At 37.9% G+C, this 467,424-nt stretch overlaps 3 protein-coding genes, 1 long non-coding RNA gene and 2 pseudogenes across 21 annotated transcripts; 2 read left to right on the forward strand and 4 right to left on the reverse strand.

Moving 5' to 3' along the window:
• The first annotated feature begins 4,689 nt into the window (after positions 1-4,689).
• TRAF3IP2 (TRAF3 interacting protein 2) lies at positions 4,690-77,367 on the forward strand. 7 transcript variants are annotated; one of them, XM_037842739.1, is made up of 13 exons: positions 4,786-4,815; positions 31,507-31,558; positions 32,083-32,332; positions 34,441-35,509; positions 44,845-44,926; positions 46,716-47,546; positions 56,714-56,903; positions 63,550-63,728; positions 65,720-65,808; positions 69,342-69,410; positions 70,539-70,655; positions 74,159-74,233; positions 76,785-77,367. In XM_037842739.1, exons 6-13 carry the CDS (start codon positions 46,724-46,726, stop codon positions 76,929-76,931), a joined length of 1,689 nt encoding a protein of 562 aa, XP_037698667.1. In that variant the 5' UTR covers positions 4,786-4,815; positions 31,507-31,558; positions 32,083-32,332; positions 34,441-35,509; positions 44,845-44,926; positions 46,716-46,723; the 3' UTR covers positions 76,932-77,367. The 7 variants fall into 7 exon arrangements, with proteins under 7 accessions (XP_037698666.1, XP_037698669.1, XP_037698668.1 ...); XM_037842740.1 differs by lacking the exon at positions 44,845-44,926 and having other exon boundaries at positions 4,783-4,815; positions 56,714-56,897; XM_037842737.1 differs by lacking the exon at positions 44,845-44,926 and having other exon boundaries at positions 4,787-4,815.
• Positions 77,368-152,009: 74,642 nt separating this feature from the next.
• Positions 152,010-381,763, forward strand: REV3L (REV3 like, DNA directed polymerase zeta catalytic subunit). 12 transcript variants are annotated; one of them, XM_037843749.1, is made up of 36 exons: positions 161,905-162,033; positions 164,594-164,661; positions 170,475-170,659; positions 181,939-182,066; positions 184,015-184,201; positions 247,594-247,783; positions 253,346-253,420; positions 269,621-269,781; positions 289,543-289,639; positions 296,166-296,260; positions 296,883-296,987; positions 298,059-298,143; positions 298,228-298,379; positions 302,440-302,559; positions 304,396-304,633; positions 309,883-310,025; positions 310,703-314,873; positions 317,292-318,202; positions 319,825-319,907; positions 321,243-321,368; positions 326,353-326,545; positions 327,685-327,796; positions 337,553-337,668; positions 339,901-340,019; positions 345,864-345,982; positions 350,991-351,132; positions 354,069-354,313; positions 355,291-355,399; positions 357,372-357,578; positions 364,457-364,566; positions 369,362-369,476; positions 371,684-371,821; positions 373,060-373,250; positions 373,928-374,174; positions 375,662-375,871; positions 380,892-381,032. In XM_037843749.1, exons 5-36 carry the CDS (start codon positions 184,129-184,131, stop codon positions 381,030-381,032), a joined length of 9,339 nt encoding a protein of 3,112 aa, XP_037699677.1. In that variant the 5' UTR covers positions 161,905-162,033; positions 164,594-164,661; positions 170,475-170,659; positions 181,939-182,066; positions 184,015-184,128. The 12 variants fall into 12 exon arrangements, with proteins under 12 accessions (XP_037699674.1, XP_037699675.1, XP_037699676.1 ...); XM_037843750.1 differs by lacking the exon at positions 181,939-182,066; XM_037843751.1 differs by lacking the exon at positions 170,475-170,659.
• LOC119539900 lies at positions 154,476-157,517 on the reverse strand. Its single transcript, XR_005217968.1, has 2 exons — positions 157,211-157,517; positions 154,476-155,801 (listed from the first exon to the last, which is right to left on the reverse strand). It is a non-coding gene; the product is annotated as an uncharacterized LOC119539900 (long non-coding RNA).
• Positions 257,388-258,122, reverse strand: LOC119539899 (annotated as a pseudogene).
• Positions 289,817-296,018, reverse strand: LOC119539587 (annotated as a pseudogene).
• Positions 381,764-419,113: 37,350 nt separating the features above from the next.
• Positions 419,114-427,829, reverse strand: MFSD4B (major facilitator superfamily domain containing 4B). Its single transcript, XM_037843759.1, has 4 exons — positions 427,242-427,829; positions 426,116-426,284; positions 424,929-425,045; positions 419,114-423,585 (listed from the first exon to the last, which is right to left on the reverse strand). Exons 1-4 carry the CDS (start codon positions 427,266-427,268, stop codon positions 422,414-422,416), a joined length of 1,485 nt encoding a protein of 494 aa, XP_037699687.1. The 5' UTR covers positions 427,269-427,829; the 3' UTR covers positions 419,114-422,413.
• Positions 427,830-467,424: the final 39,595 nt, after the last annotated feature.

A 467,424-nucleotide genomic window follows, 5' to 3' on the forward strand; every position in this document is an offset into this window, starting at 1 on the left:
GAGAAGAAAGAAACAATTTCAAGGAGAATCTTTCTTGTCCTGCAGACTTTGTGTTTCCCAGTGTCCCTCCACAACTATAATGAAGTCACTGGGCAGGGAAGCTGCCCAGTGTGATGGAAAGGACACGGATGGACCCAGGCTGACCATCCAAGTTCTAAACTCATTCAAGCACAGGATCTTGAGCAGACTACCTGACCTCTCTCTGCTCAAACGGAGACTTTATGGTCTTGTTTTTGGTATGAATACAGTTGCCAACTTTAATATAAAATTTCAAAGACCTTATTATGTACAATTATAGTCACAGTATTGGGCAATTTAGCAACACATTCTAGATACGTTTAAAGATAACTTGGTTTTAAAACCTTACATCCCACTAGGTTGGATAATTTGCAGAATGTTCTCTGGAGGATTTTTGTTTATGTTTTTCATTCAGTCATTTCAAAAAAAATCACAACCCATTTTAAATAGGGATTTTTTTAAGAAAAAAAAAATAAAACCTAATCTCTTAAACCAAGGCATATCTTTTAATTTGTCAATTGACTTCATTGTGGATTCTCTTATATGAAGTAAAACTAAGAATTTGGGTCAACTCAGGGGCACTCCAGAACTGCTGCATACTGGAACTGCTCTGAAACGTGAGGAACAGGGGTGCAGAATAAAAGTAAAAGAAAAGCTCTAAATACTAAGAAATCAAAGATTTTTCAGGTATTTCTCTCCCAAGAAGCTAATTTGCTTCCCAAAGACATTCCTAAGGTAGACCAGGCAAACAAAACACATCTCCAGGAAGCCCCAACACCGCCCAAGAAGCTTCTCTCCTTCACAAGTTGTAGAAGTTTGGAGTGAGGACACTGAATTCCCTGATTGGAAAGTCCTCTTGTTAAGAAAGAAAAGTCTCTTGAAAGGAACCTTGTGGGAAGTGACGGTGAAATCTTTTTTTTGTCTTCAGTAACCTGGTAGCCAATAAATTCTTGCTCTGTGCCCTTAGACGTGTTGGCGTCTGACATTCCTGTGCTATATAGGCAGTCTTCCTAATACACTGTTTATTTTTACTTTTTTAAAATCAAATGAACCTTCTTGACAAGACCACTTTACAAAGCTCAGGCATTGCAACCTATGACAAAATGATTTCTGTCCACCCCTTTCTCTCTGCGATTCACATGCTCCTCCCATTCTGCTCCGGGGCGTCCTTCTCGGTGCTCTAAGCGGCTGCGGAGACCAGAAGCTTGGCAGATGCTGAGTTTCCCGCCAGTCAGTGTCAGGATGTAGAGCAGGTGAGTGAGGCATTGGTGGTGGCATGGAGAGGTGCACCGAGTGTCAGGCATTTCCTGGTTGCAGACTTGCTGATGCAAAAGAAAAGCCTTCCTGACCGCTTGTGAACAGTGCCGCTGGCTTCTGATCTCGAGTTCAGTTATTCCGAGGGACACAAAGTTCACGAGAAAAGTGACATGTGTGCATAATCTCTCAAATACAGCTGCAGTGCTAAAGAGCTCCTGAAAAGCACCAGAGGGTGTTTCCCTGCCTTGAGAAAGACAGGAATACCCCTGTGGTTAAATCTTTTTCTACAAGCTTTGGAGCTGCAAAATTACATCTACAATTTCCCATGGGGCCTTAAGAATTTGTACTGTATTAATCAGAATAGTTCTTTCATGATTCTTGAAAGAAGGTAAGGTTTTCAGAAGCATCCAGAGGAGAAGCCTGCTGCAAAAGGGATGTAATCTGTTCATTTGTCATGGCTTGGGATGAGAGAACCTCATTTGATAAAATAGGCATTTCCTAAAAAGTTGTATTTGAATAAAATGTCATTTAGTCAATTTGCTCCTGAAATCTCCTGAAATGTCTGTGAATAGATTTAGAGGATTTTTTGGGGGGAGGGGGGTTCTTACCACTCCATATTAAAAGTTTGGAATTCGATTAGGCTGTCTGAAATATTTGCTGGAAGAGAGAAAGGGGGAGAGGGAAGGGAAGACTGATTTGGGGGGAAAAAGAAAGCTCAAGCAAATTTTTATTCTAAAAGTGATATTGGAGGATACAGATTACTAAAGAAAGCAGTTACCAATTATATAATTATTTGTATTTAATTATCAAAAATAGAATACAACTGCAGAAAAAAAAATGAAAAATCAGTATTAATTTTGAGATATCAAATGGATCATCATAATTTATCTATACCTGTATTCCCAGAAAGTTTTCAAAATAAATTCCTCAGTCATATCTCATTCTTTCCCAACATGAAAAATATTCAGAATCCCATGGGGAGAAAATATACCTTTATTTTAAAAATTAATTCTTGGGACTGAAAATAAAAACAAGTGGCAGAGACTATTCTAACAAGAATGTAATCAGTGACAAATAACTGGTACCCCAAAAAGCCAAGCACTCTCCTCTCCAGAATAGCTATTCCTCTTTTAATAATGTGTTTCATACTACTATGTGTTCATTTAATACTACTGCTCTCCTTTTAATGTGTTTTCCCTGCCAGATTGTGAGCTGCTTGAGAACAGAGACTGCCTGACTTGTTCACCTTATTTCCTCTGTACCTAGAACAATGATGAGTTTATGGTAGATGATGGATGGATGGATGGATGGATGGATGGATGGATGGAAGGATGGGTGGTTAGGTAGGTAGATGGATGGGAGGGTGCTTGGGTGGGTGGATGGGTGGGTAGGTGGATGGATGATGCCCACCGTGAATGGTTTACCTGTAAATGATGCACTTACCTAAGACCCTGCTGAGCACACCAGGATTTTGTCTGTGCTACCCATGGTCCTAGCCCTGTCCATTATGAACATGTGATCACCATCTTCTATATATAATTTAAAGGCCCAATCTGTAGCCTGAAATGAACATCATTAATGCTTCCTAAACCTTTCTCCAAAACTCGTCCCAACACCAAAGGAGGATAAACTTGTACCCCTTGGAGCCTGGGATAGTATGGAGCATATGGCACCAAATGATAGTCTTAAATGAAATGTCTTCAAGTTCCCATTTTAACTTGTTAATTTTATGAAAACTCAATATGCTACTTCTTAATATAGCCAGCTGGGTCTTAGTATAAATTATTTTCCTAGACCTTCAAGTTGTGCATTGTTAACCAGCTTATAACTTCAATCTCCCTAACACACCCAAGGAGTTCCTTTGCTCTGTTTGAGAAGCACAGCATGAAGATGTTGTCCAAAAAACACTACTACATAGGTATAAATATTGTACTTGGGAAAGGTTACCTGAGCCCCACATTAATATGGATTTTCTTATCTGATTTCCTTTTTTACCCAGCAACCCCTGACTGAGAATGGGACAGAAGACAAGGGAGTTTGATGCTGGGAAGAGGAAAAACATCCAGATTTGCCTAGAAGGGAAGGTCCAGGCAGGCCAGCCTGCTTGTTCAAGGTGGCAGCAAATGAGAGTAGAAAGGATGAAAACGTTGGACAAGGAGGAAGAAACCAAAGCTGGGTTGAGAGGAGTCCTTTGCCAGGGCTGTTCCGAGCAAGGGGATTCAGGTGGATTTGACAGTGGGTTTGTGTAAAGGCTCACCATTCAGTCCTTCTCCAAACATTTGCTGAGGACTTAGGATCAGCTAGACTTTGTGCTTGGCACTAGAAATTCAGAGTGACAATTTAGTATTCCTAGACCAGTGAGGATGAAGACCCAAAAAGGATCTTGTAATAAGCGCTCTGCTAGATGGAAGCACAGATGTTAGAAAGGAGTGGCACCAAGCCCAGAAGAGGGGCGTGGGGGCACTTTCTAGAAGAGGCCTGCCTGAACTCAATCTTAAAGGACAAATGAAGGTAGATTTTGCACTGCTTAATGATAGAGGCCCAGGGCTTTTCACTACTGGATGTGTTTCTTTCTGATATGCAGCCCCCATTAGGGGCTAGTTCATGTTTAAATTTAGGAGGTGCTCAGCAAATGAGCCTAAATGAAGGAAAACCAAAAGCATGCCAAGAAACCTCTCTCCCTCTCTTCCTCTCTCCCTCTCCACCTCTCTCTCTCCCTCTCTCTTATCTCTCTCTCTCTCTCTCCTTTTTCCCGCTCTCGGTTCCTCCTTCTCTCCTACCCCCCCCCCACACACACACACATACCTATTAAAAGGTGTATAGGAGGAGGTGGCAGATCATATTGTTAAGGGTAAGAGAGTAAGAATTTAGATAGGTTGTTGGCTCCATTGTCCCAGCTGGAATGTAGTTTGAATATATTTATGGAGTATGAGAATAAAAGAATTGCTGGGAAAGAGGTTTGTAATAACTCTGTACTACCTCTCTTAATAACAATTAGTAGGGGATTTTCCTCCCATTCTTTCCTCTCCTTCCATTTATTATCCAAGCTATTTTGCATAAATCATCATGCAATATGTAAAATCATGAAGGAAGGAATATTCTAGCAGTTGCAAGGTGTTCTGGTTGTTTTGTTTTAGATTTTTCCTTTGGTTAATTATCAAGTGCTTGCTATGTAATAATCAGTGGGTAGCTAATTGGAAGCAAGAGAGAATGAAATGGGTATTATTCAGATAGTGTTTTTAATTAAAAGCGTACATGCAATACTGTGGGGAATATTACTAAACAACAAGAGATTTTATCTTTTTTTTTTTTTTTTTTTTTTTTTTTGGTGTGTGTTTACAAAGAGATTCATTTAAAGCCACTCAGAAACTAAATAAATTCAGGTATGTGAATCCTTTCATTTTAGATTCCTCCGGAGGGACAAGGAAGGAAGGCTGGAAAATACCAGGAGGGAGGCTGAACCTCTGGAGATCACTCAGGAACCCAAACTACCCTAAATGGAGCCGGAAGGTCTGTCAATTCCCAGAGAGCAAAAAAATGGTAAGCAAATGGCAGCAGTTGCCTAGAGAATTACAGAATGAATAACAATGCTTTCTGGTAAATTAACCATATTACATTGTGCACAAGAAAGTGATGGAAAAATCCTGTTAAAAATTGAATAATAATTTGCCCACATCATTTAAGTAAAATGCATAATTTTCCTACTTCAGTGGACTTTAGTTTGATTTAAAATATGAGTGGCTCCAGTACTGTTCACCAAAGCATAATTTGTGAGATAATTGGGAAGGGAAAGAAGGATCAGACTGTAATCAGTGCAATCCTAGTGAGCCACTTCACCTCCCTCCTCTCACCTGCAAATTTCAAAAAATATTTGTTTATACATTCCTGAAGGTCTCTAAGTGAAAGTGCAAAGCATTAATCATTGTCATTGCTATCACTAAACCATGACCTCACCACGTTTGAGAGGGGGAAAGCAATGCTTCACTCTATTCAGTATTTTTCTGCTCTAATTCAAATAAGTACTTGTTTTTGAATGGTGGGGGAGAAATGGAAACGTAGCAAAGCTATACTTAAAACAGCAAGCCAAGAACAAAAACAACATGAGTGCAGCCAAAGGAGACCTTGGAAAATACATAGTTAAAACAAAATCTGTGCTTGGCTGTGATTCTGTTTCAGAATCAAATGCAAAATGGAGAACATTGTTCCCAACGGTAAAGGTTCTGCAATCTATAACCCATCTGAAATTTTTAAAAAGGCATCGTGCAATCTGCCTTGACAGCCAGAAGCTGTACCATTGATATGAATTATGATATTTGTTCATGACCAGTGTAGATTTTCGGAGTGGTCAGGGGTGGTGTGAAATTCCTTAGGTATACCAGATAATCTTCACTTCAGCTGTGCATATCTATCTCTGTTGCTATTTGTTTTCTTTCCTCTCCTCCTTTTCCCATCCTCCTCACCTCAGCTCCCTGCCCCCATTAGAATCATGGAATTTTCACTTAGATATTTACTCAATCCTCCTCACTCTCTTCATTCCCATCTCTCCACAAAGAGTCATTATTTACTTCTTAAAGTCAACCTTTAGTTTTCTACCTTCCAGGGCAAGTGCATAGCTGATTCTGTCTGCTTCCCCTGAGCAGTCTTCCTTTGTTTACCTAATCCTGACACCTCTATAACTCTACTGGCCCCACCTGGCTGAATTGAACCCAAAATAATCTCAACACTTTCAGTTGAGTGCCCATTTTGGTTGAGTTTAGGGTCCTTCCTCAATCCTAATAATCTTCCCCACTGCCTACGTTTCTCCCACCCATCCCTACCACTGACCTAAGATTGATTAGACACTAGTTTTGTCCCTATGCCCCCCGGTCTTAGCCATAAATCGCCTTTATGCAAATTAGAAAAAGCCACCCTACCTCAAGATATTTTGCTGCCATCTGCCAGAAAAACAGTTGTAATAAACATGCAAAAGAATAACAATAGAATGTGAATGGTGCCTGCTAGAATTGTGCAGTAAACAACTGGTACAACTGTACATGACAACCCTGTAATTTGAAATCCCCTCAGCCATCCTAGAACCCTACAAAAAAATCACAGCCATAGTAGTTCAGTCTTCCCTTTTTATGACAGTTTGCACTTTCAAATTCTAAATCTTTCAGCCATGATCAGAAAGAGCTGAGGGACAGTTTATGGGAGAGATGAAGAGTCCCCAAGCAGCAGTACTGTTCTAGTTTGCTAATGCTGCCGGAATGCAAAACACCAGGGGTTTATCTGATTACATAGTTACAGTCTTAAGGCCATAAAGTGTCCAAGGTAACACATCAGTAATTGGGTACCATCGCTGGAGGGTGGCCATTGGTGTCTGGAAAACCTCTGTTAGCTGGGAAGGCACATGGCTGGCATCTGCTCCAAAGTTCTGGTTTCAAAATGGCTTTCTCCCAGGATATTCCTCTCTATGCTGCAGTTCCTCAAAAATGTCACTATTGTTGCACTTGGGGTATTTGTCCTCTCTTAGCTTCTCCGGAGCAAGAGTCTGCTTTCAACAGCTGTCTTCAAACTGTCTCTCATCTGTAGCTCCTATGCTTTCTTCAAATGTCCTTCTTGGCTGTGTCAACTTGCTCCTGCTATCTCAGCTTATCTACTGCTCCAGTAATCAAGGCTCACGCTGAATGGGCGGGGCCACACCTCCATGGAAATTATCTCATCAGAGTTATCACCTACAGTTGGGTGGGGCACATCTCCATGGAAACACCAAAAGAATTACAACCTAATCAGCACTAAAATGTCTGCCCCACAAGATTGCATCAAAGAATATGGCTTTCTCTGGGGGACATAATACATTCAAACCAGTGCAAAAGTAGTTAGAAGAGTCAAGGGCTCTTAGGGCATGCGGCCCAAGCTTTGGCTTGCTAGCAGGGTAGATACAGTACAAACCGTACTCTCTTGATTTTCAGGAAGCATCAAAGGTAGAATGCTGATAAATCAGAATGCTGTTGGGGGAGTGTGGCAGGGAGATGGATTTGGCTTATATTTAGGTGAGCCATTATCCCTTTCTGGCTTTGGCTGCTTCATTTCTTGTTGATTGCCCCATCTGTTGCCCTCCTCCACCGCATTGAGCACCACCTGCATGTTCTGGTGATCTATTGTTGCATAACAAACCACCCCAAAACTTAGGGGCTAAAACAGCAACAATCATTTATTTTGTTCACAAATCTGTGATTTGGGCAGGGCTCACGAGGGACAACTCATCTCTGCTCCATGTGGCATCAGCTGGGGCAGTTCAAATGTGGCTGGAAGGTCCACTTTCACCATGGCTCGCTCACATGGCTGGAAAGCTGATGGTGGCTGTCAACAAGGAGTTCAGCTGGGACTCCTGCTGGGGCCGTTGGTTCTTCTCCACATAGGCTCTCCATGTGGCCACATGGGCTTGTTCCCACAGTTGAGCCCTGCTGAGCCACCAGATGGAAAAACCCCAGCTGACTCCTCATGCAGCAGAGATGAGCTGCCCCCACCAAGCCTGGCCCAAATTGAAAACTTCTGAGCAAAATAAATGAATGTGGTTTTAAGCCATTAGGTTTGCGGAGGGTTTGTTTTGCAGGAAAGGAGCATCAGAATGGATAGTTTGTGCTGTATGTGGTATGTGTGAATCCATTCCCACCCTCTTCTAGGCTGTTCCCAATACTACAGAGTCTAGGAAGCTAAAAACTACAATTCCCAGACTCCCTTACAGTTAGGATCATGAATGTGAATTAGGCTACACCAAATAAAAATATTTGCACAAAGTTTGGAAGACAGAAGTGAGACAGAAGCCAATTTCCTGCAGCTTTGGGCTGTTTTCTGCTAGGAAGCCAGGTCCTGGCACCACTGATGGCCAATCTCCAGCTTCATGAGTGTCAAGAGTCCATTGTGAACAGTTTGTTGGTTCCTCAAAAAGTTAACATAGATTACCATATGGCCCGGCAATTCTCCTCTTAAGTAAATACCCCAAATAATTGAAAGCAGGGATTCAAACAGATACCTGTACACCAATGTCCACGGCAGCATTATTTACAATAGCCAGAAGGTGGAAACAACTCAAGCGTCCATCAGCAGATGAATGGATAAACAAAATGTGTATATGTTTATGTGTATGTGTCTATGTATGTACAGTGAATACTATTCAGCCATAAAAAGGAATGGAGTTTTGATACATGCTTCAATATTGATTGAACCTTGAAAACCTTATGCTGAGTGAAAGAAGCCAGTCACAAAAGGACAAATATTGTGCAGTCCCACTTATGTGAAATATCTAGGCTAGGCAAATTTGTAGAGGCAGAAAATGGATAGTATACACATTGCATACTAGGGACTATAATTAATAGGAATACCATACTCTATAAAAGTTTCACTTACTAAATGTATTCATCAGAAACTTAAATCCTTCAGAGTGCCTCTATGCCAGCTAAGTTCCGAAACCCAGAGGCAATAGCCTCCTCAAGAACATCTACTAGATATGTCCCCTTTGCTTATAAAGTTGACACCCTTTTTCAACATGAACAGGTTAGGGTGGTCACTGCCTAGTCATCCCTGAAGATCAGTAAAGTGATTAAACTAGAGGAAGAAGTAGCAACTGACAAGATGGAATTTAATGAAGGATTATGAATACTAAATCTTTATGTAATTTTGTTTTCCTTAGTTGCTAGGGTATTAGAATAGTTAGAAGGAAAAAATTGAAATGGTGGAAATGTAACCCATAACTTCTTTTGAAATTTGTTATACAGCTACTTATTAAATTATAATTTGAAAACTGTACCTTTTTGTATATATGTTAGATTTCACAATAAGGAAATCACTGAAACTATGGTACTATAATTCATAATAACTTTGGAAATTTCCTATATATCTACTAGTTAAATCATGCTTTGGAAGATAGTACCTTTTTGTTTATATGTTACGTTTCATAATAAGGAAATAACTGAAACTGTGGAACTGTAATGTATAATATTCTTTGAAACTTGCTCTCTAACTACTTATTAAATTGCACTTGGAAAGTTATCACTTTTATGTATGTATGTTACTGTTCTAGTTTGCTAATGCTGCAGAATGCAAAACACCAGAGACGGATTGGCTTTCATAAAAAGGGGGTTTATTTGGCTACACAGTTACAGTCTTAAGGCCATAAAGTGTCCAAGGTAACACATCAGCCATCGGGTACCTTCACTGGAGGATGGCCAATGGCGTCCGGAAAACCTCTGTTAGCTGGGAAGGCACATGGCTGGCATCTGCTCCAAAGTTCTGGTTTCAAAATGGCTTTCTCCCAGGACATTCCTCTCTAGCAAGTTTGTCCTCTTCAAAATGTCACTCACAGCTGCACTGAGTACCCTCTCTTTGAGTCAGCTCATTTATATGGCTCCACTGATCAAGGCCCACCCTGAATGGGTGGGGCCATGCCTCCATGGGAATATCTCAGCAGAGTCATCACCACAGCTGGGTGGGGCACATTCCAAGCAAATCTAATCAGCACCAAAATGTCTGCCCCACAAGACTACATCAAAGATAATGGTGTTTGGGGGACACAATACATTCAAACTGGCACAGTTACATTCTAAAATAAAAAATATGATTAAAAAAAAGAAAGTAGATAGTAGTAGGTGGGGTGGGAGGAATAAAAGAAGCTATTGCTTAATGGGTACAGAGTTTCTGTTTGGGATGATGAAAAAGTTTTAGTAATGGAAGGTGGTGGTGGTAGCCCCACATTATAAAAGTAATTAATGCCACTAAAATGGTTAACATGGCAAATCTTGTGGTATATACATATAACCAGGGAAAAAAAATGTCAGTTTTAGGGGTGGCAATGGCTGGGCTCCACTTCGCATATACAGCAGATATGTCAGTGGCAGTAGCCACACACTGTCCCTCGCTTTCTAACCCTTGTGTGGCAGCTGCACTGTTCCCGAGGCAGCAGTTCCAGCAGTACCTTCTCAGCTCTCACCTTCCAATCATGGCAGAAATGGCAGGTCCCCTGGCAGATTAGTTTTGCCCCATTCTGAAGTCATCCTTGGAGGCCCGGTATGGAGTCCTTTCTTTTGGCCCTTCAACAAGTTTGCAATTCCCCTTGAAATCCCTTTTGGTTTGAAAACCCTAGTGTGGTTTCTATTTCCTGACCTCAGCCCTGCCAACTGATAGCCAGGTGATCCCCAAAGTTCTGTCCCTTCTCAGCTTTTTTTTTTTGCTTGCTTGCTTTCAATCTTTTAACAAATATTTATAGAAAATCTGCTATCTGCCAGGCACTGTGCTAGACTCCAGAGGGAAAGCTATAAACAAAACAGACATGAGCCCACCCTCACCAAAGGAGACAAGGCATTCCGATCAGGAGTCGCAAACTACTTACTGGTGCCAAGTGCGGCCCCCTGCCTATTTTTTAGATGAATTTGTGTTGGAAGACAGCTGTGCCATCTACATCTCACCCATAGCCGGTTTTGCCCCACAACAGCAAAGTTGAGTAGTTTGCACAGTGACTGTATGACCTGCAAAGCTGAAAACATTTACCACCTACCTGGCCGTTCACAGAAAATGTTTGCCAACCCCTGCATTAGACAAATAAAACTCCATTCATACCCTAGTTGTCCCCCACACCCAATCAATTGCACCATCTGTCAATTCTGCACACACCCTGTGACAAGCTCCAAGCTTGGTGCTAAGCATTTTGTAAGAATCATCTCATTTAGTTCCTTTGGGACATACTGTTGTTGTTTTACAGATAAAGAAACTGAGGTTGAGAGAGATTTGGGCTTGGGTAACCAGGAGCTGGTGAGGCCATTAACTAAGATAAAAGACCCAGGAAGAAGAACAGAAAATAGGCAGAAGATGCCAGATCAGTAGAGACTCATGGTGCTTGAGACACGTGCAGACATTCCAAGGGAGCCTGTCCTTCTGGCTGGTTTCCTGCTGGGGGTGGTGGAAAAGGCATGAGTTTCAAGTCTAGAAAGATTTTAGGTTCAAATCAAAATTCTACCACTTAGTAGCTGTGTGTCTAACAGGTTACTTCCCCCCTCCACACCTCTTAGCTACATTTTTCCTTGTAAGTAGAATGGGCTTTTGTGAAAACTAAGTCAAGTAATATGCAGACAGCACTACCTGACATTGGGAGGTAGCTATTTGGTGTTTGATGATTGATCCATGTTGGCAACTTCCCCTTCATATTTGGTCTGTCCTTCACATGGTGGACTTAGTCTTCCAAAATTACAGCTTTGATTTTGTTGCTTTCCCCAAAAAATCTGATGGTTCCCACTGACTCCCACTTGTGGAAGCAGCCACGTGCAGAGCCTGCCCACCCCGCACCCTTTCTTTAAACTCCCCGCTTCTACCTCTATTGAAGTGAGGGTCCAGTCAGTCATGTTTTTACCATGTGACCCCCTCCCCCAACCCTAACGGTAGATCCCTGATGTGAGGGTTGGAGTAGGTTGGAGAGCGGGGTCAATCCATTGTTGACCACTGCCTAATCAAACTGCATCCCTTCAGTTGGAACCAAGAAACAAAAGATGGTGGTGATAGGTGCTTGGCGTAAACGTCAGGTCGTCTCAGGACCAGGGTGAGCCCCATGGGGAGGAGAGAACACCAGGGTGCAGAGAGAAGCAGTGGCTGGAGACTGTGGGCCAAACAGCTGCTGTCCCCGCCCCAGGCTCTCGGAGGCCCTGCTGTGCAGAGTACCATTTCCATGAGATCCCTCCGAACACTCTCAGTGGACCACCTTTTTACTTGAGCTAATTCAGGGGCGTGTAGGCCCTCCATGGTCTGGCTCCCAGTTTTGCCAGCCTTATGTCTCCCTTCTCCTCCACCGTCACCCCACCCTGGCTACACTGAATTATCCACCATTCCTCCAGCATTCTCTGTACTTCTCTATTCTTTGCTCCTTACCTGGAAGAAGCTAAAAGAAGGCCCATTTTCTTTCTTACACTGACCTCCAACCCTTCACAAGCTTTCTTCTTAAAAGCCTTTCCTTCCTTTTAGGCCCAGCACACATCTCCTTCAAGAAGCCCTCTATGACCCATCCCTCAGCCAGAAGCGATGGCTTCCTCCCGAGATCTCCCCCACACTTGGCTTCTGGTCTTCGGATGAGATTCACTGCACACTACCCCCTGCTACAGTAGCTGATACATTCCCCTGGGTTTTTCTCCTTGCATCTAAGCTCACTGAGGGTAGGAACTGGTCACACACTAGCACTCAGATTTTAACATTGTATTTAGGTTGGAATCCTAAAACCCAATCTGCATATCTTCAGTAAAGAATATCATGCCAAGGTAAGGCATTGTCTGTTAAGATGGAAATGCATTTAGAGAATGCTTCAGATCAAAGGGATGCAGATCAAAGGGCACATTTTTTTTTTGGCCAGGAGCCTTAGAGATCCAAATAAATTATCAATTTTTTTCTTTTCTGAATTGATTGGAACCATAGCATTGGATGTGGTGCTGTAATATGAAACTTTCTGAAACTTTCAGGCTGGCAGAAAGGCTATACCCACTTTACTATAGATGTTAGGATTGCTTGTCCAAAACTAAAGTGCCCATGCCCATTGCTGTAACTGGACAGTAAATCCCAGAGGCCTGGTTTCAAAGAAGACTTCCATTGTTGACCAGGGAAGCTGCAGAACCCTGACCTCAGATGGAGTTGCAGGAGTGCCTGGCCTCCACCTGTCAGGAGATGGTGTGTCTGCATTACGTGTGGACGCATGCCCATTCAGGTTCCAGATCCTTGTAGAGCCATGTCAACAGTAGAAAGCAGCTGTTCGTGTTGTCAGTGCTTGCACCATTTGTTGCATTTTGCAAACACGTAGGAATTTCTGATTAGAGTCTTGACTGCAGATGTGGGCCAGGCACTCCCTCTGGGCCCTCTACCTGGGAGCTCCGCCCTGGGGATGGTCTCCCTGCCTCCGTCCCCAGCCTGACAGCTACTCAGAGCCCGCCTCTCTCACTCCCTCCGTCAGTCTGAACTGAGCCCTTGCCCAGGGAGGGAGAGGGCTTTCAGCAGCTAAAACACGGCCCACTTTCTTTCTTACACAGGCTTCTGACCCATCCTAAGCTTTCTGAACAAACCCCAGCCAGGGAAATCTAAAATCACAGCTCTCAAACCTGCCTGTGCATGACCTAGAATAGTCTTAAAAAATGCAGGTTTCCAGGCCCCTCTCCAAACTTGCTGAATCATTCTTTCAGGCAAGAGGCCCAGGAATCTGTTTTGAGCATGTGTGTCACTTCTCTCCTCTCACCTTCCTCCTTCTGGAAACTTGTGGCAGCAGAACAATTGCATGACACACTTTTGGGTTCCTTTTAAGTCCTTCTATCCAACTGCCCTCAACTCTGGGGGCTGGGCAGCCCAGCAGTGGTCTCATGGTCTGCCCCTGCAGACAAGATAGTTCACCAGAGGGGGCTGGTGACCAGGGCACCCCAGGGCACAGCTGTGGGCTCTCCCCTCCTAGCAGAGTGTTCTAGTTTGCTAATGCTGCCGGAATGCAAAACACCAGAGATGGATCAGCTTTTATAAAAAGGGGTTTATCTGGTTACACAGTTACAGTCTTAAGGCCATAAAGTGTCCAAGGTAACACATCAGCCTTCGGGTACCTTCACTGGAGGATGGCCAATGGTGTCTGGAAAACCTCTGTTAGCTGGGAAGGCACGTGGCCCACGTCTGCTCCAAAGTTCTGGTTTCAAAATGGCTTTCTCCCAGGAAGTTCCTCTCTAGGCTGCAGTTCCTCAAAAATGTCACTCTTAGATGCACTTGTGGTATTTGTCCTCTCTCAGCTTCTCAGGAGCAAGAGTCTGCTTTCAACGGCCGTCTTCAAACCATCTCTCCTCTGTAGCTCCTGTGCTTTCTTCAAAGTGTCCCTCTTGGCTGTAGCAACTTACTCCTTCTGTCTGATCTTATATAGTGCTCCAGTAATTTAATTCAGACCCACCCTGAATGGGCGGGCCAACACCTCCATGGAAATTATCCAATCAGAGTCATCACCTACAGTTGGGTGGGGCACATCTCCATGGAAACACTCAAAGAATTCCAATCTAATCAGCACTATAATGTCTGCCCCACATGATTGCATCAAAGAATATGGCTTTTTCTGGGTGACATAATACATTCAAACCGGCACAGGAACGATCTAGAATATCTCCCCTTACCCTTCAGAGATTCAGATATGCTGCCCCAGGAGTGGAGATGGGACCAGGGTGGGATGGAGAAATACTATGTGGAGAGAGGATTCCAGCAATGAAGGGGACTTTCTCCAGAAACCAAGTAACTCTAGACTCTCTGTGCCTCATTTAGCTTTCCTACAAGCAACAAAGCCTCAGGCAAAATGGTTCTGCATCTCCACTCACAGTGGGAAATCCTGCAGTTTGTCTCCTGCCCTTGGTTGGCCAAGTTATCAGCTTTTCCCTCACTGGCTGCTTCCTTGGGAGCTTGCCGCCAACTCACTTGGAGAAATATCTAGAAGTGGAATTGCTGGATTGAGGGCTTACACCTTCAATATTAATTTTAATATATTCTTAAGTTTAATATATACTACTGAATTGTCCCATTAAGCCATGTAATCAGTATACATGAGTAACCATTTTCCTGGAATCTTCATTTTTTAACAACAGCTCCAGATAATCTGGATGCTGTCTAATGACTATACTTTGAGAACATTGTATAGTGGTGGTATTCATTGGCTATTGCTTCAATAGTGATAGTAAGAAATCATCCCAAAACTCAGTGGCTTAAAATAACAAGCTTCTTAATTATATTTTATTTTCTCACAAGTCCATAGTTGGTTAGCGACTTGACTGCACTTGTCTGGACGCCAGGCTCAGAGCTCCAAGATACTCAGTGCAGGCTGGCTGAATTTGCTCCAGGTTTCAGATCAGGTTCAGAACTCTTCCAAATGCATTCATTCCTGGGCCCAGGCTGAAGGGGGCCGTGGCTTCCTGGGGAATGCTCATCTTATAGCTACTATCTCAGGAGACCAAGTCGAACCCCTCAGGTACATTTAAGACCTGCCTGCATCACACTAACATTTCATTGGCCAGAAAAGTCATGTGGCCAACTACACATCAAGGAGGCAGGAAAAGTGTTCTCCATCCACAGTGGGAGCCATGGCAAAGGGGGGTGAAGGATAAGGACCATTTCCTTCAACCAGGCTGCCATAGTGGTTCAGAGTATGTAGGCTCTGGCCCCAGAAAAACCTGAGTTTGAATCCCTGCCTATGTGACCTTGGGAAAATTACCAGATACAGGGTGATTACTTCCTACTGTTGCATTGAGATCCTCACCTAAAATGTATTCTAGCCATCTTTACTATCTGGTTTAGACAAAACAATCAAATGTCTACTTATAATATTTAATTTGTTAATTAGGTTCAAAATTTCTTTTGCTGCAGCACAGTTGTTCAGTTTCCCTGTGAAACACGTATTACTACAAGTTAGAAAATCAAGGCATGGTTCCATTGCATCCTCCTGTTAACTGCCATTCACACCTTCCTTTGTGTTCACTCTTACTTGTGGTTTAGAAAGATTCAGTTGTGTGTGTTTTTTTCCAGTGAAAAATACATAGTAATTACCATAATTCCTTAAAGGATTTAAAGTTTTAAATGTACAACCCAAAAATAGATTGTGGGGTTTTCCAATAATTTTACCTATTTCTATGTTATTTTCAAACTTTATATTCATATATAAAGTATTAATACATGGGACATGTTGTTTTAATTAAAGACAATAAAGAATTTTTATCATGTTATAATTACTGTAGGAGATTCAGCTGGAAATTTCTCCTGTGGAGAAGTTTTGAGAATATTGGGTATTTCAAAAATCTTATGTCTCTAATAATTATCTTTATTTTTCCAAATTTAGAGAATTTCCTTTCTCTAGAATTAAAAAAAAAAAAAAAAAATCCTCAGGATTTCCAAAGCCCTGCTCAGCACCAAAATGTTTTCAAAAGGAAAAATTACCAGGTACTGAAAACCTGGCCCAGTTGACTTCTCTTTAGACTTAGGAAATTTATATACTGATAGATTTCAGACTAAATTGGTCATTGACAAACATAAAAATCAATATAGATTATGGATGAAATAACCAAAAAAATTGTAACCAGCTTTATTGAGATACCATGCACATACCATACAATTAACGTGTACAGTTCAGTGGCTTTTCATATATTCACAGAGCTGTGCAATCATCACCACAATCAATTTTAGAATATTTTCATTACCCAAAAAAGAAACCCCAAGCCCCTTAGCAGTCACCCCCATCCCATCCCCCTGCCGTGTTTCCAGTCCTAGGCAACCACTAATCTACTTTTTGTCTCTATGGATTTGCTTATTCTGCAGATTTCATGTAAATGCAATTATATAATATGCAGTCCTTTGTGATTCATTTCTTTCACTTAGAATGTTGGCAGGGTTCATCCATGTTCTATGTATCGGTACTTCATTTCTTTTTAAGGCAGAATAAATATTCCATGTATGGCTAAACCATATGTTGTTTATCCATTTCTCAGTTGATGGACGCTTGGGTTGTTTCCACCTTTTGGCTATTATGAATAATGCTGCTATAAACATTCCTGTACAAGTTTTTGGGTGAATATGGTTTCATTTCTTTTGTGTATCTACCTAGGAATGGAATTGCTGGAGCATTTGATAACTTTGTGTTTGGCTGTTTGAAAATAACTATAATTTTATTCAAATTATTCAGTTATTCAAAATAAATAGCTAAGGAGCAATATTCCGTCTTCATGGATTGGAAGATTTAATATTATTAAGCGGGGGATAAGGGGGGCTTTCTTCTTCTCTTGCCTCCTGCCCTACAGGGGCTTCGACTACTATACTAACTTGACAGTTATGTGGCAGGTCCTCTTCTGAGCAGTTTAAGCTTCATGTCCCACTTCATCATCGAGAGATCTGGAAAACAAAGTGACGGGCCCAAAATCACAGAGCTGGTAAGAACTGAACTTGGACTGCCAAGTGCCAGAATCCACTCTCCTAACCTCTGCCCTGTGACGTCTCCTCTAAGGTGGGCTCAGTTTTCACGAAAACTTTCTCAGTTATAAACCACCCCTTTGTCCTCCATCTCACCTTTCTCGAGAGTTAAGGAGCTAATGCAGCATTAGTGCTCCAGGTTTCTACCAGAGCCGAGTTTTCTGTCCCAAATGGCCCTCGGCCTTTTCTGCTGCCCTCTCTATTTCCAAACCTGCAAGTCAGCCTAGCATGTGCTTGTTTCGTGGGGTCCCCTGTTGTGCTGGCTTCTGGATTGTTCCAGATGTGCCACTTCACATTTTTCTAAGATAGATGCCCCCTTTTTCTGATAGCCACTCCACCCCTGTGGAGGTTACTAACTTCACCCTTCCAAGAGCCACATCCACCTTTTTTTTTTTTAGAGAGAGAAGTAATATATAACATCTTGGGCAGCCTAGCAGGGACCATGGGCAAGTGTGTCAGGGCTCATGTGCTTTGGAGGCTAGATACTTGGGAAGACCCCCCCCCCCACTGACTCCAGGGTCCTTGTCCTTGCCTTGACCTGTGAGATCCTGTTTACTCAGTGTGGATCCTGCAGCAAATCTGGGGGGCTGATATTTATTTCAGTGAGAAAAGCCCCTAAAAATTGTTTGGTTTAGTGAGTTCCTTTGGAAACCCTTTGTCCCAGACCAGAATTCTAAAGTAGAACCAGGTATCAGTAGACAGAAGGAAAATAAAATCCAGGTCCTCCCCCTTCTTGGTTTCTCCGGGCTTCACCATAGCTTCCAGAAAGTTCTCTGGGTTTAGAGGGCAGTGCTGCCTTCAGGGTAATAGATTCCCAATAGAAGCATACCTCACAGGTAAAAATGCATTTCCGAGTCTGGATTGTGCCAATGTCTGGACTGGCTCTCTCCCTCTCCCTGCAGACCCACTTTCTGTTCTCTGTGAGGCTACTGGGGACTCCAGCTGATATAATTTGTAATCCAATAAAAGGGGGTGGGGGAGTGTTAAAGCAGACTGGCTCAGCTGCCTGTCACCACAGGAAACGGTGCTCTCTTTACAGACCCAAATTTATGTCCATCCTGCGTAAACTTTATACCGTGCCATGCTGCTGCTAAAAGTGATTTACTCATGAGGTGCTGGATCACAAGACGCAGACCTTCAAGAGATTTGTGCTCACCTCTCTGGTGTCACATAAAGAAACCACCTGAGGGTCAGAGCAATTTTCCAGTAAGCTATGAATCCAAGAGGTTCAGGGTGATAGCTTCTCCCTAGTTGAGTTCTCAGGAGATGTCTCCTGGTTGCCTTAAAGCCTGACAGCCATAAAATCAGAGGAAGCTGCAGAAATCAGAGCTAGGTCTGGCTGTATTGCAGATGGGAGAAAACCCATACGCTGTATTGTAAATCTTTCCTTTTTCACCTGTAGATACCCAAAAAGAGTCCATACAGATCAGGAGATTTGTCTGGAGGGATAAAAGCAAGCATAATGCATTTTTCTAAATATTGGTAAAGGGGGACTAAGTCTGTGTCTGTTCTTTAGTGAATAATGGAGAGAAGAACTAAGCCTAGAGCTTGGGGACTTTTCCAGTGTGCTCTCAGTGTGGACCAGAGGTGCAGCTACCTTACATGGCTGAGGCCAAATTCTGACAGAGGCCCCAGCTGGTCCCTTCTTTCCCCAGGTCAACTTCTCTTGTGCTCTGTGGCCAATTGTGTGCTTCCATATGAAGCCTGTTTGCATCAACAACCCCCAGAAGTGAGAGAAGAGCATGCTTCACCTTCAGAGAGTCTTTGTTCTGTTCAATAAACTAACCTGGTTGCCATGCTTTGCCTTCCACCACAGGCCGTGGAAAATATTTTGGGACTTTGACATCCCACACTTTTGAGACATAAAACCAAAGAGAATGTATGATCTACCTCCCTCATTTTGAAAAACCTGAACAAGCTGAAAGGTGGATATTATCTCTCTGCTATTTAAATTTAAGACTGGGGCTGTCCTGGGGTTCTTAATTTGCCCAGAGTTATCAGTCAGTGTATTTAACTTTAGTTAAATACAGTAAAAAAAAAAAAAAAACAGAAGTCTTGGGGGCTTAACACAATTTATTTCTCAGTTACTTTCTTGTCCCCTCTTGGTCAAGCAGCCCTCCTGAGTGTCTCTCGTCTGGGCTGTGACTCAGGTTCTTTCCATCTGAGGGCACCACCATCACCTAGAGCTTCTTTGGAGTCTTCTACTGGATCCTTTGCCATCAATTGGCCAGCAAGTAAAGGGACAGTGAACTGAGGGTCTCATGGGAAGGTTTAGGGGCCACATCTAGAAGTGGCCTTTATCACTTCTGCTCATTCCGTTGACCAGAACCTGTTCCGTGGCCTCATCTAGAAGGAAGGGACCTGAGGAATGTTGTCTCCTCATGTGCCTTAAAGAAGAAATGGAATTGGTGGTAACTAGCCAATTTCAGCCACACCTAGAAATGAACTAAAGGTTCAAAGCCTGATAACATCTCTGCCCTGCCCAGAAGCAACACTAACAACCCCACTCAATCCTGATGTACATTTATGTCACCTAATGGTGTGATTTATGGACAGTTAAAAAGCTCTCCTGTTCCAAAATCCTTCCTCTCCCCTGCCTATTCTGGAACTTTACTATTAGAGATTCATTCCATTGGCTTCAACATTGCCTTGGTCTTTTAAAATGTGTGCCAGTTATCAATTTATTACCTCTTAGCTCCAAATTCACCCTTCATTGCCCGCTCCTCAAAAATGGATCTGGCTCTTTCAATAGCTTTCCTTTGTCAGCTGGCATAATGTTAAGCTTTGTCAGTAAAGGGTGCTAGAGAGACACTAGAGGCGGCAGGGGCTTTCCAAACTGGTTCCCATGTGCATGCCTGGCAGACTCCTGACGTGTCCATGACTTCAGTGCCCCACCCTGTACTGTATAGCGGCCGGCAGCTTCCCTGGCACACCACCTCCTCAGGTGGTTTTGTAGCAGAGTGCCTCTAGTGAGACACCTCCCTGTGATTGGCTTTTCCTGTATTGATGCCCTAAAGGGTAGATTTCCAGCAAATTCCACCACTGCAGCATTCCAGCATCTTCTCTGTCAATCAGTGGGCTGTAGCCATGCCCTCTCCAACAAGGTCTGAATCTCAGCCCTCGGGACCTTGTCTTTTGACATCTATCTCAGCCCTAGAGGTAGTGGCTGCTCCTTATAATTGCCATTCCTATATTCTTTAAAGTTCTCTTTCGTAGTTGCCAATTCTCTGTTACGTCAATCCACGTTATAGTTAATAATCCTTTCTATTAAACTTTCCCTGTCCAGATGGCAGTGTAGTTTATCTCTTGATCAGATCCAGATTGATGTGGAATGCAAATATCCTTGGGGTAGAATTCACCAGAAGTCACTGACATGTTAGCGTGAAAAAGTTTGTTTTGTTTCTCTGGCACCTAGACAACAATCGGTGCCTTGAAACTGGGAGAGGGAAAGTAAAAACAAAGACCTACAAAAGGATGATGGAAAACTCCTAATGACAAACTTTGCCTATTTCACAATTTTGCCATGGGCTGACTAAAGCTGTTAAGTATTATTCTCTACTTCAGTGCAAAAAGTCTTTGGGACCCCAGGGTTAGCCTAACAGTACCAGAAGTAGAATGAAAAGCAGGAGTTTTTCTGGTGAAGCAAATATCATACTTGGATAAGCTCAATACATCCCTTCCTTTGTTGTTTTGTTTCCAAATCACACATAAAAGCACGTTGCCATAGAAAACAGCTCTGGTCATTTTATTTCATTGAACCGAGTTGGGGCTACTCCCTGAGTGTACATTAGCTCCTTCAGACTGCAGGGAAAACATGAATCAAAACCATGACGACTGCCGGACAATGAAATGGCTCAGTTAAGGAGAGGATAGTGTTGCCTTTCTCTGGCAGTTGTTAAAAAGAGGACGGCAGCTCATCCCTTTAGGATGGTGTAAGTAAGTAGGTACAAGATGACAAAGTCCCCTTCCAACTTAAAAAATATTTTTTTTATCAAAGTAATATATACATGCAATTAAAAAACAAATGGTATAAAAGGACTTATTTAGGAAACCAACCTTTTCTTATTTATCGTCTCCTGCCCCACCATTCTCTTCATGTTGTGGGATTTTACCATTTTTTTATTAAAAAAATTTTTTTAGTTTAAAATTTTCTTTAAAAATTTAGATTAAAAACTTTTATTATCATTTAAATGGGTTCTTGGGAGGTAAAGTATGGAAACCCATGCTCCTCATCCACCATCTTGAGAAATAAGCCTTGAGAGTTGGATTCATTGTTTCCTTAGAGAAGAACATAAGAAACAGAGTCTAGTGTTCTGAAAATACCCTGCTTTGAGACAAAATCCATGCATATGTCATGGAAGCCTGCAATGGAAGTCTACTTCCATCTAGTCCAGTTCTTTTGAACGTCTTGATCATTTCTCCATCCTCCTGGTCACTTGGGCTCAGAACCCAGGCTTCTCGTCCTCTTTCCTCTGGTGCTTTTTGGATAAACACTACCTCGAACACCTACATTTTAACTAAAACTTTCAACGTCGGTCCACCATTAAAAACAGCAGATGGTGATGTTAACAGAATGAAAACGGCAAGTGTCGCAGATAGAGTAATGGCTACAACCCCAAAGCCCTACGTCTCATGAAGGGTTGAGACAGCAGCAAAGCAGCTAGAACCAAAGGCGCTGACGTGGGATCCTTGTACCACGTTCCTCCAGCACCCTGAGGGTGGCCATCCCATTCCACAGCCACTGGCTCCTCACCTATGGCGTCCTGCTGCATCCCCACCACTTCTCTCCTTTGACAGAAAAATGGAGGGTTGGGTGGTGTGTGGAGGAGAAAGATAGGCTACCTGTATCTTTTCCCAATCCATTTCTAGTTAATCCATCAATGTTTCACACTATCCCAATTTCTGCCTCTTTCAACTGCTGCAACACCATCCAGTGCCACACATAAACTCGTACAATCTCATGGCCATTAATCCATCGTCTTTATTAACAATTGTTTTAAAGAGAGCTAAGTAGAAAAGACTAATAGAATACACCTTTGTCTGGGCTGTTGATGGTGACAGAGGAAGAGCTGGGACATTTACTTTTCACAAAAATGCCATCAAAGCTCTTTGTCACATAATGCATTTTAGCAATCGGAGCCAGAATCCAAACACATAATAAAGGCAAGCGAAAATGCTTATAATCGTCATATTTTAAAAGCCTTATTTCCTGCCAATTTTGTATCTGTTCCCAGAGAAGCAGAAGTTGCCCACTCTGCCAGCGTCTTTGTCAGCTGCCAGCTGTTACTTCCCTGGAAAAAAAGGTCAGAAGGCTGCTGATAGCTAATAGCCAGCCAGAAGCTGCGAGTAAGAGCCGTCCCTTGTGGATTTTAGCTGCTGGCTGATTGTCAGCTGAGAGCTACAAGTCCTGTTTGATAAAAGCCAGCTACGGATTTCAAACCTTCTTTTTTTTTTCTTTTTCCATTTGTGATCCTAAATTGTCATGCACTCCGAATGGAACTCCATGAGCAGGCAGGCCTTTGTTCTGCCTTGTTAGGCAGCGACAGGCAAAGTCCTCTCACAGTGGCTCCGCAGAGCGGGGAACCAGGGTGAGGTGAAATGAGGTGGTGTGGGAGGAGAGGACTCCAGGGTCGGGTGGCCGTGCAATACCCAGTGGCACAGATGCCAGCCCGAGAGAGGCTCAGAGGAGAGTGGGTCCTGTTCAGTTTGAAAGACAAGCTCAGACTCTTTGGGTGGTTGTGTGACAGACAGCTGGGGAGTGGGGGTGGGATGTGCCTGTGAGTTAGAGTCAGGATTCATCGGCTGAAGCCCCTGAAAGGAAACAAGTCACCAGCACGATGTGCCAGGCATGAAACCCAAATCTTAAGCTTCCCAACTGTTCCTACAGCCCAGCAATCAGGAATTACCTTCTCTGCGACCTGGGGGGATGCTCAGAGCTCTATGGAGTCGGTGGGGGTGGGGGGTGAGGGGAAGGTGGGCAGCAGGAGCTCGGTACAACTGTGTGCTTTAAATTCAGATGCTTGGGCGCTGCCACGTGCAATGCATCAACGGAGAAAAATAAACACCCAGCAGGAGCCAGCGTTGAGTTCAGGCGAGTGAACAATAAATTTCAACTGGTTAAATTAATCGCTGGCTGCTTGTTGCGAATATTAATCCCAGGGAGGGAGCTGGCTTCAGCCCAATTAGAAGACAGGTGAAAGCTGAAAACAGCAAAACATTTGGGATCTTTAGAGAGAAGGTTTACCTGAGGGCCGAGGGTTGATGCTGAGTCCCAAAGAGGAGGAGAATCTGAGAAACAGCCCCACAGCCCCTGCTGCTTTACAGGCCCAGCTGTGCCGTGTAACAACAGCTCACCCAGCCCTCAGCCCTCTCCTGTCCTCTCTAGGATTCCCCAGGGATGTTTAGGGAGCAAGGAGGAGGAGGAAAGGATGAACAAGTCAAGACCCTCGATTTGTTTTTAATATGCCTAAAATCTCTGCTGTAACCGAAGGAAAAAAAAATCCCTACTGAAAAATAAAATGATAGCCTCGTCTTGCATTTAGGGGGCCAGCAGTAGTGCTCTCAGTGGTAGACAGCTGTTTTGTTAATGGAATTACCTTGATGAGACATCGGTTGGTGGTGAAAGGTGAGCTCCGTAACAATCATCAGGAAGGACAGAGGAAAACCACCAAGAAGAGGAACTATAGGGTGATGCCTGAGAAAGTTGTAAGAAAGTTAAGTCTTCCCTGGGTGCTGCCAAGATGCAGTCTAGGGCCAGGAAAGGGGAGGGATAGAGAGAGGGATAGAGAGAGAGAGTTCTCTGGAGAGAGGGACAAAGCTCTTCGATGCTGAGTCCTGCAGACCCTCAGGCGAAAATAAAGAAAATAACGAGTGAGGTATCCCCCGAGGCAAAGATGGCCAAGCAAGCTTAGAATGTCTCCTAGCCAATTTTAAATTGTTTTCGTGGCCTGCCCTGTGCTGTGATTCCCTTCCATTGTTCCCTAAACCTCCAGCTAAAATCAGTTATGCGCATCAGAGTTCTGATAGTGGCTCTTTGGGCAGGACAGAGAGGTGGGGAGTCACTCACCACGTGTTGGGGGAGCAGAGGAGCACCCCTATTCCGGGAGAGCAAGAATTCAGAGGGAGAGGCGGCTGGGAGGCACTCCAGAATCCGACGGGAAGTGAGGTGGGTGACTCCGGCCCCTCTGAAGGAATGTTAAAGGGAAAGGTGAGCCAACTTCTGGGGCATTTGGGGCTTCCTGGGTTATCCTTTGAATACCAAGGCTTTGAGCAGTAAATCTAGAGCCACTGGCTGCAGCACCTGACCTGAGCTGGAGCCCCGGCATCCTATGCCCGGCAGGAAGTCCCTGCTTAGTGACTGTTCCGACAGGCCCACGATCCAGACCCGCCCTCCCTGAGACAAGCTTTGGCAAAATGCACTGCCTGTAGGACGGAACTCTCTGGTTTGGGGGAGCTAGGAGACACCGGAGCAGCTAGATTAGATCTAACTTCCCCTCACCATGAGCAACATCCCTCCTTTAATTTCATTTAATCTTGTGGGGCAGGCCAGTCCTGACAACACAAAGCCGGGGCTAGCCTTGGAATGTGCGCTTGCTCAGAATTGTGAAAAGTGCTGCTGGCTTCAGGAAAGCCGCCCTGGGCATCAGAACTTTGATTCCGATCTCAGGTAGGCTCATCTCAGTCCAGGTATCCATCTGTATAAACACAGGGAAGTTCTCGTTAACTCAAGAGTTTAAGCCACACAAGACATGTTTACTAAACCCACACGTTGTAGGAAGAATTATATACCGATTTATTATTCTCTAGTACTTTTTTTTTGAAATCTTATTTTTTATTGTAGAATACAACAAATATACATAAAAGTGATAACTTTCCAAGTGCAATTTAACAACTAGTAAGAGAGCAAATTTCAAAGAATGTTACAGGTTACAGTTCCACAGTTTTAGTTACTTTCTTATTGTGAAATATAACATACGTGCAAAAAGGTAATATCTTTCAAAGTATGATTTAACAAGTAGTTTCATAGGAAATTTCCAAAAATGTTATGAGTTACAGTACCATAGTTTCAATTATTTCCTTATTCCTTGCACCAACTTTTAACCCAGACTACTGAGAAACTTTCTTCTACAGGCATATTCTTTTTTTTTTAAATCTTCATTTTATTGAGATATATTCACATACCACGCAGTCATACAAAACAAATCGTACATTTGATTGTTCACAGTACCATTACATAGTTGTGCATTCATCACCTAAATCAATCCCCGTCACCTTCATTAGCACACACACAAAAATAACAAGAATAATAATTAAAGTGAAAAAGAGCAATTAAAGTAAGAAAGAACACTGGGTACCTTTGTCTGTTTGTTTGTTTGTTTCCTTCCCCTATTTTTCTACTCATCCATCCATAAACTAGACAAAGGGAAGTGTGGTCCTTATGGCTTTCCCAATCCCATTGTCACCCCTCATAAGCTACATTTTTATACAATTGTCTTCGAGATTCATGGGTTCTTGGTTGTAGTTTGATAGTTTCAGGTATCTACCACCAGCTACCCCAATTCTTTAGAACCTAAAATGGGTTGTCTAAATTGTGCATAAGAGTGCCCACCAGAGTGACCTCTCGGCTCCCTTTGGAATCTCTCTGTCACTGAAGCTTATTTTATTTCCTTTCACATCCCCCTTTTGGTCAAGAAGATGTTCTCCATCCCATGATGCCGGGTCTACATTCCTCCCCGGGAGTCATATTCCACATTGCCAGGGAGATTCACTCCCCTGGGTGTCTGATCCCACATAGGGGGGAGGGCAGTGATTTCACCTTTCAAGTTGGCTTAGGTAGAGAGAGAGGGTCACATCTGAGCAACAAAGAGGCATTTGGGAAGAGGCTCTTAGGCACAATTATAGGGAGGCCTAGCCTCTCCTTTGCAGCAACAGTCTTCCCAAGGGCAAATCCTGTGGCAGAGGGCTCAACCCATCAAACCACCAGTCCCCTATGTCTGTGGTCATGTTAGCAACCATCGAGGTGGGGTTATTCTCTAGTATTTTTACACAACTATGAAAGTTTCACTGTAATTTTAATTCTGAGATAAGTCCTTTGTTCTTGCTCCAGGGTTGGATGCTAATGCTCACCCAGGGTGAGTAAGGGGTAAACCTCTGGACACGTTGAGTCTGGCCTCTCTTCTGTGCACCCCATGTGACCTGCTCTGTGCAGGTCATTCACACCTGCTGCACGGCCCTGATCGCTGAGACACAGTCTTTGCCCATTTAACAGGAAAGAAAAACAACTGATACAAAAATACAGGACTGTAGTTGTTTCTGAATTCTAGAGGTGTAAGATGGATGGGCAGGGGGAGGCAGAAAGTAAGGAAAACATCTGTTTGGTTATAAAAGGTGCACCTCCCGCCCCACAGGCATCAGGGGAGACTGGTGTCTCCTTACCCAGAATAAGGTAAAAGGGGACCGCAGAGCAGGCTCCAAAAAAGGGCAAATGCCAGGGCTTCATGAGAAAGATAACCAGAGAGAAATTCCCCATGTCAGGCAGAGCTGAGGGTCTTCACCACCCTGGGGTTCTGTACTTTAGACCCTTGCTATTCACAGTGGGGTTCACAGGCCTACAGATCAACAGCATCAACAGCACCTGAGATTGTCAGAAATGCAGAGTCCCAGGCCCCACCCCACCCTGAACCAAAATCTGTATTTTTTTTTTTTTAAATAGAATCCCAGGGGATTTACATGCACACTGAATTTTGTTAAGGGATGTTTTCAAGCATATTTCTGCAACCTTGACTGCATGTTGGAATTACCTGGGAAACTTTTAAAAATACTGATGGTCCACCTCTAGAGATTCTGATTTAATTAGTATTGGGTATGGACTGGGCATCGAGATTTCTGAAAGCTCTCAAGTGATTCTAATGGGTAGCACAATCTGAGGTCTGAGAGGGCTCCCATCTGGCCTTAACTGGCTACACCCCTCCACATGGGGTAGGACTCCAGTGGGCAGTGGTATGCTAGTTAAAAAAAAAAATGGTGTCAGGAAAAAACAAAAAAACTGATGTGCTGGTTTGAATCTATTATGTTCCCCACAAAAGCCATGTTCTTTAATTTAATCTTGTGGGGGCAGACTTATTAATCTTTTGATTAAGATGGGACCTTTTGATTAGGTTGTTTCCATGGAAATATGACCCACCCAACTGTAGGTAAGACCTTTTGATTAGGTCATTTCCATGGAGATGTGACCCCTCCCATTCTGGGTGGGTCTTAATTAGATCGCTGGAGTACTTTAAGAGAGCTCACGGAGAGAAGGAGCTCGGAGAAACTGAGAAAGATATTTTGGAGAGAAGCTAAGACATGTAATCCAGAGTTTGCCCCTGGGGGAAGCTAAGAGCCAACACAGACCCAGACACTTGGAGATTGTGCCAGTTTGAATATACTATGTCCCTCACAAAACCTTGATCTTCTAATCCAATCTTGTGGGATATTTGGATTAGGTTGTTTCCATGAAAATGTGACTCACCCACTGTAGGTGATACTTTTGATTAGATTATTTCCATGGAGGTGTGGCCCCACCCATTCAGCTGGGTCTTGATTAGTTTACTGGAGTCCTTTAAAAGGAGCCATCACAGGCCCAGGCTGCTGCAGCTGAGAGAGATATTTTGGAGACGGCTGTTGAAGCAGACTTTTGCTAGCCCAGAGTTTGCCTGGGAGAAACTAAGAGAACACCTCCAGATGCTTAAGAAGAGAGACATCCTGGGAGAAAGCCATTTTGAAACCAGAACCCTGGAGCAGACACCAGCCATGTGCTTCCCCAGCTGACAGAGGTGTTCCGGATGCCGTTGGCTGTTCTTCAGTGAAGGTATACTTGTGTTCATGCCTTAATTTGGACATTTTCATTACCTTCGGACTGCAAATCTGTAACCAAATAAACCCCCTTTCTAAAAGACAATCCATTTCTGGTGTTTTGCATAACAGCAGCATTAGCAAATCGTAACAGAGATGCTTGGAGATGCAGACAGAAAGACATTTAGAGACGCTAAGCTAAGAGATGAAGCCTAGAATTTGCCCTGGAGAAGCTAAGAGAGGATCCCCAGAAGCTTAGAGAGAAATGCCCCAGCAGAACCAAGCAGAGAGCTGAGAGAAGCTAAGAGAGACTGAAGCCCAGAGACATTTTGGAGAAAGCCATTTTGAAACCAGAACCCAGGAGCAAAGGACCAGCAGATGCCAGCCACATGCCCTCCCAGCTGACAGAAGTGTTCTGGATGCCATCAGCCGTTCTTCAGTGAAGGTATCCTATGGTTGATGCCTTAGTTTGGACACCTTTATGGCCTTACAACTGTAAATTTGTAGCCTAATAAATCTCCTTTATAAAAGCCAATCCACTTCTGGTATTTTGTATAACGACAGCTTTAGCAAACCAGAACACCTGATTTCTCATGTTTGCCAATCTCTATTGTATTAAGATTCCCATCAAAGCCGATTTCAAGCTGGGAGTATGATGTCATTGAAAATGAAGTTATGAAAAGATGTGTAGAGCTGGCTCTCAAGAGCCTGTACTAGCCACACACCACTGTGTGGGGCTGTTGGGATGAGTTCACACCAACCCTCTCCCCCAACTTGTGGAACTCACTCCATGTCCATGGGCCACTGGAATTCCCTGAACACACTTCCAGGGCCTGTGTGGGCCTCTTCCCAAAGGAGATGATAAAGAGATGAGACACATGGACACAATTGCACGTGAGGCCCCTCATGTGTGGGTTGGAGGTGGTGGTAGGAACAGAATGGGGAAGAAGGTGAGGTTTTGAGTCTCCTTTTGTACTCTTGTCCCATTCTTTAAATGTAGGAGTGGGCCCATGGAATAGCCATGTCCCATTTTGAATTTTCGGCTCCTTCAAAATTTTCTTTTCCTTTCTGCCATGCTCTGGTGATCCTCTGTTATCAGCAACCATTCCCAGGGCTTTTGAACAGGATTATACGCACCTGCCTTGGATTAGGTGCACTTTGGGGACTGAAGGGGATGGGATGGTGCTCTTATATTGGGTGAGGGAAGGCGAGAGAGAGGACAGCAGATGCTCGAGGAAAGAGGACTTGAAGGAATGACAAATTTAAGTGGGAGTAACCAGGGAAATATAACACAATCCCTTCTTCCCAAGAATCCTTGGAAATTTTGGAGAGGCTGCTGGACTTCCCACAGGATGTGGGAGATGGACTTGAGTCATTCTATTTGTTTGTTAAAGGAAAGATATCTCACAGGCTGGAGGAAGTACGGTGAAGAGCCCAGACCCTGAAGGTCTACAGAGGTTAAAATCCCAGCTCCACCACTGACTAGCTCTGTGGCCTTGGGCAAGTTACTTAAACTTTGGTTTCCTGCTGTGTATCTACCTCACAAGCCTGGGGGAGTGTGTCAGGGGAATCATGTACACTTGGGAGGGCAGAGAGCTGGCCCGATCTAGGGCAGGACAGGGTCAAGGAAGCCAAAGGGCCTTGCAGCCACCCCCAGTGGAGAAGGAGCCAGTGAGAACATGGGAGAGAAGGGACCACACTCACCCTCACCCCGAGGATGAAGGGTACACTGAAGGAAGGACACCCAGACCATGAGGTGATTGATGAGTGCAAAGGTAGCCTAAGACTAAGACAAACTCACTTCCTTCCAGGCGTTGCTAGAACAGCCTTCCACCTGTCCATGTTATTTGCCTTAGGTCTATACTACACACTAGAGGCCAGCTTCAAATGTATTTTTGATGCTAATCAAGACATGATCACTTAGATTCTATGGACAGGGATCTCTGGCTCTCACCTAGAATTCCAACATATACAGGTGGAGAAGAGGCATTGAAAATGGTCAGGGAAAGTTACTCCCAGGAAATCAACCCTCTAGACCCTCTTTTCTGGGAGGTGCACAGTTCTGATGACAAACAAGACTTTTGTCCTGGAAATCAGGCAGCCAGGCTTCCTCTAAGGGGGGGGAGGAGGGATTCTAAAGAGAACCGTCCGTCCGTCTCTCTTGGACCCACACTGCACATCTCTGTGGAGCCCTGAAAGATCAGCCCATCCATAAAATATATCTCCCCGTTAACTCTGCATCTAAAGTTTCATTTATGCATTTCTTTGCGTTATGGTTCCCCTACCTGCCACCACCCCCTCCAATTCCTCTCCGCTTTCTCCCTGGTGCCTGAAATTCCTTTAATGTGGAACGAAGCCTTTCAATTCATCACCAGTGATGAGGCTTAAAATGCAAGTACTACAAAATGCAAGTACCCCTCAGAGAGGTAGTGCATTGATTCAAATTCACACCAGGTAACTTAAGTGTAAATGAGTGATCAGGTCTCTTTTTGAGAGGCACAGGAGAGATAAAGACACTGACAAAGCAATGTTGGAGGAAGGACAATCTCGGGAGTGAAAAGGGCACAGAAGCCAAGGCCAAGGTTTCCTGAGATGAATCAGTGTGGTTTGGCATTTGTTGGAGCCCTTGGTTTCTCCTTGAGTGGGTACAACACGGCATGGTGCAGGGGAGAGGTGTGGCCTTCGGAGGGAGTCACATCTGGATTTGAAACCCAGATGTGTGGCTGGAGTAAGCCTCTGTGCCTCAGTTTCCTCGCCTGTAAATGCAAGTAATAAAGCCTGCCTTGCAGGGTTGCTTTAGGGATTTTTATAATGTAACCTGAATAAAGCTGCCCATGGACTTGTCCAAAAGTCAAATAATTGAGTAAATCCAACTTGGGAAGACCTGGGAAATAATGTCGATTTCTGCCAGACTTCCTTGAAGGGAATTTACACAACAGATTACATAGCAAAGCATATCCCAGATCCTCCTTGGCCCTCCTCCTCTTTTCCTCCACCAAGTCCCTTGCAGTGGCAAGTCTGCATCTCCTCCACCTCCTCTGCTGTGCTCCATGCTCTCTCCCTTTCCAAACATTCCCCCTCTCATCTGACTCTTCTGCTGTGTTCAGCCCCCACAGGAAGCAAGTCTGGCCACTACCTGCTTTTTTCTCTTTGGGCGCAACTACCTGGAGTCCTGATGAATAAAATTCTCCATTTCATTATACAGATAATGAAAAGCACCAGGCACAGAAGAGCTGCTCAGTAAATGGTAGCCAATCTCATTTTAGAGTACCTTCCTCATAAAGGTGGTGTGGACGTTAAATGAGTAAAGACATGCAAAGAGCTTAGACTAGTGCTGGTACTTCATGTGGTGTGAGGGTTAGCTGTTACTATTGTGTGATAAACGAGGAGCCCAGGAAGGTAAGACTTAACCTTTTCATCAAGCAGAGCCGCCAGTAATTTCAGATCTAGAAGAACACGGACAGTCACCGTGGAGCAGGTATTTTTGGCTTTTCCCAGAACTGCTGGGTGCCCCCCATGAAGTATGAAAATGTAAGGTGAACAGGCACTCACTGCCCTGGGGAAAGGATAGAACAGGCATATCTGTAGCTTGACAGGGTCTGCTGCTCCCATGTCCCTTGGTCAGGGAAGGAGATGAATAAATGTGTGCTGGGGTCCTGGAACCTCTTAGAAAGAAAAAGATCGAGGGCTCACCCTTTCGTTTTAAGCTGCCTTCCCAGGACCTCTGGGCTAGATTTGGAAGGTCTAACTGAATCCGCTGACTGCAGGATCCAGTTCCAGAGAGGAACTCACCCAGGGGGAAGAGGCACTGGGCCCCAGGGGCTCTGCGAGGGTGGAGGGGGTGGGAGCCAGTGCTGATCCCTCCCGGCATCTGCCTGGGCCTGGCAGCCCCTCTGGCCTGGGTGTGGCCTGCCAAGGTGGTGGAGAAGCAGCCACCAACAGACTCCACAACTTTTTTTCGGGTGGCCCCCGGTTAGTTTGGAACTCCCTGCATTTCCACAGTTCTTTCCTTCTGCGAGAGCACCAGCAAACGTCTGGAATGAGGCAGGGGCCCACTACAGGTCGTGGGCCTGGCATGGAGCTGGCAGGGCAAGACTGGACACTTGTGGTCTGGGTGCTTCTTTCTGCCTGCCTTGGTGGTGACTGTGGCTTTGGCGGTGACCCCTCCGTGGGCAGCAGCTGAGAGGATGTGGCGGGAGGTGGCCGGACAGCGCACAGTGCCGGGAGCCCCGTGAACCAGTACCGCTCTCAGGTCAGTGCATGACAGGAGTTTTCTCCTTTTCCCTGGGGTACGTTGCAGTTTCACTCTGCCCTTTTAGCACTTGAAATCCTAGCATTTAAAATGCAAAATCAAGGCATGTCAAGAAATGAATCTTTTCCTTTTCTTTTCCTTTATTCTCCTTTTACCTTTCCTTTTTCCTTTCCTTTCATGGATCAATGCTATAGAATGGAGAGTTTCTGAGCATTAGATCCAAATGGGTTTTGCTTTATTTTTATTTATTTATTCATTCATTCATTCATTTTTGGTTTATTGGGGGTGGGGGGTGGGGAAGCTGACATCTATCTAATTAGGCCAGAATTAGAATTGTCTTTTGCAAGAGTACTGCAAAAACTCTAGGGTCTAGAGTAGAGCAAACTCTAGGATCTGGCAAGCACACACCCTCCCCTCCTGCATTTCATTCACCTGGAGGAGGAGGTCTGGCTCACATCTTGACTGCTCCACCTGCTATGCATACAGCCACCCTCACGCCACTGTAGAAACTCAGCACCAGGGTGACCGGTATAGTCACAGCCCCACCCTTTTATTGCCTACACCTTTTTTTCCCCTCTTAAGTGTTGCCAAGAGTGTGGAAAGACGCCAAGTTAGCATGGCTCCACCCAAGTACCGAGGAAGGACAGAGGACAACAGGAGCAGTGGGGGAGGGGGGGACAAGAAACGGGGGAGGGGGAACAACACCCACTCCTAAGTCAGACAGCTCTGCGTGTGAATCCCCACACCTAGCTGTGTGACTTGGAGAAGTTAGTCAATGTCTCTGAGCCTTTGATTCCTCAAAGTAAAGTGGGAATGATAGTAGTTAAAAAGCATCTCATAGGACTGTTTGCAGGATTTAATGTGCTAACAGGTAGTGCCCTTAGTATGTGATAGAAGCTCCGCGAAAGGTTTCCTCCTGTGATGGTAACTAACAAGGGGTAGGTATCAGCCTGACAGCACCAGGGGGAAGCTCCTGGGAGCTCCTTTCCCTGCCTCCCTGCAGTTCACCTTCAGTGTAACTGCCTCCGTCATGTCCAGACAGAAGCTTCTCCTGTCCTGGGTACCCCATGGCTGATTTTCAGGAGGGGCCACCGCAGAGGCCCCTGTGTCAGAGCCACTAACTCATTCTCTCAAGTGCCTGCCTTTCTACTAAGGATATATTTAGACACAAGGAAGGCCCAGCTAACAGCAATTAAAATCAGCATTTCAGCCCATGGAATTCTTCCTCAGGGCCCTTGGGCACATAGTCAGGGAAACAGTTGGCAGGAGAGCGAGAATAAAAAATGATTCTCCTTGTTTTCCCTCACAGGTCGTATTTCAAAGGTAGTACTTGACAGAGGCACCTTTGAGGCTTTTCCCAATACATTTAAGGAAATCTAAGAAAAATGAAAACTACTTTCACTCCTCCCTTTCCCTTGTTCTCCTTCCTTTTTCCCCCCTTTGCTTTCCTTCTTTTCCTTCCTGTTCTCATCTCCAAACACTAGTAGCTTTTTCAGAGTGACCGCCACCCAGAGAATAGTATTTTTCCCTACTAAAAATATAATTATTATAATAATTTTGAGGCAGAAAGGTAAAGGCCAAGGTAATAAGTACTATTTTTTAAATCTTGATTCTTTTAATGAATACTACAGGATTGTTATGGAAAAGGAATCAAACAGCTCATATGTATAGATAGTATAAAAGTCCTCCATTCTCACTTACTTCCCTCAATCCCATTCCTTGAGGGGACTACCACTTAACAGTTTAACATGCATTCTTTTGGTACTTTCTTATTTGGTCATTAAACAGATATATAGTGATTGCCTGCTGTGTTCTGGGCAGTGTGCTAGGTGCTGGGACAAGTGGTGAACAAACATAAATCTCTCTCTCTCTCTCTTTGTGTGTGTGTGTGTATATATATATATATATATATATATATATATATATGCAAAAATGAGATAATATTTTTTCACTAAATAATATCTCAAAGCCACTTACCCATGTTAGCATGTAGAAATTGATTTTATTATTTTTAGCCACTGAATAATATTCCATTATAAGACTATATCCAGATGTATATAACCTGTATACCCTATTTAAAAAACAAACCACATTTCCTCTGCTTGTAGAATGTTGAACAACCGGCTTCACACGCCCAACTTGATCAGAACCTGGCACTGTCTGGATGTGATGTTCTAGGGCCCGTCCCCTGCATGAGGATCGGCGAGACTTGCTGCTGAGTGGGCTGAACTGTGGACCTCTTCAACAGGCGGCCGTGTCCAGCACCAGGGGCACAATCCACCTGCCCAGGGTGCCCGGCTGGCCAGGGGCAGAGCTGAATTCACACCTAGGCCCCTCTAACTCCAAAGCTTCACACTGCCACAGTTCCCACCCCACTCTGCTGCCCCAAGTGTTAGCTGTCTTTATATACACACATGTTTTGTGGTATCACCCTGCCTCCACCATCTCCTCCTTGCTGGAAAAGCAATAAATTCTGGAGGCTACTGATTAAACAATGGGAAGGAAAGGGGAAGATATAAACTTGAGGGTATGAAAAACTGGGGTGCAGCCAGCCAGAGGAGGACAAAATGTGTGTGTGTGTGTGTGTGTTTGTGTGTGTGTGTGTGTGTCCAGGGGGTGACCTCTGCCCCTGTGGTTTTGTCCAGCAAATGGTGATATGTAAAGCAGTTAGAGAAGAGCGTGTGAATCTCAATCTATGGCTTCATCCTCCTCATTATCTGGCCTCAGCTTCCGCCTTTGGAGCTGCTCACTAATGAATTAACCCTCGAATCTCTTCCCCTCCACATGACACCTTCTCGGGTGGGTAGGGCACCCCACAACAGGCTGGGGTGCGTGGACATTTCCCCACAATACCCTAGCTGGGTGGTGAAAACAAAAGCGCACTCTAATTCGTCACCAGTCGTTTCTAGTGAATGAAGGAGGTTTCTGTTTTACGAAGTAAAGTGACTTCTTAGCTGTTGATTCACTGCCCACAGGGAGTTTTTTCGAGCGGAGGCTTTTCTAGCTCCAGTAGAAATTTGCATACAACTTCCACTTCCTGCTTCAGAGCCTGTTCTACGACTTACCTGGGCCTGGGGAGGGCGGAGGAGGGCCAAGAGCGACCCAAGGTGGAGAGAGAAGACAAGGAGAGTGCGACCACCCTCTCGGCCTGGTCTGTCTGTCCGTGGTGCTTCTGAGGTGAGTTACTCAGGGCTGCCAGCCTAGTCCTATTCCTTAACCACTGACCCATTTTCCAAAACACTATTTGCTCCTTGACTGAGATGATTTGTCTCTACTTTCCTCCGCTTTCCTCTCTCCAACTTGAACTTGTTCGTGTCGAGTCCAGCTTCGGGCTGAGAAAATGACAGTTGCGTTTCTGCCGTGAGAATGTGTCGGTGGTTTAGTGTTTCAGGCGGGCGGGCAGGCGGAGATTAACTCTTTGAGGAGCGGAGGCACGTGTGCTGGTCCTTTTCCAAGCTGCCTTGGGAACCACTTGTTTGCGTACTTAAAGTCACCACAAGTTTCAGTCAAAAGCACAAGCCCCCATTTCCCTAAGGAGGGAGCCGGGAATGGCAAAGATTAAGTAACTGGCTTCCAGCCCCGGAACATGTCAGTGGCAGAGATGGAAGGAGGACTCCCAAGTTTTCTTGATTCCTGTTTCATGCCGAGGAAAAAAATCAACACCACATCCTTGGGCCAGGAAGTCCAGCTCAGCCCTGCGCTGACTATGGGCCGCCTTCTCAGCCCCGTCCCGCCGCCCTCATCCCGTCCAGCATTTCCTGGCGCTGGACGGAGCCTTTAGGGAAAATGCGGGGAGAAATGCAATTACTTGATCTTAGAAGATAATCAAACTTCCTGTGATTTTCAAGTTCAACGTGGTCTCTTAGAATAGGGGGATATTTTAAAAAGCAAGGGAGAAAAAGAGCTCAAATAATTTTTAAAATGACAAAAAACTTGGGTTCAAGTTGTGACTACTTCTTGCTAGCCCTGTGACTTAGGCAACTCGCTTTGGCTTCCCTAGGTCTGTATTTCTTCATCAGGAAAGCGTGTGAGTTGGCAGGGAGGGTGGGTGAACTAAGATGATTACGTCTAAATTCCCTGCAAACAAAACAAGCATAGGGTAACGGGAGTCCCAGAGGGGTAGCCATATGTGTGGTCTTAAAAGACTTGTATTGTTTAGTAATTAATCATATAAGTTAATTTTACCTCCAGCTTCTAGATGGTTAGCTCCTTTGTTTCATTAGCTCCTTTGTTTCATTATCCCTTTCTTCCCCCAGTTCCCAGCAACTATCAAATGCCTGGTGATTTGCTTAGGCTCCTTCCACCTAAGCTTCTTTGATGCCTAGTTTTCTCACCTCTCAAGGCAAAAGCTAAAGCTGCAACCAGAGCCAGAGGCTGGGGGAGGCTGGGCAGCCACGTGGTGCTGTGGATGCACTATTTGGAGGTTAGGCCTTTTTATTGGCTCTAGCCAAAAAGGAGAGAACACAGGGTGTTTCTTGAATTAGTTCATGTCCCATTTAGATTACCCAGGAAGAATTGTCCTGTGCACTTGCCCATAGCGTCAAGGCACATGGAGGACTAGCAGACTGGGCTGGCTCCAGAAGCCAGTTACCGACTTAGCCGGAGCTGGACACCACTGCTCAGCCAGATCAGTCCCTGTATTATGAGGCCTTCAGTGTGAGATGAAAGGAGACTGTGGAACACATCCTATTGCCTGTAAGATATTAGGTAGCAGACACCCCAAATCCTTAACCTTTTCCAAATCACTACATTTTTGTTGTTGTCTTTGTCACTTCTTTTTGGCAATTACTCTTCGTCAACACAGTTTACTTGGTCTCTGGCTACTGGGATGGGGTATTGCTAAGCTGTTTCTGCGTGATATTAAGGCCCTGGTACAGTTCTTGTCATATCCTTCAATTTTTCTGTCTATCCCCCTGGGATGAGAGGAATGGCATTTCAAGATGTTTCACCTGTGACGAGTTGCTGATTTTTTTTTTTTTTATTTTCAAATAATGATGTGCCATTATCTGAAATCAGGCTGTTTCCCGGCTGCCAGCTTAGCTTTGATCCATAACAGCAACACACCACAGTCATTTTTAATCTGTGGCTGCAGCTCCAAGACAATCCACTGATGGGTGTCAGGAGGTGGATGGATAATGTAGCTGCACTGCTCTTCCCTGCATAGGGCTGGCTAATCAGGAATGGAGTCCAGGTGAAGTGCTGGGAGAAGGGTTCTTAATTCTGCAATGCTCATTTTTGGACAGTGCAAGGCAGAAAATGTTAAAACCTGCTTCTGTTGGGATTAAGGAGTTAGCGACCATCAAATTTTCTGAAAATAAAGAGAAGGCAGTAATATTTGCAGGCATTCTTTAACAGATAATCAGCAATATAACTCAGATTATTATATGGGGTAGCTTATCTAAATTAAATCTATGTTTTACACATCACAGAATGGAAATCTCAGAAATATCCTGAATTCAAGCCATTTTTCTGCTGCAGGCAATTTTAGATTAGCTTTTTAAAATGGGCGTGAATTGCAGGCAACTGCTGCAGGAAAAAAAAAAAAGCACAGATGAGGCACATTAAACTTTAAATGCCTTTCAGATTTAACGAAATGACCCCTAATGTTTGATCACATTTCCTTATCAAAACAATCCTACAGTCTCCCGTGAGAAAGCATCTGGGGTTGAAATCGAAAAGCGCACCCCCCCCCCCACTTCTTCCTAATGCATTGTCACCAAGTTATTTTTAGCTCATGAAACCCAGGCTGTCCTTCCTCCCTCAGACATCCTTTGCCTCTCCTACTGGCCCACATGTGCTTCGCTGCCTGACTGTGCCTGCGTGAGCACATGGACGTGTGCACACGATGTGTGAGCACATGGGTGTGTGAGCACACGGGTGTGTATACATACATTCCTGAAGATGGGAAGTTATAAACTGGCTGAAGGAGGGTGGCTTTTCATCCACGTGGTGGCCCTTACAGCTGTGCTGGTTTGGCTTGGTTCCCTGATAAGGAGCTGGAATCATGCTCTTTGGGAGTGATGGGGCTGGACTGGAGCCCCCACCCTGCGTGCCCACCTTCTCCCCCTGGCTGGGGTCTTGGCAGCTCCCTCAGCCACGAGGGAAACTTGGCTCTTCTCTGCCCTGTTGTTTTTCTGCACTGAGGGTTCCAAAGTCATTCCTTCTTCCCTGCCCAGGGCCAACAAGTCCCCTGAACTCTTCCTGGTTTGGGCTTACCCTATAACACCCTTGCCTCTTACTGCAATTCATCCTTCTCTTCCAACTGCCCCTTCTCATCTCCAGTAATACATAAAAGCCGCAGTTTAAGTAAGGCTCTCTCCTACACCAATAGAGGGCACGTTTTTTCAAAGTTCCCCCATTTTCCTTGCTTCTCTTCTCTTCTGCTTTGCCTCTCTTCCTTTTTATCTCTTCCTCTCCCCTTCCTGCTTTTCCCTCTTTCTACTTCTTCCCCTTCCTCACTGTGTGGCCTGGACTGAATTAGGGGTCACAGATGTGGCTTAGAGAAACCTTATGTGGAGGGAAAAAAATACATGGGCTGGTTTGAGGTTGTCCTCTAAATGTTTATGACCAACTTTCAATGTGGAGGAGTCAGTCTGTTCCCATCAGTTCGTCTCATCCTCGTTTAATAGCCCCGAGGGGTCCCAGAGAGAACTCCTTCCAAATCAGGTCGGTCAGAGTAGAGTTGTGTCCATGGGCCAGTAAATGTTCCCTGGGCTCCAGGGCTCACCACTGTTTCAAATCCTCTGGCAAACCAAATGGAAGAACTTCTCTGTCTGGGAAATTCTGCAAGTTTACTTGGAAGTATTTGTTCACTGGAGTTTGAATCTGAGCCAAGCAATTCACTCAAAACCAACCTTCCAGTAAGCAAATCACTCTTATAAAAGTTTGCAGTCATTTGGGTGGTAAACAAAGAACATTAATGAGTTTAAAGTTTGTTTTTTTTTAATCCATGACTTTTAGACACATAAAAAAGTTACTCCCTGGGGTATGAAGTAAGACCTTGAGAATCTGTAACTGAAAGTATCTGATCCAAATTAAATCTGAGGATCTTCCTAGTTGTAAATTTATATATTTGTGTGTTTGTTTATTATGACCACCTGAAATATACATGTTGTGTGCCTCTAGGATTCTTCAACCCTATTGAAAAGTCCTAAAAGAATGAAGGTTGACTAAAAGAATGCTTAGAAACAACAACAACAACAACAAAAAAAACACAAGCAGTTGGTGAACACTAAGGCTTGATTATTTGGGAACTGATAATACGGTTTATTAATTACTCAGGCTGCTCATTCCTGCCCTTCCTCTGTTTCTTGCTATGCTATTTGTTTTCTTTCAGGGACATAACACCTTCATTTAATCCCATCCGTCCTTGCCTCAGAGTCATCCCCTGGAAGATATCCCCTCTTTAGATGCATCACCATTTATCATCACCTTTTGTTTGTGCTCTGTCAACCAGTTTTCAATTTATTTTGAATTCAGTTTGTGATTAAAATTTAATGACATCCAATCAAGTGCTTTTCTCAAATCAAGATGCCACTGCAGTCTCATCCACGTCTTCTATTGTAACGGTATGAAGGAAAGCAGCCATAGGTTTCCAGCCTGAACATTCTTTATAGCATATATCCACGCTGCCTTAGCAGCAAGGTGACTGGTTCCAAAATATATTCGCCCCAGCAGCTTCTAGGTTTACAGGGCTTCCCCCATCCTCTTTAGCCACTCCGCCCCCTCTGTTTCCCTCCCAAATAGCTCCATTTACCCTGGGAAAGTTATTTACCCTGCCCTGTGGCAGTCTCCCCATCTGTGAAATGAAACTGAGAATACTACCTATCAAAAATGGTGCTGTGAGGATTAAATACATTAATACAATAAAGGGTTTAGATAAAATTTAACACATAATAAGCACTCTGAATATTAACAATTATTGCTAACAAACAGTGACTTTTCCTAAGTATATCCATTCCATTAAGTTTGGGGTTTGGTTTATCAGCATAATCTATATCAGGGGTTGGTAAATTACAACCCTCAGGCCAAAGGCAGCCCATGGTCTGTTTTTGTACTACCTATTGCTAAAAATAGTGTTTTGTTTTGTTTTTTTTACAGTTTTAAAGAAAACAGCTTAATATGAGACAGACAGCATGTGACCCTCAAAGCCTAAGCTATTCACCATCTGGCCCTTTATAGAAAAAGTTTGCCACCCCCTGATCTATACGGTTTACTAGAAAAAGCCAGATCTGTAAGCTAGGTTTGCCTTCACCAGTTACCTGTCACATTACTTTAGAAAAGCCACTTAATGTGCCTAAGGCTCTAGAATAGGAATAGTTAAGTGGCACCCCTTTCCCCACCTGTCACCCAGGCTAGTTCTAAGAACCAAATGAGATGATGTGTGTTGAATGTTCTCAAATGACTCAGATATGCACATGATGGTGAAAAGATGTGGTCTCCATGATTAAGGTCAGCCAGGTATAAAAACAGTAAACATAGTCTAGAAAAAGAGCCCCACAGCCAAGTTACTTATTGCAGTAGAAATAATGAATAGCAAAGTAGCCATTGTTTTTTGAGAGGTCTGTGTTCAGCACTTTATTTATATATTTTATCCCCACAATACCCCTTTGGGGCAAGGATTCTTATTTTTCCTATTTTTCAGATGAGAAAAGTGAGGCCCAGAGAAGTTAAATAATTTTCTCAAAGTCATATATCCAATTATGCAGAGGGCAGAGAAAAAATTTAAACCTAGAGTGTCTGAAACCAAAGCCTGTACATTTAAGTACTGCATGTTTTCCCACACCCTAGAAATATGTGTTGATTCAGGGTAACCCCATCTGGAAGCCAGAAGCCACTATAACTGTGAATGTGGATGTTAGTTCTGTTCTGTGTGCCTGGAGAGAGATTCATTTCCCACACAGACCAGGATGGGGTCTGATGGACTTGCAGAAACAGAGCTGGGGATGACAAGAGAAAAGGGAGCTTTTGATGAACTATGAGATCAGAAAGGTTGTGTTGTGAAGACTAAGAGAATCTGTTTCAAGAAACTAATAATTTAAGTCAGGATGTGCTGGAGAAAGAAAAGGTTGCTGGAACAGACAAGAGCAAAGTTGTAAAAGTTGGAGGCAGCTCAAGCTGTGTACAGGGAGGAAAAAAGAGAGTAGGTTAGAGCTTGGGAAATTCTGGGAATGGTACAACAAAGGAGCATTGTCACATGGGGAGCCAGGGCTCCCCAACATCTGGCTAAGATGTCGGCAAAATCGAGCTACTTGGGGGTAGAGGAGTTGAGAGAAAGGGCTAAGGTCTGAGGAAGTAGAAAGAAAGCAAAAGAGAGTGACAGATTTGGAGAGAGAGAAATGTAGTCAGGCTTGGAAAAAAGGGGGCTGATCAGAAGCCAAAAACTAGAGCCACAAGTCATAATCCAAAGAACAATGGGATTCCAGAGAAGAAAAACTACTGTCTTTTGGGTCACATCAGTACAATTAAGAACCAGACAGGTGTGCACAACTGTTTTGGTCTAATTGTGTGTACCTGGGACTAGCCCTCTGTCCTTAGCTGGTGCCCATCCACTGTTTTCATCCTCTGCTAAATGGTAGTCTTTTAAAAGACAGAATTTCACTCTCTCCTGGGTGGTCTCCAGAGCTTGTCATTCTCACTGGTTCTGTGAACATCAGAATCACTAATGGGACTTTTCCTTCTCTTTAAGAGAATATTTTATTTATTTTTGACTAGATATATACACACATGTGCTTTGAAAATCAAATCTCCCTCCTACCCCTATAGCCAGTCACCCAGCTCCCTTCCCAGAGGCAACCACTGTTCCTAATTTCTTAGGTGATGGCTTATAGAGTCATATGTACACAAAACACACTCTGCACACTGTTCTGCTCTTTACTTATTTATTTTTTACTTAACAATAAATCTTGGAACTTGTTCCACATCAGTTCACCAGAACTTCCTCATTCTTTTTAAAAGATGCAGAGTATTCATTGTTTGATGTGCCCCAGTTATAGACATCAGAACTTTTTTGACATTTGGGTTGTTTCTAGTCTTTGCTGTCATTAACACTGCTGCGTTGCCTATGACCTCTTCATTTCACACAGCATGCACAGATCTATAGAGGCAATTCCTAGAAGTGAAATGACTAGGTCAAAAGGCACAGGCATTTTTAATTCCAACTGTTATTGCCAAATTATACAGATTACACTCCCCTTGGCAAAGTATGAAAGAACCTGTTTACCTGTGAGACTTAAAATGTATATACAGAGAAGTCCTGGTGCCACCTCCCAATCTTTACGGGTGGGGCCTGGGCATCTGTGTTGTGAGCCTCAGAAATAGGTTCCCAGCCAGGGACTTCCTGAGTTTTGTCACTCTCCAGCCTCCCCTTTCCCCAGGGATTTGCCATTTGGCCATTGTCCTTCAGGGGAGCCCCTTAGCAAGCACCCCCCACCCCTTTGCAGGCTTCACTTTCCCACAGGTTTCCTGAGCTCAGCATTCAGGCAGGTGAGCCTGAGACCATCCAGGGCACTGCCAGTGTGAGGGCACCTGGGGGGGGGGGGGTCTTCTCTGTCTCCCCTCCCACTCAGGGGTCATGGCTCTCTCCTCTAGGTCATTGTAAGGAAACGGCTTTTCCACTGCTAGGGACATGTGCACAGACCATGCCAGGGTTACAACCATAAGGACAGCATTTAGAGAAGGCCTGGAATAATACAGGGAAAATGGAAATGGTTAGGAGTGGTGAGATACTGAGAAATTTTTAAAAATGTGTAGTATTCTACAATATTGACATTAAAGCCCCCCAAATAAAGGCACCATCTCTGATAAAAACCACTGATCCGCCTTTGGCCCTCCAGCGTGTGTGCCTAAGTGTTCTCTGTGACACCCTTGAGGGTGGGCAGGGCTGGCTGTGGGAGAGGCTGCTTTGCCAGTTCTGGAGGGGCAATAAGGATGGGCAGGCCTTACACTCTGCTATTCTGGACAGAGCCCTGAAGACACACAGACAGACCAGCTGCCTCCCTGTCTGGAGCAGAATAGCAGATGCTCCCGTGACATAGGCCCAGGCTGATCTCAGGGGCCTGGCACTTAGTGGGCACTTAGTAAATATTTGCAAGAGGAAGAAAAGGAGGAAGGGGGAAGGGGAACTGAAGTGGTATACTTTTCAGAATCCCACCATGGGGCCTGACGGTCTCATTGTCAGTGATCTTTCCTGCTGCACTGATCTGTCCGCTCTCTGAAAAAGGCGTCATTTATTCAGTCATCAAACATTTATTGAGCAGCTACTATGTGCCAGATACAGTTCTACTGGGAATACAGTGCCAGGAATATAGGTATGAACAGAAGAGTGAAAATCATGCACTTGTGAAGTTTAAATTCAGGGGGAGAAAAATACAATGAACAAGTGATTTATTACATATTTGTATTTATAATATTCGTTTGGGTAGCATGTAAGATGATGATAAATATTAGAGTGAAGGTAAAGCAGGGAAGAGATAGAGGGTGAGAAGGGAGTAGTAAACTTTTATTCAGGCAGACCAGGGAGGCCTCACTGAGAAGGTGAGAGCTGATTAAAGATTGGAAGGAGGAAGGAAGCAAACCGTGCAGGTATCTGGGGGAAGAGTGTTCCAAGAAGTGGAAACAGCTAGTGCAAAGGCCCTGAGATAGGGCCTGTGATTTCCTGTATGTCAGATTTCTCTCTTGAGCTGAATTACAAGTAACTTGAAGGTACGAATAATCTTTTATGTGTCTTTAGAAATAATTTTGATTACTTTTAAGAAGCTGTAGTCTTTCACTTTTCACTGTGTACCCTTTTGTACCTCTTGAATTTTGTATCATTTGTAGGTATTACCTATCGTAAAAAAAAAAATTTAATTGCACTTATGTCTCTATCCTTTAGAACGGTGCTGCACAGCACCAAGCTGGACACATGGGAAGGGTCGGTAATTATTTGCTGTTTGAGTGTTTGACAGTGACTTTAAAACATCAGGGTCCATTTTGTTTTTTAAAGATTGCCATTCCCACACCTTTCCTGAGGGTCTGTTCATTGCCACGTCAGCTTGATTTACTATCATCTGAGGGGTCATTTGTTCCTTTTCAAACTAGTGTTACCTGCAGAATTCCCTCTATAAGATGGACTGCAGATTTCCAGTTATAAGAGGTGAACACCCTAGACACTTTTTTATTAGCTTCCTTCGAACTCTTGAAGGCCCTTTAGCTAGAAGAGAATTTGCAACTGTGTTTTCCCTTCCTTCTTCCCTCCCTTCCCTTCCCTTCCTTCCTTCCTTCTTCTTCCTTCCTTCCTTCCTTCTTTTCTTTCCTTCCTTCTTTCTTCTTCTCTCCCTCCCTCCCTCCCCCATCTTCTTTCTTTCTTTTGTAGGGAGGGACTTCTAAGGTATTCACATTTAAAAACCCAAAAAGAATGAAAATGGTTGTTACCTGATGTGAGAGCAGTGACAATGAATCAGATTACAAGAACTTGACACAGTTTAGTCGTCTGTTGGCTCACTTTGTATATCTCTTTGCCCTCCATTCAGGGGTGGGCCTACAGATATGTGCAGGAGACTATCCAACACTCAGCCAGCCCTTCATAAAGACTTTTGTTGCCATGACCAGCTGGTGAGCATTTAAAAATAATTTTTAAAAAGCTGAAATATTTGTGTTTTCAGTAGGTTCTTGTTCACTTCTACAAAGTCTAATCCATTTAGATGATGGGGCCTCTTTTCTGCAGGGCAAAGGGACAAGGGACATACCCAGCCTAGCCAGGAGCCTAGAAAGAAGACAGATGGGGGGGGAAAGATGCACAGAGCTGGGAGGGCAAATCAAGAATTAGAAGCTGAAGGAGTTTTCTCCTGTGCTAGAAAACAGCACAAGAGTTGTTATGCCACAGGTGGGTGAGTTTTGATACCAAGTAGTGGGGAGAGAATGTTAAAGTGTCCATTTGACAGAGAGTGGAGAGGCAAACAGATGGTTAGCATAAATTGGGTAGAAAACTGCTGGGCCCACCTATGATTTTAGGTGGAGCATTTAAAAATGCACAGGCTCATGTTCCCATTGGAATTGGTACAGGGCTCAAGAGAAGGTGAATTCACATTTTTCAAAACTTTTCTTAGGATGACAATTGACATCCACTATGACTTTAGGCAGAGAAAACCCTCAGTAAATGTTTGTGGTTGAAATTCCACATGGATCCCAAGTTGGAATTTAAAAACCAGTCCCCCTTTCTGTCTTTCTCTTGCTCTTGTATTTGAAGTATGCTGTGTATGAGATCTTGTATAGAATAAACCTCTGTTTTCATACTTGTTTTTTCCCACTTTATTTAATTTATTTTTTTTATGAGAAAAGTTGTGGATTTTTCTTTTTTTTCACTCCCTCACTCCCACTACACCTGTTCTGCCTCGGTCTACTTCCTTCCTTCCCCTTGAACCTGGACTTCCTGGGCCATCGTCTCAACAAATCCATTGATAAGGGAAGGCCGGTTTTCTTTCCCATTCTGTTATGTTATTTAAGAGTTCTGTTTTTCTTGATAAAAGCAATATTGCCTTGTCCGTGGGCTAAAGGCTAGTTTAGTTAGCCTTGTAACCAGATCATTGTGGAAACCTTAATTGCAGGCATAGTGCCCAGAAGGAATTAAGTCCTCCAAATAACCTCAAGTTGTTAAGTGGAAAATGTCACTGTGACCTTTTTTCCAATTGTTTTTTAATCCCGGGCTTTCTTTTTGTTTTTTTGTTTTGTTTTGTTTTGTTTTTAACATTTATTTAGTTTTTTAATTAGGTAATAGTCACATGAAAAAAAATTCAGAAAGTTCAAAAGATGAAAACTCCTTTCCACCCCTAATGTACCAACGTACCACACACACGCACACACACATACACAAGCAGATATAAACACACAAACGTATGCATACATATTCCTCCTCTCCGTTTTTTTTTACAGAAAATGACAGCATAGTGTACACATTGTTTGGCACCTTGCTTTTTTATCACTTAACACTATATCTTGGAGATTATTCCCTATCAGTTACTGAGATTTCTTTCACTTTGGATTCTGAACACACACGAAGCAGCCCACATGGTGGTGATTTCTCTTTCCTCAGTACTTGGCAGTTGATTTTCATCTGTGTTTTCCCCCCTGCTGGTGATCAACTTCTACTGCAGGGTGGTCCAATAGCATTTTAAAAAATGCCTTCCAGATAAAAGAATATCATCCTAATAAGCATTAGAGCCTTTGCCTGGAAGATAAGTGAACAACTTAATGTTAATGTAATTGGGACTCCACAAGCACATTGGTGTCACATGACTGTTAATTCAAACCACATTCCGGAAGAGGTGCCTTAAGGTAATGTAAAGTGGGGACTCCAAGAAATAATCTCTCCTCTAAGGCTATGGCATGTTTTCTCTTGTTCCAGAAACTAGAATGAACCGAAGCATTCCTGTGGAGGTCGATGAATCAGAACCATACCCAAGTCAGTTACTGCAAGTAATCCCAGAATATTCCCTGGAAGAAGAACCAGAACCTCCTGCTCCAAATCCAAGGAAGATGACACCCAACAGTTTGTCCACACCCAAGACCCTTCATTGTTCCTCAGGAGACTTTTCTTGGGCTCACCCACCCCTGAAACTTGCAAATCACCAATGGCCCATGTCCCAGCAGGCCACCTGCCTGTGCACTAAAGTCCTGGAGGAGAGTGAAGACAGCTTCTGGAGGAGAAACCCAGACCCAGGCAAAGATTTTCCCTTGGGCTCCTCTGCAGCCAGTGAGCCTGAGTCTGTGGTTGGAGACCTACCCCCAGAGCATCAGTTTTCAGTTATGGAAAAACGTAATCAATGGCTGGGATCTCAGCTTTCAGCAACTTCTCCTGACACTGGCCATGACTCAGACAAATCAGAACAAAGTTTACCTAATGCCTCAGCAGAGTCCTCAGGCAGTAGCCAAGAGATGGTGCAACAGCCCCAGCCCCACAGGAACCGAGCAGCCCCAGATCTGCCTACGGTAGACACTGGGTATGACTCTCAGCCCCTAGATGTTTTGGGCATCAGGCAGCTGGAAAGACCCTTGCCCCTCACCTCTGTGTGCTACCCTCAGGACCTCCCCAGACCTCTCAGGTCCAAGGAGTTCCATCAGTTTGAACCTCAGAGGTATCCAGCGTGTGCACAGATGCTGCCTCCTAACCCTTCCCCACAGGCTCAGTGGAACAATCATTGTTACTTTCCTGGAGGTCCCAACCACCAGGCACCATGTAAGTGACCTTTTCTTCCTCTGGACATTCTGGGCTGGGTAACTGAGTAAACTAGGGCCTTATGTCAGTGCCTCACATCTCCAGACCAGCACAGATGGGTCAGTATGCAGGGAGGGCATTCTGCTTCCCAAAGGGGCTTTCCATGTATGGATGTACTTGTAAGGAGCCTTGGAGGAATGCCTTTTCTTCAGCCCAAAGCCTGATACATTTAGACCTAAGGACTTTAAAGACAAGACAAATCCCTCTGTCCAGGTTAGTTTAACTGAAACCGGCCTAGAGGCAGGGAGATGACTCAAATGACCTCTAGAAAACTGATTTGTTGTCCCAAGTCTTGATCATCTGGCTATTCTCTTCTCTGCCTGCTTCTTCCTCACTTAGGCTTGGTAGAGAAAGGAACCTTCTGTCAAAAAAGTCAGAAGGGGCCCGAGTGTCACAGAGACTCTGGATTTATGCCATTATATGAGGGTCGTGTTGCTCCTATGGTTCTGTTGCTTAAAGCCCTTTGGAGACTTGAGCCATCCGTAGCCACCCCACATTCCAGCCATACCCAACAACTGGCAGTCCCAGGCTTGTCAAGCTGTTTCACATCTCCATGCATTTGTCCAGGCTGTTCCCTTAATCCTGGATGTTCTTCCCCTTCTTGTCCTTTTGATCCAGTTCAATACCTTTTTAACAGCTTTCTTGAGATCTAATTTGCATAACATAAAATTTGTCCTTTACCCATGTTAATGAATTTTTGTATATTTACAGAGCTATGCAACCATCATCATATACATCTTTCAAAGCTTAGCTCAAGTATCCCTCTGGAAACCTCCCCAGATGCCTCGCTCTCCTTCAGGCCCTCTGTCTCCCTTGTGCTCTGCCTCTCTCTGTCTCAGCACCAAATGCCTGTATGCACTTGCAGACTTGTCCTCCTCTCCTTTTGCAAGCTTTTGTACATTAGTGGAGGTGTCTTTCAATCCATGATTCCCCAACATTTAGCACATGCATGACATATACTAGACTCTCAATAAACTATTTATGAATGAATGAATGAATGAATAATATATATTGATTCAGAAATAGTCTCTGAAAGTGGTAAAGTCTTAGAGATAAAAGATCCGTCACAACTCTTGAGGACACTGTAAAGTAACAATAGGGTTTTATAGATGAAATATAGGTTGTAAGATGTGATATTTTTCTTAGCAAATAAGTACTGTACAAAAAGCAGTTCAAATAGTTTAAGAAGAATCTGACCAAAGGTCTGATGCCCAGCCTTTCAAATAAATTACATAAATGACCACAAATGCTGTAATCAACTGCAATTTATGTATTTGTACATAACACACTCTGTATAAAGCATTCTAAAGTAGATGGAGTAATACAGTACTTCATAATTTAAAAAAAAAAAGAGGTAGAGAAAGTTAATTGAGACGATGCTCGGAAGAAACAGGTAAGAATGAGAGTAAGGTCAGGAGTAAGGTCATGAGCTGGGGATGCAGCAGTGCATGGGGAGAGTGGGGCTGGAGAGGGAGAAAGAGGCCCCGAGGCCTAAAACTGGCCCTAGGATATTGGATGTTGGGAAATCATTTGAGGGGTAGGGTAGCATAAAAGCCACCACCTGCTCTGAGTGCCAGGTAATTGGAAAGGTGTGACTATGGAGTTCCTGAGGTGTGAATCACTGAGAACTGAATCTCCGCAAGTCCAGGGCTGTATTTTTTTCTTAGTGATTTCCAGGTTAAAAGGGAATAATTTTGTGAGAAAAAAGCCAAAAACTATTTTGTAACATTCAGTTAATCAGCATTTAAAAAATAATTTTTTTCTGATCATAATAGTAATATTTGTTTACCCCAAAATTGGAATATGCCCAAAAGTTCAAAAAAGAAAATAAAAAGTACCCATATTTCCATCACCCAAATATAATTGCTTCATAGGTTTTTGGCATAGCTACTCCTGGTGTTTTTTTCTTTGCATATATATTTGATGTAAAATTAAAATAATTTCCTGTGTCATTCAGGGTACTTTCTACAGCATCATTTTAAAAATGTGGCTTAGTATTTCATTAGCCTGATCTCCCAAATTGCTTTTACCTATTCTGTATTGTTGGACATTTTAAATAGTTTCCAGTTTTTCAATCCAGGAAGCAATGCTATGACATACATCAGGTATGTAAGCTTTTATCTTCATTTCTGATTAATTTTTAGATTATTGTGTAGAAGCGTGAATAGTTAGTCAAAGGCTTTGTGATACGAAGGCCCAAGTAGTTGCCTTTATCCACTAATAGGAGAAAACCTCATCATGATAGACAAAGAAATCATTGACTCAATATTATAATTTGAGAGTCCCAAGAGGATCTTCCCACTTCAAAATATTTTTCCCTGGGAAACCTAAAATGGCATCATTACCAATCCATTCTTAGAAGGTAAGAATTGCCCCCCCCCCAACCCCCTCAGGCTCCTTTAAAATGCAAACACTTCTAACTTGGAACACGTTTAGCCCCTAATACCTCAGGATCCTCTTGCTTTCAAAGGATCCCCTTCCTGCTCTCTATTTATTATTTCTTTCTATTGAAAGGCAGTGGGGGAGACTTAGGACCCTGGGAGTGAAGAAAGGTGATGAAAAGCAGTAAGAAGAAAACTTGGGCAGAAGAAACTAATTCACAGAGGATATACAAGTACCCTATAAGCATATGAAATCAAGCTTAACATCACTAATTTTAAGAAATGCAAATTTTAAAAAAATATCTTTTCCCTGATTAGGTATGCAAAAATAAAAGACCTGGACAACAACCAATATTAATGGAGCTATGGGGAAATGAGATCTCCATATACCTTTGGTAGTAGTGTGAGTTGATACAGTGTTCTGGAAAGCAATTTCACTGTTTATCAAAATTTTAAATGTGTTTCTTCATTGGCCCAGCAATCTCACTGTTGGAATCTGTCCTATAGAAACATTAAATACGCATATAAAAATTACACAGATGAGGTTGTTTACTGAAGCCTTGTTGTATTAGAGTAAAATCGGACACAACTAAAATGGCTATCAGTAAGTAAATTGCAATTTACTTATACAATGAACTATTGGGCCCCTATTACACAGAATAAAATAAACATTCTGGCATAAAAAGAGTAAGTGGAAATGCAAGATGCCTTATTGATCCCCTGTTTATTTTTCTAAAAAACTATATATTTTTGTAGACATCTATAAAAATCTGGAAGGATTACCCCAACTGTTAATAGTGGTTATAGGGGAGAGGGGATAACAAATTGAAAAGAGAAGGGAAGGTTTTCCTTGTAACATTATATACTTTTGTTAAATTTACTAATGCAAACGTGTTACTTTTATAATTTAAGAAAAAGTAATTTAAGAAAAAGTTAAAAAAAAAAAAAAAAAGCAGGGGAAGTGAGAGCGTGTAAGGCAGCCTCCTGGCACACATTCACACGTGCGTGCATTGGCCCTGGCTCCCAAGAGCATCTGATCTCGGAAGAGGCTCAAGGTTTGACCAGTTTTGTTGGGAAACCGGATGCTTATGGTTTTTCTGCAGGGCATTGCAACCTCAGAATACGTGTGAGGCCTCCAACAGGCATGCCTCCCAAGGAGGTCGCTGTGAGGATTAAATGAGATAATGTATTAAAGGCCCGAGGAAAGTGGCTGGCTCTAGAAAGCCCCAACAGTTAGCAGCTCCTGGTAGGTTATTGTTATAACTTAAATGGCTCCTGCGGACCCGCCCAAAGAGTGCCCCTCTGTTTCCACATCCCTCTCCTCTCACTGGCACAGATTTTAAGCATTCAGGGCAGCCGGACAAATGCCTAGTTTCGTGTCAGGGCTATTACTGCACTTAATTGCCAACAGAACCACTTCAAAAGAGCTGTTCACCTAAGGGACACTCGTGCAGTTGGAAACCATGGCTATGTGGTTCTCCTCGGCTTTAGAAGAGCATCACTTTTTTACCCGTTAATGAAAATATAAATAAATAATGGTCGCCATGCAAATGGTATATCTTAGCTTTCTGCTGGTTAAAGCAAAAGTGGTTGCTGGTCACCCCCTTTCATGTTAAAATAAAGGTTTTCAAAGCAGATGAAAAACGAGAAACAGAATAAGCCCGTGTTCCTCTTCCCCACCCAGTGGAAAAGTCTGCCCCTTACCTTCTCAGAACCCAAGGCTTCCAACAAAGACCACCAGAATGGAGAGCATCGCTATGCAGTTAAGGAAGAGCCATGAAGAAGATATATTGGGGGGAAAAAGTTATTAAGTCCAGAGTGTACTTATTTTACTATAAAATTTTTCTTGCTTTCTCTACCAGAGAGACTGAATAAATAAAACTGTGGGCACATGCCTACAATTGCCCATACGGACTTAAAAAGAAAGAGAGATTATTTGGATGCTAGAATGAATGCATGATTCAAAGTAAGGACAAAATAAACCAGATGGAAAAAATGATAAAGGAAGGAGTTGCCTTTCAGAAACCACAGCTGCTCGCAGCTGTGGCAGTTCTGTAAACGGTTTATGTTGGCCATTTTCCCCCCTGGCTAATCTGATTGCATTCTCTCATGATACTTTTTGACAACTTGAAAACCAGATTTTATTTTCTATCTCATGAACTATTTTAATACCATTCTTAATAAGGAAGAAAAATGTTGAATGTTTTGACTGATAAATGGAAAACCTCGTTTAGGATTTGGTTTATAAATTCCCAGGGGTAAAAAACCCAGGAACAGGAAAACCCTGTGTACCCAGGCCAAGAGGGTCAGAAGATTGACTAATGTTGTGCAGTACTGGGCTCCTGTTTGTGTTTGTACAAGATTTGCACTTTTGTTTTTGTGTGTGTACATGATTTACGCTGCCTCAGAACTGAGGAGAAAATGCCATGCTGACACATCATTTGTCTTTCACATCTCCCCCCTTCCATTCTGCATCTCCTCTGCGATAAAATCCCTTGATGGAATTTTAGGCACTGGGGAGAAGCCAGTGGAGGAGATATTTTTACCCAGTGATTCTTAAGTCTACCGTGTAGGTGGCTGCTGGCTCGTAGGCCTTTCCTTCTCAGGCACTAACTAGTGTGGGTTTGTGTTTAAAAACAGACACCTACAGACACTGGATTTTCTCTCTCTCTTTCTCTCTCTCTCTCTTCATTTATTTTGAGCTATTCAAGGGACTGTATCCTATTTATCTTTGCTCACCAAGTGCCTAGCTGTAGAGGTTCAATAAATATTTGTTGAATGAATAAAAATAAAATCTGCTGTTGATTTACTGGGGAGAAGAGTGGCCCCTAACCATGGTAGCACCTTGGAAGGGCCATCTTTAATTGTCTTATGGGGCAGGAGAGGAGAGGAGGGCAGTCAATGGAGTTTGGGAAGCAGAACCTGTTGGTTCGTTTACGAATTTATTCAACAAATGTTTGTCAGGTCCTGTGTGCTAGGCACGGGGTATACAGTGGTGAACACCACGTGTGTGGTCCTTGTCTTTATGGAGTTCACAGTCCAGGGGGGAGACAGATAAGCAGCAGAGATTAGTAAACAAAAACAACAAATTATAAGTGCTATGAAGGAAATAACCAGTGTTGAAACAGACATTAATAGACAGGTTGGTCAGAGGAGGACTCTTTGAGGGGGAGACATTTGCGCTGAAACCTAGAGGGTGAGAAGGAGCCAGCCGTGTGACAAACAGGTGGAGCCAGTGTGAGCGCAGAGCGGGCAAGGAAGTCGGGAAGTAAGGAGTTTGGTGTAGTTAAGGTCCCAAGAAGGAAGCTTGCAGGCCTGGGTCAGGGTGAGCAGGAGAGAACAATATGCTGTGAAGAGGAAGGATTCAAGGGCTGCGGTAAGGCATTTGGATTTTACTCTTAAGTTAAACTTCTTTAGAAAAACAGAAAATTGAACTTTATAATCTTGAATAAGGAATTTAGAACATACTTGACATGTAGTAAGTGCTCAATAAGTGTTAGCCATTGTTATATATATAATACCCAACTAAACTGGCAAACCTTGATCAGAATAGTGGAACAGAACAATCACACCTTGAACAGTGAAAAGAAATTCATTAGCTGATACACTTACCTTTTATTCGGCAACTTTTCCACCCAACCAGCCAAATTCCCCTTACAAAAGGGAATGAGTATTTTGACTGACCCTGTTATATTCAATCCTTTCTTTGTTTTCAATAATCAAAGGACTGCATAGAGGATTATATTTTCTGTACCCTAATTTTAAAAATCGATGAGGTAGATAATTTTCATATGCTCACATAAACCAATGTAACTTTTCACCACAGGCGGCCATTTCAGAAATGAAAGTTGCTGCAGTTAATCAAACACTTAGCCCACATGCCTTAGTGATTTTAATGATATGATTTGTTGCTATGAGACAAAAACATGTTGTGTGAAAAATAATCTGTTAAAAATCATATGACCTTGAATCAAAGGTTTTTGAATAATAGCAGTAATATCCGCTTTCTGGAAAAGAAACAAACCGTATGATTAGAGCTTGCTAGTCCTTTTAAAGCTGATAAAACATTATTAGCCACTCATTAATGGATATGAAAGGCAAAAATGGCTCCAAACATTAAAAATGTCATGAGTTACTTTCAGCCCCTCCCTTGAAAAAGCTTTCCAAGGCCTCTGGCAGTTTCTTCTCTTTTACCTTTTGTTTCTCCTTCCTACCTTCTGGAAGGAAATGCTGATAAAAAATTTTTTTTTTTTAAAAAGCAGATGAAAAGTAGATCCAAGATCTAGCAAGCTGATTGTGTAGTACCAAATGGCTTCTCTTTTTCTGTGTAAGTTGGCTTTGTAACTATTTGATCTTCTTTCATTCATCCAGAATTTATTGAGCATCTACTGTGTGCCAGCTCTGTGCTGGAGACCTGGTGGTGAACAGTCAAGGTCCATGCTTTCCTAACCCTAGTAGAGATGTCAGACAATAAGTTGACAAATAATTTAGAGTCATGATAAGTGCTTTGATGACTATGTGTGTGGTAAGTGCTAGGAAGACAATAAAATGGGAGGATGGGATAAGATAACTGGGTGAGGGGTAGGCCTCTGAAGAAGTGATATTGAGCTGAGACCCAAAGGATGAGAAGTCAATAAAAATCTGTGGTAAAACCCTGTGGGCAGAGGGGATGACAAACCCAGGGTCTCTGAGATGGGGACAAGCTTGGGGTGTTCAAAGTAAAAAAAGGTGGTGCTGGAATGTAGTGAGCTAGTGAGAATGTAGTAGGATATGAGATCAAGAAAGGCGGAGATCATGCAAGGTAGATTTTAAATGCAATGGGAAATCTCTGGAGGGTTGTAGTTAAGGCTGGGAGTTTGAAATGGTCCCTTCATTGCAAAGTTCATCCAAAAGAAGGGCCAGCCCTGCCTGGTGACCTGATGGCTGCTGTCACCTTTTGCCCTTTTCTAGCTAGGGAAAAGGAGCAGCTGTAGGGTCCTGCCCTGTTGCCCTGAAACTCCAACTATCAACCTGGATCTCCTGAAAGATTTCTGCCCTGCCCCAAGAAGACTGTAAAAACAAAGCCTGTGTGGTGAATTTTGTCCTAGACCATAGGGGCCCCTGTGGTTGTCTTTCCCCCTTCTTGGAGCTGCCCTTCAAGTCCTGGTCTCCTTTGCCAGCCAGGTGCTGGGAAAGGCCAGGCAGAGCCTTATCTCCTCCTCCCCTTCCTTTTACTCCTGATGCCTGCCATGACCGGACTTGAGCAACAGCAGGGCAAGGGTCATGGGTCAGGGCCAGGGTTGAAGGGGCCTGGTCACTTTTGCCAGAGGAAGCGTGACAGGAAGAAACTGTCTGGTTTTGGGGTCAAAGCAGACAATAAGACTCAGTCCAGGGACTCGGACCAGGCTTGAGAGACTGGCTTGGGCACCCTTCAAGGGTCACCCAGCCAAGCCTCCTGAGGCAAGAGGTGGCCACACTAGTGAATGCCATTATTTGTCTTGTGTTCTATGCATGAGGCCATCATTCCCCTGGAACCTTTGACAGCTTACCAAACTAAGAATAAGCTCTGAGCCTGATTCCAACCTACCTTGCCTATTATTTTCTTGTTTGCTTGCCTGTCTTCCTTTTACTACTTTTCTGAGTTTATCCTGCCTACAGAGCAGCCAAATTTGGTATTACTTTTATGATCAGAAAAGAAAGACCAGTAAATACTTTTTTGAAAAAAAAAAAACCCACAAAAACAAAAAATTTTGGTCCAACTTCCCTCTTGTACTAACTAGCCTTGCCTTCTGGACCACCCTACTTCTTACTTGGGCAGCGGGGGCCATGCTTGGACCACCAGAAGCTGCTCATAGTTCATTTTGGAGGGAGAGGTTACCCACTTGGCTCTTTCCAGTTCCCTTGTTGACTGGACCCTTCCAAAGAGGTGTCCCCACCCTTACCTCTCAGCTTTCCCAACACTTTAATCCCTCAGAGCTTCTTCTCTCACCCTTGCTGGGATCCCTGCAGCCCCTCCTCTGGCCCTCAGTTTTCTTCTCTCACCTGGTTGGGTGGGCTGCCCTTCTTCCCTTTGGACCTTGCTGCTCCTGGGCCTCGCTGGGACCAAGTGCATCCTAGTTACACATTCACATAAGTCACCACCAGTCCTGGCTTTGCTCCAAGCCTGCTGTCTTCTGACTGCCCTGGGCCCAAGTACATACAGGCTTTAGCAGGAGAGGACCAAGAAAGTTGGGAGGTTTTGCCAACTGGATCGTTAGAACTGGTTGGCTACTTCCCAGAGGGTTAAGCTAAGTTTTCATTTATTTATTTCATTCCAAAAGGGGGTGGTGTATACATGAATGTGCGTGTGTGTGTCCACTTAGGGGTAAGGAATAGTGATTCTTTGTCTCCGTGGGAATAATTTCTCCTAGCCTTGGATTCTAGAAACTTAGGGTAGAAATGGTGGTTTGAGAGGGGATCTTCAGGGTTGAATTATCCCAAGTATCTTATTAAAATAGGGGTCTGTGAAGAGTTATACTTTGAGCTTTCCAGTTGGAACACCAAACTTGTGATTTTACAGATATTTTATTTAAGGAAAACAAATCAACTTTATGAAAATGGTCAAGTAAATAGTAGTACAGAAATATGGCAAGGCTCATGGAGGTGTTAACTGATACCTGGAACCTTTAGCTGGTCTCAAGGCAAACATTTGCACTGAGCTTACCTCTCCTTTCACATGAAAGAGCTAGAATTGATCTTCGCTGTTTACTTGGTTGTCTTCACTTGCAGATGGCCACGACTACCCTCGAGCAGCCTACCAGCAAGTGGTCCAGCCAGCTCTACCTGGGCAGCCCCTACCGAGGGGGAGCGTGAGAGGCCTTCCCCCTGTGCAGAAGGTCATCCTGAACTATCCCAGCCCCTGGGACCAAGAAGATCGGCTTGCACAAAGAGAAATCTCCCCAGGGCCCCAGAGGTATCAGTAAGTATGACAGGCCAACTTTCAGACATCATTAACATGAAAAAGAATTATGCCAATGCAACCGAGATGTATCAGAACTCTGTAGTTTTGCTAGCACACAATGGAGCACCCAATATAGACTTTTCAGGTCAGGAGGAAACGGAAGTTGGCTGACAAGAATCTCCTTACCAGGCATAAAAAGCCATTGGTGACGAGTCGAAATTCTCTTGAAAGAAAGGCTCTTAAGAGATCTCAAAGTCACCCTTCCCTCTTTTGCTTTCAGGTCAGCTGGCCTTTTAGTCCACAAAATAGATTTTTATTTTTACGATACTGATTTCCACCATTACAGAGTTCTGTTTTATATCCCTAGTTTTTGTGGCTGTTTAAACCCATTCTTACTTAGACATTTTCAGTTCAATTAATTCTCAATAGAAATTAAAAGTCACCTGTTATTTATTTTCTTTTGTAATAAAAACATTCAGGCATATTGAGCCCCACTATGAAGTCCGTCTCCTCTGCCTTCCTCCAGAAAAACAATTCTGGTTTTGCATGACGTCAATTCTGGAGTCCTTTAATCATTTTTCTCCTCATTGTTCTCTTTTGACTCCTCTTTGAGTTTTCCTTTTGTCCTAATTTATGGATCTAAAATATACAGGAAAAACTCATGGAAGTGGACCTTCCTAATTTATGACAAACTGGAAAGAGCAGGTGAAATGTTTGCTCTTTCTTAAGCACAACCTTTGTATACCTCTCAAATTAAAACTATGTATTCTGTTCTTATGGAAAGGAATAAAATATGAAGGTTCTATTAAAGTGGACATTTTAGAAATAAAGAAATTGGTAGTTAACTCAAAAATTTTATTGGAAAATAAAAGCCTACTTCAACAATGGCAAATAAGGCACATGCCTGCTTCCTCTTTGCTCAAAAAACCACAAGTGCCATTCAAATATTCTCTACCAGAAGGATTCCTTATTATTTTTTTTTCTTTCCTGGAACTAAATGTTGGGATGGTTGGGAATGACCACTGCAGGGGAGAAGGGCAGGGCTTGATTTTTTACTTTTATTTTCTTTAATTAATTTATTTATTTAGAGAAGTTGTGGGTTTATAGAACAATCACACGTAAAACCTCATTTTTTAAAAAAACAAAAATACAAACCTTTTAAAATGGAATTAAATAAAATGTGACTTATTTTACAGAGGACATATCTAAAATGCCAAGAAAACAAGCAAAATTTAAAGATCTTTATGAAATGTTTGGTGTTGCATAGGGGAAGCAGAAGTAATTTTTTTTAAAATAACTTTTATTTTGAAATAATTTTAGACTTACAGAAGAATTGCAAAGATAGGATAGAGTAATTGGTTTTGTAACATCAATTTAAGCCTTTTATACTCTCCATGGATTTACTTTATCATTTTAGGAAAATGAAAAATAAGTTCAGGTAATGAAGATAATTCTCTTTACTGATTATTTGAAAGAAAAACCTAATACAGAAAGTTTACTTTTTCATTAATCCCTCTAATGTTGTTTTTATATGGAAGTTCTTAATATGTTCAAGATCTTAACATTTTTTTATCAAAAGCACACTTGTATTTCACAACTAAGCATATCATACTCCTTGCACACCCAATACTTCCATGTCCGTTTCCTAAGAACAAGGATATTCACTTATGTCATCACCTTAACACAGTTATCAAGTTCAAGAAATTTAACATTGATATAAAGCTGACGTATATTCTAAGTTTTTTCATATATCCCAACAATGTCCTTTTGAGACTTTTCTCTTCTATTCTTCCATCCCATCCAGGGTCATATATTGCATTTAATTGTCATTATCTCTAGTTGTTCATTCTTTCTTCTGTTGTTGTTTTTTGTTGTTGTTGTTGTTGTTTCTGTTTTTACCGTTCAGTGGGATTAATCACATTCACAATGTTGCAGTGCCCTCACCACCATCCATTACTAGAACTTTCCCATCACCCCCAAACAGAAACCCTATCCCCATTTTGCCTTGACTTCCCATTGCCTGTGTCCCCTACTCCTGATGAACTGCACTTGACTTTCTGTCTCTATGAATTTGCGTATTTCTTTACATTTTCTTTGTGGTTATCATGGGGCTTAGATTTAACATCCTAAATATATAATAATTTTGTTTGGTATGATACCAAATTAACTTCAATAGCATACACAAATTGTGTTCCTTTTCTCCTCCACTACCATCCCCCACCTTTATGTAATTTTTGTCACAAATTACTTTTTTATACATCATGAGTCCAAAACCATTGATTTATCATTACATTTTATGCATTTGCCTTTTACATCTTGTAGGAAGCAAAATGTGGTGTTATAAACCAAAAAATACAATAGTACTGTTAGTTATATTTACTTATGTCATTATCTTTACCAGGGATCTTGATTTCTTCATACAGCCTCAGTCAATCATTTAGTGTTCTTTCAGCCTATGGAACTTCCTTTAGTATTCTTGTAGGACTAGTCTAGTGGTGATGAACTCCATCAATTTTTGTTTATCTCAGGGTTTCTTAATCTCGCCCTCATTTTGAAAGACAGTTTTGCTGGATATAGAATTCTTGCTTGGCAGTTTTTTTTTCCTTTCAGCTCTTTAAATATGTCATCCCACTGCCTTCTTGCCACCATGGTTCTGATCAGAGATTGGCACTCAAGTCTTGTTGAGGCTTCCCATTACATGTTGCTTCCCTCTTGCAGATTTCAGAATTCTCTCTTTGTCTTTGGCATTCAGAAATTTGATTATAATATGTCATAGCATAGGTCTATTTGAGTTTATCCTGCTTGGAGTTTGTTGAGCTTCTTGGAAGTATATATTCATGTCTTTCATTAAAATCAGGATGTTTTTGGACATTATTTCTTCAAATATTCTCTCTGCCCCTTTCTTCTCCTTCTGGGACTCCCACAATGCATATCTTAGTACACTTGGTGGTGTCTCACAGGTTCTTCAGGCTCTGTTCACTTTTCTTCATTCTTTCTTCTTCTACGGCTCTGATTTAATGATTTTGTTGTCTTATCATCAGGTTCACTTATTCTTTCTTCTGCCAGCTTCAATCTGCTGTTGTACCCTCTAGGGAATTTTTTATTCGCATTACTATGATCTTCAGCTCTGTTTGCTTCCTTTTTCATAATTTCTCTATCTTTATTGCTTTTCTTTTTGTGTTCCTCTGTTGTTTTCCTAATGCCCTTGTTCTTTGTCCCTATTTTCCTTTCATTCTTGGAGCATATTTAGGACTTTTTTTTTTTTTTAATCTTTGTTATGTCTCAGGTCTGCTCATTCTTGCTGATGGTTTCTAATTCTTTAGTCTTCTCCTTTGCATGGGCCATCACTTCCTGGTTTTTTGTATGTTTTGTAATCTTTTGTTGAAACCTGGACATTCTGATATTTTAATATGCTATCACTGATTCTGAGGCCTCTTCCTTCAGCTTGTGTTATGACAGCGGTTTCCTTGAATGCCAGGAGCTAACAAAACAAACAAACAAACAAAAACAACAAATGAACAACAACCAAAAAACAACCAAAAAAACACCTTTCCCAGTCTTTGCAGATTGGCTTCAGTGAGTGCATTCCTTCAGAGCAAAGCCAGAAAATGAATTTGGAGAATTGCTCTAGGTAAAAGTATAGGGTCTTCCTTGGTCCTTTGTGTACCTGCATCTTGTCTTGGGCATGTGCATGTAGCCCTAGGAATTTCTCCATTTACACAAATACAAAAGTCCCTCTTTCCTAGGAAACAGTGTCTCCTTATGTTCTAGGCCCTGCATTCTATGTCCCACAGCCAGCAGCCCCTTGCCCCAGGAACCCACAATTTGACTGCTCTCCCACAGTGTTCTGTAGGGGAGCTCAGGAAGCCATCCTCTACAGGCAGGGCAAGTTCTGAGATGGAAAGCTGTTCTAGTTTGCTAGTGCTGCCATTATGCAAAATACCAGAAATGGGTTAAATTTTATAAAGGAGATTTATTAGGTCACAAATTTACAGTTCTGAAGCCATAAAAGTGCCCAAACTAAGGCATCAACAAGAAGATACCTTCACTGAAGAATGGCCAGTGGTGTCCAGAACACCTCTGTCAGCTGGGAAAGCATGTGGCTGGTGTCTGCCAGTCCTTTACTCCAGGGTAGTGTTTCAAAATGGCTTTGTCCAAAATGTCCCTCTCAACTGTTCAGAGCTCCTTCTGTCTGTGAGCTCTCTTATAGGTCTCCAGTGATTTAATTAAGACCTACCCTGAATGGGTGGAATCCATTTCTCCATGGAAAGAATTTAATCAAAGGTCTTGCTCACAGTTGATTGGGTCATGTCTCCATGGAACACTGAAGCAAAAGATTAATGTCTGCCCTCACAAGATTGCATTAAAGAACATGGTTTTGGGGGGACATAATATATCCAAACTGGTACACAAGCCCATAGCAAGTGTCCTGGCTCAGTCTTTCAGGCTGCCACCAGACTGATTGGGCCAGACATATATGCTCCCAGTACATGCATGAGGGTAATTATGCTTCCTCTTGAACCAGGACCAGGAACCCCCACCAGGAGCACAAGCAGGTGGGGGAGGGGGAGGGACCAGCAAGTGTAACCGAGAAGTTAGGATTTAAGGACTGATTATGATTACTGAATCATTACATAGATATTCCTTTTTTACTTTCTGGTATATTAGAGTAGACAGAGGGAAATATCTGAAATCTGAATTGTAATCCAGCTGCCTTGATCTCTGATAATGGTTGTATAGCCTTTATCTTGTGCCCTTGTGATTGTAGAAACCTTGTGACTAACCTTCACTTATACCCATTTATCTAGTTTTTCAACTTCAAAGTCTTCTAATCACTAAAGACAGCCCCTAATGTTAACTAATGAAGGGTCTTGGGTCAGCCCAGAACTAACTCACCCCAAGTCCAAAGTTATCTTGATAACCAAAGCTGCATCTAACCAAAATGGGCCCGCCTGACATGCACAATAACTTAGACTTTAACCTGCAAGTCACCTATACCTCATTGTAATACAAAAAATCACACCCATTATCATATTAATATCATTTTCTTACATATGTTCTGTGACTAAGCATGTAATCAAGCTGCGCATGCTCAGCAATTAGATCACTTCTAATTACATCATCTGGGGCCATTATACTCATTATCCTAAACCCTGCCCATCTTTTGATGCTGTAAAACTATCAGAATTACCGCTGTTCTGAGAGACTGATTTTGGAATGATAAGCCATCTGTCCTCCTGCCTTGTGCCTAGCAATAAAACTCTTGGTCTCTCTGAAACCAGTGTCTCAGGAAATGTTCATTTGAGCACATTGGGCAAAGAATCCACTGCCTTGGTCCGGTAACACAAGGGCGCCAGGGGAGATCCTACTGTTACTAAGATGTGTCTTTCTTGAGTCGGTGCTCGCCCTGTTACTGCAATCCTTTAACCGTTTTCTGGAGCTTTGAGAAAGAAGTTTCTGCCAGTTCTGTGGGGGGACAGAGCCCTGGAGTGTCTCACTCTGTAATCTTGATCAGTGCGGGGGCCTACTTGTTGCTTCAGAATATTTTTAAAGAAATAAAACATTCCAGGTACAGTTTTAGTCCCCCTATCTGGATTCAGTTAAGAAAACAAAAACAATTCTAGCTATTTTAAGCAGAGGGGATTTAGTGTAGTAAATTGGGTGCTTACAGAATTGTTGGAGGTTGGAGGAGTGCGCTTTAGGCCAGGCTTCCAGGAATGATCCCAGAACACCACCACAGAATGGAACCACTAAAGAAGCTGTCTGCTCTGCCCCGACAGGACATGGGGGAATCATAAAGCCGCCACTGGAACTCTAGGCTGCATTGCTATAGTACAATCTGGAATCAGAAAGCCCTCACTGCTGCAACTATTAGGCTCAAAACCATTCTGTGCCTGCTAGACCTGCACTGGCAAAAAATGGGTGCCTGTGCCCTGCCCATGACACTCAGGAAGCTTGTAACGGGACAGGGAGATGCTTCCCGAGGAACACTAAGCACCTCATCATGGTGCTCACCAACAGAGACCACAGTAGTGGCAGAAGCACGACCTCCATTTCCCTTCTGCCATCCAAATCTCACATATGTGTATCTCACTGGCCATCTCAGCAGAATATTCCTGGGGATACTGGCAACCAAAATAATAATAAAAATGCTGTATAGCAATGTGGTACAAACTTCTTTAAGAGGTCTTCAAAATCAGATTTGCATTCATATGTGACTAACATAAATACTTTCCAACTGACATGGCTGTTAGCTTTTTGATAATAATTAACTGTTTATCTACCATGAGCTAGAAGTCATGTCTTTTTATCTGAATGCCTATAGCACCAATCTTCTATGTCACCCATTATACTACCTGGTTTTGTTGGTGACCTTGTCTGCCCTGTGTATGCGACATTTTCCCAATTAGACGGTTCCTGAATAGAGAAATCAAATCCTGCTCCCCTCTTTTGACTCCTAGCACAGGCCCTTACACATGGCAGCTGGCTGAACTGTTTATTGACCAGAACTCCATGGAGCTCCACTCATCATTCTGTCTGGGATAAAAATGGAGGCAAAGGAGGTAGCTCACTGGTATCTTCCTATTGTTCTTAGAGGCTTTCTGTCCCGCAAGGCTTGCCTTTGTTAAAATTGAAAATTTACGATTGATGTGTTCTTTTCCAGGGACCAGCTACCTAACCAGCCATGTAAGAGAGCTGGAGCTCCTGAGGAGTCCTTGGAGTGTCCTGCAGAACTGAGACCACACGGTACCCAGGCTCCGTCCCCAGCTGCTGTCCCTAGACCCCCTAGTAATCCTCTAGCCAGAGGAACTCTGAAAACAAGCAATTTGCCAGAAGAATTACGTAAGTTGTTCGCAGTGTTTTCTCCTTGTCAGTACTTGATTATCATTCATCCATAATCTCAGATATTTCTCATATAGAGAATGAAATAAAATTTACTTTTCTTTGCTTTTCACTATAAAAGTAACCAGCATTTTGTATGAATGTTTTGAACAATTCTGAAACTATAGGGAATGCTCACAAACTGTTTACCAGTAGATTTTCTTAAACACATAACTCCAACAACAAATAACCCCAGTGCTTTTTTCTGCTTCTAAATGATGTGCTTGAGTGGACTTTTCCCTGGACAAATTGATTGGATGTCCATGTGGTATTGGTCAGGGACCTAGTGCCTCACCATAAATTATCAGCAGCCATTAAGACCAAGGTCATTTCCTGTAGAAATGAGCAATCTTTTTCGGAAAAAATGGTCTCACATCCTCCACACTGCTTCCCAACCAAATGCAAACTAAGCTTTTTATTTAAAGAAACATTTGACTAAGTATCAGGTGATGATTCTTTTTCTACATTTTGCAGCCAGAACAAGAAATGTTGAAATAGCACCAAAATATTCTCATATTAAGGTCAGTCAGGGCAGTAAGTTCCAGAAATCTTAAGAAAACAGCCACTACTTATGAAATTGTTACATTCTGTTATGCTTGCTAGAAGCTCATATAATTCTAATAAGCCCCTACCAAATCTGGACACCTTTTTAAACCAGACTTGAAATGAAGCCCTTTGCATTTGCTAATTCCTGTTGTGAGGGGGTGGGGGTGGGAGTGTGGGCTGTTTTCTTTTACTACTTTGAAGATTTCTATCACAGTGATCCACTGTTGTTTTTCATTCAAATGATTTTTTTTTCTGAAAATCTTGATATCCGTACGTTTTTCAATTTTGAACATCTCTGGAGAACTGATGCTGCCCTGCATACAGTATAGTTATGATGGTCTACAGACCATATTTATCTTACCATAATCTATAAAGGGAGTCCTAAAATTACTTACATAGGAATTGGTTGAATATTATGTATTGAGAATAGAATGAATTGAATGCCATCATCATTTAAGCCTGGCTGCTTACATGGTCAATATGATCATTATATGCACTTCCATTTGAGAGGTGTGTCTTAAAAAACAAAAGCCTGAGGGTAGACGAATATATACAGATTCTAACAGATGCTAACAGACAGTGATTGTTCATCTCTTACTTTAAATTGCTAGCCAGATCATTTCCCTAAGCCTGAGAAAACATTGGTTCTCATCCTGACTGGGTTAAACTTGTCCTCACAGTGTTGTCTGCTGCTCTAAGGTGATCCAGGGACAAATGAGGGAGGCAGCTCTGTTGGGCTTCCCAGGGGTGAAATCTCTCCCTCAAGTTGCTGAAGTCCTTACATTTCTGAGATGCACTTTAGTCTACTTCAACCTCCTTCCATAAGTGAGTGAGTGGATGGGGGAATGAAGGGCAGGCGAACCACTTTCTCCCTCTCCCCTCACTTGCTCTTGTCAAGTAGGAGCTCTGGGGTGGCTGAGACTATCAAGAGATGGAGAGGACCCTGCTGGGTGGTCTTCTGGGTGGCCTCCTTTATCAAGTCTCTGCTTCTTTGGCAGGCTCTGAGAGTATTCCTTGGGCACAGTGCTAACTGTCTCTAGGAAACCAGACAGTGGCCTGATTTTAAGGACCCACAGGTTCCAGGTGGTAGGTTTTTGTTAAAGCATCATGTGGTTTTTCAGAAGACTATTGGGCCTGCCTTGCAGCTTGCCACTACCTTCCCTGTTCCTGTCCCTCTTACTTCTGTTTGCCCATCCGTCCATGCATGCCTTTGAGCAGATCCCTCATTCCTTTGCTTGTAAGGAGCTCTGCCCTGACCACTGCAGATATAAGCCCTTAGATCCCCCCCAGGTTTTCCTGTATTGTTCTAGAAGGACAAAAGATATTGCATACAATTCAGATGCATTGCTTAGAATTGAATAATTTGACTAGTTTCTAATAATAACTGCGAAAAATGTCTCTTTTAGGAAAAGTCTTTATCACTTATTCTATGGACACAGCCATGGAGGTGGTGAAATTTGTGAACTTTTTGTTGGTAAATGGCTTTCAAACTGCAGTAAGTATTTTATCCAGAGAAGGCTGAACAGTTAAAGCGAGTACAATGAAAACAAAAACAAAAGGAGAAAAAGTATAAAAAGCTGTTGATGTTTTAAACTGTATTATTTTATTTAATTTATGTGATTATGAACTAAATGCTTACGGATTTAGGCAATGATTTTCTGGATTTTAAACTCATTAAGCCTCAGCCTTTTTTTCCTGTATGCTTTTTGGGGTGGCAGAGTATCTCTGAGCAGCACGAGCAGTGTTCATGCTGACCACATAATGCCCCTGGCCCCTGGCCTGAAGGACATGTCTGGCTCTGGCTGCACTTTGTACCTTTGCCCCTTTTCACCAATCATGCCCATTTTGGTTATGCTTCCTGTGATACCGGAGGCTGCAGGCTTTACCAGGGTCACCTGCTTGGTTAATAAGGTCCTTTTTGGTGCATTGGGTTGTGAGGTTTGAAGTAGAACCCCTGCAGCCAACCATGCACAGCTGCTGTGCCAGCTTTGATGAAGCAGCCATGCTTCTGGTCAAGGAATACAGGCCAGGTTCCAGCTACTCTAGTCTGGTTCTAGGAGAGGTAGACAGAACCCAGCCCTGCCTGAGATCTGGGTCAAGAAACACCACGAGGCACAGACACCGCCTGTCCCCCTGTAGTCATTTGAAACAGCTCAGCTTAAAGCCATGTAATTGTATCTTTAGGATAAATAAAATACCACAGGAGGCCACTTGGAGGGACTCGCTTTCCTCACACACTGCCATCACCTCTTTTCTTTCCCAGAGGCTTCCTCTGGGTATTTAGTGACAGTGAATTCTGGAGAGTGGTGAAAAATTAAGGGAAGTATCTATGACTAGGAATATTGAAGGATAAAGAGAGAATAGGGTATCTAAATATCAATTTTAAAGGCTATTTAGCAATGTTTAACAGTTTTTGTTTGAAATTTTTTCTTTAACTGATAATGCCATGTTTTTTCCTAATTGGGAATGCCTGAAAGTTAAAAAAAAAAAAAAAAACAAAAACATACAATTTATATAATCCAACTTCATGACTATAGAGAGACTAACATTTTACTTTCTCATTTCTGGAATAAGGCAGCATTGTGGCAAGTATGACATAAAATCAAATTATAAGACGTAAGGCCAACATTTCCGAAAAGATCTTAATTATTGGTCATTTCCAAATAAGAGTACTGACTGCCCTGGTAAGAAGCCAGTTTTTCACGGCCTCCACTCAGGGGCTGCTCAGGGAGAATTTAAATCTGTCCTTGACCCTCATCACTGTGAAGCCGTGAGGTGGAATCACAGACCCCCTCCTGAACAGCTAAGTGACTATACTGATACATCAGGGTCCCTTGGTGGAAAGAAAAAATCAATGAATAATTTAAGGAGAGTTACATAAAGGGACTATATACAAAGCTGCGGGCAAGTTTTAGGGACTCCACAGAGAATAGTGTGATATTCTGGGTCTAGCAAAAACAGGGCCTTGTTACCACCCTTAGGTCCAAAGAGGCAAGGAAGGCATAGCTACCGGAACCTGAAGAGACGGCTGTGTGGAGAAGCTGAGCTGACAGGAGCTGTGGATTTGGTAGAAATGCAAGATATGCAGCACACTGTGCCTCCCAATATGTCCAACTCAGTAGCAGGGAATACTTTAAGCCCTGGGAATGATAATAATAATGAACATTTATTGAGTACTTCCGGCCAGGCATTTTGATATGCCTTTTCCATGTTACCTCCTACTCTTCACAACCACCCTAGAAAGTAGGTTTATGAACTACAGATTGATTACAAATGAAAACGATAAGACTTAGAGAGTTTCAGTAACACTTTCAAGGCAAGCAGGTAGGAAGTGGCAGAGCCAAGAATAGAATCCAGGCTGTCTGTCTGTCTGTCTCTTCTCAACCTTGACATTAGACATTATATTGCTTCTCCCTGATACAACAGAAATGAATTACTGATACAGCCACAGAGGGCTACAAAAGCTTTATTTTTTTTAATTACTTTATCAAATAAAAAAACATTTCCAAACAAAACAAAGCAAAGCAATGGGATAAACAAATATCCTGAAATAATTTCATTCCTTCCAATATACTCCTACCACACCAAAAGAAAATTGACGAACCATAGTTATGTGATATGGGAATGCTCTTAATGATGTGGGAATGCTCAGGGATGACTACAAAAGCTTTAGCTAATCGAGATTACCTAATGTAGTCGTTGGCCATCAGGCATTTTAAGACATGAGTCTACAAACCAAAAAGAAGGCCATTCCATTTTTGATATTCTGTTAATAAAGAAATATTCTGAACTCATATTATGCACTCCTATGTAGTAGACAGTTTGCCTTCACAATGCATGATCTCTTTCTATAGGAAGCTTAGAATCGGGTTGAGGCAATAAAGCAGATAGAAATGAGACATTCATTAAATGTAATGGTAGTGGGTTAATTGTCAGCACCACGAGCAGTCACAATGGGGCGGAGTTAGGTAAGTTGAGGAGGAGGGGGTCGGTGGGGAGGATTTACAGAGCAGGGGTCATGTGCTGTGCTTTTAGGATGCAGGGGACACTGATGTGGGGAGTAAAGTAGAGAGAGCACGTAGGGAATAGAGAAGTAAGGTTGGCTCACAGTTGGAAAGCTTGCTGGAAGACTGGGACTTGACTTGATAGGTTCCTAAATGGTGGAGTGACATTTAGGACAATCAATCCTAGAGTAGTGTGGCTGAATCAAATAGCTCCTCCTCAAGGACACTTTCCCTGAGTCACCCATTCCAGTAGATAATCCCTCTTCCCATCAAGAGTCCCTTGTACACACATACACAATTCTGGCTGTAGCACAGGCCTGAGCCCAAGGAAGGTCCTTTCATTTGGTCTTCTATAAAATAGAAAATAACTGTTTTTCTCTCCCCTTTGAATTCCCCTTCATACACATGAAGATGGATATTAAATATCAGTCTTTTCAAGGCCCAAGAGTTCTACTTCTTGACTTTCATCATAAACCTTTTCCTCACTATCTCAGTAATTGTTTTTGTGACTTTCTTGGATCTGCTCCAGGTTTCATACAATCCCTTTGAAACATACAGATTGAAACTGGACATAATACTACAATAATGACCTGACTAATGCAAGTAAAGCACCACAATTGTATCTCAGTACTTGCATGCCACACATCCACTAAATGTTCCAGAATCATATTTCCCTATCAAATTACATATTTATCTATATGTATTGCTGGCTTACATCCAGCTTGGTGGTTCACTGAGTCTCTCAGATTTTTTTAAGACAATTATTATGTAGCCATGGATACATTTTGATGTGTACCACTATATCCTAATTATGAATATTAAATACTTAAATGCCTATTAACGTCAATATAAAGAATACTTTAAGAAAATTGTATTTTATTTTTTTGATTTATGTGCTCTGCCACACAAAAAGGCATTAGTAACTTTTTGAGTCTTAAACGTATATAGTCTCTTGGTTATCTCTTGCTTTGAATCTAGAGAAAGCTTTTTCATGAATAGCCACCTCCCACACCTTATTTTCTAGATTGACATCTTTGAGGATAGAATCCGAGGCATTGATATCATTAAATGGATGGAACGCTACCTTAGAGATGTAAGTACATTCTAAAATGCTGAGATTGCTTTCTGGTGAGAAAGACAATTATCTTGTGAAGTTATTTTTTTAAACATGCATTGCGTACACACTCAAGTCCAAAGCTGAGAAGGTCCCAACAGAGCCTCCCTTGGTGGAAGCCGTGCAAGGGCTTGGAAAGGAAGGATGGGGTCGCCCTTCTGGACTGTGCCCGGGCAGGAAATAACGGTCAAACCAGACACAGGTGGTTGATAACAATCAGAGCAAACAATTTTTTTTTTTGACCAGAATAGGAAATGAAGAGCGGAAGGTGGGGAGTGGGGAGGAAGCGGCAGAATTCAATTTAATCTGAGGCCACCGCAGCGTTTTGGAGGTTTGGGCCGAAGAGGTTTCCCGGGCTGTGCAGCAACCCACCCCCCCCGCAGGCGCCCACTGGCAGCCCCATAGTTTGTTTTCCCACTGACAGAATCTATACTGGCCACTGGGACACTTGGTGCTTTAACAAGATAGAAATTGATTGCTGCCAGCGTGTCCGTGCTGGCCGCTCCCTTCCGAGGCAGCCGCTGGGGGACGGGCGTCGCAGCGGGCCGGTGTGCGGCGTTTCCTTTTGTCTGCAGCCTGATGTTTGCTTTGTGCTGCAGGGTCTGTTGCTCCTGACTGCGCCAATGCGCGCGCACGCGGACAGCCAGGCAGTCCAGAGCGCACTAACTGACAGCTGAGAACCCGCTGCGGGGAGGGCGGGTGGTTTTCGCCACGGTGCGGAGCCTTTTTGCCGCGACGCGGAAGCACTTCGTGATCTGGACTGTCATTAGACATTTATTAGTGATGGCTGCGGAAGATGCAGAAGTGCACCTATTCAGGAGAGCTTCTCTCTGCCATTTGCTCTGCGCGTTTGAGGGAAGCTGGGGAAGAAGGAGCAAGAAGGAAGGAAGGGGGATGTGCGGTCAAGCGTCTGCCCGAGTGTGTGTGTGGGGGGTTGATCAGTGCCTTCCACTTTCAGGGAGAATGAGCCCCCCGCCCCCCCCAGCCCCTATCCTTGAGCGAGTCGGAAAGCGCTTAGGCTCCCACTGGCTAGTTTCCAGCCTGCCTTCCCCAAATGGACCACACTTTCCACTTCCATAAACGTGCTTTTCTTCCTCTCATTAACAGAAGACAGTGATGATAATCGTAGCAATCAGCCCCAAATACAAACAGGATGTGGAAGGCGCTGAGTCGCAGCTGGACGAGGATGAGCACGGCTTACATACTAAGTACATCCATCGGATGGTGAGTGGTGAGGGAGCCACGCGCCTCGCCGCTGAGCGGCGGGTGGTCCCTTTTCCCAGAGACCAAGGAAAGGCGGTGTGACGGCGGGTGAAAAGCCACAGGCGATGTTGGTCCCGGCTCCCTCTATCTTGGGGACCAGGGACGAGTCACCACACCTCTGGGACTCAGTGTGCCTATCAGTAAACAAGGGGAGTTTAATCTATGATCTCTAAGTTCCAAGATTCTGGGAAGCAGTGTTGTACTGGCTTGGTTATTTACCAATAATTGTGAAATCCGAGGAGGGGCGGGAGCCAGGCTGTGACGGGAGCCAGGGCTGTGGCGGGAAAGGGCTCCTGTATCTGGGTCCTGTTCTCTCCCCTGCCTCCCCAGAGAGGCAGAGCAGCAGAGCAAAAAGGACACGTGCTGTTGAGTCAGGTGGACTTGATTCAAATTCCGCTTCTTCATATATAGCTGTGTGGCCATGGGCCAATCGCTTAAACCTCTTTGTGCCTTCATGTCCCCATTACTAAAATGGGTCATTAATACTTACAAAGCAGTGTTATGGTAAATGAGATAATGTTTATAAAATATCTGGGACATATCAGATGCTCAATCAAGGAAAGGGATCATTATTAGTTCATGATAGATGAGGAACATTCCATTGCCACACCTGAACCTGTGGAGCAAACTAAAACCAGTGGGAGAAATTTATAGGGAATTAGATTTGCTCTGATAGAAGATTCTGACCAAAAATATCACCCAGCTTTGGAATGGGCTATTTTAAGGAATGGTAATCCTCAGACTGCCCATGATTGCAGAGATGCTGAGGAGGCAGTTCCAGCCTAACTAGGATGCTGGACTGGCCTTATGACTTCCAAACTGTTCTGTAGCATTCCGCCCCCCCGAGGGGGGCATGTGTGCTGGGGATAGGGTTGGCCCAAGGCCTACATTCCCCACCTCAACCAGAGCTGAATTCTGTCTCTCAGCCTTGTTGGTTTACCAAGGACTCTGATATTTAAAAAGGCTAGAAAATCACTGGCCCTGAACTTGTATGCTCCCTTTCAGCTCTAAAAGTCCACAAGGGGGAAGGCACATGGAAACAGGCATAAAGGATCACTGACTAAGACGGGGAGATGGGGCAGGAAGCAGGAAAGGCCCAGACAAAAAAAAGTAAGCAGCACAAGGCAGAAGGCAGTCAGGGACACAGGACATGCAGCTGTAGTTTGGGAGAAGTTGACTTAAATCCCAGGTCTGTCCTGAGGATGAAGAGTGTGGGAAAAGGGCAGGGTGGGTGTTCCCCATCTAAGTCCTCAGGGTCTCCATCTCTTCTTCCACCTAGTGCTGACCGCTCATTTGAGATCAGAATCTACCCAAAGTAAAAGCGGAGGCAAGATGGTGAGGTCAAAGAGGAAGACCAAGGAGCCAGGAGATGCTTATTGGTCTCTCCTATTCCAGGCTCACCAGTCTGAGAACCCATGGGCAGGGCCCAGAAAAAGTGCATTTCTGGAAGCAAACTGCCCTGAAAGCTCAGGGCTGGCTCTGGGTCCTGCCATCCTTTGGCTGTTTGTGCATGTCTGCATGGCCCCAGAGTACCCAATGTCCTGTCTGCATCTCTAGGAAGCTGCTGCCAACCCCAGGAGCTGACAGCTGGTGTGTGCGAAGGTCTCCAAGTCCTTACCAGTGCCTGACGAATCCTGCCCAGCTCTGCTGGTGTGTGGCAAAGCCAGGCAGTAACATACAGCACAATCTCATGGCTTCTTTGACTGTACCTAACCACAGACCAGATGATCTCCAAACTTGGCTTTTCTTGGGGCGATGATGTCGCAGGCCCCTCCTCATTACAGGAGGGATTGAAGGGGCCAGGTGCAGGAATGCCTTCCTGCCCATCTGGTGACTTCCTGGCTCCCTCCGGGCAGCATAAAACCCCAGGACAGTGAGAAGTTGGCCATGACAGAGGGAGTGAAGAGGTTGCTTTGAGTAACTGCACCATCGATTTCACAGAAAGCCAATATCTGGAAATAATGAGGGCCATAAAATAAAAATGCACTGTGGCTGGCTGGCCCCTCAACAGAATGGGTAGCCTAGTGGCCAAGCCAAATTTTACAGCATAGAGAGTTCTGGAAATCAGAAACTAAACCCAGTTTTTCACTTTTAAATTACTAATCCTGTGCCCTTCCTTTGACATGTGTATTCTGTTCTGGTGAGGTTGGTGCTTTCAGTTGCATAGTCCTTGGGTCATTTTAAAATATGCTTTTGGTGTTGAATTCTGATTTTCAAAGGGAGGTGGTTTTGAGAAACCACTTTGTGGAGGGTATATGTGTGTGTCTGTATGTGATTTTATATGTTTGTGTGTGAGAAAGTATGTGCAGGTAAGAGTGTGTGTTTATGCGGGGAGTTCTATGGTGATTTCAATAACCAGTCGTTACCATTGTCACCTCCATCTCTGTTCTGTTTCTATTCCCATGTACGATGGGAATACAAAAATCAGTTACAGAAATCAATTGGAACATGAAATAGTTGGGAACATGTAATTCCTCATCTCTTTTATCATCAGATGACTGAAAGCTTTGTGCAGGTCACAGGATTTGGAAGACTTTTAACTCCCTTCATACTGCAAATTATGGTTTTGAGAGGGTTCTTGGCAGCTAAACCTCCTTGGGTCACTAGAGTATCAGAGCAAATTGGAACTGGTGTGGGAAATCTAAAGGCTGGCAGACACAACTCTCCACAAATGACCTTCTAGCCTCACCTCCCGCCTCTCTCCCAAGCCCAGCCTATGTTCTAGCCGCAGTGGATTACTAGCTGGTCACCAGCTGCTGTACACACTTTCACACCTCTAGACGTTTGATCATGCTGTTTCCTCTGCTGAGAATGTCCTCTGCTCCCCTTGCCCCCACTTTCCCTGCCTGACCAAAGTCTTTTCTTTCAGTAACCAAATGGCACCTCCCTTGGGCCTGTCCTTCAAACCCCTGATGTAGAATGGGTGGCCCCCACTCTGGGCTTCCACAACATTTTGTTTATACTTTTCTCACTGCTGATTATGGTTAATAATTTACCTTTCTGCCTGCTCACTAGACTGTTGGCTTTATGAAGCTCAGGATGGTGTCAGTGGTATTCTGGTAAACTAGCTCACCAAAAAAATAAATCTTGATTTGTAGCATTGCCAGTTTCCATGCTATAAATACTCTCACCATGGCCAATTTCAAGCTACCAATGTAATCACTAGACGCAGAATCAGGAAGAGATGTCCACAGCTGGCTCTTGTGAGTTAATGCGAGCAGGTTCCAGCACACCTCGGAAGGCATCCTGTTCCTTGAAACCCAAAGTATAACATAGAACATGACTTTCAACAGGCCTCCAATGATTGATGAATGAGTGAATGGCATAGACGTGTAATGGGGAGGGTTTAAAATTATAAGTTTGTGGCACTCAAATTAGAAAAGTAGAATTAAAACTCCATATGAGTACCATTAACTCCTCATCCTCATTCTTGAAATTAAACCTTCCAATTTGTTTGGTTCCAGATGCAGATTGAGTTCATAAAACAAGGAAGCATGAACTTCAGATTTATTCCTGTGCTCTTCCCAAATGCTAAGAAGGTAAATAAGCAAACAAACAAACACAAACCCTATAATTAAGTGTTTTTGATTTATTCTGCCGTCTGGGATTTTAAATGGAAAACTTTATCAACTTTTAATACATCCTTAGAATTAATAGTGTTACCAGAAAGATCAATAAGTTGTACCACTCAGTTCACAAGCATGAATTAGGAAGGTTTTAAAGTGTTATCTGATAGGACCACTTCTGTCCTCATTGTTCAAACAGTCACTGCACATAAATAAATGGTTTGGATGTTAACTCGTGTGAGAATAAGAGACCCCACGAGAATAAGAGAACGTTCATCTGATACTGCTTATCTCTTGTACATGAAAGTCAAGATGTGTACATTCTTGGCTGGCTGTTCCATGGAAGTACTTTGTAGCACAAAGTTCAGCTCTGAAAACTCTAAAATGTAGGAATTAAATCTATACAGTTCCCAATGTGACCCTTGCTTTGGTTCATATGAGGCTTCTTTGCACTAGAAAGGCACATCAGCAGGTGTAGGGAGTGGGGGAAAACCATATGAAACCATGTGCAGGCTTGACAAAGGGAAGGCAGTGGTGGAGTAAACATCTTGAGAATCAGACCACAGCACCCTGAGCTAAAGCCCAATCTCACCGTAGAGGATCTTTAAACGTCAGTACTGCATTGAGACCTCTGTCGTGCATGAGGGAGGGTCCCTTATTGCATGGGACACCTATTGTTGTGCAGTGCACAACATGTACAACGATGTACCTTTCCATTCCCACTGCCCCTCTAACCACTCCCCTGAAACACTGCAAGAGGCTCCCTGAGGTCTCCCTCTCCACTTGGACCTCATGCCTCTTTTCCTCCATTAAAGAGGAAGGTCCAACATGTAGATTTGAGCTGTCTCTCCAATTCAAAAATTTTGTGGTGGTTTCCTTCTGATTGCAAGAGCATGCCCACCTTTCTTAGCATGACTTATGAAAGCCCTTTAGAAGAGGCCTGTGCCCACATGCTCAGCCTTCTCTCTTCCTTGCCCCTGCACACCTTGCACACGTGCTTTATGCTCTAGTCATACTGGACTATTTCAGCATGGACTATTTCACATGTCATGTTCTTCAATATGTTCCTGTACCGTCACAATTTCTGTTCCCTCTACTTGCCAGGCCCTTCCCTGATTTGTCCGCCTAGTGAATTTTTGCTTATCCTCATATTACCAAACTCTGTAGCCTCCCCTGACCTCTCCTCCCCCAGGCTGATTTATTTAATTGTCCCTCTCTTGAGTGCTTGTAATTATAGTACTTTAAGTCAGAGGCATGTCGTTATGGGTGAGGGTGCCGGGAGTAATTGTTTAGAATTATTGGAACATGGCGATATAAAAAGCAGGCCAACTTTTAGTTGGTTCTATTATTGTTTTTAAATCCTGTTCATGCAATTCCCTTAATGCCTGCACTTGGGGCAGGCTGCTTGCACAGCTGGCCTCATTGTATGCCATTTTGCCTAGAATATAATTTCTTTATATCTTACCCCTATCATTAGAATTTGAACTCCTCAAGGCAGTAACTGCGTCTTTTTCATTTGGGTATCCTCAATACCTAGCATAATGCGTGACAAATAGCAGGGGTTCAATAAATGTTTATTGATTCTCTGGAGCTTCTAAGCTCATCCTCCAATAACCAAAGGACTCCCATCTCAGAGTAAAAATCGACAGCCCCACAGTGGCCTCCAACACCCTATCTGACACAGCCCCCTTTACTTCCAGACTTTCTCTTCTACCCACTCCCACTCATTCTAGCCACACTGGCCTTATTGCTTCTTGAACAGGCCAGCATGCTCCCAACCCAGGGCCTTTGCACTGGCTCATCTGTCTGCCTGGACCTGGATATCCCCAAAGCTTGCTCCCTCTGCTCTCTTAGGTCTCTGCTAATTTTCTCAGTGAGCCCTTTCTTGAGCACCCTGTTTAAAATGGCAAGCCTTCTACCCTGCCCCTGTACCCCCTATCCCCTTCCCTGCTTCATTTTTCTCCACAGCACGTATCACCATCCAACACACTATACATTGTACTCACTCCTTACCTGCCCCTGTCTACCAGAACGTCAGCTCCATGAGGGGAGTCTGAAACTGCACCCTTAGAACCCCTACCTCACAATTTCCACCTTTGCCCGAAAACTGAGGTCTGGCGGGCTCCTTCTACTGCAGGTCAGACCTGTAGCTGGTGTGCAAGGATGATGAATTAGATTAAGCCCATAGCCTTGGTGTACTTTTTCTGAAGCCACAGAGGAATTCACATCACTCTGTATGGCCTCTGTCCTACCCCTTTTATGTGAGGGTGGTGAAAAGCACACTGAAATATAAAGGGCAAGTAGCCTAGGAGACTGCCTAGCAATGCTGTGCACATGTGGTTTCCATAATGAGCTCTGCAGCATGCACCCAAGGCCAGGAGCCTTTCACAAGCTAACCCTTTCTGCGTGTGAAGCAGCAGAGCTCCCAGGGTAGTTTGGTAGGGAACGCCTGGGACCTGGGCCTGTGATCTGGCATCCAGGTTTTGTCTAATGGCCTTTGCTCCTGTCATTCTGTCCCCTGCAGGAGCATGTACCCACCTGGCTTCAGAACACTCACATCTACAGCTGGCCCAAGAACAAAAAAAACATTCTGCTGCGGCTGCTGAGAGAGGAAGAGTTTGTGGCTCCTCCCCGGGGGCCTCTACCCACCCTGCAAGTGGTACCCTTGTGACCCCCTCCATCCCAGGTCATGGGGCCAGCCCGGGCTTGGGGTCCTGTTTTGACAAGCCCTCTTCAGGCTGTTTGTTTCTCAGTCCCTCCCCAAGAGGGGCTCTGACCTCAGAAAACCTGTCCTGCCACGGACTCTTCTTCTTGAGACCTTGCAGACCCTGAATTGAAGCGGAGGCTGGGGCTGCACTGTGCTCCCCGCTTCTTACACCCACTGCAGGAGCCAGTGCCCACCGTGGCCCTGCGAACAGCCTGGCATGTCCACTTTGGGCCTCTTAGATTTTAGCAAGTAGATAATCTAAGCAAGTCCACAATGAATGCAAACGACCACAAACACTCTCCTGTCGCTTAAGGCTACTTTTATGAGTTAACCAGGTGCTTGTGTGTCCTCAGACCAAACTGATTCATGTACAAATAATAAAATGTTTACTTTTTTGTAAGACTGCGTCTCGCTTATCTCAAAGGAGATAGATATATATTAATTTATAATGATAAGGGTTGTTTCTTCCTAGGACATCAACAAAGCTACTTGATATATTCAATAAAGGTAACAGACTACTCTGTATTACAAGATCAAAGCAGATAAGCAGCCCCTTTTAACATAATCTTGAAAGCTTTACTCAACAAAACTTTGTATAGCACACAATCATGATTCTAAATAGCAAAACTTTGGGTTTGAGTGTATATGTAAAAATATTTGTGTGTATGTGTGTATATCTATATATCTATATATATATATATATGAAGTGAAGTGACAGGTGTGTATTTGAGGCTAGAATTGTGGTTTGGGAGACTCTTGGTTCTGCCACTGACCAGCTGTGCAACTATAAGCAAGTCCTTTCACTCTACTGAGAATTGGGGTACTCTTATAAAATGGTATGGATAAAAGTGTCTCTAATGACTCTAAAAAATTCAAGGTCAAGGATCTAAAAACTAAACGTCCTTTTGAGGAATGACTTGAGTTTTCATTTTCATAATTATATCTCTAGGGGATTAAATTACATTTTTTAAACAGGGACATTTTCTTCTTTTTTTAAAATTGTATCTTCAGTAACCCCCTCAGGTTAATAACTTGGATTAATCATATAACTCTTGCTCATCTTATCTCCAAAATAAAAATAACCATATGCCCACAAATGAAACGTGTGTGTATGTATATGAAATGTACATAAACTTTATAGCAAGGTGGGATAATTTTAATTATGGCCCAAGACAGTAGGCCAATATGAAGACTTTTTAGGGATGAGAGCTACCACTTCTTACCTGTTCAACCAATCTCTTAAACAAGACTCAATTGTGCTATGAGATAGTTTAATCTTCAAATATCACTATGGGGAAAAAGCCAAATATTTGTGAACTATAAATAAATATAAATAAGAAAGTTTGCTAATGAATTGCAAAGGCCACTAGTTTCATTTATTTTATAACCTAGACACATACTGGGTATGGTGAATGTCTTTGTTTTAAAAAATAGGACAAGAAAAGCTGGCACATCCTAAGTACTGATTTATAAGACTCATGATGAGAAGCACCTTTATCTCCGTAGTATTTGAGACCTGGTAGAACTAACTTTCTTGTTTGGTTTACTCAAAATGCCTGAAAAACTCCCCAAACACAAATTGCAAGTCTTTTTTCTTTCTTTTTATTATTATTTTTTGGTCTAAGGTGACACCATCATTAAGGATTCTTCATACAGTTGTAAGAAACTGACAACAGCAATTACTATTCTGAAATGGTTCTAGTTTGCAAAGGTTTAACAATGTGATGTCATTAACCCTTTCTCCCTTCAGAGACTGGTCTTGAACTCCCAAATACTCGTTACTTCCATTATTCCTACCCCAGGTGAATAATGAGGGAAGGTCCCTGGTGTTCCACAAATAATCATTAAAGTATTACCGCTGGTGGCACTGGTAGCAAAAAAAAAAAGGAAAAAATAGAAATAAAACCTAAAAGCCACCTGGTGAAGTGCTAAAAGTTTGGTCACTGGAGTTCTAAATCTGATGACCAAGAACATCAAAGGACTTTTGACAACTATTAGAGCATCAATACTAAGATTAACACTTGGTTTATTTAGATGTTATGCTGGTCCTCACACTTTTATCTGTAGATGTTTTTGGGGTGGAAGTAGGGTAGGGCTGACTTAGTAAAAACAACCTCCTAAACTCATGGCAGAATGCCAGGTTATTCTTGTCTCACATTTAGTGATTGATTTAAAATGTACAACATACTTTTTAATTTTAGTGACTGATTCCAAAATACCTGTCTATTTAGCTTCATTTAACTTCTGTACTTTTCAAAGACATCGCTGTGCATGGCTACAATCAAACTATTAGACTAACTATTTCTCAATTCAGTGCTCAGAAAAATTATTTTTGTTGATGCTGTTTTCTTTTTTACCTATTAAATAAATCACTTCTTTAAAGATTTTCTTCTCAGTCATTTCAGTGAGGGATGCAAGCTCTCCATTGTGAACACGCCAGACCTAGTTTCATGATGTTTTGCCAAGAGCGTTTTTCTTAACCCCAGCCATTTGTCAGCCACCTCATCCATTTTGCCAAACACCCCATTGTCACCATAACCTTTGCCAAATGCATTGCAAAGCCCTATGATCATTGGGAAATGATCCAGAAAGAGTCTCCTAAAACACAGGATCTTTTTGTTTCTTCTTAATGAACCCAGAAGAATCAGTAAGACCCACCTCTCAGTGGCAAATGAAAAGAGAAAGATTGTGGGAAAATGCCACAAAGAAGAAATGACTGTCACTCTGCAAAAACTATGCACCAGTTTCCAAGATAGCTCTATGTGAGCCTACCAAACAACCAATCAATGAGCAAACAAAACAAAAAGTAAGAAAGCACCAAAATCAATTTAATTCTCAGATAATTTATTTCTGCTATGGAATTTTCAGTCTGGAAGGGACCATAGAAACCATGTACCTCTCCAGCCTGTTTTATTAACTGAGGAAAGTGGAGCCCAGAGAAACCATGGCTTGTGGAAGTTCACCCTAGGGCTAGAACCCAGGGGTCCTGATTTCCAGTCTGCAGACATTTATTTGGCGAGCCTAGAAAGGTTTCTGGTTTTTGATGGTAATTTTGTTCGTCAGATGACCCAGTATCTCCCTGAGGTAAATTGAGCCCCATGAACCCGAGAGGCCTGAGGGAAGATGCACCTCTGTCCTCTGGTGGCTGCAGGATTAAATGATCATGTTACAACGTGTTGTGTGAGAAATTCTTGGGAGAATTAATTATTCCTATGATTATATGTAGAGTGGCTTTTCTTGACGTGGTCTGGCATGTTTATTTTATATTGGTATTATTTTAAACTGAGGCACAATTTAAAATGTCTTGACACCTTCCTGAAGCTTACAGATAAAACCTTCAATTAGTCCAATCCGTTTCTTTTAGTTTGATCTGGCCAATGTCCAAAACAACAACAATGGAAAAGGTTTATATTTATAAATACTGTGATATTCATCTGTTCCTCGCACTTCTGAGTCTACAAGGGTGGCACTTGTTGGAATAATATATAGCTGTTTGGAGCATCCGCATCACTTTTTGGATGGAGAAATGAGAAATGTCTGGGTCATGCTAACTCCTTTGGGGTAGGGGGCTGCAGGAAGAGTACCCTTTATCACAGGGCACATCAATTGCACAAAGGAGCCTGGCTCCATCAACACAGCTGGCATTCTGGGAGGCTTTGTGCCCAGGCAGGAGAGCATGTTTCTAACTTCATACTGACTTGTTCCATTTTCTGTTGGATAACGCTTTCAGATAAAATCACATGCTCTTGGTTGGAGGTGGATGGCGGTCACAGACACACATGCAGCCAGCTCACCCACGTGTGCCACAGACTCCCACAGACTCCCTTTCTGTGACGAGCATTTGTCTCAAGCCAAGCAGGTAGAAACTGTAAGAGGAACACTACATGTGGTTTAGTATCTAACCTCTCAAGGAGTGTAAGAATGTGGGTCCAGGGGTCCAGGTCACACTTACCTGGGTGTTTAGGGAAGTGATGGTAGAGCCCTTGCTAAACAATGGAAGTTTTGAACCAAAGTATCCCTGGGCAAAGGTGCCCATATTCTGGGCCTATGTGCTTTGTTCTAGAAACTAGTTGTCTGGAAGGAGCAAGTGCAGCCCCCAAATCTCTCAGGACTTGTAAACTAAAACCAGGAGGGCACACATTCCGTGTCCCTTGCCTGACCTCCCTTTGCTCCCTTCACGGGGAAGGCGCCAATGGGAGACAGCAGCTGGGGGAGAGGGAGGTGGAAGGGAGAGAGTAGTTGAGAGAGAACTCATGCCTGATGGATCCCATTAGGCTTAGTGTGCAAAGCAAGTTGAGATGAAGTAGCTGCTCTGGTATGCATCCAAAACTGCTCTTCTATTTTTAGTCTCTCCCTTGTGCTTCTTAGCCTGGCGTTGTTTGCCAGGGCACCTGGATCGGCAGCAAAACATGGAACTGAGCCACTCGTTTGTAGAACTGGAAGGAAGGAGGCCATTGAGCAGGACATGTTTATCGCTGACAGGGAAGGGAGACCTGGAATGTGAATGAGGACTGCTCTCTCAAGCGAGCCTTCGTGGTTAGCGAGGAGTTCAAAGGAGAAGGCAGACCCAATCCTGTGCCCAACAAATGGGAACTGTTGATGGAGGGAAAAATCAATTATGCTGTCGTAGGCTTCCGTGCCATTGTGTTGGGGTTGTTAGAAAAGGTAGGACAAGGACCGGCTCTCTAAAGGAAACAAAGCTGCATGGCCTTGAAGTGTAACGAGTTTGCCATGGCAACTGATGGAAATGAGCCTCCCGGGCACCGAGCAGGTGTGTTATCTTAGAGAATAAACATACTTCTCTCACTCCCTGGTTTTTATAATAAAACCTGTGTTTGGATTACTTTCCTCTCTTCTTTGTTACCAGGAGAAGTTGGCTGTTGCTCAATCAGCCCCAGGCTCTGGTGAGGGAAATGTAATCAGTGTTATCAAAAGGGTTGCTTCTGGAAAGGCTGGCGCTCGGCTTGGCTGCCAGCCTCGATGCTGAGAGGCAGCTGGGCCGCAGGTACCTGCCTGGCCTTGGCCTTGCCACCTGCCAGGAAGTGCCCTCCCCAGAAAGCCGCTGGTTCATGCATCCATGCAGGTGGAACGGTGAGCGCTGGTGGTCCAAAGCTGCATTCTTCTGAGGGGAGGAGAAATGTGCTTAGGTGAGAGGGGGGCCTGACCAATTTTCCGCATTCTGTGTTAGCTGGGATTCAGGCCAAGTGTTCCTTGAGTTCAGGGATTAACTGATTCTATCTTCCAATCTGTTATTTATGAAGTTCAGTTATTCAGAAACTTGAAGAGAGCTGCTGTTCCCCTGAACCTTAAGTCCCTCTTAAATGTCGAAAACATACACACAATGTTGGAGATTTTATAAAATCCTCCCAGGTTAAAAAAAGAAAAATAAAAGTTTACTTTTATTGTTATGAGGCCAAAAATAATGATCACATAGAAGAGTCGTATTTTCATGTTCTCACTTTGTGATTAAAAGAAAACTTTCTCTCTGGCTTCAAAGTGATTTTCAAAGCAAGATGATCATTTGCTGTGGGATCCTAGAACAGATAGTATCTAAACTAGGTTTGTGGCAAAAACTGAACCGAGTAGAACTTGTAGGGCCAGAGTCAGTCAGCTACATGCAAAACTGTCACGCAGCTGTTTATGTTCAGCAGCCCTGCTTCTGTCTGTGTATTTTCTTTCCTCTCTCAGGTACCCAAAAAAGATGCCCAGTGCCACCATCTCTGCCCATCTTATAGGGTCCTTCCCTCTTGGATGATGCCCTGGCTGCCCCTTCACATTTCACCTTCACTTTGACCCTAATAAGGAAAGAATGGCTGCCTGATGAGCCATTCAAATCATGGTGCCAGCAGTGGAAAGGGTTTCATATGCTAACCCTCCCAGGCAAAACAGTCAGCACAAAGTTTAGGCAGTAAACTTCCGCTGCTCATATTCCTCAGACAGTGGTCAGACCCTTATGCAAATCACACTTACTCTTACTTTATATACAATTCTAATAAGTGTACTTATCTATTTTCCCAGCCCTTGGTCGGTTGGAAGCTGCAAATTTAGGACAACAGGGATAAGGGTTAGTGACCGGCATACTGATGGAAATGGCAAGTGTGGTTTTGTCATGAGAATATTTTGAGGCAGCCTGAAAAACTATCAAACATTCAGCTTTTTAACAATTGTGAAGTAATACTTGTAAAAGCAACCATATCGGTAATTTTCGCCAGCTACATCAAAATGCCCAGCTTCAGTGGTCCAGGTTCATGTATTATAGTAATAAATACATCTCAAAAGCTCTTGTAACATCACAGTTCTCACAGAGCAAACACCTGGTATTAAAAACAGTGTCCTTAATCACCTAGAAAAGGTTAAATCATGTTTCCCCCACTCTGAGAAGGCAGTTGCACACATATCTCATGTATGAGTTTCCCTAATGTGAAGCCACTGACTTGTTCCATTCCCAGATGACACCCCTTCCTCACCTGCTGTGGCTTGGCCTGCACAGGTCCCAGGAGAGGCTGAAGATTTAGTCCTCCAGGCACCCAGGCTGAGCAGTGAAGGAAGTATTTAGGGCACTTCATGTTGTATATGATAGGTGGCTACCTGTTCCACCTCTGACCAAGGCTGACACATGGGTGTCACAGGAGACCCTATGAGGTGACCTTAAGGGGAGGGTTCCAAAGTGGGGTGCACAGGCCCTTTCCACATTCAGGTTTGAAAATTCAAGCTTCTAAATTGGGTCCTTGGGTACCAGCATATAGCTATTTGAAAACCCTCATGAAGCACAAGTCCATGACACCCCAATGTGAGTACCAGCAGTCTGGTTCCATCATGTCCCACTTCTAATGAAACTGTCATTCAAGCCGATCCTGGAAAGATCATAGGGTGGGAGTTAAGCAGCACCGACAGCAGCTAACAGACCAGCCACCAACTGCCAACTACTTATTAGAGGCCTACTATGTGCAAGGCACTCCGCTTAGCACACAGATGAGTGGTGCACAGCCTCCTGCCCTCCAATTATTTAAAAGCTAACTGGGGAGCTATGACATAAACATGTGAAAAGATCATTAACCATCCAAGACAGCATAAGGTCAATGCTAAGGAAGTGAGCCAGCTGGTCCCTTTTCCCTGACGCTCTCTAAGATCCAGGACAGCTCACCGCATTTATGCAGTTTCAAGGTCAGCTCTTCAAAGAAGCAGGTGACTGGAGATTTTTCCTAATAAGCCAGAGACTGGCTCACTCCTCCTCCCCACATCTATTCAAAGTCCCTATAAATCACCATGTAAATGAGATTAGCAGACAGAATGTAAGAAATGGGAAAAGTATGTCAAAGCACCGCAGAATGTGCACATTGTACAATAAATGGCAATGCAGCCCACAGGGCACACATTGGATCTGTGCCTTAAGAAGGGCCAGGCATAGTACTGTGGGGAGTGGGAAGGGAGGATGAGCTTTTTACACTGCAGCCTGCACATCTAGGAAGGCAAAAGCACAGCCTGTGCTGGTGTTAGCTGGGAAAGAGCAAATGGATTTCTGCACTCTACTGATCAGGATGGGGGAAATGCCTGAATTTGAGCCTTTCAGCTAAATATGCAAATAATCTAGCGAGAAAGCAGAAGATGCTAATTTCTGGAATGGACAAAGGAATTCTCTCCATGAATGAATATTGGCATTGTCCAAGTTCCCCAAACAAGATCTGTGGCAGGAAGCACTGACCAACTGAGTCTGTGATGTGTTTTAACACATTTCTCACTCGCATGGTGTATGTAGGTTTGTAATCAGGCAAACCAGCAACTGGACCCCAGTTTACTTACAAATAACGACCTTAAGCAATTTACTTTACCTCTCATAGTCTCGGTCATAGACAACAGAATAATTCGCAGGGAGGTTGTCAGGATAAAGGAAAATGGACCACATAAAACTCGTAGGATAGTGGCTGGAGTGTAGTAAATACTCAATAAGTGTTCCTTTTTTTCTTGCCCTTTCCTTCTTGCTTTCTATTCCATAATTAATGATTATTTGTGGGGACTTTATCTTATTTCCAAAAAAAAATAGCAAGTCCTAAAAAAGCAAAACAAAAATCTTTTCATTAAAAAAAAATGAAGCCTTAGGAGAGATCACGATGTAAGCTTGCAAGCTTAAAACTTCCATCTAGTTTTTCAGAGCCGCTGATCAGCATAGTTTCTTTTCTTAATAAGGCCTGGGCAGAGGCCACAGCAGACTCAGAGAACAATTGCAGCCTCAGGAAACAACGTTTTACCCTCTCGCATCTTGCTAAGGAGCAAGGCACCCAGCAGCCCTGGTGAGAATTAAAGATATGACATATCAAAAATTGGCAATGAGGTTGGCCTTTAAAGGAGGCTGAGTGTGGAGAGTCACAATGGGGCCTCAAAAAACAGGATAATGAATTTGAAAGTATTTTGAAAAATAATTTAGAAAGGCAGTTTTTTGTTCATGTTGTAACTATTGTTAAAAAAGGAAAACTAGAATTCAGGCTGGGAAGACAGCTGAAATGATGTGTCAATGTCATCTTAGCCCACTCTGAATTATCTGACCAGGGAGGAGAAGCGGGGAGGGTTGCTTAAGCAAACTTTAAGATGAAAGAGAGTTGCCACATCGGTTAGTGTTTCTCTATAATCTCTTTTATTTTTTATAAAAGAAAAAAGTTATCTTGAAACATGCCCCCCCATTTGACTTAAATGATTTTAATTACATTGTTTCCTAATTATGTACAAATATATAATTAGACATATATGCTTTAAGCTTGTAGCTAATTAAAAACTATAAGAATAAAACAATCTACAGATTAACTTAAAATAAAACCACCAGAAAAAATTCAAGTAAAAAAACACTAATTTAGTGTGAAGGTGGTAACATTTTGCTGAAACTAAATAGTCAATGTTGAGTTTAATAGTACCAAGATGATTCTGTGCATTTTGTTTCAACTATTGAATTAAATATTTTATTTCTAGCATGATGGATAATCCTTTGTCTCATTTATTATTGGTATTGTAATTTTCCTCCCATCAGGTTACTAATTTGAAATTATCAGCTGATTATTTCAGTCAATTTAAACACAGTGCTCTCCAAAATATAATGATAATTTTTTTTGAAAGTCTCCACAAAAAGTTCATGGAGAATGTTTATAAGTTGTTATATCATGTAAACACAGAATCCAACTGATATAGCTGCTAATAACCTAAATAATGTGGTTGCTTTGTGTAATTTCTAAGTTCTGCCTTGCAATGATGCAATTTTCTCACAACTTTTCTCTATTTGAACCACTGTAAAACTTCACTTATATATGGCACCATGATTCATTTGGTCTTTGCTTGGCCTGAATGCATCATTTCTGTATAAAGTCTTGTATTATGTATGTATTATGCCCTGTTCTTTTCTCATTAGCTGGTGACAAAGTAGCATGGCCCTTTGTATAATGGAAAATCAAAATCAATTTATTAATTAAATTAAGAGATTAAACTCAGTTGCATCTTATCCCTGGAAAAGAACAGTTTTAGCTTTATAACTACTAAGATAATACAGATAGCAAGAAGATGGTTTTTGTTATTTTCTTGCCAGGACATCCCAATCTAAAGACAGCCATCACATTAACTTAAATATTGCCACATTAAGTGATCAAGTGGTGCCAAACCAATTTTAAATACAAAGTGCCCATACTAAAAGTATGTGGTTATAAAATCTTCATCCCAGGTGAGCCAGATAAGTTTATATTTTATTATAGAAGTTTTTTAGACCATTGTTGAAATGAAAACACATTATTATTGATGAACCACCAATCACATATCCACAGATTCCTCTTATTTGAGGAAAAACTGATATTATATACATGGATAATGCAAATCTTTAAAGAATTAGGGCATCAGAAATGTGGGAGGACATCCATGTGGGAGGGAGGCCTGCTGCCTGGTGCCAGGGCCCAAGAAGGATGAGTGGGGCATCCCTGCTGTGGGTCAGCTTGGCACAGAGTTTCAGAAACAAGGCACGGTGAGAGGAGGGCTCAGTGCAGGGTGCTGGAGCCAGGCAGTCTGAGAATGGGAGTGAAGCCTGGCTTGGGGTTTCAGAGCTCATGTGGGCTAAGGGGAGAAGGGACAGAATATAGCAGGCTGTTGGAGGCCAGCAGGGTGAAGTTAGTATCCCATAGAGGGGTGGCTTGGCATGGGGTGTCAGATCCCAATGAGGCAAGGAAGGAATACACTCAGGGGATGGCTTAGTGTGGGGTGTTAGAGCCCAGGTAGGCTAAGGGGGAGTCTGTGTAAGAAGGTAGCCCACACAGGTTGCTATAGCCGAAGCAGGTGTGCCACCTAATAGGATATAATATGAACATACATCACTTCACTTCTGTGATATTCCTAACAAAGACACATACTTAAATTCAATTATGAGAAAACATCAAACAAACACAAACCGAGGAACATTCTACAAAAATCACCAGCCTATATTTTTCAAAGGTGTCAAGGATATGAAAATCAAGAAAAGATGGAAAAGCCATTCCAGACCAAAGGAGACTAAAGAGACATGACGGTTGCAATACATGGTTCTGAACTGGGATCCTTTTGCCATAAAATACATTACTGGGCTGCAGAGAAGCTTGACTGGGGTCTGAGGATTATATGCAAGGTGTCAATGTTAAACCCTCTTAGGTTTTAATATACTGGAATAGCTAGAAGTAAATACCTGAAACTACCAAACTCCAACCCAGCAGTCTGGACTCCTGAAGACAATTATATGTAGATTACAAGGGGTGACAGTGTGATTGTGAAGACCTTGTGGATCACACCCCCTTTATCTAGTGTGTGGATGAGTAAAAAAATGGGGATAAAAACTAAAGGACAAATGGGGGGGGATGGGGGGATGATTTGGGTGTTCTTTTTTCACTTTTATTTTTTATTCTTGTTCTGGTTCTTACTGATGTAAGGAAAATGTTCAGAGATAGATTGTGGTGATGAACGCATAACTATGTTATCATACTGTGGACAGTGGATTGTATACCATAGATGCTTGTATGGTGTGCGAATGTATTTCAATAAAACTGAATTTAATAAAAAAATAAAAAATATATAAAATAAAAAAAAATTTGGACAAAAAAGGAGTATATTTACGTGAATTGTAGCACATTCACACAAGGAAATGTTATGTAGCCATTAAAAATATTTTGGGAAAATGCTAATGCTATATTAAGTTTTTTAAAAATAGGATAAAAATTAATGTATAAAGTATGACCAACTATGTAGAATTATCTTGCAAAATAATAATAGCTCCCATATTGAGTGTTTAGTCTGTGTCAAGTATAGGGCTAAGCAGTTTGCATGCTTTATCTCATTCACACGTCACACCAATCTTATAAAGGTGTGTGTTAGCAGTTTCATTTTACAGATGAAGGATCTGAAGCTCCAAAAGGCTAAGTAACTTGTCCATGTCCTTAAATACTCTATTGTACTTCTCAGAAAAAAAAAAAAATGCCCCAAAATGTTAATAGCAGTAGTCTTTGGGCAATGGGATTATGGGTGACTAGTTTTTCCTTTTGTAGTTTTCAGTATTTTCCAAAATAGCTTTGATGGCATATTGCCTTTGTAATTAGGAAAAAGTGAAAGTTTTCATCTTAAAAGTAAACCATTTGTTACGGAGCAATGTTGTAAAAATATGCTGATTATTCAAGACCATATTGAACAACCCAAACTATTAACAGTGATACTATCTCTTGGTTGTGAGATTATTGATTTACATTTTTAAATTTTGGCTTCTTTGTAATTTCTTAAGTTTCTATAATTAATTCTTTCATCCATTCAACAAATACTTACTAAGCATCTGCTATATTTTATTTTTACAAGAGAAATTATTTTTAAAATGTGCAGTACAAGCCCAAAGTTGTAAACTTTATTTAAAAAACCCAGGAGTAGGGGGGCAAGGAAGAAGGATACATATGCTTAGAAAAAGACTGGGCACCAAAATGTTATTAGCAATTACATTTCAGTGGTGGCTTCATGGTCATTTTATTTTCTTTTTTACTTTTTATGCTTTCCCGGTTTTCAACAATGTGTATCACTTATATATTCTGTTCATGTCTATGTCTCCAGTGTCTAGGACCTGGGACCTGATAGAAGTCCAAGGATATTTGTTGAAAGAATGAATGCTTTTGAGTCAAAATACCCCCCCAAATATAGTTTTTAAACACAACATTGGCCTTCATTTATGCATTCCCTTATGGTAGCTGGTGAACTTTGCATTCAACCTGTGCTCTACTCTGCTGGAGAAGATGTAGGGAGTTCCAGCTGCCATTTCCTGGGTGGTGGCAAGGAGGAGAGTCATGTTACAGGAAGAGAAGGTAAGCAGAAAGAGGGGACACACCCTTCAGGGGAGCACCACAATGTTGTCTTACTGTATTAAGGTGCTATTCAACCTACTTCCAGAAGAACTTGAGGTGATGCATCACTCCACTAGCATCCACTGAGGATTGACTCCATGCTGCAATAGCTGGGTTTCTGGGTAGAACATCTGAGGTTCACAGAGGAATGGGGGGGTGGAGTGGTGGTGGTGGTGTGGTGGTGATGAGGGCGGGACAGCCCAGTCATAAGTTCCTACTTATGCTTCTAATTATGAAGTTCATTTCTCTGGTTTTATAAATTAATCTGGACCATAAACCCTAAGGGAAATGAGATATGAGGCTGGTGTGGGGACAGGAGTCCCTTAGCTGGTGCATGAATCAAGCCAACTGCCCAGCATCCACGCCTCCACTTGGCTGTGCAACTCTACTCATTTATGGGGAAGGTTATACGCTATAGTCATATTGGCAAATCTGAGCGTTTGCAAAGACCTCACGAGGTAGTCCTCATGTATACCCAGGGATTATTGGAAGATACAAACCTTTAAAGTCACCCTGGAATCCTCTTTCTCTTATACCCTACTATCCAACTCTTTGGCAAATTCTGTTGGCTCTACCTTCAAACGATATGCAGAATCTGACCACTACCCCCTCTTATCTCACTTGGATAACTGGAAGAGCTCTTAATCATTCCCTGCCTCAAACCTTTATAGCCTGGTAAATTTTCCACACAGCAGCAACAAAGATCCCTTTAAAACCTCCCAGACCATGTCTCTATGCAAAAACCTATGATGTCGGCCTTACAATAAGGCCCTACCTTGTGTCCCACAACTGTTAACCTCTGACCTGCTTCTGCGTGCCTCTCGCTCACTCCCCTGTAGCAGCCTTGACTTCCCCTTGTTGGGAAAGCACACTTTGCCCTTGTTCTTCTCTCTGTTGGAAGTAACCCCTGCCCACATCCAAATGGCCTTCTGTCTCTCCGTTAGGATCTCTATCCTTAGCTGTTACCTGACCAAAGAGACCTTTCTGACCATCCTATGTCAAATAGAAACCCCCTACCCAGACACCATCTCCTTTAATTTGCTTTTTTCTTCATAGTAATCATCATCACCTGGGATGGTTCTGACCAACATGTGTGTCTGCTTTTCCAGAACACATAGTACAATTGTATTTCCCCACCTTTCTGAAGTTGTGTGTGGCTGTGTGACTTACTTTGGCCAGTGAAATGTGAGTAGATGTGCCATGTGTCACTTTCAGGTGGAAACTTTAAAAGCCAGTGTGCAATTCACCTCTCTATCTTCTCCCTTTCCATAGAGACTAGCCCCATACTCCAGATGGTGGCTCTCGGGGCAGCTTAGGTCCCAGAGCAGAGCCCCCAGCCAACCTGCAATGAGCATGCAGTCAGTATAAGTAAGATATAAGCTTTGTTGTTTTAAGCCATTGAGATATTGGGTTGTTTGTTGCCATGAAATGACCTAACCTATCCTTACTGACACACTTGCTGACATATTACATATTTGCTTATTGTCTTTCCATCTCCCATTCCCTTGAATATAATCTCTTTGATGTTGGGACTCTCTCTGAACAGTGCCTGGCACATGGTAGGTATTCGATAAATAGCTGCTGACCGACTGAACGATAAAGTGATTGCACCAAATGAAATAGGAAGCTTTAACAATGGCAGAGGAATCTAATCCTGGACTCATCTACAAAAACATTCGTTCTACCTGATCTGAATGTGAACAAAGTGGTTCCTGATTCAAGATCAGAAGTGTGGCTGCTTATCTCACCAGGCACGGGTTGAAAGCACAAATCGCCTCTGGGTACATAACCTAGCCCGTCATGAAAGCACATAAAGTAGCTAAAGTTACAACACAAATGGAGATCTGGCATACTGCTGAGGGGCCTCAGTGACAACCACAAATATAAAGCATTGGCAGTGTTTATGTCGATGCTGAATGCTGATGTGGCTTCCTTTCCCTGTGTGGACATTAGCATTTGTAATGAACTGAGCTTCAGAGGCCTGGGATTTTATCTGCCATTATCATAAATTGGTGTGTGAACCCCTCTAAGGACTTTTGCAAAAGCTTTATATGCTTTTGTGAGCTGCTTTCTTTTCACGTACTTCCTTCTGGTATGCCTGAATTTGGGATGGGGATAATGCATTTCCTGTATCATGTGGCACAGTACAAGGAAACTCATTGTATCCCTACGGAGGAAGAGTACATCTGTAAGTAGTTTTTAAGAGTGTACTGAAGGATCTTGTTAGGGTGACTTATTCTCCCAGTTCCATTTGGTTGATGAAGTGGATCACGTGATAGATGTGCATAATGAACAGCTTCAGCTGCTGCCAGTGGGAAGCTCAGCCTATAAAATGCAAAATCTCATGGATCATTGAGGGCATAGCAAGCTGATCACATAAGAGAGAAGTCTGCCTCATTTTGAATTGTCATTTCTTACTGCTACATACAATGTACCAGTGTTACAAGGGTTTTACTTATACTTTTCCCCAAAGTAACTGGCTTTCCAGTTTGTTCTTAATTCAAACCTGACAGTTATTTCTGCATATACTTCCCTAAAGAGCAAACATTATTAAGATATGCAAGTAATCATCCATTAAATGCACTTGCAAAGAGTCTTTGTATGTTGTTATAAAAAAGAAAATATATTTACATCAGAGAACAGGATTACTGGTTTATTTATTTATTTATTTGCCTCATCCTCATCTCTTTCCCTCTCCTTTCTATGTTTCTTTTCTTTCTCTGTTCAATTAGCTTATTTTTCTCTCTTTATACTCACTGAGAATTCCCTAATGACTTCAATCATAAAGGATATAATTTGTCTCCCATTTTCAATGGATGGTACAGAACAATGATGCCCAAGCCAAAACAAAACAAAACAAAACAAAAAAAACACATCTATTCCAGGAGTGGTCCATTTTGCAGCTCACACTAGATGCCTCTGGGTCACTAAGGAATGGATAGTAATTAGAGACATAAAAAGAAATAATGCACTCTAGTTCTGTGTGTGATTGTGGGGGAAACTATGCAAAAGGCTGCAACTCAGGGGTATTGGCCTGCCCTACCTCGATTGTTGCTAACATGCCCACAGACATAGGGGACTGGTGGTTTGAGGGACTGAGCCCTCTGCCACGAGATTTGCCCTTGGGAAGACTGTTGCTGCAAAGGAGAGGCTAGGCCTCCCTATGGTTGTGCCTAAGAGCCTCCTCCCGAATGCCTCTTTGTTGCTCAGATGTGGCCCTCTCTCTCTAGCTAAGCCAACTTGAAAGGTGAAATCACTGCCCTCCCCACTACATGGGATCAGACACCCAGGGGAGTGAATCTCCCTGGCAACGTGGAATATGACTCCCGGGGAGGAATGTAGACCTGGCATCATGGGACGGAGAACATCTTCTTGACCAAAAGGGGGATGTGAAAGGAAATGAAATAAGCTTCAGTGGCAGAGAGATTCCAAAAGGAGCCGAGAGGTCACTCTGGCGGGCACTCTTATGCACAATATAGACAACCCTTTTTAGGTTCTAATGAATTGGGGTAGCTGGTGGTAGATACCTGAAACTATCAAACTACAACCCAGAACCTGTGAATCTTGAAGACAATTGTATAAAAATGTGGCTTATGAGGGGGGACAGTGGGATTGGGGGGGCCATGGGGATCATACTCCCCTTTGTCTAGTTTGTGGATGGATGAGTGGAAAGGTGGGGGAAGGAAACAAACAAACAAACAGACAGACAAGGGCGCCCAGTGTTCTTTTTTACTTTAGTTGTTCTTTTTCACTTTAATTATTATTCTGGTTATTTTTGTGTGTGTGGTAATGAGGGTGTCGGAGATTGATTTTGGTGATGAATGTGCAACTATGCAATGGTACTGTGAACAATCAAATGTACGATTTGTTTTGTATGACTGCGTGGTATGTGAATATATCTCAATAAAATGAATATTAAAAAAAAAAAAAGGCTGCAACTCAATTCAATTCAGTTCTACCATGGAGCTTCCATGACCTGCTCAGCACTATGCTGGGCACTGTGGGGGAACTGAAGAAGCAACCACATGGCCCTTGACATGAAAAGTCAATGAAACTAAATGATGGCATGTGATTACGCATCTAAATGCAGTAACAGCTGCACAGAGAATAAGGCTTTAGAAGGTCCCAGAGGGAAGAGCTCAGTGAGAACTTAAATTGTCAGGAAAGGCTTTGGGCAGAAAGCAGGAACTGAGCTACATCTTGATGGACAGGTAGTTGTTAGATGCTGTCAAAAGAGCAAAAGACTCTATTAAGAGGTCAAGAGTGCATGGGAACTAGATTGAATTCAGCTGTTTTGGGCAACTCACTTAATAGCCCCAGTCTCCCCACTAATCACACATGTCAGCTGCACAGGTTACCTAAGGAAAAATGTTTTTAAAATATTCATCAGATGTTAGTGTAAGGCAATTAATTAATCACAATGGTTAAGTCCGAAGATGTCACAGCAGTAAGCTTTAAATTCATTATAAAGAGAGCAGAGTTATTTTTCTTGTACACCAATGAGTACCATGGGTTAAAAGTACTGCTGCATAAAATATAATCTGGGAAATGAGAGCTCAGTCTTCTAACGTAACAACAAAACAGCGTACAAGAGTTCTTTTGGAGATTTAAAAATATGTCCATTGTGCCTATTTAGCTTTTGTGAATTCAGGGACTTTGCCTTTGTAGACAGAAAGCTGGCACTGGGGCATTACAGAAAGCCTCTGAGCACCTCAGCTGCCTCCTTGGTCCCTTGATGCTGGCCCGCAGCCTCTGGGGAAAACTCCCTGGCTGTCTCCTATGGAGGAATGGTGAGAACAGGCAGCAACCGTCAGTTCCCACTGGGAGGGTGTGACTTATTATCACAGTCAGCAGGAAGGGGGTGAGGGAGGGGATAGGTAGAGTCCAAGAGTTTGACCTCCTGACCATTCTAGAAAAGTGGAGGACTCTCTAATTTATTTCTAATTGGAATACTTTATGGTGGTTTTCCTGGACATCAGACATGCTCTTTTAACCATTTTCCTCTCAAGAGACCTTTGTTAGAATTTGACTTCATTGTTTTAACATAAAAACGGCTACCACCTAAAACTTATTACCAAGAATGTCTCAAATTCCAATTTAACATACATCAATAACATGGTTTCTGAGGGCTTGAGCCAGGGGCTATTAGTCCTTTTGTATGTAGGGGTTGGAAGGAAATATTAAATGGAGTTTATGGAAAAAAAGAAACACTTTTGGACCAGCTCCCTTGTTCTGCATGACATGAATCCTTGAATGTGGGTATATACACACCTGGTTTGAGTTCACTCTCTCTCTCTCATCATATATTTTATTGAAAAAATATTATGATGGAAAACTTTGTTGTTTTCCTTTAAGTCCTCGGAATAGTTTTTCAATGCTGGGTATCTGTGAGGCTTAAGTTTACAGGAACCTGAAGGTACAGCTAAGCTGTCTGCTTAAAACCTACAATTAGATTTAGTTGGTCTGTTCAGAGATATTTTCCCTCAGTGTTTTCATTCTCAAACTCTGCTATCCCCACTTTCTGCAGGGACTGAAGTCATAGTAGATATTACTCAAAAGTAAGAACTCTTGTGGGACTCTCTCTGGAAAATCAGCCTTCAAAAGGCAGTTGGCCCCAGGAGCCCATGACTCTTGGCTGTAGCAGTAAAATGTTAAAGCCACCCAACAGTGAAAGGGAATCTGGATTTCTTGTATTTTAAAATGTTTATTGTTTCAAACTTGCCCTGTAGGCAGAAGCAGCTTGCAGACATCTAAAGCAGTGTAAGAAACAATTAAGTGAAAATGGCCTGGAGCAAAATATTACTTGCTTTAAGTCATGCAATAGAGCACCCAGGAAGGGGAGAAAGTGTTTCATAGAGAATAGAGGGGACATTCCAATAACTGTAAACAGGAGAACTCCTAAGGCCACCCACAAGCACAAGCCCAGGGCAAGACACAGGCCCAGAAAAGACCCCGCACTTAGCATTCACCTAGGGCTAAACTTCTTGATAGGAGGGCTAAACTCTGAAGGAGAGCACCTGCTTATTGGCAAAGAATGAGAAAGGTGATTTTTTTGCTTTGGTTTGTTTGTTTTTGTTAGCTCTTGGCACTCAAGGAAATCTCTGTCATATCATTTTCTGGATACAAACTTAAGGAACAGGTGGCTCAGGGACTAAATCATAGAACTACCACTTTAAAATATTAAAATGTACAGTGTGCAATAAAGGATTTCAAGACAAACAAAGAAAAAGGAAATGATGGCCTATCCAAAGGAACACGACAAAAATCCAGAAAACATCAATGAAGAATACCAGACTTCGGACATACCAGACAAAGACTTAAAAAAAATGATCATCAATATGCTCAAGGAGATAAAGGAAAACACAGAGAAAGATCTAAAAGATATCAGGAAAACAATGAGTGAACATTATGAGAATCTAAGTAAAAAGATAGAAATTTTATAGAGGAACAAAACAGAAATACTGGTGTTAAAGACCACGATAACTGAAATAAAGAATTCCTAGAGAGTTTCAACAGCATATTGGAGCTTGCAGAAGAAAGAATCATGGAAATCAAAGACAAGACAATTGAAATGATTCAGGCTGAGGAAAAAAAGAGAAAATAGTATTCAAAAAAAGTGAACAGAGCCTAAGAGACCTGTGGGATGCCATCAAGCAAACCAATATACTTATTATGGGAGTCCTAGAAGGAGAACAAAGACAGAAAGGGGCAGAAGGAATAGTCAAAGGAAATAATGGCCAAAAACTTCCCAAACTTAGCAAAAGAAATGAATATGCACATGCAAGAAACCAAACAAACTTAAAACAGAATAAAAACAAAAAAAAATATGCCCAGACACATAGTGGTCAAACTGTCAAGTGCCACAAACAAGGAGAGAGTTCTGAAAGTTGCAAGAGAAAAGCAACATGTAAGATTGTCAATTTCTCATCAGAAACTATGAAGGCAAGAAGACAGTGGGACAAAATATGGAAAGTGCTGAAAGACAATTGCCAACCAAGAATTTTATATCCAGTGAAACTGTCTTTCAAAAATGAAGGAGAGATTAAGACATTCCTAGATAAACAAAAGCTAAGTGAGTTCTTCACCACTAGACTTGCCCTACAAGCAATGCTAAAGGGAGTTCTTCAGACTGAAGGAAAGGACACTACACAGAGGATCAAGCTGCATAAAGAAATAAAGACCTCTGGTAAAGTTAACCATATAGGTAATTATAAATGCCAAGACTACTGTCTTGTTTTTTTGTTTTGTTTTTTTGTTTTGTTTTGGTATGTAACTCAACTTTTTACTTCTTAGAGGTTCTAAAATGCAAATGCATAAAAAATTAATAAGAAATCTATGGTTTGGGACATACAATGTATAAAGATATAATTTGTAACAAGTATAACTGAAAGACGGGGGAATGCAAAAGTGGAATGAATTTGAACAGAGTATACGTATACTACTGAAGTTAAGTTGGTATCAAATGAAATGTAATTATTATGGATTTACGATATGAAATTTTAGCCCTATGGTAACCACAAAGAAAATATATGAAAAATATACACAGAAAGAAACTAGAAGGGACTCAAAATCATACAATATGAACAAACAAATATGAAAGTAGGTATTAACAGAAAAATTGAGTGACAAAAAAAGTATAAGTCTTGTAAAGACTGCATAACAAAATGGCAAAAGAAAGTCCTGTAGTTACTTTAAATGTAAATGGATTGAAATCTCCAGTCAAAAGGTAGAGATTGAAATAATGGGTAAAAGAGCCTGACCCAACTAAATGCTGTTTACAAGAGACTTACATTAAATTCAAAGACACAAATAGGATGAAAGCAAAAGGATGGGAAAAAATATACCATGCAAACAGAAAACAGTAGAGAGCTGGGGTAGCTATACTATGATCAGATAAAATAGACTTTAATTCAAAAAATGTTACAAGGGAAAATGAAGATTTCTATGTACCAATAAAGACGTCAATTTGACAAGAAGACATAATTATAAATAAATATACACCTAATGGCAGATCTCCAAAATATATGAAGCAAATATTGACAGATGTGAAGGGAGAAATTGACAGTTCTACATTAAATGTAGGAGACTTCAATACACCACTTTCAATAGCAGATAGAACATCTAGACAGAAGATCAATAAGGAAATTAGAAGACTTGAACAAAACTATAAACCACCAAGACCTGACAAACATATATAGACCACTTCACTCTACAATAGTAGAATATATGTTCTTCTCCACTGCACATATCCTGGATCATTTTCCTAATGATATAGAACATATATTAGGTCACAAAACAATTCTCAATAAATTAAAATATTTGAAATCATAAAATATATTTTCTCCAACCACAATGGAATGAAGCTAGAAATCAATAACAGAGGGAAAACCATAAAATTTACATATACATAGAAATTAAACAGTACATTCTTAATCAATGGGACAAAGAAGAAATCTCAAGAGAAATTAGGAAATATCTTGAAGCAAATGAAAACGAAAACACAACATAGCAAATTTTCATGGGATTCAGTAAAAGCAGTGCTGAGAGAGAAATTTATAGCTCTAAATGCTTACATTAAAAAAGAAGAAAGATCTCAAATCTAGAAAAAGAAGAGCAGAAGGAAGGGAATAACAAAGGTTACAGTGGAGATAACTGAAATAGAGAAAATAAAAAAATGGAGAGAATCAACAAAACCAAGAGTTGGTTCTTTGAAAAGATTGATAAGATTGACAATCCTTTAGTAGACTAACAAAGAAAAAAGAGAGAGGATAGAGATCAATAAATTGGAAATGAAAGGAGAGGGAGGCATTACCACCAACCCCACAGAAATAAAAAGGTTTATAATAGGATACTATGAACAACTATATGCCAAAAATGAGATAATCTAGATGAAATGGACGAATTCCTAGAAACACACAAACTACCTACACTGATTCAAGAAGAAATAGAAGAGCTCATTTGATGAATAACTAGAGATTGAATCAGTAATCAAAAATCTCCCAACAAAGGAAACCCCAGAAACAGACAGCTTCACACATAAACTACCAAACATTCCAAGAAGAATTAACAACAATCCTACTCAAACTCTTTCAAAAAATTGAAGCGGAGGGAGCACTCCCTAATTCAATCTATGAGTCCAACATCACCCTTATAGTAAAGCCAGATAATGATACTACAAGAAAAGAAAATGATAGACCAATATCCCTTATGAATATAGATGTAAAAACCCTGAACAAAATACTGGCAAACAGAATCCAATAGCGTGTTAAAAGATTATACACCATGGTCAAGTGGAATTTATTCCAGGTATGCAAGGGTGGTTCAACATAAAATCAATTAGTGTTAAACACCACATTAATAGAATGAAGTGAAAAATGCACACATCTTCTTAACTGGTGTGGGAAATGCATTTGACAGAATCCAGCACCACTTTTTGATAAAAACACTTAGAAAATTAGGAATAGAAGGAAATTTCCCACAGAAGGGCATATATGAAATACTGACTGCTAGCCTCATATCAATGGTGAAAGACTGAAAACTTTCCCCTAAGATCAGTAACAAAACAAGGATGTCCAGTGTCACCACTGTTATTCAGCATTACATTGGAAGTTCCATTCAGAGTAATTATGCACAAAAAAGAAATCAAAGGTATACAAATTGGAAAGGATGAAGTAAGTGTTCCCCTATTTGCAGATGGCATGATCCTATACTAAGAAAATGCTGATAAGTCTACAATAAATATACTAGACCTAATAAACAAATTCAGCAAAGTGATCAACATGCAAAAATCAGTAGTGTTTCTATACACCTGTAATGTACAATCTGAAGAGGAACTTAAGAAAAAAATTCAATTTACAACAACAACTAAAAGAATCAAATACCTAGGAATAAATTTAACCATAGATATAAAGGACTTATACATGGAAAACTACAAAACATTGCTAAATGAAACAAAGGAGACCTAAATAAATGGAAGGACATTCCATGCTCAGGGATTGGATGACCAAATATCGGTAAGATGTCAGTTCTATCCAAAGCAATTTACTGATTCAATCAAAATTCCAATGACCTTCTTTGCAGAAATGAAAAAGTCAGTCATTAAATTTATATGGAAGGGTAAGGAGCCCTGAATAGCTAAAGCCATCTTGAAAAAGAAATACAAAGTTGGAAGACTCAAACTTCTCAATTTTAAAAATTATTACAAGACTACAGTGCTCAAAACAGCATGGCATTAGCACAAGGACTGCCATATAGGCCAAGGGAATTGACTGAGAGTTCAGAAATAGACCCTCACATTTATGGCCAATTGATTTTTGACAAAGCTTTCAAGTCCACTTAATTGGGAAAGAATAGTTTCTTAATCCAATTGTGCTGGGAGAACTGGATATCCATATGCGAAAGAAGGAAGGTGGACCCCCTCCCTACCTTACACCACATACAAAAATGAACTAAAAAATGGATCAAAAACCTAAATATAAGAAACAGGATTATAAAACATCATGTTGAGTGAAATCAGCCAGACACAAAAGGACATGCTTTATGATCTCACAGATATGAAAACACCTAGAATAAGCAAATTCAGAGGGTCAGAAACTAGAATACAGGTTACCAGGGGCTGGGGTGGGAGTAGGGAATGGGGAGTTAATGCCTAATTGGTTGAGAGTTTCTGTTTTGGGTGATGGAAAAGTTTTGGTAGTAGATGTGATGCTAACACACAATTGTGAATGTAATTAACAACATTCCATTATATATTTGAAGATAGTTAAAAGGGGAAATTTTAGATTGCATATATGTTAATGGACTATAAATTTAAAAAAACCAAAGGACTGTACAACACAAACGATGAACCCTAATGTAAACTATGGACTATAACTAATGGCATTATTATGATAATACTCTTTTATCTATTCTAACAAAGGTACCACACCAACACAAAATGTTAATAAGGGGGGTGGTATATGGCAACTCTGTATTATCTGCATCTTTTTTTGTAAACATACAACTTCTCTAATAAAAAAACATTTAAGCCTTTGTAAATGATATTTTTGTTGGTATTCCTTCAAAGATGATGAAAATTAGGTGCTGAAATTCAGATGCCTTCTGCAAATGACTTGGAATAATTATATTTGTTAAACTGTACAGCCCTGACATTGTATGCCCTGTGAATCAACTTTCATTATTCTTTAATGACTCTCTGCAATTCCTTTTTTTTCTAGACCTGTGCAATCTCGACTTGTGTTCACCTTGCTGTGGAATGCTTTAAAGAGCATTTCATCTAATAGCAGGAGAAAATGATAATTTATAGATGCCAAATCATATAGTAGTGAGTTAGGTAGCACTAGGGTAAGGTTGTAAGCAATAAAATAAAAATGTTCCCAATCAACCTCAACAGTAGGAGCAAAAAGGTAATAGCTGTCTGCATAATTAAAGAGACATGACAACATGCTTATTAATATGCTGATCTGAGGGCTTTTAAAAAAAAAAGCTCTGATATGAAGCTCATTACCACAAAGGAGAGTCTAAACTTGTATGTAATGGTGCCTAAGAGTCTCCCCCTGAGTACCTCTTTGTTGCTCAGATGTGGCCCTCCCTCTCTCTAACTGAGCCATCTCGACAGGTGAACTCGCTGCCCTCCCCCCTATGTGGGACCCAACTCCCAGGGGTGTAAATCTCCCTGGCAACGCAGAGTATGACTCCCGGGGATGAATGTGGACCCGGCATCGTGGGACTGAGAGTATCTTCTTGACCAAAAGGGGGATGCAAAATGAGATGAAATAGTTTCAGTGGCTGAGAGATTCCAAATGGAGTCGAGAGGTCACTCTGGTGGATATTCTTATGTACTATATAGATAACACCTCTTAGACTTTAATGTATTGGAATAGCTAGAAGTAAATACCTGAAACTACCAAACTCCAACCCAGCAGCCTGGACTCCTGAAGACAATTATATAATAATGTAGATTACAAGGGGTGACAGTGTGATTGTGAAGACCTTGTGGATCACACCCCCTTTATCTAGTGTATGGATGAGTGGAGGAATGGGGATAAAAACTAAAGGACAAATGGGGTGGGATGGGGGGATGATTTGGGTGTTCTTTTTTCACTTTTATTTTTTATTCTTGTTCTGGTTCTTTCTGATGTAAGGAAAATGTTCAGAGATAGATTGTGGTAATGAACGCATAACTATGTTATCATACTGTGGACAGTGGATTGTATATCATGGATGATTGTATGGTGTGTGAATGTATTTCAATAAAACTGAATTTAATAAAAAAAAAAGCTCTGAAATAATAAAGTAAAATATCAGGGATATTTATCAGTTTAAATGAAGTTTTGCATTTATGAATGAGTATGAAGTAATTTTATCTAAGTCTGTTCTGGAAATACAGATATCAAGAAAAAGGGGGGAAACAGACTCGGTGTGAATCTCTTAGGCATTTGGGGAATCAGGACAATGAGGTGGTTACGAGTTTGCCTGGGTCTGAATTCTGACCAAGTCCCTTCTAGTTGTGTGACGTAAGGCAAGTTACTTAACCTCTGTTTCCTCAGTTATAAAATGGGGAAGACAGTGGTTCCTACCTCATAAGATTATTGTGAGGATTGTAATAAAGAATTTAAGCTAAAATAAAATAAAATAAATGAGTTATAAGTTATTTTATCACTCCCTGCTCAAAGCTCTCCAGTAGCTTCTCTTCTCCCTCTGAGTGAAAGCCGAGGCCCTCACCAGGTCCTCACCTGTCTCCTCTCTGACCTCATCTCAGACTGCTTGCCCTCAGCTCCGGCCACACCGGCCTCCTGGCTATTCCGCAGACTCACGGGGCACCTCCCACCTCAGGCCTTTTGCAATTGCTGTTCCCTCTGCCTTGAAAATTCTTCCCTAGATATCCTCACGCCTGGCTCCATGGCTTCCTTCAGGTCTTTACTCCAAAAGCACCCTCTCAAAGGAACTTTCCTGGGACACCTTGTCTAAAATTTCAACACCTCATACCCACTGACATTTTATAGTCCCCATTCCTTCTCGTTTTCCCCTCAGCACTAATTACTTCCTACATACTATATATTTTACTAATTTCCCTTATTTATTTCCTACACCTCCCACTAGAATATAACCTCCAAGAAGACAGGGATTTTTGTTTTAGTCACTGTTGCATCCCCAGTGCCTGGAGTTGTGTCGGTCACAATAGTAGGTGTCAATAAATATATCTGATTATTAACTGAATGAATGGATAAGATTTCCTTAATTTCTAAAAACTAATCATTATATCCTACATGTATATTTCCTTGTTCCAAAGTTTAATGAAACGCAATTTTTTTGCCAAACAAATTTTTCCTGGTTGCAACGATGACTGTCAGCCATAGCAATAGCAACAACCACTCCTTAAAGGCTAGATCATTGTTTATTGAAAGTGAAAGGTTGGGCTACCTGCCCAAGCTACAGCTGCTCCTTCTAAGCCTTTATCTGTTCCCCTGGAGGAAGAAATAATGCTGCTTTGTGGGCCCTGTTAGTTCCTTCTTCATCCACAGATAAACCAGGGATGGTTTCCTCCTGTCTTTTTAATAGCTATGAAGGGGTGGGAGAAGCTTCTTAAGTAAATATGGCACTTAATCTACAAAATCTGAATGTATTCAAGGACAAAGTATACGGAATACTGTAAGGTATCACTGTGTAAGTTCTCTCACCCTCTCTCTCTCTATTTCTTTCAAGGTATTTTAAAAAGGATATTTCTAAACATAAGCATTTTTAAGGGGGCAGGAGGTGAGATGTGAGATGAAATTTTCTGGATGTCTACTGTGCTCCAGTCATTATACTTGGGGTTTAACATATTCCATCTAATTCATTTCTCACAATGATCTCACAGGGTAGATATTATTTTCCCCAATCTCTAGATGAGGAACTGAGGGGAAACCCAGGCCCAGAGAGAATCAGTGACCTGCCCAAGGCCACTTGACCAATCAGTGTCAGAGCAAGACATGGTGAAATACCACCATTTATCAGAAACATGACAACCACTTTCATTTATTCTTCTTTCCCTTTGCCCCCGAGGGCAGTTTCCCAAGCATCAGCCCAAATTTTGTCTTGAGCCAACAGCTTCTGAGTTAGACAGTTAATGTTCATGATGGATTTTTGCAACAGCCAACCTGGCTTAAAGCTGTTGGGATCTCAGTAGCAGTTCGTCCTCTTGTCAGAGAGGTGAGGACCTGCACACTAGGGGAGGGCTGCCATCAGAGGAAGGACAGCTTCTGTGCCCCATCCACAACCCCCATGGGTAACTAGCTGTGATCTCCCCTGCCCCTAACGGCCATAGCTCTTCATTTTTACTTCTTTTATGGCACTTACATTGTTATGCTTTGTTTGATAAAAATGAATGTATTTATCTTATGCTCTGTGCCAGTTTGTATATATTATGTCCCCCAGAAAAAGCCATATTCTTTAAGGCAATCTTGTAGGGGCAGATGTATTAGTGTTGATTAGGTTGGGACCTTGTGATTGAGTGTTTCCATGGAAATGTGACCCACCCAACTGTGAGTGACACCTTTGATTAGGGTGTGACCTCTTGATTGAATGTTTCCATGGAGGTATGGCTCCACCCATTCAGTGTGGATCATTATTGGATCACTGGAGTACTTTAAAAAGAGCCACACAGGCCCAGACACTGCTGCAGCCTAGAGAGGAATGTCCTAGGAGAAAGCCATTTTGAAGCCAGAACTCCAGAGCAGATGCCAGTCATATGCCTTCCCAGCTAACAGACATTCTCCAGACACCATTGGCCTTCCTTTGGTGAAGGTACACTTGTTAATGCCATAGCTTGGACAGTTTTATGGCCTTAAGACTGTAACTTTGTAACCAAATAAACCCCCTTTATAAAAGCCAATCCATTTCTGGTATTTTGCATTCAGGCAGCATTAGCAAACTATAACATGCCCCCTACTAAATTCTAAACCCCTGGGAGGCAAAACTGTCCCTCCTACCTGATTTCACTGACAAGGAGGGACAGTCCCTGCATCTAACCATTAGAGAACATTGAAATGGGATGAAAATCACCCACCAATCCCCTAATGTTAAAAATAGGGAAATTGAGGCATAGGAGAGATACAACTTGTCCAAGCTCACAGAATTGGGAGCAGAACCTGGTTCTCTGAATTCTGTGGACCTTCATTATATCATACTACCTTTCTTGTCTTTGAGCAGCAATACAGAATGTGCCTTAAGAAAAGAGCAATCTGGCAAAGTTGTGTAGGCAACACAGGGCAGGGAAAGATTGCAGGTGGAGAAAAGAAAGCAACAGTTCAGGAAATACATAGCAATCATTTTAACTAGGTTGGTGGCAGCAGAAATGGAAAAGAGGGGCCAGATGCAAGAAACAGCATGATAATGGACTTGATGGGACTCATAATTCATTTGGGCATATGGGGTTTAAGGGATGAGGGAAGATGAGTCAAAGTTACAGCCAGAACAAGTATGCTATAGAGGGTTAGAAAGATCTGGTTTCAAATCCAGCTCTCACATGTTTGTTGTACGATCTTTCATTCATTCAGTAAACATGTATTGAATGCCATTATGGGCCAGGCCCTTTTCTAGGCATTTGGGCTATATCAAAGAAAAACACAAAGATCCCTGTACTCTTGGAATTTGTATTCTAGCTGTGTCTTAACTTTGCTAAACTTCAGTTTCTTCACACATAAAAATGGATAAAATAATTTCCACTCACATGGTTACTGTGAGGACTAAGTAGTCAACAAATATTAGGGGTCCCTATGCCCAAGTTTTAAGCTTAGGTAACTAGGATAAAGGTGGTATTAACAGAAACAGTGAATGTGATATGACGGTCCTGAGGCAAGATTCAGCTGTGGGCATATTGAATTTTTATTACTTCACTATCCCACATTTCTAATAACATATGTAACTCAGGGTTATTATAGTTTGGTCTGCAATGTCTGCCTTGGGGGATAGTGGTCTGGATTTGCCTGTGTGCCCTGATGTCTTAAATAAAGTTGAGTCTGTAACCAAATATCCTGAAGATCTGGACTCAGTTTTGACATGCAAGGGGCCTAGGGAAGTTGGGAATGAGGTGCTGTGTGGCTGGTTAGCAAGCAAAGATGAATACCCAACCATTCTCTGAAATGAACTATGAAACTCTACTGTTGGAGCTAATGACTGCACAACAAGGGGCTGAAGAAAGAGCAGCTCAAGACTGGAGGCTGAAGAGACCATTGAGCAAAAGACCAGTACTTTGTTCTGTGGCAATGTCTACGTCATCAGGAGAGAGAGGTTCTCTGTGGACAGATGGGAAAGCAATCTGAACAGCCATCAAGGTCCAAGAACACTCAGAGTACCCAGAGCTACATGTCCAGCCACCAGTGGTTCTCATAGTTTGTTCCCCGAACCAGCAACATCAGCATCGCCTGGGAACTTTTCAGACACGCAAAATCTTAGGCCCTGCCCCAGGCCTATTCTGAGAATCTCTGGGGGTGAAGCCCAGCAATCTACGTTTTCACAAGCATCCAGATGATTTTCTGACATGGGCTAAAGTTTGAGAACTCTGAGATAGACTGTTGAGCTAAGAAATACTTTCCTAGTTAGAGGCTCCAGCAATTCATTGCCCTCGTCCCAATTTGTATCATCCTAAGGGAGAAAAATGTAAGCAGGTTATGTTTATATATTTTTGGGTTTTTTTTTTTTTTCCAACAAGGCTTTATGAGGTAGAGAAGTGTTAATAACTAAGTTCCCATAGGGGCTTGAGTCAGTGAAGACCCTGAACTTTATCCTCTCTCTCAAATTCTGGTCTAGAAGGTTACACACAAATATTTATCCCTAAAGGATTTTCCACTTATTTTCATGATATTGAGAATACTTCTAATTTTCCATTTTCTCTGTGAATAGCAATGAATCGGGTCTTAAATAATTTTAATTAAGGGAAAAATGAATAATAAGAATGGCAGCTATGATTAAGTATGTATGATGTCATAGGCACTGTGTTGAGTTTTACATGACTTACTTAACTTAATCCTCTAACGACCCTATACAAATCTCTTATTATCCCCATTTCACAGAGGAGAGCATTGAGGCTCAGAAAGGTCAAGTCAACGATCCGAAGTCCAAACCATGAAATGGCATATCTGGAGTTTCAGCCTGGGTAATTTGACTCCAGAACCACAGCTTTTAACCACTACACCCCTGGTCTTCAACCTTGGCTACACATTAGAATTACCCGGGGAGGTTTAAAAAAATATTCCCACTAGGCCCCACCCTGAGATTCTGATTTACTTTAGTTGTTTAAAAGTATCTAGGTGACTCTTATCACAGCCAGGTTGAGAACCACTCCATTCTACAACATGGTCTCCATGCTTAAGTACATTTGTTCAGGGTCAGCAGCTAGTAAGTGGTGGAGCTGGGATTTGAATTCAAATATCCCTGGGTCCAGAGTGTGATTCAGTCATCATCATCACCTTGACCACCACTTCCACCATATTCACCTCCAACACCACCTTACATTAGAAGGAGTTTTACAACGTACAAAGCATGTTCAAAGATATAGACAAATAAATGTTCTCCAGCAAGAATACCTTATACTGTTCCATTCAAGAAATTTCTTTGTGACTTTTAAATAATCTGTCTTCCTTTTTTTTTTTTTTTTTTTAAGATTTGGTCTCTGGGAACTATCCCATGAATAATGGCAAAATATGCACTTTTTCCATGAGCTTAGGAATTGAAGTTGTTCTTCAGAGCAAACAAAATTCTTTTCACTTAAAATTTTAGTTGACACCAATTTCAGTGTCTTGGGAATTCATTCCAGGGTTTGGCTCAGGTTTTTTGGCACTGAGCATGGGGCCCTGGCCTCGGGCCTGTACCTGGTCAGCTCACCACCGCACCACACCTCAGGGCTACTCACCAAGAAGCCAGGCTCAGGGCAGCACTCCCCTACGGCTCAGCATCAGGACATTGGGCCTGGCTGAAGCCAACTCACATGACTGCAACTCTATTTAGCGAACAATTTTCAGGAGTCATCTCATGTTGCATGGCATTGTAGCACCCTCTGACACGTTGGAGAGAAAATAGGACTAATTTTCTTTTGTTAGTTTATCTAGGAAAAGAGATCAGTGTTCTCAGGCTTTAATCTATAGCCAGAAAAGTCGTGGATTGATATAACATCACTTAAGAGGGAAAATGTCTGTTATTTCCATTTGTAGCAAAGTTTGCAGCAGCTACCATTACTTGCCTTTCAAAAAGAAAGAAGACTAGAGACCAGCTATCCTGGTTTAGGGGCAAGAACACTGATCAGGGTTTGAAATCTGGTCTTCTCACTTACCAGCGGGAGTTTGGCCAGAGAATTTAATCTCAAGCCTCAGTTTCCTCACTATAAAATAAGGATTAGACCTATTAAATGACCTCTAAATCTCAGCCTAAAATTTTGTAATATGTATGAATATATATTTATAGTTTTTCTGCTTTGGTGTAACCACTTAAAATTCATACTCTTGCTAGAGAAAATCTGAATTTCTAAAAATTCAAGGTTGCCATTAAGCATGGAACTTGAGAATAAGGAATTGTAGAGGCTTAGCTGCAAGGGGCCATTTTGATATTTTAGTTATCTAAACTATATCTAAACTCCTTCATTTTATCTTTTTCTCTCTTCTTCTTGTCTTTCTTTTCTTTCTTTGTTCAGCAAATATCTACTGAGTCCTGGTATGCACCAGGCACTGAGCTAAGTTCTGGGGACCAAGACTGAGTCCTTAGCCTTAAAGCATATCCAATACAGTAAACACAGACAAGTAAACGGGTGATTAAAATGCCATAGGGGACAATGCAAGACAGTCTCAGGTGGGGCAGAGTGAGGATGAGAGTCAGGGAAGGCTTTTGGGGGGAAAAACAACTTCTAAGTTGAGGTGGATCTTGAGCTCAAGCTCTAGGCCTTACCTCTAAGATCACAGGCTGGGGTGAATGTCAGTCATAAGAATTAACTGTTTTTTTTTTTTTGTTTTGTTTTTTATTCACAGGTGAAACGTCACAGTCCCTGCCTTTGCTACTACCAACTTAATTAAGATGCTTGCTCTTTCTTGGGCTCGAGCTTTAGGCTCTCCCCTCCCCGGCTCCAGTGTTTTCAGCAGTAACCCATTAACACAGCACAGCACAGGCCTGCCTTCTGAGAGGCAGCACCACCTCACTAGGATGAGGGTCTTTAAGTTGCTGAGTGGTGTGGATAGATAAACATTCTGGCTCTGACAGGTTTAGGAGACAAGTCTTCATTAATGGTTGCTCAGTTATGGGGGAGATGATTGTCTTCAAATATTTGAAGGGTTGTAGGAGAGATCAGATTCATTCTGTGAGCATTGAAGGGGAAGAAAAGAACCAAATGGATGCATAGGTTATGGGTAGGTGTATTTTCCCTAAATAAAAAGAACTTGAGGCTGACTGGGTTAGTGAGTAATGAGGATCCCTTGTACCAAAAACATTTAAAACAAGGGTGGAATGACCACACCACTGGGGTGTTACAAAAGGGTTTCATGCCTCTAATAAGATTTGGAGAATAGAGGCCTGATCAACAATTTCCAGCTAAAAGTGTCTGTGATTCTATCACAGTTGGCCCAGGCCCTTGAGGTCTAATTGTTCTAGTTTCTTGTCTATTCCTTAGGAAGTATTTACTCTCAGTTCTAGGTGATTAGCCGTTTAAGCACATTATTTTTACATTTTAAGCAAAGATATTCTTATTGTGTATTGTAATATTTAAGATGGCAATTTAGTGGGTTTTTTTTTTTTTTTTCACAGACTACATTGATAAATTTACTGCCAGGTCGTGAAACTGCCGTCCTTATTTGAGACCATGGACATTTGGCATGTGCTCATGCACGCACGCTGCACACACGTATCCAGTCTAGTACTTGTGCACTGCCCTATTTTAGATATACTTTGTGTGCACATTTATCTTACATGCTATTGATTAAAAGATCCATCCTTTCATGAACACACAACGAAAATTAATAAATTTCTTCCTTTCTTTCCTTTCACCTTTGTTTATTGTTGTGGAAACTGGGAAACTGTGCTGCTGAAGTATATGTTCCATTTGTCTAAGGATAAGGAGAGAGGGGAGGGAGAGTACAGTCAGTGAAAATTGAAGATATTACTGGCAGTTCTGCCAGGTGCAATTTAGATTTTGTTAACCCCAAATTATTTTCGGAGAACAGTGGTAAGAGATGATTTATATATATATATATTTTTTTAGAGCAGTCTACTCTTTTCCCAACATAGTAAAATAAAACATAAAAACAGCTTTCTATGCTAGGTGCACATAATGCATTACAAATCAAATATATTAAATAACGCTTTGTTTTAACTTAGTATTTGGATAATATATTACCTGAAGTCTAAAATCTGTATGTTTTAAAACAACATACTAGCATTTTTTTCTTTTAAACAAGAAAAAGAATGCAAACCCATTTTCTAAGTGTGCAAAATCAAACATTAAAAGGAACGGTCAAAATGAGCTGGCTTGTCCTTAAAAGTCATGGAACATAAATTCCTTTAATATATTGTGCCATGGAATTTGTCCTGCACTAGCTCCCATATTCTACCTTAGAAAGAAGCTTACGCTCAACTATATATTAAAAAAAGAAAAAGAAAAAGAAAAAGCATTCCACAGCTGCTGGTTATAACATTGTTAGGCACTGAGAGGAACCTGGGGAGTGCCCAGCCAGGCCCTAAGCACCCTGTGGGAAGGCACGGAAGCTGCTCGTGGGGGAGCTGTAGACTCTGCGTAGGACGACTAATAAGTCACTGCTCTCAAGGTAATCCTGGGGAGACTGTGTCCCCTCAGAGTCATCATAGCCTGGCTCTGCATGTAAATGTAAAATTGTAGCTTTATATTGTACTGGTATTGTAGCACATTAAAAAAGAGCACGGTCAAACAGCAGAATGTGAGAAGGGAGGCAGCAGCAAGCAGTAACATATTGGCTGATAGCCTCGGTTTTTCATAAGATAAAAATGTTTTCACTAATGATCTTTTCGCCATAAGGAACAGTAAAAGCAAGAGGACAGCAGGCAAAATCCCCTGAAACCCTTGCAAGGAGAGACAGAGCAGGAACCAAGGTGGGGTGCAGGGCAGAAGATGGCAGTGGGCCGTTTTGAAAAGAAGAAAGGGACAAGGGACAACTGGGAGCAGAAGATGGAGCAAAGTTGGCAAAGCAGAGGAGCAGATGACATAGGAAGATGCTACAGCTGCTTGCTGCAGCTGCTCTAAAAGTCTCCTCTGCTTCAGAATAGGGGCAAATGTCTTTAGAAATGAAAGGCAAGGGGAGATAAGAAGAATGCATCTTCCATTTCTAACCAACTGGAATATAATCTTCACAAAGCTCATCCTGTTCTCATGAGGTAGTTATTTTTAGGATTCACATGTAGGCAAAATACTCATGAGCAAACCCTATGCCCTTCTGAGCTGTGAGTACAATTGGGTATTCCCAAATTACTGGGAGCATGTTGTCTTACTAAGGCAACTTCTAAGCATCAACCTGTATGAAGAGATTAGAACATCAGAAATGATAGGAATTTAGTAATATGATAGCTTATGGCCTTGCAGAGCTGTTTTTGTACTCATAATATGCTTTGTCACATGTAACCTTAATTTGTATATGCTTTAGGCCATTATTTATTGTTTTAAACTAAATACAAATAAGACTATTTCATCCCTCCACTCTGAGATGATTTCCAAGAACTCTGAATCCTATTGAACTCTGTACTTGTGTAATGATTGGCACTGGTTGACTTGAAATCCTACTGTGGGGAAATAAATACATGGTTAGGGAGGGGAAGGGCAGGGACAGGCCAGATCCATTGCCCCTCCTGTTTTCTGCAGGATCCAGAGGCATCCTGAACAGCAGAGTTTTCACATCCATAATAGCAGAGAGCATTTATTATCAGAAAAAGATGCTTTTCAAAAATGTCAGGGACTGGGAGAAGCTGCAGAAGGAGATGAAGAGAGTAAAGAGAAACTGCATAGTTACTAAGCTGTCTATAGACTAAAAAAATAAAACAGGCTCATGAAGAGTAATTTGTCTAAAGTCACAAGGCAGGGCCAGAATTCAAATAAAGGTGAGGCTCCAAAGCTTCTTTCCACTAATCCCAGACAGTATGGGGGTCTCAGAAATCTATAGAGCCCTTCCCGTTTCAAGTTTACAAAATAAGGAGAGAGAATGCCTATTTCATTGATTCAAAAAGCGTAAGCCATTTCCTGGGCTATATGCTGTCACAGAGCAGGGGCACCTTCTCCAACTCCAGTCAGGTGCTTAGATCCAGTTAAGCTTGCTCCAAGGCCTCGGGAGAGGCACGAGTCGAACTGTTTCCTGATCTCTCAGCTCAATTAACCATGAGACAACTCTGAGTGGACAATCAGGAAAGGGCAGCTGTCCACAGAGTGTGTTGTTATGGTCTGAGAAGCCATGAGAATAACAAACATGTTACTGAGAGCAAAGCATTTAGTTCTGTTGAGATGTGTTCTCACAAGTGAGATAATTTCACTGAGCTATTCAGCTAACAGAATAATAATATCCACCTCCAGTACAAAGCTGTATTCAAAATCTACCCCACTCTATCCAGTTCTAAATTATCTTCCATTACTCCCTGAAATTTGTCTATTCCAGACAGGATGTCTCCTCATTGTTCTCCCACCCCACCCCCCATTTCTGCCTTCATGCCCCAGCTGTTACTGAATCCTGTGTCTAAAACGCCTTCAGTTCTCTCCACCTAGCAAATCCTACCCCACCTTTCAAGGCCCATCTCAAAACCCATCTTCTCTATCAAGTTTGCCTTGATAACTTCAATCATTAGTAGCCTCTAAAATGCTTACCAGCCCCAACAGGCTGTCCTCACCCTACTTTTTCATATTTGACTATGTCAAAATTTGACTGTGAACTCTCTTTATCTCACATTTACAAATCTAATCCTGTTTCTTTTGGCTCATTCCCTACAAACCCCAAACTGTAAGCATCCTAAAGGCAGAAACTGTTGACATACTAAAATGACTGGCAAAGAGAGGGCACTATGGCAGAGTTTTCTAATCCCCTGGGTTTAAACCAGATGTGAACTGAAGAATGCTGTCCTTTGAGACTCAACTAAATGGCTCAACTCCCATTTTTTAAAAGTGTTCAGCATTTTTCATCTGATATTATGTATAAACCACACCAAAGTGCCTTTTGTCAGCTAAAAGGCAACATTTCAGATACAGAGAATTTTAATTAGATTGACACAGTTTAAGACCAAAAAGATAGTGGACACAGCTACCTTATTTTCAGCACCTGCCTTTACACAGGCTGATGAACACCAACTGAAACACAGGTGAGTCTGGCTCTGTTCTATGAGACAATGAAGGGATTTCCCTAGTATTTAAATATATTCATGAAACCAGTTATATAAATCTAAATATAAAATCAACTGCCTACAGGTTGTGAGTTGGCATTCACCATTTTGTGAAAAATTGAACATTACTAATTCAACCTAGCCTTGAGTCCAGTTATATCTTTAGAAGGAGAAACAGTGATAGCTCTTGCTGAACCAGAATTACTATGAAAATTCAAAAAGCTTGATTGTATTCATTTAACTGTAAGCCAATCTCATTTAACTTAGGACTGCCCTAACCTATCAGCCATTCATGAGCTGAATTCTGGTGTAGGAGATTAATTTAAATATGGTACATGTAAAAAGTCACAAGACATTTCTGTTCTGTAATAACACAGTGGCCAACTATTGCTCATTAGTAGCTTTTCCGAGATAAGCTATCGTCTGACCTTTCTGTCTTCTTTTTCAGCCAGCAAAGAACATTTTTGTTCCAGGGATGTACTTCTTGGGATTCTCCAATTATTCCATCAGTGTCTCCTTTCCCCAAGTGATGCGTCTGTTCTTGTTGGCATCTGTGTAAGAGAATCCAAGGGCCCGACCTGTCTTCCGCCCAAGCAGACCATGCAGATTTGGTGCAATCTAGTGCTTGCCCCCCTTTTCCACGGTGTGGCACTGGGCACACTTCTGAACAAAAACCTTCTTGCCCTTCTCAACATCACCCATTTTGAACTTGCTCTCTCATCACACGCGACACAGAGGTCCCCACTCGGAAGCTGGACATCCCGCTCTCTCAAATCCCAAATTCCTTTGTGCAGTGGGAACCTCACATTCCCTCCTAACAATTTGGGGATTCTGAGAAGGGGTGAGTGTGGCTTATGACTTCTTTTCCTTGCCCCTCTGGCTCCAAGTTCCTGCTTTTGCAAATTTAGTTCAGTGACTGGAAGGAGCATATTGCTGTTTTACCCCATCTCCCAGACATGGAACTCAGTTCCTTTTCTGCTTCCCCGCCCCCAAAACTACACTCACACAGGCATCTATGTGAATACACATTTTACCAAATATATGGAGTGATGAAAGGGCTCATGCCACAGTGCCAAACAGAAAACGACTAAAACTAAACATTAATCATCTATATACAGCCATTGAAAAATTTTCCCTCATCACCTCCTACACAGCCTCCAGTCTCTTGTTCTGTTGCTCAATCCCTTCTTTCATTCCTGATAAGTTTCCTCCCCTTTCCCAGGCCCCTTGTTTTAGCCTCTCTTCAGAGTTTTATTCTCTTCACTTCATTAGGTAGAACATAGCCTACAGAATTCTAGGCCTAACTTGCCCAACCAAAGATTCAATAAAGGGCTCAGCTAGACAGTGGGCCATTCGCTTACTATCAGCTTCTAATTTTATTTATTTCTAAGTAAACCCTTAGGAAACTATTATCCATTCATGTACGTTCCATCTCTTTTTTTTTCATTCTACTTCCATTTCACTACTTACTAGTACTTCCATCAAAAGGTGAAGAGAAGATGATAAAAGGAAAAACTGAACTTGATACTGCTTTCCCTTAATTCTTAAATGTACTCAGCTTCTCCGTTATTTGAAATTGTGATGCAACTTACAACTGATGTGTATATTTAACAGGAAAATATTTCCTTTTATTTCTAAAGAGCTGTCATTAAAAAATGTAGGAATTACATTTTAGAATCCAGGAAATGTGGTTAGACTCTCATAAGATCAGTAAGTAAGGTAGGATTAAATTAAATTGGGCTTTTATATAATCTGTGAATTTAATTTATCAGGATTGCTCTTTTCTTGGACCTCCACATAGAGAGGCATTCAACCAGAGACTTTCAGACAAAAGGTAAGTGTTGGTTATAACTTTCCCTAACACTAGGCATTATCAAGAATTCACTATAGAATTTAAAGAGTAATACTAATTATTTATGGAGGTCTTTCTTAACAAATGAAGATCCATAAACATTTCAGAATGTCTGAAAAACAGAATGAGATCAAGGACATTTGTTCTTATTTTTCCTTCATGTTTTGAAAGATTCTGTTAGCCAAATAAAAAGCACTTGTTAACAAATAATATCCTGTCCCTTAAAAAAAACACATTCATCAACATGTATAACACCTGCTGGTCAGCAGCACTGATTGGCAGTTATTTGTGTCTTGGATAAATTTTTTTAAATGGAGAAATGTAGTTTCTATATGTGCCTCACTTCTGGCTTTTCCTAAGCGGGGATCACCCCTGTTTCAGCTCACCACCGTTTTACTAAACCTTGTAAAACACGTCCTAGGTCTTCAGATATTAATATTCCATCCTCGGTACTAATTGCTTTTGAAGTTTTAGGAATTTCTGATTGATTTGTATTAAGAAACCCTTTATTACAGAGATGTTGGAAATTTGCTTAGATGTTTCTTTGCTATTTTCTAAGTTACTCTGATGTATTAGCTGTGCCATTACAAATGAATAAAAGGTGCTTCTTTATTTCTCATATATGACAGTCTAGAAGCTGCTAGTTAAACTTACACAGACTTCTCAAGTTCATTGTAATTTTACCTCAAATTACAGTGTTTTCTGTTTCTTTGGTTCAAAATGGATATTTCTTCTTTTTGAGAAGTGCAGTCTCATATCATAGATAAGAGTACAGACTCTGGTTCCAAACTGGAATTTGGATTCAAATCTCATCCTACTGCTCACTCATCAGCTATTTGACCCTGAACAAATTTTTTAACCTCTCAGTAACAAATGGGGATAAGAATAGTACTTACCTTATGTAGCGGGTATAAGGATTAAATAAATATGTGTAAAGTGCTTTGAACAGTGTCTTCTACACAGTAAGCACTCTCTAAGGATTAGTTATCTTTTTTTAATTGGCATCACATGGTTTATGCTATATATACATTTAAATTAAATATAGTAAAAATTGAACAATGGTTTGTCATTATATTTGTCTCCAAAGAGGTTCTGAATTTTGTGAGGCTGAAATCTTAGTGGTTAGGAGAATTGGGCTCCAGTCCTGGTTCTGCCACTTTCTAGCTATGTGTCTTTAGGAAATGAATCCTCAAGACACATATAAGGATTGCATAAGCTCCAGGATTTCATGTGTGTGTTAGGACTAAATGAGATAATGTGTAGCACAATGCTTGGCACATAATAAATGTTCAGTTAATAAAGTTCTGTCTGTCTATCTAGCTATTATTTGTCTGTCTGTCTATCTACCTGTCTGTCTATCTATCTAAATGTCTTCTGAATTGGGGGTCGTGGTGGTTGTGGTGATTAACAGTTTCTCAGCACCTAACATTTTCTGCCTATTTTTTTTTTAACCAGTTAAGGAAGCTAAGGCCCATAGAAATTAAGTGATTTCACCAAGGATATAGATAGTAGTTTCTGGAGTGGGTTTCACAGGCAGGTGGGTCTATTCTCTTTTCATAGTACCACATTATCTTTCCCATTAATTTTCTAAAATTATAGGATCTTATACATTCTAGTATGCTGTCCACTGTATTTACCTAATCCATGTTTCCTAATACATACATGTATTTTATGAGTGAGGGGCTACATGGGCCAGAACATTAGGAATTAAACATCAATTTCAAAGGGTCTTCCCACATATGAAGAAAAGCAAAAAGGAAAAAACAAAATAAAACAAAACCCCAACTTGAGGAAGAAATAATTCTAGCTTTGGTAACTCTTTAGTCCTGTAATGGAAATGGCCATGATATACTAGCCTTATAAGAACAAGACATAAGTGATTTATATTTTCACATGCCTTGTCCTGATCTGAACCAACAGATTTCAACTTCTACAGGATTATAATTTGTGCAGCTATTGGATGAGCCCCAATGTCTAATTTTAGCACAAAACTTGCTCCTGCAGTATTTAGTCCTTGTTAAATAAGCAAAGTATGTTCTCAATTGCTAAATGATAGCTCTCTTATTTCATTTTGAAACCTTTCCATACCCCAAGTCAGGAATCAAAGAATAGCTACCTGTGAACTTATTTTAAGATACCCCAAGAAGGCATTTTCCCATTTAGTTTCTTTAACAAAACAAACAAGCAAACCAAATACAATAAGAGAGTCATTTATTGAATCATTTGGTTTTTACTAAATTATCTTACAAGAAAGGATTTAATTCCTTCATGTGGGCAGTTAATTCCTATATTTTATTACCATTAAAAACAGAGACACTCTTAAAGAGAATGGTACCATACAATACCATAGTTTTTAAATGTCTTGATGAAAATGGCCCTGTACATATTTATTGCATTTTAGTTAAAAACAGAAGACCAAAGCTGAGCCTAGGGACTATCTTTTCTAAGCAGAGCTAAAATGTTTAGTGTGAACTACTTTGCCCTAGGAAGTAATTTTGCTACTTTGCTAGTTTTATACTATGACAGAGACTTGGTTTGTGTGATACTGATGTTTGGAACGTGAAAGCCAGTATGTTCAAAAACTCTTTAATCTAGTGGAAATATTTTAAATGTTTACTATAAATGACAATACAAGTCTGTAAGACAATGAAATGGAAGATTATCATCAACAGAATGGAAGAGCAAATAATTGAAAGTTGTTTAAAAATCTTCAATTCTAAAAGAATATAGATAGAGCAGAGTTTGAGGTAAACAAGGTGGTAGAAAGGCTTTTTCTGCTACCCTTGCCCAAATTCATGTTTAGTAACTCTCTGGAAAGGCTCCAGAGTTATTACAAAACGTCTGAAAATCCACACACTCTCCAAAAACATACTAAGGGCTGCATAAAAAAGGAGCTCTCATCTTCAAAAAGGGAATCACTGCCATAGACCCCTTTGATTTTTCTCCTTCATGCCTCTTCATGAATGGTGGCACAAGATCAAGGACAGTAGCTAGAAGGAGGTGTCGGGACGGTAAAGCACTGTCTGGTACTATTTTCATCAACCAGAAAATGTAGGATAGAGGAAAAGCTGGGATTGTATTTCTCCCTTGTTCTTTTGTAGCTCAAGTACTGAGTTACAATGCCCTCAAAGAAAGAAGGCAACCACTATGAGGGAAACAACTATATTTCGACTGAATATCTGTGATTTGGGCTCCCTCAAAATGACCGGGAAGGTTGGGAGGGCTGCTGAATAAGTCAGGTTGTTAAGTTACATTATTTGCCAAACTAAGAAAATATCAAATTGAAAAAGAATTAGTAATTTCCAGTCAAGGTGGCACAGTGAATCCATGCTTCGATTCACTTTGCTCAATGAAAGGCCACGGCTGGGCTCAAAAAACAAGATAAACATCTCTGTGGACCAGAAAAAGAGCAGAAATTCAAAGCAGTGAGTCAGGCTAAAGCCACAGCCTATCAGGGTCTGGGTCTTGATGCAGCTAGTATCAGCTGGAAATTTAGCTTTTATGGAATACATGGCTAAAATGCTCTACCTAAGCTGAAGGCCAAAGCCAGCCTCATTATTGGAAGCAGAAGTAAGGTGAACAACCATCCTGGTTTGTATAGGACTCTCCCTGTTTTAACACTGAAACTTCCCAGACCTGGAAAACCCCTCAATCCCCTGCAAGCAGCAGTGGTGTCACCTGACTCTTCCCAGCCCCATAAAAAGAGGCTGAATAAAGCTGCTGTTGATATACTGCCCAGAGTTGTGGATGTAAGGGAAGTTGTGGGCCCACAAAGGCACAGGAAAAAGAAAAACATCACTTCAGCAACTGAGCTGAGATACCAGCTGGTCATGTTCCCAATTTCACTGTGGAGCAGGAGCCCTTTAAAAGCATTTTAAGATCTGGTCTGGACTGGCGTATGGGATGGGAATAAGGGGAAATGGAAATATCCGTCAACTGGAAAATGGATTAAGAAAGGATGGCAATAAAAATACCTCACACTCAAAGTGATTGATGCAAATCAAAATTCCAAAACATATAAAGAAGTTAATGCTAAAAAAGACAGTTGGGCAATGGTACAGTACTGATGCTAGACTAGTTCTCTTGCTATAAAAAATGTTTAAAATATATGAATAATGACAGAGCCATTTTTGGAAGTTGGACAACAGGCAATTGTGCCAGATCGATGTATTATGCCCACCAAAATGCCATTATCTTTGATGCAATCTTGTGGGGCAGACATATTAGTGGGGACTAAGTTGGAACATTTGGATTAGGTTGTTTCCATGGAAATGCACCCCACCCAACTGTGGGTGATAACTCTGATTGGATAATTTCCATAAAGGTTCCATAAACCTGCATAGGGGTCTTCTTGAGTCTTTGTCTGAATACTAAGCTGCATATGCATAAGGTCAGACTCCCTAAGGCCAAGCAAAGAATAACTAATGGGAAAAGAACAACCCTCAGAAAAAGAATTGTTGGGGAACCAAGACCTGAACAACATTTTCACAGGGCTGAGAAGCATTTGAGTTCTGTCCAGTTAGAGTGAAAAGACCTCTTGAACATGTGAGTGTTAAGAACAGTCCTCCAAAACATTTTTTAATGCATTTTTATTGAGGTATAATCACACAACATACAAAGTGCACAATCAGTTGTTCATAGTTGTGTATTGATCACCACAATCAATCTCTGAACATTTTCACTACTCCAAAAAGTAAAATAAAAATTAGAATAAAAAAGAACATCCAAAATATTCCATTCTCCTCCTCCCCCCATTGTTCATTTACTTTTTTTTCACTCATTCATTGTTATTTTTAACTTTATCAAAACATTAAAAAACAAACAATAAAAAAACATTTCAAACAAAACCAAAACAAAGGAATAAGAAAAAGCAAATAACCTAAAATAACTACATTGCTTCCAACATGTTCCTATCCTACCCCAAGAAAATAAACAGACTATAACCCAGCAAAGGAATAAGAAAAACAAATAACCTTAAATAAATACATTTCTGCCAACTTGTTCCTACCACACCCCCCAGAAATTAACACCATAGTTATTCCTGAGCATTCCCAGAACATTAAGTTTACCCTCCATAACTTATCTGTTCTTATTAGATTATTGTTCCCCCTTCACTATTTGCAGTCTATTGCTAGGTTCCTTACATTCTACAATATAAGCATTTATTTTACATTTTTTCCTAGTGTTCACATTAGTGGTAACATACAGTATTTCTCTTTTTGTGCCTAGCTTATTTCGCTCAGCATTATGTCTTCACGATTCATCCATGTTGTCATATGTTTCATGACATCGTTCCTTCTTACTTCCGTGTACTATTCCATAGTGTGTATATACTACATTTTTTTTATCCACTTATCTGTTGAAGGACATTTGGGTTGTCCCCAGCTCTTGGCAATTGTAAATATTGCTGCCATGAACATTGGCATGCAGGTATCTGTTCATGTCACTGCTTTCAGATCTTCTGGGTATATATCGAGAAGTGCAGTTGCTGTATCAAAGGGTAACTCTGTATCTAGTTTTCAAAGGACCTGCCAGACTGTCTCCCAGAGTGGCTGTACCATTACATAGTCCCACAAACAATGAATAAGAGTTCCAATTTCTCCACATCCTCTCCAGCATTTGTGGTTTCCTGTTTGTTTAATGGCAGCCAACCTAATTGGTATGAGATGATACCTCATTGTGGTCTTAATTTGCATCTCCCTAATAGCTAGTGAAGCTGAACATTTTTTCATGTGTTTTTTGACCATTCATATTTCCTCTTCAGAGAACTGTCTTTTCATACCTTTTGCCCATTTTATAATTGTGCTGTCTGTACTATTGTCATTGAGTTGTAGGATTTCTTTATATATAAAAGATATCAGTCTTTGGTCAGATACATGGTTTCCAAATATTCCTCTAAGATATTTCTACACGCCTGTGATAGCTTTTGTCCCAGACTGTCTTTCCAAGGATGTCTGCATCCTTCGGTAGACCAAGTGTCTTTAGAAGATCAACTGTCACCCTCTGAGACAGAGGGTGGATTTGTTTCCAGATCAGAATAATAAAAATAATAGCTCCTTCTAGGTCAAAATATGGGCAGGTTTGCTAGCAGCCCCTTTATAAGAAGGTTTCCTAAGCTCAGGGTTCCTCAGCTATGACACAGACCCACTGTATGTGTGGCACTGTTCTAGACCCAATCCATATTGCCCCCACAGGACTTGGAGGCCAAGGGAAACCAATGTGAAGATGAAGCTCATGCCACCTTGCTGTGCCATGAGTAATAAAGTCCCTTGTCTCTGACTTAGGAATCTTGCTTCTTCTGCCAGTATCTATGAAACTGTGGCAGGCTCTATTGCTACCTTGCAAGTAGGGTAACATCTTACCCTACTTGGGTATTTGGTGGAAACCTCAGAAAAGCAATTCTTTAAAGTACGGTTATACTAGAACTAGAGTAAAGAATTCTTTAGAAAGAGTTCAGAAACTGCAGCCTGCAGGTCAACTCTGATCCACAGCCTGGTTTTGTATGGCTTATGAGCAGAGAATATTTTTTACATGTTATAAAGGTTGTACAAAAAAACAAGAATATGCAGTATTCTTATAGAATCTAAAATATTTACCGTCTGGCCTTTTAAAGAAACAATTTGTCAGCCCCTGCTTTAGGACTATCTTAGCAAAGTTTAAAAAATAAACCTCAAAAAGATCAAGCTGATCTGTAAGTAAACTGACTGCTTGCTGAAACAAAACACTCTTGACATGAAGGTAACAAAACACCTAGACACTCAACAGTCTGGTCCAGCACCAACCAAAAAATTATTAGACATGTAAAGAAGCAAGAAAATGTGATGCATAACCAGGACTAAAATCTATCAAAATAAAAAGTTCCAGAATTGACATAGATGGTGGTTAATAGAAAAGGACTTTAAAATAGCTATTATAAATTCATTCAAGGATGTGATGGAAAAAATGGACCAATGAAGAAACAAGGCATTTCAATAGAGAAAGTGAAATAATAATAAAAAAAGAACCATATATGACTTCAAGGGCTGAAAAATATGTTATTTTAAGTAAATATTCACTGGATGGGCTTAACAGCAGCAGACTGGATACTACAAAAGTTCAGCGATCCAGAAATCTGGGCAGTGGAAATTATCCTATCTAAAGTATAGAAAAAAGAACAAAGCCTCAGTCACCTGTGGGACAATATCAAGGAACCCAACATATGTGTAATTCAGAAGGAGAAGTGATAAAGAGTGGGGCATAAAAAAATATTTGAAGAAATAATGGCTGAAATCATCCAAATTTGATGAAAATTATAAACCTATAGATCCAAGAACAATGAACTCCAAGTGAGATAAAGACAGGGAACACCACACCGAGGCACATCATAAGCATATTGTTGAAAAACAATGAAGAACATCTTAACATGGTTAGAGGGAAAAAAAGATACATTATATACAGAGGAACAAAGATAAGGATGACTGCTGACTTTTTATCAGAAACAAAGCAACCAGCAGACAAGTGTTGAAAGAGAAAAAAAATTTCAAAGTAGAATCCTTAATGAAGCAAAAATAACCCTCCAAAATAAAAGCAAAATAAAGACCTTTTCAGACAAACAAAAGTGAGAGAATTTGTCACCAGCAGACATGTACTGCAAGAAATCATAGAGGAAATTATTTGAAGAAAATAATACCAGATGTAATATTGAATACATGAAGGAATAAACAACACTGGAAATGGCATATATGTAGGTAAATATAAAAGATTTATACTCTCATTTCTTAATTTCTTTATAAGACAATTGACAGTTTAAAACAAAAAAGAATTACAATGTATTGTGGTGGGGTAAACTGTATGCAGAAGAAATGTATGACAACAATAACACAAAGAATAGGAGGGGAGAAATGGAAGTATATTGTTGTAAGGTGAATAGTATAATACTCTTTGAAAGTAGACTGTGATAAGGGCAAACATTAAAAAACCAAAACAAAGAAGCAGAGCTAATAAATAGTAGAGAAGATAAAATAAGTAAAAAAATAACCAAATATCCCCCAAAGAAGGCAGGAAAAGAAGAGAAAAGAACTAAGAACAGATGGAACACACAGAAAACAAATAGCAAGACACCACTTAAACCCAACCATATCAATAATTACATTAGATGTAAGTGGATGAAACACACTGATTAAAAGGCAGATATTGTCAGACTGGATTAAAAATAAAAACAAAAACAAAAACCAGACCCAATGGTATACTGTCTATGAGAAATACACATTAAACATAAAGATACAGGTAGATTAAGAGTAAAAGAATGGGAAAAAGACATACCATGTAATCATAAGAAAACTGAAAAAGCTACATTAATATTAGACAAATTAGGCTTTGGGTCAAAGAATATTACCAGAAATAAAGAGGGACATTTCATAATGATAAAAGGTTCAATCCATCAAGAAGACATAACAATTCTAAATATGTATGTACCTAATGGAGCTTCAAAATACAAGAAGTAAAAACTGATAAACCAAAGGGAGATAGAGACAAATTCACAATAACAGAGAAATAGAACAAGTAGACAGAAAACCAGCAAACATATAGAAGACTTAAAAAATACTATCAACCAACTTGACCTATTTGACATTTATAGAACAGTCCATCTAATGACTGAACGATACACATTGTTTTCTAGTGCACATGGAACATTCATCAAGGGACCATTTGCTGGGCCATAGAGCAAAATGTCAAAAATCGTTAAGGGATCGAAAGTATATAAATACAGTTTCTAACCACAAAATGGAATTAAATTAGAGATAAATAATGAAAATATATCTGCAAAATTCCCAAATATTTGGAAATTAAGCAACCTACTTTTAAGTAACCCATGTGTCAAAGAAGAAATTACAATGGAAATTACAGGAAAAAGTTTTGACTGATGATAATGAAAACAGAACATATCAAAATTTGTGTAATGGAGCTAAAGCTTACAGAGAAATTAATAGTAGATCATCTCTAAATAGGAACCATAAAAATAATCAGTATGAATATCTGAATGTCTGAATTGAATTCTTTTTTCAAAAATTGAATAGCAAGCTACTGAAAGTACAAAAGTTCAAAAAGACTTAAGAGGCATACTTTTCTCAGGACATATGTCTCTATAAAGTATATAAGGGGACAGTCCACAATTCCTAGAAAGAGAACTGCCTAATGAGACCCAATTGAAGCTAAAAGTGTATTTGGATTATGTCTATGAAACCAAACTGATAAAACAGATTAAAAACATTCAATCTGCATGACTGATACTCCCAGATTGTTTTCCAGTTACACTATTGTAAAGATAGATCAATTCTTTCAACAAATATTTATTGAGCACATACTGTGTTCCAAGAATATACTGGTGTAGGGGAGGAGGGGAGAAAACGACAAAAATTCAGTTCAAGATCTTACTTGGAAGGAATTGGGGGGTGTCTTAGTTTGTCAGGGTTGCTATGACAAATACCACACAATGGGTTGGCTTAAACAACAGGAATGTATTGTCGCATGGTTTTGGAGGCTAGAAGTCCAACATCAAGGTTTTGGCAGGGTTTGCTTTCTCCCAGAATCTATGGCCTTCTGGCATTCCTCAATCAAATGGCAATCTCTCCTTGCATTTGCTTCTCTGATTTGCACTGACCTCTGGCTTCTATTGATTGTGCCTGAATTTCCTTTGTTTATAAGGATTCCAGTCATATGGAGTGAGGCCCACCCTCTTTCAATTCGGCCTATCTAAATAGGCTCTTCAAAGCTCCTATTCACAAATGGGTTCTTGCCTTAACTTAACATCTTCAAAGGTCATATTTACAAATGGATTCACACCCACAGGATCTCAGATTAAGATTTGACCATGTCTTTTGTGGGGTACACAGTTCAATCTCCCAACAAGGGGAGACAGACTATAAACAATTAAAACGAGTAAAAAATATATAGTATGTCAATATATGGGACAGATGTAATTTTAAAGAGCGGGCAGGAAAGGCCTCATTGAGAAGGTGGTGTTTCCACAAAAAAGAAGGCAAGGGGACAAGCCAGGTACAATCTGGAGCAAGTAGGGGAGTATGCCTGGGTGTTCAAAGAAAAATAAACAAGGCAGTGTGGCTGAAGGAGAGGAGGATATTGGGTTAGAGAAGTAAGGGGAGGGGAGGGGCAAGGAAGACCAAACAGGGCCTTGAAAACCTTTGTAGAGACTTTGGCTTTTACACTAATTGAGATGTGAAGCCTCTGGATGGTTTTGAGCAAAGAAGTGACAAGAGCTTCCTGGATATTAATAGAATCACTCTGGCTGTTGTGGTGAGGATAGACCAAAAGGGGAAAGGGGCTGAAAGAAGGAGACTGGTTAGGAGGATAAAGTTGTTGAATCACTATCTTTGAGTAGGGGAAGGAATGGGATCTAGTGCACAAGCTGCAAGAATACGGAATGAGTAGCCTCTCATCCATAGAAAAAGTAGGCAGAGAATACAGGCAGATATGTGTAGATGAGGGTGTGTTGGTGGTGGTGGTGGTGAGTATGTGGAAGTTCTTCTCTGAGTATTCTGATTTCTCAGGGAAATAGGAAGCAAGAGCTGAAAGAAAAGACGGGGGAGAAGGTGTTGGAGGCTTGAAGAGGAGAAGGTATGAAGTAGTGCATTAGGAGTGAATAGATTACACTGCCATGTGTGGTTTTTTCAATCCAAGATACATTTGAAACATTTCTCTTTCATTTTGTTCCTGTTTCTATGTACACAAAGAAAGCATTGTTTTGATGCCATGTAATTATTGATGTCTCTCCATCTTTATTAAATATATGCTACTCCAGAGAGAGCAAATCCTGACCTCTAGCAAGGGTAGATGTGCCTCAGAATGTACAGTTAAATGAGAATGGAATGTTGTCAGACTTGTAGCTTTCATATACTTTTGCAGAAACTAGATTGAGGTTCTGTTTTGAATTCCTTCCTTATTACAAGACTATCTTTAAATCAGAATCAGTGATTATAAATTTAAATGAACTTTTTATTATGTATATTTCCCATTTACCCTAAGATTATAGCTGCAACGAAAAATTTTAAGGAAGAAATTAATGTCATAGAAGGAAAAATGTTTATTATAAGAGGTCAGAATATTAGAACTGTTTTCCAAAATGCTAAGAAGCTTTTGAATGACCTCCTGACATGGAAGGTTTAAGAAAGTGGCTGTTTTTCACAGCCTGCAGTATCACCTGATAAAATAATCTCAAATAAATAAGGGTGCTAAGCTGTGTCATAAACATGCTATAGATCAAAATTATCAATCTATAAAATCTTTGATGAAGTGACAAAAAGACTATCATTCTATGTTTTTTTCTTTTTCCTGATGATCCAGCTCAGGAAAATAGAAAGGCAATCTTAGTGTTTTATTAAAACATGAGCATATGCTGATTTTCTTTTATCCTTCTAAAAGTCTTATTTTCCTAAAAGTGTGCTTGAGGGAGTGGAAAAACATACCCAAACTACAACAACATTATTAATTACATTTAATTTTTTTTTTTTTTTTTTTTTTTTCCAGAACTAACTCTTTTGGAAATGTCCCATTATCTAAAACTCCCCTATTCTGGGATTTTTAGGAGAGGTATTCCAAGATGGGTATCTCCCACATCCCCCCAACAGGCTGATCCAGAGGATAGGTATCTTTACAACTGATATGTTTGTAACAGTAAGATAATGGTTTTTCCTTTTGTGTGTGTGTATAATGACAAAGTTTATTTAAGAAAACAAGGCCATTTTTAAAATAGCTCATCAGTTGTTAAAAAAAAATCATTAGGAATATTCAAAAGTAACCAAAGACTCAAAACACTCTACCTTTTGGTATGAATGCAGCAGAATTAACCAAAAGAATTCACTAGTTCCTAAAAACAAATTTAGGTTTCTAAAAATGCTGTTCTGATTACTTTGAAAGACATAAGAAAACAGTTTAAATTCTTAGGCCGAATTGTTTGTTCTGCTTAGTTCAGGTTTTGATTTTGAATGGCTGTAGATAGGTTTTCACTCTTGGGCAAGGTCATTCAGCCATTTACAGGTAGGTTTGACTTTTTCTAGATGGGCAAGTTTTTAAATATTGCCTTAAAGTGAATAATATACATGTTCAAATTAGGTCCAACCCATGATCACGAGGGCCAAGGGTCTGAATGTAATAAGGCTTGTCTGCCAAAGCTATTTCTCTGTAGGTTAAGAATGCATGCCAAAGCAACCTGGATTCCTTCAATAATACATTACAAATCAATGAATCATTATGGAGGGTCTCAGATTTTAACCAAGAAAATTTAAAAGGTTATTCATATTTTCAGCTCAAACTTTTGATGAAGTAATAAGAATTTTCATAATTTCCCATGCTTTATTATTCTAATTTTGCTTTCCATTCACCCACAAGGAAAATGTATCTCAGATATCAACAAATTTCAGTCATAATGCCTCTGGCATAAGATTTTCCTAATGAATAAATAAAAAAAAAACAGCTAAAAATCTGTTTTCTACATAGATTTAATCATCTCAGCAATTCTTGCCCTCATTTGCACGTATAACTGAAGGTGACAGTGCTATTGCTACACTCCAAATTTCATTCTGCTACATAAACCAGGTCCAAACTAATAAATTTCTTTGCTCTCTCTTTTATAAGAGGCTGTACCTATTTTGTGTGGGAAGGAGAGGGAAGAGACAGCATGTCTAAAATTGATTATTCAAATGAACGGTTAACCCTAAAGCCTGATTTGTACCATTAATATAAAACAGAAATTATAAAACCTGGGGAAACTTAGAGTGAGCCCAAATAACTCCTTTTGAGTGGAGTTTGTCTGACTCTCCCTCAGGAAAATTGAGTCTGTGTTTGCCTCTGCCTCTGCCTGAGTTTGAGAGCACTCTGTCCATATGCTTCGTGGAATGCTGTTACATTTTAACAGTCATTCTTAGCTTCTTCAGGGTTGTCACCTCACTTATTTACCTACTCAGTATTGACATACACATTAAGGATGACTACTATTCCAGTTTGCTAATGCTTCACTGAAGAATGGCCAATGGCGTCTGGAACACCTCTGTCAGCTGGGAAGGCACGTGGCTGGCATCTGCCGGTCCTTTGCCCCCGGGTTGCGTTTCAAAACGGCTTTCTCCAAAATGTCTCTGGGCTTCTCTCTTCGTTCCCCTCTCTCAGCATCTCTGTGCCCTTGCTTTTCTTCCCAGGACCTTTCTAAGCATCTGGGTGTCCTCTCTTAGCTTCTCCAGGGCAAGCTCTCGGTTTCATCTCTTAGTTTACCATCTCCAAACATCCTTCTGTCCGCATCTCCAAGCATCTCTAAGTGTCAGCAAGTGTCTGTGTTGGCTCCTGAGTTCTCTTAGTTAAGCCAGTGAACCGATCAAGATCCACACTGAGTGGGTTGGGTCCACACCTCCGTGGAAATAATTTAATCAAAGGTATCACTCACAGTTGGGGAGTCACAGCTCCATGAAAACACTCAATCAAGAGGTTCCACCCAACAAGATTGGGTTAAAAGATCATGACTTTTGTAGGGGACATCATATATCCAAACTGGCACAACTACATAATGTCAAATTGATAAATAGTTCCATAATATGAGGGGTTTGGACTTGATGACCTTAAATTTCATTCCAGACCTGAAATTCTATAATTCCTCTTTGTCTTAACCTCCATCCATAGACTCTGGTAACTCCTAGGAATGTCTTGGTTAATAAGCAAACATTGTCAATTTAATTATGACTGGGGTGTTAATCCTTTTTCTGCATTAGGTTGATGATTTAAGACACAGAATAAAGTTTATACAAGTAAAATCCTATTACAGTTATTCTAGACTAGCACTGTCCAACAGAAATATGGCAAGTACCAGCCAGATAAACCACAAATGTAATTTAAAATTTTCTAGTAGCTACATTAAAACAGTAAAAAGAAATAGATAAAATGAATTTTAATATTTTAAAGTAATATGTCCAAAATCTCCTTCATTATAAAATAATTATGATATTTTACATTTTTTGTATTGTTTTTGAAATCCAGTGTGTATTTTATACTTAGAGTACATCTCAATTTGGACTATCACATTTCAAGGGCCTAATAGCCCTATGTGGCTAATTAATGGCTGTGTACTGACAGTGCAGTTTTAGAGTTTGGCTACTAAGTGTAGTCCATGGATCAGCAGCATTGGAATTACATGGGAGCTTGTTAGAAATGCGTATCTTCAGGCCCCACTCTAGATCTAATGAATCAGAATCTGCAGTTTAACAAGAACTCCAGGTGATTTGTATGGACATTAAATTTGAAAAGCACTGATCTGGAGGGAGTATCCAAATTCTTTTTCTAGTAAAACTTTGGTTTGAATATATTTTATAACTTTTACGTTTCTAATTTGTATAATTTTTTATGAATCAATGCTTCTTAGTTTTTTAAATAACTTTTCTGATTACAAAAGCAGAACTTACTTAGTATAGAAAAAATGTTAAATGCAAATCAGAAACACTAAAATAAAAATAACTTGTAATCCCACAAGCCAGAGATAACTACTATTGACATTTTGGGTGTTTATACTTCTAGTCTCTGAAATGTTCTTTATTTTTAATTATTTGATACATACATATATTCTTGTAAATAGTTCAAAGAGAACGTATAAAGGTAAAGTCCCCTTTAACCACTCCTCAAATTCAATCCCCTCCCTAAAAGTAATTGCCATTATCAGTTTGTTGAATGTTCTTTCCAACCTTGTTCTAGGCATTAAAATACATTTATATAATCCATAGATATACACACACATATAAGTATGCATATTTGTTTTGTTTTTAGAAACACAGTATCAGATGTTGTCTTGCAGTTTGCCTTTTCAGTTAGGATATATCAGATATCTCTTACCATGTATTCAAAGACACTGATTTTTTAAATCTTTCTTGTACTTTTTTCCTAAGTAAAGCTTTTAAAGGAATAATTTACATACAGTAAAATTAATTCTTTAGTATACAGTCCCATGAATTTTGATGAATGCATAGTTACGTAACTACCACTCCAATCAAGATATAGAACAGATCTGTTACCCTAAAAAATTTCCTTTTGCCCCTTTGTAGTTAACCCTTCCTCTCATCCTCAGCAATCACTGATCTGTTTTCTGTCTCATAGTTTTGCCTTTTCCATAATGTCACATAAATGGAACCATACATTTGCCTTTTGAGTCTGGCTTCTTTCACTTCATGTAACGTACTTGTGATTCATCCATGTTGTTGCCATGTATTGGTAGTTTTGTACTTTTTATTGCTGAGTAGTATTCTATCCTATGGATGTAGATTTTATGGATGTTTGTTTACCCATTGTAGAAGGACATTTGGGTTGTTTCCAGTTTTGGTTGATTATGAATAAATCTGCAATAAACATTTACTTTCAGGTTTTTGAGTAAATACACAGGAGTGGGATTACTGTTAGAAAACATTTTTAATGGCTGCAGTGTACTTCAGAACTTGAATGCATATTAATATATTCATTTATTCATTCAGTGAACAAAACTTTAATTCTTACACACAGCACTGGCAATGAGAATATAGTAAACTATTAGCGATGGTTGGTGTTGGTCCCAATTCCCATGGAGATTGTTTTTGACCAAATCTTTGTTAATAAACATTTATTTCCAATTTTCCCTATTATAAATGAGTTTTTAACTTCAATTACTCATCATCTGCCATCTGCCCAACATTTTATTAGGAGTTTTCAAGGAAAAAAATGAAAGTCTAGGAAGGAGAGCTGCCCAACTCTAACTGCCACACTGTGTTGGGGGAGGGGTGCAGGGGTAGCAGACTCGAGCTCCAGGCAGCTGTTGCAGGTTGATACTAGGTTAATGTGGGGAACCCAGAAACATCCTTTATATTCCTAGGTCAGTGGTTCTCAAACTTTAGTGTATGTCAGAATCATGTAGAAAGTCTGTTAAAACACAGATTCCTAGAGCCCACTTCAGGAGTTTTGATTCAGTAGGTCTGGGATGAAGCACAAGAATTTGCATTTTTAACATATTCCCAGGTGTGGTGGTTTGGGACTGTAACATACCCTAGAAAAATATGTTCTTAAATTTAATCCATTCCTGTGGATGTAAACCCATTGTAAGTAGGACCTTTTGATGAGGTTGCTTCAGTTAAGGTAGGTCCCACCTCACTGAGGTTGGGTCTCAATCCTAATATTGGAGTCCTTTATATAAGAATGAATACAGAGAGAGATAGTGACAAAAGCAAGAAGCTGAAATCAATGAAACCCAGAAGGGAGAGTCCAGCAGCTGCTGCCGTGTGCCCTGCCATGTGGCAGAGGAGCCAAGGATTGCAAGCAGCTGGTCTTTGGGAAGAAAGCATTGCCTTGATGATGCCTTGACTTGGACATTTTCCCAGACTCTAATCTTAAGCAATAAATTCCCATTGCTTAAGCCGAACCCATTTCATGTTATCACTGTGAGCAGTCTAGGAACTAAAACACCAGGTGAGGCTAATGCTGCTGGTCCCAGGAACATACTTTGAGAATGAGTGCTTTACGCTATTTCTGTGAGTTTCTGAGTCTATCTTAAATTTGGATGTCCCTTCATCAGCTGTTAGGATTTGGGACCTAGAAGCAGTTATTCTCTGAAGTTTATTGATACAGAAGAACCCTCTCCTATAGGCTGAGAGGCCCTTCTATAGGATCACCTGTCAACTCCAGTTCCTCAGGATTTTATTTTCATTCCTCTAGAGTTATCATCTTTAGATAGATTCTGTCCTGACTTATGTTAGTTGGCAAGGGAATCTGATCCACTGGCACTCTCAGCACTAGTAGGTAGGGAGGAGCGTCCCACTTGAAATGTTCTTCTGGAGCAGTGTCTTAATATCAAGCTCCAGAGTCTCCTCACCTAGGTTAGGGGTGACTAGGTTTCCTAGCTGCAGAGCCTTGTGAAAGCTGCAAGACATTTGCCTAAGACTTCAAAGCGCTGGTGGGAACATGCTTACCTTGGATTTGGGGGGCTCTTGGGGTACATGAGCCAGCCCTGAGAGCCAGCTCCCGTAGGCAGAGGAGCCAGAGTTGCTTAGAGTTGCAGGTGGGTGTAAAGCTAACAGTAATGAAGGTTTTTTGGTTTCCTTCCCTTAGCTAGTTTGGTGGTCGGCTCAAATGAGGGATCAATGGATTCATTCTCTTCATAGCAGGTTTGAATCCAGTTTCACTATTCACTAGCTAAACCACCAACTAGTGGAATTTCTTGAGAAACTTCCTCATCTGTAAAGTGAGAACATCTCCACCTCTCAGGGTTATTGTGAGCATTAATATAGTAACATATGTAAAGTACCTAGTTAGCAAGGTACTTGACACACAGGAGGCCCCTCTTTAATGGGAATGTGGGTCTGTGGTAAAACTGTGGTAAAATGCTGAAGGACCTTCAGCAGACTCATCACAAAGTATGCCTAATTCTCTTTGTATGAAGGGTTGCTAGCATTATTCTTTCTGGAAAATGAGGCTAGCTAGCTTTGGGAACCAGCTGCCAAGTCTCTCACAAGGATACCTATTTGCTGGAGTTGGAAAGGATGCAAAAATTGAGCCTATGTTAGCTGACATCGTTAACAGCCATGCCAGGAGGTAGGATGTGTGGGTCCTGACAGTATGGGATAGGGCTGATTTAGTGCAACCATTCATTTTACAGATTATTCTGGGAGGTTAAGTGTCTTGCACAAGGGTCACAGAATGTTGTGATATTTAGGGCTCCCAATTCTGAGCTGGTCTTCTTTTCAGCTATTCCACATTTTCTGAATCATGCCCTTTTTAATAATTATATATATATATTTCTTATAGGAACTAAATAAGAAAAAGCTGATTAACATAGTTTGTGGTACCAAGATCTTGCTTAGAGAAAGATTTTGGAAGAGTAGGAATTTAAGGTCAATTTTGAAAGACAGTGAGGAGTATAGGTTGCTATGACAAAAGAAGTAGAACTCATTTTGCTGTACAGATTCAATGATAATTACCGATACTCTAAAAGGTTAACACTACTAATGGTTCACTATAAGCATTATTCCAACAACCTAATTTTAGTCTTTGGCAGTTAAGTACCCATGTTTATCTTCCAGTTTTATTTTTTAACATTTGGGAAATCTTTTTTGCTGTCTTAGGCATGTCTTAGCTGTTGAAAATAATTTTTCCCCTACATTAGAAACTTACTCCAAGAAGAAAATGATCAGAAACCCTTTTTTAAAGTCTATAAAATGTAAAACCAAGATAGATACATTAAAGAGTATTTGCTTTATAAACAAACTCCACCAACAGAGGCAGTGGTAAGTAATTTCAGAGAGGAATATATAGAATACAGCCTTCCTACACCATTTTCATCTAACGTCTTCTTTGAGGTCCTGCCACTTTTCCTGAGAGAACTAAAGACCCATTGCAGACAAAAACTCCCCATTGCAGGAGACCTGGACTCCTTACAGCCCTGTACTTAGTAGAGGGGAAGATGGGTTGTGGGGTTCCCTAGCATTCCAGTTGCAGAAGAAGCATTTTCTCAATGAAACAATGTTAAAAATGGCGGATGGGTTTCCCTTAACTATGAATTAGGTTACCGAGAGCTGGCCTGAAAAGCTAATAGCTATTTTAAGACAGTTTCTATGAAAAAATATCTGTAGGTCCAAAAATTGGCTGACTACCAAGAAGCTCTTGAAACACAACCTGTCTTATGTTGGGAGACGGTTGGATATTCATCTTTTAAAAACCCGATTTACACAAATTCTTTTGAGAGTGTATTAAGCAACAGGCATTTCTTGAGTTCCTGAACATCTGTTGCATAAACAAAGATAGTACCTGTACTAGCATATCACTTAAAATTCAAACATAACTTGGGGCTTCATCATACTTTTTGCTCTACTTTTGTATAGACTTGAAATTTTTCATAATAAAAAGGTTAAAAAAAACCCCTTCAAACATAAATTTCAAAAATCTCCCGAACGAAAAGCATCTACCTAGGGCAAAATTGGGAGGCCAAGTTGAAAATATATAACAATAATATTATAAGAACATTTAATAATAAGAACTAAAACTTGAATTTTGAATTGTATTTATATAAACAGCAAAACAGCTAACAAAATACTGAAAACATCTGAAATGATGCACCTATTTTGACTCTTCTAAAATGTCCTATCACTGTTGTTCATAATTAAGACTGTCTTTCAAATGTGGAAATATTACATTTAAAAAATCATTACACCATGTAAAATCAAATTGAGGCAAATCTCCTTATTAAATGTGGCTCAAATAAAGATCAGAGTCTTTGTAAATCTCTGACAGGTTAATTATTTAATTTTAGATTTTACTTTGAATTAGCACTTTCAGAAGCATAAAAGCAAAATATATATTTTCATCACTTTTTCAAATATTCTCAAAATTGCACATCTTAATAGTTTTCGTTTTTATTTAAAATACCTAAAAATCCTTTTCAATTAATGTAAAAAAAATTGAATTCAACTTTTTTAAGCCTGTTTTTATATTTATCTTTTTAAGATGTAGTTTTATAAAAGTCTATTAGACTTCTTAAAATACAATTTTTATTAGATTCAGAGTTAAAACATTTACTCTTAGATATCTAGTCAGTTAATAAATTTTTTTAGAACATACTTTCATATATTTTATAAACAAAATATTTTAAAAATCCACAATGGCATGATATAAAAGAGAGCAATAATTATAGTAGATGAAATAAAAAATGAAATAGGATATGCCTTCTGCTATGTACCTATGGTTTTACAGAATAATCATTACAACAAATGTTCTTTGAGAACAAAGGAGAATGAGAAAGTATTAAAAGGTGGGGGAAAGGCATGAAGATATTTTCTGTTATCTTCTACTGTGTGGTCTTTTACTGCAGCGTTCTTTAAACAAAAAAAGTTCCCCTCAAGGGCAAGTCCTGCTTCAAATGTCCCTTTACCCTCCTGACTACAGAGTAATGTGTTTGTGTAGTATATGATTACACCAGACAAGACTGTGAACACATGTGATTTACTCAATGATACTATTCTGCTTCCTTTTAAAGATAAAGAATGCATTTAAGTCAATTGTGTATGAGACTGTGGTAATTCCTTAGAAGGCTCCATTCAAAACACAGAACAGTATTACCTTATTTTAAAACATTAAGAGCATAGCCATTTCCTTGGTTTTCATTTTTCTTCCAGGCAACGTCAATTAATACTTTCATTTATTTTAAAAGAGAAAAATGTAAGACACGAGTAATTACTTTAAAATAATTTTAATTTTTCTTTGTATAAGAAAACTAACATTTCCCCATATAACATTCACTTTTCAAAAATCTTTATATTAGGCATAACTTACAAAAATCTGTGTAAGATGGAAGAAACAACTGTAACAAAACAACCACTGACACAACAGCTCCTAACAGTAGGCCAGATCAAAGTGCAGATCTCATGAAAACAAGCTGCTCACATTCCCAGAACCACAATCCCCTGGGAGGAATCTTGTCCTCTTTTACTTGCTGGGTGGCGGGGCTCATAGGAATTACTCAAACTATGAAAATCCCAAAGCATGATCACCTAGGGGGAAATGAGGAGACAGATATGACTTGAGCACGATAATTATTTTCCTGTAATAACAGCAAAGAAAACAACCTTAAAGGTAAGGTTGCATGAGCTCCAACTTCAACAGGTAGATAACTGTTTATATATTTAGCAAAAGGCATTTGTTAGCAAAGGCAGAATATACACAGTGTATACTTGCCATTTTTTATTTAAAACAATATTCTCTAGGGCAGTCAAATTATTGATTATGGATACATTTAAATGGTATTTAAAATAATAAAAATAGCAAACATTTCTTGAGGACTTACTATGTATCCAACACACTGTTCTAGATACTTCAGATGGTTTATTTCACTTAATCGTCATAATAGCACTATGAGGTAAGATTATTATTCCTATCTTATTCTATGAAGAACCAAGGCATAGGGAAGTTACCTTACTTGACCAAGATCATACAAGCACAATTCAAACCCAAGTATCTTATCTTCAGAGCTTTTAGTTTAGTTACATTTTTGTTTTTAACCTCATTATCACACAAAATTAGTCCTCTCAGATTGTAAATTCTGAGTTTCTTCTCGTGAACTTCCACCTCTCTTTCTGACTCATTGTGTCAAACTCTTGGCCTCTCCCAACTCACCTTCTGGTTTCACTTGTTTCCCTGGACAGCCTGGGCTCTAGTTAATAATTTCAACTATGTCCCAAATCCCCTGCTGAAGTCAAACCAAGAAATCTCTGCTTCTCCTACTGCTTCCCAGCAGAAAAACATTACCACTAATTTAGTTCAGGAAAAATTCATGCTGCCTGTTTTTAAGTGGGCCTTTGCTACTGTCTGGCAATCCTTTCATTGACCCTTCCCAGCATCCACATCAGCTGTTCCAAATTCTTCCAGGATTAAATCCCCGAATGCACCCATCTATCCTTTTGTAAAGATTATTTTACCGTGGATTTATTTATTTAAAATTCATCCAAAGTAGGGTTACCAGATAAAATACAGGATGCCCATTTAAATTTGAATTTCAAGTAAACAAGGAATAATATTTTAATGTAAGTCCCAAATATTGCATTATAGATAAACTTAAATGGCATTTAAAATGATTAAAAAAATAGCAAACATTTATTGAATGTCTGCCATGGAAGATATTTTGTTATTTTCTATTGTGTGGTCTTTCACTGTACTATTCTTAAAACAAAAAAGTTTTCCTCAAGGGTAAGTCCTGCTTCAAATGTTCCCTTACCATCCTGACTACAGAATAATTAATAATAATGTCTAAAATGAAATATTTTGGGTGTACTTATACTAAAGTATTATCCTTGTTTATCTGAAATTCAAATTTTAACTGAGCATCATGTATTTTATCTGCATGGGACATAAAATAAAAAAAAAAAATCATTACTTGAAATTCAAAGTTAACCGGTGTCCTATATTTTAATGTGCTAAATCTGGCAATGCTAATTCAAATTCCCTTCTTTCCGTCTCCAGAAGGGTCCTTTCTTTTTAGAGGTTAACTCTCTGACCTCTGTTATTAATCCCCCTCTTTAGTCTCCTTTCTTCCTCATTCTACATATTCCTTCTCTTCTACTTTCAAGCATGATCATGTCATCCCTACCATAGCAGACTGTATTAATGGAACCAGTTTGTCACCCCTCCCTGAATTCATGCTCTTTGCCATGTCACTTTGCAATGTTTCTCACTGAAGACGTGAATTCTATTTTTCCCTTTGGCCATGTCACCTTCTTTGATCAACAGAATGAGGCAGAAGTGCCAATGTGTCAGTTTGGAGTCTAGGCCTCCAAAGGCCTTGAGTGTTTGTTTGCCCTTATACTTCTTCCATCTCCATGAGTATATGCCCAGGCAAGTCAGATAATCCCAGTGTGGGGTGGGGTGGGGACATGAGAGATAAATGAAACGAAGTACAGCCCCCAGCAAAGCCCCCAGTAGACTTGCAGATTCATGAACAAGCCCCAGCTGAGACAAGCCAACCCTTATGTGAGCTATAATCATAATTATTGTGTTAAGCCACTGTGTTTGAGAGTGGTTTGTTATATAGCAAATGCTAACTCATAAATTTAGTCCAAAAAAATTCTTGACTTTATCCCAACTTTCTTTTTTCTTGCATTCCCAAACTGCTGCAACAAGTATCCTCTATTTGTTGCTTCTACTCCCTCACCACTTATTTTTGTTATCCATACCACTTCTTTTTTAATTGATAAAAACACCTAATTGTTAATACCATAGCTTTTGCTTTGTCCTCATCTACCTTGGCCTCTCTATAATACCTGACATTGTAGATCACCTCACGTCTGTTAAAATTGTGAGTATACTGCACTATTCTACTTCTTTGATGGCTCCATCTACATCAGGGCTCATCTTCTTTCTTCCACCCTTCTTCTGAGTTTATTCATTCTTTCAACAGCAAGGATCATAACTCTGTCCCACAAATCTTTATCTCCACCCCCAATCTCCCAGTTAAGCTCTAGTTGAGAGTTCTTAAACCTTAGCATGCATCAGAATCACCCAGAGGGCTTGTTAAAATTCAGATTGCTGGGATCCCACTCCCAGAATTTCATATTCCCTAAATCTGGGGTAGGGCCTGAACAATTTCATTTCTGACAGGTGATGTTGATGCTGTATCAGAGACTACAATTTGAGAATCACTACTCTAGTTCCATATTGCCCACTATCTAACAATCTTTACCCAGTTATTAACAGATACAAATACAGTGTCATTTAGGGTTTTTTTTTTTTGGTTTGCTTATTTTTTAATTGTAAGCCCTAGAACCAATTTGGGCTACGGAAAGCAAAACATGAGAATTTATTAGGGAGCTCACAGAATCAGTATGAAAGCTGCAGAATCATGCTCCAAATAAGAAAGGAACCAGAAGACTACTTGACAGTAGGAGTACTGCCTCTAGTCTGAAGAATTAAACTGAGTAAACTTGTGTTCTTGAGTCCCTCTGTTCAAGATTCAATTCCCAATGAAAGTCGCCTGACCATCCCTTAGCTGTTACCTGGCATAACAGAAAGGATTATGGTAGGATTAGCCACCAAGGGCTTCTCTTTCTTTTCACACCTTCCTTAGTTCAGGTCCTCATAAAATAGCAGGGGTTTACTACAATATCCTCTTAACTGGTTTTCTTGCCCCTAATCTAACTTCCAATTCATTCTCCATGTTATCTTTAGTTATCTCTTTATCTCATGTCATTTTCTTCTTTGCCTTATTTGGTGTAGTAGTCCTGCCTTATCTTGTTTTACATAATAAATTCTTTTCTTTAGGTACAAAGTAGTTGGGATACTTTTGCCTTGGCAGACTCATAAAATGGAAGAGTAGTCTTAGAGGGGTAGGGAATTGTGCCAGTTTGGATATATTATGTCTTCCAAAACGCCATGTTCTATGATGCAATCTTGTGGGGACAGACATATTAGTGTTGATTAGAGTGGAATCTTTTGACTGTTTCCATGGAGATATGACTCAATCAACAGTGAACAAGACCTTTGATTAGATAATTTCCATGGAGGTGTTACCCCACCCATTCAAGGTGGGTCTTAGTTGAATCACTAGAGTCCTATAAAAAGGTTCACAGACAGAAAGAGAAGTAACAGCTGAGGGACACATTTTGAAGATGGCCGTTAAAAGCTGACACTGACATTTTGGAGAACGCCATTTTGAAACGCAACCTGGAAGCAAGCAGACGCCAGTCATGTGCCTTCCCAGCTAACAGAGGTTTTCTGGATGCCAATGGCCTTTCTCCAGTGAAGGTACCCTATTGTTAATGCCTTACCTTGGACACCTTATGGCCTTAAGACTGTAACTTTGTAACCGAATAAACCCCCTTTACAAAAGCCAATCCATTTCTGGTATTTTGCATAACGGCAGCATTAGCAATCCGGAACAGGAATATTTCCCATAGTAAGACAAAGACCTAATCCCTCAGTAACTTGGCAGGGTCAGAAGTGGAGTCCCCAATTTTTGAATAGAGACCACTCTAGGAGGCTTGAAGAGAGAGAAATGTCTCTCACTAGACTGAAAACTCCTTCGGAGCAAGGACCTATTTATGCCTCATTGTATCCCCAGCACACAGCACACTGCCTAACACCTAAAAGGAACTTGATGAAATAAATAAGTCTTCATCTACAGGCCCTCCCTACTTCAGATAACTGTATACATCTCCTAACCCATTTTCTGGTCAGCAGTCTGCTTGCCTGCCTATCTCTTCACCACCAAATCTTTCCTGTTTACCACTGCTAAATCAAGCAAATTATCATTTCCTGCTCAAAACCTTCTGACTCCCTAATACCTGCTTCCATCCCTAAACTCTTCAGTGTACGAAGCCTTCTATAAAATGGTTCCAAAACCTTCTGACTCCGCAATACCTGCTTTCATCCCTAAACTCTTCAGTATACAAAGCCTTCTATAACCTGGTTTCAACCAATTTTCATAGGCTTTCCTCCACTTCTCATTTACACTGTCAAGCAATCTTCCTCTGCTCTTGTTTATGTTGTCCATCTCCCATAGTATCTACTCTACCCCACTTTCAAAGTCTAGTTTAATCCATGACCCAACACCCCAGGTTTTGCTGGTAATGTTCCTACCCCCACTCCCACTGCCCCCAGATACTCCTTAACAACCTGGTTAAGGATCTTTCTATTTGAAGCATTTGTTAATTCCTGTCTTGTTTGTATATATTGTATATATAACTTTATAAGAGTTGAACACATTTTGTAGTTTATTAATCTTTTCTACTTCTCAGAAACTAGTGCCTTACACATAGTGGGTGATGAGTAAAATATGTTGAAGAGATGAATAAAGGAGTGTTTGTAACATAGTTGTAATATAGTGTTTGGGGCTAGTCCTCCTGGGGTGGCCAGCCAATGGCTGCACCAAGCATTCCTGAACTGCTGGAATCAGGGGGTATAATAATAGCTTGGAACCAGAGGGTCAGTCTAAGCCAATGATCATCAGGCTGAGTCAAATGCCAGGAAGCCAAACACAAGCATCAAGTCAAAAGGGCTAATGACAGAACCTGAGGTGGAGGGTATGGAATCAGGCAGAGACACAGGAGAAGCAAGAGCAGTTTGATAATTGACTGACAGGGATCTGGGATGGTGAACTTCCTTGGAGGCCCGTGCATAGCATTTATCAACCAGAGTGGTTTATTGGTAAAATGGAGTTGCTTAAGGATAAGCCAATTGTCATTTCTGGCAAAGAAACACACACATGAAAATAAAAAAAAATTATAATAGCAAACATAGGGAAATTAAATAGACCTGGCTTTGAGAGGTTGATTTAATTTGAGCTCTATATTCTTGCCTCTCTGCCTTGTCACCTTAATTTGTTTCATATTGGCACAAGTTCACATTCAAGTTCAAATGTATTTTTTTATTACTTGATATTACAGATAAAGAAAAAATATTTTAAGAGAGACAGTATCAGAACACCCAATACCAAAAACAAAAACTCAGAATTCCTTTTGCTAAGTTTTTTAGACTTTTAATGTGTCCACCAGTAAAGCTGTAATAAGAACCCTATAACTAATAACACCTGATTTTTCCACATTAACTGTTGATAAACTGGCAAATTCTAAGAGTATTTTACAATAGTTTTTTTAAAAAGCCTTAAAAACTTTTTAAAAATCCTGAATATAAGAAAAGCATATTTTATCATTGAGAGTTCTAAAAAGCTGAATTCCTATAGCTACCTTACCCTATAAAGCACTTGCCTGTCAATCTGTGAGGCTGGGTTGATTAACGCTCTGCCACAAACAGTGTTTCCTTGTACTAATTAGCACCAAATATTGTGGCAAAGACTAATGTCCGCATGAAAAGCATAGCAAAATTCCCTTTAAATCCTTTGTAAGTGTGCAATGGTCCTCTGCACAGACTATAAAATAAATTTTATTATTTTGAATTAAATGATAAAGTACTGTTTTAAAGCCTGTATTATTATTATTCCTTGTATTTCTGAGAGGATAAACTCTCACATTAGTTTCTTTAAAAGTTTCAAAAACTTAAAAAAAAAAAGTTTGTATTTTTGGCAGGCAACAGAGAATAGGAAGATCACTTACCAAGCAGCTAGGTACCTGGATCCCACTCACCAGTGAGATCTTCAGCAAGTAATTTACTCAAAGTCTCAGTTTCCTCATCATAAGGTCTAAAGACTTAAATTATTTCAGTGGTTCTTGATAGGAAGACTGCATTGGAATTGCTTGTGGACATTCTGACTTGGTAGTTCTGCGAGGGCCTTGGTAACTGTATTGTTCAAAGCCTCATAAGTGATTCTGATGCATATTACTGGTCAAGAACAAATAGTCTAAACAATTTCTTAGGTCTTTTGCAATTCTACAGGTAGAGTTTTTACCTCCAATTCATGGAATTTTAGTAGTTCCTAGCTTTCATCATTACTCTTCTTGTTAATGAATAAGTGTATTTTAAGACACTATATAAGCTGCCTTTAAATCATGAATAATAGCCAAGTTATTGAGTGCTTACCAGTTCTAAGCAGTTTATATGGATCAACTCAATTAATATATGTAATTCAATCCTCACAACATTATGAGATATAAGTACTAGTATTATCATCTATACATTACAGATGGGAAAACTGAGACACAGAAAGTAATTTGCCCAAAGTCACACAACAGTGAGTGAGGAAACTGGGCTGCAGATGCTAAACTCTTACCCAGGATGCTATATTGTCATTAAAAGACCTATGTGTACAAGCAGTACCCACTGCTGTTTTCTACCCAAGCAGCACTACTTTCCCTGCTACTATAGGAAAAGTGAAGCATGTGCTTTTAGAAAATCTATGGGATCAGAAATGATGAGGGGGGAAGCTAGGAAAGGCAAGAATGAAATCACTCAAGAGAGCTGGGTTAAGGAACACGGCTTGGAAAATGGATTGACAAAAGCCTCTCTAAAAGGGGTAACTATCCCTAGGAATGATTTTCCATCATCATTTCATTCCAAAATGCCTAATAAATTTCTTTTTGACTGATCAAATATTAATTTAAAAAATTTTAGGAATTTATCTTATTGAACGAACTAGACCAAAACTGTAAGTAAAACAGGAAAATAAGCACAAGGCTAAGTTAGAGAGTGAGACAGTATGGTAATAATAATTGAAATGATTCAGCCTGTTAATATTTCTGGATATACAAAGGAGAATTTATAACATGATGCTTTGGCATTATGGGTATGAGATTCAGATGGTAGAGACGAATATATTATAAGGTATAGCCTTAGTACAGGGGATCAGATGTTCTAGAATGGGGATCCTTCCCTCTTCTGTATGAGCTTTAAGTTTAAAAACTGTTCATACAATGCAGAAGTAAGCAGCTGTTTAAGAAAAATGGGTAGTATACCCCCTTCATTCATAAGACTAATATTTATTCTACTTTTCAGACTTGGCAATAAATTCTGATTTACATTTTCATCTTAAGGCTAGGTCTTCTCAGCTAAAGTCAAATGGAGAATGAATTACCTGCTAATTCAGGCAAGAAAAGTCTCAGCTTTCTGCCCCCAAGAATTTTCAAAAATAAATGTTTTAAAAATAAATTACTGAAGAAATAAAATGTGGTATATACATACATTGGACTATTATTGAGCCTTTAAAAAGGAATGAAGTCTTGATACATTACAACAACATGGATGAACCTTGAAGACATTATGTTGAGTGAAGTAAGCCAGACACAAAAGGACAAATATTGTATGGTCTCACTGCTTTGAAATATTATATAGAAAAAGCAAACTCATGAAGTCAGAATCAAGAATATAAGTTACCAGGGGATAAGGTGGGATAGGGAATGGGAAGTTAAGGCTTAAAATGTACAGGGTTCCTATTTGGAATGCTGGAAATGTTTTTGAAAGCTTTAAAGGGAGAAGTGATGATATCAGCAGTCAGAAAAGACAATTTCCATCTCTACTTCAGCCAGTCAGCTTCTCCTGGGGAATTCATTGAAAATCTTCACTGGAGTCCCCAGTTTGCAACCTGCCCTACGGAATCTGGAATTTGGACTTGTGCATCCCCAGTCACATGAGCCAATTTTTATAAAAATCTCCTAACATTTGCAGAAATCTTCTGTTGGTTCTGTTTCCCTAGAGAACCCTAACACAAGGGGAAACAGAAATTAATCAAATAAGACACAAATAAATGGATTATTACAACCAGAGGTAAATAGTATGGAAGAACAGAACACAGTACAATGAGCGTATACAAGGAAGGAACAAAATCTAGTATGGAGTAATTGGGAAGGCTTCTTGTGGAAGCGGTCCTTTGAGCCGAAACCTAAAGAATAAGTTACCTGGGCACAAAGGTGGGGAGAAGAAGAGCAAACCAGGGTGAAAGACTATCACATGCAAAGCTTCTGAGGAAAAAAGGAGCATGGTATGCACCATGAACTGGCATTCTTGCCAAATAATGAACTACCAAGTAAGTTCCTTGAAAAGTTAAGGCTAGGATAAAAATGGAGCAAGGTTTTCAGCCTAAAAATGCTTGATGTGGTATTTACAGTAATGTAAAATTTGAAATATTCTGTTGTCAGCCATCAGTGGAATAACGGTTAGATAAATTATGGTATGTCCACAGCACAGCATGTTCTGTACCCATTAAAATAATGTATATGAAGAATTTTAATTTGCATGGAAAATGCTTCTGCTATAATGTAAAGTGAAAAAAATCAGGACATTATTCCACGATGTAATGTATTTATAGAAACACTTTCTAGAAATAAATGGTATAAAATATTAATTCTGACTCTGGATGGGATTGAGTGTTCCATGTTTTCTATATGCTTCTCCATATTTTCTATGCTCTGCATTTAAAACTTTTAAAATTGGAAAAATATATTTTATTGAGAAAATAAGGAAATATAAGGGTTGACCTGTTATGTACACATCTGAGAATAGACAGGCTTTCCCAAGCTCTGGAATGAGGACGTAGGATGAGGATCAAAACCCAGGAGAGTTCAGTGTCAATAACAAAGATTATTAGTGGAAGTTTTTCTGGAATGTGATTTAAGCTGAATATAAAAGTGCAGCAGGGACTTTGGGGCCAGGGGAAACTACCCTGAGATATGCTACTCTACACAGACACCTTGCTTCTGAGATTTTGTTTCTTGATTATTTAAATTGGGAACTTAATCTAACTTTACTCTGGTGTGTTTGATCTCTCCTTGCCTATCCATAATCCATCTGAAAAGCTCCAATATCAAGCCTGGATACTTCATTTAAATATAGGTCCTAGAGAGCTCAGGTATCAGTTCTAATATTACTCTATTCTGAAAGTGTCTTTTATTTTGTTCCTCAAATATCATCTTTGATTTATAGGCTCACTAGCCCCTCCCTTAAGACTATCATTCGTAATTTACGGAAGTTGAGGAGTTTTTTAAAAAGTTCTTGCTTCTCCCAGTAACTGAGTAGATTAATTGGTTACAAAGATATGAAGAGAGGGAAGATATTTGTTCAGGAAATTCATCTCTCACCACAATGATTAATTTGACTTCTCTTCAGTTTAAAAAAAGTGAGAAACAAAACTCCATTCTTTTGCCCAACACATATTTTATTAACAATTCAAGTAATTAATATTTATGTGCCTAACTTGCACTCAGGCAGGTACTATGGATAAATTGGGTAAACCTGTACAAAGCCTTTTGGAACTGGTTAGCGTTGATGGCCATTTCCTTCAGAGTTTGCCATTCTTACTTAGGGCTTCCAAATCCCCTCTGGGAGGAAATGAGTTACTTTTCCATCATTCTTTCACTAAGGCAAGAGACCGGATGAAGTGCTGGGTAAAAAATTTCCTTTAGACTGCAACCTTGGCAATACTGACACTTTAGACTGGCTAATTCTTTGTGTTTTGGGTGTTGTCCCATCCACTGTAAAATACTTAGCCGCATCCCTGGCCTCTACCCACTAGAACAATAGCAGTCCCTCACATTTGATCATCAAAAATACCTCCAGACATTTCAAAATCACCCCTGGCTGAGGACCACTGGACTAGATGCATCAGATATTTAACCCTACTGTGGTTATGAAAAATAAACTTGATGAAGGTAATGAAAGAGAGAACACAGAGAATAATTTACTTTGAATTTTACTGAATTTACTACAATAAAAAACAAACAAAAACATCCAAATTATTGAATAAGATAGAAAACACGAGTCTTGTTAAATCAGTATGCTCTTCTGCCTGTTCCCTAGTTCACAGATGAATGAAAAGACATTGACAAGACATGCTGTTTCCTAAAATAGAACTACTGGTATAGAGACCTTATTCAGAAAATTATAGAGGAAAGGAGTAAAAGTAACCAATCTGGAGTTAGGAGGCATAGGTTCTTGCTAAATAGCTTCCTTTCTTTGGGCCTCAACTTCATGTGTAGAATGGAAGTGATGGGATGGAGAAAAAGACAGTTGTAAACTGAACTTTTAATTTTTTAACTCAATGAATGTAGGACTTATATTCAATAAATGTTAGACGTATATATATTTGGAACCAGGATATAAAAGACAAAGGACATGATCCCTTCCATCAGGGAGATTACAGTCTATCAGAATGACAAATAACAAGAGACTATAGTAATATAAGAGTTATAACCGAAGCATGCACAAAGGGCAGTGGAAGCCCAGAAAAAATACCTGCCAGAGAAACCTTTACAGTGGGAGTAGCATTTTAGCTAAAATTGGAAAGAAGAATTTTGCCAGGAGGCAAGAAGGGGGAAGGTATTCCAACTAGAAAGGCAAATGCTTTTTCAAAAAGATTGGCATGTTTCAGGAACTACAAGTATTTCCGCAGTTCTAGAGGATAAAATGGAAAAGAAGGTGGAAAAAAAAGACGAGGTTGGATATCTAGGCCAAACCATGAGGTTTATATGCCATGAAAATTGTTTTACATAATCTTAAATTTATGTAGTAGACAGATCATCCTTGAAGTAGCATGGGAAATAAGACTGGAGAGGAATGAGTCAAGAGATCAAGCAAGTGACTACTGCAATAGTTCACCTAAAGGAAGTGAACGTCTTCCAGAAGAACAATAATTATGTGGACACGGATGGGGATTATTCAGCAGAGAATGAGCAGGACTCTTAGAATGTTGGGGGACTTCGAGCTAAGGTTTACTGAACATTTTGTGAAGCATGTTTTTTGTAATACCTCATTTTAATCCTTATAACTTCCCTAATAGGGATAAAAAACAGGCCAATTTGCTACAAGCTAATTTGCCAAAGAATCAGTTTGCTAAATTTACCGAAGACTTGTTTTAGGGTATATTCATCTTGAATATATTTAATAATGAATTCCTTGGCAAAATTACTTTTTCATGAATTGGCTTTTGGTGAAATGATTTAGAATCTAAGGACAGTATATACTTTTATTCCCATTTTATTGAGGAGAAAACTGAGGTTCACAGTTAGCAAAGGAAGGGCCAAGTCTACAGAGTCAGAGCTTTTAATCCCTAAATTGCTAATAGTATAGGGTGAAGGAGATGGAACCATCTGGGATATCTTATTTCAGCTCTAACGTGCCATAATATTAACATTCTTAAATCAAGAACTAAAACTTAAGAAAAGAAAAATAAATAAAATCCAATATAATAAGACTAACATAGCTTGTTACAGCAGCTTCCTTAGTTTTTCTTTGAAGTTTTTTTCCCCCTTCAGTCAAGTGATGAAGATAATGAAGGTAACATGGTTCTCTTTGCTTTTCTGTGGTTCTTGGCTCTTTTTCTTAACTTACCAGAAATTGCCTTCTATCTGGAATCAACTACCATTTATAAGCATGTGACACATAAAACCCACTAATGACTTCTAAACTTTCCTCCTAAATGTTTGTTTCATTAGCCACATTACAATAAATATTCATAATACGAGGCTACTCAAATTCTGTACATACCTGCTACCACAGTATCAAATGAGATAATATAAGCATCAAGTTAACCATCAAGTGCCAATAAAACTATATGTGGTATTATTTTTCTGACAATGGGAAAAAAAGTTACCATAATTCTGCTTTCCTAGTTATGAGAATTTGAAGTCTTTTTAACTCGACTCTGTATTTTGCTCTGCTTATTGAGAATCACCAGCAAAAACTGCACATGACTTTTCTCACATCTGTAGTGATCATGATTCCTAGCTGCAGAGAATGGAGACCACTCTAGGAGTTCAGTGGAGAGCAGTACCTTGTCTTTGGGGGTACACAGTGAGAACTGTTTCACCCAAAATACCAGGAGAAAGCCCCCTTGAGAAACACTTAGCTCAGGACCCACTTCATGGGCACGCTACCTGTACAGTCACACGGCCCCGTGCCTGGTTTAATGCTCTGCAGTTCCTGTCTGGAATAATTTTATGTTTGAACTTATGTTTTGTAAATGAAGTCCAAAGGTACAATGGGGCATATGTATGAGCAGAAGAAATGCATGTAACGCGTATGTCCATTCTTCTTGTTGCACCATTTATATATAGCCTTTGGGATTCCTCATGAGCACAGAATTCTGGTGGACTACAATCTGTGGGAAATCAGAGACACAAAGCAAGTACAAGGTAATTGTATTATGTCCATGACTGAGTAAATGGAGGCACTGACAACTGAGAGGCCATGCTTTCCATTCAAACTATAACTTGCTTCCAACACAAGAAAGAAGGCAATGGCATTCTTGGAAATACAAGTGACTGAAGAACCCTATTAATATCCTTTGTATCTGTGTGTACTTCTCTGTATTAGTTAACAATTTATGCTGAAAATGATGACTGGGAAGAGGAAAGACAGAGCAACCTATAGTTCTCTTTCCATTCAGCCCTTCCTTAGAGAATGTTGGTAGGATGTGTGCACATCAAGAAGGGAAATAAATACAGTTGTTCAGTTTTGTTCAGTGTTTACAATATTCTGGTAAACATGAAATACAGATGCATGTACAAGCTGTGAAACAAAAATTGTGTAATTTTAATGATTCCACATGAGTTAAATGCTCTTGTATTTGCATGTAAAAATGGCATTGCACAATTTAAAGATGAATAGTACAATTTATCCTAATAATTCAAAATTTTAATTTTTCTTTACTTAGAATGTCATTAAAAAGCAAATAAATAAAAAATGCCATGACAAGCCAAGGAAGAGATGGGGGAAGAAAGAAAAAGCTTTATATTTTAGTGGACCTTTTCCTGCTTTTGGAACAAGGGGCCATACATTTTCATTTTGACTGGGTCCCACAAGTTATGTAGCTGGCCCTCACAGAATTAGTTTAAGCAGAAAGAGAAAAAAGGATATTATTTAGCTCATACATCTCTGAGCGCGCCAAAGAACCAGGCTTGGATAATATATAGCTAAATATAGCATCCAGGAAAAACCAAACCAGGAAGAACAGCCATCGCACATCACATGGCTGTTCTAGTGGAAACCCCTTTCAACATAACGAAATAGTTAGCACCTATGACTCCAGAAATGGATACCAGTACTTCTCCCCAGCTTCCCAAAAGAACCAGACACCTCCACCATGGTGTTTGCCAGAAGATCCCCTCTTTCTGAGTGTAGCTGAAGCATCATGCTGATCCATTTCATATCTAAGCCTTGAATGGGCACAAAAATTGACAGAAGCTAAGTCATATGCAGTGATGTGCTGAAGCTGGCTCCTGATGGTGAGCATCTTTTGTGAACATATCTGCACTCAGAGAAGTCACTTTGGTAGCTTGGGCAGACCAGCATCATGAAAACTGGCCAAGGCTACAAATCAGTGTCCTCCTGGTCCCTGTGCCATTGTTAAACATTTACCAGCACACCACTGGTTTCATGCGATCGCTCTAACTGCAAGGGAGTCTAAGAACTGTAGTTTTAATTTTCCAGCTTCTAAAGGACAGAAAAGCAAGCTAGAAGAGGGTGGGAGGAGTGCTGAGTGAACCATCTTACAGTATTTGTCACAAAATTACGGTAGCCATTGCTTTCTGTCCTAGATTCTAAATTGCTAATAATATGCAGATGCTAACAAACATTAAACAGTGTTGGACTGATGGCTGGGCAGGCTTTTTTGAAAGTCATGACATGATGAGTATAGGTCAGTGAAATAGAAGAGATGATAAAATGTTAAGTGATTTGACTAAAATACATTTCTATGATGCTAGATTACAAACTCTAAAAGGGTAGGGACCATGTCTGTCTTGTTTCCCACCATATCTCAAATCACTTAACAAACAGTAGTCTCTCAACAACAAAAAAAGATGTTTTAAGATATTAAGTATAGATTCAGAGTTCAATTTTGGCATTTCTCATACACTGTGTAGATAATACAATTCCAAGTGATTTCACTGTTTTTAGATGAGTTAATTTCTGGATGTCAACAGTTTACTATTACACTTTCACATACATTATCTCATATCCTTGTAACATCCCTGAGAAATTAAGACAGGAATCACTACCCATTTCATAGATGACGAAACAAATTCCAAAAACTAAAATGACTCTTCCAAATTCACTTGGCTAGAAAATAAATGATGGCTTAAAATTCTCATTGTCTGTCTCAAAAGTTTAGTGCTCTTACTTCAGGAAGAGTGTTTTTATAAAACAAAATTGATAGTGATTAATTAGGGAATGTTTTCAATTTGAGCATCAACTTTAAATTACAGGCAATGCACACAACATCCTCATTTCACACTGCAAATGTTTTCCTTTGAGATTGTACACTTCCTTGGAGTCCTAGGATTTGAATTGTGGTTGCAACTGCCATTTCCTAGAGTAAATGATTCAAATGGTAGGGAAAAAGAAACCCTCTTCTATGAATAGCTAATCTGTGAATTTTATGCTTTTACCTGTTTCTAGTTAGGAAAAGTATAATTTAAAAATTGTGGATGCACTTATAAAACAGTACACAGGTTCCTGAATTTTATATTGTTTAAGAATCATGGGGTAGGGAATTGTCTTATTAATACAGAGTTCCAGGCCCTATCCCAAAAAATGATTAAGGATCAAAGTATTAAATATTAAAAAACACCCTAGTGCAACAGAACACTATAAAAATCACTGGAATTGTGAATCTGACATTTAGCTTGTACAAGATATTTTTTATTTTACTAGAAAATGCATTTTTAGCAAGGTAGCCCTATTTTACAATAATTTCTATAGCCTTCTAAAATTTCAATTCAATTTAAGAAATTTTGCATCTTAATTTTATTAGGTAATTTCATGTGTATTAGTAGAAATCTTGCCACTTATGTTTATAATCATGCTCTGAGGTTGAAAACTACAGGCAAGTTTACAGCGGTAAGCACTCTCAAATCCCCTGGGAGTATAAATTCTTATTAGCATTTATGCTGTGGAATTTATAGAAGGCTTATTTTCAGTGACCTGTCCTTTTGATTTTTCTATTTGAAGAGCCACAATGGTTCCAAATGGGAATCTCCTAAACCACTTTAAATATATGGCAACCTGCTAACAATTAAAATGCACCTGTATGATACATAAGTGTCAAACAATGATCTCTACTTTGAATGAATTGAAAATAACTGTCAAAGTCCTAATTCAGGGGGCACATTCTGAACTTAAAACTATGGTCTCTATCTCCTATTGCTTAGAATCCTTGTTTTTAAAGGAAGAAACCCTTAAGGATCAGTTCTAAGAAAAGCCCTCTCATTTTATGGAGTAAACTAAAGCCCTTAGAGACCAAATGATTTGTCCAAGGTCACACCCAATATTAGTGACCAAATCAGACAAAACTCCATGGGTTCCAGAATTTAATGGCCAACCCAGTCGCACCTGTTATCCACCCCTTTTTTTAAAAAAAAATTCCACAATTGCCCTCCTACTTCACCCCTCTTGATACTTGGATAAAGCTGTTTTCTCTAAGTCTTTCCCCCTCCCCCCCGCACCCCCACTCTTTTGCTTTTATGCCTTCGGGTAGTAAAATCTTGCAAAAGGTTTTAATCAGTAACACTTGGAGTCCACATCTAACGCGGTGACTTTCACCGGCCTTGTCCTTTGGCCAAAAATTTCTCTGAAAGCCTCTTAATCCAGCATTCCGCTGGGGGAGGAAGGGGAGGAAGGGGAGGAGGGAGGTCATCGGGAGCTGTCAAGTCCTTACATGTACAAGCGCGTGCCCGGGACGCAGTCTGCGGGGCCAAGAAGGAAACCGAGGAAGGATATACTAGCGAGAGGGAAGAAAAGGGGCGGGGGAAAAAACACCACGGTGGGAAATCCCTGTACACTGGATCTGTCAACCCCTAGCAAAGCTGAGCAGAGCCTGGCGTGAATAAATCTTATTAACTAGCCAGGCGCAGACACTGCAGCAGCAAACTGCGAGGGCAGCTCAGGCTGCGCATTCGGAAGAAGCGCCAGGGCGGCCCTTTTATAGGCCAAAGCCCGCGCTCGCGCGTCCCTGCCCCTCCCTCGCACCGCCCCCCGGCCACGCGCGGGAGCCACGGCATTACCCCAGAAGAGAGGTTTCGCCGCCCACCCTCCCTCCCGCGAGGCCGTGAAGGCCGGAGATCTGCGCCTCGCCTCCCCCCTCCCGCGGGCGGGCTTTCTTACCTCGTAATAAAAACGGCTCCGCCGCTGCCCCCCTTCGCCTCTGCAGGATGTGAAATGGCCGTCGCCGAGGCAAGCACGAGTGCCGCAACTGCGGCCAATCCCGCGTAACCGCCAAAACGGCCCTGAACACCGGCGTCCCCCTCCCGCAAACTCCTTCGAGCCCATCCATGACATCGGCGCTCCGCCGCCCCCTCCGTTGCCCCTCACCCAGGTGGCCGTGCCCACCGGCCGAGTTATCGATCATCCGCGCCAGGCGCGGGCCCTGCTTTCCGCCAACCCACTCCCTCGCTGCCTGCCCGCGGGCGGGGAGAAAACAACATCTCGGCGCCCCCCTCGGTGTCCCGCACGGCGCCCGCCCCGCTCCCCTCCTTTTCCCGCCGCGTTCCCTCCCCCAACTACTCACGGCCCTCCCTTCACCACACACACAACCCCTTTTTCCCCTCCCCCAGTGGTTGCGTCCGTGACATCATCATCATGGCAACAAGAGCTGCAGCCTGGGAGCGAGGAGCCCGTGTGATCCCCGGCGGCGGCGGCTGTGGCGGTAACACCAGCACCGACGAAAGCGCAAGGGCTTCTCTCCTGCTGCCCCTCGCCGGGTGCTCCTGAGGAAGAGGCGGCGGCAGCAGTGCCAGCACCGCCCCGCCTGTCGCTCCTCACGGTGTCTGTGTGTGAGGGGAGGGGGCGCCGCCGCCGCTGCTGTGGGGCCGCCGCTGCGGAGGAAGCCGCCGCCGCCGCCGCCGCTGCTGCCGCTGCCGAGTCGCTAGTGAAGGGGAAGTGGTGGCGGCGGCGGCGGCGAACATGTTTTCGGTGAGGATAGTGACTGCCGACTACTACATGGCCAGCCCGCTGCAGGGGCTGGATATCTGCCAATCCCCCCTCACCCGGGCCCCTGTCAAGAAGGTGCCGGTGGTGCGAGTCTTTGGAGCGACCCCGGCAGGTAAGCGGGCGCGGGGCGCGGGCGGGAGCCGGCGGGGTGCCGCGGCCGCCCTCCTCGCCGCGCACACGCGCACACGCTGCCGGCGCCGGCCCTCTCCTTGAATCGCTGCTGCGTCTTCCCTCGCCTCCGCCCTCCTCGCCTTTCCTCTTGTGCATGACATGAGGCGCAAAAATGTGGGTCCGCGCTAGCGCTGCGCTCCCCCGGGCGGGGAGGCGGCGAGTGCCGAGTGTTTACACTGCGCGTGGCGGACTAGAGCTGGATCCGCTCTCCCCGGTCTAAGGCTGGGGGAGCGAGCTCCCTCGAAGAAAGGCCAGATGGCCGCGCCATGTCCTCTGTGACTGAGTTCGCAGGGCCAGGCTTTGAGGTCGGTCACTGGTGGGAGCACGGACACCCCCTACGTCTCCCAAGTGCCCCTTTCTGGAAATAGCTTTACGAGGAGGAGAAGTGCCAGCTCTGCTGTCAATCGCTCCTCATTGCTTTTTCTCAGCAGCGCTCTCCTCTGCCCCTTTCGGAGATGGAGAGGGCTGGAGAGAGTGGCGCCTGGGGCCAGATAATCTTTTTCATTGAAGCAACCATGTGGCTCTGCTGTGAGTGCAGGTCGTGACTCAGAGGTTGGGGATAGGGCGGCTTTCTCAGGTGCAATGTTTTCAGGGAAATATGAATCCTTGGAAGTAGGAAATGCGTGTTTGTTTCCTAACGTAAATCATCCTGCTTAATAGGTTGAATTTATTAGGAACCACAGCTAAACCCAGCAGCCCAAACATGAAGAAATGCCCCTATGCTGGGTAGTAGGAGAGCATTTTAAATACACACATTAAAAAAACAATAACGTTTTGAAGAAAGAGTGGAGTTGGGAGCCAGCATTGAGGGAAGCTGTGTGTTCAAAGCTCTTGGGAGTTTTTGAAAATATAAATAGGATAAGTAGCCAAATTTATAGGCGTGTTTAATTGCTTTGCTACATCCTTTGAACTGCCTACATGAAATATTGGAGCTGCCTCCTAGAAAGAGATGCCCTTACCTCTAACTATGCATTGCCCTATGGGATTTTAGATAGCGTTTCCCACTTGATGCTCCTTGTCCTCGTCACCATTCATCTTATTACTGCTGTCAGTTTCTGTGGATACCAAGATAATAGCACTTTCCCAAACATAAGCTTCATTCTAAGTGGTTATCTTTTAATGTGAATTCTCTTTGTTAAAAATTTCAGTGGGGTTAGTGAGATTTGTTGGAGTATTGCTGTTTAAAATAATAGCGAAAAAGATTTTGATGTTACGGACCTTGTAAAATAGGGAGTTTGAATGGTGTTAGCAATTTGTTGAAAGTGAAGCACTTGAAACTTTGATCACGTTGGAGGCTGGAAAATAGAGGCAATAAAGTGTTCTGAATGATAGGTTTTCTGCCCTTTTAAACATAGTGGTGCTGTCTTTGTTTCTAATAGGAATTTCTGTGAAATATGCTGTTTGTTCGCACTTCAGGTGCAGAGAAAGAATAAGATAGTGATGTTGATGTGGCTCTGTTCAGCCAGATTTCTAAATTATAAAGTGGCCATGCTTATAGGATATATTGTGACATTTTTGTGGTTTACAGCTTGTATGGTTTGAGTTCCTATTCTACATTGTTTTTTTTTTCCTTTACACAAGTCATTAAATATGTATTTCTGAGTGATTTTCAAGCTCTGTTTTACAGGAAAAATTTGTTAAATAAATGAATTTCACTGAAAGCTACAGTAATTCTATTACGTAAGAGAATACTCTTAAAAAAAAAAATAAAGACCATGATGTTCTTGTATATTTATGAATAGGAAAAATAGACAGGTGAACAATTTATACTGTGATGAAAACAATTATTTCTCCCCTTCTGGACATCTTATAGTAGATTACCATCACCACCACCACCACCACCTTGAAATGTGTAATGTAAATGAATAAAAAGACTTTTTTGGTACATACATTGAAACAAATAAATGATATATAGAAATACAAATTTCAGAATTATGAGTTTGATGTATATATATTTCACAGTTTCAAACATAAAAATTTTTGTGTTTCCTCAACAGAACAAATTTGAAGTCATTGGCATACATCTAGAATTTAGAGCTTTCAGAAATGAATCCACATTTTTAGCATGTCAGAAGCTCCCAGTGAAATTAGTATTAATTAAAAGTAGACAAAAACTGCAGAATTGTTTATTTTTGTTTTCTCTCCCCAAAGAAAACTCATCCAGGTCATCCAATATAAAACTTGAAAATAATTAGTGTAAAAGAGTGGCCAGTTTTGCTTAGTAAAAGAGTGAATGCTAGAATTTTTAATGGAAACGGATTTATTGTTTGAAAGTATAAACTATATTTATATATATACTAATAAATCAAGTGAGTTAATGGAAATTTGCAACACATGATAAACCCACTCTACATAAAGTATCATAAACAGGTCTTTCACATATAGGAGTTAATTTTGGAAATCTTTTAATTCTTTACCTTGTCTTGGAGAAAAAATGTTTTAATCTGAGTTCACTTTACAAATGAGATTTTCACAAATAGCAGAAGAAAATTTTCCCGAATAAAGTGTTCATTTCAAACTTATAAATTCTATAGAGATTGGATCAATACATTTGCACTAGCTCAGTTTTTCTATCTTTGCATCAAGGGTTTTTCTGCTTTAGAAAACAGTCCAGTTGACTTTTCATTGTCCTGTGATGTGAGGACACATCTTGACTAATTAAAAAAATAAATTAAGAATACATCTTGGGTTAAAAAAGCTCTCATATCTCTAGTTGGTGGAATTTGAAAAGGTGTAATAAAAGTGGCATATTCAGATTTGAATGGTAATTTCTGACTAAGTGATTTAATCCCGTCCTGACTGAGGATATTGAATCCTGAGAGAATTACTTAAATTTTCTTAATGTGAGTGATAGATTTTTTTTTTTTAAAAACAAAAACCTCTTCTGCTTTTCTTTAATTCATTTTTTAAAACGTCTTGAACATTGTTTTGACATCACAGTGTATTAAGCAGTATCATTTGTAGAAATGTTTACTATATAACATTTTGGAACTTGTACTAATGAAGGGAAGCAAGGTCCTGAATAACAAAAACTAGAACAATGTTTTTTACTTAGAATATTGGTACTGCTTTGGGAATTCACTTCAGATAAAATCCTGTGGCTTGATTGTGAGGATTTAACTCAGGTGGACCTGGGAAGCTGTCCCGTTTTCCGTATCCCAACTCTTACTTGTTGCAACTCACTTCATGCTCAGCTGGGCAGCTTTCTCAGTTTTCACAGCACCAGGTTCAACAGAATTATTCTTTCAAAGGGCTTTCCTGCTGGGATGCAGAGTAGGAGTAAATAGAAGAGTGTGAGTTCTCCACAAAGCAAGTAATTAAACGAAGTAGGCCAAACAGACTATAGAGGGAGCTGCTCATCATTAGGATTACTGTAAGGCATTCTGCCAATCCCCTCTCTAAATCTTCCTCCAGCCCAGTGAATATTTTAGTAGGTGGTTCTTGATACTGACAAACATGAAATCAAATTTTCAATGTAAGAAATTGATAATTCTGAAATGTATAAATCTGTGTAAATAAGTATGAAATAGTACAATTTCGACTATAGTTTATGTAGATATAAACTAGCATGTATCAACCACAGAGATTACAATTAGTTTCTCTAATAAAATTCTTGTTTGCTCATGGCCTTTTTTAAAATTAACTCTATCAAAAAAATAAAACATTTCAAACTGCTCATAGCCTTTTAAAACCATTTAAAAATATTTAAGATCACATAATACACATTTGATATCATTAATAGAGAGAAAGGTTTTCAGGAACACTCCTGAAATTTAGTGACTCTCATCACAAACAAAATTAGTCATTTTAATTTATTATGTATTTGAATCCCTGAGTAGCACATTTTATTGGCTTTTTGTATTATATTTTATTAAAATCACAATCAAATCAGAGACTTAAGCAGGAGCCCTCTTAAATCTGTGGGTACAGTGGAATTTAGTATTGTGTGTTTCAATAACAAATCAACTATGTATGTCCAGTTAATTTTTAGGTGTCATCGTTAGGAATAACTTTCCCCCACCAAAAACTGACAGTGTGGTAGAGATGATGAGACACATGTAAGCATACGTCAAATGTCATATGATGGGATTATAATAGAAATGTGTATACAACATAGCAAGGGCTCAACAGAGGGCATGGTCATTGAACAACTGGAGGGCAATAAGAGAAGTCAGGGAAGGCTTCATGAAGGAAGTATGATTAAGTCATTTTAAAGGAATTTTTAAAGAATTTGAAAATTCTGATAGAGGAACAGATACAAGCAATTCACACATGAAAAGAAAACTGCTCTGTATGGGGCAGGTTGACAATACATATCAAAATTCTTGAAATGTTCTTTTTTGACCCAATAATTTTAGGGTTGGGGATTTTAATCTTATTAGTATAAATCTTTTGGCAAATCTGATTATCTTTTGAATCCATCTACTTATTTTCATTATTCATCACCACCCTAGTCTAAGCTACTACCATTTTTGGACAAGTTTACTACAGTAGCTTCCTGTCTTGGCCTATCCCAATCCACTCTGACCCCTTCTAATCTGTTTTCTACACAGTAATCAGAGGAATCTTTTCAAAATGCAAACCTGATTATATCACCCTACTACTTGATATGCTTCAGTAGCTTTTCATTGCATTTAAGATAAGAACAAAAACTACGGTACACATCTTACCTGGTGGCATCTGCATGTCTTACAAGGTCTTACATAGTCTGGCCCGTACCTTCTGTCCAGTCATGGCTTGAGCCATGTTCTTCTTGCTTTGCTCTTTGTCTTCCAGCCATATTGGCCTTATTTTGGTCCCTTATTCTTGCCATGCTCCCTCCAACAATGGGGTCTTTGTACCTGCTGTTCCTGCTGCCTAGAATGTTTTTCCTTTTTCTTTGCCTAAACTCCAATATATCCTTCCTCAGGGAAGCCTTCCCTATCATAGACTATCAAAACTCCGTGAATTCCCTTCATAGCACTTGGTTTAGTTGTAATTTTATGTATGTTGAAGATTAACTTCTCTTTCTCCCAATAGAATGTAACCTCCAAAAATGTGGTAATATGTTATTTTTGCTCACCATTATTGAGTCAGTGCTTAGCACAGTGCTTGAATTCAAACATTTGTTGCAAGAATTAATCAATAGAGGATAATCATCACAAAACAATCCCACATGTCTAACAATTGGAAAATGGTTACGAAAATTGGGTATATTCATATAATAGAATATTTATGTCATTAAAGTCATGTTTTAGAAAATTTATAATAAATAACATGGGGAAATGCTGTCAGTGTATTTGGAAAAAAAGTCATTTTACAAGGTAGTCAATTAAAAAGGCAGAAACAACTGTGAAGATCTACACCAAAGTATAAGGCAGGTATTGTGTATTTTTCAGATTTTCTACAGAGACCATGTATTGATTTTATTAATATAGAAAAAATAAAACCTGTCTATGTACAAACTAAGGAAAAACTGGTTTTCTAGGTATGTTCAGAGGTATAGTAAGAAAGATGTGAGTGAGGTTCATAATGGACTCCAAAATAAAATGTCAACCAAAATATACAATTGCATGATGATGGTATAGTACTTGATTGTATAAATTCAATTAAGGAACTGCCAAATTATTTGTATATTAAAGCAAGCCAGTAATTTCTGGTTTTATTACAACCATTTTTATGTAAACTGATATTAATTTTAAAATATTTTTAAAAGTAGTGTGGTTTTGGCATATGACAGCAATGAAACAGTAGAGGTCAGAAATTGATTCAAATATATATGAGAACTTAGTATATGATAATAGGTATCACGTTTGCCTATCATTAAGGAAAACAAAAGTATTTAATAAATAGTGTTGGATGGCCAGTTTGTAATCTGGAAAAAATACAAAGTTGGCTGCCAGATGAGTCAAAGATTTAAATGTGGAGGAAAAAAGAAAGCATAGGATAATTATTTTTAATCTAATCTAGGAATGATGAAGCCCTTTCAAAGTATGAAACAAAACTTATGCCAGATTGCTGAATTTTACAACATAAAAATGAAATTCTTGTTGGGAGAAAAATAAAAATTAAAAGAGAAGCAGACTAATATGTATTTGTATACTTTTCACAAAGGACTAATTTTCTGTCAGTATACAAAGAGCTCCTACAAAAAAAAATTCAATGGAAAAATGAGCAAAGAGAATTCATATGAAAATATGTACAGTTTTATTTATAATAAAGATGTAAATTAAAGATACACCGTACTTTTTTTCACCTATCAAATTGGCAAAGATTAGGTACACAGTGTTTTGGGGGAAGAGGAGATTGAGAGGAGAAAAGGACTTTCTCATACATTGCTGGTGGGAATATAAAGTGTTCATTTATATGAGAAGTAATTAAGTTGTTCTCAAAATAAAAAATGCACATACATTTTGATCTAGCAATTCCGTTCTAGGATTTTATCCTTTAGCAGACTTTTCATGTGTGTCAAATGAGTATGTATGAGAATATTTATGGTAGCATTATTTGTCATTATAAAAGATTGGAGACAACCAAACTATAAATCAATAGGTGAGTGATTAAATAAATTATGGTTTATCTATTCAATGGAATACTAGGCGGCCCTTAAAAATAATGAGGCAACACTATGTGTACTGCTGTGGTTCCATGTCTAAGACGTATTAAGAGAAAAAAAGCAAGATTCAAGACTCAATGTATAGTATGCTGCCATTTGTGTGGTTTATACTACATAGAGTATGTAAATGTGTTGTCCAGAATATCTGGAAGGATACATGAGAATTTGGTAACAGTGATTGCCTATAGTGAGGGGAACTGGTGGCATAAAGGACAAGGATGGGAGACTAACTTTTTTTGGTATATTGTACCATTTGATGACTTTCGAACATTTTTTACCATGTGCATGTAATGCCTCTTCAAAGTTAATATTTTTAAGTTATATTGTGCTTGTAGGAATTGGTAAGGAGGAACAAAAATAAAAGGCCATAACGGTCATTGTAAACAGCTGTCAAATGTTGACTCCAATACTGTGTTTAATTTTAGATTTTGTTAAGAGGTCTTCTAATTAATGACTTCCAGTTGATGTTATGTGGCTCACTGGTGGATGGCCCCATTGGCCATTGGGGTCTGAAGGACGGCTGTGGGTTCCTATAATCAGAGAGCATCATGAGGGATGACCAACAGTTACTGCTCCTTAATATTTTAAGTGCATTAAAGGAGGTGCTTTACCATTTAGAATCCACTTCAGCAGCCAGCTAAAGAGCATGCAGCTGCTTCTTATGGAGAAAGGGATCCATGGGGCTGCTGCTGCTGCTACTGGGGTTCATATCTGGGTGCCTGAGGATCATGTCACCCACCACAAGGTGTAGCCCATTGATGATAGCAGAGAAGGGCATTTATGGGGCCCATTTCCTTCATATCTGTATTCACCTGTATCAGATTTTCCTAGTTGTGTGGGCCTGTTAATGTTATTTTAGCTTTTGTGCACCTGTTAATGTTATTTTAGCGTTTGCTACATCATGACCACCTGATATTGCATGCAGGTTCTGCAAAGTGAAATATTGTTATTTTGAAATTCTGTTATTGATGTGAAAAAGTTTGGTTTTGAAATTCATTCATGCTGTCACAAATTTCAGTGTTACAAAGGCCAAAGAATATCTACTTTAGTACTTTCTGGTTTAATTTTTCTTCTATAATTATATAAAGAAAATGTGATGCATTTTTGTCACCAAGCACCATGTAGGTGCCTCCATCTGTTTGCTGAGTAATATTATGTACAATGTGAAGAAGGTTAAAAAACACTGTTCTAGTTGAATCCTCTCGTTTTATGTATTAAAAACTGAAATCTAGACAGGCAAGCTCAAGTAACCTATAATTGGTTGGTGTGGGGCTAGATCTGAAAACTGGGGATCTTGGTTCAGCTCTCACTGCCTCACACTGGCCTTCCAAACCTGAATAGAAATTGGAGGAAAGCATTAATGATAAATTAAAGGTGAAAGTACAGAACCTTGGGGGAATTTTAATATTAAAAGAATTGCATGTACATGGGTTATAAATCTTGGAGGGCCTGCTGTGTCCAGTAGTGCTTAGTATCTTTCTGTAGAATAGGTTATATATAGTAGGATTAATAGTAGTGTAGCTATCTCCTTTGAAAAAAAAAGTTCGTAGATCACAGCAAGGGGAATTTAGGATAGATGTAAACAAAAATTGATGCTGGAATTGTATGTATGCAGTTTTTCAAATGAAAAGGGAATGTGTTAGGACACCTTGCAAACTCCTTTGGTGCTATAATTAAGTTTTCTTTCATCCTGCTTTTGATTGGTTTGGAATTTATTCAATTAAAAGTAGTATGAGTAAGAAATGATTTGGTTTCAGAGGATGTTGCCGTTAGCACTAGATATTTCAAAGAAATATTTAAAAACTTATCAAATAAGATAAGGGATATGTCTCTTTGGTACCTGACTGCCATTTCAACACTACAGTGATACTAAATAAGAGAGGAAATAATAGGAGTTAAGGTACAACTAACTTTGGATAAAATTGTGTTTACTTGTCATTTCTAGGTAAGTTATAGACAAGGCAGGAATGGGTGTTTTGGCATTTAAAAAGAATTACACTGTCCAAATATAAAATGCATGCATTTTTGAGACCAAGACTTATTATAAGTAAAAGTAAGCCCCTCTAAATGACAATCTAGGTAACCTTTTTTTTTTTTCTTTTGGTCATCTTTTTAAGTTTTCCACAGTTGTCTGTGTTCTTCCAATTCTCTGCAGATTTTTAAATATTTCATTTTTAAATGAAAAATACTTGTGTAATTAGTTTTGGGTAACTGGACTGTTTTCTGCAGCAGAAATTGAATATATGCCTATTAAAGTAAATTCAGAGAAAAATGGGTAATAATTGTCAATGAAAAAATTAGATTTTCTTTTTTTTTTTTTTTCCAATTCTGTTTTCTTTTTACGTGGTAGTTTTGGGAAATACTAAGCACTTAAGGTCAGTTTTCTTGGGGGAGGTTATTTAATTTTCTTTGGGTTCAGAAAGCACTTATTATATAAATGGTTCAAATAATGAAAGAAAGCATGTTACCTCAAAAATGATTGTGTAATATATAACAATTTACAAGTTCTCTATTTTTCCTTCCATTTATTACTATTACCAAAGAAGCTGTAACAAGAATTAAAAGGAATATCTTATTTCATATATATATATATATATACACATTCACACTTCCAAAGTAACATACTAAATTAAGTTTTGTTTGAGACGGTGAAATGAAAGCCTTTATAAGTAAGAATACATGTTGATATGTTTAAAGAATGTAAAGTTAAACATGTTGGCATACTCATAGTTGTCAGAATAAGAAAATGACTAATCTAAAATTTCATTTCAGAATAAAAAACCAAGACAAGCCACATAAAAGCAACCTAAAAATTAAACCACCATATTATTTGTTTTAAAACTATGGAATAATATATCTGAGGAAGATTTCTCTCAAAATTGTTTTTCTCAATTTCAAGTAAGTAATTTGTTTTGGCTAATATATTGGGGATGAGGGTGGTGGGGGTGAGCCTTGTCATTGAAGTTGGTAAATCCTACTCATCTTTAAACACTCAAGTATCAGAGTCTTCAAAAGCCCTTTTCTGACTCTTTCCTCCACCCCTGAAAAATTATCTCCTTTGTTTCCCATAGTTCTAGCCTCCTTCCACATTGCTGATAAAGGACTTACTACACCCAGTATTGTGTTTGTCTGTAGGCATAGTTATGTGGCCCTTCCCTCATGTGTCTCCCCATTCCCCCCAGTGGCAATGAGCATGGGCTTTCTAGGCCTGCGAACCTGACTTTGAATCTAATCCTGCCCCTTTCTGCTGGCAGACCCTGGGCAAGTTATTTTATTTTTATGAGCCTTGATTTCCTCATCTGTAAAATGAGTTTTAATAATTGTTACCTCACAGGGTTATTATAATTAAATAAGTATGTCAAATGTCTGTCATGTATAGTAACGTAAATGCTACTTTCTTATTCTTCTATCTCTAGAATCTGCCACATTATCTCATATGTACAATTAAATGTTTGAATTGAATTGAAATGAAATTGAAATTTTTGTAGCATTTATTTATTTCTCATGTTAGAACAAACTAAAATACCTGCACATTGTGGTGGTGTAAGGTTTTACTCTTAGTTACTGATTGAGATGTCTACATGCTAAGTTATTTCCTATTAAACACTTTAAAAAAGCTATTTTCTGTAAGTACCTAACCCAGGCCTGAATTTTTTTTTTTTTTTTTTTTTTTTTAAACTCTTTGCTAACATAAATTTACAGACAGAAAACTGTCCAGGCTTGATCTTGCTTTGCAAAAGGGCAGTGTTAAAGTCATTATCAAGGAGAAAACAGCAGTCTTCGATTGCTGCAGATTAGGTTAAGTGTTTTTCTTGTGAAAAGAGCCTTATTTTCCAAAGCCATCAGTAGAGCCTTTTTTTTTAAATGACAGGATGTGTTGAAAGTGTGTGTGCCAGAGATCATACCAATAGGATGTATTGTTCTCTTGGTTTCGGTTGTTTTTTTTTTGCCTTTTGTGAATTTGTAAATCACAAAAAATTGAAGCCTAATAATTTTTAAAACTATTTAGAATTGTGGAGTGTGGAACAAATGAATTCGTTATTGTCCAGCACTTCATCTCTTTTCACCATATGCCCGGTTTTTTTTTTTTTAAAAAAAAAACATTGTCTTAATTTTTTTATGAAGTCATTAAAACGATTTTCAAATTAATTTTGATGTATTGCACCTTGGTTGATGATGCTTAGTGAATTTAAAGTAGAAGACATATTAATCAAAAGACCTTAATTTTACATCATTTTACTAAGAGAGATAGTAGACCATTTACTGAGCTCTTACTCTGCATCCTGTTCTGAGTGATTGACATGTATTAACTTATTTAATCTTCACAACAGCTCTATAAGATAGGTGCCTGTTATCCCCATTTTACAGTTGAGGAACTGAGGCATGGAGAGGTTAACTTTTGCCTAGAATTGTGTAGCCTAATGCTTACCTCATAGTGAGGATTAAATGAGGGAACATGTATTAGGCCATTACCTGTCTAAACAAAAGAAGTAGAGAAGAAAAATCTGAGATTTATGTCTCCTAACACTTTCAGAATTTGATAATAGTCATTATTAAGAGGCAACAGTGTGACCATAAATGTATTCTCATTCATTATTTTGGTGATAGTATATGCTGGTACACTGTACTGACCTGTTCTTTTCTGAGCCATATTAAGATCTCCTCTCAAACTCCTTTTCCCATTTAGACTAGATAATTTTGTTTTATGTATATGTTTTTATAAGGTAATGGTAAGACTTTGTTATAATGTCAATGTGATATATTTTTATAAACTTATTTTAACTAAACATGTAGAATATATTCTCACTGTAAAGTTTTAAAACAGAACAAATAAAGGAAAAATTCTCCTTGATACCAATCCTAATCTCCTGCCCAGCTTTTGCTGCATAACAAACCTCCCTAAAATTTAGTGGTATAAAACGATATCCATTTATTAGCCCAGAGCCCTGGGCTAAATGTGTTGATCATTTGTGCTATACCGCTTCTGACTGGGCTTGTTTATGTGACTGCAATCATCTGGTGGGTCAGCTGGAAGCTGTTAGGTCTAGTTTGGCTTTACTCACACATCTGGAAATTGGTGCTGGCTGCTGGCTGTCTCCAAAAGGCTCTTCGTGGCTTGTGTTCACCTGGAGGCTGTAGTTGGGTATACTGGAACAGCAAATGAAGACAAGCTCCACATGTTTGCTATTGTCCCATGGGCCAGAGCAAGTCATGTGGCCAATCCCAGAGTCAGTGTGGAAGGTGTTTACTAAGGGTTTATGAAATATTGAAGGCAATTATTGCAGTAAGCTACTACAGCACTGTTGCTCACTGACTCATTTTTCAGGAAACAATTGCCAGTATGTCAACTGACATTGTCCCTATTTTGAAAAACTAAAATGTTTATATAAACAATTTGTTCAACAATTCAGGTAAAATTAGTTAATTCCTTTTTTTTTATTTTTAATTCCATTCTTAGCATCATTCCTGGTCCCATTCATTCAACAGATATTTACACCCACCAAGAGCACAATTAGGTATTATGAGGTAAGCAGCAGATGGAGCAAGACTATTGGGTTTATCATCCACGTTTCTTAAACTTGCCTACTTATCTGTTTTGTTATATGAACAGAAAAAGCACACAGTTTTAACAATTTTTAAAAAATGACCTACAGTTTACACCTGTGTATATCTTGTGTGCTATAATTTTAAAATGTCATAAGGATTTCTTCAAGTGAGAAAAACTGTAATATAGAGGTTGTTTTGATCTGTACTCCTACCAGCAATATATGAGACTTTTTCCATTTCCTCACCAAGATTATGTTCTCAAATTTTTTGATCTTTGCTAATCTAATAGATAAAAATATTGCTTTCAGACTAGTTTTAATTTGCATTTCTATTATTATGAGTGAGACTGAATGTCTTTCTGTATACTTGAGAGCCATTTGTATTCCCTTTTCAATGTACTATTTGTTTATCTTTTACCCATTTTCCTGTTCTGTGCTTTGGTCTTTTGCTTATTGATTCCAAGGAGCTCTTCATATATTAGGAAAATTGGTCTCTGTATGTGAATTGAATTATAAATATTTTTTCCAGTTTATTTAAATAGTATTTTTTTTCATTTTTTGAAGCACTTTCACATCTTAAATGGGGCTTTTAAATCACATTTAAAGTTAGGTTTAAATATTAGACATGGGAATGGAAGGAAAAGTTCCTGACTTTATCACCTCTTATATAGACAGGGTGACTTAAAAATGTACAGTTTCAGAAGGATCCTATCTTCGATTTTTTATTTTCCTTTTCTAGTTTTGGCTCTGTCGTGAGACCACTTCTTTTGACAGGTGAGCCCAAGGAGTAGGATCATTCTTTGTAGTGCTTTCTTTAGTTGACCAGACTGTATGGCGTAAGTGGAAAATACTTTGTGTCACTTAAAGTAACTTGTTAATAATGTTCTTTAAGTCTTGTCTACTCCAGCTTTGTCAGTATGTGTGTGAGTGTGTGTGTGTGCTGTTTAATATGTACAGCATATATATGTACATAAATAGTGGTAGTGGTTTATACAATGCTTTACTCTATATAATCCTTTACTAATTCAGCCAGCCTTTATATCCAATCAGCCTCAGAGAACAAAGACAGAGAAACAGTGTTTGGTTTTTTGAGAAATCAATAATGCTTCCCTGTAGCCAGATAATATCCTAGATTTCTGATGAGATTATGGGGAGCTACGAAGAGGGTGCAGAGGCATCTGTGACCTATTGCAGCATTGCCATTACAAAATTCTATGATTTCTTCCATTGACTTCTGTGATAGCACTTCTAATAGAGGGGACTAGAAAACTACAAGGCTACATAGGTTAGCATGTTGTTTTGAGTTCTTTAAGGTAGCTTTCAAGTTTTTAAAGTTGTTATACCCTTTATATGTAAATGAAGGGTTTGTATATTTTAATGCCTGGCTGCATTTAAAAAAAAGCAAAAACAGAAAGGAATCCTTAAGTGATTTTATGGTGGGACATTGTTGAAAACCAATTATTTCCATGCTTTACATAGTTTTTAATTTTTCCAAGTACTGGGGTGTTCTTCAGAATGTATTTTTCAGTTTTCATCAATTTTTAAGTAAATGTCTAATTCACAATTGAAAAGAAGTTTTCCATTTATTTGATACAATTTGTTCATAGTATACTATATTTCCTTGATTGTTTTTATGGATTTTAACATTTCTGAGATTGTGATAATCTCAAAATCAATGTGTACATTTAATATATTAATATTTTCTCCTGAAAAGCGGGTATTAAACAGATGGGACATCTTTAAATAGATGATTTCTCAAAAGAAAATGTGACATTTCTTATTTTTTCATCCTCTGTGTACTTACTTTTAATCTAATGTGTCATGGAATGAGTTAGTATCTTTTTATCACTCTTTAAAGAGACCCTGTAATTCTTTTCTTCTTGAACTCTACTTCTTGTCCCATGTCAAAATTGCTATTCATGTTTCCTTTTAGTTTGAATATTTGCATAATATATTACACCTGTCACTTTTTTTAGAATCCTGTTATGTCACTTTGGTTTTTTTTTTTTTAACCTCATCTGAGGATCTTTTTAATAGAGAAGTTTTAAACTACAAAAACTTGATATAATATGTTAGATTTTCACTCCTATAATTTTATGCTTTTTAATAATTTTATTTTCTTTCCTTGGTTTTTGGTTTTTGTAGTATAGACCTTTTTTTGTGTTTCACCTTTTAAAAAAGAAATATTTAAAAGCGTATACACAGAAATATAGTTATAATTATAAAACTGAAGAACAAGCCAAAAATATTATTTTCTTTTATGTAGTAAAAGGAATTTGGGTTATTTTAACTTTTCAACTCTTCCAGTTTCCCAAGCTAATCTGTAAGACTAACTTATAAATGTTGAATGTTTTAAACTGAGTATCTTCTCTTTCAAAAACTTTTTAGCTTATGTGTTAAATTTCACTAGAATAATATGGACTCAATTCTACATATTAATTTGGTATGGGGCACCATTACTAGTCTATTTATACCATATCATTAATACTCATTCTTGAGTGCCAATTTTGGTTTGTTTTTTGGTTGGCCAAAATATATTTTCAGATAATATATATTCTAGTTACATTTCTGAACCCTTATATATCTGAAAATGGTTTTTTGTTGCATGCACATGATAATGACAACATGACTCAGTATGGTATTCTTGGGTCCCAGACTTTGTCCTTTAAATGTCTTTAAATATTGTTCTGGCATCTTCTAATTTTGACTGGGACCGGAAAGTCCTTCAGATGTAGAGGTGCATAGGCTTTGCATTTGGGGATAGTTCTTTCATTGTACCTTTGCTTTCATTCCACTTTTTTTGTGGTGTTTAAATAACATATATATTATCTGTGGATTGGATCACATTTCTTTTCTATAGCTTTCCACTCTCGTCTTAACTTTGTCCTTTTGCATTCTTGACAAACATTTTTATTTTCATCTTCTACATTACTGTTACGTTTTTCTGCAATGTGGATTATAATTCTTCCTTTTCTCCAGTGTGGATTTTAATTGTGGTGGTGTTTTTTATATTCCTTTTTTTTTTTTTCCTTATCTCTTGAAGAGTTCCATTTATATCTTAGTCTGCATATAAGTCTGTTGTCTTTTTTTCCTTTCTGTTTTTCTTTTCCAACTCATCATCTTTCCTTATGAAAGGTGTTTCACAGAAGCCATATTTTCTTATGTATTATTGAGAACACACAGCAGATACTTTCTACATTTCTTCTGTTACCTACTATAAACATTCACAGATTTTTCCTTTGGTGTTGCTGAATGTTTATATAATAGGTGTCCTGCTTATGAACAAGAGGCTATTTATCTAGGCCTAGTCCTTGCCAATGGGCAAGGTATGGCAAATATACCTAGTCTTCATTTTTCACTTGAGGTGATAGAATTCCCCTCCCAGATTTACAGACCTAATGATTGTGCACAACCCACTTAAATGAAAACGTTCATCTAGTGTGCCTACACTGAATTGAGGTTGAAGAATTTTCCCTCTGCTCTTATTGCCCAGTTCTCTGGCTGTGTGGGAGCTAACTTATTCCTGGATGACCTAAGAGTGTGTTCTTTTCAACCAGAATCATATATGAAAGCTTTCAGGTTGTAAATGCCCTCAAGACTTTGGGTGATTTTATTATTAATGGAAACTGATTTCATATCCTAGGATGCTGAGAGCTGTGCTCTTTCCAGTTTTGTTGATGCTGGTTTTGGTGTGTTTTCAGAACAGATGCAGAAAGAAAAGTAATGAGTGAGAGAATACAACCTTAGACATCTTAGAAAGGTTTTAGTAGAGGGCTGGCTTCTGTTGAAACAGACTGTCTTCAAGGTAGAGAATAGGGTTGTATATCTTAAGTATTTTAGTGAAAAATTGGGAGAAGGAATTTATATTTCCTGTATTTCTATATATAATCTGTATTTCATCGATTTTAAGAAGCATATCCCACCCACCCCATTTGTATATCTCAATCATTAGGATGTGCCTTAAAGTCAATGGTGCACCATATTTAATTCTCAGTATTGTTTTTTTACATTACTAAATGTAAAAATTAATGATGTCTTATAATCCTGGCATTTTAGATTCAGTGAAATACATTTGTGGATGTTTAGCCTAGTGTCATTCCAAATTGAATCTCCTTGTTTGTTGTGAATAAAAAGTTAATAGCTTTTTTTCTCTCTGGACAGTTTTGGCCTTGGGTTAACTTCCTTCCTTTTTTCACCTGGAAAACTGGTAAAGGTAGAATGTTAGCTGTGTAACCAAACACCATTGCTTATGGTAAAAGTAACTTGTGGTTAGTAGATTACATATGGACTGGAAAGATAGTGAATAAACTAAATATGTAGTGGGAGGCTACAGCTTTGGGCTTTTCTGAGTGTGATGACTCTTACAATTGGGAAAGTCTGTTGCTGAGGCTCAGGAAACTTTGCCTATAGGACTGGAGATACTGGATGTTATTTGGTTGCTTCTAAGCTAGGGTAGCTACTGCACCCTCCCTTGTGATCTCATTCCCTTATATTTGACCTGATGCCAGAGCAAAGGGAGAATATGTGTACAGAAAGAATAGCCCCTGAATTGCTGTGAGGGCTCCTGCTGAAAAGAAACTGCCATACAGGCATGTTGTTTCCTTTTTTTATATCCTGCTGAGTATATCCAATGTCTACTGTGGTGTTTTGGGTTGTGAGCCTCATTGTCTAATTGGACCTGATGTGGTGTTGAACCTGTATTTCGTGGGGTTTTTGTGGTTTTCTTGGTTGGTCTGTGTTTGTTGAGTGAATTTGTATTTATTATTTGTTCCTGATAAATTTAAATTATGAAATATGTAATAAATATGAGAATGTCTATATCATGTAGATTAAGGAATAATAATAAGACAAACGTATCTACTATCCAGGTTAAGAAATAGAACATTACCAGTACTTTTACGGTCCCTGATTGCCTCTTTCTCTCCTAACCCCCCTGTAGTAACCACTATCTTCACGTTGGCTAATCATTTCCTTGCTTTTCTTTAGAGTTTTACCACATAGGTATATCCCTAAACAGTATATTGTTTAATTTTATCCTTTTTTGGAGATATTTATGTGTATGTTCTTCTGTAAAACTTTTTTTGACCCAACTATATGTTTTGAGGGTCATCCATGTTAAATTGTATAACTTAGTTCATTCATTTTCACTGCTGTGTGGTACTCCATTGTAAGACTATACCACGATTTTATTTATTCAGTGTCCTATTTGTGGGTGTTCACGGTGTTTTGCAACAATAAACAATGCTGTTACAGAAACCACTGTATGCAAGAGTTTATCATGGTTGTCCTAGGGGTGGAATTGCTGGGTAGTATATGCACATCTCTACCTCATTAGGTAATGCCAAATTGTTTTCCAAAGTGCTGGTAACAAGCTACACTCCGACCAACAGTGTATGAGGGTTTCTGATGTTTCATATTTTCACCAACATTTAGAATTGACAGACTTCTTAAGTTTTAAGTTAATTCTTATAGGTGTAAATGACACCTCATTGTGGGTTTGTATATTTTTCTGTCACTAGTGAGATTGAATTTTTCCTTCTGTTTGTCTCCTTGTTCAGTCAAATACTGAGAGAAGAGTGTTGAAGTCTCCAACTGTAATTGTGGATTTGTCTGTTTCTTTTTCTAGTTTATCAGTTTTTGTTTCATGTATTTTGAAGCTTTGTTAGATCCATACATATTTAGGATTCTTATGTCTTCTTGGTGAATTGGCTTTTTATCCCTGATGACATTCCTTGTTCTGATGTCTTCCTTATCTGATATTGCTATAACCATTCCACCTTTATTTTGATTCAGGTTTGCATGGTATATCATGTCAAGAACTGTGAAGGGGCTGAGATTTTACTTTCTTGCAAGCTAACAAGTTAGCCTGCCATGAATTTCATCGATGCTGGCAACAGACACACGACTCCCGGCTTTCCATTTTATATCCTGTGTCAGTAACGAGAAAATGGGAGGTGGTTGCAGACGAGTACTGAGAAGTAGGTTCAGCTATCTGAACAGAGACCCATGGAGAATTGTTTCCCCACATATCTTTTTCCATCCTCTTACTTTCAACCCATCTATGTCACTATATTTAAAATGAGTTTCTTATAGATGGCCTATAGTTGGGGTTTACTTGGTTAATCAGTCTGATACTCTTTTAATTGGTTTGTTTAGATTGTTTACATTTAATGTATTAGTAATTAGTTTAAAGCTACTATTTTGCTAGCTGTTTTCTATTCTATTTGTTTCTTTTTTTCCTCTTTTTCTGTCTTGTTTTGGGCCACTTGGATATTTTTTATTATTCCGTTTTCTTTCACTGTTTGCTTATTTTATTTATACCTCTTGTAAAAATTATTTTGGTGGGTTGCCCTAGGGTATGTAATACACATCTGTAATTAATCACAACCTTCTACCCTATAATACTACACAGATTCTGTAATATAAGGATCTTATTTGTTTAATTCAGTTTTATTGAGATATATTCACATACCATACAGTCATTCATGGTGTACAATCAGCTCTTCATACCTTCATATAGTTGTGCATTCATCACCCCAATCTATTTTTTGAACATTTTCCTTACACCAGAAAGAATAAAAATAAGAATAAAAAATAAAAGTAAAAAAGAACACCCAAATCAACCCCCCCATCCCTCCCACTCTATTTTTCATTTAGTTTTTGTCCCCATTTTTCTACTCATCCATCCATAACACTGGATAAAGGGAGTGCGATCCACAAGGTTTTCACAATCACACCGTCACCCCTTGTAAGCTACATTGTTATACAATCGTCTTCAAGAGTCAAGGCTTATGGGTTGGAGTTTGATAGTTTCAGGTGTTTACGTCTAGTTATTCCAATACATTAAAACCTAAAAAGGGATATCTATATAGTACATAAGAATGCCCACCAGAGTGACCCCTCAACTCCGTTTGAAATCTCTCAGCCACTGAAACTTTGTTTCATTTTGCATACCCCTTTTGATCAAGAAGATGTTCTCAATCCCACGAAGCCAGGTCCAGATTCATCCCTGGGAGTCATATCCTGCCTTGCCAAGGAGATTTACACCCCTGGGAGTTAGGTCCCACGCAGTGGGGAGGGCAGTGAGTTCACCTACCGAGTTGGCTTAGCTAGAGAGGGAGGGCCCGTCTGAGCAACAAAGAGGCACTCAAGGGGAGACGTGTAGGCACAATTATAAGCAGGGTTAGCCTCTCCTTTGCAGTAATGAGCTTCATAAGGGTAAGCCCCAAGATAGAGGGCTCAGCACCTGAAACCACCAGTCCTCAGTGTTTGTGAGAACATCAGCAACAACTCAGATGAGGAAGTCCAACACTTCTGCATTTCCCGCTAGTTCCTCAGGGGGCCCCTGCATATATATTTTTATTTCTTTAGGGTGTGTCACTATTTAACAGTAATCTATACAAACCTACTAGATCTCACTTCCTATTCAAAGTTCCATGTAATTATGGTATTTGAACAAACTGACTGTACAAGTTAAATTGTTTAGAAAATATAGATCCTGCACCAAATAAATATCTCTTCCCTTGGTCTCACATGGAAGTTGAAGTTTTAAAACACAGTCAGTATTGTCCTTTACCGTTTACCCTTTGGCCTGTTTTTCCCTAGTCCTAAACAGATCTGCTTCACTCATGTCTTGAATTGAAGTCTGGACTCTTTCAGCTTTTTTTAACAGTTAGCTGTATGTGCTAATACTGACATTCGTATCAGCCGAGCTCAAGCTCTGAGTTTCAGGTGTCACACAGATACCCAAAATTCCAGGGACTGATCAGGTTATACACAGAGGGATGGGCATCTCAGAATTTGGCAATAGCCATTACAATTCAGGAATAAATGTGACTGCTGCAAGAACTTAAAATCTAGGGACCATTACAATAAGTGTTTCCCGGATAAGCTGTGCTCTAAGATTCAGTTCTGAGTTTACACATTGTAATAGTCCATACTGGTGAGGCATTATAATGTTTGTCTTTGTTTCTGGAGTACATCACTCAAGATGCGTCTACAGGATCCATTCTCCTCATTGTGTGTCTCACAGCTTCAGTCCTTCTCGCAGTTGCTCAGTATTCCATTATATGCATACACCACAGTTCACCATTCTGTTCCTCAGTCGATGTACACTTAGGCCACCTCCACCCATTGTAAATCATAAATACTGCCTCCATAAATATCAGTGTGCAAATGTCTATTCATGTCCCTGTTCTCAGATCTTCCAAGTAAATACCCCATAATAAGGTTGCAGGACCTTTTGGCACCCACATATTTAGCTTCTTGTGGAACCACCACTCTGTCCTCGATAGGCTACAAAATTCTGCCTCCTCACAACAGTAATTAGGTACATCCCTCTCTCCGTTATTTCTCCAGCACTTTTATCCCTATTTATATTTTTTCTTACAATTTTATAGAGATATATTCTCATGCTGTACAGTTATCCACAGTGTACAATCAGTTGTTCACAGTATCATCATACAGTTGTGCATTTATCACCACAGTCAGCACTTGAACATATTAATCACTATGAAAAAAGTTTTTTTAAAAGAAAATAAAAAAGATAAATAGAAAAATAAAATATCATACAGTACAATATAATAGTAAGTTCAGGCAACAACACCACTACCAAGAATCTCATATCCCTCCTTTATATCCCCCTCTCATACACATTTAACTCTGGTATATTGCCTTTGTTATATTTAATGGAAGCATATTTCAATGAGACTATTGACCATAGACTCCAATTTGCTTTGATTATACCTTTTCCCCAATACCATCCCCTTTTCAGCACTTTGCGTGGTTGACATTCATTTGTTCTCCCACATGTAAAAACATTTTTATATTTGTACATTTAGTCACAATCATTGACCACTCCAGTTTTTGCTAAGTTATACAGTCCCAGTCTTTATTGTCTGTCTTTACCTCTGGTGTCATACATGCCCCTAGCCCTTCTCTTTCAGTTTTACTCACAGACATCTTTGTTCGATGTAGTTGTAATATTGTGCTACCATCACACAGTATTATGCTGTCTATTTTTGGATCCATACAATCAATCCTGAACATTCTGTAGTCCTTCAGCATCAAATGCCTGATTTCTACCCTCTTTCTGTCTTCTGATAGCCTGTGTTACAAGCTTTTAACTCTCAAAGTTTGCACATTAATGTTAGTTCATATTAGTGAGACTGTATAGTATTTGTCCTTTTGTTTCTGGCTAACTTCACTCAAGATAAAGTCCTCAAAGTTCATTCACGTTATTGTATATACCGTGACTTTATTCTGTCTTAGAGCTGTGTAATATTCCATTGTGTGTATGTACCACAGTTTGTTTATCCACTCATCCGTTGATGGACATTTGGGCTGTTTCCATCTCTTGGCAGTCGTGAATAATGCTGCTATAAACATTGGTTTACAAATGTCCGTTCATGTCTAAACTTTCAGTTCTTCTGAGTATATACCTAGCAATGGAATAGTTGGGTCATATGGCAAATCTGTGCTTCCTGAGGAACTGCCACACTGTATTCCAGAGTGGTTGCACTATTCTACATTCCCACCAACAGTGAATAAGTGTGCCTCTTTCTCCATATCCTCTCCAGCACTTGTAATTTCCTATTTTTTGGATAATGGCCATTCTCGTAGGTGTGAGATAATATCTCATTGTGGTTTTGATTTGTTTTTCCCTAATAGCCAGTGAAGTTGAGCATTTTTTCATATGTTTTTCATATGTATTTCCTCTTCAGAAAAGTGTCTGTCCATGTCTTTTGCCCATTTTTAAAATTGGGTTGTTTTGTCTTTCTGTTGGTGAGTTGTAGGATCCCTTTATATATTCAGGATATTAAACTCTTATCTATCTGATATGTGATTTCCAAATATTGTCTCCCATTGTGTAGGCTGCCTTTTTACTTTTCTGACAGAGTTCTTTGATGTACAAAAGTGCTTAATTTTGAGGAGATCCCATTTGTCCATTACTTCTTTGGTTGCTCACTCTTTGGGTATAAGGCCTAGGAATCCACCTCCTATCACAGTATCTTTAAGATATTGCCCTACATTTTCTTCTAAGCATCTTGTGGTCTTAATGCTAATGTTTAGGTCTTTGATCCATTTCTAGTTAATTTTTGTATAAGGTGTGAGATAGGAATCCTCTTTCATTCTTTTGGAAATGGATATCTAGTTCTCCAAACAGCATTTATTGAAGAGGCTGCTCTGTTCCAGTAGCTTTGGCTTGACTGCCTTACCAAAGATCAATTGTAGATGCAAGGGTCTATTTCTGAATACTCAATTCGATTCCATTTTTCGGTATATCCTTATGCCAGTACCATGCTGTTTTGACCACTGTAGCTTTGTAATATGTTTCAAAGTCAGGTAGTGTGAGACCTCCCATTTTGTTTCTCTTTCTTGAGATATCTTTGGCTATTTGAAGCACCTTGCTCTTCCAAATAAATTTGGTTATTGGTGTTTCTATTTCTGCAGAATAGGTTGCTGGGATTTTAATTGGTATTGCATTGAATCTATAAATCTGTTTGTGTAGAACTGACATCTTAACTATATTTAGTCTTCCAATTCATGAACATGGTATGTTCCTCCATTTTTTTAGGTACTGTTCAATTTCTTTTAGCAGTTTTTATAGTTTTCTCTGTATAGGTCTTTTGTGACCTTGATTAAGTATATTCCTAAATACTTGATTTTTTTGGTTGCTACTGTAAATGGAATTTTTTTCTTGATTTCTCCTCTTGTTGCACATTACTTGTGTATAGGAACATTACAGATTTTTGTGTGTTGATCTTGTAGCCTGCCACTTTGCTGTATTCATTGATTAGTTCTAGTAGCTTTGCTGTAGATTTTTCTGTATTTTCTACATATAGAATCATCTCATTTGCAAACAGTGAAAGTTTTACTTCTTTCTCTCCAATTTGGAGGCCTTTTATTTCTTTTTCTTGCCTAGTTGCTCTAGCTAGAACTTCCAGCACAATGTTGAATAACAGTGGTGACAGTGGGCATCCCTGTCTTGTTCCTGATCTTAGAGGGAAAGCTTTCAGTCTTTCCTCATTGAGTATGATGTTAGCTGTGGATTTTTCATATATTCCCTTTATCATATTGAGAAAGTTCCCTTCTATTCCTATCCTTTGAAGTGTTTTCATCAAGAGAGGATGTTGATGGATGAACCTTGAAGGCATAATGCTGAGTGAAATAAGCCAGGCACAAAAAGAGAGATTTTGTATGTTACCACTAATGTTAACTCTGTGAAATATGTAAAATAAATGGTTAATATTGTAGAATGTAGGGGACCTAGTGATAGACAGCAAATAGTGAAGGGGGAACGATAATAAGGTAAGTTTTGGAGGATAAACTTAATGTTATGGGAATGCTCAGGAAACTATGGTTTGTTAATTTCTGGGGGGTGTGGTAGGAACAACTTGGCAGAAATGTAGTTATTTTAGGTTACTGGTTTTTCTTATTCCTTTGTTATTATTTGTTTCTTTTCTTGGCGTAGGGTAGGAACATGTTGGAAGCAATGTGGTTATTTTAGGTTATTTGTTTTTCTTATTTCTTTGGTTATGGTTTGTTAATTTTCTTGGGGTATGGTAGGAACATGTTGAAAACAATGTAGTTATTTTATGTTACTTGTTTTTTCTTATTCCTTTGTTTTGGTATTGTTTGAATTTTTTTTTGTTTTTAAATTTTTTGTTAAAAAAATAAAAAGAAAGGATGTTAAATTTGGCAAATGCCTTTTCTGCATCAATCGAGATGATCGTGTGGTTCTTCTGCTTTGATTTATTGATGTAGTATATTACATTAATTGATTTTCTTGTGTTGAACTAGCCTTGCATACCTGGAATAAATTCCACCTGGTCATGGTGTATAATTCTTCTAATGTGCTGCTGGATTCGATTTGCGAGTGTTTTGTTGAGGATTTTTGCATCTGTATTCATTAAAAAGATTGGTGTATAATTTTCTTTTTTTGTAGTATTTTTGTCTGACTTTGGTATTAGGATGATGTTGGCTTCATAGAATGAGTTAGGTAGCTTTCCCTCCTTAGTTTTTTAATAATTTGAGCAGGATTGGTACTAATTCTTTCTTGAATACTTGGTAGAATTCACATGTGAAGCCATCTGGTCCTGGGCTTTTCTTTTTTGAGAGCTTTTTGATGATTGACTCAATCTCTTTACTTGTGATTGGTTTGTTGAGGTCATCTGTTTCTTCTTGAGTCAATGTTGGTTGTTTATACTTTTCTAGGAAGTTGTCCATATTGTCTAAGTTGTCTAGTTTATTGGCATATAGTTGCTCATAGTATCTTCTTATTATCTCCTTTATTTCTGCAGGGTCAGTAGTTGTGTCTCCTTTCCTCCTTTCCCATTTGTGATTATATTTATGTACATCCGCTCCCTTTTTTTTTTTTTTTTTTTTTTTTTTGTTAGCTAGGGGTCCCTGAATTTCATTGATTTTGTCAAAGAACTGACTTCTTGTTTTGTTGATTCTATTGTTTTCCTGTTCTCTCAATTTCATTTATTTTGCTTTGGGTTAGTTTGCTGTTCTTTATGTTATTCCTTGAGGTGCACAGTTAATTCCTTGATTTTTGCTCTCTCTCCTCTTTTAAAATAGGCATTTAGGGCAATAAATTCCCCTCTCAGCACCGCCTTGGCTGCATCCCATGTTTTGATATGTTGTATTTTCATTGTTGTTTGCCTCGAGGTATTTACTAATTTCTCTCATAATTCCTTCCTTTACTCACTGGTTTCCTAAGAGTGTGTTGTTTAGCTTCCATATATTTATGAATTTTACGGCCTTATGCCTGTTATTTCCAAGTTCATTCCATTATGATCCAAGAATGTGTTTTGTATAATATCAGTATTTTTAAATTTGTTGAGACTTGCTTTCTGAACCAACATGTGTTCTATCCTAGAGAATGTTCCATGAGCACTTGAGAAAAATGTGTATCCTGCTTTGTGGGGTGTAGTGTTCTGTAAATACCTGTCAAGTCTGGTTCATTTATTGCATAATTCAACATCTCCATTTCCTTATTGATCCTCTGTCTAGATGTTCTGTCCATTGATGGGAGTGGTTTATTGAAGTCTCCAACTAATATTGTAGAGGTATCTACTTCTCCTTTCAGTGTTCGCCTCATGTATTTTGGGGTACTCTGGCTTGGTGCATAAATATTTATGATTATTATGGTTTCTTGATGAATTGACCCTTTTATTAATATATAGTGTCCTTCTTTGTCTCCTTTAGTTGTTTCACTTTTGAAGTCTAATTTGTCTCATTAGTATAGCTACTCTCACTTTTTTCTGATTGTTTGTGTGAACTGTCTTTTTCTAACCTTTCACTTTCAGCCTGTTTTTGTCCTTGTTCTTGTAGGCTACATAATGATGGGTCCTGTTTTTTAATCCACTCTGCCAATCTGTGTCTTTTTATTGGGGATTTTAATCCATTTACATTTAGTGTTGTTACTGTAAGGGCACTACTTTCTTCTACCATTGTCTTTGGGTTTTATATGTCATATTTTTTCCTCTCTCTCCTTTTACCTTTCCTGATAATCTTCATTTCTGCACTCTTCTCCAACTCTCTCTCTCCTGTCTTTTCCTATCAGCCTGTAGCACTCCCTTTAGTATTTCTTGTAGCACTGGTCTCTTATTCACAAGCTCTCTCAGTGTCTTTTTGTCTAATATTTTAATCTCTCCCTCTTTTTTGAAGGACAGTTTTCCAGATATAGAATTCTTGGTTGGCAGTTTTTCTCTTTCTTAAATATCTTAAATATATCAAGCCACTGTCTTCTCACCTCCATGGTTTCCGTGGAGAAATCTGTACATAGTCTTATCGATCTTCCCTTGTATGTATGTGATGGATTGCTTTTCTCTTGCTGCTTTCAGAGTACTCTTTTTGTCTTTGACATTGGACAGTCTGATCAGTAAGTGTCTTGGAGTAGGTATTTTGGGATCTATTCTGTTTGGGCTATGCTGTACTTCTTGAACCTGTAATTTTCTTTCATAATGGTTGGGCAATTTTCAGTGAATATTTCTTCTGTTATTCTTTCTGCCTCTTTTGCCTTCTCTTCTCTTTCTGGGACACCCATGACACATATATTCGTGGACTTTATGTTGTCACTCAGCTCCTTAGGACTCTGTTCATATTTTTCCATTGTTTTTACCTTCTGTTCTTTTGTGTGTATGAATTCAAATGTCTTGTCTTCCAGTTCACTGATCCTTTCTTCTGCCTGTTCAAATCTGTTGTATCCCTCCATTGTGTTTTTCGTCTCTTCTGTTGTGCCTTTCATTCCCATAAGTTCTGCCATTTGTTTTAAAAGCTTATGAATTCTTCTTTATTGTCATGCGGTGTCTTCTTATATCCTTCATCTCTTTTACCGTATCTTCCCTCAGTTCATGGAATTGATTTAGGAGATTTGTTTGAACATCTTTAATTAGTTGTTTCAACTCCTGTATCTCAATTGAACTATTACTTTATTCTTTGGGCTGGTCCATATTTTCCTGTTTCCTAGTATGACTTGTTATCTTAAGCTGTCTAGGCATCTGATTTTCATGATTAGCTTATTCTGGAGCTCGTTTTCACCCTTTTACCTAGGGTTTTCTTGTTGGTTGACTTTGTTCTCTATCCTTTGGTGTTCATTTCAACTTATTCTAGACCTCTAACTTAGGTTCCTTTTAGTTTATCAGTATTCTTCATCTCTTGTTTTTCTGTTTCTTGCCCTACCTCTATGTAGCCTTTTTGTGAGAGGGTCTCCTCAGATATGGTCAACCTCAGTCACATTTTCCCACTCCAGAGAGGCCCAGGTCTCAGGAGGAGAATATGGAGTTTCCCTGAGAATGAGACCCTCCTATGAGGCCTTTAGACTGCATGCTTTTCCTGTCCTGTCCAGCAGGTATTGCTTTTCATTCTGCAGCTCCCCAAACAATGTAAAGAGGTACAGTGCCTTTACTTTTCTGGCTTACTCTGTCCCTGTCAGGGGCGTGGTTGACTGAAGCCGGTTTCTTTTTTCCAGCCCCTGGGGTCTGAGTTCTTTGAAGGAGGGCTGCCGGTTGAACTGAACCACTACCCCCCTCCCTTTCTTGGGGAAGTTATACCATTTAGGGAGTTGTCTCCCCTACTAGATTCATTGCTTTGTCTGTCAGACCTATCTGAGCTCTCCATTGCCTGGGTCCAGAGGCCAGTTGCACTTATCTGAGGCTTTCTGTAAAGAGCTACTTAGAAAAGTTATTTAAAAAGAAAAAAAAATCCATTTTTAAGGACTTTCCCTAGTCCTCTGGTTTTGTCAGTTTCAATATGGAATATTTAAAGATATGCACTTTAGGTTATTATCTGGATAGGTACTCTCCAACAGCTTTAATTCCGCCCTTGCCAGGGGCTATTGGAGTGTAAAAAGATAGAGTCAGAGAGTAAGAAAAGGGACAAAATGTGGGAAAAAAAAAAAAAAACCCAAGCCATTTTGGAGCCACAGAATGGGTTCCTGCTTCAGAGCCCAGCGCTTCTCCAGTACACCAAGCACCCTCAACTCCAAAAGTTAATTAATTTCTTAATTAATTCTGCAGTTGAGGCTGGGTTGAGTCCCCCTTCTTGCTCCCAGCAGATTGTTTTTTTTCCTTCAGGGAGCCAGCTTTAAGAGAATCCATGGGGTCTGGGTGGGGAGGGGATCAAGACCCCTGGCCAGGGTAACATACAGGTTTCGCTGCTATGTCCGCTGTTCCTCCTGTTCCAGACTAGTGTACAATGCATGGCTGGTGACTGGAAATCCGCAAAACACTGTTTCATATAGTTCCTGACTAATTACCTGCTGTCCTAGAGGAGTGACTAAATTCCACACCTCACCACTCCACCATCTTCAATGTAAGGATCTTACAAATGTATACTCCCAGTTCTTCCTCTTTATCTTTTGTGCTTTCTGTGGTTTGCTGTCTGTCATTCATTTTGGAAAATTCTTGGCTATTATCACATCATATATTTCTACTGTTCCTTTCTTTCTCTCTTCTCCTTCTGGTATTCTCATTATGTATCTTACACCTTTTGAAATTGTCCCACAATTCTTGGCTATTCTGTTCCTTTTTTATTTTCTTTCAGGCTTCTTTCTCCTTGCTTTTCAGTTTGGTTGTTAAGTTTTTGTCGATATATTCAAGCTCATTCATTATTTCCTCAGCCATTTTCAGCCTCCTGATGAGCCCACCAAGGGCATGCTTCATTTCTATTTCAGTAATTTTTTATTTCTAGCATTTCCTTCTGATTCTTTCCACTGTTTCCATCTTTTTTCTTACATTACCTATCTGTTCTTGCATGTTGTCCATTTTTCCATTGGAGCCCTTAGCATATTAAAAATTCCCAGTCTGGTAATTCCAAAATCTCTGCTAATTGAATCTGGTTCTGATGCTTGCTTTGTCTCTTTAGACAGTGCTTTTTGTCTTGACATAAGCATGCTTGTTTTCACCTGTTTCTCCAGTTTTAGGATGTTCACTTGCCCTGTGACCTTAATTACTCTGATGGAACTAGGAAGACTTGTTGATTTTTGTTTTGTTGAGCTTTTTTTCTTGTTTTGAGGATAGGAGTGATGATTTCTAAGTGCCTTGCCAGTCAAACTGGAAACCAGAAGTTCTCGATTTTGTCTCTCATTGCTCTACTATGCTTTGCTCTGGGTTTTTTCTTCATCTTGTTTTCTGATATATTTCTCTTTTAGGGAAGTATCCTTAATAATGGTTATTGTGTCTATTTCCAAAGCATTGCTAATTTATAAAATGAAACTGTTGTAGGGGAATATACTTTTAAGCATATCCTGAGACCTTTTAGATTATTAGTAAAATATAACTTTACAATAATTTTTGTTTCAACTAAAAACAGTCTGATTAGATTTGGGGAGCATTAGATATGATCCAGAATTGTGGCTGTTCTTGTAAAGATAGAATGTAACATAATAATCCTAATGACTTATGAACTAAGCTATGATTTTGGTTTTACTTATGAAAATATTTTTCTTATTTTTCTATATTATTTGATGTTCATTGGATTTTTATTCTGAATTATGCTTCAGTATGAAAAGGGAGAAAACTTGGTTTGAGAATATTTATATTTTTCCTCTATCAAGAGTCAATAAAATTTGCCAAATATTTTATATATATTTATATTTTATATATAAAATACTTTATATCCATAAGTAGCCATAATACATAAAATAAAAATAATTTTATGCCTACATATATAAAATAATAATAAAATAACTTGTTAGATATCTCTTATTTATCCTTTCAGATATAGTGTATACAGGTTTTATTTTTTACAGAAAGGAAAAGCAACTTTTCCCCTGCTCAGTTTGCTTCAATATAGAGTGAATCAGAGGTAGCAACTTTGGACCTTTACCAAGTTTTAATTTTTTTAGTCAAAGGAGAGCTTCATTTTCAAAATCCTGAGGTCAGTATTATCAGATATGTACACTACTATATTGTGTTTCAGTGGAGCTGAAGCTTCTATATGGTAATGTGTCAAGCAGAATTTAGAGGTAGGATACCTTAGATTATGCAGAAGTGTCAGTAGAAATTATTTGTACTTCAGGGACAGTTATAAAGAATTATTTCATTTTAAATCTAAAAGTATTTTGAAATTACATACCAGAAATTGTTAAGCATTAAGGAAGAATCTTTTTTGTGAACTTGGGGAAGTTAATAATGTCATAATTCTTAGTGCAGATATTTTACATATCTTTGTTTTAAAAATTGTTCTTATATATTATATGCATTAGGTAAGAGGACTTTCTACTCTGAATGATTATATGTTCTCCCAGCTTAAAACCACTTTTTCCTAGATAAGTATTTTCATTTTAACATATTATGTAATATCTCAAAGAATGAAAAGTGAAATATGGAGGGTGAAATAAAATCTAAGTTGATGTAATAGGTAATAAAATAATGGAAACATGCTATAGGGATCCTGGCCCCTTCTCCCCTCTGTGTGGGACAGGGTGAAGGATGCCTGGCCCTGACTTGGCAAGCATGGTTATCAGTCATACCCAAGCGAGGTAATGTCTCCAAAGCATCCCTGTTCCTAATATCTGGCTATAGTTTTGCCTACAATGAAAATATTACTATTCAGGACCAAGCTCGTCAACGCCCGCCCTACCTGTTACATACCAAAACATTGGTCACCAGAAATGCAAAGAGTATATTGGGATAATTGTAGAGCAGTTAGTGGAGTGTTGGTGCAGAATGGTTCCTGTGGAATTGTAACTGACTGGTCCCCTAAGGGGTATACAGTTCAGAATTGCACTAATGCAAAGTGCTCTGATTACAAGAGACTAAAATGGGAAGTTCATAATTATAATCATTCTTATACTATTCAAACCCCGGCAACATATCCTATTATTTGGCACGGCGTTGGCTGGTCCCCACCCAAACCTACTTTAAATAATTCCTATGTTCAAGATACGCTTTGGAGGCTCCCTGTTAGTTTACATAACATTTCCAGATGGAATGGGAATTATATGATTAATTATACTCTAAATTTTACAAAAATAGATACTTTTGGAATACAAGCCTGTGTTAGAGATCCTTATGTCTTTTGGGTAGGAAATCTCACTATTAATATTATTACTAAGGAAATCAGTTGTATGGAGGATAGAAGTTGTTTACTTTATACTTGCTTGAATAACACCATAGACTCTAAAAATATTACTATTGTAATTCTTAGACGACGCAAAGGCCTGTGGCTCCCTGTTTCACAGCACAGACCTTGGGAATCGTCACCTGATATGCATGTGTTACTACAAATTTTAGAAGAGGTATATAAAAGAACAAAGAGATTTCTTGGACTGTTAATAGCATTTCTAATTGGCTTAATAGCTATTGCAACCACAGCCGCTGTTGCAGGAACAGCTCTACATCAATCTATTCAAACTACAGCATTTGTTCAAAAATGGCTTAGAAATGCAAGTAAAGCATGGGGGGAACAGTTACAAATTGACAAAGAAGTTAATGCTCATCTCGTGGATCTAGAGAATGCTGTTCTCCTTGTAGGGAAGGAAGTTGAGAACTTAAGATACTGGTTTAAGTTACAGTGTGATTGGAATACATCAACATTTTGTGTCACTCCCCATAAATATAACAACACCCATTTTACATGGGATAGAGTCAAGAGACATTTAATCGGACATCATGGTAATCTTACCATGGATATTTTAAAATTGCAAGAAATAGTAGATAATATCCAAAATGCTAACTTAATGTTCTATCAGAATCAGAGACAATGCAAGGTATTGCCTATGGCTTTGAGAAATTAAATCCTATAGTATGGGTTAAATCCCTTGGTGGTGGGTTCCTGGGTAGTAGTCTCCTAATTTTGTTAATCATCTTATGTCTTTGTTTAGTCCTCAGATGCACAAGAAAAACCCTCTCAGATCTAAAGCAGAAAGAAGCTGCTTGGTCCATCCTGTCTGCATTGAAGAAACAAAAAGGGGGACACGTGGGGAACCAAGCTTTTCATGTCACTTAGACCATGTCCGGGGCGGTGGCCTGGAACGCTGGGTCACAAGCCTGCATGGAACGCCGTTGTAGGTACGCCCTGTAAAGATGTGTGTCTTGTGACTATGACAGCAGCGTTAACCATTGACCCCAGATTGTTCCTTCTTATCTGCAGCAGGATGTAAAGATTAATATCTGAGAGACCCTGAATGCTTTTGATCATGTAGCATAGTCTAGCTTTGTGTAACAAATGAATAAATAACTGGAGCACAGGTGCATCAGCACCCACTTGGCACACGATGCTGTGGGTCCCCTGCTCCCTTAAATCTTAACTTTGTGTCTGTGTCTCATTTCAGCGTCGCCCTGTCAGCAACACCCCTCCCCCCCATAAGTGCAACATGTTGTCAAGTAGCTAAACCTATATGTGTGTATTTTTCTCTCCTTGGACTATATAGAATTAAATGGACATGAGGTACTATACCAGTAAGAAATCAACATTAGCGTTTTCCTTTGTTGTTGTACTATGTCATTTTGCTGTTGTATTTGTTGAGAAAGTACTTTGAAAGTATAAGTGGTAATGCCTTTTAAAGGAAAGTTTTTTTATGGATAGAAGTTTTAACATCACTAATACTTAATAAGCCTGTAAGGATAAATAAAACAAACTTAAAACTTAGAAATTTCAAAATGTGGAAAAAAGTGTTGAGCAGATACAGGTGCTTTGAAGTATTAAAAGTGGTAAATGAGACTTACCTAGTTTCTTTTTAAAATTATATGGTAATGTAATCTCAAAAGAAAAGCAAGATATGCTTCTAATCTTTTTATTTACATTAGTTGAAGAGGGTCAGATTTATGAAATAAAGAATCTTTGGATATGTCTGATCTAGGTGTCTAAAAGTTTAATCATAAAAAACCTCACATTTGAAATCTGAAGCTTAATGTTGAAGGAAAAAAAAAGTTTGGGGGGCGCTAACTCATTGTAAGCATTTTTATGTGTCCTCCGCTTTACCTAATAGGATTCATACTCTTTCACAGAGAGGAAAGTGTTTTGTTCCACCCATGTTTTGGTAGCTTGCAAATTTTGAAATGGGACATCTCCAAATTAATATTAGAGAATAGCCACATAAAAGGACAAGGAGCTAAATGCATAAAGCATTTGCTTTTTTGGCAGAAAGCCCCAATATGTACAGACCCTTTTTAAAAATTGATGTAAATCTGATCATGAGCATTTTCTTGTTTAGTGTGTTAAATTGCCACTATAACTCCAGCACTGAAATGACTGAAGAACAGAGTCAAGCTTCTGTTGACAGCTGGGACTCTTTCTGGCTCTAATTTTGCAATTATATAAAAGGAAAAAGGAGCCCTTCCCCCCACTGATAGAGAGGAAGAGTCTTTGCTATGTTATTTAAATGCACTTGGAACCCTGATCCTACACATATACACACATGCACCCTTGATAGAAAAGTGCACATGCATTGTGTTCTTGTATCCTAAGATGTTTTTCTCAGTGCATTGTATGGGTTTGGTAAATATTTATTGAAGAAAAGATAAATTGCTTCTTCAGATATAATCTTTAAAGTTTACAGTCCCTTACATGGAGATTGTGGATTTTTAAATCCATTCTCCATTTTTATTGTTACTACTTTAATTGAAGTCTCGTTATTTTTGCTTGGACTGTCATAGTAGTCTTGCCTCTAATTTTACCTCTTTTCAAATTCAGCCTTTATATTGTCACTAGAATAATTTTTCTAAAACCCAAATTTCATCCAATTGTGGACATATAAAAAATGTGCAGGAAAATAGGTGAAAAATTGCTGATAATCCTAAGTGTTCAAATATTGGGGGTTGGTTACACATATGTAGTATAAATGGTCTGCTATGCAGTCATCAGAAATCTTGCTAAGGAAGAATAGAAGAGGGCAAATGTTCATATGCAATAGCTGAGTGAAGAAAATAGGCTTCAAAAGAGCATATACAGTGTGATCCTTCTGTTTAAAAATGTATATAGTATAAACTTAAGTGGGGAAGAAAATACACCAGAATGTGAAGTGTTTGTCTGTAGGTGGTAGAATTGAGTAAATTTTTCTTTTTTATACTCTCTTGTGTTTTAAAAATAAAAGCATGTATTTGTAATTAGGAGGAAAGTTAATAAACCAAAACCTACAACTAGTCACATTATTTTCCTCCTTGAGGCCATCAATAGCTCTCTATTTTCTACAGAGATATTTCCCAGAATGTAGCACGTGGATCTATCTTCCTTAGAATCACCGGGGGTTCTTATTAAAAATACAGATTCCTGGGTCTACTCCAGACATACAAAAACCTTTGGAAGTGGCCTAGGAGTGTGTAACTTTAACTAGCAGCGCTGATGTTTCTTGTATATTCTGAAGCTCTCAAATTGGCCTTCAGTGTAACATAAAAATCTGGAAGACAAGCTTTTTAATGATCTGACACCTGGCTACCTTTCCAGTCTCATCATCTTCCTCCTCAAGCATTTTGCTCTTCAGTCTGAACTGCTTGGTTTTGCTGAAAAATGTATGTGGCTTTGCATATACTGTTAGCTTAAGGAAAGCAGGAACCTTGTCCATTCTGAGTGTGCAGAGTTCCTGACATAGTGTTGTTCCTCATTAAATGTCTGATGAATGACTGCCATTCCTCTGGATAGAATGACCTTGTCCATTTGGTAAATTCTTCATATTTCAAGACTGAGACATCGCCTCTTTTGTGAAGCTGCTTTTGATTTTCCTCAGAGTTAATCAGTCCTTTGTACCACCATTGCACTTTGTACCTCTGTTAGAGCAGTTATCATTTTGATTGGCAAGGCTGTTTTTTGTTTAGTTTTTAACTTGTCTTACTTACCTATTAGCAAATGAGTTGCATTAGGACAGATTAGTGTTCTGTCAGTCTGGGTCCTCAGACCTTTGTGCCTAGACATGCAGAAAAATATGATGAAAAAACTCATGAAGGTTAAGGACCTTGGCTTATTCACTCAGCTTCGTTCTCTCTAGTTCCTAACACTGTCTTGTTATGTTTTGCTTAAATTATGATTTCTTTTGACATGGTACTTGATTTAAAAAATATATATATATATATTTATTGAATTAAATTGAATGTACAGAGTAAGCCCATAGGAATTCCTACAACAAACCAACATTCCAGAATTTATAAAGTAGAGGGGAAAACATAGCATTTAACTTTAAAAAAATCACATAAAGAAAATGTTCTTGTACTATTACAAATAGTACTTAAAATTAATAATTAAAGTGGCTGTTACCTGCTATATACTGGTGAAACAGGTAATATGGTGTTACGGGACTTTAAACTTGAAAAGGTAAAGGGTCTTCTTTTGTCTGCCAAGAAATGACCAGGAATTATCTAAGTCTAGGATGATTGGGGAATGATGCAGTGTTGAATACCTCTTAAGTCTTTAGCACTATCTTAAGTGCTTTTTGTGGATGTTCTCATTTGAGCCCCATACATTTCCATAAAGTATAGAGATGATTCTGTTCTCCTGTAAGGAGAACATATGTGTTGTTGAATATGATTGACCTGGAGCGATTGCCAACCCAGTTGATCTGTGTGCGCATGTCCACATTCCTTCTAGTATATGGTTCTCTCAGACTTGGTTTGTAAAAGAATTTCTTTAGGAGCAATTAAAAAGGTAAATTTGGGGACTTTCCACCTAGAGTGTCTGATGGGATAGGTCTGGGATAGTGCCCAGAAATGTATTAGTGCTTCTGATTTAAGTAGCCCTTAGACATACTTTAAGAAACACTATTTTGATGAAACATATTTTGAACTGATCAATGTCTTCTTTAGGACAGATTTTTCTCATTATTGGAATAGTTAAAATCTAATAAGTATGGCCTATTATTATTTTTCCTTTTGATGCCTCATTCCTACCAACTCCCTGTTGCCAGTGATCTCCATATACCTATTTTCCCCTTTCCCAAACCTGAGTCACCTGCTTGTTGGTTTCCACTGACTATTCTCTTGCCATTTTCTGTCAGGTGTTGACAAATCTTGGTAGGATAACTGGTAAGATGAAGAGAAAATATGTCTGTTCTTTTTCTTTCATCAATTTTATTGAGGTATACTTTATATACAATAAAAATGACAAATTTTAAGTATACAATTCGACGAGTTTTGCCAAATGTATATACAGTCTGTTTTAGTTTACTAAAGCTGCCCAAAGCAGATACCATGAAAATATGTTGGCTTATACAATGGGAATTTATTAGCTTACAAACTTACAGTTCTGAAGCCATAAAAATGTCCAAATCAAGGCATTGTTAAGATGATACCTTCTTCCTGAAGACTAGCTATTGATGATCTTGGACTCCTTGGTCACATGGCAAGCTCATGGTGGTGTCTGCTGGTCTCTCCCTTCTTTTCCAGGTTTCCTTGCTTTGAGCTTCTTGCTTGCATGGCTTTTTCTCTCTGTCTGAATTTTATTCTCTTATAAAGGACTCCAGTAAGAGGATTTAGACTCACCCTGAAAGAGGTGCGTCACATCTTAAGATTCTACTCAACAATAGGTCCTACTTACAATGGGTCTACATCCACAGGAATGGATTATCTTTAAGAACATACTTTTCTGGAGTACACACAGCTTCAAACCATCAAATAGTCCTCCAACCACCATTACCACAATCATGATATACTGAACATTTCTTTTACCCTATAAAGTTCCCTTGTGCCCCTTTGCAGTCAGTACCCTCTCCCCACCACCAGCCCCTAGCAGCCACTGATCTGCTTACATTATAATCACTATAGTTTTTGCCTTTTCTAGAATTTCATATAATCATACAGTATGTAGTCATTTGTGTCTTCATCCACTTTGTTGCATGTATCAGTAATGTTTTTCTTCCTTTTTATTGCTGAGTAGTATTCCAGGAGTTTATCAGGTGATAGACATTTGGACTATTTCCAGTTTGGGGCTATTATGAATAAAACTGTTAGAAGTATTCATGTAAAAGTCTTTGTATGAACATATATTTTCATTTATAAATACTTGGGAGTGGGATTGCTTGGTTGTAAGATAAATTTTCTTTAGAAGAAACCACCAGATTTGTTCCAAAGTAGCTGTATCATTTTGTGTTACCTCCATCAATGTATGAAAGATCCAGTGTCTCCAGGTCCTTATTAACACTTGGTATGTTTAGTCTTTTTTAAATTGTACCCTTCCTAGAGGAAGTGTAATGATATCTCATTGTGGTTTTAATTTTCATTTCCCTAAGGTCTAAGAATACTGAACATCTTTTAATGTGCTTATTTGCCATTCACTTTCCAGTTACAAATCAGGAAACAGGCAGAGAGAGACTAAGTAACCTCTCTAAGGTTTCTTAGCTAATGAATGGAGGAGCTAGACTTTAAACTCAGATAGTTTGGTCCTTTTCAGAATTTTAAACTTTTCCATTTTCCCTTCCAGTATACAGTTAATCACTAGTTAATTTTTCCTTTAAAATGTCTTAAATTCTCTTTCTCTGTCACATGCTAGCCCAGGTCCTTATTACCTCATTCTTGGGGGCACCAACGTCTAGCTAGGTTCCTTGTCTGTCATTATTGTCAGATTAATGGTCCAAATGTACCATTTTTCTGATTTCTTTCCTCTTTTCCATAATCTATAATAGTTTAATATTGTATACCACTTTAAACCCATACTTCCCTACTCCTCCCCCCCCCCTTTGTAGTTGTATATAGCATTTACCCTCTACTTCAGTAACTCAAATTACACATACTTTAGTTTGCTTGAAGTTGTCACATAACTTACTAATACTCTGTTCATTTTCTTCAGGATTTTTTCTTTCTGTGCTTTATTTTGGATAGTTTCTATTGCTGTGTCTTCAAGTTCATTAATCTTTTCTTCTGTCATTTCTAATATGCTCTTAATTCCATCCACCATATATTTTTCTCCAACTTGTGTTTTTCATTTGCATTCTTTTTATATTATGCGTGTCTTTATACAGCATGCTTAAGCGTTTCTCTACCTTCTTAAACATATGGATTATAGTTAAAATTCTTTTTAATGTCTTTGTTTACTGATTCTGTCATCTGTATCATTTCTTTTTTTTTTTTTTTTGCTGCTTTTTTGTCTTATTATGGGTCATTTTTTCTTGTTTCTCTTTTTGCCTGGTAATTTTTTTAATGTTCCTTTCTCCTTTTTTTAATGCAATTTTATTGAGATATAGTCACATAATATACAGTCATTCAAAGTGTACTATCAGTTCACAGTATTGTTATATAGTTGGGCATTCATCACCACAATCTGAACATTTTCATTATTCAGAAAAATAAAAGATTAAAATAAAAGAACATCCAAAATATCGATTCCCCTCCTCCCCCCATTCCATTGTTCATTTACTTTTTTAAAAATAATTTTACTGAGATATATTGACACACCCTGCAGTCATCCAAAGTGTACAATCAGTTATTCGCAGCACCATCATATATTTGTATGTTCATCATCAGAATCAATTTTTGAGCCTTTTCCTTACTCCAAAATAAAAATAAAAGCAAAAAAGAACATTAAATCTTTCCATCCCCTCCATCCCACCCTATTCTTCTTCTAATTTTTGTCTCCATTTTCCCACTCATTTGTCCATACACTGAATAAAGGAAGTGTGGACCACAAGGTTTTCACAATCACACAGTCATACTTTGCAAGCTACATAGTTATACAATCGTCTTCAAGAATCAAGGTCACTGGGTTGCAGTTTGATAGCTTCAGGTATTTCCGTCTAGCCATTCCAACACACTAAAAACTAAAAAGTTATCTGTATATAGTGCATAAGAATACCTTCCAGAGTGACCTCTCAACTCCATCTGAAATCTCTCAGCCATTGAAACCTTATTTTGTTTCATCTGTCTTCCCCTTTTGGTCAAGAAGATCCTCTCAATCCCGTAGTGCTGGGTGCAGGCTCATCCCCAGGAGTCATTTCCCGTGTTGTCAGGAGGATTCACACCCCTGGATCTCATGTCTCACGTAGTGGGGAGGGTAGTGAGTTCACCTGCTGAGTGTGCTTAGAGAGAGGGGGGGGGGGCACATCTTGGCAACAAAGAGGCTCTCTGGGGGGAACTCCTTATGCCTGGTAATTTTTGGATGCCACACGTGAATTTTACTTTGTTGGTTTCTGGATATTTTTGTGCTTCTAGAAATATTCTTGAGCTTTATGTTGGGACACTGTTATTTGAAAATAATTTGATCTTTTCAAGACTTATTTTTATGCTTGGTTAGGTTGACTCAGAGAAAACTTCAGGGCTAATTTTGTCTAACTACTGAGGCAAATACCTTTATGATTATTCTACTTGATGTCTTATGAAGTATGAAGCTTTTTCCCTCTGGATGAAACACAAATTTTTCCTGCCCCTGTGTGAACTCCTGGGATTGTTCCCACTGCTCCTTTTGGTTGGTTGTTTTCCTGCTTTGGGTAGGTCCCTCACAAGTATGTGCTCAACATTACTCACTAAAGACCTGATGGGGATCCTCTGCAGATCTGCAGCGAACTCTCTTTGTACACCTCTCTCCTGTCTGGGACTCTGCCAGACAAAGGCAGCTGGGCCTCTCAACTCTGTTTGCTCAACCCAGGGAGATTGCCAAGCTCTGCCTCTGTCTCTTCCTACTCTTTGTGTTCCCTAGAAATTTTCTGTAAGCAGAGAGCTGGTTGCGGGGGCTTACTCTGTTTCCTTTCTCTTGAAATTACTGTCCTGCACTGGCCAGCATCCAATGACTGAAAACCATTGTTCCATGTATTTTCCCTTTGTTTTTTTAGTTGTTTCAGGTGGGAGGGTAAATCCATTTCCATTTACTCCATCTAGTCTAGTCTACTTATTTTTTAAAGATTCAGCTCAAGCATTAACTCCTCTCTGAAATGTTTCATAATCCATTTTCTAGTCAGGAATCATTTGGTTGGAAAGAACAGAAGCTCTTTCAAAGAAGCATTAATAAAAAGAGGGGATTATTACAATACAGAGAAATCTCGTGGCTCTTCATTGTGTGGTCCATTGTATGGAAAGGTCTTCTCTTTTCTTCTGTCTGCACACTACAGGGTTCTTCCCAAATGCCTTTGGCTCTCGCTTGCCTGGGTATCTCACCTCTGGCCTTGACTTACCAGGACCTTTCAGCTCTTGTCCTTGCACTATACTATATAATCAGATTACCTATTTATGTGAATAGCCCCAAGGAGCCAGAAAATTAATACTAATCTTGGGTAAGCAGAGTTCAATACTGACATGACCATAAAATTAATCCATTGAGGAGGATCTAAGATGGTGGCATAGAGAGGAGTCGAAGCTTTTTAGTCCCCCTGGAACAACTATTAAAAATCAGGAACAACTAGTAAATAATCCATAATAACTGTGGGGGGACAAACGTGACCATCCACTCATCATACACCAGCTTGAATTGGGAGGAATGCCTGAGATCACAGCATAAAATTTGTAAATAAAAACTGCAGATATCCAAGCCGGGAGACCCCCCCCACCACCACCCCAAGATGCAAAGCCTCGTAGTGCTAGAGAGAAGCTCTCTTCCAGCAAGAGAATATAGCTCAGCTGAGCTCCAACTGGGGTTTCAGTTAGTGAGTGTAAACTGCTTACTATGAGCTATGAATCCCCAACAAGCCGACAGAGGCTTTGGGTGACGACTGACCTTGGAGAGCCGGAGGGTCGCCGTCGACTAGCCCTGAAGGGGACTTTCTGTCTTTGTTTCTGCTCAGTGGAGAAAGCCTCAGCCGTTTTCAGTTCCCAGTGCTCTGACCCAGATAAGGATGGAGCTAGCACAGGCAGAGAGAGACCACTGAAATGCTAATGGCCTCTCCCTAGGGGGTCTATCTTCTCTAAGAGGAAAGGGGTGGGGCCCAGCTCTGCTACCTGCCTTCTATTCAGAACCAGACCCCAGAGCCTGGGGGAAAACAGCCACGGGCCACCTCCTTACACGAGTCTGGAATTAGAGGCTGACAGGCATCACCTGCTGGGCAGAAAAGCACAGTGACCTGAGGCCTCACAGGGTGTACCAATTTTCTAAGACATACCCTCAGGGAAACCGGATACTGAATATTTCTTCCTTCTGGGACCTGAGCCCATTCTGGTCTGGGAAAACCTGATTGGTGCAACCAAGGAAACCATGCCTAGATAGCAGAAAACTATAACCTACACTAAGAAAAGTGAAGTTATGACCCAGTCAAAGGAACAAACTTGACACTTCAACTGAGATACAGAAATTGAAACAACTAATAATAAGTCAATTCAAACAGTTTAGAGAAGATACGGCAAAAGAGCTGAACCGTATAATGAAAACACTGGCCTTACATAAGGTAGAAATTGAAAGTTCAAAAAACCAACTGGCAGGATCTATGGAAATGAAAAGCACAACACAAGAGATGAAAGACACAATGGAAACATACAACAGCAGATCTCAAGAGGCAGAAGAAAACACTCAGGAACTGGAAAACAAGGCACCTGAAAGCCTACACACAAAAGAAAAGATAGAGCAAAGAATCGAAAAATATGAACAATGTCTCCGGAAACTTAAGGACAAAACGAAAAGCAAGAATTTACATGTCATTGGTGTCCCAGAAGAAGAGAAGGGAAAAGGGGCAGAAGCAATAATAGAGGAAATAATCAATGAAAATTTCCCATCTCTTAAGAAAGATATAAAATTACAGATCCAAGAAGTGCAGCGTACCCCTAACAGAATAGATCTGAATAGGCCTGCGTCAAGACACTTAATCAGATTATCAAATGTCAAAGATAAAGAGAGAATCCTGAAAGCAGCAAGAGAAAAGCGATCCATCACATCCAAAGGAAGCTTGATAAAACTATGTGTGGATTTCTCAGTAGAAACCATGGAGGCAAGAAGGAAGTGGGGTGATATATTTAAGATACTGAAAGAGAAAAACCACCAACCAAGAATCCTATATCAGGCAAAACTATCCTTCAGATATGAGGGAGAGCTTAAAATATTCTCTGACAAACAGGCAGTGACAGAGTTTGTGAACAAGATACCTATTCTACAGGAAACACTAAAGGAAGCACTGCAGACAGAAAGGAAAAGACAGGAGTGAGACGTTTGGAAAACAATTTTGGAAGATAGTAACACAGCAATGTAAGTACACTGAACAAAGATGACTGTGAATATGGTTGAAAGAGGAAGGCTGGGACCATGTAGGACACTAGAACAAAAGACGAAGGATAAAGACTGGGACTGTATAACTCAGGGAAACCTAGGGTGCTCAGCAATTGTAATAAAAGGTACAAATATGTTTTTAAAAAATGTAATCCATTATTAGTAATACAATTAAAGTAAAAATTTTAAAACTGTTTTGAGTGAGAAATATCAACCAATAAATTCTAACTAGGAAATTACATTCTCAAATAATACTCTATAAATACAATGTTTATACCAAAGTATCTCCGAAATTTTGCTTCTGTTTTTTGATTATTAAATAATATGGTTAATCTGTAAACATTTACAGAGTTCATGTTATGTACTAGGCAGTCCAAGTCACTAGGGATACAAAAGAGGTTATATTCTTGAAAGTAGTTTGGCAAACTATAGCCCATGAGCCAAATCCAGCCTGCCACAATTTTTGTAAAGTTTTATCAGAACACAGCTGCTCCCATCCATTTTTTAATTATCTGTGGCTACTTTCCTGCTCCAGTGGGAGGTGAGTAGTTGCAACAGAGCAGATGGTCAGAGAGCCTCAAATATTTACTGTTTGTTCTGTAAAGGAAAAGTTTGCCAAGCCCTGAGAAACAGTGAATATATATTTTTTAATATAAGGAAGTTTGACGTCTTTTTGCAATGTCAAGAACTTTTTAAATCAGATCTTAGACTTTGACCAAAGTTACTAGTTAGAAAGAGGCTAAATTACCTTCCCAGAGTCCTGACATTAGAGTTTCTTGATTTCATTCTTTCATTAGGACCATCGGTTCATTTTGTCTCTTAATTTATTAAATTTTCGTTATTGCCAATGAGATTGCTTCTTTCTCTGTAAGACTTTCCTAATAGCAAGTATTTGAAAGTTGGATTTGAAATATCTTACGTGAGGGCATCTGGGTTTACTGGTGATTCAGAACACATGTGGTGTGGTATTTGGCAAGAGGCTAAAAGCCAAGTGTTGTAACCACCCACGTAACAGTCTTTTGCAAGCCATCAAGTGCTCTCTGTAATTTTAGTAATAAACACAGATTTTTTTTCTGCAGTATGTTAAAACAAAGAAAGTAATGTACTTTGAGATGGTAGGAGTAGTTTAAAATTAACTGTTTTCAAATATAAAAATTAAACATAAAAGCTTAGGTAACGCCATCTGAATCTAAATGTGCTTGTGAGATAAGTAATCAGTTTGTAGTTTGTCTGTCTTCATGATTGTCATTAGTTAAGATAAAGAAGTCTATAGATTTGCATGAAGTTATTCATCCTTCAAATCTCTACTACTATAAATAGAATAGATTTATTATTCATTTTTAAGATAGGCCTATCTTTTTAAAATGCCAGAATCATTAATCTCAATATCAAGCATTAGATTCTCCTATTGCTTCACAACCACTGCTGAAGGGCCTCTGAGGATGAAAAAATGTGATTTCAAACTAAAGTAACCATTTATCCCAGTTTGCCTGGGATGTTCCTAATTTATACCAGCATAATTATTAATGGTGCTCCACTTTATTCTCAATCACCCCAATTTGTATGGTAAATTATATGGTCATCCCACGTATGTATAATCATATTGACTGTTGAGGAATAGCTGGATTTATTTAACCAGCCTCAGCGTTTATTCTGATTCTTACTATTAAATCTCACAGGAATTGGTAGATTATTGCTTTAAAACAGCACAGTTGTTAAAGTGAAACTTAACTGACTCACAGTTCCGTGTGATAGTAAGAGCCCAAATTATGGATGTCTCTATAGCTCAAAATCATTTGAATCCCACTGCTAAAAATGAACTTTATATGTGGGATTTAGAGACTTAGATTTATCTCCCATTTTTCTCTCTCTTAACCACACACCCTATATTTCAGCTCCGCTTCTTGGATTTTCTTGAATATATCCCACACTTATATTGTTCCCTCCATTTTTTTCTGCTCCACCTTTTCCATTTTCCTTTTCCTGTCCATGCCTGTTAAATCCCTACTCATCCTTTAAAATCCAATGCAAATATGACTTCTATGTACAGAGTGATAATGGAAATTTAACTTTATTTTTTATCTCAGCTAGAAAACCAGTTGGCCTAGTGATATACATGGGATAATCCAATCCTTTTTTCACAGATATGTAATGTCATAAATCTGTTTCTAACCAATCTGCTAGTAGAGTTTTTTTACTATTAATTTTACTTACACAGTCTCCAGATCCATCAAACACTCATAAATGGCATCATACAAAATCTATTCTTATGTGTTTTACTTATTTCACTAAGCATGTTTTTAAGGTTCTTCTATGTTGTAGTATATCTCAGAACTTCATTCTTTCTTATGACCAGATAATATTTCCTTCAGTGTATATACTACATTTTATCATTCATTATTTGTTGGACGCTTTGGTTGTTTCCACCTTTTGTCTTTTGTGTATAATGCTGCTATAAATGTTGGCATACAAGAATCCGTTTGAGACCTTTTTTGAACTTTCTTCGGTATATGTATGGAAGTGTAATTGCTGAGTTATATGGTAATTCTGTATTTAACTTTCTGAGGAATGGCCATATTGCTTTCCATAGTGGTTGCACCTTTTTATATTTCCACCAACAATGCACTACAGTTCCAATTTCTCTACATCCTCTCAAACACTTATTTTCTAATATTTACTTAATTTCCATCCTGTGGGTGTGAAGTTGGTATCTCATGGTGGTTTTGATTTGCATTTTCCTAATGGTTAATGATGTTGAGCATCTTCATATCCTTATTCTCCATTTGTACTTCTTTAGAAAAATGTCTATTCAAGTCCTTTGCCTAATTTTGAATTGGGTAATTTGTTGTTGTTTTGTATATTCTGGATATTCAGCCCTTTTCTGATATACAGTTTTCAACTATTTTCACCCTTGTGTAGGTTATCTTTTCATTTTCTTGATGATGTTCTTTGATGCACAAAAGTTTTTAATTTTAATGAAGTCTAATTTATCTACTGTTTCTTTTGTTGCTTAACAATTTTAGTGTCATCTAAGAATCCATTTTGGAATACCAGCTAAAAACTGCTCTTTCCCTGGTGCATATACTTATCACCCTTGTTGAAAATCAGTTGCCCATAGATATGTGGATTTATTTCTGGACTTTCAGTTCTGATTCATTGGTCTATATGCCTGTCTATATGCCAGTACACACTGCTTTGTTTGGTTTAGCTTTGTAGTACAAATTTAAATCAGGAGGTGTGAGTTATTATACTTTGTGTTTTGTTTTGTTTTAAAAATTTTTGGCTATTTGGAGCCCCTTGCAGTTCAATGTGAATTTGAGGAGTAATTTTTCCATTTCTGCAAAAAAGACTGCTAGAGTTTTGATAGGGATTGCACTGAATTTTTGGATCACTTTAGGTAATATTGCCATTTTAATATTAAATTTCCAAAGCATGAATTGGGATATCTAGCCATTTGTTTGTCTCCTTTAATTTCTTTCAGCAGTGTTTTGTAGTTTTCAGTGTACAAGTTCTTTATTTTCTTCATTAAATTTATACCTAGATATTTTATTCTTTTAGATGCTTTCAGATTGTTCATTGCTAGTGTATAGAAATACAGCTGATTTTCATTTGTTGATCTTGTACTCTGCCAATTTGCTCAAAGCATTTATTAGCTCTAGAAATGGACTTCTTTAGATTTTCTATATAACAGGTCATGTCATCTGCAAATAGATACAGTTTTACTTCTTCCTTTCCAACTTGGATACCATTTTCTTTTCTCAAGACTTCTAGTACAATGTTGAATAGCAGTGGTGAAGCAGCTATCTTTGTCAGGTTGCTGGTTTTTAAGGAGAAACCTCTAATCTCTCACCACTGAGCATGATAATATCTGTATAATTTTTTTATAAATGGCCTTTATCATTGTTCTAGTTTGCTAATGCTGCAGAATGCAAAACACCAGAGATGGTTTGGCTTTTATAAAAAGGGGGTTTATTTGGCTACACAGTTACAGTCTTAAGGCCATAAAGTGTCCAAGGTAACACATCAGTAATTGGGTACCTTCATTGGAGGATGGCCAATGGCGTCCGGAAAACCTCTGCTAGCTGGGAAAGCACGTGGCTGGCGTCTGCTCCAAAGTTCTGGTTTCAAAATGGCTTTCTCCCAGGACATTCCTCTCTAGCAAGCTTGCTCCTCTTCAGAACATCACTCACAGCTGCACTGAGTTCCTTCTCTTTGAGTCAGCTCATTTATATGGCTCCACTGATCAAGGCCCACCCTGAATGGGTGGGGCCACGCCTCCACGGAAACATCCCATCAGTTATCATCCACAGTTGGGTGGGGCACATCTCCATGCAAACAACCTAATCCAAATGTTCCAAATTAATCCCCACTATTATGTCTGCCCCACAAGATTGCATCAAAGAATATGGCTTTTTCTGGGGGACATAATAGATTCAAACTGGCACACGATGATGTTGAGAAAGTTCCCTTCTAGTCGTAGTTTTCTGAGTGTTTTTATCAGGAACATGTGCTGGATTTCGTCCAGTGTCTTTTCTGCATGTGTATTGAGATAATCATGTTTTTCCCCTTTGTTCTACTTATGTGGTGTATTACATTGATTTATTTTTTAAGCAGTTTTACTGAGATGTAGTCACATACTATACAATCCATCCAAGTGTACAATCAGTGGTTCACAGCATAGTTGTGTGTTCATTGCCACAATCAATTTGACAACATTTCATTACTCAAAAACGAAAAACCTTTAGCAGTCACCTCTCAATCCCTCTGTCCTTCTCCATCCCTACATACCCACAAATCTATTTTTTTTTTTTTTTTACCATTCTACTTCCCCACCAATAGTGAATAAGTACATCCCTCTCTCCACATTTTCTCCAGCACTTGTATCCCTCTGGTTAATTTTCCCTCTGTACTTTTATAGAGATATGTTCACATACCACAGTGTATAATCAGTTCACAGTATCATCAAATAGTTGTGCATTCATCACCACAATCAGCCCTTAAACATATTCATTACTCCAAAAAAAATTTTTTTAAATAAGAATAATAAAAAATAAAAAATAAGAATAGAATAAAATAAAATACACATACAAGGTCAGACAACACCACCACCACCAAGAATCCCATACCCCTCCCTTGTATTCCCCTCTTATAGACATTTAGCTTTGGTTTACTGCCTTTGTTACAATTAATGGAAGCTTACATATTACAGTGTTACTCTTAACTTGTGCTTTGGATGTAAATTCTAAGAAACCATTGTATACCACAAGATCTTGAAGATGCTTCCCTACATTTTATTCCAAGAGTTTTATATTTCTGGTTCTCAGGTCTTTGATCCATTTTGAGTTAATTTTTGTATATGGACTGAGATGGGGTTCTTCTTTCATTCTTTTGCATATGGATATCCAGTACTCCCAGCACCATTTATGAAAAAGACTATCTTTGTCAAAAATAAATCGGCCATAGTTGTGAGGGGGTCTGTTTTGAACTCTCAATTCAGTTCCATTGGTTGATATATATATCCTTTTGCCAGTATTATGCTGTTTTGACCACTATAGCTTTGTAATATGTTTGGAAGTCAGGAAGTGTGAGTCCTCCAATTTTGTTCTTCTTTTTCAAGATGATTTTGGCTTTCCCAGGCCCCTTACCCATCCAAATAAATTTGATAATTGGCTTTTCCATTTCTGTGAAGTAGGCTGCTGGAGTTTTGATCGGTATTGTGTTAAATCGGTAAATCAATTTGGGTAGATATTTAGACTTCCAGTTCATGAACATGGAATGTCCTTCCATTTATTTAGGTTTTCCTTAATTTATTTTAGCAATGTTTTGTAGTTTTGTTTACAAGTCCTTTATATCCTTGGTTAAATATATTCCTAGATATTTGAATCATTTAGTTGTTATTGTAAATGGATATTTTTTCTTGTTCTCCTCCTCAGATTACTCATTACTAGTGTATACAAACACTACTTATTTTTGCATGTTGATCTTCAATCATGCTACATTGCTGAACTCATTTATTGGCTTAGTAGCTTTGTTGTGGTTTTTTTGGGACTTTCTCTATATAGGATCATGTCATTTGCAAATAGTGAAAGTTTTATTTCTTCCTTTCCAATTTGGATGACTTTTATTTATTTTTTTTATCCCTAACAGCTCTACCTAGAACTTCTAGTACATGTTGAATAACAGTGGTGACAGTGGGCATCCTTGTCTTGTTCCAGATCTTAGAGGGAAAGCTTTCAGTCTCTCACCATTGAGTATCAAGTTTAGCTGTGGGTATTTCATGTATGCCCTTTATCATGTTGAGGATGTTTCCTTCTCTTTCTATTTTTATGTATGTTTTTATCAAGAAAGGATGCTGAATTTTGTCAAATGCCTTTTCTGCATCAATTGAGGTGATTAAGTGTTTTTCTCCTTTCATTCTGTTGATGTGATATATTACATTACTTGATTTTTTTATGTTGAACCACCCTTGCATACCTGGGATAAAACTCCCTTGATCGTGGTGTATAATTCTTTGGGTATGCTTTTGGATTCGATTTTTTGTTGAGGATTTTTGCATCTATATTCATAAAAGAAATTGGTCTGTAATTTTCTCTGTTCATAGTGTCTTTATCTGGTTTGGTATTAGGGTAAAGTTAGCTTCACTGGAGGAGTAAGGAAGTATTCCCTCCTCTTCAATTTTTTGGAAGAGTTTGAGCAGGGTTGGTATTAGTTCTTCTAAGAATGATTGCTAGAATTCCCTCTTGAAGCCATCTGGCCCTGAGCTTTTCTTTGTTAGGAGATTTAGTCTCATTGCTTGTAATTGGTTTGTTGATGTCTTCTATTTCTTGTAGATTCAGTGTTGGTTGTTTGCATGCTTCTTGGAATTTGTCCATTTGACCTAGGTTATCTAATTTTTTGGCATACAGTTGTCTACAGTATCCTCTTTTGATCCTTTTTATTTGTGTGGGGTCAATAGTAATGTTCCCCCTTTCATTTCTGATTTTACTTATTTGCACCATCTTTCTTGTTTTCTTTGTCAGCCTAGGTAAGGGCTTGTCAATTTTATTGATCTTTTCAAAGAACCAACTTGTATTTTCTCTCTTTGGTTTTTTAATTCTGAATTTCACTTATTTCTGCTCCATCTTTGTTATTTCTTTCCTTCTGCTTGCTTTGGGATTAGTTTGCTCTTCTTTCTCTAGTTCCTCCAGGCATGCAGTTAGGTCTTTGATTTTAGCACTTTTTTTTAAATGTAAGTGTTTAGGGCTGTAAATTTCCCTCTCAGCACTGCCTTCGTTCCATCTGATAGGTTTTGATACTTTATGTTCTCATTTTAATTCATTGAAAGATACTTTCTGATTTCTCTTGCAATTTGTTCTTTGACCCACTTATTCTTTAAGAGAGTGTTATTTAAATTCCATGTATTTATTGATTTTCCATTTCTCTGCCTGTTACTGATTTCCAGCTTCATCCCATTATGGTCATTGAAGAAGCTTTGTACAACTACAGTATTTTAAAATTTATTGAGTCTTATTTTGTGTTCCAACATACGTTCTATCCTAGAAAATGATGTGCACCTGAGAATAATGTATATCCTGCTATTTTGGGGTGCAGTGTTCTATATATGTCTTTTAGGTCTGGTTCATTTATCACATTACTCAAGTTCTCTGTTTCCTTATCAGTCTTCTGTCTAGATGTTCTATCCATTTATGATAGTGGTGTATTGAAGTCTCCAACTATTATTATAGAGATGTCTGTTTCTCCCTTTAGTTTTGTAGGTGTTTGCCGCATGTATTTTGGGGTACTATGACTAGGTGCATCAATATTTATGATTATTTCTTCTTGGTGGATTGCTGCTTTTATTAAGATATATTGTCCTTCTTTGTCTCTTTTAACAGCTTTTGATTTAAAGTCTATTTTGTTTGATATTAGTATAGCTACTCCAGGTCTTTTTTTGGTTGCTATTTGCATGGAATATCTTTTTCCATCCTTTCACTTTCAACCTATTTGTGTTTGGGGGTCTAAGATGAGTATCTTGTAACAACATATAATTGGATCCTGTTTTTTTTAATCCATTCTGCCAACCTGTATCTTTTGAATGTGGAATTTAATCCATTAACATTCTGTGTTACTACTATAAAGCCAGTGCTTATGTCAGCCATTTGTCCTTTGGTTTATATGTCATATATTTTTTGTCTCTCTTTTCCTTTATTGCAACCTCCTTTTCTGAATATTTGATCTTTTGTGATGTATCAGACTGGTTCCATTTTAATTTCTGTTTCTATATATTTTGAAAATACTTTCTTGGTAGTTACCTTGGGGTTTATTTTATACAACCTACATCTATAACCACATAATTTGAAGATAGCAATTTAGCTTCAATAGCATCCATGTTCTCTGCTCCCATATCTCTCTGTTTCTCCTTTATGTTGTTTTTGTCTTCTTTTCCCATTTATATTTTGTACATCCATTATCAGGAAATACACCCTTTTCTTGTTCACTTGTATTCTGATTCTTATATGAGTTAAAGAGTAGAGTTGTCTGTTGAGGATACAGTACTATTGGGTTTTGCATTTACACTTTTGGTTACCCTTACTAATGATCTTCAGTTCCTCACACTGCTCCAAGCTACTCGCACGTTTTCCTTTCAACCTGCAGAACTCCCTTTAGTAATTCTTGTAGAGCAGGTCTCTTATTGATGAACTCTTTCAATTTTTGTTTATCTCTGGATATTTTAAACTCTCCCTCATTTTTGAAGGACAGTTTTGCTGGATAAAGTTTTTGGCTGGCAATTTTTCTCTTTCTCAGTATCTTAAATATATCATACCACTGCCTTCTTGCCTCCATGGTTTCTAATAAGAAATCTGCTCTTGTTCTTATTGCAGATCTTTATATTTGATGAATCACTTTTCTCTTGCTGCTTCCAAAATTCTCTTTATCTTTGGCATTTGACATTCTGATTAGTATGTCTCAGAGTAGGTCTGTTAGGATTTATTCTGGAGTACATTGAGCTCTTGGACATGTATATTTATGACATCATAAGAATTGAAAAGTTTTCGGCCATTATTTCCTCAAATATTCTTTTTGCCCCCTTTCCCTTCTCTTCTCTTTCTGGGACACCCATGACAAGTATGTTTGTGAGCTTTGTGCTGTCACTCAAATCCCTGAGACACTGCTCAACTTTTTCTATTCTTTTCTCTCTCTGTTCTTCTGATTGTATGATCTAGAGTGTCCTGTCTTCTACCTCACTGATTCTTTCTTCTGCCTATTAAAATCTGCTATTGTATGCCTCCAGTGTATTTTTAATCTCTACTAGTTTGCCTTTCATCCTCATAATTTCTACGTTTCTTTTTTTACTTTCAGATTCTTCTTTCACACACTTATCATCTTCTTAATATTCTTTATCTCTTTATGCATATTTTCCTTCATCTCCTTGAATGATTTAGATTTGAACATCTTTGATTAATTGTTTCAACTTTTGATAATCTTCTTGTTTCTCATAATAGTTTTTCATTTAAAGTAATTTTGCCTGATATTAGAATAGCTATTCCAGCTCCCTTTGATTTTTATTTGCAAGGAATATTTTTTTTCCATCCTTTCACTTTCCAACTGTGTTTTTGGATCTAAGATAAGTCTCTAGTAAACAGCATGTTTTGGGGTCATGCTTCTTTTGTCTTTTCTACTAATCTGTGACTTTTGACTGAAGAGTTTAGTCTATTTACATTTTTTAAACTTTATTTTGAAATAAATAATTCCTATTTTGAAATAATTGCAAATTCACAGGACAGTTGCAAAAATAATAGAAACCCCATACAGAGGACTCCAGACAGTCCCAATCCCAGATACCTAGATTCATCGTATTTAACATTTTTCCACCTTTCCTTATCATTCTATTTATCTGTTATCTGTTTTCTGAAAATTGAGAACTGGTTGCACACCTCACAATCCTTGACCACCTAATAACTTCCAAATACATTTGCTATGAAGAAGTATATTCACTTATGTAATGACCTGATTTACAGTTACCAAATTCAAGAAATTTAACATTGATATAAACATAACATTCTATATTACAGGTTTGTTTTTTGTTTTTTTTTTAATGTCCTAATAATGTCCTTTGGGGCCTTTTCTCCAATATGTGTACCACATATTGCACTTGTCATTACCTCTTTGGTTTACCTTTCTTTTTTTTTAAATTAATTGTGCAAACGTACACACAACATAAATCTTCCCATCTGAACCTCTCCCAAGCATACTATTCAGTAAGATTAATCGCATTCACCATGTTGCAGTACCCTCACCACCACCTGTAATTAGAACTTTCCCTTCACAACAAACAGAAGCCCTATACTCATTTTTTTTAATTTTTATTTTGAAATAATTTCAAACATATAGGACAGTTGCAAATACAAGAAAAACCCCAGAGAACTCCAACACCCCCCCGCCCTCACATGTCTGTAACTACCAATTTTACATTTTGCTACCTTTGCAGTACTTTTTTTCTCTTTCCTTCCTTCCATCTTCCTTTCCTCTCTGCCTCCCTTCCTCCCTCCCTCCCCCCTCTTTCTTTCAACTATATCTACTATCTTTCTATCAATTATGTATCTACCCATTTATCATCTTCTGAACATTTGAGAGCAGGTTGCATATATCATACTCCTTGAACTCATAACACTTCCATGTTCATTTCCTACAAACAAGGATATTCACTTATGTCATTAACTTAACTGCAGTTAATTCAAGAAAATTAATATGGATATAAAGCTTAAATTCTATGTTCCAATTTTTCCTTATGCCCCCTTTGAGCTTTTCTCCTCCATTCTTAGATATACTTTCGTATCCTATATTACATTGATTGTCATTAACTCTTAACTTTTTTAAATTAAGTATATGAAAAATATTTTTTTTAAAAAAAGATATACAATAAAAAAATATTTCAAACAAATCATAACAAGGGAGTAAAAAAAAGACAACCAACCTAAAATAACTGCTTTACTTCCAACATGTTCCTACTCTACCCCAAGAAAATAACCTAATACAGCAACATTTCTGTGAACTTGTTCCTACCATACCCGTAAGAAATTGCAAACCAGAGTCATTCCTGGGCATTCCTAGAATGTTAAATTTACCCACAATAGCTTATCTGTTCTTATTGGGTTATCATTCCCCCTTCATTCATTGCTCTCTGTCGCTACTTCCCCTACATTCTACATTATAAACCATTTATTATAGGAGTGTGTTGTTTAACCTCCAGGTGTTTGTGAATTTTCTAAGTCTCTGATGGTTATTATTTAAAATTTATTGAGTCTTATTTTGTGTTCCAACATACATTCTGTCCTAGAAAATGATGTGCACCTGAGAATAATGTATATCCTGCTATTTTGGGGTGCAGTGTTCTATATATGTCTTTTAGGTCTGGTTCATTTATCATATTATTCAAGTTCTCTGTTTCCTTATTGGTCCTCTGTCTAGATGTTCTATCCATTTATGATAGTGGTGTATTGAAGTCTCCAACTGTTATTGTAGAGGTGTATTCCATTGTGGTCAGAGAATGTGCTTTGAATAATTTCAATTTTTTAAGTTTATTGAAGTTTGTTTTATGTCCTAGCATATGGTCTGTTCTGGAGAAAGTTCCATTATCACTAGAGAAGAATCTGTATCCTGGTGATTTGGGATGTGATGTTCTATATATGTCTGTTAAATCAAATTCATTTATCAGGTTGTTTAGGTTTTCAGTTTCCTTATTGGTCTTCTGTCTGGTTGATCTATCTATAGATGAGAGTGATGTGTTGAAGTCTCCCACAATTATTGTGGAAACATCCATTGCATCCTTTAGTTTTGCCAGTGTTTGTCTCGTGTATTTTGTGGCACCATGATTGGGTGCATAAACATTTATGATTGTTATTTCTTCTTGTTGAATTGCCCCTTTTATTAGTATGAAGTGGCCTTCTTTGTCTCACCTAACATCCTTGCATTTAAAGTCTATTTTATCTGAGAATAATATTGCTATTCCTGCTTTCTTTTGGCTGTAGCTTGCATGAAATATTTTTTCCATCCTTTCACTTTCAATTTCTTTGTGTCCCTGTGTCTAAGATGAGTCTCTTGTATGCAACATATTGATGGTTCATATTTTTTTATCCATTCTGCCAATCTGTATCTTTTAATTGAGGAGTTTAATCCATTTACATTCAATGTTATTACTGTGAAGTCATTTCTTGAATCAGCCATCCTATCCTTTGGTTTATGTTTGTCAGATATATTTTTCCCCGCTCTCTCTTAATGTCCTTTATTGAACCAATATTGAATCTCTTTAGTACTGAACCTTTCTCCATATCTCTCTCTCCTTTCTTTGTTTCTCTGTCTGTAGGGCTCCCTTTAGTATCTGAAGTAGAGCAGGTCTTTTATTAGCAAAATCTCTCAGCATTTGTTTGTCTGTGAAAAATTTAAGCTCTCCCTCAAATTTGAAGGAGAGCTTTGCTGGATAAAGCATTCTTGGTTGGAAATTTTTCTCTCTCAGAATTTTAAATGTCATGCCACTGCCTTCTCGCCTCCATGGTGGCTGCTGAGTAGTCACTACTTAGTCTTATTCTGATCAGAATATGTCATGGAGTGGGTTTATTTGGATTTATTCTATTTGGAGTTTTCTGGGCATTTATGCTTTGCCTATTTATATTGTGTAAAAGGTTTGGGAAGTTTTCCCCAACAATTTCTTTGAATACTCTTTCTAGACCTTTACCCTTCTTTTCCTCTTCTGAGACACCAATGAGTCTTAAATTTGGATGTTTTATTTTATCTATCATATCCCTGAGATCAATTTTGATTTTTTCCCCCATTCTTTCTTTTGTCCTTTCATTTTCCATTCTGTGGTCCTCGAGGTTGCTGATTCGTTATTCTGCTTCCGCTAGTCTTGTACTATGAGTATCCAGAGTCTTTTTTAATTTGGTCAGCAGTTTCTTTTATTTCCGTAAGATCATCTATTTTTTTATTTACTCTTGCTGTTTCTTCTTTATGCTCTTCTAGGGTTTTCTTCATGTCCTTTATATCCTGTGCCTTGCTCTTGTTGTTTGTCTTTAGTTCTTTGATTAATTGCTCCAAGTACTGTGTCTCCTCTGATCTTTTGATTTCGGTGTTTGGATTTGGGTTATCCATATCATCTGGTTTTATCATATGCCGTAAAATTTTCTGTTGTTTTTGGCCTCTTGGCATTTGCTTTACTTGATAGGATTCTTTTAGGATATGTAGGATTATTCAAAGATGAATCTCTTAATTTGTCAGATCTGCAGCTTGGTGGCATACACTTTCTCTAACTAGCAGATGGTGTCCATGAGTCCCCTATTCCCCTCAAGTCAGTTCTCCCCAACTTTGTCTCTGTGGTGTGTGGGGGTCTGATTCTTGTGGGCCCCAATTGGTGCACTAAGTTTGGGTGTATAGTTGGTGCTGTCCACCCTGAATGTGGAGCATGTGTCTGAGTCGTTAGGGAGGGAGGGCAGCTCTAATAATCAAACCTCCCAGGTGTTCCTGTAGATTTAAGGCTGTTGCAAGAGTCTAAACCTTCATTTCAGTCTCGCCACGGATTGTCTCTGCCACTGACCCACAAATCTTCGGTATTGGTGTATGGTCCCTGGGATTTCCGAGTGGGTTCCTCTTCCAAGCTGTGCCCTTTTAGGGCCTCTGGTGAGGGAATGTTGTGCTATGTCACAATTGTGCGCCGTCCCTCAAGGGAAGTTCTGGGCCGCTGGGCTGGGTACGTGCGTTCCCAGCTTGCTGTAAGGATGGCTGTATGGGGCGTGCCAGTTTCCCCCTTTTCACACAGCTCCGCCTTCCCAGCTCTGGGACAATTATCTTTGGGTGCGTGAAAGGCTATTGTCCACTCCTGACACTCTGGCGTGTGCGCATCCCACTGGAAACACCCCCCTGTCACACTGGGTTTCTTGGCGCAGCTCTTGGCTGAGGCCCCGGCACTGGGCAGGAGCGTTCCCAGCCCGCTGGGAAGATGGCTGCAAGGGGCGTGGTTTTTTTCCCCTTTTGGCTCACTTCTGCCTTCCTTGCTCTGAGACAATTAGCGGGTGTGGGAAAGGCTATCTTCCACGCCAGATATTGAGGCATTCGCACAACCTGTTCCTGCCACGCTTCACTGTGTGGTTCTCACTGCCTTATCTGCAGCCGCTTTTGTTTTTTTTTTTAAAAAGAACTAGTCTGCCTCCAAACACTAACCTTCAGTTTCCTCACACCGCAGTGTGGCTGCCGTATATTCAGCAGGCTCACTCACTCATTCAGAACGCAGGCTCCCGGTTTCACCAAGTGCATGGTCCCTGTGGATTTAGCAGCCCTTATCCAGCTGTTGCATTGCTGGAACTGGTGTTGTGGGTCACTTTATGGCTTTTATCTAGTATTTTTCACTGTCTTACCTAGCCACCATCTTAGGTTCTTTGTCCCTATACTCATTTTGCATTAATTCCCCATTGCCCCTTCCCCTTACCCCTGGTAACCTGTTTCCTTGCAGTCTACATGAGGTATGTCTTCTCTTATATTTTCTTTGTGGTTACCATGAGGCTTAAATTTAGTGTCCTAAATCTGTAACAGTTTAATTTCCATTAATACCACTTAATTTCAGTAGGTTACATAAACTATGTTCCTGTAGCCCTATACTCCCCCATCTGCATATTTCTTGTCACAGATTTCATATTTATACATCATTAACCCAAAACCATTGATTTCTTATATTTTATAAATTGCCTTTTAGATCCTGTAGGGGGTTAAAAGGGGAGTTAAAAATAAAAAAATACAGTTGTATTTATATTTATATTTATCTATGTCATTATTTTTACTGGCTCTTTATTTCTTCATGTGTTTTCAGCCAATTGTATAATGTCCTTTTAACCTGCAGAACTCACTTTAGCATTTCTTGTAGGGTGAGCTCTAGTTGTGATGAAGTTCCTCAGCTTTTGATTATCTGGGAATGTTTTAATCTCTCTCTCAGTTTTGAAAGACAGTTTTGCCAAATACCAACTTCCTTTTAATATGCCTTTCTGTTGCCTTCTGGTCTCCATGGTTTCGTATGAGAAATCAGCTCTTAATCTTATTGAGGTCCCTTGTATGTGACCCTTTGCCTTTCTCTTGTCACTTTCAGAATTCTCTGTCTTTGGCATTAGACTGATTATAACATAGTATGATGTGGGTCTATCTGAGTTTATCCTCTTTGGAGTTCATAGAGCATCTTGGATGTGGATATTAATGTCTTTTGTTAATATTGGGAAGTTGTCAGCCTTTATTTCTTTTAATTTTCTCTCTTCCCTTTTCTCTTTTTCTTCTCCTTCTGGGACACCCACAATACATATATTGGTACTGTTGGTGGTGTCCCACAGGTTCACCAGATGCTGTTCCCTTTCTCACTCCTATTTCTGATTTCAGGTGATTTCACTGATTCTTTCTTCTGCCAGTTCCATACTGCTATTGAACCTTTCTAGGCAATTTTTAGTTTCCATTACTGTGGCCTTAAGAGCTGTTTGGTTCCTTGTCCTACTTTCCATCTCTCTATTGATAGTCTCTTTGTGGTTTATCATTTTCCTGATTTCTTTTAGTTCTTAGTATTTACTTAATTTGGATTTTCCCAGACAAAGGTCTGAACCTCCTCATGGATGGTTTTTAAGGTTTTAATCTTCTTTGTCTGGACCAACGTTCAGGTTTCTTTATGTGTTTTGTAACCTTTTGTTTAAACCTGGACATTTTGATTTTTTTAACATGTTATTGCTGGAATTTATACTCTGAAGTGTGTGTTCCTTAAGCTTCTATCAAGCCAGTGTTATGACAGACCCTTCCTTTAATACCAAGAGGTAATTAAAAAAAAAAAAAAGAAAACAAAACAAAACAAAAACACTTTTCCCAAGTCTGCAGATTGGCTTATATGAATGCTGTCCTTCAGAGCTTATCCAGTGTGTTTAGAGAATAACTCCAGTTCAGAATGTAGGGGCCTACCTGATCCTTTCTGCATATGTATATTATCAGGACATGCGTGAGTGGCCCTAGAAAATCTCCCTTTTATATGGATACAAATATCCCCTCTTCTGTAGGAAACAGTTTCCTCACAGTTTTGGGTACTGCACTATATTTCCTACAACCAGCAATCCCTTGCCCCAGGCATCCACTTGATTGTTCTCCCACAGCTTTCCGTAGGAGAGCTCTGTGAACTACTCTCTAAACCCAGGTCAGTTTTTGTGATGGCAAGTCCCGCAAGTCACCACCAGACAGATTGAGCCAGACATACATGCTCCCAATATGTGCATAAGAGTTACTCTTCTCCCTCCAGAATTGGGTCCAGGGATCCGCACTGGGTGCATGGGTCAGATCTGTCCTGGCCTGTGAATGGTTGGGGAGGAACAGCCAGGTCTCTACAAGAGCCTACTGGTTTTAATTAGCCTTTTTCTTGATTTGGTGCTTACCCTGTTACTGCAGTCCTTTAACTGTTTTCTGGAACTTTGAGAAAGATGTTTCTGCCTGTTCTTCCTGGTGTTCAAAGCTTTGGTGGGGTAAGGGTTGAGGAAAAGACCTTGAAACTTCTCACTCTGCCACTTGATTGGGGCAGGAATCCATCTATATTTAAGGTAATTACTGATAAGGGAAGACTTCTGCCATTTTGCTAATTGTTTTTTGAAAGTCTTATACTTTTCTATGTCCAGTGAGCCATTTTGAATTACTAATCATTTCCTTTTTTGTAACACTCCTCTTTCTACTTGACAGAACAAGTAGATAGAAAATTGATAAGGATATAGGACACTTGAGCAATACTATAAAGCCACTCAAACTAACTGACATTTAGGGAACTCTACATCCAAGAACGTAAGGATGAACATTTTTTTCAAGGCCATTTGGAACATTCACTAATGTATTCTATGTGCTAGATCATATAATGAGTTTCAATAAATAAAAATGTAAAAGAATTGGAATTACATAGAGTATGGTTTCTGATCAATATGGAAGAAAATAAAAAATCAGTAACAAAAATATGTCTGGAAAATGTTTAAATATTTGGAAATTAAGGAATAGTTTAAATAATCCCTGGGTCCAGGGAAAATAGAACATATTTTGAACAGATTGATAATGAAAACACGGCTTATAAAAATTTGCATGATGTACCTAAAGTAGGCCTTAGAAGAAAATTTATGCCATTAAAACCTTACACTAGGAAAAAAAAATGGTTTTAAAGCCACCCCTCTAAGCATTTACCTGAAGAAGTTAGATAAAGAGCAAATTAAATCCAAAATAGAAGGAAGCAATGATATAGAAAACAGGCAAACAATAGAGGGAAAAGTGTGACATCAAAAGTTGTTTCTTTGAAACAATTAATATAATTGGTAAGCTGATAAGCTCTACTCCTACCACTCCTCTTCAGCGTTGTATTGGAGGTACCAACCAGTGCAATAAGACAAGAAAAATTGAAAAAAGTATTCAGATTGGAAAGGAAGTAAAATTATTTGTTTGTAGACCAGCTAATAATCCATATGGAGAATACTATGGAGTCTTTTTATTTATTTATTTATTTTTATTTATTTATTTTTATTTTGAAATAAATTCAAAGTTACATGAATAGTTGCAAAAACAATACTAGCCCCATACACAGAATTCCATCATACCCTGATCCCCCTCCCCCGACAGCTCGATCAACCAACTTTAACATGCTGTCACATCACTATTTCTTTCCCTCCCTATCAATCATCCATCATCTGTTTCTCTGTCTTCTGAACATATGAGAGTTAGCTGCACACATCCTTCAACATACACTATAATTCACGTATGTACTTCCCATGAACAAGAACATTCTTTTATGTAATTCCATTAAGCGCAGCTAGAGGTATAAGAGAGTCAACACTGATACAATGCTTACATTCTATATTTCCTTTTCCTTATGTCTCAACTGTGTCCCTTCGAGCCACCTGTCCTCCACCCTCCAATCCCATCCATGTTCATCCTTAGCATTCAATTGTCATCTAGTTAGACTTTTTTTTTTCTTTTTTCAATTGTGGAAAGATATATACAGCCTAAATCTTCCCATTCCACCCCCTCCCTAGCCTTCCATTAGTGGGATTAATCACATTTAGAATGATGTTATGCTCTTTTCCACCATCCATTACTAGAAATTTCCCTTCACCTCAAACAGCAACCCTACACTCCTTTCTTAACTCCCTATTGCCCCTTCCCCCATTTCTCTTAACCCAAACTCTACTTGTCATCTCTATGGTTATATGTTCTGATAATTTCTTTGTGTTTACTGTGGGGCTTAAAATTAACCTCTTAAATCCCTATCAATCTTGTTTTTCTTTGATACCACCTTCACTTCAATAGGGCCCATAAACTATGTTCCTATACTCCTTCATTCCCCCACCTTTATATAGTTGTCTAAAATTACATATTTTACATTGAGTTCAAAACCACTGATTTGTCTTTAGAGTTTGTGTATTTTTTATCATGTAGGAAGTAAATAGTGGAGTTATAGTTCAAAAATTATTGACTTCTATTTGTATTCCATTGTGTTTGGAGAATATTCTTTGAGTATATTCAATTTTTTTTTTTATTAATTTCTTGACGCTTGTTTTATGTCCCAGCTTATGGTCCCTTCTGGAGAAAGATCTGTGATCACTAGAGAAAAATGAGTGTCCTGGTGATTTGGGATGTAAGGTACTATATATGTCAGAATTCTTTATATCTCTTTCTCCTTTCTTTGTCTCTCTGTTGGTAGGGCTCCCTTTAGAATCTGAAGTAGGGCAGGTCTTTTATTGGCAAAGTCTCTCAGCATTTGTTTGTCCGTGAAAAATTTAAGCTCTCCCTCAAATTTGAAGGAGAGTTTTGCTGGATAAAGTATTCTTGGCTGGAAATTTTTCTCTCAGAATTTTAAATATGTCATGCCAGTGTCTTCTCGCCTCCATAGTGGCCACTGAGTAGTCACTACTTAGCCTTATATTGTTTCCTTTGTATGTGGTGAATTGCTTTTCTCTTGCTGCTTTCAGAACTTGCTCCTTCTCCTCAGTATTTGACAGTCTGATCAGAATATGTCTTCGAGTGGGTTTATTTGAATTTATTCTATTTGGAGTTCACTGGGCATTTATGCTTTGTGTGTTTATATTGTGTAGAAGGTTGGGGAAGTTTTCCCCAACAGTTTCTTTGAATACTCTTTCTAGACCTTTACCCTTCTCTTCCCCTTCTGGGACACCAATGAGTCTTAAGTTTGGACGTTTTATTTTATCTATTGTATGCCTGCGATCCATTGCGATTTTTTCAATTTTTTTCTCCATTCTTTCATTTGTTCTTTCATTTTCTGTTCTGTGGATTTCTAGGACACTGAGATGTTGTTCAGCTTCCTCTAGTCTTGTATTGTGACTATCCAGAGTCTTTTTAATTTGGCCAACAGTTTCTTTTATTTCCTTAAGATCTTCTATTTTTTTTATTTACTCTTGCAATGTCTTCTTTATGCTCTTCTAGGGTCTTTTTTATGGCACTTATATCCTGGGCCATGGTCCTCTTGATGTCCTTTAAATCCTTTGCCATGTTTTCATTCTTTGATTGTAGTTCTTTGATTAATTTTGCGAGGTATAAGGTTTCTTCCGAAATCTTGATTTGTGTGTTTGGAGTTGGATTCTCCATATCGTCTGGTTTTATCATATGCATTAAGACTTTCTGTTGTTTTTGGCCTCTTGGCATTTGTTTTGCTTGATAGGGCTCTTTCAAGTTGTAAAGAAAAAGGGATATCGATCTAATTTTTCAGGAGCACAGTTTGGTGACATACACTTTCTCTAACTAACCAGCAGATGGCGTCTGTGAGTCACCTATATCCCTCGAGCCAGTTCTCAACCTTTTTTCCACTTTGTGTGGGGAAATGATTCTTGTGTGTTCAGTTGGAGAACTCAGTTTGGGTGTGTTGCTGGAACCGTCCGCCCTGAATGTGGGGCGTGTGTACGGGTGGCCAGGGAAGGGCAGTTCTGTTCAAATCTCCCAGGTTCCAGGAGATTCAAGGCCGCCGCAAGAGTCTAAGCCTTCATTTCAGTTCAGCCCCAGACCTTCTCTCTTGGTGTCGCACAAACCACCAGACTTGGCGTAGCGCCCCTGGGTTCTCCGAGTGGATCCCGCCTCCCAGCCACGATCCTCCCTCAGCCAAGGGAATGCCGTGCTACATCGTCAGTGTGCGCCGCCCCTCAAGGGAAGCCCTGGGCCGCTTGGCTGTGCCACGGGGCTCTCATCTCATTTCAGAATGCAGAATGTCTGAGGCTGTCTTTACTGCAATGCCTTGTGGGCTGAAAACAGCTGAGGTTTTCTCCACAGAGAAAGAGTGAGGGACAGAAAAACTTCCAGGTTCACCCGTCAGCCAGATATAGCACCTGATCCTCTGGGCTCCCTATCCTGAGACAGATATGTTCCCCGATTCTCCCAAGGTCAGTTGTCACCAAAAGCCTCTGTCTGCTTGTTGAGGATTCGCTGTCTGTATTTAGCAGTTAATACTAAAACCTCACTTGGAGCTGGGCTGAGAAAGTGCACGGCGCGGCTTCCGTGAGGGAGGGGCTCTCGGCTCTAGGTTCTCGGCTCTCAGTGCGGGTCCGCAGTTTTACTTACAGATTTTATGCTCTGATCTCGGGCATTCCTCCCAGTTCATGTTGGTGGATGTTGAGTGTACAGTCACATTTGTCTCCCCGCTACCATTCCAGGTTATTTACTGTTTTTTTTGTTCATTTATGAATTGTTCTGGGGGAGACTAAGTATTCCACTTCTTTCTATGCCGCCATCTTCCCAGAATCCCCTACTATGGAGTCTTAAAAACAAAAATGTACCCAGCCAAATCTAATAAGCAAAATTACTGTATACAGTACTATTTATGCAAAAATCAATATTATTTCTAAAGACTTGCAATAAAAAGTTAGAAAATGAAATTCAAAATATGCCCTTTACAGTAGCATGAAAGAAGGTAAAACACTTAAGGATAAATTTAGCAAAATATATGAAGATGTGTACACTGATATACTACGTATCTTCGCTGAGAGTAAAGACCTAAGTAAATAGAGATTTTGTTCGTGAATTTGAAGTATCGATATTGTTAAGATGTTAATTTTCCCAAAATTAACTTATAGATTCAGTGTAACCCCAAAGTGCCACAAAGTATTTTGTAACTCAAAGGTCTAGAATAATGAGAACAATTTTGAAAAGAAACAATAAAGTAGAAGGACTTATATTACCTGGTCTCAAACCTCACTATAAAGTACAGTAATTAAGATCTTGTGGATTTAGTCCTAAACATTTACATAGTTCAGTGGAACAGACCAGTGAGGTGAAGGAAAGTCTTCAACAAGTAGTTTTGAAACTATTTATTTTCGGGAAAAGTGATCCTAAACTTGTAACTCATACCAGTCATAAAAACTAAATTTACGTTATAGGCCAAATTGTAAAAGCTCAAACTATAAAGTTTCCTGAAGAAGACATTCAAGAATAAGTTCATGTGGGAAGGGGGAAGGTGGAGGTAATAATATCTTGGGAACCAGAAAGATTAACCATTAGAAAAAGCTGATAAAAGGACTTCATCATAAGAACTTATGCTCATTAGTAGACACTATTCAGAAGATGAATAGGTAATTCACAGATTGGGAGAAAATATTCCGAAAACATATATCTAACAAAAGACTTGTGTCCATGTATATAAACGCCTAGAACTTAGAAACAAAAAGATAACCCACTAAAAAATAAATCGGCAAAAGATTTGAATAGGCATAATACCAAGGAAGATATATGACTATCCAATTTGCACATAGAAACGTGTTCAACATAATTTAGTCATCAGGGAATTTTAAATTAAAACCACAATGGGATACCTCTGTAAAGTCGCTGGAATTACAGCCGTACAATTAAAAATACTAACAACACCAAATGTTGGCTTGAATGTGGTGCAATGGGAACTTTCATTCATTGCTGGTGAAAGTAAAAGTGGGAAAACTACTTGGGAAATCTGAATGGAAGTTTCTCATAAATGTAAACATATAACTGATTCCACAATTTCCTCCTAAACATTTACTTACAACAGATGAAAACGTGTGTACAAAAAGCCTTGTACATGAATATTCCTGTCAGTTACATTTACAAACATCCCAAACTGTAAACAATCCAACTGTCTATCAAGGACAACAAGATTGTGTAAACAAACTAATATATCCATACAGTGGGTTACTACTGAGCAGTAAAATGAACAAGCTATTTGTTTTAGTTTCCTGGCTTCTAAAACAAATACCATGCATGGGTTCACTTAAACAATGGGAATTTATTGGCTCATGGTTTTGAGGATAAGGAGATGTTCAAAATCAAGGCCATCAAGACCATGCTTTCTCCCAGAAGACTGGTGTTCTGGGGCTGGATGCTGCTGTTTCTTGGTCCCTGGCTTTTCTCACATGGCAATGCATGTGGCAACCTCTCCTGGCTTTTCCTTTCTCATCCAGGTTCCTTTGACTTCCAGCTTTTGGCAGCTTCCTCTGACTTTTTCTCTCCTTGTGGCCTTCTTTATAAGGCTTTCAGTAACAGGATTAAGCCCCATCCTGATTCAGTTGGACCATACCTTAACTGAAGAAAACTCATCAAAAGATCCTATTTACAAGGGTTCACACCCACAGGAATGGAATGAGATAAAGAACATGTTTTTCTGGGTACATAGCTCCAAGCTACCACACAAGTGATGCCATAGATGAACATCAAAAAGACTGTGCTGGGCAAAAGTAGTTAGGCACAAAGAATATGTACAATATGATTCTGTTATTATGAATTCCTAGACAGATAAAACTATTGTGAAAAATTAGAACAGTGATTGCTTTGGAGGTGAAAATTGACCGGAAAGGGACACAGCAGAATGTTTTGAGTGACAGAAATGTTCTATAACTTGTTATGTGCATGTGTTAAAATTCATTAAAGTACAATTAGAATATGTGCATTTTACTATGTGGAAAATTTACACATACACACATGCCCCTCAGAAAAAAATAGTAAACAAATACCTGAACTCTAGGAAGTAAGTTTGCTTTTGTCAGTGGTAGGGGTTAGCAATTCTGAAACTACTTTTTATATATTCCATGCTTGATAAAATTAGTAAATATGATTAGGATTATCAGAGCTGGGTTTCTTACTATTGGACAAGAGGGTTAGAAATACAAAAATGGGGATGACTAATCCCTTGGGTTGGAATTGGAAGAATCAGTATACAGAGAGAAGGATAGATAAGACACGCAAATACATATAGGGGTATGTGTTTGTATATGAATTTTCTACATGCAAAATGTAAAATAAATGGTTTACATTGTAGAATGTAGGGGACCTAGCGACAGACAGCAAATAGTGAAGGGGGAATGATAATCTAATAAGAACAGATAAGTTTTGAAGGGTAAACTTAATGTTATGGGAATGCTTAGGAATGACTATGGTTTGTTAATTTTTGGGGGGTATGGTAGGAACATATTGGAAGCAATGTAGTTACTTTAGGTTATTTGTTTTTCTTATTCATTTGTTTGGTTATAGTTTATTTTCTTGGGGTAGGGTAGGAGCATGTTGGTAGCAATGTAGTTAAACTACTTTAGGTTATTTGTTTTTCTTATTCCTTTGTTCAGTTATCGTTTGTTAATTTTCTGGGAGTATGGTAGGAACATGTTGGAAGCAATGTAGTTATTTTAGGTTACTTGTTTGTCTTATTCCTTTGTTTTGATTTTGTTTGAATTTTTTTTATTGTTTGTTTTTTAATTTTTTGATACATAAAGTAAAAAAATAGGTCAGAAACTCAGATCTACATAAAGAAAGGAAGAACATTTGAGAAAGAATAAATGAACGTGAAATAAATTTTTTTATAGTATGTTTAATTAATAGGTTTGTTCAAAATAGTAATAGCAACAATATATTGGATGATTTTAGCTTATGGGTAAGTGAAATGAATGACTTCACTTCAGCTATGTCATAGATAAGGACAGGATGGAGGAATTGGGAATATTCTTTTATAATGTACCCTTATTACCCATGAAATGGTATAATATTATTAGAATGTAGACTTAAATTAATTGTAAATGTACACAGTAAACTCTTTGACCCACACACAAAAAATTTTTATGTATCTTTCATATGATAAGAGAAGAGAGAAAATGGAATCATAAAATGCTCAATTAAAAACAAGGCAGAAAAAGAGAAAGTTAAAAAAGGAAACAAAGGACAAATGCAATGAACAGTTACAAATATGGTAGTCATTAATCTAACTATATTAATATTCACTTTAAATGTGAATGAATGGCTTAATGGCAAAAGAGTTTGACAGTAATAAAAGATCAAGACTTGTATGTTGTCTACAAGAAAGCCACTGTAAATATAAAAACACAAATAGATTAGAATTAAGGAAATGAAGACTATACCATGGTAACACAATAAAAAATAAAAAGCTGGAGTAGCTATATTAATTTCAGACAGAGCAGACTTCAGAATAAGGAAAATCATCAGGGATAACGAGGAGCATTACATAATAATGAAACAATGCTCCAGGAAGACAGAGCAATCCTTAATGTTTATGTGACTAAAAACAGTGTCAAATATGTGAGGCAGATACTAAGAGAACTGCAAGAAGAAACAGCACAAATCCACTACTACGGTTGTAGACTTTGACACACCTCTTAATAATTGACAGATCCAGCCAACAGAATATCAGTAAGCATATAGTTGAACTGAATAGCAGATCAACTGGACACTCATAGAATACTCCATCTTACAACAACAGAACGCACATTGTTCTAAAGCTCACATGGGATATTCATCTATACCACATTTTGGGCCATAAAACACCCCTCAAAAAATTTAAAAGAATATAAATAACAATAAAGCATACTCTCAGACCATACTAGAATTAAACAGAAAGATAGTGTATTAGGGTTCTCTAGGGAAACAGAATCAATGAGAGGTGTCTCTGACTATCAAATTGTAAAAGTGACTCACGCAACTGTGGGTATGCACGAGTCCAAATTCTGTAGAGCAGTCAGCAGACTGTCAACTCCAAGGAAGATGTCCGATGAACTCCTCAGGAAATGAACCAGCAACTTCAGCGAACTCCTCAGGAAATGAACTGGGATCTTCAACGAACGTGTTTGATGAACTCCTCAGGAAACAAACCGGCAACTTCGATGAACTCCTCAGGAAACGCTTCACTGGGTAGCCGAAGAAGAAGTGAAGGTCCTCTATCTGTCTTGCTTATAAGTCTTCAACTGATTAATTGGATTAAATCCAGCCAATTGCATTCTCTCATTGTGGAAGAACACACCCTTTGGTGAGTCATTAGTCACGGCTGCAGTCAATTGACTGATGATGTAATAAACCAGCCTGTTGGTTTATTAACCAGCCTCAAACGTCCTCACAGCAATTGTTAGTCCAGTGTTTGCTTGACCAGACAGCTGGGTACTATCACCTGGCCAAGTTGACACATGAACCTAACCATCACAGATAGCTTGGAAAATCCCAAAATATTTGGAGATTAAGCAGTGCACTTATTCTAAATAACTCCCAAGAGATATAAAGAACTCCCAAGAGAAATTAAAAAGTATTTTAAGCCAATGAATAAGAAGACACAACTTATCAAAATTTATGGGATGCAGCGAAAGTGGTGCTTAGAGGGAAATTAATAGTATTGAATGCCTATGTTAGAAAAGAAAAAAGATCCAAAATCAATCATGTAAGCTAAGTAGAGAAAGAAGAGCAATATACATCTTAAGCAGTGGAAATGAAACAAAAACTAGAGCAGAAGTCATTGAAATTGAAAACAGTAAAACAAGAGAGAACATAAACTAAAACAAAAGCTAGTTCTTTGAGATCAGTAAAATTAATAAACCTAGCCAGACTGTCGCAGCCCAAGAGGGCCATGCCAGTCCAAAGGCCAAAGAAGACAATGAGCATTTTCTGATACATGAACTTTTACTCAGGGCTTACTTACAGGATGAGAAGTCGTGGAGAGATCATGACGGCTCTCTCAGGCCGGGCAGGCATCGCATTCGCAGGGAAGACGACCGAGCGTTGCAAAGAAGATGGAAAGCCTTTTATGAGGGTTTAAGACAAAGGCCTTTCTAAGGGTGGGGGGAGCATAGATGTGGGAACAGGTCACTCTGATCTGAGAGGTGATGCAGTAAGGACTAGAATAACACTTGAACAATTACATTTCGGTCTTTTTGTGAGACTAAGAGCCTCTCACTTCCTGCCTGCTTCCCATAAAGTTACATTTTAAGATCAATTTACCCTTTTTCTCTTTTCTGGCTTAGAAAGACAATAGGTTAAACATTTAGCTGCCTAGGTCATGCAAACTGCTGTGCATCAAAGATCTGCAGGCCTGTTTTGCTCAGGCCATGGGTTGCCACACAGACTAATTAAGAAAAAAGGGAAACACAAATTACTGATGTCAGAAATGAAAGAGGGATCATCACTGCTGATCCTCTGGACACTAAAAGGATGATAAAGGGATATTGAGAATTACTTTGTGCCCACATGTTTGATAATTAAATGAAATTCCTGAAAAACACATTGTACCAAAATTCATACTTAGTGAAATAGATAATCTGAATAGGCATATATCTATTTTAAAATTTAATTAACAATTAACCTTCTAAAGAAAAAAGTACCAGTTACAGATTGTTTCACTGGTGAATTCTATCAAATATGTCAGGAAAAAAATGATATAAAAGCTCTCTAGTCTCTTCGGGAAAACGGAAGTAGAGGGAATACTTCTTAACTCATTCTATCGGACATGCATTACCCTAATAACAAAACTAGATAGACATTTACAAGAAAGGAAGACTACAGACCAATATCTCTCATGAATACAGATGCAGCAATCTTCAACAAAATTGTAGCAAATCTAATCCAACAATGTATAAAAAGCATTATACACCATGACCAAATGGGATTTATTCCTTCTATGCAAAGCTGGTTTAACATTTGAAAATCAATTAGTGTAATTCATCACATCAACAGGCTAAAGAAGAAAAATCATATGATCATATTAATAGGTGCAGAAAAAGCGTTTGATAAAATCCAGCATGCACTCATATGATAGAAACTTTTACCAAACAAGAGGGGAACTTCTTCAACTTGATAAAGAACATTTACAAAACCTACCACTAACGTTATATTTAATGTAGATAAAGTAGGTGCTTTCTCAAAAGATTGGGAATAAGGAAAGAATTTCTCCCCACCACTCTTGTTCAATATTGTATTAGGAGTTCTACTAAAATGCAATAATGAGACAAAAGGTATACAGATGGGAAAGGAAGAAATCAAACTGTCTTTGTTTGCAGATGACATGATTGTCTATGTAAGAAATCCCAAAGAATTCATGAAAAACTGCTAGAATAAAAAAGTAATTATAGTAAGGTTGTAGGATACCAGCCAAATAAATTGTATAATGGTGTATAATGCTTTTTATACATTGTTGGATTAGATTTGCTACAATTTTGTTGAAGATTGCTGCATCTGTATTCATGAGAGATATTGGTCTGTAGTTTTCCTTTCTTGTAAATGTCTATCTAGTTTTGTTATTAGGGTAATGCATGTCTGATAGAATGAGTTAAGAAGTATTCCCTCTACTTCTGTTTTCCCGAAGAGACTAGAGAGCTTACCAAATAATTTGCTTTCCTCTATACCAACAATGAACAATTGGAATTTCAAATCAAAACCACTACCATATTTACGTTAGCACCAACAAAAATGAAATACTTAGGTAATAAATCTAACAAAATATGTACAAGTTTCATATGAGGAAAGCTGCAAAATTCTGTTGAAGGAAATAAAAGAAGAGCTAAATAAATGGAGAGATATTCCATGTTCATGGAATGGAAACAATATTGTTAAGGTGTTCTTCCCAACTTGATCTATAGAGTCAGTGCCACCCCAATCAAAATCCTAGCAAGTTATTTTCTGCATAGTGATAAAATGATTCTAAAATTTATATGGCAAGGCAAAAGATCCAGAATAACCAAGACAGTACTGGAGAAGAACAAAAAGGTTAGAGGATTTTCACTACCTGACTTCAAGACTTAAAATAAAGCTGCAGTAATCAAGATACTGTAGGTGTGCCAGTTTGAAACTGTATGTACCCCAAGAAAGGCCATGTTCTTTTAATCCAGTCTTGTGGATACGGACTTATTGTGGGTGGGAGCTTTTGATTACGTTGTTTCCATGGATATGTGACCCACCCAACTGTGGGTGAGACCTTTTGATTATGTTATTACCATGGAGGTGTGACCATGCCCATTCAGGGTGGGTCTTAATTAGATCGCTGGAGTCCTTAAGAGAGCTGAGAGCCCACACAGACCCAGACACTTGGAGACATGGGAGATGCAGACAGAAGGATGTTTGGAAATGCTAAGTTAAGAGATGAAGCCCAGAGTTTGCCCCAGAGAAGCTGAGAGGGCTCCCAGATGCTTAGATAGAAATGCCCCAGGAGAACTAACAGAGAGGTGAGAGAAGCTAAGAGAGACAGAAGCCTGGAGACATTTTGGAGAAAGCCGTTTTGAAACCAGAATCCGGGAGTAAAGGATCAGCAGATGCCAGCCACATGCCTTCCCAGTTGAAAAAGCTGTTTCAGATGCCATCAGCCTTTCTTCGGTGAAGATATCCTCTTGTTGATGCCTTAGTTTGGGCAGTTTTATGGCCTTAGAACTGCAAATTTGTAACCTAATAAGTCCCCTCTATAAAAGCCATCCATTTCTGGTATTTTATGTAACAGCAGCCTTAGCAAACTGGAACAGTAGTACTGGCAAAATTATAGACAAATAGATCAATTAAATAGAATACAGAGCTCAGAAATAGACCCACAGAAACATAGTCAACTGTTCTTCTATAAAGGCAATTCAACGGAGAAGGGATAGTCTTTTCAACAAATGATGCTGGAAAGCTGGACATCCACATATAAAAAACCATGAGTCTAGACACAGATCTTACATCTTTCACAGAAACTAAAAATGGATCATAGACTTAAATGTAAAACATAAAGCTATAAAACTTCTAGAAGATGACATAGGAGAAAATATAGTTGACCTTGGGTTATGGCAATGAGTTTTTAGATCCAGCATCAGAAGCCCAATCCCTGAATGGAAAAATTGATGTTAGACTTCATTAAGATTAAAACTTCTACTCTGTGTGAGACACTGTTAAGAGGATGAAAACATAGTTCACAGACTTGGATAAGGTATTTGCAAAACACACATCTGATAAAAGACTTGTGTCCAAAATATACAAAGAACTCTTAAAACTCAACAATAAGAAAATAACCCAATTAAAAAATTGACCACAGATGCCTCAACAAAGAAGATATACATTGGCAAATATGCATATGAAAAGATGCTCAACATCATATGTCTTGAGGGAATTGCAAATTAAAACAATGAGATACCACTATACACTTATTAGAATGGCTAAGAAAAAATAAAAAAAAAAAACAAAATATTGAGTACCAAATGCTGATGAAAATGTGGAGCATGAGGAACTCTCATTTATTGCTGATGAGAATGCAAAATGGTACACAATCAGTTTGAAAGACAGTTTTACAGTTTCTTACAAAACTGAACATAGCCTTACCATGAATCTAACAATCTCACTCCTAGGTATTTATCCAAATGTGTTGAAAACTTATGTCCACAGAAAAACCTGTATGTGAATGTTTTGTTCATAATTGCCAAAAAAATTTTTTTGAAGTGACCAATATGTTCTTCAAAAAGTAAGCAAAGAAGTGATGATACATCCATACAGTCGATTATTCAAGGATAAAATGAAATGAGCTAAAAGCTATTTAAAAACATGGACAAACCTTAAGTTCATATTGCTTAGTGAAGGAAGCCAGACTGGAAGGACTACATGCTGTATGATTCCAACTATATGACATTCTGGAAACACAAAACTATAGACAGTAGGAAGATCAGTGGTTGCCAGAGAAGGGGAGAGATGACTAGGTAGAGCCTAGGGGATTTTTAGGATAGTGAAACTATTGTTTGTATGTTTGTATGATACAGTAAAGGTAGATACATGACATTAGGCATTAACTAAAGACAATGATAGCGAAGTTCAGAGAGTGAAATGACATACTCTAGATTAAGTAGTTTAACAAGTTAGAAGAGTCGTAGGGGGTTGTTCTGTTCATTGTAGGATGTGTGGCAGCATCCCTGGCCTTTATTCACTAGGTGCTAGTAGCACATCTGCTCCCTGGATGTGACAGTCAAAAATGTCTTCAGACATTGCCAAATGTCCTGTAGCGGAAAATCACCTCTGGATGAGAACCAATGCTCTAGGACCACACTTTTGAATAAGTTTGACATCTCCTCATTAATATATTCCATTCTGCCTAAAATATGCTAAAGTTATCTTTTATCTCCTATCTTGGGAAAAAAAATAGATCTTTACCTGATTCAGTTGTTTCAACTACTTTCTTTTTTTATTTCTTTCATCTTTCTAAGTGCCAGACTTTTAAAATAAGTGATTTACGTGAGATGCTTCAACCTACAACTCCAGAGTATGTTAGCTAGGGATTCATTCATAACTGGTGAAATAAGAAAAACAGGCAATGATGTACAGTCTTTTCCATATGTATAATATGTATAATGTATTTCATAATTAATACAAAATATATACTCTAAATTTCCATCAAAACCTTCTACTTTTTTTTTCTCTGCCAACTGCCCTTTGAAGATTTCTTTCATTGCCGTAATTTCAGCTTATACTATCACCAGGAAGAAAACTCTCAAGTGTACATTTTTAGGTCTCATGATACTTTGATATTTCTATTTTGATGAGATTCAAAAAATACTATCATTGTGCTCCATTTATAAAGGGAAATAAAGATGTCTAAGTGTTTTTATTGGCTAATGTTTTTATTTTCTCAAAGTTGCTCAATTTATTTCTGATAGAAATCCAGTATTTCATTTTAATGAATGTGACTGTAATAGTGTATTGAAAATGAGTTCTGCTCATTAGAGACTCCAGAAACAAAGGTGAGTATAGATAGGTTTAAAATGTTATTTTAATTTTTAAGAACTTTATTGAGATATAATTCATATGCCATAAAATTCACGTGTGCAAAGTGTACAATTCAGTGGTTTTTAGTGGTTCCACAAATTGCATTTCACTGTTTATCTATTCATAAGTTGTCCAACTATCACACAATCAATTTTTTAGAACATTTTCACAACTCTGAAAAGAAGCCCTTTGTAGCAGTCACTCCCGATCCCCTCTCAACCCTCTCAGCCCTAGCCACCACTATTCTATTTTCTATCTCTATAGATTTGCTTATTCTGGATGTTTTATGTAAAGGTAATCATACAATATGCACTTTTTTGTGACTGGCTTGTTTCACTTAGCATAATGCTTTTGAGGGTCATTCATGTTTGTAGCATGTATCAGTAGTGCATTCTATTTTTATTCTGGATTATTCCATTGTATGGATATGACACATTTTATTTATTCATCATTGATGGACATTTTGGTTGTTTCCACTTTTTGGCTATTATGAATAATGCTGCTATGAACATTCGTGTACAAGCCTTTGTGTGAACATATATTTTTCATCCTTGGGCCTATGACTAGTTGAGGAATTTGTAGGTCGTATGGTAACCTTATGTTTAACCTTTTGAGGGCTACTTTACCAGACTATTTTCCAAAGTGGCGGCACCGTTTTACGTTCCCACCAGCTATATATGAGGGTCATGATTTCTCCCCAGCACTTATTATTATGCGACTTTTTGTTTCTAGCCATCCTTGTGATTTTGAAGTGGTATTTTGCTGTGGTTTTGATTTGCATTTCACTGATGGCTGATGATGTTTGGCTTTTTTTCATGTGTCTATTGGCCTCTTGTATGTCATCTTTGGAGACGTCTCTTCAGATCTGTTGCCTATTTTTTAAATTGGTCTGTTTTTCTTTTTATTATTGAATTGTAAGAGTTCTTCATCTATTCTAGATACAAGTCCCTTATCAGATACGTGATTTACAAATATGTTCTCCCATTCTGTGGGAGGTAAGATTTCTTTTAGGAAGGTAAAATTTTAGGATCCTTTAATAATGTTCAGCCACCATAAAGTATGGTTGAACAGTTTACTAGATTTGCATATATTTAATTATCCATAACATTTTATTTCTTTATCTTTGAAAGAAAACCCAGGCATTTATATATAAATTTGACCAGACAGTAAGTTTATCTTGATTCTATTAATATCATTGCTTTGAATTGTCTGAGGTAAAATTTCAAATTATAGTCAGAATATTAACTTAATCTTGAAACTTTTGGTTAATTAGCTTTCAGTTGAAATACCACAAAAATTAATGTGGTGGTCATTTGGGTTAAAAGGTCTGAAACTAAGACTGTATTAGATTTATAAGCCAGGATTGTATTTTTAGGTAAAACAGTAGTTGTTTTATGACATTTAGTCTGAAAGATACATATTGAGTTGGACTTCTGTTAGCAGTTTAATTTTTCAAGGCAAGGCTTTTTAGAAAAATACGATAATATACTGTGGTGTTTGGGCCTTGGCAGTACCCAAACTGAGTTTTGCAGTCCATGTTAAAGCCAAGTGAATTACTGATTTCCTTTCTGGAATAATAATTGTAAATTACATAACGTGAACTTTGGATACATTATTTCATCATTTTGATTCTTATTAATTCATATTAATCAGAAAGACATTTGTGTATTACATTTTGCTGCTTGTTTTGTGTTACTGCCATTCAGGGTGGAATGTTTGTCCCTAATTCACTTCGTAATCCCCTTGCAAAGGGGAACTTGAGAGAGGAACATCATAAATATTTTCATTGTTAGCATTCGAAAAGAAATTTTTTATAAGGAGAACATCAAAATAAAAAGCAGTCCAATTTTCTGTTAGACTTAGTTGAAAGCCCTTATAGGAATTACCTAGTATGAAGAAGACATGCTTATCCAATATTTATCAAATACCTGCTATTTTCAGGACTCTCTGCTAGGCTTTGGGAATAGGAATAATAAGAAATAATATATGTATTCAAGGAGCTCACACTTACAGATGGTGAGACTGAGTCAGTGGGGTTACAGCTTACATGTGCTAAAGTCCAAGTTTGAAATGAAAACCCTGATAGGCAGAATTCTCCTTCAAAAAGCTATTAAATTAACTGAAATCTACCTTTCTATCTCTCATAAGCCCAATAGCTTAGTTTTCCATGGATATAGAAACTAATCACTGTTTCCTCAGTTAAGTTCCAGTTGAAATAGTTGGCCCCCACTGAGGAGGTATGTTTTATGAGAACCAGAAACTGTATCTTTTAAGCAGTAGAATCACACTCAGTTACCTCTTTGGGAGATGCTTCCACTGTTAAGGGAACTGAGACCAGTTAACGAACGGCAGAGATATATACTATACCTCACAGTGCTGGAGCATAAATTTATTGATTGGACATGCTGGCTCCATTTAATTGTGTGCTCAGTAAGTAAAATGCACATATGATGTGATATTCCACTGTGTATAAACAATTATACATATACATATGCATAGCATCGTGTGGAAGTGCCATAGATTTTATATAGATGGACATAGATGAGGAAACAAGTTTTAGATTTACATTTGTAGGTTAAAAAGGTATGTATGTTTTTTTTTTTAATTAGCAAGTGAGCTAGTGTTTGAAGAATGAGGTTCAGTTACCATGTTTTACATCTAAATACTCTAGTCATATTCTTTATTTTCTACAAAAATACGCTTTATCAACCTTTTCCCTATTCCCTCAGTGATGATTTTTCTGAGTATAAAGTATGTTAATGAATTCAAGAAGATGTATTGGGCACATCTGAGCCAACACTGAGGCAAAGGATCCTAATCCCCAGAGATACTTTGGCTTGTTATGCTTCTGTAAGTTCTCCCCATATTGCACAAATTGTACAGGTAAAACAGTGCAAAAATGGGAAAATTGAACTTCCCCATAAGTATTGATCTATGAGCCAAGATATAATGTCCATCTACACATTCTATATACTTTTGCATCTGCTGTTTTGTTAGTTTTTCTCTTTGTCTTATGTCTTTTTTTTTCTGTCTTCCTACACTACTGCCTTCTTATTTTCTTGTTTACCATTTAATTCCCTTGTTTCTTGTATAGTTTTTTTTGTTTGTTTGTTTTTGTTTTTAAGTTGTTTTCTTTCTGGTTGTCCTGGGGATTACAATCAGTACCTTAACTTAAAGCTGCCTACTTTGGATTAATCCCAACTTGATTTTTTTTAATTAATTAATACTGTTGCAGAGTTCCTATATACTCCCTCTTCACACACACAAACACACATGGTGTTCCCTATTATTAATTTTTTGCATTAGCATGGTACCTTTGTTACAATTGATAAAACAATATTACTATAATTATGCTATTAACTATAGTCTGTAATTTACATGACGGTTCACTCTGTGTTATACAATTCTATGCTTTTTTTATTTTTAGTTTTATTTTGGTAACATATTTACAGCCTAAAACTTCCTACTTTATCCATTTTCAGTTTTATTCAATTCAGTGGTCTTAATTGCATTCACAAGGTTGTGTGACTGCCACCACTATCCATTACCAAAACTTTTCTGTCACATCCCAAAAAACTCTATTCAATTAAGCAGCAACTCCCCAGTCCCCACCATCATCCAGCCCCAGGTTACCTGTATTCTAGTATCTGATTTTATTGATTTGCATATTCTGTCATATAAGTGAGATCATACAGTATTTATTTGCCCTTTTGTGTCTGACTTATTTCCCTCAATGTGACGTCTTCAAGGTTCATCCATGTTGTAGCATGTATCAGAGCTTCATTTCTTTTTACAGCCAAATAATATTCCATTATATATATCACATTTTATTTATCTGTTCAGCTGAATAACATTCCATTGTGTGGATATACCACATTCTTTGTTTATCTCAGTAGACACTTGAGCTGCTTCTACCTTTTGTTAATTGTGAATAATGCCCCCTGTGAACACTGGTGGCAAATGTCTATTCGAGTCTCTGTTTTCAACTCTTTGAGATATTATATTCAGCAATGAGATTGCCAGGTCATCTGGTAATACTGTACTTTCTGAGGAACCATCAAATTGTTTTCCACAGTGGCAACACCATTATACATTCCTACCAACCATGTACGAGGATTCCTACTTCTCCACATCCTTCTAACACTTGTTATTTTCTGTGTTTTGTTTTTTTTTTTAATAGTAGCCATCTGAGAGGATGTGAAATGTTGTCTCATTATGGTTTTGATTTGCATTTTCTTTAATGGTTATTGATGTTGACCTTTTGGCCATTTGTATATCTTCTTTGGAAAAATGTCTATTCAAGTCTTTTGCCCATTTTTTGATTAGTTGGTTGTCATTTTGTTGTTGAGCTGTAGGAGTTCTTTATGTATTCTGGATATAAACTCCTGTCAGATATATGGTTTCAAATATTTTCTCCAATTTTGTAGGTTGTCTTTTTATTTTCTTAATAAAGTTCTTTTCACAAAAGTTGTTAATTTTGAGGAAATCCCATTTAATTATTTTTTCTCTTGTTGCTTGTACTTTTGTTGTAAAGTCTAAGAAACCATTGCCTAACCCAAGGTTCTGAAGATGTTTTCGTATCTTTTCTTCTAGGTATTTTATAGTTTTGGGTCTTTGATCCATTTTGAGTTAATTTTTGTATATTGTGTGAGGTAGGGGTCCAGTGTCATTCTTTTGCATGCAGATATCCAGTTTTCCCAGTACTATTTATTGAAAAGACTGCTTTTTTCCCGTTGCATGGGTTTGGCACCCTTGTCAAAAATGAAACGGCCATTGAATAGCTAAAAACATCTTGAAAAAGAAGAATGAAGTGGGAGGTATCACGCCTCCTGACTTAAGAAGAATATTATAAAGTCACAGTGGTCAAAACAGCAAGGTACTGGCATAAAGATAAAGACATATCGATCAATGGAATCAATTGAGAGTTCAGAAATAGATTCTCAGATCTATGGTCAATTGATTTTTGATAAAGCTTCCAAGCCCATTCAAATGGGACTGAACAGTCTCTTCAATACATGGTATTTGGGAGAACTAGATATCCATATCCAAAAGAATGAAAGAGGACCCCTATCTCACAATCTATACAAAAATTAACTCAGAATGGATCAAAGCCCTAAATATCGGAACCAGTACCACAAAACTCCCAGAAGAAAATGTTGGGAAACGTCTCCAAGATCTAGTGAAAGGCGGTAGTTTCTAAGACTTTACACCCAAAGCACAAGCGATAGAATAAAAATAGATAAATGGGAACTCCTCAAAATCAAATACTTTAGTGCTTCAAAGGACTTTGTCAAAAGGGTGAAAAGACAACTGATTCAGTGGAGAAAATATTTGGAAACTGCATAGCTGATAAGTGTTTGAAATCCAGAATGTGTAAAGAAATCCTACAACTCAACAATAAAAAGAAAATCTAATTTCAAAATGGGCAAAAGACTTGAATACATACTTTTCTGAAGAGGAAATGCAGACTGCTAAAGACCACATGAAAAGATGCTCATCTTCTCTAGCTACTAGGGAAATGCAAATCAAATTCACAATGAGATATCCTCTCATACCTATTAGGATGGCCACTACTAAACAGGAAACTACAAGTATTGGAGAGCATGTGGAGAAATTGGAACACTTGATCACTGGTGGGAATGTAAAATGCTACAGCCACTCTGGAGGACAGTTTGGCATTTCCTCAGGAAGCTAAATATAGAGTTGCCTTACAACCTGGCAATCCCACTACTGGGGATATACCCAGAAGACCTGAAAATAGGGACGCAAACAGACATCTGCACACTGATGTTCACAGCAGCATTATTCACAGTTGCCAAAAGATGGAAACAACCCAAGTGTCCATCCACAGATGAATGGAATGTTATTCAGCAGTAACAAGGAATGAAATCCTGAAGCATGCGACAACATGGATGAACCTTGAGGACGTTAAGTGAAATAAGTCAGACATAAAAGGACAAAAACGATATGATCTCACTGATATGAACTAATTATAATATGTAAACTCATAGACATAAAATAGAGAATATAGGTTACCAGGATATAGAATAAAGCTAAAAAATGGGGAATGATTGCTTAATATGTGCAGAATGTTTAACTAGGTTGAACTTAAATGTTTGGAAATGGACAGAGGTGAAGGTAGAGCATTATTGTGAGAATAATTAACAGTGCTGAATTGTGTGTGAGTATGGTGGAAAGGGGAAGTTTAGAGTCATGTAAGTCACCAGAAGGAAAGTTGGAGGTTAAAACATGGAAATGTGTAACACATGAATCTTGTAGTGGACAGTACCTGTGATTAACTGTACAAATATTAAAAAGTTCTCTCCTGATCTACAATAAATGTATGACACTATTAAAAGGAGTTAATAATAGAGGGACTTATGGGGGAAAATGTACCTATTGCAAACCATGGGTAGTTAACGATAATATTTTAATATTCTTTCAGCAACAGTAACAAATGTACTACACCAATATTATTGGTCAGTAATTGGATGGTGGTGATAAGAGATATGGGAGGATTGGGGTTTTCTTTTTTTCTTTTTCTTGAGTAATGAAATGTTCTGAAATTGATCATGGGGTTATATGTCCAACTGTGTGATGATACTGTGAGCCAGTGATTGTATACTTCAGGTGGTTTGTATGGCGTGTGAATTTATCTCAATAAAAATGAAAAAAAAAAATGGCCATGGATGTGAGGATTTATTTGTGAACTCTCAGTTCTGTTCCATTGGGTTACGTATCTGTCCTTGAGTCAGAACCATGATGTTTTGATTATTATGCCTTTGTAATAAGTTTTTTTGTTAATTTTAATTTAAAAAAAATTTTTTTTATTGAGATTGTTCAGATACCATACAACTGTCCAGAGATCCAAATTATACAATCAGTTGCCCACGGCACCACCATACAGCTGTGCATCCATCAACACAATTTTTTTTTTCAATTTTTAGAACATTTTCACTATTCCAGGAAAGAAATAAAGACCAAAAAATGGAAACTCAGATCCTCCCATACCCCTAACCATACCCCCCTCCATTATTGATGCATAGTTTTGGTATAGTACATTTGTTACTGTCAATGAAAGAATGTTAAAATATTACTAACTGTAGTATATAGTTTGCAATAGGTATATATTTTTTCCCTGTATGCCTCTCTATTATTAACTTCTAGTTATAGTGACATATATTTGTTCTCGTTTGTGAGAGAGATTTCTAATATTTGTATAGTTAATCACGGGCATTGTCCACCACAAGATTCACTGTTTTATACATTCCCATCTTTTAACCTCCAACTTTCCTTCTGGTGACATGCGTGACTCTGAGCTTACCCTTTCCACCACCTTCACACACATTTCAGCACTGTTAGTTATTCTCATAACATGCTACCATCTCCCCTGTCCATTTCCAAACATTTAAGTTCACCCTAATTGAACATTCTGCTCATAATAACAACTGCTCCCCATTCTTTAGCCTCATTTCTATATCCTGGTAACTTATATATCATGTCTATGAGTTTACATGTTATAATTAGTTCATATCAGTGAGACCCTGCAATATTTGCCTTTGTGTCTCTTATTTCACTCGATATAGTACCCTCAAGGTTTCTTCATCAACCCATTTCTTTTAAGATGGTTTTGTTCATTCACACAGTATACGTTCCATCCTAAGTAAACAATCGTTAGTTCCATGTATAGTCACATATTTATGTATTGAGCACCGTTGCCACTATCTATATAAGGACAGAGAGGCAAAAGAAAAAGAAAAGAGAAAGAGAGAAAAACAAAAAAACAAAAAGAACAAACAAACTTGATAGCTAGAAAACAACAAAAGGAAAGATAGCATTAACCTAAAGTAGAATAAAGAGTCAGACAACATCACCAATGCCAGGAGTCCCATACCCTTCCCCTATTCCCCACCCCCCCATATGCATTTAGCTTTGGTATATTGCCTTTGTTACATTAAAGGAAGCATAATACAATGTTTCTGTTAATTCTAGCCTCTAGTTTGCATTGATTGTACTTTCCCCCCAATCCCACCTTATTTTTAACACCTTGCAATGTTGACATTCATTTGCTCTACCTCATGTAAAAACATTTGTACCTTTTATTGCAATCATTGAGCACCCTAGGTTTCCCTGAGTTATGCAGTCGCAGTTTTTAGCCTTCGTCTTTTGTTCTGGTGTCCCACATGGTCCCAGCCTTTCTCTTTCAACCATATTCACAGTCATCTTTCTTCAGTGTACTTACATTGCTGTGTTACTATCTTCCAAAATTGTTTTCCAGACGTCTCACTCCTGTCTTTTCCTTTCTGTCTGCAGTGCTTCCTTTAGTGTTTCCTGTAGAACAGGTATCTTGTTCACAAACTCTGTCATTGCCTGTTTGTCAGAAAATATTTTAAGCTCTCCCTCATATCTGAAGGATAGTTTTGCCTGATATAGGATTCTTGGTTGGTGGTTTTTCTCTTTCAGTATCTTAAATATATCACCCCACTTCCTTCTTGCCTCCATGGTTTCTACTGAGAAATCCACACATAGTCTTATCAAGCTTCCTTTGTATGTGATGGATCGCTTTTCTCTTGCTGCTTTCAGGATTCTCTCTTTATCTTTGACATTTGATAATCTGATTATTAAGTGTCTTGACTCAGGCCTATTTAGATCTATTCTGTTAGGGGTACGCTGCGCTTCTTGGATCTGTAATTTTATGTCTTTCTTAAGAGATGGGAAATTTTCATTGATTATTTCCTCTATTATTGCTTCTGCCCCTTTTCCCTTCTCTTCTCCTTCCGGGACACCAATGACATGTAAATTCTTGCTTTTCGTTTTGTCCTTAAGTTCCCGGAGACATTGTTCATATTTTTCCATTCTTTGCTCTATCAGTTCTTTTGTGTGTAGGCTTTCAGGTGCCTTGTTCTCCAGTTCCTGAGTGTTTTCTTCTGCCTCTTGAGATCTGCTGTTGTATGTTTCCGTTGTGTCTTTCATCTCTTGTGTTGTGCCTTTCATTTCCATAGATCCTGCCAGTTGGTTTTTTGAACTTTCAATTTCTACCTTATGTACATCCTGTGTTTTCGTTATATGGTTCAGCTCTTTCACCATAACTTCCCTAAACTTTTTGAATTGACTTATTATTAGTTTAAATTCCTGTATCTCAGTTGAAGTGTAAGTTTATTCCTTTGACTGGGCCATAACTTCATTTTTCTTAGTGTAGGTTGTAGTTTTCTGTTGTCTAGACTTGGTTTCCTTGGTTACCCCAATCAGGTTTTCCCAGACCAGAATGGGCTCAGGTCCCAGAAGGAAGAAATATTCAGTATCTGGTTTCCCTGAGGGTGTGTCTTAGAAAATTGGTACACCCTGTGAGGCCTCAGGTCACTGTGCTTTTCTGCCCAGTAGGTGGCACCTGTTAGCGTGTAATTCTTGACTGGTGTAAGGACTTGTGGCTGTTTTCCCCCAGGTTCTGGGGTCTGGTTCTGAATGGAAGGCAGGTGGTAGAGCTGGGCCCCACCCCTTTCCTCTTAGAGAAGATAGACCCCCTAGGGGGAGGTCATTAGCATTTCAGTGGTCTCTCTCTGCTTGTGCTATCTCCAGCCTTGTCTGGGTCAGAACACTGGGAACTGAAAATGGCTGAGGCTTTCTCCACTGAGCCAAAAAAGGAACAGAAAGTCCCCTTCAGGGCTAGTCCGCGGCAACCCTCTGGCTCTCCAAGGTCAGTTATCACCCACAGCCTCTGTCTGCTTGTTGGGGATTCGTAGCTTGTAGTGAGCAGTTCACACTTGCTAATTAAAACCCCAGTTGGAGCTCAGCTAAGCTATATTTGCTTGCTGGGAGAGAGCTTCTCTCTCACACGAGGCTTTGCAACTTGGGCTGTGAGAGGAGGGGTCTCCCGACTTGGATCCGCAGTTTTTACTTACAGATTTTATGCTGTGATCTCGGGCATTCCTCCCAATTCAGGTTGGTGTATGATGAGTGGACGGTCACATTTGTCCCCCCACAGTTATTTCAGATTATTTACTAGTTGTTTCTGTTTTTTTTTTAGTTGTTCCAAGGGGATTATTTAGCTTCCACTACTCTCTATGCCGCCATCTTAGATCCTCTGTCCTGTAATAAGTTTTGAAATTGGGAAGTTCAAGTCTTCCAGCTTTGTTCTGTTTTGGCTATTTGGGGCCCCTTTCCCTTCCATATGAATTTGATTACTTTTTTTTCCTTCCTTCTATTAATATGGTGCATTACATTTCTTGATTTTCTTATGTTAGACCACCTTTCTTTTCCTGAGAAAAGTTCATAGTGTATAAGTCTTTTAATGTGCTTTTGTATTCGGTTTGCTGTATTTTGCTGAGGATTTTTGTGTCTATTCTTGAGGAATATTGGTCTATAGTTTTCTTTTCTCATGATATCTTTAGCTAGCTTTGATTTTCAGATGATTCTGGCCTTATAAAATAAGTTAGGAGTTTTTCTCTTCTCTGCAATTTTTTGAAAGAGTTGGAGCAGGATTTGTGTTAATTCTTCTTTGAATTTCTGATAAAAATCGCCTGTGAAGCCATCTGATTCTGGGCTTTTCTTTGTTGGGTGTTTTTGATTACTGGTTCAATCTCGTTACTTTTTCTGTTGAGATCTGTTTCTTCTGGTGTCAGTGTAGTTTGTGTTTTTCTTGTTTATAGGAATTTGTCCATTGGACTTAGGCTATCTAATTTGTTGGCATACAGTTGTTCGTAGTATCCTCTTGTAAACTTTTTTATTTCTGTGGGGTTGGTAGTAATGTCCTCCTCTCGTTTCTTATTTTAGTTATTTGCGTCCCCTCTCTTTTTTTCTTTGTCAGTCTAAAGGTTTATCAATTTTATTGTTCTTTTCAAAGAGCCAACTTTTGATTTCATTGCTTTTCTCTAGTTTTTTTTTTTCTTTATTTCATTTATCTCCACTTTAGTTTTTATTTCCTTCCTTTTGCTCACTTGGGGATTAGTTTGTTCTTCTTTTTGTGTTTATCCTAACTTGGAGTTCATTGAACTTTTCGAATGTGGAGACTAATTTTTTTTTTCTTTCTTTTACTAAATTTGGAAAGTTGTGGCCATTATTTCTTCAGTTCTTTCTGCCTCTTTCTCTCCTGTCCATCTAGGACTCCCTTTGTTCGTATGATGGTATGCTTGATGGTGTCCCAAAGGTTTCTGAGTATCTGTTTATTTTTCTTTGTTCTGTTTTCATTCTGTTCCTCAAACTGGATAATCTCAATTGACCTGTTTTCAAGTTTGTCAGTTCTTTCTTCTGCCAGCTGAAATCTGCTGTAGAGCCCCTCTAGTAAATTTTTCATTTCAGTTTTACTTTTAAACTCCAGAATTTCCACTTGCTTCTTTTTTATAATTTCTATTTCTTGACTGATGTTCTCTATTTGGTGAGACATCATACTCATAGTATCCTTTAATTTTTCAGTTATTTGAAATATTTATTATAGCTGATTTAAAGTCTTTGGGCTTCCTCAGTGATAATTCTATTGACTGATATTTTTATTGTATTTTGGCATACTTTCCTGTTTCTTTTTATGTCTCCTAGTTTTTTGTCAAAAACTAGTCATTTATTTAATTAAATAATGTGGTAACTCTTTGAATCATAAATCACTTTCTCCTCCAATCCCAGGATTTGTTTTTGCTTTTTGTTGTTGTTTTTGCTGTTTGTTTCTTATGACTTTTCTGGACTGATTTGTACAATCCCTAGTCTTTGATGGGTCAGTTAGTGATTAACAGATACTTTCTTTCGATGCCTTAAATCAGTAAGTCTTTTCTCAACTTTTGTTAAGGGGCTCTGTGTGTTTGTTGGGGCAGAGTTTCAAAGCCAGCAAGAGTTGAGAGCTTAAGTTCTTCTCAGATCTTTCTTGGGCATGCAAACAGCACTGCACATGTATATGGCGGAGAATATGATTTATGATTCAAAGAGTTACCATACCTGTATAGCCTTCTAGATTCCTAGGAATATGTCAGAACGTTTTAAAGCCCCTGGTGGACATGTCACTGAACCTTTTTTTTTTTTTTGTCAGCTTCTTTGCTTCAACTGTTAAAACTTCGTCAGGCAGCTTTGAAGTTAAAAGAATTGCTGCTGATTTTTCTTAACAAATGCCCTGGGGATAGAGCTTTTCCCCCAGAGTGGAGTCTGAATCGGGTCAATAAAAGACAAGGCCTGAGAATAGAGCATTTCTGTGAACTGCCAGTCAGGTCAAATAGTGACACCTATCTGGGGATGGGGTATATGGGGAGCTCCAAACCCATTCTGCTCCCTCCAGTGGCTGCTAAACTGCTGGTTTGCACAACTACTGTAGTTGAAAGGTACTGTGGCACTGGGGAGGAGGGAATCAGATTAGAGCAAATTAAAATGCCACAAGGGTATTCTTGAAGAAACAGTCCTTGGATTGTTGCAAGCCTTTAGTTAATTTCCAGAGTTTTGACAAAAATTGATTTTGACAGTTTTTGCAAGATTTTTTTTTATTGCTTTTATGGAGGTGTAGATTTTCAGAGATCCTTATTCTGACATTCTGGAAGTGCCTCTTCCTAGTCCTATATGTGTTCAGAGGCATGCTGCTTCCACTCTCTGATCCAACTTCTTAGAAGTGCCTACATTTCCACTGGACCCTCTGGAGCTCTGGTTCCATGGCTAACATTTTTACATTCTCAATTCTTCACTAACTGTTACCTTCTTTTTTTTGCTTGGTAGCCTCAGGGGCTCATTCTCACACACCCTACATAAATCAAACTCCTCTACTCTTTCCTAAAGTATTAGTATTCCTCAAGTTTCTGGCCTAGGCCTGTTCTCTTTTCTGTCCATTCTCTCTGAGCAGTCTTACCCAGTTCATGCTCATGACTCGCAAATCTGTCATCTTCTCTCACCCATATCTCTCTGGTAACCTCCACATCTGTAGGTCTAGTTGTACTTATCGTAAATTTCCTGATACCAAAATCTGTTCTAGTTTGCTAATGCTGCCAGAATGCAAAACACCAGAGATGGATTGGCTTTTATAAATGGGGGTTTATTTAGTTACACAGTTAGTCTTAAGGCCATAAAGTGTCCAGGGTAACACATCAGCTATTGGGTACCTTCACTGGAGGATGGCCAATGGTGTCCAGAAAACTTCTGTTAGCTGGAAAGGCATGTGGCTGGCGTCTGCTCCAAAGTTCTGGTTTCAAAATGGCTTTCTCCCAGGATGTTCCTCTCTAGGCTGCAGTTCCTCAAGAATGTCACTCTTAGTTGCACTTCGGGTATTTGTCCTCTCTTAGCTTCTCTGGAGCAAGAGGGCTTTCAACTGCCGTCTTCAAACTGTCTCATCTGCAGCTCCTGTGCTTTCTTCAAAGTGTCCCTCTTGGCTGTAGCTCCTCTTCAAAGTGTCACTCTCAGCTGCACTGAGTTCCTTCTGCCTGTCAGCTCATTTATATGGCTCCACTGATCAAGGCCCACCCTGAATGGGTGGGGCCATGCCTCCATGGAAATATCTTATCAGAGTTATCACCTACAGTTGAGTGGGGCACATTTCCATGTAAACAACCTAATCCAAAGGTCCCAACTTAATCCCCACTAATATGTCTGCCCCACAAGATTGCATCAAAGAATATGGCTTTTTCTGGGGGACAAAATACATTCAAACCAGCACAGTGATTAAACTTAGTATTGTTTTTATGTTTTACATTTCTGGGTCATTTAGAAGTATGTCACTTCTTCTGCCCTGCTCTTACACAAATATATAAAACTTAGAAAATTTGAATAGACAAAAAGAGGACAAAATCACCCATCATCTTTACCATATATATATAATCACTGCTTACATTTTTTTATTTATTTTTATTTTTTTATTTTTTATTTTGAAATAAATTCAGAATTATATGAACAGTTGCAAAAACAATACTAGCCCCATACACAGAATTCCATCATACCCTGACCCCCCCTCCCCCGGTAGCTGAATCCCCCAACTTTAACTTGCTGTCACATTGCTATTTCTTTCCCTCTCTCCCTCCCTCCCTCTCTATCATCCATCATCTATTGCTCTGTCGTCTGAACATATGAGAGTTAGCTGCACACATCCTTGAGCATTCACTATAATTCACGTATACACTTCCCATGAACAAGAACATTCTTTCATGCAATCCCATTAAGCGCAGCTAAGAAGTACAATGGATTCAACAATGATAAAAAGCTTACATTCTATATTTCCTTTTCCTTATCTCTCACCTGTGTCCCTTTGAGCCACCTGTCCTCTATCCTCCTGTCCCATCCAAGTTCATCCTTAGTATTCAATTGTCATCTAGTTAGACTGACTTTTTTTTTTTTTTTCAGTTGTGGAAACATATATACAGCCTAAATCTTCCCATTCCACTCCCTCCCTAGCCTTTCATTAGTGGGATTAATCACGTTTAGAATGTTGTAATGCTCTTTCCCACCATCCATTACTAGAAATTTCCCTTCATGTCAAACAGCAACCCTACACTCATTTCTTCACTCCCCATTGCCCCTTCCCCTATTTCTCTTAACCCAAACTCTACTTTTCATCTCTATGGTTATATTCTCTGATAATTTCTTTGTGTTTACTGTGGGGCTTAAAATTAACCTCTTAAATCCATATCAATCTTGTTTTTCTTTGATACCACCTTCACTTCAATAGGACACATAAACTATGTTCCTATACTCCTTCATTCCCCCACCTTTATATAGTTGTCTAAAATTACATATTTTACATTGAGTTCAAAACCACTGATTTGTCCTTAGAGTTTGTGTATTTTATATCCTGTAGGAAGTAACTAGTGGAATTACAGTTCAAAAATTATTGACTTCTATTTGCATTCCATTGTGGTTGGAGAATGTGCTTTGAGTATATTCAATGTTTTTTTTTTTTTAATTTCTTGAGGCTTGTTTTAATGACCCAGCTTATGGTCCCTTCTCGAGAAAGATCTGTGATCACTAGAGAAAAGTGAGTGTCCTGGTGATTTGGGACGTAAGGTACTATATATGTCTGTTAAAATTCTCTATATCTCTTTCTCCTTTCCCTGTCTCTCCTCCAGCAGGGCTCCCCTCAGAATCTGAAGTAGGGGAGGTCTTTCATTGGCAAAGTCTCTCAGCATTTGTTTGTCTGTGAAAAATTTAAGCTCTCCCTCGAATTTGAAGGAGAGTTTTGCTAGATAAAGTATTCTTGGTTGGAAATTTTTCTCTCTCAGAGTTTTAAATATGTCATGCCACTGCCTTCTCGCCTCCATGGTTGCTGCTGAGTAGTCACTACTTAATCTTATGTTGTTTCCTTTGTATGTAGTGAATTGCTTTTGTCTTGCTGCTTTCAGAACTTGCTCCTTCTCTTCAGTATTTGACAGTCTGATCAGAATATGTCTTGGAGTGGGTTTATTTGGATTTATTCTATTTGTAGTTCGCTGGGCATTTATGCTTTGGGTATTTATATTGTGTAGAATGTTGGGGAAGTTTTCCCCAACAATTTCTTTGAATACTCTTTCTAGACCTTTACCCTTTTCTTCCCCTTTTGGGACACCGATGAGTCTTAAGTTTGGACATTTTTATTTTATCTATCCTATCCCTGAGATCCATTTTGATTTTTTTGATTTTTTTCTCCATTCTTTCTTTTGTTCTTTCATTTTCTGTTCTGTGGACTTCTAGGACACTGAGATGTTGTTCGGCTTCCTCTAGTCTTGTATTGTGAATATCCAGAGTCTTTTTAATTTGGCCAACAGTTTCTTTTATTTCCATAAGATCTTCTATTTTTTTTATTTACTCTTGCAATGTCTTCTTTATGCTCTTCTAGGGTCTTCTTTATGTAGCTTATATCCTGGGCCATGGTCTTCTTGATGTCCTTTAAATCCTTTGCCATGTTTTTGTTCCTCGATTGTAGATCTTTGATTAACTTTGCAAGGTATACTGTATCTTCCGATATTTTGGTTTGTGTGTTTGGAGTTGGATTCTCATATCTTCTGGTTTTATCATATGCATTAAGATTTTCTGTTGTTTTTGGCCTCTTGGCATTTGTTTTGCTTGATAGGGCTCTTTCAAGTTGTAAAGAAAAAGGGATATCAATCTAATTTTTCAGGAGCACAGTTTGGTGACATACACTTTCTCTAACTAACCAGCAGATGGCGTCTGTGAGTCACCTATATCCCTCGAGCCAGTTCTCAACCTTTTTTCCACTTTGTGTGGGGAAATGATTCTTGTGGGTTCAGTTGGAGAACTCAGTTTGGGTGTGTTGCTGGAGCTGTCCACCCTGAATGTGGGGCGTGTGTACGGGTAGCCAGGGAGGAAGGGCAGTTCTAATGTTCAAATCCCCCAGGATACCGGAGATTCAAGGCTGCCACACAAGTCTAAGCCTTCATTTCAGTTCAGCCCCAGCCTCTCACTCTCGCTGATCCATAAACCACTGGACTTGGCGTAGCATCCCTGGGTTCTCCAAGCGGATCCCCCCTCCCAGCCATGCTCCTCCAGTAGCTCAGCCAAGAGAAGGCTGTGCTACGTCATCAGTGCATGCCGTCCCACAAGGGAAGCCCCGGGCCACCGGGCCATGCGGCGGCGCACTCCCAGCCCGAAGCAAAAATGGCCGAGCGGGGCGTCTGAGCCCCTCCTCCTCGCACCGTTCCTCCTTCCCAGCTCTGGGACAACTGGCGGGGCTTTGGGCTGCGGGCACTGCCCCGGGCAGGAGTTTATCCAGCCCTCCGGGAGCTAGCTGCTAGCCATTGGGTTTCTTCCTGCTTCTGGGTCTCCCCTCCATTCCCCCGAACCCAAGGGTATCTGCTGCAGGCTATCTTCCCGGCCAGACAGCAAGAGGCCAGCCCAGCCCCCTCTTGCTGTGTTTTTCTGCGTGGTTCCCACAATTGCTACTGGAGCCGCTCCTTTTTTTTTTTTTTTTTTTTTTAAACAGCCAGCTGGTCTCCATACGCTGAACCCTGGCTTCCCCAGCCCACTGCACGGCTTCGGGTCTTCCAATCAGCTTACTCACTCGTTTCAGAATGCCGACTCCCGGTTTCACCAAGTATATGGCCCGTCTGGAGCTAGGAGCCCTCATCCAGTTGGTGCATCGCTGTAACCGGTATTCTAGGTCACTTTCTGGTTTTTAGCTAGTGTTTTTCACGGAGGCGTTTTTTCCGCCCTGTCTCAGCTAGCCGCCATCTAAGTTCCTCGCTGTTTCCATTTTATTTTACAAAATCTTCTAGTCTTTTTTTCCTACTAGATGTGTGTTTAGTTTTACGAAACTGGTTAAATGTGTTATAAACAGTTTTATAATCCATTGTTGCCCAACAATAAATATATTATGAACATTTTTTCATGGTAAGCAATATACTTCAATGCCATCTCTTGCTGAGGTTGACAGACTTTTTCTATAAAGGCCAGAGAGTAAATATTTTCGACTTTAAGGTCTATTGGGTCATTTCAACCACTCAATTCTGCCTGTGGGAAAACCAACCAGTTAGACCATTCCAAATGGGTGTCAGGTGTTCCATACAACTTTATTTACAAAAACAGCAAGCTGGATTTGTCCTGAGGACCATAGTTCTGTTCTATTATTTGGATAAACCATAATTTACTTAATCCCCTATTTTTAGAAATTTGGATTGTTTTCCCTTTTTTTCACTATTAATACTGTCTTGACTTCCTAGTATCTAAACCTTCAAGTACATTCTTAACTTTTACCTTAGGATAAATTCAGAAAGTGGAATTTCTAGGGCTAAAAGTACATTTTTAAGACTTTTCTTTTGTAGACAATAGATGATTTAACCCTTGCTTCCTATTCAACTATGAAGAGTTTTGTTTGGTCATTTGTGGGTTTGTGGGGATGGGGAAAGAAAGTTGGAGTAAACCTTTAGAAGGGCAGAGTGAAAGAAAGATAGGAGGGAAACAGAGTTGAATTAACAATAGTGGTATAAATCTTGAAAAGTTTTGTAGGAAGAAGAAAATATGAAAATTTCCATAAATTCAAGTTTTCTTGATCACATACCGAGTTTTTCTGTTTCTGTAGTTCTGTAGAGGTTGGTTTAAACCTTGATCTAGATTGGTTTTGAGATTTGGGAGATGGGGTTTGCAAATTACAAAATAAGCATTTCTTATTCAAGATACAATCTAGCATGATTTTAATTGTAGTTACCAGTCAGATGTTTTGTTTGTTTTAAAAAGACATTACTCTTCTCAGTTCCAGATGATGGCGGAGTAGTTTTATCGTGTAGGGATTGACAAACTACTACACTTAGGTGAAATCCATACCATTACCTGTTTTTGTAAATGAAATTTTATTGAAACACATCCATGCCCATTCATTTATGTATGCCTGAGCTTCTTTCAGGCTACAATGGCAGAGTTGAGTAGTTCCATCAGAGACTGTATGATAAAGCCTAAAATATTTACTATCTGCCACTTTACAGAAAAAGTTTGCAGACCTTGAATTAGAGAAATGGTGTGTGTTGGTCTTTCTGTTTATCAAAAATGGATCTACAAAAATAGAGGCAGTTTAACTATGAATAGGCTAATAAAATTTGCAATGCACAATTTAATTAAAGGACCAAATTTAGGCACTTTATATACAGGCAAAATGTGGAAAACTTACATAAGAATTGTTAGAGGACTTAATGTTTAGTGTATTTCTAGGTTATGTAGAAGATAGATTCAGAGCACACAAGTCTTGGTTATTATAAATCATGTTTACACACAGTTGGAAGATAGCCAACTCCAAAAAAATTCTTCCATGGCATCTTTAAAAACCATCAGTTACAGTGTTTGACAAAAAGTTTCCATGGAGCTTTCCTGAAACAAATTGTGTTTCAGCTTCTGACCTAAGCAGCATTAGTCAAATTTGAATGTTTCAGCTGTTCAAAATTTTTTGAAACCTGTGAATATAGGTTATTCATCTCAAGAATATTCCTACTGGACTTGTTGCCTAAACTCACTTGAACATAATCTCTTAGATCCAAATGTTACTTAGTAATAGCTAATATGTCAGATTCTTTAAGAATCCCAAATCATTTAGTGGAGGGTTTTAAGATAGCATAATTTCCACTAATTTTATAAAAACATTCTTAAAAGCATCCATTGTGTGGAACTCCTTGGAGTATAAAGCTAAAGCCCCTAGACTGAAGTCACAAGTTTCTTTTAACTAGAAGTTCAAAGAACATGGGTCCCTACTAGCAGCTGCCTGCCTTTGGTCTTCTTTTATGAGAGAAGTGACTAATTTTAATGTTTCAGCCACTTATTGTGGGGCATTTGCTCACAGCTGAACCTAATCCCAACAAATGTGGTCCTTGTAGACTAACTTATTCTAAGGGACTTCAGAATTTAGCAAATGTGTGTGACTCCCCACATATTGGTGTGGGGTAGAGCTGATGGAGGGAAATAAATCAAAGTGGTCTGTGGCTTGTCAAGATATTATACAAATTTTACAGTAATCAAAGACTACTGTTGTCAAAAAGAAATTGACTCTAATATTCATGTTGTACATATTTCTCTTTTCCCTATTTAACTTTTTGAGTTTCTTATTTTATCTTGTTTCTCAACATTTTCTTTTCTATGATATGTATTCTGTATTAGAGTGCTATACCAAGAATCCTTTGTACTGTGATTGTTCTTCAGGAGGTTGTTCTTGAGGAGGAATAGTAGGAAAGGCACTGAGCTAATGAGTTCTAGCTATAGAAGAACCAGAGGGAAGTACGTTTGTGTTGATGTAGTGACTATAGCTTTGTATGGGACTTCAGGTTATTCAAAGTAGGAAAATGCAATAAGCTGGGTATTCTCCCCAACCTCTACACCAATGTCCTTCTTTAACCCTGAGGATAGTTCCATTAGTTGTATCAGAGTCCCTATATGTTCATGGATTTGTTTTTTTCAGATATTCAAAGGCTTTTGCATCAGTACTTTCTCCTTAAGCAGTTATTCTGTTTTGCTGAGTGTTCATTCATTCATTCAGTCAATATTTATTGAACACCTATGCATATTTACTGGATCCTAGGAAATTATGATCATTCAGTCTCAGCACCCAAAGAATTTGCGGTCAAGAGGAAAAGTTAGATAAGGAAACAGGCAATTACAATATAAAATAAGAAATAAGGAAGCCAACATTAACTTAAAAATAAATAATTGAACCAGCATGATTAAATAAGAAATTTTGATTTTAGATTTGGTTGATCTGCTTTCAAATCCTCATCTTCATTCATTACGTAATAGCTGTGTGTAACTTTGGGAAAGTTCACCTTTATGATACTTGCCAGATGATTTTGAAATAATAAATGTAAAGCACTTAGTCCAGGACCTACTGAATAAATCATTTTCTGCCTCTTCCTTAAATAATAAATTCCAAGATTGTTGTAGTTCCCAAACCTATAAGTAGAAGGATTATTGCTCTAGCCCCTACTTCACAGGAGATGTGAAAAGTGGATATAAAATTATTTTTTTAAAAGATACTTTGTGAGCACCCCACCAATAAAGTATTAGTGGAAATCAAATTTTATAATTGTTCCTTATAAAATCTTTCCTAATTAGATATTTTGACTGTAAAATTAATATCTTAGAAACTTATAATATTGTTTGTAAAATATACTACCTTGGTATTCTTGTAATTCACTGGTCTTGGATTTATTTTGTCAATTTAAAAGGTAATACTTCTCTGTTTCCCCACCTCCCCCACTCCACGACTTAGCACTCTAGTGACTCTTAACCAAATTGTAGTTTATGTCCGGAAGGGTAATGGGTATTTTCATGAGACATTTAAAAGCATTCAAGTAGATCCTCAGTGTATTGATTAAAATTAGTCTAAAGACTTGTTTTTCATTACAGTTTGAATTTTTTTCTACTTGAAGAATCCGTAAATGGTACACTATTTAGGAAATAAGACATGTTATATTTAGAAATGAAATAGTCAAATAATTTGCTTTTATGAAAATAATTTTTTGATTCATTAGAAATTAAGTAGTACAAAAATAGCAATGGAAATTGGTCTAACAGCAGTACAATTTGTAATTCTTCAGGTGTGATGGTTGTTAGTTCAAATCAGAAAACTGCAATCCAGAGGGTACAAATCGTCCATTATATGACTGTTCTTTCAATTTTGCTATACTTTATGTAATAACTTCCTATTTCAATTATTTATTCTGTTATAACTGTACTTTAACAATAAAACAAGCTGTTACTCCTTATAAGAAGTACAATAAACACAAGATACCAACAGAACATAGAACTATATTCCAAATATTTTATATAAATCATTCTAAATTATCAGTGGGAAATAGTAGTCAAAAAGTATGAAATGAAGTTCCAAATGAATCTTATCTATCTATTTATATAATAGTTACCAAATTTTCCTACCAAAAGTAAAAGCCCAGAGAAACAGAGTGAGGAGGGGTAAAGGATGGGACAGAAGCATACAGTTTGTGTCGGCAGGAGCAGCACAGTGATAATGAGTGACAACATAAGAAAAACAGAGTTGTTCTTCCATCACTGTTGCTCTCCTCTCTGAATTAGACAAATGGCATGTACCCAAGGGGAGCTAGGGACAATGCTGTGAGTATAGGAACCACTTCCATACAGCCCTGCCAGATTCAGTAGAGTAAATGGTGCATCTGCTTTTTGTTGAGGCTGTTATTACTTACCTTGTCAGGGACAAATTGCTGTTCTCTGGTGGTTCTTGTGTGGGTTCTTACTCATACTATCTTTATCCTGGTGGTGCTGAATTGCCTGTTGGCAAGTCAGCACCTTTGCACCTTGACTGATAAAATGGCTTTCTGGGAAGTATACGTACTTGATTTTTTTCTCTCATTTTGTCTCCCTCTGTCCCAATCCACCAAATAAGCAATTTAAATACCAAGAAGTCCATTACAGACAATTTATCTGTAAGGTTTTTTTTTTTAATTTGTGTTTGTTTTTTGTTTGTTTGTTTCTTTTTCTAATAGCAGTACTTTAATTTTTTTGTCACCACCACCCTCCCCTCCAACCCCTGCTGCATAGCAAAATTCCACACACTGCCACTACTTTTACCCTCTTCTTTCTCCAGGATCTGTAGCTGTCTTAGAAAGTCTGTTGTTTGAAAACATTTTTGCAAAGATAGGCGCTCATTGATTTACTTAGTAAATTTTCAGTGAATTTCTGTGAGCTACATAACACTGTTAAGTGATTAGAGAGTAATTCAGTTAAGTACATAAAACTAAATGGGTTGTGAGTGTGAAATATTCAAATATATTTTCACCAAAACTACTGTTGAAATCATATTACAAGGCTTATGTTTACAAAATGCTTCCAAATGTTCTATTGTAAAATGTAGTACTATAGGTAACTTTAACTATGGGTATGTTAAATGGCTTGCATTCTGAACTTTGCAATGTTAACATTTAAAAATGCTTCTCAAGACTAAATTTTATAATGTGTTACATTTTAGGTCAGAAGACATGTCTTCATCTACATGGCATCTTTCCTTATCTCTATGTGCCATACGATGGTTATGGGCAGCAGCCAGAAAGCTGTCTTTCTCAGATGGCATTCAGTATCGACAGAGCACTTAATGTGGCTTTAGGCAATCCATCTTCCACTGCTCAGCATGTGTTCAAAGTGTCATTAGTATCAGGAATGTAAGTATATAATAACATCTTTAAAATTTCTATTTATCTGTATTCCTATTGCTATTATAATTCGAGAAAAAAATACTTGATTCAAATATATACTTTGATTTTCTTTTACTTCATCTAGTGGAACTGGGATGAGTTTCTCACTATCTTTTTTAAAGTTTTTCTATTGCAGTAGTTAACAGTGATTTCTGTTTTAACTTTTCCTGTTTCTCTGCTTCCTTGAACTGTAGAAATTCAGTCATTTAGCAAATATTTGAGTACCTTCTGTGTGCCAGACATTGTTCTAGACAGTTGTGATAGACTGGTGACAAAACAAAAATCCCTGCCCCCATGAGTTTATATTCTAGTAGTGGGAAATAGATAATAAGCACTAGAGTTAACATGTAATGAATTTGTTTATTTATTAAAAGATAATTAGTGCTATAGAAAAAAAGGAGACACAGAACAGGATAAGGAGGATCAGTAGTGTAGAATGGAGAATTGGGCAGGTGGCACTTTTAGATAGGGTAAGTGAGGGTCTTATTGACAAGACATACAATATTTGAGCAAAGACTTGAAGGAAGTAAGAGGGTAGGAATAGCAAAGAGGCCAGGTGACTGGAATGGAGGGAATAAAAAGGAGAGTAGGACAAAATGAGGTATGAGGAGATGGAGATATGTAGGCTAATTGTTTTCAAAGTATGTTCCAGAATCAGCAGCATCAGTATTACCTGATGTATTAGTTTCCTGGGGCTGCCTTAATAAATTATCATAAACTGGGTGGCTTAACACAACAGAAATTTGTTCTCTCGCAGTTCTGGAGCCAGGTGTCGGCAGGACCATGCTCCTTCTGGAGGCTCAAGGAAGAACTTTCTTTGCCTCTTCTTGCTTCTGGCGATTGCCACCAAGCCTTGGTGTTCCTTAGCTTATAGCCACATCACTCCAATCTTTGCCTCTATTGTCGTGTGGCATTTTCTGTGTGTCTTTCTGTGTCTTCACACAGCCATCTTCTAAAGGCATCAGTCATTCGATTAGGAACTACTCTAATCAAATATGCTGTCATCTTAACTTGTTACATCTGCAAAAACCCTATTCCAAATAAGCTCACATTCACAGGTACCTTGGTGTTAGGACTTCAACATATCTTTTGGGAGGACACAATCAACCCATAACACCTGGTATCAATGCATTTCCCAGGTCTCCAGCTAAAGGGAGCATGATTGATTAATAGTCCTTGCTTCTGTACACTGAAATTCAGTCTTTCACCCCATATGACCTAAAGCCACTTTCCCTGGGTTGCTCCTAGCCAATGACTGAGCATAGCAGGAAATGAAGGCAGGCCTGTTCCTGGGAGACAAAGGGCTCCTCACATGGGTAACTTTGTCTTGAGGACTCCCCATGAACTTTGCTGAACTTTTATTAGATTTGCACTTCAATATGACATTTCCACCTGATCTTCTGTCCACCCTCCTTCGTTCACTTAGGATCAGACTTATATCAAGGTCTGACAACTCTCCCTGACTCCCCTCATTTTCTCTCGCAGATGTTTCCCCAATAAAATTTTGCACATTTTGACATCTTCTTGGAGGACCAGGCTAATATACCTGGAAATATGCTAGAAATAAAAATTCTTGGGTCCCCCTCCAGACCAACTATATCAGAAACTCTGGAGATGGGGTTCAGTAATTTGTGTTTTAACAAACTTTTCTGATTATTCTGATGCATGCTGAAGTTTGAAAACCATTACAGTAGGTTCTTACTTTGGCTTTTACTCTGAGCTATTTCATAATTTTGATCTGACTTAAACCTGAAAGGATTACTCCAGCTACTGTGTTAAGAATAGCTTCCAGGGAACAAAAGTGGAAGCAGGGAGAGAATTAGGAGTCTGTTTTATTAATCTAGGTGAAAATATAGTGCCTTGAACTACAGGAGTAATTGATCTGTTCTAAGGATTGAGCCAACAAGATTTGCTCTTTGATTGGATGAGGTGTGTGAGTAAGAGAGAGGAATAAAGGATGGCTACAAAATTTTGAGTCTGTGCTATTAAAAGAGTGGCATTACCAACATGTAAGAGAGAGAAGATGCAAGTAGAGTAGGTTGGCAGGAAAGATTTGGAGTTCATATTGGAACATGTTAAGTTTGATATATATCTATATGAAATCCAACTGGCGATCTCAAATCTGTCTACTCTACTCCACCTTATTCCTCTGTATCTTCTGTATCACCATAGTAGCCTTTTAATTGAATTCCCTTCCTCTGTTTCTGTCTCATTCCAAAATAGCAAAAGTTTCCCTTTTATAATGTAAATTGAGTCCTTTTAAAATCGTTGAGTGGCTTCATCTTTCACATAGAATAAAATTTAAAGTTCTAACCACAGCCTATGTGACCTGACCCCTACCTACCTCTGTTACTTTGTTTACCATGTTCCATCCAGAAACACTTGTCTTTTAGTTTCTCTAATATGTCAAACTCTTCCCCACCTAATTTCTTTGTACATGCAGTTTCTTTTTCTTGAGTGCTCTGTCCTCCTCCAATTCATCAAATCCTTCACCTCTGCACTTTTCCTTGACTACCACCCTATTTAAAATAGGTTGTCCTTATTATTCTGTATCTCACCTTATTCTTTGTTTCCTTTATGACTTAATTTCATTTGGAATTATTTTAATTTTTGTTTGTTTACTTAATTTTTTTATGTTTCTCCCACAAGTATATAAGCTCCATGAGAAAAAGAACCATGCTTGTCTTGTTCATCATTATGTCTCTAGCACTTTGTATAGTGCTGGGCACTTAGTAGATATGGTTCAGTAACAGTTTGATTGAATAAATGAATGAGGTGAAAGTCTATATCGTCATGCCCTATTACAGCAGCAGTTATGCTGAAAGTAAGCACTACCTTTATCTTCTAATTTTTTTCATGCTTGAAAGGTTTCTAAGAACTTTCCTATACATATTCTCATTTAAAACTTGAATCTCCAAGCAGTCTAGTGAAATGAATAATTAGTTATTATACCCAAATAAATGGTTGGTATTATTAAAGGAATTGCCATAATCTTGAGAGTGGTTGAGTTATGGATCTGGATATATGGGGATAAAAGATGAGCTCTTTAATCTAATTGATGATTGCCTCTTTTTTTTAATTAGAGAAGTTGTGTGTTCATAGAACAATCATGCATAAAATGTGGGTTTCTCATATACCACCGCCATTCTCTTTTTTTCTCCTAATATTTTTCATCTTTTTTTGTTTTTTTTTACCCAGGTCCCTTTTTCCTCACCATCCATTCTACTTCCTCTGATTCCTTTACTCCTTCAATACTTTTTACCTCTTCAAGGTAGACATGGTCACATCTAGCTACCAAATTAAAATGTATACAAGATTTAATTCCAGTTTTTCTAGACAATGCATTATTCTGAGGCTGAGTTAAGAGTAAGGACATGATACCTTAGGCTCATTTCTGGGTTTCCTTGCCATTCACCTCCCATGATGCTAGAGAATCTCCTATGGAGAATAAACATGTGCTCATTTTCCTTCCCATTGATATATTAACAAACTGGCTTTAATAGCAAATATAATTGTTAATCATAAAAACATCTACTTTAAAACTCTCCTCCATTCTACTTTCTTTCCCCCAAAGAGTCCCCAAATTCCTGTTGAGGAATTTTGTGGCAAAACCAACTAAAGCCCCCCAACAAGAGGTAAAGGGTTGCAGGTAAAATTTTAGAGACCTCCTTAACCAGAACAAGCAGAAATCTGAATTTTTAGAATTTCCAGACTATATTTTGGGGCAATAAATATGAAAACAAAATCCCAAATTTAGGAATCACTTAGAGGTTTTATAGTCTTAACTTATATTCAGTTTCTGGAATTATGGGATTCTCATTATAAAACCTAAAAATTGATAGCAAAACCAAAACAAAGCAAAGATAACTTGTGAATAACAACAATGCAGATTTAAAAACTTTTTCCCATTTATCTGGCTAAAAATAACCCATATCTCCAGACAAGAGAGATGCATTTATATATATATGAAAAATACAATGACAGGGGGAAGGACTATAAAGAACTGAATTTTGCCAATGAGAGAATATGAGTTCATTCAGTAATATGTTTTTCTTTCATTCCTTCATGGCAACAAAATGGGGAGAACAGCAACAAACTTAACAGGTAGCATTATAAAAAAAAAGTAAAGGGTGAAAGGTAAGGGGTGATGATAGTGCCATTTTAGGTAAGGCAATCAGAGAAGGCCTTTCTGAGGAGGTGAATTTAAGCAGAGACCTGAGTGAAGGTGGAAGGCAAGCTATGTCATGGTCCAGGACAGAGCTTTTCAGGCAGAGGGAATAACAAGTTCCCTAAGGAAGGATGCAATTGGAGGAAGTGAAATGTTGAGAATGGCTGGAGAAAAGGAGAAGAGTGAAATGGCATAAGATTGCAGAGAGCCAAGGAGCAATAATGACCTTTTCAATCTCTGTAAATAGTTAAATTTTTAAATATAAAGTGCTTTCCAACAATCATGCAAGTGGCCTTGACCTAGAGGATAGAAACAGCTTAAAGAAAAAAAAGGTTGGTTAAATATCCCTAAAATAATGAGTCTAATGTCAAATTACTTGTATATTTGTTGCCCACTACACTGTCACACATGACAGAGAGAGGTGGTATCCTAATGAAGGTAAGTTCTATCTAGAGCCCATCATAAGGGTTCAACATTTTTATAATGAAGAGTAATTGGGTTTAATCTACCTAAGAATTTAACCAACCATTTATTTGTAGACCAGCTCTAGGCAAAATAATCTTCTTATTTTGTCAACAAATCCATACCTATTCATAACTGTTTCTAACTTCATTGTCTTTTAAAATGGTAGTCTGTATATCAGAGGCACAGGTAAAGTGTCAGATCCTCCTGAAATGATGTGAAAAAATAGAAATGGGTAAAGTGCCCAAAAGCACTGTTTCTCTCATACATGGTCAGAGTAAAGAGAAAAGGACCACTTATTTTTTCCCATTTTTTTTTTCTTCCCCTGTAATTTTATTGAGATAAATTCACATACCATACAGTCATCCACGGTGTACAATCAGTTGTCGCAGTATCATCATATAGTTGTGCATTCATCATCACAATCAGCCCTTGAACACATTCATTACTCCAAAAAAAAAAAAAAAAAACACACATAATGCGTCCGATACCTTCCCTCCCATCCCCTCCTAATATTCATTTACTTTTTAACCCCATTTTTCTACTCATCTGTCCATACACTGGATAAAAGGAGTGTGAGTCACAAGGTTTTCACAATCACTAAAGGACCACTTGTTAATAGAGTCTTTTTGAATTGAGATTAAGCTCTGAATAGTTTGCTGCTCCTTTCTTGTCCATAGTTTTTTGAAAGTGGTAATTTTAAAACTTTAAAAGAAGTAACCATACTTCATCATTTCATATTGTTAACTTGTGGTTAGTTTAATTGAAAAGTCTTATATATTTTAAAAAATATAAACAAGACTAAATTAGGGCAACTGAGTCTCATTAGGGTAATAAGTTGTGTTATTTCATCTTTGATTGATGAAAATAATTTGAAATATCTTTTTCTTATATTTCAGACCTTTTTATGGTTATCATGAGAAGGAAAGACACTTTATGAAGATCTATCTTTACAATCCTGCAATGGTGAAAAGGTACAAAGAAAAATGAAATCAGAATCTAAATAACTATCTCTTAAGTACTTTAATAATAAAAAGAACAAGTAGAAGAAAGGCCTATATATACTTTGTAGCATTAATAAACAAAGAGACCATAAAATGTGCATATATATGTAGAGAGAGAGACCCATGAGTAAGTTGATGTTTATGGCTTGGACTGTGGGAATGATATTTCAATTGTGGGAGGACCTTGATTTATGACACTCAACTGTTTTTCTCCTGTCTTAAAGAGTTTTTAGGAGTAAGTAAGGAGAAATGAGGCTGCTTTGTGTAGTCTTAGTGCCCTGCTTGCCAGTCCAGATGTTAAATTCTGAGGGCTCTTCAGTTTCAAAGTAAGGAGAAATTTGTGAGTGGCCACGGTGAGAGAGCTACCAAGATCTAAGAATCCTGCTGATTCCTTTCTAGGTGTTAGTGAATGTTCCTGTTTGCTACAACTGCCGTTATGCAAAATGCCAGAAATGGATTGGCTTTTGTGTGTGTGTGTGTGAGTAAGCAAAGAACTTCTAGTTTTTATTTTTAAAAAATCATTTAACAAGAAAAATATTCAATCAAATGAAAAAAATCAGAATGGATTAATTTATAATAAAATAGTCAACTTAAAATATCAGCCCTTTTATTTAGGGCCAAGGAAGCCAGTAGTTCCCATTTAAACAGCAGAATTGCACAATTGATATTTTACCTGGATTTGATGGCACAGAAATATAAAAGTCATACAACTTCCATTCAGAGCCTCCTCCCCTCCAGAATAGAGTTCATATAATTGCTTCTTAGGCTTTTTTAAAATCATGTTATATTTTGAAAATACCCTCAACTACTCTGATAACAAGAACACTTTTAAAACAATTCTTATAGAAAATAAAATATCTTAAAATAATTTTGTGGTATGTTAGACTGCTTAAAGAAACTTAGCAAAAATGAACAGTAATGTGCAAGAATCATAGTCCCTTGTTTATAGCAACCACCCAAATAAAATATTTTCCCTAATTAATTATCCTAGCTTCCTGTAATTTATTAGCAAAGATGAATTACAAGAAGCAGAATGCACTGTTTTTTGGTTTTTGGTTGTAGCTGCCAGCTAATGTGTTCATGACTGTAAATGCGAAGCAAAATATGATTATGCTAAAAAATTCTGGAATGGGAAAACCCCAAAATATCCCTTTAAAGTTTTTCTCTGTCCTTGCTTTCAAGTCAAGACAAAAAATTCACAGCAATTGAAAGGATGGCGAAAGTCTATGGGGCCCACTAAAGTAAAATTGTGATTATTTTACTATTACATTCCTAAAGTGCTAATTGTAATTAAGTATGATATTTTATTACCAAGTAACATTCTATAGTAAGCTTTGAGTAAAACAGCACTTTATAGATTTATTAACAGATTAGCTATGGTAGCCTTTAGATAAACAGAACATCTTATTTTTATTCTTTAACTTGCAACCTTAAAAAAAAAAAAAAACAATATACATGAAGGAATATGTAATTTATGACGGCTGGCTGGGCCCTTAACCTGGGGAAAGAGATTTTCAGATTTTGAGGTAACCTAACATTGTTATCAGCAATCACAAACATATTCAAAACACCACATTTTATGCCACACTAACTGAAGTTATTCAGCTCTTTTTTAAACTATGGTTTTGTCACACAATTGTACCAAAACTCATACCTAAGTTCAGCTTCTTAAGATGATAATAAAAGAACATTTTCAAGTCTGACTTTTGGCCCTATTTAGATATGTGCTTAGAACATACTTGAGAAAACTATAAAGAGATAATGGCACAAGAGCCTGAAATGAGTAACTATGTCTTTCTCCTTAATTTACATTAAATTTAATAGATTTTTTAGGAAAAGAGTCAAGCTATCAGTCATATAAACACTTTAAAAAAGATTGATTGTGGTGGTAAACCTCAATCAAGCCTCAAGAAAACATCAGAGCAGTGCTCCAAAAGGAGCAAAAATAAAGGAGAGTGCTTCTGTTTACAGTTAATAATGGTGCTGTGAAAGCTCCCAGAATCAGCACTAAGGAGCACAACTCTCTGGGTTTTTCATACTCTGGGCACAGTATGTTTCTTCCCCTCTTCTGAATTCCTTTCAGATAATACGGAGTTTGCTTATCAAATGAAGATTCATACTAGATGGAGGACCTTAGTAAGTGTTTAGAATTAGAAGGTCAGAACGAGAGTGGAATTATTCTTTTATCAAAAGTTATCCAAGTCTATTTTGTATTTTCTATCCCTGTATCAAACAGCAATTTCAATTCAAAGACTACTTATTTTGAAGAAATTCATCAGCTTTGACTTTCTGGTTTGCATAGACTAATTAATCAAAATCTGTTTCAAATCCTTCAGAGGACATTATGTATAAAGAAAAACTTTTTAGTTTTGATTTGAGGCATTCTCATTCTCAAAAAAATATTTAACACAAAAAACTACTGGCTTAATTTAGAATTTCTACATGGCTTAAAAAAAGGTCTAAATACTTTATTCATAAAGAATTCTATACTGACCTACCTTAGTATACCAAGTCATGGTGAGGGATTTGTGCTAAGTGATCTTTTCCTTGCAGGGCCTACAACATGCATCTGGCAAAACTGCTAGCTGGAATTACTGGTGCAATGTGCTAATGTGGAAGATTTCTCTCTCTGTGATGCTAACTGGCTTGTTCAAGTTTTGAAACTGGGACCCTGGTTCATTAGAACCATACTCAAATGAAATAACTAATCAAATACCCATTGATGTGGGGTGAGGGGCATGGGGTGGGATGAGAAGGAAATTGAGGGCAGTAGTTATAGACATCATCAAGATACCATGATATGCAGTGAAAATGTAGCTTATCTGTTAATGTACTGCTTTTGAGGCTTGAAAATAATTGATCACAGATTTTAAACAAAACTCTACCCAACTTTTTTACAATATCTGAACATCTGCAAATGTAGAGCTCTCTGGTGTGACCCAAATACGAATACAAGTGGAAGTTCATTGAACATAGGTTTATCATTAAGCTAGAAGAAACAAATAACGTACAATTTATAGGTAGTAGCCTACAAAAAAATGTGGAGATTAGGTAAAAATTCAGTGAGATAATTCATAATTGTTTCCAATTTCCATTTTCTTTTTCAAGAGCCCAAAAACAGACCTCTGGAAGACCAACTTAATACTTGTAAGAAATGGCATCTGCTACCATATAGATGTATCTGTTCTTCAAAGGACAGACTGATCATAAATATATCTCAGACGTTCATTTTCATAATGTTTTTTTGAGACACCGACTCCACTGAAGTATTGTAAACGAAGTCTATTGTAAAGGAAGTCTTCTAGGAAAAAGGCACTTTGTTGTCAAAGTTGGATTTAATTACATGAAGTTGAGAAGACTAGGCTTTTGTATTTATGAATACAGAGCAGATGCCAGTTTAGAGAATGTAGCCGGTAACATTATAAACAAACCAAACAGCGACATTAACTATATTCTCTGCAAACCAGTAAGTAATTTATGACGTTTCTCCAAAAACCAACATAGTTCTAAGTTCAACAGTAAAAAGAAAAAAAAGTCACCAGCAGTTGCTACGTTAGAGCTCAAGACACTGTTTTCAACAGAATTTCATGTCTACGGTTTGATTCTGTTTCAGAGCATGAATTGCTTTTCAGATGAAAAACCTGGGGTGGTGGGGGAAGGGGGTGGGGTAGGGGGAAAGAGGACACCCAGGACAGAAAATACTGGGGAATAACAAGAGGTGTATTTCTCTGGTCAGACAACCGAGTAAGGAGGTGGTTATTCTGAGAACTTCTCGAATAAGGAATATTATACTGATCTACTGAGAGTTGGGGAAGTAGCAGGAGCTTCCCTGTGAGACTGAAGATAGCAACAGGAATACTTCTCCTCCAGGGAGGTCAGGACCAGGTGTCGGTGCAGGTTGAAAAGTGGCTGATGATAGAACTTTATAAGTATCTTGTTATATTACCACACATGGCAACCCTATACAACCTTGAGTCCCATCATCACTGCTGTTGAGTTTTTTCATTCAGATTGATGTATTTCTCTTACCAATGTGTAAAAGGCATCTTCGACACCCTGTCTGGTCTTGGCTGAGGTTTCAATGAATGGAATCCTGTAACTCTTGGCCAGTTCATGGGCTTGTTTTGTGCCAACTGTCCTTGTTGGCAAGTCACACTTGTTTCCTACCAGCACCATAGGTACATCATCTGAATCTTTAACTTGCTTTATCTGCTCCCTGTAGAGGTTAATATCTGCAAATGACTTGCTGTTATTAATGGCAAACACACAAAGGAAGCCTTCACCTGTCCTCGTGTATGGTCTCTTGTGGCACTGTACTCCTCTTGTCCAGCTGAATCGAGTATATCCAACAGACAGGTTTCACCATCTATAACCACCTGCTTTTGGTAAGAATCCTCTGGTGGGATCATGCTCATCTACAAAGTGGTTCTGGAGTAGCTGGATTGTCAGTGCGCTTTTCCCAACAATACCTGCTCCAACCATCACCAGTTTGTACTCAGTCATTTCACACCAGCAATAATCTTAAACTCTACTGCTCCGTTTCAGACAGATTCAAGCCTACAACCAGGAAAAATCTGGAGACCCTGGAACCGCCATGAACAGCGGTACTACTGGATTGGCTTTTATAAAGGAGATTTATTAGGTTATGGATTTACAGTTCTAAGGCCATAAAAGTGTCTGTACTGAGGCATCAAAAAGAGAACACCTTCACTGAAGAAAGGCCAGTGGTGTCCGGAACACCTCTGTCAGCTGGGAAGGCACATGGCTGGTGTCTCCTGGTCCTTTGCTCCCAGGCTGTGTTTCAAATTGGCTTTCTCTAAAATGTCTCTGGGCATCTGTCTTCACTCCTCTCTCTTAGTTCCTGTGCATCCTTGCTTCTTTTACCCAGGGCGTTTCTCTCTAAGCTTCTGGGGGTCCTCTCTTAGCTTCTCCAGGGCAAACTCTGAGCTTCATCTCTTAGCTTAGCATTTCCAAACTTCCTTCTGTCTGCGTCTCCAAGCAGTTCCAAGCGTCACTGTCTGTGTTGGCCCTTGAGTGCTCTGAGGTACTCCAGTGAACTAATCAAGACCCACTCTGAATGGGTGGGGCCACACTTCCATGGAAGTAATTTAATCAAAGGTCTCACCCAGTCGGGTGAGTCACATCTCCATGAAAACGATCAAAAGGTTCCACCCTAATCAAAAGACTAATGAATCTGTTCATACAAGATTGTATTAAAGAACGTGGCTTTTATGGGGGACATAATAGATTAAAACCACCACACTTTATATCCTGGGTTTTTTGTTTGTTTTGTTTGGGGTTATTTTTTTGTTCCCTTGGTTAATCTCACTGCTTCTAGCTCAGTTTCCCAGTCATCCTGGAGCTTGGGTACATATATATAGAAGACTTCAGTCATCCTGTTGTATTCGGAGTAAGTCTTCACTATGTGTGGCAACAAGCTAGGGTAAAAGGAAGAGTGCTACATGCTGCTTTTTCAGGTCCTCTTTGCCAGTACACATTGGGTTTTAAAAGAGGATATCCTTTTGGTAAGATACAACTTGGATATTTCCCTAGAGTGGACTTAGGCACTAACAGGCATAGCCACCAAGGACATGAGGCTTACCCTGAATTAGGCCAGTTGACTTACTTCACTGAGCACAGCTCTAATCCCAATGATTATTTCAGTGAAAATTAGTTTTCCTTAAAGCCTGCCCCTGATCTTACCCTAAAGAGCTTCTGTTTTGTAGTATACCAAATGAATTTTTCAGAATTGGTGCTTAGAAACAGTGATATTTTCTTGTACAGTTCCCATTTACTCATATTTTCTCATATCCACGAAATACAAAAGAACGAGCTCTGTGGATTCTTATATTCTCTTGCACACACAGTGGTAAGAAAGTAAACCTCAATAATTTTTCATCTTTTTAATCCACGAGAAGAATGAATGGATACTATACATATCATTTGGGGACTTACCTCTTACTTGTTCATCTCCTGTGATCTTCACTTCCATTCTTATTAAATCACCTACTCTGTCTTTTTTTTTATTTATTTTATTTTGAAATAATTTCAAACTTACAGAAAAGTTGTAAAAAATATTACAAAAACAGTACACAGGACTTCAATATACCTCCCATGCAGATACCCAGATTTACCAGTTATTATCGGTTCGCTTTTTGCTATTCAGGTGGGGGAACATAGTACCTTACTCTTTTTTTTTTTTTTTTTTAATCTTTTTATTTTGAAATGCTTAAAAAAAACAGGGCAGTTAGAAAAATAATACAAATTCCATATGGAGAATTCCGTCATACCCCTACCCCTTACCCCCAGATACTCAGATCCAGCAATTTCAACATTTTACCACATCTGCCTTATCATTCTATTTCTCCATCCATTTATCAGTCAGTTTTCTGAACACTTGAGTGTAGCTTATATGCATCATACTCCTTGAATATGTATATTTCCTAAGAACAAGGATATTCACTTATGTTCCCACCTTAAATGCAGTTATCAAGTTCAAGAAATTTAACATTGATACAAAGCTTACAGTCTATTCCAGTTTTTTCATATGTTCCAATAACGTCCCTTTGAGCTTTTCTCCTCTCTTGCTAGATCCCATCAGTATCATATATTGCATTTAATTGTCATTGTCTCTTTAGTTGCTCATTCTTTTTTTTTTTTTTTTTTACTTGTGGGAAAATAATGTACAACATAAATTTTCCCATCTCAGCCACTCCCAAGTCACTGAGTGTGATTAATCACATTCAAAATATTGCAGTGCCCTCACCACCTTTCATTGCTAAAACTTGCGCATCTCTCCAAATAGAAATATTACATCCATTATGCATTAACTCCCCATTCTCCCTGCTGTGGCCCCTGACAACCTTTACTCTAATTTCTATCTCTATTAGCTTGCATATTCTGTGGTATTTTCTTTGTAGTAACCATGGGGCTTAATATTTGCTTGAATACCAACTTAACTTCAATAAGATACAAAAACTATGTTACTATACTCTTCTGCCCCCCACCTTTATGTAGTTCTTGTCACAAATTGTGTGTTTATTTATATACTGCTAGTCCAAAACTACTGATATATCATTATATTTTATGCATTTGCCTTTTAGATTCTGTAGGAAATAAAAAGTGGAGCTACAAACCAAAAATACAATAGTACTGGCATTTATATTTACCCATGTTGTTACCCTCAAAGGAGATGTTTATTTCTTCATGAGACTTCAGTCCCTTGTGTGTTGTCCTTTCCTTTCAACCTAAAGGACTCTTTAGCATCTCCTGTAAGGCCAGTCTACTAGTGCTGAATTCCCTAGGTTTTTGTTTATCTGGGAATGTCATAATCTGTCACTCAATTTTGAAAGATAGTTTTGCCAGATATAGAATTCTTAGTTGGCAGGTTTTTTTGCTTTTGGTATTTTAAATATGCCATCCTCACTGTCTTCTTGCCTCTGTGGTTTCTGATGAGAAATCTGCACTTAATCTTATTCAGGCTCCCTTGTACATGACCCTTGTCATGCTTTTCTTTTGCAGCTTTCAGAATTATCTGTTTATCTCTAGCCTCAACAGGTTGATTATAATATGTAGCAGTGTGGGTCTATTTAGGTTTATCTTGTTTCAAGTTTGTCTGAGTGTCTTGGGTATGGATAGTCATACCTTTCATTAACTTTGGGAATTTTTCAACTATTATTTCTTTGAATATTCTCTCTGCCCCTTTCTCTCTTTTCCTTCTGGGATTCCCACAGTGTATTGATTGGTACTCTTCTGGCTTTGTTCACTTTTCTTCATTCTACTTTCTGCTTCTCATTCTGAATGATTTCAGTTTTCTTATTTTCATGTTCACTGGTTCTTCTGCCAGCTCCAAACTGCTACTGAACCCCTCAGGGCAATTTTTAATTTCTGTTACTGTGGTCTTTAGCTCTGTTTGGTTCCATTGTAATTTCCATCTCTCTATTGATAGTCTCTATCATTTTTTCTAATTTTCATCAGTTCTTTGGGCATAATTGGGACTGTTTTTTTGTTTGTTTGTTTGTTTTTTAAACTCTTTGTTTGCTATGCCCCAGGTCTCCTCCTCATTGATGGTTTCTAATGCTTTAATCTTCTCCTTTTCCTGGACCATCATTTCATGCTTCTTTGTATGTTTTATAACCTTTTGTTGATACCTGGACATTTATATTAATGTGTTATTGCTGGCATTTAGATTCAGAGGCATCTGTTCCTTAAATTTGTATCCAGCTAGTGTTGTGACAGAACTTTCTTTGATGCCAGGAACTAACAACAAAAAAAGAAGGAAAGAAAACATCTTTCCCAGTTTTTGTAGATTGACTTGTGCAAGTGCTCTCCTTCAGGGCTTATCCATAGAGTGAGTTTAGAGAATAGCCCCAAGCCAAAGTGTAGGGGACTACCTGATCCTTTCTGTGCTTGTGTCTTGTCTCGAGCATGCATGTATGGCCCTAGAAATTTCTCTACTTTCACTGTTACGAATGTCTCCCCTTCCCTAGGAAACAGTATCCTCATGTTCCTGGACACTGTTTGTCCTACAGTCAGCAATCCCTTGCCCCAGGCATCCACTTGACTGCTTGCCCACAGCTCTGTAGGAGAGCTGTATGAATTGCCTTCTATACGTAGGGCTATTTCTGGGACAGCGAATCCTTCAGGCCACCACTAGACAGATTGGGCCAGCCATACGTGATCCCAGAATGTGCACAAGTGTTACTCTACTCCCTCCAGAACCAGGACCAGGTGACTCTGCACCAAGCCAATGAAGGGTGAGGGAGGGGCCAGCCAGGGTGCCACAAGATCCTACGGCTTTTGTGTGGCCTTTTTTTTTTTTTTTAATTTGGTGCTACCTTTATCACTGCAGTCCTTTAATTTTTGTGGAGCTTTGAGAAAGAAGTTTCTGCCAGTTTTTGTGTCAAAGCTTCTGCGAGGGGACAGAGCCCTGAAGTTTCTCATTCTACCGTTTTGATCAGTGCAGCCTACCTACTCTCCTGATCTCACCCTGGAACTTGTCCTGCCTCTGAAATCTTAAATGCAAATGTCTTGATTTCTGACCACACTCTTCTGCCTTTCTTTTTAAACAATTTTTTGAGATGTAATTTGCATGCCACAAAATTCACATTTTAAGTATACACAATTCAGTGATTTGTAGTAAATTTACTGAGTTGTGCATCTATCACAATAATACAGTTTTAGAATATTTGCACCATTCTATTAAGATCCTTCATTCCTGTTTTTTTCTCCCTTTTTAACTAGGTCTCTGAGTTACTTCCTCTCCACCTGTTCTTGGGCTTCAAACCGCATGGCTCCACTACTACTGCCCCAATTTTATAGCTTCCTCTTGCCATTAAGTCCTTTCCTTTCCAGCTTAGATTCTGTGCTTTATCTTTCAACACCCTTGCATGTTGGATGAAACCATCTGGATTAATCTGTTTATTTATTTTCTGCTAAACTCTAGTTTATGTACTCCATGATAAAAAAAATCACAATTTGGTGCACCTGTAAATTCATGGTCTTCAACTTCACCTGGATCTTTCCTTTCCCTACATTACTTCTACTTTTCTTTAAATGACTTCCATTCTCCATCCTCTTTACTCAGATATTAAGCCCTACTGAGGTCTTGCCTCTTCATGATGAAAATAGATCTGATCAATTTAGAACAGGGTTTTTTTTTTTTGTTTTTTTTTTTTTAACTAAAGCAACCAGTTTTACTTAATAACCATGATGACACAATAAAATGTGTTAATTTTATTAAATTTTGAACCTTGGGTATACCTGGTTCTTGTGACAAAATGATTGTGAGCATAAAACTCACCTCTGTGCTGAGGTGCTGTGGTTGTCTTGAGGAAAAGAAACACTAATATGCTTATTTTTAGTTGCAAGCTGAACTAGCCACTTTTTTTATGGAGCATCATTTTTACTTGAATACAGAACTACAACTGATAGACAAGCCAAGTTATGCAGACTTGCTCCAGTTTGCTAATGCTGCCTTTATTGCAAAATACCAGAAATGGATTGGCTTTTATAAAGGGGGTTTATTTGGTTACACAGTTACAGTCTTAAAGCCATAAAGGGTCCAAGGTAAGGGGCTGCACTTCACTGAAGGATGTCCAGTGGTGTCTGGAAAACCTCTGTTAGCTGTGAAGGCACATGGCTGGCGTCTGCTCCAAAGTTCTGGTTTCAAAATGGCTTTCTTCCAAGATGTTCCTCTTTAGGCTGCAGCTCCTCAAAAATGTCAGTCTTAGTTGCTCTTGGGGTGTTTGTCCTCTCTTAGCTTCTCTGGAGCAAAAGTCTGCTTTCAAAGGCCGTCTCCAAAATGTCTTTGTAAGCTGCAGCTCCTCTCTCAGCTCCTGAGCGTTCTTCAAAGTGTCCCTCTTGGTTGTAGCAAGCTTGCTCCTTCTGTCTGAGCTTTTATAGGGCTTCAGTGAACTAATCAAGGTCTGCGCTGAATGGGCGGGGCCATGCCTCCATGAAAATTATCTAATCAGAGTGATCACCTACAGTTGAGTGGGTCACATCTCCATGGAAACACTCAATCAAAGAATTATAATCTAATCAACACTAATATGTCTGCCCACACAAGGTTGCATCAAAGATAATGGCATTTTGAGGAACATAATACATTCAAACTGGCACACATGTTTAGCATACATTTTCTCAAAAACGAACAAAGTGAACCTGACTTTAAGAAAAACTACTGATAGTATTGGTTGCAATGATAAAACTTGAGCTTTCACGCAAACAGTGTAACTTGGGGAAACTATACCTGCTATTGTGAACTTCACAGACATTTGCAAACATGAAAATAAGATTTCCTTGATGAGATCGGTATACAGTGAAATGTATCAACATTTTAGAAGATCACCATAATTTAGTGGATCTTAATTTCCCAAATGACCAGTGTGCATGGTGTTAGAAAATCAAGCATGGGTAAAACATCCATTAAATTGCAAGATACACCAATAGATCTTAATAGAACAGAGTATAAAAAGTTCATTGATAAGGTTAATTTAGCATTGCAACATATCTTTACTACCACTTGTTGAGTTTCCATATAGTATTTTTTAAATGCAATTTTGAGATATATTCACATAACATACAATCCTTCAACGTGTACAGTCAGTTGTTCATAGTTCTGCATTGATCACCACAATCAATCTTTGAACATTTTGATTACTCCAAAAAATAAAATAATAATTAGAATGAAAAAGAACATCTAAAACATTCCATTCCCTGCCTCCCACCTTTGTTCATTTACTTTTTTTTTAAACTCATTCATTGTTTTTTTTTAACTTTATCAAAAAATTAAAAAACAGAATAAAAAAAAATTTCAAACAAAACCAAAACAAAGGAAGAAAAAATAAATAACCTGAAGTAACTACATTGCTTCCAACATGTACCTACCCTGCCCCAAGAAAGTAACAGACTAAAACAAAGGAATAAGAAAAACAAATAACCTAGAATACATTTCTGCGAACTTGTTCCTACCATACCCCCCAGAAATTAACAAGCCATAGTTGTTCCTGAGCATTGCCAGAACATTAAGTTTACCCTCCATAACTTATCTGTTCTTATTAGATAATCATTCCCCCTTCACTATTTGCTGTCTATCGCTAGGTCCCCTACATTCTACAATATAAACCATTTATTTTACATTTTTCCCAGTGTTCACATTAGTGGTAACCCACAATATTTCTCTTTTTGTGCTTGACATATTTCCTTCAGCATTATGTCTTCAGGGTTCATCCATGTTGTCATACGTTTCACAGCATCGTTCCTTCTTACTGCCGCATAGTATTCCATCGTGTGTATATACCACATTTGGTTTATCCACTCATCTGTTGAAGGACATTTGGGTTGTTCCATCTCTGTTACATTTATCAGTAGTTTGTAAAAGCAATTTCTTACCTCCCAATTGTGAATATTGCTGCTATGAACATTAGCATGCACATACCTGATTGTGTCACTTCTTTCAGCTCTTCTGGGTATATACCGAGATCCAAATAGTATTAAAGAATAATATCCATAATTACCTGAAAAGGCAATTAAAATACTCTTCTTTTTTCCAACTACGTATCTGTGCAGGGCAGAATTTTCTTTGTATGCTTCAACCAAAACAGTATGTTCACATTAGGTGTGACAATCCACCTGTCTTAGACATTTGGAAACATGAAAACAATGACCTCTCTTGCACTAAATAGTTTTTGTTTTGAAAAATATAGTTTTTATTTTAAAATGTTATTTATATTACTATAGTGGGTTCATTGTTATTTTAAATTAGCAAATATCTTTAAAAGTCTTCAGTTTTAATTTCTAACACAGTAAAATCACTAAATATAACTCATAGATACAAAATCTCTGGAATTCTCAATTTTTAAGAATGAAAAAGGGGTCCTGGAAACAAAAAGTTTGGGAACCAATGGAATTAGAGCTCTCTTAATTTCCTATTGAAAGCCCTCAAACTGTATTCACAGCCATTCTCTCCTCACTGCCTATTACAGATATCCCCCCTCACCTCCAAGGCTCAGGATCCATCCTATTTGACCTTTTCAAGGACCTCTTCCACCTATCATTTATCCCCATCTCCCTTTCCCATACCCTTTAAATATTAATAAGACTCTGATAATTTTAAAAACATACATTCATGCTCATAGACAAAAGTTTACCTTGCATAGCCGTTCTCTTTGAAGGATTTATCAGTAGTTTGTAAAAGCAATTTCTTACCTCCCATTCACTCTTTAACTTACTCCATTATGGATTCTACCCAAATCATTGTCCTGAAATTGCTTCCACTGATGACTTTTGTGTTGGTAAATTCAATTAACACCTTTTTCCCCTTACATTTTGACCTTGTGGCAATACTTACGATGCCTTAAAACAGTTCAAATATTGGCATCTCTGATATCAGCTTCCTCTGGTTTTCCTCCTACCTCTCTGATCATTCATATTCATGCCATTTTGTTTTGCCTCTTTTAATATCTGTAGTTTTTCCTTAGGCTTCATCTTTTCTCTTTATACTTTGTCCTCCTTACAGTCTTACCTACTCCCGTGATTTTGTTTTGTTTTTGTTTTTGTTCATCTTTCTGTATTTGACTTCCAAATGTTTACCAAAAGCCTAAATTTTCCTCTAGAGTTCCTAATCAATATATCAACAATCTTTTGGATAAATAGAATAGCACAGTAGTTAAGAATGAAGGTTCAGGAATCAGAGAAAATTTGGGTTGAATTTTAGCTCTGTCACTTTTTTTTTCCTTAACTTTTTATTGTTGTAATATATATACAACTGAAATTTTTCCTTTTTAACCACTTTCAAGTGTACAATTCAATGGTATTAATTATATTCACAATATTTCCTTACCATTACCCACTTTTTCATCTCTTCAGACAGAAACTCTGTATGTATTAAGTAACAGCTTTCATCCCATCCCACCCCCACCAGCCATTGGTAATTTATAAGCTACTCTGTCTCTATGAAATTGGTTTATACTAGGTACCTCATATAAGTGAGATCATAGAACATATTTTTTTAAGTGTTCATTTTTATTGTGGTAGAATATGCACAACATAAAATTTACCATTGTAACCATTTTTAAAGTATACAACATAGTGGCATTAAGTACATTCACAATATTGTGCAACCATCACCGCTAGCTAGTGCCAGAACTTTTTCATCACCTTACATGGAAACTATACCCATTAATTAATCACTCCCCATTCCCCATGCCTCCCAACCTCTGGCAACCACTAAACTGCTTTCTGTCTCTATGAATTTACCTATTCTGGATATTTCGTATAAATGGAATCATACAGCATGTGACCTTTTGTGTCTGGCTTCTTTCACCTATCCTAATATTTTCAAGGTTCATCATGTATCAGTACTTCATATCTTTTCATTGATGATGTATCACATTTTGTTTATCCATTCATCCGTTTATGGATACTTGGGTTGCTTTCACTTTTTGGCTATTCTGAGTAATGCTGCTATAAACATTAGTGTACAAATATCTGTCCAAGTTCCTGCTTTCAGCTCTTTTGAGTATGTACCAAGAAGTGTGATTGCAGAGCTTATGGTAATTCCATGTTCAACTTTGTAAAGAACTGCCAAACTTGATTCCCAAAGTGGCTGCACCATTTTGCAATGCCATCAACAATGTATAAGGGTTCCAGTTTTCTGCATCTTTGTCAACACTTACTAGTTTCCGTTTTTTTAATAATAGCTATTCTAGTGGGTGTGGAGTGGTATCTCATTGTGGTTTCGATTTGCATTTCCTTGATGACCAGTGATGTTGAACACCTTTTTAATATACTTATTGACCATTTGTATATGTTCTTTGAAGAAATGTCTGTTCAAGACCTTTGCCTGTTTTTAAATTGGGTTATTTGTCTTTCTGTTGTTGAGTCTCAGCAGTTTTTTATATATTCTGGATATTAAACCCTTATCAGATAAATGGTTAGCAGTTGTTTTCTCCCATTCTGTAGGTTGTCTTCACTTTCATGTTAGTGTCCTTTGACATGCAAAAGTTTTTAATTTTAATGAAGTCTGTTCTACCTTTTTTTTTTTGCTTGTGCTTTTGGTGTCATACCTAAGAAATCACTACCAAATGCAAAGTTATAAAAGCTCCCACGTGTTATCTTCTAAGAATTTTATGATTTTAGCTCTTATGTTTAGGTCCTTAACCTGTTTAGAGTTAGGTTTTGTAAAGGGTATTATGTAGGGGTCTTAACTTGATTCTCTTCATGGGGATATCCAGTTTTTCCAACACCATTTGTTCGGGAGACTGTTCTTTATCCAATTAATGTACTCAGCAGCCTTGTCAAAGATGAGTTGGCCATGGAACTCTGAAATCTTTTCCATTGGTCTACATGTCTATCTTTATGCCAGTACCACACTATTTTGATTACTGCAGCTCTGTAACTTTGCCCCTTTTTATTCGTGTGCTTTTGAACAACTTTTAAAATCTAAGACTCAATTTCCTCATTTGTAAAAGGGAGCTAATAGTACTATATAGGCTTGTAGTGAGGATTACTTGAGGTTAAGTGTTTAAATCACTTAGCACACTGTCTAGTACATAGTGTTCAAAAATATGCCTCTGCTGTGTTAATAAAATATTCTTATCCTTATTTTCATTATAATTTATTTTCAATATTATCCTAAAAACCTACTTGAATATCCCACTATACCTAAACCTCATTATGTCTAAAACTGAATTTATCCTTATTCCTCCTCTAAGAAACAACAAACAAATTTGTTTTTCCTCTATTCCTTCTTATTTCAGTAAATGGCAGCACTACCCCCAACTGCTTAAGCCAAATAAATGCCTTCTAGGCATCATCAACTCTTGTTCTGCGTCACCCCCACATCTAGTTAGTCATCAAGTCCTAAACATTTTACTCCCTATATGTTTTCAGAATCAGTACGTTTCCTTGCTCCAGCCATCATTATCTTAGTTTTTCCACAATAGCTTCCTCACCCCTTTTCTTTAGTCTTGTGTATTCTCTAACTAATCTGTTCATTTCATTTTTTTGCTGTTCTCTTCTCAGGCAAATTCCACCACCTTTTCAATTCTGCATGGCTTCTCACTACCTCTCTAGCCCCTACATCTCACCACAGCCTCTGACAATAGGCTACAGCCTTACTCAGTAGTTTCAGTTCCTGAATAAGCTGTGTTTCTCATGACCCTTTACATGTGCATTTTCTTTGAAGAAATAATCTTCCCTCCCCTAAGAGAAAAAATACCTCCAGTTCATCCTCTAGTCTCTGGCTTAGAGACTTCCTCCAAGAAGGCTTTGCAGAAACCACCTCTACACCCCTAACTGATTAGTCCCTTCTAGAAGTTTTGTATATTTCTCCTACATTTATTATACTATTTGTAATTGCCTATAATCTCTGTTACCCATCATGAAGGAAAAAGTGCAGAAAAGATAAATATTAAAATGGTCACACCTCTGAGTATTAGGATTATGAGTCATTTACTTGATCATTTTCTGTCAGAGCATGCTGCTTACTTTAAAGCTTGATTTAAACTTAATTTCTGACAAAATACAAATTTCTAGTAAAAGTGAAGTGAAAATTTTGTGTGTGCTAATATGTGTTTTGTTCTTTATACTTGTATAATCATTGTTTAACTTGACATTTTAGGAAACAATTTTATGATTTAAATTTTTTTTTTTTTTTTAATTTAGGATATGTGAACTTTTGCAGAGTGGAGCCATAATGAATAAATTTTACCAGCCTCATGAAGCGCATATTCCCTACCTCCTACAGCTCTTCATTGACTACAACCTGTACGGAATGAATTTAATAAATCTGGCTGCTGTCAAATTCCGAAAAGCAAGAAGGAAAAGTAAGGTTAATTTTACAAGTTCAAATGAAGGCTTTGAAACAAGTATCATATAATCAATAAGATAATATATATTTAGAAAATAATTACTGAGTAGATCAAGAATGAGAAGAAATACTGCAAAATTGGCTTTGAGGTATTCAGGAAAAGCATTTCCGAAGAAATGTGTTTTTTTGTTGTTATAACAGCTTTATTTAGGTATAATTCCCAAACCTTACAATTCATCCATTTAAATTGAACAATTCAGTGGTTTATTCAGGGTTATATAAACATCACCACAACCAATTTTAGAAACTTTCTTCACCTCAGAAAGAAATCCTGCACTTTTTCGCTCTCATCTGCCATTCCTTCCATCCTGTACCCCAACTCCTAAGCAACTAATCTACTTTCTGTCCCTGTATATTTGCCCATCCTGGACATTAAACAGAATCTGTGTGTGGGGTTTTTTGTGACTTGCTTCTTTTTCCTAGCAAAATGTTTACAAGGTCATCCATGTTGTACCATGTATAAGTACTTCATTCCTTTACGTGATCTAATAATATTCTGTTGTGGTATTGATATACCACACTTGTTTATTCATTCATCAGTTGATGGGCATTTCAGTTGTTTCCACTGTTCGGCTCTTATAAACTATGCTGCTGTGAATATTAGAGTACAAAATTTGTGGGGCCATATGTCTTCCTTTCTGTTGGACATATACTGAGGAGTAGAATTGCTCAGTCAAATAGTAACTCTCTATTTAACTTTTTGAGGTACTGCCAAACTGTTTTCCAAAGCTCTGGACCATTTTACATTCCCACCAGCAGTGTGCGAGGGTTCCGATTTCTCCATGTTCATGCCAACACTTGTTACCTGACTCTTTGATTCTTGCCTTACTAGTGATTGTGAAGTGATATTTCATTGTGGTTCAAATTGGCATTTCCCTAAAAGCTAATGATGTTGAACATCTTTTTCATGTGCTTATTGGCCGTTTATATATCTTCTTTGAAGAAATGTCTATTCAGATCCTTTTCCCATTTTTAAATGGGGTTATTTTTCCTTTTATTATTGAGTTGTAAGTGTTCTGTATCTATTCTAAATACAAGTCCCCTACATGATTTGAAAATATCATCTCTGATTCTTTGCATTGTCTTTTCACTTTCTTAATAGTGAAGCACAGAAGATATGTACTTTGAAGCACAAAATTTTTCATTTTGATGAAGGCCTATTAATCTATATTTCTGTGATTGCTTATTCTTATGGGTCATATCTAAGAATCCATTGGCAAATCCAAGGCCACAAGATTTTATCCTCATGTTTTTTCCTAAGAGTTTTATAATTTGGGGCTCTTATCTTCAGGTGTTTAATCCATTTTTAGTTCATGTTTGTATATAGTGTGAAGAATGGGGTCCAGCTTCATTCTTTTCCATGTGGCTATCTAGTCCCAGCACCATTTGTTGAATTGACTGTTCTTTCCCCATTGAATGGTACCCTTGTCAACGAGCAGTTGACAGTAAATGTGAGGGTTTATTTCTGGACTCTGAATTCTATTACATCGATCTCTATGACTTTCCTTATGCCAAAACACAGTGTCTTGCTTATAGCACCTCTGTAGTTACTCTTCAAAGATTTCTAAACTTCTAATTTCATGGGAGTATGAGTTCTCCAACTTTGTTCTTTTTCAAGATTATTTTGGCTCTTCTGGGTTCCTTGAGTTTCCATATGAATTTTAGGATGAGCTTCTCGGTTTCTAGAAAGAAGCCACTTAGGATTCTGATAGCAGTTGCATTCAATCTATAGATCAGTTTGGAGAGTATTACCATCTTAACAGTATTAATTCTTCTGATCGTGGAGTGTCTTTCCGTTTATTTCAACAATGTTTTATAGGTTTCAGAGTATGTTTTGCAATTCCGTGTTAAATGTGTTTCTATTTTATTCCTTTTGACGCTATTGTAAATGGATTTGTTTTTTTAATTTAATTTTTGGATTTGTCATTGTAAGAATATCAAAATACAGTTGATTTTGTATATTGATCTTTATGCTGCAAACTTGTTGAACTTGTTTATTTGTTCTAATAGTTTTTTTCGTGGATTTTTCTATATGCAAAATCATGGCATCTGTGAAGAGAGAGAGTTTTATTTCTTCCTTTCCAATCCGGATGACTTTTATTTCTTTTTCTTGTCTATTTACTCTGGCTAGAGCCTCCAGTACAGTGTTGACTATAACTTGCCAGAGTGGATCTATCCTTGCCTTGTTTCTGATCTTAGAAGGAAAGCATCCATTCTTTCAGTATTAAATATGATGCTAGCTTTTCAAATGTGACCTTTATCAGGTTGAGGAAGTTCCTTACTATTCCTAGTTTTTTGAGTGTTATTATCATGAAATGGTGTTGGATTTTGTCAGATGCTTTTTCTGCATCTATCAAGATGATCATGGGACCTTTGTTCTTTATTCTATTGATATGGTGCATTACATCGATTGATTTTCAGATCTTAAACCAACCTGGTGTTCCTGAGATAATTTCCACTTGGTCAAAGTATATAATTATTTTTATATATTGCTGGATTTGGTTTGCTAGTACTCTGCTGAGGATTTTTGCCTCTATATTTATAGTTTTCTTTTCCTGCAATGTCTTTGTCTGATTTCAGTATCAGGATAATGCTGGTCTTATAAATGAGTTGGGAAGTGTTCTCATTATTTCTTGGAAGAGTTTGTGAAGAATTGGTATTAATTCTTCTTTAAAGGTTCTGGGCCTGGACTTTCCTTGTGGGTATTCTTTTTAATTACTAATTCAATCTCTTATTATAGGTCTATTAAGATTTTCTGTTTCTTTTTGATTCAGTTTTGGCATTTGTGTCTTTTTATGAATTTGTTTCACCTTGGTTGTCTGTTTATCTAATTTGTTGGCATTCAGTTGTTCATAGTATTCCTTCATAATCATTTTTATTTCTGTAAGATTGTAGTAATGCCTTCTTTCACTTCTGATTATAGTGATTTGAGTGTTGTTGCTTTGTTTTATTGTTGGTAAAGTTTTTCTTGATTAAAGTTTTGTCAATTTTTTCTTTTTAAAGAACCAGCTTTTGGTTTTATTGATTTTTCTCTATTGTTTTTATATTCACTATTTCATTAATAACCAATCTAATCTTTATTATGTCCTTCCTTCTGCTTGCTTTCAGTTTAGATAACCCTTCTTTTTCTGGTTCCTCAAGATGGGAAGTTAGGTTATTGATTTGAGATCTTTCTTCATTTTTTGTACAAGCATTTATAGCCATAAATTTTGGTATATTGTGTCTTCATTTTCATTCATATCAGGGTATTTTCTAATTTCCCTAAATTCCCAAATAATTTCTAATTCTTTGACCTATTGATTATTTAGGAGCGTGTTGTTTAATTTTCTTACACTTGTGAATTTCCCACATTTCTTAAGAAATGGCTTTTTAAGCTTGGTTTTCATAGAGTTAATGAGTATGATGGTGGAAAATGGTGAGGAAGGCACTACAGTATGGTGGAAAGATCCTAGGTTGAGTCCAAAGATCTGGGTTTTCATCTTGACTGTCACTCAGTTTTGTTATTAAACATAGGCAAAATGTTGGCCCTATCTGACAGGAAGGTTTTGAGGATTATGTGAAATAGGATATGTATACAGTACCAGACACATAGAATTTTGTTCTCTCTGCATTTTTCTGACCAATATTACCTCATCTTTTTTTTTTTTTTTTCCTTTTTTGTACTGGCAAACTATTAGAATTGGCACCTTTCATTATCTGCTATTTTTTCCTTGTAACATAGTAACATCACTGCCATCATCAGGGAAAGTATTTCTGAAGAAAAACACAGTAGACAAAATTGTCTACCAAAACATTTCTAAATTCAAATTAGAGTAAAATCTAATTCTTTTATTAGTTTTCAAAGTCCCACATGATCTAGCACCTACCTCCATCTCATGGTTTTTTATTTTTGCTTTTAGTCCATTACTCTCTGACCATAGTGGCTCTCTGTTTGTTCTTCCACCATACCTGCCATGCTCCCTCATTAGGGCCCTTGCTTGGAGTACTCTTCTCCATGATCTGCCAGTATCTGGTTCTTTCATGTCACTCAGATCTCAGATTAAAAGTCACCTATGCAGAAAAACCTTCTTTGAATACCCGATCTAGTAGCCATCCCATCACTCTCATACGTTCTCTACATGGTATTTAATACTCACTATCTGATATTTTTCATTGTTAATTTATTGTCTCCTGCACAAATGTGTAAGCTCAATGACAACAAGTCTTTCAGTATGATTAAAAAAAAAAAACAACTATAATATTTGTATGGCACAGAGGGGTAGAGAGATGAGGCTGCCTGTGGACAGAGGTACCTGTGGAGTTAGAGAGTAGGTCCAGCTGCAGCCAGGGCTGAAAGAATCAATGTCTCAGCCAATCTCTTTTCCATTCATCAGTAACCAACAGTGCCATATGTGGGAGCTCTTCACTAATCTACCATAATCATTCCCTCAATGTTTCTCTCTCTCTCTCATTTTTTTTTCCCACTTCCTTACTGCCATACTTTAAAAATTACAAATTAACATATTAAAAAACTTTTTAGTCCTGGAATGATTAAATCTGTTCAACTTTGTTTAAATCGGAGTCTCCCACTTTTTTCTCTTTTAACATAACATTCATTAAATACCCCTTTGAACACACCTTTGGGGATGTTGCTCTAGCATCTTTTGCCTTTTTTCCTTGTTGGATTTCTTTTCTTCTCCTTCTCTTAAAACAAATGAAACCAATATTTTTCTTCTAACTCTACTGCCCCTTCTAAGTGCTATATGTTTTTTTCTTTTCCTTTACTGTGAAACTTCTTGAACCAGAAGTCAGCATTTGTTGTTTCTTAGTTTACCAGCCATTCTCTTCTGGTTGAAGTTCTTCCATCTCTTCTAACATACCCAAGCTGTTTTTCTCAAAAATCACCAAGGAGGAATTTTTGTTTCCCTAGGTTATTGGGATCAACCCTCCTGCTAAAAAAATTTATAAGCTATGATTTAAAAAAAAAAAAAAAAAGACATCTTAAATGCATCAAAGGGATTACAAAACAATAAAGAAGTACTGGTCAAAAGAGGGAATAGAGTGCTGAAACAGTCTTTGACCTGAGGATGTTTGCTACTCCTAGAAAATTTAGAATCAAGTTTAAATAACAATTAATAGTTTACTAAGTGCCAGTTTTTCTCATCTTCTCAATATTTTAGAATAGTTTAAAATTCCTAAGAAAAACCAAATTGTATACGAATAGCTGTCCTGGTATATATAAACTATGTATCTAAATAAATAGCTGTTCCTTGGACCTTAGGAACCCAAGAGTGAAATCATATGATAAAGGATGAGGAAGGCTTGGCGGTCCAATAACTCCCTTTTTCTCCATGGAGGAAGAGACTAAAAAGTAAAGGAAAGAAAAGAGAAGACACTCAAAAAGTAGGAGAAAGATGATTATCCACTGCCTAACTTTCTTACTTGCAGGGCCTAAAGATGCCTAGTTTCCCCCATCTTTGTGAGGGCTATGTTATTTCATATTCAGGAGATCCTCCCTTTTTTTGCAGTGTAGAGATTTTTAATAATAAAGATTTAAGGACTCACACTACCCAATTTCAAGACTTATATAATATAGAGCTTACAGTAATTAAGATAGTGTGGTATTGGTAAAGGATATACACATAGATCAATGGAGCAGAGTGGAGCTGAAATAGACCCACACAGATAAAGTCAACAGATTTTTGATGGGGATACAAAGGTAATTCAGTGGAGAAAGGATCATCTTTTCAACAAATAGTGCTCGAGTAATTGGATGTCCGTATGACAAAACAAAACAACAAAAAAGCAAAACCCAGATACATCTTCCATAAAAATTAACTCAAAATGAATTATAGACACAAATGTAAATGAAACATTTAAACTTCTAGAAGAAAATATAAGAAAAATCTGCACAAACTTGGGTTTAGTGATTCATTTTTAGATACAGTGTGGTTTTTCCATGAAAGGAAAAATAAGTTGGATTTTATCAAAACTAAAAAGTTTCCTTCTGCAAAAAATAGTGTTAAGAGGATGAAAAGACAAGTCTCAGTTTAGGAGAAAATATTTGCAAATCACAAATCTGATAAAGGGCTTGTATCAGAATATATAAAGCATGAAAAAACAACCCAGTTCAAAAATGGACAAAAGACCTGAACTGACCCTTCAGTGAAGAAGATATACGGATGGCAAATACATGAAAAGATGATGCTCAATCTGTGTCATTAGGGAGATGCAGAGCACTATATACCTACTAAAATGGCTAAAATCCAAAAAACTGACAATAACTAATGCTGGTGAGAATGTGGAGCAACAGGAATTCTCATTCTTTGGGAATGCAAAATGGTATAGCCACTTTGGAAGACAGTTTGGCAGTTTCTCATACAATGAGATATGGACATACTATACAACCTAGCAGTCATACGCATATGTATTTACCCAAGTGATTTGGAAACATGTCCACCTAAAATTTGTACACTAAATGTTTATAACAGCTTTTTCATAATTGTTGAAAATGTAAAGCAGTTAAGCTGTCCACTTCAGTAGGGGAATGGATAAACTGTGGTATATCCATATAGTAGAATACTGTCAGTGATAAAAAGGAACAGGCTCACACAACCTGGGTGGCTCTTAAATGCATTTCACAAAGTGAAAGAAGCCAGACCCAACAGCCTATTTATTGTGTGTTTTAATGCAAAAGACATTCTGGAAACTGCAATACTAGGAAATGGAAAACAAGTTTGCCAGGGGTTGAGGAAGAGGGGAAATGGTTAACTATAAAGGGGGTGCACAGGGGCACTTTTAAGGTAAAGGAATTGTTCTGCACAGTACTATTGTGGTGGATACATGACTATGCATTTGTCAGACTCATGGAACTGTACATCACAAAGCATGAACTTTAATGTATATAAACTAAACGCACATGTACAACCACACACGAACATGAACTAGGAGGTTGGGGGAGGGGTCCAAGGATGGAACGCAGACTGTGACAAGTGAATCTAACTCTGTTACTGATAAATAACATAACTGCACTGAAAGAGGTAGGTGGGATTTAGGAGTTGACCCAAGTAACTTTGGAAAACTGTGTTTTGATTGGGAAGTATAAGACTAAAGACATAAGAAATCGTACATAAATACTGTTCTCTTTGGTTTCTTGCAGGGGTATGGGTTAACAATTCTGAAATGAATGGTAGATGGTGGAAGCCAAGTTTCTCACCATTGGAGAGGGAAGTTACAGATAAAGGAAGGCTCAAATGAATCTTGTGTACTGGATTAGTCAGAGACATCAGTATGAACTCATGCTTAGTTTAATATATAATCATGTGGCTAGATACCAAAATAATTATTGTTTGTATACACAAGTTAGCATACGTACATTTATTACCCATTTCTGTCTGCTGAGAAGGTCTAGAAGCAGTGCCATACCAGGCATACAGATCATGTTTTCTAAATATCATTCTGCCATAAAAGGAACCAGGGCTCTTTGGAAAAAATGGCTGATTCTGGGGCTGCAGCAGGGAAAATAAGATAAGCCTGAAGTATTTTGTAGTACCAGAAAGTAAGGAAGTGCTTAAAAGTGAAAGGATGGGGGCATGTCAAAGGGACATGGTAGCCAACCTGAAAAGCTCCCAGTGGTGAAAGATGATACCATTTGAGCAAGAAAATAAATAACATAGTATTGGATTATAATCCAAAGTATAAAATAAATATACATGAGTCCATACTGATACAAATGATTGAATAAACAGAGGAGAGGAAATAAATATTCCTCACATAAGAATTTTTAAAATTATATATAGAAACCCCTCCATCCCTAGGAATTGGAGTTAACTCCAGTTTCCCTCCTCCCTGCTTAGGAGTGAACTAGATTGGTGACTTCCTTCCAAAGAATAGAGAAAGGGAAAAATACTAACTTTACAGTGGAGAAACCTGACAAACACTGTCTTAACCAAGTGATGATGGTTAACATCCCCAGTGATGTCATGTAGATATCGGGTACTCCCTCCCGTGATATGATGAACAGACACTTCACCTCTGTGGTATTTTTTCCAAGAATTCATAACCCCATTCTGATCATAAGAAAACGACAGACAAACCCAGATAACCTGGCTGGACTCATGACTGTTAAGGTCATGAAAAACAAGGAAAGATTAAGAAACAGACCAAAGATGACTGGGGAGACATGACAACTACATGCATTATGGTATCCTGAAATTGGATCCTGGAAGAGGAGGATATTAATGGAAAAACTCGGTGAAATCCAAATGAAGTCTGTAGTTTAGTTAATAGTAATGTACCAATGTCAGTTTGTTTTGAAAAATTATCATTGTAACATATAATGTTAACAGTGGGGGGAAATTGGTGAGGTGTATATGGGAACTCTTTGTACTCACTTTGCAACTTTTCTGTAAATCTAAAATTACTCCAATTTAAAAGTTTATTTAAAAAAAAAGAACGGGTTGGTTATTAGGGTGTAGTTGAGAGTTCAAGAAGGTTGAAGAATAGGAAAGGTTCTAGAGTATGTAAAAGGAGATATTTATGGGAAAAGGAGGTAATTTTTAGAATTTAAATTTTAAAAATTAATTTTAATAAAAAATTTCTTTCCAGTTGGTGAAAAAACATGAGTAAAAACTTGGAATTAGCAAATATTATTATAACCATTTCTTTAGTTACAAAAGTTAAATGAGCAGTGGAACGGTAATTAGAATGAATTTTTTTTCAAGATACAGAAAATGTTTACAAATTTGAAGGTAGAAATATGTGAAGTTTAGTTGGGTGAATTAAAAATAGGGACACTCCCCCTATGTGGGACCTGACTCCTGGGCATGTAAATCTCCCTGGCAATGCAGGATATGACTCCTGGGGATGAATCTGGACCCGGCATTGTGGGATTGAGAACATCTTCTTGACCAAAAGGGGAGTGCGAAATGAAACGAAATAAAGTTTCACTGGCTGAGAGATTTCAAATGGAGTTGGGAGGTCACTGTGGTGGACATTCTTACACACTACATAGATAACCTTTTTTAGGATTTAATGTATTGGAATAGCTAGAAGTAAATACCTGAAACTATCAAACTCCAACCCAGTAACCTTGACTCTTGAAGACAATTGTATAACAATGTAGATTACAAGGGGGTGGTAGTGTGATTCTGAAAACCTTGTGGATTGCACTCCCTTTATAAGTAGGATAAGTAAAAAAATGAAGGAAAAAAAAACTAAATGAAAAATAGGGTGGAATGGAGGGGATGATTTGGATGTTCTTTTTTACTTTTATTTTTTTATTCTGATTCTTTCTGATGTAAGGAAAATGTTCAAAAATAGATTGGGGTGATGAATGCATAACTGTATCATGGTAGTATGAACAGTTGATTGTACACCATGGATGATTGTATGGTATGTGAATATATCTCAGTAAAATTGAATTTAATTTTTAAAAAACAAGGAAACTGCAAGCATGAAATAAATTTTACATCTTAATTCTTCACACTAAATATTGTCAGTTTTTTTTGGTGTGGGATAAAAGTTATACTGAAATCATGGAAAGGATAAGTGATTCATTTTTTTTTTTCAGTTTTTAAAAACAGGTTTATTGAGGTATAAATATACAATGAATTGTACATAAACTGTGCAATGTGATGAGTTTTGACATATGTATATGCTTATAAAACCATCAGCACAAACAAGATAATGAACATGTCTCTGTAATTTCTGCCTCCATTCTCTACCTGCCACTTCTCTATCTCCAGACAAGCATTGATATGCTTTCTCACACTAGAGATTAGTTTGCATTTTCCAGAAGTACATTTTTCAAATTCCATTGTAGCAAACTTTTGACAGATGGTTCAAGGTTAAAATGTATTAAGATGTTTAATGTAGCCAGTGACTCTTTTCTTTCTTTAAAATCAATGCTGCCTCCACTTTTCCATCTCCAGCAAGAGAAAAGGGTGAGTAAATAAGGAATTCTTTATAGTGCCTCATGAAATATGGTTCCCAGACCAGCAATGTTGGCATCACTGGGAACTCGTTAGAAATGCAAGTTCTCAAGCTGTATTCCAGACCTATTAAATCAGAAACTTTGGCTGTTGGGTTCAGTAGTCTGTGCTTTAAGAAGTCCTCCAGGTGATTCTAATGCATATGGCACTGAAGTTTGAGACCCACTGCTCTGTAGCATGGATTTACTTAGTATGATGGTCAAGAACACTGGAAGCAACCTACAACAAAAATCTCTGCAAGATTGCACCCTCCACTGGAGGGGTAAGGTACTCCATCATTATTGGCCTGGTACTGCGGCACTCCTTGAAATCAAAAATCGTTTTAAATCCCCTAAACTTCTGATTTATAAACCTCTTTTGTGGTGTCCAAGGTAAGAAATTATTTTAGACTTCAGAAAGAATCTGTAGTTCCAGAACTCTGCTATTCGTGCTTTGCTGGAGGCAAGTGAGAACTATCTATTTAGCCTGTTTAAAGGCCCCAAAATATATGCCATTCATTCCAAACTGTGTCGTAGTTATATCCAAAAAGGCTTCCCGATAGCAGGCTATTTTTTTTTTTAAATCTTCATTTTATTGAGATATATTCACATACCACGCAGTCATACAAAACAACTCATACATTCGATTCTTCACAGTACCATTACATAGTTGTACATTCATCACCTAAACCAATCCCTGACACCTTCATTAGCACACACACAAAAATAACAAGAATAATTAAAGTGAAAAAGAGCAATTAAAGTAAAAAAGAACACTGGGTGCCTTTGTCTGTCTGTTTGTTTTCTTCCCCTATTTTTCTACTCATCCATCCATAAACTAGACAAAGGGGATTGTGGTCCTTATGGCTTTCCCAATCCCATTGTCACCCCTCATAAGCTACATTTTTTATACAATTGTCTTTGAGATTCATGGGTTCTGGGTTGTAGTTTGATAGTTTGAGGTATCTACCACCAGCTACCCCAATTCATTAGAACCTAAAAAGGGTTGTCTAAATTGTGCGTAAGAGTGCCCACCACAGTGACCTCTCGGCTCCCTTTGGAATCTCTCTGTCACTGAAGCTTATTTCATTTCCTTTCACATCCCACTTTTGGTCAAGATGTTCTCCATCCCACGATGCCAGGTCTACATTCCTCCCCGGGAGTCATATTCCACGTTGCCAGGGAGATTCACTCCCCTGGGTGTCTGATCCCACGTAGGGGGGAGGGCAGTGATTTCACCTTTCAAGTTGGCTTAGAGAGAGAGGGCCACATCTGAGCAACAAAGAGGCATTCAGGAGGAGGCTCTTAGGCACAATTATAGGGAGGCCTAGCCTCTCCTTTGCAGCAACAGCCTTCCCAAGGGTAAATCCTGTGGTAGAGGGCTCAGTCCATCAAACCACCAGTCCCCTATGTCTGTGGTCATGTTAGCAACCATCGAGGTGGGGTAGGCCAATACCCCTGCATTCTCCACAGGCTCCTCAAGGGGGCTCTACATATTTTTTAACTTTTTTTTTTTTAACTTTTTTTTTCTAAATCAACTGTATGAAAAATATAAAAATTAAAAAATAATTTAAAAAAAACATACAATAAAAGAACATTTCAAAGAGACCGTAACAAGGGAGTAAGAAAAAGACAACTAACCTAACTACTTTACTTCCAACATGTTCCTACTCTACCCCAAGAAGGTAACCTAATATAACAACATTTCTGTGAACTTGTTCCTACTATACCCATCAGAAATTAACAGACCATAGTCATTCCTGGGCATTCCCAGAATGTTAAATTTACCCATGATAGTTTGTCTGTTCTTCTTGGATTATTGTCCCCCTTCCTTAATTGCTCTCTATCGCTAGTTCCCCTACATTCTACATTATAAACCATTTGTTTTACATTTTTCAAAGTTCACATTAGTGGTAGCATATAATATTTCTCTTTTTGTGCCTGGCTTATTTCGCTCAGCATTATGTCTTCAAGGTTCATCCATGTTGTCATATGTTTCACGACATCTTTCCTTCTTACTGCCGCGTAGTATTCCATCGTGTGTATATACCACATTTTATTTATCCACTCATCTGTTGAAGGACATTTGGGTTGTTTCCATCTCTTGGCAATTGTGAATAATGCTGCTATGAACATTGGCTTGCAGATATCTGTGTCACTGCTTTCCGATCTTCCGGGTATATACCGAGAAGTGCAGTCGCTGGATCGAATGGTAACTCTTTATCTAGTTTTCTAAGGAACTGCCAGACTGACTTCCAGAGTGGCTGAACCATTATACAGTCCCACCAACAATGATTAAGAGTTCCAATTTCTCCATATCCCCTCCAGCATTTGTAGTTTCCTGTTTAATGGCAGCCATTCTAATTGGTGTGAGATGGTATGTCATTGTGGTCTTAATTTGCATCTCTCTAATGGCTAGTGAAGCTGAACATTTTTTCATGTGCTTCTTGGCCATTCGTATTTCCTCTTCAGAGAACTGTCTTTTCATATCTTTTGCCCAATTTATAATTGGGCTGTCTGTACTATTGTCATTGAGTTGTAGGATTTCTTTATATATGCAAGATATCAGTCTTTTCTCAGATACATGGTTTCCAAAAATTTTTTCCCATTGAGTTCGCTGCCTCTTCACCTTTTTGACAAATTCCTTTGAGGTGCAGAAACTGGTAAGCTTGAGGAGTTCCCATTTATCTATTTTTTCTTTTGTTGCTTGCTCTTTGGGTGTAAAGTCTAGGAAGTGTCCGCCTAATACAAGGTCTTGAAGATGTTTTCCTACATTATCTTCTAGGAGTTTTATGGTACTTTCTTTTTTATTGAGATCTTTGGTCCATTTTGAGTTAATTTTTGTGTAGGGTGTGAGGTAGAGGTCCTCTTTCATTCTTTTGGATATGGATATCCAACTCTCCCAGCCCCATTTGTTGAAAAGACCATTATGACCCAGTTCCATGACTTTGGGGGCCTTATCAAAGATCAGTCGGCCATAGATCTGGGGGTCTATCTCCGAATTCTCAATTCGATTGCATTGATCTATATGTCTATCTTTGTGCCAGTACCATGCTGTTTTGACAACTGTGGCTTTATAATAAGCTTCAAAGTCAGGGAGTGTAAGTCCTCCCACTTTGTTTTTCTTTTTTAGAGTGTCTTTAGCAATTCAAGGCATCTTCCCTTTCCAAATAAATTTGATAACTAGCTTTTCCAAGTCTGCAAAGTAGGTTGTTGGAATTTTGATTGGGATTGCATTGAATCTGTAGATGAGTTTGGGTAGAATTGACTTCATAATGAAATTTAGCCTTCCTATCTGTGAACATGGAATATTTTTCTATCTTTTAAGGTCCCTTTCTATTTCTTTTAGTAGAGTTATGTAGTTTTCTTTGTATAGGTCTTTTACATCTTTGGTTAAGTTTATTCCTAGGTACTTGATTTTTTTAGTTGCTATTGAAAGTGTTGTCTTTTTCTTGAGTGTCTCTTCAGTTTGTTCATTTCTAGCATATAGAAACATTACTGACTTATGTGCATTAATCTTGTATCCCGCTGCTTTGCTAAATTTGTTTATTAACTCTAGTAGCTGTATCGTCGATTTCTCGGGGTTTTCCAGATATAAGATCATATCATCTGCAATCAATGACAGTTTTACTTCTTCTTTTCCAATTTGGATGCCTTTTATTTCTTTGTCTTGCCGGATTGCCCTGGCTAGCACTTCGAGCACAATGTTGAGTAACAGTGGTGACAGCGGGCATCCTTGTCTTGTTCCTGATCTTAGAGGGAGGGCTTTCAGTCTCCATTGAGTACTATGCTGGTTGTGGGTTTTTCATATATGCTCTTTATCATATTGAGGAAGTTTCCTTCAATCCCTACCTTTTGAAGTGTTTTTATTAAAAACGGATGTTGGATTTTATGAAACGCTTTTTCAGCATCTATTGAGATGATCATTTGATTTTTCCCTTTTGACTTGTTAATGTGTTGTAATACATTGATTGATTTTCTTACGTTGAACCATCCTTGCATGCCTGCAATGAACCCCACTTGGTCATAGTGTATGATTTTTTTAATGTGTCTTTGGATTCGATTTGCAAGTATTTTGTTGAGGATTTTTGTATCTATATTCATTAGGGAGATTGGCCGGTAGTTTTCCTTTCTTGTAGCATCTTTGCCTGGTTTTGGTATTAGATTAATGTTAGCTTCATAAAATGAGTTAGATAGTGTTCCATTTTCTTCAATGTTTTGAAAGAGTTTGAGTAAGATTGGTGTCAGTTCTTTTTGGAAATTTGGTAGAATTCCCCTGTGAAGCCATCTGGCCCAGAGCATTTATTTGTGGGAAGATTTTTGATGACTGATTGGATCTCTTTGCTTGTGATGGGTTGATTGAGGTCTTCTATTTCTTCTCTGGTCAGTCTAGGTTGTTCATATGTTTCCAGGAAATTGTCCATTTCCTCTACATTATCCAGTTTGTTGCCATACAGTTGTTCATAGTATCCTCTTATAATTTTTTTAATTTCTTCAGCATCTGCAGTTATGTCACCTTTTTCATTCATTATTTTGTTTATATGGGTCTTCTCTTTTTTTGATTTTGTCAGTCTAGCTAGGGGCTTGTCAATCCTGTTGCTCTTCTCAAAGAACCAACTTTTGGTGATATTTATTCTCTCTATTGTTTTTTTGTTCTCTGTCATTTATTTCTGCTTTAATCCTTGTTATTTCTTTTCTTCTACTTGGTTTAGGATTGGTTTGCTGTTCATTTTCTAGCTTCTTCAGTTGATCCATTAGTTCTTTGATTTTGGCTCGCTCTTCCTTTTTAATATATGTGTTTAGTGCTATAAATTTCCCCCTCAATACTGCTTTTGCTGCAACCCATAGGTTTTGGTATGTTGTGTTCTCATTTTCATTCGTCTCTATATATTTAGCAATTTCTCTTGCTATTTCTTCTTTAACCCACTGATTGTTTAGGAGTGTGTTGTTTAACTCCAGGTATTTGTGAATTTTCTAAGTCTCTGATGGTTATTGACTTCTAATTGTATTCCATTGTGGTCAGAGAATGTGCTTTGAATAATTTCAATCTTTTTTAATTTATTGGGCCTTGTTTTATGTCCCAGCATATGATCTATTCTGGAGAAAGTTCCATGGGCACTAGAGAAGTATGTGTATCCTGGTGATTTGGAATGTAATGTCCTGTAGATGTCTGTTAAATCTAATTCATTTATCAGATTGTTTAGGTTTTCAGTTTCTTTATTGATCTTCTGTCTGGTTGATCTATCTATAGGAGAGAGTGATGTATTGAAGTCTCCCACAATTATTGTGGAAACATCCATTGCTTCCTTTAGTTTTGCCTGTGTTTCTCTCATGTATTTTGTGGCACCTTGATTGGGTGCATAAACATTTATGATTGTTATTTCTTCTTGTTGAATTGCCCCTTTTATTAGTATGCAGTGGCCTTCTTTGTCTCTCAAAATATCCCTGCATTTAAAGTCTATTTTATCTGAGATTAATATTGCTACACCTGCTTTCTTTTGGCTATAGCTTGCATGAAATATTTTTTTCCATCCTTTCACTTTCAATTTCTTTGTGTCCCTATGTCTAAGATGAGTCTCTTGTATGCAACATATTGATGGTTCATTTTTTTTGATCCATTCTGCGAATCTATATCTTTTAATTGGGGAGTTTAATCCATTTACATTCAACGTTATAACCGTGAAGGCATTTCTTGAATCAGCCATCTTATCCTTTGGTTTATGTTTGTCATATATATTTTTCCCCTCTCTCTATTAATATCCTTTAATGTACCCATACCGAATCTCTTTAGTACTGAACCTTTCTCCAAGTCTCTCTCTCCTTTCTTTGTCTGTCTATAGGGCTCCCTTTTGCATCTCCAGTAGGGCAGGTCTCTTGTTAGCAAATTCTCTCAGCATTTGTTTGTCTGAAAAATTTAAGCTCCCCCTCAAATTTGAAGGAGACCTTTGCTGGATAAAGTATTCTTGGTTGGAAATTTTTCTCACTCAGAATTTTAAATGTATCATGCCACTGCCTTCTCGCCTCCATGGTGGCTGCTGAGTAGTCATTACTTAGTTTTATGCTGTTTCCTTTGTATGTGGTGAATTGCTTTTCTCTTCCTGCTTTCAGAACTTGCTCCTTCTCTTCCGTGTTTGACAGTGTGATCAGAATATGTCTCGGAGTGGGTTTATTTGGATTTATTCTATTTGGAGTTCGCTGGGCATTTATGATTTGTGTATTTATGGTGTTTAGAAGATTTGGGAAGTTTTCCCCAACAATTTCTTTGAATACTCTTCCTAGACCTTTACACTTTTCTTCCCCTTCTGGAACACCAATGAGTCTTATATTTGGACTTTTTGTATTATCTATCATATCCCTGAGGTCCATTTCGATTTTTTCAGTTTTTTTCCCCATTCTTTCTTTTGTGTTTTCATTTTCCATTCTGTCATCTTCCAGGTCACTGATTCGTTGTTCGACTTCCTCTAGTCTTGTACTATGAGTGTCCAGAATCTTTTTAATTTGGTCAACAGTTTCTTTAATTTCCATAAGATCATCTATTTTTTTATTTAGTCTTGCAATGTCTTCTTTATGCTCTTCTAGGGTCTTCTTGATATCCTTTGTATCCCGTACTATGGTCTCATTGTTCGTCTTTAGTTCTTTTATTAGTTGCTCTAGGTGCTGTGTCTCTTCTGATCTTTTGATTTGGGTGTTTGGGCTTGGGTTATCCATATCGTCTGGTTTTTTCATATGCTTTATAATTTTCTGTTGTTTGGGGCCCCTTGGCATTTGCTGAACTTGATAGGGTTCTTTTAGGATTTGTAGACCAATTGAAGTCCTTATCTCTAATTTATCAGCTTCATGGAGTACACTTTCTGTAACTAACCAGCAGGTGGCGTCCACGAGCCACCTGTTCTCCACAAGCCGGTTCTCCCCTGCTTTGCCTTTGTGGTAAGTGGGGGAGTGAGTCTTGTGGGGTCCAATTGGTGTACCAAGCTTGTGTGTGTAGTTGGTGCTGCCCGCCCTGTATATGGGCGTGTTTCTGGGTGGTCAGGGAGGTGGGGTGGCTCTAACAATCAAATCTCCTTGGTGTTCCTGGAATTTTAAAGCTGCTGCAATAGTCTAATCCTTCAGTTCAGTCCTGCCACAGTTTGTCTCTGCCACTGACCCACAAGTCCTTGGTATTGGCGTATGGCTCCTGAGACTTGCAAGTGGGCCCCTCTTCCAGGCCATGTACCTCCTGGTCCTCTGTTGAGGGATGACTGTGCTATGTCACAGGTGAGTGCTGTCCCCCCAGGGCGGTTCTGGGCTGCTGGGCTGTGTATGGAGGCTCCCAGTCTGCTGAAATGATGGCTGAATGGGGCTTTCTTAATTCACACTGCTCCACCTTCCCCACTCTGGGACAATCAGCTGAGGTTGCAGGGAAGGCTAATGTCCACGCCCAGTTTTTGTTTGTGTGTGTTATTTGAAGCACTTCCATCACACTGGGTTGTCTGGGGCAGCTCTGGGCTATGGGGCTGGTGACGGGCAGGAGTGTTTCCTGTCCACCAGGATGATGGCTGTGAGCGGACACCCCCCTTTTCTTGGGAAGTTGTGTTGTTTAGTGAATTTTCTCAGCCACTGGATTATTGCCTTTTGTCTCAGAGCTCTCTTAGTTCTGCTCTTGACTTTACCTGCCCAAATTGCAAGTCTTTGAAGCTTTCTGTATTGGGCTTCTTAGAGTAATTGTTTTAGAAAAAGAAAAAAAATAAGATAGAAAAAAAAAAAAGCCCTCCTCACAGATCTAATGGGTTATTGAAATGCTAAGAGACAAAGCAATTAGGGCCATTAAGGAAAGATCCAAGGGGCAGAGAGATCAGTTTTTCTTTGGGATTTGCATATGAGCCTCAGGGTCTGAGTTCTGCCCTTCCCCTTTGTATGTTCACCAGAACTCCAAAAAGCCTCCGCTTTTATTTTGGAGTTTTTCTTGCTGTTTCTTGCTATGCTTATCTCCTCTCTGCTCGGCTGGCTGCTCTCAGATTCTCTGGTGTCTGGTCTCAGTCTGTCTATGGTTGGAGTTTGGATCAGTAGAATGAGTTTCCAATAAGAGCTGCCACTGCAGTTCTCCTTTCTCCTTCCCAGCACTGATGGCCCCTCCTCCCACGGGACTGAGCCTGGCAGGGAGGGGCACGGGTCCCCTGGCCACAAAAACTTACAGATTTCGCTGATCTCAGCAGTTCGACGTGTTCATGAGTGTTGTATGAAGTATGCCCAAAGTCAGATTGCTCTGCGGTGTCCAGTCCATGCAGTTCCTGGCTTTCTACCTACTTTCCTGGAGGAGTAACTAAAACATACAGCTCACCAATCCGCCATCTTGCCCCGCCTCCAAGTGATTCATTTTTTGTATTTAATTTTGTCATGTGTGTCAGACACATGAAAGTTAAAAATGGCAGTAAAGTTCTTATGGTAAATAAATCGTATACATATGCAAAACATAATATTTCATCTTAGACAGGTTAATGTAATACTTAATGGTAATGTAATCTTCTTGAAAGCAGAGTAAATTAAAAAATGAAAAAGATTTAAAAATTTGAGTATTATAGATGCATATTCTCAGCATTCAGTTATATAATCAGTTGTCAAATGAAATGGAAATGGTGCTAATTACTATAGTTTAAGTGTATAGAAGTGCTTAAAGCAAATATTTTGAACAGCATAGAGGCATTTTATATCATGATTCTTTAGCATGCACAATTGAAAAGAAACTTGGTACTCTCTCACACACACACTTATCTATGTTCTTTAGTTATTACAAATACATGATAACAGTATATGAAGTGTAAAGTGTGAATTTTTATAATTGTATAATGTGATAGGTAAGTTAGAATCAGTAAACTTCTGTGGTTTTATTCATGTAAATTTATTGGAAAATAATCATTTATATTTACAGCTCACAAAGTAATTTCATATAAATGCCTCATGCATACTGTAGCAAAGCCTTTAAAACTTCCTAGGTATGTAAGATCAGCTACATATTTGGGCATGGGTTTTGTTGAAATAGCAAAGATGATAATACCTTATATTATTCTAACTGTACCATTTTTGTGATCAGACTCTCAAGAGACCACAGGAAAGATGCTAAAATTTAAAGGCTACATTCAAAACATGACCCTAGGGTTCACTTTTTCAAACTGGGGCTTTTAAGCATATACATGTTCCTTCTTCAAATGAGGTTAAATTGCATTTGAATTTGCCCCAAATTTCCACTCACTGTTACTTTCCTTAATTCTGGAATGCATTGTGTATTTTCTTTTTGTTCAGGGATTAAGTGTCAAATCATGTTTTGAATTTTATGGGGCATCTGATTTCCACTGAATTTTTAGTTGAGGCCCATACAGAGTACCCTAGGTATTTAGATTAAAATCTGCAGAAATTCCTAAGATTCCTCTTTATAAACCAAGATTTTAAGTATATCTACTACAATAGCATATTTAAATGTATCATACCTTTATTTTAGCATGAAAGTATTGTAGTCATCTTTTTCATATATCCATTTATTTCAAATACTTTTTTCCCCTTTTAGTTTAGAACCATTACTCTCAGCTGTGTGTATGTGTTCCTGTGTGTTTATACAAATGCTTTTTTCCTCCTTTAGTTCGGAACAATTACTCTCAGCTGTGTATATGTGTTCCTGTGTGTTTATGAATTTTTAGAACAAAATTTAAGGAACTAGTTTCAGGTTGTATAATATTAGAGAGTATTTGTATGCAAATTGAAAATAGAATTTATTGCCTTTTACTTTTCTATTTCTAGGTGATGCATTGTTTGCAACTGGATCTTGCAAGGATCAGTTACCAGGAAATTCCCTTTCTGGTACCCTGTTTCAGTGGGAAGAAGATGAAATACCAAGGTTAGTCATATATCCTGGTTTTGGTCAGTGGTAATCCATGGTTACCATAATTAATTTTAACTTTTTTTGTATTAGGTTTTTTTAAATCTATGTTTATCAGAAAAGCAAATCTCAACATTATGTTACATTGAATAGTGCGTTTGAAAAGCAGACCATGAAAATGGGGTTATTTTCTACTCAATTCCTAGTTACCACCTAATTAATAAAAGGAATCTGGGCATAGACTTTTATATTTCCATCTAGCATCTATCTTCATTGTGTATCCTAAATTGATATCCTATGTCAAGTAAAAATCCCATTTATAGTAAAATGGCAATTTAAAACTGATACAGCAGACATTTTTAATAAAAAATGGCCCATCATATTTCCAAATATTAAGTATTTACCAAAACAAGTAGGCCAGTGTGCTGTCTTAGTTTGCCAGAGCTGCTATGGCAGACACCACACAGTTGGTTGACTTAAATGTCTCACAGTTTTGAAAGCTAGTAGTAATCCAAAATCAAGATATGGGCAAGGCCATGCTTTCCCCCAGAGTCAGTAACATTCTGGTAATGGCAGGAAGACTGACCTCTGTCACGTGGTAATCTTTCTCTCCTCTCTGGCTTCTCACTTCTGGCTTCTCCTGACTTACTGCATCCAAATTTCCTCCCTTTATGAGGCCTCTAATCATGAGGATTAAGACCCACCTTGACTCAATTTGGCCGTATCTTAACTAATAATATCTTCAAAAGGTCCTATTTACAAATGGGTTCATACCCAAAGGAACACAGATTAAGATTTGAACATGTCCTTTGTGGGATATATAATTCAAACCCTAACACATGCTATGTATAAGAATAATAGGATTTTTTATTTTTTTTTTAACTGTTTCATTATTGATTAGACATTTTTTCCTAGGTAATGTATATTCCACATGCTTAAATTTCCATAGTGTAAATTAGATATGTAATCAGCACCTGCCTATATTATCTATGATAGTTTTATCTGTGTAGAACACAGATTTCTGTTTTATACCCCAACTTTTTTCTTGATCCTTTCATTGATCAATTCAATATTGGCAGGGTGGTTATGGTTTTTGTCTTTTCACTACACGTCATCTGATGCTTTTTTTTTTTTGCAAGTTATATAATCATTTATATCAATAAATGGGCTGATGGCTGTAAGTAGTATGTGAGCTTTTGAAAAATTAAATGTTAGATTGAAATCATACAAATGCAAGACACTATTTAAAACATACATTAGGTTGCATATTTAGTGCTAGTTTAGAAACCAAAACCAAACCCCACAGACCTCTGTTCTGTATAACTAAGAACGTACCATAAGTATTAGTTGAAAGACAACTAATTAATTATTAGTTCACTTATTTTGATAAATAGGAATATACAATGCAATTATTTTCTTATGGAAAATTATGCATTTTTGTAAAGATAAATATGATAGATTTTGAAATTAAAAGTACTATTTGTTTAATAAAGAATCCTGTAACATTCATGTTGAGAAAACAAACTTTGAATTAGGGACTAAGAAAGTGATACTACACTAGATATGGATAAGGTTTCATATGTATTTCACAGTATGTCGTAAATTTTAAGGAACTTTAATTTAGGACTTTACGATGTTCATGTTTTATAATCTCATGTCACTTATTATACGACTTGCCATTTTTTTTATTGAAAGCCTTAACTTTGGCTAGTCATTAAAGAAAACGTCTGTTAACCTAGAGAGATGCATATCTGTGCATGTACAGCAAAATGTGTGTTCACACACATTGTATTTGTTAATACAAGAGTTACCTGCTGTGGTCCTCGGACAGTTCTTCCTGAGGAATCGAGTGAGGATTAGGTATAGCAGATGAGTCCTGAAGTGGATATGTATTTACATTTAACGCATTATGGTCTCCAGGTGGCAAAAAAGGAGCTTTATCCAGAGTCGTCCTGATGTAAGTCTTTACAAGATTTGATGGTTTTGTTTTGTCAGTTGTCTTAAGGTTTTGTATAGCTGAAGCTATGGGGTCAGTTCTCTGAATTTCAGATACAGTTTCTTCTGTGTTAACAAAGTTCCCTGGGTTGTCTCTGAGCTCCATATTAATTTGTCCTGGCATGCTGCCTCAGATGTGGCAGGACCAAGGACTTTGGGTCTCTCTTTGAGTGCTGTGTCAGAAAGTAGAATCACTGTCCATAGATGGAAACTTGACACTGAATTTAGAAAGTGATTCAGAAGAGGTGTCTTCCTCATCTCGGTCCAGTCCACTGGATGTGACAGATGTGATACACTGTGCTCTGCTATTTATATCATTTTTAGCCTGAAACTTAAACAGCACATCTTGTTTATCTGTTTTATCCGTACACTGTACAGGCACAGAGCATTGGGTTTCAGTTGGTGTCTGGTACATTAACTGCTCAAGTAGTCTTTTTGTGCTTTTGGTAACATGCATATTCTACGAAATTCTTCTTTGCAGATCCCAGAAAGTCTTTTCTATATAACTCCTTTCATGGAATAACAGAATACCAAGACTCCTTGATGACATTTCTTCCCTAGGAGAAGAAACCTCTTGTCTTCTTATCTTGGATTGTTTTTCTCTTGGTATTCCTGATTTCACTTTATCATGTGGCTGATCAAGAGTCAAATTATTCTTCCTTGAGTCACTGTCTTCAAGCAGGGGAACATAGCCATAATTATTATCATGACTGGAATTCACAAGAAATGCTGTGATTTTAGCTTGTCAATAATAGTTTGTTGAAGTGACCGCTGTTCCTGTTGCTCATGTATTCTCTGTTCATAGTTTTCAGTCGGTGACTGGAAATGATTCTACTTGGTGGTGGCCAGCCAAGGAAAGATTAAAGTTAGTGTCTTGCAAAGAGCGAGGGGTGCCAGGGGGTACGCCTGATGCTTTAAAAGATATTTTTTATGAAGAATGAAAGGTGGATAAACATATTTAGTTAAATGTTTAATGATTATAATTTTTGTTTCATAAGAAAATGTGAATTTCTTACTCAAATGAAGATAAACTTATGAAGTATTTGTTTGAAGCTTAATTTATATACTTTAATATCCTAAAATGTACTTGACAAAGTCTCCATGTTATAGAAGACTTGGAGCTTTCCAATACCTAAAAATTAGGAAAGAATCTCATTAAATATTGATGGAAATACATTGTTTTATGATTGGGATATTATGTTAGAATGAGACTGAAGACTTTAGAATAATATGAGCAGTGTGTTACTTGCCTTACCTTTTGGTTCTGCTTGTTAACACAGCTATCAGGACTATTTGTTGCACACACACACACATACCATGTAATTCTCTATAAACTGAGAAGTTGGTTTAGCATCATGCTGAGATAGTATGAAGTTTAGAGAGAATATTATTTAGTTTACTAAATCAAAGTTCTAATCAGACCAGATCAAAGTCACCAACAAGCAACTTGCTCTTTCATTTTTTTAAATGCTATGACCTAGTCCCTCTTACCTAATGTTCTACATTTTGAACAAATCAACCTGACCAAAGGACTTTTACCTACTCACCACATCCCCAAGTTTTCAAAGTTTCATGTTTACTAATTTGTTTGTTTTTTTTTATGATTAACTGAAATTAAAGCTTATTTGTAATTTGAAGGCTTTTTGTAGCAAACATCTTTCTCATAAGATATAAGACTGTGGTAAAACTTCAGAGCTTAGGAGTTGTTCCAGTTTGCTAATGCTGCCGGAATGCAAAACACCAGAAATGGATTGGCTTTTATAAAGGGGATTTATTTGGTTACAAAGTTATAGTCTTAAGGCCATAAAGTGTCCAAGGCAACAGAGTACCTTCACTGAAGATGGCCAGTGGCGTCCATAAACCTCTGTTAGCTGGGAAGGCACATGGCTGGCATCTCCTGGTTCCCAGGTTGCATTTCAAAATGGTGTTCTCCAAAATGGCAGTCAACTTGCAACTGCTGTCTTCAAAATGTGTCTCTTAGATGCAGCTAGCTGTGAGCTGCTTCTGTCTGAGCTTTTATAGGGCTGCAGTGAACTAATCAAGGCCCATGCTGAATGGGCAAGGCCACACCGCCATGGAAATTGTCTGATCAGAGCTATCACCTACAGTTGGGCGGATCACATCTCCATGGAAACAGCCTAATCCAAAGTTTCCAACTTAATCAACACTAATACGTCCGCCCCCACAAGATTGCATTTAAGAATATGGCCTTTTCTGGGGGACATAATATATACAGACTTGTACAGGAGTGAATTTCGGAAACCTTAGATATTATAATGAAAAGTTTGAATTTTAGAGTGTTTTAAGGAGCCCATTATTATTTTAACGGGTTGTACAGATTATAAGTAAAGATGTAAGTAGGCAAACCAGCGACTTTGGCAAATTACTCACAATTAGAATGGATGATAAATATAGATTAACTGTATCCTTTTATTTTTTTAATTATTTTTTGTCTCATTCTCCCATATTTTTGTATTTTTGCCTGTTTTTATGTTAAACACATGAAAATCTATCATTTCATCAAGTGCAAATAACAGATAATTTAAAAAAATTTAGCCATTAATCAGTGCTCACTTAGATTTTTCATCATTTTCATTTCTGTCCTCAAAATTAGCATCTTCTTCTGGATACCTGTTTTTTTAATAAAGAAATGTTGTATATCATCTCACAAACATTATTACAAGGACCATAACATAAATAGAAAGCAAATTCATAATGAGATGGGGGTACTGAGATAGCAGCTCCGCTAAATTTACTTGCTAGCTCGATGTAAATTACCACGTCATGAACCTTCAGGGTCACTTGCTGGAATGTTTAATCTGCAGAGTCTAAGGTTTATTGCAGTATTCTTCACTCTAGCTGCTCATCAGAATCATCTGGAGAGATTTTGAAAATTATGTGTATCTGAGCTCCAGCCTCAGTAACTATAATTAGTAGGTCTGTTGGGTTAAGCTATGAACAGAAATACAGAGAGGCACAGTTCTCTAATTACCATCCCAGTCTTTATCTACCTTTCATGACTAAAATGAATGGTCTATATGTATTTGCTGACTCAAACTTTTTGCTCACACTTTTTCTACCTACTGGAAACAAACTTGATTCTGAAAACTACTTTCTTTTCCTAGGAACACCTCTTGTTGTGAATGTCTGAGGTAGTTTTATAGTAAGAGCAAGAAATAGGTGTAAATTTCTACCAAGATCACATTTTTTGATGTTATTGTTTCCCACCTTTGTCACAAATGTGCTGCTTCTGGAAAATTCATCCTTGACACTTACAATAAGGTTCCCTCAAATTGCAAAACTTTTTAGTTTAAGGAAGAGAAAACTGTTGGCTATAAAATTTTATCCGGTACTTCAATTCAGGGCAAAAATGATTTTGTTAAATTATATGAATGAAGAAGACAATCTACATGAATAATTATTTTTTCTGAAGGTGAGAGGGATAGATTGTGAGGGGTTGCCTAGTATTTCCCTTCTCTATCAATGATACAAAGATATGTGTATATTTATATTTGAATTGTAAAACCTCTGTCTCAACAAATTAACTTCTAATATTCCATCAAAATGGTTTCCTTGGGGATAGAACATGGAAAATGAGGTTTTGCTAATATGTTTCTCTTAAAATAGTAAAAAGTGTTTTGAATCGAAATATTAATAAAATCTTCCATCACCCACTTTCAAGTAAAATCATTGATCTCTCGTTTTCACTTGGTGTCCATGTTGGTAGAGAGATCTAGATTTTGGAATGATTAAACTAGGATCTATGCTAGATATCACCAATTCATTCGATCAGGCAGGGACAGTTATGTAACTTCCTTATCTTATCTTTTGTGGCACTTTTGAAAAACAGAAATGCTTTTTATTCAGATTGCATTATTGTTGAATAACCCTCTGTAGTTCTCATAAGATTAATGATCCTGTGGGGTCATCATTTTTGCTAACAGAGATCCCACTCTTCAACATTCATGTGGTTTAGCAATTCTATAGCTGTAGAGAATTTTCAAGTGTTTCCCTGCTCAGCACTAGTTGAGGGCAGAGAGAACAATGAGTATCATTTGATCGTTTTTCAGTATGTTCGCCTTCCCTTATCTCTCAGTGCATATTCTCTCCTCATTTTTTTTTAAACCATCTATGATTGTTGAGGAAGATACTCTGAGTAACTGCATATGGTTTTTGATGCATACCTCTGTTGTCCCTCTATCACCTATACCATTCCACCCTGGATATGATTGTCATGTTCAAAACACTGTATATTGTACATTCCTTATGTATAAAATATAATGAACCAAAATATGTAGAATATCCTTCAAAAGAATCTCAATAGGGGTGTCAGTACAGTAGGTTTTGTATTTTCCTCTTTCTGTTTTTCATTTATGTACATGCACACAATATTAATTGTCATGACTAATTATGAATTAATTTAATATTTTAATCTACCTCATAGTGCTTTTCTGGTTCCCACATAAACATGAAATATTGTATAAGTAAGAAAAATCTTCACAAAGTTTGCTCTAACATTATTTTTTTTTAATTTTTATTTTTTTCACAGCTCTTTACTACTGGAAGGTGTTGAACCACAGAGTACCTGTGAATTAGAAGTGGATGCTGTAGCTGCAGATATCTTAAATCGGCTCGACATTGAAGGTATACACACAATTATTTTTAATATATATAGTTTTTAGTTTTTAACAAATTAATGACCAAAGTAGAGAGGAAACGGTAGGGAAGAAAACATTAATAAGGAAGTAAAATGTTCTAGGAGGAGGATATAAAATGTTATGAAGATTGCTTCTGTACTTCTGATGAAGTAGTCATTATCTTTTCATTTATTTATTCTTTTATATGAGTATGTTTGCATAGATATGAACCTAAAGCAAATGTGACACTAAATAAAATTAGCCAGTATAATAGAATTTGATATACTCTTTTTTATTTATATACCAATTATTTTATTTATATACCAAGGAGGGGACTCTTAGGTCTGTTGGCTATCAATATACGTTTGACTACTTCACTTGCTAAGTTTTGGTGGAGTCAGTAGGGAGAAAACTGTAAAAGGAGTAACAAACAAATACATGTTGGAACAGTTTTTAAGTCTGTTGTATTACACAAAGTAGTTAATTACTTTTCTTAAAAGACAATACTTATTAAAGAAAATCTTGTGTGTTTTGTTTTGTTTTGTTTTGTTTTGTTTTGTTTTGTTTTTTGAGGAAGCATTTTTTCACCTTATTTCTTGTAGTAAATTGAAGTATTGTTCTGATTACAGCTCAAATTGGTGGAAACCCTGGTCTCCAGGCCATCTGGGAAGATGAAAAGCAACGGCGAAGAAGCAGAAATGAAACTTCTCAAATCAGCCAACCTGAATCACAAGGTATAAACCTGATAGTACTCTGATGATTATTTTAAACTAAATATTATAATGGCAAAGTTTAAGCCAGTAAGTTTTTACCTTAACATTAGATTATACTTTTCAAATTACCTTTAAATTTTCTGCATATTTTTACCTATTCTCATTGCCCTGCAACCAGTAATTCTTTACTTATACAGCTCTTTCCAAAGTATTACTCATAACCTCTGTCTCCACATAATAAGTTGACATTTTCATTGTCCCTGGTTTTCACCGTACTCTACCTTGTTCTCTTGCCCGACCTTTTTGCTCCATTTTCATCCTCTAGTATATTCCAGCCAACTGTATTTCCAGATGAGTTATAGAAAACTCACAGAAGCTCATGAATCCCAACTTAGAAACACCACATTTAGTTCAATAAGCTTGGAAAAGGTAACCCGTGAAATACTGCCCCCATAGTATTTGTTAGGTATGTCAAATAAATTCTCACTTTAATCATCATGTATATCTTTGAAGAAAATACTCCTTTTACTTATTATTAAACTGTGTTACATTAAAAAATAATTTGAAGGACTTACATAAATACCATGTATAAACAAAATTTTTTAAAATAAGAGTAGAAGAATAAAAGGCAAATAATTCAAAAGGGAAATGTGTATGAAATAAGGTAGTAAGCCTATGTTGAAGTATGATTTAAAATTTTTATTTTTATTCTAATGTCTTGAGCACTGAAAATGCTTTGATAAATTTTTAGTGCCTTTTATGCATTTTGAAATAGAAATGTATTTTGTAAGCAGGAAATTTCTAGGTTTCAGAGTGTATGATATATTTATAGGTAGAGAATAATGCTTTTCTGCCTTAGATTTAGGTAATATTGTAGAATTTAACCTTTGACTTTAAGTGCTTAATTTTATAACTTCAGTAACAACCGTTTCTCTTTTGTTTGATGTTATAATAGGACTGCATTTAGGTATTATCATATGTATGAAGAGGAAGATAGGAAAATGCTACTATTTTTAAAGCTATTTTAAGAGAAAGGAAAATATTTCATTCACTTGCTATCTACATATTTTAATGCACTTTTAAAATTCAAAGATTGCAGGTTTGTGTCAGCAACTGAAAGTGAAAAAAAATTTCAGAAGAGACTTCAGGAAATTCTCAAGCAGAATGATTTCTCTGTGTAAGTGATTATTTATTATTGATCTCAAAATTAAATTGATTGCTTCATTATCTAGTTTGTTATAAAGGATATGCTTTAATTAAGCAGAACATTATCAGGATCTGTGGACTATAGCGATGGATCCCAGGAGTTGTCTGCTGAGTTAACATTGCATTCCGAGGTTCTTTCTCCTGAAATGCTTCAGTGTACACCAGCCAATACGGTAGAAGTCCACAAAGACACAGAGCTGGCCAAAGGTAAGAACTGTTTGCAAGTACACAGAAAATACCATAACAGACATCTGTATATCCAGTACTGAGATATTAATATTTGGTTGAGTTCCCTAGAGTTTTTTTCCTTCCTAAGAAATAAAATTATGGATATACCAAAAATACTCCCTCTCCCATTCCTTTTCATTTTTACGTCTTTAGAGATAAGCTCTATCTTGAAATTGGTGCAAACTGTTCTCATATATGATTTTGTATTTTCTTATTTAGGTATGTCCATAATATATACTATTGCTTTAGGTTTTACATTTTACATAAATGGCATAGAATTATACAACTTACTTTTTCATTCAACATATTTTTTAACTTTATTGAGGTGTAACTTATGTAACATAAAATTCACTCAATCCTGTAGATAGATAGAAGTGTAATTTGCTGGGCCTTAAAGTATATGCATTCTACTCTACTTGGAGAGCACCTGTTCTAACAGTGTTTCTTAGCTTATTCATGATTGGTAAATAAGAGAATGATGCACATTACTTCATATGCAATTTTTCTAGGATAGGGGAGCCACAATACCAGCAGTAAAATTATAGCCTTCAACAGAAAAGGGAAAGCCCTCTTTTCAGCTTCTGCACTGACAGCAAGGGTTCTTTGAAAACAACTGAAAATGAGTAGTCTATACCCATGGCTCCCTCCTTCCCCAAGAGTTGTACCCCAACAATGGCTGTCTCCTGAGTTCACCTAAATAATGGCAGCCTTCTGGCTCAAAACTCTGCTACTGTTTGCTTTGTCTTAATACCAACCAGCTGTACACTTATCAAAATGAAGCCAACATTTCCATTCTACTATTTTCTATGCATTTTTAATGTCCACTATAGCAGTCTCCAGCCCCACTGAGCTAGAGTTATTTCTTCAGTGTTCTCTTTACAAAGTTGCATAATTTTTGTTCAATCCTTTTTTTCCTACAAGTCCTGTTATTTTTAGTGCTTTTTTTTTTTTAAGGATTTTTTTTTAGGATTTTTAGTAATAAAAGCAGCAGTAATGCCAATATTGCCAGTATTGCAGAATTGCTCTATAAAATTATTGTACCTAAGTTTATATTCCCACAGTGCATTAGAGCTTATATTTCCCCACATTATTTGATAGTGTCTGATTTTTAATTTTTTACAATTTTCATGCTGTGAAATGGTATCTCCTTATTTTTATTAATTTGCATTTCCTCATTACTAATGGGTTTGAGGCTACTTGGGTTTCCTGATCTCAGTGTTGTTTGTTCATGTTCTTTGCTCATTTTCTAATGAGTCATTAGTCTTTCTCACTGATTCATGGGAGCTCCTCCTGTATTCTAGATGTTAAGCCTTTGTCAATTATGTGCATTGTAGATATTTTCTCCCAGTCTGGGCTTATCTTATAGAAATCTTGAAACAATTTTTGAGCTTTTTTCCCCTTTTATCTATCTTTCTGCTTTCTTTCCTTCTTTTTCCCTCCCTCCCTCCCTGCCTTCTTCTTCCCTGCCTTCCTCCCTTCCTTCCTTCCTCCCTCTTGTGTACGTGCATTGCTAGTCTTCAATTTTTATGTCAAATTTTCTTTATGGTTTGATTTTTTACCTAGTCCTTCCCTAACTCATGTAATGAAGATTTTCACTTAAAAATTCATCTATAAAGTTTATGTTCACTTACAATTGGTGTTTTACATTTAGGTCTTTAATTCAACTCTGAAATTTTACTTATTGTGTATATACTATGGATATAATTGTCCTTTTTCGTCTGTATATAGATACTAGTTGTTTCAACATATTGCTTGAAAGGATTTTTTCCCACTGAATTCCTACCTCTATCATGTTACTCCTGTATTAATATACTGTTTTAATTACTGTTGCTTTCTTGATTTATGTCAGGACAGATCTTCCCTTATTCATCATCAGAATGTTTGGTCTATTCTTGACCCTCGAAGCTCACCCATGTTAATTTTAGGATTAGATTGCTTCATTCTGTGAAAAACCCTGTTGGGGTTTTATTGGGAGTTCTTTGAATTTATAGACTGATTTAGGAAACATTTTTCTTTATATATCATCTTGTCTCATTAATGAACATGGTATATTTCTCATTTTATTTGGTCATCTTTTATATCCTTCAATAAAGTTTTATAATTTCCTTTGTAGAATTATTGTATATATTTTGCTAGATATAATCAAGGTGCCTTATACTTGTGGAATTTGTAAGTATTATGTTTCAAAACTTACATCTTCTAATTGTCTGTTGCTGGTATTTAGGAACTTCATTAACCTTTGTATATCATTCTTGTAACCAGCAGCTTTCATTAGGGCTAATGGCTTGTGTATATTTTCTTTTGAATCATCATCTGGACATAACAATTTATTGCTTCCTTTCCATCCTTATACATTTTTTTCTTATTGCATTGGCTAAAAACTCTAGGATAACGTTGAGGAAAAATGTCTTTTTCCTGACTCTAAAGGGAATGCTTAATAATTCATCATTAAGTATAAAATTTACTATAGGATATTTGTAGATACACTTTAATTAAGGTAATATCCCTTCTATTGTTGGCAAAAATATTTGTTTTTTACTCATAAATAGATATCAAATTAAATTTTACCATTTTTTTTTCCTGAATGTATTAACATAATCACAGTTTTTCTTTTTTACTCTGTTACTATGGTGGGTTACATTAAAAGAATTTTTATTTTCTAATGTTAAACTATCCTTGCACTCCTGAAATAAACCCTTCTTGGTCATAGTGGCTTTTTGTTGTTGTTGTTAAAGCCTTGCTATGTCTACTTTGCTAGTATTTTGTTTAGAATTTACATACGTGTGTGTGTGTGTGTATATTTTAAATAATTGAGAAAGACATACTTTGCCTCATTAAATGAGTTGTGGTACTTTCCTTCTCTTCCATTTCTGCAAAAATTTTTATTAGGTAGGAATAGTCTATTTCTTGAAGATTTGCTAGAGCTCATCTGTAAAACCATCCAGATTTAATATAGTCTTTTGTGGATGGATGTTGTGTGTATGGCAAGGGAAGGGGGAGGGAAGGTAGTAGAGGTGAATTTTGAACTACCAATTCAATTTCCAAATTGTTGTAGGTTTATTCAAGTTTTCTGTTTCTGCTTATGTTAGGTTTTGTCATGTTTTCTAAGAAATTGTTTTATCTGATTTTTCCAATATTTCAGCATAAAGTTGTTCATGGGCTTTTTATCTTTTTCACTCCTCATTTACTCCTAATATAATTCATTTATACCTTCTCTATTTTGTTTTGATAATTCTTGCCAGTCTTGTCTATTATATTATTATTTTCAGAACCAGCTTTTGTATTTACTTACCTTCTCATTTGTTTTTCATTTTGGGATAAGCTATTTTTCATAGGTTTTTTTTGCTATTATTTTGTTTTGATTTAAACACTTCCTTACCTCATTTATATCCTAGAACGTGTTAAAAATAATTTGTTGCTGAAGCTTTTGCTAACTGCCTTATAAAAAATGTCTGAGTACCTGCAACAGGAAAATGGAACTGTTTTCCAGTTAGCTGTCATAAATCCCTACCGTTTTTTGCTTTAAAGTCTTTTTGTCTCTACTACTATGTGCTTTCTGATCTTTATTTTAAATTATTTAACCACTCTGTGCAGTAGACCTTATATAAAAATTGCACTTTGAAAAACATTTTTAGATCATGAACTGAAAACTTTCTGAAAACTACAAAATATATAAAATGAATTTATTTGTAATTTTTTAATCATAAAGAGTAATTTCATTGTTTAAATTTGACAGTTTGTTCTTTTGCCTTCGTATATTTAATGTGCAGTGATTTTTATCAGATGATATAACTGTCTACACAGACTAAGATAGGATTGGAGAGGCTGAAAATATTGTAAATATTTGGTGATTCATATATTCAAGTTCTTTTTTATAACTGTTATTCCATGGACCAATTAGATATTTCGTATATATCACTGAAACATTAAAATTTTCAATAGGTTTAGATTATAATGTTTTTTGATGTACACAAATTCTAAATGATAATTTTAGATTTAGGTTATTACTTTATTGTTTTTCATTCTTTGTCTTCTTAAGGTCACACTAGATACCAAATGGAGGAAGCTCTTATTAATGAAGAAGCAATTTTGAACCTCATGGAAAATAGTCAGACTTTCCAGCCTTTGACCCAAAGACTGAGTGAGACACCAGTTTTCAGTAAGTAACAAAACTACTGTAAATGTTTAGCATTTCAATCAATACCATTAGACTTTAAAGGAAGTGTGTGTGTGTGTGTATGTGTGTGTGTCTGTGGTGGGGGAGAGGGTGTATTTATTTCTTTGATTTGAAAAGGTTAATGTTGTATGTTCTATAAATTATTACTCTACTGAATATAACAATAAAACCTTGAATTAACTAAGGTAGCTTTGTTTTTGTTTTCTACATAGCTTTTTCTAAAAAACAATCATGAAAGGATATAATGATTTTTTTTTTTTTAACTTCACTTTGGTTGGGGGAAAACCATATTGCTTTAGGGGGAAAATGCACTATTTTAATTGAAATTCTCCAATATTAAGTACATTAATAGAATACCATAATTGATTCTTTCTAGGTGACTATCAGAAATTTCCCTAAACAATTCCTTCAAAATCATTACCTTTCAGCTAGAGGTAGCAGGTGCTAGTTATTCTTTAGTATCTTTGCTGCAGTAGTTTTCTTACACCATCACCCTAAATGTATTTTCATTAGCGTCATAAGCCATTTACTAGATTTCTTTTCAGTATTTCTATCTACATTACTGACAGATTTTTTAGAAATTTATTTAAAATTTTGCTGCATAACATGAGGTAGCATTGAAGTTCATACTTCTTGTTTTCCTTGGTATAGTGATTTTATGTTTCTTTCCTTTCTTCCTTTCTATTTTCTCATTTTTATGGTATCAAATGTGATATTGATCAAATGTGATCGTAAGTCCATGTGATGTCTTCTGTTATTTGCATTTTCACCTTTGAATATAACATTGATTAGGGACAATACCAAAATTATTGTACATAGTCATATTTCAAGAACATTTTAAACAAAGGTAGGGAACTTTCTTTTTTAAATGAAGTTTACATGCAGAAAGAAATCATCCAGAGACCACATAAAAAATTAAATTGAGGTTTACCATCTAAAATGTTCTATTTCTTCATCTTAATAAATAAATCTATATACCAAATTATTGTAAATTACATTCTAGTTTAAAAAAAAACAGGGGAACCTAGAGAAAGTCAAGGAATTCAAAAAAGAGGAGACAGAAGAAGAGGGGCAATCAGTATTTCATTACATTAGGCAAATAAATGGTATCATCAACAAGTATAATTCCACCTTGCCTAAGGTTATTAAAGTTCAATCTCAGTGTTAGTCTAGGATCTCAGAGGCAAATATCTGTAATTTATTTACTAATACCAAACTTTTTTAAACTATGGGACAGGAAAAATAAAACAAACTGCAATTCTAGGCTTAAGAAATGGTTTATTGCCAAAATGGCTCTTATAAGCAAATATTTTTATTTTTTGCCTTTAAATATGGTAACATGAATAAATCAGTTTCTTTAATGTCAACAAAGAAAACCTGAAACTTGATATTTTAGTAAATGAGGACTGCATTATCTCCTTTTACAGAGAAAAAGTTCATATACTAGATTACAGCAAACTCCCATCTTCATGGTCTTTTTCTTAAATTATCTTTTTGATAAGGACATTAAATCTTTCTATTGCAGATGATGCAGGTGTTACATTTTGCTGGGAAAACTACACATAAATACTTAAATCTTCATACCAGCTGTATTTTTTAGCATGTTCTAGCATCTATGATGTTGTTGTTATTGTTTTTAAATGCAATTTTATTGAGATATATTCACACACCATATAATCCATTCAAAGTATACAATCAGTTCCTCACAGTATCATCATATAGTTGTGCCTTCATATGATGTTTTATAATTGATCCTAGTTGTTGAATTATTTAGAAAATTTAAGTTATCTGTTGGTGATGGCTTCACTTGTTTTATAGTGGGCAGTAGTCCTGATGAGGCTTTGGTACATCTTCTTGCTGGTTTGGAAAGTGATGGATACCAGGGAGAAAGAAATAGGATGTCACCACCATGTCATTCCTTTGGAAACTCTAGAAACCCCCATAACAGTGATGATGAAGAAAATGAACCCCAGATTGAAAAAGAAGAAATGGAACTTAGTTTGATAATGTCCCAGAGATGGGACAACAATATTGAAGAACATTGTGCCAAAAAGAGGTAATATATTAGTTATTTCAGTTACTTTAAGAACTTCCTTTTGTCATTATCACTATTCTTCTTTAATCAGAAATTCTTTCTTCATATTATTCATAATCTAAAATACCTTATAAACTAAAGTGACTTCTTTTAAATTCCTTTTAAGTGGTGATTCATTTTTCATGTGCATAAAACATCATATAAAAATGTGCTACATTAAAAAAATAAAAATAACTTTTAGAAACCATCTATTTATATATGCAGTATTTTGAAGTGCCTCTTTATCCCAGAACTTTAAAAAAGAATGCCCACTGAGAGTTATCAGTGTATAACAATATATATAGAGTCAGCTTGAAGAACAGGAATGGCTTCCAGGTCTGATCAGAATGAAAAAATTAAAAATCAAAAATAAATAAGAGAGTCCCAGAAACAAACACTGGTATTCTGGTTCATTTCTCAAGATAAATGAGTAATGCCACTGTGGTTTTCTAAATCAGTCTCTGAACTTGATTGGTTTGAGTGTGCCCCTAAGTAACAGCTATATGCTCTGTGTATGGACAATTTAGGCTTCTGAGCCTGAAACACTGAGTATGCCTTTTAACATCTCTGTGCCTCAGTTTTCCTCGTATGCAAAATGAAGATAACAGTGGTAACTACTTTATAGGCTTGTTGTGAGAATTAAATGAGAGAATGCACGTAAGGCTTAGTGTGGGATCTGGCACATTTTAAAGGTTTGGGAAATGGTAACTGCTCTCATTACTGCAGAGTTATGAGACTAGAGAGAAATGTTAGCAATATATAGCAGTCATTATAATTACCAGCCCTATTATATGAGAGATGAGCTGAAAGCAAAGAGGTCAGTTAAAAATTGAATCACAATAGTCCAGATAAAAAGAGGTAATGAAGGCCTAAACTAGAATATTAGGTGTGAGAGTCAGTTTCAGTGGTAGTGGCTGGAGGTATGGAGAAGAGGACAGAACAGAGGCAAAGGTTGTGGAGACAGAGTTGATTGATAGGTTACAAAGGAAGAGCAAGTCAAATATGGCACTGAAGTTGCAAATTTCCTGAAGTTGGGAGAAAGAAATAGAAATAAACAGAACAGAAATAAAGATCAGAAAAACTGGAATAAAAGGGTTATCTCTGCTCCAGAATAGTCTGGTATGGTTGAAGCACTTCCCCCGTTGATATTTCACCAAAAGAATTTCAGAGTTGATAACAAAAAAAAGACAAATTTTATAGAATACAAAGAAATTTTAGATGCCTTTTTACCTAGCGTCATTATTTTAACAGATTAGGAAATGTCAGCAAAAGGCATTTTAAGACACTGTTGGGGGACAACCCTATGAGAAAATCAAACATTGATTCTGTCTCAGCTAGGTGAAATTAGGTCTTCAGAGGTCAAGGAGCTGAGTCTTTGAATGACTTATCACTGTGACAGCGAGGGGAACTGCATATGTGAAACTAGGAAGAAAGTATGAAATAGCATTTTGCAGAGAATGAAAATGGAGTTCTTTATAGCAGTGTACTAGGAAAATATAGAAGAGAGAGTAAGGATTCTACTATATACCTAATTATAGGGGAAGGAAGCAGACATTTTACTTTTTATATTAGTTTTTTCCCTTTTCTTTTTTTAAGTCATATTTAAGAAGTTAATCATGATGCTGAGAAGTTAGGGTAAAGGCTGTTGAGTTATTAAATAGTAATTCTCAGCTGGAGGATGCTAGGACAATGGAGACAGGGACACTGGTTATCAGTCACCTACAAGAGTTGATATATACACTGTCACAGAATATTTGTTTCTACTATGTTTGCCTAATGGATTTGCCAGTTTTAAAGCTTAATCAAACCCACGTGAAACAGATTGTCATTTTGGAAGGGCTAGCCTTTGGGAATCTGTGAATCTTAGAAAATGGGATACAAGTGAGGTTCACACAGGAAGAACAAATACTAGAGAGTGCTTACATCTCTAAAAATGGAGGCAGGCAAACTAAAGCCCAAAATAAGTTTTAAGCACATAGTTAAAAAAAAAGAAAATAAGAACTGCATATCTACCCCACCCTACAAAAATATTTAAAGAAGATAATTAAAAAGGAAAGCACAGATCCATTCTTAAAGCAGGCAGTGTGACATTAACAGATGACTAGGAGAAAGCAAACCCAGTTTTTATTTTGTTTCTTCGAACCCAGACAATGTAGAGCAAACATGATTGAGAAGGAATTGAGGCCTCCAAATAGAAAGAATGGGACACCTCCAATTAGTTCTTTTAAATGACTTCATTAATGTAGGGTCAGAGATTGTAGACCAAGTTACTGAAACAGTTTGCAGATAGAGTTAATGGAACCATTGGTAATCTGTCAAGAAGAATGAATAAGAGGAAAAGTTCTAGAAATCTGGGCTGATCATTGTTATTCTTTACATTGACCAGTAATGGGGAGATACATCCTTTAGTTAGCTTAATCTCCATTTCAGTCCAAAAAAAAAGATAAAAATAAAAAAGATTATTAAATAAACACTTGTGGGTGCATAGAAAGGGAACAGAGAATATCAGGACCCTTCATGTATTCAAGCCATGTGCTACTGGTTCCTTTTAAAATATGGTTACTTAGGAAAATGTAGTAATCATATTGAGTAATCAAATGAACCAGACATTTGACAGATTCTCGTATAACATCCTTGTTGGTAAGGAGAACACATGGCAGTAGTAACCAGTTTGGTGGATTTACAGAGAGAATGTATGTTTTCCCATTCATAAACTACTTAAATGCTTTTCATGTGGCAAGTACATGCTAGGTTGTCTTGAGACTGTTACAAATATTGGAGGGATTGTTAAGTCATTGGATGGCAGAGTATACATTCAAAAATATCTTGAAATTAAATAGATGATACCTAAAGTCATAGGTGCCGTCAGTTGGCTTCACAAATATAGATTAGATAGACTGCAGTTTATTCTGGGCTTAACAGTTCCTGTAGGAAAACCTGGATTTTACCTTATTAAGAATTCAGTAAAGCTGTAGTGTTATATATTGGTAAAACAGTGAATTTAATTATTGGCTACTAGCTATACCTGGGCTAACATTTGTTATTCTAACAGATTTTGAGTTATTAATAAAATAATTATAGTATTTATTTGATGTGTTTGTTTTGTTATAATAACTTGGATTACATTTTTTCCTATTTTAACAAAGTTGACTATTTGTATCTGATATTTCTATTTGATTTATCTTGTGGCATTTCACTCTTTTTCTTAATTCCATTTGTTTTTCTCTTCATTGTTTTCTCATTAGTTTGTTTTGGTATCATTCCTTTGATCTTACTTTTAGTATATCATTAGCATTTCCTCTGCAGTCTCTATTTCTATACTTTGAAACCTCTATTAAGTAAACATTCACATGTATAAGATTGTTAAACTCGCTATCTACTTGTTACAGTAGTGTCAACCTTTTAAAAATAACAGGCATGGTTTATCCTGTGATTGATTAATGCTTGTGTCTTTATTGACTGGAGTAATTCTATGAAAATCATGCCCAGTTTAACCTTGGGAAAACAAACTTAAACATTTTATGAAAGTATATTTAAAAGAGATTGAACAATAGAAGTATAGTGTCCAGAAAAGAGGTTAGTTACTTCTCTGTACATTAGATGTTATCCTCTGCCCTTGGTAACATATTTTAAGCATATTGGAAAAAGGAAAAGGAAGGGAAAGAAGAGGGAGAAAACTAGCAGGATCTGTCATTTTTTAAGGAGCAGTTGAAAGACTAGGGACTGTTTGGCTTAATTAGAGAGGTATTCTGGGACAAATTATAAATGTTGTCAAATATTTTAAAGTTATCTTGTGGAAAAAGGCACAAACCTGTTTTGTATGGCTATAGAGAACAAAAGCAGGAATAACAGATAGAAGTTGGAAAGAAAGATTTTTGTGTAATAAAGCAAGATAATTACTAACAAGCAAAACCATTAACAATAGAAAAGGTTACTTTGTGAGACAGCAAGCCACTTAAACTGAGAATGTAACAGCAGGGATTATATCAAGTCTATTAAAAATAGGATTTTTGCATTATGTAGAAAGTTAGAGTGGATGGCCTCCAATACTTTTCAGCTCTTAAGAGAGAGATTTTATGACAAATTATGATTTGGAAAAGGTATTCACTTATAATGAAAACATAATATTTTTGAAACTTTTGAGACAGGAGGAAGAAGTTGTTGGACATGGATAGAAAGAAAATTTGCCCATCCAGATAGGAAGAAAACTATTACCCTAGGATCTCTTGAAAAAATTTGAACCGATATGAGATGAAACTTAGAGAGTATCTCTCTGGACTTCACAGTCCATCTGAATTCCTCAGTAACCCTAATTTGTAGCCTCTGCCAGCTTGACTCAGTAGCTTTACCACTCCTTAGCCCCTCTCTGATCCTATTATTTTCTCTTTCAGCCCTAACCTGAATCTTCCTCCTCTAATCTTCTGTTTTTGTTTTTTTTCCAATTCAGAATGTAGTGATTTTGTATTTATGAAGGTGTCTTAAAATATACCAGGATGCCACTTATTTAGATATGACTGGATTCTCACCCCAGCTGTTCTATATGTATATCTGAGGTTAGGATGAAGGAGATAAAATATGGAAGAACAAGATTAGATAAGGGTAATCAGGGTATGGTGGAGCTACAGTTACAGGAACTTTAAGGTCTTTTAGCTTACATGAAAAGGATCATGTCAGGATTCTCCAGTTCAGCTTTTCATCCCTTTGATTTCCTTTGTAATCACATTGGCATGCCTGACCTCTAGCTGAGAATTATTGGTCCACTCTGGTCTATTACAGTTGAAGGAAGTGAACTACTAGATATTAGCAGAAATTCAGTGACTAAAATATCTTCTAGTTTACTGTTATCATACTCAAAGATACCAGTTGTATTTCAGGTATTTCAAAATTATTAATTTTCTACTGAAGTGATTATTTTAATCTTTGCCAGTAGGGTTAACAGTACTGTTGAGCTTTAGTTGATAAGAAGATATATGTCTTCCCAACTTATTTTTTGTTGTTGGAAAATATATGTAAGAGCATTTTTATAAAATCTGTCTGCAATAACATTTTGCAGGTACTATGGTAGGACATGTTAATAAAGCAAATTAAATCTGCTTTTCTTTTTAAAGTTAGAGTTTTCAGATCTTTCTTATTCGGTTTTACCATTATAGGGTCATATTATGCAAATTATTTGACACTGAGATACTTTTTTCTAAAGCTTATTCTTACCAGAAAATCTTAATATTCTCTAGATCACTGTGCAAAAATACCCACAGAAGTTCAACTGAAGATGATGATTCATCTTCAGAAGAAGAAATGGAATGGAGTGATAATAGTTTGTTTCTAGCCAATCTTTCTATACCTCAGTTAGATGGAACTGCAGATGAAAATAGTGGTAAGTAAACAAGTCTATTGTGAGCATTTGGCTATTTAGGGGCTAAAAATATATTTGATTTCAAAACTATTATCAACTTACAATTAGCTAAATGAGGCTATAACAATACATTATATTTTGTCATTCTTAGGATTTTTTTTTAATGTAGCTATAGGATTTTTGTTTCTAAGAAAATAACATCTGTTAATCACTGATTTCAAGATTCCTAAACTTCAATCAGTTTATCATGTTAACACTTAAGTATCATAAGAAACTTTATGAAATATTCTCAGCTTATTTTGTCAGTCTTCAACTCATATATCACCTTTATAGAAAAAGTTTAAAAACTTAAGCTATTTGAAGTGTTAATGCAAAGAAGCATATTATTTTGTGAAAAAAATTTCAAGATGACAGTATTTTTTCATTATTCCCCCAAAAGGCACTGCATATCAATTTAATCTATTTCTAATCAAAGGAATATGTATTTAAAATAATGACTAATAAACAAATTTAACTAACTTGATTATTTAGTTCAAGTTATTCTCTTAATGATAGGAGTACCTTTTTTTTTTTTAAAGATAACCAATTTAAACATACAAACTTAATTTCTTATAATTTCTTGCATGGAGATAGTAACTTGGTATGGGAAATATCTTTTTTTACGTGGTGGAAATGAAATAATTTTTTCCCCATTCCAGATAATCCATTGAACAATGAAAATTCAAGAACCCACTCTTCTGTTATTGCAACAAGCAAGTTATCAGTAAAACCCTCCATTTTTCACAAAGATGCTGCTACATTAGAACCCCCATCTTCTGCTAAGATTACCTTTCAATGTAAACACACAAGTGCCCTTTCTTCTCATGTTTTGAACAAGGAAGATTTAATTGAAGACCTTTCACAGCCAAACAACACAGAAAAAGGTCTAGATCATTCAGTTGCTTCTTTTACAAATGAAAGCACTTACTCTCTGAAATACCCTGGATCTTTAAGCAGTACTGTCCATTCAGAAAATTCTCATAAAGAAAGTAGTAAGAAAGGTATCTTCTCAGTATCTTCCTGTGAAAATAATATTTTTGACTATGAAGAAGACATTCCATCTGTTACTAGACAAATACCAAGTAGGAAGTATACAAATATTAGAAAAGTTGAAAAAGATGCCCCTTTTATACATATGAACCGTCATACTAGCGAGAGTACATTGGGCAAAAGCCCTTTCCACTTTTCTGACTTAAGCAACTCAAAAAATAAATTATGCTCTGATGGAAATGAAAAAGGTAACAAAACAGCTTTGAGTAACTTATTCCCTTCATCATTAACTGAAAATTGTGACTTGCTGTCATGCTCAGGGGAGAATAGAACTATGGTGCATTCTCTTGATAGCATTGCTGATGAAAGTGGACTAAATAAACTTAAAATTAGATATGAAGAATTTCAAGAACATAAAACAGAAAAACCAAGCCTCAGCCAACAAGCAGCACATTATATGTTTTTTCCCAGTGTTGTACTTTCTAATTGTCTCAGTAGACCACAGAAATTATCTCCTGTCACATATAAACTACAACCTAGCAATAAACAGTCCCGGTTAAAATTGACTAAAAAGAAACTTACCGGTCAGCAGGAGACTTCTACCAAAACCAGTGAGATGGGATCCACAAAAGACAATTGTATACAGAATAAACCCTGTGATAATAATCCTGAGAAGGATAATGTATTGGCCAATGATTTAATTAAAGTCACCCGTGGAGCTTTCGAAAATAAAACACCTACAGACAGTTTTATAGACTGTCACTTTGGAGATGGAACCTTAGAAACTGAGCAGTCTTTTGGACTTTATGGAAATAAATACACACTTAGAGCCAAACGCAAGGTAAATTATGAAACTGAAGATAGTGAATCAAGTTTTGTAACAAACAACTCAAAAATTAGCCTACCTCATCCCATGGAAATTGGTGAAAGTTTAGATGGAACTCTCAAATCTCGAAAACGAAGAAAAATGCCTAAAAAACTGCCCCCTGTTATCATAAAGTATATTATTATTAATAGATTTAGAGGGAGAAAAAATATGCTTGTAAAGCTAGGAAAAATAGACTCTAAAGAGAAACAAGTAATATTAACAGAAGAAAAAATGGAACTATACAAAAAGCTTGCACCTTTGAAGGACTTTTGGCCAAAAGTTCCTGACTCCCCTGCAACCAAATATCCCGTTTATCCATTAACACCAAAGAGAAGTCACAGAAGAAAATCAAAACATAAGTCTGCTAAGAAAAAAACTGGTAGGCAACACAGGACGAATAGTGAAAATATTAAAAGAACTTTATCTTTCAGGAAAAAAAGGTCACATGCTATTCTTTCTCCTCCCTCACCATCTTACATCGCTGAAACCGAAGACTGTGACTTGAATTATAGTGATGTTATGTCTAAACTAGGTTTTCTTTCTGAGAGAAGCACAAGTCCCATAAATTCTTCTCCACCGCGTTGCTGGTCTCCCACAGATCCAAGAGCTGAAGAAATTATAGCTGCTGCAGAGAAAGAAGCAATGCTTTTTAAAGGTCCTAATGCATACAATAGCAAGGCTGTTAATTCCCATATAGGGAAAAATAGTGGACCAAGAACACAGGCTAAGAAGTCAAAAACAAAGCTTGTTAATCCCTCTGGAGTTACTAAGAAAAGGAACAGACGAAATCAGACAAATAAACTAGTAGATGATGGAAAAAAGAAACCGAGAGCAAAGCAAAAACAAAAAACAAATGAGAAAGTTACATCAAGAAAGCACATAACACTTAAGGATGAAAAAGTAAAATCTCATTCTGGTGCTGAAGTTAAGTTTGTGCTGAAACACCAGAATGTGTCTGAAATCTCCAGTAATTCTGGAAATTCTCAGCTGCTTTTTAAACCTAAAGATGGGTCACTAATGGGCTCTACTACAGATCATCCCCTTTCTGCTCCCCTTCACACTGGAATTAATGCACAACAGAAGTTACCTGGCTGCTTTTCTTCTTTCTTAGAAAGTAAAAAACCTGTGGATTTGCAAACATTCCCCAGTGCACGAGATGATTTACATTCATCAGTTGTTTGTAGTTCTGTAGGGCCTGGAAGATCAAAAGTGAATGTTCAAAGATGTCATAATCAAAGTGCTATGTTTACTGTAAAGGAATCAACTTTGAGTCAAAAAAGTATATTTGACCTTTCCAACCATTTGTCTCAGGTAGCACAGAATACACAGATATCCTCGAGTATAATGTCTCCAAAGACAGAAGGTACTGCTAATGCAAATATACAAAAAAACTTGTCATCTATAGGAAAACGAAGTGAGTATCACAGTTCCCTGGAATCAAAGCCAGATCAGGCATATACCTCTAATTTCTTGCATTGCAAAGACAGTCAGCAGCAGATTGTATGCATGGCAGAGCAGTCAAAGCACAATGAAACTTGTTCTCTAGGAAATGCAGCGTCAGAGGAAAGCCAAAAGCCTAATGCTTGCTTTGTAGCTTCTTTAAGAAGTCCAATCAAACAAATAGCACGGGAGCAAAAACAAAGGGGCTTTATTTTAGATATGTCAAATTTTAAACCTGAAAAGGTAAAACAGAGGTCATTGTCAGAAGCAATTTCACAAACCAAAGCACTTTCTCAGTGTAAAAATCGAAATGTGTCAACTACTTCAGCATTTGGTGAAGGACAGTCTGGACTAGCAGTTCTAAAAGAATTGTTACAAAAGAGACAGCAGAAAGCACAAAATGCAAATGTTATACAAGACCCATTATCTAGTAAACAGCAACCAAACAAAAATATTTCTGATTCTGTTGAACATAACAAAGCAATTAAACGAACACGATCAGTAACATCTCCAAGAAAACCTCGAACTCCCAGAAGTACAAAACCTAAAGAAAAAATTCCAAAACTTCTAAAAGTGAACTCTCTAAATTTGCAAAACTCTGGTCAATTAGATAACTCCCTATCGGATGATAGTCCCATCTTTTTTTCAGATCCAGGTTTTGAAAGTTGTTATTCACTTGAAGATAGCTTGTCTCCTGAACATAATTATAATTTTGATATTAATGCAATAGGCCAAACTGGATTTTGTAGTTTTTATTCTGGAAGTCAGTTTGTTCCAGCTGATCAAAATTTGCCTCAAAAGTTCCTAAGTGATGCGGTTCAGGATCTTTTTCCAGGACAAACTATAGAAAAAAGCGAGTTTTTAAGTCATGATAACCTGAAATGTGATGAAGACAAGCACCATGCCTCAGACCCAACCTCATGGATTAGATCTAGTACTTTAAGTCCTGAACTTTTTGAGAAGTCATCCATAGACAGCAATGAGAATCATTGCCACAATCCTTGGAAAAATAGTTTTCATCCTCTAACAACTCGGTCTAACTCAATAATGGAGTCTTTCAGTGTCCAGCAACCAGAAGACCGTCTAAATGAAAAACCCAGATTGAATAGGAGTTCAGTAAGCCAAGAAGTATTTCTTAGCCTCCCACAGCCAAGCAATTCAGACTGGATTCAAGGTCACAACAAAAAAGAAATGGGACAGTCTCTTGACTCAGTCAATACCTCTTTTACTACTATACTATCCTCCCCTGATGGTGAACTTGTGGATGCAGCCTCTGAAGATTTAGAATTGTATGTTTCAAGAAACAATGATATATTGACACCAACTCCTGATAGTTCACCAAGGTCTACCAGCTCTCCCTCACAGTCTAAAAATGGCAGTTTCACCCCTCGAACTGCTCACATTCTGAAACCACTTATGTCCCCACCAAGTAGGGAAGAAATTATGGCAACTTTGTTGGATCATGACCTTTCAGAAACTATTTACCAGGAACCATTTTGCAGTAATCCTTCTGATGTACCAGAAAAGCCCAGGTAATCTGAACTATTTTTTCCTTTGGGTCGTTCAGTTAAATAATTATAATGTATATAATAACACTTGATACTTGCGTCCTAGTTTTATGGCTGTGATACTGTATTTGTAAGCATATCATTGTGAAAACTATTCATAGTTATAGTTTTAAGAAAATTTCACAGACTAGCCTGATGATTGTGCCTAGAGAAATTTGTTACGGTTTATAAGTATTGGACTTAGACCTACTATTATTTGACATTGTATCTCCATTAAGGATTAGAGGTGCAGAGGCTCACTGTGACATGATGCAAAATTAAGAAGGATGTCATACTACTTTAAAAGTATTTACAGTTATCATTTTTTAAATGATTAACTTTTGTAATTTTTTAACTTCATTTTTTAAGTGTTTGAAAATGAGCATACATTAAGTACCCTTAGAGTCATCGCTAAATGAAGTTTACTTTAAATTGGTTTTATTATATACCACATTCTTTTCATGTTGCCAACATCAGTCATATTGTTAGTATGGTTAGTATGCATCATATTAGGGATGTAAGATCAAATTTGGTCACCCTTACCTCTTTTTTTAAGAATTTCTTCAGAGAAGTGATAGATAATCAGACATGCATGCATGCAAACACACAGACACATACACAAGGCCAACAGCAAAATGAGATATCCTGTCCCACCTCCATCACCAATGCAAGGCATATCTGATAAGAGATGAGTTGGAGAACATGGCTTAATCTACGAGGTTTACATGATGGTTCTTTTTCCTGCCCTCTGTTTCTGTGAAACAGACTGTGTTCCCATTTATCTAACCAGTTGCATGAAGAGGCAGCTCACTTCAACCATCCAGTCAGAATCAGAGGATGGCTAGGACTGCTGAAGCAGGCCCTGCTTAATTCATAGAATGGAAGGAGGCATGTGTGCACTGACCTGAAGCAAGCACAGTGTTCCTGACCTTATCTAAAAAGACACAGTGAGCATCAGGCTTTTAACCAGCAGACTAGCAGTAATTCTCACAGGAGCTCACTTAAGAAAGAAGTGAGAAAAAATGACTAGAAACATAGGGTAGAAATTCCCTCTGTTAAGGACTGGAAGTGAAGAGCAGAAAAATTTCCCTTCCCAACAAAGTTTCGTATCCATGTGTGGTCCTTTAACTTGAATGGGACTCTTTCTCCTTATTTTACTCCCAGAATTTAAGAATATGTGTTCCTTAGGTATTAGTTTCTGTTATATAACTTTATCGGTAGTGGTAGTGATTGTAGTGTATTTTTTAATTGATCTACTTTTTCTACCTCAGTCTTACGCATCTTTTTTATTTTTAGTCCCCAAACATGTTGTCATGTGCTACTTTTGCTGTTTATTATTAGCTTATTGTCCAACTTTGATGCTTTCTTGCAGCTAAAATAAAAAAAGATAGTCATTATTTAAAAAAGAAACAATTTTGTTTTTTATATAAAACTGTGTTCATATAGAAAATTTAGGAAATATAGCAGATGGCCAGGACATTTGGGGAATCATGCCCCAAGAGAAGTGGTTGAAAAAACTAAGAACTGTCTTCATAGCCATGAAAATACTGTGTGGAAGAAAAAAATACTTATTTTATGTTGCTGCAGAATGCAGAAATAAAACCAATGGATACATTTTAGAGAAAGACAGAGGTTTAGCTTAACATTTAGAACTATTGGAAACTAAACCAGGCTACCTTTTAATTCATGATTCCCCCACAAACACATATTAGTAACATTTAAGCTATACATTCTGTGGGCTCTGCTAACTTTTAAGTTCTTTGGTTTTATGGTTAGTTTTAGACCTTATATTAGTATTAAACCTTGCCATGTATAGGGAAGAAGAAATTGTGGTCATTTACCTCAATTTTGTGTGGTTTTTTAATGCCTAAGGGAATTTGGGGGTTACAAAGATTTGTATGTTTGAACCAACTAAATTTGATAAAGTACTATAGATGTTAGAGGATATAGAAAGAGACTATAAGTAAAATCCAGGGGTATACTGTCTGAGTGATAAATTCCTCCGTTGTTTTTAACGATATGTGGTGACAGTGGAAAGTTATAGAAGATGAGTAGAGGAAAGGAATCTGATAAGTTTGTCCCATTTCCTTGAAGGAAAGAAGGTTTCATGGGACACTAAAACAAAGCAAACTTGCTTTCCCTGGTATTGATGATACCTTCCAAAGGAAATTCATCTAGTAGTCATATACCTGTCAGGAAAATCACATTGAGACTAAAGCTATACTGTACTTGCATAAAATGGAGGGAGAGAGGAAGGCAGGGTGGGGAGTGGAAGACAGAAAGAAAAACATGGGTATTTTTAAGACTCCAAAAAAGACTTGAAAATCTCTAGGATAAAGAGATAAATATTTTGGTAATTGCTCTTTGAGACAAAATTGTTGTTCTAAAATATGTTGTTTATAGGGAGTTGGGTGGACGGCTCCTCATGGTAGAAACTCGACTTCCAAATGATCTGGCTGAGTTTGAGGGAGACTTTTCCTTGGAAGGACTTCGTCTGTGGAAAACAGCATTCTCAGCAATGACTCAGAATCCAAGGCCAGGGTCACCCCTTCGTAATGGCCACTCATTTGTCAGTAAAGGGTCAAGTAATAGCCATAAAATGGTTGAAGATAAAAAAATTGTGATTATGCCTTGCAAATGTGCCCCAAGTAGACAACTGGTTCACACATGGCTTCAAGCCAAAGAAGAATATGAACGTTCCAAGAAACTGCCTAAAACTGAGCCAACTGGAATTATAAAATCTGCTGAGAATTTCAGCTCTTCAGTTAACCCAGATGACAGACCTGTAGTGCCTCCAAAAATGGATACAACTCCACATATAGTCCCCACTACAGCACATACCAAGGAAGATGTTGATAATTCTCATATTGCTTTACAAACATCAACCACAGAATGCAATAGAACTGCAAGTGAAAGTCAAACATTGCCACCAGTTGCTTCTGCAAATGATCCTGAGAAAATTGAAGATGATGATGACTATTATGTCAGTTATAGCTCCCCTGATTCTGCAGTAATCCCCCCTTGGCAACAAGCAACATCCCCAGATTCCAAAGCATTAAATGGAAATGATAGAACCTCATCACCAGTTGAGGACCTGTGTTCCCTGACTATTGAGAACTTCTTAAAGCCAATAAAAGATGGTACAGAGAAAAGTCCTTGTAATGAGCCTCAGGAGCCTCTAGTGATATCTCCAATTAATGTTAGAGCAAGAGCTGGGAAACATGAATCACTTTGTCTTCATAGTACACCAATCATTCAGAGAAAACTTCTGGAGAGGCTTCCTGAAGCAGCTGGCCTTAGCCCTTTATCAACAGGTAAGTAAACAAATAACAGGAAGTTTCCATATTGTTCTTCAAAGTTAGACATGTAAATAACATTAGACTATAATGAAAATCAGAAGTTATTTTAATGACGTCTTAGCTCAGCAAATGAGAGATCGTTGGTATTTCATAATGTCTCAGAAAGTCAACACATGGAAATTTATTCATTTTCCTTCTGCAAAATCTACTTACACCTGCTTCCATCCTAAATATAGGAGCCTTCTCAGGAACTTTCTCCTTTTCAACTTGATTTTTCCCATGGGCTTTTAAACATACCCAACTAAAACAAAACCTCCTTTGAACTCACATTTTCTGCCAGCTTCCACTCTGTTTCCTCCCCTTCAAAACCAAATTTCCTACAAGATTTCTCTAATTTGGCAATTCCATTTCTTACCTCCCTCTCATTTCTCAACCCAGCTTAATCCGGATTGTGTCCCCATAATTCCACTAGTATGGCTCTGGTAAATATTCCCAATAACCTGCTTGTAGCTAAAGCCAATGGATGTTTTTCAGTCTTCCTATCAAGCCATTGGCCTGTAGATCACATGCCTTCTCTCCTTGGTTTTCCTCCTTCTTGACTTCCTTTGAAGCTTATCCCACTATTATCAGTTATCTAAATGTTGGAGTTTATTAAGGCTTGGCCTTAAGTCTTCTTCACTCTTTGTATCCTTTCTGCCTATTTGGCATTTCTTCTTGAATGCTCAAAGGTACATCAAATCTGTTCATGATCTCATGGCATGTCCGCCACCCAACACGTTTACACCTGTGCATAGAAACACACCTGATCCTCTTTCTCAGTTTTCCTTATTTCAGTGAGTGTTACTGAAAAGTGCATGTCAGCAACAGTGAATATTACATATCTTTTAGTCATTTAGTTGCACAAGTTAGAAACATAGGAATTGTTTTTAATACCCTTACAGTCCACCCTGCAGTTTCCAGTCCATTTCCAAGTCTTGTCAAGTTTTTATCTCCTAAATAACCCAAGTCTGTTGGCTTCTTTCTGCTTCTACCACTAGAACCTTAGGCCAGAATGTCATCTCCTCTCTCTTGGGCTTCTGCACTAGCCTTCTTATCTACTTTAAGCAATCTCCTAATTTTTTGCACAGTGGTTAGGATAAATCCTTACCCATTCTAGTTAATTAGTACTCCTTTTTCAGTTTTTCAGCTCTAGGTAACTGTCCCTAATCTCCTGTACTAGATAAAATTCCCAATTATATTCATTCCCTTTGTTATACTTACCCCAACTGTAACTTAAGTTTTCTGTATGTACTTGAGGAAGGTCTGATTCTCTAGACTCCGTGAAGGTAGAGACTTTTTTCCTCATCATTACAAATACTTGATAAATAAGTGAAGAATGCATTAAATTACTCTCAAGGAATAATGGCTAAGGCATAAAAGTCAGTAATTTAAACCTAAGTGTTTATTTAAAAATAGAAATTTCTTATATTATTTTGGGGGGGAACAGAGCTTTGAATTAGTTTCCTTTTTAAAGTGTGAAGTCTTTGGGGGGAATTTACAGGACAGTACTTACAAATGATACTTAAGTGTTTGGGACAACCAAAAGGTTTAAAAAAAAACAGATAATTTTGATGCACATGTTAAATTTTTTTCTACAGAACCAAAAACCCAGAAATTGAGTCGTAAGAGAGGAAGTAATGCTGACACTCGTAGAAGAGTACTCTTAACAACACAAGCAAAGGTAACTATGTTAAATGTATTTAGAGATCAGTGGAAAATCCATTCAATTCTTAGTTTTCAGTTAGATAATTGATAACTTTGTGTCTCAAAAAATTTTTATTATATTTTTGCATCATTCTATTTACATATCTTTGAGACAACAAGAAATTGCCTAATTTTTTTTTAAGATTCTTTTTGTTGTTGGGATCTAAAAGATTCTTATATGTAAATACAAATATTACTGAGAAAGTGAATATGATAGCCAAAATGTGGATTATGAGGATACAAATACATTAACTGATTACTGGCAAAATCAGAACAATCCAATGACAGCAGAGCTCAAGTAAGTGATTTTTGATCCCACCAAAAATATATCCTTTTCCTTGGTTTATTATTTTTTCCTCAAATATAACATTATTGATTTTTTCAGTTAATTTTACTAAATAAATAGCAAAGGAAAGCAACATTATTTACTACTGAATCTAAAAAACCATAAATGTCTTTATTCAAATACTAAAAATATGACAATACTTAAGAAGTATGTGGCTATATAAAGAAAATATTCATTAGACATGTATCCTTGGAAAATATGATAGGAATCAATTCTGTATTAGCCATTTCTCATAAATATCATTCACTACAAAAAATGTGTCTTAGTATTTCTATTTTGAGATTATGAATACTTTAAAAAACTTTCATTTATAAAGCAATATTGTTGAGTTGCAAGCTATATTATATAGTAAAGACAAGTACCAGTGTGTTATGAGCATAAATCAATAGTTTGGGGAAAGTGGTAAAAGGATTTGAAAGTCAGAAAAAAAAACTGTTTTTTAATGGAAGATTTTTTTTTTTTTTTTAAACCCTTGAAGATTATTTAAATTTTTTTTTTAATTCAGCTTTCATGTTGTAATGGGATAAAATACAAATCCAGAATTTCAAATCTTTTACAAACTTAGCAAAAGTAGTTGCAAATACATTGATTGTTTACATGTCATATTTCCAAGCAAGGTGAAGATAAATGTTCATATAGTGTAAATTAATGTCAACTCCCTAAAAGATTGTTACTTTCAGTACTTAGGGCTTGTAAACTCAACATATAAGTAAGATCAACATATAGTTTGCTTACAGATTATATCACATACTTCTACATATATCCAGTTCTGATATCTTTAGTTACTAGCATGAAAGGAAATGTTAGTTAAACAGTTTCTTTTTTAACTTAAAGAGATGATATTCGGTTATCATTTATTACTAAACACATAGAGCATACTATGTAAGTGGGAAAAAGTAATTTAAAAAAAAAGAGAAAATGATTGCTTATTTATCTTTTTCTGGTTATGTGTGTTTCTTTTAATAGAATCAATTTGCATCAGTAAATACCCCAAAGAAAGAAACTTCTCAGATTGATGGACCATCTTTAAACAATACTTATGGTTTCAAAATCAGCGTACAAAACTTGCAGGAGGCAAAATCTTTACATGAGGTAAAACTGCAACAGTAAGCACGCATACACAGTGTTTAACTCAAGTTTTATTCTATAGAATTAATATGGAAAATTTTTAATGAGTGAAGAATACATTGAATTCTATCTTCATCTCTGTTTTGTTCTTATTATTTTTATTATTTTATATATTTATATAAAATGGATAGAGAAACTTTTAAAATGGCCACCAGATGCAGATATTGCTTTGTGGTTTCACAATTTTCATAAATCTTATAACTGAAATTCAGTTTATAGAAGCTAAAACTAGAAAAGATTTTTGAACTGTTGGAAAATCTGTAATTGTTACTCTTCACCCAAATGTGATATTTATTTGTATTTTTTGGTTTTCTTTGGCTCAGTGGATTAGAGGTTGCTACTAAAGAGGATAAATTCATTCCTTCTCATAATCTCTGTAACCCAGTTACTTTCACACCACAGACCATACGCCAAAAACTAGGAAGGTATTTTGCAAAAATGTGCATTAGTCACAGTGTGAACTGGAGAGAATGTGTGAGTGGATCACTACAAATTTATCGTATTACAGAAAACACAATTCAAAACACAAATCTAACTGGCAGTAACTTGGAAATCAGAGTATATGGTTTATACTGGCACTGTTCAATATGGTAGCCACTAGCAACATGGCTGTTGAGAACTTAATCTTTGGCTTATGAGACTGAAGAACTGAATTTTAAATTTTATTGATTTTTAATATAGATTTAAAAACTGATAGTTCAGTTATTGGAAAACTTTATGTTTTGAACAAGTTAGGTTTATAAAACTACTTTTTCAAATGTAAATTTTATGAAATCTAAATACAGATCAATTATTTCCATAGAAAATTTAGCATCTGAATTTAGGTACTGTAAATGTAAAACATATTTCAAAGCATCAAAGACATAACAGGAAAAAGAATGTTAAAATATCTCAATTTTTATAACAATTATATGTCAAAATGATAATACTGTTAGGTAAAATAGACATTTTTAAATTAATATCACCTATTTACTTTTTAAAACGTGGCTATCAGAAAATTTTAAATTACTTATGTGGCTCTCATATTTTTTTGGTCAGTGCTGTTTTATATGGCTGTTTTATGTCTTTGTCCTTACAGCAGATAATTAGTAACCATCTGTAAGTTGTGGTTGGGTTTTTATGGTTTTTTTTTCTGAGGTGGGGGGTCTCCAGTCACTTATGTCTTAACTGTTCTAAGGATTGGGTAAGCATGGAATAAGAACAATAAAAAATATTGTTCTCGCTTTTTACCCTAAATTTGAACTGAGAATCATATTTTTTGGAATTAAATTGCAACGAAATCTAATAGCCTTAATTTGTTCACTTGTGTACTTTTTCATGCAGCAATGTGCATTTTGTTCCTGTTTTGTGTTTGGCACTGTACTAGCCCCTAAAGCCCAGATAAATTAAGTGATAAATTTAGGAATACTTATCTTACCAGATGTACTCCTAAAATTAGAAAATTAAAAGAAATACTTTGTTGAAAAATGAGTAACCAAATGAACCTCCTTTATAAAAGCCAATCCATTTCTGGTGTTTTGCAAAAAGGCAGCGTCAGCAAACCAGAATATTTAGTTAACTGATACTCTTTTTAGGATTTTACATTTATGTTCACAGGTAACTAAAATGGGTGGCTCTCTCCCTCTCTCTCTCTCTCTGTTCTTATCTGGTTTTGAAATCAAGACATTGCCAGCCTCATAAAATTATTTGGAGACTTTCTGTATCTTTTTTCTACTTTATTAATATTATATTAGAGAATGTATCTATTCCTTAAAAATTGCTTAAATTCTTCTTTAAAACCATCTGGGTCAGGATTTGTTGAAGTAGGAGAAGTTTATTGATTATTGTTTCAATTTCCTTAATGATTATTGTTCCTGCTTAATATTTCCAGTTCTTCTTGCACCAACTTTGGTATTTTATCTGTATTTTTCAGAAATTTTTTCTTTTTATCTATAGTACCACATTTTTAGAGTACAGTTTTTTGTAATATATCATTAACTTAATAAGATGTATGTTAACTTAATAAGATGTATGTTAACTTAATAAGATGTATGTTTAACTTAATAAGATGTATGTTTATGCCCGCTTTTCTGTTCGCCTCTACTCTCTTCTTATCAGTTCTACATAGAAGTAGCTTTGGTTTTGGTAACTTTCTCTACTCTTTTGTTTGATCTTTATTTCATTGATTTTTTTCCCTTAGTATGTATCCTATCCTTCTAACTGCCTTTATTTGGTTTGTCCATTTTTCTTATTCATTTAAATGTAAAAACTTCTCTAAAATAAAAAGGAAATAATGCAGTAGGGTTAAGCAGGAAGTCACAAACTACAAAATATCTTTACACAGTATGTAACCAAAAAACTAGTTAGTACTTTTGAATTTAAAAGAACTTCTAAAATTTAATATGAAAAAGAAAAACGGTCCACTTAAAGCATGGACATTGGTTGTAAATAAGTTTAAAAGAGCACTTATGAATGTTACATATTTGAAACAACAGAAATTCTTAAAAGTATGATGTTTCTATACCAAAAAAAAAAAAAGACTTTGTTGAAAAATATTTATTAAAGCTACGTTAGCCTTAACCTCATAGCAAAAAGGCTTATTATATTTGATTATTCTTTTGTTATTTGAAAAACATGGTTTGCTTCATATACTCTTATTTTATTCTACATAACCCCATTTCAGAATCATGAGCCCGCTTGAAGTTAAAATTAGTCAAGAAATCTGACTGATTGTTAATAGCTTCCTTCCCACACAGGCTTTCTTCATCTTAAGGCACATTCAGCCACCTGGTGGTCAAAACAGGGAATGAAACCAAAAAAGTATGCACTATTCTCTGTTCCTCTTTCTCTAAAGAAATTGTGCCCACAGCATTGTTTTCCTGTTTCCCATTACCCTGCTAAATCTCTCTGCAATTGTTTGCTGAAAAAAATGCCCCTAAGAACTGTACAGCATTTATATCAAGGAATAGAAAGGCAAAATTTGAGTGTGAAATCTGACCTAGTAAATAAAAACTACCATTAACCTCCTAGATTTTTTTGCCTTTAGTCGTGTTCACATTCTTTCCTATAGTCTTTCCACATGTTCATCTTCTAAGTGAACCCTTTTCTTTTGGTTTGGAAGAGAGATTTTGTGTTTTAAAGTTTTGTATTTACTAAATTAATACATGTTTATCGTAAAGAAACAAAAACAATCATGAAGAATATACATTTAAAATTGGAAGTTCTTTCCCTTAGCTACCCATTTTTCTTTGTTTGATTTTTTAAATTATTAGTTTGGATTTCTTAAAGTAGAAATGGCAATACATATTTCTTAAGGAAGGTGGTGGATTTGGTATTTGTTTTATTATTCCTTATGCCTTAACACATGCATAATTAATGGTGTTTATATTTTAAAAAGTATTTAATAAATATTACAAACAATATTAAATATTATATTTAGTAAATACAAAATAGTGAATACACACAATATTACATACACATGGTAAAAAATTTGATAGAGGTGAAAAGATTTGCAATTAAAATAAATTTGCCTCTCACCTCAACAGATATTTTTTATGTCTCTTTGCTGAAATTGTGCATGTGCTTACATTTTATATATGCTTACATTTTATATGTATATACATACATACACACACACACACACACACACACCACTCATAGTGCACACACTGGTCCCATTTATCAATATATTATGGTGATCTTTCCATATTGGGATAGACAGATTTAGCTCATTGTTTTGAAAGTTTTAAAGGTTACAGATTATTCCATTGTATATAGTCTTCATGGATGCCACATAATTTATGTAACCAATCCCAACTCATAAATATTTAGTTTTTTTTTCCAGTCTTTTGCCATTACAATCTTGAATGAACATCCTTGTACATTTTTGCTACATGTATGAGAGAAAGTGAAGGATAAATTCTCAGAAGTAGAATTGCTAGATCAAAGGATATGAACATAAATTTTGATAGATATTTCTAAATTATCCTCCAAAGCGAGTACTAAATTATATTCCCACTATTAGTAAGAACTGTACGTTCACATTTCTTCAACAATTTGCATGCAAGATGAATACAAAATACAAATCCTTTATAAATTTTATATGATCAGAATAATTACCTGTACTGTAGCAGTAGTCTACTGTTTCTCCATTGCTGGGTGTGTGTACATGATAAAATTATGATCTTTTATTCCAGTTATAATCATGAGCTAAATTAGCCTTTGTGGCCCAACCTATATTTTGTTTGTCTTATTCAGAGTTTCTACTAATTCTATCTTGATTTTAGAAGGAAGACTAAAGGATTACAGTTGTGGAGAGTTGTTATTAACATAGGTTAATAAGTGTGAAAAGCAAAATATTAAATTTTGTCAAAGAGAAAATGTGCCTGTGCAAAAATCTGGCTCTACTTGATACCAGAAGAGTTCTTACGATTGTATTAGGAACAACTATAATTGAAAATCTGCCTATACATGCAAAAGTCTGAATTTAAGTAGCCCTCAAGTAGTAGAGAGTTGATAGTGGGAGCTCTAAACTAAAAAACATCTCTTTTTAGTTTAGGCTACAGATACGATTATGTAGCTTAGTTAACTGGGTAAAGAGTAAAAAGTAACAAACTTTAGTTCGAATGTGCAATCACTAGTCATAGTCATTCACTTTCTCAAACAGGAATTGAATGACACTGTATGTGTCTTAAACAAATAGTTTTAAGTATGTACTGTCATTTCTCAAGCATAGTTTCTGAAATAAACACTTGGATTGATTTACTCCAATCTTGGAAATAAAAATCTTTAGTTTTACTCTATGGAATATTAAATTGTGACAATGTCCTTCATCATTTTTTGTTTGTTTGTTTTTGTTTTTTTCCTGTAATTTTACACACATTTCTTTAGAGTCTTAGTGAAAAATACTTCTTTCAGCATGTCTCAAAAAAAAAAAAAAAAAAGGCGTAATTTCTATTTCCTTTTACAGGTACAAAATCTTACCCTAATCAGTGTGGAGTTACATGCTCGAACTAGACGAGACTTAGAACCAGATCCTGAATTTGACCCAATTTGTGCTCTGTTCTACTGCATCTCATCTGATGCTCCACTACCAGATACAAAGAAAACAGAACTCACGGGTGTAATAGTGATTGATAAAGACAAGACAGTCTCTGGTCAAGGTATCTTCATTTATATTAATTATATACTTCCCCACCCTAAGATGAACCTTTTAATAGGGGAATCTCTGTGCTGGCGATTTAAACCAAGTAAGCAGAAAACTCCTTTCTAAAATGTTTGCTGTGGTGGGGCTAGGAAGTGTCACATGTACCTTTGTCCTGTATTCATTATTCTTACTTGAATTATTATCAAAAGTCAGAAGCAAAACAATATAGGATCTTAAAGTTTCTAATTAGCATATCTAATTTCTTATAAATATTATTTTATAAAATATTAATTGTCAATACTGAATCCAAATGACATCTCGAGGTTGGGAGGACAGTCTTCCTCAAGTATTCATGTGCTGATATTTTGTTGCTAATATAGGATTTCTTTTTGCTTTAGGAAGTTAAGTTACTACTGTGTGTAAGTTAGTGGCTTATACAGAGACTTTTAAAATATATTCTAACTTTGTTTATATCTTTTTCTAGATACGTATATTTTTGGGTGAGAGGTTCTTCATATAGTATACCATATAAGGCATTTTATAAAATATCAGTTGTCCCTCTGCAATTTTAAATGGTAACCACTACAAATGAATTCACTCAACTAAGGAGGTAGTCTTGGCATAGAACAAAACCATAGAGGGATTTGCAGTTTAACCAGTGGCACACTTGAGCTAATTTGTGCCAGTTCATAATCCATCTGAAATCAGCCAGGGTTAGAGGGTTGGAAGTCTTTACGTCATGGAAATAGGCAAATGCTACACATCAGGGCTTTTTTTTTTTTTTAACCCCTAGAGAGCTGATTGTTAAACATTTTCCAGCATATCACTGATTAAAATTTTCTTTACAAATTAAAGCTCTTCTATTAGGAATAGTAAAGACAGGAACAAATAATAAAAGTTCCTTATGGGTAGTATGTTATTTGGGGAATTTCATGAATGTAGGCTTTTTTAGGAAAATAATTGAAACCATGAAATGTGAACTTTCAGTTGCATATTAAACTAGAAACCTTTAAGAAAATTTTCAAGCAATTGGGTTAATTATATTTTTACTTTGGAGAGTGCTCTCTTAATTTGAAATATTGCTGTAATGTAATGTCACATAAAAGTAAGGGATATTATTACTTACACAACTCTATGAATATTTTTATTTCTTAGGTGTCAGCTGTCAGGCGCCATTACTTATTAGATCTGGAATTACAGGACTAGAAGTTACCTATGCTGCTGATGAGAAGGCACTTTTTAAAGAAATTGCAGATATAATAAAGAGGTATTGTTTTGTATTTTCTGATTTTTCCAGTTTTTGTTCAGAGAGTCCTTTAATGAATGGTATTGCTGTAATATAGGTAGAGGTGGGAATGAGGAAGAGAATCCTTTCCTCTGGCCCTTGAAAATAGTGAGTTATCCCTGGAAAGAAGATTTTATACATCCCTGCCCCTTGTTCCCACCACCACCATTTCCAGCCATATTAGAGATAGGAAAAAAGACATTCTCTTCTTAAAGTTGAGGGGCCAGTGAAATAGTAAGGAACCATACTAAAGTTGAATTGAATTACTCATTAAACAGACTCTGACATTGGGAGCCAGCCACTATTTTAATACTATTCTTTTTTTTTTTTCTTTAAGAAAATGTTTTCTGAGTTGCAAGCCTTTTTTTTTTTTTTTTTTTTTTTTCCAAAAAACTTTGGAACACAATCTTTTCATAAATTTAGGACTGTCTGGTACATCTCTTTTGATCATTTGATAATTGGTCTTGATTAATAGTAGAATCTTGTCAAAGTTTATGAAAAGGATTTTAGACAAAAATATTTTGATTTAAAAGTAAAATAATTAAACAGATCTCTAACATATCCTTGAGAGTGTAACTCTTGGTAACCATGGGCTTTCTTATTAAATGCTTCACTTACCTAGGAATTTGTTTTCTGCCCATTGCTAGGTTTAGGTTTTTAAATACCTGAAGTGGTCTAGAAAATACTCTTTGGATTATGTTATCATACAAAGGCTGTCTTTGAGCATGTTGTTAAACTCAGGCCTTTGGGTTCTGCTTATATTGTTGAATCCTTTCCTGTAAATTGAGGTGACATTCTGCACTAAAGAACAAAATTATATTCTATAGACTCGACATCTGATTGAGTCTCAGATAGATTAACATAAACCATATTGAAAATTGGAGAATCAGGAAATGTGCTTTCTGCAAGACAAAATTAACTTAAATGACAGCATCAAAAATGATGCACTGCTGCCCTCCACTCTAGGGAGGGAGAAAAAGAGGAATTTTTTTTTTTACAATTTATAGCATTGGTAACTGGAGTGAGTCCCACCCATTTGATTCTTGCCATTGGCAGTCCTACCTTTTATCCTCTCACAGAGGTTGTCATCAACATGTCAAATGCTTTCAGAGCCCATATTTTTATTTCTGCAAGCAACTGAACCCAAGGACTAAGCCCAAGGAACCTATAAGAGTTTCAATCAATACTATTTTGTGTGCCAGCACATGTTCAATAATGTCCCTTTATGCTTATCTTCTCCTTGTTTAAGGCATTTTCCAAACAACACGATTACCTGACAACATAAGAATTTTGTCAATCATTTATAAGTTTAGTAACTTTCTTAAATGTCCATAACACAAATTACTCTAGTTATTAAGAAAAATGTGGTAAACAGAATAGAACTAACTTTTGGTTCTTACTGTAAAAGACCTTAATTGTTACAAAAGAAAAAAATGTTTAATATCAAAATTTCAACTTTGTAATAGCCTTCATATATATCAGTCCACATAGCACCTAAAAAGAATATTTCATTCTTTCAACCCATTTTTTGAGTGCCTATTTTGTTAACAGTGTTAAGAGCAGAGGCTCTGGAGTCAGCCAGCCCTGTATTTTAGTCTTGAGCAAGTTACTTGTCTCTCTAAGCTTTATTTTTCTCATCTGTAAAATGGGTAGTAGACATGAGTATTAAATGAGATACTGGACATAAAACTTTTAGCCTGGTTCCTGGTACATAGTCAATACTTAAGTGTATGTTAACTCCTAAGTGCTAACTATAAAGATGTTTAAAATTTGGATGCACAATCTCAAAAAGCTTTATTGTCTTTATTTTTCCATTCTGAATATTTGCCTCCTCAGGTGGCAAACACAAAAAAAAGTAGTATAAAGTGATATTTTTAAAAGTAAACCCGAATCCATTTTCTTTCTTGCCACAATCACTATTCTATAGCTCCTTGGACTGTTAATGATTTTATTTTTTGCCCAATCTCCTTAAGCGTCAATTCCTCTTTTTTCCTCTTCCTATATCTGTTAATTACATACTGCCCTTAACCTCAAGAATTATTTAACCAAGTTGGTGGATCGAGGGAGGGGGGTCGGGGTATGCTGAAGTTCTGTGTATGGGGTTTGTATTGTTTTTGCAACTGTTCCTGTAAGTTTGAATTTATTTCAAAATAAAATTTTTTAAAAATCCTAAAAAAAAAAAAAAAAGTGTTTAACCTCAAGAATTATTTTTCAAGATCATTCTTTCCCCTCTATGCTCCTTGACACTGACCTAGATAGGGCCTCTCATCTCTCATCTGTACCATGTTAGTGGGTTATTCAAATTACTAACTGTGAAGCAGCTTTTTTTCTGCTCAAGCAAATAAAACCATTTTCTTGTTTCTGCTGCTTTCTTTTTCTCCACAGTTTTGTTTTCTCATTGCCATCAATCTCATCACCCCAACCTTGTTCTTAATTTCCATTAGTTAAATCCATATCTAATAGAAGAAAAAAAGGTAGAACTAGAGGGTAAAAGCAAGTAATAGCAAGTTTTATTTGTCGGATATAGCCAAATCAAACAAACCATCTAGCGCTACTTCAGTGGCAGAGCCTGGATTCGGAAATGAATAGTCTAGAGTTTTTCAATGGTTGCAAACTTTTCACAGATTGTCTAGTGAAAAGTTTATCTTTTTTTTTTTTTTTTTTTTTTTTTACTGATTTTAGGTGCCTTCTTTGCAATGATAATAATCTCTGCAAAGATAATGGACAAAGAGGAAAGTGAAGTCTATTACTAAGCTACTTTTCATTGTTCTTTCCTCATTCCACATTTCCTGTGTCAAGAAAAACTCTCCTACCTTAAGCAAGAAAAAAAAGAAAAAGAAAATTATAACTGTCTGATATTTTCCTTGTAATTTACAGATAATTTCATAAACAATTTCTATGTTTTTATTTTTAAGGGCCTAGAACTTTCTAATTGTATTTAGTAAACCATTAAGCTTTTTTAACAGGCATTTTTGTGATTTCTGTACTACTTCCTGCACTCATTCCTCTCTCAGCTTATTAATAAACTGTGAAAGTTCTCCCTCATATTGATTATAGAAATTTCATTTTTTCCATATAGGGAGCTTTCCAAAAAGTCACATACAGATTTTATTTGTTATTTACAAAAACCAATTAAAAAATCTTTTGGTTTGATTTGAATAGATATTCCTGACTGAGTAAACTCAGTATAACATTCTTGGTTCATAGAATTTTAACAGTGAAAGAGAACTTAACAGTTAGTGATAAAACGAAGAAATAATTTACAATACCTAACTGATACCTCAGAATTAGATGTCAAATTGCTCTGAACCCTGTTGAGCACTGCAAAAGCATTTTCAGATGAGGGGTCTGAAGTATTTGAGAGCAACGCTACTGTTATGTAGTCTGCGTTTCAAAGAAGATCATACAGGTTTATAAATGAGTTAAAGAAAATGAGAGGACTTTCCCTTAATGCTAACTGGGCTCCACTTCTTACCTGTCACCCAGTTCCACAATTTCTGGTTAACTTCAGCCTCATAGAGTAATGCTATATGGCTTTGTTAGAGTATATCTTACAACTTTATTTTTGGCCAACAGGTAGGTTATTCTTCTAAATAATAACTATCTCTGTTTGAAAGGTTACAGTTCATGCCAACTACATGTTCAGGCCTCCATTACATGCCCAGTACTGTTTTGGATACTGAAATATAAAGATGAATAAGACATTATCCCTACCCTTAAGGAGCTGACATTGCAGTGAGAGAAACAAAGCCTGATTTGGGATATAAAAATGATTAGTTGATCAAGTATTTAAGGCTTGGCTGGTGTGGGAGGGATTCTTCCATCTGAAGCTTAGAGATCTAAAACAGTGGGACCAATTTGGAAACTCCTAAGTAGTCTAGTATTCCAGAGTATAAATACAATATGAGGCATTCAGATACTACAGATAGTAAAAAGCAGGGATAAGCCATATAGTGAAGGAATTGTCATTCAATCTATATTAAAAAACTCAGGTGTGCTATTGTCAAGATTTAAAAGCTAGGTTACATAAATGATGTTCCTACAGAAAATCAGTGGACCTGGGTCTGCTAATCATGGGGTTTTGAGTCTTGATTTATAATCAAGTTCAGTAAGTTATAAAAATTTGCTTCCTTTGGATCTTATATTCTAAAATGCAGGCGCCGGCACTGGGCAAGGAAGCAGAGCTGCCGCCGCCGCCAGTGATGGTAAAACTGAAGGACAAGAAAAGCCCTTGCATTTTGCATTAACAAGATGAATTAACTTAGCCATTCCCTTTTAAAAAGTAATTTAAGAACAAACAAGGGAAGATCTAAGATGGCAGCATAGAGAGGAGTGGAAGCTAAGTAGTCCCCCTGGAACAACTGAAAAAAAACAGAAACAACTAATAAATAATCCGGAATAACTGCAGAGGGACAGACGTGACCGTCCACTCATCATACACTAACCTGAATCAGGAGGAATGCCCAAGATCACAGCATAAAATCTGTAAGTAAAAACTGCGGATCCAAATCGGGAGACCCCTCCCCCACAGTCCGAGCTACAAAGTCTCGTGGTGCCAGAGAGAAGCTTTCTCCCAGCAAGCGAATATAGCTCAGCTGAGCTCCAACTGGGGTTTTAATTAGTGAGTGTGAACTGCTCACTATGAGGTACGAATCCCCAACAAGTAGACAGAGGCTTTGGGTGACGACTGATCTTGGAGAGCTGGAGGGTCGCCTCGGACTAGCTCTGTTCCTTTTTCGACTCAGTGGAAGAAGCCCCAGCCATTTTCAGTTCCCAATTCTGTGACCCAGACGGGGGTGTGGCACAGGCAGAGAGAGACCATTGAGATGCTAATGATCTCCTCCTAAGGCATCTATCTTCTCTAAGAGGAAAGGGGTGGGGCCCAGCTCTACTACCTGCCTTTCATTCAGAACTTACACCAGTCAAGAATTATAGGCTAATCTTTGCATCAGGCTGAGAGCGCCCCTGCACGGCCTGGCGGCCCGGGGCTTCCCTTGAGGAACGATGCACACTAGTGACATAGCACAGCCTTCCCTCAGAAGAGGTCCTGGAAGATCACAGCTGAGAAGGGGGGCCCACTCGGAAAACCCAGGGACACTACGTCAATGTTGGTGGTTTGTGGGTCAGCGACAGAGAAAATCTGGGGCAAAACTGAAATGAAGGCTTAGACTCTTGGAAAAGCCTTGAATCTCCAGGAACACCTGGGAGGTTTGAATATTAAAGCTGCCCTGCCTCCCTGACCACCCAGACACATGCCCCACATTCAGGGCGGACAGCTCCAACAAGAAACCCAAACTGAGTTCACCAACTGAACCCCACAAAAATCATTTCCGCACACACCACAGAGACAGAGTTGGGGAGAACTGACTTGAGGGGTATAGGTGACTCGCAGGCGCCATCTGCTGGTTAGTTGGAGAAAGTGTATGCCACCAACTTGTATTTCTGAAAAATTAGATTGGTAGTTTTTTTACAACTTGAAAGAACCCTACTAAGCAAAGCAAATGCCAAGAGGCCAAAAACAACAGAAAATCTTAATGCATATGATAAAACCAGACGATATGGAGAACCCAATCCCAAACCACCCAAATCAAAATATCAGAAGAGACACAATACTTGGCATAATTAATCAAACAATTACAATCGAGGAATGAAAACATGGCACAGGATATAAAAGACATGAAGAAGACCATGGAACAGGATAAAAGGGACATAAAGAAGACATTGCAAGAGTAAATAAAAAAATAGAAGATCTTATGGAAATAAAAGAAATTGTTGGCCAAATTAAAAGGACTGGATACTCATAATGCAAGATTAGAGGAAGTTGAACAACGACTCAGTGTCCTAGAGGCCCACAGAACAGAAAATGAAAGAACAAAAGAAAGAATGGAGAAAAAAATCAAAAAAATCGAAAAGGATCTCAGGGATACGATAGATAAAATAAAACTTCCAAACTTAAGACTCATTGGTGTCCCAGAAGGGGAAAAGAAGGGTAAAGGTCTAGAAAGCGTATTCAAAGAAATTGTTGGGGAAAACTTCCCAAACCTTTTACACAATATAAATACACAAAGCATAAATGCCCAGCAAACTCCAAATATCCAAGTAAACCCACTTCAAGACATATTCTGATCAGACTGTCAAATACTGAAGAGAAGGAGCAAGTTCTGAAAGCAGCAAGAGAAAAGCAATTCACCACATACAAAGGAAACAACATAAGACTAAGTTGTGTCTACTCAGCGGTCACCATGGAGGTGAGTGGCATGACATATTTAAAACTCTGAAAGAGAAAAATTTCCAACCAAGAATACTTTATACAGCTAAACTCTCCTTCAAATTTGAGGGAGAGCTTAAATTTTTCACAGACAGACAAATGCTGAGAGAGTTTGCCAATAAAAGACCTGCCCTACTTCAGATACTAAAGGGAGCCCTACCGACAGAGAAACAAAGAAAGGAGAAAGAGATATAGAGAATTTTAACGTACATTTATAGAACCTTACATCCCAAATCACCAGGACACTCATTTTTCTCTAGGGATCACGGATCTTTCTACAGAATGGACATATGCTGGGACATAAAACAAGCCTCAATAAATAAAAACAAAAACAAACAAACAAACAAAAAAACAATTGAACATATTCAAAGCACATTCTCTGACCACAATGGAATACAAATAGAAATCAATAATTTTTGAATTGTAACTCCACTATTTACTTCCTACATGATATAAAATACACAAACTCTAATGACAAATTGGTGGTTTTGAACTCAATGTAAAATGTGTAATTTTTGACAAGAACTATATAAAGGTGGGGAAATGGCAGAGTATAGGTACATAGTTTATGTGTCCTATTGAAATTAAGTTGGTATCAAAGAAAAACAAGATTGTTATGGATTTAAAAGTTTAATTTTAAGCCCCACGGTAAACACAAATTATCAGAGAATATGACCATAGAGATGAAAAGTAGAGTATGGGTTAAGAGAAATGGGGGAAGGGGCAATGGGGAGTTAAGAAATTAGTGTAGGGTTGCTGTTTGAGGTGAAGGGAAATTTCTAGTAATGGATGGTGGGAAGGTGATAGCATTATAACATTCTAAATGTGATTAATCCCACTAATGGAAGGCTAGGGAGGGGGTGGAATGGGAACATTTAGGCTGCATATATGTTTCCACAATTAGGGGAAAAAAAAAAAAAGACAGTCTAAATAGATGACAGTTGAATGCCAAGGATAACCCTGGATGGGATCTGAGGATGGAGGACAGGAGGCTCAAAGGGACATAGTTGAGACATAAGGAAAAGGAAATATAGAATGTAAGCTTTGTATCATTGTTGCATCTCTTGTACTTCTTAGCTGCACTTAATGGGATTGCATAAAAGAATGTTGTTCATGGAAAGTGTATATGTGAATTATAGTGTTTGTTCAAGGATGTGTGCAGCTAGCTCTAATATGTTCAGAAGACAGAGCAATAGATGATGGAAGATAGGGAGAGAGGGAGGGAGGGAAAGAAAGAGCAGTGTGACAACATGTTAAAGTTAGTGGATCAGGGTATCAGGGGAGGGGGGTCAGGGAATGCTGGAGTTCTGTGTATGGGGTTTGTATTGTTTTCACAACTGTTCCTATAACTTTGAATTTATTTCAAAATAAAATTAAAAAAAAATAAAATGCAGGTCAGGGTGAGTCTTCTAAAACACAGGGAAATAAATGGACAGCTGTTTATCCTGAGTAACTATAGTTACCATCTCAGAGGCCTGTGAGTATTAAACAAGATAATGTATATAAAGCCCCCTTTTTTAATGTTACATTATGAAACTTTTCAAATACATTAAAAAATAAAAAGAATGATACAAAGAATCCCCATGTACCCATCATCCAATATCTACAGTTATCTACACATGGCCAACTTTATTTCATCCATGCCCCCTCCCACTAGATTATTTAACATATCCCAGGTTGATCTATAAATACTCCGTAGTATGTGTCTCTAAAAGATAAGGCCTCTTTTTTAACCTAACCACAGTATCAGCATCACACCTAGAAAAAGAACACTAACTGTGAGTGGTCAACCTTCCTTAAATAATTCACTGAGTATTATGCTTCATAAATACAGCTCACCTACATTGTTTTATCAATATTCAGTCATGTTTTCAAGAATTACAACCACATGTAAAGTTTTTATGATTAAAAGAAAAAAAAAAGAGGAACTTGACTCTCCTCATACCTTCTTCACATCCTTTACCAAGGAAATGAGGGAAGTCCCTGGGTCTGTGACACTGAATAAAGCAGTATGTTTTATAGGTTCCCCTCAAATAAAATTTATTATAAGAAAAATGTAACTTAAGTAAATGATACAGTAATTTAGCTTATGTAAATCCAGTCCCCTCAAATTTGTTAGGAAAAAAAATTGAATTCTATTCTTTTTGAAAGATAGCATACATATTATCCATGTGTTTTTCTATATTCAAATAGGGTTGAAATTTATGAGAAGACTGCTTAATTTCATGTTTATTGATTAATTAAAAAGCCAAATTGACCTTTTCACCAACTCATAAAAAAAGTTTTCTTAATAGAAAGTGCCATGTGGCTGGTAATTCTGGAACAAAGAGCAGGATTGTGGTAAGCAAAAGAATGGGAAAGTGTGCAACAATGAGGCAAATGCTTATTCTCAGAGATCAGAGGCTAAAAAGGTAGATTAATTCTTAAAAAGCAAGTTCAGTACAACATCTAGCACCTTACTACATTTTTAGTGAATCTGACTTCATCAACTCTTCCATTAAAACTAATGTTATGTAGGGAATTATACTTTCTATATGCCAAGTACATCTCCCTGTATAACTAAGTATGTCATGGCTAAGTTTAAGAAACTGGCACAAAACTTTAAGTGGGTCTAAGGATTGCCAAGGATCTGTGATTCAAAGGGTTTCCGTGCACACACAAAAAAATCCATACAGCTGACTGCTGAATACTAAGAGTAGCTGGAGCCAAGTATGTTGTGGCCAGTTTACCTTGACTTGAAATTCTGAGGAGATACAGAGACCTCTTCTGAGTTGGATACAGGTTGTCAGTTCTCTTAGTGCAACTATGTGACCCCAGTTAGCACACTCTTCTCCCACTAATCTCACCTCTGCTAATATTTCATTCTTCCCTTAAACTAAGTCTCCTTCCTCTTAAATTTAGAGGGCAAATTTGGCATTACTTTGGCTTTCTTCATGTGAGGACCAAGTTATTAATAAAATTAAGTGAGGAAAAGGAAGGTGTTTTTGTTTTCTTTCTTAGCACTAAAACTATTTAAGGGCAAGATACATGAGAGGGGCAGAGAAGTGGCAACAGAATGACCTGGGGGATCCTTTCAAAATAGATGACCCATGCATTGCCTCACACTTCACCGTGCTCCTGCCCTCACCTTACTCTCTTTGTTGTGCCCTCACTCATACCTTGGTGGCATTACCACACCCTAGGGTGGCCTAACCACACCCTGATTTCAAGCAGCCTTTCCCAAAGTCATATCAGATGAATACATAATCTAAGCAAAAACTTTGCTTCCTTATGAAAGTGGCTTTAAATCAAGTACTCTAGCCGCCCCACTCCTTCCTTATTGCTCTTAACACTGTATCATGCTCCCTCACCTGAGAACCATTATGGAATATACATTTTAATTTTTGTACTTTAACTCATGAAGAAACAATTCTTCTGATTAAAGGTTCAAATGTGTGGTCCTTGTTTAATTTTTTTCATTCCTTCTTCAGGTATGATCCTGATATTCTGCTAGGATATGAGATTCAGATGCATTCCTGGGGTTACCTTTTACAAAGGGCTGCTGCCTTAAGTGTTGACTTGTGTCAGATGATCTCACGGGTGCCAGGTAATATAGTGTTTACAGTTCAACTATAGAGCAAATTGCAAAGTAAATAAAGATAAGGTAAAAAGTACTATTGTTTTAGCCCAGTTTTAAATACTAAATCTTGTAAGTTCTAGATATACCATAACTCCATTATAGAAAAATTAAAAAATCAAGAAAAGTAAAAGAAAAAAAATTCCCAATTTCACTGCTATAATAGTGTTACTGTGTTTTTTTCTTTTCACCCATTTTTCATATATATATATATATATATATGTGTGTGTGTGTGTGTGTGTATTTTATATATAACTTTTTGTACTATATATTACATTTTTATTATGCTTCCTTCATTCAGCATCTTAAGCTATATATTTATTTTTTATGTATTGAGATAGTTTTCATGATCTTTATGAAACGGCATATTTCTTTCTGTTGTTATGTCATAATTTTATTTTATTTGTCTAGTTCTATGTTTTAGCCATTTGGTAGGTGAGGAAGGGTGGAATGGGTAAAGAAACACTCATTAATCATTAATTTTATTTTGTTATCAGGCTAAACAGTTGCATGAATTTTGAAGGCTATTCCCCAAAAATCTGATTATGATTAAAGAGAGGGGAATACTCCTACCAAAATTACTTAGTTTATACAATACTTTTTAAAATTATGTTTTCTTTATGGAATTCTTAATAAATTTGTTTCAAAAGCTCCCCACAAGCTTCACTAAATCAAAGAAGCATGTGCTTTGGGAGGCTAAACCACCAAATTTGATACAACTAATCAAGACATCTCCTGGGAGAGTTTATGATGTCAATAAATGTCTTGCGTGTTGGTAAATTTAAAAAGAATGGTTGAAACCTGATAATTCAAGGACAGTAAATATTTTGAGCTTTGCTAAAGCTTGGAATGAAAAGGGAGAGATACTTTGAGTTCTCAATTCCTGAATTTTTGTAGCTTCTATGTCCATCAAGTGATAGGAATTATGGCATATAGTAATTTTTTCAACATCTGATTTCTGAATCTTAAAGAGCAGCAGCACTAGTATCCAGGTGCACCAAGGTTGGTCATCAACAAGGCATATGACTTCAGATCAGAATAGTGAATGAAAGCTCATGTCCTTTCAAAGTCACTGCTGAAATCACTTTTCTGAGGCAGCATGGTTAAGGAGGCATGGTTAGGGAGGCAGCTTAGTGTAGAGGTAAAGAGCACCGATTCCAGAGAAAGACTGCCTGAATTCAAATCCTGACTATGCAGCTCACTAGCTATGTGATGTCATGCAAGTTACTTAACCTATCCATGCCTCAGTTTATCTGTAAAATGGGGATAATAATAGAACTTATCAGCTAGGGTGATTGTAAAGTAAGTACTTAAAATAGTGTCTGAAAGCACAGTAAACATTATATAAATGTATGTTAAATGAAAAAATTTTAACATGTTTTTAAAATAAAGAAAGGAAGCTGTGTGTAAGGGTGAGTGCCTATGGTCTATGGAGTCAGTTAATCCTGGTTTAGAATATGTTGCTATATGACGTAGGCAAGATATAACATTTCTGAGTAGAATTTTCTACAGTGCAAAATGAAAATTATACTAACATCATAAAATGGTTGTATTAAAATAAAAGAGATAATGTTAGTAAACTTCATAGAACATAATAGACATTGAGTATATGGTAAATATTTTTATTATTTAAGAGCTTCTAATCAACAACATTCATATACACTTAGTGTTTTATAGGAGAAACAATTTTAACTTCTATTCCAGGTAAAATCATCACCACCTAAGAAACTAGACCAGAACTATATTTGCTATAAGAGGAAATTGTCATCTAGTTCTATACATAGTTAAGAGAATTTTATCCTGAATATGAGCATCATTAATGAATTGATGTCATCAAATTTTTAGAAAATGATTTTACCATTTTTTCTAAGAAATTACTAATTTAACAATGAGCATTTTTCATGCTAAAACCAAAGAAATGCTATTACCTTAGGTGTTAATAAAAATAGCACCAGAAATTACCAAATTTAAAAAGGAGTTATTATTTAGAATGTGTATAATTTTCAGGTGTATTTATTTTACAAACTGCTTTCATAACTTAAAGAAGAAAATTTGTTTTATTATCAAAATCTCTTAATTCTAATATAAAATGGATTGTAAATTACCTTTCATCTTTAATTTTCATTCTCATTTTCTTTGGCTAAATTAGTTTAAAAAATTATTTTCTATTAGCCCTGATGCAATGTGTACTCATTTCTGTAGATGACAAAATTGAGAACAGATTTGCAGCAGAAAGAGATTACTATGGATCAGATACAATGAGCGAGATAAATATCGTTGGCCGAATTACACTAAATCTTTGGAGAATCATGAGAAGTGAGGTAAAGTGCTTTAAAATTTGTTTGGAAATAAGATTTAATAAAAATAATGATTATAATCAGTATAGAGTTAGTACAGCTAACCATGCAACTTTTATGCTTTTTTGTGAATTATTTTTCCTATATTTAAGTAGAGTTCAAAATGCATACTAATTGATTGTGGTGATGAATGCACAATCCTATGCTGGTACTGCAAACAATTGATTTTACACTGTGGATGATTGTATGATATGTGAATATAACTCAATAAATCTGAATTTTAAAAATACTTTCTAAAATACCAAACTACAAAAGTATTTGACCTTAATGTTATTAATTTTTGAATGCTTTTACTTTATTTGTGTCTAAGATAACAAGAACAGAGAAGTCTGTACTACCATGCAGTATTATGTGTTGAACGTTATTTAATTTCATCATTTTTGCACTTAAGGCCAGGTGAATTCTGCTTGGCCTTGTTGATTTGTTATAACAAGAAAAATTTAGTCTTGACATAGGAAGAAACTTTTTAAACTAGGATCTTTAAATACTGGACCAGATTAATAAGGTTAATTGGAGAGTCAGTATTTGGAAACAGTCAATTAGCAGCATCCAAATGATGCTTTGGAGGCCCAGATAAGGATTTTTGGTAGAGTAAATTTCAACAGAGTATCTCATTAATTTGCAGTCACTTACAGAAATAATTCTTACCAAAAAATGTAAAATCACAGTATCCTAGATAATATTTACATCTTTATATTTACCTGATTCTCTTACTGAAATGTAAAAAGATGCCTACTATTAGTTGGACTATTCTCAGATTTTGAACTTTGGATAATATCAGCTAAAATGTTTGTATTTTGAAGAAAGCTCCCCTGTTTGAAAAGGCTTTCTGATAAACCATTTACTGTGAGCTCTTCTAGCTCTTCTGGATTTATATAAAACATTTGAGTTTCCAGGCATACCCTCTGCAATTCTTCTGAGCACTGTTGCATAGTAATTCTATCAGATAAGGATATATATTCTTTATATAAGATTCAGATATTCCTGTTTTTCTTTTTATTTCTTCCCTATACCATGAGCCTGAAGTTATGATAACATTTCATTTAATTTGAAGATTTACAATATATGAATCCCCTTGAGTGGGGAGAATATCAAGAGGAGGGAATAATTTTATCTTGTCATATTATTTTCTTCTTAAAATATTGTCAGAGCCACAAGCATTCCCAATGATTAGAAAATAATTCCTAGTGACATATAACAGGATATGGAAGGAGAAATTTTGGGTATGTTTGGTTTGTATATTCCATTATGTAGTTCAAACTGCAGTTTCTGATATTGCTTAGGATGAACACATCAATTAAGTATATAAACACAAAAATAAATAGAATCTTAGTTTCAGGGATCTTTTCATCCTTTGCTAAGATCCGAAATGCAGATAGGAAACTATAAAACACCTCTAAATGGCTAAAACAAATACTATACAGTGGGTTGGCTTAACGACAGGAATCGATTAGCTCATCATTTCAGAGGCTAGGAGGCTTGCTTCTTCCCAGAGTCAGTATCTTCTGGCTGGCCAGCAATCTTTGAGGTTCCTTGGCTTTTCTGTCACATGGCAGTATATGTGATGATGTCTTCTCCTTTTCCTTCACTGACTTCTGGCTTTTGACTGCTCCCTGTGATTCCTCTTTTTGTGTTCAATTTCCTTTGCTTATAAAGTTTTCAGCCATATTGGACTGAGGCCCACTCTCATTCAGTTTGTTACACCTTAACTAATAACATCTTCAAAGATACAGTTTACAAATGGGTTCATACCCATAGGACCAGGAGTTAGAACCTAAACATGCCTTTTGGGGAGCATGATTCAATCCTGAGTAGAGGGTAGATCCATAGGAACTGGATATGCAAAAAGAGGGAGAAGTGTCAAGGATAATTATCAGAATTCTGGAATAGATGACTGAAGATGATATTCGGGTGGTAAAATGATGATTTAAGAATATAAAGCAGAGAAACTAAGATGGAGGCTAGGTGAGACAGGGCAAAAAACACCTCCATGAAAAACACTAGATAAAAACCAGAAAGTGACCCAGAATACTGGTTACAGCAATGCGCCAGCTGGACGAGTTCTGCTAGTATCACAGGGGCCATATACTTGGTGAAACCGGGAGTCTGCATTCTGAAACGAGTGAGTAAGCTGGCTGGAAGACCCGCAGCCATGCGGCAGTGTGGGGAAGTCAGGGCTTGGCATTTGGAGACCGACTGGCTCTTTTTTAAAAAAAAAAAAAAAGGGAAAAACCCAGGAGCGGCTGCAGTTGTGGGAGTGGGAACCACGCAGTAAAACACAGCAAGAGGGGGCTGGGCCAGCCTCTCGGTGTCTGGCCTGGAGGATAGTCCGCTGCAGATACCCTCTGGGCCGGGGGAACGGAGGAGAGAGCCGGAAGCTGAAAGAAACCCTGCAGCTCGCAGCTGGCTCCCCGGAGGGCTGGATATACTCCTGCCTGGGGCCGTGCCCACAGCCCAGAGCCCCGCCAGTTGTCCTGGAGCTGGGAAGGAGGAACTGTGTGAAGAGGGGGAGGGTTGAGACACCCCATTCGGCCATTTTTGCTTCAGGCTGAGAGTGCCGCTGCACGGCCTGGCGGCCCGGGGCTTCCCTTGAGGGACGGCGCGCACTGGTGAAGTAGCACAGCATTCCCTTGGCTGAGCTCCTGGAGGATCGTGGCTGGGAGGGGGTACCCGCTCAGAGAACCCAGAGACGTTATGCCAAGTCCGGTGGTTTGTGGGACAGCGAGAGAGAGGGCCTGGGGCTGAACTGAAATGAAGGCTTAGACTCTTGCGGCAGCCTTGAATCTCTGGGAACCTGGAGGATTTGAATATTATAGCTGCCCTTCCTCCCTGGCCACCCGGACACATGCCCCACATTCAGGGCGGATGGCTCCAGCAACACACCCAAACTGAGTTCTCCAACTGAACCCCACAAGAATCGTTTCCCCACACACTGCGGGAACAAGGTTGAGAACTGACTTGAGGGATATAGGTGATTCATAAATGCCATCTGCTGGTTAGTTAGAGAAAATGTACGTCACCAAACTGTGTTTCTGAAAAATTAGATCGATATCCTTTTTTTTTACAACTTGAAAGAAACCTATCAAGCAAAGCAAATGCCAAGAGGCCAAAAACAACAGAAAATCTTAATGCATATGATAAAACCAGGCAATATGGAGAATCCAACTCCAAACACACAAATCAAGATATCGGAAGAGACACAGTAGTTGGCAGAATTAATCAAAGAACTACAATCGAGGAATGAAAACATGGCAAAGGATTTAAAGGACATCAAGAAGACCATGGCCCAGAATATAAGCGACATAAAGAAGACCCTAGAAGAGCATAAAGAAGACATTGCAAGAGTAAATAAAAAAATAGAAGATCTTATGGAAATAAAAGAAATTTTGGCCAAATTAAAAAGACTCTTGATATTCACAATACAAGATTAGAGGAAGTTGAACAATGTCTCAGTGTCCTAGAAGTCCACAGAACAGAAAATGAAAGAACAAAAGAAAGAATGGAGAAAAAAATCAAAAAAATTGCAATGGATCTCAGGGATACGATAGATAAAATAAAACGTCCAAAGTTAAGACTCATTGGTGTCCCAGAAGGGGAAGAGAAGGGTAAAGGTCTAGAAAGAGTATTCAAAGAAATTGTTGGGGAAAACTTCCCAACCTTCTACACAATATAAATACACAAAGCATAAATGCCCAGTGAACTCCAAATAGAAGAAATCCAAATAAACCCACTCCAAGACATATTCTGATCAGACTGTCAAATACTGAAGAGGAGCAAGTTCTGAAAGCAGCAAGAGAAAAGCAATTCACCACATACAAAGGAAACAACATAAGACTAAGTAGTGACTACTCAGTGGCCACCATGGAGGCGAGAAGGCAGTGGCATGACATATTTAAAATTCTGAGAGAGAAAAATTTCCAGCCAAGAATACTTTATCCAGCAAAACTCTCCTTCAAATTTGAGGGAGAGCTTAAATTTTTCACAAACAAATGCTGAGAGACTTCACCAATAAAAGACCTGCCCTACTTCAGATTCTAATGGGAGCCCTACCAACAGAGAAACAAAGAAAGGAGAAAGAGATATAGAGAATTTTAGCAGACATATATAGTACCTTACTTCCCAAATCACCAGGACACTCATTTTTCTCTAGTGATCACGGATCTTTCGCCAGAAGGGACCATAAGCTGGGACATAAAACAAGCCTCAAGAAATTAAAAAAACAAAAATTGAATATACTCAAAGCACATTCTCCAACCACAATGGAATACAAATAGAAGTCAATAATTTTTGAACTGTAATTCCACTAGTTACTTCCTACATCATATAAAATACACAAACTCTAAGGACAAATCAGTGGTTTTGAACTCAACGTAAAATATGTAATTTGAGACAACTATATAAAGGGGGGGGAATGGAGGAGTATAGGAACATAGTTTATGTGTCCTACTGAAATGAAGGTGGTATCAAAGAAAAACAAGATTGTTATGGATTTAAGAGGTTAATTTTAAGCCCCACAGTAAACACAAAGACATTATCAGAGAATATAACCATAGAGATGAAAAGTAGAGTATGGGTTAAGAGAAATGGGGGAAGGGGTAATGGGGAGTGAAGAAATGAGTGTAGGGTTGCTGTTTGAGGTGAAGGGAAATTTCTAGTAATGGATGGTGGGAAAGAGCATTACAACATTCTAAATGTGATTAATCCCACTAATGGAAGTCTAGGGACGGGGTGGAATGGGAACATTTAGGCTGCATATATGTTTCCACAATTGAAAAGAAAAAAAAAAAAAAAAAAGACAGTCTAAATAGATGACAATTGAATGCCAAGGATGAACCTGGATGGGATTGGAGGATGGAGGACAGGAGGCTCAAAGGGTCACAGTTGAGACATAAGGAAAAGGAAATATAGAATGTAAGCTTTGTATCGTTGAATCTCTTGTACTTCTTAGCTGCACTTAATGGGATTGCATAAAAGAATGTTCTTATTCATGGGAAGTGTATATGTGAATTATAGTGTTTGTTGAAGGGTGTGTGCAGTTAGCTCTCATATGTTCAGAAGACAGAGCAACAGATGATGGATGATAGGAAGGGAGGGAGGGAGGGAAAGAAATAGCAATGTGACAGCATGTTAAAGTTGCTGGATTGGGCTATCAGGGGAGAGGGGTCAGGGTATGATGGAATTCTGTGTATGGGGTTAGTATTGTTTTTGCAACTGTTCCTATAACTTTGAATTTGTTTCAAAATAAAAAAAGAAAAGAATATAAAGCATGAGGTATCAGTCATCATCCAGGTGAAGATACCTGATAGCCATTTGAATAACCAAGTCCCAAATATGGGGTAGAGATCTGGGTCTTAGTGCTTAATGTAATTCTTGTGAGCAGGATGACTGCCTTTCTTACATTAAATAACTCATTCTTGAGTCTGTGAAATCCCATTAATCAGCTTGTCGTCAGGGACCAGGGTAGAATTTACTTGCTTAACAATACTTATGTCTGTCAGCATTTGTATTGGCATAGAGTGTGAAAAGAAGTAATAAGAACTGGGGTCTTTTAAAATAAGTGTTACATGATCAAGGTGAATCTCAAGTCTGATTTTTTTTCAATTAAATGTTAATTTGTTGTGAACATTTTATAATGTAATGTGAACAGCAAGCTAAACATAGTTTGAATTACTAATGATTCAGTTGTAACCAACACATTTTTACTTATACTCTTTCATGTCTACTGTGAAAAGTTTGAAGTGATATTGGACAAAACTCGCTGCATAACTACAAACAATATTATAACGGTATCTTTTTTTTTTTCCTTAGGTGTCTCTAACTAACTACACTTTTGAAAACGTGAGCTTTCACATTCTTCATCAGCGTTTTCCTCTGTTTACCTTTCGGGTCTTGTCAGATTGGTTTGATAACAAGACAGATCTATACAGGTAATGTTTTATAACTCTGAAGAAGATAATATCCCTTTTTTAAAAATCAGCGTTATTGTGGTATACTTTACATACAATAAATGCACATGTTTTAAGCATATTGTTCTATGGCTTTGAAAAAGTATACACCCTGTAACCACTACCCCAAGTAAAATAAGTAATATTTCTAACATCTAGAAAGTTTCTTTATGCAGCTTTGCAGTCGATCTACCTATCCCCTAACCACTCAGGTAAGTATTAATTGGATTTCTGTCACTATAGATTAGTTTTGCAGTTCTGTAACTTACTATCAGTGGAATTATTCATGACGTACTCCTTTCTGTCTGACTTCTTTCCAGAAACTCAATAATGTTCTTGAGATTCAGCCATGATGTTGCATAAACCAATAGTTTGTTCCTTTTTATTACTGAGTATTACTCATTTGAATGAATATAGCACACACAGTTTTATTCATCTGTTAATGGAGATTTGATTTTTTTCCAGTTTGAGGCTATTATGAATGAAACTAATAAAGATTTGTTTGCAAGTCTTTCTTTGTACATACCTTTCTTTCTCTTAGGGATGGAATTGCCTAGTTAGTGTGTGTCAACTTATTAAGAAACTGCCTTCTAAAGTGGTTGTACCGTTTTACATTCCTATTAGAAATGTGTGAGAGTGCCAGCTGCCCCTGACACTAAGTATTTGAGCCATTATAAGTGGGTATGAAGTGGTATATCACAGTTTTAATTTGTATTTCTCTAATGACTAATTATGTTGAACTTCTTTTTCATGTCCATCTGTATATCATCTTTTGTAGTGTCTATTCAAGTCTTTAGCCTATTTTAATTGGGTCGTTTGTCTTATTATTGAGTTGTGACACTGTTTTATATATTCTGGATATAAATCCTTTGTCAGATATAGGTATTGCAAAAGTGTTTTCCAGTAGTGGACTGCCTTTCCCTTTACATAATGATGTCACATGAAGAACATAAGTTTTTAATTCTGATGAAGTCCAATTTATCGATTTTTATTTTAAGTTTAGTGATTTTTGTGTCCTTTAAGATTTTTTTTCCTATGTTTCCTTCTGGAAGTTTTACTAAAATCAGGTAGTATAGTTCTTCCAGTTCTTCTTTTCAATATTGTTCAGACTATTCTAGATCCTTTTCATTTCCATATGTGTCACTCCATCCTACACATATTCATTTGTTATGATGTCTGTTATCATTCAGTTCAAAATATTTCCTAATTGCTCTAGTGATTTCTTCTTTGACACATGAATTATTTAGATGTTTGTTGTTTAATTTCTAAATATTTTGGGATTCTCTGGATATGTTACTGCTGTGGTTTCAAATCAAATTCTCTTGTGGTCCGAGTACATACTCTGTAAGATTTCAATCTTTTGAAATTTACTGAGACATTTTGTAGTCCAATATCTGGTATATCTCGGTCAGTGTTCCATGAACAATTGAATATGTGTATTTTCTGGTGTAGTGTTCTGTAAATGACAATTAGGTCAGATTGGTTGATGGTGTAATTCAGATATTTTATATCCTTACTGATTTTTTTTTTTGTCTACTTGTTTTATAAATTATTGAGAGATGGGTTTTAAAATCGCCAACTATGATTGGGATTTGTGTTTTTCCCTTCACTTCTGTCACTATTTATTTTGTGACTTGTGAAGCTCAGTTATGATTTGCATACGTATTTCCTTATAGAGTATCATTTAGCAATTCTATTGTGGGTCTGCTGGTGACAAATTCTCTCGGCCTTTACTTTTCTGACAATGTCTTTATTTTACCTTTCTTTGAAATGATAGTTTCACTGTCTTTCCATTTCTGGGATGTAGGGTTTTTTTCTCTTTCACCACTTGAAAGGTGCCATTCCCTTTTCTTCTGGCCTCCATTGTTTCTGATGAGAAGTCGATAGCCATTCTCCTTATTTTTCTGGTGTATGCAGTGTATGTTTTTTCTAAGTCAGGTTAATGAATGAGTGATTGCTGTTGTTTGTTACTCTGCACAAGGCTTGTTGTGGATGCAAGGGAAGTTTATTAGTTCTCCTGGTCCAGCTTCAGCCTTAGGAAGTTCCTGTTCTTCTGGGCCTCAGGGGACTTCTCAGCATTCCTGCTCTCCCCATACTGGCAGTAGAACTCTGCTTTGTATCTCTGTCACATCTTGGGTCCAAGTAGATTTCCTGACCCTTTCCCAGGGGAGGGGCAGATGACTTTTGCTTCTACTCCAGCAGTGTTCCTTTTCCTGGAATCCATGATGGTCAGGATTCCTGCTCCAGTGGTAGATTGCTATTGCTTGATACTTACTTCAAGGCCCATTATTGGAACAAGGGTGGGGGGTGGGGCCCAGCCCTTCCCTCAGGTACAAAAAACTTTTGCTTCTATCCTTCTCTCAGCAGCTGACATCTCTTACAACTCCTCTTTCCCTAGAGATACTGGATCTTTGCCTGAGTTCTGAGGGTAGGAAAGTTTCTAGCCCTTTCCACAGCAGTTAAAGGCTTTTGCTTCAAACTGAGAAAAGTATCCAGGATTTCCTTCTATGTGCCTTGCCATGCACCCAGTCTTTCTCATGAACACTTGGTGAAGGCCCATGGAAAAAGATCCCCTAAGTGTCTGGGGCTACCACAGATTCTAAACTGTTATGTTAGCCCATACATGACCTTGAAGAATTTGTTAACATTTTAACTGTTTGATTCTTACCTGCTATTATGACAACTGACTATTCCTAGTATGCTCTGCCAAAGGTGAGAGTTTATATGTCCTCCCTCTCTTCAGATGGGCTTTTTCACCTTTAGAAATTTAGTTCATTTGATTCTCTTGCAACCTCAACTTTCTGATTTTCTCAAGAAAATTTACAATTTTGTATATTATCCAGCTTTTTATCATGTTAGACTGGTGTGATCTTCTCTTGTAGATTTCTACATCCTAAGCAAAAGTAGGACCTGGTAATTTTTTTCCTGGCTGCTTTCAAGATTTCTGTCTTTGGTTTTCAGTAATTTCACTGTGATTTGCCTAGATGTGGATTTTTTTGTATTTGTCTTTTTTGGTGTTTCCTGAGGTTCTTAAATCAAATCCAGGATTGATTGATTGTCATCAAATCCAGGAAATTTTTTACTATTATTTTTTAAAATATTTTTCTGCTCCCATTCTCACTCTCATCATTTTGTAGAACTCTAATTACATGTATGTCAGGCTATTTGATATTGTCCCAAAGACCCTTGAGACTGTACATTTTTTCTTCAGTCTTTTTTCTCTTTGCTTTTTCACATTGGATAATTTTTTTCAACCTGTCTTTAAGTTCATTGACTTTCTTCTGTCATCACCAATCTGCTGTTAAGCTCGGCCAATACATTTTTTTCAATTATTTTGCTTTTAGTTCTAGAATTCTCATTTCATTCTTTTTAATCATTTCCATATCTGCTGAATTTCACTATGTTCATTCATTAAGACTATTTTTTCCTTAATTTCTTGAACATATTTATACTAGTTACTAAATCCAACATCTGGACTATCTCTGTCAGTTTCTATTGACTGCTCTTTTTATTAGCTGTGGGTCATATTTTTTTGTTTCTTTGCATGAATATGGACATTCTTGACATTCTGTAGTAGAGGTGCTGGATTTTCGTTACCTTCCTCTGAGAAGTGTTTATTTTTGCTCCAGTAGGCAATAAGTGATTGACTGATCACCTTGAATTTGTGCAGACTTGATTTTTATGCTTTGTTAAGTAGGATTTCTGGAAAGCTCAAGGTGTTTCTTAAGCCCCTCCAAATTTGTCAGGACTCAACCTCCAAGCTCTGCCCCCTTGCATATTATCCATGCTTGGTTTTAGATTTTGTCTAAAGGTGGCCATTTGGATTGTTCCTATTTTAAATAATGCTGCTATGAACAATCATGTACAAGTTTTCGTATAGTCATATGTTTTCACTGCTCTTGGGTATATACTTATGATTGGAATTTCTGGATTATCTCGTAACTCGAAGCTTAATCATTTGAGGAACTGCCAGACCATTTTCCAAAGAAATTGCACCATTGTACATTCCTACCACCAGTGTATGAGGGTTCCAGTTTCTCCACATTCTTGCCAACACTTGTTGTTATTTGTATTTTGATTATAGGGTGGTTTTATTTTCTTCTCTTCACTTATGTTCATTTTGTGATTTTTCTAAATGTATCAGCCATATATCAAAGGAAAAGATTTTTTAAATGTTTAATCAGACAATTATGTGACTATATTGTTCTAAAAGCCATATAATTAAAAGTTGTAATCTATTTTAACCTTAATAGACTTGAAAAGAATAAATTTTATGGTTTATAATATACCTTTGGGTGATTTCTAAATTTTAATAACATTAAATCAAAACTAACTTTTATGGATCTGGTGAGGGTGGGGCTTTTTTGTTGTTGGCTGATTTGTTTTCTTAACAAAAAAGTTATGGTAGAGAGGTTAATTTTTTTTAATGGTTTAAACCAAAGAACAGAGCTTTTATATTTTCACATAAAATATTCGTTTCATGTACATTTACCCCATGTATGGTCTCATTAAAATTATTTTCCTGATTTTTCTAAATGTTCATCAAATCACCCCATTTGTTTTTTTGAATATTATTTGATATTCACAATAACTCAAAGTCTCTGTGTTCTTTAAATATTTATAGATGTGATAAATAATTATATCTTATTATTACGTAACCAGCAGGGGCATCTAAGAAGGAGTGTTAATTTTTTTACGCTGAAAATATAACAACACCAAATAAAATAATTATTCTTAGTCTTACCACTTTATCAAAAATTCTATTTTAAATGTTGCATATTTTCACTGGGTCTTAAAGCCTTGAAATAACTGAAATTTTCTCATCTTTCACTCCTTAACATTACTTTGTTTAAAGGCTCACACCATGACTTCCATCTCCTTAAATAGCCTCATTTTAATATGTGGGTTTTTGGCAGAACAAAAACAGGACTAGTTTCAAGTGGCTGGATTTTTCCCTGGTATTCATAGCATTAATTCTTTATTTTAACAGATGGAAAATGGTTGATCATTACGTTAGCCGTGTCCGTGGAAATCTTCAAATGTTAGAACAGCTGGACCTGATTGGGAAAACCAGTGAAATGGCTAGACTTTTTGGCATTCAGTTTTTACATGTACTCACAAGGGGTTCACAGGTAGGAAATCAATTTTCTTGCACACTTGAAGATTCTATGTAAGCAATAAACTTACTTAAGAGATATGTGAAAGTGATTTTATTTTATTTTAACTTTTCATCTGGTGCTAACCAATTACTGTCTGTTCCAGTTTGCTACTGCTGCCATCATGCAAAATACCAGAAATGGATTGGCTTCTATAAACGGGGTTTATCTGGTTACAAAGTTACAGTCTTAAGGCCATAAAAGTGCCCAAGCTAAGCTTCATCATTAGGGTACCTTCACAGAAGAATGGCCAGTGGCGTCTGGAACGCCTCTGTTGTCTGGGAAGGCTTGTGGCTGGTGTCTTCTTCTTTGTTCCCAGGTTGTGTTTCAAGATGGCTTTCTCCCAGGGCGTTTTTCTCTAGGCATCTAGGGGTGTTCTTTTAGTTTCTCCCAGGCAAACTCTGGAGTAGCAAAAGTCTGCTTTCAATGGCCATCTTCAAAATGTCTCTCTTGGTTGGACTGCAGCAGCGAGCTCCTTCTGTCTGAGCTCTTATAGGCCTCCAGTGATTTAATTAAGACCCACGCTGAATGGGTGGGGCTACATCTCCATGGAAATAGTCTAATCAAAGGTATTACCCACAGTTGGTTGGGTAACATCTCCATGGAAACAACCTAATCCAAAGATTCTAACCTAATCAACACTAATACATTGGCCCCCACAGGACTGCATTAACGAACATGGCATTTGGGGGGACATGATACATCCAAACCAGCACACTGGCTAATCAAATCTTGTAGTTTTATTTTTTGGAAAAGCTTTAATTTTACTCTAACAGCACCACATTTTATTCTCTTTCCTTACCAACTTTCTCTCCACTGCCAAGTTCTTCATGGTATTAAGAAAGTAAATTTCCACAGGACAAATATTGTATGATTTCACTTATATGAAATACCTCAAATAAGCAAATTCATAGAGACAGAAAGTAGATTACAGTTTACCCAGGGGCTGGGAGGGAAAGAGAGGAATGGGGAATTACTGCTTTATGGGAAACAGTTTCTGTTTAGGGTGATGAAAAAATTTGGGTTAACAGATGGTGGTGATGGTGATACAATATTGTAATTCTAGTTAATACCACTGGATTTTCACATGCAAGTCATTAAAATGGGAAATTTTGTGTTGTGTATATATTACCCAAACAATTTTTTTTAAGTAAATTTCCATACCCTTAGGGTGATATTGCACTCCTGAATAGAAATGCCTTCAAAGGCCCCTTAGAACTGAGGAAGCAGGAAAGAAAGTCTCTCTCTTTTGTTTGAATGCCTAATTTGGGCTTGTTTTAACTCCCAATAGATCATTTTAACGTAAATTGCAAGATTTGGGAATCAATATAAGTGGCTGTATAACTTTTTTTAAATGTTAAAAATGGGACCTTAGAAGCCATTTAATTCATTTCTCTCCATCTAACTTCCCAAGGGTATACTGACAGAGTTCTGTCAAATGCTTTGCTGAAATCGATTTCATGCATTCATTCAACAAATATTTGAATACCTGTAGTGTGTTAATCACTGTGCTAAGCATTGGGAATACTACCTTAAATCACTCAGGGTCCTTAACCTCATAAAACATTTAATTTTAATTATTTTAATTACTTTATATCTGTAACATTCTCAGATCTACCAATTCAGTAAATACAGCAAAAATAGAAACTCTAGCTACTTTGGCATTACCTATTTATTTTATCGTTTATAGCCTATTTGCTTTATTTATTCATACCCCAAAAAGTCTTTAAAAATATTTGAACTGGCGTATGTTAGGTTTTTCAATCGAGAAGAGAAGAGACAAAAACTCGGTCAAAAGGAGTTTTATTGTCCGGCCGTGCGCAGGCGGGCTGAAGCCTAAGAAAATGGTGACAGCCCCCAGCCAGGGGAACAGTAGGGCTTATAAAGAGTGGTGGGCGGGAAGTTCTTTGTCCAGGGAAGGGGAGGCTGGCAGGTCTAGGTATGCAGTTTTTTCAGTGGCTACTTTGGGGGAAGGGAAGCTGTTAAGGATCCATTGGCTGGTTTGAAAGCGGGGCTTGGGAGCAGGAAAGTTTAAAATTTTTAACATTCAGGATTCCTAAGGGTGGGGGCGGAGCTTATTGCAGACCCACAGGGCTCCTAGGGTGGGGGCAGTGACCTATTGCAGATCTACAAGGTTCCTAGGGCAGGGTGGGGGCGGTGGCTTTATCACAAAATTCCTAAGTGTGGGGGTGGGGTGAGGGCCCAGGGCCTGAATCTAACAGGGTATAGTAGAAAGCAAAGATACCTTAAAACCCTATGAGAGCATTTTAGTGAACCCATGCTGGTTCTTGTGAGTGCCTTCTTTTTCTGATGCGCCAAACAGTCTGCTTAATAAGGTGTCTTGTAATTTAGTGGCTATTATAAACAGTAATTGCTTGATTCAGTTTGCTGGTTTTAGTGTTAAGCTGACTACCTGTCAATTCTCAAATCCCTATGTTTCCTTCTTGAAAAATTGGGATCACATTTATTTATCTCAAGTCTCCTGGCATTACTTTCATTCTCTAAATTTCCCAAATAAATTTTTCAGAGATTACTGACCAACATTAAATGAAATTATTGAACTATATAGCTCTCTTCCACATCTGCTTATTGATGTGGCTGTATTTCAATAGAAACTGAAATGTAATTGTGTTTTTCTTTTCCAAGTTTACTTACTTTTTAAATCCTTTGACAAAGTTTTGCAGTTTTTAATAAAAGTTATAGGTATAGGAAAAAGATTTACATATGTCTCCTTCAGGCACCTGAAACTACTAAAGAAACTAATATTAGACTGTATAACTATTGTAAGAAAGTCATGCAGCCTTATTCTGAAGAGCAAAAATTCTCAAATGATTATCATATATTCACATGACCAACATATTTATATTTAAACTGTTTCTTCCTCTCTTCCCACCTCCCCCACATCTGTGTAGTACCGTGTGGAATCAATGATGTTGCGTATCGCTAAACCAATGAACTATATTCCTGTGACACCTAGTATTCAGCAAAGATCCCAAATGAGAGCTCCACAGTGTGTTCCTCTAATTATGGAGCCCGAGTCTCGCTTCTACAGCAACTCTGTTCTTGTTTTGGATTTCCAGTCACTATATCCTTCTATTGTGATTGCATACAACTACTGTTTTTCCACATGCCTTGGCCTTGTGGAGAACTTGGGAAAGTAAGGTTTTTTCATGTTTACAATTATGTTGTTGTGCTGATAGTTCTTCTTAAATTAGACAGACTTTTCTTTGAGCTTGTCTTTGCACTTGAGATTGTCCTTATGAGCTATAGCACAGCACATTCATTCATTCTAGTTACCTTACTAATTGGCACAGATCACCAAATGATTAGTTCAGCTCATGGGTGAATGACTCACGAAGAGGATCGTGAATACAACAGCCTTGCAATTTTCTGTTTCACTCTCTGTGTAGTCACAACCTCTTTTAAAAGGAGAGTACCTTTTAATTTCTTGGTATAAATTGTCTTTCTATGGGCCATTTGAGGATTATGATCTTACAACTCCAGCTATCACCTCCTCTTCCCTTTTCTCAGAAATAGTATGTGTGGTTTTAAAGTTATATTGTTAAATGTTAGGTTTTACTAATCCATGTCAATTAAATGTTGTAAACCAAATGAGAACAACATTTTAAATACTCAAAGGAGTCAATATTTTTCTCATATTATAAGAAATACAGAATCCTCCTCTATAATATTTTTGTGAGAGCAAAATATGAGAACAGGTGTTTTGATAGATTGCACTTGCTCCTTCTTATAAAATATTTGTGGAAGGGTATTGGTGATCCTTTTTATTAAGAATAGGAATTTGGAAAGGTTATTTACAATCTTTATTTAAGATTTAAATTTTTCTTTAAGGAACTCAGTGTAAGATAATCATGTTGAGTTGAAATGTGGTATTTCATAAAGTTTAGGATAGCGAGGTTAGTGCCATTTAAGAAATGTTTCTTTTAATAAATTGGGAATATTTGAAGAACTGCTTTTTGGTAATTAGACAGACATATTGCTAAGTGTATGAATTTGTGTTTAGATGTTTGAAAATGAATTTCTAGCGGAATTAGAAAGATTTTCTAAAATTGCCTAACAATCTCTATTCTATGATTTGAGAAACTATTTGTTTAATGTTTTCTTTCCTAACAGGTATGATGAATTCAAATTTGGCTGTACCTCTCTAAGAGTACCTCCAGATTTACTTTACCAAATTAGGCATGATATCACAGTATCCCCCAATGGAGTAGCTTTTGTCAAGGTAATACTTCTTGTAATGGTAACTTAGTCAAGGTAATACTCTCATATGGTATTAACCATGGCTTAACTTCTGGAGAGCTGATGGTTTAGATGTTGGTGTATAATAGAAAACCAAAAGTTGGCTTGAATATTATATTGAAAAAAGTCAAAGATATAAGGAATCTTCTAAGAAATCACTTTTTTTGAAAGTCTTATTTTGCATGAATTTAGATTTTAAATATTTTAATTGTTAAATTATTGTTAATGAAATATTGAAAGAAATAAATGTACATTTACATCTTCTGCCCTCTCTTAGAATCTGGCAGCTTTAAATAGCTTTTTGATGATCACAGAGATGTTACATAAAATATTTAAATTGCTGTAATGTGTAAACTCTACTAATTATTCTTCATATTATTTTAAATTAAATTAAGACTGTTTGGAAACAGTGGTGCTCCAATATATTTATTGATTATACTTTTAAGAAGATACCCAAACTAATAATAGGATCCTATTCTCTCTCCCTTGTCTTCCCTCAAAAGAGACTAAGGAAAGCCTCATAAATGAATAAATTAAAGACAAGTAGGAGAGATCAAGAAGATTATATTGCCTCTCATTTGCCAACTTCATTCCTTTCCTTTTCTATTTCCTTAGTAGTGAGTCTGTACTAGAATCACGGGACATGGTACTGTGGACCCCACTAGCCCTCAAATTCATTCTCGTGTACTTAGCAAAAGTAGCATTCTCTACCCGCATCATTCTCTACCAGTAAGAGGGCATGCCGTGTTAAAGAGTGTCCTAAAATTAGCAATTTAGATTAGATATGAGGAAAATTTTTACCAGAGAGTTCATGATATATTCCTTTTAGGAAATTTTTAAGAAGCAGTACTATTTCCAGGGACTGATGTTAAATGAGTTCTACTTGGATTTTTTTATTAAATGTCTCCCCACATAAAAATCAGTCTTCACATCACATATTTTTCTTCATATTCGGCCCCTCTTCTTTTAATAGTACGTCTTAAAATATTGTGGCTGCTTCAAAAGGTACACAGAATGAATTAGAGGTTAGCATGTACTTTCTCTGTCACATATCTAGCAGCTTATTATATTATCTCCCTTTAACAGCATTTTAAAAACTTGCATCTGCATTTTGACTCATTGTGTAAAGCTTAATGAAAATAAGATTTTTTAATATTCAGGAGTGTAATTTTCTTATACTTGAAGTTTTAATTGTTCGGTCCAACATGCACATGTCTGTTATTCATCTTCAAAGTTAATATTGTTTTGTGGTTATCATTCCTACTGGAATTCTCATAAATTCTCCCTAGTCTTGATTAATACAATTTTTTTTTTTTTTTTTTTTTTTTTTTTGCATCAACAAATTTTATCACCTCACTATTCATCCCCTCTTCCAGATTGCTAATAAATATAGGCCGGAGGGGATGGCTTAGTGGTCTAAGCATCAGATTTGAAATACCTAGAGTCCCTGGAACTGCAGGTTTGAATGTCAGCAGAGTCAACCCAGCTCATCATTCTTCCAAGGTAGATAAATGGAGTTCCATGCAGATTACTGTGTGGGGTCATTAGGATGAGATCTTTAAAAACTGAGGTTTGTTATAAGTGATACAAATCCCATGTGTCTTTCTGAAATAGTGGGGGTTTGGCTCAAAAGTTTTTAACAAAATTTCCCTCTAAACTTGTTTTATGGTCACTTATGCACTAGTTGACATCCTCTTCCCTTGAGGTCTCTAAACTCACATAGCAGTGCTCCGTTAGATTTATAAACATTATAGGAACCTTTTAGGAGAAAAATCCTCTTCAAAAGAAATAAAATGTGATGATTTTGTATTGACGGCCACTGGTCCTGTGGCCACACTGTCGTTGGCATGTTTCAATTCATGAGTTGGCCATTGTTATACTTTGTGCTTTTCTCTTAATTATCTGAATCTATAATGTTTGAAGAATTTTAAACATTCTTTTTTCCTTTATGATAGCCTTCAGTAAGAAAGGGTGTGCTACCAAGAATGCTGGAAGAAATTTTGAAGACTAGGTTCATGGTAAAGCAGTCAATGAAGGCTTACAAGCAAGACAGAGCCCTTTCACGAATGCTTGATGCACGTCAGCTAGGACTTAAGCTTATAGCAAATGTCACGTTTGGCTATACGTCTGCAAATTTTTCTGGGAGAATGCCATGCATTGAGGTAAGTTTCAAAAGAGACGAAAGCAGCATTAAATGAATTCCTGTTTGTCCTAGTTTGCTAATGCTGCAGAATGCAAAACACCAGAGATGGATAGGCTTTTATAAAACGGGGGTTTATTTCACTACACAATTACAGTCTTAAGGCCACAAAGCGTCCAAGGTAACACATCAGCAGTTGGGTACCCTCACCGGAGGATGGCCAATGGCCTCCGGAAAACCTCTGTTAGCTAGGAAGGCAGCTGGCATCTGCTCCAAAGCTCCGGCCTCAAAACGGCTTTCTCCCAGGACGTTCCTCTCTAGCAAGCTTGCTCCTCTTCAAAACATCACTCCCAGCTGCGCTCTCTTTCCTCTTTGAGTCAGCTCATTTATATAGCTCCACCGATCAAGGCCCACCCCAAATGGGTGGGGCCACGCCTCCATGGGAACATCTCATCAAAATTATCACCGACAGCTGGGTGGGGCACACTCCAAGCAAATCCAACCAGCACCCAAGGGTCTGCCCCACACAAGACCACAAAGATAATGGCATTTGGGGGACACAATACACTCAAACCGGCACACTGTTCATTAAAGCTTTTTCTTTTGTTTTGAAACTTTAGACTAAAGGGTTCCATTTCTATGACATAGAATCACTTTTTCCCAAATGGGTCTATGTGCATATTCTTGGGTGTTTGAGGTTTTCTCTATAAGAACTTTTTATTTGCATTTTTATTTCAATAATAAGTTTAACAGTTAGCATACACATGTATCTGGATGACAATCTAGTAACCAGCTATCAGCATGAGACTTCAGTGCCACTGTTATAGAAGTGTTTACAACAACCTTAGTACTAAATAATTCTTTTTAATATATTAATAGAGATCTGATTATAGTTAATTTGGCTTGTCCAGATGTCAGAATCAACAACAGTCATTCCAAATTTGCCAGTGTACTCAGAAATAAAGCAAACCCTTTCTTATGTAGTGATCAGTTGCAGTTGAAAGATTTTTTTTTTTTTTTTGTATAATAAAACTGATTTCTTAAGTTATTTTACTAAATTAAGGTGTTAACTTGACATGAATACAACATAGTGTGGCAGAGTAATATAATAATATCCTGGTAATTGACAAGAGAGTAGACTTACTGTGTTACTGATCTTTTCATGCTAAAGACCAAAGGAGTTGTCTTTGATAAATACCATATTTACAGTATTTCAGTAAGAGAAAAGTAGTAGAAGAATAAAGTCTTAGCACAGCTCAGAGGAGACTAAGTGGACTCCAAAGAACCTGTAGAAGGCAGTCGGTGGCATATTCACAGTGAGAGCAGCAAAACACAGTCCATCAAGGAAAAATTATATTGTTTACTTGGATACATGTTTTTATTTTGTAGTTGTACTATAAAGACTTAAGCATAAGAAATGAATATCTGGTTTTATGTTTGCATATTTTTAAGGATTCATATTATTACTCACATTTGAAAAACACTGATTACATGATCTAGTATAAAACATGGAAAGGTTGTATTACTAACATACAACCAGGATATCAAGTCTTTTCTTAGGCCATTTCCACATTTCCCTTATTTTTTCCCTAACTCTTAATTTTAAAATTATTTATTAATGTGTTTTTATAATAAAACAATGCAAAAATTAATGCTTCAGCAGCAGAGAGGGTGAACAGACCAATTAATTCCCATCACTGAGTGCTCATCACAACAGGGATTAATTCCCATCACAGAAAATATCTGCATCAGGATTGTAACACATTTGTGCGTGCCTTATAACACTGCGGAGAGACTGGAGGGGGCCTGCAATCCTCATTGCCCAAGTTCTCCACGGGTGCTGGACACCCGTTTAGATGTATAGGTTAAAAATCAGAGCACAAAAAAATGTTTGTCACTAATTGATTCTTAGTGATTCTTGGCTGATGGTGAGGCAGATGAGAAGATGTAACAAGAACTATACCAACAAGCATTGTGCACAGTATCACACCCAACTTAGAAGGGGTGCCAGCCAACCAGTGCCTTGTCTCAGGTATAGGATAAGAACACAGTCCTAGCTGCAGTTATATAAGGGCTATGGCTATTAAAAGATCATGTAAAAGCTGTGGTACACCAAGAAGCAGGCTGGAAAACAGTTCGCAGGTGTTCTCAACGAGTTGCTGGCAATCTGACCTTTTACTTAGAGAAAGATATTACCTTGGTTATATACTTTGCATTATGGCAATGGTGGATGAATATATCAAGCAGCTTTATTGCTGACTGACAAGTAGAGCCTGTAGCAGTTTATCAACCTGGATATCCAGGTTCTAATGAACCATGGGTTGAGATCTTGAGTGATGCCGAAGACAAATTTGGAGTTAAAGACGCCACCACCAGGTCTGTTCTACATGGTGAATAGAAGCAGAAGACGCACTCGATATTGGCAACATAGAGGTTGCCAATGGTATTGAGGCTAGGGCAGGCCACTTGGCCTTGGATGCTCCTCTATCAGATGTGAGAGCAACACAACTCCTTAGAGAACTTCTGGGAGATGAATTTATCCTAAAAATCAAGTTTGTGTGTGTGTGGGAAAAGGTGACTACATGGTTGAAGACAAGTTTGATCCAGTACAGACTGAGATAAAGAAGAGCCAGAATGTCATAGAAAATTACCAAGAAGACTAGCCCAGGTTGACTGGCATTGACAAAGTATTCTTCAAGATATATATCCAGCCACTGCTATCATTTACAGCCTCTATGCCCTTAAAAAGGCCTTATGTTGCAAATCTTGCCCCACTCAGAAATGGTGACCTCAACTGGTTGCTCAGAGAGTGCTGAAGCACTTCAAAGGTGCCTGAATTAGTTAGGGTTCTCTAGGGAAACAGAATCAAAAAGAGATATCTATGAATATAAGATTTATAAAAGTGTCTCACACAACTGTGTGTATGCATGAGTCCAAATTCCATAGGGCAGGCAGCAATCTGGCAACTCTGATGAACACGTTTGATGAACTCCTCGGGCAATGAACTGGCAGCTTCAATGAACTCCTTAGGAAACGCTTCACTGGTCAGCCAAAGAAGTAAAGGTCCTGTATCTGTCTTGCTTAAAAGTCTTCAACTGATTGGATTAAATTCAGCTGATTGCCTTCTCTTGTTGTAGAAGACACACCCTTTGTTGATGTAATCAGTCACAGCTGCAGCCAATTGACTGATTTAATAAACCATTGTCCTTGCAGTAACAGTTAGGCCAGTGTTTGCTTGACCAGACACCTGGGTACCATCACCTGGCTAACTTGTCCTACGAACCTAACCATCACAGTGCCCTAAGGGGACAGGGCTTCACGCCCACCAGGTGACATAAAATCTAGGAATAAGAAGAGATTGTCCACAACACAGGCACCATAGTAGACAATGTGGCTGTGCTTGAAAAGATCCTTAGGCAGGTGATCATCCTGAAAGACAGTGCCAGTGCAGACATCTACATCAGTGGCAAATACCAGTCTCATGGTGTGGATATTAAGCTCTTCATCCACAATAGCCACACCTGGCCCATAGATCTCCATTTCCTCCAGAGTAGGCAGGGCCACATATACAAGAGCAGTGTCTGAGAAGCCATTGAAGAGGTCACACAAAACAAACCAATCACTATCTGGCTCCTTGGTAGCCAAAACAAACAGCTCAGTGTTGACCAGTTTGTCCTACAGGACAGGCACACCTACCAGATGCAGGAAACCCACACAAGAATCCATGTGACCTGCAATGCTCTGGGAAAGCTAACTTTAGCCAAAAGAGCCTTTGGGTTAACCACGTGGCCAGCATCATTGCCAAAAAGCACAACAGCTGAAAACCTACAGCAGCCTCTCTCCTAGGCGACATCCAGAAGGCTTGTATGGAGCATGGTCATGGTGTTCTGTGGAACACTGGACTATAAACATCAAAGACCTAATCATGAAACCATGTTACCCAGCAGTCAGTTTCTGAGGCCAAGGTGAGGCCCTACTCTCCTTTGAGAGATTTGGGTATCCCACCCACCAGCTGACCCAAGTTTCTATCAAAGTGTCTGTACTCGAAGACGACCCAACTGGTTTTGCCAAAGAAACAGAGTGGAACTTCAGAGACATCTACCCTGTGATCCTTACTTGGTTTGGGAAGTACTTTGAGGAACAAGGCTGGGCCCTAACAACTCTCCTGGCTTTCCTTCTAGAGGTGGGCCTCCTTATCCATCTGAGAGTCAGCAAAGCTCTCATCGGCTTTGACAGCCATAAAGAAGTCTGGCTTCCAGAGGACTGTGACCAAGGTTGCAGTGCTATAGACAAGTTCACTCAAGAATCAAAGGCTTATGGGAAGCAGCTAGTGAGAAAACTCATTACAGACCAAGGTAACTAGATCATATAGTGAGGGATTCACAAGAAAGCAGTGTGCTGGTTGGCGCCTGACAACAGTGCCCAAGAGGCCACATTTTCACATACTATGGTTCCCAGCCCCAGTACACTGACGCAAGGGCCAGCATGCTGGCCTATACTTAAGGCAATTTCATCACGGTGTTGCAGCATTTCCATCCCAATGAGGCCACTGACAGCATTTATATTCAGTAGACAGCCCCACACAAGCTTCAAGGGATCAAGGATTATGTAGCCAAAGGGACCTGTGGCTACAAGGGGAAACGGTGTGTCAAATGCCTCATTGGCAGAGAGCACCTCCCACCAGCAGCACCAGCCCAGTGACACCACAGAGTGAGTGGCCGTGCAAGGCCCAGGATCATGCTACCTACCTTCCCAATGATGATACTGTGAGCCATTGGTTGTATACATTGGATGATTACATGGTATGTAAGTCAAAGTTACATTAAAATATGTTACAAATAAATTTGGTTATTTTTCTATTTCTGCAAAGTAAGTCGTTGGGATTTTAATTGGTATTGCATTGAATCTATAAGTCAATTTGTGTAGAATTGACATCTTAACTATATTTAGTCTTCCAATCCATCAACATGGTATGTCCTTCCATTTATTTAGGTCAAATTTGATTTCTTCTAGCAATTTTTTGTAGTTTCCTGGGTATAGGTCTTTTACGTCCTTCGTTAAATTCCTAAATATTTGATTCTTTTGGTTGCTATTGTAAATGGTATTTTTTTCTTGATTTCCTTCTCAGATTGCTGCTTACTAGGTTATAAAAACACTACTGTTTTTTTGTGTGTTGATCTTGTATCCTGCCACTTTGCTGTACTCCTTTATTAGCTGTAGTAGCTTTGCTGTAGATTTTTCCAGGATTTTCTGCATACAGGATCATGTCATCTGCAAACAGTGAATGTTTTACTACTTTCTTTCCAATTTGGATGTTTTTTATGTCTTTTTCTTGCCTAATTGCTCTAGCTAGAACTTCCAGCACAATGTTGAATAACAGTGGTGACAGCGGGCATCCTTGTCTTGTTCCTGATACTAGAGGGAAAGCTTTCAGTCCTTCCGCATTGAGTATTATGTTAGCTATGAGGTTTTCAGATATTCCCTTTAAAATGTTGAAGAAGTTTACTTCTATTCCTATTCATTGAAGTGTTTCATTCAAGAAAGGATGTTGAATTTTGTCAAATGCCTTTTCTGCATCAATCGAGATGATCATGTGGTTTTTCCCCTTTGATTTATTGATGTGGTGTATTACTGCAAGATTCTGACTCTTCCAGGTATAATTTAAATGGGTCAGAGTAAGCAGCATTTGGCAGACATTTAAGATCAGCATGTGCATGTACATTCATATTTGATTTTATGTGTGTATCTCAAAAGCATATCTGATTCTACTGACACTACATACCCACCCATCTAATTATTTGCCCTCACTTATCTAAAAGTTTACCTTGTTTGAAAGTGGCAACAAGTGACAGATTTTATTCCAATTTGAATTTCAGTTAGATAAAATTATGCACTTAAGACCTCAATAGAATTTGTGGTCTTAAAACCCAAATTAAGTTTCTGCTACCAGTTTTATTATTTATTCCTTTGTCCATATACTTAATATTCCTTTTGTAAAGCAACTTAAAAAAAAACTTTCGAATCTATTTAATGCTACATTTAGCTCAGTAATTTAAATTTTACAGTAAAGGGGGAAAGATCATTATAACTCTTATTTCTTCTTAACACAAAATAAAAAATGCTTAGTTCTTGCTTCGAAATTACAAAAGGAATGCTCCATTTATGCTAAATGATGATCTTCCCCACCTCTTAACTCTAAAGAATTTAACAAGTCAAACAGTAATGGTATACACATAGTCTCCTTAATTTACTTAACTGTAAAATCTAATCGGCATGCTTATCATATTTGTCAGGGCCCATTACCTTTTTATTTAGTCAGTTTATGCCATGATAAAACTCACCAATGACCAATGCAGGAACCCTTGGTGGACATAAAACTACCTATTTGATTTAATATTTGTAATATAATATAACACTTGTAATATACTTTCTGTCATATAATTATACATTTTCTGTGGACTTAGTGTTATCCAATAGTCATGTATAAATAATCACTGTGATTTAAGTTCAATAATTATCTTTAATTATATTCAAAGAAATTATCATAAACACCCAATAGAAAAATTTTGAAAGCAATACACAAACAAAAAGTAATTTTCTGGATCAAATGTAGCCATATACTTGTATAAACTGCAGTGCATTGTGCTTACTGATACATTCACAGGCAAGTCTGCATTGAATGGTTCATTCTTTTAAATTCTTCATCCTTCTCATTTTCTTCTTAGGTATTTGTGCAAAGAATGTTGACATTTGATGGTTTATTTTGTTTTCTTTGCTGTATTATTTTGTTTTATTTTTTTTTGAAATATTAATAATTAAATTTAATTGTTATGTGTTGAAGTCTATTGACTCAAACTGAACTGTGTTAAGCAATTATTTTCAATTTGTTTGTACCAACAGGTTGGTGACAGTATTGTTCACAAAGCCAGAGAGACCTTGGAACGAGCTATTAAATTGGTGAATGATACCAAGAAATGGGGTGCTAGGGTTGTATATGGTGATACTGACAGGTAATGGATTTTTGTTTTACATCTCTCAGATCTTCATTCCAATGTTTGAAATGGCTTAAGTGTGATCCTTCCAAAATTAAAGTTCTTCCTAAATTCTTTCAGTCCTTATGATCTCAGGATCAGAGTCAGCATGGGTCCTGATTTATCAGATGTGGTCTTAAGAGATTTTTTAAAAAGGGTAAGTTCTTGAGCCACAGACTATGAAGAATCCCCTGGCATCCCTTCAGGAATTTCTCGACCACATAGGAAATGATCTATAACCAAAACTATATACACAGGAGTCTGGGCTGTTTAAAGAAAATTCTTTAATGTGACTAATTCCTATTATATAGCTGCAGCTCTCTAAATTTAAAATATATATCTTAAAATAATTAAACCGTTTTTGAAGGACAGTTGCCAAAGCTGTGAGTGGTTAACTTCATCAGGCCCCAAAATCTATTGACGTCTTTCTCAGAAAAGTGTACACAGGCAAATACAAAGTTTTCCATTTGATTCCATAGGGCTTACAGACTTTCTGAAGCACATCATCCATGAACCCTGAATTAAAAACCTCAGCTTGATTGCTTGATTTGATATTTTTCAAGGCTCAGTATTTATGTAGTATCTTAGTTACATGGTTTATTAAAATTCTTCTGAAATAATAGATATGTAAATTTCTTTGAGTCTGAAATTTTTCATGTTGAGGGCTTAAAATCACAGTGTGATCATGCCAAGATTTCTGATCACTTTGTGCTCAAATGAAGCAATCAGAGATAATGCTTCTAATCATAAAAATAACTTCTAAGTGATCTTTGAACAGCATTTAATCTTCTCCAGTTCTTCATTGTATGTACAATCAGCATAATCATATTAACACTGAATGAGACCTTGCCTCTATAGTAGCTGTTTCTTTACCAGCACATGGGGATAATGTCAGATTATGTAAGCACCAGTTGTCCACATGCTCTACTGTTCCTTTTTACAAAAACCACTCTTCACTTTGGCTTTTGGGTATTTCACTGTTCGTAAAACCACTTCTGCTGGGTAGTCTTAGCAAAATAAAAGTTACTTAAAGGTAATTTTGCACCTTGTTAGTATTTCTTAGCAGAATATTTAGGGAAGAGGAGAAAGTTAAACATTTAAATTGTTGATTTTAATTCAAGGTCTGTTCATGTCATTTGCTGACCATACACAGGATCAGAAGTCAGCATGATTCTAATTGTACTTACGTTGTTTAGTCTGTTCTCTGATCTTTAAGAATCCATCTGGATTGTTTTGCCTGTTATGTAGATACAAAAACAAACAGCAACAACAACAAAAAAAAACACAGACTAGCAGAATTTCAGAGCTGGAAGAAGACTTAGATATTACTTAGACAGTAGTCTTCATGTTTTGGGGAAGACCATAGGAGGCCTTAGAAGAATGTGCCTCAGGATTTTCTTCATAGCAGATTCCTCTAGGCTAAGAAACTTGTGTAAGTTCACTCAACTAGTCAGTGATGGAACCAGAAATGGTACTCAATGTCTTGATTTCTACTTGGTGCTTTCTAGCTACATCAGATTTCACAAGTATTTTATGTTTCCAATCAAGAAAATTCATTTGCAGTGTCATTAGTCATGCTTTATGGTCCATTTAGAAAGTGAAATAAATAAACACACTGTATTATAGTGGTTCAAACTATTATTTTATAAAATAGCGGTTCTCAATCATATTTATCCAATGCTATTGGATATGACTTATTCATATCAGTAATTGACACTCTCTACAGTAGTGATTCTCAGGCAGGATATGGAGGGACATTTGACAAGACATATACCTCCAGGGCAGCAGAGTTGCTGTGGGGAGCTAGGATCATAATCTCTTGGGAAATTCACCTGAATATAGTTGGGAAAAGCCTCCTGGGTGATTCTAATATACCCCACCATCTCCCCAAATGAAAATTACTCCTCTAAATGTAAACTTGGATTTCTCAACCCAAAGATGAATTTGATTCATTAAATTTTAGTTAATTAAATTAAATTTTAATTTTAGCTAGATTAAACGCACCAGTGACAAATAGAAACTCATTTTAAAACAGTTTTTCTCTTTGTAGGCTAGTTACCTCGATTCTGTTAAGTGACCAAAATCTTCTGTTAATCCTGGCCAGCTTTCTTGAAGCTTAGCTACAAATCAAACTGGTCAAAACAGCGTAGATGGACACAAACAAACCCACTAACAGTACTGGGTACAATCTCAAATATATACCTACAATAATAGCTTTTAAGATGTAAAGTGTGTATATACTTAATTTTTATCAACTTTACTGAGGTATAATTTTTAACAAACAAGTACACAGTATTTAGTTCAAGGAATTTGACAACTGCATAAACTTTTGCAACCAACTACCATCCCAGTCATAATATGGAACATTTCTATCACCCCAGAGAGTCCTCTCATATCCCTTTACAGTCATTTCTTCACCCTCACTACCCTCTTCACAGGCAACCACTTATCTGATTCCTGTTACCATGATTTAGTTTTCCTGTTTATAGAACTTGAGAGAAATGTGTGTATGTGCACTTTAATTTTGAAATGTTTGCATTCATCATTGCAGCAAAACATTTTAAGCATAAAAATCTTTCAGAAAAAAAGTTTGACAGTTACATGTTACCCTTAGTATATGAATCAATAATTTCACTCCTTTATCCAAGAGAAATGAAAGCATATTTCTACTCAAAGACTTAAATATGAATCTTCATTGCAGCTATATTCTTAATAACCCAAAACTAGAAACAATCCAAATGTCTATCAGTGGATGAATGGATAAAGAATCATATTATATACCTACAATAGAATACTACTTGGCAATAAAAAGGAGCCAATTACTGACAATCCCACAACACGGATAAATCTCAAAAATATGCCAAGTTCTTAAAGCAGCCAGATATACAAGAAGCATACTGTATGGTTCCATTTATGTAAAATTCTTGAAAAAACAAAACTAATCTCTAGTAACAGAATGCTACTCAGTAGTTGCCTGGGAACAAGAATAGAGAATTATTGCAAAAGGATAGAAGGGTACTTTTGGGGTGCTGAAAATTTTCTATACCTTAATTATGGTGATGGTTATATGAATGTATACATTTGTTGAAATTCATGAAACTATGTATATACTTGAAATGTGTTCATTTTATTATATGCAAATTATACCTCAGAAAAGTTGATTTAAAAATAATTTTCAAAAGGAAATTTTATCTATTGAAACAGTAGGCTGTATTGTTATAATGAGCATTAGGTGGGCCTAAAAAAGAAAATACTATAAAAAGTTTCAGGTGGTTCAGAGTATAGCCTAATTTGAAGGTATAATTAATCAAGTCCTATTTATTAAAATTAATTCAAATTGAGACAATTTTTATTTTTAAAACCTTGAGTAAAAGTAAATAAATACTCATATTCTTTTTTTTTTAAACTTCTCATATCAAGCTTTAAGTCAAGTACTGTCTCTAGTATTAGCATGGAAGGAGCTTTTCCAAAGAAACCATCCAAATGGGATTTAAAGTCCAATATAAAAACGTTAAGAAATATGAATTTGATTTATTTTACTCCACGAATGGAAACAAGTATCTTAGTTATTTTTAAATGTATTGTCCATTTCTACTATTTAATCTTTCCACTAAAATTATGAGTGAAGATGAACTTTATAATCTCTCTTACTTAAATATTATATGTTTTAGCCATTATTTCTGTTGGTGCTCAGATTGTGGTATAAATGATATGTAAAATCCTGATATAAAATTAACTGGTTTATATTAGAGGAAAGATGCCAGTACTTTTGTTTTACCAGTTAATTTTGAGAAACTATCCCTTTTCTCTTGTTATTTTTTGTCAGTATTAGAAATCCTTTCCTCTTGACCTGCAATATACTGCTGGTGGGAGTATACATTAGAAATATCTTTCTGGAAGTCAGTTTGACTGTATCTTTCAAAATACCTTAAAATATTCATACCCTCTGCCTAGAGATTTCACTTCTAGGAATTTATCCTAATGATACAATTATTATATATATTCATATATATACAATTATTATATATAAAATATTAGCAAAAAGATTAAACAACCTAAATTTTCAATAATAGAGATTTGGTTAAATTATAATATATCCATACATTGAAATACTATACAACTGTCAAAGTAATGTAGAAGAACTAATATGGGAGAATGTTTGCAGTTACCACTACATACAACGAGAAAGTTACCAAACAGTAAGATCTGTGACCTCAAATGAGAAAACATTTACATATATATACAAAATGTTTATAGTGGGTTTTTTCTAGATGGTAGGATTACAAATAGCTATTTTCTACTTTGTTCCTTTTTGTATTTTCTGTTCTTCAGTGATCATGTCTTATAAAATATATGTGTGTTTTAAGCTGGTAGTTCTGGATGGAAATTCTCCTCCATATTGCAAGTAAATTTCCCGTTTCTTTATAATCACATTTTCCTTTATGATTAACTTAACTGTGTGACATATAAAGCCTGAAATGTCTAGGGCTGATTCAAGACTATCATGTCAGCTATGACATCTAAGCTGGTCTGTGTATAACTAAACTAGAAATATTGAATGTCTTAAAGGTCTGGAGCAAGAAGTTCCACAAGTATGCAAGAGAAGTATGAAAAAACTTGAAAGCTTAGATAGGAAGCAACTTAATAAAGAAGAGTAAGGAGAAAAAGATTTTCTTTGGTGTTAAACAGAGTATTAGCCAGGAAAGTTACTCTTGATTGAATACCTTGTTATAGTGACTTCCCAATTACCTTACTCTATTTTTAATCCCCTTAGTATGTTTGTGCTACTGAAAGGAGCCACTAAAGAACAGTCTTTTAAGATTGGTCAGGAAATTGCAGAAGCTGTCACTGCTACCAATCCTAAACCAGTGAAATTGAAATTTGAAAAGGTAAGAAAAAAGTAATACTAATAATCATGTATAAAATTCAGATACCTTCTAGAGATTTTTTACTTGTTCAATACATATTCAGAATCAGTAACAGTATATAGGACTTTAAATGTATTAAATTTTAAATGTTTTCATTTCATATAATTTTCACAATTTTTAAAATAATGTCTTGATATAAGGAAATGAATGGATTGTTCCAGTTACTATTGCCATATAACAGACTAGTCCAAACTTAGTGGTATAAAACAACCATCATTTTATTATGCCCACAGATTATGTATGAGTCAGAAATTCACAAAGGGCACACAGAGGTGGCATTTTTCTGCTACACAATGTCTGGATCCTCAGCTAGGAGAATTCTTAAAGGCTAGGGATGACCCAACTAACAGCTAAGGACTAAAATCATCTGAAGTTTGCTACTCTCATGTCAAGGGCTGATGGAAGCTACTGTTTGGGACACCAGCCAAGGCTGTCGGCTGAACATCTCCACCCAGCCTTTCCCTGGGGCTGCTTGGGCTTCCTCACAGCATGATGGCTGGGTTCTAGGAAAGAACATCCCATAGAGAAACAGATAAAAGCTGTTTTGCTTTTTATGATTCAGCCTCAAAAAAGTCACACACAGCTTCACAAGCCTATCAGAATTTAAGGGGAAGAATCATAGAACCATCTCTTAATGGGAAGAACATCAGAGTCACATTGTTGGAAGACCGTGCGGGATGGGAGATGTTGCAGTCATTGTCTGCCCTCCTCCATTTGGGTGCTGGATGTAGAGAGATCCATGTCTGGCTGCAGCAGATTGGAGTGAAGTAGCTGGGAGGAGAGACGGAAGGCCTCCCTTGATTCAAATACCACACACTCCCAACTTTCTTACCAGATTTCTGTAGATGTTCTTGAATAGATGTTTCTTGACTTGCTGTTTGTTCTTAGGAGCATTTTCAGAGGCTCTAAGTGCTTGTTTTTTTTCTAATTTTCTCCAATTCCTGAGGGAGTGGGGGACAGGTCAGCAGAGCTTCTCATGCTGTCATGCCAGAAGTCAGTCTCCCCTGCCTGTCAATTTTGATATTTATAATTTGTGTTTTTATCTCTTTTCTTGATCAATCTAGCTAGAGATTTATCAGTTTATTGAATTTGTTGAAGAACCATTTCATTGATTTCCACTCTTTATAATTTCCTTCCTTCTACTTACTCTGGGTTTTGCTTTTCTTTTCCTATCTTCTTAATTGGAAGTTTGAATTACTGATTTTAAACCAATATTTTTAAATATAAATATTTAAACTATAAATTGCCCTCTAAACACTGGATGCCACAAGTTTTGATATCTTGGGTTTTCATTATTGTTCACTTATTTGAATGACAGTGACCCATTGGTTATATAGAAATGTGTTGTCTAATTTCCAAATATTTGAGGTATTCCAGAATTGTTTTATTACTACTTCTAATTTAATTCTATTGTGGTCAAAGAACATAACTCCGTATGAATTCATTGCTTTTAAATATATTGAATTGTTATTGTTGTTCCAGCATTTGGTCTCTTGATGAATGTTCCAGGTGACCTTGGAAAGCCATGTGTATTCTGGTTGTTGAACTAGTTACATAAATTATTATGACCCCACACAGAGGACATGTAGCTATAAAACAAAATGTGCTCTCTGTACTAGAATGGAGTGCTCTCCAAACAAATTATTAAATGAAATAAGCGAAGTGTAGAATAGTGTATATGGTAAGCTACTATTGTGGGGAGAAGAAAGGTGTGTGATTATTTGTATTTGCATGTATATATCTGGAAGGAAACATAGGAAACCACTGATAGCAGACACTTCTATGAAGCAGAAAGTAGAGGCTGGGGGACAGAGAATTTTCACTATATACTCTTGTATATACTACTTTTAAGTTTTGTACATAAATATGTGTTAAAGTAATATTTTAAATTTGCTTTAAAAGAGATGACTGCTGATTTTTGAGAAAGCAATGCCATTTGAGGTAGGAGCAAAATTGCAAGAAAAGAAGTGAGTGAGGAGTTAGGAAGTAAAGACAACTCATTCTGTGTACTTTCACTGCCAGGTATTGTATCATAAATGTGTTGGTCCCTAACCCATATTTAGAATTTTTTATATTTGACATTTGATTAAAGGAGAGACATAGAAATAAAATATTAATGGTGGGGGAAAATTGGTTATTGAGAAGGCATTTTGTTAATTTCACTACAGGTGTATTTGCCCTGTGTCTTACAAACAAAAAAGAGGTATGTGGGTTACATGTATGAAACACTGGATCAAAAAGATCCTGTATTTGATGCAAAAGGAATAGAAACGGTCAGAAGAGATTCCTGCCCTGCTGTTTCTAAGGTAAGTTTTATCTAACTTATCTTCATATTTAAGAAATAAGTGGCTAAAAAATCTGAAGAAAATGTAAGTATCCTTAAGCACACAACTAGGTAAAGGCTCAGTGATTCTTGAGAATTTTATTTCTGATGAAACAATTTATTTGATTTTAGTTCTTAGTTTCTGACTTCTCCCCATACCTTTTTTCAAAATTGCTAAGAAGCACACATGAACTGCATAAAAGTTTCATGCCTATCACCTGGAGAAATTTGTCCTATGACAACACTCACAAGCTTGGGATCCAGGATAAAGAAGAAAAACTAGCAACGGGGAACTTCTTTAAGTAACATAATCTACTACAGATTAACCGAAAAATGGTTTATTTGGTTATCAAATACAGATTAGGACAGATTCCTCAATCCATAGTAATTTTAACCATAATTGTTTAATTTTTTTCTTTCTTCAGGCTCAGACTCCTTCCATAGCAAACCAGAAATAAGTGATAAATGGAAATAGCATTCTATACACTGAGTTATAAGAATATTAAAAACCTAACGGGCTGATTATTGTTTTTAGTATGTTAAATTGAGATATTACTTAATACCAGTTTCTGGAAGAGCAAAATTGTACCTGAGCTAAATTAACATACTTAACACATAAATTTGTGTAGATTACATTATTCAGAATAAGGTACAGAACTTTCACCTGGAACTATATTAAATTTAATCCAGTACATTAATCCACTGCGTATTAGTCAGTTCATCATAGAAAATTTCCAACACAGAAAACTCTGTGTTGATAAGTCTTATATTTATCAACACTAAAAAAAGGCAAAAGACTGACTTTTAGCTGCTTGGTGATATTTAAATTCTCTCTGTCCACCTGAATCTATAGCAGGGTAAATTTAAAAACAGGGTATAAAATCATGTCTGGCCATCTATCTATAGTGTTTTGACTATTTAAGAAAAGCTTAAATGTTTCACGTTGTTTATCACATAGCAAATATTCCATCTGCATGTCATTCCAATGCGATTTTCCTCAAGCTACATGATATATTTTTTGAAATATCAAGAAGTTTTAAAACATTTTCCAATTTCTAAAAATTTTTATTATTCAATGATTGTAAATAACAGATTATTTAGGTAGATCAGCAAATTACCCAGTAGTTAAATAATTGAAAGTATAACCAATGATAAAATGTATATATTAGGGGATATTTTGTCTTTATGTGCTTTTTTTTTTTTTTTTTTTTTTTTTTAAAGATACTTGAGTGTTCTCTAAAGCTGCTATTTGAAACAAGAGATATAAGTCTAATTAAACAGTATGTTCAGCGACAATGTATGAAGCTTCTGGAAGGAAAGGCCAGCATGCAAGATTTTATCTTTGCCAAGGAATACAGAGGAAGTTCCTCTTATAAACCTGGAGCTTGTGTGCCAGCCCTTGAACTTACAAGGTAATGATGTGCACAGTATCACAACACTCAAACCTAACAGGTATGGTCCTTGAGTTCTACACAGGGTCAGCCTAAGTGAAAAGACACCTCATCCACAGACACAATAGTTTCTTCACCAAGCCTCCTGGAAAGTAAATGGTTGCTCCCCTATACTTTGAAAGCTCTGAAGAGGAAGAAACAACTCCTCTTCTAGACTTCCCTTAGGAAACTAAATACTATAAAATTGTGCTCTGATACAGAACTTGAGTCATTTGTTTTTTTCCCACATGAAAATTGCTAGGTAGGCCATAATATTGGTGCACCAAAAAGCACTTAGATGATGATATTCTGGAACTGGATAATCTATCCAGCTCAATTATCTCTTACTTTTTATCTTTAATTTATAATAGTTCTTACCGTTAGGGAATGAAAAACCATCTGAAGCTAGTTGCTAGCTGCCAACTCATATAATATGTTCTAAGTAGCAGTGATTTACAGAGTAAGTTTCGACTCTTAAAGCTTATCCAGCTGGTGCCAACTAAGTGAAACGTATGTAGTTCTCAAAGCAGTTATACTCTTAACTTGAAGGTACCCCTGGTAGATTTCCCAAGGTTTCATTACTGTTTAATTTGCATTTAATTTGCTGGAAAGATGCCTTCCGTGATAGTCTTTCTGTATTTTATTTTGGATTTAAATAGGAAAATGCTTACTTATGACCGGCGCTCAGAGCCTCGAGTTGGGGAGCGAGTGCCATACGTCATCATTTATGGTACCCCCGGCGTGCCACTTATTCAGCTAGTGAGGCGCCCAGTAGAAGTCCTGCAGGACCCAACTCTGAGACTGAATGCCACTTACTATATCACCAAGCAAATCCTTCCACCCCTGGCAAGAATTTTCTCACTTATTGGTATTGATGTCTTCAACTGGTATCATGAATTACCAAGGGTAAGCTTGCTAAGTAGTACCTGTGCTATACAACAGAGGGATTTTACTTAAATTTTCAGTAAACTAAAGATTTTAGTTACATGCTGTGAGAAGCAAAGCAGATGCTGTTAACCTACACTGGCAAAGACACCATGCTCTCCTGGTTTTTAAAAGAGAAACTTTTATGTTTTTGACAAACACCTTCTCAGCTTCTTTCAGGTTGGCTGCATTATAGAAATATTAAAATAAATCCCACACTATTTCAGTGGTAAACACTTAACCACAAAATAACTCAGAATAAACCAGCTCATGGAAAATAAATGGAGAGCAAAACTTCCTTCAAAATTGGCATTTTAGAAATTATGCTATCTACTAGACATAGTCCTGAAAAAACCAAAGTAAAGAAATAATTTTAAAATAGCATTGTTCTAAAGTAAAACATGCAATGTGGAATCTTAGCAAAGAAGGCATAGTTCGTTTGAATTCTTCTTACTTAGTTTACTCACTAGAAGCTTGAAGGATCAGTATTTGATTCTGAAATAACCTAGGATACATGTTTCTATGAAAGTAGGAGTTTTTACCTACTGATGCCATTTTAGATCTGCTCAGTCATTTGCTGTTATCTCACGCTATGAAAGACAGATGGTAATTCAGGCAAACTGATAAAGAAAAGTTGATAGTTAAGTGCTTCCTCAGTAAGCAGTATGACCTAAAGGAAGAGAGTAAGCTAGAAAACAGGTTGACGCAGTGCTTCAGAGAATTTGTGCTGGCTGGCATCTGTAATGCCATATCCTGGTTCTAAACCAAGCAGCTCAGGTTTTTTAAATTACTGTCTTTCAGTTCATGACCAGCAAGAATGTTAAATCAGTGGCATTTATAAGAGACTGAAATAATAACTTTTATACAAAGCGATTTATAAGACACCAGGAGAATATGCCAAGGATTGTAATAATAATAGTATGATGTTATTTCAGTATTAAAAAAATACCAGAAGATAAGTCTATGAAACCAGTATTAACTTCAAATGATGTGTTCTTAGGTGACATGTATTTAATTGTTTGAATTTTGCATCCTGCTGCCTAACAAATAATCTGTAAGTTGTATAGGTTTTTAACCTTCCATTTGCCCTGTTTCCATGGCCCAACTTGTATACCCTTAAACAGTATCCACTCTCAACCTGAGTTTCTTCCATTAACCTCTGCCTTGTGTGGTCTTATACAGCTATATATTTCAACCAAAATATGGAGTGGCAGGAGACCTTTTTTTCCCCCAAAATATACCCCAAAACCCAATATATCTGAAGATATTAAGATATAAGTTCCATGAGAGTAAGGACTTTGTTCATTTCATAGCCCAGTGTCTAGAACATTATCTGACACATAGTAGGTACTCAGTATTTGTTGAATGAATGAATAAATGAAATAATGTGTAGTAAACTAATTAGCATGAGAATTGCAGCTCTTCTGTGAAGCTGGGTCAAACTTATTTCTGAATTGATGTTTTTATAGATCCAGAAAACCACCAGCGCCTCTCGAAAAGAAACTGAAGGGCGGAAAAGCACCATTTCACAATATTTCACTACCTTACACTGTCCTGTATGTGATGACCTGACTCAGCATGGCATCTGTAGTAAATGTCGGAGCCAACCTCAGCAGGTTGCAGTCATCCTCAACCAAGAAATTCGAGAGTTAGAACGTAAACAGGAGCAACTTGTAAAGGTATGACCTTGTTCACTAGAATTCTTCAGGGAATTACAATAAAGTCTTGAGGTGTAGTATGAAAAAAGTGGAGTGAGGGTTCTACACTGATAAGCTTCTTAAAATCTCAAAAATTCCATAACTGAAGTATTTAAAATGGCTTAATTTGTTTTATAATTTATTGTGGGTTTTTTTTTTGTTTTCATGGAATACTGTATTGGGTTTAGGAAAACCTAGAACTAGAATGTTCATTCATCCAGTTTTTTATATAATAGTATTTTAAAAAAGAAAAGAAAAAATCCCTTACTTTTGTCTACACTTAGCATTCTTACAAAAATCTGCTTTTACTAGAAAATTGCTTGTAAACTGAAAGTTTGTATCTCTGAGTCCCGATAGACATTAATAGTTACGTTGTTGAGTCTTACTATATGCTAGAAACTGTTCTAGGCAGATGAGTAAACTGACATAGAGAGGTTAAGTAATTTACCCATGTTACACAGCAAATAAGTGGCAGAGCTGAGATATAAACAAAATGCAGAGATGGTTTTTCAAATGCAGGAATTCTAGCAGAAAAACAGAAACCTCTTGAAGTACATTGGAAGATGAAATCTAAAGAAAAATTATCATAGCATAGTACATTGTTTAAGAAACAAGGAAGTGTATTTCTTGACAGAATGATTTTATCATATATCATCATATTTTACATTTTTAATTTAGAGGCTACAGAAGGACAGTTTTGGCATTTGGTTTGGTTTTAGAAGAACAATACATAAAGTTATCAAAACATTTTAAAAACCAACCATATAATTGAGAGGCAAAATGATTTAGTGGAAAGTGAATCAAGCTAATAGTAAAGGCATCAGGATTTTTGTCTAGACTTCATAAAATTGGGCAAGTCCTTTGGCTTCAGTTTTGTCAAGTATAAAATGAATAAATTGACTAGGTATTCTTTCTAAGGTCCCATCTAGTGCTAGCATTCTAAATTCTCTTATACAATGGTGAACAAGCTTTTGAACCAAGACAGAGTATAAATCCACAGCTTCTTAGTAGGTAAACTTAGCTGCCCACAGCTATTTCTTCTGCATAATTTTAGCCGCTGCAGAAAATCCTTAACAATAGAGTGTAGAACCAGCTATCCTGAATACATTAATCAGATTCATTAAGGATGGGTGGGATCTAAAAGGTACAATAATTCTGATGCAACCACAGTGTCCCAGCTTGTTGAAATAAGTTGGCTCTTTCCTCTCCCCATCCAATCTCCTAAATAGCTCTTTAAAATGTTCACTTTTAACCTTCCCTTCTATTAATCATCCTAGTCCAGATCCCCATTATCTCTTGTCTAAACTCCTGTAATAGCCTCCTAACCTGTCTCCCGATCTCCAGTTTTGCTCTCATCCTATCTATTCTCAACACTAGCTAGAATGCTCTTTTAAAAGGATAAATCTGGTTCTATTACTCCCTCTCAGAGAAAATTTCAGCTCGTTAGCATGGTTTACAAGGCTTTTTCCGTTCTGGCCCCTATCTCTACCTTGCTATCACCATTTCTTTCCCTTCTCCCTGGCACACTAAACCCTCCATAGATTCTATACTGAACTTCTTCAATGGCCATGAATGTACCTTACTCTCTGCCACCTCTAAGGTTAAAGAAATACCCTGTTCCCTCACATGGAACACTTTCCTTTACCCCCACCAGTCATCTGAGAGGAATCAACTAAAACCACTAGACCGAATGGAGCCTGTGCTGCAGCAGGCTGCCTGTCCTAGCTGCCTCTGTGATGATGTGTGCATGTCTTCCCCACCAGCAGCAAGCGAGCCCTGACGGGCAGAGGCCCTGTCCCCTCTCACTGCCGAGGCTGTTGTGGTGTTCTGTATTTGGTGAATGAACAAATGAATTCCTGCCTGATGCACAATTAAGTAAGCAGTACATCACTGGAATTATTACCAACTGATTTGCAGCCCTTTTGTCCTAGTTTTGTGGTTCTAGTCAGTACAGCCACTGAAGTCACTGGTGCTCCCAGTTTCTATTTATTTCATGAGATGCTGCTATGATGGCAGCAACCAAATCTCATAGAAAATTCCCTTGTTGGCTTCTGGTACAAGGAGCAAACGTGAGCAGTACCTCCAGGGCCCACCCAGTTGGAGGCTGCGCATGGTCTGTTCCTTGACCTTCCTGGCTTCTGCCCTCAGCCACCAGGACAGCACTAGGTGGTGCCGTCAGGTTAACGAGAATCCCCTTTCAGTAGTAGGCATTATTTCTTAGAAATAGGTGGTGTAAAAGAAGTGATATTTACAAACAAAGATGGTTTATCATCCTCCAAGAGATATTTTTTAGTTTTTTTAAAAGAGAATTAAAATGTATACCTCCCATTCACTAAATTGTCCAGTAGAAATTTTCATAAAGCAGAAATTACAGGAGCTGTAATGAGAAACAGAAACATACAAATAACAGTGTATTTTAATACATATGTCTCAGGCCAAGACCAATCAAGTGGTCAGGAAATAAGATAATAATAGACCTATGACTATATATCAAATTTTGTGACCTAATACTAAAGAATACACCTTCTTTCCAAGTGTCCGTTTTTTTGTTTAAAAATTGGCCATATTTTAGTCTGTTAAGAAAGCTTCAATAAATTTCAAAAGGTAGAAATATTACATTTTAGCAATACAGTACTATAAAATTGTAATTAACAGAATGAGAAAACAAAATGATCTTCCTATTTGGAAATTTTAGCACTCGTTGAACAAGATGAAAACCCTACAGATCATATCCTAGAAAAGACCCCAGAGCTCAGAGAAAAATTTATCACCTTAAAACTTTTAATAACAAACATGAAAAAAATAGAAACAAATTAAGCATCTAACTGAAAATTTTTGAAATAAATAAGCTGAAGGAAAGCAAAAAGAATTAAATATTAAATCATATTTTTTGCAATGTCTGCTTCCTTATGAGATAAAAAGTAGATGTTCAGGTTGTGGCCTTTAAAGTTTCAAATATAAGCCTGAATCCAGCTATAATGCTCAGGGTTTAAATTACCAGTAAAGGATCTTGAAACTAAACATTGAGTTAAATTTAGCAAGGCAAGTAATTCCATCCTGGTTTATTTATCAGGCAAGCACAGAGAATGCTTAAATATTTATCAGTTTGTACTGGCACCTGAACATAGCTACAGTGCATAGGGTATAATACAGAAAATTCTATATTTGGGAATAGATTTGAGTCTCTTGGCAGAATCTAAGTAGAAAAAAAGCTTCATAGTAGAACCATATACTCAGACTAGAGCAGCTGAAGCACATATTTCTAAACAGTATGCATCTAGCACCATCACAGTATCAGATACAGTAAGTGTGCTCAGAAAAATGTGCTCTTCAATTGACTGGAAAGTATTGGAGCAGAGAACAAAAATTCATTGTTCTGTCACACATCTCTAAAATAGAATATCAGAGAATACACTAGAGTATATTTGATTTCTCTCTGAAAAGATAATCTAGTGTGTATTTGCATGGTTTCCCTTTTTTTTTTTTTTTTTTTTTTTTTGCGTCACTTGGGTACACTATTTCAAGTGAAAAACCAGTCCATTTTCTTGACTCTTTGGGTCCTCACTAATACTCTTTTTAAATTTGTGTTTTTCGTGTTGTGCAATCTTTTTTTTTTTTTTTTTTTAGTGATTTAAAAGGCTTTTTATTGTAATAAAAAAATTGCAAGGCATACTAAAAGCTGAAAAATTTACTTGACTGAATCCAATCAAATAATTCTCCATAACCTCAAAATAGGTAGAAATGACTTAAAAATTAAGGGCAATTGATAGGAATCATTTGGTGTCTGACAGATGAAGCAATATGCTTAAACAATATTTTGACCTTCTGGTTTCTAAAAACATAGAATGAATCATAATTTAACTTAGTGCTGTGGGGAAACAGGCTTTTAAAATATAGCTATTGATATAACAATCTCCTAAGTATACAGCAATTTATAAAAGATGAAATCAAAGGACTTCTAATAAATACACATCATTAGTTGCCAGGAGTACAGAAGATAACTACCATTGCTGTTTGATTAGGAGTCAAGAAGCATGACTTAGGCATCTACAGCCATTGCTATTCTCAGTGACCACCACTGATATTCAGGCACACACAGTACCTTTGGACATGAGCGTAAGAGTAACATAATTATAAAAATTCTAATATACTTGCCACTCAGTGCCTGACACATAGTAGGCTTTCAATAAATATTGATTAAATGAATAAAAGAATAAATAATGAATAAATGAATTAACACATATCCATATACACAGTCTTGTACAATCTCTTGTGTGCAGACACTGAACTATTGTTTAAAACCTGATAATTGTGTAAGACATTTTAATGCTTCTTCTCTTCGTAATAATTGCCATGTGATTTATTATTTTCCTTTAGATCAGATCTTATTTCATCAAAATTACAGGGAGCCTTAAAAAGTACAGATTCTTAGGCCTTCACACCCAGAGATTGAGTCATTGGTCTGGGATGGGTCTCAGGCATGAGTATGTTTTTAATTTCATGTATAGCCAGGGTTGAGAACCACTGCTCAACTACTACTTTCAAATTCACATCATTAGATTTTTTGTACTGGCATTAAAAAAAAACAATTTTAATGGGTAATGTTTTTTTTTAATTGGCACATAAAAAGATTAAGTACTTTGGAAAAAACTTTATAAATTATTTAAGAAACATTCTTTGGTACTTAGGTAGCTTATTACATAGATCTTAATATAATAGGTTTCTACTGTAAATGAAAGTTTATCTCAGGAGTGAAATGAATCCTTAGAGAATTTTGTACTCTTATGTTTTGTGAAATAATATCCATTAGAAAAGTTTCAGTGTAGGATGGGTTAGGCTTCTACGAGTTGATAATATATGAAATTTTCTGTAATGTATTATATGTCATATATCTGCCAGTAATCTGTGGTGGGGTCAGAAAAGAGAGATTATAAAAGTGTGTTGTTTACACATATACAGAGAAACTTTCCTGTTGTTTTATTTCTCTCTCTTGTACTTTCAGATATGCAAGAACTGTACAGGTTGCTTTGATCGACATATCCCGTGTGTTTCTCTGAACTGCCCAGTACTTTTCAAACTCTCTCGAGTAAATAGAGCATTATCTAAGGCACCATATCTCCGACAATTACTAGACCAGTTTTAAATTGTCAATATCACAGAATTATTCCAGGTGCTATTTTTTCAGTGTTTACCACTAAACTGTTGTGCATGGTGCTTTTTCAACTTTCATCAAGTCAAGAATGTTCATTGTCTGTCTATTATCTGAAGAATATGAGACTTTTATGCTAACTGAATTAAAATTGTACTTGATCTCTGAATAGCTCACTTCTTACAATGTACAAATCCCTCATTCTTTCACCTTTTTAACATTGTTTTATAATGCAGGTGTTGAATTTGCTCCAGTATGTGTAACATCTTGTAAATCCATTTGAGTAGATCATGTTTACTTCCCTGTGGAAGAAGCACTGAACCTCTTAAAGAAAGAAAAAAACGTGTTTTCCTTGGTCTGTATCAAGAAGTGTTACTTAGAGATACCCATTCACTTTATAATTTCAACTGCAAAATATTTTGTAAATATACTTTTTTTACTTTTCAAACAACTGAGTAAAATAATGTGCAATGAATTTTATACAGATGATTTTCAAGTTGTTTGGTATATTTCCTCTAGGTTTTGCTTGACTCAAAGTAGATTTGTTATTTTGATCAAACTGTGCAAACAATAGTACCATGTGTAGCATTTTGAAACATTATTTTCTAAAACCGCTGTCTTGCTTTTAGCTATTAATGGGGCATTGTGAGGAAATGTGCAAAGACATTTTTGTTACAAACCTGTGGGCCTGTTGCAATACTTTAAAAATAAAAAATTTTATTCCATTTTTGCTTGTTTTGTATAGACATTTCTATTGCTTCTAAATATGCTTAAAATATTTTCTTTCCTTATGTACTGTACAGTTAATCTTATTTGCCATCATCTTGAACACAAAATGTGTATTTAGAATATTTGTATAACTGTATAAAATGAAAAAGGAGATTATGTGGTCAGTGCATTGTTTTCTAAACTGGAAATCATTTTGTTTTAAAAGTTAATAATGGAAACCATATTAAAATTGAATAAAATATTAAATGTCAGTTTTTTTTCTTGCTATAAATGGAATTATCTTCACCTGTTTTATAAGCCTAAATTGGTTCATCTTACCCTATCCTTTTCTGAATTTTAATGAGGTAAATTAAACTCGTTATATCCTGGATGATGTTGCAATTCCTTTAAGAAAGCTTTAAGATTTAAAAAAAAAAAAAAAGCAAAATAGCCTAGGAAAAATTTAGCACTCATCCTTTTAGACAATGCACGTGCTAGTAAATCTTTGCTGTCCATTTTCATTTCATTTAGATATTTAATTAACCTTGAGGCCAGGACTTTCCAGAGGGAAAGCAAAAACTTTTCAAAATGTAAATGCATATTTCTTATTATAACATAGAAAGCTTGTGTGTTAATTCACTGGAAATAGGTCTTCCTTTGCCAGAACATGTACTTCCAAATACTGGAGGGGAGCGGGGAAGGGTTAGCTTTCTGAAAATTAGGTGGTAAATTTGGAATAAGAGACAAACAAATGTTTCTGAACATAATGTCTCAAGTCCTGCTAAGACATAATAAATTCCCACTTCTGGGGATCTTTGGGAGATTGGGGCTACTACTCTGAATTAGGGTTTTCTTACCTTTGTGTGGTAGCTACTCCTCTGAATTAGAGTTTTCTTTTTTTCTAAGAACAAGTGTGAACAGAGACCATTTAAGGAGGTAAATTCTGAGAGAAGGTGATCCTGTGAGGTCCCTGGCCAATGAGGACAGCTTGGAACAGGCCACATAGTTTGTGGACTCGATACAGCCTTTCCGATTGCATTGGCCATACACTCATTAGTCTCACATACTGCACATCACCTGCCGTCAGCACACTCCCTGATGACCTAAAGTTCTCTTCCAGAACTCTATTTTACACTAGTAAAGACTTCTAGCTGTGTAGGCTTGATCTTTACGTGTACTCTCCATTTTCGTCATAACTGAAGCACAGAGATATTCCTCCAGACCCTGTCAAATAAGCTTTAAAACTGACATCTTGATTTCAGAATAGTATTTAAAATACATACGTTTTATAAAGTAAAAATAAATCCAGCTATGAGTGACATTGTTAGGGATCTGCAGTTGACAAAGGGAAGAGGGACAGAGCAGCAGTGTGCTTGTAGCTAGTTTTACCTAGATATTTCAGATCCCTTAACTAGACTTGTGCCTCTTAGAGAACAGTCTGCAAAGCACACCTAAACTTGTTACCCCGATAATGCCTTGCCTCTTACCCCAGATGGGATTTGTCTTTCCCACATTTAATCATTTTTAGCTTTATAATAGTGAATGAAACTGAGTACCATTCATGCCTTAGTTTTGTTTAATAAGTACCTTGTAAAAAGAAAATAGTCATGGATAATACCTAGCATTTGGGGTCTGAGGAGGCAGTCAAGACATTCATAGCACCCAGTCCACTGCTTCTGTACCATTTCCTTACCCTCAACATAGCTTCACTTTTGCAGATTGGCCATACTCCAAGTGTGGCTTACAGAGCAAAATAGTTTGTAAAGGAACTCTCATTTATAAAATCAAGTATCTGTGGATATTTGAGAAGAGAATATGACCAGGAAGATAGATGAAGCCTTTTTATCAAAATACAATTTGTTGCACATAAGTCTTTACCTCTCCAGCGCCTGATGCCACCACAGGTGCCTTTTGTTGAAGGAAAGAACAGGAAAATTTCAGGAAAAGAATAACAGGACAGGAGGCCCCATGCTAAGGGCTTTCCCATGATTGCTATTGGAAATGCAACCTTTTGCAAAAACAACTAATTTGGTCATAGATATTGTTTGAAAGACTCATATTCTTTGAAAACTGAGGACACTCCCATCTGCCCCTGATTGCCTATCAAGGTTTTGTGAAAGGGAATATGGGTGAATGCTTTGCAAAACAGCTACAAAAATGTAAGGTATTAGACATTCAATAGTTACTAAACATCTAAGATGTGCTCAGCATTTTGGAGTCTAGAGCTACCCTGTCCTCAAGTATTTCACAGGCTTTTAGGAGACCAGATCAATAAATTGGCAATGGTTTCAAGATGATGAAGTAAAGATGTTTTTAGGACTTCCTCCTCTATTAGAAGCATCTGAAGATACTGAGATGGAGGAACTAAGAAACAAAGAACTAACCAAATCCAGAAGCAGAAGGAACAAAATAGAGTGCAAATAAATAGGGAATAGAAAAACAATTGAGAAAATCAACAAAACCTAAAGTTGGTTCTTTGAAAGGAGCAATAAAATTGAGAAAACTTGAGCTAGACTAACCAAGGAAAAAAGATGGGCTAAAAATAAAATCAGAAAGGGGGGAAATTACTGACCCACAGAAATAAGGGTTATAAGGGGATACTGTGAACAATTTTAAGCCAACAAAAAAATCTAGGCAAGATGAACAAATTGCTAGAAACACACAAAAAGTACCTAAACTGACAAAAAAATAAAAGATCTCAGCAGACCAACAACGAGTCTTGAATTAGTAATCAAAAACCTCCTAACAAGGAAAAGAACAGAACCAAATGGCTTCACTGGTGAATTTTACAAAGCATTAAAGGATTAACACCAATCCTCAAACTCTTCCCAAAAATTTAACAGGGGGGGCATTTCCTCACACATTCTATGAGGCCAGCATCACCCTAACACCAAAGCCAGATATCACAGAAGTTAAAATTACAGAACAATATCCCTTATGAATATAGATGTAAAAATCCTCAACAATAGTAAAGCACAATGGCAGCATAAGATGCTCCAGGGTTCTGCCGCTCCAGATAATTCTTGAACAACTAGCAAAAATCGGCAGAGCCATCTTTCTGAGAGCTCTGAAAAACACTTAAAGGGTTGTAGTGCCTGGACAAGTGCCAAATCAAGAAAAAAAGCAACTTAAAACAGTAAGTGGACTTCAGAGAAAATGGCAGAATAGGAGAGGCAGAGCAAATTTCTACCCATGGAATAACTAGAGAAAAGGCAGAAAACAACCGGGACAGTGGATCCAGGGTATGAACAGCTGGAAAAGGACCACTACAGGATATAGTGAGGACATGGATGAAAACACATCCAGGTTAAATCTGAAAGGAAGGGGCAAGTTTATTCAACTGGAGCCACTGCCAGGGCTGGCAGCTACAAGCTAACCGGCTGAGCGGGAAAGGGAGGAGCTGTGCACTCCTGCACTCCCATGTCAGGAATTAGTTGGGGAGATAACCCTTCTCAGTCCCGTTGCTGGGAGCTCCCATGAGGGAACTCAGGAACCAGCTGACTTGTGTTGACTGCACACAGAAAACCCAGTGCATTTATTCTTCCTCCATGGAAGCCCACAGTATGCATGGGCAGAAAGGTGGGAGTAAGGGAAGGTGTCACATGGAAGCACCAGGAGCACCTCCCCAACCCCAGAGGCTTGCAGGTGCACAGTGGGCAGGGACCTTGAGGGCCAGGTAAAAGCAGGGCACCTCTGAGCTGACTGAGGGCTGGGAAGGTAAAACAGCCCCACAGCCTGAGATTGATCCACTTGGAAGCCTGGTTTTCACCAGACCCACTCTGCCCTCAAGCAGAGTCCCTGTTGATCTGCACAGTATTCTTACCCCACTCCTGGGACTGGCAGTCTCCAGTGTGCAGAATTGCTGCACTGTTTGGATCTCCAGCTGGTTTGGACCCTGCCCAGCACTCAGCCACAATCAGGGCAAAGAAGGCTTGAGAGGAAGAGGTAGCCCAAGAGTGCCATCTGCTGGGAAGACAGGGAAACTGCACTTCAGCAAGTTGTGATTCTGCCAAATTTTATACAAATATCTAAATAGACCTGCATTTCCCAAAATAACCTTATCAAGATAAGAAAATGCAACAAAATCAACAGAGAATAACAAAGCACATGAAGATACAAGAAGATATGGACAAGCCAAGTGACCAAATTAAAAAGCCGGTGGAGACACAGAACTTGGAGCAATTAATCAAAGAAGTACATACAAATCTCCAAAACAACTTCAAGGGGTTGGCTGAAGACATAAAGGACATCAAGAAGACACTAGAAGAACATAAAGAAGAAATTGAAAGAATAAATAGAAAAATAGCAGATTTAATGGAAATAAAATATACTATAGATCAAATTTAAAATACACTAGAGACACAACAGCAGATCTGAAGAGGCAATAGGAAACATACATGAACTAGAGGACAAGGGAATTGAATGCAAACACACAAAAGAACAAATAGTGAAAAAAATCAAAAAATTTGAAATGGGTCTCAGGGAAATGATGGAAAACATGAAGTACATAAATATGAGAATCATTGATGTCCAAGAAGGAGAAAAGAAAAGGGCTAGGAAGAGTATTTGAGGTCATAGTTTGGGAAAACTTCCCAACCCTTATAAAAGACATAAATATGCAAATCAAAGAAGCCCAACAAACTCCAAATAGAATAATTCCAAATAGACCAACTCCAAGACATACTAATCAGATTCTCAAATGCTGAAGAGAAGGAGAAAGTCCTGAAAGGAGCAAGAGAGAAGCAATTCACCACATATAAGGGAAACCACATAAGACTAAGTACTGACTATTCAATGAGCACCATGGAGGCAAGAAGGCAGTGGTATGAGATAATGAAGATTATGAAAGAGAAAAATTGCCAGCCAAGAATATTTTATCCAGCAAAGCTTTCCTTCAAAAGTGAGGGAGACTTCCAGAAAATGGTAGAATAGGAGAGGCAGAGCAAACTTCTCTTCCATGGGGGGGGGGGGGGGACTAGAGAAAAGGCAGAAAACACTCAGGACAGAGGTTCCAGGGTATGAGTGGCCAGAGAAGGTCCTCTAAAATATATAGTGGCGGTATGTTTTAGTTACTCCTCCAGGAAAGTAGGTAGAAAGCCAGGAACTGCGTGGACTGGACACCACAGAGCAATCTGACTTTGGGCATACTTCATACAACACTCATGAAAACGTGGAACTGCTGAGATCAGCAAAATCTGTAAGTTTTTGCAGCCAGGGGACCCGCGCCCCTCCCTGCCAGGCTCAGTCCCGTGGGAGGAGGGGCTGTCAGCTCTGGGAAGGAGAAGGCAGAACTGCAGTGGCAGCCCTTATCAGAAACTCATTCTACTGATCCAAACTCCAACCATAGATAGACTGAGACAAGACACCAGAGAATCTGAGAGCAGCCAGCCCAGCAGAGAGGAGACAGGCATAGAAAAAAAAACAACACGAAAAAGTCCAAAATAAAAGCGGAGGATTTTTGGAGTTCTGGTGAACATAGAAAGGGGAAGGGCAGAGCTCAGGCCCGAGCTAAGGCCCTGAGGCGCATATGCAAATCCCGAAGAAAAGCTGATCTCTCTGCCCTGTGGACCTTTCCTTAATGGCCCTGGTTGCTTTGTCTCTTAGCATTTCAATAACCCATTAGATCTCTGAGGAGGGCCATTTTATTTTTTTTTTTAATCCTTTTTTCTTTTTCTAAAACAATTACTCTAAGAAGCCCAATACAGAAAGCTTCAAAGACTTGCAATTTGGGCAGGTCAAGTCAAGAGCAGAACTAGGAGAGCTCTGAGAAAAAATGCAATAATCCAGTGGCTGAGAAAATTCACTAAACACCACAACTTCCCAAGAAAAGGGGGGTGTCCACTCACAGCCATCATCCTGGTGGACAGGAAACACTCCTGCCTATCGCCAGCCCCATAGCCCAGAACTGCCCCAGACAACCCAGTGTGACGGAAGTGCTTCAAATAACAGGCACACACCACAAAACTGGGCGTGGACATTAGCCTTCCCTGCAACCTCAGCTGATTGTCCCAGAGTTGGGAAGGTAGAGCAGTGTGAATTAACAAAGCCCCATTCAGCCATCATTTCAGCAGACTGGGAGCCTCCCTACACAGCCCAGCAGCCCAGAACTGCCCTGGGGGGACGGCACTCACCTGTGACATAGCACAGTCATCCCTCAACAGAGGACCCGGGGTGCATGGCCTGGAAGAGGGGCCCACTTGCAAGTCTCAGGAGCCATACGCCAATACCAAGGACTTGTGGGTCAGTGGCAGAGACAAACTGTGGCAGGACTGAACTGAAGGATTAGACTATTGCAGCAGCTTTAAAACTCTAGGATCACCAGGGAGATTTGATTGTTAGAGCCACCCCCCTCCCTGACTGCCCAGAAACACGCCCCATATACAGGGCAGGCAACACCAACTACACACGCAAGCTTGGTACACCAATTGGACCCCACAAGACTCACTCCCCCACTCACCAAAAAGGCTAAGCAGGGGAGAACTGGCTTGTGGAGAACAGGTGGCTCGTGGACACCACCTGCTGGTTAGTTAGAGAAAGTGTACTCCATGAAGCTGTAGATCTGATAAATTAGAGATAAGGACTTCAACTGGTCTACAAATCCTAAAAGAACCCTATCAAGTTCAGCAAATGCCACGAGGCCAAAAACAACAGAAAATTATAAAGCATATGAAAAAACCAGACGATATGGATAACCCAAGCCCAAGAACCCAAATCAAAACATCAGAAGAGACACAGCACTTAGAGCAGCTACTCAAAGAACTAAAGATGAACAATGAGACCATAGTACGGGAGACAAAGGAAATCAAGAAGACCCTAGAAGAGCATAAAGAAGACATTGCAAGACTAAATAAAAAAAATGGATGATCTTATGGAAATAAAAGAAACTGTTGACCAAATTAAAAAGATTCTGGACACTCATAGTACAAGACTAGAGGAAGTTGAACAACGAATCAGTGACCTCGAAGATGACAGAATGGAAAATGAAAGCATAAAAGAAAGAATGGGGAAAAAATTTGAAAAAATCGAAATGGACCTCAGGGATATGATAGATAATATGAAACGTCCGAATATAAGACTCATTGGTGTCCCAGAAGGGGAAGAAAAGGGTAAAGGTCTAGGAAGAGTATTCAAAGAAATTGTTGGGGAAAACTTCCCAAATCTTCTAAACAACATAAATACACAAATCATAAATGCTCAGCAAACCCCAAATAGAATAAATCCAAATAAACCCACTCCGAGACATATACTGATCACACTGTCAAACACAGAAGAGAAGGAGCAAGTTCTGAAAGCAGCAAGAGAAAAGCAATTCACCACATACAAAGGAAACAGCATAAGACTAAGTAGTGACTACTTAGCAGCCACCATGGAGGCGAGAAGGCAGTGGCACGATATATTTAAAATTCTGAGTGAGAAAAATTTCCAGCCAAGAATACTTTATCCAGCAAAGCTCTCCTTCAAATTGGAGGGAGAGCTTAAATTTTTCACAGACAAACAAATGCTGAGAGAATTTGCTAACAAGAGACCTGCCCTACTGGAGATACTAAAGGGAGCCCTACAGACAGAGAAACAAAGAAAGGACAGAGAGACTTGGAGAAACGTTCAGTACTAAAGAGATTCGGTATGGGTACAATAAAGGATATTAATAGACAGAGGGGAAAAATATGACAAACATAAACCAAAGGATAAGATGCCTGATTCAAGAAATGCCTTCACGGTTATAACGTTGAATGTAAATGGATTAAACTCCCCAATTAAAAGATATAGATTTGCAGAATGGATCAAAAAAAATGAACCATCAATATGTTCCATACAAGAGACTCATCTTAGACACAGGGACACAAAGAAACTGAAAGTGAAAGGATGGAAAAAAATATTTCATGCAAGCTACAACCAAAAGAAAGCAGGTGTAGCAATATTAATCTCAGATAAAATAGACTTCAAATGCAGGGATGTTTTGAGAGACAAAGAAGGCCACTACATACTAATAAAAGGGGCAATTCAGCAAGAAGAAATAACAATCGTAAATGTCTATGCACCCAATCAAGGTGCCACAAAATACATGAGAGAAACACTGGCAAAACTAAAGGAAGCAATTGATGTTTCCCCAATAATTGTGGGAGACTTCAACACATCACTCTCTCCTATAGATAGATCAACCAGACAGAAGACCAATAAGGAAACTGAAAACCTAAACAATCTGATAAATGAATTAGATTTAACAGACATACACAGGACATTACATCCCAAATCACCAGGATACACATACTTTTCTAGTGCTCATGGAACTTTCTCCAGAATAGATCATATGCTGGGACATAAAACAAGCCTCAATAAATTTAAAAAGATTGAAATTATTCAAAGCACATTCTCTGACCACAATGGAATACAATTAGAAGTCAATAACCATCAGAGACTTAGAAAATTCACAAATACCTGGAGGTTAAACAACACACTCCTAAACAATCAGTGGGTTAAAGAAGAAATAGCAAGAGAAATTGCTAAATATATAGAGACGAATGAAAATGAGAACACAACATACCAAAACCTGTGGGATGCAGCAAAAGCAGTGCTAAGGGGGAAATTTATAGCACTAAATGCATATATTAAAAAGGAAGAAAGAGCCAAAATCAAAGAACTAATGGATCAACTGAAGAAGCTAGAAAATGAACAGCAAACCAATCCTCAACCAAATAGAAGAAAAGAAATAACAAGGATTAAACCAGAAATAAATGACATAGAGAACAAGAAAACAATAGAGAGGATAAATATCACCAAAAGTTGGTTCTTTGAGAAGATCAACAAGATTGACAAGCCCCTAGCTAGACTGACAAAATCAAAAAGAGAGAAGACCCATATAAACAAAATAATGAATGAAAAAGGTGACATAACTGCAGATCCTGAAGAAATTAAAAAAATTATAAGAGGATACTATGAACAACTGTATGGCAACAAACTGGATAATGTAGAGGAAATGGACAATTTCCTGGAAACATATGAACAACCTAGACTGACCAGAGAAGAAATAGAAGACCTCAACCAACCCATCACAAGCAAAGAGATCCAATCAGTCATCAAAAATCTTCCCACAAATAAATGCCCAGGGCCAGATGGCTTCACAGGGGAATTCTACCAAACTTTCCAGAAAGAACTGACGCCAATCTTACTCAAACTCTTTCAAAACACTGAAGAAAATGGAACACTACCTAACTCATTTTATGAAGCTAACATCAATCTAATACCAAAACCAGGCAAAGATGCTACAAAAAAGGAAAACTACCGGCCAATCTCCCTAATGAATATAGATGCAAAAATCCTCAACAAAATACTTGCAAATCGAATCCAAAGACACATTAAAAAAATCATACACCATGACCAAGTGGGGTTCATTCCAGGTATGCAAGGATGGTTCAACATAAGAAAAACAATCAATGTATTACAACACATTAAAAACTCGAAAGGGAAAAATCAATTGATCATCTCAATAGATGCTGAAAAAGCATCTGACAAAATCCAACATCCCTTTTTGATAAAAACACTTCAAAAGGTAGGAATTGAAGGAAACTTCCTCAACATGATAAAGAGCATATATGAAAAACCCACAGCCAGCATAGTACTCAATGGTGAGAGACTGAAAGCCTTCCCTCTAAGATCAGGAACAAGAAAAGGATGCCCGCTATCACCACTGTTATTCAACATTGTTCTGGAAGTGCTAGCCAGGGCAATCCGGGAAGACAAAGAAATAAAAGGCATCCAACTTGGAAAGGAAGAAGTAAAACTGTCATTGTTTGCAGATGATATGATCTTATATCTAGAAAACCCTGAGAAATCGATGCAGCTACTAGAGCTAATAAACAAATTTAGCAAAGTAGCGGGATACAAGGTTAATGCACATAAGTCAGTAATGTTTCTATATGCTAGAAATGAACAAACTGAAGAGACACTCAAGAAAAAGACAACACTTTCAATAGCAACTAAAAAAATCAAGTACCTAGGAATAAACTTAACCAAAGATGTAAAAGACCTATACAAAGAAAACTACATAACTCTACTAAAAGAAATAGAAGGGGACCTTAAAAGATGGAAAAATATTCCATGTTCATGGATAGGAAGACTAAATGTCATTAAGATGTCAATTCTACCCAAACTCATCTACAGATTCAATGCAATCCCAATCAAAATTCCAACAACCTACTTTGCAGACTTGGAAAAGCTAGTTATCAAATTTATTTGGAAAGGGAAGATGCCTCGAATTGCTAAAGACACTTTAAAAAAGAAAAACAAAGTGGGAGGACTTACACTCCCTGAGTTTGAAGCTTATTATAAAGCCACGGTTGCCAAAACAGCATGGTACTGGCACAAAGATAGACATATAGATCAATGGAATCGAATTGAGAATTCGGAGATAGACCCTCAGATCTATGGCCGCTGATCTTTGATAAGGCCCCCAAAGTCACTGAACTGAGTCATAATGGTCTTTTCAACAAATGGGGCTGGGAGAGTTGGATATCCATATCCAAAAGAATGAAAGAGGACCCCTACCTCACCCCCCTACACAAAAATTAACTCAAAATGGACCAAAGATCTCAATATAAAAGAAAGTACCATAAAACTCCTAGAAGATAATGTAGGAAAACATCTTCAAGACCTTGTATTAGGCGGCCACTTCCTAGACTTTACACCCAAAGCACAAGCAACAAAAGAGAAAATAGATAAATGGGAACTCCTCAAGCTTAGAAGTTTCTGCACCTCAAAGGAATTTCTCAAAAAGGTAAAGAGGCAGCCAACTCAATGGGAAAAAATTTTTGGAAACCATGTATCTGAGAAAAGACTGATATCTTGCATATATAAAGAAATCCTACAACTCAATGACAATAGTACAGTCGGCCCAATTATAAAATGGGCAAAAGATATGAAAAGACAGTTCTCTGAAGAGGAAATACAAATGGCCAAGAAACACATGAAAAAATGTTCAGCTTCACTAGCTATTAGAGAGATGCAAATTAAGACCACAATGAGATACCATCTCACACCGGTTAGAATGGCTGCCATTAAACAAACAGGAAACTACGAATGCTGGAGGGGATGTGGAGAAATTGGAACTCTTATTCACTGCTGGTGGGACTGTATAATGGTTCAGCCACTCTGGAAGTCAGTCTGGCAGTTCCTTAGAAAACTAGATATAGAGTTACCATTCGATCCAGCGATTGCACCTCTCGGTATATACCCGGAAGATCGGAAAGCAGTGACACGAGCAGATATCTGCACGCCAATGTTCATAGCAGCATTATTCACAATTGCCAAGAGATGGAAACAACCCAAATGTCCTTCAACAGATGAGTGGATAAATAAAATGTGGTATATACACACGATGGAATACTACGCGGCAGTAGGAAGGAACGATCTCGTGAAACATATGACAACATGGATGAACCTTGAAGACATAATGCTGAGCGAAATAAGCCAGGCACAAAAAGAGAAATATTATATGCTACCACTAATGTGAACTTTGAAAAATGTAAAACAAATGGTTTATAATGTAGAATGTAGGGGAACTAGCAATAGAGAGCAATTAAGGAAGGGGGAACAATAATCCAAGAAGAACAGATAAGCTATTTAACGTTCTGGGGATGCCCAGGAATGACTATGGTCTGTTAATTTCTGATGGATATAGTAGGAGCAAGTTCACAGAAATGTTGCTATATTAGGTAACTTTCTTGGGGTAAAGTAGGAACATGTTAGAAGTTAAGCAGTTATCTTAAGTTAGTTGTCTTTTTCTTACTCCCTTGTTATGCTCTCTTTGAAATGTTCTTTTATTGTATGTTTGTTTTCTTTTTAACTTTTTTTCATACAGTTGATTTAAAAAAGAAGGGAAAGTTAAAAAAAAAAAAAAAAGAAAAACAAGGAAAAAAAAAAAGATGTAGTGCCCCCTTGAGGAGCCTGTGGAGAATGCAGGGGTATTCGCCTAGCCCACCTCCATGGTTGCTAACATGACCACAGACATAGGGGACTGGTGGTTTGATGGGTTGAGCCCTCTACCACAGGTTTTACCCTTGGGAAGACGGTTGCTGCAAAGGAGAGGCTAGGCCTCCCTATGGTTGTGCCTAAGAGCCTCCTCCCGAATGCCTCTTTGTTGCTCAGATGTGGCCCTCTCTCTCTGGCTAAGCCAACTTGAAAGGTGAAATAACTGCCCTCCCCCCTACGTGGGATCAGACACCCAGGGGAGTGAATCTCCCTGGCAACGTGGAATATGACTCCCAGGGAGGAATGTAGACCTGGCATCGTGGGACGGAGAACATCTCCTTGACCAAAAGGGGGATGTGAAAGGAAATGAAATAAGCTTCAGTGGCAGAGAGATTCCAAAAGGAGCCGAGAGGTCACTCTGGTGGGCACTCTTATGCACACTTTAGATAACCCTTTTTAGGTTCTAAAGAATTGGGGTAGCTGGTGGTGGATACATGAAACTATCAAACTACAACCCAGAACCCATGAATCTCGAAGACAGTTGTATAAAAATGTAGCTTATGAGGGGTGACAATGGGATTGGGAAAGCCATAAGGACCACACTCCACTTTGTCTAGTTTATGGATGGATGAGTAGAAAAATAGGGGAAGGAAACAAACAGACAAAGGTACCCAGTGTTCTGTTTTACTTCAATTGCTCTTTTTCACTCTAATTATTATTCTTGTTATTTTTGTGTGTGTGCTAATGAAGGTGTCAGGGATTGATTTGGGTGATGAATGTACCACTATGTAATGGTACTGTAAACAATCGAAAGTACGATTTGTTTTGTATGACTGCGTGGTATGTGAATATATCTCAATAAAATGAAGATTAAAAAAAAAAAAAAGGAAATGGTTGACAGATTTAACTACATAAAATCTGGAAAAACTTCTATATGGTAAAAGGATACCATAAACAGACTTAAAACAAGAGGCAGCCTGGGAGAAAATATCTGCCAAAATATAACAAAGGATTAGATAGATTATTGTATAGAGTTCCTACAAAGAAATTAAAATAGTGAAGATATCATCAACTGTCAGATTGGCAATAATTTTAAAGATTATGAATATCCAATATTAGCAAGGGTATATACAGAGAAGATGGAATATAAATTGGTATAGACTTTTAAAACACACATACTCTTTGACTTAGGAAAGCCTTTTAAGAATCTAGCCTACAGAACCTCTTGTACATAGGCACATAAATTAAAATGGACTCCTCAAACTCTTCAAAAGAAAGGTCTTGACTTCCTATCCCCCTCCAGCTAAAGCCCCATTTTCTCTCTCCCTTACAGAACTCCTCAAAAGAGATGCTTACACTAACAGTCTCTAATTCCTTTTCTTCTATTCTTTCTTAAATCTACTACAAGCAGGTCCCCTACATCTCATTTAAAAATTGCCATGACTGGCAATTCTCAGTTCTCATCATTTGACGTTGATTCCGTTCTCTTGATTTCCAGGACATTACATTTTCCTGGTTGTCCTCCTACCTCACTGGCTACTTTTTTGGTGCATCCTTCTTATGTCCTCAGCCTCTTAACACTGAAGTGCCCAAGGGCTGTCCTTGATGATCTTTTCTTTAATTTACTCCCTAGGTGAGCTAAGCAAGTCTCAGGGCTTTAAACTGCATTAATAAACTGATGACTCCCAGGTTTATATTTCCAGCCCTGACCTTTCCCCTAAACTCTAAATTTACATTTCCAACTGTCTACTCAGTATCTCCCATTGGATGTCTAATAAGATTCTCAAACTTAACATGTCCAAAGCCAAATTCCTAGTCTTGCCCTACTGCAGTCTTCCACAACTCAATTAATGGTAACATCAACTCTCCAACTGTTCAGACCCAAAATTTCAGAGTGACTCTTGACTCCTGTCTCTCATTCTATCTTTAAAATATACCCAGAATCTAACCATTTCCTATCACTTTTACTGCTACCACCCTGGTCCAAACCACCATCATCTCTTGCCTAGATTGTTACAAGAGTCTCCTAAATGGCCTCCTTGCTTCCACTCCTAAAGTCTATTATCAAGACAGCAGAGTGATCGTTCAAAATCTAAGGCAAAGTATATCCTGCCTCTGCTCTGAAACTTCCAGTGATTTCCCATCTCATTCAGGATAAGAACAAAAGTCTTTAAAATGGCCAGTAAAAACCAATACAATCTGCCCTCGACTCCACCAGCTTTCAAGACCTCATCCCCTGGCACTCTCCCCTTGCTCATTTCTCTCCAGCCACAAGAGTCTCAGAGCTCTTCCTCCAACGGCCTCGGGCATGTCCCTACCTCAGTACTTCTCCCTTGCCTAGAATGCCCTCCTCCCCCTCAACCCAACAGCTTTCTTGACTACCCTATTTTAAATTTCACACCCCTCCCTGCATTTCAAGAGCTCCCTATCTCCTTCCCTACCTTACATTCCTCAGTAGCATTTATCATCATCTGACATACATCTATTTATTCATTTATTCTTTGTCTACCCCCGAACAAGGTAACTACATGACAGCAGGAATTTTTGTCACTTTTGTTCACTGCTATATTCCTAGCACTGTCTGGCACAGAGCAGTTGACAAACATTTATTGAATGAATAAAATATAACAAAATATTGGAAATATTCTAAATATCCATGGGTAGGGAAATGGTTAAATGAATTGTAGCGCAAAATCCAAGAGAATATTAGATGGTCATTAAAAATAAAAAAGTAAATCTGTATACAGAGACACATAATGAGAAGTGAAAAAAGTCACAGACCATTATACATAACATAAAATGTGTTTAACATCATGCCATCTGTTTTTTTAAAAAAAATCCTGTACATGTGTATATAGAGAGGTCTGGAAGGGGACACAAAAAACAAGACATTCTCTCTGAGAAAGAAGCAGGGATTAAGGAAGAGGATTAAAGCAGACTCATTTTTTAACTCTTCATTCTGTATTGTTTAAATTTTTTTATTTCAAAAAGCATATATGAAATTTGCAATAAAAAATAGTTTAAAAAGGTAAAAAATATATATATATATATATATATATATATATATATAGTGGCTTCACAGGGGAATTCTACCAAACTTTCCAAAAAGAACTGACACCAATCTTACTTAAACTCTTTCAAAAAATTGAAGAAAACAGAACACTACCTAACTCATTTTATGAAGCTAGTATCACTCCAATACCAAAACCAGTTATAGAGGCTACAAGAAAGGAAAAGTACAAGCCAATCTCCCTTATGAATATAGATGCAAAAATTCTCAACAAAATACTTGTAAATCAAATCCAAAAACACATTAAAAAAATCATACACCATGACCAAGTGGGGTTCATTCCAGGCATGCAAGGATGGTTCAACATAAGAAAATCAATCAATGTTACACAACACATTAAGAAATCAAAAGAGAAAAATCAAATAAGCATCTTAATAGATGCTGTAAAGGCATTCGACAAAATCCAGCATCCTTTTTTGATAAAAACACTTGAAAAAGTAGGAATTGAAGGAAACTTCCTCAATATGATAAAGGGAATATGTGAAAAACCCACAGTCAGCACAGTACTCAATGTCAAGAGACTGAAAGTCTTCCTTCTAAGATTAGGAATGAGACAAGGATGCCTCCTGTCACCACTGTTATTCAACATTGTGCTAGAAGTGCTAGCCAGTGCAATCTGGCAAAACAAAGAAATAAAAGGCATCCAAATTGGAAAGGAAGAAGTAAAACTGTCATTATTTGCAGATGATATGATCTTATATTTGGAAAACCCTAAGAAATCAACAACAGCTACTTGAGCTAATACACCAATTTAGCAAAGAAATGGGATACACAATTAATGCACGTAAGTCAGTAATGTTCCTATACACTAGAAATGACCTAACTGAAAAGACACTCAAGAAAAAGATTCCATTCTCACTAACAACTAAAAAAATCAAGGACCTAGGAATAAACTTAACCAAAGATGTAAAAGACCCAGTGTTCTGGTTTGCTAATGCTGCCTTTTGCAAAACACCAGAAACGGATCAGCTTTTATAAAGGAGGTTTATTTGGTTACACAGTTACAGTCTTAAGGCCATAAAGTGTCAAAGGTAACACATCAATAATTGGGTACATTCACTGGAGGATGGCCAATGGTGTCTGGAAAACCTTTGTTAGCTGGGAAGGCATGTGGCTGGCGTCTGCTCCAAGTTCTGGTTTCAAAATGGCTTTCTCTCAGGACATTCCTCTCTAGGTCACAGCTCCTCTTCCAAGTGTCACTCTCAGTTGCTCTTGGGGTGTTTGTCCCCTCTTAGCTTCTCCAGAGCAAGAGTCTGCTTTCAACAGCCATCTTCAAACTCTCTCTCATCTGCAGCTACTCTCTCAGCTTCTGTGCATTCTTCAAAGTGTCCCTCTTGGCTGTAGCAGGATTGCTCCTTCTGTCTGAGCTTATATAGTGCTCCAGTAAACTAATCAAGGCCCATGCTGAATGGGTGGGGCCACACCTCCATGGAAATTATTGAATGAAAGATCTTGCCCACAGTTGAGTGATCATATCTCAATCATCCAATCAAAAGCTGTCAACCCAATCAACACCAATACATTTCCTGCCCACACAAGACTGTATCAAAGATAATGGTGTTTTGGGGGACATAATACATCCAAACCAGCAAACATACACATAGAAAATTACGTAACTTCATGAAAAGAAATAGAAGGGGACCTAAAAAGATGGAAAAATATTTCATGTTCATAGATAGGAAGGCTAAATGTCATTATGATGTCAATTCTACCCAAACTCATATACAATTCCAATCAAAATTCCAACAACCTACTTTGTAGACTTGGAAAAGCTAATTATCAAATTTATTTGGAAGGAAATGGTACCTCATATTGCTAAAAGCATTCTAAAAAAGAAAAATGAAGCAGGGGGACTTACACTTCCTGACTTTGAAGCTTACTATAAAGCCACAGTAGTCAAAACAGCATGGTACTGGGAATCAGAAGAAGATGGGCAGTATAGAGAGGAGTGGAAGCTAGTTAGGCCCCCTGGAACAACTAATAAACAACTAGAAACAACTAGTAAATCATCTGGAATAAATGCTGGGGTATAAATTTGACTGTCCACACATCATACACAAACCTGGATGGGGAAGAATGCCTGAGATCACAGCATAAAATCTATAAGTAAAAACTGTGGAATAGAGCCAAGAGTCCCTCCCCAATGGCAGCCCAAACTGCAAAGCCTTGCTGTGATAGAGAGCAGCACTCTCTGAACAAGTGAATATACCTCACCCTGCTCCAACTGAGGTTTTAATTAACAAAATGTTGACTGCTCAATACAAACTATAAATCCCCAACAGAGGCCTTTGGTGACAACTGAACTTGGAGAGCCGGAGGACCTCTCTGGAAGGGAGGGGTAGCCCAGAGGACTGGGTGATATCTCTGGGCAACAGGTGAAACTGAAGGTGGCTGTGGACTGGCCCTGAAAGTGGGCTTTCTGTCCCTCTTTCAGCTCAGTGGAGAAAGCCTCAGCCATTTTCAGTTCCCAGCTCTCTGACCCAAACCAGGATGGAGATAGCACAGGCAGAGAGACTATTCAAATGCAAATGTTATCTCCCCAGGGGGTGTATCTTCCCTAAGAGGAAAAAGGTGGTACCAAGCTCTACTACCCGCCTTCCATTCAGAACCAGATCCCAGAGCCTGGGGGAAAACAGCCACGGGCCACATCTCCTTACACCACTCTGGAGTGACAGGCTGATAGATGCCACCTGCTGGGCAGAAAAGCACAGTGGCTAGAGGCCTCAAAGGATGTATCAATCTTCTAAGACACAACCTCAGAGAGACCTGACACTGACACTGAATAATTGTCCCCTTCTGAGATCTGATCCACTTCTGTTCTGGGAAAATCTGATTGGGGTAACCAAAGAAACCAGATGCCTAAACAACAGAAAACTACCACCTACACTAAGAAAAAAGAAGTTATGGCCCAGTCAAAAGAACAAACTTACACTTCAACTGAGATACAGAAATTGAAACAACTAATGCTAAATCAATTCAAAAAGTTTAGAGAAGATATGGTAAAAGAGATGAAGCATATAATGAAAACACTGGGCATACATAAGGTAGAAATCAAAAGTTCGCAAAAAGAACTGGCAGAATCTATGGAAATGAAAGGCATGACACAAGAGAGGAAAGAAACAATGGAGATATACAACAGCAGATCTCAAGAGGCAGAAGAAAATACTCAGGAACTGGAGAACAAGGTACCTGAAAGTCTACACACAAAAGAACAGATAGAGAAAAGAATGGAAAAATACGAGCAACGTCTCTGGGAATTGAATGACAACATGAAATGCAGGAATGTAAGTGCCATGGGTGTCCCAGAAGAAGAGAAGGAAAAGGGGCAGAAGCAATAATAGAGGAAATAATCAATGAAAATTTCCCATCTCTTATGAAAGACATAAAATTACAGATCCAAGAAGCATGGCATACCCCAAACAGAATAGATCTGAATAGGCCTATGTCAAGACACTTAATAATCACATTATCAAATGTCAAAGACAAAGAGAGAATCCTGAAGGCAGCAAGAGAAAAGTGATCCATCACATACAAACGAAGCTTCATAAGACTATGTGTGGATTTCTCAATAGAAACCATGGAGGCAAGAAGGAAGTAGTGTGATATATTTAAGATACTGAAAGAGAAAAATCACTGACCAAGAATCCTATATCCAGCAAAACTGTCCTTCTAATATGAGGGAGAGCTTAAAATACTCTCTGGCAAACAGACAATAACAGTTTGTGAACAAGATACCTGCTCTACAGGAAACACTAAAGGGAGCACTACAGACAGGACAATTCAGGAGTGAGAGGTTTGGAACACAATTTTGGGAGATTGTAGCACAGCAATGTAAGCACACTGAACAAAGATGACTGTGAGTATGGTTGAAAGAGGAAGGTTAGGAACATGTGGGGCACCAGAAGGAAAGAGGAAAGATAAAGACTGGTACTGTATAACTTGGTGAAACCTAAGGTGCTCAACGATTGTGATAAAAGTACAAATACGTTTTTACATGAGGGAGAACAAATGAATGTCAGCATTGCAAGGTGTTAAAAGTAGGGTGGGATTGGGGGAAAAATACAATCAATGCAAACTAGAGACTATAATTAACAGAAACATTGTATTATCCTTCCTTTAATGTAACAAAGGCAGTATACCAAAGCTAAATGCATATGGGGGGGGGGACATTGGGCAGGGGTATGGGACTCTTGTCATTGGTGATGTTGTCTGACTCTTTATTCTACTTTGGTTTAATGCTATCTTTCCTTTTGTTGCTTCCTAGCTGTCATTCTCTCTCTCTCTCTCTCCCTCTCTCTCTCTTTCTTTTGTCTCACTACCTTCTTTGACTCTTCCTCCTTCTTTGTGGAAGAAATGGAGATGTCCTTATATAGATAGTGTTGAGGGTGATGAATACATAAATATATGACTATACAGAGAGCCAACAATTGTTTACTTAAGACAGAATGTATAGTGTGTGAACAAAACCATCTTTAAACAAATGGGTTGATGAAGAAACATTGAGGGCACTATATTGAGTGAAATGAGACAGACACATAAGGACAAATATTGCAGGGTTTCACTGATACGAACTTTTTATAATATGTAAACTCATAAACATGAAATACAAGTTATCAGGATATAGAATGGGGCTAAAGAATGAGGAGTAGTTGCTTAATATGAGTAGAATGTTCAACTAGAGTGAACTTAAACGTTTGGAGGTGGACAGAGGTAATGGCAGCACGTTATGAGAAGGACTAACCATGGTGAATGGAGTGTGAATATGGTGGAAAGGGTAAGCTCAGAGTCACATATGTAACCAGAAGGAAAGTTGGAGGTTAAAAAATGGGACTCTATAAAACAGTGAATCTTGTGGTGGACAATGTCTGTGATTAACTGTACAAATATTAGAAATCTCTCTCATGAACTAGAACAAATGTATGACATCATAACTATAAGTTAATAATAGAGAGGTATACAGGAAAAATGTATACCTATTGCAAACTATATATCACAGTTAGTAGTATTTTAACATTCTTTCATCAACAGTAACAAATGTAATATACCAATACTATGAATCAATAATGGAGGGGGGTTGGTTAGGGGTATGGGAGGATTTGAGTTTTCTTTTTTTCCTCTTTATTTCTTTTCTGAAGTAATGAAAATGTTCTAAAAATTCAAAAAAAATTAATTGTGGGGATGAATGCACAGCTGTATGATGGTACAGTGAGTGCTTGATTGTACACTTTGGATCATTAGATAATTGTATGGTTTGTGAACAATCTCAATTTAAAAAAAAGTAAAAAAACAAACAAACAAAAAAAAACAGCATGGTACTGGCACAAAGATAGACATATTGATCAATGGAATCAAACTGAGAATTTGGAGATAGACCCCCAGATCTACAGTTGACTAATCTTTGATAAGGCCCTCAAACCACTGATCTGGGACATAACACTCTCTTCAATAAATGGGGCTGGGAGAACTGGATATCCATATCCAAAAGAAGGAAAGAGGACCCCTACCTCACACCCTATAAAAAATTAACTCAAAGTGAATTAAAAACCTCAATATAAGAGATAGCACCACAAAACTCCTAGAAGACAACATAAGGAATCATCTTCAAGACCTTGTATTAGGTCACTTCTTAGACCTTACACCCAAAGCACAACCAACAAAAGAAAAAAAAGTAGATAAATGGGAACTCCTCAAAATTAAAACCTTCTGTACCTCAAAGGAATTTGTCAAAAAAAGTGAAAAGGCAGGCAACTCAATGGGAAAAAATATTTGGAAACCATGTATCTGACAAAAGACTGATATCTTGCATATATAAAGAAATTCTATAACTCAATGACATTAGTTTAGACAGCCCAATTATAAAATGGGCAAAAGATATGAAAAGACATTTCACTGAAGAGGAAATACAAATGGCTAAAAAAACACATGAAAAAATGTTCATCTTCATTAGCTATTAGGGAGATGCACATTAAGACCACAATGAGGTATCATCTCACACCAATCAGAATGGCTGCCATTAAACAAACTGGAAACTACAGATGCCGTAGAGGATGTGGAGAAATTGGAACTCTTATTCCTGTTGGTGGGACTGTATAATGGGACAGCCACTCTGGAAGTCAGTCTGGTGGGTCCTTAGAAAACTAGGCATCGAGTTACCCTATGACCCAGCAATTTCACTCCTCAGTATGTATACTCAGAAGGTCTGAAAGCAGTGACACAAACAGATATCTGCACACTGATGTTCATAGTGGCATTATTCACAATTGCCAAGAAATCGAAACAATCCAAATACACTTCAACCAATGAGTGGATAAACAAAATGTGGTCCATACACACAATGGAATACTACACAGCAGTAAGAAGGAACAAGTTGTTAAACATGACAACATGGATGAACCATGAAGACATAATGCTGAATAAAATAACCCAGACACAAAAAGAGAGATATTGTATGTTACCACTAATGTGAACTCTGTGAAAAATGTAAAATAAGTATTTTATATTGCAGAATTTAGGAGTAAAGGAGATAGACAGCAACTAGTGAAGGGGGAACATAATCTAATAAGAACAGATAAGCTATTGAGGGTAATTTCAATGTTATGTGAATGCTCAGGAATGATTATTGTCTGCAAACTTTCTTGGGTATGGTAGGAAGATGTTGGAAGCAATGTCATTATTTTAGGTTGTTTTTTGTATTCCTTTGTTTTGTTAGTTTGTTAATTTTCTTGGGGTACGATAGGGACACGTTGGAAGCAACACAGTTATTTTAAGTTATCTGTTTTTCTTAATTCTTTGTTTTGTTTTGTTTGAATTTTTTTAATTTTTTGATAAAGTAAAAAAAAGCTATTGCATTTAAAAATTTAGTGTCAATGTAGTTATTTTAGGTTATCTGCTTTTTCTTATACCTTTGTTTGATTACAGTTTGATAATTTTCTTGGGGTATGGTAGGAACATGTTGGAAGCAATGTAGTTATTTTAGATTATTTGTTTTTCTTATTCCTTTGGATATGGTTTATTAATTTTCTTGGGGTATGATAGGAACATGTTGGAAACAAAGTAATTATTTTAAGTTGTCTGTTTTTCTTAATCCTTTGCTTTGTTTTGAAATTTTGTGGGGGTTTTTGTTTGTTTGTTTTAATTTTTTGATAAATAAAGTTAAAAAAAAAGAAACACTGGAAGAAAAGAGACACTGGAAAAGGACTCCACAAATGCTCAATAGAACAGAAAAAAAACACCAAAAGGAGGGTAGGAGATCTGTGACACACCTGCCAGTCTGGACTCCTACCCCTTTTTCAGTCCTACATGGTTTACGAGTCACAAAGCAGCAGCAATCTGGCCCAAGTACCTTCTGCCATGGACGCAGACCACAAAGCCATTCACAGCTGCGAGTTAGAATCCCACAAATATCCAGGCACAGGGATCCCAGGCACATAGACCCAGAGCTTAATCCAAGCAGCTGGCAAATGCCATGCATACAAAAGGGCCCCCAGGAAACAAAAGAGATACAGGGCAGAACTTCTGGCAAGTTGTGCACATGCCCAAATTGGTCTCTAATTGCTGGAGTACCTAAACAAAAAAATGGTTGTCTTTTGAATGCTAATTCTAATTAGCACCCTGGGGTAAGATGGCAGATGTGGAAGTTAGTGGAGGCAAAAAATCCTCATGGGAAAACTGAACTGCTGTAGGGCAAGATGGGCCCCAGGATGGAAACATGTAATGTCAGTATACCTGAGTGAGGTAGACAGTTGAGGAAATCACAGAAGCTGTGGAGAAAAATCTGCACACACACACACACAGAACAGCTCAGGACTGCTGAAGAAGGAACAGAGGAAAGGAAGCCTTCTCCTGGAGGTGAAACAATTGCACATAAAATGGTAATCTTAAAAGCTGCACTGCATGTACAAGGCAAGAAACAGGTGCAGAAGACCTGAGAAAATCTAAACAGTTAAAACACAGCCTGCTCTCAAGGTTCAGGGTAAACTGGACCAAATGTAGAAGAGTCTTAAAGCCTAGTCAGTCTAAAATAAAACCCCAGATGAGAGGGAGAAACTGACTTTCAGAATTAGCTGATCAAAATAATCAGAAGCCCCAATAGCAGCAAAAAAATTACCAGTCATACTAAGAAACAGGAAGATATGGTTTAGTCAAGGGAAAAAAATTAAATTTCAGCACACACACAGACTTTGGGACAACTAATCAAAGATGTTCAGTAAAATCTCCTAAATAAATTAAAGGAGTTGAAGGAAAATGTGAATAGAAATAAACTAATGGTGGATATAGAGCCAAAGGATGTATTTTTTTGAGATATATTCACATACCATGCAGTCATACAAAACAAATCGTACATTCGATTGTTCACAGTACCATTACATAGTTGTGCATTCATCACCAAAATCAATCCCTGACACCTTCATTACCACACACACAAAAATAACAAGAATAATAATTAAAGTGAAAAAGAGCAATTAAAGTAAAAAAGAACACTGGGTGCCTTTGTTTGTTTGTTTTCTTCCCCCATTTTTTCTACTCATCCATCCATAAACTAGACAAAGTTTATGGATGGATGAGTAGACAAAGTTTATGGGATTGGGAAAGTCCATATGGCTTTCCCAATCCCATTGTCACCCCTCATAAGCTACATTTTTATACAATCATTTTCAAGATTCATGGGTTCTAGGTTGTAGTTTGATAGTTTCAGGTATCTACTGCCAGCTACCCCAATTCATTAGAACCTAAAAAGGGTTGTCTATATTGTGCATAAGAGTGCCCACCAGAGTGACCTCTCAGCTCCTTTTGGAATCTCTCTGCCACTGAAGCTTATTTTGTTTCCTTTCATTTCCCCCTTTTGGTCAAGAAAGAGCCAAAGGATATTAAGAAGACAATGTGCGAGCAAAAAAGAAGAATTAGAAAGTTTAAAAAGAAACAAAAGGAATTATGGGGATGAAAAGCACTATAATTGAGATTTAAAATATACTAGAGTCATACAACAGTAGATTTGAAAAGGCAGAAGAAAGAATCACCAAACTAGAATACAGGACAATCAAAATCATACAGTTAGAACAACAGATAGAGAAAACAATAGAAAAACTGAGCAGTATCCCAGGGACCTGGGACAGTATGAAGTATACCAACATACATATTATGGGTATCAAGAAGAAGAAGAGAAGGGAAAGGAGACAGAATATCTGGGGAAATAATGGCCTAAAAACTTCTAACTCTTACAAAAGACATAAATATACATGTCCAAGAAGCGTAACGTATTCTTGTGCCAGTTTGAAAATGTTGTACACCCCAGGGAAGACTATGTTCTTTTGACCCACTCTGGTGGGTGCAAACTTATTGTGGGTGGGATCTTTTGACTGTGTTGTTTCCATGGAGATGTGACCCACCCAATTGTGGGTGGGAACTTTTGATTTGATTATTTCCATGGAGATGTGACTCTGCCCTTTCAAGGTGGTTCTTAATTAGTTTACTGGCATCCTCTATGAGAGGATAAAAGATGGAGACATTTTGAAGAGACAGAGGCAGAGACATTTTGAAGAGACAGAGAGATACCTAGAGAGAAAACACCGAGACATTTTGGAGACAGCCATTGAAACCAGACGTTTGGAGTTGCTAAGAGATGAAGCCCAGAGTTTGCCCCAGAGAAGTTAAGTGAGAACCCACAGATGCTTTAAGAGAAGGCCACTGGAATCAGAAGCTGAAAGCAATGCAACCCAGGAGCAAAGGACCAACAGACACCAGCCATGTGCCTTCCCAGCTAACAGAAATGTTCCAGACACCATTGGCCTTTCCTCAGTGAAGGTATCCTCTTGTTGATGCCTTGGTTTGGACACTTTTATGGCCTTAAAACTGTAAATTTGTAACCTAATAAATCCCCTTTATAAAAGCCTATCCATTTCTGGTATTTTGCATTCTGGCAGCTTAGGCAAACTGGAACAACTCCAAACAGGAAAATCCTAATAGACTTACACCATACTAATCAGAATATCAAGTGCCAAACATAAAGAGAGAATTCTGAAAGCAGCAAGAGAACAATGATTCATCATATACAAGGGCTCCTCAATAAGATTAAGTGCCAATCTCTCATCAGAAACCATGGAGGAAAGAAGGCAGTGGTATGCTATATTTACAGCACTGAGAAAAACTGCCAGCTCCCAATTTTTATCCTTCAAATTGTCCTTCAAAAATGAGGAAGAGCTTAAGACACTCACAAATAAACAAAAACTGAGAAAGTTCATCACCAAAAGCCCTTCCCTACAAGAATTGCTAAAGGAGTTCTTCCATATGAAAGTAAAAGACAGGAGAGAGTGGCTTGGAGCAGTATGAGTACCTGAAGATAAAAGAAAAAAAGCCACCACTAATATTAAATTCAAAGGTGAAAGACGGAAAACTTTCCCTCTAAGTTCAGGAACAAGCAAAGATGCCCACTTTTACCACTGTTATTCAACCTCGTACTGGAAGTTTTAGCCAGAGCAATAAGACCAGAAAAGGAAATAAAAGGCATCCAAATTGGAAAGGAAAAAGTAAAACTTTCACTATTTATAGATGACATGGTCCTATCTATAGAAAGTCCTGAAAAATCTACAACAAAGCTACCAGAACTAATCAAAGAATTCAGCAAAGTGGAGGGGCACAAGGTCAACATGCAAAAAGGAGTAGTGTTTCTAATGAATTATCTGAGGAGGAAATTAAGAAAAAAAAATCCACTTAGAGTTGTAACTAAAAGAATCAGATATCTTGGAATAAATTTAAATAAGGATATAAAGGACTTATACATCAAAAACTACAAAACATTGCTAAAAGACATCAAAGATCTAAATAAATGGAAGGACATTTCACGCTCATGGATTGGAGACTAAATATTGTCAAGATGTCAATTCTACCCCAATTTACAGATTCAATGCAATCTCAATCCAAATTCCAACAGCCTTCTTTGCAGAAATGGAAAAGCCAATCATCAAATATATATGGAAAGTTAAGGGGTCCCAAAGAGCTAAGATCATTTTTAAAAAGAAAAACAAAGTTGGAGGACTCACACTTTCTAATTTTAAAACTTATTACAAAGTTACAGTGGTCAAAACAGCATAGTACTGGCACAAGGATAAATATGTAACCCATTGGAATTGAATTGAGAGTTCAGAAATAGACCCTCACATGTATGTCCAATTGATTTTTGACAAGGGTGTTGTGCCAGTTTGGATGTATTATGCCCCCCAAAATGACACGTCCTTTAATGCAATCTTGTGGGGGCAGACGTATTAGTGTTGATTGGGTTGGAATCCTTTGATTGAGTGTTTCCATGGAGATGTGATTCAATCAACTGTGGGTGAAACATTTGATTGAATTATTTCCATGGAGATATGGACCCCACCCATTCAGAGTGGGTCTTGATTTAATCACTGGAGTCCTATAAAAGAGCTCACACACAGAAGGACCTCAGAGCAGCTGAGAGTGACATTTTGGAGAGCCCCTGGAAGTGGTATTTTGGAGAACAGCTGAGAGTGACATTTTGGAGACAGCTGCTAAAAGCAGACTTTTGCTGAACACTTTGGAGATGCTAGCCCAGAGTTTGCGCTGGAGAAGCTAAGAGAGGACAAACACCCCAAGAGCAACATTTTAAAGAATGCACAGGAGTTGAGAGAGGAGCTGGAACACAACCCAGGATCAACAGACACCAGCCACATGCCTTCCCAGCTAACAGAGGTTTTCCGGATGCCATTGGCCTTCCTTCGGTGAAGGTACACTTGCGTTGGTGCTTTAATTTGGACATTTTCATGGCCTTCAGACTATAGATTTGTAGCCAAATGAACCCCCTTTATAAAAGCCAATCCATTTCTGGTTACACCATGCATAACAGCAGCATAAGCAGAACGGAACAGGTGCCAACTCCACCCAATGCGGAAAGGATGGTCTTTTCATCAAATGGTGCTGGGAGAAATGGATATCCATATGCAAAGGAATGAAAGCGGACCCCTACCTTAAACCATAAACAAAAATTAACTCAAAAATGATCAAAGACTTAAATATAAGAACCAGGACTATAAAACTCCTAGAAAAAGTATAGGGAAGCATCTTCAGGACCTTGTGTTAGGCAAGGTTTCTTAGATTTTACACCAAAAGCATGAATGACAAAAGAAAAAAATAGATAAATGGGACCTCATCAAAATAAAAAACTTCAGGGTATCAAAGAACTTCATCAAGAAAACAAAAAGGTAACCTACAGAATGGGAGAAAATATTTGGAAACCACATATCGGATAAAGCTTTTATTTCCAGAATCTGCAAATCATACAACTCAAGAACAAAAAGACAAAGCCAATTAAAAAATGGTCAAAAGCCAAAAGGGGGATGCGAAATGAAACAAAATAAAGTTCCAGTGACTGAGAGATTCCAAACAGAGTTGTTAGGTCACTCTGGTGGGCATTCTTATGCACTATATAGATAACACCTTTTTAGGTTTTAATGTATTGGAATAGCTGGAAGTAAATACATGAAACTATAGCCTTGACTCTTGAAGGCGATTGTATAACAAGGTAGCCTACAAGGGGTGACAGTGTGATTGTGAAAGCCTTGTGGATCACACTCCCTTTATCCAGTGTATGGATGGATGAGTAGAAAAATGGGGACAAAAACTAAATGAAAAATAGGGTGTATGGGGGGATGATTTGGGTATTCTTTTTTACTTTATTTTTTATTCTTATTTTTACTTTTTCTGGTATAAGGAAAATGTTCAAAAATAGATTGGGGTGATGAATGCACAACTATATGATGGTATTGTGAACAGTTGATTGTACACCACAGATGACTGTATGATATGTGAATATATCTCAATAAAACTGAATTTAATAAAAAAAAATGGTCAAAAGACTTGAATAGATATTTCTCCAAAGAAGATACATAAATGGTTAGAAAGCACACGAAAAGATGTTTTACATCATTATCTATCAGGGAAATGCAAATCAAAGCCACAATGAGATACCACTTCATACCAACTACTAGAATTACTACTATTAAAAAATCATAATAACAACAAGTGTTGGAGAGGATGTGAAGAAATAGGAACACTCATTCATTGCTGTGGGAATGTGAAATGGTGCAGCCACTGTGGAAACAGTTTGGGAGTTCCTCAGAAAACTAAGTATAGAATTACCATATGACCTAGCAGTCCCACTTCCAGGTATATAACACAAAAGAACTGAAAGCAGAGACTCAAAAAGTGTTCAAACTGGCATTCTTCACAATTGCCAATAGATGGGAGCAACCCGAGTGCCCATCAACACATGAATGGATAAGCAAAATATGGTTTATACATACAATGGAATATCAGGCAGCCGTGAAAAGGAACAAGGTTCTGATAAACGCAAAAACGTGGATGAACTTTGATGACATCGTGTTGAGTAAAATAAGCCAGGGAATGAGGAGTTGATGTTTAATTGGTACAGGGTTTCTGCTTAGGGTCATGGAAATGTTTTGATAATGGAGTGGTGGTGATGGTAGCACAACATTATGAATGTAATTAGCATCACTGAATTGTATATCTAAACATGGTTTAAATAATTTAGGTTGAATATAAATTACCAGAATAAAATTTAAAAAAAAAAACCACAGAACTGTATAACACAAAGAGTAAACCCTAATATAAACTGTAGTTAATAATCGAATTATAATAATATTGTTTCAATAATCTTAACAGAGATACAACATTAATGCAAAATGTTAATAATAGGGAAAAGTGTATGTGAGTGGGTGGTATATGGTATCTGTATTTTCTGCATGATTTTTTTATCAACTACAGCTGCTCTAATAAAAAATGGTGAAGAAGGAGGAGGGGGAAGAGGAAGAGGAGGAGGAGGAAAAACCTAGAATGCATCATTTTTAAAGAACCCCAGAAAGGCTTAGGAACAGAAGGCCCCAGGTGGGAACTGATGGTTTAAAAAACTGTTTAGCAGTTAGCCCTCAAGAGCCACCTTTTCCCCATGTATTCAGGGACTACACCCTGTTCCCTACCCTCCTCCCCCAGCCCTGCCCCCTACACAGTTAATTCTAGGTTTATTCTATATAGAAATAGAATCAGAGATGTTCTAAAATTGGGAATATTGGGCACTGTGGAGGACAGGATGAGGTTTGCCACTGAGAACAGGGAGCTGAAGTGGAAGTCTATCCTCAACTGTGAAGCAAGACCCCCCACCCCACCCCTTGCCAAAGTGCTTAATGCCAAAAGCCAGGTCTATGCTCCTATATCATCATGTGCTACTCTAACTCATAACAAATTACAATTGATTATTTGTGCCAACATTTGCTATCATTCTTTCCATCAGACTATTCATGAGAGCAGGGATTATGTCTGATTTCTCTCTGATATATCCCAGCACCAGCACAATGCCTGGCCCAGGGCATTCACTCAAAGTACAGATAAAAAGGTGACTGAGTGGACTAAAGGATTAAAATGCCCTCTTGGTCTAGCAACCAGAATTGTGGCTGGAGAACACAGCTGAAGCAGTTCCATGTACAGGCAGAGGTTGAAGCCAGATTACAGTGGACCGAGAGTGAATGAGAAAGTTGGATTACCCACCGTGGTCAACAGGTCAGTTTACAACCCTTCAAAAAAGAGGCAGAGATGCTTACTGAAAAAGACCCTGGGCTTAGGAGTTACACAAACCTAAATTTGAATTCTGGCTTCATTTCCTATTGTCTATACAACTTGGAGAGGGAAAACATCTATATCCTCATCTATAAAATAGGACTAATACCACTTACCTCCTAAGATTGTTGAGGGTTAAAGGAAATGAAACAACCATAATAGTGTTAGTGTGTGCAGAAAGAGCAACTATTATAAATAAACTGGTTGTTGGCTGACGTATTTTTATAGCCATTCCTTCTACCAAAAACTGCACAAATCCTGATTTCAGGCCCTTCTGTTAACTGGAAATTGACATAAAAAGTGAGATACTTTGGCACTCTGGGATAGGTCAAAAGTACTGGTTAAAGGGAAGCTTGAGGATTGTATCTTGGTTTCAGATGTGCTCTTCTATACATACTGATGACAATAATATGTGTCCAAAAATAGGGTAGGGACAGAGGAGAGGCTAAACTTGTATATAATTGTGCCTAAGAGTCTCCCCCTGAGTACCTCTTTGTTGCTCAGATGTGGCCCTCTCTCTAACTGAGCCATCTCGGCAGGTGAACTCACTGCCCTCCCCCTACGTGGGACCCGACTCCCAGGGGTGTAAATCTCCCTGGCAACACAGGATATGACTCCTGGGGATGAATCTGGACCTGGCATCATGGGATTGAGAATGTCTTCTTGACCAAAAGGGGGATGCAAAATGAGACAAAATAGTTTCAGTGGCTGAGAGATTTCAAATGGAGTCGAGAGGTCATTCTGGTGGACAGAATATGCACTATATAGATAACACCTCTTAGGTTTTAATGTATTGGAATAGCTAGAAGTAAATACCTGAAACTACCAAACTCCAACCCAGCAGTCTGGACTCCTGAAGATGATTATATAATAATGTAGATTACAAGGGGTGACAGTGTGATTGTGAAGACCTTGTGGATCACACCCCCTTTATCTAGTGTATGGATGGATGAGTAGAAAAATGGGGATAAAAACTAAATGACAAAATGATGATTAAAAAAAAAAAAAAAAAAACTAAATGACAAATAGGATGGGATGGGGGAAGGTTTGGGTGTTCTTTTTTTACTTTTATTCTTTATTCTTATTCTGATTCTTTCTGATGTAAGGAAAATGCTCAGAAAGAGATTATGGTGATGAATGCATAACTATATGATCGTACTGTGAACAGTTGATTGTGTACCATGGATGATTGTATGGTATGTGAATATATCTCAATAAAACTAAATTTAATAAAAAAAGATAATAAGGCAGGGAAAATACACACACACATGTGCACATATGTGTGTGTATAAACACCTTTTTTGTATATGCATGGGTATCTCTGGAAGATGCACGCACACAAAAAAACTGTTAGGAGTGACTGCCTTAGTTGGTGAGGGTTGGGGTTGAACTGTTTGAATTTTATTACTGCTTGCAAATATCACCCATTAAAACAAACAAACAAAAAAACAGCGTGTGCTCTTGCTGTCGCCATCTCACTCCTTGGTTGCCAGTGGGCTCCAGGTATTGTAGCTACTCAGCTGGGCCTGACAGAGTCCATCCTCTGCAGGGTGCCTCAGCAGAGCTCCCCAGGCTGAGTGTGAACTCCCATCCATACATCCTCTTACTGACTGGCAAAGAGAACATAAGTGTCCTTGTGACCCATATCTCACTGGCTTAGCTAGAGTGTCCTATCTGGCTTCCCAAGCCATAACAATTTATTTAAAAAAACAACAAAAAAAAAACTCTTTATTTTACTTCTCTTTTGTAGATGGCTTCTTTTACTAAATTAGTGAGCATTCATTTCTGGTTTCTTTGACTCATATTAATCTGCTGAGTACCTTTGGAATAATAATATCAGCTAATGTTTATTGTGTGCTTAGCATGTCCGAGGCAATGTGCTAAATGCTTTACAAACATTATCTCATTTAAATCTCACAGCCAACACCTGGAAAGAAAACTGAGGCACAGAGAGATTAAGCAATGTGGCCCACGTAGTAGGTGAAGGTCAAAATTCAAATCCAAGCAGACTGACTCCCGATTTCACACTATTAACTACCACACTACGTGACCTTTTTTTCATCCATTCTACAAGACCCTTTAAAGCTTCCCCAAGAAAAATGAAATGGCTGCTATACTGAGCAAAAAGAAAAATACCATCGAGTCTGCCCTTGTGAACCACATTGTACTACCCTACCCTCCTGGCCCAAGGAACCCCTAGTAGCAGGTGGTGTGGCCAAAAGACATCATCAAGGCAACAGTTTGATGATGGTCCTCTCTCATACATGACCAAATCCATGGACGACAAAGTAGGGGTAGAATGATAGTAACCGAGTCCCTGCTCCCTTATAAAAGCCTTCCTTGGGGACACTTACATGCACACAGTTCTACTTACAAGCCTGAATTCCTATCTAATCCTGCCCAATGCCAATGCTTCTAGATTTTCCTATTTAGGAGACAGAAGAGGCCAAGCCTTGCCCAGGGTGTGCTGTACATCTGAATGATACTCCTAGTTAGAAGCATTTAACCAAGCTATCACTATGGTTGCTTCACACAAGTAAAAATTAGTGATGTGACCACTAATGGTGGGCTGTCAGCTGCTGGGCCCCATACAGAAGGGAAGCAAGGAAAACCATCCCAGTTCCTGCCTGACTTGCAACTTTGAAAACCTCATTTTCATCCTGAAACAGAGGCGTATCTGTAATCATCTTAACTGGAGGATTTTAGTCAAAGAAAATATTTACTAAGATATCTATCTAGTTAAGAGTGTCTTTGGTGAACTTGTAAATTTAGAAATTAGACCATAAACTTTTTGAGAGAAGCTGAGGGACTGAAGATTTTATATGTCATTTCCAAAACATCTATGTGAAGTGAAAATAAAAAGTGATTCACATTTTAGGAATCCAACACCATTATCACACACATTTTGAAAAACTCACAATCTAAAATCTGAAAATATTCTTGACTAATTTCTGAAGGAGAAATGCCAAACCCATTTTTAAATATCAATGAAGCAACTAATAAGAAATGAATCTTATTTAAACCATCAGTATTTATTTACATTAATATTTTATTCAAACAAGCTTTTACATTGTACAGAGCCATGTAAACAGTGAGCAGTCTTAAATCCAGATGTAATAAATCTACAAGATAACCCCTCCCCCCACTTAAACTCCCCAAACTGAAATTGATTAGCAAACACCTATGGAGAAGGGCAGCCTCCAAAAGGTCAAGTGTTTTGTTTATGCCAGGACTTCAAACAGTGTATCAATTATTCACTTTGATTGACCAAGCAAAGGTGGAAGTAACATAAAACAGGAAATCTCTCCCTCTCCAGCTTTCCTTCAGAGAAAGAGCACAGAAATCCAAACATCTACAAAAGCAGCATGGCTTAACCAAGCTGTAAATTAGGCTTTAAAAAATGCTGTCACTAGCAGAGGTTCCAGTCCTCTGCCTTTGGCAAAGCAGTGGTTCTTAACCTTGGCTGTACATTACCATCACCTGAGGGACTTTTAAACCTATCAATAATCAGGCTCTACTCTCGACCAATTAACTTGGTATTTAAGTAAAAATGCTGGGCAGCAGTTTTGAGACACTCCCAGGTGATTCTAATTGCACCCAGGGTTAAAAACCACTGATGCAAAGACTTAATATCACTTGTACAAGGGCCAAGAATACATTTTGCAATCAGGTTTACCCCTTGTGTCCTTTTTCCTCCTGGAGTTTATGGGTTCTGGAGGATATAGAAACAGTATGTCATTTTGCCTTGCTTCTATATGACTATGCAGTCCACATATCAGTTCACATATTCAGAAGGAAAAAAAAATATTGCGCACTGAGATAAACCAAAAGTAACAGGGCCATTTAACTGGTTCTGATCTCAAAAACAGTAAAGCCTTTAACATTGCCCATAAACCTAGACTGTCTAACAAAAGTAATTTCATCCCTGCTTTTGTTGTGCTGATGTCTGCTTTGTCATGACTTTTGTGCATATGATAATTATATGAAAGAATTGCTGTTTTTCCACCAGGAACAGACTAATGCAAACTTGGAAATTTTAGTAGTTTTTGCTTTTTTCCGTTAAGTGCTTGTGTTTTTTATTTAGCAAGCCAGTCCTCTTGCTCTCCTTGCAGGTAAACTTTTCCTTTCCTAAATGCTTCTGTCCCTGAGTCTTTCTTCAACAAGGGTAAAGGCCAAGGAGTGTTTCGACTTAGAACTAGATAATATCCTCCTAGGGCAGAGAGTTCTCTGAAATTGGTAAGTGAGAAATGAAAGCCTGCTCAGTTAGCCCTGGGGTGTTTGGAAGTATAATTCAAGATCCAATTCAATTATAAATGAATCCCTTGGTTGTACAAAACAAATCCCAAGACTGGTGTCAGATACCTTTTCTGTAGCCATCTTAAATAGTTTGTACCTATGTTAATCTCAGTGGCATTGTGCTAATTTTTACAAAACCTAAATTAAGAATCACTCCACTACATATAAAAATACTGGAATTGAACAGACACTAACACATACCAAAGAAATGTAGCTTAGCTACTTTACTAACTTTTCTGGAACTGGGTAAAATCTAGTGCAATAAGCATTATGGGCTCTTCTGCTAACTAATGCTGTCACAGCAAATCTTATTTTAAATGGTAAAATGTAGGCTCAGTGAAGGCAAGGAACTCCTCTATCTTTCCCTTTTATATTCCCAGCCCTGATTACCGAACTCAGTAAATATTTGTTAAATGACCTGAAATGCATGGACTTGCAGAACTTTCTGGTCCACAGAGACTAGAGTTGTAATTCTCTCTCTTGCAAACTGGGAATCCTCTTGTATCTCACGCAAGAAAAAATGCCACCCTATAAGAATAAACCTTTTTTTCTTGGTAGAAATCAAACAGTTCCCTACTGACCTTGTATAAAAAGCTCTTAAAAATAAGCCTGCAGTTTGGTGTGACTTGTTTTTCCAATTCCAATTGAAAACATGCACCAGACCATCAGTCCCGGGGCCTGTCAATTTACACCCCATTAGGCATTTACGAGCAAAAATTTACTAGGCATCTTCACACCCAGCACTATGCTTGGTACAGGGCAGCCAGTGGCACTTCCCTCTTGGTTATAACAGCTCCTCCCTCAGAGCTGCGGGGGCAGGAGTGGAGAGGTGGCCCCTCTGTGGGTAGGGGCAGCAGGCACCCACCCAAGGAAGGCCCACGCACAGGCTGACTAGCAACGCTTGTGGGAGGCTAGGGCAAAAGGCTCTGCCCCATGAGGGCAAAAGCATCTACTCAAGTCATCATCAGACAGGCTCCTCCCAGGATCCAGATAGAGACACACAGAGAATAGACCAGGAGAGAGGAAGACCACGGAGCAGTCCCACAGAGGGGCAGAGCTGCAATGAGAAAGAGGCAGGGAGCTGCATGCCCAGCACAGGGCCCAGCTCCTGAGGGCTCCAGTCCCATTTGCAGCCCATGGTCCCCAGACCACAAACCACCTGGTTTCAAGGTGGCCAGAGGGCTCTCTGTGTTTGTCCACAGAGGCACCTAGCACACAGCAGCATTTGTTTAGCAGAAAATAGGGATCAAAATCCCAAACTACCCACTACATTGACAGGAGATGAAGTTCATTAATACTTTGTTCACAGCACCTAGCACAGAGTAAGTTCTCAAGCATCTGCTCAATAACTGAACAAAAACTGGGAACAGATATGAGAAAACACTGAGGTAGATGCCTGACTTAACCTTCCTCTGAATTCACTTACTAAGTAGGTGGGTGATAAAGCTAATTCTAATGGGCCAAAAAATCTGCCTAGAGTTTGAAGCAACATTAACAAAAGTATGCATTTCTCTATCTTCTTCCTATAATTGGCCTCTTCTAGAAAACCTGGATTAGGACAAAATCTAGGCCAAATGATCAAAAGAAAGCACTTCATAATCTCAACAGGCTATTCAGAAGCTAAAAAGCCCAACTCTTAGGCCACTGTCATCTAACAACTTCAAAACATTTCTCCAGGCCACCCATTAGCTAGCTCATAATCAAACTGTATCTAAGACAAACTGCAATAAATTTAGAGACCAGATACTAAATGATTCTACATTTAAAACTCTAGGCCAAAAGGAAGACATGAAAACAATATACAAGAATTAGCCTCAGTGCAAGAATTTGAGGAATCTTCTCTGAAAGAATTAAAAAATAGTAACAACCAAGGCAGAAATAGAGGACAAGAGAACACGTAATAAATTAACCAAAGAAAAATACTGGAAAATAAAGAAGAATTCTACTTGATTGTAGAAATTCAGTGTTACAAAATTTTAAATAGTTAAAAATAAAGTACACTAAGGGAAAGGAGCTTAAATCCTCCTCCTGACAACCACAGTCACCAGCTTGGGTTTGCTCCCTTTACACACACATGACCAAAAACTTCTTTTAGATCATCTACCATCATGACCCAACCAGGCCTTTCTTAATGCCCATGATAATTTATTCCATTTGACAAGGGATCTAACACAACATTTCTCTTCCCAGATATTAATTTCAAGTATAATAGGAAATAGATCTTTCCTGAAACACTGGGTATGAATGTTTGATGCCTTGTTTCTCCCACTAGATCTATGCTGTCTAATATGGCAGCCACTAGCCAATGTGGATTTCAAATTTACTTTTAAATTAACTTAAATTCAGTTCCTGTGTTGTACTAGCCATATTTCACGGGCACAAATAGGTTAAGTGTGGCCAGTGACTACTGGGCAGTGCACCTATACAACCAGTGCAAGATAGAAAACATTTCCAACATTCCAGAAAGTTCTACTGGGCAGTGCTGCATTAGAGTGTAAGCTCCATGAGGGCAGGAACTCTTTGATCTTACACTTAGTACCTCCTACAGAGAATGCCACATGGGAGAGATTCAGCAAACATGAAATAAATGATCAACAGCCAACTGGCAAACACCCCTTTTAAATGGAGAGTTCTGGAATGTGTGTGTGAAGAGTATTTTGTCGTGTGGAGGGTGTGTGAGGGAAGAAGTTTTTAGGGACTCTGTACTCCTAAGGATTTGGGATCAGATTAGGACCGATATCCCAGTCCCTGAATCAGAATCTGCATTTAACAGGCAATTCTTAAGCATTTAAAAGTTTTGAGAAGCACTGGTCTAGGTTTCTACCCTTCCAGGATAGAGGTATCCCTCCCTTGATGAATTTTTTATATGCCACATATAATTGCATGTGAATATACAATAATCTCAATAAAAATTTCAGTAAAAAAGAAACATTTTTTAACAAGGAACTGTACCTTAATCTTTTCTGTATCCCTTCCCTAACACCTCCTTCCCCAGTGTAGAAAAACGTCAAACACACATAAGCCTTTAAAAAATATCTGCCCATAAATGGGGGGGAGTAGAGGGGAACCCACCAACATGGACAAAGAAAACACTGAACAAAGCAAGTGGCACTTGACAAATGCAGATACAGGGATCCCAGAAGAATATATCTACTTTCACGAAGAATTTTAAGCTCTATTTCAGCAATAACTTTTAAATGGCAGGATTCGATTTTGGTTATGAGAAAGCTATCCTGATTATTCAGTTCATCTACCTGAAGCAAAAGCATTCTACATATGATCCAGGTTTCACGAGTGTGTCAATACACTGGTTATCCCACAATTAAGTTTTTTAAAAAAATAAACTACAGCTCTTCAAACTAATAATCAGTCCATTAACTACAGTGTCAAATTCTAGGCACAAACCTCAAATTGTTTATGATACTTTATCTCAAAAGGGGATTTTTTTTTTTTACCTCTTTATCCTTTTGTTAGAAAAATAAGTTGCTAAGAAACAAAAGACACTTCCTAAAAAATAACAAACTAATTGAAAAATGCTTTCAAAGCGTCTCTGAATGTCATTATGAAAATAAAATTAAACTGATATTTACCTATTTCCCTCATATTAAGCTTCATTTGAACAGATTAAATGCACAGCGTTAAAGGACATAAAATAAAAACAAGAAAAAAAGGCCTGCCTCTGAGCTAACCTATCCAATGCCCCACAAACAAAAATGGACTCTCCCATGTTAGTTTTGGTTGGCCTGGCCTTTGAGGAGCCTTGCATCCCCAACACTGGGACACTCAATGGGCTGAAACTATAATCAATTTCAGTGACTGTTGAAGCTTCTTTCTACTCCTGCTGAAGTTTTCAGCTCTTTTGAGAACTCTGATTTTTCAGTTCTATGTGGCAGACACACCCAGTAAGTCATGTCCCTGTGTTATCCTCTCTGTTGAATGAGGGGGAACCTGGGACTTGCTTCTGATCAATAGAAAATGGCAACAGTGATGGGATGTAACTCCTGTGATTACACTATGTTACGAAAGACTCAAGCTTAGCAGAGTGGAGTGAGAGAGTCTCTACTGGTTTTAAGAAAGTAAATTGCTATGTTGTGCAAACTTCTATTAGAAGGCCACATGGCCAGGAACTGTAGGAGGCCTTCAGGAACTGAGAGTCGCCCTCAGCTGACAGCCACCAAAAAGTAGAGATCTCAAGCTACAGCCACAAGGAAGTGAATATTGGAAACAACTATGGAGCTTGAAAGAGGATCCTGGCCTCCAGAAAGGAAAATAGCCCCATCCGACAACACCTTGAATGCAACTCTATGAGACCATAAACAGAAGATCCATGAAACTGAAATAATGTGTGTTGTATTAAGCTGCTAAATTTGTGGTGATTTGTTACTCGGCAACAGAAAACTTAAGTATTGGTTACTTGAGAATCAGCAGACACTTAACTAAGAGCTGATAATTAAGATGAATGCTAATTCTTGGAATTAGTTGTACTGTCTTTTCCTTCCAATATGAAAATATATTATTGAATTTTAACAATGTCTATAATCTCATATTGGCCATTTACACTTTGGTTTGTAGAAACCTAGTGGATTTACTAGTGTAGATTTCCAAATGTTCTAAGTTATTATTACCATTTGTCTCTTAAGCCCTGAGCTCCATCTTCTACCCCCTTCAAAGAAATGTTTCAGGAACAACCCCTGTTCTAACAAACGTCCCAAATGCCAAATAGCTGTTACTGTGTAAATTCCAACAAACTGAGAAAAAGCAGTAAATGGAACAGAAAGTGATCACTAAATTCTAGTTAAGGGAAAAGTATAGTACAAAAAGAATAAGAAGAATAGGCTTTTTAGGCTTTTTGATTTCTCTATCACCACTCTCCAATATTATTATTATTAACAGGAACCAGTATCATGGAAAATATTTAAGATGATGGCAGTGGTCAAGAAAGGTCCTGTATTTGACTAAAATCAGCAAAAACCACTTAAGACAAAACAAAGGGAAATTTATAGAAACTAGATAAGAGAAAGCAGAAATACTGCAACCAGGTAAAAATTAGATGTTATTCAGCACAAAACTTGAGCAAGAGAGGTGAACAAAATCTATCATCAATTCTAGCCATTCATCAAAAGTAGAGTCCACACCTTTGCCATGACTCATATGAAGTACCCTGACTCCTAACCCACCAAGCCATCTTCTAATCTTAACTTTGGCTTCCCAGGTATTTCAAACTAAGGGAGGAGCCCAGGATGAATGGCACAAGTACTCCAATAACTGAAAAAGACTGTGTCTCATTGTCAATTAAGCTAGCAGCCTGGTTTACAGTGCTTATGATGTGATTAACAAGCAAATCCAAAGAGGTCTGGACCCTGGAACCACAAGCTTAGGCCCAGATCCTGCAACCGAGGTAGGCAATGGGCTTTTAGAGAGCCCTTCTACAGCCCTACTGCTAATAAGTTCAAAATCAGAACACATCATCTCCAAATCCCATTTGCACAGAACGAGAGAGAAAATTAGCATATAAAAATAATTTCTTTTAAATAAAACTGCCTGTAAAAATAGTATACTCTTCATATTATGAATCACTGTATTTCACTGACTCTAACACCATTAATTTATGTATGTTTTGGAAGAAAACATTCTCAATTAAACTTCGTCAAAATGTTAAATGAGCACTGACTGTATAGCATATCCTGATTTCAGAGATGTTAAAAATCTGAAAAATAGTGCATCTTAGAACCAATGAAATAGAGTACTAAAAGATGTATTGTTTAGACAATTATTGAAATAAAGTATTAAACAGTAAGTCTATTTAATTGACATGTATTCATAACCAGTTGCATATTTTAAAGATATTTATCATTTTCAGTTCACTTCCGATTTGAAATGAAAAATGTGGTGGCACTTATTCTAATTACTGGCAGACATCTTGCACAAACTTTAAAACTTATGGATTCCCACCGTGGTAATCATTCATTTTCATTTATAAGACCACAGAGTTCTAGATCAGGAAATAAGAGAAACGAGGCCGAAGTAAGTTAAGTGATTTATGGCAGAGTCAAAAAGCTAGTTAGTAGCAAACTGAAGGCTTGAAGCCAGGTCTCTTGGGCCATGTTCTGTGTTCTCTTCACAGAAATCTGAAATCAAGAGTCATTATCATTCTTTGGCCCAACCCTGAAGATAGGGTAAAAGCATTCAGAAAAATCTCTATTTCCAAAGATGCTTTTTTATGAAACTACTCTGCTCAACTTTGCTGACGAAATAATGATACCTGATATTTTGCTCAGTTAATCAATTCAACACCCAGATAATTTCATTTGATTATAGCAGTACCCAACTTCGCAAAAACAAATGTCTTCTTTGCTCTAAGAAGTGAAGCCATAAAATATTACCTAATCAGCCACATGCCAAACACTAGTCTCATACAAGGTCCTACTGCATGAGACCATTTGGTTCTTTATGGAAGACTCTGGAAATTACAGAACATTTCAAAACTTTTTAGCATTTGCTATAATCTGACCTAAAAATTCCGATCCCCAAAGCACACAGAAAATCTGCTAATGTTCTGTTCTGACTGGCCTCTTTAGAACTGGCAATTATTCAAGAAGTCTATAAGGAATCTATCTTCTCTAAGCTTTACTTCTTTTTTTCTTGGTTTCTGACAAGGTGTTTCCCAGGGGAGTTGCCAGCACTAACTGGAGAGGACTCAAACACTAAGGAATTTTGACAGTGAGTGGTTGGAGACTTCAGCTGTGGGCTCCACCAAAATATTTCTAGAAGTCTCTAACACAGAATTCCTCACTGTATCATTCATTTCAATCACTTCAAAATCCATTTCATTCCATTTTTCTGCATCCTCATCTTCATCCTCTTCCTCATAGTCATTTAGCCCAGAGCTGGAGAGTAAAGCTTTCTGGTCTTCACGTCTTCTGTTTTCCTTTAGCTGATGATCAAGAGGTGAGGTGGCTAGTTTATACATCACAGGAAATAAAACAGCAGTAGCTATTGCTGCCCCCAAAGAGGTGTACAGAACTACAGGTAAACCGGGGTATTTTCCTTGAAGAATTCCAATTACTGCAGGAATAGCCATTTCTCCCAGGGAAGCACCGACCACAAAAAACGCTGCAGATTTCCCATGGATGGGCGTATACTGCTCAATCCAAGAAACACCACTGGGAAATGTGGTTGCCATCGACGCCCCATATACTGAAGATGCTATCCAGAGACAGATTGGGCTCTTATCAAAAAGTACCAGCACTAAAGATGAAGCCAGGCTGCCAATGTTGCTCAGCACAATCATGGTTCCAGGTTGCAAACATGTAGCAAAAAAGATTGCCAGGCCCCTGCAAGCTGCAAAGGTCCCCCAGAAGATGGAGTTCAACCCGGCTGCTTCACCTTCTTTCATGCCAACATGGGTGGTTGCAAATGAGAAAACGTAAGAGCCATACGTTACCTCCGCTCCAACATAAAAAAAGAAGAAAAGAAAAAGGAGACAAAGAAGGGTGTTGTGATATTTAGCTTTTCGAGATCTCCAAGCAGATGCCTTTGCTTTTTCCTGCTTTGAGCTGCTCTTTAAAAACAGAGCAAACAAAAAGATAGAAACTACAAAAATGTAAGTACCGATAGCAGCATAAGCCCACAGTAAATTCATATTGTCAGGTACTCCAAATATATATTCTGAGTCAGCGTCAGATGATTGGTTGAGGATAGAATGGTTAAAGTCAGCCTCCGTGTAGTTTTCTGCAGACACAGTCGTACCTAATGCCAATTTAGCCAGCAGTGGAGCCAAAAAGGCACCCAGAGCAAAACTGAAGTGTAAGGCCTGCATGTGTGGGGCTCCTTCATTCCCCCAAATAGCCAAGATAAGGACGTTACCACCTAACAATGAAAGATGGGAGGAAAAATGATTTAATTACCCTACAAATAAGCATAGTTTGTTACTATCAGAAAAGTATGTATAAGTCTATTTTACATGGCACAAAGATTATAATATTATAAGTCATCAAATGCTGCAAATAAATAAATTATACGATTAAGGAGAGAACTCGAAACATTATAACATCACACTCCGACAAGTGGAATTCTATAAACTAGTAAACAGCTACCTCCTAGAGCCAGGCATATTCGCAAAAGGCTTTTTATAATACATTTCTAACACCATGCTAGGCAGAGGCGGCATATTTACATATTTATTTTTAAATATTTATTTACTTATTTAAAAGGCAAAATTTTATCATCGGAAAGTGGCCAAATTATCAAAGCTTTCTGTACTTGCGATCGATAGGCACTTGAGGAAAATTATTTATGTAAGTAGCAGATGCAAAATACATGTTCTGGAACCTGAACACTATAGGATTCTGGTGTAACCATTATAGGAAACAAGGATACCTTCCAGCATCTGCAATTACTCTGTTTGAACACCTACAAAGTGGAAGGCAAAAAGTATCAAGTCTTGGGCTGACTTTGTTGTTGTTTTTGTTTTTTATGGATTTAAAAGTAAACATATAATTCCACCTTGCAATTTTACCACCACACTAAGCCTAAAGTACGAAATATTTTCCTGACCTATCAGATAACAGAACAGGGAAGAGGGTAGAAAGCTAGCTTTAGGTGTAAACAAATGTCACATACATTATTTGATAGGTTTTAAAGGTAAGAGATACATGGAGGGGACCTCCTGCATGAATGCAGGAACACTCTTTTGAGGGAGAAAAGAGCAGAAAAGAAAGAGAAGGAAAAATACGACACAGCATAGGTTTCCTTAGCTTGAAAGTCCAGGTGCATTTTAAATTAGAAGGCTGCTTCTATGCTTACTCAGTCAAATAATAGTTCCAAATTTGGTTTAACCTATTAAACCATCAATTTCTCTCACAGCATGACTTTAAAGCACTATCCCAAAATGATAGCCTTCTTGCTACACTGTAACTATCTACAGGGCAGGGGTATGGGTGAGGAGCTTTCCTGTTGTATAGTATAAACCAATAATTTCTCATAAAACAAAGACTCCTTAAATTCACTCTGTGGTTAGCCACTCAAACAGGCACTCCACCTGACAAGAAAAGTAGTTGCTAGAAGAATGGCTCTGATTAGGTGACTCCATGACCAACACAGAGGTCAGTGTCAGTTTAGGAGGTATCCCAAGTGATAGGTTAACATCATCTGCTCTACTATGTCCTAATAGAAAGTCCCTACTCCCAGACTAACACTTAAGACTCACTAACCTGTATCCAGAATGCCAATTGAAGCACCAAAGATGGACATCATGACAATCAGTAATGTTGATGTCTTGCAAAAAGGAACAAAATAAAGACCAACTGTGGTAGCCAACAATGACACCCCTGAAAGGAAAGGTACAAGTCAGATAAAAAAACAAAATTCATGCAAAGAGTCCTGGATCAAGTCAACATCATTAAAATTTCCAAAAAATTCAAAATCATATCAAATTACAATTGGGTAATAACTAGATAAGAGGTTCAGCTTTTAGAAGTGGTTATTTCATGTAAAAGCATTTATCATCTCTATGTATTATAAAATGTTATTCAAATATGAATATACTTCTAGCACTATTAATAACAAAACTATAAACTTTACTGCAAGACAAAATTTTAGAGCAAAACAGAAAGGTCAAATATTATTTTAAGATGGAATGTTTCACATTTAAGAACCTAAAGAGATTTTCAGATATGAGGTCAAAAAAAGGCAAAAATAAAGTGCAATTACTATAGTTTTGTAGTAGAAATTTATTAAATATATTAGTTTGGTGAATGGAGAAGGAAATACAAGAAATACATTCTTTTAACCCACTTTGGAAGTAAGAGGAATTATTTATCTATTCATCAATAATAATAAATTATCCTGGAGGCTTCCAAAGCACTTTTATCACATTAATCCAGATTTTCTAAAAAGAATACTGTTAAGAACTGTGCCATCTATTTCAAGAGTGAGGAACAGAGGTCTGGGGTCATTACTGACAATAGCCAGCAGGGACAAAAATGTAGCGTACTTCATTTCACCCACCATCTGCCCCCTCTTTCATTCCCAGCCCTGGGTCCATCCTGGGCAGCTTCAAGGGGCTCATTCTGATCCATACTGGCCCCAGGAGATCTGCCCTAAAACCTGACTAGCAGGGATCTTTGGATGACCAGTGTGTGATTCAGGGGTAGTAAAGGTCAGGAAGGCTAAGGATCACTGATACAGTGTAGGGTTAATCTAAATTTCCAGAGCCGCCCAGCCCTTATAGCAGTGAAGGTGAAAGGAAGCACTGGAAATCTCAACTTCCATCAAGGACACCTGACCACTGCCCATTTAAGCTGTCAACAATGCTGCAGGCTAGTATTGTTCAGATTTAAAGACAAACTGTAAATTCACAATCCATCACACAGAAGCTAAAATATTAGTGTTTACTTACCCAAAAGTAAAAAATGATTCATACAGTCAAAAAGAACTCCACCAATCACAGAGCCACTCAAATATCCAAAGGCACGGCCCACAAAAATCAGAGAGAGACTGCTGATATTGCTGTTCACATTAGTTGCTAAATCTTGAAATGTGGGTCCCAGTATAGCAATACTCATTCCCTAGGATTGAAAAAAAAAAAGCCATTATTTACAATCATTAAAATGATGTCTATCTATGCGGTAGTCTTTTTCACTATAAAAAGGGGGTGGTGGTGATTACAATGTAATTAAATTCCACAGTAAGGAAAAAAAATTCATGATGACAACACTAGTATTACTAAACTCCTATTTCTGGTATGCCAAATTCCTGTTTCTCCACTTTCGACAATTCTTAATTTTAAAAAATTCTTCAATTCTTTTGACTTCTTGCTGCAATTGTTTCCTTTTCAAACAATTCCTTAAATGACTAGTATTAATAGTTAATGAAAGGTCACATTAAAACTATTTTTGCAATAGTGTTGCATATTTTGAAATATACTGCATGCATAACTAATGCAAGAATTTAGATGTTAAAATTTTTAATTATCAAACCATCAAAATATTACTCCCTTTTTTTTATATTAAAACATACAATATTTCTGGGTACACATGGGGTTCTTCCTCTGAACTGTGCACATAAAACATGCAGGAAATAAACAATTCAAATGATTTAAATCTGAATTTTTCCTTAAAGAAAAACTGAAGCCATCAGTACAGTCTGTAATACTTTCTTAGAAAATATTACATACACATGTATAAAATGACTTGAAAAATAAAATTCTCTTCAAAGACAATGTAATATTAGCCAGACCTAAGGGTTACAGTTGGGTTTTCAGAGGAAATTCAATAGATGGACACTTAAAAAATGTGCTTAATCGGTCTACATTTCAAAGACTAACTGGCTCTAACTGTAATGTTCTGCTCTGAACGTACAGTTATGCCCCCTGCCCAAGCCGAGCAGTCCAGGACTGAGGGCCCGCGTGAGCAAAACTCAGGGTAAGTGCCTGGAAAGCGGGAAGGCTGGTCTCCAGCTCCAATTAAATGAACTCTTGCTTGCAAAGCACTTACAACAGGACCCCGCACACAGCGAGGCCTCACCAAGTGTCTGCAATGATTTCCCAGCATCAATACTCCAAGAAACAATTACGGCTGGGTCTCGGAGAAACACACTAAGTGACTAGAAGTAACTCTCTTAACTCCCTATGATCCCAATTATCGAGTCAAGTGATGAAATGAGGGTTTCCGGGCCACCAAAGGGTTTGGCAAAAGGCGCTTTGCTCCAAGAAAAACATCTGCGGATGTGAAGCTTTGTTTTCAATAGCATTGTGGGCAGCGTATGAAACGTTATTATTTCTGGTTCTGCCACTTAACCAGTAGTTTGATCCAGAAAAGTCACTTTCCCTCTCTGAGCCTATTTCCCAGAAGAACGGCTTTGTATATTAATTTGGGGGAAGGGTGGGCGCGGGGGACCACTGCTCTAGACGTGGGCAATCTCTCTTGCATGTCCCGATGTCACGCAGGAAACGTAGGAAGGTTTTCTGCGATGGAACGCCTATTAGGAAAAACACGTTCGCACTTGACAACAACCCTCCAAGGTTAGAATTGCGCCCATTTTCCAGATGACAAAACAGAGGCTCAGAAAGATTACGGAGCGCGACCAAGGTCCCACAGTTTGCAGGTGGAGGAAACGGCCGGACGCCCACTCACGCCCCAGTCTGGGAGGATTCCAGCCCCGGCTCTCACCAGCCCCAGAAAAGCGGCAAACAGGGTCAAGGTGGTAAACCAACGGAGCACGGCTCCGGCCCGACCGCTCCGCCGGGAAACCGCCTCCGGCTCATTCTCCGCCGGAACCTCGGCTTGGAGGAGCCGCTGCCCGGAGGCCGGGGTTCCGGCCTCGCGGAGCTCCACTTCCACCTCCAGCTTGGCGGCTCTGGAGATGAGGTCGTGCTGCCGCCCGGACTTCTTAGCGGAGCCGGTGGAATGCGGAGCCACGAGCCGAGCCCCGACCCCGCCCCTCCAGGCCAGCCGTCCCGCCCCGCGCCTCCTCCCCCGCGGCGGACGAGAGATTCCAGCTTTGGAACGCGCCGCGGGTTGCAGGCCGCAGACTCGGACGCACAACGCCTGCGCGGGTCACGTGACGGAAATGTGGTCTCTCGCCAACCAAGGGAGAGCACCAAACCGGAAGTTGTTGGGGTTGCTTAAGAGACTGATGTTGCTCTTCTGACTTAGCATCACACGCAGCTGATCCCACAGCGGCCCAGAGGGCAGGCGCCGCGATTGCAGCTCGGGGCTTGAAAAACCGTGAGGTAAAAACGTGGCCAAATCGTTATGAGGCAATACGGGCCAAAAGTTGCAAGGCAGCGCTACGCGCCCACTTACGGAGGGTTCCCTCAAAGGTCTGCCCCTCACACGATTTTCTAAAATCCCTGCGCTTGCTGCTTCTACCCAGAGCTTATTTATTGGTTCCGTCATTCATCGGCCACTCCACAAACATTTGTTGAACCTCGTGTGTACGGTTTCACGTATATTATCTCAATCCTCACAACAGAACTCTAAATTACGTGTTATCCCTCTTTTGCAGATAGGAGAATTAAGTCATAGAGGATAAGTAACAACTTGTCCAAGGTCAGTCAGCGAATCAGTGGCTGTAAAGAAACTGTAACAGTAGCTGAAGAAAGAACTTTGATCCATAGCTGCGGTTTCAAGCATACCCCAGTAATCCCATTGTGGAAAGCAGATGGAGCAGGACATCAATGACAGTTTTCTGTTGCCTTTTGTTCTTTGTTCAAGCAGAACACAGCCTCAAAGTCCTGTGTACTTTTCTTTATCATCTAGCAGAAATGTTCTTTTCCACTTGATTATTCTATGGCTTATCCATGTAGGCTCCCAGGCTACAAATTTAGTCTCATCATCACTTCCCTTGCAACCCATCTCTCCAGCCCCATCCATTTGGTCATTAAGTCCCTTCCAGTTTACCTCAGAAATGTCTTAAATCCAATCCCAACTCTCCATCCCTACTGCCTTAGTTCTTGTCCTCCTCATTCCTTGCCTAGACATTGCAAATGCTTTCTAATTGATCTCCAAACCTCATGTTTTGAAAATGTCAGTGGGGTCCTTGGGGGCATCAAGATGGTGATGTATAGCAGGACCTTAAAATTACCATCAGGCACTCAGGAGAGAGAGAGTAGTTTGAGATACCTATTTAAGATCTATGTGACAGATGAGGCAGGATAGAATAGGGCATCAGGGCTGTGGTCCCTTGTCTTCTATTCAGCTTTGAAAGACTTAATGCAGAGCTGCGAACATCAGCTGCAAATCTCATGGGACAAAAAGTTCCCCTAAAGCTCTGAAACCTACCAAAACCATAAAAGCTTATAAAATCCTGGGCTCAAAGCAAATAGGACTATGGGAACATGTAAAAGGGAGGGACCAATTGTCTCTCCGTTCACAGAGATGATGACATTTCATCTGGATTTTTGAAGGATAAGTCTAATTTGCCATAAGGAAAAGGATACTTTGAGTGAAAAAGAACCATTAACGCAGATGTACAGAGAGAGATGAGAGGGTCTGGAGTATTTGTAAGTCAGGCTATGCCAAGAGCTGGGAAAACAGTGGGCCCAAAAGAGGTATAGTTCCTACCCTTGTAGAGTTTATGGACAAGTGGAAGAGACTGATATTAAACAAGTTATTGCACAAAATTTATAGTTTAATAACTGTGCTAAATTCAATGAAGGAAAGTGTAAGATGCCATGATTTAAGAGATTTTATTTTAGATTTGGAGTCAGGGTCTCTGAATAAGAAATGTGGTGTGGTTGAAACAAAAGGAATATATATTAAAGAAATTAGAAGATGATATGGAAGAGTTTGGTTTGGTCCAAACTGTAAAGGACTTGGTATTTCATGCAAAGGAGTCTGGATTCAAACAACACATTTCTGTTGGCATACTGAAATTTAATAAAACCAAAAATGACTTTGTAGGAACATCAAAGCTTTATAATAATTCATCTTTATCACCTAATACTGAACTCCTCTTTTTTCCTCAATGTATCTGCTCCTTCTCTGGGGTATCCCATTGCTGGTACCACCATCCACATAGCCCACTCTGTAAGGAATCTGAGATCCTGGCCTCATGCTTCATTTTTCTCTCTCAATCACCAAGTCCTGCCAATTTTACTTCTACAGCTATTTCTAAATTCAGGTCTCATCTCCATCCTTGTTATCCAAGCCTACTTGTACTCAACTGTACTGTTGCCCCAACTTCCTAACTGGTTTTCTTCCCTCTAGTCCTCTGTTTTGCAAATCCCTTTTTCACCCATAAGAATCCTAACTGAAATGCAAAACTGCTATCTATAACCCTTTAACTTCTTAAGAATAGTCTAACTTCATCTGTCTCTGCCCAACTCTCTAGCTCTAATTCACACTGTCCCCATGTCATTATTTAAATTCCAACATGAAAATTGCTATAGGCTCTCCTCACACCCTATGTTTTTTCTTACTTCCTTCCCTGCAATCATACTGCTCCTTCTGTCTAAAATACCCCCTCTCTCTTTCACCCTTTATGGCAGATAGTGCTAGCTAGTCACAAAAATCCATTAGCCCTTTCTTCTTGAGTCATCACATTGGAACCAGGTGCACGGCTGCCCAGCTCCACTATATTTCCCCAATTAATTTGCAGTTAGGGATGCCAACAGAATGTGAGCAGAAGGGCCAATATTGTGTTGGGTTTTTCTTGCAGCTAACAACTCTTCTTGATAATATGAGTTACTTGTTATAACTGAATATTTTCTCTTATTCTTACATTCAAATTTTAAAAATATGAACCATGATTATTAATTAAACCTGAGAAAAGCCCTGTTTGAGATTGATAGTTCATATTAAAACTATTAATAATAAAAAATATATATTAATGCTGTCACTTAGAGATGGTAAAAAAAAAAAAAAGAGGAAGAGAGACTAGAGGAGAGAGAATATGAATGAATGCAACAGACCACCTACCTAGGCTAGAACCCAAGGTAAGGTCTAGTCAGTGATCAGCTTTTCAAGTTCAGGAACTTAATTATTAGTTCATCAAAAACTAACTGATCAGCAGCTGGAAAACTGACTGATATGGTCAGATTCCCAGATCTATCTGTATCTCGCTATCCATCCATCCAGCTAGAAATAAACAGAGTGATGTGCCCTGTATCAAGTATTCTCAAGGCACCCTTTCCTGATGAGTAGGACCAGTCTGGAAGTCAAATGATAGGTTAGACAAGGGTCAGTAAACTACAGCCTACAGGCCGTATGTGGCCACATCCTATTTTTATAAATAAAGTTTTATTGGAACACAGCCATGTCCATTTGTTTACATATTTATGGCTGTGTTTGCACTACAGTGGCAGAATTCAGTAGTTGTGACAGAGATTTCATGGCCTGCAAAGCGCAAAATATTTACTTTCTGGCCCTTTTCTGAGAAAGTTTGCCAACTCCTGTATTAAAAGTTTCCCTATTTTAAATGAGAATTATAGTAGAAGGAATTATATGTGTCCTTAAACTGTAGAACCAGACAAATTGCCCTTTTCCACTTTAGGCTAAGTTTTTTGCCTATATTAGTAAAACCAGAATTCTGATAGTGTTGAGAATATACTGACAAATTTTTACTGTTTAGTGTTCCTTTTCAAAAAAATATCCTTGGCTTCTGAATTACCAGTCTTCCCATGATAGATGTGTCTTCAATTTCCTAGATTTCAGTTTATCTTCCATTGTTATGATTTTAAATTACTGCCTTTCGTTTTAGGGAGATAACCTGGGCCTTATGCTGAGATTTAGAAAGCACCCTACTTTTATCAGCAATATCCTTACAAGACATCTGTTTAGTATGTTATTTTCTTGAAAGATTTCCACAGGTAGCTACTCTTACCCACTTAAAGTTGGTTCTTGTTAGTTTCAAAATGTTAATTCTCCCTCACCATCAGGGTGGGGAGTGTGTGTAAAATTTTCTGGCTTTGTCCATAAAGTCTTAGAGGGATGGTTCTGGGGTTATCAGCTATGGGGTGTCCCACAACATATACTGACCATCTCAGCTTCTCAACATTGCATCATACAAAGAGAACTTTCCTACAAGTCAAAAAGGTTCAAATGAGCAATAATTGATAAACTTTGGGCGTCGAATCAGCTAGTTATCAGTTTATTGCCTCTCAGCTCTAAATTAACCCTTAAGTACCTGCTCTGCAATAATGGACAGGACTCGAGGCATTTCTCCTTTACAGTGAGCACTGTGTTAAACGTTTTTGGTAGAAGGCGCTGGAGGGACACTGCAGGCAGCTTCTGTTGCCGGTTTGCTGCGTTTTGGCTTTTCTTGCTCCTGCTGCACAATCTAACAGCCGTGTGTAGGGGGACAGCGCTCTGCCAAAGCTGTTCTTCTAACTGAGAAGTTAGGATTTAGGGGATGATTATGATTACTGGATCATTGTATAGGTATTCCTTTTTTTTATTTTCTGGTGTATTACAGTAGACAGGAAAATATCTGAAATCTCTGAACTGTAATCCAGCTGCCTTGATCTCTGATAATGATTGTATAGCTTTTATCTTTTGCCCCTGTGATGGTAAAAACCTTGTTACTTGTGCCCCCTTTATCCATTTTTTGTTTTTTTTTTTAACTTTAAAGTCTAAAAATCACAAAGGTAACACCCAAAATGTTAATGAAGGAACTTGAATCAGCTCAGAGCTAACCATTAACTTTGTTCTTGTAATGGTTCTAGCATAGTTCCACTTGTTTACATTTGTAAATTGTTTCTGCTTATACTTGCTGTTGAGATGGTAACAACTCCATTTTCTCATTTCTGCTTGTTGAAATGGTAACAACTCCACCTCCCTTTGTTTGAATCCATAAAAACCTTGAACTCGTTAGACTTGGTGAGACAGATTTTTAGGCCATAGGACAGCTGATCTCCTGCTTCATGCCTAGCAATAAACTCTTTGTTTCTTTTAAACCCCAGCATCTCAGGAATTGGTCATTTGAGCGCATCACACAGAAAACCCACCACTTTGTCTGGTAACATTCTCAGTCCCTCTGTGACCTCGTGGCACCTCCCAGCCCCTTCCTGGGCCCAGTGAACACCTCCGCTCTGCCTCCCCAAGCTGACTCCACGCCTACGCTGGCAGTACCTTACTGCCTCCTTCTGCACACCCACCCACCTCAGCTCACCTGTGCCCCAGAGGAGTGTTTCCTGCCACCTTCATGATGTGGACATCACGCAACCTAGGCCACTGGCTCCACCAGCAAGCAGACTCCTGATACCTTGATCTCTATACATACCTGCCCAGTAGCCTTAGCTCGCCTGCACCCCAGACAGTTGTTTCCTGCTGCCCGGTGACTGTGGACCAGGTCTGTCCTGGACAACCTTCTGAACTTTTCCACCATACTGCACTGGACCACATCTTCTCCAACAGGATCTGAACCCTAGTTTTGGAAATGGGTCCCTCCAAGTTTAGCTTTCCTTGGGTATGACTCTCATTTTGCCCTGGGTCTCTTTGGGGTTTTCTTTACATTTTTATATTTATTCTCATCCCATTATTTAATAATGGTTTTTATTAAACTTTACCTGTTCAAATTACTTATATTGTTTCTGTCTCTTGAGTGAACCCAGACCGATATACCATGTTAAAGAAAATTTTCATTTACATATATTTCTGTGAGCCCTGTTCAGGATGCATGGATGCACCTGGAAGCATCTAATACTGAATGTTGAATTTATTTCGAGTTGTGGCTTGTAAAATTTAAGCTTGTTCTATCCATCAGAAGTATGTTATAGGTACTGTGAACAATCGAATGTACGATTTGTTTTGTATGACTGCGTGGTATGTGAATGTATCTCAATAAAATGAAGATTAAAAAAAATATATATTATATGATAAGTCCCAAACTTAAAATAATCATCATGAAAATGAACATTTTTATTGCAAATAAAAATCAAAATACCAAGTTGGCATTACATGATTATAAAATAACTACTTGATGGCTTCAGTTTCAGAGTCTGTAAAGGCATGACCCATTATAGTAAAATGTTATTGAAATTTTTATATCAATATGAGTTTTGGATCCTCTTTTCCTGTGAAAGGGCCTGATCATTTCTATCCCATTAGTCTGTGTGGCAGTCCAGGGGTCAGCACCCACCCCCTCCCTGAGGGAAAAGAAGGAAGCCTTGAGCACAAAGTGGCCAAAGTGACGAGAGCACAGACATTGAAGGTCGTTAAGCTTAATCACTGTTGGTAATCAACTTTCATGAGACTCAACTGAGGCTTCTTTGTAACCAAATCTAGTGAGGCCCTGCTCAGCTACATAAGGCATTCCTCTTCCTCTTGTTTGCACAGATCATTGACTTCCATTTCCCAACCAGTGGCCACTGGGAAAAATCCTCCTGCAAGTAAGTCCAGTTAAAATCCATGGGGACTTTTTGCCTGACATATTCTTTGGTCTTGGGATTGAGTCAGGCTGGAGCATTTGGCAAGCCAGCCAGGAGATCAGAGACCCACCTGCCACAGGAAGCACGATTCTAGGAAGGGAGGATTTCCCAGGGAGATCCTGGAATGGCCTGCAGCATTCATGTGGACAGGTGTGGCTACCCTCCTATATGAATGGGAATCACAGAGGGAGCATAGAGGTGCTTTTAACTCCCTGGCTGGACTAGTAGCCCACCTGCAACAGGCCCCAGGACAGTTGGGATTTCATAAGAAAAAGGCAAGTCACCAGGTCACCACAGCTGTATCCTGGCCACTTTTGGAGGCCCTGTGATCAGCTGCGGAAGAGGCCTTGACAGCCAAAGTGACAGTTCGCAACCTGAAAGAGGATCTTAAGTTAGGGATATGCGGATAACCAAAATGGAGTTGAAAGATGCTTTAAATGAGAGGCTAAGCTGAGTAGATAAAAATTTGGAAATATTAGCATGTTGTCACACTAGGGTAAGGGGAAGAAAGTTACCTAAGGTTCAACTAAGATGTATTCTAACTTCCCCTGTTTGGGATCCCAAGGCTTGGGACCCAGTGTATTTTTCTTCTGATAATGAGGATTCCCAGTCTGACTAGGAAAAGGAGGATGAAGGGTATAAATGTGTTCTCCCTCTGGTCCAATGCAAGATTAAGTCAGAGCATATCCCAGCCCAACTGGGCCTCCAGGTGGATGGGGATGGTGCCACTGAAGCAGCTGCAGCCCTAGCCACCCCTGTTGAGCAAAGAATACATGTTACAATGCGAGATTTTACCGGTTCTGAATTATGAAAAACTGGGACTCGTATAGGCAAAAACCTAAAGAACTTTTATCAAATTGGCTACTGTGATTGTAGGATATTGGTACAGATGGTGTACTGCTTTCAGCATATGAGATGAGTAAATTGTCCTCTCTTACCACCCAGCCTTCTCTTGTCAATGTGTATATTTGTTAGCCCCTAAAATGGAAACAAATTTGCTACTTAATTGGTTTATATTCCAATGTAAGAAGGTGTGGCCCCATGAGGGGGGTTTGCCTCATCAAACCCCCTATTGGAATACCATTGATAAACTACAAGATGTATTGAGAGGGCTAGGGATTAAGCATGCGGTTTATATGCTGGGTGTCATTGGACTGCATTACACTGCAGGAATTAATGGGATAATTCCAGATATTGCTCCTAATCAGTGGTATGGGATTTTGGTGCCCATTCTTAGCCTACTTATATCTCATGGGCTGCCCAAATGATTGCACACCTGGGAGAGACAGATTGGCTAAGGTGAAGGAGAGCTGGAGTCAGAGCTATGGGTTGCATCCTGATGGGACATGATGAACTGAACCAAGTGTCGCGTAGACAAATGTGGAGAGATCTAGTAGCTGCTGGAGCTAAAATTGAGGATATTGATGGGTAGCCAAATGCAGTATTAGTTAAACTGTGGAGCAGACTGCCCAAGGAGCAGAGGTTAAGCTTGCAATCAGGTCACTAGAGGAGGACATGGATTCTGGCCAAGGACGGCTAATACCACGTAAAGAGCCCTCCACGCACTGCACCTCCCCCACCCCCTGGAGGAGGTCTGGGAGGCCCCCTTCCCCCTAACGGGTCGAGATACCCAAATAAGAACAATATACAGGGACACTGGGGATCAGAGGCCACATACAGCACTATCTTTTGGTAAACCACTAATAAACATAGGGTTTTGGCCTTAATAGACACTGGAGTGGAATGCACCTTAAATATGTGGGAAATGGCTGCAAACTGGGGGCCCTATGCCAACCATTGCTGGCTAGATCAAAACATCATTTTGCAAACTACTGTAGATGAATTCCATCTCCAATGCCGTGTGATCGAAACTGTATGCTAAGTGGTCACCGATAAAAGTCCCAGACGCACAGTGACAGTGCCTCAATATAAGTTAGCAGAGGGCCATCAAGAAATCACTGCCACCATTAAGGAATTGGAAAGAGTGGGCATTATAATCCCCATCACAGCCCATTTAATAGCCCATTCTGGCCAGTGAAGAAGCCTAGTGGTGCCTGGCGGATGACTATTGATTATAGAGAACTTAGCAAAGTAATTCCTCCTTTGTTTGCAGCTGTACCAAATTTAGCTACTTTGTTGCAGGACATAAGTGCTTAAGTGGGCCAATTTCATCGTGTTGGATCTTACTAATGCCTTTTTTTAGCATTTCTCTAGATCCCTCCAGCCAGCCCGTGTTCACTTGTACATGGAGGGGGACAACAGTGGACATTTGCTGTGCTGCCAGAAGGATATCTTCATGGTCCCACTATTTGCCATGATTTGGTAGCTCAAGATTTTAAAATGTGGAAACCTCCGGCAGAGGTCACTCTCTTTCATTATACTGATGATGTTATGTTGACAAGTAACTCTCCTTGCAGAATTAGAAACCTCCACTAAGACTATTCCCTTTGCTGTTGTTGATAAAGTGCAAAATTATCGCACCCCAATACTCCTAAACAGCTGATGGCTTTCCTTGGTTTACACCCCATTTAGCACAAATCCTAAAACATGGGAATGGGACATTCCACAGCAGGCTGCCTTTGAAAAGCCTAAATGAGCCATTGCACAGTGTCATGCTTTAAGGGAGGTGGACCCAGATGTGCTTGTGAATTGGATGTGGCCAGTACTGATATTGGCTTCAGGTGGGGCTTGTCGCAAAGGCAACAGGCAAAAGGAGTTCGCCTCAGCTTTTGGTCTCAGCTTTGGAAAGGTGCTGAGCTTCAATATACCCCTTAGAAACACAACTATGCGCTGGCTATAATGTTCTTCTGTAAGTTGGAGGACTAATCCAAAAATGCCCTGTATCATTGCAAACTGCCAGCCCCATACAGGGGTGGATAAGAGATGCAGCAAATAAACCACAGTCAGAGAGTGCTCAGCTGAGCACTCTGACAAAATGGAAAGCCTATGTGCTGAATGCAGTGTCTTTAACAACAGCCCCTTAAGTGCAGGAATGCAAGATATTCTAGGACCAATTTCCTATGTGGAAGAACAATGCTTGCCCCTCCCTACTGATCCCACCGAGGTTGCTATTTCTGTGCCCCACTTTTGACATATGGCAGTGTACTGGAATCTGTCCAGTATATTGATGGATCAGCACAGAGGCAGCGCACCACCTGGATGGCAGTAGCCATGCAACCTAGTATGGATGCTATATGACTGGAAATGGGGACTATGCAAGGCAGCCAATGGGCTGAATTAAGGGCTTAATAGTGTGAATGGTCACATGACACACAGTGTGGATGGTCACGTGGAAGCAAGAGCAATGGACCATTGTTGGCTGCCCCTTATGGGGGAAAGGAATGTGGGAAGCCGTCTAGGCTGCCTGCCACAAACACAAGGTGACTGTGGTTCATGTTAAAGAATGAATGGACTTTTGAAAGAGCAGCTAAAAGGTGACAAACAATCCATGCAACAGTGGACCCATCAGTTATATCCAGTCCTCACCAGCCTCAGTTTAGAACCTTGAGCAGCCACTCCCACCCCTGTTGAGTTGGTAACTGCTGGACCCACGCAAGCACTGAGGATTCAGGTATAAGGACTGGCAATGTTACAACCACAACGGGGTAATGAAAATAATTTGCTCTTGCCTGCACCACCAGCATTAGAAAGTGGGGAAAATAAGGTCAATTAGCCATGGTCCTGGCCAATGCACTGGTTGGGAAACCTAAGCCCATGGGGTATCGGGGTCACCCAAAATTTAAGCATTGAACCATAATTTATACCAAAAAAAAAAAAAAAAAAAAAAAAAAGCCATAGGTTTTTTATACCATTAATCCGGGACCCCCAATACCCCATGTATGACTTTATGGACACTCATTATGCCTAGGTTAAAAATGAATGAAACCCCAGAAATCTCTCTGCAAATTCAGGGAAGGAAAAAATATGGTATTTGAAAATAAATGTCTCTCAGACTTTGAAATCTAATGGAATTTGCCCTGCAGGTTTCTGGAACTGTTTGGATCCAGTGACTCCTGTTTTCCTTCCAATTTTTCCCTATGGCAGTGAGAACATTTATCATGTGATCGTCCTCCTTCATATATTAGACACAGATAACTTAAGTTTCACAGGTCCACAGGCCAGAGTGGAATTTTGGCTTAGGACAAACCTCGCCTTTAACTGATTTTGATAAGACGTTGTCACAATAAATCTCAATGCTGAACTGCCATTGTCAGGTGCCACCAGTCTGCCTTGGACTGTGACCCATGCAAATTGGTCTGTGTGGAATATCCTGCTGGCAGAATGCAACGTATCAGAAAAACTGGAAAAGAAAGACTGAAATCACAAGTCTTATCAATTATTAGTAGAATGGTTTAATTCCCTTTCTTGGCCTTGAAGGCATCACTTTGTGTTGTGTGGGGGAGGCTCCTAATGTTCTGCTATCTCTTATACTGTTGTTGTGGGATATAGATACAATGTCCCAAGGCCAAGGTAAACTGCCATGTGGGGGTGGATGGTGGCAGCCCAGGAGTCGGTACCCACCCCCTCCCTTAGGGAAAAGAGTGGAGCCTCGAACATGCAGTGGCCCATGTGACCAAAGCACAGACATTGAAGGTCATTAAGTCTAATCACTGTTGGTAATCAACTTTCAGGAAACTCACCAAGGTTTCTTTGTAACCAAATCTCACCAGGCTCTGCTGAAATCAACTTTCACAAAATTCTGCCAAGGCTTTTTTTGTAACCAAACCTTGTGAGCATCTGCTGAGCTATATAATGCACTTCTCTTCCTCTTGCTGGCATGGATCATTGACTTCCATTTCCCAATTGGCCGCCATTGGGAAAAAGCCTCCTATAAGTAAGTCCCAATTAAAATTCATAGGGAACTTTGTGCCTGGCATATTCTTTGGTCTTGGGGTTGAGTCGGGCTGGAGCGTTTCTATCCCATTAGTCTGAAATATTCTTTCTGTAAAAAGTGCCTATTTCTGCACACAGTGTTCATAGTGGCATTATTCCCAATCGCCAAAAGATGAAGCAACCCAAGTTGTCCACCAACATGAATGGATAAATAAAATGTGGTCTATACCTACAGTGGAATATTATTCAGCCACAAAAACAAATGAAGTTCTGACGCATGCGACAATATGGATGAACCTTGAGGACATAATGTTGAGTGTAATCAGCTGGATACAAAAGGACAAGTATTGTATTATCTCCTTTCCATGATATAATTAGAATATGCAAATTCATAGAGTCAAAACCTAGAATACAGGTTACAAGGTGCCAGGATTGGGGGTAGGGGATGGGGAGTTAATGCTTAATTGGTATAGAGTTTCTATTTAGGATGATGGAAAAGTTTTGTAATGGATGGTGGTGATGGTAGTGTAACAATATGAATATAATTAACAGCACTGAAATTGTATATTTGAAAGTGGTTAAACTGGGAAATCTGTTGCAGAACAGTACCTCTACTGAGGAATCTGAAAATGAAAATGCGGACTCTTTCCCCCTATGTAAGGGATCAGGCAGCTGTGGAGCCATGTTGCCCTCATATATCACCTGATGCCTTCTGTTCTGATCATGAAGAACCAGTTATCCCTTCTGATATAGATGCCTATTTAACAGAACTTTTACCCCCAAACAGCCAAGTACAATTTCCAAATGATTGAAAGTGGAAGGGCTTTACTGTAATAACTGGGTTAGATGATTCATATCCTTCAAGTCCTATATTAGAAAATTGTAACTGAAGAAGCAGCTAAGCAGGCCCAAGCAAGAAAAGGAAAAGTGAGAGACAGTCATGCAGAGCCTGGTAAAAGCTGTGAATAATTTAAAAAAATGCAGAAAGCCTTTCCAACCTTCTTAAAGAAAACATGTAACCATCTTGTCCTCTGTGTAAAAAGAAAACAGGATGGGGCTTTAGTTGTTACTTCAATCATAAATAAATCATAAGTAATGTAATAAGGCTGAATACAGTTTTGATCAAATGTATGCTTATCAACATGATGGTTAGACTAATTATAGAATAAATAACAAATTTAATAAGCTAGTTTTAAAGTAGTTTTACTTTTAATTTTTAGTTTTTATATAAGTCAAAGGTGTGTTATATCACTCTTACAGAAGTTGTAGCTCAATTAGGAGAAATATTTTTGGTAAAGTATTGCAGACATTCAATGTTCAGTTCAATTCTCTGATAATACTGTGAATACCCTTCTTTGATTTTGATTGAGGATGAAGTTTTAGTCAAAAACTCCCCTGACTGAGGTTGAAGTCTTAGTCAAAGTCTTTATATATACCTTGTGGTTTAGATTAAAAAGAACTCTCTGATCTTATACCCAGCTGCATCTAGAGGAAGCAAGGGCCAGGCTTGTAATGTATCAATTTATTTTTACTTTGTAGACTTGTTCCTTTTACCTTAAGTGCTCCTTTAGTAAATATGTACTTAATTTAAATTCTTGTCTTGAGTGCTGTGTATTTATAAATAGTTGTCCGTCCCTATACTCTTGAGTGGGAGATTACTTGAAGCCCAAACTGACTGAATCACGACCTAATGAGGCTTAGGCTTTTTCTAAATGTAATCACAGGTTTGAGGTATAAAGAGATGAACACATATCAAATCTTAGGTTGTATACATGTTACCAGAATAAAAAATTTTTAAAGCCATAGAACTGGACAACACAAAGAGGGACCCTCATGTAAACAATGGACTACATTTTATATAAGTATAATAATATTGTTTCATCAATTGTAACACAGTTACCACACTAATGCAAAGTGATAATAGGGAAAACTGTGTGTGTTTGTGTGTGTGTGTGTTAGGGGTGTATGGGAACTCTATACTTTCTGCATGACTTTTCTGTAAACCTATAACTGCTATAAGAAAAAAGTAGGGGGAAAAAAAGCCAACACCACACAACAGCAAAACAAAACAAAACAAAACAAAAAACACCTTGGAGAGTTTTTGAAAATCAATAAGAAAAAGATAATCAACTCAGTAGAAAAATGGACAAAGGATATAAACAGATAAATCACAAAGGATAAAATATAAATTGCCAATAAATACTGTAAAAACATGTTCAATTGTAATAAATGAAATGGAAAAAAGTGGCTATTTACACTTTCCGGGGGGGGGGGGGGGAACCACCATAAAATAATGGAGATTTCTTCCACTGGTAGAAATAACTCACTCTTAAGACTGTTGTAAGCCCAATATGATAGTTGTATAGTTATGAATGATCAAGTCAGATTTCCAAATTGATGCATTATTCATTTTTCAGAAATTCTTAATCCCTAGGAGCACAATTTCTTGGTAATGGTACAGGAAATAAAATGTCACAAAATCATACCACTGCCAGAGGGTACAATTTAACAAGTTTTCTGATGACATAAGATTTTCAGAAATTTATGTATATAATAAATTACCTTAAAATGGACATTATAATCATATATTAGCAAAGATATTCATATGTTGATAGAAATGCACACATTTGAATAATATCTGTGAATACTGAGATTGTAAACTTCAGAATTATTGTGTCCTAGTAATTCCATTCTAGGAAATCCAAATTAAAATTATCATAAATGTAGAAGGAAATTTTTATATTAAAAAGGGCTTAACATTTTTAATAGAGAAATTTAAAACAATGCAAATATCTAAAATAAATGTAATAATAAAATAAAAATGGAAAAATAAATTGTGGTCAGGAAAATAAAATTAAAAGGAATTATTTTTAAAGTAGATATTCTTTAAAACCTATTAATTTCCAACAACCATATTAACAATACCTTTATGCAGGCAAAATTCAATTTCATTTGGGAAGTTGTTCAGAAGTCTGCCCTTTTATTACCTAATCCTTACTTCATAAATCATAGTAAAAATCACAAATGATGTTCATACTAAAAATCATAATGTTGGGTGTAACCACCCTAATAGTAATCACAAATTCAGGGCACTTAATTCCAGAATTCCTCTAAATGATGAGTAACCCATTGGAATGCAAGTTTGGTATTCCAATTGTATATTGGCTGCATGTTTTTAGAAGAGCAAAGAAAGAGGAAAATTTCTCATATAAATACTTCCCATGCCCAGAGTCCCATACAAAATGGGGACCCCTTTTCCCAAACCTCCGATACAGAGCTATCAGCCTCTATAGTTCCTCATTTTTACTGTCCAGTTTAGTCCACAGTTACTTATTTCAACAGATACTTACCAAGACCAACATGATGTCCCTCTGAGTATTTACCACATCTTCCAATTAAAATCCCAATAGCCAGTGACTCCAAATACATGCATTTTTCCATGACTGCATCTGACACAACAAATGACTAGGACATTAACCCTGGTCTAAGGACAGAGTCTCAACTCCTAGTGATTTTCAAATATACCTGGTGACCCTACTATGTCTTGATAATTAAATCATTCCTGCATACTCCACAAATACTCCAAATCTTCTCCATGCCTTTTGAATCTCACATATTTTCCCTCATTTCAACAGCTAGAATTATCTCTGATGAAGCAGAAGGATTATGTAATTTGCCAGATTACACTGTAATACGATATCTTCAAATACTCCATTCATACACATTAATTACTCCTTTCCTACTAAATTGAAAAGTCATGTTATCTCCCCTAAGTCTAATGTCTCCAGTTGAACTCTGTTTCATGATTTGTTGTGAATTCCATAATGTATTATAAATTATAATCTATCTTCTTCACAATCATCTCATCATTTAAGCTCATTTTGTCTCCCCCATCTTGAAAACAACTTCTTTGAACTCATTTTCCCTCAAGCTTCTGCTGTCCAGATCCTCCCCAGACAATCAAAATGAATGTGCAGTTCACATTTCCTCACACCCACTTCATCGTTGACTGCCAAAGATCAACACTGATCACCTCAGAAATTCATTTGCTAGCATTACCAATGATCTCACCATAAGTAAATCTTTCTTTGAAACCAAGAATTGAACCACGACCTCCTTTTTGGGACTTTTTTTTCCCTTGCTTTCTCTGACATCTCAATCTCCTGATTGTCTTCAAACTACCCTCATTAATCCTTTCCCATGTTCTCTGAAAGAAGTCCTCAAACAACACTACTGGAACATCTTGAAACTAAATCCTAGCCCGTCTTCTCTCCTTCTATTATACTCTGTCCTGGTCTGTTCACACATTTATTTAAATTGCTTTTATTTCTTTCATTGTTGTCTCCAAATTGAAAGTGACAAAATACTTTCTTCATTCCATTTCAGAGCTGCCATAGCTACTTGCTTAATTATAATTAAAAAAAGGAGGAAAATTTGCCTTCTAGAGAATAAGCAGTGTGCATTAGCATAATTTTATCTTCAAACCAGTACCTTTTTATCTCAGAGGAAGATATATCACTTACTAGAAAAAACATCTTTAGGGTCAGGCAAATTTGGTTCAAACCCCAGTTTCCTCACTTATTAGATTAGGAAGTGACTTAAGCTCTCTAAGCCTAAAGCTCCTAATCTGTGAAATGAGTGATTGTGAAGATTAAATGAGGTGACATATGTAAAGCACCCTAAGTGGTAACAATACTGAGGCTGCTGCTGCTAATGACAATGTAAAGCACTAATTCTCAACCCTGTGAGAGTCAAACACCCCTTTATATAACAAATATTCTCTAATATCTTCTTTATCAATCCAAAATAAAATCTATAAATAACCTATCATTAATCATCATTTTTTAAAAACAACTATATTATATCCTCATTGTCCTGAAAAATTTAAAAAGCAATTCATGATAAAATAACATGTTTTTTCAAAATGTGAATACTTCAGACTCTTCACTGTAAGACAAAAGAAAATAATCAGGTGCTTGCACCTATATAAAATGAAAGTGATTGGTGATAAATGATTAAGAAATTATCCATAAAAGAAGGGCAAGAAAATTCAAAAATAGAGGTACATGGGGATGCTAAAATAAAAACAAGTGTGTGGAGACTCAGGCCCAGTGACAGTAAGTCATTGCACATAGCTGCCTACATGACCAGTAGAGAAGTTAAAGGTCAACAGACCTCCTCAAAGAGGAAAGAATGTACATATGGTATCGTAAACCACTTATCTTGTAAAGCACTGAAACTTCCCTTCCCTGACCACTGTTAATAACAAATCTCCAGACCCCTGTGTCAAGAGACCCTGCTGAAACTCTGTTCTCACACCCTACAGAATGTCTTCGTTCTAAACCCTTATAAGCTACCCCGTGCACTCCCACCTTTGCAGACTGCTGACCTCCTGAACGGCCGCCACTGGGAAAAATTTTCTTCTGTCCATGAGTCCTAATAAAATCCATGTCTGACTCTGTGCCTACCATGTTCTTTGGTCTTGGGGCTGCACTGACCCAAGCCCTGCAAGAGCTGGGTTTGAACAAAGTGTTAGGATGAATAATACTCAACCAGACTTATTTGTAAATGAGAGACAGTGGGGGGTGTCAAAAACCTTTATTAAACTAAGAATAACAAACCAAGACAGATTAAAGCCTGTCAGGGTGGAGAAAATGAACAAATTCACCAAGAGCTGGGCTTCATAAGTGCAATGACAAAATAATTCCCTAAATATTTTGACTTGGTCACAGAAAAAAAAAAAAAATATTAAGTGCCACGACATTTTGAAGCAGATGGCCTGTTAGTATTTCAAAAGACCTTGGAGTCTGTATTCCTCAAAGGTGTTGGGTAATAGATGAATTGGAAAACAATATGAGGAAGGGTATATGTTACAGCTCTGGGGGTGGTATTCACATATCGAAAACAACAGGCAATTCTAAAATAATTTCAATGTGCACTTTTCACAGATTTCTTATTGTACTATGACTATCAAATTGAATACTTTAAAAATTATACAGACAAAATTTTAAACCTTTATTAAGGAAATTCAATGCAATTGCTGCATTAATATGTCTCCACTGACAATAATGTTTGATTTAAATCTACAACCCCTCTTTCACGTTTGCAATTTCATTGCTTTTGCAATAACTGTACTTCTACAATGAAACCTTTCTATTAAATCTGTAGTAGGAAATGCTGTAAAAAAGTAGTTTAGCTTTTCTCTCAGAAGTGGGTGTGAATGTCTTCATGCGTCCAAAACCTTTCATAACTGGAATATTAAATTGTGCGTTGCCTTCAAGGTCATTTTTTGAACCTCAGTAGACTCTTTCTTGCCTAACATGTTCCACCTCAGTTTCAAATGGATTAGTCACTCAATCTGTTAAGGTTAATTTCTGTTTTGGTTTGCAAAAGCTTCCAGAATGCAATATACCAGAGATGGGTTGGCGTTTTCAACGGGGTTTCATTAGGTTGCAAATTTACAGTTCTAAGACCAAGAAAATGTCCCAAGTAAGGCATCAAGAGGTAGATACCTTCTCTGAGAAAAGGCTGCTGGCATCTGGGGTTCCTCTGTCACATTGGAATGCACATGGCAACATCTGCTAGTCTTTCTTCTCCTGGGTTCTGGTTTCAAAATGGCTTTCTCCCAAATGTCTCTGGTCTTCTGTCTCAGCTTGTCTGGGTCCTTCTTGCTCCTCCCAGGGCATTTTCTTTCTAAGCTCCCTCTCTCTCTGTGAGCTCTCTTAAAGGACTCCAGTAAAGGATTAAGACAGACCTTGAATGCACTGGGTCACACCTCCATGGAAATAACTTAATCAAAAGGTCCCATCCAACAATAGGTCTGCACCCACAAGAATGGATTAAAAGAACGTGGTATCTTCTGGGGGTACATAGCAGTTTCAAACCATCACAATTTCCTATAAATCTTAAACAATTACATCTTTTTAAATAGCACCCAAATGAGAACAATATATTTTTAAAATGGCATCTTTAAGCCTATTATCTAACTGCACAAAGATAGAAATGATTAAATTCTCAGGAAGCAGTTAATTTAAATAATGTTTGTTGGTTTGTTTTGACAAATCCCATGGTAATTTCTTCATTTGAATGAAACTGCACTATAAGAAGGAACCTCGCTAACTTCTAATACATCTGGAATATGTCAGATCATCTCACAATATTTTAACTTTTATTTTTAAATTTTCATTGATGGAATAAAATATCAATGGTATGTTTGTTTCCTTGGCTGATTAAGCAAACACCGTGCAGTAGATTGGCATAAACAATGGTAATTTATTAGCTCACGGTTTTGAGGCTAAAGGAAAGTCTAAATCAAGGCATCATCAAGGTGATGCTATCTTCCCAAAGACTGGTGTTCTGGGGCTGGCTGCCTGTGATCTGTGGTTTTGGGCTCCTTTGTCATGTGGCAATGCACACGGCCTCTCCTGGCCTCTCTCTTCCCTTCTGGGTTCTGTTAACCTTCAGCTTCTTGCTTCCAGTGGATTTCTCTTCTGCTTGAATTTCATTCTGCCTATCAAGTACTCCAGTAAAGGATTAAGACCCATCCTGTTTGAAGTAGGCCACACCTTAACCTAAGTAACCTAAGCTAAAAGGTCCTACTTACAAGGGGTTCACCCACAGGAATGGATTAAGTTTAAGAACATGTTTTTCTGGGATACATATAGGCTCAATTTACCACAGTATCCATAGTGAACAAAATCTTTTTAAAACCATATGCACTGGAGAGCCATTGTACTTATGTGTATAAGATAAAACATTCAAAGCCTTCTTCACTGTCATTGCAGTTTACAAAATAATTATTTTTCAGGGCTCATTTTAAATTTTATTCCTGGTTTACTAGCACTGAACACATTCAGTTATTCTTTGAGTCTTTCCATTAAGATTCTTGAAGACTAAATATGGTTGATGAATGATGCAAGGAATACCAAAAATGCCTGATGTAGAATGGTGTGTGAATATATCTCAATAAAATTGCCTTAAAAAAATACCTGATGCTACTTTAAGTCAGTCATACACCTACATTGCCACAAAGCATAGTTGTTGTTTCTTAGGTCACAGAACAGTGACATTGAACAAAGTAAAATTTTTTCATAAAATAATTTTTTAGAGTTTCATTTATTGTATCTATTATTAGTAATTTTGGAATTAAATTTCCCTTTCTAATTTTTGTATTCCTTATGAATATTACAGATGCACAGAATAAAGACTCATTATCACGCAGAATGCTTTCATCCATTTGTAATGAAAATCTCTTGAATACAAGTCATTACAGAGCCAATTTTCAACATCTTTTTTTTACCATCTCAATTCTTCTTGAAACACTCAATTCTTCTCAGCAAAACAAGAAATTATTTCAATTTCATTTCTTTCCATCATATTAATAACCTCTTACACAGGTGTCAAGGTTAATTTTTTTCTGACATTGTGTGATTTACTACATTATATAATCATTTGTGCTGTTCTGTAAGAAAGAATAAAACCATCTTTCTGAACAGGAAAATTTTTTTAAACATTCCAGTGATAGCAAGATTATTTCAAAATTTATTTCAAATCTCAGGAGAATGATATATCTCTGCCACCTTATCACCGTGTTTCTTTATAAAGAGTGACACTTAATTTTGATGGTTGCATTGCTTCATTGGGAAAAAAAAAAACATGTTGACAAAGTAGGCATATTGGTAATTGTTCATTTCTGAACATTGGGCACAGATATAAGACCAATTTTGAAATATAAACTGACTATTGATACTTTTCCATCAGAATCGATGAAATAAGAACTAAATCAATACATTCATTTTATGTACCCCAGAAAAGCCATGTTCTTTTTTTTAAATGCAATTTTATTGAGGTATAATCACATAACATACAATCATTCAAAGTCTACAATCAGTTGTTCACAGTATCATCATATAGTTGTGCATACATCACCACAATTTTTGAACATTTTTATTACTTCAAAAAAATGAAAATTAAAAGAAAAAAAAATCCAAAACATCCAATTCCCCTCCACCCCTCATTGTTCATTCACTTTTTAAAAATACAGTTTAATTGAGATATATTCACAAACCCTAGTCTCCCACAGTGTACAATCAATTATTCACAGCACCATCATACAGTTGTGTGTTCATCACCAGAACCAATTTTTGAACATTTTCCTTTCTCCAAAATAAAACTAAAAGCAAAAAAGAACACCTAAATCTTTCCATCGCCTCCATCCCACCCTATTCTTCATCTAATTTTTGTCCCCATTTTTTGACTCATCTGTCCATAAAGGGAGTGCAAGCCATGAGGTTTTCACAGTCACACAGGCACACTATGCAATCTAAATAGTTATACAATTGTCTTCAAAAATCAAGGTCACTGGGTTGCAGTTTGACAGCTTCAGGTATTTCCCTCTAGCCATTCCAGCACACTAAAGACTAAAAGGTGGTATCTATAAAGCGCATAAGAATACCCTCCAGGGTGACCTCTCGATTCCATTTGAAATCTCTCAGCCACTGGAACCCTACTTTGCTTCATCTCTCTTCCCCCTTTTGGTCAAGAAGATTCTCTCAATCCAACAGTGCTGGGTCCAGCCTCATCTCCAGGGGTCATTTCCCACATTGCCAAGGGGATTCACACCCCTGGGAGTCATGTCCCGCCTTAGAGGGGAGGGTAGTGAGTTCACCTGCCAAGTGGGCTTAGAGAGGGGGGGGGCCACATCTGAGCAAGAAAGAGGCTCCCTGGGGGGGACTCCCAGGTACAATTATAAGTGGGCTTAGCCACTCCCTTGCAGCAACTAGCCTCACAGGGGAAAGCCCCCAGATCGAGGGCTTGGCCCACTAAATTGGCAGTCTTCAATGTTTGCGGGAAAATCAGCAATAGCCCAGGTGAGGAAGTCCAACACTTCTGCATTTCTCCCCAGCTCCAGGGTTGGGGGGCGGGGGAGCTGCAAATACACTTATACTCTCTGCCCATATCACTGTGGGATTTCAGCCCAGACTGTACAAACTCACCAAATCCCACTTCCCATTCACCTCTCCCCGCACCTATGGTGTTCAAACAAACTGCTCATACAAGTTAAATTATCTAGTGTTACAGAAAATATAGATCCTATACCAGATAAACATGCCATGTTCTTTAATGCAATCTTGTGGGGGCAGACCTATTGTGGATGGGATCTTTTGATTAGGTTGTTTCCATGGAGATATGACCCACCCAATTGTGGGTGGGATCTTTTGAGTAGATTATTTACATGGAGAGGTAACCTTGCCCTTTCAAGATGGTCTTGAATTAGTTTACTGGCATCCTCTATGAGAGGATAAAAGGCAGAGACTTTTTAAATTGCAATATATTGAGATATATTCACATAACATACAATCATCCAAAGTATACAGTCAATTGATCACATTATCAAATATGGTTGTGCATTCATGTCCACAATTTCTGAACATTTTCATTACTCCAAAAAAAAATAAAAATAAGAATAAAAATAGAAGTAAAAAAGAACACCCAAAACATCTCATACCCCTCCTACCCTCCTATTTTTCATTTACTTCTTGTTCCCATTTTTGCACTCATCTTTCCATACACTGGGTAGAGGGAGTGGGAAACACAATGTTTTCAATCTCACAGTCACCCTGTGTAAGCTATATAGTTATAAGATTGTCTTCAAGAATCAGGAATACTGGGTTGCAGTTCAACAGTTTCAGATATTTCCTTCTAGCTATTCTAATACACTAAAAACTAAAAAGGGATATCTATATAATGCATAAGAATAACCTCCAGAATGACCTCTCGACTCCATTTTAAATCTCTCAGCCACTAAAGCCATATTTTGTTTCATTTCTCTTCTTCCTATATGTCCACAAGGCTTTCTGAATTCTACAATGCAAGGTCCAGGCTCATCCCCAGGAGTCATATCTCATGTTGCCAGGGAGATTTACACTCCTGGGAGTCACGTCCCATGTAGGGGGGGAACAGGGAGTTTACCTACAGAGTTGGCTTAGAGAGAGAGGCCACATCTGAGCAACAAAAGTTCTCTGGGGGTGACTCTTAGGCACAATTATAAATAGGCTTAACCTCTCCTTTGCTGTAACAAGCTTCATAAGGGAAAGCCCCAAGGTTAAGGGCTCAGTCTACTAAACTGGTAGTCCCCAATGCTTGCAAGAATATCAGGAATTCCCCAGGTGGGGAAGCTGAATATTACCACATTTTCCCCCAATCCCTCCAGGGGGCTTTGAAAATACTTTTTATTCTCTGCCCCAAATACTCTGGGATATATTTAGCTCACACTAACCTGTACAAACAAGATCTCACCCCCAGTCACGTTTCCATGTAATTACAGTGTTTGAATAAACTGACCATACAAGTTAAATTATATAGTGTGCTACAGAAAATATAGATTTTGTACCAAATTAAACATTTATTCCTTTGGTCCCACATAGAAATTGAAGTTTTAAAACACAGTCAATATCATCCTTTAACCTTTAGTCTGATTTACCTTAGTCCCAAACAAGTCCATCTTGTTCATATTTCTAAATGAATTCTGATCTCTTTTTCAGCTTTTTCAACAATTGCTGTTTGGGATAATGCTGACACTCATAGCTGCCAAACTCTGAGTCTCAGGTGTCACAAAGCTACCCAAAGTTACAGGGACCGACTAGGTTATATACAAACAGCTCAGCATCTCAGAATTTAGAAATAACCACTATAACTAATGAATAGGTGTGACTTCTGTAAGAGCTTACAATCTAGGAACCTTTACAATAAGCCTTCCCCTGATAACCTATGCTCTCAGGTTCGATTCTCAGAGTTTGTACATTATAGTTAGTCCATATTAGTGAGGTGTTACAATGTTTGTCTTTTCAATTCTGGCTTATTTAACTCAACATACCGTCCTCAAGGTCCATTCACCTACTGACATACCTCACAACTTTAATTCCTTCTTGCCACCAGTGTATGTATCCACCACAGTTCACCATTCTGTTTATTAGTCGATGTACCCTTAGGCCACATCCATCCATTGAAAATCGTGATTATGCCACCATAAACACCAGTGTGCAAATGTCCATTCATGTTCCTGCTCTCAGTTCTTCCAATTATATACCCAATAAGAGGGTTGCAGGACCATATGACAACCCCATTCTCAGCTTCCTGTGGAACCACCACACTGCCTTCCAGATGGGCTGCACCATTCTACTTCCCTACCAACAGGGAATAGGTTCATACCTTTCTCCACATTTTCTCCAGCACTTGTATCCCTCTATTTAATTTGTTAACAGTTTTATTCACATACCATACAATCCATCCTAAGTCAACAATCAATGATTCCCCCTATAATCACATAATTATGCATTCACCACCACAATTTATATGAGGACATTTCCATTTCTTCCACAAAGAAACAGGAAAAGGAAAAAATAACGAAGAATAAAAATATAAAAGATAGAAGAAAAATAAAAATAAAATAAAATCCAATGAAAAGATCAGACAACACCACCTCCACCAAGAATCCCATACGACTCCCTTATATCCCCATCTTAAAGACATTTAGCTTTGGTATATTGCCTTTGTTACAATTAATGGAAGCATCTTACAATGTTACCATTAAATATAGACTCTAGTTTGCATTGATTTTATTTTTTCCCTATACCATGCAATTTTCAACACCTTGCAATGTTGACATTCATTTGTTCTACCTTATTTAAAAATATTCTTATATTTATTTGTACATTTAATCGCCATAATTGACCACTGTAAGTTTCACCAAGTTATACATTCCCAGTCTTTATCTTCTATCTTTCCTTCTGGTGTCATACATGCCCCTAGCCTTCCTCTTTCAACCATACTCACAGTCATCTTTGTTCAAAGTACTAACAATATTGTGCTACAGTAATGTGCTATCCATTTCTGGATCTATACAATCAATCCTGTTGAACGTTCTGTACTCCTTCAGTATCAAATGCCTGATTTCTAACCTCTTTCTATCTCCTGGTAACCTGTGTTCTCACTTTAACTCTCAACATTCACTCATCAATGTTAGTTCATATTAGTGAGACCATGCAGTATTTGTCCTTTTGTTTCTGGCTAATTTCACTCAACATAATGTCTACTGTCTACCATTTTGACTTTTGGATTTTATATGTCATATTTTATTTTATTTTTCTTTTCCTCTCTCTCTCTTTTACAGTCACTGTGCCGGTTTGAATGTATTACGTCCCCCAGAAAAAGCCATGTTCTTTGATGCAGTCTTGTGGGGCAGACATAATAGTGGGGATTAAGTTGGAATGTTTGAATTAGGTTGTTTGCATGGAGATGTGCCCCACCCAGCTGTGGGTGGTGACTCTGGTGGGATACTCCCATGGAGGCATGGCCCCACCCATTCAGGGTGGGCCTTGATCAGTGGAGCCATATAAATGAGCTGACTCAAAGAAAAGAAACTCAGTGCAGCTGTGAGTGATGTTTTGAAGAGGAGCAAGCTTGCTAGAGAGGAATGTCCTGGGAGAAAGCCATTTGAAACCAGAACTTTGGAGCAGATGCCGGCCACGTGCCTTCCCAGCTAACAGAGGTTTTCCGGACGCCATTGGCCATCTTCCGGTGAAGGTACCCGATTGCTGATGTGTTACCTTGGACGTTTTGTGGCCTTAAGACTGTAACTGTGTAGCAAAATAAACCCCCGTTTTATAAAAGCCTATCCATCTCTGGTGTTTTGCATTCCACAGCATTAGCAAACTAAGACAGTCACTGATAATCTTCATTTTTACACTCTTCTCCAAAGCTCTCTCTCCTGTCTTTTCCTAGCTACCTACAGTGCTGTCTTTAGTATTTCTTGTAGAGCAGGTATCTTGTTCACAAACTCTCTCACGGTCTGTTTGTCTGAAAATATTTTAAACTCTTCCTCATTTTTTTAAAATTAAATTCAATTTTATTCAGATATATTCACATACCATACAATCATCCATGGTGTACAATCAGCTGTTCACAGTACCATCATATAGTTGTGCATTCATCATCCCAATGTATTTTTGATCCCTTTCCCTACACCAGAAAGAATCAGAATCAGAATAAGAAATAAAAGTAAAAAAGAACACCAAAATCATCCCCTGTCCCACCCTATTTTTCATTCAGTCTTTGTCCCCATTCTTCTACTCATCCATCCATACACTGGATAAAGTCTCCCTCATTTCTGAAGGACAATTTTGCTAGATATAGAAATTCTTGGTTGGTAGTTTTTCTCTTTCAGTATTTTAAATATATCATACCACTACTTTCTCACCTCCATGGTTTCTACTGAGAAATCCACACATAGTCTCATCAAGCTTCCCTTGTATGTGGTGGATCACTTTTCTCTTGTTGCTTTCAGAATTCTCTCTTTGTCTTTGACATTTGATAATCTGATTAAGTGTCTTGGAATAGGTCTATTAGTATCTATTCTGTTTGGAGTATGCTGTGCTTCCTGGATCTTTAATTTTATATCTTTCATAAGAGATGGGAAATTTTCAGTGATTATTTCCTTCATTATTCTTTCAGTCCCCTTTGCCTTCTCTTCTCCTTCTGGAACACCCATGACACATATATTCATGTGCTTTATGTTGTCTTTCAACTCCCTGAGACCCTGCTCATATTTTTCCATTCTTTTCCCTATCTGTTCTTTTGTGTGTAGGATATCCAATGTTCTGCCCTCTAATTAATGAATCCTTTCTTCTGCCTCTTCAAATCTGCTGTTGTATGTCTCCATTATGTTTTCCATCTTTTCTATTTTGTCTTTCGTTCCTGTAAGTTCTGCCATTTGTTTTATCACTGTCTTTTTTATTTCACTCATCTCTTTTGTCACATTTCCCTTCAGCTTGTTGATTTGATTTAGAAGACTTGTTTGACCATCTTTAATTAATTGTTTCAACTTCTGTATCTCACTTGAAGTGTAAGTTTGTTCCTTTGACTGGGCCATGCCTTCACTTTTCATTGTCAGCCCACAGCTCCCCACTGGCACAAAGAGGTGCAGTGCCTTTAATTCTCAGCAGACCCTGTGCCTACCAGGGGCCAAGGGTAAATCAGAAGCCAAGCTTAAGCTGTCTCTGTTTTTATTTTTTTCTTTTACCCAAGGTCCTGGGGTCTGAATTCTCTGAGGGAGGGCAGCCACTTGAGTTGGGCCCTGCCCTCCCCCTTTTTTAGGAAAGATAAGCCCTTTAGGGAATTATCTCCTTCACTTGACTTCTTCCCTTGTCTCTCTATCTTAACTCCACCCTTGTCTGGCCCTGACATTTGTAAATGCCTGAGGCTTTCTCTAATGAGCTATTTAGAAAGAGGGGGAAAAAAAAGAGAAATCCCCTTTTCAGAGCCAGTACCGAGACCCCTCCAGTTTTGCTGGTCAACCAGAGTTGGTTCCCGGTTCTATGTAACCCTTTTCTTGGGACATAGCCATTTTCCAGTATTCTGACCTCATCCAACTCAAAAAGCCTCTGTTTTTATTTATTTATTTTTCCACCAGCCCTGCCTCCTCTCTGCCAGGAGAGACCTCAGGTTTCCTTTCCTGCTTGCTCCAGGTTTATCTGTATTCAGTAGTCCAAAATTTGTTAATTAAAACTGCAACTGGAGCTTGGTTGAGCTACCTTCCCTTGCTCCCAGCAGATAGCACTTATTTTTCTCACAGGGAAGTGTTCCAATTCAGCCTGTCATGCCAGTGGGGGAGGGGCACCAGCTCCACAGTTTGGGGAACTTTACTTACAGTTCTATGCTGCGATCTCAGCCATTCCACCCATTCCAGACTGGTGTAGGATGTCCCCCCAACAGTGATTCTGGACTATTTTCTAGTTATTTCTGACTATTTACTAGTTGCTCTAGGGGGCTAACTAAATTCCACACCTTCCTATGCTGCCATCTTGCCCCGCCTCTGGCAGAGACACTTTGAAGAGAGCTCAGAGATGTTTAGAGAGAAAACAGCCAGAGACATTGCTGATACAGCCATTGAAACTAAAATCAAGAGGAGAAAAGCTAAGAGATGAAATCCAGAGTTTGCCCCAGAGAAGCTAAGAGAGAACCCCCAGACACTTAGAGAGAAGTGCTCTGGAAGAACAAGCAAGATGGCACAGGATCTGAGAGAGATAAGCTAAAACAGAAGCCCAGAGACATTTTTGAGAAAGCAACAGAAACGAGAAGTTGACCCCAGGAGAGGCCCAGCAGACTCCAGCCATGTGCTTTCTCATGTGACAAAGGAACCCCAGATGCCATCGGTCTTTCTTCAGAGAAGGTAGTGTCCTAATTGTATTGGATGAGTATTGGCTATTCATATAGCATGAGTGGCATTGCCTTTGGTGATTTTCCAAAATAGAGAACAATTCTTGGTAAAATTCTAAATGAAATAAGATGTAATCTTCCCTTGATTTTCACAGTGGTTTTCTTTCTTGAAAAATTCAATGTTTGTTGAAGTTTCTGTCAAGTTTATTGACACTATGACATCTTCATAAATTTCCAAATTGCCCCTTGGAGGCAATAGCCTTTCAGTTGAGAACCACTCCTGTAAAGTGTCTGTCTCCATGTGTGGTACATAGTATTCTATAAAATGGCCTGGGGCAACAGAAGAGAGTGTCATTGCAGTAGTATGCTGTGAGGTTTCTAGATAAAAGTATTCTTTTATAAGTTGCTTCATAATAAAAGTTCATATATGATAGATATTCCTTTTCTTTTTTTAAATACTAATTCAATTTTATGGAGATATATTCACATACCATGCAGACATACAAAGCATACAATCAATTGTTCACAGTACCACCATATAGTTGTGCATCCATCACCAAAATTAATTTTTGAACATTTTAATTACCACACACACAAAAATAATAAGAATAAAAATTAAAGTGAAAAAGAACAATTAAAGTAAAAAAGATCACTGGGTGCTTTTTTGTTTCCCCCTCGTTTTTCTACTCATCCATCCATGCACTGGACAAAGGGGAGTGTGATCCACATGGCTTTCCCAATCACATTGTCACCCCTCAAAGCTTATTTTCTTTGCAGGCAAGGAAGGCGAAGGATGATAGTTTCTAGGTGGTAACGATTCCCTTAACCAATGGAAATAGGTTGCACACTGGTATCTGAAGAAACTAGTCTTCCTTTGTTTGAAAATCCTATAATACCCGCAAAGGAACGAAAGTGGCCCTATTACTTATACTATATATAAAAATTAACTTAAAATTGATAAATGACCTAAATATAGAGCAAAAACTATAAAATGGTTAGAAGAAAACATAGCAAAACATCTTCAGGACCTTGTATTAGGCAATGCGTTCTTAGACTTTACAACAAAAGCACAAGCAACAAAAGAAAAATTGATAAATTGGACTTCATCAAAATAAAAACTTATGCATCAAAGAACATTATCAAGAAAGTAAAAAGACAACCTACAGAATGGGAGAAAATATTTGGAAACTATATATCCAATAAGGGTTTAATATCCAGAACACATAAAGAACTGCTACAACTCAATGACAAAAAGACAAGGAACTCAATTTAAAAATGGACAAAAGACTTGAATAGACATTTCTCCAAAGAAGATACACAAATGGCCAATAAGCACATGAAAAGATGCTCAGCACCATTGACCTTTAGGGAAATGCAAATCAAAACCACAATGACATACCACTTCACACTCACTAGAATGACTATTATTTTTAAAATGGAAAGTAATAATTTTTGGCAAGGATGTGGAGAAATAGGAATTCTTGTACATTGTTGGTGGGAGTGTAAAATGGTACAGCCACCATTTTGCAGTTTGGCGGTTCCTCATAAAGCATAGAATTAGTATATAACCCAGCAATCTTACTTCTAGTTTATACCCAAAAGAAGTGAAAGTAGGGGCTTGAAAAGATACTTGTAAACCACTGTTCATAGCATGATTATTCACAAAGCCAAAAGGTGGAAACAACCTAAGTGTCCATCAACAGATGAATGGATAAACAAAATGTAGCATATACTTAAAAAGGAATGTTAGCTAGTTAGCTATAAAAAGGAATGAAGTTCTGATATATTCAACAATATGAATGAACCTTGATGACAGATGCCTTGAAAGTGGATGCCAATTCTTCTCAAAGACCCATGACAATCACCGTTTGTTGCCACTGGAACCATAACTAGTATTAAATCTCAGCATATTCCAGGGATACAGGATACACACTATAACCCAGGAGGAAACAGCTTACATACCAAAATAATTACAATCCTTTGTTAATATATATCTACATGTTGCTATTTAAATTTAAATTTTATTTAAAATAAAAAATTCAGTTCTCCAGTCTCAAAAACTACATTTCAAGTGCTTAATAGCCACATGTGTCTAGTGGCTGTCATACTGGCCAACAAAGATATAAAACATTTCCATCATTGCAGAAATTTCTATTGGACAGCCCTACTTTAGAAAGAATAAGAAGATAATGCAGTTTTCCTCCAGCATGGTTAATGACACTTTTGAAAAATAATTGATAATTTAGAAATGTTCTGATTGCCTAACTCATTAATAATGTCATGTACATTTTTAGGATAACTTTCAAATTTGGGCAAACTTCGCTGAAGTTTCTATAATATATGATCCAGAAAATGTCAGAGCATTTCCAGCTTTCTTGTGCAGTGAGTAATCTTAAATTCTCTTTGAATTGTCAATACTCATTAAGCAGTTTGCTTTTGAGGTCCTCATGTCACAAAGGTAGATGAGTTGGTACAATGGGCAACAAAGTATTCCTGTAAGCCATTCCTAGCCTGGGATGGCTAGCAATAACTAACAATAGCCAAAGGTGACTGCAAACCACAGAGATATTTTCAACCAAACCCGAAATAAATGTACCCTCACTCAATCAACTTCTCTTTAGATGGATCCTAACACCAGCAGTTATAAGGTGTATCATTAAACGTTCAATCAGAGAAGTAGAACCACATATATGTGTGTATATATAATGAGACATTTATTACAGAGGCTTGACCTATGCAATTGTGGGAGCTGGTTCAACAGTTTCTATAGGGCTTTGCCTCTAATGCTGGAACTTGAAGTATGCAGGGCAAGCAATCAGGAAGGGAAGATGGATGTAAAGTGGGAGAGAATGAGCACAAGCTGAACCCAGAAGGATGGCCTGAAACCCATGTTATTCTCTTAACGCCTCCAATTTCAATGATGAAGGTGGCCTGTAGGAGAAGCTAGTGCTCTTTGTCACAGGATTTAAAGAAGCTGCAAGCTTGGGTGCTGCCCCATGCCACTGAGGTAAGGCAACAGATAAGGAAAATGTATGTGAGCTGCAACAGCACCTAGTGCCTCTGAACTCAGATTAAAAATAAAAGAAATCAAAGAAGACCTAAATAAATGGAAGAACATTCCATGTTCATGAATTGGAAGACTAAATATTGTTAAGATGTCAATTCTACCCAAAATGATTTAGAGATTCAATGCAATCCCAATCGAAATTCTGTCTACTTTGCAGAAATGGAAAAACCAATTATCAAATTTATTTGGAAGGGTAAGGAACCCAACATAGTAAAAAACATCTTGGAAAAAAACAACAAAGCTGGAGGATTCACACCTCCTGACTTTAAAATATATTATAATGGGGACAAAAAATAAATGAATAATAGGGGGGAATGGAGGTAATGGGATTATTTGGATGTTCTCTTTTACTTTTATTTTTATTCTTATTTTTTTTGGGGGGGGGTAGTAATGAAAATGTTCAAAATTCAATTGTGATAAATACACAACTATATGATGATACTGTGAACAATTGATTCTACACTTTGGATGATTGTATGGTATGTGAATATATCTCAATAATATTGCATAAAATCATATTACAAAGCTACAGTGGTCAAAACATCATGGTACTGGCATATAGATATATTGACCAATGGAACTGAATTGAGAGTTCAGACCTTCACATCTATGGCCAATCGATTTTTTTTAAATTCAGCTTTATTGAGATATATTCACATATCATACAATCATCTGTAGTGTACAATCAACTGTTCACAGTACCAACATATAGTTGTGCATTCATCACCCCAATCTATTTTTGAACATTTTCCTTATACCAGAAAAAGCAAGAATAAGAATAAAAAATAAAAGTAAAAAAGAACACCCAAATCATCCCCCCCATCCTATTTTTCACCCAGTTTTTGTCCCTATTTTTCTACCCATCCATCCATACACTGGATAAAGGGAGTGTGATCCACAAGGCTTTCACAATTACACTGTCACTTGTAAACTACACTGCCATAAAATCGTCTTCAAGAGTCAAGGCTACTGGGTTGCAGTTTGATAATTTCAGGTGTTTACTTGTAGCTATTCCAATGCACTGAAACCTAAAAAGGGTTATCTGTATAATGCACAAGCCATGTCCACCAGAGTGACCTCTCGACTCCATTGGGAATCTCTTAGCTACTGAAACTTTATTTTATTTCATTTCACATCCCTCCCTTTGGTTAAGAAAACGTTCTCAATCCCATGATGTTGGATCCAGATTCTTCCTTGGGAGGCATATTCTGCGTTGCCAGGGAGATTTACACCCCTGGGAGTCAGATCCCACATAGAGGGGAGGGCAGTGAGTTCACCTGCCAAGTTTATGGCCAATCGATTTTTAACAAGGCTGCCAATTCCACTCAACTTGGAAATAAGAGACCCTTCAACAAACGGTGCTGGGAAAACTGGATATCCATACGTAAAAGAATAAAAAGGACCCCTGTCTCACATCACATACAAAAACTAACTCAAAATGAATCAAAGACCTACATATAGGAACCAGGACTATAAAACTCCTAGAAAAAAAATATAAGGAAACATCTTCAAGATCTTGTGATAGAAAATGGTTTCATAGAATTTACACCCAAAGCACAAGCAACAAAAGAAAAAATAGACCTCCTCAAAGTTAAAAACTTATGTCCATCAAAGGACTTTGTCATGAAAGTGAAAATGCAACCTATTTAATAGGAGAAAATGTTTGGAAACCATATATCCAATAAGGGTTTACTGTCTAGAATATATAAAGAAATCCCACAACTCAACAGTAAAAAGACAACCCAATTTAAAAATGGGCAAAAGACTTGAATAGACACTTCTCTAAAAGGGATATACAAATGGCTAAAAAGCATATGAGAAGATGCTCAACATCACTAGCTATTAGGGAAATGCAAATCAAAACCACAATGAAATATCATTTCATACCACTAGAAAGGCTATTTAAAAAAAAAAAAACAGAAAGTTACAACTCTGGGAAAGGATGGGAGAAATAGGTACATTCATCCATTGTTAATGGGAACATAAAATGGTGCAGCTGCTGTGGAAGACAGTTTGGCAGATCCTCAGGAAGAATTAGCATATGACTGGTAATCCTGCTACTAGGTATATACCCAGAAGAATCGAAAGCAGGGACTCGAACAGATATTTGTACTCCAATATTCATCATTCCCAATTGCTAAAAGATGGGATCAACCCAAGTGTCCATCAACTGATAAATGGATAAACAAAATGTGGTATATACATAAAATGGAATATTATTCACCTGAAAGAAGAAATGAAGTCCTGATGCATGTGACAACATGGATGAACCTTGAGGACATTATGCTGAGCGAAATAAGCCAGAAACAAAATGACAAATATTGTATGATCTCACCGATATGAACTAATTGTAATAAGCAAACTCATAGAGTTAGAATCTTGTATACAGGTTACCAGGGGATAGATTTGGGATAGAGAATGGGGAGATGATGCTTGATTTGTACAGAATTTCTATTTAGGTTGATTGTAAAGGTTTGGAAATGGATGGAGGTGACAGTAGCACATTATTGTGAGTATATTTAATAGTGCTGAATTATGTATGTAAATATGGTTGAGGGGAAGTTTTGGTTCATGTATATTACTAGAATGAAAGTTAGAAGGTAAAATATGGAACTGTATAACACAGTGAACCCTGTTGTGGATGATGGTCTGGCATTAATAATACAAGCATAAGAATGTTCTTTCATGAACTAAAATAAATGTAATAATGGGATGGTATATAAGAAAAAAATACACCTAATGTAAATTATTGACTGTAGTTAATAGTACTATTTTAATATTCTGTCATCAACTGTAACAAAGGTATCACACTAATGCAAAGTGTCAACAAGAAGGGGGTATATGGGAATGCTGTATTTTTTACATGACTTTTCTGTAAACCTACAACTCCTCTGATTAAAATAAAACACACACACACACACACACACACACACACACAAACACTATGCTAAGGGAAAGAAACCAGACACAAAGTACTACATATTGCATAATTCCATTTACATAAAATGTAAATATCAATACATTTATAGAGACAGAAATAGATTAATGGTTACTTAGGGTTAGAGAAGGATAGAGGGATTGAGAGGTGACCATTAAGAGGTATGTGGTTTTTCTTTTTTGGCATAATGAAAATTACTAAAACTGTCACGGTGATGAATGCACAACTCTGATTTACTAAAAGCCATTGAACTTTGTATGGATTATATGATATGTGAACATACCTCATTAAAACTGCTTTAAAAAAAAGACAGAAAATCCTTTAGAATGCGAGGCGAAAAGATCAAGTCACTTATTTTTTAAAATCCCAAAAAACTGAAGTTTATAGGTTAAATTTTTTTTTAATTTGCATTTTTATTACTAATTAGTGTAAATATTTTTTCATAAGCTTCTCAGTCATTTCCATTGGGGGGTAGGTTTTGTCTGTTCCTGTCCTTTGTCTATTATGTTATTGGAGTATTTATCTTTTTCTTATTGGTTTGGGAACTCTTTTCCTATATTAACTGTGACTCTAATATATGTTGCTGTATTTTCCCCCAGTTTATTATTTGCCTTTTTACATTCCTTATGGCATTTTTTTTCAAATTAAAGTTTTCACTGTCACAGATTCTGTCATTGCTGACATGTTTAAAAAGACTTTCCCTTCAGTCTACCGTATAAATCCTTCTAATATCTTTATGGTTTTATATTAAGTCTCTAATCTTTCTATATAATTAATCTGGCGAATGGTGTGAAATAGGAATTTATTTTTTCTTAATATTTATCCAGATTTTTTGACTCTTAATATTACTCATTGAATAATCAACCATCTTCTTCCTCCTGATCTGACAGTATCTAATAATTTTCTATGGTGAACAATGACAAAATTAATATATTCCCTCTTCTTCCCTGTCTCAATCCTCTTCTCCATCATTTGGTTTTAGTAGGCAATATTGTCTTTCTTGGAATTTATCTCTGTATTATTTTGCCTCTATTATTCATTATAATACTTAAAACTCTATTGCTTTATCAGCCTTAAATAACTTTTGACCCCCAGTTCTTGAAGACAAAGAAATAGGGTAGTTTCTTCCTTTTCTACCCTTTGCTTCCCACCTTTTGTTAGTGGCATCATTTCTACATTGTCAAGGCTTATAAAACTTACATTCTGTTTTGTCACCATAATCCCCATGTATTTCTCAGTCCTATAGTTCAAATCAGTGACCGCTGCCAATTCCTTAGCAGTCATTTTTCAGTCTTCTTGGTTGGCTGAATCTTCTCAAAGTTTTCTCACATGGGCTTATGAAAACAATATTCCCTGAGTTCTTTCATGTTCAAACTGTCTTTTGCCTTTATAGCTGAAAGAGAGTTCAGTCATAAATTCTTGGCTCATACTTTCTTTTGGAATCCCATAGTCATTTCTCCAAAATCTTTGAGTGTTGAAGTTTGCTAGGGTAAAAGACTGAGGCCAGATAGATTCTCTGAGGGTAGAGAAGAGGTTCAAAAACCAAGCCTAATGGGCTCCCAATATTTAGAGGTTGGATGAGCAGGACCCGGGAAAGGACAGTAGGAAGGAGTAGCTAGGACAGGAAGAAAGCCAGGTAAGCATGGTGTCCCAGAGGACAAGGGTTTCAGAGATCAGGAAGTAATCCACTGTATTCAAATGAAATGAGGACGAAGAAATAACCATTGGATTTAGTGATGTGGTGGTCACCTTGAGGACAGTTTTATGGGCTGGTAATGGGATGATCCTGATAGACAGGATTCAAAAGAGGAGATAAAATTGGAAAGAGTACACATTTTTTCACAAATTTTTTTGAGGGCTTATTGTTTTTGTTTTTATACATGGATGGAGAGTGGTAATTAGAAGGGGTCAAAAGTTTTTTTTAAAAGTATGTATATATGCTGATGGGATTGATCAGTAGAGAGGGAAAGATGCATGATATAAAAGAGAGACGGCTGAAGAGTCTGGAGGTGTTTAATTTGGAAAAGAAAAGCTGTCGATGCAACTTTTGAGTCAAATGCTCAGTGAGCTGATTGGGGTTTTTCAGATCCCAGGGTTAAAGCTGGGATTTTCTTTAGTAACGAAGTAAAGACTGAATAGAGTTGATAGAGTGATAGAGAATAGAGATTGGGAGAAAATGGAGAAGCCAATGGAAGGATGACCTCAAATTTGAAAAGCAGGTATAATGGAAATGAGGAAGAGGGAAACAAAGGGATGGGAAAGTGTGATAGGAGAAATGGGCACTGGTATTTAAGATTTCAAAGATCCAGCCATTTCCAGAGATGACAAAGTTCCAAGTGCTGCTGTGAAGTATGAGAGGAAGTAAAGTTGCTCCACACGAATACTGAACCTTGGACCCTCAGCCAGTGGCTGGAGTAACTGATGGGAAGTGACCAGGGTGGTCCACAGAGGACGGTGACAAGGACAAGTAGGAGGTAGTAGAATTGGATGGGGTGATGTCGGCGGTGGGCAGGACCTCCATGTGAGCTGGTGAGCTTCCTGTCACTGAAAGAGTTCACAACACTGATGATGATGAATTAAGGATTTAAAAAAAAAAAAAGAATTCCTGAATTTAAACGGTTTTAGGGTCGACGATTGTATAAAAATGTAGCTTATGAGGGGTGACAATGGGATTGGGAAAGCCATATGGACTTTCCCAATCCCATAAACTTTGTCTACTCATCCATCCATAAACTTTGTCTAGTTTATGGATGGATGAGTAGAAAAATGGGGGAAGGAAACAAACAAACAAAGGCACCTAGTGTTCTTTTTTACTTTAATTGCTCTTTTTCACTTTAATTATTATTCTTGTTATTTTTGTGTGTGTGGTAATGAAGGTGTCAGGGATTGATTTTGGTGATGAATGTACAACTATGTAAGGCACTGTGAACAATCGAATGTACGCTTTGTTCTGTATGACTCCATGATATGTGAATATATCTCAGTAAAATGAATTAAAAAAAGGTTTTAGGTTCTTATATGAGGAGACTATGAGAAGAGAGAACTTTCAATCTTAAGAAGCTGATACTGTAATAATTATTTTATCAGAATGATGCCTTTCAAATTAGGTTTTCTGAATAAATTAGAATGCTTCCAGTTTTTTCTAAAAAAAAATATATGTTTTTCAAGAGAGTAAATTGTATCCTGCTTAGGATCAGTAGCAAGTGATCATATCCAGCGTCTCCCTCATTCCTTCAAAGGCCCTCTAATAGCCCTTCAATAGCCTGCACATTCTAGCACTTACATGCAGGCATACAAATACTTACTGGATTAATTGATATATCTCTCTCAATATATTAACTGATATATATTAATTGATATATCAATTTTATACATTCTTAAGTTTAATGTATAAAATCTCTTTAGGACCATTAGACATAAATAATAATAGTTAGTATTAATCAAATAATAAACATCCTCTGACTGCAGAGTCAGTTTTTTTTCCAAGTGGGTAATCTACAATAGGGGGTGTTTTTTCAAAATTTCAGCCTGGGTTTTGACATCCTCTGAAACTGTTCATCACTATGAGCTCATTGAGTACCAACTGAATTTATTAAGTTTAATACATGTAAGTAAAACAGACAATTATGTAAATCAACTACAAAAAAAACAAAAACAAAAACAAGAGAGTGTGTCAAAAAGAAATAGTTTCTGGACTACCCAATGCTTTTGGATTATTTCTTTCCCTGTTCCCTGTCCTGGAGAAATAACAATATCCAAACACATTTGTGATACATACAAGCAGCTTAAAAGCACACAGCTTGCTTCTCTTTTATTCCACACAGACAGTTTCCTTCATTTCAGTAATTTTTCCTTTTTCACGAGAAATTTTACATTCTCAAAGTCTTACAGGAATTTGCTAAAAAAATTTTATTGTATATACAAAGAATATCACATTGTTCCAAGTAAAATTATCTTATCCCCAAATGATTACAAAGCTTTTTTTCATTAAAAAGGTTTTGGTTATCTATATTAAATTGCACAGTGTAAAAAAACCAATTACAAATTACAATCTTTGAAAAGGAAACATGGGTATGTAAAAGAAAAAAATAAAGCAAGTACCAAAATACTGCATAAGGATCAAATCCAGCATAATCATTTAGCACAGTGATCTATATTTAAACAACTATTAATACCCAAAATGGCATCCTGGATAGGGAGTGAGAAGGGACATCTGCACCACGGTGTGCAGCGTGCACTTGAATCATTTGGTTCTGACATCTAACATAGAATATGCTTTTCTAACTTTGAGTAAATAAAATAATTTAAAAATTAATTTTCAGATAAACATTAAAATAAAGTATATTGACATAAAAATATCATATTATACCAGGAGATGCTTAAAATATCCGAGCTCCCTTAATAATACTGCAGGGTTCAATTTGTTTTAGCTATAGCTTTCAGGCTAAAGTAAACTGGTAGGAAAGCAAATGGACAAAATGCAAATTTATCAATCATTGTGCAATGCTTTTACAATCTCCCATTTCTCAAACCACAATATATTAACAGTTACATCTGAAGTTATTACTAAAGGGTTGTATAAATTTCATTCTACTATAACTTCTGATTAAGAAGCCTCCATTCTCCCTTCTACCTACAATTCATGTTAGTAGTAGAAAGGAGTTACCAGATTAGATAACTAGATTAGATTTGAATGCCTGGTCTTTCCAATTCAGAAAATAATAATGTGTATCACTTTCCTAATTCATATTTATAAAATCCTCATTAAACAGCTAAGACAGAGTGTGTAAGAGACAGCAGAATTAAATAAAAACCTGTGGTCCCACTTTATCTGAATCCCACTTTCAGGCAGCATTAGGACATTGTAATAACCCACTTATAATTTTAGGGGGGGTTTTAGGAGGGTGTCACACAGCCACACCAGGACGCGGAGATCCCTGGATAAGCCGCAGATCTGAGACTTGCTGACACTGACCCAGGTGCAGTATTAACTAATGTAAGTCTTTACATTAAATCTGAAAGATGAACAATGATACTTTCAGTGTGATTTTTTTTAAGTCATGAAGCAACTGAGCAAGTAGCACATTATCGAAATTTTAAGCTTGATGGTGACTCCCCAAACGCATATTTTAGCCTGAAAAGTAGCTAAATAGCTTCAAATATCTACTTCAATAAGCTCAATAGAAAACCATAGTATACATTAATATATAAAAATTTTTACACGATACCTCAGAGTTACAGGATACCTCTGAATAGGTAACTTTGTGCTAGAAACATTGACAAGGAACTTTTTCTTTAAAATTATTACCTTGGGTGCTATCTTCACGAAGTTTTTTTTTTGGTGATATTGTTCCTGTGAATTTCAAAACCTTCTATGTTTATATGTTAACACAAACATTACATACCTTTAAGTAGATACTTGAATTCAACAATCACTTTATAGGTGAGGATTTTTTTTTTTTCAGATGTGCACACAAAGTGCAACATGCAGGATATTGCTGGATCCACGTTTCCTATTGTGTTATATACACTTCAAAAGAAAAAAATAATTTTGAAAGGAACACGTTAGCACCAATCCTGATCTAATCTTTCTTTGGTAAGGAAAAAAAAAAGGCACTGACTACATAGTCTGTTCACAGCTGTGGGTCAAACACAGCACTATTAATAAGAAGCCCTTAGGGACTGCCAAATGGAGTGCTTTATGAAAGACACTTTGACCCATTACTTTCTGGCATATTAGAACATACTCCATAAGATCGAATTTAGGGAAAATCACAGTATTTA

This window comes from Choloepus didactylus, chromosome 7 (genome assembly GCF_015220235.1).
Source record: "Choloepus didactylus isolate mChoDid1 chromosome 7, mChoDid1.pri, whole genome shotgun sequence".
NCBI lineage: Eukaryota > Metazoa > Chordata > Mammalia > Pilosa > Megalonychidae > Choloepus > Choloepus didactylus.

What these genes read in the sequence shown, in the direction of transcription:
- REV3L (XM_037843747.1), top strand. Translation starts at nt 152,343, where the DNA reads ATGTTTTCGGTGAGGATAGTGACTGCCGACTACTACATGGCCAGCCCG. An exon ending in GTGTCATTAGTATCAGGAAT is followed by an intron (nt 247,784 to 253,345) that starts GTAAGTATATAA and finishes CTTATATTTCAG; the next exon opens with ACCTTTTTATGGTTATCATG. An exon ending in AACTGCAGATGAAAATAGTG is followed by an intron (nt 310,026 to 310,702) that starts GTAAGTAAACAA and finishes TCCCCATTCCAG; the next exon opens with ATAATCCATTGAACAATGAA.
- MFSD4B (XM_037843759.1), bottom strand. Translation starts at nt 427,268, where the DNA reads ATGCTGGGAAATCATTGCAGACACTTG. An exon ending in GAATCATTTTTTACTTTTGG is followed by an intron (nt 425,046 to 426,115) that starts GTAAGTAAACAC and finishes CTTTCCTTTCAG; the next exon opens with GGGTGTCATTGTTGGCTACC. An exon ending in AATTGGCATTCTGGATACAG is followed by an intron (nt 423,586 to 424,928) that starts GTTAGTGAGTCT and finishes TTTCATTGTTAG; the next exon opens with GTGGTAACGTCCTTATCTTG.
- TRAF3IP2 (XM_037842738.1), top strand. Translation starts at nt 46,724, where the DNA reads ATGAACCGAAGCATTCCTGTGGAGGTCGATGAATCAGAACCATACCCA. An exon ending in TGGAACGCTACCTTAGAGAT is followed by an intron (nt 69,411 to 70,538) that starts GTAAGTACATTC and finishes TCTCATTAACAG; the next exon opens with AAGACAGTGATGATAATCGT. An exon ending in TCTTCCCAAATGCTAAGAAG is followed by an intron (nt 74,234 to 76,784) that starts GTAAATAAGCAA and finishes TGTCCCCTGCAG; the next exon opens with GAGCATGTACCCACCTGGCT.